The 576,716-nt window shown below is 46.9% G+C and overlaps 1 protein-coding gene across 1 annotated transcript; it reads left to right on the top strand.

Moving 5' to 3' along the window:
- The first annotated feature begins 94,191 nt into the window (after positions 1–94,191).
- On the top strand, positions 94,192–525,230 carry NCAPG2 (non-SMC condensin II complex subunit G2). Its single transcript, XM_086941500.1, has 28 exons — positions 94,192–94,501; positions 130,095–130,194; positions 131,065–131,253; positions 135,300–135,414; positions 137,989–138,146; positions 142,993–143,127; positions 147,343–147,437; positions 152,419–152,488; positions 153,432–153,518; positions 169,249–169,341; positions 222,704–222,829; positions 228,039–228,218; positions 230,744–230,896; positions 247,184–247,406; positions 257,879–257,991; positions 258,200–258,373; positions 290,967–291,037; positions 312,788–312,941; positions 325,506–325,679; positions 347,117–347,233; positions 362,718–362,861; positions 384,629–384,728; positions 389,224–389,414; positions 404,653–404,796; positions 425,548–425,651; positions 466,678–466,778; positions 466,883–466,985; positions 524,947–525,230. The coding sequence occupies exons 2-28, from the start codon at positions 130,117–130,119 to the stop codon at positions 524,996–524,998; spliced, it is 3,444 nt and encodes a 1,147-aa protein (XP_086797626.1). The 5' UTR covers positions 94,192–94,501; positions 130,095–130,116; the 3' UTR covers positions 524,999–525,230.
- Positions 525,231–576,716: the final 51,486 nt, after the last annotated feature.

Raw genomic sequence — 576,716 nt, 5'->3', positions numbered from 1 at the left:
ATTAAAACACTTCACGCTCAATTACCACATTTATAGAGGTTTTGAAAATACACAAGCAAACACAACCAATCCAAAAAAAAATAAACATGCAAACATGAATAATAACCTTTCATTGAAATTAGAACAATAAAGCTAAATACTCAAGAGGTGTGTGTGTGAGTATGTGTTTGTGTACCTAGATAATTCATATTGTTTACTGAGAAATAGATCCATTTATTTGTTATCACTTCTAATTGGATTGCCTGGATAGTCATGTGTGTTCCATTGAAAGAAATTTAGTGCAATGTTACTGTGAATAGTAAAATTGCCTATTTTTCATACACATTAATATAATTTCTGGAAATGCTCATTATCATACCTCATATGTAAAACATTTTCCTCTATATCATTAAAGAAATGTAATAGCAGGGTTTCTTTAATCCTAAACCCACAGTTTTAACCCTCTTCACCATAACCTTAAAAAGATTCCTGAAATACTTAAGTCATACCCTTAGGCCCTATACCTTATACTCCAATGTGTTAATCTGTTCCCTTAATCCGTTAACCCTGCACCCAAAAGTATCAATCCTAATGTATATCCCACAATATTAAACCCTAGCACCTATAACAGTCATAACCCTAACTCATAACCTTTTCACTCTTTAACATTATACCCATCTCCTTAACACTTAAATCGGTACCTCAAAATCTTAACTCTTATACCCTAAACCTCTAACCTACAACCACATTTTTTAACCCCCATACCCTCACGTCTATTTCCCTAATACATAAACACTAGTCCCTGAACTTTAGTGTGAAGTCTCATCATTTGTCCCCAGTATGTGTGTGTGTGTTTATGTAAATGTGCATGGATTCTGAAAATACCCAGGCCTTTAGAGGTAGAACAATGTCTATATTCCATTTAAGATTAATATTAACCGCATGCGCGCTAGCGGGTTTTCCCGCTACGCGCTGAAAATTTAAAAAACCCGCGTTACGTGACAAAGCCAGCTCGTCATGCGCGCAACGCAGGTAACGCCCATGACGAGCTGGCTTTGTCACCAGCATCGAAGGGGTTGACATAATGATTTAGATTCAAAACATAACAGATATCCCATCCATCATATTCCAAGTATATTATAATCTAATACATTTGTAACATAGTAGAAGAAGTATCTGTTACATTTTGAATGAGTATCTCATCCACAAACCTCTAAATAAGACCCACAGTCAAGCATTCTAACACATAAATGACCTCACCCGTTGTAGTAGTATTCAAGCTCATTAATAGATGTCAGTGTTTAAAGAAACTGTAGTTCTCACAAGCTAACACAGCTCCAACCTCCTCCTTCCAAGTCTCCAAGAAAAGTGACCACTGCGCCTGAGATCTAGAACTCCCAGGCTCAGTTTCCTAGGCAGCACTAATGGAGCCATTATGACACTATCAGCAACCATCTGCTTGTTATGTTTCTATTTATGCTCCTTGGCAATGTCTGATGATGTCACAGACACAGAATCTGCAGAGGGTGGAAGATGAGTTGAGAATCCTGGCGTGTGGGAAATTCCAACAAACAACAGAAGCAGGATTACCCTCAAGTAACATGCAGAAAAGGTCATAGTTCCTCAATATAAGAATGCCCAAAAGCTTTCCAATCAAGGTAGAGCTTTGTTCCAGTGGCACAGTGTCACTAAAACCATGTCTGGACATACGCTGTGTCACAGGAACCAAGCTATACCTATTTGATGAGCCCTAACCAGGGCAAAACCAGTCCTGGGTTGCTTGTGTTCCGGTTCAGAGAGAACCTGGCCTGTTTCAATTGGAGCAGAGTCAAGACTGATTTGCATATGACTGGGTCCAAAATGAGGTTGCATGGTATAGAAACTAAGGATGGATTGGGATGCAGCCAGAGTAATTACCCTTGAATGAGATTTAATTCAAGCATTCCATTCATCATTTTTCTGTACACTATAGTGAAAAAGCAATCATTGTTTCTTGCCATGTACATCATGGGAAGGGTTTAAAGTTAGATTTGTTGTCAATTCTTGTGGAGTATTGCTATTTTTGTCAGTGTTTTAAATCATTTAAAAAACAGTGGCAATCAATTTGCACACTTTTTGCATGTTGTAATCATTTTTTTCCACTATTTCCTAGTGCTTACAGGAAATGGTGCTTTTCTTATGAAGTATTTTTGATACCAACATTGTTTGATATATCTTTGCTTTGTTTTTTGCCAAATGCCTCTGCAATAACCCTGGGCGGAGTTCGCGGAGTTCCACTACGCGGTACTATGCGAAGTGCAACAAAATCTCCACCGCACTACACAGAGCTAAGCGAGTGGCGGAGTACAATAGAAAAATGCTGTTCGCGGTGATTTCACAGTGCCGGAAGCTTGTCCGCACTGTGCAATCATTGCGAACAGCATCATGCACAGTGCAAGCGGTCCCTGCTTTCCTTTTCTGCCTCTCGAGTAGATATTTACTCGAGCAGCAGCTTTTTTTTTAATGCAAACGGGCAGTTTGTCAAGGCAAGCTGTTGCGAGCATGTGCGACCACTCACAATGAGAAACCTGACCCCCTGTGTTGAGAAATCTCGCTGAGATGTTGATTTTCCAAGCTCGCGCTCGCCAACTTGATAGTGACGATCACGTATGAGGAAAGAAATACGCTACGCAACGCAAAGCAGAGTTTCTCGGAACTCCGTGATCTCCACGTAACGTGGAGTGCAGGAAACTCCGCAAACTCCACGAACGGAGCGGAGTTCACCGCCTAGGGTTACTCTTCACTGACTAGCTGGTGCACCATCACATGGGGCAGGCTCACATATATCTCAAGGCTCAAATTTCAAACAAACCAGTACTCATGGGAGAGTCCACAGATCGAACGTGCAGCGGGCGTGGGCAGTGGGTGAGCCTATGGGGCGCCAAAGGCGCGCCTAAGGCAAGCCCATCTGCGCCTGTCCGCGACCGACCAGGACCAAGGGCCACAACCCCTGCACAATTTCTGAAAAGTCTGGTTAGTTATTCTCAGAAACAATTACTGGAACTATGCAGTTGTCATCACATAGGCTGTGTACAATTGTACCCTGCTACCACTAACAACTTGATGCATAGCTGCGAAGGCTGTGGTCTTATATTGGACTCTCAGTCTAATAAGTCTTATGATGTCTCTGACAATCCTTTATATCACAACAGGGCATGGGGAAAAAAAAACTTCTAGGAATTCTAATACTAATAATCTAGCCTTTACGTTTTTTAACATGAACTATCGCTCGTTGCCAAAACATAGGGCGACATGAAATGAAATGAAATGAAAAGACAATTTGTAAAGCTGTGGTAAATATTTGATTTACCGTCTTAATTTCTATGCAGGTAAGTACTTAATCAATAATAACTCAATCGGAAAGAAAAAGGCAGAGTCCGTGGTGTTAGAGTTCTTAGGGGTTTTATTCCTTAAAAAGGAATCGTTCCGGAACTGGATATCATGTTCCTGCAACCACAGGGGGTTCAGGAAGGGATAGAGCCATATTTTATTGACAATACATAGCTTATATACTTAAATCGTTCAATAGAAACCAATAGAGTAGGCGTAACAGCTGAGAGAAACAAGATAACAGTATACACGTGGTAGTGATACGTAATTAGAAGGCGTGAACAAGGCGTGAACATAGAGGTGTGTGCTAGAAACGTCACAGGTAGGTGTCATAAGTAGGTGGCACAAAACAGAAATGTTACAATGTCAGCAGAAATCTGAAGCTTGGATGCGCGCGCAGCTGCATGACGTGTGACTGACGTGAGACTGGAGGGTACGGGGGACTTGACATTTACACTGGCGGAAAGAGACAGAAGTCTGGCATGTCAGATCAACTTGTGCTTCTATCATATCTGATATCTGATGTTTGGGAACCATATTATCTGGACGGAAAAGGTCTCTGGGGCAGAAGCTATTCTATACTGACTGTGAGTGCGTGTATAAGCGCCTGAGTGTCTGCATGAGAAACGTGGGGGCATGGGCCTTTCATGGGAGCATGGCAACGGAGGCTATGAATTACTTGCATGGAGACAGTGAGACCGAGCCCCTGCTCTGCAGCTGGGAGGATGTTTACTTAAACTAGTAGGCAGGAATGCATTTTCGGAGAGCGGAACAGATAATTCGAAGGTTGAAGTCAGTCTTGGCAGGCAGCAGGCTGAGCTAAGCACTGTGAGCCGCGCAGGGAGTAGGACAGAGTTCACGGGTGGGGGCATCCCACCTCGCAGTTTCAGGAGGCAGAGGTGCTTTTCGGAAAGGAACTGGATGACAGAAAACAGGGCCTACTTCGCCTGGACTGGAAAACGTGTAAAGTACACCACAAAAAGACGTTGGCATGGCATACTTAGGAACGGACTATTCAACCCATTCAGGATGGGTCTGAAAGAGGACAGGTTAACGTTGGACGCAAATGTATTTGCGTCTTCATAGCTGGCACAGGAGGGAAGTTACATGCACTTTAAGCTGGTACATGGAGACGGTGGGGTCTCGTTAGGGAACATGACTTGACCATAAAATTTATATTTCCTCATTCCCTCCTTGTTCCCTACGGACCCTTCATGATATATCGATCCTTATGAATCGATCAGTCTGTTCTTGTAACATCATTTGCTCATCTTTCTTCTTTTGGCGCTTTGAGAGAAAACTGGAATGTTCAATGCACGATGTGGCACACAGTCCACAAATCGCTGGCCCACACTGTAGGCACAGGCAGCAACTGAATACTATGACTAGGCCAATACCTAGGAAGGATAGGATCTTCCATCCCCAAGCAGTTAACGTTGTCCAGAACCAACCGGACCAAGTCCAGGTGCCTGGATTCTGATGTATCAGATTTGCAATTTTATGAAGACGTGTAATAGCTTGATAGACAGTTGGCGCGTTTTCTGGGATGAAAATACAGCAACTTGACCCGATGACCTTACAGGCTCCACCTCTATCTGCCAAGATGACGTCAATAACAAGACGATTCTGAAGAACAACAATCCGCATAGCAGACTGCTCCTCTGTTAAGTTACCTAGAGCGGAGGCAGTTTCATTCACTACTGCTTCAAGTGTTCTAGTTAATCTGCGTATTAATTTACTATTTTGGACGGGGCCTGTAAAGAAAAAGAATCCCTTATTGAAATCTGTGTATTGCTCCCATGCCGTTTCAGTGTAGTCGACAATCGGGAGATCTCTTCGGAGCCTATTCTTTACTAGATTTGTATTTCTGTGATAATCAGGAGGGGCTAGAAAAACAGGGGGCAGAAGGAATGCAATGTAACAGGTACCATCCCAATCTGGAGGCAAGCATATGTATGCGGTATGGCCACAAACAAAGTAGGAATGACGGGTAGCTTTAAAAGACGATTTGCCCTGATCACTGAATTCGACTACAGTAGTACATTTACTATGACCTAAGTGTACTGAACCTTTCTTACTAACACATAATTCACCAGTGACTGGTAATACTGACATAGCGGGGAGAACTGGTGCGGCTTCGGATTCAACAGTAAGAATCTGTCAGGTTCGGTTCAGGATGCTCCTCAGGATGGGGTTGATGCTATATGGGGGCCCACCTCTAGATCAACCCAAGTCTGACTGTAATTGTGCCCAGACTGTTAAGGTGATCAAGCGGGGGAAAAGTTGGGGTCCGGAGGAGAACAGCTGGGCTCTGGTCACCGTAACCTGTAACCACAGAAACAAGGGATGAGTACTGCAGTACCCTCAACCGTGTCAAATATAATGTAACCAAACCCCTGTTACCTCACCTGTATATCTCACAGGTGTGCCTATCTGCAGGAAGGATCTAAGGGCGGCCTCTATATCCCCTGGTGAATTACTGGAAAATACAAGGCAAAGATCATTAGTAAACCCCCTGGTTCCCTCCCTTCCTAGTTTCCAAATGAGCAGGCCAGCATGAACACCTACCCTTAGGAAGGATACAGATAACCTAAAGTTGCCCCGTAACACCATTCAATGAAAGCAAAAGAACGATCCCATTCCTGGTAATGGTAGTGAATAACAACAAAGTCTTTCTCCTCCGAGGAAATGCTGACCTCAGGGTGTGCAAGACGCGACTACCCCAGACTGTCACTCAACATTCCCTATAACACAAAAGTTAACAAATCATAAACCCAGCTCAGAGTATGTGAATAGCGTCTTTACAGATCCAGCTCTGTAAGCGCTTTGAAGTGGCAATTGAGTACTGTGATTTAAAGCGGCACCAAAAACACGGTGTCCTGCATTAACAGGAGCAAGACGCTCCCTGTATATACACAACAAATGTATTCTGAGCAAACAAGAGGACCGAAAACGCCCCTCTCGCTTCCTGGCAAAAACCTGGAGTTTGACTGATGGAACGTCACTCGGGCGCTTCCTGAGCCCCTCCAGGTAATCCTAAATCGAGCGGAAATGTTCAGGGAACCCCACGTTGTAGGCGCTTCCGAAGCCCCACCAGGATAATCCACAGACGGGTCTCCGAACACGAACAGCACTGAACCCACTCGCTAAGGCGGCGTGTCTCTTCAACGCTTGACAACACTTGCCTCTGCCGATCACCACGATACTCCACCAAGTACAACGCACTCGACCAAAGGCACAAACAGGAATAATCGGCGGCGCATCACCCGCCTGACTTCCTGTTAATCCTTCACCGCGTCGCGTCATAGACGTGCGCGGTGCAAAGGTTCATGGGATCTGTAGTTTTTCCCATCCCGTTTCTCATCACAGGGCAGGCAGTGATCTACCAGAGGTCGGGGAGGGCGAATCGTGACAGTACACCCCCTCTCACAATGCTCACTGACTGCCACCAGGCTTACCAGGGTGCAACAAATGGAACCTCCGCACCAGTCTAGGTGCATGGACCGCCCCCACCGGCTCCCACGAATCCTCCTCAGGACCATATCCCTTCCAAGACACCAGATATTGAAGCCTCCCCCTGACTCTGCGGGAGTCCAAGATGCGCCGCACCTCGTACTCCACCTCCTGTTCCACTCTCACAGGAGCAGGGGCGGCACGACTCGGACCCCGGGCAGGCTTGAGCAGTGAAACATGGAACACAGGGTGTATCCTGAAATGGGAGGGGAGTTTGAGTTTCACCGCAACAGGGTTGACCTGCCGAACCACCTGATAAGGACCGATGAATCGGGGATTGAAAACACTGAACCGTTTGAAACGAATGTTCCTAGTGGACAGCCACACCCAATCCCCCTTTTTGTACCCAGGACAAGGTCTACGATGTCTATTGGCCTGCGCCTTATACCTAAGCTTAGCTTTCACCAGGTTGCGTCTGGCCTGCAAAACTGTCTTCCGTAACTGCACCAATCGTGTCTGCAGTTGGGGAATAGGGGCTTCTACACTTGGCACACTCAAAGGGACAAATCTGGGATGGAACCCATACGTACAGAAAAACGGGGTACACAATGTAGAGGAATGTATGGCATCATTATATGCCACCTCAGCCGACCATAACCACTCTACCCATGCTTCCGTAGAGGTATCCACAAAACACCTCAAGTACTGCTTGAGGGTCTGGTTTAACCTTTCAGTCTGTCCATCCGTTTGCGGATGAAAGCTGGTGGACAAGGATGAAGCAATGCCCAAACGATCACACCAGACCCTCCAAAACCTCGCGGTGAATTGTGCCCCTCTATCCGAAACAATGACTTTAGGCAAGCCATGCAACCGAACGATATGGATAAGTAGCAACTGGGCCAATTGACTAGCCGTTGGTACCCCTTTACAGGCGATGAAGTGGCCCATCTTGGTCAAGTAGTCCACAACTACTATTATAGCCGTCATCCCATGATCTTGAGGGAGTCCCACCACAAAATCGACTGAAAAGCTTTCCCAAGGGCTCACAGGTGTGGGCATTGTTTGCAACAGCCCTTGCGCTGGTCTATGATCGCTTTTGGCCTGTGAACAGACCTCACAACGTTGAACCCAAGCAAACACATCCGGCCGGATGGTGGGCCACCAATATACGCGTAGCAGTTTTTCCAAGGTCTTCTTCCCTCCAGTGTGTCCTGCACAAGGTAGATCGTGGCACCACTTGAATACTTGTTGCCTCAAAGCAAGAGTGGGGAGAAGCAATTGAGACCCTTTCCTTGGCAGTCCTTGACGTATCTTCCATTCCGGGTGCAACTGAATCCACTTCTTCCACGCAAAGGTCTGGATGCCTTTTTTGACCTTGTGTAAAAACTCCGACGTATGGATCACCCCTATCACCTGCTGAGGTTTGATGATGCTGGTTTCCGGAGACTCCGTCACTGTGGAATGCTTTCTTGACGGGTAAGAGCATCGGCTTTCCGGTTGTCACATCCCGGACGGAAGGTGACCACAAAATGGAACTCAGAAAAGAAAAGCATCCATCTCAGTTGCCTAGGAGTGAGGTGACGTGCGGCTCTTAAAAACTGGAGGTTTCGATGGTCCGTAAAGACTGTGATTTGGTGTGTGGCACCCATCAACCAATGCCGCCACTCAGTGAAGGCGTCTTTAATAGCAAGCAATTCCTTCTCTGCAATCGTATAATTGTGTTCTGCCGGATTTAGCTTACGGGACATGAATGCAATGGGATGCAGATGCCCGGTGTCTTCATTCCTCTGGGAGAGAACAGCCCCCACTGCCAGTTCAGATGCATCCGCCTCTACCACGAAAGGGAGGTTTGGGTCCGCATGAACCAGTACCGGAGCAGAGGTGAACGCTGTTTTCAACAGATCAAATGCTGTTTGTTCTTCCGCACCCCATATAAAAGGGGTGTTCTTCCTGGTTAATTTTGTGAGAGGGGTCACTAGATCCGAAAAGTGAGAGATGAACCTTCGGTAGAAGTTGGCAAAACCCAGGAGCTTCTGGATGTCCTTGACCGTGGCGGGTTGAGGCCATTCTGCAATAGCACGCACCTTCCTTTCAGCCATTATCTGCCCTGATGGCGTGAGCATAACCCCTAGGAATTCCACTGTGGTGACATGAAACTCACATTTTGTCAGTTTGCAGTAGAGATGGTTTATCTGTAAAGCCTCCAGTACTTGTTTCACGTGTTGAATGTGTTCTGGTTCGTCATTGGAGTAGATTAAAATGTCGTCGATGTAGACCACTACAAAGATGTCTAGGTAGTCTCGCAACACCTCATTAAGGAAGAACTGGAATGAGGCTGGGGCATTGCATAGCCCAAAGGGCATCACCAGATACTCAAAAAGCCCATACCTGGTTTTGAAGGCGGTTTTCCATTCATCGCCTGATCGTATGCTCACTAAATGGTAGGCTCCCCTGAGATCCAACTTTGTGTATATCCTGGCTGATCTCACTTGTTCCAGTAATACCGGAATTAACGGTAGGGGGTATTGGTTTTTTATTGTGATGGCATTTAACGCCCTATAGTCTATACAGCACCGTAATTCCCCATTAGCCTTCGGAATGAAGAAAAGGGGGGAAGCTGCTGGGGACCGGGACGGTCTGATAAATCCCAAAGCGAGTAGGTTGTCCAAATATTCCCGAAGATGTTTTGTTTCGGGTTGGGATAGGGCATAAATACGACCGCATGGAACCACTGACCCAGGGGTTAGATCGATGCGGCAGTCGTATTCCCGATGTGGGGGAAGCACTTCTGCTTTGGTTTTACTGAAGACTTCTTCATACTCACTGTAATACTGAGGTAAATCCACCTCTTTTTCCGCAGCCGTGGAAACGGTGTGAGTGACTGCCAACACCATAGATGGTCGAGATTCCTCCTGGAGGCAATGGTCGTGGCAGTAGGAAGAGGAGAACTCCAAAGATTGTTCTTTCCATCTTATCTGTGGTTCGTGTTTTTTCAACCAAGGGAGTCCCAAGATGATACCATAATTAGGAGCCTGGATGAGGTTAAACGAAATCAATTCCTTATGATCATCCCCATACCACATCTCATACTCCGGGGTATGCTGTGTGATAGGTCCCGATTCCAACACATGACCGTCTACTGCAAATACTTCCTCCATGATGGGTTTATCTATTGGAGTCACTCCCAATTTCCGGGCTTCTGCTAAATCCATGAAGCAGCCTGTTGCTCCAGAATCTACCATGGCACGTACATATTTTGGAGATTGATCAATCCATAGTTCAATGTCTATGAAGAACAACTGGTTTCCTACTCGATTTTCATCTGTAATTGAAGGGATGAAATGTACACTTGAGTCCCTCCCTTCTTTAGGATTCAAGCCTCGGAGTTTTCCGAACTCTTATCGACAGAGGATACTGCCCCTGGACCCGTACGATAGCGTCCTCCTTTTGGTTTCACCGGACATTCACGTAAAAAGTGGCCTTTCTTCCCACAGTACAAACACAGCCCAAACTTGCGACGATGCTCTCGTTCACTGGTAGTGAGGGATGCTCTCACCACCCCCACGTCCATAGGTTCGGGTTTACCCTCGGCCTTCTCCCCACTAGTCGGTTTCTCCCCAAACACCGGGGTTCTGTCTCTTCTTCCCGACTCTCCCTTTCTCTCTCTCAATCGGTGATCCAAGCGTAGGGCCAAATCGATAAATGCTGCACATGTGGTAGGCTGGGGTTCAACTTGTGCTATTACATCCTTGAGATTGTCTGTGAGCCCTTGGTAAAAACAGAACCATCTGTTTGGCTTCAGGCCAATCAGTTTCTGCAATTAATCTACGGAAATGATTCAGGTAAGTCACGATATCTGAATTGCCCTGTTTGAGAACCAACAGCTCCTTATCAGCTGAGAAGGTCTCCGCTCTTCTGTCAAATGTTTTCTCGAATTCTGCTCGAAACAGATCCCAATCGTATAGAATTCCATCATTGTTCCTGACTATGGGTACAGCCCACTGGGCTGCCTCCCCTCCCAAATATGAGATCAGAAAGGAAACACGTGATTGGTTTGTCAAAAAGCATTTGGGTTTACAGGTGAAATGCATCATCACCTGGGTCATAAACACCTGCACTTTCTTTCTATCACCCATAAACCTTTCTGGGGGGGCCAAAGGTACTGGAGAAGGCATTTCAACTACCAACGAGGTTGGTGGCGGGGTAGGGTTACCTGCATCAAACGGGTTCCGCTGCATAGCATCCATGCGTGCCTGCAACGCAGCCGTTTCCTGGCGAGAGGCGGCCAATTCAACCTGAACTAAGCCTAAGGCGGCCACTACTTCATCTAAGGTAGCCATCCCTTGCTATCAACCCAACCAGGAGGAGCAGAACTTTTAGGCCGATTATTCTGTCAGGTTCGGTTCAGGATGCTCCTCAGGATGGGGTTGATGCTATATGGGGGCCCACCTCTAGATCAACCCAAGTCTGACTGTAATTGTGCCCAGACTGTTAAGGTGATCAAGCGGGGGAAAAGTTGGGGTCCGGAGGAGAACAGCTGGGCTCTGGTCACCGTAACCTGTAACCACAGAAACAAGGGATGAGTACTGCAGTACCCTCAACCGTGTCAAATATAATGTAACCAAACCCCTGTTACCTCACCTGTATATCTCACAGGTGTGCCTATCTGCAGGAAGGATCTAAGGGCGGCCTCTATATCCCCTGGTGAATTACTGGAAAATACAAGGCAAAGATCATTAGTAAACCCCCTGGTTCCCTCCCTTCCTAGTTTCCAAATGAGCAGGCCAGCATGAACACCTACCCTTAGGAAGGATACAGATAACCTAAAGTTGCCCCGTAACACCATTCAATGAAAGCAAAAGAACGATCCCATTCCTGGTAATGGTAGTGAATAACAACAAAGTCTTTCTCCTCCGAGGAAATGCTGACCTCAGGGTGTGCAAGACGCGACTACCCCAGACTGTCACTCAACATTCCCTATAACACAAAAGTTAACAAATCATAAACCCAGCTCAGAGTATGTGAATAGCGTCTTTACAGATCCAGCTCTGTAAGCGCTTTGAAGTGGCAATTGAGTACTGTGATTTAAAGCGGCACCAAAAACACGGTGTCCTGCATTAACAGGAGCAAGACGCTCCCTGTATATACACAACAAATGTATTCTGAGCAAACAAGAGGACCGAAAACGCCCCTCTCGCTTCCTGGCAAAAACCTGGAGTTTGACTGATGGAACGTCACTCGGGCGCTTCCTGAGCCCCTCCAGGTAATCCTAAATCGAGCGGAAATGTTCAGGGAACCCCACGTTGTAGGCGCTTCCGAAGCCCCACCAGGATAATCCACAGACGGGTCTCCGAACACGAACAGCACTGAACCCACTCGCTAAGGCGGCGTGTCTCTTCAACGCTTGACAACACTTGCCTCTGCCGATCACCACGATACTCCACCAAGTACAACGCACTCGACCAAAGGCACAAACAGGAATAATCGGCGGCGCATCACCCGCCTGACTTCCTGTTAATCCTTCACCGCGTCGCGTCATAGACGTGCGCGGTGCAAAGGTTCATGGGATCTGTAGTTTTTCCCATCCCGTTTCTCATCACAGGGCAGGCAGTGATCTACCAGAGGTCGGGGAGGGCGAATCGTGACAGAATCATAAGGTTAATCGTATAATTACCTAATCCATATACTTCATTTTCTAGATCAGTTCCTATTCTAGTGGGTAGTCCCTTCTTGTCAGGGTAACAGGCGTTAAGTAGAACTAAGTTCAAGTTTCCCCAAACCCAGCTCCCTTTGAAAACAGCGACATCAGGATCTAAAGAATTAATTATTCTAAACCATGCTCCACAGGAGCCGTTGTGAGTGAACGGGTACGGGAAGAGGGGCAGAACTCCCTTGTATTTCTGATAGGGAGGGAGTCGGCCACATATCCAGCAGTTTGTAGCGTTGTTAGTCTGATGGGAGTGATGTAACATACTAATGAAGGTGTTGTTGCGCAGCGCAAGCCTGTAAGAACGTTCAGGGGGAGGTAATTCACTAAAAGAATGTTCAGCAGAAACATTGTAAGCAGATTGTTCACGCTTGAAAATAGGGTAATAGATAGGGAGCAGTATACTGGCAACAATAATCAGAAGACTTAGAAAAAACATAATTAATAAGGTCACTATACAGTGACTACGGAGTGATTTACAATATGTACGTTTCTTAAAAATGTCTATCTCTCTCTCTATCTCGATCTAGGGGATACATGTCAGAAACTATTTAACCGATTCACCTAGGGGAGGACTTAAACAATTAAAACTGTCTGACTTGCTAGATCGGAGTTTCATGCGGTACTCTTCTCGGGGAGTTTTCTCTTGTTTCGGAATTTCAAAGTCACTAGGTTCGATACAGTCTTTGGAGGGGGTGGACGAGTCGGGATCTGGTTTCAGTTCGTTGCACCTTTTAACATGACTCGTATGGATCCACCCCTTTCTGCCCTCCACTTTAATGGCGGTCCGGGTTGTAAGGAGGACGATCTTCGGCTCTTTCCAGCGGGGCTCCAGCGGACTTTTCCTGTCAAAGTTCCTAATTAAAACCAGGTCGCCGAGTCGGACATCATGCGGCTTTACATCAGTGTTGTCAGGGAAGGCTGCGGCAACCTGTGAACGACATGATTGGAGTGCAGACATCAAGGAGGCAAGGTAATCTGTCAACATGTTACAATCAACATCGGTAATTTTCTTAGGCATGGGCGTCCCCCACATATTCGGTGGTCTGCCAAAGACCACTTCATACGGGGATAGTCCTGATCTCGAATGGGCGACCATCCTCATAAAGAACAGTGCAACTGGTAGGGCGACTATCCAGTCGACCCCTTTTTCTTTACAAACTTTGGCAAGGCGTGTCTTCAATGTCTGGTTATGCCTTTCTACAAGGCCTGCGGCTTCGGGGTGTCGGACACAATGGAATCTCCACTGGTATCCTAGCAGCAGGGAAACCTGTTTCATTAATTCGGATGAGAATGGCTGTCCGTTATCTGAGTACACGACACGAGGCAAGCCGTATCGTGGGAAAAATTCTCGAACCAGCTGTCGGGCAGTGGTTGGAGCAGTGTAATCTGGGACTGGATATGCTTCGGTCCAACGGGAAAGTGCACAAACAATTACGAGGACATATTTGAATCCTCGACAACGGTCCATCTGGATATAATCCATCTGGAGTACTTCAAAAGGGTGATCGGGAGGATGAAATCCACCTTGCTCTACGGGGACACTTTTTCCTGGATTGAACTGACAACAGATCATGCAAGTATGCACTTTCTGTTTTGCTGCTGCTCGTAAGTGTTTGTTATACCAGAGATTCTGTAAACTGTCTAACATTGCTTTCTCTCCTAGATGTGCCGGACTATGTGCTGTATTTACCATGATTTGAACCATTGAGTCAGGGAGAAACCATGTAGATTTTCCCTTCGTCACCCATCCTTGATCTGTCTGAGTCCCTCCTAGTTCAGTCCATTTCTTTATTTCGTCTGGAGTGGCATGTGTCTGGATATCGATTACATCTAGGGAGGGATCTCTAACTGCCATACACTGTGTCGGTACTATTGTCTTTGTCACATCAGTAGTCTGGGTGTGAGTTAATGCTGTATGTTTTGCTGTCTGGTCTGCCAGGTCGTTACCCTGGGAAACAGAATCTGTAACTTTAGTATGTGCCTTACACTTCATGACGGATATGCCTGAAGGCAGATGTATTGCTTCTAACAGTGCTTGAATGAGGGGACCGTGTTGGATCTTGGTACCGTGAGAGGTCAAGAAACCTCGTTCTTGCCATAGCATTCCAAAGTCGTGTACGACTCCGAACGCATAACGGGAATCAGTGTATATATTAACATTTCTGTTCTTGGCTAGTATACAGGCTCGGGTCAGAGCGATGAGCTCTGCCGCTTGAGCAGACAGTGTGTCAATACGATGTGTTTCTTTAACTTTAGTTTCAGTGGTCACTGCATACGTGGCCACTAATTCTCCTGTACTTTTTCTCATACATGAACCATCCACGTAAAGTGTCAGGTCTGGATTTGTCAGTGGGACATCTGTTAAGTCTCGTCTAGGCTTTGTTACTGCATTAATGATCTCTATACAATCATGCGGGGCTGGATCTGTCATAATTGAAGGTAACAATGTTGCGGGGTTTAGGATGCTACAACGTCTGATTTCTATGTGTGGCTGGAATAACGTCAATTCATAACCTGTCAGTCGTGCTATGGTCAAGTGTTGAGTCTGAGTTCTATTTAAAAGAACCTCTACAGAATGTGGAACTTGTACTGTTAATTGATGTCCTAAAACAATTGAATCGCTCTGTCTGATTGCTAACGCTGTTGCTACTACTGACTTTAAGCACGCAGGGAGTGCCTGGGCTACTGAATCCAATGTACTTGAAAAATAAGCGCAAGGCTTATGTGAATCTGCTTGATCTTGAGTGAGGACAGACAATGCTGTACCGTCACGTTCTGTAACAAAAAGTGTAAACGGTTTGCTGTAACATGGTGTCGCTAAAACTGGTGCTTGGCATAAGGCTTTCTTTAATTCTTCAAAAGCCTGTGTATGTTCCTGAGTCCAAGGAAGGGCAGTCGAATTCGCTGCCTCTTGTGTCGTTAACTGAATGAGTGGTTTAGCTAGGAATGCATACTGAGGGATCCATTGTCTGCAGTACGAGGTGAGGCCTATAAAGGCCCGCACTTCCTTTTGTGTCTGGGGTTGCGGCATATTTACAATTAACTGAATGCGATCGGGAGTGAGCTGTCTCCCCACTTTGGACAGCAAGTGACCCAAGTACACAACTTGCTGAACACAGAATTGTAGCTTCGAAGGAGACACCTTGTGTCCCTTGTCGGCCAGGAAATGTAACACTGTTAGTGATGCTTGTTCACATTCGGGCTCACTTCGTGCGGTGATCAGCAGATCATCGACGTATTGCAGTAAAGCGGTATTAACTGGCATTTGAATACAATCTAGTTGTCTTTTCAGTGCTTGACTATAGATGCTGGGGCTTTCTGTGAATCCTTGAGGTGCGCGGGAAAATTTGAAACTTCGTCCATTTAAACTGAATCCGAAGAGGTATTGGCTCTCTGGGTCAATCGGTACACTAAAGAAGGCGTTCTTGAGGTCAATTACAGTAAAGAACGTTGCTTCTGAATCAATAGCAGTCAATAGGGAAGAGATATCGGGGACCACAGGGTACTGTGGTACAATGCATTTATTCAGTTCTCTTAAATCAATCACCAGCCGATATACTGGCGGTGCATTGGGATCAGTACGTTTAAGAATCGGAATGATAGGGGAATTACAGATATTGGAGTTGGTCTCTACGACTACTCCTTGGGCAATGAGCTCGTCAATGATTTCCAGTAAAGCCACTACAGCATCGGGGGGTAACTTGTATTGTCTGATTCTTGGTAAAACAACACCTGGCTTGAGTGTAACACGGTATGGTGTGATATGCATACAACCTACATCAGTTGGGCCTTTTGCCCACAAGTGATCTGGTACATTTTTCAATCTGACATCAAACTCTCGTAATACATAGTGACCTTTGAAATCCCGCAGAAAGAGTCTAACTCCCTCTGGGGAACAACATATAACAGCTCCTAGAGCCTTCAATGTCTTTATTCCTAACAGATTTTCTGGACATGATTTCGTAAGTAACAAGTCTGTAATACGTGATAATGGACCTACTGCCAAAGGGACTGGTTCTGATACCTCATTTACAATAGGCTGTCCTGAAAAACCAAGGGAAACATTCTGTGAGCCTGAGAGGGGTGCCCCTGGAACTTCTTCATGGCTGATTGTTGTGCGACTTGCCCCTGTGTCAATTAAAAACTTTCTGTCTTTTCCCAATACTTGACTGTGTACATAAGGACCCTCTTGATCTACAGGAATCTCAATAAGAGGCAAGCCAACTTCCCTCTCTAGGCTATTTCATGTGTATCGTGGATAATCGGGGTAAGCAGACTGGGCATACTGGTATATCTGTTGTGACACTTGCTGAGTCGCGGCAATGGGCTGTGGCTGTGGTACCGCTACTGTCTGTGCTGTCTGTGATGAAACATGCGGGTGCTGTGTATTCGGTGAAGTCTGTTGCTGGACTTGGTCTTGTCTAGGTGGACGCGGTCTTTCCTTAGTTTTACCTGTTTCTATGTTATGTTTCAGAACTGGACATTCATGTACGTAGTGACCTGGCTGCTTGCAATAGTTGCATGTCCCTTTAACGGGAGCTGCGGCGTGACCTGTCTGGGTCGTACCCTTTCTGTGGCTGTCGGCTGGAACCGACTGGGCTACTAGCATTTTCATTTTCGTGTCCTTCATACGTTTCTGTTCCTGATCCTGTTCTTCTCTAATTCTGTTCTGGTGGTATTGTAACATTTGTAACATCTGTGACGGCGTATTTGCTTGCCATGTACTCTCAACCTTGTATACACGATTTTTAACTGCTAACAGGGAATTTTCTACTAACTTTGATACAAAAAGATGCGGGTACGACTCGCTACTTGGTTTAAGACCACTATTAATAATGAAGCATTTCTCGAATCTTGAATAGAAGTCACTAGTATCCTCATCTGGTTTCTGTTTACATGCTGAGATTGCGTCCCAGTCTTCCTTTCTAGTTGTCAGTAATCTTGGCAGAACCTGTACTATCAAACCTGGTAATGCTTTAGTTTTTTCCCCAAGGCCTAGCCCTGGGACACGAAGTTTCTCCTCGTCTTCTATTTCTGCCCATACTATCTTTTTCTCTCCCACCTCCCATTCTTTTTCCTTGAGTTTCTCGTAGATGCCCGTGGGCAACAATACCTTTAGCATTTTCATGATATCTTCATATGTGTAATCTCCCATCAGTAACATGTCTTTAAGTTCTCTGTGAAAACCTGCAGGGTCTTTATCATGACACGGTACTAGTTTCTTCATTTCTAACAGTTCTAACTTGGTCAGAGGCGTGTGTACATACACACGTTTCAGGGTATTATCGGTACCCATGACTGGGTGTACTTCTCGTAATGGGTTCTGACTTTCAATGCCATGCAGTCGCTCCATATGATACATTTTTCTTTCCGGGGGCGGAGCGGGAACATATTCGGAGCTTACGAAAGTGTTATATCTATGTCGTTGTTCTAGAATTATTTGTATTAACTTAGTACTTAGACCTCTCCATCTATCCATGAGTAGTGCTTCTAGTGTATCGTGTAAGGTACCTGGATCAGAATGTTGGTTTCTGTATAACGTGAGGAGGTGCTGAATCATGTATACACCTGCTAATTTCTGCTCGTCTGGGGAAAGGTTCAGGAATGTCTGCGCTACTGTGTCATCATTATATATATCCGGATTGGCAGCCCATAATACTGCTGACCGGGCTAGTTCTTGTTCATCCATAGAATTGAGTACATGGTACCCTATTCGGTCTCGAAGCCTTTTATCGGTCTCTTGGAACTGATGTTCAGGAGAATTCGGATTGGTTAAGCCAGAGAGAAAAACTCTCTTGCTTTCTGGACGAATGCCTTTCCTAAGGTAAGTTCCCTTACCTACATATGCTATCGTATCTGTAGTCTTTTCGGGTTCTTCAGGATCTTCTTCCTCCTCGGAGGAAGCTTTTTCTTTCTCTTTTGCGTGTATGTCTATCACTGCTTTTCTTATTTTCTTGTACATACTGGCTATGCAACCTCCTTTATCGTGTTTTCCGTCAGATATGTTTTGACCCCACTTGTTGAGTGCAGCTAATTCGTCCTGTTCTGTCCCAGGCCTGTCTCGTTCTCTGATTAGGCAATTTATAAAAAAACATAGTATATATGCTTGAATGTCAACTTTCTGATGCGCCATGGCATCCTTAATACTGTCAGGGTCTTGCCCTGTCTGGATAAAGTGATATATTCTGTCTAAGTGCTCTTTCATTCCGGGTAATAACAGTAGGTAATCTGCGGCATGTCGTAAGCGTAGTGATGCTAAAAACATCCTATCGTCTTTACCGGGTACTGGATCGTATCTGCAAACTTGGAGCGGTTCTTTGAGTATGTCGAGACGGGGTGATTGAACTATAAAAGGATTCTGCATATCCCTAAGGTGTAATCTGTGTGTTGGGGCCGGGGTCTGGTGACCCCCAGTCGCAAATCCTGAGCCGGAAACTTGGACATTATTTCTCTGTGGAGTCTGTATCTGTACTTGAACTTGTCTTCTAATAGGATCAGGAAGAAGCGGTTTCGGTAGATCAATTTTAAGTGCGGGAAGTGGTGGAGGTGGGGGAACAGACTGTCGAACGGGAAAACCTGCTTGCGGTAATGGCGGGGTAGAGTCTGGAGGCGGGTTACCACCCCCGTCACCGGCAGTAGGCGGGACGCGGACAGGCAGATTGGTGTAAGCGGGTGCTACGTCCTCTAGATAGGAATTCAGAAATATGTCTTTAGTAGTTCTGTGATTTACTTTAGTTGGAACCAATGGTGGCGGCAGATTTTTCGGTATTCCTGAAGTGGCCTTAGGCGAACCCTCGGCCACAAGATACATACCGTTTACGAGATTGTTTCGTGCACGGTCTACTTGTTCTGACTTTACTCGAATCCCTTCAGTAACTAATTTGTTTTCTTGGGCTTTATCTGATTCTTTAAGTCTGTCTTCTCTACGGAGTGCTTTTTCAGCACGCTTATGTGATTCCTTATGCCAAAACTCTATGGCGTCTTTCTGAGATTGTCTGGCTTTCTTTTTCCACAGTGCTTCTTCTACCTTCATGATGCACTCGGCATCCCATGTTCCTGTAACGGGCCATCTGTGTCTCTCGTCTAGATGCTTAGTATAATCGGCCCATAAATCTAGATACAGTATGGCGTCTAAGCCATGCTTGTGGTACATGAAATTCCCAGGCGTGTCCCTAGGGGGGATAGGAATTTCTTCCTCTAGTATCCCTTTCCTAGTTCCTATCTGCTTTAACTTATTGAAAAACGGCATTTTACTTACTTAGTACTGAATGCTCAATCCTTACTGCTTAATACTGAATACAGCTAGTTACACAAGAATACAATAATGCACATTAAAACAGTCACACTCATACCACGACATTAATCACATGAAAAGACATTTGAGACATATATGACTACCCTTGATAACTGATATACTGCTAAACAGTACAGATACACTGCTGAGAACAGTGCAAGAACTTGAAAACGGATATACTGCTAAACAGTACAGATACACTGTCTAAAACAGTGCAGACCGAATTTGTGTACCCAAACTCGTCTTGATACGTCCCAGCAATGGTACTCACCGGGAAGCACGGAAATCGGAAGGCCTCGGAAAACTCGACTGGACTGGACCGGACTGGACTCGACTCGACTCGACACGACACGTGGATACTTCGGAAAACTGGTGGGCCTCTTGACACCTCGGACCTTGCTTCTTTCGGCTAGGCTCTGGTCGGGATCCTCCGCACTCCTCACCGCCTCGTCTGGGCGCTGATTGCAGTCTTCGTCACCTCCGTGGGCCAGAGGGAGATACAGGAAATCCTGCCAGTACGCGTAGTTTCCGTCTAACTGATGGCAGGGGACAGAGCTTGCAACGCACCAACCGGCGCGTGGGTTGGGGGAGGGGTCCCTATTCGGGCGCCAAAATAATGTGGTAAATATTTGATTTACCGTCTTAATTTCTATGCAGGTAAGTACTTAATCAATAATAACTCAATCGGAAAGAAAAAGGCAGAGTCCGTGGTGTTAGAGTTCTTAGGGGTTTTATTCCTTAAAAAGGAATCGTTCCGGAACTGGATATCATGTTCCTGCAACCACAGGGGGTTCAGGAAGGGATAGGGCCATATTTTATTGACAATACATAGCTTATATACTTAAATCGTTTAATAGAAACCAATAGAGTAGGCGTAACAGCTGAGAGAAACAAGATAACAGTATACACGTGGTAGTGATACGTAATTAGAAGGCGTGAACAAGGCGTGAACATAGAGGTGTGTGCTAGAAACGTCACAGGTAGGTGTCATAAGTGGGTGGCACAAAACAGAAATGTTACAATGTCAGCAGAAATCTGAAGCTTGGATGCGCGCGCAGCTGCATGACGTGTGACTGACGTGAGACTGGAGGGTACGGGGGACTTGACATTTACACTGGCGGAAAGAGACAGAAGTCTGGCATGTCAGATCAACTTGTGCTTCTATCATATCTGATATCTGATGTTTGGGAACCATATTATCTGGACGGAAAAGGTCTCTGGGGCAGAAGCTATTCTATACTGACTGTGAGTGCGTGTATAAGCGCCTGAGTGTCTGCATGAGAAACGTGGGGGCATGGGCCTTTCATGGGAGCATGGCAACGGAGGCTATGAATTACTTGCATGGAGACAGTGAGACCGAGCCCCTGCTCTGCAGCTGGGAGGATGTTCACTTAAACTAGTAGGCAGGAATGCATTTTCGGAGAGCGGAACAGATAATTCGAAGGTTGAAGTCAGTCTTGGCAGGCAGCAGGCTGAGCTAAGCACCGTGAGCCGCGCAGGGAGTAGGACAGAGTTCACGGGTGGGGGCATCCCACCTCGCAGTTTCAGGAGGCAGAGGTGCTTTTCGGAAAGGAACTGGATGACAGAAAACAGGGCCTACTTCGCCTGGACTGGAAAACGTGTAAAGTACACCACAAAAAGACGTTGGCATGGCATACTTAGGAATGGACTATTCAACCCATTCAGGATGGGTCTGAAAGAGGACAGGTTAACGTTGGACGCAAATGTATTTGCGTCTTCATAGCTGGCACAGGAGGGAAGTTACATGCACTTTAAGCTGGTACATGGAGACGGTGGGGTCTCGTTAGGGAACATGACTTGACCATAAAATTTATATTTCCTCAAAGCGCGATGGCTACCCTAAGGCGTCCCAGCGCTGCGGAGGTCGGAGCAAAGGAAGACATGCGGGGGATTACACCGGTTTGTATAAAAGCCAAGTTTTCAGGAGCTTCCGGAAAGTCAGTAGGTTAGGCTCTGCTCTGAGTGTGAGGGGAAGGGAGTTCCAGAGTCTGGCTAGGTTGTGGGAGAGTGAGCGGCCTCCGCACCTAGCTCTCTTGACACGGGGCACTGTCATGAGGTGCGAGGCCGAAGATCTCAGCTGTCTGTTAGGGTGGTAAGCGTTTATAAGGGGGAGGTTGATGGAGGGACCTGTGCCCCAATAGGACCGGTGGGCAATACACATGGCCTTGAATTTGACCCTGGACTTTACTGGGAGCCAGTGAAGGTCATTTAGTCGGGTTTTAACTGAGGTTCTCCGGGGGATTTGGAGAAGGGTTCTAGCTGCGCAGTTCTGAATTATTTGGAGTTTGTTAAGAGAGGACTGTGGGGCCCCAAGGTAAAGGGCCTTCCCACAGTCTAAACGAGACAGGATGAGGCCTTGCACCATGATCCGTCTTGCGTGGAAAGGGAGGAGGGGGAGGATCTTGCGCAGTAGTCTCAGGAGTCCGAAGCAGATTGCCCATAATTTGGTGGCCTGGTGGTTAAAGTTGAGGGACCTGTCCAGCCATATACCGAGGCTTTTGATTACTTCTTTCGGAGGGGGAGGGTGGCCTAAGCGGGGGAAGAGCCAGATTGGGTCGATGGTTTTGGTCATGGTGTTTCCGAGGAGCATGAGCTCTGTTTTTTCCCCGTTCAGCTTTAGGCAGGAGGATGTCATCCATGAGGAGACTGCCTCCAGGCACTTGTAAAGACCGTGGTGTGCGTTAAGGGGGGGATCTAGGGTGACCACCAGCTGTGTGTCATCCGCATATGTGACAATTTTTACTCCAAATGGGCGGACGACCTCAGCCAGTGGACTCATATAAATATTAAAAAGAGTGGGGCTCAGGGAGGAGCCCTGTGGTACTCCACAATTCAGGGGTTTGCTGGGTGAGACGTGTTCTTTCTCAAATACCTGGAAGGAGCGATCTGCGAGAAAGGCGTTGAGCCAAGTGATTGCCTTCCCGAGACCCCCACTTTGCTGAGGCGGTGGAGTAGGTGTCGAAGGCGGCACTAAGGTCGAGGAGAATGATGGCCGTCGAACCACCATTGTCCAAAATCCTTCTTGACTCCTCAGTCACTGCGATAAGTGCCGTTTCGGTCCCATGGAGGGGCCTAAAGCCCATCTGAGATGGGTCGAGTTTGGAGTTTGACTCCAGGAAGCTCGTCATTACTGAGTTGATGTGTTTTTCCAGGAGTTTGCTTAGCCAAGGTAGTAGGGAGATTGGCCTGTAGTTGGAAGGGTTATCCGGGTCCAGGCTAGGTTTTTTTAGAAGGGCCTTAACCATCGCTTGTTTCCAAGGGGATGGTACGGTGCCGGTGTGTAGGGAGGTGTTGAGTAGGTCAAGAATCGTGGCCTGGAGTAGGATTTGTGGGGGAGCCGGGTCTTTAGGTGAGCCTGATTTGACCTGTAGCATGATTCCCTCTAGATTGCTGAGGTCTAACGGGGGGAAGTGCTCAAGTGTGACTGAGGAGGGGGGCAAGGAGTCTGGGGAGCAGCTACTCAGAGGGACGGGGAGAGCGAAAGAGTAGTTTATTGTTTCAATTTTGTGTAAAAAGAATTCTGCTAGGTCATCGCAGTGACCTTGAATGTTGGCATGCTCCTTTGGTGCGTCACAAAAGGGGGTGGTGATGGACGGAGCATCTGAATCAATCAAACACTCACACCCAGTCAAGCTTGTTTCCGGTCCAGGGAAGACATGGCTTGGCAGTTTGGGCTGGACTGTTCCCATGAGGCACAGGGTCAGACTGATTTGCATATAGCCATGTCTGAACTGGGGTGGCAGAGTGGGCTAAAGAACGGTGATGGATTAAACCCAGATCTTTTGACTGGGTGTGAGTGTTTGATTGATTCAGATGCTCCGTCCATCACCACCCCCTTTTGTACTGCTTTTGGCCGCCATAAGTGTGGCAGGGTATGCTCAGACGTGAGTCCCTTGCTCACTTTGCCACTGGATTCAAGCAAGCCAGGCTGAAGACGGCTGGAATACCAGAAACCGGTACTCGGAAGCTTGTTTCCGGTCCAGAGAAGACATGGCTTGGCAGTTCGGGCTGGACTGTTCCCATGAGGCACAGGGTCAGACTGATTTGCATATAGCCATGTCTGAACTGGGGTGGCAGAGTGGGCTAAAGAACGGTGATGGATTAAACCCAGATCTTTTGACTGGGTGTGAGTGTTTGATTGATTCAGATGCTCCGTCCATCACCACCCCCTTTTGTAGTGCTTTTGGGCGCCATAAGTGTGGCAGGGTATGCTCAGACGTGAGTCCCTTGCTCACTTTGCCACTGGATTCAAGCAAGCCGGGCTGAAGACGGCTGGAATGCCAGAAACCGGTCCTCGGAAGCTTGTTTCCGGTCCAGGGAAGACATGGCTTGGCAGTTCGGGCTGGACTGTTCCCATGAGGCACAGGGTCAGACTGATTTGCATATAGCCATGTCTGAACTGGGGTGGTAGAGTGGGCTAAAGAACGGTGATGGATTAAACCCAGATCTTTTGACTGGGTGTGAGTGTTTGATTGATTCAGATGCTCCGTCCATCACCACCCCCTTTTGTACTGCCTTTGGTGCGTCTGGCAGTTGGAGGAGGGATTTAGCTATCCGATAGATTTCTTTGGGTTTAGAGGCGGCTTTATTGATTTTGTCCTTAAAGTAGGTTGTCTGCGCTAGTTTAATACTGATTTTGTAGTTTTTGATTGCCATTTTGTAGGCGATTTTTACAGAGGGCGAGTAGTCCAGGCGCCATTTCCTCTCAATTTTTTTGCAGCTGCGTTTTGCTTCCCGTAGATTGATGGTGTACCATGGGGCAGTTGTGGTCCCGCGCTTGGGGTTATTTTTTTTTGTGGGAGCACTAGATCAAGAGATTTAGTGATCCAGGTGTTGTAATTCATATTCCCCTCTATGGGTTTGGAGCTTACAGATGGTTTGGTTGACTCAAGTTTCTCCAACCATTCTGGCTGGGGGAGTTTGGACCAGTTTCTGGATGTTTGGCTGTTATGGGTCTAGGACGGTGGGACTTGGGAGTAGTCCATGTGAAAGGGATGAGAAGGTGGTCTGTCCAGGGGAGGGGAGAGGGGTTTCCGATTCGCAGGTTCGGGCAGTTACTGAAAAATGGGTCAGGGAGGTGACCCTTTTGATGAGTGGGGCCGTGGACCTTTTGCCGGAGTTGGATGGCGTCTAAGCTGGAAATTATTTCTCTGGCGTTAGGATCGGTCGGATCATCAAAATGTGAGTTCAGATCACCAAGGAGAGTGAAGTTTGCAGTGCTATAAGCAAGGTTTGCTATGGTTGGTGCGAGGGCAGGGAGAAACTGTCTTTGGGCCTCCGGGCGGCGGTATATAAGTATTCCTGGGAATTAGTTTGTGGGACTGAATTTTATTGTGAACGGAAGACTTTCACTATCTGGGATGAGGGCAGGGAGGGTGCCTATTTCGTAACATGTTTTATGAATTATTGCCAGACCACCCCCCCTTCCTGTTTTGCGATCGTTGCGCAGTATCTGGTATCCATGGGGGAGGGTTTGAACAATGTCTGGCCCTGAATATTCTTGCAGCCAAGTCTCTGTGAGGAACAGAATGTCAGGTTTTATGTCCTCAATTAGTAGAGAGATTTCCAGAGTGTATTTGCGGAGAGATCTGCAGTTGAGCAGATACATAGAATACTGACATGTTTGGCTTGCCTGTGCTGGCAGATATTGGAACCTACATTGTTTGCAGATGGTATGGTGTACTGAAGGGTTCCAGGATGAATGACATGATGGAAGAACATCTCTCCTTAGCTGGCGAAGAGCTTGTGGGCTGTATTTCCTAGCATGGATGGGCGGCCGGACAAGGGGGGTGGCCCCTGGCCCCGAACGGACCCGGACGGGCGCAGACAAGCTTGCCTTTGGTGCGCCGGCGGCGCGCCAGCGGTGCACCCGCTGTGCGCGTCTGCTGCGAGTGGTGAAAAACATCCCGTTAAATGGGGTGTTGCCGGTGAGGTCCGCCCCCTCCTCCCCTCTGGCCCGGAAGTGCTGTGAGCTCCGCTCCTCCCTCCACAACAATCGGGAAACAAATCCCGTGGTGGACCGGGGGGGCGGGTGTTCAAGGGTGCAAGAGGCGTGCGGGTGTGTGACAAGTGCTACTTAAAAAGAATGCTGTTATATTGAGCCGATTCGCCCAAGTGCGGTATTTTTAAAAGCAGTTTTGTCCGTACATTTCAATTTTAAAATACAAGGTGGTAGGGTACCGGTGAAAGCGTTCGCAGCTCTCTCTATGCCTGCCTCCGCTGTGCGACTGCGGACTGGCAGGCTAAGTAGGGTGCTGCCGGTGAGGTCCGCACCCTCCTCCCCTCTGGCCCGGAAGTGCTGTGAGCTCCGCTCCTCCCTCCACAACAATTGGGAAACAAATCCCGTGGTGGACCGGTGAGGCGCGGGGAGCCGGGGGTTCAAGGGTGCAAGAGGCGTGCGGGTGAGTGACAAGTGCTACTTAAAAAGAATGCTGTTATTTTGAGCCAAATCGCCCAAGTGCGATATTTTTAAAAGCAGTTTTGTCCGTACATTTCAATTTTAAAATACAAGGTGGTAGGGTACCGGTGAAAGCGTTCGCAGCTCTCTGTATGCCTGCCTCCGCTGCGCGACTGCGGAGTGGCGGCTAAGTAGGGTGATGCTGGTGAGGTCCACCCCCTCCTCCCCTCTTGCCCGGAAATGCTGTGAGCTCCGCTCCTCCCTCCACAACAATCGGGAAACAAATCCCGTGGTGGACCTGGGAGGCGCAGGGAGCCGAGTGTTCAAGGGTGCAAGAGGCGTGCGGGTGAGTGACAAATGCTACTTAAAAAGAATGCTGTTATTTTGAGCCAAATCGTCCAAGTGCGGTATTTTTAAAAGCAGTTTTGTCCGTACATTTCAATTTTAAAATACAAGGTGGTAGGGTACCGGTGAAAGCGTTTGCATCTCTCTCTATGCCTGCATATTTGACCTTCTAACCAGTGGGCACCCTGATGCTATCTTTTTAACGGAGACCTGGCTCCACGCGAGCTCTGGCCCGGATGTAGCCGCTGCACTGCCGGCTGGATACTCCATTGTAAGAATAGATCGTAAAGACAAAATAGGTGGTGGTCTTGCAATCATTTTTAAAGATAAATATACTTGTCATTTTGAAAAATTAACATGTAAGAATTGAGAGCTCATGATATTTCAATTGGCCTTGACTCTTCAATATACTCTTTCGGTAATTCTTCTTTATCATCCTCCTGGGCCGGCTGGCCCGTGGGCCTCCTTATTTCCTAACCAAGGAGGTCATTAGGATCGCGGACGGACTTGAGTCCGTCCGCGACCCCAGAGTGTGAGGGAACGTCCGCATGTGCTGTGGCGTTCCCTCTGTGCAGATTAGGATGTGACCGCCAGGGTGGCGGTCACATCCTCAATCTTTAACATTGCGGCGGGTGCAGCTTCAAGCTGCACCCGCCGCAATGTTAAAAATGCATGCACAGCATTTGCGTGCACAAAGCGGCAGGCACCGCGCGGTGCCTGCTGCATTGTGCACGCAAATGCAGGGGGTACCATAGGTACCCCCCATGTGCACCCCCCACCACCCCTTCACCCAGGGGGCCCGCAACGGGCCCCGAAGTGAAGGTCTGTATGCTTTTCCACGGCAGAAAAGCCGCTGTGGAAAAGCATAGAATTGCAGACATCCTAATATGCCTGGCAGTGTCTGATAGACACCGCCAGACATGTTAGTGCTTTTCCGCCGCGGTCAGAAGGCGACTGCGGCGGAAAAGCTGCGGACAGAATATCAGACCCACCAGCCATCCTAATTTGGCGGTGGGTCTGTGGAGGCTCCGCTGCGTTTTTCCCGCATCCTCCGGGCCGGCGGTGGCTTCCGCCGGCCCGGAGGATGCGGGAAATCCGCAATCATAATTAGCCCCTTAGTCGCTCCATACCTACTCGGTGCAGCTAATTTCACGATTTTGGGTGATAGGAATCTTCACTTTGATGATCCAACTTGAGCGGTCAGTTCTACTTTAATTACTGACTTGGCGGCCATGAACATATTGTTTCATAACAAAGGCCCCACTCATGTGGCAGGCCATTTACTGAATCCCATTTTTTCAAACAGTCCCTTTTTATGATGCTCTCCTGCTCTCCCTGTCCTTTGGTCAGACTATTTTTTGGTTGGCTTCGGAGTTAGGATAGAATTGAATAACTCATGTGCCCCAGCTCTAGGCAATAAGCTTAATTCAACAGGGGGAAACTAGATATGAAACTATTTAACAATGTTTTAATTAATAATGCCCCGCCCATTAAGTCAATTTCTACAACACATTTGAAAACTATTAAAAACTGGATTTCCAATTCTGTAGATACTTGCCTTCCCCCTACACTCAGAAACTGTACAATCATCGCCCTTCTGCTACCTGGTTTTCAGTAAGTAATCGAAGAATGGAAAAAAGCAAATGTAAAGTACTAGAAAGACGTTGCAGAAAAAATTTCGCATCTGAGTCCAAAATTGCATACAAACAGGCAATCAGAGAATATCATTCTCTCTGTAATACTGCTCGGGCTGAATATGTTAGCTCCACCATTACTAATGCCCAAAATTGCCCCAACGTCCTTTTTAAATTGGTTAAAGAACTTTCAGGTACAGCAAACAAAGTTGCCCCGCCGATTCTCAACGAATCTCAATGTGAGGACCTTGCAAAGTTCTTCCTGAACAAAGTTGAAAAAATGTATACAGGATTAAATACTGCAAATGCTACGATTGTACTGCAAACGATACCTATGTCTACTCTATTCAACATTAACCCTCAGTTAGAGGATCAACTGGAGACCTGCTCAAGCAAACTTGAACATTGGCTTCCACTACTTACCTCCTCTTTTAAACAAATTTTAGAGAGCCTTAAATCTGGCTCTCCCTTAGACCTACTTCCTGTGGCTGTGCTACAAAACATTGAGTTACCGGCTGTGAAGTTGATCATGGAGCTACATAACGTCTCCCTAGAGGGAGCTAAGATTTCTCCTGAGTGGAAGCATGCCATGATTCTCCCACTTCTAAAGAAAGAAAATGCCGATCCGGCTCAGTTGGCTAATTTTCGCCTCTTCTCCTTGCTCCCTGTTTTCTCCAAAATGTTAGAGAAACATGTGAACATGCAACTGACTCTCTATGTTGAATCCCACAAGCTCCTACATCCTTCTCAATCGGGCTTCTTGGAAGGTTTCTCTACTGAAACCTCGCTATTAGGAGTTACTGAAATGCTGCACAGCCGTCTGGACACTGGCGATACTGTAGCACTCATAACACTTGATTTGAGTGCCGCTTTCGACACGGTATCCCATACCGTGCTATTGCAATCCCTAGGCACTATTGGCATAGATCGGCCTGCCTTGAAATGGTTTACAAATTTTTTGACGGACCGGACATACCAGGTTTTCTCCTCAGCCGCAACTTCTAACACCTATGCCTACCCCTACGGGGTACCACAGGGCTCTATTTGGAGCCCTTTATTATTCAACATTTATGTTAAACCTCTGGCGACCATCGCCACTGAGGCGGGATTGTTGATATTTTCCTACGCCGACAACACCCAAATTGTCTTCTCCCTTTCTGCTGAAAGAGTATCCAAACCATCGTCTCTCCAATTGGGTGTACGTAAAATTGCACCGTGGATGCAAGCCAACTCACTAAAACTTAACGGGGAGAAAACTGGAGTGCTGATTCTAGGTAATAACAAAGAGCACAACCATAGAAATTCCCCTGTTATAGTTAGTTCAGCTAACTATAACTCGCGCCCCCGCAATGTACTGCTGATGACGTCACATATTACATCATTCATGACATGGTCAGTGACATCACTGATGACATCTCAAATGACATCACTGATGACATCACTGATGACATCAACCAGTGAACGTGTTTTTATATAAACTTTAAATATGTTTTATATATATACCAAGTTGTATTGTAGAATGACTGGGTGTATAAGTGTCTGGATGAAGGATTTAGTAGGTGCGTGACTGACTGTATAAGTCAGTGATTAATTGTGTCTTCGTTAATGCATGTGTTAGTGACAAAACTGTGTGAATGTCTGTATCAGTCTGTCTGTTGTTGTGTAAGCTGCTGATGGGTTGGTCAGTAGCTACATGAGTGTCTATATGGGTTATTGATTGATTGCCTAGGTATTTGTATGGAAGACTCAGTGTGTTTGGATGGGTGGGAGGTGTGTGACTCTGTGCATAGATATTTGAGTGGTTGATTCACTGGGTGTATGAGTTTAAGAGTGCATGTGGAAACAGCTGTATGGGCGGGTGAGTGCATGCATGTGTAGGTGAAAGTTTGGATGTCTCAGTAGTACATGTCCAAGTAACTACATATGTAAAAGGCAGTGTATGTGAGAGTTGGAGTATATAAATGACTATATGTGAGAGTCAGTGATTGTGAGAGTGGTTGTATGGATGAGTGTATACTTGTATTAGTGACTATATAAGAGAGTAAGTATGCATTAGTACCTGTATGAATAAATGAGGTGTGGTGTATATAACTGGGGAGGTGAGTAAATGGAACTTTGATTCATTCTTTTTATTTCTAACTACGATGAGTGCAGTCAGTGCACTGCAGTCAGTAGGATGAATGGTGGTGTGTCAGTGTCTGTATAGCTGGAAGAGTGCACATGATAGTGTTGTATTGATCAGTGACTACATGTATGAATGGTTGTATAGGTGAATGAGTGCATGTGTCTGTAGATCTAGGAATTAATGAGTGCATTTGTAGTAACTGGTTTTGGTGTTTCAATGGTTTTGAAAAGGGAACTCCGTATTTTACAGGGGGTGTATCAAAGGTTATATTACAGTGTGAGGTGGTGCATCAGATTGTCACATGGATGATGTCATCAGTGATGTTATCAGTGATGTCATTTGAGATGTCATCAGTGATGTATTCAGTGATGTCACTGACCATGTCATGAATGATGTAATATGTGACGTCATCAGCAGTGCATTGCAGGGGGGCGTGTTATAGTTAGCTGAACTAACTATAACAGGGGAATTTCTATGATTTTGTACGAATGAAATGTTCAACTAACTATAACATGTATGAAACCTATGGTTTTTTCAGTGAATTTCTAAATGCTCATTTCTAACTATAACGTGCCTGAAACCTATGTTTTCTTTCAGTGATTATATATATATATATATATATATATAAATATATATATATATATATATATATATATATATATATATATATATATATATATATATATATATATATATATATATATATATATATATAGCCAAACAGTTCAAAAGTAGCCACGCTCTCAGAGACCAAAACACATCACGCCAAATGCAGAGTCCAAGGGTGTTTATTAACACCTACTACATGTTTCGGCTTACGAAAAGCCTTGATCACGTAAGTGAAAAAATGCATGCAAACACTCTTAATAAAGTTACAAGTCAGGTCATGGACATAAACAACGGACTTCGGAGCCAAGCCGATAGTTGGCAGACATCTTGGAATGGTAAACGGTTCATGTGATCAAGTGAAAATTGTGTGCTCATAGTTTCTATGTCTAATGCTTACAAAGACCCGACTCAATGCAAAATGCGACATTTGTAAGATAATGCAAGGAAATAAATAGCAAAATGACAGTAAAATACACATAACAGGGAGGCGGACATGGATGGTATAGGACTACAAATATCTCCCAAATGGGCACATGTGTTAGGGTCCGTAGGATGCGTGCTTGATATAGTCAATATCCTGATCCTAAACCAGCCCGTGATAAAATGTGTGGTCAAAATGTCTTGGTACGATAAACTGTACCGCTGAGCCACTCTAATGTAAGCAAGACTTCAAAAGGGGGTAGTTGACAGGTAAAATACCACGGCCCCCTCTTGTAAAGGTAATCAGGAAAATCCTAAAACCACAGGTTATCAGGTAAAATACCTGAAGTAATGGTACAAAAATCATGAGTCCTTCCTTGCGGCTTGGACCGGCTGCCCGCTGCAGTGTCACTATTGCCCATTGAAGGCCTGCTCGGTGAAATGAAGTGAAAAAAACAGTAATAATCAAAGGGCCGTGTACGTGAGTGCAGTGACGAGGCCCGGTCTCCAGCTGTGTTCCTGTTGGGGAATATATGAACATATTATTTAATTTTTAAAAAACATGATAAACAGTGTACGGATACCATTAATAAACAAGCATAATTGAGCATGGAGAAGAACACTACAAAGAGAAAGAACATACATGAAAGTCTTAGCTCAAGGAGTGACCTGCACTATGAGTCCAAATAAGTGACAGATAATCAGGTTTATAGCGGACAAGTATAAGGTGTAACAATATGAAAGAGTACATTAGTTTTCTTTGAAATGAATCGCTAACTCCTCATCCTGATTGAGGCCACCAGGGGCCTTTGTCTGGAAATTTATGATGTATTTGGACTCTTTTTGCCTCAATCTCAACACCCTGTTACCAACCCTGGGGCTCCTGTTTATCTGTTCCAAAATGAAAAAACTCATTAGGGCAGGGTTTGAAAAATGTTTCTCACAAAAGTGCCTTGCCACTGGGTATTTTTCGTCATTGTGTGCAATGGCTCGGTAATTTTCCAATATGCGTTTTTTGGCATGGGCAGTCGTGCTGCCTGTATACCAGAGTCCACAGGGACAGACAATCACGTAAACAACAAACATGGTGCTGCAAGTGAGGAATTGAGTGATTTCTTTATCAACTCCATTGTCATTTACTTTTTTGATATGTGTGCTGTTCCTGCAGGCTTTGCAATGACTGCAAGGGAAAAATCCCTTGAGGCCAAAGTCATGCACAGTGGGATAAGGCGTGATGTCACTGTGTACGCAGAGGTCCCTGATATTTCTGCCTTTTCTGTACGTAACGCTAGGTTTATCTGGAACAAGATCTCCTATGACATTGTCACTCTTGAGGATATCCCAGTTTTTGGCCAGTATCTTATGTATCTGTTGTGACTCGTTGTTATAAGTCAGGATGACTTGTGTACTATTCTCATTAAGCTATTTCTCATCTGATGAATTGTCCTCTAGAGTGGCACTTCTCAGGATATTGTCTGCTCTTGCTTTGGCTTTTCTCAATACCCATGCTGGATATCCCCTGTTTTTGAAACGTTCCAACATTTCTGCACATACTTCCTGATAGCAGTCATCGGTATTACAGTTTCTTCTTGCTCTCAGCATCCCACCATAGGGGATGCTCCACTTGAGTGGCTCCGGATGGCTGCTGAGGGCATGGAGAATACTGTTACCGGCCGTGGTTTTCCTGAAAAGTGAGGTGTGTATGTTGTTGTCTTTAATGTCAATCCTAATGTCCAAGTACTCAGCCATCACTTTGCTAATGCTGCTTGTGAGAACAATGTTGTTGTCGTTTGTGTTGAGAAGATCGATAAAGTTGGCTCCCTCCACCGACCCTCTCCACACCACGAAGAGATCATCTATATACCGCCACCAGATGACCACATGTCTCACATGTTCCGACAACGATGGGTACATGAAAATCTTCTGCTCCCAGTGCCCCATAAAGAGGTTCGCAAAACTGGGAGCAAAACATGAACCCATCGCAGTCCCGGTCTCTTGCTTGTATAAGATGGCATTGAACAGGAAAAAATTGTTCAAAAGACAGGGAACCTCTTTTTGGGGCACTGGGAGCAGAATATTTCCATGAACCCATCGTTGTCGGAACATGTGAGACTCCTTTGATTGATTCAGATGCTCCGTCCATCACCACCCCCTTTTGTACCACTTTTTGGCCGCCATAAGTGTGGCAGGGTATGCTCAGACGTGAGTCCCTTGCTCACTTTGCCACTGGATTCAAGCAAGGACGGAGCATCTGACCCAATCAAACACTCACACCCAGTCAACATATCTGGGTTTAATCCATCACCGTTCTTTAGCCCACTCTGCCACCCCAGTTCAGACATGGCCATATGCAAATCAGTCTGACCCTGTGCCTCATGGGAACAGTCCAGCCCGAACTGCCAAGCCATGCTCTCCCTGGACCGGAAACAAGCTTCCGAGGACCTGTTTCCTGCATTCCAGCCGTCTTCAGCCCGGCTTGCTTGAATCCAGTGGCAAAGTGGGCAAGGGACTCACGTCTGAGCATACCCTGCCAACTTATGGCGAACAAAGCGGTACAAAAGGGGGTGACGGAGCATCTGAACCAATCAAACACTCACACCCAGTCAACAGATCTGGGTTTAATCCATCACCGTTCTTTAGCCCACTCTGCCACCCCAGTTAAGACATGGCCATATGCAAATCTGTATGCTCAGACGGGAGTCCCGTGAGTCCCATGCTCTCCACACCACTGGAGTCAAGCTATCCTGGCTGAAGACGGCTGATAGCCAGAAACCAGTCCTAGGATGCTTGATTCCGGTCCAGGGAAGACATGGTTTGGCAGTTCGGGCTGGACTGTTCCCATGAGGCACAGGGTCAAGGCTGATTTGCATATGGCCATGTTTGAACTGGGGTGGTGTGGAGTGCAAAAAAAACGATGGATTTAGGCCCAGATCTCTGTACTGGGGTGAATGTATGACATTGTTCTGCATTCTGTCCATCAATTGTTGTTTTTGCATTTGTCACCCCGAGTGTGACGGGTATGTTCAGACGTGAGTCCCGTGCTCTCCAAACCACTGGAGTCAAGCTATCCTGGTTGAAGACGGCAGATAGCCAGAAACCGGTCATAGGATGCTTGATTCCGGTCCAAGGAAGACATGGTTTGGCAGTTTGGGCTGGACTGTTCCCATGAGGCACAGGGTCAAGGCTGATTTGCATATGGCCATGTCTGAACTGGGGTGGTGTGGAGTGCAAAAAAACTATGAATTTAGGCCCAGATCTCTGTACTGGGGTGAATGTATGACATTGTTCTGCATTCTGTCGATCAATAGTTGTTTTTGCATAATGAATTCTCCAACGTCTCTAATTTTATATTGTTTGTTTAACAAAAACCAGTGACAAACTTTATTTCTTAGTTCAATGAATGACTCTCCACGTCCTTTTTCTAACACTGGTACGCCTGCCAGGATTAGTACAAGAGGGACTGAGGCTGGTGGGAGATCTAAACAAGGTAATGGGGGGATCGAATCAGAAGATTCCATAGGTAGCGCATTCTTTTCCCTACTGTCTACTGGGTTGTGGACCTCTGCATGTGGCATCACTTTCGCACTTCTAGCCGGCAGTCTTTGGGAGTCAGTATTATTCAGGGAGACCTTACCTGGCGCTACTTTAGGGCCCCTAGTTGTTTCCTCTTCTGGGGTAATATTAATCCTACTTGAGGATTCATGATTGGTCCCTATGGGTAAGATCGGGACTCTGTCCCTCCTGTCTAGGTTATCCCTGTCTACCCATTATTCCACCAATTTGGCTAGCTTGTCCACTCGGTCCCAAATGTTTTTTATTTAATCCCTGACAACAGTCCTTACTTGGATCCACATGTCCGATATGACCTCCATAACCCAGGACGGTTGTTCCAGAGCTATAGTGTTAGATAAGGGTTGTCCCAGAACAATAGGATCTAGTACAGGCTTTAGTGGTTTGGCGTTCTTTGGCTTGATTTTTGGTCGAGTGGCCAGTTTTCAGGTTTTGGAGCGAACGCCCCTGCAGGCCAACTCCACTGGACTTTCAGGGACGCATTCAGGTGATGATATTGGGGACACCAGATTCGGCAAAGAAACAGACCCAGTAGCAATGCGAGGGGAGATTGGAGGAATCAGATTTGGAGTGAGAGAGAGTCGCCTTTCAGTCAGCTCGATTTTATTGGCGACGACCCCAATGGCTCTTTGTAACATTTTGGCAATGGCAGTTGGCTGTACAGAAGATAGTATAGGGCCTGGAGACAATAGAGGCTTGCGCCTACCCATTTTGAACAGTTACTGCCAGCTCACTAGGATTTCAAATGGAAAAGTAAGGTCACACACCTACAGACAGAATGGAGAAGAAGATTAAGGGGAGTTGGCCCAGCCCAGCCTCTTCCGGCCACTGACGGACAAGCGTGAAGCGCTAATGAGGGCTGCAGGTGCCTGTTGATGACGCTATCAGCGCGCGCCTCTGAGGGGCTGTTGGGATCTGTAGTCCACGGCGTGATTTCAGCGATGGCCGTTTCCCTCACAGCGGTCCCGATCTAGAGGGGTCTCGCACACAGCCCCTGCCCCAAGCAGCCAGGAGTATGACAAGTAAGTGGAGGAGTGTGAATAGAAGAGCCGTTCCCCTCACGGCAGTAGACGACAACCAAGTGTGCGTCCCTAATTGCTGTTAGGGTGTCCAGGGTGTTGGGTCAAAGTGCAGGGCTAATCGGCGAAACCCTCGTGTAAAATCCTGATCTTAGCCCCTCTTTGCACAACTCTCTTCCAGGCTCGCCGGTTATTCTCTTCCCAGCCCCACTGTGTTGCTCACTTGCTTACGTTTGCTTTTGCATGGAGCTTGGAACTTTTACTAGGAGCTCGGTGCTCAGCGCTCGGGGAACATCCAGGTGCTTTAATCGTCCCTCGCTCCAGCCTCGCTTCCGCTCAGTCACTCACAAACCTCCGCAAAAAAGCCACTCAAAAAACGTTAAAAAGCCGGTAAAGATCCCAGCCATCCACGCGTTTGTGAACTGCAGCGGCCATTCATCTCCAGTGCGGCTTCTTGGCTTCGTGGGCGGGGCCTCATCCATTAAAGTCTTTTTGCCACGAGTTTGATGCTCAATTACATAATATAATTTCTGTTTTGGTCTTATTGATTTTATAACCTCTTATTTTTTCGAAGTCTGCAAAAACTTTCATAACTTCCATCCGAGTGTCTATCCTTAAATCCAGGAATAGAACAATATCGTCAGAGTATAATTTTATGTTTGTCATTCCTTGGGCCGGGACAGTATGGGCTCTTTTTTCCCTGAATGCAATTGCTAGTGGCTCTATAAATAGAGCAAATAAAATCGGGGAAGGGCACAGCCTTGTCTAGTGCCTCTATTTATTTAGCATGTCCCTACATTGACAGAGTTGATTAAAATTTGCGCTTGAGAATTCATATAAAGTTGTTTTAATTAAAATACAAACTCATTTGGGAAGCAAAACTTTTCTAAAATCGTGAAAAGGCAGTTCCAAGAAACAAGATCGAATGCTTTTTCGGCATCTAGAAACCAAATCTGGGCATCAACCTTATTGATATTAAAAAATCCAATGCCTCTAGTAGGAAATTTGTATTAATATAAAGCTGTCTCCCCGCTACAAAACCACACTGATTTGTCCCACTAAGAGTTCCCACCATCTTATTTAGCCGATTAGCAAGAAGTTTAGTGAAAATGTTATAGTCAGTATTTAAAAGACTTATTAACCTATAAGAATTCACATTTTCACTATCTTTATCTTTAAATTCCCTCATTCTTGTTTTTGCATTCACTTCTTGCCTAGTGTCTGGAGTCCTATTTCTAAAATACTCTTGATTCGCGTAGGCTAGCCTATTTTCTATCGCTGTTCCTGCCTCCTTTTTAGCCTTCTCTTTTGGTATCTCTTTTGAAGTGATTATGCCTCTCAATGTAACCTTAAAAGCATCCCATATTATATTAATTGGGGCAAAGCCCTTATTTGTATTGAAAAAGAAACTGAGCTCCTTCTCTATTTCTGCACACGACTGTTTGTCTGCTAAATTAAGTTTATTAAAATACCACCTTCTTGATGTTTCTTCACCTGTCTTCCCTAAAATGGTTTCTATCTTAATGAGGGCATGATCTGAGAAGGCATTAACTATATGCTCATATTTACTAACTTCCAGATTATGAGAGGTTAGAAAAATGTCTAGCCTTGATGATGAATCGTATTTTGCAGAATAACAGGAGTATTCACATTTAATCGGATTATTGAGTCGCCAGTTATCCAGGATATCTAAATTTGTTTTACATTTCAGTAAAGCGATCGCTACTTATGGTTTATTTTGTCTTCGGTCTTTTTTAGTTGAATCAACCGCGGGATTTTGCAGAAAATTAAAATCACCACTGCAAATGGCCTGGTATACCTGATAGTGCTTGCTTTAACTGTAAAATTGGGAGTGGGTCATCCATGACTGGCGCATAAATTGTAGCAAGTATCAGATTTATCTGGTTTATTTTCCCATGTAAGAATGTTCATCTACCACTCGTGTCTGAATGTGATGCTTCAACATGAAATTGGACATGTTTGCCTATAAAGATGCCCACACCCCTCTGAGCTGTCCCTGACACAGATGAGCAATAAAAACCAGCCCAATTTTTAAACATTTTACTAGCATCTGTTAAGACTCGGAAATGTGTCTCTTGTATGAAAAATCACATCTGGCTACTTAAAGTGCAAATCGCGCAGCTAGTAGACCAATTAGACCAAAATACTACAGTACATTTTATATCCATTGTGCAAAACATCCAATAAAGTGCATTAAAGTGCTATGTTCAATGTGCAATATATTGTAAACTGTACAGACAATTATATCAGACAGTATCAATACGTATCCTCTTCCTAGACCTATTCGAGAAAAGAAAATGTTCATCTATGAACTCTCTTTTTCTAACTGCTTCATCCCTACCACCACCACCTCCCGCACCACCCTCCCCGGAAGAAGGTAAACCCAATTGTCCCACTGTCCTTGACTCCTTCTCCTTCTTTTTACTGGATGCCATCTTGTTGCATCCTGTTACGTCCCCTGATTCACCTTTCGTCCGCCTCTCAGAGAAGACTGTTAGAATTTTAGACTTTTAAGTGATTCTCATGTCACTGCTCATTATTATTCAAGGCAGACTTATTGTCACGGAGTTTCCACAGAATTCCCTTTTCCTTATGTTGCATTGAGACCTTCCAAAAGGTTTTGAGCTTCTAGTATGTCCGTGAAAATAAAAAAAAATCCTTTGGCTATCATTTTTAATTTAGATTGTTGCACAATCATCGCCTGCGCCCCTTTGACCTTAAAAGAGTCAATCATTTTGATAAAATCCTTCCGATTGATGAGCAGAGGCAGCTGACATATCAGAGAAGATTTTAAAGTTCTTGATTTCGCCGGCAGTAAATGATCTTCTTGATATTGCCGCATTTAAGATTTGTTCTTTGATTCTATAATCTGAAAAGTTTATTAAGATGGTTCGTGGGTACTTAAGATTCGCATGTTTATGTGCAGGTACCCTCTGGGCTCTGGTGATTGTGAGATCTCCTTGTAATTCAGGTATTGCCTTTTTCAAGAGAGACTCAGTCCATTTTACCATGTCCGTACTCTCCAGACCCTCCGATATTCCCAGGAGGCGTAGATTGGATGTCCTATTATAGTTCTCTAGGTCTTGTAGCTTTGATTCCATCTAACACTTATTTTTATTCAACACCTGGAGATCCTTTTGCATGGTAAAGATGCTATCTTCCAAGGCCGAGACACGAGCCCCCGCCTCTGTAACCCTTCTGGGTAGATTGCCTAGATTCTCCTCCATCTTTGTTAATCTACTTTGCAGCTGTGAAATTTCAAATTCTTGCAATGCCTTCAAATCTCTTAATTCTTGCAAAATAGTTATAAGCATTTCTTGTACTGAAGTATCTTGTTCAGCTTTTTTCTTTCCAAGGTTTTCGTCGAGTCTCGAGGTCCGGAATATATCTTTGTCTTTTTCTGGCTCTGATTCTGGTTCTAACCCAGATGCAGAATCCAACTTATCTGCCAGTGTCTCTTTCCCATCTACCTTTTGCCGCATCTGTAAGAGTATCTGAGCCTCTTGGGTCAGCAGCTGGCTAGTCAGAAGTGTTTTCCCATAAATAACTGTATTTATTTCTACAGGATCTGGCCCTGCGTGCGATTTTGATTGGGGCTGTGGATATGTGACTTGGGCTGACAGGGCGTGAGCACAGGTGAATAGCAATTTCTGGCCTTGCGTATCCTGTAGGCCTTTCTCGCTCATTTGATCCTTCACCTTCTGCTCCTCCCTGTTTGGTTGTGGAGTGCTGGTAAGTTTACCCTGTACCGCCAGGGGCTTACTGATGTGTGCAAAAGTGAAGATGAAGACTTATAGCAAATTAAAAAAATGGGAGAGTAAAGTAACCAAGGCTTTGTTAAGGAGATCAGGTGATTGTGTGACCCCAAGGTTCTCATAAAAACTACCCTTACTTTGATCTGGAACCCCAGCCAGTCACAATCATTAAAGAGTCCAGGTTCACCGCATGGAGAGACGGACATGTCAGAAGAGGCAACTTGTCATGTTTCCACACACTTCATGAAAGTCTTTGTGCCGTGTCATCAGCTGATAAATTCTGGGAAGCAGAAGGCAATCTTGAAAAATAAATTTCAGTCACGGATAATGCAGGCAATGACAACATCAGTTCTTCAGACTCTTCCTCATATACTGTGGGCCTTGAAATAGAACCTCTCTATTATCCCTTCTACCTTTAGCCCTACCATGTTGTTATGTGAAACCTCTACAATGTCTCATTGAACCTATCAGGTAATAATTTTCATATAAGTGAAGGAGAAGAGATGCAGTGTCTTCATGACTGATGGTCATTTCATTTCCATTGTGCCAATCGTGAAGTACTTCTTCTGTGCTCTGGGATGATAAACAGTGGGAAACAAGGGACAGTACAAAACAGAAAGCATTAGAATGCGAGTGGAGAAAAGACAGAGGTTGCTTCACCACTCAACTCCTACAAATAACTAAGAAAACTGATTATTATTTGGGGAGGACAATAGTCGACCTCAAGTAATAATGACAGTAAATTGTCAGGTTGAGCTCCAAAGTCACTAAATTAACCTGAGCTCAACCTCCTGGTGGCTATGGCACAGAGCAGGCAAGATGAACTTTGGGCAATGTGTAAAGTACTTGTACAGTACCAAAACATTAATAAATTCAGGCCTCGAAAAAACTGCTCGCTCACTCACTATGGCCAGTCAGGTGTTATGAGGGCGAACTATTTTTAGGACTACTGGCCCAGTCTGGCGAGAGACTCCAGCTGAGAAAGAAGAGGTTTTCTTATAATTAAGAAAGTGAAAGAGCAATAAAGATGCCTTTAAATCTTTACATTTGCTGTGCTTTCAAAGACAGAGGTCAAGTATCAGCTTATGTCTTCTTACAGATTGTTCCTTATTTTATCCTGGAGATCATGTTTCAAACTCCTCTAACTTAACGTCGGGTGAACTGTCTAACCATTCTGTGTGGAATGAAAGGCTATAGGATGTCAGTTGTGTTTCTAAAAACATTAAGATACCTTGTAGATGAACTGTATAAATATTTTTAAATATATCTCAATAGCTGGGAAAGCACTTAAAAAAAATTCTAGTGTGTGATGGAAAGAAATATTTTAATAGGATTAAAACAAATCAGAACACTTTGCTTGGTGATGTGCAAATGATAAATATTTGCTGAAAACCAAATCCCCCACTGTCCAGTGTACGATTTACAGTTTTAATCAGTAAAACTGCATGTCAGTGGAAAAGTCTATGGCCATTTCAATGGGCGGTCTGTAAATGGCTACACTACCATATCATGCTTTAGTAATATACAGAGCTTAAAATCCTCAAGTGAAGCAAACCAGAAGCTGTATCCAAGGAAGGCATACTGAAATCGGACACCTTTGCCATAAAGCCAAAGAGACAGTTCCAGAGGTTATCCAAGTCCAAAAATGTTCAAAGTCCCCACTTTTCAGGGTTTTTGGAGCAGATCCTCCTGGCCACTTCTAAGGCTCTCAAGAACCTTAGGGTTTATTTTGGTCCAGGACTCACTCCAGCAGAGGCCCCCAGCAAGGTCCAGTTCAGGTCAATCTGGTACTGGTCAACTGAACACTTCACAAAAACGGTCTTTTGCAGCTTGTTGAGTCCCTGTGGCCCCACAGAAGGTTGGCCAATTGTCACTTGAAGTCTACTGTTTTGCCCTGGGTACAAGTGGGAGCAGGTCCAACCCTTAAGGCCTATTCCTAGGTCACAAACGGTGCAGAGCAGGAATATCTACGGAGAAATATCGTGGGACATTAATATTGACGCAAAAATATTGTGGGGAAGAAATATCGACAACAAAAATATAGTTGACATGAATATCGACTGAAAGGTAAGTAATATCGATTACAAAAATGTTGTTGTAATAAATATTGTTTACAAAAATATAGTTGACAAAAATATCGATTTATTCATAATGTTATGTATTTTAGTGTTTTTAAGGAGAATTGTTTGTTATATTATTATATGTTTTAGAATGTTACTAGGTATTAATTTATTTTAGTTCCATAGCGGGTTGTGGGTTTACAGGGAAATAGGGTGGGAAGTAATTTAATTATATAGATTTCAATAATAATTTATTGTAGTTAATTTTGTTTTAATTTGAATTTTGCATTTTTAGTTTCGTAGCGGGTTGTGGGTTTATAGGGGAATAGGGTGGGAAGTAATTTAATTATATAAAATATATTGAATAATTAATGTGTTCATTGATTAAATATTAATAGTTTAATAATTAGTTATTAATTAATTTCAATTAGTGAATTAATAATACATTTTGTTACTTGTTTAATTAATTTTAGGTGTGTCTTGTAATGATTGTATGTGTAAATGGTGTGAAGGGTGGTAAGTAATTAATTTGTTATTGAATAATTATTAAATATTTTCAAATGAATTACCATCAATGAATTAGTAATTAGTAATTGTAATTGTGTAATTAATTTTAGGTGTGTGTTATAGTGTTTATATGTGTAAATGGTGTGAAAGGTGGTAAGTAATTTTTTATTGATTATTTAATAAATATTTATAAATTAAATGTCATTAATTAGTAATTAATAAATGCATTGTGTAATACATTGTTTTATTATCTTAGTTAATATTATAATATTTAAATATATGTATTAATTATGTTAATAAATTAAAGTTAATAAAAATGTTGATGGTTTTGTTTTTTATTGTTGTGGGATCCAGCACTTTCCCTACTGTTGCACTCACTGGAGTGGGAATAGTAATAGTTACCCCTTTGCTATCCAGCGCTTTCCCTACTGTTGCACTCACTGGAGTCAGAATAGTATTTTTTACGCCTACGCTATTCAACTCTTTCCCTACTGTTGCACTTATTGGAGTGGGAATAGTAATTTTTACCCCTCGGCTATCCAGCACTTTCCCTACTGTTGCACTCAGTGGAGTGGGAATAGTAATCTTTACCCCTACGCTATACAACGCATTCCCTACTGTTGCACTCAATGGAGTGGGAATTGTAATTTTTACCCTTCCACTATCCAGCGCTTTCCCTACTGTTGCACTCACTGGAGTGGGAATAGTAATCTTTACCCCTATGCTATCCAATGCTTTCCCTACTGTTGCACTCTTTAGAGTGGGAATAGTAATTTTTACCCCTACGCTATCCAATGCTTTCCCTACTGTTGCACACTTTAGAGTGGGAATAGTAATTCTTACCCCTACGCTATCCAACGCTTTCCCTATTGTTGAGCTCATTGGAGTGGGAATAGTAATTTTTACCCTCTGCTATCCAGCGCTTTCCCTACTGTTGCACTCACTGGAGTGTGAATAGTAATTTTTACCCCTCCACCATCCAGCGCTTTCCCGGCTGTTGCACTCACTGGAGTGGGAATAGTAATTTTTACCCCTCTGCTAACCAGCGCTTTCCCTACTGTTGCACTCACTGGAGTGTGATTAGTAATTATTACCCCTCTGCTATCCAACACTTTCCCTACTGTTGCACTCACTGGAGAGGGAATAGTAACTTTTACCCCTACGCTATCCAACGCTTTAACTATTGTTGCGCTCATTGGAGTGGGAATAGTAAATTTTACCCCTCCGCTATCCAGCACTTTCCCTACTGTTGCACTCACTGCATTGGGAATAGTGAATTTAACCCCTCGCTATCTATCAATTTACCTACTAATGTTTTCATTTTGTTATTAAATGTACGTATTTTTTTAATAGTTTAATGTGTTAATTAAATATTGAATATTTTATTTTATTTACAATTATTTATATATGTGTTTACTTTATTTTTATATAATTAAAAAAGCTTATAAATTAAATAAAGATAATACTTATTAAAAAGTATTTAAGTAAATATATGTATATGTACTCATTTTTTGTGTTTATAATTATTAAATTAAGTTTATTTGTTAACATTAGTTAAACCGTATATTACATTTAATTAATTTTGGTAATAATATTAATATTATTTAATTAATTTATTTAAGTTATGTTATTTTTTAAAGTCAATATTTTTTACATTTATATTTTTTACATCAATATTATTGTACTTACCTGTTTAAGTATGGGGGGTTGATATTTTTGTTATCGATATTTTTACATCGATATTTTTTCCATCAATATTTGTTGCAACAATATTTAAACATGGTACCGTCACAGACAGCAGATCCAGCCCTCTTGTGATCTTCCATAGGTCCAGAAAGTGTTCTCAGGAGGGTTCCATAGGGTGGCATATTTATGATTGGCACTAGCTAGTAGGTGAGGGAAAATACTGACTCCTCCCTCACCAATGGGGTTAAGGTCCCTGTGAGCAGTTCCTGTTTACCCTACTTTCATCTTTGAGTGAAGGGGAACCCTTTTTATTGTTGTTGTTTGTTCGTTTTTTTTTTTTTGTGACTGAACTCTTCTGTTTCCAAGCAACATGGAAGGAAGTTCCGGAAGTGCTCCTTCACCTAGTGTCATTAACAATTTGATGGTAGGAATCAATTTAAATACACCCAAAGATTTCCTCACTAATCCTGGTGAGCCCATTGTTAAATTGCCAGAATGGAAAAGGTATTTTCTCAATTACATTGCACTTTAGAGGATAATAGTGGCATTCTTTCTCCGGACAGAAAGAAAAGAATCTTAATGCATTATCTTGGTCTCGAAGGTCTTAAGCGGTATAACCAAATGCAAAAAGCAGAAAGGTAAGGAGATGTTAATGTTTTTAAATGCACAATTTTGGATTTAGACAGTCATTTTAACCCCACAGTTTGTGTTGCCATTTCTAGACGCACCTTTTATAAAAGAAAACAACAGCAAAATGAAACCATTGAGGAATATGTTGCTGTTCTTAAAAACGTGCTTTCTTGTGCAAATTTGGCATCCTGCACGATGAAATGACAAGGGATCCAATTATTATTTGCACTGAGAATAAAAGTATTCAAGACAGATTGTGGATTGAAGGTGACTCTTGTTTCAAGTATATTGTTGACTTGGTCAAGAAGGCTGAGCTTTCTGAAAGAAGCGCAAAAGCTATTTCTGTGCATAATGAGAACCCTTCTGCTAATGTGGTCTCGTCTAAGAAAAAAAGAAAATCTGGTTTTGCAAGAGTTTCAGAGAATTGTACTCACAGTATTAAACTGCCCAACAAAGATATACCAAGCACACAGGGAAAAGGCCTCCGGTTTTGCTTGTTATAGATGTGGTAGTACTTTGCACAATGCTAGGTCTGACAAATGTCTTGCTAAATCTGAAAAGTGTCTCGAATGTGGTATAATTGGACATTTTGCTAGAGTTTGTAGGAGGAAAGGTAGGAAAAACACCAAAGTATCTTGTCTTCCCGAGAACAATTTGGAATCTTCCGAAAATGAGTCCGAGGATACTGATGAGTCCCACTCAGGCTAAAATTTCACTTATCAAAAAGAAAAATGTTGTCCTTAATATTACTGATCTTGACAAGAGCAAACCTATGTGCATCATTACTTTTGGAGGAATTTCTTTACAGGTTGCTGCTGATTCCGGATCCCCTTTCACTATCATTGCTCGTTCCATTTGGGACTCTAAGTTTGGTTGTTGGGGCTCACATTTGGAGTCTACTGAGATTAATCCTGAAAGCTTCACCGGAGAAAAGATAAACATGTTAGATTATCGCTTACTCAATATTGAATTTAAAGGCAGAAAAGCGTTATGCAAATTATATGTAGCATTTGATGGTCCTTCAGTTTTATGTTGGAAGGACCAAAAAGCTTCAAGCATTATCTTAGACCCTAACAGTCCAGAACTAGTTTTGATGGCCTATGAGAGTGAAAGACCTACAAGGTGGGCATTGAATGAATTTCAGGGACCTTTTCAGTGGCAAAATTGGTAAACTTAGAGGTTTCACCCCCCTCATTGGAGTTAAGACTTCCGCTGTGCCCAAAATTCACAAAGTTCATAATATTCCTATGAGTGCTAGAGACGAAGTTAAGCTAGAGCTTGAAAAGTTAAAGGATGCAGTTATCATTTAACCTATTGAGGTGTCCAAATGGATTTCTCCCTTGGTCGTAACCAGACGTTCCAATGGCAAAATTCGCCTCTGTGTTGATCTCAGAAGTTTACATGACAGCATTATTGTAGATCAATTTCCCTTACAGAGGATTGATGAAATGCTGTCCCTTACCAGAGGTGCCAAGTGGTTTTCCACCATCTATCTGGCCTCTGCATATCACCAAATTGTCTTACACCCTTCTTCTAGGAGTGTTACTTATTTTGCACACCTGTTGGATGCTATCAATTCCGTAGAATGCCTTTTGGATTAATGTCTGCTGCTGCGGTCACCCAAAGGTTAATGTCACAATTGTTTGGAGATATGCCGGAGTTTACCTTCTTTCAGAATGACATTCTCATCATGGGCCGTGACGAGCAAGAGCATGATGATAGGCTAAAAAGTGTTATCCTTGAAAGGTTTAATTGCTGAGATCTCTAAGTGCAAATTTGCCAAACATAGTGTGGTTTACCTAGGTCATGAAATTAGTCACAAAGGCATTAAACCCCCCCAAAAAATTGGTTAATGCAATTGCTGATGCACCTTCCCCTAAATTCAAGGATAATTTGTGGTCATTCTTGACTTTGGTGGAGTTTTATTCTAAGTTTGTAGAAAACTTCTCAGAAAAAACATACCCTATGAGATCTTTGCTCAAAAACGAAATGAATTTTGTAAGGTCTGTGGAATGTCAACAAGCCTTCCAAATCATTAAGGAAGCCATCAGTAAAGCTCCCAATCTCCAGGGTGTTATCTTTCAGCTGGTACTTTCATTACCACTGATGCAAGCTGCAAGGGTTTAGTGGCCGTTTTTACTCAAACTGACAAAAACATGAAGGAAGTTGTCATCACATTTGCATCAAGATCCTTGTCTCCCACAAAGGAGAAGTATTCGGTTATTGAAAGAGAGACTATTGCATGTGTTAGGTCTCTGGAACATTTCAGAAATGTTTTATGGGGTGGGCATTTATTTTGAGGTCTGACCATAAACCTTTGACTAAGTTGCTTACCATTGAAGGTTTGTCCAGAGCCACCACCGGAATTGCCAGATTTTTAATGCGTTTGCTAGATTTCAGGTACTCTGTTCAGTACATCCCTGTCGTTAAAAACAGAACAGCTGATTTTTTTAAGTAGAATGGCATTACCATTAACTGTAATTGACAGTAATCCTTGGAATGAGTTTTCTGTTGCCAGTGTTTCTCACATTAATGTCTTGCAGGGAAGTATTGGCCATAAGGAATGGACTAATGATGAGATGGAGGATTCTATTCTTTTATATGTTAAATCCAAAGTTGTTAATGGTTGGTATGGTGTGGAACAACAAATGTGTGAAGTAAGGGACAAATTGTGGGTGAATGATCAGTTTTTAATGAAAGGTGACAAAGATGTTCCACCCACTTATTTAAGAAAAAGAGTTATCAGTTTGTGTCATGATGGACATTCTGGTATTACTCGCACCAAGCAGAGACTGAAAGCGTTGTTTGGTGGCCTGGAGCAGATGTAAGTGTGGCAAGATTTGTAAGAGAATATGTTAATTGCGAAGTTGCTGACACGTCCCAGAAAACGTTACACCCTCCTTCATTTTCTTTGCATTGTCCCAGCACTTCATGGGATCCATCATTTGGCAAGATGGTTCCACCAAGTATATTATTGTCCTTGTTGACATGTTTTCTAGATGGTTCAAATTAAACTCAGTTGAGAATGTGAATTCCTCTGTGGTTATTACGTTTTTGGACAGTGTATTTTTAAGAGAAGGTTTTCCTGCATCCATTCTCACGGACAAATGTGTTCAGTTTGAATCCAATTAAATGGTGCCTCTGGCATCAAACAAAAATTCACTGCACTTTACAACCCTAGTGGTAATAGTGTTGTGGAAAGAATCAACAGAACTATTAAGGGAATTCTTCAACTTTCCAATTAAACCAATATTTCTTGGGAAAATTAATTAATTAAAAGGGTTTGGCTTACAGAGTGACTTGTCATTCTTCTGTTGATTGTAGTCCTTTCTCTATTATGAGAGGTAGATTTCCATTTTCTAAAGAAAATCTTGGTTGGATGGAAAGAAGTAAGTGTGTTCATAATGAGTGGGACGGTGTGAAACCCAATATTAAAAAGTCTCAGTCAAAGGACAAGCTTTACTTTGATAAGAAACATGGCAGTGATCAAGCACGACACCAATAATTAATCAGGGATCAATACCCAATAAAGCCATTCACATTCGCCCATAATCCCTAATGCGCTGGGGTCAATTTATATGTATGTTCAATTATTTTCCATATAGGTTCTTTTGTGACGTCTTTGAAAACATTTCTAGCTTATTCATCAACTTTCCTTCCATTTGGTTGATGAACCAATTAGTTGAATAGTTGATGGCAATGATAATACTATCTAACTAACTATTCAGTCAGCTAAATAATCACAGACTCGCTGTAAATGTAATAATGAAGGTTATCTCAAATATAAGGTTCATGCTCAACTGCATAAGGTCACACAATACAAACAATGAATCTCACCAAGAGAGAGGTAACATATGCAAATCCAATGAATACAAACTCATCCAGTAATCAATGACTTTATGTAATGAAGGAGTGGGTAGATTAAGAGAAAGGTTTCAGCAAAATAATATGCAAAACATAATACACCTAATGGAGAGGATAGATGAAGAGACAATAGTTTCATCGAAATAATACATATCAATACATCATTGACGGAGTGGATAAGTGAAGAGACAAAAGATTTCAGGCAAAATACATTAATAAGTATGTTTTCGAGAACGAGTCAGACTAAATACAAACCTAGCAGTCTGTAGAAAACCACTCCCTCGGCCTAGGAGATGGTGGGGGTTTCCTGAAATAGAATCAGGGAACAAAGATAAGAACAGGAAACAGGACAGATCAGGAACAACAAGGCCTCTCTGCAAACCGACGGACAGCGACGCATCTCCCCTCCTTCTCTCCTGCCAGCCTAAGCTTAAACCACACAGATAAAGGCACCCCAATTATACCCTAAAACTAACATGTCCATTCCACATTTGTTGCAAACTTTCATAAAACTCGCAAGGGGATTGGTGGGCTTGGGAGGTGGCGTTGTCACACCAATGTGACTTCACTTCTAATTCAACTAATTTATTGTTCTACAATTGTTCTCAGGGGTTGGGTCTTAGTTCGTTCTCACGTTCACCACATATGATACCAATGTTAACATTTTCTATTCACAATGTAACATCATCCGCAGTATGAATCTCTGTTTCCACGACTGGGCACATCTTTTGGGAGTCGATTGACACTCTGGCCTTCAACTTTCTCATGTCATCTGCAGTGCACAGCGGGTCTGTCTTGCCGCTGACAGATCGGACTTACTCCTCGAATCACCCCCCCTCCACACTTTAACCAACTTTAGGAAGATGACGGTTTCATCCAGCTCACTAAAGTAAATGAAAAATGAAGATTTATTAATTATATGATAATGCAATCCTCACTGTTTACCACCCACCTTTGTACTGTTCCCTGTTGGCTTATTTCCTAGCATAGGTTGTGGCAAAAGCAGCATTAATTAATATTTCAAAGCAGAATGCAACATGCAATCACTGAAGCACGTGCGGCCTAGTCATGCAATTCTTCTCATTTCTTTCAAAGCACAAACGTTATTACTATTTTAACTCTTTCGTATATTATTTCATGTTAGTTCATGCATTCGCAAAGCAATTTTCCCTGTGTTGATGTCGGGTGTACGTTAGTGTTCTATTTCTGCTTACTGTTAGTATTATTGGGGTATTAACCTGAGCCGTTTCTTTTTGCGAAACCCTGCACCATCAGCAGTAAACAAATCAAATTGGATATTGGTCAATGGGTACCCGTGAAATGTGCAAAACAAAAAGTGCCCAAAGGTGTGAGGAGGTTCAGAGAACCTCCTAAAGTTGTCAAAGTGAACAAAACCATTGTTCTTGATAATGGAGAAGTTTGCCACCTGAGTGGCCTTGCCCTTACTAGAAAGTGTGGTCAATATTCTGTTTCTGACCTCATTTCTCACAAGAATTATTGGTGATTGTATGATAATGAGAACTGTTTTGCTCCTCCCTGTATTGATGATTGCTCTGGTGATGATAATTGTGAAGTAAACGATGGAGAGGATGCAGTAAACTTGGAGAGCGATGCGCAACCTCTGCAGAATCAAGGGAGTTTTCTAGGAGTAGAGTTGTTAATGATCCATCGGGTTACCAGCAACAGGTAATCTAACACCACATACTCACCTGGGCCCATAAATTCATTCACAACACACTGGTAATATCAGCTGGGGTCATGTTTTTGTAATTCTCAAGATTAGTTATCTATACTCCCTAACCAATCTTTCACTGATCAAAAGGTCTTTCCTCTGGTCAATGGACCATTTAGTTAGAACTAGTTGATGGTGAAATGACATAAGCTTTTCATATACTTACACATTAGAAATTATTACTGAGTCTTTTAAAATTGTATCTTAAAGTAAAATTCATGTGAACCACTTACACAGCACAGAACAAACTCCGTCTTTCACAGGAAAGAAGATTCAAATAATCGATCATATAATAACGCTGCATGAAAAGGAGAGGACAGAGAGGAAAGCACATAAGCACAAACACAAATGTAGAAATATTTACCTAGAATGGCATGAAAACCAACTCCCAGGCCTAGGAATTGGGAAAGGTCCCCCAGGATAGGTCTGGCGAACAAAAGTTCTAGGTCAGGAATCACGACAGGACAGATGACCTCGCTATCACAAACGCTTGTATAGCACCCCTCTCTGATACACCTTTCCTCCTTGAGATTCTTCTGGGATCTTCTTCTAAATTAATTTGCTTAAGATAATTGGTTCAGTAATTAAATTCTTACTCCGCATCTAAGTCTGGGACTTCTCTATGCTCTCTGACAGCATCCCAGCCTCTGGCATCTCTAGTCTACAGTCTCCCTAACTAACTAAAAACTACCTCAATTATACTTTCCTGTATGCTAGGACCACCCATTACGAAACTCCCAATTCTGATTGGACAGGCAAGGGGAGGTGATTATCACACCATGCTTATTTTCTCATTATTTCTTTCAGTTCTTTGTTTAAAATCCCACCCCTTAAGTTTTATACATCAGTCTTTATTCCCAGCCATATTCACAATGTAATTGTCACATTTTTAGAAGAAATAAACAGTAGTTCTCAGGTACTGTTATTCCAGTTCGCACGAATGTAGCAGTCTTCGACCTTGAACGATGTTCAAGTTGACCATGGCGTCTTCGAGGGGGGTTGCATCGCGCATGCATAGCAAAACGAGAGGGAATAGACTGGGGCTCACATCTGAAGGCCCATAATAAACACTAATGAAAGAGTCAAAAAGAGAAATGTTAAAATCAAAAATAAATCATTTCACTGTATACCATCTATTTCTACTCTAATCCCATTTACTTAATAATTATTCTTCCCGCATTAGCATTAGTAGAATAGCTGGAATTCGTTTTCAGCAAGCAGGTGGCAAGCATGTGAGTTTCAAGCGGCCATTTTGTTAGCTACTGTGCAAGTACAGAAAGTTTCCATCCAAGCATAGATATGTAACACTTCGTAGGTGTAGTACACGCATTCGCACTAAAGAATTTCAGTTAGCGGCCATCTGAGCTTCACTCTTGAGTTACTGGTTAGTAAAAAAAATAGGTAAGCTTCCTTCTAATACTATAATGTTGTGTGAATGCATGTTATTTCCACAAACCAGTTTTAATATGAGGTTAGTAGTTACATGAGAAGATTGAATCCAAGCAAGTCTCCTTTTACACATGACCTTGCTCCATTAATCCCCTCTGATAGCTTTTTAAAGCCATCACAAAATTACCCATCCGTCATCAGATGCCAACATAAGCAATTCTCAATTTCACTTACCTTTCCGTTCTTACACTTATCTTTGTTCTTTAATCCTTTCATTAGCTCATATAATTTTCCTATCATCTCTTCTAACTGTATTTCTTCATAATTTCTTTTGTTTGCCTTTCCACTTATTTCATATCTCCTCCTTCTTAGTTTATTAGTACAACACTTACACCATATTATTATTGATAACACTATTATTGCTATACCTACTACAAGGAATACTATTTGTCCTAAGAGACTTTCCCCTATTTTGGAAAACTAATTCCCTACTGAAGAAATACTTTTTGTTAGTTTTTCCCATACATTGTCAACTTCCAGTGGCTTAAATTCTTCCTGCATTTTTGTAATATTCTTTATATATCCTTTGATTTCCGTGTTTTTATCTGGAATCTAAGTGCAACAATGTTGCGCCTTCAACATTTTATAGACTGCGCCCTCTTTAGCTAACAGTATATCAAGCGCAAGTCGATTTTGCAAAACCATAGACCTAATCGCAATCATTTCTGTATTAATCATCAAGAAGCCTCGAGCAGTATCAGTCGATAGGCGATCAACTACTGCTGACAACGGACAGATTCTATGAGAATTTAGTAGGATTGCCATTGAAGTTATCAATGCACTGAATATGTCACCTATTATTTCTGAAAAACTAGCTCTCTTTCTACGGGTTAGTCCATTTGAGTTTTCATTGCATCCAGTGATTCTTTTCTTTTTTTTCTTTTTTTTAAAAAGTTTTTTTATTAAGGTATTTCCCCCTTTTTTTGTACAGGGCACAGCATATAATAAATGTGATACAAAAAAGAATAAAAAACATTATTTAGACCAGAGTACATATATATATACATATACATAGACATACATGAACTGAGGCCTAATGGGAAAAAAACTATTATTTTAAAGTGTTAACCACCCGTATTCATTCCATATTGCTTTCAAATGATAAATAAGCAAAGCTAACTAGGATTGTCTTTCCTTCCATCTTTTTATGGGTTCCCATATTTGTAATCCTACTTTCCTTCCCCATTTTCACCTCCTTGCATAGATTGCTTTCTCAAGATTATAGGCCGACAAAACTTTGGCCAGCCATTGGTGAAAAGTTGGTAGAAGTCGATCAAGCCATGCCGATGCAATGCACAGCCAGAGAACTGCCATAGCTACAAATATGAAATTGCCGAATTGTGCCTGCCTATCGTCATCATTTACCCCAAGCAAGATTATTGATGATGTTAATGTAATTTCTTTTCTCAGTGACCTTTTGAGGAATATTTCTATAGCATCCCGTGTTGGTTGTAGATGTGGGCATGTGGCGAAGATATGTACTACATCAGCCTCAAGGCTGTCACATCGAAGGCATTTAATTCCAGTTGTCCCTCCCCATTGCGCAATCCTTGCAGGTGTGTAATATAATGAATAGAGTGTTTTATACTGCTGTGCCTGGAGAGTCGCTGAACATAAAATTTTCTGCCCCAGGTCTAGTGACACACGAAAGCATTTCTGCCCTATACCTAACTTATGTGTCCATTTGTATTCATAATTCTCCAAGTCATCTTGCTTATATTCAATCAATTCGGCATAGAATCTTTTTATTGTACAATCTACTCCACCTTGAATGACTTCCAAGATTGGATTTTTTTCCAAAACCAGCCGGTCCTCCTTTTTTCACCACCATGAAACTTCTAATTTGTAAACATTTAAAAAAATTCCTTGAGTCTAAACCATATGCTGTCCGGATATCAGAGAATTGCATCATTCCCTGTGCCCCCATCAAATCTCCCAACTTCGTTATTCTGTGCCTCCCCCATTCTGCGAACACAGCATCTGGGAATATCTCCCGAGGGAGTGTAGGATTACCAATCAATCTAGTGTACGCAGTTTATCTCCCCAGGCCAAACTTTTTCATAAAGGCCTTCCAGATATTGTGTGCTGCAATCACAGTTTTGAATTTAGTCATTTTAAAGTAACTAGGATCAGTATATTTCAAAAAGGCGTTCTCTGCCTCAGCACCCAGTACCAGAGCATAAATGGCTATAGCTCCTAGCGCATCCTGTCCTTCCACCTCCGCTCCCCCCAATAAACCCGTCATATATTGTAGGGCTGCTGCCCAATAGTACAGCTTTAAGTCGGGTAAAGCCCACCCTCCTCTCTCCCTAGGGAGTGACATGTACCTCAATGCTCTTCTAGTCTTGCCATGTGCCCAAACAAATCTATTTATCATGTATTCTAAAGTAGTAGACCACTTTGCTTCGAACATGAGCGGGATTGCCCTAAATAAATAAAGAAACTTCGGGAGGAGTATCATCTTAACGATATTGGTGGGCCCTACTATAGAGAGGTGAAGATTGTGCAATCTATCCAAATCTTTCTTAGCTTTGGTGATTATTGGTGTTATATTTAATTCCACTAACCTATCCAAATCCGCGGTAATGGTTACCCCTAGATAAACTCCTGATTGAGCCACACGAGGGTCAACGCATTCTACATTCCCATTCTTAATAATTTGTGTCTTAGAGGTGTTCAGGGAGTATCCTGAGACCTGACCAAAATGCAAAACTTCTGCCTCCACCTGTCTTATAGTCTCTGTGGGATCTGGGGTAATGATCGCCACGTCATCAGCATATGCCAAGATTTTGCAATGTCCCCTATGGGTATCTTATGGAGGAATGCTGTCATTCAACTCCATTCTTCGAATTAATGGGTCCATATACATGGCAAATAGGAGTGGAGAGCACGGACAACCCTGCCTTGTGCCTCTCTTGATCTGGAGTGGCATTGTATATCCTGCATTTACTCGTATTCGAGTTTTGGGGGCTGTATACAGTACTTGTATTGCTTTAATAAAACCCTCCCCAAAACCGGCTCTTCTTAAAATAGACCACAGGAAGTCCCAGGAGACCCAATCAAAAGCCTTCTCAGCATCTAGTAGCATCACTGCCATCGGATCTCCTGAGACTTCCAAGGCATCGAATAGGGTAATGACCTTACGTGTGTGGTGCGTGGTGCCTCTCCCTGGGATAAAGCCATGTTGATTAATGCTCACCAGTGTGCCTATTATCTTTGCAAATCTAAGTGCCAATGCTTTGGTGAAAATCTTTGTATCCGCATTCACGAGCATAATTGGCCTCTATGATCCTGGTTCTGTAGGTGGCTTTCCTTTCTTTAAAATGATCACTATATCTGCCCCTGCCCAGGTACCTGGTATAGATGCCCCTGATTGTGCTGCTGTATAGTAGTAATTAAATCCTGACTAATTATATCCCAGAAGGTTTTAAAAAAATTCAATTGGGATCTGGTCTGGCCCTGCAGCCTTACCAGAGGGGAGACTTAGAAGGGCGGCCATGATCTCTTCTGGTCCAAGGGGTGCGTCTAATCTCTTCCCTTACGCCTCACGAAGAGTAGACACCGGGATATCTTGCAAGTATGCCTGTATTTCAAAGGGGTCTTTTGCTTGCGCCTCATCATATAGTGTGATGTAGAACTGTCTAAAACCTTCACGTATCCCTACAGGATCTGTGAAGAGTCGCCCAGCAGTGTCCATGATTTCCTTCACTTCACCTGTAGCTGCTTTCTGTCTAGCACGAACCGCTAGTGTACAGCCCACGGATTCACTAAACTCATAGCACCGCTCTCTATTTGCTAGGAAGGTTTTAGCAGCTTTAGTAGCTATGTTTTCATCTGCCTCCGCCTTTGTCTTAGTTACTTTAATAAGTACCTGGTCTAGCGGTATCCCTGGTATAACACAGTGAGTCAACTCCTCTTCAGCATTTAATACCGCCTTAGTTAATTCTGCCATTTTTAACCGCTCTTGCTTCTGTTTAAAGGTGCTAAAGCTTACTGTCTCCCCCGAACACCCGCGTTGAAGGGATCCCAAACAATTCCTGGTGCAGTGCTACCCCTGTTAATCTCCCAAAAACTTTTAATCCATTGTGTCATATGCCGGATGTAATTATCATCTTTCAACAGCCCCCTCTCAAAAGTCCACACCCGCTCCAGCCTACATCTTGTTGCTATGTCTAAGTTTAAAATCAGAGGGTTATGGTCAGAGATGACCCGGGTGAGCCTTTCAATTTCTAATTTGGATAAAAGAGAGTTTGATACAAAAAAATAATCCAGCCAGACACATACCTTGTCCGGGGCCGAGTAGTAAGTAAACCCTTGATCCTTAGGTTTTAAACTTCCCCATACATCTGTCAGTGCATTGTTCCTTGCGAGACTAAGGATTGCTTGACAAACTCTCTTTTTCCCGCCCTAATATTTGCCACTGGAATTCAAACCCAATCCCCCCCACCTCATTAATGTTAAAATCCCGAGCCAGAATAATACATGGGGACCATGTAGCCAGTTCCAAATCCAGAAAATCAAAGATCTTCGGATCGTCTCCCGTTGAGCCATAGATTGACCCCAGAGTAACCCAATCACCGTCCATTAGGCAATCTACCAGTGCCCATCTGCCCCACTGATCTTCAAGTTTCTTCCTTATTGTAATTCCTTACGTTTTGATAATATAGCCACTCCTCTGGTCCTAGCCCCCTGTTTTGAATATGTAAGCAAGTGAATTCCTAACTGTTCTAACAGATACCCTTTTGCCCTCTTGATGTACGTTTCCTGGAGACACACAAAGTCTACACACATAGTTCTCAATAAAGTAGCCACCGGCTGTCTTTTGAGGCAGTCATTCAGTCCACACACATTCAGTGTAACTATTCGAGTACCCATTTAAAAGACATCCAGTGACTGCCCTAACCAGTTATCCAAACAACATTTATTGAGGTTTTTTTCCGCCTCAAGTGCTTCAGCCAAGTGTGATTCAGCATTATATTTGCTCTGTGTACTCAAATTTGTGCCTTTTCCATGTGTAAAAAAATATTGCTAAGTTGTGCCGTGCCCTGTACCCCCCCTCCCCTAACCCCCCCCCCACAGAAACCCCTCCCTCAGGACCCCCCTTTACAGGCAAATAGGTCAATCATGACCTATATGTTGCAGCTAGAGCCCCAGGAAGCCCCGCCCCCCCCCCAAATATATCCTAGTGCTATGCTGGTGCTAGTGCCGGTGCTTGATCTAGTAAACATAACAGAAATAAAATCATATTAGCTCATTGTAACCTTTTGGTACAAGGATGGACAGAGCCAAGACTATGATATGGGCAAGGTTGTTTATTAACAGCACAACAGTCCAGTCATAAAAGAAAAGGGGCACACGGTGGCTATCCTGGGGGTTGTCGCGGGGGCTTCGGTCTCCGCCGTGGCTCTCTCCCTGGATTCCGTCTTCCAGCTCTCCCACCGTAAAGCACAAAAGAAAACAAACGTGGCTGTTAATACACAGCACTTAGAAGCAATCGATATGGGAGGGGGAGTGAGGGAGTACATTTCGTGACTTGCACAGACACCACCACCAATGCTCAAGACACCCGAGAGTGCAGTGCAAACAGAGGCTTCACACTGTCTGTCGCCTCCCTCCTACCCGGTCCCTCCCCGCTTGAAGCTGAGCAAGGTAGGCAAACGGTCACGCACCTGAGTTAGCCACGCGTCCTCCTGCGTGTGGCTGGGCGATGGGCGGTATCGTTGGCCTCCTGGCTTTCCCGGGTCGTCCTCTCCTCGCTGCTGTCCTTGCTCGGAAGTGACCTCCTGCTCCGCCGTGTCGTCGTGGCTCCTCCGGCCCTCCGGAGCTTCTTTCGGCGGACCCGCTGAAATTCCCGGATCCTCGCGGTGGATACCGTTCGCGGAAGCCTCGTTCTCCGGATTCTCCTCCGCTCCTCTCCTTCCTCCGTTCGTGGCCGCAATCTCCCCGAACACCACCGAGACGGCGTCTTCCGTGTCCGCCTTTCTGTCTCCTGAAGCCGCTCCTGATTGGAGCACATGATTCCTCGTCATAGGGGCGGGGCAGGCCGCCTCGTAGGCGAAGCAGGAATTAAAGGGGCCAGTCCAGTCCTGTAGGGAAGAGGAAAAGTCTGTTACAGGACTGCAGTCCTCGACCCGCTGACACTCATTTTGGTTCATATCTCCTTGTCATTACTAATGATCCTTTTGTATTGCTTGCCTCAAAGCAACCGCCCTATTATTTTGGCCCCTTTTTTCTTTTAACTCAGTTAGGTATGCTTGGGCCTTAATTTCAGAAAAAAAACTTAACTTGTCCATTTACCACCACTTTAAGACGACATGGAAACATCAGAAAAGCCTTGCACGACAAATTCTGAAAAGGGGATATTATTTGTCTCATTCGCCACCTTCTCTCAACTGTGGTATGGCAGAAATCTGGGCGGGCAAAGAATTTGTGCCATTATATGAACGTCTGGCCTCAGGTTTAGCCTTATCCATGATCTCTTGTCTCAGTAAATAATTCCCCACATAGACCAAAATAGCCCTAGGCTTGTACGCTGTATATCCTTTCTTCTGGACAAGAGGGAACCGGTGGGCGCGCTGTATTTCATTCTCCCAGTTCCACACTGTTATCTCAGGAAAAGCCCCCCTGAGCAAGGCGATGACATATGCCCGCACATCCTGCCCTTCCTTCCCCTCTGCGACCCCAAGTAGTCTAATGTTGTTCTGTCTCTGACGGTTCTCGAAGTCTTCGAGTTTCCACTGAACGTAAGCCGATATTTTCTCCTGATCCTGCTTAAATTCCTGCCACTTCGAAACTTCATCCTCCAGTTTCCCTGTCCTTTCTTCCACCTCTGTGACTCTGCTTTCCATATCTGCATAAAGTTTATTCACTTTCCTTAGTGTATTTTCTTATTTGCTTGCTTGGCCCTCCGGCTTTCAGATCTAGCCTCCCCATGCATTTGTTTTAAGGTAGTATATAGCAAGTCCATGGTGGTGGTATGTGTTGGGCTGGTGGAGAGAGAGTGATGTAGATTACTTCCTCCCCCCTCCTGATATAGCTGGGAGGTAGCAGAGTAGTCCCAATCCAGTTTTTTAGCCACCTCTGGTTGCAACGGGCTCCCTGCCATTTGTGACATAGTACGAGATCTACTTTTGGTATTTTTAGATTTTCGGTGAGCAGAGGCCCTATGAACTGAAGCACTTTCTACAGCAGATGAATCAGATTCCAACTCTGAGTCTCCTGTGTAACTCTCTTCTGCTGTTGGCAATGAGCCTGAGTCGTCCTCGCCGTCGTCATCGTTCACCGAGAAGAAGCAGTCATCACTAGGAAATCCCGGTATTGAGGTAGCAGGATCCGCTCTTTCCGCGGGAGCTGCATATTTATTGGGTACCCTCGTGATTTTACCTGTGGCTGTATTTTCCTTTGGTCGCGTTATTTGCTCCTCCGTAAAATTTCCTATATCCTTGGCCCCACCATTATTAACCATCTCTTTAGCCTGCGCGCCTGCCCCTGTATCAGGAATATTGTTCAGTACATCGCTTGTCATATGGAAATCCTGCGCTATGAGGCCCCCACCGCTTGCATCATTATGCGCCATGCTGCCCACATCAGAGATATTGTTAGGGTCAGCGCTGTTCGTGCAGGTATCCTGCACTATGATTCCCCCACCGCTTCCGCCAGTATTCTCCTTGCCGCCCGTTTTAGCCTCAGCAGGGAAGTGCGTTTGCCAGTCCAGGCCCAACCCTGAGTTACCATCACCCAGTACCTGAGAAGCCTGTTGAGTCTGTCGATTTGGCAGGGGGTCTGCAAACTCGCCGATCTGTGTTGTAGGTTGCTACGTGGAGAAAGCCGCCAGCCGCGAGGTCTCCTCAGCTGTCATCCGTGCATCAGCATCCGTAGTCTGGATCTCTCTCTGCTCATCCGAGCTGTAGTTGCTCGGCTCTCCTTGCCTACCAGAGATCCTGAGCATAGAGCAGGCTTTCCCAGAGAGAAACACCTCTGGATTTGGTGAGGGTGTAGCAGGAAACGACTCATACAGGGTAGGCTGCCGCAGATTATTTTCTTTTGCTAAAACGTCCCCATTCTGGCGTGTCTTAGTGCCTTTTCTCCCGATAGTCCCTTTATCTTTTTTTCCTTTGGTTTCCCACTGATCATGCCTTCTAGGGTCTCATCTGGGCTTTTTCCGATGTACCTCCGGGTTTGTACCGTTGCTCCAGGTTAGGGGTCGGCACACCAGAATCGCTGAGAGTCGCTTTGTCCTTGTCTTTATCTTTCTGGTCTTTCTGCGGCTTTGGTCCTCTCGGCACCATGGCTTGCATCAAGTTGCACCGATCAGGTCGGAAATGATATTTCTTTGCTCCACTGATCAAATATGTGAATTGCTGGCGTGGCAACTTAATTTCACGAATAGACAACCAGTTCAGAAAGCGCTGAACCAATTTAAGTAGACACAGCATACTCCACGATCAAGCAGCAGCATTTCACAGCAGCCTTCAAAAAGTCCGTGGGAGAGGGAGAGGGTGCGACTGCTCCCTATGGCCTGTCAGCGGCCATCTTGCCTAGTAACTCGGAAGAAAATGTTTTTAAACTGCATCCAGTGATTCTTTTCAAATGATATATTTTTGGAAAAACAATTCCAAAGTAACAACTCCCATACCCCCTGGTAGGCAGATAATAATAAGCTTTATTCCCACACACATAGTAAATTCCAGGAAATACTGGATCAGTTCCCCCTTTTGGTCCCCAACCTCCCAAAATTGGGAAGTTATGTTTACATTCACTGGAACCAATAAATACGTTATTATAGTCTGTCTTTAATCTATGGAGGCATATTTTCCCTGTCTTCACAAAATCTAGACCCATCGCATCCCTCCCCTGTAGCTGAAACCCACCGCCTGGAGCCCGAAGATAGCGGTGCCTCCCTCGACAGGGCTGGAGGACCGGTTAAGGAGCCCAGGTGCCATAGCTTCCCCAGAGCACCATACCCGACATGGCGCCGACGGAGACCAGACTCCGTGCTTCCCTGAGGTGGAGGCCCCACCCTTGAGGGCACAGGGACCGATAACGAGGGAATAGCGGGCCCTGCAGCGGGCGGCGTCGGCGACCCGGCGGCCCAGCACCCAGCAGTGAGCGGTGGACAGTGGCTCCGGCCGCGACAGAGACGAACGCCGGGGACGCCAAAATCGAGGCCCCGCCTTTCGGGCCTACCTCCGGAGCAGTACAGCCGGGGACACAGCAGCGAGGTGAGGGACCCCTGAGAAGACGGTGAGGGGCCTTACGGACACGCTGTGGCGAGCGACCGCTTCGGCCCCCAGGCACTGGAAGGACTACGGAGCGCAGAGAGGAGGTGAGAGGGGGGCCCTCGTGGCGGTCTCGGCCTAGCAGCGGATCCCGCCGAAGAGCGCGCCAAATAAAGTGTGGGGGGACCACAGGCCTCAGAAACAGGGCGACTGAGCCGGCCCTGACCCCCGGACACTGCTTGTGCCCTCTGTGGTTGTGCGGGGAGACGGAGGCCGGCTGCAAAGAACCACGGAGCTTCGCCAGTTGCGGATAGGAGACCGGGAGGGCGGAGGAGGCCCGATATAGAGAACTTTAGCCCGCAACCACATGGCCTAGCCGGACCCCACCGGGGAAAGTCGGAGCGGGCCCCTTAGGAATCAGAGGCAGAGGAACGAAGGCCACCAGTGGACGGCAGCAGAGCAGCGTGGTCCCGGAGGGGTCAGTGGAGCGGGAACTCATTGTGACCCAGTCCCACACGGGGTGAGGAGCCCCACGGTGCCCCGGAAACGCAGACATACAGACACTCCACTAGACGTGCCCGTGCAAAGCCTCGACCGAGCGGGTGGACGAGGGCGCCCCAATCACCAAAGCCTTTATGGAATCCCTCTTTCAATCGCTGCGAGACGACACCCAGACCCTTCGGCAAGACATGGCAAGCGAACATCGAGAACTGCGGCGCGACGTGGACGGCCTGGGAGAAAGAGTAGCGGCGGTCGAAGACGGGGAGCAGTCGCGATGTGAGGAAGTGGCGCACCTACAAAAGGAGGTGCTGCGACTGCAGGAGCAACAACTAGACTTGCAGGCCCACGTGGAGGACCTTGAGAACCGCTCTCGAAGGAATAATATAAGGGTCCGGGGTGTGCCATCAAAAGCGGAGGAGAACGATGTCACAGCCTACCTGCAGGGCCTCTTTAGAGACGTACTGGGGGAGAACGCGGAATTTGTCATTCGCATTGACAGGGCACATAGGGTAGGCCCCGCGCGCCGACAGGCCGCTCCACCTCCAGATATACTGGAGTTCCTCCCTGACTTCCCGCTGCAGGAAGCACGCTGGAAACAACCGCTCCGCTACCAAGGGCACCCGGTAGCGCTATTTCAAGACCTTTCGGCGATCACCTTGCAGAAATGAAGGTCATTCAAAGTGGTTACGACCTTCCTAAAGGACCAAGGAATCCAATACTCTTGGGGCCACCCCTTCCGCCTTGTCTCCAGGTGGAATGGAGTGCTACAGCAACTGAGATCTTTGGAAGACACTTGTGCACTTTTGGGAATTGACCTAGCAGACGATTCTGCAAACAACTCGGGTAGAGACGACGCATCACAGAGGAAGCACTCGTGATCAGCAGGAGAGGGCTGGCAGCGCGTACGGCGAAGGAGATCGCCTTAAGCTGCCCACAAGCCGGACCCAGCCTTGGTGGCACGGGAGTAGGAAGCCGCCATCCAGGAAGTCTCCAAGGGTACTGCAGCCTCGGAACACGAATTTTTCTTGAACTAGATGTAAGGGGGAGGGGGTTTTCCTTTCCTTAGCCTTCTTCTCTAGCGGGTCTATGGGGGGGCTGATGGGGAGCTGCGAAGGTCGCCGGTGCCACGTTTCCCAATTCTGACCTGACCTATTGGCCTACACGGACTTGTGACTGGTCCAGGACAATATTGTTCTTCGGAGAATTGCCAGTTGGGGTTAGGGAGGGAGTCGGGAGGGAGTTGGGGGGGGTCGGGGAGGGAGTGCAGAGCTCAATTCTTGCACACACACAATGGTCCCACCTCCACACGACCTGGAATTTACTAATAGAAGGGGACCCTTCCCCCTCATTGCCATGGATCATTTGCCAGATGTCATAGCCTCATCCCACCACCTCACACACCAAGATGACCAACACCTTTAATGTATTGATACTAAACGTGAGGGGGCTCAAGAACCCGGTTAAACGTCGAGCGATCCTTTCCTCTTTGGAAAACACACATGCTGATATTTGCCTCCTCCAGGAGACGCACCTGCTAGCCCAGGACTGTCACAGGCTTCGCTCGCGAGCGTTCCCGGGACAATACTTCTCCTGCGGGACCACAAAAACTGCTGGGGTAGCACTTCTAGTGGCGAGGCATTTCAAGGGGGAAGTCCTCCACAAAATAGCAGAGCTAAGGGGCAGGCTCCTGGCGTACCGCGCTGTCGTGGGGGTAGTGGCCTTCACAATAGGCTCTTTGTACAGTCCCAATGAGGGTCAGGAGAAATTCCTACACACTGCCCTCACAGAAATTGCGACAACCTCGGACAGACACATTATAATGGGCGGAGATCTGAATGTTGTGTTTGACACAACCGTGGATCGGTCTTCTCCTCGCTCCCATCATACTGGAAGCCTCTCTACCGCATGTACTGACAGATTGCGGGACCTTGACTTACATGATCTATGGCAGCAGTGACACCCCGGAGAACGGGAATACTCTTACTACTCCACAGACCACAAATCGTATGCACGCATAGATCACTTCCTAGTGATGAGTCCGGTGAGTTCTCTCACCTCATCGGTAGATATGGGAGTCATATCATTGTCGGTTCACGCCCCGGTCTCCATGACTGTCACCACCCCGCCGTCTCTCCCATCTCCCAGAGTGTGGCGACTCCGTGACATGCTTTTACACAGACAGGATGTGGTGAAACACGTTCAGGACTCCATCCAAGACTTCCTACAGCACAATGCGAACTCAGACACCACACTAGCAACCCAATGGGCCGCGTTGAAGGCAGTCCTTCGGGGGGAATTCATTGCAATCTCCTCGGCCGACAACCGAATGCGACAAGAAAAACGAGTGGAACTCACTCTGAAAGTGCAGGAACTCGAACGCATGCACCAGCGACGGGGGCCCCGAGAGCCTGGAAACAACTCAAGGTGGCAAGGGGTCACCTTGCGGCTCTAGATACCGACCAGGCGGAATATGCAGCACTGACGCTGAAACACGCCTATTACACTGGCGGAGATCGGTGTGGGCGGTTACTGGCCAATCGGCTCAGAATAGCATGACAACATCAGAAAGTGAAGGAAATCACGCGCACTGATGGGTCTACAGTGTTAGAGGATGAGCAGATAGCGGAGACGTTCCGAGACCTTTATGCTGAACTCTACGAGGGCATGCCTCTGAATGTCACAGCCGCAACACAGTACTTGGACTCAGTAATACTCCCATCTCTGGCACCGGAACAATCGGAATGGCTAGAGAGGGACATCCGCATTGAGGAAGTAGTCGCTGCAATCGCACGCCTAAAAGCGGGGAAAGCACCTGGGCCGGACGGTTACTCCTCCTCCTTTTACAAGACCTTCTGCACCACACTGGCGCCGTTGCTTACCCGCCTATTTAATTCATTCACTGATCCAGGAGCTATCCCACCGGATCTCCTGCGTGCCTCCATCTCGGTCATCCCAAAACCAGGGAAGGACAGAACTAAATGCGGGGCATATCGGCCAATCTCCCTCCTTAATCTTGATCTCAAACTATACACCAGCATACTCGCAACGCATCTAGGTTCCCATCTGCCAGGCTTAGTAGACCCTGATCAACCGGGATTTGTCCCTGACCGACAGACAGTTGACAACACAAAGAGAGTAGTTCACCTGATTGAAAAAGCCTCCCGAATACCTGGGGAGTACATGATATTAGCAGTCGACGCTGAGAAGGCATTCAACCGTGTTCATTGGCCCTACCTGGAAATGGTACTAGCCAAGTTCGGAATAGGGGAGAAATTCCGGACCCTAGTTTTCAACTGCTACAGAGCGCCCTCTGCAGTAGTGAGAGTTAATGGCTACACATCGACCGCGTTTCCCATCGAGAGAGGGACGAGGCAAGGGTGCCCTTTGTCACCGCTCCTCTTCGCCCTATACATGGAACACCTCCTCGCCTATCGGATTCGGCAACGTCAGGATGCTCTTGGCATCAAATTTGGTGGCGATCTCCACACCATTAGTCTTTATACGGACGATGTCCTACTTACCCTGGACAATCCGCGCTCGGCGTTGCCGGTGTGCGTTGCGGAACTTGAGGCGTTTGCTACAGTGTCCGGATTCAAGATGAACACGGACAAATCTATAGCATTAGACCTGTCCCTTAAAGCCCTGACACAAGCATATCTGCAGACCTTTCTCCCCGTTCAATGGGCTACGGATACAGTTCCATACCTGGGAATTCAGCTCGCTCCGACCCTGGCCAGAATGGCCACTGCTAACTACACTACTCTACGCACTCGCATTCGAGGATAGGTAGACCGGTGGAGACATCTACCCCTATCTTGGCTAGGTCGCATTGCAGCAGTGAAGATGACTGTCCTGCCGCAAATCTTATACCTCTTTCGCGCCCTACCACTTCGGCCTCCAGCAGGCTGGATACGACAAACCCAATCGGACTTAGCCCAATTTATCTGGCAAGGTCGGAAGCCCAGGTTGAATAGAACGCTCGCTACCTTGGCCCCAGAGGAAGGAGGTTTGGGCGTTCCTGATCTGTATAAATACTACCAAGCGACACAACTGCGCTATTTGGTGGAGTGGAACAAGTGGGAGTCTGACAAACACTGGCTCTTTCAGGATCAGGCGGTGGCGGGGCGCCCGTTGCAGGAGATACCGTTCCTACCACGAGCTTATAGGCCGGCTAACCTTTATGCATCCTCTATAACTCGGGTTCCCCTAGAGGTCTGGGATGCAACCAATACACTTTACGGCTTGACTACATTCCCCTCTCCGCTCACGCCCCTGGTGGATAACCCAGACTTCACCCCCGGCATGGCTAAAGGGGTCTTTACACACTGGAGACCGGCAGGTTGCCGCTTCCTGTATCATATATACAACCCGGATGGTGTACTTCCTTTCCAGCTCTTCAAGCAGGAATACAACCTCCCCGAAACAGAGCGTATGAGATATATGCAGGTACGTCACTGGGCGTTGCAGCCACAAGTTCGAGAATCGGCTGATAGGAAATTTACCCTGTATGAAGGTTGGCTTTTCTCACGCATGTCCAACTCCAAGCTCATCTCAGACCTTTATAAACTGATTCAGACACCAACCACATACATCTATAATCCGGGCAGGGCACGATGGGAGAAAGAACTAGGTAGATCCCTAAGCCACAAGGAATGGGGAAACATTGCATATAGGGCTCGGCATTCAGCATACCACATGGGACTCACCGAGACGTTCACAAAAATATCTACATTCTGGTACTACACCCCCGTGAGGCTTTCCGAAATGAATCCTTCAAAGGATAAGCTCTGCTGGAGGGGTTGTGGGCCTTGGTACATATCTTGTGGGAATGCCCGCTCATCCAATCATACTGGACACACATACTAGATGACGTAGACGCACACTTCCAGACAGAATTACCCTGCTTTCCTGCTTATGTTCTGCTGGGCCTTCCTAATGCATTAACCTACCCACTGCGCTCTCGTAGGGGCCGTCATATAGCCATAGCCCTTGGGTCTGCTCTGCAGAACATCCTCACACACTGGCACACCACCAAGGTCCCTACCACTACAGGCTGGCTCCACAGGATGTGGTATGTGTTGGGTATGGAACAACTGTCTCTCACTGCAGCAGGGAAGTTAGACCAATTTGAAGAACTCTGGCAGCCCTTTAGATCCCTATTGCTGACCGAATTCACAGAGATATCCTATCCTCGATATCTTAGATTGTTGCGCCTTACGGTACCCATAGCTGAAAACCCTTAAGGTACTTGAGGCGAGAGACACTCAGGACTGGAACGAGTGTGCCGCGGAGAGACTGTTGGGAGCTCTGGACTGGGTGGGGAACGGGGAGGGCTTGGAGGGGGGGTTGGGGGGAGTTTTTCTTGGATTTTTTCTTGTTCTGATATCTTTTTGGTTCAGTGCATTTTCACTCCCGACAGGTTGGACATTGCTGTTATTGCTAGTATTGCTTTGAACATCATGCCTCCACTGAGAATTAATATATGTACCTGGTATGACTACAATACTTATTGTACTGCGTTGCACTAAAAAGAGTTAAACCTAAGTACTTCAAGAAGGTCTCCCTTCCCCTTCGTCAAGCTGTTCTACGATTGCTTTTTCTTCAGATTTTTCATTTATGTCTAGATTCTCAAACTCTTCAAGAATCACATAGGTCCATTCAGGTCCTTTGAACTTATTGTTTAATATTTTCAATCTTGAACTTCTACGAATATTTTTAGCAAGTGACTGTTCACCCTGAGTTGGACTTGTGATTTTGTTTACTCGTTCGAGATCTTCTTTTATTGTTTCTAAACAATATCTTAATCTTTTGACCCCATTTGGCCAAGTGTCACCTTTTATGACCCTTTTGACTGGCACTGCTTTATATCTTTCAAGAGCTCTTTTGTTTTCTTTGCGTTGTGGCACAACTTTACCTGAACTCGTTCTTCTTTTTCTTCCTGTTCCTGTTCAGGTATTCTGTAAAGTTGTTCTCTTTCTTCTTCCCAAACTTGTTCTACTAATTCTATCTGGTCCTGTCCAGGTCTTACTACACCTTTGTATTTTGCTGCCTGAACGTGTTCTTCTACACCTATCTGTCCCTGCTGTTAAGCGCCAGGCTTCCTGTACCTTATCTCTGCTTGATAATGGCCCAAGACTACCATTCCCATAATGCACTGGGATAATAATAATAGGGAAGCTTGTAAAGCGCTTGGTTACGCTAAAGAGCGTGTCCCCGCGCTACGACTGAAAAATAACTCCGAGCAGAAGTAAGGAGAGAGCTCTGTTATCTTGCAAACAGGTACGTTTTTAAGTTCTTCCGGAAGCTAGATTCAGATGAGTCTAGGCGGAGATTAGGAGGCAGGGCGTTCCAGCTCTTCGCTATCAGATGTCGAAACGAGCGCCCTCCCATGCGGGCCCTTTTTACCCTAGGGACCTCAAGTAGGCCTCCGTTTGAGGAGCGCAGAGTACATGATGGTACATACTTGGTAACTAGGTTCTGAAGTGGTTTTGGCGCTTTCTTAGCAAGAATACAGTGACAGGTACAGAGGGCTTTAAATTCCACTCTGCTTCTCACTGGTAACCAGTGGAGGGTCTGAAGGGCAGCTTTGGAATCCGATCTTTTTGGAATTTTTAAGACAAGGTGGGCGGCCGCGTTCTGTAATACCTGGAGGCGGTTCATTGCCTTGCAAGTGACTCCTAGGACAACAGGTTGCCGTAGTCAAGGCGTGAGGTAACGAGGGCATGTACTAACGTTTTCCGGGCGGACCTAGGAAGGAAGACAAGGACCTTCCATAGGGTTTTTAAAACGCCAAAACAGACACCTGCCACTCGGTCTATTTGGGGTCCAAAAGACAGGTCAGTGTCGAGCCAGACGCCAAGGTTTTTGACTTCCTGACGAGGCATAGGAGCCTCACCTAGGCATGGGGGCCATCACGCCGATGACCTAACAGATGGATTCCCCCCCACCACGAGCACCTCGGTCTTGTTGCCATTTAATTTAAGGCAGTTGGTGGACATCCAGGTTGCAAGATCTTGCATGCAAGCCCTGAAACTGTCCATAGCAAGTCCGGGTGCACGTGAGAGGGAGATAACCAGCTGCGTGTCATCGGCGTATGACACAATGTTCAATCCATGACTCACGGCAATCGGAGCCACTGGAGAGACATAAAGATTAAACAAGGTTGGGCTCAGGAACGATCCTTGGGGAACGCCCTGGCCCAATCCTATGTCTCTAGAGTAGTAATCACCCTGGCGGACTTAAAAGCTTCTCCCAGTCAGGAAGGATTGGATACATTGGAGTGCAACTCCAGATATTCCTCCGTTTTTCAGACACTGTAGCAAGGTGGTGTGAGCTACAGTGTCGAATGCTGCACTCAGGTCCAATAGGATGAGGGCCATGGTGTGACCCTCATCCGCCCCCTGACGTAGGGCCTCCACTGCTGTTAGGAGCGCAGACTCCGTTGAATGGCGCCAGACTGCGGGCTTTCCCATGCTGCACTAGTTTACGGTCAGGTGACCTCTACAGCATATAGGCAGTCAGCTCCCATTCTCAGGTGCTTGGCTTTCTTCCCAGCTTGGACCACGCCCTTCCTGCCTGTCTGAAGTCTCTTAGGAATCTTCCAGTCCCTGTGCTGCTGTACCTTTAGCAGTTCTTCTTGCCAAAGCATTTTTTGTGTAAACTTTTTCCTGGATCAGTTCTTTATTCAGCCTGGACGCCCTGACTTTCACTGTTTCCCTGCCTACTCAAAGGCGAGGCCGCGCTGGAGCCTGTTCTCCTTATTGTTTACTTTAGACGTGCAAGGACGCGCTCAATTGTGCTGTATTTCCAAATGCCGTGAGCGCAAAGATGCGCTGAAGCCTTTGTTCCTTTTTTTTGTTTCTTTACAGCGCAACATTGCGCTGGGGAATCTTTTGTTTTCCCTTTTTTGATTTGCCTCCTTCGGACTGCCACATTTAAATTACCTTTGCACATAAAGCGCGAGGAGCGCTACTACTCCTTTTTTTGTTGTTTGTTTGTTTCTACTTTGTACGTGTGCGGGCAGAGAGAGGTTGATACATTGTATCTCTCTGAACCCACTCGAGTCTCCTGGCCAATTAAGAGCTATTCTCTTGTTAAGCAGTCTAGTGGGATACACAGACTGCTGGAGAGCTTGTTTTTCTACGCCTCTTGGCCTGTCCTATCCATTCCTCCTCTGAAGTGAAGTCAGTTTATGTCTAATTCTTGTGAGTTTCCTACATTCACAGAGATTGCTTGTAACTACAAGCACTACCTTCATTTTTTGTGTGCATTTTTTGAGAGACCTGATTTAAACCTGAGGCTGGCATTACAGAAGTGAGTATGGGGAAGCATACAGTCTGAGTATTTACATCTAATGTGCCCTATATCTATGCCTATTCAGCTGCTCCTTGTTAAACCTTAGTTTCTTCTGTTTTATCTGTCTCCTGCTGGAGTACCTGGTCTACTAATCCCTCCTCCTTACTGGAAGTTGTTTCTGGTGGTCCTTCCTGGTCTCTTCACTCCCTGGGGGTCTTAGTCTATGTTCATTGTGCTTAGTTGGCTAGAGTTGGCTTTACCCTACGTGAGTGGAGGGGCTCAATCTTCGCTCCCGTGGGTACTGTTATTTTATGACCTGGGTCAAGACCCCGACACCCACTCAGGTCTTATAACCTCTTCGTTTGCCTGAGTATGTTCTTCTGTCCTTATCTGGTCCTGCTCAGAATCTTCAGTTTCTTTGTTCAATTCTTCCTGAGCATGTTCTTCTATACCTGCCTTATCCTCACTATTCTCCTGTTCTTCTAACTTTGCCCTACTCTATGGTTTGATGGAGACTACAGGTATGTCAACTATGAGTGCCCAGTCCTCTTGACTTGTGCTCGGTTGTTCGTTGTCAAACTCTCTAGAGTCCCTTGCTCCAGGCTCTTCGACTTTACAACCTTCAGCAGCTTCAACTGTTTGCGGTAGTTGTGGTCTTTCCTCATCTGGTGCTGGCACCCTCTTTGTATGACTAGCATGTACCCAGTTTGTCATGCCTGCACATTTCACTGCTGTAGTGGTGACCAGTATGACTTGTCGTGGCTTATCCCACCTTGGTGCTAGGCACAACTCTCTGGTGTGATTCTTTATCACCACCCAAATTCCAGGACTCAAATCATGAGCTTGATCCGGCTACCTGGTCACTGCGTTATCTCCAACGTGGTGAGAGATACAAACGCACTAGGTCAGCCAATTCTTTGCAATAGTCCAATACCAGATCATCAGTTATATTCAGCAATCAATGTCCTGGTATAAATTTCTGTCTCATTGCTCATGCCATGATGATTTCATGGGAACTCAATCCTGTGTTCCTTTCAGGAATACTTCTGCGTCCCATCAGAAGAAGAGGCAATGCATCTGGCCAATTCATTGAAGTTGATGCACACATCTTTGCCAACCTAGTCTTTATTGTGCCATTTAATAGTTCTACCACTCCAAAAGCCTCTGGGTGTTATGCACAGTGCAGTTTCTGTCCAATTTTCAATGCTTCACAGATTATTCGAATTATTTCATTGTTAAAGTGAGTTCCTCCACCTGATTCCAAAGTTACTGGAAAACAAGGGAGGCAATATATACTAAGCACAGCAAGTTGCTGATACCCAGGCGGTTTTATTGCATTCAAACGGAGATAATAAGCTCCAGATAGTACGGATTTGGCCCGTCTATATCATGGCTATATCCAAGGCAACGGTCGAAAAATAGAATATCCTGCAGGAGAGAGCTATACTCTACACCTATTTTCAAACTTGAGTTAGTTCTAAGACCGACTATGAGTACTATGCATCAGTTCACTATCCTTTATGAACAGACATAGCCATCTACAGGATAGAGATATTTCTCTTGAATTTTTAGACAATTCCATAGCACCAAGTGGATCTACACTTTTTTTGAGGGTGCCTATTGTCTATGTCCGACTCATAAAGCTGTCAGCAGGAGCGAGATTTTCCCTTACTATTAATTCTTTGGCATCGAGCTGGAGACTTGATATCTACAGATTATAGCTGCTCAAGTCTTCAAATACAAGATTTTTGGGCAATTGACGGTTCCCTGATGAAGGCAGCAATGCTGAAACGCACATAGTTTTCATCCACCGCATGCCTCCATCAAGTTCTTCTCCACTGCTTGCCTTTATTACATGTCAAGTAATTGGAAATAAGTATTGACTGTATTAATTTAATAACACATTTTCCTCATCTTATGTTTGCTTATTTATTCACTTGTGTTATCTATTTTTGTAAATATACACCCTTCAAAACAAAATTAAATCAAATGAATTTAAATAAATAAATATAATTCGTTAATATTGGGTATCCATTAATTGTATGGTATGTTATGTGGTTACTACCAATCTGTACCTAAAATATACCCATGTGATTATAGATAAGCTTGCTAGTGGTCTCTTTACTTACCTAGCCTCTGGGTGTTATGCACAGTGCAGTTTCTGTTCGATTTTGAATGTTTCACAGATTATTCAAATTATTTCATTGTTAAAGTGAGTTCCTCTATCTGATTCCAAAGTTACTGGAAAACCATATCTAGGATGAGTTCCCTCAACAATAGTCTGGCAACAGTTATGCTGTTGTTTCTGCTTGTGGGGGTATGCCTCCATCCACTGTGAAAACAAACATACGAATCACTAGGACGTACCTCAATTCTTGCATGGTGGTAGTGCTATGAAATCTAATTGTAACCTCACAAATGGTCCGTCTGTTTTCCCAATTCTTCCCCAACTGACCCCTGTTTTTCTTCCTGGATTTATTTGCTGGCTTGTTAAACATCTCTGGCAAAGACTCTCTGCGACCGCCCTAAATCTTGAATTATACCAATCTTGTCTGAATAGTCGTATCATTGCGTCCCTGCCTAAATGTGTGTCTCCATGATACATTCTTGCCATTTATGAAAGCAAACAATCTGGCATAGCTGGTCTGCCATCATGGTACACCCACACACCATCTGCTTCCCTTTGTTCCCAACCTTGTCTTATCCAATTTTCCCTTTCGCTTTCTTCCACTTCTTCCTGCAACTGTCTAACCTCATCCCATGTTTCAAGAACTGAAAATGACATAAGTTGGCAGCTGATTAAACTTGTTTCCATTTTTCTGTTTATTGACATTTTACTTTTAGCACAATACTGAGAAACTTGGTCAGCTTAAGGATTACCAGCTGTCACTTTGTCATTTCCTGACTGGTGAGCAACAAACGTGACCACTGCTTGTTCTTTTGGCATTTGTATTGCTTCCAATTATTCCTTAACATATTTTCCATTTCTAATAGGGGATCCTGAAGAAGTCATGTATCCCATTTGTGACCACAATTGGCCATATTCATGCACAACCCCGTAACCATATTGGCTATCAGTATATATGGTTACTTTCCAATGTTTTCCAATTTTGCATGCTTTAATTAAAGTGATCCCTTCAGCTACTTGTGCAGATTTGACTCCAGGTAAATAGGAAGCTTCAACAACCTCAGTCAATTTGGATACAGCATAAGCTGCACTCAGTCCACCTTCTTCAACTCTTAGACAGGAGCCATCAACGAATAATTCGTGTTCTGACTCTCAGTGGTTCTTCCTGTATATCAGGGCATGGCTTAGTGTGCATTTCCGTAACATCTAAGCAGTCATGTTCAGTATCATCCGTCACTTCTTCACATATCGGGTCTGGCAATAGGGCAGCATGGTTCATTATCATACATCTGATCACTGTCACATTCCCTGCTCCTAATATGATTCTTTCATTCTTAGTCATCCGACTAGGGGTAAGGTGCTGTGTTCCAGTTCTTGGTAACAAAATTTCGACTGATTGCGGAACATATACCTTTATGGGATGTCCCATCACAATTGACTTACTCTGTTCTATGCTCATACAGGCAACAGCAACTGCTTTTAAACAGCCTGGTAAAGCTGAAGCCACATGATCCAAAGTAGCTGAAAAATAGGCTACTGGATGTCGGCTTAATCCATGTCTTTGTGTTAAAACTGAGAGTGCACAGCCTTCTCTCTCACAACAGAACAGTGTGAATTATTTTGAATAATCTGGCATTCCTAGGGCTGGGGCCTCACATAATCAACTTTGCAATTTCACAAATTCTTCTACACTTTCATCATCCCAAACTATTGGATCTTTTGCTCTTTTCTGTGTCATTTGGATTAAAGGCTTCGCCAGTAAGGAGAACCCAATAATCCATTGTCTACAGTATCCCACCACCCCCAGAAACATCCTGATCTTGTTCTGTGTTTGGGGTAGTTGCATATGTCTAATTATTCTGATTCTCTCTGTGGTTACTTTCCTCACACCTCTTTCAATTTGATGTCCCAAATATTTTACTCCTTGTATACATAACTGTATGTTTTCTGGAGATACCTTGTGTCCTCTATCAGCCAAATGATTTAATAGTTCAATTGAATCAGTGACACAATTGTCTCTGCACTTTGATGCCACAAACAGGTCATCCATGTACTGCACTAATACTGAATGTCAGGGCATAACTAACTTTTATAGACACCTTTTCAAAATCTGAATAAAAATAGATGGACTATCAGTATACCCTTGAGGGACAAGATTCCATGCTAAAATACGATCCTCAGATGTAAACGCAAAAAGATACTGGCTTTCAGGGTGTAAAGGAATCGAGAAAAAGGCTTGACACAAATCAATAAGAGTGAACCAGCCAGCATTCCAAAGAATCTGATATAAAATCCCTGCTCGATTTGGCACCACTGGACAACAAGGTACTACAATTTTATTGATTTTCCTTAAATCTTGCACTATCCTATACTTCCCACTAGGCTTTTTGAGAACTATTATAGGTGAGTTACAAGGACTACTCATTATTTCTTGTAGAAAGCCTTGCTCAATCATTCGATCAATTTCAGAAGCTACTCCTGCTTTAACTTCTGGACTTATTTTGTATTGTTGGGTGTTTGGATAAACTGCACCTTCTTTCATAGTCACTTTCACTGGGTCTACATTTGCCATTAGACCTATTTCTTTCCCAGTGAAATCCCATACTTCTGTATTTACTGTATTCTTCAACTCTTCCGGTAAGTCATTTTCTGTCATTAATGAGTACATTTTGTCAACTTCAGATCCTTGGTTAACTAGCATAATTTTGTAAATCATGTCTTCGTCAGGGGTTTGAAAAGCAACACCATCCGGTGTGCAATAAATTGTGCAGTTCATTTTGCACAAAAGGTATCTACCTAACAAATTCACTTGACTTGAATCTCAGACTACAAACTTATGCATATCTTTGAAGGTTCCAATTTGTACCTCCATAGGCTTTGGAATGGAGGTTCTGATCTGCTGATTAGCCACTCCAAAAACTTGGATACAATCTCCCCAGAGGGGTAGGTTTGGGATGTCTGCTGTTCTTACAGTAGAACGGGTAGCACCAGTGTCCAATAGAAAAGTGATGTCATTACCTTCCACCTTCCCATCTACAAATGGACCTGTCTGATCTACCCGTAAGGATGTGTCAAGTACGCATTCCTCCTCCTCCCACCTCAGGCACCGTCATTGCACATACGCATCCCTTTCAGATTCATTCTGTAAAAAATATTGAGATACTACTGAGTTTTTATTACTGCTTCCTGGAAATCTGGTGTCCACACTGTACTGTGCCTGATTCACACAATTTTGCATAGGGGCAGGTGGTAACTGATACTTCTGAATAACTACCTTCTGCAGTTGATTCACAAATCCCTCATTCTGCGTCTTTTAAGTTTTGATTAGGGCCATTATTTTTCTGGATATTTTTACACTCGTTTTTCCAATGTCCAAGCTTTCCGCATCCATGACAAGGAAACTTTTTCTTTGCATCCTCTCTGCTCATACGTCCCTTTTGTTTACCACTACTTGCCATATTATGACTCTGACTCTGTTACTTTGCCTGTCCGCTTGTTTGACCATCTAAATGTATTCCTTGCTGTTCTGCCGATTTCACTTGTGCCCACATCATCTTTTCTTTCAGCTTCTTATGCCTATCCTCAATGTGATCCCCACAATACTTAGCATACTTTAATATCTCATCTATGGTTTTACTCTGCCAACATATCTTATGCTGTTGCATCATCTGACTAATCTCAGGTTTCAATCCAGTCGATATACGAAATGTCCCATATCCTTATTTCTAATACTCTTGAATCCACTATATTGCTTGAATACCTGCAATAACCTTTCGTAATAGGCATGAACAGATTAATTTGGCTCTTGACTAGTTCTATCTATTTGTATCCAATCTGCTTTTTTTGGAGGTATCTTTCCTTTCAAAAATGTCATTACTTGATGATATTTCTTCATTACGTCATCTGAAGGTGCTCATGTTTTTGAATCTCTTGCTATTCTTCACTAGGCCAATCAACTGTGATCTTACATTCTGTCCATAAGTCTACAGGCACCAGTATGCCAAATAAACCATCTAAATCTTTCAACAAAACGTATGAAACCTTTCAACTTGTTTATACCATTCAACTGGTTTCTCTCTCAACTTTGGGAACTTATTGGTGAATGACAAAATATCCTGTTGAGTCCATGGAACATGCACATATCCTCCACCAGGTTAATAATAATAATAATAATAAAGGGGTTTCTAAAGCGCCTGGTGACGCCATCACGGCGCATCCCCGCGCTGTGGAGCGAGAGTCAAGAGGGCAGAGGCATCCATCCCTAAAGGGCAAACAGATGTGTTTTTAAAAGTTTCCGGAACATAGTTTCAGTTTTGGCTAGTCTGATCACAGCTGGAAGGCTGTTCCACTGGGTGGCTGCCAGCACCCGAAAGGAGCAGCCTCCCATCCTGGCCCTTCTTACACGAGGAACTGTAAGGAGACCCATACCCACAGAGCGAAGTGCTCTTTGGGGTAGATAGGGGATAGCCAAGTCCTTCAAATACCCTGGCGCTTTTGCAGAAGTTATCCTATAACAAAAGAGGAGGGCTTTAAAGAGGATTCTTTTCTTTATAGGAAGCCAGTGAAGGGCAGCCAAAGTAGGCTTGGATGCTGTTCTTTTGGGGAGTCTGAGGACTAAACGGGCCGCCGTATTTTGCAGCACTTGCAGTCTTCTCAGGTTCTTCTCCGTAGTTCCTAATAACAGCACATTCGCGTAGTCAATACGAGAAGTGACCAGAGCTTGGATCATAATGCGTCTGGCCTCAAGTGGCAGTAGGTCCAGAGTGTTGTTTAGGGTCTTCATAACCCCAAAGCATTTCCCCACCAATTTGTCAACATGACTCTCAAAAGAGAGTTTAGGATCAACCCAGACCCCCAAGTTCTTGGCCTCACTGCACGGGATGGGCAGAGAGCCAAGGCAAGGCGGCCACCATTCCTGAGTCCAGCTCGCCCCATCTCCCCCTATCACTAGCACCTCCGTTTTAGCCCCATTGAGCTTCAGGCAGTGTTGATTCATCCAGCCAGCAAGCTCCTGCATGCAGGTTTTAAAATTGGCTGCTGCTAACTTGGGTGACTGTGACAGGGAGATGAGCAGCTGCGTGTCATCGGCATAAGATACTAGATCTATGCCGTATGACTGAACTACAGCTGCCAATGGAGCCATATACAGGTTGAACAGGGTGGGACTCAGGGCAGAGCCCTGAGGCACCCCCTGTTCTAAGGCAACGCTGTTGGAGAGGAACATACCTCTCTGAACCTGGAAACTACGGTCAGAGAGAAAGTCCTTGAGCCATCCCCATGCTGCCTTGGTAACCCCAGCGCTGCTCAGACACTGTAGCAGGGTGGAATGTGCCACAGTGTCAAATGCGGCGCTGAGGTCTAGCATGATAAGTGCCATAGTGTTACCCTCATCAGCTCCGATCCGTAAAGTTTCGGTTGCTCTCAGCAGGGCAGTCTCAGTGGAATAGTTCTTTCGAAAGCCGGACTGAGAGCTATGAAACATATTGTTTGACTCTAAGTACTCCATAAGCTGAGTGTTTACCAGTTTTTCCGTCACTTTCGCCAAGTAAGGTAAAAGGGAGATTGGACGGAGATTTTCCAGTATATCCTGGCTTACATTAGATTTCTTTTTTATCGGCAAAACTATGGCTTTTTTCCAGTCTCCTGGAAGGGTGGCCGAGGAGAAAGACAGTTGGATAACATGTCTGAACAGAGGCTCTAGCACATCCAGACTGGCATTGAGTATTTTGGGGGGGGCCGGATCACGGGGGGAGCCTGATTTAACCTTCTTGCATACAGTGACTAGTGTTTCCGCAGCAGGGACCTGAAAGCTGGGTAATTCTGAATCTAATAAACCCACCTCCCTACTACTGCCGAAATCAGGGCCATTAGTCAGATTACCCGTAAAATTGGCATAGATGTCCGTAATTTTACCTGCAAAGTATTGAGCAATGTTGTTGCAGGTTTCCACTGAATCAGCGGAAGGCACACTATTGTTCGAGATTACAGATATCTCTTTGAAAATTTTAAAAAGTTCCTTCGAGGAATTTTCAGCCTCCGCAATGCGATTTTTATAGTGTGTGGCTTTGGAGACCCTTATAGCCTTATAGTACTCTTTTTGCATTTTCTTATAGTCTGTTTTAATCCCCGGGCAGAAGCTGACTCGCCACTCTCGTTCCAGCTTCTTGCAGGCAGATTTCGCAAGTTGAAGTTCCGGAGTGTACCAAGGGGTAGTTTTCCTCACATTCTTCGTGCTTCTATCATTTCGCATGGGGGCCGTTTTATCAAGTGCACCTAAAATGCGATTATGTAGCTCATGATGGGCCACTTCACAGTCAACTCCTCCTAATGGACCACCTACTGTAATTAGTTCACTGAAGGTAGACTGCGAAAAGCCTTTCCATTTCCGTCGCTGATACCTCTGCTCAGAATCTCTCCTAGACTCCGCCTCTGCAATCTGAATCAGGAACGGAATCACAAAGTGATCAGACCAGGGGACCGGGATCGGAGTGAGAGGTTGTACCCCAGAACGGTAACCAAAAATGGGGTCTAAAAGGTTCCCTAATCTATGCGTAGGGTCCTGATTGATAAGATCAAGCTGTAGGGAGCGGAGATTGGAGCAAATATCCTTCGCTTCCATATCCAGTGGATCGTTGAAATGAGCGTTCATGAGGTTCTTCTCTCATAGGGCACAATATTTCTACTTTCCCTGTTTCTTTCATTAGATATGCATTAGATGCTTCCTTTGCCTGTGCCTATTCCTTTTTCCTTTGCCATCTCACTCTCCACTTATCAATGTCTCCATATTGCTGCAAAATATTCAACAACTCTTTCATTTGCAATTTTCTTCCTGACACATTCATATTTTCCAAATTCTTGTCAGTAAATTCTACTCAGTAAGGCTTCTGTAATACCTTGCATTTCCCTATATCTATTCCCATCTCAGAGGATAGTTCAGTCAATTTCTCGTGAAACAACCTTACATTCCTTGTAATACTCCTGCATACAAACAATAATCCTTCATCATAGCTGTTCAATCTATCTATTCCCACATTTCCAGCAAGCAATTCTTCCAATTCCACTTTTAATTTATAAATATCTAATATTTTAGGAGGTGAACTCTGTTTTTCAATTCCTTGTGCCTATCTCTCTAAATCTTCTGAGGTTACTGATGTGGCACTCCTTATTCCTGAGGATGTTACTGTCCTTCCTTCCTTTGAACTGCTAGGTAAAACTCTCTTTGGGGTTTCACATACATTATCTCTTATCAGCAAATCCATTAATGGAATTACTAAATCGCACTCACTGGCTTGGTCATCAGTGAATATGATTTCCTTTCTGGAATTATTTAAAGGCATTACTGTAGCTGGTGCTTTTGGACAATTTACTTTACCTCCATACAAAGGAAAAACAGGACCTATTGTTACAGGTATTGTCAATGCTTCAGGATTCACATTTAATTGGGTTATTTTCTGTATTAATTCTTCTCTATTTTTATTCAAAGCTTCTTTTTCCTTGTCACACAGTACTCTATTAACAGTTGGGTCATATACAATCTGTGGAATCAATGGAGTTCCTAAAACTGGGGCACTTGGGATAACTTTACTTGGTCCTTCTTGATACGGTGGTGGGTTTTTATTTAAAATGTCCTCTAATAACTCATCCTCTGATTCTCTATATCCAGTTGTACACAAATGTTTTGATTTCTCTTTACACTTACTCCCTGTTTGTTCCTCAGCCATTAATACAGCATACAACCCTTCTGATATCGTATTTCTCCACTGTTTCATTTGTTCTTCACACTTCCCATGCATACCTCTAGGATAATTTCCTGGAAATATTCCTCTTCTACCCTTTTCTTTCTCAAATGACTAGGTCTCCCATTATTGTAGTGCCTCATACTGTGTTAATCTAGGTCTTGGTTCTAATTTATATATCCGCATCCTCAAATTCTGCAAAATTCTTCCATTAAAAGTACCATGCTCTGGAAAAGCTAAGACACCATCATCTTTTGTGTATTCTGCCCAATTCTCCATCCCTACACAGGTGTGATAACCTCTGTAGGAAGGTGGATACCTGACTATAGTTACCCCCGATTTTTTGCTTAGTGTTTAGCTGGTTTTCGACTTAGTTGGCATGGGATCCTGCTAATCAGGGCCCCAGGCTATCTGCTCTCTCTTTAAAATGGACTCCATGTACCCTAGGTACATCTCCAATTGGATACTGGGTCACCTTATGAGCCCCTGTACAGTGTACTATAGGTACCTAGGGCATAAGTGCATCCAAGCCCTACCAGGGGCTGCAGCATGTATTATGCCATCCCTGGCTGGCCACCCAAATTGACACAACTGGCTGATCCCTCAGCTGGGGCAAGGTGGTGTAATCACCCTTTGCTTTAGATATAGTATACCTATATCTAACCTTATATCTAGACACATATACACCTATAAGTCACTCCTATGGCAGGCCTTAACAATCCTGGAGGATGAGTGCTTGGTTTTATGTGAGATGGTGGTCTAGTTGAGCTGAGCCTGTCTGCAGCTTTCGGAACCATGTCCTTATAGCTGTTCTAGGATATTGCCATACCATATACTCTTAAGTGCATTATGAACGTCCCGGTTAAATGCTAACTATGGTTTGGCTTTATCAAAACATGTTGTGTAAGGTGACATACGCTTTGCAATACTACCCCCTCGCCAGTCCTGGCGACGGGGGTAGCATTCCACCCTTCTAGAGGAAGAAGACATGTTACTTTCCTTAAACGCGGTTAAATCTAACCAGAGCCTCAGCATCACAAAATGGATGCTGCTGCCACAGACACAAGTCTGGCCTCCTGCTGCTGACCGAAACTCCGGCAGGGGAGGCCTGGACAAAAGGTTTCCTGTAACAGGGAGGTGCTAGCACCACCCAGACAGGAGATAGTGGATTGGGGCAGGGAGGGCTGAATGAAACTAGACACTGCCTGGGGCACACAAGGTGTCCCATGCAAAGCCCATTTCAAACCGAAACTGGACAAAGGGAAAGGGGTGTAACCACCCCCTTCCTGGGCGCCACCCATAGGAGGGACCTAGCAGGAGATCCAACCCCTTGATTTGGAATAAAGGTAGGAGCTGTGCCCATAGATCATCCTGACTGAAACTTTGATACGAAACTCTGGACCCTTCGACATCCTACTCGACGTAGAAGACTGAAGAATCTCCCTTGTGGTCAAGGAGTGACCACCCTGCACAAGCAGGCACCATCAGCGCCGGAGCTCGAACGACAGAGACCGACAAGAACCGAACTTCCAGACATCCAACAGCCCAATCCACAGTCCCAGCAAAGCTGAGACCCGTGTAGACGACGTGAGACGTGGGACCGGCCATCTTGGAAAGCCAGCGAAGGGCTTCCTGTGCAGCTCCCGAGGCACCCTCGAAACTGTGCATTCGGGATTGACAAGCCCCAGCCCCGAGCAGCCTTTGCACCGAAGATCACCTCTCCACACTCACCGAGTGCTGCGTGGGGCTCTTTTGCATTTTCCTGCTCAACGCGGTGTCCGGTCAATTGCCCGTTGGCTAGTGGCGTCGGTGACGATGAACCTTCGAACTTTCACTACTGGCCCTTGCTCCCCTGAAAAGGAGCAGCCGATCAGACCTTGTTGGTCCGATCCAGAAGCCATCTTCGATTCCTGCGTGGTTTGCATTTGGCAAGGCCTGTTGACTCCGAATCGAGAGCCGACACCGCCGACAGCGAGAGCCTTTGTGGGACAATCAGTGTCCACCTCCTGGTCGTCGTCGATACCTCCTGGTCCACATAGCAGCGGAGAGAAGCTTCATGACATCACCTGATCGCAACCCGACATCGCCTGGTTCCTTCCTGGTTCCAACCTGGTCACTGGCTAGTGACCCAGACTCTGTCCCCTCTGCTTTCAGGTACTCTACATCTTCGATCCACCCTTGGATCCAACCCGACTCTTCTCTCCTGGTCGCCTGCTGCATCTTTTCCTCCAGGCTCCATAGAACTCCACGACGAAACCCAACGCACTTTAACACCTATGCACCCGCTTCCTGTGGGTGAGGTAACGAGAGTACTCCAGTGCTCCTGTAGTGGTTTAAACCCCTAGTGTCCTAGTTTTAAGTGGTTAAGTTCTAGTCCAGTCGGAAGACTTCCAAACCTGTAACTTTCTAACTTTTACGCACCTTTGACTTCGATTGGTGCACGCGGTTGCCTATAGACACTGCACCCGCATCCTGTGGGCCTCCTATGTCCTAACTGCAGTTAGTCAAGTGTAGCCCCAGCGATTCTCAAGGCCCTAGGCCTTACCATTGTTCATGATGTTGTTCTTATACCACTATTTTAATATATGGTTTTAGGGGCCACCCGGGCCTATCCATATTTGTGCAACTTTTGTATGTTATATGAAGTTCTTTGTTTAACGCTTGTGCCTTGTCCTCATAAAGAGTACAGGGGATTATTCTAGTAATAAATACATATATTTTATAATATATAACTTGTGTGGTGTCCTTTCATTTGATGTTAAAAGGATTGCCTATGGTAAAACACCTGGCTTCACATGCCCTCTTGAGTTTAGCCTAAGACTGCTTTTGTCCATGCTACCATTAGGATAGCTGGTCTATAAGGTTGACTTACAACCAATCACCATAAGGGTCGTTTGGACTGGTGCAAGGTGCTCACTAGAATAGTGATCATCATATACCAGGCCAACTTCTCACAACCTCTCTCCATCATCATAAATGAAACAGGCGTTTTAGGGGGCAGAATAAGAATTCCCTCCCTAGTCAAAACGGGTATATCTTTATTGAAGAAATTGTTTATCTTGTGAATAAATGGCTTTTTCCTCTTTTCTCCATACATTTTTCTAGACACTCAGTGAATAAAACAATAATCCGCACAATTTCGTTTTTCCCTGACAAGACTTTTCACACCAAGAGTAAAATGGGAATTGAGCATACAAAAATTCACTAGCCAATCAAATTTTAGCTCTTATCCAGGCTTCAGGTCGCGCTTGTAATCTGACCAATGCTAGCGCGACCTTTCGAATGACGTCAGTTCTGCTCCTTACTACTGACACCTCCTTTACAATCTGCGTTTGTCACAAACCCGCTGTTTTCACCAATCTCAGCGCAGCTCACTGTGACATCAGTGCTACTCCGGCAACTGACCCTCCCTTCACAAGGTAATGCGTCAACTTCTTTGCTCCTCTATTTTCATAAAAATTAATTAATTAACAACAACATAAAAGCATTTGCTACTCTGTCTGTTTTACTAAATCAAAGGATAGTGAACTTCTCTTTACTGCAAGTAAAACCTTCCGCTCACTCTTCCTTCGAGTAAGACCTTCAGTTTACTTTTCATATACTACAAGTAAAATTTTCCGTTTTACTTCTCAATCAAGCTCGGAAGAACCTGTTACTCCTTCGGTGTTACCATTACTAGGTGATATAACACAAAGTTTCACCAGCGAACTCTCTGCACTCAATCACTTTCACTTTCATACGAAATAGCCCCTAGTTCAACACTGCCAGCCCTACCTAGCTTCTCAGTGTTAGTCCAACAGACGAGTAACTTCACTGCAGTGTGGTTTCTATCGCCACCCGCTATTCAATTTCCCGAGAATTCTGGACAACATAAAACAAAATGTAACATAAATACTCAAAATTCGATACTTATCACCAAACTAGCTAATAAAAACCATAGCTCTGCTACCAGAAAACTGATCCAGCGGGTTACCAGCAACAGGTAGTCTAACACCACATACTCACCTGGGCCCATAAATTAATTCACAACACACTGGTAATATCCGCTGGGGTCATGTTTTTGTAATTCTCAAGATTAGTTGTCTATACTCACTAACCAATCTTTCACTGATCAAACGTTCTTTCCTCTGGTCAATGGACAATTTAGTTAGAACTAGTTGATGGTGAAATGGCATAAGCTTTTAATATACACATTAGAAATTATCACAGAGTCGGATGTCTTTTCAAATTTTATCTTAAAGTAAAATTCATGTGAACCACATACACAGCACAGAACAAACTCCGTCTCTCACAGGAAGGAAGATTCAAATAATCATTTATATATTTTCATTTATACTTTGCAATAACGCTACTTGAAAAAGAGAGGACAGAGAGAAAAGCACATAAGTGCATACACAAATGTAGAAATATTTACCTAGAATGGTGTAAAAACCAACTCCCAAGCCTAGGAATTTGGAAGGGTCCCCCAGGAAAGGTCTGGCGAACAAATGTTCTAGGACAGGACAGACAACCTATCACCGACACATGCGTAGCACCCCTCTATGACACTCTCTTCTTCCTCAATATTCTTCCGGGATCTTCTTCTAAATTAATTTGCTTAAAATAATTGGTTCAGTAATTCAATTCTTGTTCAGCATTTAAGTCTGGACTTTTCTATACTCTCCGACAGCATCCCAGCCTCTGGCATATCTAGTCTACAGTCTCCCTAACTAACTAAAAACTAACTCAATTATACTTTCCTGTATGCTAGTACCACCCATTAATGTTTCAAGTTTATGAAACTCCCAATTCTGATTAGACAGGCAAGGGCAGGTGATTATCACACCATGCTTATTTTCTCATTATTTCTTTCAGTTTTTTGTTTAAAATCCCACCCCTTAACTTTAATACATCAGTCTTTATTCCCACCCGTATTCACAATGTAATGGTCACATTTTTAGAAGAAAAAAACAGTAGTTCTCAGGGACTGTCATTCCGGTTCCCACGAATGTAGCAGTCTTCAGCCTTGAATGATGTTCAAGATGACATGGCGTCTTCCAGATAGGTTGCATTGCGCATGCGTAGCAAAACGAGAGGGTATCGACTGTGGCTCACATCTGCAGGCCCATAATAAGCACTATTGAAAGAGTCAAAAAGACAAATGTTAAAATCAAAAATAAATGATTTCACTGTGTACCATCTATTTCTGCTCTAATCCCATTTACTTAATAATTATTCTTCCCGCATTAGTATTAGTAGAATAGCTGGAATTCGTTTTCAGCAAGCAGGTGGCAAGCATGTGAGTTTCAAGCAGCCATTTTTTTTGCTACTGCGCAATCGCAGAAAGTTTCCCTCCAAGCATAAATACGTCACACTACGTAGGTGTAGTAGACGCATGCGCACTAAAGAATTTCAGTTAGTGGCCACCTTAGCTTTTCTCTCGAGTTACTGGTTAGTAAAACACATAGGCAAGCTTCCTTCTAATACTATAATTTTGTGTGACTCCATGTTATTTCCACAAACCCTTTTAATACGAGGTTAGTAGTTACATGAGAAGATTGAATCCAAGCAAGCCTCCTTTTTCACGAGACCTTGCTTCATCATTAAGAAACCCAGTAATTTGAATGATGATTTTTTTTAATAGAGCCCTAGAAAATATACTCCAGGCTATACGTGTTAAGAGACCTTCCTTATCCTTTATTTTTTATTTGTTTGTTTTTTATATAAAAGGAGAGGATGTGTAGTATCCGGTAAGTATTGCCTTTATAGAATATAGATTGGAGAACCCTTATGTGTTTGTTCCATTTTCTCTGTATATATATGGGTGAATAAAATGTCTTGCATCAGAAGTTGTGCTCACACTTAGACTGATGATGTTGTCCTGCGGGTTGACAATAAAGAAGAAGCTTGCAACTTAAAGCTACTGTTCGTGTGATTATTATTACCGCGATGCTACATCCATGTATACTCAAGGAAATCTTGAACTTTGCCGTACTTGGAGCACATAGGGATATTCAATATATTTGGTGGTGAGTTAGCATGCATTAAGGTGACCAGATTGTCAAAACAACAAGCATTGGCATAGCCAATAGGTCTCGCCTTTGGGACCGCATAAGTGTTTAGCTGTGCAGCACATTATAGCGACAATAAACCTTAATTCATAGAGTATGGCTAGAAAGAAGACCTGCAGTAGCGGGATATGAGGTCTGCGATGGTGCACGTGGGAAGGCTTGATAGAGAGCCCTGCTGATATACACATAATAAAAAACCACATACCTGTCATTCATACACCTCTTCCCCATTCTTGCTTAACTATGCTGCCACTTCCCCCAGCAGGCGGGTAGTGAAGTATAAAAACCATTGGCCATATTTGCTCTATATAATAAAATAGAAGAGTGCTAGAGACTAAATAGTTTTTAAAAAACACAGAGCATAACTCTGAAAAGTCTGAGGCCAGCAATCAAAACTATCTCCCATGTGGATGGCTGGATGCTAAGGCAAGCTGCCTGACAGAAATTGCTGTGGCATCCTTATATACTTCAACATTGTTTGGAAAAAGTACAGCCTATATTTCTGGAGTTAGACAATGTTTTAGGCTGATGAAATCAAATAAAGTCTAGCATGAAAATAATAAACAACTTCACAATCTCACACAAGTAGATAGAAGGCATGCAAAGGAAAGAAATGGGGGCATAAGAGTGACTGGTACAGCTTTACACCTCTGACTGCGGTACTGAGACACAGATGATCTTGCACTGGATGTGAATGACTTCGTTTTGAAGAAGAGCGTCTCAAAAGCATGTAGGTTACTAGGAAAACCAAAGTGGTTGCTACAGAGATCCCAGGCGACTCTACATCACATCCAGAAATGGAAAATCAAATCTGATTAACGAGGAATTTTCCACTAGGTTGATGCGGTAACTTAAGGTGGTACTGTTTATAAATTCGTAAATATGTTGAGCTTAACTTCTAATAGGTTGCTATTTGTTGTTCAATAGTGAAAAATATTTGGTGACTTTAAAAGCCATTGGGTGGTTTAAGGGCTAGGGAGGGTAATGGCGGTGCTTACTAGGGTGTTAATGATGAGTTTTGGTGCCACTGGTAGGGTGTGCAGAAAAAATGGATTCTGTCGCGACCTGAGCAGAATGTTTTAACCTTCTTCGTTTCATTTAGCATTCACAACTGTTCACTGTTTGACATAAGCAGGCTTACACATGAGTTGAGTGCATTATTTTAATGAAGCACTATGTATTTTAAAGTTTGGGAAAGTGTCTCTGCTTCCTTTCGGCTGCTTCAGACACACGACGCAGAGCTGAATACTAACTTCGGAGCCGTCGGTTCTATTGAAATATTTAAGGAATTCTATTGTGATATATATTTATTCTGATGCATAACAGGGAATCCTACAGAATGACACTAAGAAATTGAACTTAGCCTTGAGAAAGCCCTGGCGCAATACGCCATAGAGGGCGAAACACGTGTCGGCTGTCAATGTTCAAACTTGCATCAATAAAATTCTATCTTTCTTAAAAATTGGATCGAGCTTTTCTTGAGTGAAGACTTGCACTAATGAACACTGGATTCAACCTCAAATAGTACCTGATTTTGGCTAAACATACTCTCAAGGGGCCTATGTACCTCCGCCTTAATGGGAATACCCAGAATGCATGGTGCAGACAGTGACATAAAAACACGGAAACACTCGCCATCTGGCCACAGTAACCTTTCACTGTATCCAAGGTCAGTTAGTCACCTTCACCTGGAAAGTTGAGGCCCCGCAGACCTGGTGCTGCTGCACCATTGAAACCTGCGCTCCTGAACAGAAGGTCAGACATGGAGCCCAATCCTCAAATATGACGCTATGCCATGGTACGGGGAGACGGTTCATTCGAGTCACTGCAGGTATGCCATGAAGGCAACAACTCGGAAACCCTAACAGCGCAGGAAGACAGGCATACACAAGCAGAGACACGGGTTGTGAAAAGACTTCTGGCCTCCAGAAGAGAGGTAAAATAAGGGAGTGACGTCTTTCAAAAACCTGATTATTACACCAAGCAATTTCGAAAATTAGAGAGAGGGGACTGCAGGGTGGGTGCTCCGAGGAAGGCGGTGGCAAAGAACATGCATTTTACTTCCAATAGTAACAAGCACGAGCGCTCGCGCCAGCAAGGGGGAGGTGAGAGAGGAGGGGGCCTACACGATTCCCTTGCGGGAGCTAGCAGCATGGCAGGACAATGGATAACATATGGCGCCAACTGCTCGCTCCCGCAAGGGAATCGCCAAACATGCACGCGTTGCCTTTAAAGACAAAGGAACACGTGCACGTTTTTGCCTGAAAAAGTAACCCGATGGTTTAAGGTCTCTTTCCTATGCGTGCTGCGTAAGCGAGACCTAAAAAACGGGGACAGGTCATAGACATAGAAGTAAAACTATGGTTTGCAGTAACCATCAACATAAAAGTAGGACTGTTTGACAGCTGTCATAGAAATAGAAAAGGGGACTACAATGACAGCTCCCTCCACGGACCGAGATGAAGCATTACAGACAACAAATCTGAGGTCTTTTATTGCCACCCCTCTCCTTTACGCAGCAGTATTAATACTTTGTATTACATTTACACTTTTAAGGAATATAACATATATTTGCCAAAAATCAATAAAACATCACAGGCTAGCAAAAGCCAGAATTTACTAGCTTTATCAATGCTCGTTTCTATAGCTGCGCGTCAGCACCACGTAAAGTACAACTCACTAATGTTGCTTAGTTGCTCATAACAGAAAAGCATGGAAGGTAAACTGCGGAATGCTACATTGCCTAAGGGCAGCCATGGACCAATGTAAGAAAAACACTTCTCTCCAGGTATTACTGCCGTAGGGTCTTAAGGGTTGCAAAGGCTGGCCGACCACACAGTCCTCCCACATTTGCGTGGTCACTGCTGGGATGTCATGTTACTTTACTGGGGAATGTATAGTGCACTCTAGCCATTGGTATCATCTCATAGCGCAATAGTGGGAAGACCTGAGCAAAAAGCTTGAGCAGCATTGCTCGCCTCTCCCACAAGCGTTAATACTGCTCCTTTAAGTCCTTTCCAGCTAAAGTTTGCCGTGATCTGAAAGGTCAGTCAGAAGGTCAAGTCATAGGTTTGATATGGAGAACACAGGATTTCTGTTCTGATCTTGGAACAGGTAGAAATGAATGGTTGGAGCTTGAGAAGGACGTTGGGGACGTCATCACCACGTGTTATCGGACACTCATCCTAACATTGAGAAATACTTTTAAGTTTCTGTTTCGTGCACTTCTTGGTGGGACATCTGGGGGAGCAGCAAACACACAGCCTCAACAGATCATAAAAGTTCAGAAAGTTCATAAACTGGGGTTGCGCCTTAATATCACTATTTCCTCCTCTAGCGAAGATTTTGATGATATGCAATTGTTCAAATATGGCTGGCACGATGATGTAGGTGGCGAGGCGTATAAAAAGAGAAGGTAAATCCCGAGAGAAAATGTCTCTCTTCAAAGGATTTCCCTTCCTGCTACAGCGCTCACCTCAGTGACGACACATGCCGTAAACAGTGCAAAGAGAGCATGTTCGTGCATGCTCAACCGGAACAATGAAAAACAGGGACATTTCTCTGTTTAACCCGGACACTGTTTGAAAACAGGGACATTTGAGTCACTTTGAAAAAAGTGTCAGGACACTGGGACATTTCTCCAAAAACGGGGACCGTCCTGGGGAAACGGGGATGTCTGGTCACCCCAGACATGCCAACCCTCCCGATTCAGGCGTGAGACTACTGATTTGAAGGCTAGTCTCCCGCCTCCCGATTCCTACAAGCAAAAACCCGATTCCTCAGGGGTTTCAGCTGACAGGGCTTGGTATTGTGTAAAGTGCTAATTCTTCCAACAAAGAGTGGCGATGCAGGGGCTCTCGAAGGGGTGAAAAACAGTACTGGGGGGGGGAGCTGTTTCAGCCCGGGCTGCCACAGGGGTGTGGGGGGTGCATGCACTGCCAACAACCTGCTAGGCCAGTGCCCAACACTTGCATCACCCTCTCTGCCTGCCTATGCTCAATGTTTCTGAAAGGTAAGAAAAAAACGTGCATTTGCGTTTCAAATGTCCGATCCTGCAGCAGCACACTTCCAAAACCCATACATGCCAATACCCCGATTCAAAGTCCCATTCTCCCGAATTTTTTTTTGAATCTCCCACTTTGCTCTCCTGAAATGTTGGCATGTATGGGTCACACTAGCGCAGAGGTCTTCAATCTGTGGGGCGCGACCCACAGGGGGGTCGTGGAGTCCTTGAAAGGGGGTCGCAGATTCTGCAGAGTGCAGTTCAGGCGTTGGGCTGATCGAGGGTGCTCACGGCGGAAGCCTAATTCACACCGAGGTGTGAAAAACATCCAAGCCTCATTAACAAGTAAAAGGTCTTTTAAAGACCTGTCAAGTACTCGGGTGTGGCTGTGTGTGTGCCCCGGGAAGCTGTCTCAGCCGGGCTCACCTACACGAGCTGGGCAGGAGGGGGTGGGCGGTGGGTGGGGGGCTGGGGGAGCAGGCTGTAGTGTGGATCATGCAAAGCATTATCCTGATATTAAAGGTAAGCTTTAACAGTTTGGGATAATCTTTATTCTTCTGTGCTGAATTACTGAATTGTTCAATTAGTCACTCTTCCTCCACATAACCAGGGTTGGTGCCTCAATATAGCGGGGGTAAGGCAGCAGACTACAGGCGCTATCTAGTGGTGGTGCCAAATAACAGCAAAAGTCCCCAAAAAAATACGAACACATTTTCCTTGAATTAAAAGGTTTTCAGTGGCAAAACAGAATTTTTCCTCGATTGCTGAAAATTCTTGTATTGTAGCATATTTAAAGTTATAGTAATGTCAAAGGGTAACTAAAAAAAATCAATGAATGTTGGATCTGAAAAGGAACACGGATATTCTAAGTAAGTCTATTTTGCTGCACGCCTGGTAGATATTAGCAATAGTACGTAATTTCATAGAAAAAATGAATGGACTACAAATTGAGAGGGGGGGCCTGGGGGAGCAGGCTGTAGTGTAGCCCTTTGAGTTCAATGGATGTTGAGCGCCTGGAGCTGCGGGTCCCGTGACACGTGACACCCGCCCAGCAGGGAGGCAGAGATACCCTCCCATGAGCGGGAAAGAAGAAGGAAGAAGATGCAGAGAGATACTGACCCCCCCTCCCCCCCCCCTCCCCCCCCCCATGAGAGAGGCACAGAAAAGTTAGGTGGATGAATGATGGGTGGATGGATGGATGTAAGGATGAAGTATGGATGGATGTGTGAAAAGGTGGGTGGATGGATGGATGAAAGAGTGGATGGATGGATGAAAGGGTGGATGGATGGATGAAAGGGTGGATGGATGGAAGGATGAAAGGGTAGATGGATGAAGGGCGTATGGATGGATAAAAGGTTGTATGGATGAATAAGGGATGGATGTGTGAAAAGATGGGTGGATGAATGATGGGTGAATGGATGGATGAAGGATGGATGTATGGATGAAAGGGTGGATGGGAGATGGATGAAGGATAGATGTAAGGATGGAAGGATGAAAGGGTGGACGGATGAAGGATGGATGGATGGATAAAAGGGTGGATGGATGGATGTATGGATGGATAAAATGTTGCATGGATGAATTATGGCTGGATGGATGTGTAAAAAGATGGGTCGATGAATGATGGATGAATGGATGGATGAAAGGGTGGATGGATGAATGCTGGATGTATGGATGGAAGGATGAAAAGGTGGATGGATGAAGGATAGATGGATGAAAGATAGGTGCATGGATGGAAGGATGAAAGGGTGGACGGATGAAGGATGGATGGATGAAAGGGTGGATGGATGAATGTATGGATGGATAAAAGGTTGCATGGATGAATGATGCATGGATGGATGTGTGAAAAGGTGGGGGGATGAATGATGGGTGGATGGATGAAAGGGTGGGTGGATGGATGTATGGATGAAAGGGTGGATGGATGAAGGATGGATGTATGGATGGGAGGATGAAGGGGTGGATGGATGTATGGATGGATAAAAGGTTGCATGGATGAATGATCGATGGATGTGTGAAAAGGTGGCTGGATGAATGATGGGTGGATGGATGGAAGGGTGGATGGGTAAAGGATGGATGTATAGATGGAAGGATGAAAGGGTGGATGGATGAAGGATGGATGTATGGATGGAAGGATGAAAAGGTGGATGGATGGATGCGTGAAAGTGTGGGTGGATGAATGATGGACGGATGTGATGAGGTCTAACAGGCGCATTTATGGTTGTCAAAAGTTGATGATGAGGAGTACCAGTTTCTAGAAACTTTTGTTGGAAGGGGGTCCTTACGCCTAAAAAGGTTTTACAAGGGGGTCTCGGCATCACAAAGTTTGAAGACCTCTGCCCTAGTGCATGAAACACATTGAGAACAAAAACTGGGCTGAGGCTAAGCAGAATGAGATATAAAAGCTCATAATGCGCTATTGCGGGCACTTTTTCCTTACATAATTACTCCAAAATATAAATAAAAACATAATTTATAATACCTATAGCTTTTACTTTTATAAGTGCGCGACATATTGTATTGTAAATGCTTGTTCTTGCTACTTACTGAAATTCAACACCTCCTTCCCGATAGTAAGCGCTATGTAAATATATTTGCAATTAGAAGCACGCACTTCACAGCTCGTCACTAAGCTTCCAGGGAGGGATTCAATCAATGAAAGTCAGTACCAAGCATTCTTTACATCTACAAATTGCCCTTTACTCTTTCAAATTAACCCGTAGTGCGCACATTTCCAGTCCTTTCAGGCAAGCAGGCAAACCTTGCCTAGCTGTCTGATAAGCTCCGGTTTCACAGCACAGGAGAACACTTACTGAATTGCAATGAAGCTCGAAGTATTTTAATTTCAAAACGAACTGCCCAGGGACGGTTTACTTTTCCAAGAGGCCAGGCGGAAGTGAGCCCAGGGAATGCGCGACCCCCTTCCCAGGACTCCACGACCCCCCTGGGGGTCGCGCCCCACAGATTTTATTTATTTATTTATTTATGCATTTTTATATAGCGCGGACTTTACCCGAAGGCGTCAGAGCGCTTCACAATAGGAACACAAATGAAACATGATGAGAACATAACACAGGAACCGATTACAAAAGTAGACGTTACATTGCATAAGGTAAAAGTGACAATTGTGAGCTAATAAAACACATGAGGTAGTAAAAATTGTGAGCAACCAAAAATACATGAGGTAGTAGAGAGTGCACAAGAGGAAAACGTGACAAGCGTGCAGGATATAAGAGAAAACAAGGTGTAGTTAGAGGTATAATACTGCAATATGAGCTAGATACTCAGGCACAAGAACAAGCGTTACATAGGCAAAGGTGGCCCTTGTGCAAGTATCAAAGGCAGAAACATGTGAGAGGTAGCAAACCGTGTGTTACAAGGGCCAAGTGGTGTGTGCATGTCACAAAGGGTACCAAACACAGGTATATGGAAAATACTGCATACAAAAAAGGCAGGCATTCCAACCACAAGAACACACTGGGAAAGCACTTCCATGGTCATGGAGAGTAGAGTTTTCAGTAGTGGGAGGTCTTCCTTCAAATAACAAAGAGGACGTGAATTACTTTTGGAGGTGTCTCTGGAGAAGGAGAACTTTGAGGTCCCTTTTGAGGGCCTGGGAGGAGGCCGTGGTCCGGAGCTGAGGCGGTAAGGAGTTCCAGATTCTCACTGCGTTGTCTGAGAAGGATTGGGCCATCGTTCTTTCCTTCTTGAAAGTGGGAGGTTCAAGCAGTAGGTTCTCCGCATTGTGTGAAGGTCTAGAGCCTCCAGAGAGTTTCAGTTTATTCGCCAGGTAGCGAGGAGAGGAGGAGTGCAAGGCTTTGTGGGTGATACAAGCGGTCTTGTAGATAGCTCTAGCCTCGAAGGGAAGTCAGCGGAGGGTGGATAACATCGGTGTGAAGACCTCGGCGCTAAGGGCACTGACAGACAGGGAGTTTATTTAACTAACGCTCACCACCTTGCACTACAGCGTAGGTACCGTTGGTGCGATAGAACCGTGGCCTATTTTACCCTGATTATTGCTGTACTTAACTGACCAAATACAGTCAAAGTGCTACTTCCATTGCCTCCACAAAGGCCGATGGCAGCCGTGCGCTATAAATGTGAAACACTCCCACTTTCGCATATGAATTGCTGCGTACAAACAATTCCAAAGCAGACCGCAGATCATCCCTGCCTTATCAAACGAAACAAGCGTTCTAACCGATAAGACGCAACTGACACCACGAACCACAATACAGAATTTAATCGAAAAATCACGCTTGGGTTCAACACCTGCACCATTCTGTCTAGATGATTGGTGGCCATCTTGAAAGGACTAGACGTAAATGAAATGGAAATAGAAAATCGCCAAGATAGCAGTTTCTGATTACTAAATTGTGATAACTTTTTCTTTACTACAGACCAACTACAAATAATTACTCCGTTTCGATTGTTGATATACTCTTTATAAAGCTTTTCTTTCGATCATTTTAGTGATATATCAAATATATAAAAGGTAACGCATACGTAAATCCAGTTAAACCCGTTTTCCTTTGTGTTTTTCTATTAATGATTAAAAGCGAACACTGTTAAAAACGTCATCCTTTTTTAATTGCCTGGCCTTAGGAAATCGAGTTTAATTTGTCCTTCACTTTTGTCGTTTTCAAACACTGCTGACCGGACGCACGTCGACGTAGCAGCCATGGTGGATTGGGTTGCTTTTCGGTTCGCGGCATAAGGAATGCCTATTGGTACGTGTATTCTTCATTTGAAAGAGCAATGACGGCACTTCCGGGTAGGTGAAATCGGCGGGTGCCGCAGTGGCGCTTGTTTCAAAATATCTAAAGGGAGGGATCATTGTTGAATGTTTACCACGGAGACGGACAGGAAAAAAAGAGAAAACCAAAGCAGGGACGTCACCGACACGACCAACAGCTCTAGACTACAAGTAGGTACAGGTGTGCTGGGGACTGGCGGAGGCATGTAAGGGTACAAATGTAAAAAATAGCGCCTTGGGGAAGCATCTCATAATGTGGGCTAGACAGCTCAGTTGGTTGATTCTGAGTGATTCCGCAGTACAGTGTTTAGGAAGATAAGACTACCGTCACTATAGACGGGTCCGATGCCAAAGGGACAACCCAGCAAATTCACGGCTTTCTTTGCCGGGTGTTGTGTTTATTATTTATTATTATTGGCATACGTCGCGATCTTATGCAGCAACGTGGCTGGTGTTATTTCACGATGTGATGTAGTGCATGGCAGCATTCATTTAAGTGAGATACTCACAATTTAGTTTGCTCAAAAAATACAGGTATTGGAATGTTTTTGTTCGTGCTAATTTATGCACTCTATATATCAATTTTAATAGTCGTGTTTATTTAAAGTAGCATTTCTTTGACTTTAAAAAGTACCCTGGTTCTTCTATTTTGTCTCGTTAAACTGTCAGAAGGCAGTCTAGCCAGAGTTCCCAGATCACTGTACAAGTAGGTAAGTATGAGAGATGCAGATTGTGGCGAAGAGTGTTATATCCTCTATATTTCATTTACATGTAAACCTGCCTGGGTCCTCCAAGCTGCTCAGCCAGAGTGTGAGTTTGTTACGGAATGTTGGTGTGACTGTGATGCGTGCAATGCCTGAGTGGTGACAGTTCGAGATGGGCTGAGCAGATAGGGAGGTTGCTCCTGGTGGGGCTGCTACTAGACCAGAGCTGGCTGGAGTTAAGATTGTTGTTACTTGGACAACTAATTAAGAAGACTTGGAAATACTACAAGGCTACCTGTGTCTCTATGTCCAGGGTACAACAAAGAGGACAGCAGAAGTGGTATGTTTGTGTCTTAATGTGAGGGGTGCTAAAGTAGTGTAATAGAACAGTGTTCAATGCATTAAAGTAACACCAAACGCATACTAGCCAACATTTTAACTCTAAAATAAGTTACTTTCTAGGTCTCGCCTAGCGTTGCAGTGCAAATGCACTGACATTGCTTTGCGAGGCATGCAGTATATACTGTAGTGTGGAAGCTCCGCCCACTCTGCCCATTGGCGTTTGTGTTAGATGCTGCCTTCTGATTGGATTGAGCCTTGTTAGTCCCTCCGCCCTCGTCATTTGTATCCTTCCACGGCTACCAGCACCTTTACTTCCAACAGTATTTTTCTTCCCCTGCCTCCCCTCCCGCATTCCGTGACTTCTCAGACCACACCAGCCCCCCTCCCTACTCCCGTTCGTGTCTTCTTCCCACTCCACTTCCGATTCTAATGCAGTAGGTCTCGCTTAATTGCGAGTCCTATTGCATTTTCAATGCTTGTTTTTAAAGTAGTTTGTGCGTCTTAAGTCGTTCGGCCACACAGAGGAGGAGTAGAGAGCTGGCACAGGATGGTAGAGTGTCTGTGCAGAAAGCATGCGTAGTCAGACGTCTGCTCACAGGTTGAGTCACCTTGCTCCCGTAAGCTGTGACTGCTCGTTAGTTTCCTGTGCATGACACAATTAATGTGCAGTGTATACATTTTGAGTCGCAGAGCTTTGTCTTTTTCTTCCCTATCCAAAATGCAACATCTTGCAAAGATCTTCTAAAGAGATGCATATTTTTTTAAATAGTGAGAAGAAAATTTATTTTCTTTTCTCCGCGTTACAGCATGTTGCTACTGTGCAGTTTTTATCCCGATCATTTAGTTTTTATGCTTTTACATTCATTTGGGTTGTTTGAGAAGACCTTGTAGTGTGTTGCAAAGGCAGAACTGTAAACTAAACTAAATCAGCGGTCTCCTGATTTGGGAGTAAACATACAATTTATTATTAATTTGTTATAAAAAAAATCAGACATAGGCAGCAGTGCAGTCAATGTTGTTAAAAAAAGGGTTAGGACTTAAACCAGTTTTAGAAACATTTCTTCAGTTTTTAGCTGGACTTTTCAGCTTTATGTGTTCCTTTTGCATTTTATTCAGTTGTTCCTTTAGGTGTGTAGGGAATGTAAGCACAACACTTCATATGTGGTGCTTATTTTGTTGTTGTTGTGCTAACACGACCGTAGCGCTTTACATGAGCACCAGTTACATTACACATTAATTTTTTGGTAAGCACTGGGAGATTAAGTAATTTGTCTAGGATGTTGAGCCAATGCTAAAACTCGAACCTCGTTCCGTCGCTACAAAGTCGTCAGCTCTCACCGTTAGGCCGCATCCTCTCCCTGTTAACCGTGATATTATTGTTATTGGAGTCTGCTAATAATGTGGGTTTTATTTTTATTCAAGTTCAATCCAGTGTTGAATGAGTATGGGCATGCCAGTGGTGATGAACAACATAAGACAGTTTGGAGGAAAAGCACATGATCCGTAACAACCAATGGTGCGGCTGGTGTAGTTTCGCTGGAGCACAGAGGTCTAGGGTCCCAGTCAATCCTGTTAAGTGTTGTATTTACTATCTTTTCAGCCTTTATCAGGATCGCGAACATGTGGATAGCCCCACTTACATAGAATTCATAGTGCTCAATTTTTATAGATCTATCGTCGACTCAGGTTTCTTCTTTGCATTATTGGACCTGTAGTTCTGATCTCACTACGGATTAATCAGATCTACAATTTCCGAATGCAAAGTAAAAACAAACTTATGCGGGAACAGAGTAGCCCTTCAATTTCAGAATTGCGTTGCATTTCTGGTTCAGAATACACTGACGTAGTGGTGTGCTCTGGAGATATCCCGCTGGCAGACTGAGGATGTACCACTTCCCCTTCAAAATCGGAGGACTTTCTTTCACCTTACACTCTGAACTGGGCCCCTTTTCTCTACTCCGTGTCCCTAACCATGAGGGCCCATCCGTTATTTCTCAATAGCACCTTGAGGCTATGGCACTCTACAAATATACCTGTCATGTTAACAAAGCTCAGGCAGCAGGCTTTTAACATGACAATTTGCAGCCTCGTTGTCTCCGCACAAACACTTGTGGGTCTATAAATAAGGCCATCCTTTGTGCCCAGGGGTAGATGGTCAACCCTCGCACCTGTTGTGTCGCCGGCAGTGACGGGCGACTGCGAAGGTGGTGGGGAGGGCAGCAGTGTCTAGGAAGCCAGCAGCGACCCCTCTGCAGATGACCCACCTCTGGGGGAGATGCGGGGGGGCGGGGGGGCTAGAGACTCGTGCAAGGCTGAAGGAAAAGCACTCTCACAACAGTTCACACCTTGGGCAGTGCCGGAGCTTCAGCGGGGGCGTCTGCAGGGCTCGTCTCAAGGTCAGACTTTTACTCTGATACTATTTGCAGATATCAGTGTTTTGTACCGTTTCTGTTGCGTATCAATGCACAGGCAGTGGTATGGCTTCCACAGGTGCTGTGTTAGAGAGTGATTTGCAGTTTGGTTGAAAGCAGGCAGGTGTTCGGCTAGTAATTACTGTAACAAGTACTTTACAATTCATAACATACCCTTTATAAAGCTTTCTCACGCAAGGCACTGGTGCTACTAGCACTGCCCAAATCAAGGAAACTGCTTTCGGCGACATTGGAATGATGAAACACATGTTCAGTCCCTGTGATAAACACGTGTGACCTGTAGGTTCTGTGCAGCAGGTGCTAACCCTTGAGCTGGAACGAGAGAAAGTCTGAGTGCAGTCTGGCAGCTGTCTCCTTTTGAATGTGACTTTATTGCGTGCTTTTGCTAATGCTTACTGTCACCTCCGAACCTTCACCTCCTGTCAAATCTAATGGTTTCTCCTATTGCCAGAAATTGTGCATGGCTAAATGCTTATAAGGTCCCAAAGGCGATAAAAGCATTTGCAATGCAATTGGTAGGTTTAGCCTGAACAGCGCTTGTGAAATCTATTGTTAATATTAATCTTAAAAGGGGCTTACATCCTGCCCTTACTTTTCATTGGTTCCTGTGCTTGCCACTTGCTTTTCCTCCATTTCTATTGACTGTAGCATACTATTTACTGTTGTTCCTCTCTTATCAGTCTCCCTTTGCCCTATTACCGTTTTCATCTGCTATTGAAGCAGCACTTTTTTTGATGTTTTGTTTGCGCGCTTAGCCGAGAGCTCTCGACGCAGCCTCCCCTCTCATGCGGAACTGTGGTCTACATCTGCTGCAGTTTAGTAATCTCGCTCCTCCCCTCCACCAATGTTAGGCTGCACACATACATGTGCCTCTTCACTATGCACTGTAGCTTGTATGACGTGCGTGCATTCCAACACCACACTTGTTCTCTTCGTCGCGCTCACACAGCCTGACTTTAATTTGTCCGGCTCTCCAGATGTTGCCTTGCATGAAAGTATCCCAGTTGACTCTTAGATAATTTCATATGAAGTTCCCGCATACTGGCCAATGACGGTGCATGTCAATGTGAGGAGGAGCAATTCAAACCGGAGGCAGGTTTAACGGCTAAGACAGGGCTGGAATTGAATCCTGGTATTAGAACTTTTTTTATAGAAAACAACATAGAACCCTGCGGATCCCAGTTGCGGGAATCGGAGACCTTTGGCTGTGGGTAGCGCGGGGCATGAGCACAGGCCATAGCCACTTGCAGCTTCCTTGTTGTAGCGTTTTCTTTAGTTGTGCCCTGGTGTGTGCAGGAAGACACAAATTGACCACACACGCATGGCTCTCTAAGGAGCACTGCACCTTGAATCTGTCAATACCAGTTACATTTGATTACAAATGTGTAACATGGAGTTTTCCATCCATATTTGTGCTTCTTTTCATGGGCTTGCAGAGAAAACGGCAAGCTTACATGTAACATTATTTAATAGACAATGAAACAATTAGGTGAACGACGTGCATCTGGCATGATGTACCTGACAAGTTAAGTTGAAAGGGCTGGATTTGTACTGTATTCGATCCCACTTTTTAGATTTCGCTTGCACAGCACTTCTGGGAACACTGACCCAAAAACCTACGTGGCACTGGCAATAAAGTTGGGGGTACCAACTGCACCGCCACCGCTTCAGCCTTTGAATTTGTCTGCCCTGCCTCCCAACCACAGAGTCCTCAACTGTAAGATGAATCTGATTCTAGTAGTCTGTCCCCACCACTCACAGCACTATTCAAAACAGTTGCACACTGCTCTCCCATCATGCATATTTGACTGCATCCTCATTCCAAACGGGTCTCCCAACTTCTACAGTAGTACCAGACACGCATGCAGTAAATTGAATATTGCGTTTGTTGACACTTTTTATCACTTTGCTTACATTTGAATTTAACCGTTTAAATGTTAGTTGCGTCTCACTTTGTTTATCGTGCTGCTTTGGGCGATCAGCTCTGCTCTTTTTATTTACCTTTTCACATTGCCACTAACTGGTTGGTGTGCTTTTTTAATACCCTCGCTCATTGATATATATTTTTTATTATTTAATTTCCACATCTTTACTGTAGTGATGGTTTTATGATCTAGCTCTTCATCTGCACTGAGCTTCTAGCAGCACTGTGCTCTTTTCGCATTAACAGCTTCAAACTTTTGGATTATCTTCAGTGACAACACAAGCACTTTGGCTCTTTTTTCGTGCTTATCATTTCTAAGCGTAATGCTCTGTTTGCACCAATAGCTTCACACCTTTGGGCTTCTCTAGTGACTGCACTCAATTTGGTTGTTCATGTGGCATTCCTTTATTAATTATCTTTTCTGTTTCTCTTTTTAGGTCAAGCAGACAGTCTGCGTGTGACCTATTGTTGCCCGTATTTGGGAATGTAGACACGAGAGGGGCACGAGCGCAGATTTCACCTCGTGGGCGCGCACAGCGCTGTGCCCCTCTTGTGCCTCATATTCCCGTGCGCAAACACTCACACAGCCACACTCACGCATACGCACATACACAGCCACACGCATACACACACACACACACTACATACACATACGCACCCCCCCTTAAACAGACCCACGCGCACACAGACAGACACATGCACCGACAGACACGCGCGTACACTCCCCACCCCACCCCCCCCAGCACTCACCGGGCTCTTTCGGCGTGTTCCGTGTCTCCTCCGCAGCGCTGGTCTTCACCCGGGCCCCCTCCTGGGACCTGGGACTTCAGATGCCGCACTCCGCTTTGGCGCCGGGGCTCGGAGCCGGCATGCGCGGGCAGCCCCGCCCTCTCACTCAGCCCGGGCTGCTTTCTGTTTCTGTTCTGTGTTGCTGGTTTTACAAGCACCCCGTTCGGTGCTTTAACATAATGGCAGCCGCGCCACTGTCTATAGAGGCAGGTCGTCAAAGAAATAAGTGGACGTTATTTAAAATGAAAAGGCGAAATGAGGCGATTGTTTTTTTTATCGCGGATTCCCGTCCCGCCCGCCCTGGCTCTTTCCTGCTCCTTTTTCACGCCGCGTTTTGTTTCACAGCAGTTCCAGAGCCTACTCCAGCTGAATGTCTTTCCCCGTTCCGACCTGCCAGTCACAGCCCCGCTCATCTGTCAGAGGGGTGATATGGGAGAGCAGCCGGGTCCTAGCCGGGGCACATCCCCAGCAGAGACCGAGAGGCCTTCAGAAATCCAGGTGGCGAAGCGAGAAAGTCAGCCAGTCAGAAACATTCGTGAGGTACGGAACGCCGAGCCCCCGAGGCACCGAGGTCTGCAATCAACTGAGCGAAGTTTGGGCGAACTCTCAGCAGAAGCCCAACTCTTAAACCTTCCCAGCAGCCAGCCATTCAAAGTGCGCAGCGTCGAGGTGCACAGCTTTAAAAGTGCTTTTGATGTGGAAACACTCGAGACATTAATCCCGACAACCTGATGTCTTCGGATAAAGCATTGGGACATTAATTCCAAGAAGGAATAACCTTCCGCCGTCACTGATGTGTCAGCTTACTCCTGCTAATAAAATGCTACAGTCACATGTTTCGAAACTGAAATAATTAGAAAAAATAGACCTTTTGGTCAGAAAAGCCACTGATGTTTTGAAATAACTCTGTACTGCACTTACTTCTGGCAATATGTTTTTTTTTTTTTTTGAAAACCTTTATTCAAAAAGTAAGGAGATACATGCGCAGGCCCACGACCACCATGGCCGGCCGCAAAGACAGTAAGTAGGAACAGGAGAAACGTAGGCCAATCAACAATCAGGATATTACAAATTATTCCAGACGTGGCTGTGAGATTCGCAACACAGGATAGGAGGTTTTCATTTTTAAATTTTAAGAGAAGAGTGGGGGCTGCAACAACAAGGACATCACACCTTACATGAGAAATACACAAAAGAGACGAGGGGGGACGTACCCCATTTTCAGTCGGAGATAGGCTATGACTACAGCAACTATTAAATCTAGGCAGCCGCGGCGGTCAAACTGGGCAATAAGCAACACTACAGAAAGCAACATTACCAAGTATCATCCCATAAAGCCCACCCCCCCAAGAGCAGAGAAACAGAGGTTTATTGAGATGTCAGAAAAAGAAAAAAGGTGCAAGACCAAGAGACAGCCAACCCTACTAAAGAGGAAAGAGCCCTCCCAAAGCCGGAAAAGAGTGATAGGGACCATATAACAAAACAAACTAAAATAACAAACCCACCCTGCACCCGCCACCCTGCACCCCTGTAATGGCTACGGCCTAACCCACTAACAGCGTGCCTGTCGCCCCGGAACTGCCCCACAGAAGGGAAAGATAAAAGAAGTGGAGGAGGAGAAAAACAGACACACTCCCGGACACCCGGTACCCCCAGCCGGCAGTGACCTCCCCAAGGCACAATCATCGTCAATCAAAGCAAACGTTTGGCAATATAACGGGGAGGACAGTCACCAATAAGAAACCTCCCCATCCCACCCCAGGCCCGGTAAGATACCCGGTGCAATCCCGGCAAGAAGGGGAACTGAGCAATCCCACAAAAGTAAAAGTCAACCCTGCAAGCATCACGGTGAGATCCATCGCCGAAGTTACAGCAAATGTGATCAGGAAGAGCGTCTCAGGTAGTCCAAAGCAGTGACGAGGAGCAAGAACAACTCAAATCCGGGATCAGCCCTGACCAGGTCGAATCCTTCCCGAAGCACGCGCCAACCAAGCCACAGCCGACCAGAGGCAGACAAAGCGTCCACGGCAGTCCGAGGCACTGAAGATGGAACAAAGTCCGAACACAAAATGGCGGTCTCCGTTATACAGACGGGTCAGGACGAGGAAGAATGACAGTCCCCTTCGACAGGACCCTGAAACACGGCATTGACGATCAGAACCTCCAGCGACGATACTCCATCGGATAGGAAACGTGAAGGGAAGACCAGGTACTGTAACGAGTGAAGGAGGAGTGGGGCAGACTCCCAAAGGAGCGAAGTCGGGCTTCCGCTCGGGCACCTTAAGATGGCGGGCCAAATCGCTCGGTGGGTCCACAAAAGGCTGTTTAGGTGTCGCAGCACCAGTGGCCGGTCTCGAGCAAACATCGTCCAGCTTTGCCGCCAGGGAGACATACGTGATGGTGAATTGTGAGCGGAGCGCCCCAATCGCTGCCATTACGGAACGCAATGAATGTGCGCTATCCGTCCCCTCCATCCCGGGGCCCAGAGGACGGAGGGGGGCACAATCTCCAGCCCACATCGCCGGGCTCCGGGCACACATGCAGGCGATATCAACAACAGGGGCGCCCCGAACTAGCACGCTCAATACAGTCACCGGCCGTGGGTGCAGCCCGTCAGCCCCCGGACCGGGAAACGAGGGTCAGGCACACTGCCCCCAGCCACGGTTCAGGAGGATCACAGCACGTCACGATGTCTCTTCTCCGGCACTCTCCATCGACGAGGTCACAAGTCGAATGTGCAAAGAATTATTCAAATCTGGAAGACCGGCCACGATCTTGGTCCCACAGCCGATATTGACCAGCTCCCACTCGGACAGTTCAGAAATGGAGGTCCCTGCGCCAGCCCTGGAGTAGGCCGAAGATGGGACACGACATAACTCCGTCGCCGAATAAGGTAGGAAGTCCGGGACTGCACCGTTGGCATCAGGCAACCTTCATACATCCAGGCATAGGGCGTAGGTAGAGGATAGACAACAGGATAGACGAGCCGCCGGCGGAGGTCGACGGAGCCGGGAGCTTATGCGGCCATCTTGGTTCGCAGCGTAGCTCCTCCTCCTTCTGGCACTATGTTTAACCTTAACCAGAAGAGCTACCTTTGCATCTGGAGTTTCCGATTGCTGTTTGGTTCACATTTCTTATCTTTTTTTCATTCCTCAGCACGACACAATATCAATTTTAACTGCAACATGTTAGAAATCAGCAATATGTTCCTTAACGTAGTGAACACACACTACATCAGTTATCCCTACAAACAAAACCCCCTCTCTTCCAGCAGGGTAGCTTTCCTAAAAAGCAAGACCCCAGGTGTTCCTCGATTTTCCTCAGTGTTAGGAGCCAGACTCACTGCCCGAGGCCTTTTAAGTTCGTTTTAGCCACAGATTCCATATCGATCCCAGTGGCTTAATTTCCTCTCTGAATATTGTTTTTCCTTCCAGAGTGTGACCACATACAGGTTCCCCAACACACTCTTTCACCCTCACACACCCTCTCACCATCACACACCCTCACCCCCACAACCCTCACTCATCATCACACCCCCTAACACCCCCTCACCCTCACACACCTCCTCCCTTCATACCTCCTCACTTTCACACCCCCTCGCCCTCAAACATCCACACCCCACATACCCTCACCCTCACACACCCTCTCACACTACTTCGGACTCTCACCCTCACACCTCTTCACCCTCACACACCTTCTCTCACCCCTCACACCTCCACACACCCTCACACCCACCCACCCTCACACACACCCTCACCCTCACACCCCCTCACCCTCACAGCCCCTCACCCTCACAGCCCCTCACCCTCACCCACCCTCACACACCCTCATCCTCACTCACCCTCACACCCCCTTACCCTCACACACCCTTACCCTCACATCCCCTCACACACCCTCACACACCCACACACTCCCTCACCCTTACACCCTCCCCTCATTCTCACACCCCCTCACCCCCCCTCACCCTCACACACACACACCCTCACACCCACCCTCACACCCCCTCACACCCTCACCCTTACACACCCTCACCCTTACACACCCTCACCCTTACACACCCTCACTCACCCTCACTCACCCTCGCACCCCCTCACCCTCACACACTCCCTCACCCTCACACACCCCCTCACCCTCACACACCCTCATACACCCTCATACCCCCCTCATCCCCCTCCCACCCTCTCAACCTCACACCCCTCACACATCACACCCCTCACAACCCTCACCCCCCCTCACACACCCTCAACCTCACACACCCTCACCCCCCTCACCCCCCACACCCCCTCACCCTCATACCCCCTCACCCTCATACCCCCTCACACACCCTCACATCCCCTCAACCTCACACACCCTCACACCCCACACCCCCTCACCCCTCGCACACCCTCACACCCTCACCCTCACACACCCTCACTCCCCTCACCCTCACACCCCCTCACTCCTCACACACCCTCACTCACCCTCACACCCCTCACCCTCACACACCCTCATACACCCTCATACCCCCCTCATCCCCCTCCCACCCTCTCAACCTCACACCCCCTCACACATCACACCCCTCACAACCCTCACCCCCCCCTCACACACCCTCACCCCCCACACCCTCACACCCCCTCACCCTCATACCCCCTCACCCTCATTCCCCCTCACACACCCTCACATCCCCTCAACCTCACACACCCTCACACCCCACACCCCCTCACCCTCACAGCCCCTCACCCTCACAGCCCCTCACCCTCACCCACCCTCACACACCCTCATCCTCACTCACCCTCACACCCCCTTACCCTCACACACCCTTACCCTCACATCCCCTCACACACCCTCACACACCCACACACTCCCTCACCCTTACACCCTCCCCTCATTCTCACACCCCCTCACCCCCCCTCACCCTCACACACACACACCCTCACACCCACCCTCACACCCCCTCACACCCTCACCCTTACCCTTACACACCCTCACCCTTACACACCCTCACCCTTACACACCCTTACACACCCTCACTCACCCTCACTCACCCTCGCACCCCCTCACCCTCACACACCCCCTCACCCTCACACACCCCCTCACCCTCACACACCCTCATACACCCTCATACCCCCCTCATCCCCCTCCCACCCTCTCAACCTCCCACCCCCTCACACATCACACCCCTCACAACCCTCACCCCCCCTCACACACCCTCAACCTCACACACCCTCACCCCCCACACCCTCACACCCCCTCACCCTCATACCCCCTCACCCTCATACCCCCTCACACACCCTCACATCCCCTCAACCTCACACACCCTCACACCCCACACCCCCTCACCCCTCGCACACCCTCACACCCTCACCCTCACACACCCTCACTCCCCTCACCCTCACACCCCCTCACTCCTCACACACCCTCACTCACCCTCACACCCCCTCACCCTCACACACCCTCATACACCCTCATACCCCCCTCATCCCCCTCCCACCCTCTCAACCTCACACCCCCTCACACATCACACCCCTCACAACCCTCACCCCCCCCTCACACACCCTCACCCCCCACACCCTCACACCCCCTCACCCTCATACCCCCTCACCCTCATTCCCCCTCACACACCCTCACATCCCCTCAACCTCACACACCCTCACACCCCACACCCCCTCACCCCTCGCACACCCTCACCCTCACACGCCCTCACCCTCACACACCCTTACCGGCATACCTCCTCACCCTCACACCCCCTCACCCTCACACCCCCTCACCCTCACACCCCCTCACCCTCACGCCCCCTCACCCTCACGCCCCCTCACCCTCACGCCCCCTCACCCTCAGACCCCCTCTCACCCTCACACACACACTCCCACACCCTCACCAGCATACCATAACAAACATAGCATAACAAAACACAGCATAGCATAGAATAACAAAAAAAGCATGGGATAGCAAAACATAGCATATCATAGCAAAGCATAGGATAGCAAAAACAAAACATAGCATAGCAAAACACAACAAAGCATAGCATAACAAAACACAACAAAACATAGCATAGCACAACAAAACAGCATAACAAAACAAAGCATAGCATTACATATCAAAGCATAGCAAAAGAAAACACAGCATAGTATTACAAAGTATAGCATAGCATAACAAAACACAACAAAACATAGCAGAACAAAACATAGCAGAACATCAAAAAACATAGCATAACAAAACATAGCAAAACACAACAAAACAGCATAGCATAACAAAATACAACAAAACATAGCATACATAACAAAATATAGCATTGCAAAGCATAGCAAAACATAGCGTAGCATAACAAACCACAACATAGCATAGCATACCAAAACCAAGCTTAGCATAGCATATCAAAACCTAGCATAAAAAAACATAGCATAGCATAACAAAACATAGCATAACAAAACAAAGCATAGGATAGCAAAACTAAACATAGCATAGCATAACAAAACATAGCATAACATAACAAAACAGCATAACAAAACATAGCATAACAAAACGTAGCATAGCATAGCATAACAAAACAAAGCATAGGATAGCAAAACTAAACATAGCATAGCATAACAAAACAAAGAATAGGATGGCTAATATAACAAAACATAGCATAACATAATAAAACATAGCATAACAAAACATTGCAAAACATAACAAAACATAGCATAGCTTAACAAAACATATCAAAACATAGCATACCAAACACAACAAAACATAGCATAACAAAGCATAGCATAGCATAGCATAATAAAGCATAGCATAGCAAAACATAGCATAGCATAACATAGCATAGCATAACAAAACACAGCATAGCATAGAAAAACAAAACCTAGGATAGCAAAAATAAACATAGCATAGCATACAGCATCACTCCTCACCACCACAGCATCACTCAGGAGCACCACAGCATCACTATGCGTTCCCACAGCATAACTGAACGCCACAACATCACTTGTTCGCCATCACAACATCACTCCGCGCCACCACAGCATCAATCTGTGCAACCATTCAACAACACCTGGTTCAATTATATTCTCTCAATGTTTCAAGCTTTATTACAAATGTAACAAAAACATGTTAATATTTCACTTCTGTTCTTGGATTTTCGGCACAATAAAATACACTGAACACAATCTTCACTAAAGTTATTTACAAAACTTTAAGCTATTGCCATTATAAATGACAATAACTTTTATTTAAGTATTAATTATTGAAAAAAAATTAAAAGCCATTGTTATTTGTAATATCAATACATGTAAGTCACGTAAATACAACACATGTTGCATTACAAATGCTATACATGTCACATTTGCGAAAGTTATAACTATTGGCATTGTAAATGACTAAGCTATTAATTTCGCTATTTTCAAAAACAAAACATAAATAAAAAATGTGTCATTTACAATACCAATAGCTCAAACTTTCCTAATGCGAAACCTATTGCATTGCAAATGCTTGTTGTATTTTGCTTCTGTTCAGACTGAGCTACCCCTGTGAGCCCTCTTATCGCATGGGTTAACCATGTCTTTCCATGGTTAGCTGTCTTTCCCATTTTCTTTTCAAAGATTCCCTTTGACTTTCCTTTACATTATCTACTATAACAAGTGTTTTTTAAAAAAAATTGTTTTGGTTAACACATTTATTTATGCGCTTTCTCACGCAGAAACCACCTTAAATCTTGGTTTATTCTTTTACAGTGAGCTCTTAATTGACATAGAACTTTCAGGCTTGATTTACTTTATGTAGAATTTAATCCCTTATTTTGTTCAGAAAATTAAGTCACTATGTAAGTATTGTGATTATTAGTCACTGGAATCCTTGATGAACAGTATTTGCTTTTATTGGTATGAGAATTTTTTCCCCCTTAATCACATATCTGTCCACCATAGTTAGTCTTTTTGTGGAACTATGCACCGTTGCATGTTAGCTTGTCACTGATTTTTAGGCACAACGCTTTCGATGTGCTTGTGAAATCTATTGTAATTAATATAAATCTTAAAAGGGGCTAACATCCTGCCCTTGCTTTTCATAGGTTTGTGTGCGTGCCACACAAAAAAGCATATCCATCCCATTAGCAAAACAAATTGCATTTTTTTTAAAAATAAAAGGTTTCTAACCATTTAATAGCACCTTCATGGTATCACCAACATTAACTTTCACAGTCTTTCAGCCTGCTGTCAAAAACAGATGACATGACATCCAGATGAGAGGAAATCACTATATGGTCTCTAATCAGGGTTACATCTTGGCTTCTAAATGCAGGGTCTCTGTGTTCCAGACCTTTCAATGATTTCGACTGATTGTATGTGGTTTATGGGATAGGGGTTGGGACTTTGGACTCAGCTACTGCAAAAAGTCCCATAAAATGTCTTCCAGGTCCTATTTTATTACCTAATCGGTACCCTTGGCACATTTTGGAGGAGCAAGAGGTAAGAGCAGGTAGGATCAGAGAGCGGAGAAGTCGCGGCACAATGTATAGTTTTTGTTTTAAAGAAATTATTTATTGTAGTACATTAATACAGTACAACGGTGATTTAGGAACAATCCCATAGGGACAAGTTGAAATCTCAGGTATAACATACAGTAGTATTCCAATGACCTAAAGGGATCAGCTTAAGAGATAAGTTAAAACAGCCATCATTACCTGTTACCCCTCCCCCCTGTGTATTAACACCACTAAGAATGGCTTCCAATAGATCTTAACCCTCAGAGTCCTGTGCATTTTCTCCTTCAGTCCTGTCTAGTTCTCTGAAGCTATCAAGTGTCACCTGCCATGTAAGTATGGCCTCCCCAGCACGTTCATCTCTCCTACAATGCCAATGTCGCACTCCTTCAGCAACCGCCCACGCTGTAACCTTTAATCCATCTCTGTTCCCTGGACCTTGCAGGCTCATCCACAAGATGCCCATCCGTTGTTTTGCTAGCAGGAGGGTCAATTGCATACATTTCCATTCCATTTTCCTACTCTTACACTTCTTGAAACTCACCAAGAGACAAGTGGCCGGCTCCAATTCCACAATACCCCTTCAATGGTCTTCAGCCCCCATACCACAAATTCCCAATAAGCATTCACCAGCGGACAGTGTCAAGCCATATGAAGGAACCCAGCAGGACCAACCATACACCTATGGCACCCATGGGGTTTGGCTGGGTCTGCCTGGTGGAGAAACACTGGGGTGATATATGTGCAATGTAAATAAATAAAATGGACTAACTTAAACCATGCATTATGCAACCCCTATTTTACTAGGACGTAAATGGCTTTCCATTGTCCCCCCCCCCCCCCCCCTGCCCCGTGCCCCCTCTTCTCCCATAACAACTTCATTACCATTGTATGGTCTCAGGAGTCCATCCACTGCCGAGCCAAGATGTGCTCAGCTTCCAAATCAGTCCAACTGGGACCCAATAATTACAATAAATCCTTGGGCATGCAAAAAGTCATCTCCAATGCCAACCAGAATCAATCTCTAGCCCCACCCCCCGCAAGTAATAGCAGTGTCTTGGATCATCTCAGAGGCAGGGCTAGGGCTTCTCAATGGGCTGTTCTCCGGTGATACTCTCTCCAGTTACTTTTCGTTAGATGTCACTGACCATGTCAGGAATGATGTAATATGTGAGGTCATAATCATTGCGTTGCGGGCCGTAAATTCTAGTTGGCTCGGGTAACTATAGCTGCTGAATTTCAATGGTTTAGTACGAGTGAAATCTGAGCCTAACTATAACATCCCTGTAACCTTTGTTTTTAAAAGAAAATTAATATAACTTCTCTAACCAGCTCTTGGCAATCCCGCAGTGTTTGGCGTACTGGATGTTACAGGAAGGATTTCTGGACCCTCAGTATCCAAGGGGACTTCATTCCCCAACCAGTTGTATGCCAGGATGCACGTTTGTAGAGTGGTGGCAAAGGGGACAGACCTACAATAACCTCTCACCAATCCCACTGTGTGGGATTTACTGACGGTAACAGGAGGGGTCGTTGGCCCCCAACGACCCTCAGCAGCCAAGGGGACTTAATTCAGCAAACAGCTGTGCACCAGGATGCCACTTTGTAGAGTGGTTGGTAAAGGGGGCAGAGTGCTGACTTGAAGTTGGGGTTGATGTAAATGAGGTGGGCAGCAGGGATAGGTGATTTAGGAGAGAGGTGGTGGTATTGGGTGCTCTGAATTGTTCGTATTATATATCTTTTCTGGTGCTCTGAGTGGCTGATGAAGCTGCTAATATGTTGTATATGGAATTAGCAAGTTAATTAAAACATCACATGTGCCCGAGGTGAGCGTATTAAGCGGGAATGTTCAAAAGGTTAGGCATGAGTTACATGTGATCAGTCAGTCATTGGTTTGCCTTAAGGAAACTCCCCATATACAGGCTGAATCAAGGAGGCTGGAGGGCTTAGGTTACCAGATAATGGGGACTTCTGGGCATGACAAGCCTACAAGAGGGTTAGCAATATTAGCAAGAAGTGTTTCATGTACATGTTTAAAGCTGAAAAGAGACAAGATGGGTCACTGGATTGTTGCTAACCAAAGATCAGGCCAGTTGCATCTAACCATATGCTGTATGTACGGTGCTAACAAGGATGACCTTACACCTGCTCAGCAGCATCTGGTAGAGCTACCCATGTGGAAAAATCCTATAATTATGTGTTTTTTTTTAAATTTGACTATGTTGGACAGGCCACATGACGGGCCGCTCTCCCCCGGCTCGACCAGGCCCGAGCCCAGTCACGCAAGCACCACACACCACCATTGCACGCCCTGCGTCCCCTCAGGGACCCCTGCCCTCGAACATGATAACCTCGTGGGTCCGATCCACTGCCGGCCATGCACCCAGCCCGGGCCGCCATCTTGGACACCTCGCCACGAGGCCGCCTGGCCCCCGATCGACCTCAACCCTGGGCCTAGCCCAGCCTCAGACAATCCGGCACCACCCTCCACCCAGGAGGTGAGCGGGCTACTTGGCAAGTCAATGGGAGAAAGAGGTGCCGATGGCTCTCCCCCCGCCCAGTGCCGCTCGCCCATCGCCTCCCCGGGCGCTGGCTCCACCCCCCTGCTGGGTGTCTGGACTCCCTCATCCCGGACCTCCCGACCTCCAAGTGCGAGGGTCCGGACATCAAAGCACGCCAGCCCTATAACTGGGGCAGCTCCAGAGCAGGAGGGCAGTTGTATCTTGGAGTCGAGAGACGTAAGAGGAACTCACCCTGGACGGACTACTGGCGCTGCCGTAGCTCTGTCCTGTGCACCATCGTCCTGCCTGTTGGCGCTGCCACAGCCGTCGTAACCTTCATTCTTCACCGTCGTCCGGATCTGCTGGCGAGGCCGCGGACCGTTGTAACCATCATCTTCATCGGGACCTGCTTGGCTTCTCCACGGCCCGTCGACCATCCTTCATCCATCTCGGGACCTGCTTGGCTCCTCCACGGCCCGATCAGCCACCACGCCGAGCTCGAGGATTGAGAGCTATTTAACTCATTGGTAACTAAGACTGTCCCGCTACCCTTTCTCCTCAACCAGAGATCAGAACCGAGGGGACCCCTGAGTCCAGACCTCCTTGTATCATAACGACGTAACCTAAGAATTGCATATAAAGTCTCGTTAACCTTCAATCTTGTGTGGTGTCCGTCTGTGGGGGGGAAGTTACTTACCTGTACAGTCGTTGGAGACGGCTCTCCCTGGAGACCTCTCCCCGTAATCTCGGCCGACCCTCCCGGTCCGTCTAACATTGGTGGCCAGCGGCGCGATCCGAATCACCGCATAACGTACAGAGAGTAGCTCACCCCACAACGAACAACAAATGTCGACTAAAGAGAGCGGATCAACTGAGAAGTTCCAAATGGAAAAACTAGAGGAATACAGCCATCGTGAACTAAAGCAGTTCTGCATCGAACTAGGTATCGCTACCACCGGACTAAGTACCAAGGACGATTTTAAGCATGCCCTAGAATCTTGGGCAGAGACCGGGGATGTCGAAGCCCCTGAGCAAAGCACCGCGAAAAATACCAACACGGCCCCTGAGGGGCAAAGAACCAGTCTCTCGCAAGACGAGATCCAAGAAAGAGAAAAAGCCCGACTACACGAACTCGAAATGGCCCGACTCAAGATGGACATAGAACTCAAATTGGCCGAGCAAAAAATAAACTTAGAGCACCTTCGCCTCCGAGAAGAAAGAGAGGAGAAACAGAGGCAAAGGGAGCTCGAGGAAAAAAGACTAACGTACGAGCACGAACGGAACCTAGCCGAGATCAACCTGCGCAAACAAAATAAAGAGTTAGGGGTGCCCGACAGACCGTCCACCCCAGGGACCGCGGAGAAAAAAGTGCACATCCCCAAGGATGTGGTCCGAGAATATTTTCGAGAAGACGACATCCAGCAATGGTTTAAGGCCTATGAAATCGCGATGACTGCGCACCGGATCGATAGAGCCGACTGGGGAGCCGGCCTATGGGGCAAATTCCTCAATGAGGGCCGCGATACTCTGTTACAGCTCCCAGACCACCAGATGACCTCCTACGACCATATGAAAGCGGCCCTCCTCACCCGCTATGGCCTCACGCCCGAGATGTACCGTCAGAGGTTCCGAGACTGCACACGCATTCCAGGTACAACTTGGGTGGACTATGTAACGTACTTTAGCCGAGCCTTCGAAGGCTGGATCAGAGGGAACAACGTCACGACCTACGAGCAGCTGTTCAATCTGATGGTATGGGAGCATCTGTCCAACAATTGCTTCATTGAACTACGCCAACACCTCCTCGACAGCAAGTTAACCGATCCCCGGCAGCTCGCAGCCGAAGCTGACCGGTGGGAGATCACCAGAGTGGGCCGGAATGGGTCCTACGAGCAGAACAGGAACAACAATGGTCACTACAGACCCAGAGGAGGAGGAGGGGGCCAAGGACGAGGAAGAGACAATACTCCGGCCGCCCCCGCTACCAGCACCACCCCCCCGGCCAACCGGGGCAGCACCCCGGCGCGACCGGGATACAGAGCCAATGTTACATGTCACCGATGCCAACGAGTCGGCCACTATGCAAACGACCCAAGCTGCCCGCAGTATCAGAGTCCAAGACCCCGCCAGGTGGCCGCCGCGGCACTAGGGGAAGAACAGATCGCAGAGGAACAAGAAACAGGCGAGCAAGAGTATCAAGAGTGGGAGCCAGCCGCCATGACTCTCGCGTGCTTAGGGGGAAGAGACATGGTCCCGCGGGTCCCCCTACCCGCTAACACCCAGAAGTACAGCCAATGGGTGAGCATCAATGGACAACGGGCCGAAGCCCTCCGAGACACCGGGGCCAGTGTGACAGCCGTCCGCTGTCATCTGGTGACCCCAGAACAATATCTACCGAACGTTCTCTGCCCTGTGCGATCAGCCGACAACTCGGAAAGTCTGTGTCGGATGGCCTGCGTCCCCTTTGAGTGGGGAGGGGTCTCCGGCATGTTGAAGGTAACGGTCCGAGACGACGCCCCCGTGGAATGCCTCCTCGGAAATGACCTGGAAAGCTCCCCGTGGGCAGCCGTGGAGCGAAAAGAACACTTGGGGATGTTGGGCGTCCCAGACTGGGCGTGCGTCACCACCCGGTCCATGGCCGCCCGTGCCAACCATCACCCGGAAGAACCCGAATGGCCGGCGCCACCGCCTCCGGTCGCCCCCGCCGAGACCCCCGACCATGGCATCCCCCTCGAACTTGCTCAACCTTCCGACCTCGCTAATCTTGATCAGTGGGCTCAAGAAGGGGGACCCACACAAGAACAATTTCGTCAGGAACAGAAGACCTGTCCCTCCCTTGAGGGACTCCGACAACAAGCGCTCGCCCAAAGCGCCGGGGATACCTCCGGAACTCATTGGGTCTACTGGGACAATGATCTATTGTACAGCGAGCAACGAATCGCCGAGCTGGGGGCCAACCGAGTACTAGTGGTGCCCCTCCGCTTTAGAGACTTCCTGCTAAACCTGGCCCACGATGCCCCCCTGGCAGGGCACCTGGGACAGGATAAAACCTACAGCCGCCTAGTGACCCACTTCTTCTGGCCCAAAATGAGAAACGATGTGCACCAGCATTGCCGATCTTGCCCCACGTGCCAAGCCAGTGGGAAGAGCGGCCGCAAATTAAAGGCTCCCCTGCAACCCTTTCCAGTAGTCACAACCCCATTTGAGAGGGTCGGGATAGACATTGTGGGACCCCTGGACCCGCGTACAAGACAAGGCCATCGCTTCATCCTGGTACTAGTGGACCACGCCACCCGCTACCCTGAGGCTATTCCTCTCCGGACCGTGACAGCCCCAGTGGTCGGCCGGGCCCTGATGGGGATCTTCTCCCGTGTGGGGTTCCCCCGGGAAGTCGTCAGTGACAGAGGCACGAACTTTATTTCTAAATATATGAAGTCCCTCTGGCAACAGTGTGGGGTCACCTACCGCTTCACGACCCCCTATCACCCCCAAGGAAACGGACTTGTTGAGCGGTTCAATCGCACGCTAAAAGGGATGATCGGGGGATTGGAAGAGCCCCTCCGTCGCCAGTGGGACGTGCTGCTGCCGTGCCTCCTCTTCGCCTACCGGGAGGTCCCACAGAAGTCCCTAGGCTTCAGCCCCTTCGAGCTGCTCTATGGGCACCCAGTACGGGGGCCACTCAGCCTGATCAAAGAAGGCTGGGAGATGCCTCCGGCCAAGAGTCCTCCAGATGTCTTCCGGTACCTCCTCACCCTCCGCAACCAGTCCCGGCGGTTCAGAGACCTAGCAAAAGCCAACCTAGAGGCCAGTCAAGAGGACATGAAGAAATGGTATGACCAGAACGCCTCATCCATTGAATTCGAGCCGGGGCAACAGGTCTGGGTAATGTCCCCCACAGAACCGTGCGCTCTCCAAGACAAATGGACGGGACCCTTCAAGGTAATCGAGCGCAAGGGTCCTGCCACCTATCTGATCGATATGGAGTCCGCCCGGAATCCGCTCCGAGTCCTCCACACCAACAGACTGAAACCCCACTTTGCACGAACAGAACTCAGCCTCTTGATGGCCACAGACAATGGGGTTGAAGACGACTCCGAGCCTCTCCCTGACCTCTTGCGGACCCAGGAGCAAGACGGCTCCGTGGATGGGGTCCGACTCTCGGAGACCCTCACCAGAGAACAACGGCAAGAGTGCCAAGCCCTCCTATCACGGTTCGCCAGTCTGTTCTCCCTCACCCCGGGTGTCACTTCCTGGTGTGTGCACGATGTGGACACCGGAGACAGCCCTCCTATCCGCCACCGGGCCTACCGCGTACCTGATCGGGTACGGGCCTGCATCCAGGCGGAAGTAGCTAAGATGCTCACGCTCGGGGTCATCGAGCCCTCAGACAGTCCATGGGCCAGCCCGGTCGTACTGGTCCCCAAAGCAGCCGCCCCCGGGACCACACCAGAACTCCGGTTCTGTGTCGACTACCGGGGCCTGAATGAAGTCACCAGAACGGACGCACACCCCATCCCCCGGGCAGATGAACTGGTCGACCGAATGGGCGCTGCCCGCTACCTCAGCATCTTCGACCTGACGGCAGGTTATTGGCAGATCGGCCTCACACCCCGAGCACAAGAACGCTCTGCCTTCTCCACCCCCGATGGCCACTATCACTTTACGGTCATGCCCTTCGGCATGAAGAATGCCCCAGCGACGTTCCAACGGCTCGTCAATCAGGTCCTGGCGGGGCTCGAAGAGTTCAGCGCCGCCTACCTGGACGACATCGCTGTGTACAGCCACCATTGGACCGAGCACCTCCACCACCTCCAAGCAGTGCTGCAAGCCCTTCAGCGAGCTGGCCTCACGATCAAGGCCAGCAAATGCCAAATTGGACAAGGGTCGGTGACCTACCTCGGACACCAGGTGGGAAGCGGCCTAGTGGCCCCCCTACAGCTGAAAATTGCCGCCATCCAGAACTGGCAACCCCCTATCACTCAAACTGAGGTGCGAGCCTTCCTGGGCCTCACGGGCTACTACCGAAGGTTCGTGAAAGACTATGGTACCATCGTGGGGCCTCTCACCGAACTCACGTCAAAAAATCAGCCCAAGAAGGTGAACCGGACCCCAGAGTGTCAAGCGGCGTTCGAACAGTTAAAGGCCGCCATGTGTTCCGCTCCTGTGCTCCAGGCCCCAGACTACAGCCGGGAGTTCGTCGTCCAGACGGACGCCTCCGACCAGGGCATTGGGGCGGTCCTGTCCCAAGTGAGCACCGAAGGCCTCGATCAACCGGTGGCCTTCATCAGCCGGAGACTCCTACCCCGGGAACAACGCTGGAGCACCATAGAGAGGGAAGCCTTCGCTGTGGTATGGGCCCTCAAGAAGCTCCGGCCCTACCTTTTTGGCACCCACTTTCGGGTGCAGACTGACCACCGACCCCTGCAGTGGTTGATGCATATGCGGGGGGAAAACCCAAAATTGCTACGCTGGTCCATCTCCTTACAAGGTATGGACTTCACAGTCGAACACCGGCCTGGGTCCGACCACGCCAACGCCGATGGCCTGTCCCGGTTTTTCCGCCTCGACGAAGAGAGTCCCCAAGAGGATGGGTAACTCTCCCCGCCTTCAGCTGGGGGGGACGCATGTTGGACAGGCCACATGACGGGCCGCTCTCCCCCGGCTCGACCAGGCCCGAGCCCAGTCACGCAAGCACCACACACCACCATTGCACGCCCTGCGTCCCCTCAGGGACCCCTGCCCTCGAACATGATAACCTCGTGGGTCCGATCCACTGCCGGCCATGCACCCAGCCCGGGCCGCCATCTTGGACACCTCGCCACGAGGCCGCCTGGCCCCCGATCGACCTCAACCCTGGGCCTAGCCCAGCCTCAGACAATCCGGCACCACCCTCCACCCAGGAGGTGAGCGGGCTACTTGGCAAGTCAATGGGAGAAAGAGGTGCCGATGGCTCTCCCCCCGCCCAGTGCCGCTCGCCCATCGCCTCCCCGGGCGCTGGCTCCACCCCCCTGCTGGGTGTCTGGACTCCCTCATCCCGGACCTCCCGACCTCCAAGTGCGAGGGTCCGGACATCAAAGCACGCCAGCCCTATAACTGGGGCAGCTCCAGAGCAGGAGGGCAGTTGTATCTTGGAGTCGAGAGACGTAAGAGGAACTCACCCTGGACGGACTACTGGCGCTGCCGTAGCTCTGTCCTGTGCACCATCGTCCTGCCTGTTGGCGCTGCCACAGCCGTCGTAACCTTCATTCTTCACCGTCGTCCGGATCTGCTGGCGAGGCCGCGGACCGTTGTAACCATCATCTTCATCGGGACCTGCTTGGCTTCTCCACGGCCCGTCGACCATCCTTCATCCATCTCGGGACCTGCTTGGCTCCTCCACGGCCCGATCAGCCACCACGCCGAGCTCGAGGATTGAGAGCTATTTAACTCATTGGTAACTAAGACTGTCCCGCTACCCTTTCTCCTCAACCAGAGATCAGAACCGAGGGGACCCCTGAGTCCAGACCTCCTTGTATCATAACGACGTAACCTAAGAATTGCATATAAAGTCTCGTTAACCTTCAATCTTGTGTGGTGTCCGTCTGTGGGGGGGAAGTTACTTACCTGTACAGTCGTTGGAGACGGCTCTCCCTGGAGACCTCTCCCCGTAATCTCGGCCGACCCTCCCGGTCCGTCTAACAGACTATGTTCCCCGACTTGGACAGTTCACATGTCAACTGTGCATCCAGGAAGATAGGTACACGTGCCGCCTTGCATCACCTGGTGAATTCATATGGGCTAGTCGATAGCTGGTGCTACACACGCGACACTGCCAGGGTACACATACTACCAGTCTCCTCAGCAGCATTTTTCTAGATTGAAAGTGACATTTGCCACATAGGAAGTGGTCAGGGATAGCTCGACCCATCTTTTCCCACAAATACTTTCAGATCATAATCCGCTGCAAGCTGCGCTTGTTATCTCAGGGGTCGGGTATGTTTGCAGGAGGGGTGCTAAAAGGTGGATGTTTGATCACTCACTCCTACTGGACAGTGGCTACTGTGAGCATATGAGGGAACCCTTGTCGGATTTCTTTAAAGAAAAGCAAGGATCCACTACCCCAAAGGTTATTCGTGTTCAGAAAGGAACCCTACGGCACGAAATCCTTCAACTAGAATATGCACACGCAGTGGCTCTGAGATTAAGGAGGCCGCATGTAGAAGTGAGGGGATGGAGTCTATTAGAGACTTTTGAGTACCAAAACTAAGATTCAGAGGATAGTTTTTTTTTTTTTTAAATCTGTTTATTAGCATAGTTTCAAGAGCAATAGCAGCATACAGTTTTATACATACAAGCGCAATGTTAATCACGGTGTCACATGCATGCGTTAGCTCAGAGCATATATAGGAACATATTACATTCGATTTTCTTCTTTATGCTGTCGATGAACCAGATGAATCTAACAAACCCCGTCTAACCCCAAACCCTCCCTCCACCCCAACAACATCCCTCCCTTCACTCTCTGGGCAGGTACTTATGTGAGATATCGATATATGGGTCACCAGTAACGTTCTGACGCGCAGTGTATGTTCTGATGTAACACACAGGTAGGGTGTGAGAATGTAATCGTAGGTTCGGAGGGCGTCCGAACCCCATTGCTGTGCACCGTGGGTAGTGAACGTGTATGGGGAGGTGGCTCGTGGTATAGTACTATTCTAAGCGGCTAATCGCTAGCGTCTTCTTCCCCCTCGCCATTGCCAGCCTCAAAGACCCCCAAAGTGTCAAACCACTCCAGTGATATCGGGATTTTCCGAAGGCCTCTACTCTCCTCCCTCTGTAATGCCTCGCCCTCAGCCTTACCCCAGCGCACTACTTCCGTCCGCCATAAGTCTGGGTTAGGTGGTTTTAGATGATTTCCATCTCATCGTGATGGCACGCTTCGCTAGCAACAGGGCCAGGTCCGAGAAGCGCGCCGTAACTGTTCTGGTGCGTGTCGTCGGTCCTAGTCCTAGGAGTGTACTCTCCAGTGTAGGTGGTTGGGGGAGGGTACCAGTCGTCTCAAGCGAGGCATGGACAGTGGTCCAGAAATACCCCAATTTAGGGCACTGCCATAGCATATGTACCAATGATGCGTCGTCTGCGTCGCATCGGGGGCAGTTACTCCTGGTTGCAGGGAACATCACATGCAGGCGGTGTGGAGTCAGGTAAGCTCTATGTAGTATCATCAGTTGGATAAACTTGTATTTGGGGTTCCTAGCTACTTTCCTAGGGAATTGAAGTATGCGCTCCCATTCCTTGTCTCGCAGTGGCCTCCCTATGTCTATTTCCCACTTCGCCCGCAGTGATGCCAGTGGAAGTGCCCTACCTGATTTGATGCTAGCTGTGAGCCATCTGGTTAGGTGGCCGCCCGTTCCCATGAGGTAGAGCATTGAGACGAGGGGGTTCGTAATAGGCTCCCGCCCGTTAGGCGACCATGTGCGTTCGATGTAGTATCGGAGTCCGGCGTACAAGAGGAAGGAGCCGTTGGGGACGCCCTGAGTGGTTCTGAAGTCCTCGAAGGATAGCAGATGGCCCTCTGCAAACAGGTCACCTATGTGTGTTGCACCAGCGTCATGCCAGGGCTCCAGTAGGGTCGCCGTGAGTGTGCCCGAGCCTAGTGGGATGCCCAGTAGTGGGATCGTGGGGGCATAGGGTGTCCCGGGGGACGTGTATTTCAGTGCCTTCCGCCAATACGTGATCGCCAGTTTAAGAAGGGGCAGGGCGTTTCTAGGTAGAACCGAGCCAGGTAGGAGCAAGATGTGCACTCTCCCTTTAGCATGGTCGTCCACCGACATATTAATCTCATGAAGATTGCGGCCTGCCACCCAGTAGGCTAGCCATTGTAGCTGGCACGCGTAATTATAAGCTCTGAAGTCCGGTAAACCCATGCCTCCGGAGCTGGAGGGGAGTTGCAGTTTGGCTAGACCTATGCGTCTGCGGCCACCTCCCCACACAAGTTCGATGAGCAGGGAGTCAAGGGTCTTAAACGTTACCGCCGGGATCTGGCAAGGCAGGTTGGTGAAGTAGTAGATAAGACTGGGGAGCATCACCATCTTGGAAACTGCCACTCTACCGGGTATCGAGAGCGGCAACGTCAGCCAAAATTGAACCTGTGACTTCAGCGATCTAATGGCCTTCCCGAAATTGCCATCTATCATCATGCCCGCCTCCCGGTAGATCTGTATTCCAAGGTATCGGAACGTGGTTTCCGCCATCTGGAACACATGGGGGGCGAAAGGTAAGGGGGCCGACCCATCTATGGCTGCAAAGGTAAACCCGTGGGACTTAGATTCGCTGATGGCGAGGCCAGAGATCTCCCTGAAATCCTCGAAAACCCGGGAAACTGGGCTCAGGTCACCCCTCAGGTCGCGGAGATATAAAATGATATCATCCGCATATGCAGATACAATGTGGTCCACATCATGCCGTCGTATGCCATAACGGGGGGCCATTAACCTGAGCCTGCAGAGCAAAGGTTCGAGGGCAAGGACGAATAGGAGAGGGGAGAGCGGGCAGCCCTGTCTGGTGCCCCTGGCAATGGCCATGGGGCCTGAGATTTGACTGGAGGTGCGCACCCGGGCCGTGGGGATGGTGTACAACAGTCTGACCCATGCTAGGAATTCGGGCGGTATCCCGAATCTCGATAGGGTGGCAAACATATAGTCCCACCTTAAGGAGTCAAAGGCTTGTTTTAGGTCTAGAGAAATGCATCCTTCGGAGTCTGCGTCGATGTTGTCTCCGAGCATGAGTTGGGCCAAGCGCCTAAGGTTCATGGCCGTATTACGGCCCGTTACAAACCCACATTGATCCGGGTGGACTAGATGGGGCACGTATCGCACGAGTCTCGTCGCTAGCACCTTGCTCAATATTTTAGAGTCAGTATTGAGAAGGGACAGGGGTCTGTAATCGGCCATGTGTAGACCATCTTTGGATGGTTTCAAGAGGGAAGTGATCAGCGCCTGCATGGATGATTGCGGCAGTGAGGACGTGCGTAAGGCTTCTAGATAAACCGTGTGTAATCGTGGGGCCAGGAGGTCAATATAAGTGGCGTAGAATTCCGCCGGCAGGCCGTCCGTACCAGGGGCCTTACCCTTTGGAAGGGCTCTGATTGCTTGTCTGATTTCTGCCACCGATATAATACGTTTCAAGTCTTTGTTCTGGTCGATAGTGAGTTGTGGGAGAGCTAGACCCTCCATGAAGGCTGTAAGTGCGGGTTCCGATAAGGGCTGCGGGGGGCTATATAGCGCAGTGTAGTAATCCTTAAACGCCGTGTTAATCCCTATTTGAGTGGTAGCCGGGCGGCCAGACTGGTCCAAAACTTTCAGGATGGGGTGGCTGATCGGGGAGTCCCGCAGGAGGCGTGCTAGTAGGGTACCGGCTCGGTCGGCCTGCGTATGCTGCCTGTTTGTGTACTCCCTATAGTCTATTAGTCGCAGTTCCTCTAGTAGTTCCGCGTGTCTGATATGCGCCTCTTGCAGTGGTGTAAAGGGAACATTGGTGCCCGCTGCCTCGTTTTCTAGGGACGCTAGTGAACCTTCTACCTCCCTTAGCTGGTCTATCACCTGCTGTTTTCTCCCCACCTTAACAGTCATAGCAGTCCCCCTGAGACAGACTTTGAAAGCGTCCCACTCTATCCGCCGTGAGCTGGCTGTGTGTGCATTCGTGGAGAAGTAGGTATCTATAGTGTCGGACAGAGCAGATCGGAAGACCGAGTCCTCTAGGAGGTCAGGAGACAGTCGCCAGGTTGGGATGGGAGCCAGTCGCCTGCCCCACTGCCAGGTGATTTCCACGGAGTTGTGATCTGAGAGTGTCTTCCCCATGTGTTGGGCCTGGACAATCAGTGCTGTAAGGGGACGGGAGCAGAAGACATGATCAATTCTGGTATGGAGCTGGTGGGGAGGGGAGAAGAAGGTGTATTCCCTTTCTATAGGGTGCATGCTGCGCCACACATCCGCCATGTCCCAACCCTCAACCCAACTCGCAAGCGCATCAGCCTGTTTCCTGCTCTCTGTAGCCTGCAAGGGAGGGTGCGACCTATCTAACATGACATCAAGCACAGCGTTAAAATCGCCCCCAATAATCCAGCTATGATCAGCCCAGTCCGCAAGCACCCCGTTGACAGTAAACAGGAAGTCCGACTGATTAGTGTTAGGTGAATATACACAACCAATGACAACCGCCTCCTCGTCCAACAGTCCCCGCACAAAAACATATCGACCCTCATGATCAACCCGTTGTTCCAGCAGCTGGAAGGGAAGAGAGCCACGTAACCAAATCGCCGCCCCCTTCGAAAATGCAGAATATGAGGTGGCGAAGAGTTGTCCTCTCCATTTCTTGCGCAACTTCACCGCCTCAGCAGCGTTCAAATGTGTCTCTTGCAAGCATGCTATCTGAGTCCCCCTTCGGTTGAGTTGTGCCAGAATTCTGTGCCGTTTATGCACTGATCCCATGCCACGCACATTCCAGGTGCACAATTGGTAAGTGTTAAGAGGTCCCATTCCCATCTGTGTGGTGCTGTAATATGTACCAACTGGGCGACCCCATATGTCCTGCAGTGTTAATAGGTGAGAGTGTCTCGCAGCCAAGTGTTCCCTGAACAAAAAGGTCCCCGAGCCAACGTACCCAGGGGCCAAACCAAGGTGCCCAACGTGGGCACAATTCAGTCAAGTTCGTGTGCATTCCGGGGGTGGTAGGCCTCCGTCGATGGGCACTGAACTGTCTGCGTGGGCACGACAGCCCACTTTACAATGGGCCCCTGCACATGCAACCCACATTGTGTAAAGGAGGGGAATAGTCATACGTTACCACCTTGAGAGGATCAATCGCGTCGTAGTTCAGAACTCTTCTGCCATCTGGGCCGTGATCTTCGGGAAGAGCTGCAAGCTGTCGATTGAGCCAGACACCTCAGTGTGGGTGTCGGTGGTGACGGTGAGTCTGTCTCCGGTTGCCCCCGCGTCGTGGGCGGCCAGTGCCTCCTCTGTTAGACGTTGATGTAGGGAGGTAGACGGATGTCCTGCTGTCCGGCGTTCGGGAGGCTGCGTCGTTGCCGATGCGCCGTGGGGCGAGTGATGTCCGGGGCTGTGAGCGTCGTCCTGCCGGCCCGGCGAGCCCCCTCGGGTGTCGCTGTGGTGGTCGGTGAACGGGTCCTGTGATGCCGGCGGTGTCAAGGTGACCTCCATCCACTCCGCCGCTTCCTCAGGCGAGTCGAAAAAATGCGACTTGTTATTATGCAGGATTTTGAGCCGAGCAGGGAACAAAAGCGCATATTTCATGTTTCTGTCCCGCAACTTGCGTTTCACCCCCAGAAAGTCGGACCTGGCTCGTTGAACCGTGGGCGTGAAATCGGGGTAGATCGAAATGTTCCTGTCCTCGAAGCATATCGGTGCGTCCTCTCTAGCCGCCCGTAGGACGGTGTCGCGGTCTCTGAAGTGGAGGAGACGAGCGATCAGGGGGCGAGGGGGTGCCCCTGGTTGTGGGGGCCGCGACGGCATCCTGTGGGCCCTCTCCACACTGTAGAGGGCGGTGAGATCTCTCTGGCCCACCAGTTTCTTTAGCCAATCTTTCACGAATTGCGTGGGGTCTCTCCCCTCGCTCCTTTCCGGAATGCCTAGGATGCGGACGTTGTTGCGGCGGGCACGTCCTTCTGCATCGTCCACTCTACCCCACAGTTGCTTCAATTGCTTCTCAACATTCTCTAATTTCGTGGAGTGTTCCGTCTGCTGCGGGATTAGGTCGTCCAGCGCTATTTTTTGCTCCGCCACTCGGTCTGCCAGCTTGTTGTGGTCGGCCTTTAATAGGGATAGGCCGGTCGCCATACTATCTATGCGCGATTCTAGCGCCTCGCGCGTCACGCGTATCTCGTTCAAGATCAGATCCAGTTTGGCATCTTGCGACCGGTCGGAGGGATGATGTCCACGTTGGAGGAGGCCAGCGGGTCCTCAGAGCCCGTGGATTGCATGTCCGTTCGGGCGCCCTGGTCCTGGGGTTTGCCCCTGTTCCTGCCCATAGTTCTCGTTAGCAGGGTGGCGCTGCAGTGGATACAGCAGGCCGCCGCGAACCCACGAAGAGACCGGCAGAGGATATGCGAGGACCAGCCACTTACTAGGTAGAGGCAGGCGTGGCGCGGGACCCAGGGCTGGCGGGGGCGATGTAGTTTATCTTGGCAAGGTGTCTGCGTGGGGTGAGTCGGCGCGACGCCGAAGGCTTTGCATGTAGGCGCGACCCTAGCGCCGTAGAGGTGTCGTGGGAGAGGAGGCGATGGGGTCCAGGCCACAGGAAAGTGCGTCTGTTTCGCCTTGCGGAGGCGCGGCAAGGGTCAGGGCTGCAGCGCCGGAATACAAGGTCTAGGCTCGTGGCGCTCTACCCCCCCAGGCCCCAGCACCTGCGGTCAGTGGATTCGCAATATGTGACACCTTGCGTCACGTGTCCGCTCCCGGTCTTCGTTCCGACGTCGCTGGGGCATACAAATGGGGTCCGTCAGGGTTCAAGGGCCTTCACCAGGCCCCTTCGTGCAGGTAAAATGGCGCCTGAATGTTTCCGATGTCTGGCCGATCCTCAAGTATAATGCGGCGTAGGCAGCCGGGTCACGGCGTTGGTGGTAGGGTGATTGCGCCGCTCGCACCGATGTCCCAGTCGCAGCGGCGGGACGCTGGAGGCCCGCTGACCCCCTGGGCGGGCGGGTGGGAGGATGGTCCGGTGGTGCCCCCGCGTTCCAGAGGGGGCCGTTCAGTAAGGCAGCCCGTCCGTGCAGGAGTGGCTGGGCGTGGAAGGGCAGCGGAGTCGCAGTGCGGGTGAGCACCGTATCGCACTCCGGAGTCGGCTGGGAGAGCAGCAGAGTTCAGAGTCTGGGTCCTGAGTGGACCGCGAGTGAGGCTGTGGGTGGGCCGGCCAGGCCGATCACTTCAGGACGGGGCTTCGCTTTGGCCTGAAGGCCGCACCAGGTCCCGCCGCCGGAGCTCAGCAACGGAGACGTCTCAGAGGGGCTAAGTCGCACCGCTTCCCTCAGTCAGCCTCCGGAGACAGTCTTTGTCGAAATTAGGTGGGTTGCAGGCAGGGAAGTGCAGGATATTTAGCTCGTGTTTAGGGCATAGGACGGAGCTAACAAACTACACGTCCACCATTGACGGCTCCAGGCCACGCCCCCCGATTCAGAGGATAGTGTGAGGTAAAGTACTGAAAGCATATTATGCTTCAAGGTTAAATACCTTCGAAAGTAGTGAGGAAATGGGGAGCATGTTAGCCCAACAAGTATGGGAGTCGGTGAATAAGAACGCTAGTTAATAATATAATCCAGAGGAGCCCAATAATATTTTGCGGATCTTCAAAGTCTACTATGTAAATGTAAATGTACATGTATTTATATAGCGCAAACCACCGACATCGCAGGCATCTAAGCGCTTGCTTAGGGAACCCGTCCTGGTATTCCCCTGTGAGATAACCCCGGCAGGGTATCCACAAGGTGAAAGCCAGGCATCCCGCCGCGAGGGGCCGTTGTGGAGATTAAGCAAGCTATTGCCCAGAGTTGCAGAGTGTGAACCCATGAGTCGAGTAGGCACCGGAGCGAGAATTATCGAGTCCGTGGAATTATTGAGCCCAAGCCCCGTCGAGGCCGGGAATTGAACCCTGGTCCAGGGCCGATGAAACGCTGTATGGGGAAACATCTGCTGCAACACTGAACAATATCAATCAATATATTTCTTTCATAGTGTCAGGGCTAGTTTCTGATAATGATCGGGCAATGCCGGACTCCGCTATTATAGGGGGAGAGATTTTTTGCGCTGTTAAACAATTCCTGGCTGGGTAAGTAGCTGGGCTAGACGCCATACCCTCAGAGTTTTATATAACTTGTTTGCACATCCTTCATAATTATTTTGTTGCCAATGGTCAAGTACGGGGCAGTCCCTAGGCCTTGGAGTGTGACCTTTACAACTTTTTTGAAGAAAGGAAAAAAATCCACTGAACTGCTCCTCCCACCGGACAATATTGATAAACTGTGATGCTATAATCCTCACAAAAATTCTGGTGAACTGTATTGCCCCGCAGAATTGCAGGAGGGGTGGACAGTATGATGCATGTGTTTGTCCCATACAGAGACAATACAGCTCACACTAATCTTGCGGGTGCTATTTTCGATGTGGCTGGTGTGCTAGGTGTACCGGCCGGTATGATTTTGCATGACAGGGAAAAAGCGTTTGATTGGATATCATGGCATTTTTTTATGATCAACATTGTCAGCAGTGGCCTTTTGTTCCAAGATGCTGAGTAGAATTCAGGCTCTGTATCACAACTTGTCAACGCGAGTGGTCAGTGGTGGCCTTACCTCTGGGATTTTAGAAATAAAGATGGGAACACACCAGGGATGTCTTTTTCCCCATTACTATTTGCTGGGTATTTTGAACCATATCTGCCCTACCTAAAGAAGTCAGGGCAATTTGCTCCCCTGAGGATTAATGCTTCAATGTAGTGTAACTGTTTATACAGATGACACAACAGTGTTAACATTTGAATCATCTGTATCCATGGCAGCAAGGTGACAATAGATATGTGGAAACAGCATAATATCTGGAAGTTTGGCTCTCTCTGCAGTTCAAGGACATTGTCATTAAATTGTGAGCAAGTTTTGGCTAAATCTAGGTGCCCATTTGAGCAATGAAACAGGTTATAAGTAGGTGTTATGGGACGTTCTAACCTGGTCAACATGGTGGTCCTTCCAAAATTCATAAATTTATTTCGAGCCATTCCTTTATATTTAACATTTGCTTTCTTCTCTCAGGTTGAAAGGTCTTGGACCCAGTTCATTTAGCAATATAAGCGCTCTCGCTTAGCAATGCAGATCTTACAACTACTGAAAGATAAAGCTGGGTGGTTGCTTCTGAGTTTAATGTATTTTTTGTCTGCTATCTCGGAGCACATATCTCAAGTGATGTATCATAGTTCCTGTCACTTGTGGTGTCTGTATTTTGAAGTTGGTCCAATTGTATGGTTTCACGTCCCTTTTTATTTCAAGCGTACTCTGTTTAGGACCCTCCTATCTTGACTCATTTTAGGCTTAACCAGTTGCACTGGTTTTTAGCAGATCCTATTGGGTGGAATAAAGTCAATAACCTAAATCCATGTACATGTGATAATTTTTTTAGATCAGGAGATTCTCCACTTTGTGCTGTTTTGCGACTTTTATTGTGTCCATTGAAGTCAATTTCTTTTACCTTTATTGAAAGGGAGGCAGTTTGCTAGACCCACTTTCTTTTCTTTTTTTTTTTAACAGACGCTATCCGATGAATGTGTCTGTTTTAATGTTGTTAGATTTTGAATGATTGCTGTAAGACTCAGAAAAAGAAGGGATTGATTTGTATTCGGAGCATATTGTTTGCTTGGCTCGCTTCAGCGTCAAAGGCCTGAGCTGAAGGCAAGGGCCTTTAGCAAGGGAGTGGGCCTGTATAGGCTGGTAGAACCGGCTATGGGGGCTTACGAGAAGCAATGTTGGCAGTAAAAGAGGCACAGTTACTTCCAGCCCTGCTTCTCCTAAGCAACGACTATAAGTATAAAGTGTTTTTTATTATCATTATTAACTAGCATTTGTTGAGCGCATGGCTACCATGAGGCATCCCAGCACTAGCAGCAAAACAGGTTGGAGAAGATGGCTAGCAATTGAGGCTAGCTTGCAGGTTTTCAAAATACATAAACAAAAGGCATTGTCATTTACAATGCCAATTGCTCAAACTCTCACAAATGCGAGACCTATTGAATTACAAATGCTTGTTAAGCTCCGAGACAGAGGTGGCATCAGCCATAGAAAGGCAGGGACCGTGATGCCAGATTGTGCGTTTCAAAAGGATGGAGGAGGAGGAGGAGGAGGAGGAGGAGGCGGCGGCAGCAGCTGCAGCCAAACTAACCTTGGTCTTTGAAATGCACAGCAAATGTGGCAAGATAAGAGCAAGATTTACTTCCCTGTTTACAAAAGAGGTCTGTAACCATGAGCACTAGTCTCAACTGCTCCGGGTTAAAGAAATAAATAGTGCTCACAAGCTCTGAGTAACAACACATGTAACCAGGGCAGTCCTTTAAAACTGGCAGAGCTTTTAAAGCCCATATCCTGAATACAATGCCAATACTGATACTTGTTTACCTGTTTCAACTTGCGCATAGAATTGAATCAATGTCAGCCTGGGCACTTAATTCCAATGGACTTTAATAAAAATGAATTCAAATTACCACATAATTTAATCAAGTGAGAAGAATTTGAACAATTTAAAATTTTTAAGCAAAAACCCAAAAAGTGCAAAACCTGCTTTTCACGACAATACACTTTATATTTACATCTTCTTTACACTCCAACTTTCACCCTCTCTCTCAATCCCATTCACATGTGTCACAACTACAATTCATTAAGACCACTCGCACTCCAATATGCCAACACACAAACACTTCAGTGTTAACACTTATTTACACCATGTAATTACCATATAATTACAAAAAAATTACAACTAAAGCCAAACAGGAAAATATTTATGATTTACTCCCAGGTGCAACCTTGACAAACTATACAATTCATTTCTATACTCCACAGGTTGTAGGTGCACCATCAAGGGGCTCATTTTTACACTTGTTTGGTTACAAAGAAAGGTCGACGCGTTTCGAACCCCAAGTTTGCTGCTTTGGGGTTCTCCTTAGGACCAAAAAGGGCTTGTTCTATAATGCGATATCAGCTGATCCCTGCTTGTCTTTAACTGAATTTCATTGATACCGACGCTGGTCTACAATCAAAGTTCTTATCTCATGAATCGTGGCACGACTCCTACTCTTTGATCTTTGTATGAGTGAGATCCAACTTTGTGATCCTTTCAGTTGGAGAAACTTCTCTTTAAATGGAGTCACTCTTCTCACGCCGTCTTGGACTTGACGGTCAAGGCTGACATTGATTCAATTCTATGCGCCAGTTGAAACAGGTAAACAAGTATCAGTATTAGCATTGTGATTTGTTTGTTCGAATTTTGGCTCAGCCTTACTGTTTGGAGCCAAAACCCTTCATTGTTCTTTGGCATAGCCTGAATACAGCATGTCTGCATAGGCAAGACCTAAAAAGTATTGGCTCAGAAGCAAACTAGCTTGTGTGGGGATGTGCTCCTTGCGAAAGAGCAAAATGCAGTTGCTTAAAGTGAAGTTATCCAGTGGCTGAAGTCGGCTGACCTACTGCCCTGTGCTGTAAGCTGTAGTGGGCTGAAGCAAAACGTGAATGATGCACAAACAGACCAATGGTTGCAGAAAGCTGGCTTAAAGCCCCTTTAAACAAGTATATTGTACATCAATTTTTCGTTTTAAAACGAAAGGTCTTTGGTAACACAAGACCTAAAAATGTACACGCCAATAAATTATCTTCCTTTTATTTTGAGTTGGGACGGAAACTGAATAAAGTAGTCCAATCTTGACAAAAGTGAGGTGTCTATGATTCACGTTGCAAACGTCCCTTCATATCTCGATAACTTTATATTGACACATTTTGCTTCTGCCATGCTAAGTGTATGCTACAAATAAAGTACCGCTTTAAGTAATCCCGTTTTCACCTAATGTTTTTTTTCTGTGAAAATTAAGTAATGTCAAGTAATTTTTTCATTTAGAAATTGAGACCGTGAGAAGAAAATGTCAAAACGTGATGCTTTTCTGCAGGCCACTGCAAAGGAATCGGTGACTGACTTCTTGCATTTTATTCAACTTCATGTAAGTATAGCGTGTAAAATAAAGAGTGCTCTCTATATTGTGCTACTGGGGCGGACTGATTTTAAATTGACTTTTATAATTGCCTGTGAGTACCTCGTACAAATAAATAATTCTATATGGATGCTGTCAAGATGAAACTTGGTAAACAATGGCTGTTTTCGTCTCGATTTCTTATAATGCAAGGTGAATGTGCAAACTATCTAAGGTTATGTCATGTTATAATAAAATAGGAGTTTCGCCATGTTCATGTGTGGAAAAACAAATGCATGATTGCTTTAATGTTGCAAGAGGTCTGTGGAGGGACATCTGTTTTCAACCAGTTTTAGATGGTGATTCCAGCCCTTAATTTGAAATTTGCTATTTTTGTTCAGTTCAATCATGTTCCAATGGCCTGCTGCACGTTGACACGCCTATCCGTTTTCTTCATTTACTTACTTTTTTTGTTGCTGTTTGTGTTGCACAGAGTGCTGAGTTTGAGTCGGTGGTTGCAGGTGGGACTACCACTAGTATTTTTCTTTCTACTGCTTATGTAACTCATGAAAATTGGTTGCTTTTAAGCACATTAATTCCAATTATCTTGTGCAGTGAGGGTTGTCATTAGATGTTACTGATGAATAGGGCTTTCTGTTTGGGCTTTGTTTTGTACATAAGTTGAACAGAATTTCTCTTTCACTCTATTACACATCACATCGGGACATCGGGTCTGGTGTGTGAGCTATTTATATTAACATGTTAATAGATGCTTTTCAGATGAATGATTTCGAATGTGCAATGACATTTGCCCTATGATTGCACCCTCGGTACACTGCATTTATTTCAAAGGAGCAGTGCTCATCCTTTTTGTTGTTTTGCATTTCTGGTGTCTTACAGAAAGATTGCTCTGACCCCTTCGATCTGAATGAGCTGCTGCAGGAGTTGCCAAGGAAACAGAAGGAAGAGTTATGGGAGAGACTGAGGAATTTAGTAAGGGCTGTTTTGATGGAGAATCCGGTGGAAGGATGGCAGCCCATTGACGATGACAGTGATGATGATATGGAGCTGGAGAGGAGTTCTGATCTGGTAATGATGGCCCTCCTTTTCCACTGCAAACACTTCCCAAGCTGTCATTTGAATTGTGAACACTCTTTTACTTTCTTTGAGCATGAAAAGCCTAAACTTTTGAGTATTTCCACAATTTTCTTTTCCGATAAAGCTCTAGAAACTCTTCGACTCCATCATGGTGAAATATTTTTCCCACAGGTAACTTTGTTCTGAAGTTCTAATCCTGTCTCTCACATTGTTCTGCACCTACTCAGGGTGCTAGTACAGTGTGCTGGATAATTCCAGGTTACTGTTGCACATTGTTAACTGCCATTTAGCGAGAATAGGTGGGCCTTTGGGTGCTCCGCTCCCTGCCTTCTTCCTTCCTGCACCTTGCCTACCCCCGTCTCCAGCTCCTCCTGCTGTTTCTCAGTTTTATTTGATCAACAATGCTCTTCCCTGCAACGTGTCTCCTCCCTTACTTTGTAACTAACGTTCTGTCTCAGCCACGCCTTGCATTGTAGCACTATGGCTCTGGAAGTGATTGCTATCATTAAGCATCCAAAGAAAACAACTTTGTATATGCATAATTATCAAAAAGCTTCTTATTGGCATTTGGTTTGGCAAAGGTTTTTGATTGGCATTTGTTCTGGAAATCTATGTGGGCATTGCAATAAGTGACAGACCCTTTTTTATATATGCAAGCTGGCTGAGATGTTTGGGTTTATGGGATTTATAAAGCGCATGGCTGCCCAGGAGCTTCTCAGCGCTGCCGAAAGGAAGCAGAGTGTGGAGAAGAGCATGAAGGGAGCAGCCAGGTCTTACGTTTTTTACCATCCATAGGTACAGACATGAAATAAAACTACTCTTCCTTTGCCATGTTATTGTTCTAGTATTCAAATAGTCTTCCTTTAAGAGCAGGCTTGTTTTGGTGGATGGCCCGCAACACCCGTAGATGAAATTTGCACTTTCTAGTTGGTATTTCAAATTGGAGTTAAAACATGTAAATCCAAATAATCATTCTACACAGTTACTAAAAACACTCATAACAAACGAGCATTTACAATGCAATGGTCTCGGCAGCATTAAAGGTAGAGCTATTGGCATTGCTCTTTTTTTTAATCATAAATAAATGGCATTGTCATTTACATTGCCAATAGCTTCATCGCGTGCATATGCGAGACCTATTGCATTAGCACCCACACACACAGTAAGTAGTAGAGTGAGAAGTTGATAGTGAGTAGGAGAGTAGTAAAGAGTATTAGAGAGCGCAACAGAGCTGTGTGAATAATAACAGCTGTGAGCCCGTGCCTGAGGTGCATCATCAGAGCTGTGTGAATAATAACAGCTGTGAGCCCGTGCCTGAGGTGCGTCATCAGAGCTGTGTGAATAACAGCTGTGAACACCTGCCTGAGGTGCATCATCAGAGCTGTATGAATAATAACTGTCAGCCCCGTGCCTGAGGTGCATCATCAGAGCTGTGTGAATAATAACAGCTGTGAGCACCTGCCTGAGGTGCATCATCAGAGCTGTGTGAATAACTGCGTCAGCCCAGTGCCTGAGGTGCATCATCAGAGCTGTGTGAATAATAACAGCTGTGAGCCCCAGCCTGAGGTGCATCATCAGAGGTGTGTGAATAATAACTGCGTCAGCCCCGTGCCTGAGGTGCATCATCAGAGCTGTGTGAATAACCGCGTGAGCCCCATGCCTGAGGTACATCATCAGAGCTGTGTGAATAACTGCGTCAGCCCCGTGCCTGAGGTGCATCATCAGAGCTGTGTGAATAACTGCGTCAGCCCCGTGCCGAGCTTGACTGCAGCCGATACTTCCATCCAGAAACTTAACTCTCTGTGCACCTACCCACACCAAAATATTAACCAACAGTGAAGCCCTGCACTCACACCTCACAAAACAGCTTTGCTCATTTAGAAGACGGACACACATTGAATTTCGAGCTTCTTCTGCGGTAATGGCAATTTCTATAAATTACTTTTGAATTCTGTTTTTCTACTCCCACTTTGATAGACCACCATCAATCACGTTGACCCAGCTCGCTGTCCCTGGATAACCCCCATGTCGTTGCTTTCCCTGTGCCACCCGGCCTGCGCCTCCTCTGCAATTACCTGGGGTGAGGCGTCGCTTCCCAACGAAAGGCAGAGGTGGTGGTGTTCCATGAGGCTGTTCCTCGCCGTGGGACATCAGACCGCACCGCTGCGGGGAATGTCCCCCAGGGGACCCAGGCAGCGGGCGCACCTCCTGCGCTTAGGGGACTGGGACTGGGGGCTAAGCAGGGCCTCGAACTCCATGGGCCGCTTCAGAGTGGCACCGCACGCCATGTCCGCAGCCGCTTACACCGAGCCCCTGGGCAACGAGAGAACGGATAGACGGCCGGACACAGTCAAGGGAGCTATCGGAGATAAATCCCCACGCAGCCCACTGCCGCCCTGAGCAGCACTTTCACGAAGAAACAGCAATGGCGTCTCTCTCCCGGCAGCCTGCCAACCATCTTCGATTGCTCTGCCATTACATTTGGGGCTTGTGCTGGGACTGAGAGCCGCTCGCACCAGCCAGTGACAGGGAGAGGAATGCCCTGTGCGCCGGGTGCCACGCGCAGCGCATCTGTCAACGGGGCACGGGGGCGCCTACGGGCTCCAAGAATGCTGCCTTCCGTGAAGGAAGAGAGCAGTTATCGGCGCGCGGCGGAGACGCTGGCGCCATGAGCGATACGAAACTAAAATGGAGACTGACTCACGCGCGCAACCAAATCCTAGGCGCGCGGCCAGCTCTTGTCTCTCCCTCTCCCATTCACAATGCTGCGCGCGCAGCTCTTGTCTCCGTTTGTCGGATTTTGTCGGCTGAAATGATCACTATAGTTCTCTGGCGAGAACGCGCTTCTCGCGTTTCTAGCCGAGACCTAAAAACGTCATAAAATACACAAAAGAATGGTGGTAAACCTCCACTCTTCTCACATGAATACGTTCCACTGTTTTACTCAATTGTTTAAAAAAGTAATCTAATTTCTTCAAACGATGGCCCAGGTAAATAAAGTGCAAGTGATTGCACGCCACCTTAGCCCGCTGAGAAGCAATCTATTACTCTGACAGCAATTGGACATTCCGACTATGTGTTACTGTAACGTGTGAAATTCAAATCAGCAGGTTCTTGATGCCCTGCATGTTCCATCCTACTCTGACTTGACCAAAAGTCTTTGTTGTCCACAAACCTAAAGCTCATAAAAGCCTTGATGGTACGTATGACAGATAGTGAGGTGTGCTCTGGCTAGTTTACATTAAATGTGCGCGACAGATCTTTGTATCAAAGGTAATATGGTTGTATGCTCAAGACCAATCCGTTGGAAACACAGTTGCATTATAGGAATCTGAACCATGAAAAATTGATAGTCACTTCAGAAATGTAAAACATATGCTCACATCACACATATATGGTGGACTTGTTCCTTTAATTTTACTTCAAGATGTTTGGCGAGCAACAGAACTTTCTCATTCCTAACAAGGACAATTCCTTTCAAGGTAAGGATGAATATGGGAACACTTGGTTGGGCAAGTGCAATTTGTGTTGTGATGTGTAATGTCCTTATGCAAAAGTCTGCTCAATGTGTGCTCCCCTGTCTCAAATGCATCTTCAGTTTTTTTTTAAATATGATTTTGCTTAACCTTTTGCCAAACTAATAGCCAGAAAGTAGCTACTAAAACGAGTTTGGAATCTCCTAGTAAAATTCAGTTATGTTGCTTGTTCTGGAACAGGGAGTCTTTGGTTGTTGGTAGATAGCTGATTTGAAAGGGGCTGCTTCACCTGTACTGCAGTGGATTATTTCACTATGTACTTGTGACAAACCCTTTTATTTTTTGTCGGTTAACATTCGATTAAGATTGCAAATAAATGTGCTAATGGCTGTAATGTTTGCGCAACAATAGATGCTGAACAAGCCAGTTTGGAAGGTTATTCAAAAAGTGTCTACGTAGTGAGGGTACACTATTTAATTGAAATTAGGAATACAGTGTTGAATTAAACACTTCAATAGCATTTTGTGTTTTTCAACCTCTGTATTTCTTTGTAACTTCTAGAAACAAACCATGGCTGTTTTTCATGGAGTGACGACTGTGGTTACTTATTCGGTTGCGGTGGTTGATGAAGATGCGAGCTATGAAGCACTAATGGAATGTGCTCTCATAATACATGGTAAGATGTACTTGGTTGTCCTCCATGATGTAATCCTAGTCTCGAGTTGTCTTATATCCCCAACCTTTTCAATATAATAAATTGCTCGAAGAGGGTGGAAGTGAAGAAGGAGCAAAGGGATAAGTAAAGAAGAAATTAACGAACTACAGGAGATGGAGTAGGAGGAATAAGTAGAGAAGAGACTGCACAGTGACTTAATTTGCCTCATTTTTGATCTGTGTTCAAATTGTGGCTTCCCACTGTAGAATGTTGTGTTCTGGACATATGCATGGAATTTGTGTTAAAAATATCCCAAAGATTATCAGGGGTAATTTCCCTCACACTGATTCATTAGTGTATATTTCTACTCACAGATTGGAATACCAATGCCATTAAGCATAGGTGCTGGAAAATAAGCATTCCTCAGGTAGCTGAGAAAATATGCTGAATAACCACAAAGTTGAAGGATTTAAGCGTTCAAAATATAGGTTTGTGTAGATTCACCACCTTGTTTACTCATGACAACCTACCCAAAAAAGCAGTAGCAAGACCATTTCAGAGAAGGAAAGGATAGGGGAGGGTGCATCTCCATATTAAATGGGAGGTGTAGAGTAAGGACTACCAAGATAAGAAATATTTCCCTTAGAGTAAAGAAAATGGAGGAGAAACAAATGTTTTTGCGCATATCTACCACATGAATGCCAGTAGTTTGTCTATGCAGACTGTCCATTGACGCGATGCCCATTTTTCATAAACGTCCATGGATAATCCCCTCAGATTTTGGCGCCTGCAAAATGGTCTGTGATATGCACTTTTACGCAATCCTCGTTAATGAGGCTCTTTCTCTCCCCTCTAAAAGCTACGTTCTTTAAAATTCAGGAGAAATCCTAAGGGCTGGGCATCAGAATTAAGCAGTTACTGAAAGAGAAAGAAAATACTGAGACCATTTTGTCACTATTGGATTTACCGATGTAGCTATTGCCTAATCTGCTCAACTGCTTGCCGGTGCCAAGCACCGGCATTTATTTCTAAACACTTGCACTAATTGATGATGGTCCACCACATGGTGGTGCTAAATATCTATTTTTTTTCTTCTTTTTTTGGGTGTTTACATTTTATAAGTACAATAACAAGTGACAGTCAACAAGTGCCATCAAGAAAAATGTTGCTGAGAAAAAACATGAATTGCACAAGCATATCTTTAATAGAGACATTTAAATAAGATGGTAAAACTGTATTAAAAAGTGGGTACCAACACATTGGATTCAAACACGGCATGGTTATTTCCTATAAATCGTTTAAGCAGTGATTGAGTCGGAAGAGTCCTCATTCCCGGCTGGTGAGGGTTGGTGGAAAGCTATCTAGTCTAAAGAATCAGCAAGAAGCTCTCCCCAGACCTCAAGGTCGTCTCTCAGTTTATCATCATGTCTACACATTTTCAGCCTGGCTTCCTAATATTAGGCCCACCTCACTTTTCTGTGTGCTTTACAAAAATAATAAAACTAGTAGGTCCAGGTCATCTTTACTGCTTGAGGTGACCTGAAATAGCCCAGACTGTCACAGTTGTATTGTGTGATGGTTAGTATTTGATAGTACCAGCTGCATTGACCTCCTGTGCTATACCCTGGGCCCTGACACTTGCATTTTTACAAATTGAGCACTATCACTAAGGGTAGAATCCACAACTGGGACACCCTTGTGGACACCACAGCAGAGCCCATGCCCATCTTTAGTTCCATACAGATCTTTTCCTATTATTTGCTGATGCCTTCTCTCACCGTCCTCTATTTTGAAAGGATGCTGCAGTTTTTCATATCCAACAACAAGGGGTGGTGATGGACAGAGTCTCCGAATCAAGCAGAATACTCTCACCCAGTCAAGAGATCAGGGCTAGATCCAACACCGTTTTTTAGCTCACTGCACCATCCCAGCTCAGAACCTGGCTATATGCAAATTAGTCTGTTCCTGTCCCAGTGCATGATGGGAACAGGGCAAACCAAACTACCAAGCCAATTCTTACACTGGGAAGGAAACAAGCTTCCGGGGACCGGTTTCTGGCATTTCAGCCGTCGTCGGCCCGGCTTGCTTGAATCCTGATGGTGCAATGAGCAAGGGATGGTGCAGTGAGCTAAATAACGGTGATGGATCACGCCCTGATCTTTGGACTGGGTAAGAGTGGTCTGCTTAATTCAGACACTCTGTTCATCACCACCCCCTTTTCTGAATCGTTTTTCACATCCAACATAGAAGTCCAGAACTCGTATCATCCCAGTTCTGGGTGCTGTCACCACCCTGTTGTCACCATGCATCCCCCTTAATAAGTAGAGTGACACCCTGGGATGATGGAGAGTTTCATTTTCCACCCATCTAAGCCCAGGTAGACTCAACAATATGAAGTATATACTCTTGGCAAGGAGATTTCTATGTGTTATGCATTACCTACCTTTTCCATAAGTTTGCAGTCTGACTTTTACCACTGTGAACCTCACCACCATAGACTGCCCGTGCGCTCTTTGTAAATGACTTTCAATAAAGCATGTTGGATTATAAAACAAATTGTATTGCATCAATAACTATGTTAGGTTTTTTTTAAAGGTATTTTACAGGTTTTACCAAAAGCTGAAGGAGCCCTTGAGCAGGCGATCCAGCATCTGTGTGTGGTCTGGTGGGAGAAAGGATTGGCTGGGAAGGAAGAAATGGGGAAAACCGCTTTTGTCATGCTTTTAAAGAAAAGCCTTACAGAAAATAGCACGGTATGTTGTGGCTAAGTAGATCTCTTGTGTTCATTATATGTTTATATTGGTTATGTTATATGAATTGAGCTGCAGGTGGCATTTGTATAGAGCTAGTTGAAGAATTTGGTGGTGTCCAAATGCATCAATCGTGTTTAGTTAAAGGAGAAAGAAGAATCGTAAAGCTTCAGGCCTGCTCTACAACTTCGAGTTGTACTGAAGCCTAAAAGTCTAAGTCTCGTTAAAGAAAGGAGATTGATATCAATGTTCAGAGGAATTTGAGTAATTTTTATTATGTGCTAGTCTAGATTTGTCAACTTGCATAATGTGGAATTATGCATGTAGTCAGCGGTTCAAGCAAACCCGTTTTGTAGGTCGCGTTTTGTACAAAGGCAACATTTGGAGACCTATGCAGGGAACTTGCATGTTCCCGGTTGCAAAGTGAAAAATATATATATATTCGTTTTATACCTGCACTCTCCAAAGTGCTTTCTTACAGTGGCAGAAAACATGCTGTTATATGAATAACTGGTTAAAAATGTGATCACTGCTTTCCCAGGTTTATCGAGTTAAAGGTGTGAAATGTTTACAAGCCATCGGCTTCTGTTTTGTGAATTAGCAAACTTGTTTTTGAGTTTTCTTGTGTATAGGATTAATGACACATCTTGAAGTAGTTGCCCTTTGAGACCACTTGAACACTCCAGTTTGCTGTATTAGATTATGCTAGGAATCCACATTTATCCCATGTAATTAACACATTTTTAGGTCTCGCCTGAGACCGTGTATACTGTCTCTTCGAGACATTTAGTTAGTGGTTTTTAAAAGTGCCACCAGAGGCTTTTGCTGGCTTCCAGCTTGCGTTCACGAGCGCGTGCACAGCTGCCATCTGTGTTTTTATTGCTGTAATCAGGCTCCTCTTCTCGCACTCCCCCTCCCTCTTCGTCGGTTTCATTTGGTCTCTTCTATGCTGTGAATGCTCCTGCTTCCACCAGGCACACGCACCATAAGTTGTCAGTGCATGCTTTCACCAGCCACACACACCACCAGCCGTCAGTGCACGCTTCCACCAGGCACACACACACCACCAGCCGTCAGTGCACGCTTCCACCAGGCACACACACCACCAGCAGTCAGTGCACTCTTCCACCAGGCACACACACCACCAGCCGTCCGTGCACACTTCCACCATTCACACACACCACCAGCCGTCAGAGTGAGCTTCCACTACCAGCCATCAGTGCACGCTTCCACCAGGCACACACACCATCAGTCAGTGCACTCTTCCACCAGGCACACACACCACCAGCCGTCAGTGCACGCTTCCACCAGGCACACACACCACCAGCCGTCAGTGCACGCTTCCATGAGGCACACACCCCACCAGCAGTCAGTGCACTCTTCCACCCGGCAAACACACCACCAGCCGTCAGTGCACGCATCCACCAGGCACACACACCACCAGCCGTCAGAGTGAGCTTCCACTACCAGCCATCAGTGCACGCTTCCACCAGGCACACACACCATCAGTCAGTGCACGCTTCCACCAGGCACACACCACCAGGCGTCCGTGCACGCTTCCACCAGGCACACACACCTCCAGCCGTCAGTGCACGCTTCCACCAGGCACACACACCTCCAGCCGTCAGTGCACGCTTTCACCAGGCACACACACCACCAGCCGTCAGTGCACGCTTCCACCAGGCACACACACCACCAGCCGTCAGTGCACATTTCCACCAGGCACACACACCACCAGCCGTCAGTGCTCACTTCCACAAGGCACACACCACCAGCAGTCGGTGCACGCTTCACCACCAGGCACACACACCACCAGCCGTCGGTGCACGCTTCACCACCAGGCACACACACCACCAGCCGTCGGTGCATGCTTCACCACCAGGCACACACACCACCAGCCGTTGGTGCACGCTTCCACCTGGCAAACACACCACTATGCATCAGTGCACTCTTCCACCAGGCACACACACCACCAGCCATCAGTGCACGCTTCCACTAGGCACACTTCCACCAGGCACACACACCACCAGCCCTCAGTGAACATTTTCACCAGGCACACACAGCACCAGCCGCCAGTGCACGCTTCCACCAGGCGCGCACACCACCAGCCGTCGGTGCACGCTTCCACTAGGCACACTTCCACCAGGCATACACACCACCAGCGGTCAGTGCACTCTTCAACCAGGCACACACACCACCAGCCTTCACTGCACGCTTCCACCTGGCACACACACACCACCATCCGTCCGTGCACGTTTCCACCTGGCATACACACCACCAGCCGTCAGTGCACGCTTCCACCAGGCACACACACCACCTGCCGTCAGTGCACGCTTCCACCAGGCACACACACCACCAGCCATCACTGCACGCTTCCACCTGGCACACACACCATCAGTCAGTGCACGCTTTCACCAGGCACACACCACCAGGAGTCAGTGCACGCTAGCACCAGGCACACACACCACTAGCCGTCAGTGCACGCTTCCACCAGGCACACACACCACTAGCCGTCAGTGCACGCTTCCACCAGGCACACACACCACCAGCCGTCCGTGCACGCTTCCACCATGCGCACACACACTACCAACCGTCGGTGTACGCTTCCACCAGGCACACACCATCAGCCGTCGGTGTACGCTTCCACCAGGCACACACACCACCAGCCGTCAGTGCAGCAGGCAGGCTCTTCTTAGAGCTTCTTGGTAAATATGTGTTTGATGCCTGGGAGGGAGTGGGTCGAGTTTCCTTAAACCATGCTGAGTATGCAGGTGCAGTGCATGAACTCCTGTGTGAGTGAGTCATGCTGCAAGTTCGGCGCATAGGCAGCCCCCACACCCCTGGGAATGACTGCTTCCTACAAACAGAATGGAAAGAACATTCAGAGCAATGAAAACAAGTTCATTTGTTGCAAAGAACTGTTAACAAAAACCATGTCCAGCTATTGTAGATCTGGCAACTTAAACAAAACAGCAACAACAAACAAGCATTGGCATAGCCAACAGGTCTCTCTTTTTGGACCCTATAACTATTTAGTTATGCAGCAGAATATCCTTGGTGCAACAACACGAACTGTTGCATGGCTAAACACTTATAAGGTCCCAAAGGCGTGACCTATTGGCTATGCCAATGCTTGTTCTCTTTTTCTTAAGTGGCATGTTTAGTCATTTGTGTACTATTCAGCAGCAGAAGGGAAACTTGATGTCTTAATCCACTTTAATTTAAAAAACCACATAGAAAACCGTAGGTCCGGGTACATTTTTCCTCATGCTCATTAGCCCCCTCTCACCGTTCTAACTACAAACCCTCCACCCACACAAGCTTTTATAGTGTAAACCCTTTAATATGACTGCAATCCAGACACTGATTGCTTGTAGGTGGTTTACATTTGCATTTGTGTCTCGAATTAGGCAGGGTCTGTTGGCTTAGTGGACTGATACGTCCACTGTGTGGGCTTGTGTTCGCTCTCATGGTCACAAGTTCAAATCCTGGCGGGACCACTCAGCCTTTCATCCTTCTGAGGTCGCTAAAATGAGTACAATTGAGTTGGGTAACATCAACCATCTGTTATTCAGCGCCAAGATACCCTTGGGTGAGCGTCTGCTTTACAAATACACATTATAATATCTGTGATCAGATCACACTAGTGCAAAAAAAAAAACAACGTTTAATTGGCTTCGCTTTAATCAAAGCTATTCACTTGCTTGTAAACAACTAGCTAAGTACTGAGGTTTTTTCAAGCACTTGGATACTTTCATGTTTATAGTGCTGTACAAATGTCTGTGGTGTAGGTATGGCTTAAAGGTCAGACGTTCTTTACAATTCTGCTTGTCTGACTCATAATGTGGTGCACAAACGTTCTCCCATATACCTGTCCCAGAAACAAATGATCTGCCCCCTTGGTAGCTAAGATATCCATATATTTAGGAAGCAGAAATTCCTCAGTACTTCTTTTGAGGATGTGCTCCACACCTCTTGAACCATCTCCTGCCATACCGTGTCCTCACCCTTTGTTTACTCCTTCACAAAGGAACTCCAGCTATTCTTATTCTAACAGTTCCTTGACTGATTTCCTTTCCCTTGCCAAATTTTACTTAGTTGCCCTCCAAACAACTGTTGTTGATGAGACAAACTGAATAACTGGCTGCAGTAGCTGCTTACAATATAAAAAACAATTCGTAAGAGAATTGGAAGCCCGAACCAAGGTGAGAGACTGACATTTCGTGCATTATGTGGTGGCGTACTTTGCATGTAACTAGAACCCCTGAAAATCTGTATTGGGAGAGTGCCAACTGGCATGTGAAAACTTAGCCACGCTGAGGCGTATGCCTGTAAAGCTTTATGTCAGCAAGGATAGGTGAATAACGGAATACAAATTGTATAATTCTGGACAAGAACAACAAAACTAAGAACCACAAAACTGCATTACTTCTATTGGCCTGCATAAGCTGGCAGAGGGAAATCACTATAAGAGCACGATGGGGCATAGAGAAGGATGGTTTAACCAGAAAGCACGTCCAAAATGTGATGAAAGGACAATTCATGGAAGTTAATATAACCCATTGTGTATCACCATGAATGTCTATTCACAAAATCTTCAATGTTGGACTTCAGGCCCCTTCTGCGAGGCTTTTGGTTATTTGTCACTATGCACTGCTTGGCGCAGTATGAATTGGGAGAATGAGCCTGTGATCAATGAATGGCAATTAGATTTGCTTGAAACACTACGTTATTAAATATTACATCTGAATGACCTGGTGGAACCATGTATGAATTAGCAAAAATGTGGACACACTTCCTGTAAATTTTGACAATGTTTACTGTTTGCTTCATTTGCTCTGTTATATAGGGGGCTGATCTGGGACGTCTTTGGCACCTCCACCAGGCGCTTTTTGTGTTTGATTATAACAGCTTGGAGAGTAATGAAGTAAAAGACTTGCTTCAGCAGTGCTTCATGAATATAAACCACGTCAAAAAAGAAGAGGTTTGTTGTCCTTTAATTTCTTTTTTACAATATGTCCATCGGAATGCATATAACCAAATAATGTTTTTCATCATATGTAAATATTTGTAGATGACACCACGTTGTGCACAATCATAATGCCTGCAAAAAGGCACACAGCAGATGTTCACAAAGCTTCAATCATCAAAGTTTGAATGCTTAAACGTTTTCATTCAGATTTTCTTCAGTGATTTGCATATGTTTTGCATTCAGCTAATGTCCCCTCAATATATTCTAGCCAAATGTTTTGATTTCCTTTAAAAAAAAAAAAAAATTTAAATCTCAACAGCACATGTTGTCAATAGAAAAATAAGAAGATTGTTTTTAACATTTTAAATGGTAAACATTTGTATTACTTAAGCAGTTGTAAATAAACAATAGCAGTTTACATTTTATCCCTGGTAAACCTTTCACCCTGATCCTGCCTTTCACCCTGATCCTGCACAGACAATCATGCCACATACATAATACATACACATACCATATAAAAACAGAATCTCTATATATGTGCAGAATACCTCTTTATAGGTGCTTTCAGGCAGTCCTCTTCATCCATTGGTCTGTTGCTTTATCCTTACCATTTTCTTCCACCCTCTACAGCTTTGACCAGTGAGTTGGCCCCCTTTAGCCATTGACTAACTTCACTGTGAGTGATGGTATTCTATTCTTTCACAAAGAGTGCATCCACACAAAATAGTTCCCTCCTGTACCAGCGATTACTATGTCAAAGTGTGCTTTGTGAGCCCAAAATATATTTTTGATTTTTAGCCAATGCTTATTTTGTATATTGGCAAATGCCCTGCAGTTGCTCAAAACGTACGTTTTACAGACACTAGGACACATCAAAATAAGCTTTCACATTGGCAAAAGGCTGGCTGTCCGCATTAGACCTGTTGACTATGCCAGTGCTTGTTCAGATTGTTTCAATTTCTAAATCAAACAGGAAGGAAAACGTTTCAGTAAAAGACTTTGTTTCTGTGCTACACGTGTCCAAATTAATGTCTGCATTCCCAGCTCATGTGTAAAAGACCAGTTTTGCAAGAGATTCCAGTTATTTTAAGTGTGAGGTAATGCTTTTGTGGGTGGTAGTTTGAGGGGGGAAAAGAATAGTACAGAAATGTGTTGGCCCAGACTCTGTGCATTAAAACGCACACCAGAGTAACATTTTTATGTGAATAGTGGTAATTCTGTTCTACCTTTCTTTAACCTGGTTCTAATAAACCACATTTGTTAAAAATGTGTTAAAGCAGGAGAGATTTTATAATCTATTAACTATTTGCTAGATATCACTTTTTGAAAGCTCATTTACAGAATACAACAGTCTGTTAATATTGAGTTTTTGAATGTATATTTCCTGAACAAAATAAGGTATGATTATGCTGATTTCTCCCCACCCTCTTCTCATCTATACATTGCCACTTCAGCAGCTGGTTAATTGCAGCAATCTCATGGTGCAATGAAGGGTGAATTGTATGCGCCTGTAACGGGACCTAGTTTGTGCAGCTTATTTCTGCCAATGGCAGCTTTAGTTTCACACCCCATTACAGAAGCAGCCGCCCTTTCAGTACTGTCTTACCATAGGTTAATTCAATGTCACTTACTGTACTTACAACGGTCATTCAGTATACAGTATTATAGGTACCTGCAGTTATTGAGTGATTTCCCCTTTTTCGAGATAGTTACAGCAGCTTGTTCAGTGCCTTGCCCTGTCAGTAGCTGCAACAGTTTATATTTTGTCAGAAGCAGCTACCACAGCATATTAATCGCCTTTATATTGGAGCAGCTTGCTCACCCTTCCACATCTTACTGGTCCACTCTCCGCAGTTTTTGAGCATGTTGACAACTGAGGACCTGATTTAGAACTTAGCGGATGAGTGTCTGCATCACAAATGTGATGGATGTGCTATCTGTCTTATTGCAGTTGGCTTGCGATATAATGCGGATGGGATGTCCGTCATGTTTGTGCTAGAGTAACCCATCCACTAAACTCTGAAGCAGGCTACAAATTTACACTGGCCAAAAACAAGGGGGGGCGCATGTATTTAACTGTGTGAGTGCAATTGATACATCACACATGGTTAGTCCTTTAAAGGACCACATACCTGCTGGCCTCTCTAGAGCCATGATTTCATGCAGCTAATGGTTGTATGGGCTTTTGAAAACTCGGTATAAAGGGCCAGCATTCTACACCTCTAAGGCACTTGAGACCTCCTGTAGAGGTTCAGACATTGCAATGCATATCTGCAGAGTGTTTGACTGTGCATGTCCACACAACCTTTTATGAGGCAATAGCCTCCGGCATCATATTAATTCAGTACTACAGTTGTTAAATGAGGCCAGTCCAGTAATATTTGGAAGTGCATTGCTTGTATGTAGAGAGATGTAGGATGAGGTGTTGAACTTCACATATCTGATAGAGACTATTAGCCGCAGATTCCCTCACGTAGAATAATCCCCAGGCGTGAGCCTGGATCCGTAAAACTTTTTGCCACAGCATCCCTGCGCGCCGGGGGGCGGGGCGGCATCACACGACCACTATTTTAAATTGTTAATAATAAATGTTACCAGTTTCAGTTTTTAACGTCTTTATTTCGAAGTTTTTCTTCATAAAAGACAAGAATATAAAATACATACACAAAACACATGACTAATATGTACAGATTTATACAAACAATTAAAATTTTTTCAAGAATCTTGTTTAAAAAACAATTAAATAGCATAGAAAGACGTTTGTCAATGTTAATACAGATATAAAGAGTCAATTCAGGAATGCTTCCCAAGAAAAATAGTTTAACAAGTTTGACACTCAGCTATTGGCTCTTCATAAATACATATGATATAATACAAGTTAAGAGACATATGCCCAACCTATAGGAGCCTTTTCCTTGCTTAAGAACATACTACATAAAAACCACATTACTGACTGGGTTAAAATGTAAACTTGACCCTTAATAAAAGCTATTCAAACAATTCAGTATTTGTAGAATAAGTCATATCTATTGAGGGCTGGTGAGCTAATACCGCCCCTTTCTAGCAAATAATTGGATGCTGCTGTAGATCTTGGTAGGGGGATGTGTGGGGTACACGGATAAAAATCATACAAATCCCAAATGGAGATGGGGCCGTCACCTTCGTGGGGCTGGGAGGATCGTAAGTAGGGGACGATGTTCCTATTCCTAAATTTAACAAGGATTAGGTCCCCAGGAATGTCCTTAGGTAGTGACCCTAACCAGCCCACCCTTCTAACACTCAGGATACCACCATCCTTATTGGGTGGCAGGGGTCTATTTTTAGCTAACCAGAAAATGACCTTGTGTAATAGGTCCTGATAACTCTCGGGTTTCCTGTGAGCGGGAACTGGTACTCCTGAAAGAACAAGCACAAAGGGGGCGGCTTCCGGAGGTAGGTCTATACGTGCTGTTCTGTTTGGCTCTGCTCTAGCAGCAGAGTAATTTGTTAACAAAGATTTAGGGGCAATTTTAGTGACCAGTGGGGGTTGACTCTTAGGAGGCTGTCTTTCAATCGGGACTTTTTTTGTATTAAACAATGATTTGTGCGCGGTTTTAGTAGCAGTTGGAGGTAACATGCTGGGAGCTGAAACAGTTTTTGTTGTGTCAGTTAACATAGGCACTTCAAATAAATAAATGTTACAAGTTTCTTACTCAAGTGGCACACTTGTTGGTCTTTATTTCATGTGAGTAAAGCCGTACACTCGTAGCTAAACAGAAAAGTATTTTGATGTAGTTACCAGAGTCCTCGACTAAATATAGTTTATATAATTCTCTCTCTCTCAGGATCCTCTGCATTGCATATACATCTTGAAATCTGTTTGTAATGTACGCCTGTTGTTGAAATGATTTCAAAATTGTTTTTATAAGGAAGGCATGCATATTGTATATAAAAAGAATAAAAGAAGACCTAAATGCGCAAAATGTGTTTCAGTAGGTACAGATGTGGAAATTTGAGAATGTAGGTACTCATTGTTGGGCATGTTAAATAGCTTTTGGCGGAGGTGGGGATCATTTATTTGTGGCATACTTGCATATTGGTTGTGAAGCAAAAATCTGCTTTATGAATACAAACTATAGGTAGTTTACTGAATTCCTAGCAATAGTATGAAGCAAATTGTACATCTTTCACAAGTGTGATTTATAATAACATTTTTTAATGTAATATGTTCTGTGATTTCATTACCAGGGAAGAAGATTTTTGAGTTTTCTGTTCAGCTGGAATGTTGGATTCATAAATTTAATCCACGGGACTGTGAAAAACCAGTTGCAGTGTTTTCCAAAGTATGTATGCTAAGTGTTTGAGTACTTAAACCAGAGTCTTCTGTTGGATGTGAAGACAATCTATTTGTAAGAATGGTTGTAAAGAGTTGTTTTCTGCATAGATTCAATGGCAAATTCTCACTTCATTGCTTTGAAAGAGAGATGTGGAATTCCTATCGCCCAAAGGCCAAGGCATATTGTTTGTGGTGAAGTCCAAGAAGACCATTTTGACCATTGGACACACAGCATCTTCCTTCCGGCAGCACAAACCCAGGAGCTGACAGTTCACAGTACACCAGGGTAGTTAACCTCTTGGCTGCTAGGCGTTTTCCCCCCCTGTGCTGGAAATTTAAATTATTCTTTATTCATGACGAGCTCAGCTCGTCATCAGCACAGCTCAACTGTGCATCATGACGAGCTGAGCTCGTCATCAGCATCGAAAGGGTTAAGACATACAGGAATCCTCAGTTGCTAATGCAAGATGTGTATATGAGCATACTGTATGTTACACATTGGATATATCATTAAATACTATAAAGCTTTTACTATTAGGGCAAGTGCTATCATGAACTAAAGTAAGCTGCAAGTGTGATGCATTTTTTTATTGTAATTCCAAAATAAAAGCATGCAGTTTTTTGTAAAATCTAACAATTTATGGCTATGTCTAAAAGTTAATTTTTTATTACATTTTATTAGTAAATTGAAACCCTGTACAACAATTAGTTATTCCACTATAAAAAGCAGTCAAGGACCTGGAATGTTGGATATCTAGTAATCGGTGCAGAGCCTCACACATCCCAAGAATCTTGAAAAAAAATTAGCTTTTTAGTAGAGCAACAGGCACTATACATTTGCACAAACAACTTCTGATCCAGCATGTAATATCCTTTGTGCATCCTACGAGTCTTCAGTACCTTTCTGTGCCTGATAGTCACAAAGGGGCTCCCAGAAGTCCGTGGGATGTCTTTCCGGTACAGTGTATATCTCAGTGTGATCCCTAAAGTACATGTCCTGCATCAAGGTCATAGCTGCTTGCCTTTTGGCCAGAAGCAGTGCCATGGTGGGAAAGCGCTGCATTGTTTTAGATAAATATATTGTTTCCAGAGGTTTCTTGATAATACGCAGGTACATAGTGCTTGTGAACATGGAATAATGGCCAGTTGTTTTACGTACGAGGAATAGGATTTCTCCACAGGGAAAATGATTTTCCATGCGCATTAAATAATTGGGCATTACTCCATGGTCTCGAGCACTTTATGTACCTGCTTATTATAAAGAAATCTCTGGAAACAATATATTAGGAAAATAATTTTACCTGTGGAGAAATCTTATTTCCTGCAAACCGCAGTGTGGCGGTGTTCCTGTTTGAAGCGGACTCTTTATGCAATATAGCAAATATCTGGAATACAGTGTAATGAGCCCAAGTGTTTCCTTATGAGTGAACAGGGGCTTGCACTTCAATCCCAAAGTGATCTGTTAGGGGGTAGTGGGGTCGCTCAGCCTTAGGCCTAACATTTGCAAATAACAATGATAAAAAAATGACGCACACGATTCAAGAAGGAGATCCACACTAATTTACGACCGGGTACAGGGTGCAAAACAGGGTTAGGAGCCCAATAGTTTTCTATGGAGATTGGTCACAATGAAAAGATACTGCAGGCTCTGACTCGAAGGCCAGTGGGGTTGAACCAATTGGGGGGTGGGGGCTGTGGGCACCTGGACAGGTGTTAAAGTATTGCAATGCTTGGTAACGTTGGGACACCCATCGGAGTCCTCCTCTCCATGGCCCGGGGACAACTTATGCAGGTCTGACTTTAGGCATTGAGTTTTCTTACCGTGAGCAGTCAGTCGAGGGGGCCTGCGTGCAGAGGCTCCATGCAGCGATGGGGAGTCCATGAGAGGTGAAACCAAGATGGACTCGAGCTATGGGCGGGTGCAGTTGTTGCTTCAGGTGTCTGGTTTTTGAGGTTCTGGGGCCTCAAAGTCTTTGCTTTGGAGTTTCTGCCGGATGCAGGAGAATAGGTCCGCTGTTCACTGGAGGCCTTGGGCTTTATCGAAGGCATGCATTCCTCCCAAGGTTCTGGAGTCAATCGCTGCTTATACAAGTTGACTTTGATGCAGTATTCGACAAGGGATACAGACAGGCCAGTAGGGTTGGTACTAGGTCAGCTGCTTCTTCTATCCTCTCTGCTTTTGCTGCTCTTCTGTGTCCTCTCTCTTCTTGGGTCCTCACGATCTGCTCCTCAGGTGGCAGGGGCTCCCCTACATACTTAATTTAGGGGCATTAGGGAGTGTAGGGTAGTAGCCTATAAACTACTTACCCTTGGGGGGGGGGTCACAACAATCCCTATATGACCACTTCCTGTGGGAAGGGGTCATAAACCTGTCCCAGAAGCCAGGCCTGCTGTAGAGGTGACTTAAAAATATCACCCTATCCTACTCTACCACACAATATAGCGCTGGGACGCCCCATTGCTGGGGCAGCCATGAGCTTTATAAATATTTTAACATAAGAACATAACTTGCAGTGGTGGGGAACATGACGCACAGTATTGTGCTACATGTCCTGTTTTCACTTTTGTTTGCACCAAGGCACTCGGCCTGCAATGGCAGCCTTGCACTCGTGCTGCTTCCCTTAGGGACCCTCTTTAGTACCCCAGGCCCTTGGTACCATCTTGGAACGTCTCAATAAAAAAAACAAAGTTGCGGCTGGTGCTGTATGCACAAGTTTTATTTTGGCTACCATTGCACCATGAAATGCAATCACACAGACATGTAGCCTCACTTTCATTTTTCTTTTTGCTTTGTTTTTACTGATCCTATGCCTTCGAGGCAAGCACATTTTTTTTGCCAATGCTATGGTGCATTGGGTGAAAATGCGAGACTTGGTAAATCTTTCAATATTATTAGTACCAATTTTGTGTTGTGGCATAGCTTAACTGTCTACAAAAGCTCTTAAAATGTGTGCCTGATGAATCAAGAGCAATCCAGATAGTTTGTTGCATTTACATATTTACAATTGAACTGGATTTTCTGGCCTTTTCCTGAGTAACTGGCTCACTCTTGTGCACTGTGGTCATGACAGGAGCTGATAGTTAAAACATGTGACCGGAGTAACAAATAGAGACGGTATCTGGCTTGACACTGTCTGAAGTATGATGGGTAAGGCTTGACTATTGGTTGATGTTTGGGCGCATGTACCCAATGTCATTGAACGGCAGATGCTTCCTACTGGTTCCTGGAAGGTTTGTTGCGTTTTAGGGTTTGAAAAGATTTTCCACAAGGCTAAATGTGTGACTGCGACATTGAACTGGGCTAGGGTTCCTTACCTCCAACATCCACCTGTTGGGATAGATTTTCAAACTGACTCAAAAGGTAAGCTTTTGGAAACAATATTGACTTCTAAGAAAATTATTGGTTCAACCTCTGAAGGTGGCTCAAGTAGCAAGGCTTCCCTCAGAGAAATCTGTGCAATGCATACACAACAACTGACCTAAAACAACAATAAATCTTAAAATCAAATTAAAGAGTCCAAACCAAATTAGTTAAAGAAATACAAAATTAAGCAAAGTACTGCAAATAATTATTGGAATGCTTATTAAAGCACAAGTATGTTTTGGAAACAAAATCCAACAAAGTAATGTACTGGATGCTATTCTTAAAAAATAAAACAAACGGGGGCTTTAAGAATGCTACTGTTTATTTATTTCAGGGAAGGGGCGTTTTTTTTTTAATGGTGGGGGTGCTTTGTAGTGAAAGAACGCAACCCCCCCCCCCCGAATCAGGGAATTTAAGAGAATAGTTCTAGAACTGTTAACTTCATTTAATTACAGTTTTTCTCCTTGTGCACCAGTTCTTTTGTGAGGAGTAGCTGCCAAGTTGCCACTGGTCTTCAGGTTCTCATTTTGACAGATACAGTCTCCTCTGTCTTGTGCACCTTCTGCACTTTCGCACTTCTGGAGAGAGGTTCCAACAGGCAAGGGAGCTCACTTGGGCTTTATCTGTACCCCTTTTATGGGTCAGCAAGAGATTCTCTTTCTTACCCTTTGAGACAATCTCCACGCCTTCCAGGCCCAGAGAAGTGGTATACTGCTGGATACCATTCTCTCCATATAGAAAGTCTTTGAAGATGCACTATATTCTATACTGCTCTAAGCAACAGGGTGTATAATAGGACAGGCAGCTGACGGCAACACTGTTTTCTGCCATGAAAAAGGATGTGCGTTTTTAGTGAATGCTAGATAGGCAAGCAGCACAACTAATCATACATAAGGAGTGTAGGTGATTCAAATCTATTGCTTCCATTAATTCTGTCACCTTTATGTATCTTCTTGATGTTATTGTGAAGTTAGCAAATCATTCCTAGCAAAGGTAAAAAGAATGAAGTTAAGTCAAAAGTTTCACTTAAGAGGTCACTTCCTGCAACTTCAGCTTTAAAACCTATGGTAGTGGGGACATTGTCAGCTCATGTTTCATATTTGTGCCAATGTGCAAACTATTTTGCACATTTGAAGTTAACCTACCAAAGTGTCAAAAGTGAAATTGTAATACTAAAATGATAATCGAAAACAATTTCTCCTTGAAGTCAAATTTATAGCACATTATATCCGTCTCCTCAGATTGCCAAAAATCATAATTTTCAAAACAAAATCGACTCTTTGACATAATGGATATTTAGTGATCGTTTTCTATCATTTTGCTACGATCATGAGACAGTGTTTGGATATTTAAGCATTTAAACCATTGTTCAACAATTGCAGAGACGGTTGTAAGATATTTAGTACCGCTAGGCCAAACTAGTGTCCGAATTTGTTCCATATAAGATTGTATAATGGCATTTTATTTTTTCAAAATATTTGTTTGTTTTGACCTTTTTGCAGCATTCACATAAGCCTGGTGCACTAGGGTAACTGTAGTGTTCAACAGTTGACCTCTCTCCGAGACTCCTGAAGGTCTCCTGGATGCTGCAGAAGGTACTCATCTTATACTTTTATTTTCACAGATCTTTGATGGAAAAAGTTGCAGAAATGTATTTCAGAGCGTGGAAAAAGGCTTCAGGTGATATCTTGAAGGTATTGTCTTTACTTCATACCATTCCATATTCCTGCCTTTACCTAAAATATTTGCTATTTGAAACACAGCTGAGTGTGAGACAGCCGTAGACTTTGTGAAATTCTATTTTTTTTAGATTTCATGTCTGTAGTAGAATTGGAAAGTAGTTTGCAAGATAAACACTGACTTTTTGTATTACACAACAGTATTTTTGTACATGTTTTTAAATATTTTCATGTTAAATGAAACACACATCAAAAGTAGAGAAATACAAGCAGTTTTACTTTTAGACACCCTGCAACTTTTTGGAGCCTGTTAGTCCCCTGTTGCTCGGATTCGGGCTGGAAGCCAAGACCTCCACGATACCTATGTCAGAATCATTACCTGAAGTCTATTGGCTGACTGTAAACAATGGGCACATGCTGCAGTGTCACCCTCCATGCTCGCAAGACCGGCTGCTGCTGAAACATGGCTGAAAGGAACAACTACTCAAGCCAGGTCTTAAGTTAAATTCATCAGGGGGAGAAAAAGGCATACTTTTTTTTTTATGAATTCCATATTTGTAACTGTTGTTTACCCATGTTTGTGGGATACACGCTTGCTTATGCCTACTTTAAGCATTTATGCCAGTATCAAGCTATGAATATCAAGTGTGTAGTTCATGCACCAACTTTAGACTTGGTCCTTCTTTATGAATAAACAAAGAAAATGCTTTAAAAATATTTTTTCTTACTCTTAATACAAACCCAAAGCATGTCTCCAGCTTAAACAACTTGTTTTAGCAACGGATAGCATCCATGAGAGCTATATGCTCGTCTGTCATATAGGAGCTCAGTATGTGAACTTCTTAAATTCTAAGGTTGAACCTAACACGCTTAAGGTGCAACTAAATATAATGTACTTAAATAAGCAAATTGTTCAATGTTCAAATTATTATACCCTCACACAAGTTTATTGTTTCAGACTATTGAAATTAACTGCATACAGGACTTCATGTATCACGGAGTTAACCTTCCGCGAAGTTCTCCAGTACATCCCAAAGTGCGAGAGGTAATTACTGTTTCATTTTAAGATTTCAGTTTCACATTTTGCATATTACTGATTATATGAATACATTGGAGCATGTGGGCAGGCTAAATGTCTCACTGCAGTTCTTATATTAAAAAAGAAGTCCTTCCCATTCTAGATAATAAACTACACATGAGAGCAACCATTTCTGCTTTTAAGAACTGTAAGTACAAATTGTTGCAAGAAATCGTACACAGATTTCCTTAACCACTGTCTAGCCTCTCCAGCTTGCTATCGAATGCAGCACTTACCAATTAGATATGTAAGAGCAGCACAGCAGGGTGCATATTGCCTCCATCTCTTAAAGTTCATATAAAATAGACACATTGTCCATTTCAAACTGCTTCTCACAGTCCACAAAACCATGCAAAACACAGGACCCCGTTACTTTGTAAACCGTTTTAAGCGCTATAACCCCTCGCGTTGCTTGAGATCCTCTGGGACAAACCTGGTTCAAATTCCCAGATTCAAATATAAGACCAAGGGCGGAAAATCCTTCAATGTTCTGGCAGCTAAAGCCTGGAACACCCTACCCGCCAACCTTAGAGCCATAGACAATGAGAACAACTTCAGAAAACTCCTCAAGACATGGGTCTACAAATTACCAGACTCCTCTGTCCTGGCTGCTATTTAGTTCTCTCTTCCATTTACTCCACTCTTTCAGTTATTCCTCTGCAGCTCGCCCAGCGCCATGATGCTCCCCTGGGAGCGAACGCTTGCTCTTTACAAATGCTCATAAATAAAAATATAAATATACAACCTTCAGTCATGAAATACTTGCCTAAAAGACCACTTCATTCTGTAAAATAAAACAGGATTACTTTATAGTCCAGTTTCTTTTTCATCCTCAACAACATAGTTATAAGGAACAAAAGAGAAGGTAGAAGCTACTGGTCATTCCTTTCTGAAGTTTATGTTGTCTTTTAGTCTACAAACTGAAAATGTTTTCTCTGTGGATAGCCAATCCGAGCCTTCTGGTCTACATATCTTATTTTGAGTTTGCGGACTCTAAATGGACCCTGGAAAGGGAAGACCTCCCTTGTCCACTCTGATTAAATTACTTTTTATTTTTGCATCTACGAACTGTCCTCCAAACCGGGTTCAATGACCGCTTGTGGATTTACGGTCCGGATACCGTAACTGTTTAACCCTTTCTAGCCTACTCAATAATTTTTTCAAAGACTAATTTCTCAAACAACTCAATGGATTTACACCAAACCAAACAAAGGCACTATCTAAAGTAAATTTCAAATTTGTTGCAACTCCAATCCGCAGACAGTAAAGATTCTGTTACAAGTTAAAATAAGAAAAATCTCTTTTTTTGACAGTCACCCTCTCTTTAACTCCCCTTTGATGGATCTGCAATAAACTTACCAGTCCGAACCCATTTGCTATATATATATATATATATATATATATATATATAATCTGGTAAAAACTTCTAATGGGTCGTGACGCTCTAAAGACTCTTGTCGCTGAGCAATTAATATTGTGCAATAAAGAGATCTGGACTGATGGCAGGAAAGCAATCTGTCAAACGACTGGATATAGTTCATTTGCAGAAAGTACACATTTAAGCTCTGAACTAATAACGCAAGTAGTTGAGACACAGAATCCATTTTGCGCAGTCAGGACATTAATATAGAATTGCTTCATGAGAGCGTGGTTGGCATGTTAATAAAAGATGTATTAAACATTTTAAAACCAGTAACTGCTACATATATTTTAATTATGAATGAAACCAAGACTAATAAGATTTAAAAAGGTTATTTTTTTGAAAACTTTTTTCTCAAAGGATGTTTCTGATAGATACATCTGCCAGTGGATTCCTCACCTTGTGAATATCCCCTTGCGTCAGCAACATTCGGAAATTCTTTTTGTAGCTTTGCACCGAAGTGGACGACGTCATAGAGGCACGCCATTGCGCGCGACTCCGCTGATGTCACCGACACCATAATAGGCCCACGCCGGCGTGATGACATCAGTTCCCTTTTTTCCGCGTCGTCAACGCTAACTGTTTTCAAGGGATCGTCTGTAGCCGTTACAGTAACTTTGTTACTCTGTGATTTTTCTCTGTGGTTTATTGTCTTCTGTCGAGATGTCGTCGAAGAAGACCGGATTTAAGGCTTGCGGTAAATGTGGCAAGACCATGTCAATCACTGACCTGCATGAGTGCTGCCTCTGGTGTCTGAGCTCCGACCATGACGTTGAGGAGTGCCAATCTTGCAATAAGATGACACCAAAGGCCCTTCAAGAGAGGGAGACGAAGCTCCTTGTTGCAAAATTAAAAAGTGAGAAGGAGAAGAAAACTTCGAAGTCGCGAACTCGGCGTTCGAGGTCGAGATCTCGTTCGAGGTCGCGATCAGAGTCGTCCTCTGCTCATGCTTCGAGGTGCTCGAGGAAGAAACACAAGAAGAGGAGCCATGAGTCAAGACATCATTCTGGAAAGGACTCGAGTTCAAGACCGAAGTCGCAGGTTAAGCTGCTTCGGAAGGAGGTGGTGTCTTCGGCTTCGGAAGCACAGGTCTCTGAGGGTGAGGCTTCGCATGCGGATTCGCCTGGCTCACCTAAGCAGGTAGTGAATCCATCTCCGGTTCCGTCCCATCCTTCAGGCCAGGAGGATGAAGGTGAAGTGGAGGAAGTTGGTGAAGTCGAGGCTCAGTTGCCTGCGGACAGTCGACTCTGGTGCACCAGCTTGAAGTGGAGGTCGACGTTGTGACGACTCCGCTCCCTCGGGAATAGCCTGGGGGCTCGTATCCTGCCTTTCCGGCTCCAGGTCAAGATCTGATGCAATTCCTCAATGCCATGTTAGAGGTCTACTCAAGGGCAATGTACCCGTCTGGTGCACCTGTTGGTCCCACAGGTCCTATGGGGTTTAGTCTGGGTGTTCCCCAGGCTTATGCCCCTGCGCCCTTCATGCCGGCTCCAGCACCGCATCGGCATTTTCCGACGCCGGCGAAGCCTTCGACGCCGAAGCCGTCGCCGCTGAATCCATCGGCGCCGATTCCTTCGACGACGGTCCTCTCGACTCCGATGCCGAATCCGGTTCGACCTAGAGTTAAACTGCCTCGCCCTACTTCAGGTTCGACGCCGACTCCGGTGGAGTCGATCATGGATCCGTCGGCTTCGTTTGTGAAGGAGAGGTCGAGGCGTGAGGCACAGAGGCTTCTGGGGGAACAGAGGTATCGGGATGAAGACGTAGAGGAAGGTAAGATTCAGGAGTCTGAGGATCCTTTTTATGACCGGAGGGAGGCTAGTGGCCTGGAACTGTCTCCTGAGTGGGATTTGGCCTCTACATCTGATACACCTTCTAGGGATGTGACTCCTTACCATGTGGTAATAAAGAAGGCGGCAGACTTTTTAAACATCACACTGCCTACTGCTGAGTACAAGTCAAATATTCTGACGGAGGTCCTCCATTCACCTTACTCTGTAATTGAACCAATGCTGCCATTCAATGATGCTTAGGCTGAGCCAATCTATGAGGTGTGGAAGAAACTTCTGTCAGCCCCTGCCGTTTCAAGGGCAGTTGCGAGGAGATATAGGGTGGCTCCTAATGACCGTGACTTTTTATCTACACACCTCCTGCCTGAACGTTTAGTTGTGCAGGCTGCCTGCTCTAAGAAGTCTGCGGGGGCTTTTCCGCAGGTTCCTGGAGAGAAAGAATTGAGAAAGCAGGATCAGCCAGCTAAGAAAGTGTTCTCCTCAGCCAGCATGGCATTAAAATCTACTAATGCGACTTGCCTGATGGCACGTTACATCCATGCCCTGATGGATTCTGTAAAACAGTTAGTGACCAACATTCCTGAAGGGGATAGAAAGGACTTTCAGGAGGTTGTATTGGACACTCAGGCTGCAGCAAGGCAGGTAATCCAGAGTGGGCTGGACACGGCAGATTCGGTGGCGAGAGTCATGGGCTCTTCGGTGGCCACTAGGAGAGCTGCGTGGTTAAAGTTGTCAGAGTTCTCAGTAGATGTACAGTCTGCCTTGATGGATTTGCCCTTTGAAGGGTCTGAACCTGTTGGGAAGAAGGCTGACGCTGCTTTAGAGCGTTTTAAAAACAGCAGAGCGACGGTCAAGTCGTTGGGGTTTCAGACAAGAGGCACATTTGGGAAGCAGTTCAGAGGATTTGGCAGGTCTTCTCAACAACAGCCACAGCAGCAGCAAAATACGCTGTACAAGTCTTATAGGGGTACAAAAGGGGGTGGTGATGGACGGAGCATCTGAATCAATCAAACACTCACAACCAGTCAAAAGATCTGGGTTTAATCCATCACCGTTCTTTAGCCCACTCTGCCACCCCAGTTCAGACATGGCTATATGCAAATCAGTCTGACCCTGTGCCTCATGGGAACAGTCCAGCCCTAACTGCCAAGCCATGTCTTCCCTGGACCGGAAACAAGCATCCGAGGACCGGTTTCTGGCATTCCAGCCGTCTTCAGCCCGGCTTGCTTGAATCCAGTGGCAAAGTGAGCAAGGGACTCACGTCTGAGCATACCCTGCCACACTTATGGCAGCCAAAAGCAGTACAAAAGGGGGTGGTGATGGACGTCTTATAGGGGCAGACAAAGAGCTCGTCCCAGAAGTCGTCAAGCCTCCTCCTCTTCCTCTTCCCCTTCCCAGCCCCCTGCCAACACAGCAAAGCAGCCCTAGATCCGCCATTCTGGATCATGTGGGCCCAGGGGGGGGTCGGCTTACCCATTTCCTACGAGATTGGGAATTGATTACATCGGATCTTTGGGTTCTCAATCCCGTGGAAAATGGGTATGCTCTTCCTTTTCGTGAGTTTCCCCCAAATTACCCTCCTTGCCATGGTTTTTGTTCGGAGGACCACCTGCTTCTCCTGCAGGAAGAAGTCCTGGCACTGTTCAGAAAGGGTGCGATAGAGGTGGTTCCCGAGCAGGAGAGGGGTCAGGGATGCTACTCCCGGTATTTCCTGATCCCCAAGAAGGATGGCAGACTTCGTCCAATCCTGGACCTCAGGATTTTGAACCTCTATCTCAAACAGGAGAGGTTCAAGATGCTCACTCTTGTGCAGGTTCTTCAGGCGCTGCTGGAAGAAGACTGGATGGTGTTGATCGATTTACAGGATGCGTATTTTCATATTCCTATCCTAAAGTCGCACAGGAAGTATCTCCGTTTCACGGTTGGGTCGCAACACTACCAGTTTGCGGTCCTTCCGTTTGGTCTTACTACTGCGCCTCGAGTCTTCACCAAGGTGATGGCAGTAGTGGCTGCACATCTCGGAAGGTCTGGGATACCTGTATTTCCGTATCAGGACGATTGGCTGATCAAGGCAGAATCTCCAGAGATAGTGCTCCATCATCTGCAGGAGACAACTCAGTTGTTGCACAGGTTGGGTTTTTCGATAAATGTACCCAAGTCTCACCTGGTGCCCTCCCAGCGCAACCTGTTCATAGGTGCGGTACTGGTCACTACTGTGTGTCGTGCAATCCCTCCTCCTCAAAGGATTCACGACATACAGGAAATGTTTCCTTTATTTCACAGTGGAGCGGTTGTTCCGGTCCTGAAGGTCCTTCGTCTGCTCTGTCTGATGGCTTCTTGCATTCTGTTGGTCATCCATGCATACTGGCACATTGGGGCGCTCCAGTGGTGCCTCCGCAGGCAGTGGTATCATCACGATGGAGATCTCAGGGAGTCAGTCAGGATCTCCAGGGAAACTGCGGCGGATCTTCCTTGGTGGAGCGTGGAGGGCAATCTGTCACAAGGATAGCCTTTTCAACTACCTCCATCGGTGGCCATAGTGATAACGGATGCATCCACTCTAGGGTGGGGTGCTCATCTGGGGGATCTGGAGGTCAAGGGTCTTGGGTCTCCAGAGGAAAAGTTGTTTCACATCAACCTTCTAGAGTTGCGGGCCATACGTTTAGCGCTCAAGGCCTTCCTCCCTTCCCTTCGCGGTCGGTCAGTTCAAGTCCTGACGGACAACACCACCGCGATGTGGTATGTCAACAAGCAGGGAGGAGTAGGGTCGCAGTGTCTCTGCAGAGAGGCTCTGAGTCTCTGGTCCTGGGTTCAGGACCATCGGATTAGTCTGATGGCAAATCTGTCCGGGGTTCTGAAGTCACGCGCAGACAGTGTCAGTCGGCAGTTCTCGGCCGACCACGAGTGGAGGCTTCACCCGGAGGTGGTTCGTCACGTCTTCCGGAAGTGGGGAACTCCTCAGGTGGACCTGTTTTCCACTCACGAGAATGCTCACTGCCCGTCGTTCTGCAGTCTCCAGTTAACGATGCAAGGAGCACTGGGGGACGCGTTTCAGTTGAGTTGGCACGCGCAACTCCTTTACGCGTTTCCTCCCATACCCTTGATTCCTCAGGTTCTGAGGAAGATTCGCCAAGACCGGGCCCAAGTTATATTGATCGCCCCGGATTGGCCAAGAAGGGTGTGGTACACAGATCTTCTCCACCTCTCCTCGTGCTTGCCGCTCCGTCTCCCTCACAGGGCAGATCTCCTCTTCCAGATAGAGGGGCAGGTTCTACACCTCCACCTCCAGACCGTACACCTTCGTGCCTGGAGATTGAACGGGGCAATCTGAGTTCCTTTTCTCTTCCACACGATGTGGTGGATGCCATTTTGTCGGCCAGGCATGACTCCACTAAGTCTATCTATTCTTATAGGTGGTCTAAATTTGTTGCTTGGTGTGGGGAGAAGTCCATTGACCCTTTAAGGGCTCGTTTGTCCAATATACTTCAATTTGCACTTTCTTTGGCCCAGCAGGGTTTTGTGGTGGCAACTATCAAAGGTTATTTATCAGCCTTATCGGCTTTCCTTTGTTTGCCGGACCAGCCCACTTTATTTAAATCTCCTATTGTATTACGATTCATCAAGGGCCTTACAAATACATTTCCTCCAACACCTTTTATTGTTCCTCAATGGGATTTGAACCATGTGCTTACGTTTTTAGGTTTCACCTATTACCATTTGCTTGCGAATGGAATAGGCGAAAATTTAAGGGCTTGATCGACTAGTGAAACCACTGCAGTTTCTTTACAGTGCATGTGAAGTCACGTGACCACAAAAGCGGGTCACGTGACCACACAAGCACGAGCATCTCCCTAATCCGCCTGCCTCCCCTCGCTCGCATTTACGCCCTCCCACCAGGCTCTCCCGCCCCCATCAGGCTTCCTCCTAATCCTCCTGCCTCCCCTTGCGCATTCACGCCCCCCCACCATTCAAAAACACAGAAACCCCCGACCCCATCCGGCTTCCCTCCGCGCATCTGCTACTGTGCGCACTACATATGGGTAACGTGTATTTCCTACCACACACTAATTACAATTGTTACCTGCTCACACTATTGTGCAACTCACCCCTTACCCTCTCCCAAAAAAACACGATGACTCTCGGTCTCCCCAATGACATTTAAAAATTACACAGAGATCGCGCGCAAAAAAAAGTAAACTCGACAATTCGAGACGCTCTGCTTGTTCAGAGCCTCGAGAAAGCAGGTCAGCAGCTGCCGAGGGAGCGCCCGCTGCTGCATCCGCCCCACACTCTGCTGTTTACTTTTGCGCTTTCATTAAAGGCACCCCTCACTGTGCCCAGGCCGAAGGGGATGTCCGAGGCTCACTTGCAGCTTACTCTAGAACCAGTGTTGTCACAACAAGGAAGAGAGCCTAGGAGGGTGGCAGTGCAAGCGTCAGCGATGCCTCTGTGTGCATGGTTTTATCATCGGAGAACAAACACTGCTCTTGCAACATCTGCTTGGGGAAAATCTATCAAATGCCAGGATGATGCCTTTAGACATCTTTTAAAGTAACCCTCGTGCCAGAGACCATGCACACCCTGACAGATAGCACATAACTGGCGGCAGCGCCTCGTGGCTTCCTTCTAGTGTAGTGGGACTTATTTTATCTGCACCCAGAGAATGAACGGACTAGTAATGTTCAGGGCATGCGTAAATTTGTAGAGCAATCCATCAACCCACTGAGTTATCTCTTTACACTTACACAAGCGTCGAATTCCACAGAACAGCACGGTAGTGGCAGGATACAGAAGCGTGAAAGGAATCAACATAACGGCAGAAAAGACCAGAAAGAAAGCCTAACTGGAATGATAAATGCTTAAAATGGAAGTTTAAAAAAAGATTTTGAAAAAGGAAGAAGATGAATCAAGAAGTGGGAATAAAAAAATAATAGCGATGGACAAAAGGTTCAAATTGTTTAAGTAAAACAAAGTTACAAGAGGACAAACAATTATTATTATTTTTTTTTTAAACTTTATTTTTGGTGCAGACAATGATAGCATATAACAGTTGCGTCAACAGTCACAGGAGATCAACAACATTATGTCATAGTACATTTTTCTGTATACACGGCCCATCAGCCCACAACCCGAGGGCCGGGCGGCGGTAGCTGGTAGCATAGAAGCCAGGTCCTGAACCTAGCCCTGTGACTGCACGGCAGGATATTCTGATCTGCTTTTCTTTCGAGTTTCTTTAATACAGATCACCCCCCAACTCCCCAAAGGCACCCCTCCCCCCAAAACTTCGGCATTCATGGCTAAAACATGTGTACACAGGTCGTTCACCTCATTATGGCACTCCTATTGGCAGGCATAGCAGTGGTCGGTGCGTACATTAGGAATGACTCCTTGAGATACAAGACATAAGATTTCCCAGCTGTAACTTACATGTGCGTGTGCGGCCAGACACTCCCCCAACTCACCGGTCTCCCCCACCCTCTCCACCGCCCTCCCCGTCCTCATCCTCAGACTCTGTATCCCCAGGGGTGAACAACTCCGCACTCGTACCATCCGAATCTTCGGCCGCCTCACCCAGCACTCGCATCATTCTTCACGCAAGCAGGTCGTCCTGCAGTTTGACATCTCTACGCACAGTCTGCATAAAGGTTTCCTCCGCCAGGGACCATTCCCCCACATCCCTAAGCCAGTGTGACATCTCCGGGGCCCTCTGTCCCATCCACGTGATGGCCACCCTCCTCCTCGCCAGTACTAGAAGTAGCTGTAACATCTTGTAGGGCAGAGTACATTTCCTGGGCTTGGGGACTAAGGCTAACAAGCAGTGAAGGGGGGTCAGTTCCATCCGGAGTGCAGTAACTCTGCAAATGTGCGCCACCACCGACTGCCAGAAGGCGTAAACCAGTGGGCAGTCCCATGCTAGATGAAGAAAGGAGGCCCCCGGCGCGCCACATCTTGGGCAGTTATCGCGCTTGTCCGGGGCAATACGCTTCAAAGCAACCGGGGTCACATACGTTCGGTGTAAGAAGTTAAAGTGTGTCAATTTGAACCGTGCGTTGCACGACACCTTCCGGGTGAGTGTACCAATGCGTTTGCGCTGTGTTGGGTCTAAGGCAACCCCCAGGTCAGCCTCCCAGGCCGCCCATGTCGGAGGGACCGGTGGCGTGGAGTCCTGCCGCATGGCTGAGTACAATAGTGTTACCAGCCTCCTGCCCCTACCACAGGATAGGATAATATTGAGGGTATGGGACACAGGGGGCGCATCAGGGAATTGCGGCCAAGTGTCTCGTGCCATTGCATGTAGGCCCCTGTAGTGTAGGAACTGTCCCTCCCCGAGTCCGAACGTCTCTGTTGCCCGTTTGAAAGATAGGAACGTATCGTCTGGGTAGAGATCTGCCAACAGCTCGCACCCACCCGCTCTCCAGTCATGGAAAGGCATGTGTACCTCCATGTCCGCCACCGGGGCCATGATCCATATCGGCAGCTCTCTGTGAAAGGGGGCCCTCCGTAGGATTTTTTCCACAACACGCTGCCAAATGGCTGCGGTGTGGCGCACTACATATGGCAGCGTCGCATCCGCGCCCCTGCCGCGCATCAGGGCCATCTGTACCGCTCTCTCATCTGCACTACCCTCAAGGAGCCGAAGTTCCCAGGTGTCCGCATCCGCGAACCACCTGGCAGCTGGCAACAGCTGAGCTGCATAGTAGTAGAGGTCGAATCTCGGCGCCTCCAACCCCCCCTCCTCCCAGCTGCGGACCACCGTGTGCAAGGCAACTCTACTACGCCTGCCCGCCCAGAGTAAAGACGTAAGGAGAGTATTAAGAGTGCGGAACATCCGCGGGGGAAGTGGGCACAGCGAATTCTGTAACACGTACAGTACCCGCGGCAGGACAAACAATTATAAAACGCTAAGAAACACAATTAAAATTATCAGAAAAGTAAAAGTAACAAAGGGAAGAAGTGAAAAGACAAAAAAAAAAATAGGAAAAACAGGAACATCTTTATTTATATATTTCTATGTTTTTTTTTGTTTTCGGCTATAGAAGAGATACTCTCTAAAAATAGAAAAGTGGCGCCTAAAATTACAGTTGGCACCAGCTGCTTTATTTCTGGAAAACTGCCTTTGCAAATCACTGCAGGCTATGGAGTGGACACGCTAGATTTATCTGTAACAGCTTCCCAAACCGTGAGCAGTTCAAACCAGAACAAGCACTGGCGTTGCCAATAGGTTTCGCATTTGGAAAGTTGGAGCTATTGGTTTTGTAAATGACATTTTATATTTATATATTGTTATTGACAATGCCAATAACGATATATAAATATAAAATGTAATTTACAAAACCAATAGCTCCAACTTTCCAAATGCGAAACCTATTGGCAACGCCATTGCTTGTTTATGGGTTCGCCTTTCGAACCATTGCACAAGTGCCCCATGAGACTTTTGTCTTTCAAGACTTTTTTTCAGGTGGCAATTACCTCGGCAAGGAGGGTAAGTGAGCTTCAAGCTCTTAGTTCAAAGCCCCTGTTTTTGTCCATTCATGCTGATCGAATGGTTCTCAGGACCAGGGCTGCTTTTCTGCCGAAGGTGGTAACTCCATTTCATCTGGGGCAGTCCGTTACCCTCCCTACCTTCTATCCTCCCCCTCACCCTTCCAAGGAGGAGGAAAGGCTTCACTGCTTGGACCCTAAGAGGGCGGTGAGTTTCTACCTGGACAGGACAGGACAGAGAGTTCAGGTCGGACGACCAGCTGTTGGTTGGTTTTCCTGGCTGCAAGAAGGGGAAGGCGGTGCAGAAGCGCACGCTCTCGAGATGGATTGTTTTATGGATCAAGATCTGCTACTCCCCGGCGGGTAAGGAACCTCCAGAGGGTATAAGGCCTCATTCTACTAGAGCAAAGTCTTCAACATCTGCTCTTTCCAGAGGTGTACCTGTTGAGGAGATTTGTAGAGCCGCGACTTGGGCCTCCCTCCACACTTTCGCGAAGCATTACTGCTTGGATACCGAGGAGAGGAGGGACGGCCACTTTGCTCGCTCTGTTCTCCAAGATATCCTGGTATAGGAGAGTGGACACCCTCCTCTGGGACTGGGGACTGCTGTGGACTCTATTCATAAGGTGAGCAATCCACTGGCAGATGTATCTATCAGAAGAACACGTTGCTTACCTTCGGTAACGCTTTTTCTGGTAGATACTCACTGACTCACCTGCCTCCCCGTTGTCCATTCTTCTATACCTGAGTTGATTGTCAAGGACATGTTTTATTTTAATTGCATTTCTGCATTTGCTTCACACTGTGTGTGTTATCTTGACATTTGTGTACTGTGTATACTGTGTATATATCTACTGTCATCGGTCCGTCCGTGTGCCATGAAGGCACGGAAAAAAGGGCGGAACTGATGTCATCACGCCGGCGTGGGCCTATTGTGGTGTCAGTGACGTCAGCGGAGAGGCACGCGAAACCGTGCCTCTATGACGTCGTCCACGTCGGCACAAAGCTACAAAAAGAATTTCCGAATGTTGCTGATGCAAGGGGATATTCACAAGGTGAGGAATCCACAGGCAGATACTGTATCTACCAGAAAAAGCGTTACCGAAGGTAAGTAACTTGTTCTTTAAGTTCACTGTGACATATGCTGTAGTCACACTGCCAATACAAGCACCTCCACTATCAGAATCATGGCTTTCACACACTTACTTGTCCACTCTTCCCTAACACCACTTCCAAAGTTACTTTCTCATTGCTTCCTGAGATCCAGCCTCAGTGCTGCTATTCCCCACCAAGTTTAGAGTGTTGGTATCATAAGTCTTCTACATGTTTCCTCGCTTTTTTACAGCTGGCTTTGAGTTTCTCTAACCTGCAGCATTCAAAAAGCACAGATAGCTTTTTTCTTTTTACCTAACTGTGATTCTTGGTTATAACCGAAGTCCTCCACATTTTCACGGTTTCAGAATATGTTGGTTTCTTTTGGTAATAATCGACTTGTTCCAAAACAGGTTCCCTTAATCTGTATTTCCTCAGTCACATTGGACTTCACTGAGAAATAGGTGGGCGATTTCCTGATCATTTTATAGGGTGAAAAACCTCCTCTAGTATGTGGGGTACAGTGGTAAGCCACCCCACATCTTTTCATTTGTAGAATCACTAGCATCACCTCGAAAAGCCAAAATAAGTTTGATCACCCTTCTACCATTATATTTACTCTGTCAACAACCCAATCTGTTGGTTTGTTGAAAGGACAATGCGTTTCTATTGTATTTCATTCCACTTGTTGGAAGAAAATGTCACATCTTTGTTAAAATAAACTGAAAACCATTGACTGACTGCTCCTGACATTGGTTAACCCTCCTTAAAAAAGATATATTGAGTACCAAGATGTCATCCGAAATAAGCAAACTGAAATAATTAAACCCCACCCACTTAAAATTAATCTCAAAGATCAACATTGTGTAACATTTCAGTGACCTCCAACTCGCCTAGTAAATATATATCAAGATGATGCAAGGGTCAATCGGGAAGAACTACAGAATGCTTCTATGTTTATATGTTGTTTGGAATGATTGGAACCAGAACACATGTTGGTAGGCTCATCCTTATTGTTCTACATATATGCAATCAATAAGTTGTTGTCACTAAAGGGATATCGGAAGTAGCTGCCAATGTTGATTTTCTTAGATCGTGAAGAACATGCCAAAACAAACCTATCGCTTCTAAGCAATAACTTTCCTTCACTATCAGGCTCCCTACTAATCATGTGAAAAAGCAGCCTCATTTTATTTCTATTCTCTAATCTTTCGGCCAGTTCCCTACAACATAATCTGCAATCCTTTTCAGATTATAGTCCTGTTTCATTGATTCAAACCATTCTATCTTGCGAATATCCAATGCTAGCATTTCCAGGACAATATATACTGCAGCTCCCATTCACCCTCCAAAATGACCTTTTATTTCCATGACCATGTAACGTTGATGCTGGATCTACTCCTAGGATTGGTCACATTATTAAAGGGTGTTTGGGAATTGTCATGCGAGAAATAGCAATAATTAGCGTCCTGCTCCTTGACAGCTGCTTTCTCTGACTTGGCTGCAGAGTTTTTTTTGTAAAACTCATGTCTCTAGCCAGGCAGTACTGAGTAAATGTTATTTGTAATTTCCACAAAGGAGTGGTAAAGCCAAGTCACTAAGTGGGCAACTCTCCTCTTGCCAATCATCTCCCATTGCAATCCGGAAGGGAAAAGCCCAGAATTGGCCAAAAAGATGAGTGTTGGGCTTTACATAGTTCAAATTATTTCTTTATTACCAGACTGGATTCTGATCTGGATGTAGAATGTACTGAAAAATCAAACCCGTATACAACTTTAATAGTGTCTCCTGAGCATAGCCCAAGAGCCCAAGGGGCTGTACCAAGAAAAGGGAAGCTAACATGCCTTTTACCTGTACAGGTAAGTGCAATTTTGTGTAGATTTATATTGCTTGTCTTCTCGAGCTCTGCTGAAACACACTACCAAGCTATGAAGGAAGCAAAGTGTTGCGTTTATGAGGGTACGGCACGGGTACTCCGAATCTTTTTTTCCGCTGACTTTCAGTCCGCATACCATTACTCCGTGAGGTCTTTGACCTCGCATACCATCACTCCGCATTTTTTCACAATGCATGTGCATTTACCACGCATGCCTTTACAACGAATTACGTTGTAAAGGCATGTATGGTAAATGCACATGCGTTGTAAAAAAAATAGACTTCAAGAAGATGGAACCAGGAGGAGTGTGGAACCACGACGACAAGAGAGGTAAGGAGGTTTGGGTTAATTTTTTAGGGGTGGGGGGTCGTGCTGGGGTAGTGATTGTGTAGTGTTAGTGTAGTGTAGAGTTGTGGTGGTTGTGTAGTGTAGGGTCGTGCTGGGGGTAGTGTTATAGTGTTTAGGGTAGTGTTGTAGTGTAGGGTCATGCTGGTGGTAGTGTTTTAGGGTTTAGGGTAGTGTTGTAGTGTTTGTGTAGTGTAGGGTCATGCTGGGGGTAGTGTTGTAGTGTTTATGTAGTGTAGGGTCATGCTGGGGTAGTGTTTTAGAGTTTAGAGAAGTGTTGTAGTGTTTGTGTAGTGTAGGGTCATGCTGGGGGTAGTGTTTTAGGGTTTAGGGGAGTGTTGTAGTGTTTGTGTAGTGTCATGCTGGGGGTAGTGTTTTAGGGTTTAGGGTAGTATTGTAGTGTTTGTGTAGTGTAGGGTCATATAGGGGGTAGTGTTTTAGGGTTTAGAGTAGTGTTGTAGTGTTTGTGTAGTGTCATGCAGGGGGTAGTGTTTTAGGGTCGTGTTTGTGTAGTGTAGGGTAGTGTATGTGTAGTGTAGGGTAGTGTTTTAGGGTTTAGGGTTGTGTTTGTGTAGGGTGGTGTTTGTGTAGTGTAGGTTAGTTTTTTTGCAGGGTACTCCCTTACCTTTAAAACTTTTACAATGAGTATACCTTTATCATGTATGCCTTTGCGTTGTAAAGGCATGCGTGGTAAAGGCATATTCGTTGTAAAAGTTTGCGTTGTGTTAATTTGCGTTGTGTTAATTTGCGGAGTGATAGTATTTGCGGAATCATTTTTGCGGAGTGATGGTATGCGGGGTAGTTGTATGCGGGAAAACGTCATATATTAGTTTATGAGGTGTCTGTGCAAGTTTCATCAATAAGGTTAGCAGAGCTTTCCCTCAGGGCTAGTTAACCCCTTCGCTGCTCTGAGGCACAGTGGAGCTGTGCTTATGAAGAGCTGAGCTCGTCATGAACAATGGGATTCTAGTAGGAGCAGCACAGGAGGGTAAAACCATTAGCAGCCAAGGTGTTAAAAAGTCCTGTGCCTCTACACTGTGAATTAGCTATCACTTGTGGTATGCTTCCACATAACCTGTTAAGGGAATAGTAGGCTCTTTTCCATTATATCTCGCTAGACAATCTTTGCTGGGAAAGGGGTGCACCCACATTGTACATCTGCTAGGGGGAATAACAAAACATATGGAGCAACTCCCATGGGATTGAAATGTATATCCATTTGGTAGAACATATTCTGCACTGTCCAGAATGGTCAAAATTAATTTGAGTCTGAATCAGAACACTTTTACAGCAGACCAATCGTGAATGTCAGGGTGGTGGTGGGGGAAGTTGGGGATGGGGGGGTTGGGGAGAGGGGTAGGGCACACGAACGCAACTCATTTCACCATGAAGCAGGAGTAATTTCCCACCCATTCAGAAGTATGTCTTTCCACCACGTCTGCCCACATTACACGTCTGCCCACATTACATTTGATTGCGTCAGCTATAATTTCTTTGTATTGACTGACTGAAATAGTATTAATAGTGTCTTTTGATGTTTAAATAAGAGAGGCTCACAGTAAAACAAATGTATTGCTGTTCCATTTTCGTAACAAATTGTGATAAATTGTTCATGTAGTCAAAAACAAATCCCGGCGACACATTAAGTTCCATAATCTTTTTTTGGTTCACCAACCCGGTGTATTTTCATAGTTGCTGAGTTACTTTCATCAACAGAAGCTTCGTCAGGGTGTGGAGGAAATGTTATTTCGACTGTACCAACCTATCCTCTGGAGAGGATTAAAGGTATTTTTTTGTTGTGAGAATGTGTGGACTTTTTCTTCTTTTTGCTGTTTTGCATAGTTATGTTTTGCTGTTATGTATTAATATTATTTGCTTTTATGTGCTAATATTACAAAAATATTTGATGTTTGGCACAACATTTACTAGCTTGGATGACAATTATGTGTTAGTTCACTCATATCCTTGTCACATTTCAAAGAAGAGGACTCTTACGGTCGGAGGATGAACATTATAACGACTTCTGCAAAATTAAATGGTATGTTTCTCATGCTTTATACACACAGCTGGATTCAAGTCACTCTTGATGTTCTACTTTCAGTTTCCTAGCAATCATTTTTATCCTTGTTCTTTTTTTTATACCCCAGAAAGTCATGCAGTTTGAACTTTTTTCGCTCCATTTATAGTTGTAGTCATTTTTAGGTCTCGCCTCTCAATGTGCATGCGCATTGAGCAGAGCGAGACTATAGCGACTTAAACAGACTTTACCCAACTGGGCGAATTGGTGCTGTGCTCGTGCGCTTTTAGGTCAATGCGCAAGCGCATTGACCTAAAATACGCGTGCACATCATCAAATCGCCAGTTGGGTAAAGTCTGTTCCCCAGCAGCTCTTCCCGCTCCGCCCCACAAGCTTCCCCCTGCGTGCGCTCTGCCTCAGCCGCACTCCTCCCACACCTTTGAAGTGAAGCTTAGCTTCACTTCAAAGGCCCCTGCTGCTTCACACCCTCATCGCAGCTCTCCCCGCTCCGCCCCCTCCCCTGCCCGCCGTGTCGCATTACTCCTCCCCCCTCCCACAGCAATGCCCTCCACAGGCTTCTTTGTTTTTCAAGCGGAAGGGAATGCTTTCCCTGCTGCTTGTTACATTTGCGTTAATTGCAATCTATGAAAAGTGAAGGACAAACTTGCCCATTTCGTGTGACTCAATACACCGACTGCTAACTCTATTTGCATAGAGCGTTTGTCCATGGCCAGGTTTTCTCTCTAGCTTGTCTTTTGATTTGTGTAATGCTGAACTTTAAAAACACGTTTTTATTAAGTGGTTTGAGCTTCCCTTGATGAGCTGTGCTCCAAAGATAATTTACACCCAAGAGCCCCCAGTGTCAGAGATGTCAGAAAGACAGCTCACATATTAATATACTTATGGACAACCTATGGCGAGGACGACCTCTTAGTAAGACCGAGGCTGGCAATCTTCCATTTGCTCTATAGACATGGCACCTATGGAATTTCCACTTTATTAAGGTGTGCTATACACTTATATAAACAAACCACAGACTTTTATGTGCTCCCATTAACTGCGCCGTCTTTTATTCAGCCACATCGCCAAAGGCTTGCCATTTTTGTCTTATTCATTCAAAGCTTTGAAATCGTGAATGAATCTTGCCACCCATCCGTTGAAAGTAGACAACTGCTGGGGCTTGGCCACTTATATTTCTCATCGAAATGGAACCGATCTTGGCCCGGGCTTTTACATCTAAAGAGAAGTATGAAAAAGACAAACTGTTGCGCGCTTTGCTGGATTCAAGGCATTTTAATCAAGTGCGTCGGACGTGGCAGGTGATAAATGGGGCAGGATAAAGTTTACAGCTTCCGCTTACGGGGTTCGTGCTATATCAAGAGGCACGTGATTGGCCACGCAAGAATGTATAGGTTGGTTCAACACTGTTGGCAAATGTATGTGGTATAACCTCAGAGAAAAGTGAATTCCGTATTGTTTTCCGAGTTGAAGAATCAGTCCCAGAAAGGTATTCCCCAATCCTTGGGGTTTTACTGATAATTGCAGAGTACTGAAATGGAATTACCACACATAAACAATAGATTCAGATTCAGAAATGCTTTATTCGATTTTAGCAAAGTATAAAATCATAAACAATAACATTAAAACTGAGTTTACGGTTACTCCAGATCTGTGCAACGTCAATTTAAGGTTTTCATTTTTATTTTCCCACGGTGAACAGAAAGATACTTCAATCAAAAAAAAGTTCTTGTCTTTCAGTTTTGAGCGGCAGGCTGATGCTGTTAGTGCTATGAAGACTGCCTAAACGTAATAGTTTAAATAATTCTTTGTTTATAATGTTTTACTGTGTCTCTTAGCGGGCCTGTTTTGGGGATTTGTTTAGGTTATTGATAATTATAGTATGATGCTTCCCAATTGTACAGTTATACTCCTCCTTTGGTTTATTCAAGGACTATCTTATATTTATCAAAGACTTGATTTCCGGACTGGTACGTTTTGAAGCTTGTTTGTTGCAATAGTGTGTTTTGAACAAGTATAAACAAACAAAAAAAAACACAATTTGTTTGGTTATTTATCTAATACTAAAAGGACTGCTGTTGTCATAATGCAAATCATCTGTACGTTTGTTTAACGATGATTTGTGTCACTCATTTCACTGGGACGCTAGCAAGACATTTAATCATTACATGGTGAGGTGGCAAGAGATTCTTGTATGTCACTGTTCAGAGGTAGAAAGTCAAAGATTTATTAGTTTATTAGACGTTCCAATGAGCTTGACATGGAGACCTATGATAATACCCCAAGAATGATGGAAACTGAAGGATACACATTGTTTTTTAGGGCTCAAGATGCGTTCAAATCAGTTTGACAATTATTGAGTCATCGAGTCACGTAGGGAAGCTCATGTGTGAGGAAAAGTACATCAACAATATATTCCTGATACAGTTTGTTTTCAAAAAGTCTCTGCTTGACCAAAAAGAAAAACGAAACAGAGGCACTATTGTGTCTTGTATCGAGCTAATGGCTCAGGAGTGTTGTAACAAATGTGCAACGGATTTGTCATGGTGGCAAGAAAGAGAATGCAGGGTAACTACTTTGGGAAGAGGACCAAGAGAAGCTAGAAGTTCTATAAAAGACACCCTCACTCATCCTCACCCCCTCATCCTCCCACACCCTCACTCACCCTCACACCCCTCACAACCCTCTCACCCTCACTCAGCCTCACACCTTCACCCTCCCTCACCCACCCTCACCCCTTCACCCTCACGCACCCTCAGTCACCCTCACACCCTCACCTTCACACCCCCTAACCCCTCACACACCCTCACTCACGTAAATACAAAACATGGTGCATTCCAAATGCTATAGGTGTCACATTCGCGAAAATTAGAACTATTGGCGTTGTAAATGACAAAGCTATCAATTTAGCTATTTTAAAAACCAACAAATAAATAAAATATTTGTCATTTACAAGACCAATAGCTCCAACCTTTCTAATGCGAGACCTATTGCATTTCCAATGCTTGTTTAGAGTTGTCTTGTGGGTTTGAAAGTCCTTGGCTCAGTCACTGTCTTCCTTTCTCTTGATATCACCATTTCAGACTAACCTGTCTTCTATCACAAGTCTGCTGCTAAGTTATCCACTCTACTGTGTCACCTTTGATCTAAAGGAGAGTATTTAATTAAAATTTACCCACCTTATAACATTGGTATCTACTGTTCCCGGTCTAGACCGTTTGGCGACTAAAAGTTGTTGACAGCTTATCGTTAGTAATGAGATACCCACCTTTTAAACTGCCCTACAGGATAGGTGCTTACCTGTATTTCCGGTTAAATCCATCTAGTCATTATGACTAGGATACTCTGTTCTCCCAGACCCTCGCGTTCTCTTCCTACCTCTAGTGCTAGACTAGCATGCAAACTGTCAGTGTGGTAAATATGGTTGGGATGGCATACTACTGTCTAGTGGGTTGGAGCGAGGAGTTCCCTGTGCGTAACCTCAAGAAGTTGGGTTGCCATATTAGATTATAGTAGTTCTCTCTGGCTCCCGTATATGGTGCCTCAGTGCATGTCTCTGTGCTGCTCCCTCCTATTAAGTCTTTTCCCAATGCAGACCATTATAGCCACGTTGTGTCTTGTCTGGATCAATACACACTTCAGTAGAGCATAGAACAGTCATTTTGTTATCAAGCCATTGAATTGAACTTCAAAAAAATACCACCTACTCAGAAAAGCCCAATTGTATTGCCACTGCATCATTAATTCCCTGTATTCTCCAGATGAGGAAGAATAACTACAGCAACAGCCTGTGGATGGATCAGGCCTGTTTGGAGTGAATACACATAGCTTTTGATTATTGTGGGATAATATCCACCACTTTACCTTCTAAGTTGACAAGTATGAAGTCTGAAAATGAATACAGTATTTGGATTTTTTGTGAAACAAAGGTCAATACTAATGATGAAATTAGTTGTTAATAGTACTCTTTTTCTGTGAATCGCTTTTCCAGACCATGATTTGCTGCTGCCAATGGAGGGTTGCCTCTGATATACTGAAATCCCGCTGCATATGAGCTCCCCATGAAATGTCCTGCTCTACTTTTTGATTTTACAGAAATAATATATAATCTTCTTATAGGGTCTTTCAGCCAGCCCTCCTCATCCATTTGTGTTTGTGTTCACATTTGTCTACCCACTTCAACAAAAGGCATGGGGCCATTTCCACCACCAACTAACTTCTGTGGGTCAGCACAAATTACACATCCACTCATAATTTAGTTCCTCAATTCCCGGGACTACAATGTGTTCTTTCTGAGACCCAAAACATTTCTTGGGTTTGTACATCTAGTTTGAATTTTTTTATTTTTATAGATGGGTGTGGGCCCATTAGCTCCCTCAACAATACATTGTCCTAAAACCAGTGTAAAAAAAAAGCTTTGACAAAGACAAAAATATGACACAATGTCAATTGTCTATGCAGGGTGCTTGTTTATTTAATTTGCTAATGTTTCAGCCATTTTTTTTTCAAGCTTTGTTTTTAGACTATATATTTTTTTAACATAATGTCCCTGAGTCCATTTTATTTCAAATGTTTGAGCAAAAACATTGTGTGATACTGGATATTATTGGATGTACACAAAGCATTTGACCTACTGTAAAACAAGAGAGATGCACTTAAATTTGCTTTGTTCCCTTGAAATGTTTACGTGCAGCTTGAGGTATGAGTAGTTGATTGGATTGGAATCATGGGCTTCAAAATCTTCATTTATGCTGGGTCAGTTAGCAAAATTACGAGTTCACCCTTTGATTTTGGTGAAGCTTTGTGCACTGGCACAGATGAGGGGATTGTAGTAGGAGAAGAACTCTGTTGCTGGCCTCATCGAAGATTCAGGGATAGACTCTAGTTTTGAAGAAAATGCCTATTATTGCTTGGATCTGCAGACAAATCTGCGTACTGCCTTGCATGCAACTCTACCCTATTCATCCCAAGAACTGCCAAAGTTTGACTTCTTCAATTCTTGCTAAGAAGACATGCTGCATGGAGGCTATAAAGGACTGTGAGCGCCGGGCACAAGTCTTTGTGACCGCGGAGGCTTACTAGGAAGTTCCAGTGCAGAAACGAAGCATGTAATACTGAATTTTGTACTCTAAGAATATTCTGCGGTGCGCTCCTCAGCCAGACCAACATCACTCAGAAATCCTTGATAAAAACTAACATAGATCTATACCTACACATTTTTGTTTGAGCTAAATGCCCTATTTTGGTTGACATTACAGAAGTCAAAAAAGTGCTTAATCGTGAAATTTTATTGAACTAGTACTCAATGCAAGTCCTGTTTATTTTTGTAGGCACTGCACTCACTGGATAATCTATTATCCATTTTTTTTGTATGTTCAGTGTACTTCAGTTTCCACTGCCCAATATTAGACTCAAACTGTGGTGACCGATGTTAAAGCATCTCATTTTTTAGAGAGAAGGATTACATTTTGGCTTATAATGCAGCGGTAAGCTGGCCAAAAGATAAGCTTACTCGCATTGTAAGGCAGCGCATAGCTTTGGTCCAACTATAACCTTATAAGAGCATATGACTAGAATAATTTTCAAAACATTGAGGTGCAATGGAAAATTGAGAGACTATAACCCACCATGCCCTGACTACAGGAAATGGCTATGGCTAGTCATAGCAACTCTTCTTTCTGGGAAAGCCTCACATCAGAGGTGTGAGAACATAGCTATCTGTTGAAATGTGTACAGCAACATGGGAATTGCTTTTCTCAATATAAAGCAGCAAGCTGCGAGTCAAAGTTTTAAAGATACAAAGCATGTACTTTTACAGTGAGCTAATATGCCTGCTAGATGCATTTTACTATTTATTTTATGGCAATACATTTTTCCCTTTACATTCTTTATAAGACTTTGCTGCTTCGCAAGAGACTTTCAGGGTGCCAGAATTATTAGCTGCATTTTGATCAACATTTGCTTATCCTTCTCTTCTGCTACATATGCTATCTTAGGTCCCACGATATATTTAAGTGTTTTATTCTTTTTTTCCTGTATTGACCTGCATTTATACACATGGGAATAAAAGTATGGTTATTTGCCATTCTCCACTTCCCATCATCCACCCGCAAGAGACTTGTGTAATCATTATGTTTTTTCCTTTAATATTTAGTCATCTGTTAACTGCTCATTCTTTTTTCTACTGCGGCCTATTGTCTGTTCACCTGCAAAGGTGAAAGATGGCCAGGGAAGTGTTCCCAAATCTACATCAATGTTCGCTTCCCAGTTATCCCACATTTATTTCATAGGACATCCTCTTCCTTCTTAGAACACCTATTCCGCTGCCATGCACCAGTCATTGTTTCTTTTCTGCTGCAGAATGCCCGGTGGTTGGGTGCTTTCCCATTTTATTTTGTGACGTTTCTTTTGGCAATTGCAAGTCCTTGATTAATTGATTAACATTTTATACCTAGCCATTTCGGTTTCTTCTCATACTCTCAACGCTGGTCAGGTCTCAGTCTGCAATAAGATCCCTTTTATTTCTTCTAACCTAGTTTCAATTTTTGACCTGTTTTGACTTTGAAGCTAATTTTGATAGTCTCCAACCCCCCCCCCCCCAATCCCCCGTTTCTGATGGGCACTCCCCATACATAAAGTCCTGCATCTCACCAATACCTTGTTGCTGTTTGTCTCTTCCAAGACTTTGATTTATTATGTGTGGTTGGCAATTTTAATTAATAACACTTTTTATGGTTGCTTTTTTCCTATGAGGAAAACAGTACAACAAAAAACAAACGTGCCATTAGTCCGTATGGTTCATCTCCGAGTACCAGCACAAGGCACCCACCTTAAATACGCCGATCAGCTGATTACTTGCTGGAATCGGAAAAACGCTCGTTTCTCTGCCGCCATTTCCACGAGCGAGGAGCCGAGAGACACGCCCATCTCTGTTGGCCACGCCCCTCCTACGCCTAAGCCCCTACTATAAATCCATGAATCCTTGCCGGAAGCGCAGCGGACGTGCGCAGCGGGCGCGACAATGGCGCGCCGAAGCCGCGCCAAAGGGGTGCCAGTCTGCGCCAGTCCGCGCCGGACCCGCGCCTAGGGCCCAAACTCCTAGCTTGCCTCCACACCTTCCTAGTAAGTCACTGAAATACTCTTCCACCGACCTGACAGAGATTCGAAACACCATGTTCTGCCAGGACTGCCCACTTCTTAACTTAGACGAGCATTCCTACGTGATTCGCAAAGCCTGCCCTAAATGCTATTTTGAACTCATTCACCCCCTCACTCAGATACCCCTAATTCCAGGGGCACCATATAATGAGACCACAAGCATTAAGTGCGCACTGGTGAATGCTAGATCTATGTGTAAACATAGAGAAGAGGTGGCCGAATTAATATCGGCACACAAACTGGATATTCTGTTCATAACAGAAACATGGGCAGACCTGGCTTCTGACCCCGATCTTGTGACAGCCGTCCCTGAGGGCTATTATATTGTCAGACAAGATAGACCGGCCGGAAAAAAAGGAGGCGGCCTCGCCATAATTCTACGGCAAAACCTAGCAGTAAAAACCGGAACTTCAAACACCATCCCTGCTGAAACATTATCTTTCTCTATCACGCTCTCCCCCACCCAAGTGTTCAATGGAGTTTTGCTCTATCGTCCCCCAGCGGCCCGAACACCTTTTCTCCAATCCATTAGCACTTTATTAGAAACAGTGCCAGAAGTCTCTGACTTCACAATACTCGGAGATTTCAACTTTCATTTAGAAAACACATTAGACAAAGATACTTTGAGCCTGATTGAGGACCTTAAGGCCGTTGGCTTAGACCAGTTGGTTACCTCACCCACACATAAAGCAGGTCACATTCTTGACGGACTGTTCACGAATAACCCGGCCATCGCCACCCCTACTGTAACTCCCATTGTATGGTCAGATCATGCAGTGGTGGTTTTCTACGTTTGTGTCAAGAAACACAAAAATCAACCCTCGGCAAAAAAGCTACAGAGGCCCAGTAGGGATTGGAAAAATATAGATATGAACACACTAGCTGAGATTCTTGAAAATACTAAACCACCTATAGTACCAGACCCTCACCTAGCAGCAAATAATTATAACCAATGGCTTACAGATACCTTTAATCAAGTAGCGCCTCTAAAGAGAGTGCGGTTAAATCGTGCAATACCATGAGCCCCATGGTTCTCTGAACTGCTAAGAATAGAAAGACAGAAATGCCGCAATCTAGAAAGGCGCTGGCAAGTTAAGTATGATAACGACGACAAAGAAAAATACAAACAAGCGCTATCAGACTACAGGAAGACGCTAAGACTGGAAAAAAGCAAATATTTCTGTGAACAGATAGAAAGAGCACAGAACTCCAGTAAGCAATTATACCAGGCAGTGGCTACACTAACAACGATACCAACAGCCAATACCACGGAGACTTCCCAAGACTTCTGTAATAAAATGGCTGATTTTTTCAGGACCAAGGTAACAGAAATCTTTGATAAATTTAATAATATCACGAATGGGGAACTGTCAGATAGTACCAAGAACGTAGAATTCACATCCTCATCTCTGAATGAATTTATCCCTCCATCACTGCCAGAAATAAAAGATCTCATTAAAACTACTATGTCAGGTTCCCCTCTTGATCCTTGTCCACCAACCATCATCAAACTAACTTCTGATGTGGTAGCACCTATCCTGGAGAACATCTGCGGTACCATCTGTGAAACAGGAAAATATCCCCAAAATTGGAAAACTGCTATAATAAAGCCACTTTTAAAGAAACCAACCCTTAACACCTTGGAATTAAAAAGTTATCGCCCTATAGCAGCCCTCCCTTATCCATCAAAAATACTTGAAAAAGTCATAAACAAACAGCTGGCTACCTACATTGATCAAAACAACCTGTTAGATAACACCCAGTTCGGGTTCAGGAGAGGACATGGAACGGAGACGGCGCTCATCAAGGCTTCTGAAGAGATCAGACAGATCATGGACCAGGGCGGTTCGGCTGTTTTGATCCTGTTAGATCTATCAGCGGCCTTTGACACGGTCGATCACAACATCTTAATCGACCGTGTCAAAGCCATGGGCATAAAGGGCAAGGCTGCGGAACTTCTGGCCTCTTTCCTGGCCAACAGAGAACAGTCAGTGAAGATGGAGAACTTCTATTCACCAACGTTTGTGCTGCCTTGCGGAGTCCCCCAGGGATCCTCGCTGAGTCCGACACTTTTTAACATCTATGTGTCGGACTTGGCGAGGGTCATTAAAACCTATGGAATGGGAGTGACTTCGTACGCCGACGATACTCAGCTGGTGTTGGCAGTACATAAGAACGGGATCGAAGTGGCAGCCAACTTTCAGACTGGCATGAGAGCCATTAGTCGTTGGATGGACAGTAACTGTCTAAAACTAAACACCGATAAGACCGAGGTAATGGTGTTTGGAGACCTAAAACCATCTTGGTCTCCGATCTGGTGGCCACCGGAAATGGGCAATCCACCGATCCCAGTCTCAAAGGTTAGAAATCTAGGAGTGTTGTTCGACAACAAACTAAGCTTCATTAATCACGCCAACGCAGTAGTCTCCTCTTCCTTCTTCACGCTACGGAAAGTGAAAAAGCTACTACCCTACCTTCCACTGTCTGCAGGGAAAACCCTGATGTCCTCCTTGGTGTTATCCAAGGTGGACTATTGTAATGGGCTTCTGCTGAATGCTCAGGAGCAGGTCTTCAAAAAGCTACAAATGGTGCAGAACGCCGCGGCGCGAATCCTGACCAAAACTCCCAAGTTTGCGCCGATCTCATCAGTCGTTTACCAACTGCACTGGCTCCCAATAAAAAAGAGAACAAAATTCAAGGCTTTGTGTATTATATACAGGGCACTGAACAGCCAAGGACCCGACTTTTTTAGAGAATCACTGCAGCTGTATGCTCCCAAAAGAGCGCTAAGATCTGCCTCATCCGCATCCCTATGCATTCAACGAGTGAGAACAGTCACCTGGGGAGACAGACGCTTCTTGGTGGCTGCCTCAAGGCTTTGGAACTCCTTGCCCCATCACATAAAAACCAGCGCTTCACTGTTGCTCTTCAGAAGGCAAGTGAAGACATGGTTATTCACTCAATAATGCACAGGAAGTGCTTCTCTGTCTGCCCAGCGCCGAGACACCATTCGTGGTATTTGTTCGCGCTTTAGAAATTTAGAAAAAAAAAAATAAATAAACAGATATAGCAGAAATGATGGTACAGTGCTGAAACTCGCAGACAATAGTCTGGTTAGATGGCCTAGTTGGTTGACGACTGAATCCAGGTTGTCCCAAATCTTTACATACTTCCTTTGAGCCCCTCGAGCTCTGTACACTTGTTTTCTATTGCTGCACAGTGGCTCATCCCATTAGTACATTTGGTAAGTGATGGGACACGGGTGTCTCAGCAGTGTTGAGCTATATCTCTCTTCACCACCAGGTAGTCCATGGCGCTAGAGCTTGGGTACTCCAGAATTCCTTCAAATAGCTAATGAGGCCAAGCAGAGAGATTTTAGGTTCTATTTCAATTTGAAAGAGAACCCAGAGAGTTTAGCCGTTTTGGGCAGCCATGTACCCTGCCACAGCAGTCGCAGCTGTGATTGTGGCGTGCCATTTGAGGTTCTGTAGTGCAGCATGCCAGCAGAGAACATCGGTCACCACAGTTTGAGTCTAACAATGGGCAGTGGAAACTGAAGTACACTGAACATACAAAAAAATGGATAATAGATTATCCAGTGAGTGCAGTGCCTACAAAAATAAACAGGACTTGCATTGAGTACTAGTTCAATAAAATTTCACAATTAAACACTTTTTTGACTTCTGTAATGTCAACCAAAATAGGGCATGAGCCTCAAACAAAAATGTGTAGGTATAGATCTATGTTAGTTTTTATCAAGGATTTCTGAGGGATGTTGGTCTGGCTGAGGAGCGCACTGCAGAATATTCTTAGAGTACAAAATTCAGTATTACATGCTTAGTTTCTGCACTGGAACTTCCTAGTAAGCCTCCGCGGTCACAAAGATGTGTGCCGGGCGCTCACAGTCCTTTATAGCCTCCATGCAGCATGTCTTCGTAGCAAGGCAGTATAGCAAGGGGCATGGAATGAGGTGGGGGTGGCGGCCTTACTGAACAGTAGGTTAAAAATTCCATGGGGGAAGAATGAGGTCCCACTCCAGCCTCACAGCAAGAACATCTCTGTTCGCGTAGAGCCAGTCTTTTATGGGGGATCATATTAGACTCCTATTAGTATAGTTTTAGATCGGCCCAGAACAATCCCAACTCCTATGGCGTTAAGCAACTGCTTTCTAAGGAGACCTGGGGAGTTTTCCCTGCCCATATGAATGCACTATTTTGGCTCTGTAAAGAACGTGGACTGCCATACATAGAGATAGTGCTGGAGGACATATAGAGAACAAGGGAGAGTGCTTAATATTTTTTTTGTCTCCGACACAGATGGCTGTATGATTAACTCCTAGTATCGCTGTTGGGAGAGAGCGATTGCCACGCCTAGGCAATGACAGCTAATAAGCAGAAACAATGTTCACAAGGAACTCCTCTATCTATCTATATATATATATATATATATATATATATATATATATATATATATATATATATATATATATACGGATGTATGTCTGTCTGTCCTTAATGCATTACTACACCATTCATCCGATCGCCATGAAACTTTGGGAAGTTGTTGAGTACACTCCAGCGAAGGTTTCTGGCATTTTTTTTTAAATACCGCCCCCCCAGGGCCCTCAATCTTTCGAATACTGAAATTTTCAGCGAATTTGGGAGCATCGTCGACAGTTATGCCCCCAAACGGAAATCGATTGGTCGATCTACATCTGAAGCACAAAAGAAAAAGGCGTTACAAGCTTCAGAAACAGACTAGCAACGGGAAGCAAGATTAGAAGCTGTTCGAACACAAACTGCTCAAGCCCGTTCTTCTCAAACGAACGAGCAACGAGAATCAAGATTGGAAACAGATCGATTACGCACTGCTCAAGCCTGCTCGAATGAAACAGAAGAGCAACGAGAATCAAGATTGGAACCGATCAATTACGCACTGCTCAAGCCCACTCGAATGAAACAGGAGAGCAACGAGAATTAAAATTGGAAGCCGGTCGAGTACGCACTTCTCAAGCCACACTTTCAAATGTTTTCCATATTAAAATGAATAAGTTTCAATAAAAATGACACAATGTAAATTGAATGTTATCATAACGAGTTTCCTTAAATTTCCTTTCTTCTGAGATCGCAGCAACGCCCGGCGGGTAAGCTACTTTTTAATAAAAATTAATATTTGCAGCCATTGGTGTATTCTGCGTGACTCGAACAGACAGATACAGAATGAAACCTTAACTCAATAAGGCATACCAATATTTTAACAAGGTCTTACAAAATGTTTTGAAGTCCTCACTTCAGCCAAAGTGAGTGTTATTTATTTTCGCAAAACAGTATTTCACATACAAACCGGCACAAAATATTTACTGTCTGTGTATTTGCATTATATACATTTTTCACATTTGAAAAAGATTTGTGAACCCCAGTGAAATGACCATAACCAAACCAGTGAAATATATGTGGTGCTATTGGAAAACTTGTGGCGGTGGTTATTAGTAAATAAAAGAGGTGCCAATTGGAGATGTAATACAATCAATTCTTCAAGGACAACTATATGATTTGTTGGGGCTCTCCTTTTTTGTTTTTTGAAATATTCTACGACGTTTCAACCCTCTTGTGGTACGGGGTCTCTTCAAGACAGAGATTCTGGGGATGAGCAACACAATGAGAGTGCCGGAATAGTAGAAGCAAACAAATGCCAGTAACAGCAGCCTGCTGTCTTGAGGATCCGTTTCCCTGACTGTCACCGGTTATACCATTACCACGCTCCATGCCTCCTATTATTGAAGCATTACCCTCAATACGTTGATGCTACTCACAACTCAGAAACTGGCATTGTCTACTTAAAAGTAACCTTCACTGCTAATTAAAGCCTTCCTGACAGTAACTATCTAATACATGATACCATGCCTCAAGTGGTTAATGAAGTACTGCCCTCATCCTTGGACACTACTCACAACTAAGACTTGGACCTACAGTAATTCCTGTTACAGTGAACAACAACTGAAGCCAAGCTATGGCTTTCGTATAAAGGGAATTACGTATCCTTACCATCATTGAGAAGTACCAAGAAATAGATTAAGGAGGACTTCTACTATTCGGGCACCCTCAAGGCGTGTGCTGTGTCTGCCAGGAGGAGGGCACTATCATCCTCAAGTTCATGTGCACAGGTTAGTGCAAGTGTAAACGCGAAGGCAATGTGTAATGCTTCTGTTAGGCATTAAGTTATTCTGATCTGTGTGGACCAAGGAGTGTATAGCCTCTTCTGTAGTAGGGGATCTCTGTGTATAGTCATGATCTAGTGAATAGTCCCGCCCATGTGCGTGGGCCCCGGCAATCAAAAATAATCCCTTAAGTTGTCAAAAAATGCAGAACTGCAAAGACACTTAAGAGAGAATTTAAAGACAAATAATGCAGCCTATATCCACAGGCTACACTGTCCAGTACTTCAACTAGAAATTCCACCAAAAACAACACACAAACAGCACAGCCTGCCCAGTTTCCTCCATAGAGAAACTTGCCTCTACCATTAAAAGCCTCTGGAATGATAGAGAGGAAGACATGGACAGACAAGCCCCATAGGCTGCCATTATGTGGCTTAAATAGGATACTGTACCTTTAGGAGAACTTTCCAGAACTTCTCCCAGAATGCACAGCAGGTCCCTTTTACTTTCATTTCTTTTTTCCGGCTCCTTCTAACAGGACCCTGGTGCATTGAGCTCTCCCTTTTTCAAGGGTTTATTGGAATTTTGTGCACTTTTGGTTTTAAGTGTTTTCAGTTTGTGTACTTGGTGTTTCCCTTCACTCCTGTGTATTTGTTCAGGCTTTTTAGGGCTCTAAAATGCCTGCTCTCTTCGACAAGTGCCCAGCATGTGGAAGGAAGAAGTCCAAGACTGATCCACACGACGTCTGCATACTCTGTCTCCCTGATGCACATGTCCCTGAAGAATGTGACATCTGCCAGAACTTTTCAGCAAGGACCTTGAGGGAAAGGCTGAAGATTAGGCTTCAAGGCCTAGAGGAGAGACGACTGCAGGCTGCAGGTGGGTCTGGGCAGGCTGGGAAGGCTCCCTCTGCTGAGGCCTCTGGAGGGCTCCCCAGAGGCAGGAAGCCCAGCAAACGGTCCCGGTCTCCATCTGCGTCGATTGCATCGACGACATCGAGAGGAATGACGACGGTGTGTTCCCCATCTCCCCGGGGCTCCGGGTCGAGACGGCATGAAGGATCGACGTCGAAGGGCCTGGGTAGGCCGCCGTCGAGATCACCGTCGACTGATTCTTCGTCGTCGTCTTCGACGTCTGCGTCGAGCCATCGACGTCGAAGAAGCGACAGGCGTCGGCGCTCGCAGTCGAGGTGGCAACGCCGGTCGCAGTCGAGAAGACGGTCGCGTCGAGGGGATCTTCGACGTCGAGGACCTCGAGAAAGCGGTCGGCGTCCAGAAGGAGTCGACGCTCATCGTCTAGGACTGAACGTTCGACGTCGCGGAGGCAGCGTTCGGCGTCGAGGAAGAAGCATTCGACGTCGCGGAGGCGGCGTTCGACACCGGAGTCGCGGAGGCGGCGATATACGCAGGAAAAGTGACGCTCTGCGCCGAGAAGAAAGTGATCGGCGTCTCTGAGACTTTCCAGCTCTCCTAAGCGGCGCAGAAGGAGTTCTGGCGCCAGAAGTCACGGTGGGTCTGGTGGAGGACGCCGGAGACAGCGATCGCCTACTGGAGGGGCTGGTTCGCAGTTCCCTCCCCCGAAGAAGTTACCGGGCTTGGTGTACTTGGTGGTTTATACACCACCTCGGCCGAAGACACCCCCACCTACTGTACCTAAGGAGGATCCTCCCATCAACCCTCCGCTTCCACCACTTCCTCCACTTCCTCCCTCGGAACAACCACCACCACCACCGCTTCCGCCTCATGGGCCCGCTCCTCGGTCGGAGATACCTCCTGTTCCTCCGCCAAGGTCGGTGTCACTGCCTCCACTCCCTACACCGCCTAAGGGGACGCCTAAACCAAAACCCCAGGATAGGCCACGGAAGATGCCTCCACGGAGACCTGCGGAGCGTCCACGAACTGGGAGATCGCGATCTCGTTCCAGGAGGAGCAACAGGTCATCCACGCGGTCGAGACGACGCCACAGGAGGCGCAGGTCTCGTACCCATACGGGATCTTCAGGGACCAGGGACTATTCTCCGACTTTGTCGGAGTCACCGGAGACAAGGGTGTCGCCGGTTTACGATCTGGTGTCCTTTCATGATGTCCTGTTAAGAGGTGCAGCAAAATTGGGCATCTCGTTGACGGTGCCCACGCCCAAGACATCAGTGATCTTCGAGACGCTACACCAGAAACATCTGTCTCGGCCATTACTACCACTGGTACCGGGCCTGGAGGATCCGGCCATGGACCTTTTTCTCACCCCGGTGGTGACTAAGGCGGCCCCCTCGAGACTACAGAAAAAATACCGGGCTCCCGACTCTGATCCGGCTTTTCTAAGGGTGGAACCTCCTCCAGACTCTGTGATAGGGACGGTGGCTCGAAAACAACATGCCACCACTCCGTCATCCACAGTCCCCCCCCCCCCCCAGATAAGGAATCTAGATGGCTGGATTCGGCTGGGAGGAAGGTTTGTGGGACGTCGGCGACTTCCATGAAGGCTGCGGGTGCCACTGCATTGTTAGGGCGGTATGACCGAGCCCTCTAGGAATCCCTCCAGCAGTTTGTAGAACACCTGCCTCATGACAAGAGAGATTTCCAGGAGGTGTTGAATGAAGGGATGTTGGTGGCGAATCAGGTCATCAGTGCTGCAGCCGATTCTTCCCTCCTGGCGGCGCATGGTTTCTGCCATGGGATTAATCAGCGAAGACACGCCTGGCTCCGCCTCAAGTCGCTGAAACCTGACGCACAACAAAGGGTTGCCAATTTACCATTCTCTGGCGAAACCCTGTTTGGAAAAAATGCGGATGACGAAATGGCCCGCATGAAGGCGGAGGCTGAAACACTCACGGCTGTGGGTCTGGAAAAGCCCAAGGATAACAAGAAATCGTACCGCCCGTTCCAGAGACTGTTCGGTAGACCGGGCAGAGGGCGTGGCCATGCTTGGGGACAGCAGCAGCAACAACAGCAGCAGCAGTTCCGAAGACCTTTCCAGAAGCGCCAGAAAGGCAGAGGCCGCCAACAGTCTGCACCAGCGACCAAAGGCCCGGCCGGGTCTAGGCCCTGAGCGCTTACTTCCCCTGCATCCGTTACCCACTCCGGTGGGGGGAAGCGTTCAATTTTTTCTGGCAGAGTGGAGAAAAATTACTCCGGACAAGCGGGTGCTAAATATTGTTTGCAATGGATACAGTCTTCGGTTTACCAGCCCGCCTCCAGCAATTCCACCGGTCAGCTCGCAGTTTCAGCTGCACGAGCTCCAGGCGGAGGCCGATATCCTGTTAAAGAAAAGGGCGATAGAAGACGTACCTCTGTCTCAAAGAGGAAGAGGTCTGTACTCCTGGTTTTTCCTGGTTCGCAAGAAGGACAAGAACGAGTTCAGGCCCGTTCTGGACTTGCGACAGGCAAAGAAGTGGATTCGCAGAGAGAAGTTTTGCATGCTGTCGTTGCATCAGATTTATCCTCAGTTGCAACAGGGAGACTGGCTATGTGCTATTGTAAGGACTGCAGGTAGGTTCCACAGGAGCGTCAGGAATCCGAAGAATAGTCCACAGCCTTCCGACTCTATCAAACACTAGAGTACGAGAGACACGCCAGGGGAAAACAGGGAGACAAAACAAGGAAAGTTGGGGGAGAAAAATGATGTTCGATGGTGGTCTTCTGGATTAAAAGCGTGGTACATCAATGGGGGAACTGGTCAACAGGTAGGCTGCAATGAAAGGTAAATAAGTAAACTAACTATTGGCACACTAACAAGAAAACACTAGTACACCTACAATTAGAAACAACACATACCCCAGGTTCCTAACGTGTCGTAGAATTACACATGTGGAGCTATATAAGGAACTTCATCTGGAGCTGTGACAAAGATGACATAATGTGTTAGTGAGTAAATGTTTACTAAATACAGTAGTAATACTATAGTCTAATTAATACACTTCTCACTTTAGCTGTCTTGTAGAAGGCTTGAAGCAACAATCACTAGCGAGTGGTATGTAAGGAACCTGTAGCCCACTTCTTCTGATGATGAATTGACCCTCTATGAAAATCAAAACAACATATTTTAACCATATGTATGACTAGTCTGAATAAAAGTATAAAGCAGCGCAAAGGCGCTGTTACCGTGATTCCCTGTAGTGAAGCTGCAGACTGTACCAAATTGGATCCACGCAAGAATCACTCCAAATGCAGAATACCAGAAATCGAATCCAGTAAGGGATAAAATAATTACCAAAGGGGAATGTAGGGCTGAGTAGGAGGGGACGGAAAGAAAGGACACTAACTAACTAAGGGGAAAAAATGAGGGCTTTATGGAAACTGACACCAAGCAGCGGAGACCAAGCCCGGCTGCTGGGTAGAGTATAACAGGGAGGCGGAGTGAAAATGACGCCCCACCGGACAACGGAGAACAGGCCCGGCTGTCAGGTGAAGCACACTCCAAGTAAAGCACAAAGCTGAGCCCAGCCGGATGGCGGGGCAAAACCCGGCCGCCGGGCGGGACTCAAGGGTAAGGGGGGGGAAGAAGGTTCACGGAGCGTATCGTGAACTAGCAGCCCTAAGGAATACAGGCGCCCAAACAAGAACGCCTGAATACAGCGAACCGCTGCTGAATAGAAGCGCAATCCAGGGCCCGCTTAGGGACGCGGGGGCCGGTAACGCTCTTCTTCGATGCAGCGCACAACAACAGGAAGTTCCAGAGCAATACGGAAATCAGGCGGTGGTATCAAGACGGATGCGGAAACGAAGGGAGCTTGACGCAAGAACGTGAAGCGTCGCTCCTAGGTTCTTGGTGCTCTAAATAGCGAATTCTTAAAGGGACAGTGTCTTTTAGGAGTCTCGAGGCATGACCGCTATAGACCTACAAGATGCGTACTTCCATGTGCACATTGCACACAAACACAGGATTCCAAGTCGGCGCCAATCATTATCAATACACAGTACTGCCATTTGGACTGAAGTCTGTGCCGAGAAAATTCTCGAAGTGCATGGCGGTGGTAGCACCACACCTGAGGAAGAACAAGGTGATTGTCTACCCGTACCTAGACGATTGGTTGATCAAGGCCTCCTCCTTCTCGGAAGCTCAAGCACACTTCCAGAAGACGTGCGTTCTCTTGAACAAGCTGGGGTTGCACATCAACATGTCCAAGTCTGTCCCGACTCCGGTCCAATGCATACAGTACTTGGGAGCCTGCATCAATACTCTATCAGCAAGCGTGTCTCCTTCGGAAGAGTGACGATTATCACTCCTTCGGAAGGCTCAGGCTCTTATGACCACTCCATCTACAACAGTGAGAACGGTGTCTTCTCTATTGGGATCGATGGCATCTTGTATCTTCCTAACGCCACACGCACGACTGCACATGAGACCGTTGCAGGAGTGTCTGGAGGATCAGTGGGACCAGAGGAGAGGAAACTGGGACAACAAGATACAACTGTCTCTGCATGCTCTTCAGTCTCTGAAGTGGTGGTGTTCAGCGGAGAATCTCCTCAGAGGGGTTCCCTTCCACAAGGACATTCCCACAGATGGAGACCGGGACTGTCGTGACGGATGCTTCTCTCCAGGGGCGCATTCCGGAGACTTACAGATTCAAGGAACATGGTCCCCGATGGAGGCCACGTATCACATCAATTTCCTGGAACTCAGAGCTGTTCACTTGGCACTGAAGGCCTTTCATCCGTCCTTTCAGACCAACTCTCTGCTTGTACAGACTGACAATACGACCACGATGTATTACCTCAACAAGCAGGGAGGTTCGAGATCACGCACTCTGTCGCAGGAGGCGCAGGCGATCTGGCACTGGCTTCTGGCCAGAGGACTGACGATAACGGCTACCCATCTGCCAGTTGTGCAGAATGTTCAGGCGGACGCACTGAGCAGACTGATGCAGGAAAACCACGAATGGGTCATAAACAACGAAGTACTAGGAGAAGTCTTCGCAAGGTGGGGGACTCCAGACGTAGATCTGTTCGCCACCGCCGAAAACAGCAAATGCCGAGACTTCGCCTCCAGGTACTACCAGCAGGGGACGCTGGGGAATGCGCTATGGATCAACTGGTCGAACAGCTTTCTGTACGCTTTTCCACCAATTCCCCTGATTCCGGCGGTGCTCATCAAGCTGGCCCGGTCCAGGGCTCGGATGATACTTATTGCCCCGGAATGGCCCAGGCAGTGGTGGTTCACGGACCTGCTTCATCGGTCTCTCCTTCCTCACATACGGCTGCCGTGCAGGCCGGACCTTCTCACGAAGTTCGGGGGGCAGATGTTGCACCTCAACCTCTCGTCTTTGAGTTTGGCGGCATGGCTCCTGAGATCGTGCAATATGGCCATTTGAATCTGCCCGAAGATTGCAAGGACATACTGAAGGAGGCTAAGAGACCTTCCACTCGGACTTCCTATGCTTACAAGTGGAAGAGGTTCTGTATCTGGTGCAAGTCCAAGAACTATGACCCGACGACGTGCAAGGAAGATGTCATCCTCCTTACCTTCTACATTTGGTGCAGTCTGGCCTTAATGTTCATTCCATTAAGGTTCATCTCGCTGCATTGACTGCCTACAAGAAATGCCCTTCACAGACTTCCTTCTTCCACATCTCTGTGATCAAAGATTTTCTGGAAGGCTTGAAGAAAGTATTCCCTCCTGTCAGGCTTCCTTCGCATTCATGGGAATTGAATGTGGTGCTGTCCAGGTTGATGAAGGAGCCTTTTGAACCTATTCATAAGGCTTCGTTGCAGCACCTGTCCTGGAAGGCGGCGTTCCTCGTGGCCATTACATCGGCCCGCAGGGTGAGTGAACTTCAGGCGTTGTGTTGCCAAGAACCTTATACTGTATTTCATGCTGCTAAGGTTGTTATGCGTACTCGCCCTAAATTTCTTCCGAAGGTTATTTCTGATTTTCCTGTCAACCAGACGATAACTTTGCCTATGTTTTTTCAGAATCCTTTATCTCCAGAGGAAAGGTCTTTACATTCCCTGGATGTTAGGAGGGTGTTGAAATTTTATCTGGATAAAACCAAAGATATTCGTAGGTCAGAGCAATTTTTTATCAATTATGGATCGGTCAGGACGGGTCTTGCTACCTCTAAGCAGTCCATCTCTAGGTGGATTGTGTCCTGCATACAGCTGTGTTACCAAAAACCTAATAAGACCTTAGGGGGTAAACCTAATGCTCATTCCACCAGGGGTAAAGCTGCCACGACAGCTGTGCTCTGTAATGTTCCAATTGCAGAAATCTGCAAGGCGGCCACTTGGAAGTTGATCCATACCTTTGCTAAGCATTACTGCCTGGACACTGATGCCAGGGCAGATGCTCAGGTTGCGCAGGCTTCGCTGCGAAATTTGTTCGCACAATTGTGGTGTTAATTCTCGTTCTCCACCGCCGCTTGGTGTGGGGTTGGGCTTGCCATTCTATTCACTAGATTATGACTATACACAGATATCCCCTACTACAGAAGGAGTAGTTTCTGTCCTGTAACTCCAGTTCTGTAGTAGTGGTATCTCTATTATAGTCATAAGCGCCCGCCCTCCTCCCCGGTGGAGAAAGATATTCATGTAAGGAATGCTACAGTTTTGGCGTGTTACGCCTTCAAAAAGAACTGAAAGTAAAAGGGACCTGCTGTGCATTCTGGGATACTGGGAGACGTTCTGGAAAGTTCTCTTAAAGGCACAGTACCCTATTTAAGCCACATAATGGCAGCCTATGGGGCTTGTCTGTCCATGCCTTCCTCTCTATCATTCCAGAGGCTTTTACTGGTAGAGGCAAGTTTCTCTATGGAGGAAACTGGGCAGGCTGTGCTGTTAGTGTGTTTTTTTGGTGGAATTTCTAGTTGAAGTACTGGACAGAGTAGCCTGTGGATATAGGCTGCATTATTTGTCTTTAAATTCTCTCTTATGTGTCTTTGCAGTTCTGCATTTTTTGACAACTTAAGAGATTATTTTTGATTGCCAGGGTCCACGCACATCGGCGGGAATATTCACTAGATTATGACTATAACAGAGATACCCCTACTACAGAACTGGAGTTACAGGACAGAAACTACTCCATGTAGGATGGTGGTAAAAAACTTTGGATTCTATGTTGATTAGAGAAATGGAGGGGTATAAGGTGCACTCCGAGTGAGGTTTATAGATTTTGAGGGTTTATGGTTGCCCCCCTTATGTCAAAGGTGTCTAAGTATACAGCCTACAAGTGAGGAACTAGATGAGAAGAGAATTGCTTAAAAAGCTCCAGAGTGAAGCCATTTACCCGAGGGCAGTGCTGTGATGACCTGGTGAATCTGTTTCAGAGAACTCTACGGCTAAAGACTCTACATTGAGCCACCAAGCATTCAGGCGACAGAGACCCCTCGACCCACCTGCCTAAAATTGACAGTTTTAATTATTTATTCAGGCGGTTATATTTTTCTGTTGTACTTTAATAATAATAATATGGTTTGCTCAAAAGGCCTCTCGGCCTAAGGTGTTTTATTATGAAAACGTCTATGGGAGTCTTCAAATCTGCACCACTCTTGGGTTTTTAGTCTCTTGGGATGGAAAGGCAAAGAGGATGTCCTTGAAAATTGAACTTGCCTTGTTCTTGGTCTTCCAGAGGCAATAACAGTTTTCTAACTGACTGATGCATATGACATTGACATTTTCTGAGTCACAAAGGACCATTATCTTGTCATCTGCCTCAGAGCTCTCTTCAAAGTGGACTGTTATGCCAACTCTTTGAGGCATGCGGTCCACTGCAGGGGTTGTAAGATGCGCAATGGGAAATTTGTGACAAGCCCTGGAACGTCTTTTCCTGATACTAAATCGGTTCGCAGGCTCAACATGTGCAGAGCACCTCAAGGGGACAAAGGAACCATGATGTTGTGCTCTGTATTTGGGTGTTTTGGTGATTTATGGCTTCAGTTGGCTTGTACGAGTAAGAAAGTCTGATCTCAGCAAAGTATCGCTGGAGTGGTTGTTGGAGTGCTGTTGGTCAGGTTGCTTTATTTCACTTCACCTACCTCCGTAGGGTCATTGCATAAGCATCAGGAACTTGACACTACTCTTATCTTTTTGGTAAGTCATGTATCATCCTATTTGGCCCTTACAACCTAAGAGGATGAGAAGTGTCTGCTTTTAAAGTGTTTTCCAGCATGTGAGCTTCTGGGTGCTCAAATATAACTACTTTGAACACCACCTTCTGCCAACTGATAGTTCTCCACAAAAATCTGCCACAGGTGTAGTAGCCATAGTGCTCTAGTTGCATCCAAGGAATCCACACTCACTGCAGCTGGCTTTGGGCTTCCCCCAGATAACAGGCTGATTACTTTTGTTACTAGGGTGCTAACTCCCCAAAAGGTTACCATTCCTGACTGCATGCCCTAGGCTCTACATTAGTGACTTACCCCAGCTGGCACTGAGATTTTTGGACCGCCTTCAGGTTCTCTGTCAGCACTGGCTCATACTTCTACTTAGATCATGCTTTGGTGCTTACTCTGATTACAGCGGAACCCGCTCTGATGCCCATCTCTGATCTAGAGCCAACATAAGTTCATGCTTGTTAGACCTGGCATTCTTGGTGCAGTTTTCCCCCTATGCCTTTGTCTTTGGACCTCCTGATTTTTTTCGCCTTAGGGCTGTTTTACAAACTCTTCTTTTTGCTAATTCTTTTTGCTGGCTTTAGGACGCTGAGCACTTTATCACTGCTAACCCGTGCTAAAGTGCTTTCTGCTTAAAACTTGACAACTTTAGCTTATACCCAGTTGGCATATTTTGTTGGGCTTAGGGTCTTTCTTACCAGTCTTGAGGTATTGGGACGTTCCCGGCTTAGAGTCTTGTAAGTCCTGCTTTGTTCGAGATAGGGGTAACCCCTTCCGGTAGCCAGGGTGCTGCCGACAATGAAATTCTAAGCAGCCAGTGCCCTCAAGAAGGAGTCCCAAGAGGAAAACCCGGAGGGAAAAAACCTCTGATGATGATGAGACTCGAGGAATGAAGGACAAGACAAGGAGCCAGAAAACACTTTAAGACCAGGAGCCCAAAAGGAACCAGGAGAAAACTGGAAGTCAAGCTGGGGCAGATGTCACAAGGGTACCAGGAGCGCCAACGGAAGGAAGGGATCACTAAAATAAGAGTCAAGGAAGCAACAGGATCGAGGATACACCAGAGTGTTGCAATGCAAGGGAGGAAATGTTCTGATCCCTTATGTACAGAAGAAAACAGGAAGTGACATACAGGAACAGGAAGTGACAAAACAGGAAGGAGAGGTGTTGCCATCTTGGAGAGGGAAAGTAGTGAAGTGCAGTCTATGAAGATCGCCATGTAAGGAAGGAAGGTAACCTTCCCCTACTGCCTTCTTGGAGCAAGACTGAGAAGAGGAGAGCAACAATATGGCCCCCAAGGAAAAGGGAATAACCAGATGTCAACACCAGGTAAGTGTAATACCCCAAGGTGCATCAGGACATGAATGGGCTGCCCTGCTAGTACTCAGCGTGCCCAACAGAGCAAACCATGCGACGTCGCCAAAACTGCAACTGTGGGCCTCGTGCCGCACTATGGCACTCCCGAGATGGAGCGGCGCTGCGGGCTGCACGGCAGCCTGCGAGGATAATACGGGCAGAGCGGCGGGTTGCGATTAAATTGCGTAATTAAATTGAATGCAACTGGTGGGTCTGCAGCACTGATTGTGCCATCCACTTAAGTAGCCCTTTAAACCTGTCTCGGGCCTACCATGGTAGCCTATGTGTGTACAGTTTTAAACTTCCATTTCGACCTGGCAAAGTAAACCTTGTTGAATGTTTGCCAAGTATAGCCTAGCTGACAGTCGCACTTAGCTTCAAAACAACAATGTTTTTCATCCAAATTTCTCCAGATATTCTTCAAAATATTTCCAATTAACTCATCTTCCTTTTTAATACATATAAGATACCCCTAGTGTAGGCCCTGGACAGCCCATGAGGCAGGGTCGAGTGTATTTATAAGGTGGGGTATGCACTTTTAACTTTTAATGTACTGGTAGTGAAAAACTCTTAAATTAGTTGTTCACTAATGCAAGACCTATCAATATAGGATAACATTGGTGTTACCGTATTACATATTATAAGTGCAATTTCCAAAGAGGAACAGGTGACCAATTCATGTTTGGTGTCTCTAGAACTGGAATGTATAATCTTAACTTACGGTGAAGTCCGATTTGAAATGACGATTTTGAAAATGCCACTTTTAGACAGTTGCTGCAGCAACAAATGATGGACAGAATGCAGAATAAATCAAACATTCAGAAATATGGGTTAAATCCATTGTACGTTTGCTCACTATTCCACCCAAGTTTGGACCCAGCCTTATGCAAACCAGTGTTGACCCTACTCCTCATGGGAACAGCTCAGTCTGAACTGCCAAGACGGTCCTGTTCTCATCATGCTGCTGGATTCAAGCTAGCTTGGTTGATGAGGGGTGAAACCCTGAAACTGGTCCCAAGATGCTTGTTTCTGGTCCGGGGAGAACCTGGCCTGGCAGTTCAGGCTGGACTGTTCCCATGGGGAGCTGGGTCTGGACTGATTTGTATGTGGCTGGGTTTAAACTGGATTATGGTATTCTCTCTATGCGGCCTCCCAAAAACAACTACAGCCCCCCTTAGAGCATCAATAAACTCTGCAGCAAGACTCATCACAGGTTCGAAAAGAAGTTCCCACATCTCCCCTGACCTAAAATCCCTGAATTGGCTCCAGTTCGAAGCAAGAATTCAGCAAAAAATTGCTTGCATGACACATAAGGCCGTACACCACAAGGCACCCATTTATCTCGCACAGAAATTGACAATCTTTGGTGGCCCTAGATCCACCAGGAGTGCAGATAACCTGCTTCTGAAACCTCAAAGATTCAATAAAAAAAAACATAAACTAACCTTCTCGGGGATGGCGCCTAGGATTTGGAATGCTCTTCCCCCTGAAACACGAAAGAAGAATTCAATCGGATCTTTCAAAAAGGAAGTAAAAGCGATTCTCATGGCAAAATTTACTTGACCACGCTTCCCGGCCCTGAACCTTTTTCATCTGAGACTCGTTGTCTATGTTCTTGGAACAACTCTGATCCCATGCTTTGATATTTTTACGATTCTTTGTGTGTTTTTATTTTATTTATCCTATGCTTGTTCTCTATACTGTGTCTTGCTATTCATTTGTTATAATCATCTTTGTTCATTGTAAAGCGCTGTGATATCCGCAAGGATTTTGTTTGCGCTCTATAAAACCTTCTAAATAAATAAAATAAATAAATAAATGGCATGCTGGACAAAAAAACTATGGATATCGGCTCCGATCTCTGTACTGGGGTGTGAATGTTTGACATTGTTCAACATTCTGTCCATCAATTGTTCTTTTTCTCCTTTTTGAAAGTTGGTATTTTCTTACCTTAGCTATTTGGTGCTTGCAGCCTTTCTGTGCCACATGACTGGGTGTAGCTGACAGTTGGGCTTTGTGTATTCCTCCTAGACCGCCTTACACAATAGGGAGCTTAGGTGTGACTGAATGAGTCATCACTGACAGGATGTGGCTGAAGAGCTGGGCCCACCCCACTTTCACCTGAATAGGTTTTGTGCTCTCTCCACACAGAGCTTCATACCCCCTGTAGTTAGTCTGAAGCCAGGGCTAGTAAGGCAGGGCACTTGTGCAGTTCAAAGACCTGCCTCTAGAAGCTTCTCCCCACTTCAAATGCACCACGGGGTGAAATACTGGACCACAGACACCATCTCTTAAGTACACTTCTGGACCTGTGGATACTGTGCCAGGAAAAGGACCGCTGTGCTGCTGAAAGAACTGTCACTCAGATGGGCTACTGCTCTGAAGGAACTGACCTCTTGTGTGGGTGACAAGAGAACTGGACCTCTGTAGTAAAGTGGAGTATTACGTGGTGATGCTGGTTAGGCCTCATCATGCAACTTGATATCCCAAAGATGGTCCTTGGGTTCACAATAATAAATCCTTAGCTTAGTCCTGGTAGTGTGGCAAAGAGCAGCCGGGCTTTATTAGAGGAACATGTCTTAAGCACTTCAGAGTACCAACATAGACTATACGTAATTGATGGGACTCGAAGGAAATCCAACACCAACTTTTAAGAATTTGGACACAACGAATCAGATTGGATAGATATAACCTGTGTTAGGGATTTTAGAACAAATCATAAAACCATGCTATTGAATGCTGAACGTTACCATTGCAGTCAATTGGGAAAAACGGTATTGGTGACAATCGGTCACTTGATGGTCGAGTTACGTGGAACCTACGAAGGGGTAAGGTGCTACGGGTCCAAGATCCAAGCAACAACAGTCAATTAAATTTCACCTGGTCTGGATGCAGAGTTGTCCTGGCTGCCCTTGATGCTGAAGCGGGAGTGATGAATTTTCCGCTTAGACGTTGCTGGGGAGAAAACTGATACAAAAAGTTGACAACGTGGCCACTGCATGGTCGCTTTGAAGGTGTTGTGTGGTTACCTTTTGATGCAGTGTCTAGTAAAGGGAGTGGTAACTGAACTAGTCACCAACAAGCCTTGGGAGCTGTGTGTTCACAGAATCTGTACTTCGATATTCAGGGGGAAAAGGTTAGCTGCCTAAAATGTGCATGCGGTCAGGACTATGTTTCCCACAATGCAGTGGAACATCTATTTTTGGGTGATCCCTTGGGCCAGTTGTCCAGCGATTCATTGGTGTTGGGATGTTTTTTTTTTCCATTGGTGTACCGGGGACTAGTGCAAGAGAGTCTGGAGTTGCCTTTGGCTGTCAAAGGGGCCCCTCTCACTGGGGGAGCCGGTCTTTGTTCCATATGCATCTCAGTCGTGCAGTTCCAGGAGCATTGCCACCGGTGCAGAATATTCTGCCTTTGGTATGCGCAGCTCCTGTTGTCGTAGACTCTGGTCTCTTTGTCCTGTTTTGCAGTCTTCACAAATCTGAGGGTCTGGTGTCAGGGGTGTCCCTTAAATTGTAGATTATAGGGTGGTAGGGGTGTGGGTGCAAGTGGACAAATCTACTACTTGCCCCAGCAACTAATCCGCCCCTGAGGTGACCACATCCAGGGGTGTGTGTCACCTTTTCTACTCAGAAGCCTCTATTCTGCCACTTCTAAAAATGGCAGACACCTTCCTTGGCTGTACAGACCAGGTAGCCACACCCTAGGGGTGTGGCTAGCCTTCTGGGATGTATGCCCTCTGACTATCTAATTTTCCCACCTGCCCTGGTGCAAATGTGCCTTTGGGCACGAAGAAGGCAGGCTCCTCCTTTTGAAGACAGCCTGCATGCATATCAGAGGCGGTGAATGCTTTGAAGCTCACCACCTTGATGCGCCACTTCACTAGCCTTCCTTGCCAGGTCTTTATTTCTGCCTCTTGGGATTGTTCACACTACCTGGCAGGCGGTCTGATCCCTGTCTGGGCAGTGGCAGCTGCAGGCTGCTAGCCAGAGTACAGAAAATGGTGGTAGCCACCTGGGTGCATGCCACATCAACCTCGACATTGGAATCATGTCCGCGGGGAAGGAGGCACGCTGGTTGATACCAAACATGACCATATTCGCCGATACCGTAATGGAGCAGGCGACCTAGAGTGTGCTCGGGTGCCAGCCCATGTTATCCTATGGTCCGCTGAACACTTTTAGTAGTTCTTAATGGAAAGGGCTACTATAGGGACATATGAGCTTGCATTTATATGTCCACAACCTTAATATACTGCACCTTTCCTACTGGGCTTAGGAGACCTACCTTTGGTGTGACTGACAATATTAAAGATAGTTCTTGGACCTTGGCACACATGATGAGGGCAAAGTTGAGTTGGAGCAGTTTGCACTGTTACTGCAGTCTGCAATGGCAGGCCTGCTGCCATCTGTTTACTTGGGTCTCTCGGGGTGGCACAAATTGGCTTCAGGCCCTAGTGACCCCTTTAAATCCAAGGCCCTTGGTACCACTTTACTTGGGACTTTAGGTGGGTAAAGTCCTTGCCAATTGGGAGTATCAATTTACTACATTGTGTTTTAGGAAGAGAGCACTGTCGCTGAGGCCAGGGCAGCAGACTCCAGTGCACTTTCAGTCATAACCATCAGCATTGAGGTAAAACGTATGCTTGTGACCAAACAAAGATGGCACTTTTCTACAACCTGCAACTTCTCCTTTGAACCAAGGACCCCAGAGTGATTTCAAAGGATAGTCTGCTGGCCTCCTAATCTGAGCCTCAGGGGCAGAAAAGGTTCTCCAACATCCTGCACCAGCCCCTGGACCCAGCTACAGTGAGTACCTGGCCCCCAAGTGGTTCCCTTCAGGTCCTGGACCCTTGGTGTGGCTCAAGGCAGCTGAATGCAAGCTTTTGGTCTCTTTGCAACTGCAAATTGCCCATTTGTACCGAGACCTCACCGCTCGCACCGCGATTCAACACAAAGCTTTTGCAGCAGTCTCTACGTGCTACAGCATTGACACCAGTGCAAAGCTCCAGCAACACTGGCCGGGTGTTTGGGCCACCCCAACAGCCTCCTGTGATGCTTTCCCTGCTCCTCGCAGCCCTCACTAACACGAACGGGATTCGTGACACAAATTTGTGTAGGCTAACTTCAGAGGGCCTAACCTGGTGACTGTAGCCTACATGAGCTCCATCGCTGTCAGTCTGAAAGTGTGATTTTGTTTTTTTTTGTTTTTTTACCCAGTCCAGCGAGACCAGATATCCTTACTTGGCGCTTTGTGCTTTCTGGTGCTATTTTCACTAAAATCTTTTGAAAAAAATCATAACTCCGGTTCTACGGATTGGATTGTAATTTTGGTCTTGTTTCATTTATTACAATTTGCTGTAGTTTTCTAAATTGGTGTTGGATCCTTTTTATGTGGTGCATTGCCTCTAAGTTAAGCTGGACTGTTCTGTGACAAGCTACCAGGGGGTTGAGCGCAGGTTAATTTAGGGTTTGCTTGTGTCTTACCCTGACCAGGATTGTGGTTGCTGCTTGACCAGGGCTCACACCCCAGTCAACCAGTAACTCAATTTCTCACTATTCTAGGCCCATGATGATTATGAGATCATACAATAGTATACTTCAACCTTGGATGAACATCAGCCTATTCTTCTCCAGTACTACAGGAGGTCCATTCAGCTTTGAGTGGCCTAGACAAGAGTCTTTTCAAGCCCACCCCCAACCCATAATCTTGGGTTGTGAGTGAGCTTGCGGGGGTCCCAATTGCAGGCAAACTGTCTAACGTCTAGGCCACTAGATGTTTTGCAACACACTGGAAAGGTATAACTTCAGGTCAGACGGTGGCACAAATTGTTCAGCACGGTTACGCCCTGCCCTTTACATCTCCCCACCTCACATTTGATCTTTTCTCACTCCCCTTAATGGATCATACCACCATATTTTTTCTGAAGGTTTAATTGCTTTAGGCCACACTCTATAGTGAGTGTGTTAGAGGCGGAGAAAGGTGAGGAGTGTTGCTCCTCCTATTTCTTATTGTCCAAGAAAGATTGAGTACTCTGGCTGATTTTCGATCTTCGCCTCTGAACGTACTCCTATGGAATGACAAACTGAGGATGCTCACTCTGGTCGAGATTCTTTCAACTTCTGCCCTGGATCTGAGGAATTGGGCCCTGTCTTTGGACCTACAAGGCCATACCTTTGTATGCCAATCTTGAAGTCGCACAAAATGCTACCTGAAAATCAGAGTGGGGTTTGAACATTTCCAACTTAATCTTGCCTCTGCTCCTTGGCTGTTTTGTAAGGTAATGGCAGTGGTCTAGGACCAGCTTCATGGGTCGGGGATTCACTTATTTGCATACCTCGAAGACTAGCTGCTGAAGATAGGGTCACTTCATCCAGTCGCACAGCACATCCAAACTACGATCACCCTTCTGCCGTCCCTGAAGTTTTCCAACAGTAACTGGTCACGTCTGACCGCTACTTAGAGGATTCCCTTTATAGTGTGTCCATCATTGACCCATTTGTATTCAGGCCCTTCTCATCACTGCATAGAGTCTGGGACATTAAGCATGTGAATCTGGTGTTTTGGGCTCAATCCTAGGTTTTGGCGTTGATCCTTCTGAGGCTTCATGAAATGCTGGCTACATGCATCCTCCGGGTCCCTCTTGCTCGTTGGCACATGTAGGCCTTGCAAAAGAACTTCAGCTTTCGGTGGACAGAATACCGGGGCTCCCTGTCCGACATGATCTGTATCTTGAAGGAGGCTCCCAGATCTTTCAGTGGTGGCATGTCAACACCACACTCATATATATATATATATATATATATATATATATATATATATATATATATATATATATATATATATATATATATATATATATATATATATATATATATATATATATATATATATATATATATTTTTTTTTGTTGAAAATCTGTATATTATTTTACAACACAACCAGCATACAAGGGACTCACATCAATACAGAATAATTCACAAGACGGAACCATGAACCTTCGCCTGATTACCAATGAGTCACCCTTCATGGCCCCTTGACTGATCCACAACTCTCCCCCCCCCCCCCCCCTCACAGCTGGCACCATTCCCACAGAAAAACAATGTCATGTGCGTACCATTCTAGTACCATAGTAGTTCGGGTCGGCAATTTGTCCACACTAAATGTCCAACAACCTTTCATGTTACGGGGATCCCCCCCCTCACGCTAACTCCTCCCAACCACGAAAGTGCCTTCTACGCCTGCTCCTCCCCCGCCGATGTGCCCAAGTCTGACTCCGCCTCCTCATCTGCCATCCAGAGATCCGCCACCAGGGCCTCCCACTTCCTTGCCGCTTCTAACGCTCTATCATTGTGGGACCTATGAGCCTGTTGCATCCTGAGTGAACTCTCACTTCCCGCCCACAGTATCAGTGCAGCCTTCCACCTCACATAACTAGGGCCTGCCACTGCCTTCCAGTGGGATGTTATCTCTCTTTTGACCAAAATGAGACCTAAGTCCCGGAATTTGCTAGTTATCTTAAATCTGCTAGCATGAGGGAACCAGCGTAATAAGCACACCCCCCACGTCCCTATCGATCTGCCGCTCCGTTATCCTACCGAGTGTCCCCGTCACCTCCTCCCAATATGCGCCTAACTGCGGGCAATTCCATAGCATGTGGACCAGGTCCGTTCCCTCAGTCGAACATCTGGGGCAGCTTGCCGCAGTACCATGGAAATATTGATTAATTTTCGCCGGGGTAAGATACGCCCTATGCAACACAAAGAATTGGATCAGCTGGAACTTGGCATTCCGAGTGCCCTTCCACGCCCTTCGGAGTATCTGTGACCAGGCTACATCGGGGATATCCTTTCCCAAATCCGCCGTCCACTGCTCCCGCAGTCTCAAAAGCAGAGCAAGTCCGTCACCAGTTATTCTTTTATATAAACATGTAATCGCCTTATGCATGCCCGCCGCCATCACCACGTATTGGCACAATCCACTGGCTGGGGGTTCAGATAAGCCCAACCCCCAATACTTCTGCAGAGCAGCACTCTAAGCTGCATGCAATAGGAAGTGTCCCTGCGGGAGCCCAAATGATTGCTGTAGCGCGCTATACGCCAACTCCTCCCAATCCGCCAGGCCAGACCAGTCGCCACTGTGCGGCAACGCCGTGCACATGCCCAGCGGTATCTCGGGCGCATACGGTCGCAGCACCCCAATCCTGCTGTGATACCGCTTCCAGCAATACCGGAGAGTATTTTCCGCCATGGACAATTCAGCCAGTCTTAGTTTTTGCTGGAAGATTACAAACGACAGCATGTGCCGTGGCACTTCAGGCATGGTCTCCCTCACCGGTCCCCGAAACTCCAGTGCCACCGCCTGGGTGAGGACCTGGAATTGCGCTGCCAGATAGTATAATTCAAAGTCGGGCGAGGCGAGACCCCCCCCCTCCTCTCGCGGTCTCATCAATGTGTCCAAGGCCACTCTACGCCACCCTGTCCCCATATAAAGCTACTCACCGCCGATCGGAGTCGTCGGAAAAACGCCACCGGTATCCGTATCGGTAAAGTCCTAAAAAAGTATAATAGGCGAGGAAGCGCCACCATCTTGAGGAGTGCGACTCGACCCATCACCGACAACGGCATGGAGCCCCAAAACTGCATGCTACCCCTCAATCCTCTCATAGCCCTTTCGATATTACCCTCAAAGAGATCCGCCTGTGCATGATACACCCGCGTTCCCAAATAAGGAAGGCACCTTGGCTCCCACGTCAACCCGTGTGGTAACGTCGGCGGGCCGCACCCACTAGACACTGGGAAAACGCAGGTCTTGGCCCAGTTAACCCGCAGGCCCGAGATGTCCCCGAAACGATCAAGCAGGTTCCTTGCCCCGCTTAAAGCGTCCCCGGCGTCCTCCAAAAACATAAGGAGGTCATCCGCATATAGTGAAATATGATGGATCCGGCCCCGGAGTCGAAGGCCCCGGTATGCAGCTCCTAATCTCACGCGCGCAGCCAACGGCTCTATCGCAAGAGCGAACAATGGAGAAAGCGGCCAGCCCTGTCTAGTGCCCTGTCCCACTGGATAGGAGGAAGAATTTGCCTGCCCCACTCTGACTCTGGCAGTGGCCGATGAATACAATATTTTAGTCCAACCAATATACCCAGCCCCAAGCCCAAACGCCTCCATCGCTGAGAAAAGGTAGGGCCATTCCAGGCTATCGAACGCCTTAGCGATGTCGACCGACAGCACCAATGCCTTACCGCCCCCTCCTCCCTCATCAAGGATCCCGAGCAACCTACGAACACTGCTGGTAGTATTGCGTGTCGGGATGAAGCCCGCTTGGTCCTCATGCACCAACCGCGTCATCAACGAGAGGAGTCTAGTGGCAAGCACCCGGCTCCATATTTTATAATCTGTAGTGAGCATGGAAAGAGGCCTATACGCAGCAGGATCAGTCGGCGTTTTCCCAGGCTTAAGAAGCGGTATAATAACGGCCTCCCTAGTCGACCCGGGCAACCTCCCCGTTTCCTGAGCCTCCCGGTACACCATCAATAATCGTGGCGCCAGGAGGTCCACATACGTCGAGTAAAATTCAATAGGCAAGCAGTCGCTCCCAGGCGTTTTGTTGCGCGCCAACTGTTTAATTGCGCAGCGGATCAAACTGGTCATGCCAGGAATAGAAGAAGAGGTCCTGGCTCTCCTGAACTCATCTTTAGCATTAGGCAAGGTTCCGACAGCCTTCAAGGAAGCACGACTGATCCCTCTGTTAAAAAAAACTGGGGCAGACGTGAAGTGCCTGAAAAACTTCAGGCCTATCTCCCAGATTCCTTTCCTTGCCAAAGTGCTAGAACAGCATGTTTTGTTCGATCTCTCCGACCATCTAGAAGGGAATGGTCTGTTGGAACCAAATCAATCAGGGTTCCGTGCGAATCACAGCACGGAACTGGTCATGCTGTCTATCCTGGATGAGCTCAGGAATAGGGCAGATAGGAAGATACCCGGTGCCCTGGTGTTGTTAGACCTCTCCGCGGCGTTTGACACCGTGTGTCATAAACCACTCCTGTCGCGGTTGAGGGATTTCGACATTCAGGGCACAGCTCTTGCCTGGTTTGCATCTTTCCTACAAGGGAGGATGCAAAGTGTGGTAAATAAATATTTACTGTATACTTAATTTCTATGCGGTATAAGTTCAATAAAATAGCTCAATCAAAATGAGAGGCAGAGTCCGTGGAGTCTGAGTTATAAGGGTTTTATTCCATGTAATGGAATGGTTCGAACCATGGTATCATGTTCCATCACCACGAAGGTTCAGGAAGGGATAGACAATGCTTTATTAACAGTGCACAATATATATAGTAAATGCATACAATGGTGATGGATACAGAAGGCGTAACAGCTGAAAGAAACGAGATAAGAACACATGTGCGTAACAGAAGGCGTGCACGAGGGCGTACACGGAGGTGTGTGCTAGAAACGTCACATGAAAGTGTCACAGGTGGGTGGATTCATAGAGGAATCCTGCAGTGTCAGCAGAAATATATGGCTGGATGCGCGCGCAGGCAACATGACGTGTGATTGACGTGGAACTGGAGAGTGAAGGGGACTTGACATTTAGCCCTGTAAGGGGAGACAGAAGTCTGGCGTGTCAGGACAACCTAAACCCAATCATATCTGATATCTTGTATTTGGAGAACTGTATTATCTAGAAGGAAAGGTCTCTCGGGCAGAGGCTATTCTATACTGACTGCTAGTGCGTGCATATGTGACTACGTGTCTACGTGTAATGCGAGGGGCCATGGGCCTACCATGGTAACGGGAGCAATGTATTACTCGAAAGGAGACAGAAAGGCCGGGCCCTTTGCTCTGCAGCTGAGGATACGTTTACCTATGTCACTAGACAGGAATGTATTTTCGAGGAGCGGAGCAGATAACTTGAAGGCTAAATACTGTTTTTGGCAGGCAAGCAGGCCGAGCCGGGCACCGCTCGCCACGCAGGGAGTAAGGTAAAGGTCAGGGATGCAGATCCAGGCTGCAGCTTTCAGGAGGCAGAGAGCAGAAAGGATTCGATGGCAGAAATCAGGGCCTAGCTCGGCAGAGCCAGGAAAACGTGAAAGTGCACCATGTAAAGACGTTGGCAAGGCATACTTAGGAACTGAATTATTGATCCATTTATGGCGGATCTGAAAGAGGACAAGTTAACGTTGGACGCAAATGTATTTGCGTCGTCTTAACTGGTCATGGAGGGAAATTACATGTACTTGAAGCACGTACATGGAGACGGTGGGGTACACGGTAGGGGACATTTCTTGACCATAAAATTCAAATTACCTCATTCCCTCCTTGTCCCCTACAGACCCTTCATGATATATCGATCTTCATTAGTCCATCTATCTGTTCATATAACATCATTTGCTCATCCTTTTTCAGGCGGGATTTAGAACGTGAATCTGGACGGGGTATACATGATGTGGCGCACAAGCCGCAAATCGCTGGCCCACATTGTAAGCAGAGACAGCAACTGAACACTATCAATAGTATGACTCCTAGGAATGACAGGATTTTCCATCCCCAGGCTGATATTGTACTCCAGAGCCAGCCGGACCAAGTCCAGGTGCCTGGATCTTGATGTATCTGATTAGCTATCTTATGGAGACGGGTAATGGCTTTATATACTGACGGTGCGTTTTCTGGAATGAAAACACAACAACTCGATCCGATGACTCTACAAGCTCCGCCCCTATCGGCCAGGATGACGTCAAGGACAAGACGATTCTGAAGAACAACAAGTCTCATAGCAGACTGTTCCTCTGTTAAGTTGCCTAGGGCGGAAGTAGTTTCATTCACTACTGCTTCAAGGGTTCTTGTTAATCTGCGTATCAGTTTACTATTCGAGACAGTACCTAAGTAGGGAAAGAAACCTTTATTGAAATCTGTGTATTGCTCCCATGCGGTTTCAGTATAGTCGACAATCGGGAGGTCTCTTTTGTGTCGAGTATGTATTAGATGGGAATTCCTATGATAATCAGGAGGAGCTAGAAAAACTGGCGGCAAAAGAAATGCAATGTAACATGTCCCATCCCAATCTAGAGGTAAGCGTATGTAGGCTGTCTGACCACAAATAAAATATGAATGGTGGGAAGCTTTGAATGTAGACTTGCCTTTATCACTGAATTCGATCACAGTAGTACATTCACTATGACCTAGGTGTACTGAACCCTTCTTTCTGACACATAATTCACCTTTGACTGGTAACACTAACATAGAGGGCAAGTCTGGTTTGGTTTCGGACTGGACATTCAGAATCATGAGGTTAAGTGTAAAATTACCTAATCCATACACTTCGTTTTCTAGATCGGTCCCTGTCCTTTGTGGAAGACCCTTCTTGTCAGGGAAACATGCGTTATTCATAACTGTGTTCAGATTTCCCCACACCCAACTGCCTTGGTAGACTATGGAATCGGAATCTACAGAATTTATTAAACTGAACCATGCACCACAGGAACCATTGTGTGTGAACGGATACGGAAAGAGGGGCAGAACTCCCTTGTAGTTCTGATAGGGAGGGATTCGGCCACATATCCAACAATTAGTAGCATTGTTGGTCTGATGGGAATGGTGTAACATACTGATGAAAGTATTGTTGCGCAGCGCAAGTCGGTAAGATAACTCGTGAGGGGGTAGTGCACTAAACGTGTGCTCTGCAGTATCATTAAAAGAAGAGTGTGCAATAGGAAAGAAAATGTGTAACAATAAGCTTGTAACAATAATCGTAAGACTCAGAAAAAACATGATCAATAATGTAACAGTGCAATGGCTTCGGAGAGATTTACAATATTTTCGTTTCTTGATCTGTTTCTGTCTATCTCTCTCTCTATTGGGATCTAACTTGTACATGTCAGGAACCTGTCTAACCGCTTCACCTAGGGGAGGACTCAAACAATTAAACTGTCTGACTTGCTAGATCTCAATTTCAGTTTGAACTCCTGCTGAGGAGTTTTCTCTAACGGGGGGAGTTTAGTATCAGTCTCTGGAATGGGGCAGGGCTGGGAAACAGAAATTGGAGGAAGTCCATGGCATTTCTTGACGTGGCTCGAGTGGAGCCAGCCCTTACGGCCCACCACCTTGACTGCAGTCCTTGTGGTTAACAAAACAATCTTCGGCTCCTTCCAGCGGGGCCCCAGCGGACTCCTCCGATCAAATTCCGGATAAACACTAGATTTCCAGGGACGATCTTGTGTGGCTTCACCTCGGTGTTGTCGGGAAAGGCTGCAGCAACCTGTGAACGACATGATTGTAGTGCAGACATCAAGGAGGCAAGGTAATCTGTCAACATATTACTATCAACATCGGTAATCTTTCGCGGTATAGGCGTCCCCCACATATTTGGTGGCCTGCCAAAGACCACCTCGTACGGGGATAGCCCTGTCCTGGAATGAGCTACCATTCTCATGTAAAAGAGTGCAACTGGCAATGCAACTATCCAGTCTACACCTTTCTCGGCACAAATCTTAGCAAGGCGCGTTTTCAGGGTCTGATTATGTCTCTCTACGAGACCTGCTGCCTCGGGATGTCGGACACAGTGAAACTTCCACTGATATCCTAGCAGGAGTGATACCTGCTTCATAAGCTCGGACGAGAATGGCTGACCATTATCTGAGTATACGACACGAGGCAAACCATACCTCGGGAAGAATTCATGAACCAACTGCTTGGCAGTGGTCGGAGCAGTGTAATCTGGGACTGGATATGCTTCTGTCCATCGGGAAAGTGCACATACAACTACGAGGACATACTTGAATCCTCGACAACGTTCCATCTGGATATAATCCATCTGGAGGACTTCAAAAGGGTGATCGGGAGGATGAAATCCACCTTGCTCTACGGGGATGCTTTTACCTGGATTGAACTGACAACAGATCATGCAAGTACGCACTTTCTGTTTTGCTGCTGCTCAAAAATGTTTGTTGTCCCAGAGATTCTGTAAACTGTCTAACATGGCTTTTTCTCCTAAATGTGCTGGACTATGTGCTGTGTTAATCATAACTTGAACCATAGAGTCGGGGAGAAACCATGTGGCTTTTCCCTTCGTCATCCATCCCTGGTCTGTCTGGATCCCTCCTAGTTCAATCCATTTCTTGATTTCGTCTGCAGTAGCATGTGTCTGTATGTCGAGTACTTCTAGAATGGGATCCTTAACTGTCATGTCGGTGTCGGTACTATTGTCTTTGTCATATCCGTTGCATGTCGATGAGTCAGAGCTGTATGTTTCGCTGTTCGATCTGCCAGGTCGTTACCCTGGGAAATAGAGTCTGTGACTTTAGTATGTGCTTTACACTTCATGATGGCTATGGCTGAAGGCAAATGTATTGCTTCTAACAGAGCTTGAATGAGGGGACCATGCTGGATCTTGGCTCCGTGAGAGGTCAAAAAACCTCTTTCTTGCCAGAGGACTCCGAAGTCGTGTACAACTCCGAATGCATAACGTGAATCTGTGTATATGTTAACGTTCCTGTTTTTAGCTACTATACAGGCTCGAGTCAGAGCAATGAGCTCTGCAGCTTGGGCAGACAGTGTATCAATACGGTGTGTTTCTTTGATTTCAGTTTCAGTGGTCACTGCATACGCGGCCACTAATTCTCCTGTGCTTGTTCTCATACATGAACCATCCACGTAAAGTGTTAGGTCTGGATTGGTCAATGCGACATCTGTCAAGTCTCGTCGGGGCTTTGTTACTGCATTAATGATCTCTACACAGTCATGTGGAGTAGGGTCTGTTGTACTCGAGGGTAACAATGTGGCAGGATTGAGTATGTTGCAGCGTCTGATTTCTATGTGTGGTTGGAATAATGTCAATTCATAACCTGTCAGTCGTGCTATAGTCAAGTGTTGAGTCTGTGTTCTGTTTAAGAGAACTTCCACAGAGTGTGGAACTTGTACTGTCAATTGGTGTCCTAACACTATGGAGTCACTTTGTCTGATTGCTAGAGCTGTTGCTGCCACTGATTTGAGGCACGCAGGCAGAGCCTGGGCCACTGGATCTAATGTACTGGAAAAGTAAGCACACGGTTTGTGTGAACCTGCTTGATCTTGCGTGAGGACAGACAATGCTGTACCATCACGTTTAGTAACAAAGAGTGTAAAAGGTTTGCTGTAACATGGTGTTGCTAAAACTGGTGCTTGACATAAAGCCTTCTTTAATTCATCAAAGGCTTGTGTATGTTCCTGAGTCCAAGGGAGGACAGCCGATGACGCTGCCTCCTGTGTTGTTAACTGTATAAGTGGCTTGGCTAGGTATGCGTACTGAGGAATCCATTGTCTACAGTAAGAGGTGAGGCCTATAAAAGCCCGCACTTCCTTTTGTGTCTGTGGTTGCGGTAAGTGTGCAATTAATTGAATACGATCAGGTGTTAGCTGCCTACCCCACTTGGACAGCAAGTGCCCAAGGTACACCACTTGCTGGGCACAGAATTGCAGCTTCGAAGGGGACACCTTGTGTCCCTTGTCAGCCAGGAAATACAAGACTGTCAGTGATGCATGTTCACATTCTGGTTCACTTCTGGCGGTGATCAGTAGATCATCGACGTACTGGAGTAGGGCAGTGTTAACAGGCATGTGGATACTGTCAAGTTCTCTTTTCAATGCTTGGCTATAGATGCTGGGGCTTTCTGTGAATCCTTGAGGTGCGCGTGCAAATTTGAAGCTACGGCCATTTAAACAGAATCCGAAAAGGTATTGGCTTTCCGGATCAATGGGGACACTAAAGAAGGCGTTCTTGAGGTCAATTACGGTAAAGAACGTCGCTTCAGAATCAATAGCAGTCAATAAAGACGAAATGTCTGGGACCACAGGGTACTGTGGTACAATGCATTTATTCAATTCTCGTAAATCGACCACTAATCGATAGACTGGAGGTGCATTTGGATCAGTGCGTTTAAGAATCGGAATGATATGGGAATTACAAACATTTGAGTCGGTTTCTACAACCACTCCTTGTGCAATGAGCTCGTCAATGATTTTCAGTAAAGCCACTACAGCATCAGGTGGTAACTTGTATTGTCGGATTCGGGGTAATATAACTCCTGGCTTGAGTGTAACTCGATATGGTGTGATATGCATACAACCTACATCAGTTGGGCCTTGTGCCCACAAATGTTTCGGTACATTTCTCAATCTAGCATCAAAATCTCGTAATACATAGTGACCCTTAAAGTCACGTAAAAACAGCCTAACTCCTTCCGGAGAACAACATATAACTGCTCCTAGAGCCTTCAGCGTCTTGATACCTAGTAGATTTTCAGGACATGATTTCGTAAGCAACAAATCTGTAGTCCGTGATAAAGGACCAACTGCAAGGGGAACTGGTTTCGATACTTCATTAACAATAGGCTTTCCTGAAAATCCAAGGGAAACATTCTGCGAGCCTGAGAGGGGTGCCCCTGGAACCTCGTTATGACTAATAGTTGTCCTGCTTGCCCCTGTGTCAATCAAAAACTTTCTGTCCTTTCCTAATACTTGACTATGTACATATGGACCCTCTTGATCTACAGGAATCTCAATAAGAGGCAAGCCAACCTCCCTCTCTAGGCTGTTTCATGTGTACCGCTGATAATCGGGGTAGTCGGATTGTGCATACTGGTACATCTGCTGTGTGACTTGTTGTGTCACGGCAATCGGTTGTGGCTGTGGTGCCGCTACGGTCTGTATTGTCTGTTGTGGAACACGCATAGGCTGTACATTCTGTGGATTGTGTTGCTGGATCTGATTTTGAACCTGATCCTGTCTAGGAGGACGTGGTCTCTCTTTAGTTTTACCTGTTGCTATATTATGTTTCAGAACTGTACAATCGTTTACATAGTGACCTGGCTGTTTACAATAGTTGCATGTCCCTTTAACGGGAATCGCTGAATTATTGGACTGGGTCATACCCCTTTTCTGACCGTCAGCTGGAACTGACTGAGCAACTAGCATTTTCATTTTCGTGTCTTTCATACGTCTCTGTTCGTGATCATGTTCCTCCCTGATTCTGTTCTGGTGGTACTGTAACATTTGTAACATCTGGGAAGGCGTATTTGCTTGCCATGTGCTCTCGACTTTCAATACACGGTTCTTAACCTGGGGTAAGGAATTCTCAACTAATTTGGTTACAAAAAGATGCGGGTAAGACTCGCTACTTGTTTTCATGCCACTATTAATAATAAAACATTTCTCAAATCTAGAATAAAAATCACTAGTGTCTTCGTCTTGTTTCTGTTTGCAGGCTGAGATAGCGTCCCAGTCTTCCTTTTTAGTTGTCAATAATCTTGGCAAAACCTGTACTAATAATCCTGGTAATGCTTTAGTTTTCTCCCCAAGACCTAAACCTGGTGTTCGACCTTTATCCTCGTCTTCTAATTCTGTCCAATTAATCTTCTTATCTTCCACCTCCCATTCTTTCTCTTTGAGTTTCTCGTAAATTCCAGCAGGCAATAGTACCTTCAGTATTTTCATAATATCGGAATACGTGTAATCAATCTCCCATGAGAAGCATGTCTTTTATTTCACGGTGAAAACCTGCAGGATCTTTATCATGACAAGGCACTATTTTCTTCATTTCCAGTAATTCCATTTTAGTTATGGGCGTGTATACAAACACGCGTTCTAGTGTGTCATCCTGATTCCGGATTGGATGAACTTCTCGCAATGGATTCTGTCTGTCTATGTAAAACATTTTCCTTTCTGGGGGTGGAGCTGAAACAAACTGTGGATTCAGGAAGGCACTATATCTGTGTCTATGTTCTAAAATTACTTTAATTAAATCGGTACCTAGGCCTCTCCATTTATTCGTGAGTAACTCTACTAATACATCAGGTAGGGGACCTGGATCAGAATGTTGACTTTTGTACAACGAAATGAGATGTTGAATCATGTACATACCAGCTAATCGCTGTTCGTCTGGGGAGAGGTTTAAAAATGTTTGCGCTACTGCATCATCACTATATATTTTGGAATTATCAGCCCATTGTACTGCTGACCGGGCTAGTTCTTGTTCATCCATAGAACTGAGTACATGGTACCCCATTCGTTCTTGAAGTACTTTATCTACCGGTAGCCTGGAATAGATGTTCAGGAGTTCTCGGATTTGACATAGCAGAGAGAAAAAGTCTCTTACTTTCTGGGCGTATTGTTTTGTTAAAGGGTCTTCCCTTACCTACATATGCTATTAATCCTGTATTCTCCGATTCATCCTCCTCTGAGGATTCATTCTTGTCTGTATCTGCTTCCCTTGTAGCTTTCTCTCTTTCATGAAATATTACTATGTCTTTACGGATCTTTCTGTACATGGCCTCTATGCACTTCTGTTTATCATGTTTTCCGTCTGCTATATTCTGACCCCATGTAGTTAGTATATCCATCTCTTCTTTGTTTACACCAGGCCGATCCCGTTCTCTTATGTAACAGTTTATGAGGAATCGTAATATTAAACCTTGAGTGTCTACTTTCTGATATGTCATGACCTCGGAAATACATTCAGGACCCTCTCTTGTTTGTATAAAATGATATATTTTATCTAGATGGTTCGTCATTTCTGGCAATAACACTAAATAGTCTGAAGCTCGTCGTATACGTAGCGATGCTAGTATCATGCGACCGTCTTTACCTGGTACTGGATCATATCTACAGTCTGTTAGATACTCTTTAAGTTTTTCAGTTGTTGCTGGTTTCGGAGTGCGTTGCATTGCTAAATCTTTTATTGTTAATCGCTGTACTGGTGGCGGGGTCCGAAAGTGACCTCCTGCTGCACCACCTGAAGCGTGACCGTCAGCTTGACCGTCAGCCATCGCAGCTGGCAAAGCATGTACAGTAGATAGACCCCGGGGAAAAGGATTCCCAGGCCCAACGCCAGGAACAGTTGCAGGGGGAACAGTAGGGGGAAGAGTGACATGAGCATGGGGGGGTGTCGTAACATGACCAGCAGGTTGATCTGCCGGAGCGGGCAGATGTGCATTATTAGCGGGTGGTACGGGTACGTTAGTATATGCTGGAGCTACATCATCTAAATAGGAGGAAAGAAAAATATCTGCTGCAGTTTTCTTATGGCCTACTTTAATCGGAACTAATGGTGGCGGTAAATTACTTGGCACTTCCGGGGTGGCCTTAGGTAGGCCCTCGGCCAGAAGAGGATACATGCCATTCATAAGGGTATTTCGTTGTCGGTCTACTTGTTCTGTTCTGACTCGTATACCTTCTTCGACTAATTCGTTTTCTCGAATTTTTCAGAATCTTTTCTATGTTTTTCTGCTTTCCTGAATTCTTTCTCTGTGCGTCTATGCGATTCTTTACGCCGCAATTCTATAGCATCTTTCTGTGACTGTCTGGCTTTCTTTTTCCAGAGCGCTTCTTCTATTCTCATGATGCACTCGGCATCCCATGTTCCTGAAACAGGCCATTTATATTTCTCGTCTAAGTTCTTAGTATAATCAACCCATAAGTCTAGATACAGTATGGCATCTAAGCCATGTTTATGATACATAAAATGTCCTGGAGTGTCCCTAGGTGGGACAGGAATCGCTTCTTCTAGTATCCCTTTTCTGGTTCCTATCTGACGTAGTTTAGTGAACAGTGGCATTCTGAAACTCGATACTTGATACTTACTCGAACTCGAACACAAATTATATACTAAACACAGTAATGAAGATCAAACAATCACTCATACCACGACATTAAAACACATTTAAACATTTTGAACAAATACTGTATATGGACGAAATTCTATAACGACTTGATGTACTGCTAAACAGCACAGATACACTGCTAAAACAGTGCAGACCGGGTCTGTGTACCCAAACCCGTCTTGACCGGACACAAATTAATGCACCCGTCTAGATGCGTCCCCAGCAACGGTACTCACCGGGAAGCACGGAACAGAAGGCCTCGGAACTCGACACTGGACTGGACCGGACTGGACTCGACTCGACTCGTGACGTAGGTACTTCGGAACTGGTGGGCCTCTAGACACCTCGGACCTTGCTCTCTCGGCTGGGCTCTGGTCGGGATCCTCCGCACTCCTCACCGCCTCGTCTGGATGTCGATCGCAGTCTCCGTCACCTCCGTAGGCCTGAGGGAGATACAGGAAAACCTGCGGGTACGCGTAGTTGTCCGTCACGGCTGTGGCAGGGGGCAAAACCTGCAACGCATCGCCGGCGCGTGGGGTGGGGGATGGGTCCCTGTTCGGGCGCCAAATTATGTGGTAAATAAATATTTACCGTATACTTAATTTCTATGCGGTATAAGTTCAATAAAATAGCTCAATCAAAATGAGAGGCAGAGTCCGTGGAGTCTGAGTTATAAGGGTTTTATTCCATGTAATGGAATGGTTCGAACCATGGTATCATGTTCCATCACCACGAAGGTTCAGGAAGGGATAGACAATGCTTTATTAACAGTGCACAATATATATAGTAAATGCATACAATGGTGATGGATACAGAAGGCGTAACAGCTGAAAGAAACGAGATAAGAACACATGTGCGTAACAGAAGGCGTGCACGAGGGCGTACACGGAGGTTTGTGCTAGAAACGTCACATGAAAGTGTCACAGGTGGGTGGATTCATAGAGGAATCCTGCAGTGTCAGCAGAAATATATGGCTGGATGCGCGCGCAGGCAACATGACGTGTGATTGACGTGGAACTGGAGAGTGAAGGGGACTTGACATTTAGCCCTGTAAGGGGAGACAGAAGTCTGGCGTGTCAGGACAACCTAAACCCAATCATATCTGATATCTTGTATTTGGAGAACTGTATTATCTAGAAGGAAAGGTCTCTCGGGCAGAGGCTATTCTATACTGACTGCTAGTGCGTGCATATGTGACTACGTGTCTACGTGTAATGCGAGGGGCAATGGGCCTACCATGGTAACGGGAGCAATGAATTACTCGAAAGGAGACAGAAAGGCCGGGCCCTTTGCTCTGCAGCTGAGGATACGTTTACCTATGTCACTAGACAGGAATGTATTTTCGAGGAGCGGAGCAGATAACTTGAAGGCTAAATACTGTTTTTGGCAGGCAAGCAGGCCGAGCCGGGCACCGCTCGCCACGCAGGGAGTAAGGTAAAGGTCAGGGATGCAGATCCAGGCTGCAGCTTTCAGGAGGCAGAGAGCAGAAAGGATTCGATGGCAGAAATCAGGGCCTAGCTCGGCAGAGCCAGGAAAACGTGAAAGTGCACCATGTAAAGACGTTGGCAAGGCATACTTAGGAACTGAATAATTGATCCATTTATGGCGGATCTGAAAGAGGACAAGTTAACGTTGGACGCAAATGTATTTGCGTCGTCATAACTGGTCATGGAGGGAAATTACATGTACTTGAAGCACGTACATGGAGACGGTGGGGTACACGGTAGGGGACATTTCTTGACCATAAAATTCAAATTACCTCAAAAGAGTACAGCTGGGAGAATTGCTCTCCACTGCAACACCAATTTCTTGTGGAGTGCCGCAGGGATCTGCCCTGTCGCCTCTCCTATTTAATATATATCTCCAACCATTGATTTCACTCCTCAATCAAATGGATTGCCAGGTATATAACTATGCTGACGACACCCAAATCATTATCCAAATGGATAATGCTCCTGGGGCATCAGCAAGGCTGCAAAACATTCTTAAACATACAGCCAATTGGATGTCGCTGAACTCTCTAAAAATCAATCCGGACAAGACAGAGGTTTTACCTGTCACCATTGATGGTAATCCATGGCACGACGGGCTTTGGCCAAGGGAACTTGGGCCACCCCCAGAACCTGCAGTGGAGGTAAAAAGCCTAGGCATCTTTGTGGATGATAAACTATCCATGCGGAAGCAAGTCACCACGGTGGTTGGAACCTGTGTCGGCCTTCTCCGACAACTCAGAAAAATTGCGCCTTTATTGTCCTTCTCCACCTTGAGACGGGCGGTGTCCGCAATGATATTATCAAGGTTGGACTATGGCAATTCGCTTTATCTTGGTTTGCCCCAAAAACTCTTGGACAAACTTCAAGTGGTGATGAATGATGCCGCCAGGCTCATGTTTAAGAAACCAAGGAGCTCGCATGCCTCCCCACTTATACGCGAGTTACACTGGTTGCCAATAAGGCAGAGGGTGCTCTTCAAAGGGCTCTGCATCGCACATAAATCGCTCTACGGAAAGGCACCAAGATATATTAAGACCCGCCTGACTCCATACAAACCGGGTAGGTTGCTAAGATCTGCTGAAGCAACTTTTCTTACCCAACCACGCTTCAGATTGGCTACAGTGGGTGGCCGCGCCATCTCCAATACTCTCCCAGCAGTCTGGAATAATCTATCGGCGGATCTGCGGAAGGAATCTAATTTGTTGTCCTTCCGGAAGAAGCTGAAAACGGCTCTTTTCCAGAAGGCCTGGGTTGGGCTATAATTCCTGGTTGGGCTTTCTCTAGGAATTTCTGCCGTGCTTACCTGACAAGCGCTTAGAGACCCCTGGGTTATAACGCGCTATATAAATCGAATAAAATAAATAAATAAATAAATCTCGGCTAGTGTAACATCCCGCCCTAAGGCATCCGCCTCTTCCTCCTCTATCACTGGCAACTCCAGGCACTCCAAAAACGCCTGGGGTCCCTTCAGCCCGTGGGCGACTAGTGTAGAGGTCCGCATAGAACGAACGGAACACCTCATTAATCCGCTGCTGATCATGCTCCAACCGGTCAGCGGGGGATGTCAGCGCCAGGATAGGCGCGCTCCGAGGGGTGGGGTCCGCAAGCCAAGCCAACAGGGTCCCCACCTTGTCCCGCTCCGCGTGCGCACGAGCAACAAACTCCTTGTAATCAAAGCAACGGAGCCGCTCCACACCACCGGCCACCGCCTCCTTTCGAGCTAATACGTTGTCGCGTGTCCCAGTGCCATCAGAGTGAGCCTTTTCGACCGCACGCAAAGCCAACTCAGCCCGTTCAATCTCCTGTAGGAGCAGCTTCCGAACCCCCACCCATTTGGCAATACAAACGCCACGGACCACCACCTTGAAAGCATCCCACTTCATAGCCGTCGTGGAGGCAGTGCCCGCGTTCTCGGCAAAGTAGCGTTCCACCCCCTCGCCAAGTTCCGCACAAAATACCGGGTCCTCCAACATCTCGGGCGCAATCTTCAGTGAGGAATGCTGGGGCGCACCCCCACCCAAAAGAAATTCACCAATAGAGGGTTATGGTCCGATAAGCACTACAAAAGACAACATCAAGCGGGACATGGAGGTCGTGTAGGGCCGAATACAAGGAATAATCCCTATCCGTCGGGTGCTGCGCATGCCAAACATCAACAGGCCCCCAAATATCCTGCCAATGGGTGCGAATCGCGGCCAGTTTATGAATCGGGGCCGAAGGCAGTGGAGGGTGCGATCTATCCATGGTCACATCAGCGATAGAGTTGAAATACCCCCCCGCCCCCATCAGGACCGACACCGTGAAATAATCGGCAAGGTGGAGGACAAAGATTCCAAATAGGATGCTTGCTGCACATTAAGAGCATAGCCACTACAGTCACCACGTGGCCATACAAGCGGCCGCGTACCGCTACATACCGGCCTCCTGGGTCCACTGTGTGATCTATCAGTTGGAACGAAACCCCGGCCCTAACTCAAATCAGCGCCCCCCGCGCAAAGGCCGAATACGTAGTATAATACAGCTGCCCGCGCCACCTACGTGCAGAGCCCGCCCCTCAGTGGCAGTAAGATGTGTCTCCTGCAGGAAAGCAACCTGTATCCCCCTGCACACCAAATAGGAGTGGATCTTATACCTACGCTACATAGAGTGCAATCCCCGAACATTCCAGGTGATACATTTCATGTCAGGAGCCAGACCCATAACTACTTCGCAACATCCCGCTCAAAGCAGCCCACCTCCCCTAGCTGCCAAACAGGGTCGTCCACAATCAAAAAGGCAACATTTGATAGCACAGATAGAATACAAAGGCGCATCAGCAAGCAACATCCCCAAAACAAACTAGCCCCAACCCCCAGTCGCCCCCCTCCACCCCTTACACTACCCCCCCCCCCCCCCCCCACCCCCCCAAGAACAGGCACTAACAGAGGGAAACCCATCCAAACGACCCCAATTGCACACACCATGCAAAGTCAAGGCAAACGAAACAATACCATCCGGTGGGGAATGGCTAGGGCCTAAGGCACAACCTGCAACAATAATCCAAAGACTCTGCGCATGCCACCCCCGAATCCGCCAAATCATCCTTCCTTCCAGGTCCCCCCAAATCCCCGTACAACTCCCCACTACCACTGCAGCCCCAGGCACTCATCAACCAGGCCTCCGACCTCCCCCCCCACTCATCCACAAAGCACTCAGCAGCCCGCCACCCAGCACTCCAGACATATCAAGGCCACCCATTAAAGTCAATCCCCCGTCCCTTTAAACAGTCCCGCAATTACTCATCCAGCAGTCCATCATCCGTCGCAGGGGTGATCGGCGGCAGTCTCTGATCGTCCGAGATCGAAGATTCCCTCTCCGACTGGCCCTTTCCACTGCCTTGCTCAGACGCCTCCGATGTGGCATGTAACAGTTCACCAGAGATCGCCACCACTGCATCCAGGGCTCCCTTGCGTTCTATGGCCGTCTGCGAGGTCGATTGCTTCCGCAGACTGCGCTTGCGGATGCCGCAGCCTCTGCAATCTGCGAGGCTGCGAATCCCCAGCCAGCTCATGCCCCTCCGTCTCCTGGCCATCCTTCCCCGCTCTGTAGGATTTCAGCCACTCCCAGGCCTCCTCCGGCGTGTCGTGAAAATGAGACTTGCCATCCATCACAATGCGAAGCTTAGCCGGGAAGAATAGGGAATACTGGATCCCCTCCGCTCGCAGTTCCTTCTTCACAGCTTGAAAAGACATTCAGCGCCGTTGCGTTTCAAACGAATAATCCGGGAACAAAGTGACGTTGCTATTGTCCACTTGGTAGGGGCCATCGCTGTGAGCCTTTCGTAAAAGCAAGTCCCGATCTCGAAAGTGCAGCAATCGTGTCAATACCGGGCACGGAGGGCGGCCCTGCAACGGTGGTCTAGCCGGGACCCGGTGCGCCGTCTCCAAGGTGTAAAATGTCGATAGGCCCTCAGGGGCCACCGCAGTGCGAATCCAATCCTCCAAATACTCCACCATATCCGAGCCCTCAATTTTCTCTGGCAGCCCCATCACGTGGATGTTATTGCGTCTATTCCTGCCTTCTGCCTCTTCAGCACGCCGCTCCAACACTGTGACACGTTCCAGGACCCCAGCCAGGGAGGCATTCAGCGCGGTCTGTGCAGGGCCTACCTCCTGAAGCGTCGTTTCCGTCTGCTTCACGCCGTCCACCAGTTTCGAGTGGTCCGCCCGCAATAGGCCCAGTCCCGTGGTGACCTGCGCAATGTCCTGCTGAGGGACCGCGTGAGTGTCTGTGATGGCCACCAATATTTTATCCAGCTGCAGGTGCAGTTCGGAGCTCAGCTGCAGTTACTGCTCCGCCTTGGTCTCCTGAAGAGGGGATTCAGCATCTGACGGGGCCTGATCGCCCTCCCGCCGACCCCACGGCTTGCCCATGGTCTCGGCTAGTGCCGCACTCTAAGTCTGTGTCGCCGTCTCCTTGCTCCTTCTATTCAGCCTCAGTAGGCCTCACCTCCCATGCGTCGTGGATAGGCGATCCGGCCCAGGGCCACAGGGTGTCCTCTCTGCCGTCCGTCTGCTCAAGCTCCCGGCCGCAGCACTCCTCCACCGTCCCCTCTCCGCAGGCCACACGCCCTGCAGCCAGCCCGGGCGTGCACACCGTGTCTTCAATGGGTGGCCAACGCTAGTCCGCCGTCGCCAGGGAACTCCTCTTCCGCAGGGCCGCCCCAAGCCTCTCCTCGGGTCGTCGCCTTCTTCTTCGCCCCTATGCCCCGCCACAGTAGCCGCCTAGCCTGCCCGATCCGGCAGAGGTCAGTTCAGGGGCACCCCCAGTGAATCCCACTCCTCACCACCAGCGCAGCACTGCTGGGCGCAAGTGCCACTCAGGCCGGTGGTATGACAAGATCTCATCCAGGGATCACTGCTCGCCGTCCCATGCCGCGCCTCCACCAGATCGTTGGAGCCAGTGAGGTACCCCGGAGGCTTCAGTCCCTCTGAATTTAGTCCTGCCTTTCCAGTAGGAGCCGCCAGTCGCAATCCCCCGCCACCTCGCCCAAGCGTTGTGGGGTAAGGCAGGGGCCCTCGGCAGGTTCAGCGCTTCCAGTCCAGTAAAGCGCCCCACCGGGCAAGCTCAGGGAGCTCCTCCCAGGCTCCGCTGGTATGGCCAGGGGGCTCACGCCAGCCCACTGCTCAGCAAGCCAGGCTCACACCGGCCCGCTCCCAGCCGCCACTCCATGGTCCAGCTCGGTAATAGCAGGGCCCCCGCAGTGGCCCCCAGCCGAACATATGCAGAGTGCGGGCAAACCAGGGGTGGGCCCCCCCTCGTCCAGCACCCCCGTCCGCACCCGGCTCACACTTCAGCCCGGCTCCGCCCTGCTCGTGCGGCAGCGCCACTGGGGGGCCAGTCTCTGACCTGCAGTCCGCGCTAGGTCCCTGCCTCACAAGGCCACTGAGCCGCAGTCCACAGCAGTTTGGGCAGGGCTCCCCGGGTCCAAACACAGGAGAAGTTTGGGGGATCGGGCGCGGAGCCCGAGCGCACGCTGCCTTCCCAAACTGCTCCGTAGCCACGCCTCGTCAACACCACACTCCTCAAGCAAGCTGTTCTCCCTACCTTAGCCACAGCAGTGACAGAAGAAGCATCATCTCTAGGAGATGCGGAGAGCTGGGACTCTAGTCCCGAATGGAGCAAAAGCTCTAAGCGGTTTTCTGGAGCTTCGTTCTGTTTTTTTGGCACTGAAAGTCTTTCTATCGTCTATCATGGGGAGGCCTGTGCAGGCCATAATGACCAACATAGCTACCGTGTGGTACCACAACAAGCAGGACAGTAGGAGTTCTTCATCTTTGTGTCAAGAGAGACTGTGCCTTTGGACATGGCTGAACAAATAGGGGAGGCTTCCTGGTAGCCGGTGATCTGGCAGGATCACTCAGCGCCAGAGCACATGAACTCAGTAGACCTCAGTTGGAAAACCAATGTACTCCTCAAGGGGAAGTGGCTAAGGGCATTTTTGCCTAGTGGGGCGTGCCGGATGCATGTTTTCACCACTGCATCAAATTTGGAGTGTCCCGATTTTTGCACCATGAAGTTTAAACCAGGAGAGTCTTTTGATGAGAGGGACACCATCTCTGCAGTGAGGTGCAAGACTCCTGCATACCTTTCCACCACTTATTCTCCTGCCCCTAGTTCGGACAATCAGGACGAACGGCTCAGATCATCTTGATCGCTCCGGATTAGGCCAAGAGAGAGTGGTACCCCAGTCTGTTGAACCTGAGAATTTGCCATCCAATCTTTTTACCTCTTTGGAAAGACCTTCTGTCTTGGCAATAAGGTAAAGCCTGCACCTGCATCTTCACAACTTGCACCTCCATGCGTGGAAATTGAGAGCTGACACCTGAACAGTTTTGATTCACTTGCTGAAGTAATAGATGTGATTATTGCAGCTACATGCAATTCTATTGCTTTGGGGCATTGGAGAATATGTAGCCTGGTGTGGGGACTGTCAATTGATCCACTGGAGGCCAAGTTGTACCAAGAGAACTTTGAAATGGGCACAAGTAAAGGGTATATGTTGGTTAATTTTAGTCTTTTCTGTTTGCTTTATCAGCCTTTGCTATTCAAGTTCCCATTTGTGATGGAATTTATCAAAAAATTTATGTAAATAGTCCTACGACACCTTCTACTATACTTTAAGGCAACCTTAACTTGGTCCTTAAATTTTTTTAATGTGCATGTCGTTCGAACCTGTACACAGCTGTTCTCCGTGACTGCTTACCCACAAGATGGTGCTTCTCATTGTAATTCTGCACACTGCATTAGTAATTTGCAGGCCAGTACAACCCTGTCCGCCTCTAGTTTCTCTGACAAATTGATGCTGAGGTCTCGTTCTTCATTTCTGCCCAAATTCTTATTTCCCTTCCATGTGGGATAATACTTCACCCTCCCTGCCATTTTCTCTCCATCTAAAGAGGTGGAGAGGTTTAACCAGTTCTACCCAAAGTGAGCTTCCCGCTTATAGATGGTGTTGAAGAGTGTACCAAGTTGTTGACCACATTTTTGTAAGAGTATACAATTAACCATGTCCAGGTGGACCATCCTGTGCATAAAGTCATGCATGCTCTAGCCAAGAAGGGACCCCCGGTGGGCCTATATGCTTGTTCCACCAGAGCAAAGACGGCTTCAACAGCATTAGTGAGGGGTGTTCCTTCCCTGGACATCTGCTGGGCTGCTAAATAGGCATCCATGTATATGTTCACCAATTAGTTCCGTCTCAATAGTCATATGTGATGAACGGGCAATTTTGCCTGCTTGGTACTGCAGGATGTCTTGGATTAAGCCCACTATTCAGACCCACCAACTTTTTTGAGGCACTGCTTGGTTATCTGTTCAAAAGGTGAGCAAGCCAGGTAGAAGTATCCATAGGAAGAACAGGTTACTTACCTTTCATAACTTTTCTTTCTGTAAAATAGTCTAACTGCAGATTGCTCATTGTCCACCCTCCTATCCGTTTGGTGGAATGGACTTCTGTAACGGTTTAAAAGGTCCCAAGTTAGTTTTGGCACACTGTCATTTCCAATTTGTTGTGGTTGAACTGTATCCGAGTGTGCAGAAGAGTCCAAATTAAAGCCGACGCTTGTGTGTTGGGGTTTGCCTAGGTGCCCCTACACACTGTCACTTCCAGGGGTGGTGTGAGATGACCAGGAGTGCTATGACACCATATACTGGTGCAGGAGTAATTGCTTTGAGAAAAATATCAAAATCCAGTCTGGCTTCTGTGGATATCCAAAAGGTAAGGAATTTGTGATTTGCTATCCACAAGAAATAGTGTTACTGAAGGTATGTAACTTTTCCATCTTTTACTTGGTATCCCATCCTTTACAAGTTCATTCAAAATGGTCTCTGACATACTCATTGTCTCCTTGTGATCGATTACTAAATGGGTGGGTACAGTGTATTTTCATTTACACTTCTCTCCCAAATGTGTTATTTATTCAAAGCCAAACTTTGAAAAGCCTTTTTGAAATCAAGCTACGTTTGTGGACCTGTTTAGCATTCTACTTTGTGTACACTATTGAAACATTACAGTGTTCACCACTTTTTAATGTTTAATTATTAATGTTGGCTTTTCTTTTTCTTGGGTTATAACTGCAATTATTTTGATAGCTACTGGCAATTACTTCAAAAACCCATAACGTGATGTAGCAGAGGCAGTGGGTTGCAAATTCTTGTATCATATCCTTATTTTGTGACAGTGAACATTTCCTACAATGACATAACTTGTATTTTTGTATCTGACAGGCAGCAAATTCTGAGGTTCGATCTAATGCCGCACTGCTCTTTATTGAAGCATTTCCCTTGAGAGATCCCCATATAAATAATGAGGACATGGACAATGAAATTCAGAAGCAGTTTGAGCACCTTTTTGTAAGCATGCAATTCACTGCGCCTTTTGCTCATTATTCTTTTTGATCACATTTTCGTGAACACTCGGCTTGTGCAAATGAATGTTTTTCAGACATTTGTGTTGTAAAAATAATTATTTATTTAAGTTCTCTGCTTGGGCAATTCCATTATTCAGGTCTGTAGTTTCCAAGAGTCTGTCTCCAGAGACACTCCAGGACAGGTTAACCTGTAGTCAGGCATGATTATTGATTAAAAAAGGGCCACTATTTCACCATCTGCAAACTATTTAAAGTAGCCTGATGTTGGTTTGGCTTCATAAGCAACACCGGGGGCCATACTCATTGTTGCACCTATGCACCTCTCAGATGTAGGCCATGTCTTGCGACCGGGATGTAGGATGCTCCTGCGCCCTTTCTGTCTCTCTTCCGCTTACATATTCTATCTTTTACTGCTGTTCTTCATAGGATTGAACCCACAGTTGCCTAGCCTATTATTACTGAAGACCTGTTTCTAGACCACCAGACTTCTCTACCTGTCACACTCTACTTTGAAGACCTATTGTTCTCTTGTTTAATTTGAACCATTCTCAGAACATCTGAATTTGATACAGCTTTTGCAGACTGCCGCTCTCTTTCCCCTTTATCTTGATGCAGCAGAAGTTTCAGTGTCTGTTTATTACCCTAAAAAAAATTTGAACTGGAAACGCTGCAACAGTCTGAGCACCATGTGTCTGTTTAGGCAAAACAGACTCTATTCACAAAGACAATGTTGACTCTAAACTTGAGTGTACAACTAAATTTACTTAAATTTTTTTTTTATTCCTGCCAGAAATTCACAAAGGAATTCCAGGTAGTTGTAAGCCGTTCGATTGGGGTGGTGGTCTATGCTATGAGGTTGGACCTCTCCACAGCCATAGACCTTACTCAAGGAATTCAAACTGGGCTTTTCAAGGCATGGTTTGCCTTGACAGTTTGGAAACACTCTAAAAAAATGTAAGTTTGTTGGCATTCCTAAACTCTGACTTAATACCTTCCCACTCTGGAAGTGGTTGGAGATCAAGGCTAACGTAACTTCCCTTACAGAATGGGAAGGAGTGCAATAGGTGACCTCAGATTTGGGAGGGGGTCGTGGGGCATGGTGCTTCTCAGTGGAAAAAAATATTTTCCTTGCTGATCTCCTCCTTCCTCAAAACTAACCTGTAGACTTTGCTGTCCTAACATATATATTTGGCGTGTTGGCCATTTGACTTAAAATTTTTAGGTCCCATTTTTAGATCTAGTTAGCACAATCAATGTCCTTTACTTGGTATGAAGAATATGCAGTTTCATTTAATAGACACTCCTAACTCTCTCTCCTCATCTCTCCCCCTGCTCTATCCTGCTATCCTGGAAGAAAAGGTGTGTTTGGGAATATTGTCTCGTTGTGGGGTCACTTTTCATTTATGAAGCAAAAAGAAATTCTGTGGTGCATGCCTAAACATAGGAGTCTTGTATACAAAAAAGGGGTTTGCCCATATAATCCTCTCACACCTGGGCAATAGAAACCATGAAGGCACACACAAGTGATGCAGCGGAATAGATAAAAAAAAGCTGAATTATCACCCAGACGGAAACCTCAATTATTCTATCGATAAAGATAACTTCTTGGAGTAGCCAATTCGTTTTATTTACAGTGGCACTCACACTGGTTTTCTAGATCAGATGCATATCACTCACTTGTGCAATAAGAGGTCACCTGTAGCTAAGCAAATATTAGGGCAGTAAGGATTCAAGTTGCAAAGTCAATATGTATTTATTTGGGTTTTTTTCATTATCATTTTTGTTTGTATTTGTGTTTTTGATGTAAATGTTTGTAATCGAGATGATTCTAACGATAGATATACGTGTTTGTAAAAAGTAAAAATAGATGTAGTGATATGCATCTGATCTAGAAAACCAGTGTGAGTGCCACTGTAAATAAAACGAATTGGCTGCTTCAAGAAGTTATCTCTACCGATGGAATAATTGAGGTTTCCGTCAGTGTGATAATTCAGTTTTTTTTTTAATCTATTCCGCCGCATCACTTTTGTGTGCCTTTGTGGTAAACATAGGAGTCTGCACTTGACATGCATTGAAAAAACAAGGGTAACCCTATAAATTTAGATAACCTGCGGTAATGTAGTATGTTTGTATAAACAATTGTTCACAGGGAAATAAATCTTTTAGAATTTCACCAGCCAGGAACCAAAATGTATACGTAAATCTTAATTTATATGAGGACAATTAATGTACACAGGGTCAGAAACAAATGTTTTCTTAGAAAAAGAAAATTTTATTTGCTAAAAATTCTTGAAGTATGTACTGTAATTGACCATAATTAGTGTTCATGCTATTTAGTAACAGGAAGGTGCAGTAAGGTCTGGTACAACAAAAGGTGCCTCACTTAAAACGATGGTGTTCAACGGGGTTTCGAGGTCAAAACGCCATTGACAACCAGTCTTAAATGGATTACTCTCATGCTAACTAAAACAGAAGTCTTATATCTTTTTAAGTGATGCGCTTTTTGGCCATACGATTGGTCTCTTGATGGTCAGCGGCAATCCGTGAGGATGCTTCCGAAGTAACTACTGACTTGCTGGTTTTGCTCTTTCAGCTCTTTTATACCTGGTTCCAGGGGGTCAGCCAACTGACCCTTGGAGTCACTACTTTGGTCTGGGACACGCCTTTTCCCCAAACCAGAAGCCACTGGCACAGTCTTAACTTCACTAGCCCAAGGTGCAGCAGGTGCAGCCTCTTTGTGCGGTCCAGGGGGCAGCAGTGCAGTCCTTCTTCTATCCTTGTTCCAGTTCCGACGTGAACTTAGGTTCAGGGTGCCAGAGGTTCCATATCTGTCCCACGAAAGTACCCTCTGGGGCCAACGCAGCCTCTAGCCAATGGACTACCAGGCCACCTCCCTTTTGGTGACGACTTTCCAGCAATGTGAGGCATCTAACAATCCAAGAGTGCACTATTCTTCCCACTCCCAAGATGTTGGCACCCTTCCTCGGCTGTTAGGAGCCCACCCTAGAGGTGTGGCTACCTGTGGGGTACATTCTCACAGGAAAACTAGTTTGGGCATTAGTTTCCCCTCTGTCCCTACGCCAGCCCATTTACTTGAACAAAGGGCAGTCTCTAAGAAGTGTGATGGTAATTCCATGCCTAAGCCCTGCCCCCCCCCCCCCACCCCACCCAGTGACTTTCTGTCAATGGGAAGTGCCACCTAGCCCTTCAGCAGGCTGCAATTGTTCCTAAGCCTGGGAGTTGTTCACCCGACTCCCCAGGCGGGCAAAAAACGGTCTGTTGCAGGGAGCCTGTGGGAGGCCACTGGACCAGCTGGGTCACAGAGTGGCAATGTTCTGAAAGTTGCATTGCTTTAATTATGACACTAAACTCTTCTGGGCATCAGGACAGGTTTAATGCCACGGTTAATTTGAAGTAAGCATTGGCAGCATAAGAAACCAGTAACACGTTATATTTGCATTATTCCCATATACTGTATAAATAACGTTGATGAATTACACTTCCTTGTGTTAATGTTGTCGAATGGCACTTCGAAGGTACAAGAGCAGTACATACAAAGTCATTCACAAACTCACGTGATCAATCATTAATGCCCATCGGGCATGCCCACCACACCAACTGAACACAGCGGGTATGTATGTCTCGAATCCACACATTTTGCACAGCATCACATTAATGTTTGAGTTCGTTTTAGGAGGCTGTTTTTCATTACAATAGACATGCAAATTCACGTACTCCTCCCTTATGACTTTTTTGTTTTGTAGTAGCGGTACTATAACTTTATTAAAGTTCTTGTATGACAGCAAAGAAAATAGTTTTGTAGATATTCAACTGTTCACTGCAATTGTTGTGTTTATTCACCCTCTGGGGTGCTATAATCTTATCCGTGTAGACATTGTACTGTTTCCATATTATTGTTTCTTGATTGTTATTACTCTGTATACTCGTGTATGATTGATACCCTACCTTTTGCAACTCACGGTCTACGGAATCTCTTATTGATTTAGGAGGCTTGATTATCCTACCTACTGTTTCTGTAAAGCGCTCTGATATCTGCAAAGATCTTGTTCGCGCTATATAAAACTTTAAATAAATAAATAAATAAATAAATAAATAAATAAATACCTTACAGTACCCAGTTAGGTAGTGCCATTCAGACGTTAGCCAGGCTGAGGTGCGAGTTGTAACCCTGCATAATCCCATTGGGCTGGTAACTTATCCTCAACAAACAATAATTTAGAGGTGTTGCTGCTAAGGCATGTATAAAACCATATGGCCTACTTATTAATATATAGCTCCCAGCCATAGGCCTCAATAAGCCTTCCTCAATAGAGACTTGTATATATTGGTATAGGACGTGGTATTGTTGCCATTGGTTTGAATAGCAATGTTGAACTGCAGTGTAATCCCTGTTCTTCCAGTCTGCAGTGTCTAGCTGTGAGCCATTTTGTACCTTGTCACACACAGGGTGGCACAAACAGTGCAGCAGCACTGGGTTGGCACTCTGCCTTATGTGCCCTTGGTACACTGGGCACCATTCTCTAGGGACTCCTCAGTAAGTCATTACTTACTAATTGGGCAGCCAATACGACATACACTTTGTAAGGGGTATGGGTAGCAGAACTCAGTGCGTTCTCAAAATCGAAAAACGAGCAGCAGTCTGAAAATGTGGGAAGAACATGCACAAAGAGTCATTTCCTTACAATATCGTAACTTTCAAACTGACCTTCAACTATAGGGCATGCTCTCTATACCTTTTACTTTTTCCTGTATTACACACCTAAAGGGCAAAGAAAAGGAACTGGAGAGGGGTAGCCTAAGTGGGTCTCCTCAACAGATACTTTTTACGATCCATATTCATAATCAAAGGGGCCGAAGGACCCTTTGATTCTCATATTTATTATGTTTAATAACATGGTCTGCTTCAGCCCTCTTAGTAGTAGATTGTGATTGCTCAGCATTTCAGCATCACTCTCCTTTGGGTTTTTTCTTTTGACATAAAATGGCGTGAGCACACTTAAGTTTTACTCAGTAAAAATCAATTAACAGTATATGTATTCGCTTTTTGAACATTTGAAGATTGTCACATTAAATGCTAATTTGAAACTAAATCTCTCTCTGTTGTCATAAGAGAGAATCAGTCTTCTTTTTCCCTCAGATTGGCATGATGGATATTACTGTGTTTCTTTTAGAATCTTTTGGAAGATACTCAACCAATGGTTCGATCTACAGGTGTGCTTGGAGTTTGTAAAATAACTGCTAAATATTGGGAGATGATACCACCACAAATACTCACTGATCTATTGAAAAAGGTACTTGGAGACCTCTCTTCTGATGTTAGCTCCGCTGATGTTCGCTGCTCCGTTTTCAAGGTAAGACCATGATCTTGTATGTAGTACAACATATGTTGCATTGTGGCCTTCTTATGTGACTTGTGAATACAGAAGCAAATAGAAATTGGGTCTATAGGTGACCAAAGCTGTATAAACACTGTGGGTGAGATAGATACAAGAGAATGAAAAAAACAATGTTTGGGCTTTGATCTGTGAAATGTGAGATGGGCGAATAGATAGGTTGGGCCACCATAATACAGCTCCACAGTAGCAAAGTGATGATGGGGCCCCTGCAGTATATACTTAACTCTCACTTACATTTCTTTTGTTCACTAATGTAGACTGAAAGTGGAATACTCTAAGTTACGACTTTGAGTTTTAATTAAACCTGGTTTTTATCTTGTTGCTTCAATTGCTCAGGGTTGTGTTGCTTCAGTGTCTTACCTCACTGCCATAGAGGTACCTGTCAAAGTAATTTTCTTGGTTCAGATGTAGGAAATTTGTGACAAATCTGGTCAAATTACTAAGAGGCAGGCATTACCAAATCAAGCTTATAAAAGACTGCAGTGGGGGTGTGTTGGCACAGGCCACTTCGTTTGGAGGATCTTTGAACTTGCCGCCCGTCAGATTTCAAAAGGGAGGGTGCAGATAGAAGACGCTTGGTGTTACAAGTCACAGAAATCAGTAATTCATGTAACATCTATGAATGACCTGCTTCATGTCTGTCTGTCTGTCTGTCCGTCCTCCAGGCAAAACCTTTGCTGAATCATAAACATTTTGGAAGTGGTGATTGTGATCTCTTTGCAATCTGAAAAGTGGCCCTTATATTTTGATATGTGTACTAAGAATTGCAACATGGGAAAATACCCTACTGATCAGAGCAGGGCTTCTGCCCTCACGCTTTTTACTTTTTCTACCTCTCTGTATTTCTAACCTCTGCAGCATCTGCTGTTTGTGGAAGTAGGTAAAACTACTTGTAGGCAAGAAACCTCAGCAATATTGCCAGAAAGTGAGAGGAAGTAAATGTTTTATATCAGATATTTAGTGATGGAAAAGGGTTCCAGTCCTTCGTAGTCTTCAGACACATGAATTGTTTCATTGACCAACAAAATTCAATAAGCTTATATTCTTGCCACTTTCAAAATATTCTGCAGTCGCATTATATACCTTCTATTCAAATTGGCAGGCTAATATTGTCAGTTATACATCCAGAGTTCCGGGCATCATTCCTGTTCCATGGGTCTTGGCTGAATAATTGATTTAAGATGACAGTTGCTTTTCTAACCATAACGGGATGGTTATTTCAAGTAAGCACTATAACAAGTGGTGTTGGACACCAAGAAGAAACTTTGATTTCTAAGTCTTCTGGAGGGTAACGTGTAGTGTCAGGCTCACTGTAACAAAACAGAAATCTGTTTGGGCACCATTTACCATTTTGAACCATTGTTTCGATTATAGTAACATCATGCAAAGCTCTGCTAACACATCTTTGTCTACACATGTGATGTCACAGTAAAGGCTGAACTTGTACCCATTTGAACAAAAATTGCACAAATGGTGGATCCAGATTTTTGGCAGTGAAAGTTATTATGAGTCATTATGTTGTTGCTTTGGATGACAACACCTAGAGCCTGGATGGCATTTCCACGAATTTTAATTCGAACCAACACCCGCTACCATCCCACTATGTTACAGCAAAACAATAGATGCGTATCACCTTCCTTGAATTAAAAGCTATCAGTGAGTTCTAGGGATGACAGGAGATTGCAGGTAATGACTTGTAGCACCGTCACAATTCACTACATACAAAAAATTTGGCCATGGGATCACTTCCTCAGTCCAAAGGAGCCATTCATTGGTGGGCATGGTGTGTGAAGCTTTGCACATTTCTGAAAGCAGATCACATCCAAGGTGTAATCCACACCACTGTTTAGCCCTGGTTGACGTTGTAGCACTGGAGGATCCCATGACTGAAATTAGTTGCGATGGAGACAAAAATAGAAAGTTCAAACTTTGCACCAGAGTTATTATATACAGGAGCACACGGCCATCTGTTTTACCTACTTTATTGAATGATAAACATTGTTTATGTAGGCTTTCTCATCTTTTCTCATAAGGAAAGTAGTGTAAAAACTCATGTGATAGAGCAGCAAAACCAATGCTAATGGCATTCTCCTAAGAAAAGCAATGGCCATTCTTAAATCTTCTTCAGGTATTTATACAGCTGTACATTGGATTGCTAATAATGCATAACATTCCTACAATGTACAATATAGGTTTTCTCTTTGTAGTCTGTCGAAGTTGGGTTCCACAACCTTGCTTGTGAACTTTTAGAGTTTGTCCACTTAGACTTGGACAACTAAATACAGATCCTTTCGGAATCCAGAGCAGTCACAGGTGGGGGAGGACAAATGTTAGCACTTATTGAGTTTTATGGGTTCCAAAATACTGGGTTGCATGCATTGCTTCTGCATGAGTTTGCAGAATGTTTTCTCTGCTTTTTGGAATGTGGGTTTGTTGGATTGTGAAAGGAGTGCTTTCATTGTTTTTTCCCTTTCTTGCAGTGTCTTCCAATACTTTTAGACAACAAGCTTAGCCATCCATTACTCGAACAGCTCCTGCCATCCTTGAAATATAACCTCCATGATACTTCTGAGAAAGTGCGTGTTGCTTTTGTCGATTTGCTGCTAAAAATCAAGGCTATACGGGCAGCTAAGGTACGTTCAATCGGGCTTGATGGGTAGGAGACTTGGAGCCTGCCAACCTGTTGTTTGTCATTGATTTGAGTGCTGAAAAACACTGCCTGGAGTTACTGGATACCAGGACATACCCCCATGTTCTTGTCATCAATTTGAGACCCAACACTAGGATTAGGTTATGAAGGTTTTTTTGGCATCTGGGATACAGTTGTCATGAGCTGTTTTCTATCATTTTATTCTATTCTTGAGTGACATTTTGATAAGCTGCCGTAATGAATATCTTCACCACCTTAAATATGAGTCTTTATTAGTTAATATAACACATACAGTAAATTATATTAGCGCTTCAGTTGTATAGGAAATTGCATCTTGTCACAGAGACACAAGTGAGATGCAGAAGCGTTTGGTTTGGTAAGCAACAATGGGAAACAGCAAATGAACTTAATAGATGACAAACACCACAGGACAAAGCAGAGACTAAACAGGGGTAGTACTGTTGTAGCGTTAACATGATGGGCCTCATAAGCTATTTTATTTAATTTAGTTTCTCATATCCCAGATTAACTTCAACTACCATAGCAAGTCTTTTAGGTCCTCTAATGGATCTTGTTCTGTACTAAAAGGAACTGGAATACTTAGAGGATGATCAATTATCATATAAGGACTTGGAATAAGATAATTGCTAATATTCAATATTGTGGGCAATCTTCGAAGTAAAACCACTTCTTAGTTAATCGCCAAATAAAGTTGAACCTAGCCACTAACAAATTAAAGGAGCAGAATCAGAGTATTTTATCATAACATATATTTCTGTTTGTTTCAAAGGATTAGCATACAGCTTTAATTTCAAATTAGATCAGGTTTAATAGATCATCAGTACGCAAACGATAAACTGGATGGAATTTGCCTAGGTGGCGATTTTAATGCAAAGCTTTTTAGCGATACTGATACAATTACCATTACTTCGGTTAAGAGCCCACATGCAAAAGAGGGGTGGAACTTAAGGATTATTTATCCTCGTGTAATTTAGTTAATTTAATGGAAAGGGTTGGAGTACATCCAAATAACAATCGCCCATTGCCTACTTATAGGGGACGCGGATGTTCATCTATAATAGACTATGTTTTTATATCGTCCTCATTGGCAAACCTCTTAGTAAAGGCAGAGGTTTTACGCACCACCCAAGGCGATCATAACCCAATTTCCACAATTATCAGCTTTTACTCCAAACCCAGTATCATAAAAGAAGAAGGGGCTAAACATTTAGTGGCATCTACTGATAAACTCAGAGTGTTTTGGAAGGGCATAGATAACAAAGTATTATTTGCAAACATGATAAAACTGTACCCTCTACTTATAGAAACATGTTTTTCATGTAGCACTTTTAATGTAGGGATTATTAAGGCATTTGGGAGCTTATGTGCTGGCATTAAGCATAATATTTCAAGAACAGCCATGAACATTAGCAAGAAACCCAAATGGTTCGATGGTACATGCTTGCGGTCTAATAGAGAACTGCGTGTAGCATTAGCGGCTACACCCAGGGATATAATCTTAGTCAGATCGTTAAGAGCTTGTTATAAGAAAGCGATCAGGACACGTACAGATGAGATATTAAAAGAACGCTGGGCTTATCTTACCAGTACCGCCTCACTTAATGACGGAACTGGATTCTGGAAAGCAGTGAAAACCATGAGATCTATGGGCTTGGATATTACTCCCATAAGCTGTAACACAATGAGCGAATCATGGGAGGCGCATTTTGCTAGAATCTATACAGTACCTTCAACGACTCCCAACATCAATATCAGCTCGTCAGTCACTAAGGTTTTTATATCAGTGACTGAAGTTGAGGATGCATACACCAAAGCATAGGGAATAAAGCCCCAGGACCGGATGGGCTCCCCATCGTTCTTTCCGGATATTTGGGCACCTCTCCTATGTAATGTTTTTAATAATCTGACTAATACAGCCATCCGAATACCTGGTCAACTAGCATTATCGTGCCCATCTTCAAGAAAGGAGATCGATCCAACCCCAGCTGTTATCGCCCAATTTCCTTGATAGACAATACTCTGTAGATTTTGGGCAGGGTTGTTTTCAATATGATAAGGACTTGGGCCGAAGACAACCACATTTTAAATCACTGTCAGCTGGGTTTTAGAGGTAATTTTGGAACTATCGAACAATGTTTGAATCTCATCTTGGGTAAATACACGATCGCACAAAAGTCACCAGTTTACTTGGGCTTTATGGACCTCACATCAGCATTTGATTTTGTAGATCTCGCTGGTGGGCGGTCCTTTTAAATTATGGGTAGGACGAGGCTTTGGTTTATTTTTTGTCAAATTTGCAGAAGGATTTAAAGGCGCGGGTGAGGATTAGTAATGATGGGGAGGTCTCAGGGGATATTGTTATTGGTAGAGGGGTTAGACAGGGATGTGTTCTTGCCCCTCTACTTTTTATTCTTTATATAAACAAATTACACCACACCCTGTCAAAATAGACCAATGACGTCCACAAAATTAACGGCAAATTACTCCCCGCGCTTTTATACGCAGACGATGCGGTCCTCATGGGCCGAACGCCCATTGCACTGCGCACTTTAGTTAGGGATTTTGTGGCCTTTATGGCCGACTTGGAGCTTTGCACCAATTTTAAGAAATCATATATTAGGACTTGCGGCCCGAAAAAACATTGTATTAATTTGATAACTTCTGGTAGCGAATCCCTAACACGCACAACCACTTTTCCCTACTTGGGGCTAGTTTTCTCAGAGACAGGATCCTGGCAAGCTCATGTGGCCCATAGCAGATGTAAATTCTCAAAACCGATCAATTCTATTCTGAGCCTTCGGCAGCCAAAACAAGCAGAGGTGGTCTTACCCATAACAAAGATTTATAAACTGCAATGTATTCCAACGGCCACATATGGGGCGGAAGTTTGGGGATTTACAAACTGCAGCGGGATCCAAATGGAAGAAAATAGATTTTGTAGAAACATTTTGGGGGCCCAAATTTCTTCCCCACCTTACGTATGTCATACGGAACTGAATTTGTGCTATGTAGAGGATTTCATTAGGTCCCGTCCTGCTATATTCTGGCTAAAAATATGGCAGAACCCTGCTACAATCTTAACAAGAGAGATAATCATAGATTGCCTTAAGTGCGACAAGGCGCAGCTCCATACTTTGGGTCAGGAAAAGCCTAGTTAGTGTGAAGCTGGAGCACATTTTCTCACATCCCTTAGCCCTAGAGGGTATAAGCAAAAAATTACTCAGAGGGGCACTGTATGATTTGTATAACAAAGAAAGACACACTAACGAGCACTTAAAACCATCGGTTGTTAGATATATGCCCCTTTTGGAGGCACCAGGCATCCAACATCGTATGCCACGCAAATACCTCTTGAAGAGTATTGGGCGATGGAAAAGGAGTTTACTCTTCCGCCTTAGGGATGGCAGTATAAAATATTTACTTTGTTTCCCTTTGGGATTTAATAATAACCGTGAGCAGATGTGTTGCCCGTGCGGCATTGGTAGCAAACAAACGGTGACACACTTTATATCTTTTTGTAAGTTTTATGTAAAATACACTAAACAGTACTTGATTCCGTATTTTAAAGCATCGGCCATTCTTGATTTTAAATCCGCACACTTTGAAATTTTACAGCTTGGTAGTGATGACTTGATTTGGCGTGTAAGCATGTTCTTACAAGAAGCAGTACGCTCACGTGCCTCCATGAGCGACTTTTAACATGACAAAAGCATTTAATAATGTTCAGTGAAATAGATCTATTATCGCCTTTTTGATGAACATGATTCAAGACATAACTTTTTCAGGTGTATGAGCTAGATATAATAAATTGAATCTGTGATATGCTCTGGTTACTGTTTACAACTTTTGACATCAAATTTTTACATGATGTCATTGTCAAAAGTCTGATTATTTTTTTGTTTATTATCCGTAGGGAAGACAGTCTACATAAAAATTAATCCTATGTTAATGCTGCTAACACTGCCCATAAACAAAGCACTTTATTTAATTATGTTTCTGTTACTATTGAAATGACCAGGAAAGGGCGGCTACAATCAATTATATTTGCACTATGCTGTTAATGTTGCTACACTTATTGCACTTTATTTACAATACGTTGTTGATTCTGTATGCCCATCTAACTGTTTTTTTAAATGTCATTTTTACTTCTTTTGTGATAATGCCCATAAACAAAGCACTTTATTTCATTATGCTGCTGTTACTAATGGCATGGTCAGGAATGGGCAGCTACAATCAATTATATTTGCACTATGTTGTTAAAGCTGCTACATTCATTGCACTTTATTAATAATACGTTGCTGATTTTGCACTTCCGTCCAACTGTTTTAACGTTATTTTTATTATTTTATTTGTAAACTTATTGTTGTAGCACTGTATTTACATTGGAGTCTATTGTGGATCTATATGTTCCTTAATTCGTACTGTATTTTTCCTGCTGGTGGTGATGAATTGTGCTTTTATGAATACTCTTATCCGAATAAAGATTATTTGAATTGAATTGAATAAGCATTTAGAAATTCTGAGAGATTGTTATGAACTATGTTCATTAGCCAAACGAGATTTTATTATCTCAAGAATAGTGAATTGGCTGGAAATCAGTTGAGTGTCATACCAACCCTTTAGGAAAGTTCAGAAAATATCAAATGACCAGTTCCAGGTCATAGACCAAATAGTCTGCCTCTGTCCGCACTGCAGCGTCAATGCCACTGCTTCTCTTACTCGACCACTTTCAGCCGAAAAGTTTCCACTATGATACCAGTTGGCAGCAAGCACATTATTTCGTCACAGCTCGCGTTGCTTCTGGTAGTCCCAATCGCCAGTCTCTGTACCGCAAGATGATTAGATAGGTGACGCCCCTTATTCAAAATTTAAGCAATTATACTTTATCTATTCCAGGTTTGCACCCCTTGACATCACCAGATTTGTCGGACTACTCTGTCCTATTGGTTCCCCATGATATGATGAGATGATGTAGCAAGTAAAAGTATACAAATCCGAAAGAATTCAGTAAATTAATTACTTGCAATTTCCTTAGGACCACTCTAGTTTAGTCATATGATTCTTTGTTGCATTCGGAAAGTAGTAGAGTTCATGCTCATCCTTTTCTCTAGCATTGCTCTAGGAAGCAACACTTTTGTTGCAAGTCTAGTCAAGTAAACTACAAACGAGAAAGAAGGCGAATGAGTGTTAGAACAGAAGTGGAAACGTTACATAAGGTTTCCATTGGCTTCAGACTATTCAGTTTATAAGTTCATATTAGGAAAGGAAGCAAAGTTTGGGCCATGAATCCGAGGTCATGCAGAAGCGGTCCCGAAAGCATTTGGAGGCCCGGCAGTTGGCTCCACATCGCTCCCTGTCTCGCTTGAGGGGAAGATCTCAACACCGGTTGCGGACCCACCATGCCTCATCCAAGTATTCGCACTCTATTGGTAAATCAAAGCGCAAGTAGAAGGAGAAAAAGCACCCTCGCTCTCTCCCCCCCCCCCCCCCCCCCCCCCCCCAATCGGTCGGCTGACGTGACACGGTACCCGAAGCTTCGTCGCTCTAAGGCTCCGTCTCCGGCGCATGACTCTGGGACGACACAGTGCCCTGCGTTTCCTGGAGCCGGGGTGTCCAGCTTTGTATGTTCTATGAAGCCCTCCACTGTGTGTTTGGGCAGCCTGACTCCGCTGGTGCGCCTTCGGGCCCCGCGGAGTCGGTTAGGGGTCCTGGGCCTTTAATGCCAGCGGTTCCGGCCTCGTTGCCAGAGGGTCCCCGTGGTTACAGGCCTGGATCCGGATCAATACCAGTCGACCTTACTCGGCGCCGGCTACGGCCGACGCTGTTCCCATCCCTGAGATGGAGCACGACTGACGTTGAATCTGACGCCAGAAGGTACTTTTGTTTCTTTGTTCATCCCAGGTGTTCCCTATCGTCCTGAGGATGGGGATGAGGACTGGGAGGGGTTGCTGGACCCTTTGACAGACCAGCTGGAAGAACCAGACTGGAGAGAGGAAATGGGTGATGCCAGTGGTCTGGATACCTCCCTAGACCATGGCATGCTTTCTCCCCCTACCATGTCTAGGGAGGAGGGAGCTTCCTATGCAGGGGTGGTGCTTAGGGCAGCTGAGGCCTTGGGCCTGGAGTTCCTTACAGGGGCAGTCAGGACTAACCTCCTGACCGAGGTGCATTAGCCAGTGGCAACTTCCTCTAAACCCCTCTTTCCCTTTAATGAAGCCCTCACGGACATCCTTCTGGGCACTTGGTCCCAGCACAAGGGCTCCTGTGGAACGGACGATTGCCCGCCACCACCGTCTGGCTCCGGGCAATCCCATTTTCCTCATCCAACACCCTTCCCCCGAGAGCTTGGTGGTCCAAGCTTCTTCTTGCAAGTGCGAATTCCCTTCTGCACCTCCAGAAATGGAATCAAAGAAGCTGGATCATCTTGGGAAGCGCATGTTCTCTTTCTTCAGCTTGGCAGTGCGGTCTGTGAATACTGCGTGCCATTTGGGCCGATACACTCAAGCAACCTGGGATATAGATGTGCAGGTGCTGCCTAAGTGTCCGGCGGAGGCCCGGGCTGTTGTCTCCCAAGCCGTCGCCGTTGGGAGGGACGCAGCAAAATTCACAATCCGCTGTGGACTGGATACCACGACTCACTGTGCAGAACAATTGCCACGTCGGTAGCCCTTTGGCGCTACGCCTGGTTGAGGACGTCTGTTTTTTTGGGTGATGATCCGTCAACTATCCTGGACATGCCCTTCGATGGCCATCACCTTTTTGGTGACAAGGCAGACTCGGCGCTGGAGTGTTTTTAAGGATTCTCGGGCTAGAGCCAGATCCTTGGGCCTCGCAGCACCCTCTGGCTACCACACTTTGCCTTTCGTCCCTTTCATGGCCACGGAAGAGGCACTCCTCCATGTCTGACTCAGTCCAGCCACCGTGCCACGCAAGCTGCCCAGCCTCTGTGTGACTGCGGACGTGGAAACAGCGGGTAGGCCTGGGAGCCAGCGAGCGGGGCAACCCCCCCCCCCCCCCCCCCCCCCCCTTTCCATCTACAGCAGCCTCCAAATCCTCCCAGTCTGACCTTTCAGTGGCATCTGTGGCCAGTGGGTGGCAACATTCACCATCACCTCCCCCACTGGCAATCCATCGCGTCAGACAGGTGGGTTTTGCAGGTAGTCCAAAGGGGCTACTCTCTCCCCTTCGAGACTACCCCCGCCCTCCATGCCACCGTCTTTAGATCTCATGTCGGAGAACCATTTGGCTCTCATCTGCCAGGAAGTCTTAGCTCACTTGGCCAAGGGAGCTATCGAGAGGGTTCCTGCGCCAGTGCATCTTATCCTAGACCTCAGGGCCCTCAACCGCTTCCTCCGGAAGGAGAAGTTCAAAAGGCTAACCGTGGCTCAGATCCTATCTGCCGTCGACCCTGGAGACTGGATGGTGGCGTTGGACTTGCAGGACGCTTATTTCCACATCCCCGTCCTGCCAGCCCACAGACATTACCTACAGTTCACGGTAGGCCACAAGCATTTTCAGTTTATCGTGCTCCCCTTGGGCCTTAGCAGTGCCCCTCAGGTGTTCACGAAAGTGATGGCGGGGTTGCAGCTAATCTGCGCTGATCATTGGTCCCAGTCTTTCCCTATCTCGTCGACTGGCTGTTGAAGGCAGGCTCTCCCCAGGCTGTAGCCTCCCACCTCCACATTACGGTGGACCTCTTGCATTCACTGAGGTTTACTATCACCATGCCGAAGTCACACCTGACTTCCTCTCCGTCTATCCCTTTCATTGGAGCTGTTCTGGACAAAGTGCAGTTTCGGGCCTATCCTCCCGAGCAGCGAGTACGGGTAATCAGGGTTGAAAACGATGTTTCAGCCTTTATCCCGGATTTCGGTCAAAATGATCCTCAGGCTTCTGGACCTCATGGCCTCCTGCATCCTGCTGATGGATCATGCCAGATGGCATATGAAGGCTCTGCAGTGGGCCTGAAGTTCCAGTGGGCGCAGCATTGTCGTATAGTTCCTAGTAGTCCCCCAGGACCTGCGCGTTTTGGATCTTCTTAACTTAAGGCTTGGGGTCCCAACTGCTTCCTGATACCCCACAGGATATATCAGCCGACCAGTTAGCTCTACAGTGCCACTACCACCCTCCCGTATTCTACAGCGGTGTAGGTAGTCTCTGGAAACCACTGAACATGACAAACCTGATACCTCAGGCATCATGGAAAACAGTACAGTATGTTTCTCTCAGACACTCGTGCTTGCTTTCTCTCAGAAATTACACAGGATGGCGATTAGAACGTTTCAAGAAGAATTTATTGGTCCAGCGACAGCCTTGTGTAAAACATATGTGCTGCGACAATTAGGAGACAGAAGCATATAAAAGAGATTGCTAATACCAATATAGTGAACAGTAGATATATTTGTACCATAGTGCTAAGAAGATGAACAGAAACAGTTCAGATAAAATAGCAGCACTTGCATTTTCCTAAAATGCACGCCCTAAGTAATTTGCGAAAATGTACCTAGCCTAACCTGGGCTTGTAGGTGTATATGCATTTAGATGTATGTATCTGTAGCCAAGAAATCCCTAGAAAAGAACCAGCCCCCTCACCCGATGGTTGGGAATGAAGGACCCCGTCTCTGCGTTGAGCAGGACTACCCGCAAGGGATGTCTGATCGCTGCTTGTTGGAAATTCGGCATGCCGGACCTCAGTCTCAGCTTGATAGGAATTCTACTCTATTTGTAGGGGGAAGTGAGGGTCTTTTATACTAAAGTGGTCACTCCAGGGTTTTTTCTAGAATCTATATGTTTTTAAAACAACCATGGATGTTTTGAAAACAATTACCAATGCTTTTATAGACCAGTGTGATCATGCACAGCTGGTTGTTGGTGAAGGTTGAAAAAGTGGTGACCCTTGTACAAAATAAATCTGCAGTGCCAGGGGACATGTTTATGTGCGTCAGGTACAGGGATTATGATAGAATACTTAGAGCCTGGTATTGAGGAGACCAGATCAAGCCACTAGGTAAAAGGTCACCAGTTTTGAATCGTTATTGTCGTGTGGATGGGAAAAATAAATGTAAGTGAAAATGGGGTATACATAACTGGACTATACTAAAGGATATGACACCCACTCCTCATCAAAAGGTCAACAAGGTCAGCTAGGTAATGATAAGGCCAGTGCTAGATTATTGCTAGGCATACAAATCATTTATAATTAAACATACTAAAAAGCTCTTAAAAGCCTTAAAAATGTCCATAATCTAGTTTTTCCCTTAAGAAAGGTGTTCACAAGGTCCTCTAAACTTGTATATTTTGTGATTATTGCACTGAACACCTTGAAAGCCATGAAGCTCATTTAGAACTGAGAAGATAAATAAAACATTAGTGTCAACCTTCAATTTTAGTAAATGTTTAAAAAGTAGCCAAACGGTTCCCAGCGCAGGAGAAGCCAGATTGTTTTAAGAATCCTCTGTTGAAGACTCAACATCGCTGAACATCGTATCCGTAGATGACAGTCCCTCAAGAACAAGTATTATACCAAATGAGCAAAGATGGTCAGCTCTGGTTCCCACGGCAGCTGCCGGGAAAGAGTTAGATGCCTGCACTTCTGATATAGATGACTGAACCTCTGAAGCAGAGCAGATATCCCTTACAAGAGGAGAAGAAGCATCCCTTGGAGGCTTTAGAAATACCATCATCAACATGGGAATACGCTCTGGACAACTACATATCTGAAAGAAACAGGTTAGTATTAGATTCCTTACCTTAGAATAGCCCCAGGCGTCAGACTGGCTCTGGAAACTTTTGCTTAGCAGTACCCCTGCGCGTCGGTAGGCGTCGTCTGCGGCTCCGCGTCCGTCGTCTGCGTCGTCTGCGCCGTGATGATGTCGCCGGAGTACTTAGACGCCGCCCTTGCGCGCTGACGTCAGTTCTTTTTTCCGCGCCAGCTAAGCGCAGATCTGGAGAAGTAGGACCCTTTAGTCATTTTTTACTACATTTATGATCTTTTTGATCTGTTTTTCGAGTCGATTGACTCCGACGGTGCCGGTAGGGATGCCCGGGTTTAAACCCTGCTCCAAGTGCAGCCGACTGATGTCGGTTACCGACCCCCATCGCCGGTGTCTTTAGTGTCTAGGCCTCGAACACGGCGACCAAACCTGCTCCGACTGCCGGGCCCTGACTTTCAAGGCTAGGCGGGAGCGGTCCTGCAAGCAGCTTGAGCTTTGGCAGTCAGCCCCGCGCCGTTCGAGGTCCCGGTCCCACAGGAGGTTGAGGGACCGGTTGCGAGGTCGGAGCCATCATAGCTCTGGAAGTCAGCATCGGTCTTCGGGATCAAGATCCTCAGGTAAGAGGCATGAGCGGTGGGAAAGGCGTCATCGGTCTTCCGACCCACCCCTCGCGCGATGTTCGGTTTCGGGTGACAACACCCACGCGGCTCCGACGGAGTCACGGGCGTCGCGGCCTGCCCCATACCTTCCGGTCCCTGGGCATGACGCGACGCCGGAGGAGATCGAGCGCTACCTCATGGCCATGAGGTCTCTCCCTCCTCCGCCGGGTTCCGCGGTGCTTTCGGGCCCAGCGACCCCGGCTGGGGGGGGCCTAGCGGGCCGGGTGCTCCGGCTCCGACGCCGTCAGGTGCTTCGGCCCTGGTGCCGCCGGCGACTTCGGTCCCGGCGCCGCAGGCCTTCACTGGATCCGGTTCCGGATCCGGGTCGTCGCCGGTCGACCTTATGACCTCGCCGGGGCCGGCCCCCAGGGTGTCGACTCCGGCGCCGTCCCAGGACGACGCCGTCCCCGATCCTACCCTCGATTCGGTTCTGGCGCCGCTATGCGCCGCTCTCGACGTCGCTTGGAGATTTTTACTTCCGGCCCCATCCTTTGAAACTGACTACCAGGAGATAAGTGACGAGGGGATTGGGAGGGGTCTGAGGATCCTCTGGCCCGGGAGTGTCAGTTTCAGCAGGACTGGACAGGTGAGCTTGGGAATGCCAGTGGGCCGGACACCTCGCCAGACACTGGTTTTGTCTCCTCTCCCACTGTGGCTTCGGAGGAGGGGGCTGCCTACAGTGTCGTGCTGATGCAGGCAGCCAAGGCCTTGGGCCTGGAGCTCCCCATCGCGGCCGTGAGGACCTACCTCGCTGAGGTCCTTAAGCCGCAGTCAAGCTCGGCTGAGAATCTGCTGCCGTTTAATGAGGCCTTGCCAGATGTTCTTTTGGGCACTTACTCCAAGCCCGCTACAGGTCAGCCTGTAGATAGGAACGTGGCCAGACGCCACCGCCCGGCTCCGGGCGACCCTTGCTTCATGTCCACCCATCCCACCCCCGAGAGTCTGGTCATCCAGGCCTCCAACTCGCAGACCGCATTCCCGACGGCCCAGCCCGATCGGGAATCCAAGAGGTACGAGCAATACGGTAAGAAAGTATTCTCCTCCCTGAGTTTGGGACTGCGGTCAGTCAACACCGCGTGCCTCTTGGGCCGCTACACCCACTCTCTGTGGGACACGGTTGCGACCGTGCTGCCAGAATGTCCGGCGGAGGTCAGGACTAAACTCACCCAAGCCCTTGCAGGGGGTCGAGATGCAGCACGGTTTTCTATCCGCTGTGGGCTGGATACCACTGACTCACTGGGCAGAGCGATGGCAACGACGGTGGCGATTCGTCGCCACGCCTGGTTGAGGTCCGCCAATTTTTCGCCCGATGTCAAGAACACTCTTATGGACATGCTGTTCGATGGTCGTCGCCTTTTTGGCGACAAGGCAGACCATGCGCTTGAGCGCTTTAAGGACTCCAGGGCTACAGCGAAGTCCTTTGGCCTCTCGGCCCCGCGCCAGCAAACTGGTGCCTTTCGCTCCTTTCGTGGCCAAGGAAGGGGCGCTCCCACACGTGCTGCCAGCCACGCACCGCAGACTAACATCTAACGTGGTGGAGGCTGTGGAAACGGCCATGGCGGCGGCCTGGGACAACGGCGAGGCCAGTCCACACCTTCCCCCTCAGCATCCGCCTCTAAAGCCTCCTAGTACGTGCTTTCAGGCCCATGTGACGCCAGTGGGGGGCAGGTTCGCCATCACCACTTCCACTGGCGCGCTGTCACTTCGGACAGGTGGGTGTTGCAAATCGTCCGAAGGGGCTACTCCCTCCCCTTCGAGGCGACCCCTCCAGCCATGCCACTGCAATACCACTACGTGTCGGGGGACCACTTGAAACTTCTGCAAGGAAGTTACGGTCCTCTTGGCCAAGGGGGCCATCGAACGCGTTCCTGGGCCGGAAGTAGGATGTGGTTGTTACTCCCACTACTTACTGGTACCCAAGAAGGGCAAAGGGGGCCTACGCCCTATCTTGGACCTACGGAACGTCAACGGCTTCCTCCGGAAGGAGAAGTTCAAGATGCTGACACTGGCTCAGGTCTTAGCTGCCCTGAACCCAGGAGACTGGATGGTAGCGTTGGACTTGCAGGGCGCTTATTTCCACATTCCCGTCCTGCCGGCCCACCGGCGCTACCTGCGGTTCACGGTAGGCCACGGGCACTTTCAGTTTACCGTGCTCCCCTTTGGCCTTACCAGCGCCCCAAGGGTGTTCACAAAGGTGATGGCGGTGGTCGCAGCTCATCTCCGCAGGTTAGGGGTTTCAGTCTTCCCCTACCTCGACGACTGGTTGTTGAAGGCGGGCTCGCCCCAGACAGTCATCAGCCACCTCCAGACAATGGCAGACCTCCTGCACCAGCTTGGGTATTCCATCAATGTGCCAAAGTCACACCTGTGCCCCTCTCAGAAGCTCCTCTTCATCGGAGCGGTTCTCGACTCTGCGCAGTTTCGGGTTTATCCTCCCGAACAGCGGGTTCAGGATATTCAGGCTCTGATTCCAATCTTTCAGCCTTTATCCCGGGTCTCGGTCAGGTTGACGCTGGGGCTGATGGCCTCCTGCTTCCTTCTGGTGCATCACGCCCGGTGGCGGATGCGGGCTCTACAGTGGGACCTGAAGTTTCAGTGGGCCCAGCATCAGGGCAACTTGTCCGACCATGTCCTGATCTCGGAGGGCACTGCGAGACAGCTGCAGTGGTGGCTCACGGACCGTGATTGGGTCAGCGGCAGGTCCCTCTCCTTACCCCAACCGGAGCACGTAGTTGTGACGGACGCGTCCCTCCTAGGTTGAGGAGGCCACATGGGAGAGGCGGAGATTAGAGGCCTCTGGTCTCCGGCGGAGTCCCATCTCCATATCAACCTTTTGGAGCTGAGGGCGATAAGTCTAGCACTGAAGGCATTACTCCCCTCTGTCCGGGTGAGTGTAGTGCAGGTGTTCACGGACAACACCACCGCCATGTGGTACTCCAACAAACAGGGCGGGGTGGGGTCGTGGACCCTCTGCCAGGAGGCTCTGCGCCTCTGGCAGTGGCTGGAACATCAGGGCGTGACCCTGGTGGTTCAACACCTGCAGGTTCTCTGAACGTCAGGGCGGACGAGCTCAGCCGACTGTGCATGATGGATCACGAATGGCGTCTAAACTCGGACGTGGCGCAAGGCCTCTTTCTGCAGTGGGGAGAGCCTTGGTTAGATCTATTCGCCACAGAAGAGAACGCGCAATGTCATCAGTTCTGGGCGTTGGAATTTCCAAGGCGGCATTTGCTCGGAGACGCTTTTCGTCGCGAGTGGAGTTGCGGTCTGTTGTACTCCTTTCAGCCTATACCACTTCTGCCCAGAGTGCTGAAGAAGATCAAGCGCGACCGGGCCCAAATTATCCTTGTGGCTCCGGACTGGGCACCAAGGTACTGGTATCCCGAGCTACTCGGTATGTCTGTCAGTTCCCCGGTTTGTCTGCCTCTTCAGGAGGACCTTCTGTCGCAGCAGCAGGGGACGGTCCTCCACCTGAACCTGTCCAGTCTCCACCTACATGCTTGGAGATTGAGCGGCGGCAGTTGAGGCCATGTGACTTGCCTCCTGAAGTCTGTACTGTGATTCTGGCAGCCAGGCGTCCCTCCACAAAGTCGGTATACGCCTGCAGGTGGAACAGATTTGTGGCATGGTGCACAGCAAAGGCTGTGGATCCTCTCTTCCCCCCCCCTCTTTCTGAGGTTCTCCTCTTCCTTCTTTCTCTTGCCCAGCAGGGCTCTGCTCTGGGCACTCTTAAAGGTAACTTTTCTGCCCTTTCAGCCTTTTTAAGGCTACCTGATCAGCCATCTTTGTTCAAGTCCCCTATTGTAAATAGGTTTTTGAAGGGCATCACACACGTTTCCCCCTGTTCCATTCGTGATGCCTCAGTGAGACTTGAACTTTGTTCTTACCTACCTGATGTGCGTTCCTTTTGAGCCACTTCATAACTGTCCTCTTCGCCTTCTTACTCTGAAGACTCCTTTCCTGGTTGCCATCACCTCTGCCAGGAGAGGGAGTGAGCTCCAGGCTCTTTCTTCCAAACCTCCTTTCCTTTCTGTCCATCCGGACAAGGTTGTGTTGCGGACAAGACCCTCTTTCCTGCCCAAGGTTGTCACAGCCTTCCACATCGGGCAGTCCATCACCTTGCCCACCTTCTTTCCGCCTCGCATCCCTCAAAAGAGGAAGAGCGGCTCCACTGTCTGGACCCAAAACGTGCGCTCTTGTTTTATCTGGATCGCACACCAGTTCCGGGTGGATGACCAACTCTTTGTTGGTTACATGGACGCTAAGAAGGGACAGACGGTACACAAGCAGACCATCTCTCGGTGGGTCGTGTTGTGTATCAATGCATGCTACTCCTTGGCTAAGAAGGAACCTCCTGTGGGGCTGAGGGCCCATTCCACTCTGGCCACGGCGGCTACTACTGCCCTGGGTCGGGGAGTCACCTTGCAGGACATTTGTCAGGCAGCTACGTGGGCCTCGCTGCACACGTTTGCAAGACACTACTGCCTGGACAGTCAAGTCCGGAGGGATGGCTTCTTTGGCCGTTCCGTCCTCCAGGACTTTCTGGTGGGATTATTGGTTCGCAGACCCACCACCGGGGTTGGTATTGCTGGGGTATCTATTCTAACGTAAGGAATCTAATACTAACCTGTTTCTTTCAGATTAACAAGTTACTTACCTTCGGTAACGATATATCTGTAAGAAACAGTAGTTAGCATTAGATTCCTTACCGCCCCACCCATCCTCCCCGTTCTGCGAAGCGATATCTAGGGTTAAGGTCACCCCCTTTCAGGTCCCAAGTTTCATGGCACCAGTGTTGGTTTTTATCATGGCTCTGCGTTTCTGGCACGGAAAAGCTGTGTATAAAAACTGACGTCCGCATGCGAGGACGGCATCTGAGTACTCCGGCGAAGTCATCGCGGCGCAGACGATGCCGACGACGGACGCGGAGCCGCAGACGACGCCTACCAACGCGCAGGGGTACTGCTACGCAAAAGTTTTCGGATCCAGTCTGACACCTGGGGATATTCTAAGGTAAGAAATCTAATTCTAACTACTGTTTCTTCCAGATATATTGTTACTGAAGGTAGTTACTTGTTCGTGTGCGCCTGCAAAGGCGCCAGTCGCGCTTCTATGCCGAAGCCGCAACCAATAGAAATCTCAAACACAGGCCCAACACCCAACGGAATCCGTAGAAGAGGAAACGGAACACCGGCAGGACACATCTAGCCAGACCGGTCTGAAAGACAGGAACCAATGCTCACCCTCCGTGTTACCCCACCACCCACTCCCCAAACAAATTTAAAAAAGAGTCCTGCCTCTCTCCCACACAACCTTCTCTTCGAGCGACCGCAACTGCAAACAAACATCTTTAAATAATACATGGTGCCTGCCATCCACCCACACCACTCTGGCTTCCCTCTGGCCTAAAGATGTGCTTTTTTTACTCCTCTGGAGCAGAGAGCCAGCATCACACGGGCAAGATCTCTCATAGCCCTGTTAAAGCAGTTTAGAAATTCCTTCAATGTAGAAACATTGGGAAACAATTTTTGTGTGCCATAGTTGCTCTGTCATGGCAGTGAATTACCAGATTTAGAATTGGTATTTAAGCCAGTGGCTCTGTGTTAGAGCCACCATGACAATCATACCATAGCTGAATGCAAAAGAGAAGAGACCCACATAAACTACTGTTCCCATGCAGCTTGAAACACAAGTTTGGTTGGTGACGTGATATAACATTGTCAGAACAGTAGGCAATGAAGTCGGAACTACCTCTTCTTCGTCTCATATACAGTGCCCTTTTTATACCTAAAACCCTGTAGAGACTTCTGTTTTATATTTAAAAAATGTGTATTTTGTGGATTTGTAGTAATCGCTGCTTTTCTGTCCTTTGTGCAGTTCTGGAAAATCTGTCCCATGGAGCACATTCTAGCTCGCCTTGAAGTTGATTCCCGCCCTGTGTCCCGGCGTATAGTAAACCTCCTGTTCAACTCTTTCTATCCTGTCAATCAACCAGAGGAAGTGTGGTGTGAGCGGTGTGTGACGCTAATCCAGATGAACCCTGCTGCAGCCAGAAAGTTTTATCAATATGCCTACGAGCATACTGCACCAACCAACATAGGTATTTATTTATTTATTTATTTTTGCAATTTGTTTAGCGCGCAAATACCCGGAGGTGTTTTGGCGCTATAAAGATCAGAAACTGCACAAACTAAAGCATCTATTGTGTAAACAACCAGGTCTTAAGTTGTTTCCTAAAAGTAAATAGCGTGGAGCAGATCTTAATACACAGAGGGAGTGAGTTCCACAGTCTGGCAGTAGCCACTATGAAGCGTCTGTCACCCCAGTTGACCTTTCTTGTGGGTGGGACGTTCAAAAGATGGGCTGAAGATGAACGGAGATTTCTTGGTGCCTCCGGAGGTTTAAATGCTGATTTGAGGAACCCTGGTCCCGTATTGTTAATAGCTTTATAAGCTATACATAGAGCCTTGAACTTTGTGCGACTTCTCACTGGGAGCCAGTGCAGATTGTGAATAAAAGGGGAAATGGAGTGATGTTTTGGAATGTTGAGCAGTACCCTGGCCGCAGCGTTCTGCACCAACTGAAGTTTATTAAGCACTTTATGTTGTTTATCTCGGTGACGGTTGACACAAAACGTGGTGGGGTGGGTGGAGGGACTGTGGTGTGAGCGCGGGGGAGCGCAGAGGGGGTTAATCATAAATTAATCTTACCAGACTGCCTCGTGCGTCGGTGTTCCTCTGCTTCTTTCTCCAAGCAGTCCCTGCGACAGCATCAGATACTCCCTATCCAATCCCTGTTCTGCTTTCATGCTGCATGAGAGCAGGGGCTACTGCCCTGGGTCGTGGAGTCCCCTTGCAGAACATCTGTCAGGCAGCTACGTGGGCTTCGCTGCACACGTTCGCAAGACACTACTGCCTGGACAGCCAAGTCCAGAGAGATGGCTTTTTCGGCCGTTCCGTTCTCCAGGACTTTCTGGTATGATCATTGGTTCGCAGACCCACCACCGGGGTTGGTACTGCTGGGGTATCTATTCTAATTCAAGGAATTTAATACTAACCTGTTTCTTTCAGATGCACAAGTTACTTACCGTCGGTAACGATATATCTGTAAGAAACAGTAGTTAGTATTAGATTCCTTATCGCCCCACCCATCCTACCCGTTTTGCGAACCGATATCTAGGGTTAAGGTCATCCCTTTTCAGGGCCCTAGTTTCATGGCACCAGTGTTAGTTTTTATCATGGCTCTGCGTTTCTGGCGCAGAAAAGCTGTGTATAAGAACTGACGTCTGCGTGCGAGGGCGGCGTCCAAGTACTCCGACGTCATCCCGGCGCCAACGATGCCGACGATGGACGCGGAGCCGCAGACGACGCCTACCGACGCGCAGGGGTACTGCTACGCAAAATTTTCCGGATGCAGTCTGACGCCTGGGGATATTCTAAGGTAAGGAATCTAATACTAACTACTGTTTCTTACAGATATATCGTTACCGAAGGTAAGTAACTTGTGCGTTAGGCCTCCAAATGTTTTTTGCTACGTCACTTGTGAGGCGGGCCTACTGTACCTATACTGTACTGTACTGTACAGGCAGTCATAAAACCTGTGTCAATGTGAGTCTCACTGTGCGCCTCTAATTGGCGCTGGTTTGAGTTGTTCCTGTTCGGAGACAATAGGCCAATTCGCAGTAGGTGGGGTAACATTAAGTGGGGTAGCATTTTTCGCAGTGAGCATTAAGTAGGGTAGCATTTTTCGCAGTAAGTGGGGTAGCAGTTTTATTGAGACAAGTGGGCGAACGCTGGGTTGTAGGAAAATGTTGGATTCCAGATATTTCCAGAAGTTCACGACACAGAAATGCAAGGAAAATGTACATATCTAGGCAGAGTCTGAGGTTTTCATGGCATTGTGGATAAGAAAATATTGTGGAATCCACCTGACGCACACCGTCTTGGACTGCCACAGGTGTTTACTTTTCAGAAGTGCCTAGATTTAGTAAGTTTCTCCAAGTGGCAGCTGACCTGAGCCTGATAAGTGCAGCCATTCAGCATAGAAGTTGGACGATATTAGGACGTAGCCCAACTCTGCCCTACCCATATGTAAAAAATAAATTACAAAAAAGCATCAAAAATCTAAATTCACCTTCTTGTCAAAAAGATGGGGATGCTTAAGGCCCCCGAGGGGCAGAACGACTGTTGGTGTTGAGGCTAGGCCTTATTTGTAGGTGGCTGGGCAGGCTACCCCCACACCTTGTAGCAATACAAAAAACTCCCTGGTGGGGCTTCCCACTTGGTGGTCCTGAATGAATCACTGCAAGGGTGGCAGGCTGCCGTATTACCCAGTATATACTGTGTGAAGCTTTAGCTCATGGGAAATGATTAGGTATCGCTTATATGGGTCACTGATTCCTTTTGCTGTACCAGATCTCATGGGGTGTTTTTTTTTGGATCTGGGGGAAAGCTAATAAATGGACTAGTTGGGTGGCGTCGGATAATGCTACAGAATCCTCTTTGGCTGGGCACTTTTCTCAATCATGTGATGGGCTAGGAGGGGTTTGGACGAAGGGATCCGATTGGCATCTTTCTGCTTGGGGATGTATAGCAGGGCTCTACTATACTTTAATTTTTGGAGCTGTAGGCTGACTTTCATTTACACCGCACTCAGTTCTTGTGCTTTCTACAGTTCTGTCATGCCTTATCTTATCAGCCCTGTAGGAAGCTAGGTTTGTGTTGCAGTACCCCGCCCCCAACACACATTTTGCTTGCTTTATGATGCAACTTTGACTGAAGTGTACTGCGTCCCTGCTCACCAGGTGCCCAGTACCATTCTTCTTTCTTTAAAAGCTGTGTCATGTCCCTAACACTGCATGTAATGGTTGTAAGTGACCCCTACAGCAGGCCTAACAGTTGTAAGGCATGGTGCGAAGTATTACATGTAAGGGCATACCTGCATGAGCAGATATGTCCCTGTGCTGGTCAGTGCAAGTGACTAGTGAAGCCATTTTAAACAATGTGGGGGACACTGGTGAAAACCACTTCCCGAGCTACATGATGGCTTCACTGAAAATAGGGATGTTTTGCTATCAATCATCTCATATTGTTACACCCACACTGATGCCAGTGTCGGATTTACCAATACTTGCACTGAGAGGGCACCTTAGAGGTGCCCTCTTAAAACCTACGAGCCTCTGGTGGGCTTGCTGACTGGTTTCTGCCAGCCTGCAACCTGAAATAGTGTTCTGACCTCCTAGGTGAGAGCCTTTGCTCTCAGGAGACACAGAACAAAAGCCTGTCTGGGAAGAGGGTGGTTTTCAAAGAAGCTTCTGCCTTTGGAATGCAAATCTGGCTCCCCTCAAAGGAGAGGAAGGCTCTCCCTCTGTCCTGAGCCATCTTCGCAACTGGACAGGTGGAAAAAATAGCCACTGGTAGGCGTGCCACCACCAGGCTAGTACCACCCCTAAGTTGGGCTACTGTGAGCATGATTTATCCGAAGTAGCCACCTTTGTGATTGCATACTTAGGAATTTTGGGACGGGTTATAGTGCTGTAGTGACTCCAAGGGGGTGGTAGCCCACTGGTTACTACCCTACACTCCCCTAAGACCCCTATATTTAATATTATGGGGAGTTCCTGGTGCCAGAGAAGCAGAAACTGATGACCTACAAAAAAGACACAAAGAGCCGCGGAAGACTGAACAGAGAACCTGATATTGTCTCATCCCTGCTGTCCTGTTGACAGTTTTCTGTCGACCCTGCACCAAAGATGATTCTTTCTGAAGCCGAGTGCCTCCAAAACCTGGGAGGACTGCCTGCCTTCAATAAAGGACAAGACGACATGTGAACAGCGGGCCTCTTCCAAAGAACTCCAAAGGAGAAGACTCTGAGGTCTCCGGAACTGCCAAAACCCGACACCCGAAGCCACCACTGCACCCGTTGCCTCCAGCTGGAGTTGAAGTGGGCCACCGCTGGCGACAAGGTCCCCAGCCCTCCAAATCTCGAGTCCATAATGGTGACACCCCTCATGGATGCCCCGATGTCTCCTGCAGCCTTTGCCCGCAGGTCCTGCGACTGCTTCCGGTAAGTGAAACCCGACGCCTAAAGACACCTCTGCATCCTTTGCCCCCAGGCCGTGGAGAAGAGGACCCCAGGTGTCTCCAGGTCCTGAGCATTGCTAGCCGTGAACCCCCCTCGTTGGGTCACCCGGACTGGCTTCATAGCCAGAAGAACCTGCAGCGCCTTTTTTTAAAAACAATTAAAACATTTTTTTACAGAGACCGATCTCCATTGAGACCTATTGCTCCTGACGCTGTTTTGCACTCAGCCGCCCTTGTTCTGCTGGTTGTGTACGGCTGGTGCTGCCTTGGACCTTGCACATCACACACCTTAAGTTCTGGAGATTGTGCCTGTAAGTCGATGTACTCAATCGGTTTGCAGAACTTGTTCTGTCTTACATAGGATAACATTGCAGAACTCAGAAATTGCACTGTGTCCACTTTTTAAAGTGAAAATAATTTATTTAAAAAATGCACTTACCTGAACTATTTTTCTCTGATGCCAAATCATAAATTAAGGGGCTTGGTATTTTTATAAATTGATGTGGATCTCCCTCTTGAGTTGTGCTGTCATTTACTATTCACGGTGTATATTTTGCAAATGTCTTGCACTCCTCTCTATTAAGCCTTCGGCTGCTCGACCACACTACCATCTAATAGAGCACTTTGGGATTTCTTAGCAAGCCCTTGTCCAAGCATAAGGCAACCACTATGCTGTTTACCTGTTATACCAACTTAATGACATATCACATAAAGAGCCAGCTTCCTTCACACCCTCTTTAGGGGAGGCCCCTTAGTACACCCCATGGAGATAAAAACCTGTATGTCCCCAGTAGGCCTCGACCTCGGATTTACAGGTCCCTAAAGTCACCAGACCTATTCTTGCCTCTCCGTACTCGCAGAAGGATGAAGATTGGAGGGAATCACTTATGGCAACTTGGGAGTTTGCTATCGCCACCTGGCTCTGCATGATCCAACTTAATGTTCTCCACATGACTTGTTTGATGCTAGAACAGCTGTGGAATGAGGGTAAACTCCCATCACCCACATGCCATCGCTGTGGTGCTTATAACGTAGAGTTCTATCATCTCCTTTGGTTGTCCCTGTCATACAATGATATTGGTTCCATATATTGTGGGGTTTTGGCAGATGTGTTGTGGAGGCCGATAGACTGTTTCCCTCAGATTGCGTTTTTTGGCCTAATGGAGAAGCTGGGGGCAGAAGAGCTGAAGACACCTGGTAGGGTTGGGGACCCTGTTGGGGAAGCACGAGATTGCCCGGAAGTGGATCTCGAGGACTGCTCCGGACTTTCATGCGTGGCAGAGTGCCATGGACTGGGATCTCAATGGTGGAGGAAACCTATGCGGCACGTGGCTGTCCTAAAAAATACTACAAAGTTGGGGGCAGATGGTGGAACCATTATGGGCTTCTGGGATGGTGATGTGGATTCTTTTATTGCTTTTTGATCGGGGACTATTGCTGCCTGCATGTGTTTTGTTTTGTCATGTTTATTTTGCATACAGTAATGCTATAATTGTATACAAATACAAATACAAAACTGAACACATTTTCCTGGTGTCTAGTAGACTTTGTGCCCCTCCATCGGGGCAGATTGGAGGAAACCCCTTCTATCTGGGTGTCAGAAAAACTGCTGGAGGCTATTTTTTTATTTTTTTTATTTTTTACAGTTTTTATTATGTCACTTGTCAAATACAATGCAGAGCTCTGTAACCTAGAGACAGACTACCACATGTTACACATAACATATTGCGTTGACTTTTGATATATACATTATGCAAAAACTGAAATAATAAATAAACAAATCCCCCCACGCCCGCACCGTCTTTGCATCACACTGATAATAATACAGATTTGCCTGCACATGAAAAAGCATTATCCGCAGGACCTTAGAGGTACAGGACCACAACTCCTGCTCCACTTAACAGTCAACTGCCACGTCCCTCACAGCAGGACACTCTAGGTCCAAACCCCGATACGTCGCCCACCTCCTCCAGATCTTAAAATGCTTCAGCGGGCATCCTCGTGCCTTCAAGATCAGAACCTCAAGACCCATATTGAAATCTAAACCATTCTTCCAAGCCGAGAGCTGAGGTGGAGCCCCAGCCTTCCAATTACGGGCAATGTCCAGTTTAGCCAGCGTAAAGCCCAGTAGCATCAGATGGCACTTATTAATATTCCCCCCCTCCATTATATGTAACAGCACCAGTTTAGGGGAGTGCGGGAGCTCCCACCCCAAGACCTCAGCAAGGCAGCCAAAAACCCCCGCCAGAACCTTTCAAGCACTGCGCTCTGCAAAAATTGTGTGAAACAGGGTACCATCTGCAGAGCCACTCCTGGGCCTCTATCAAGCCCACCCTTCACAACCTGATGCGGGTATAGTAAACACAGTGAAGATAATTAAATTGGATCGAAGGTGCATAGCTATCGCCGCTCCTCGAGGGGACGCAAGCGCTTCCTTCCAGTTTTCTACATCCAGGGGACCAAGGTCATCCTCCCACCTCACCCTAAGTTTATCTAAAGTGGTGGGGCAATTTGTCACCAGAGTTTGATATATCTTGGAAATTTTATGGGTCACCCATAAATACTTTAGCTTCAACAGGACTAAACTCTGAAAGAGACTCCAGATCCGCAATGCTGGGAAGGATGGCGTATCTAAACTGCAAGTATTGAAAAAGAAAATGTGTTTTCAGCACCTGATATTCAGGCTGAAGATCCTGGAAAGATTTTAAGACCGTGCCACGCATAACGTCCCCTAGGGTAGAGATCCCAATATTATCCCAGTCTCGGAAAAAAAAAACAAGCCTGCACGTTGTGGTAATCTGCCATTGGACCAAAGAGGAGTCTCCCGTGTCAGCCTGCCCCACCGCCCCATCCTGCGCAGGGCCTGCCTCCACACCTGGAAGACTACCCTCTTGGTGGACGGCAGTGTCTTGCAGATAGAGGCAGAATATAAGACTGTATGTAAGGAATAGGAACCCATCTGGCACAGCTCCACTGCATGGGCAGGATCAGAGCGATCCACATGCCACCATTCGTTCAATATATGGAGTTATGAGGCCACATATTAGGACTGGACATCCGAGGTGGCCAGCCCCCACAATACGTGGACTAATAACACGTCGGTAACGCTACCGTGGGTGCCCCATCTGCCCAAAGAAACTGTCCCAGGACCGAATGAACCTGGCGGAAACAAGAGGGCCTAACAGGGAATGGATGATTCTGTAACTGGTATAGCAAGCGCAGCAGCGAGACCATCTTAAAGATGGCCGACCGACCTGGAAGAGAAAGGCGAGATGAGACCAAATTCTCAATTCGCCACGCACCCGCACCCAGCTGCTGGGGGTTATTTGAATGCGTGGAGGCAAGGCCTGATGCCTGGGAGTGCCACTCACACCCATTCAGCTTTTATAAAAAATATCCCTGGTGTCAAGTTTGCTCGGGCCTGAGGGAGGGAGGGGAGCACTAACCCATAGTGAGGGGACAGTCCAACCCCATCCCTCCCCCCATCAATCAAACAGTCACTGATTTCTAGTGGGTGGATCCGTGCTTGGGGTTCGCCCTTGTGCGACGATCCCCAAGCAGGTGTCCACTAGTGAAAGGTGCAATTGGAAAGAGGAGATTCTTTCCTTTCTAATGACACCTCCCCTATCCAAATCGGTGCTTTGTACGGCTGAGATATGCCCCAAGCACTGGGATACTGTGAAAGTCAAATTAGAAGATTATCTCATTTCCGGGAAGAAAAAACATAGCCTTGGGTGCTGGGGAAGCTCTTCCCCAGCTCCTGAGGCTGAATTCAATAAAATGAAATCCCTCTGGTGCTTGCATCAGAGGGATTTCCTGCCTCTGTTGCCAGGACGTTCTGGAGCAGTCCTGAACACTGGTGCTGAGGATGGCTCAACCAAATCCATAGCAAGCAAGATGTTAAACTTTAAGGCACAGTTTACACATTCACCAGCTGACATGCATAAAAAGTGCTGTTTGTATTGAATAGGGCGACTTTGTATGCTGACATCCTTATATTCCTAATTTGAACAGCAGTCTTTGAATGAATACTTAAAACACTGATTTTTAAAGTGCAAGCTATCCTATCAGAGCTGTCATGTTTGGTAAGGAGCAACAAACATGTTAAAAATCAATATTTCCCTATAGTCATTAATCATGTCTAAATGCAATCCTTAGTATCAATATAACATTTAAACGTTGAGGAAAAATCACTGGGAAGTTTAAGGGTTAATAAAGCATTAAAAACAAACATAACATCTCTGTGTTTTATTGTATACACTTCCAGGCCACATAAAATGCAACAATAGAACCAGCCTCTGGAGTGTACTACACTCCAAGCTGTCAAACAAATGCTCCAGCTTTGGGTATGGTTTGGAAAAGTTGAAAATCCTTGGGGTTATAAATTCTGGGGAGCTGCTGCCTTCCTGCAACCCCAATCGCATTTTTAGAATATGTTGGTGTTGCCACTGATTATTGTGGGACACCACAAAACCGAGAAAAATATGTAGAGTACATCCCCGTAGTGCATAAAGGGACCTGCCTTCACCCCGAACATGAATTTTAGGTTAGCGCCTCAGTCCGCTTTTTTTTACAGGTGCAAGGCCTCGCGCAGCACGTCCTTTCCCTTTTCAGATCTTTTTTTAAATCGGAAGTGCCCGGTCCCACCTTGGCACCCCCCCTTGTTCAGTGCAGCTTGCAAAGTCCACCCTAGTTGCCCCAGTCGGCACGAGAGTTCGCAGCGTGCCTCTTTCCTGCCCGCTCCATGCAGGCATATTTTATCGTGTGTGATGGCCACCTGCTTCTCCCAGGCTTGGAGAGCGAAGCCCCTTGTTTCTTTCGGCATGCAAGAGTTGGTAGCGCAGTGGTGCTCCTCTCAATCTTGCGCTGTCCCCTGGGAAAGTGGGGTCTCTCGGTGGCAACTGAAGATATGGGGAGGGGGGTCTCACACTCGTCCCCTTCCTGGGATAAACTAATAAACCAATCTGGCACTGACCCCAGGCCCTGATCCAGCCCGGGTTAATTTTTCAAAGATGTGGCGGAGCCCACATGCTTCAATCCTCGTTGTGGGTCAAAGGACACCAGCCTTAAAAAGGCCATAACTCTGGCCCCATTGGGCCAATTTGGACAATCCTGGGCTTTTCTACCCCTGGTGGCGAGACCTATCCACCAACAGGCCTCTAGATTGGTCTACTTAGCAGGGAGTTGGTTCCATATCTTACTGCGCCAGCTTTCCTTCTGGTCATTGTCTGTGGTGCTCCTCTCCTCCTTTTGGGGTGCAAGAGTCCCAATCTTTCCCCCAATTGGTTCTCAGGGGGTGTAAGGAGTCTCACTGGCCCTTAGAGATACCCACTGGTCCTGAGTTCAATGGGGACAGGGTCCTTAGTCCCTTAGGGTATCTGGGGATTTGCCCTTCCAGATGTCTATGGCTGCCGTCGAACTTCCTGTAAAAAGCACCCTTACTCCTTTGTGCAATAGATTTTAAATGGGGGTGTAAGGTTCTAGCAGCTAGCCACACCTGGCCAATCGTAGAGTGCTGTATCACCTATCCGCGCCTGCCTTTCCCCCAAAACTTCAGAGAGGAGCTCACTCCTGTTTTGGCGCCAGTAATCTGGGCTTCCTCCTTTATTCAGTGGGTGTTGGTTGTCCTCAGCCCAATAGAGTGTGACAGTTAATTAGCAAATGCAAATTTTCTTCCCCAACCCATCCTCCTCTGGAGCTGAGAGAAGTACTGTTATCCCCTTCCCTGCAGGGCTAATTTCCCCGCTGTGCTGGGGGGGTGGGAGAGGTGCGCGCGCAGCGCCCCAGTGCTCGTGACGAGCTCGGCTCGTCATGACCACGCCCGTTCCAATGGAACGCCCAGCAGGCGAATTATCCCTGCTTTGGCGCGGCACAACGGTCATGACGAGCTAGCATGGGAGAGGTGAATTACTCTCTGTGTGGGAAGGCCTATGTTCCATATGCTGAGGGGTAATGTAATTAACTTGGCCCAGCAGGCTTGATGCTGTCCTCTTTGGTAATAGGTAGAAATGTCTTTGTGTGATGATTGATACCGTCTTCCTGCAGATTGAAACCTCTTTGAAACATGAATATTGCCAAAAGCAAAACAAAATGAAACAGTAGTCCAACTAGCACAAAAAAGCACAATCTACTAAAGAATAGAACGAAAGCTGTGGTTCAAGATCCACCATGGTAGAAATAAAGATTTAGACAAAACAATTTACTAGGGACTTTTTGCTAAATCAACCTTTTTGCCGGACTTCCAGAATATTAGAACAAATCTCCCTCTTGCCTGCCATGGAAATGTTTGGAAAGTCTTACTGCGGACGACCTAAATGCGCTGCAGTGCACATTAATTGTTAACTGTACCTTAAACAGGTTCTAAACGACAATAACCATAATAGCTTGTTTTGTGGTTCTTTTACCTTTATTTTATTTTGTCGATCTGTAAACGTGTTCTTGTGAGTGAGCATTTTTTTATGCTGTATTTTTATTTATTTTCTGTTTTCAGCTAAATTAATGCTGACGATCCGTCGTTGTTTAAATGCCTGCATTCAGCGAGCAATGAAGGAGGCTAGAGGAGATGCTAATGAAGAGGAAGAAAGTGAAAAAGAAAATGCCAGTGTAAGTATGTTTGCTGTAGATGCACTATATGGAAATCATGCCCCGTACTTCAGAAGTAGAACATGTTCACTCCAGTGTTTACATGCAGGATGTTTATAGATTGACATAAAAAACTAGGCTGTTGCAGTGTTTGTTTTTGTAATGTTCAAAATACTAGTGCAGTCCTATTTTTTTAACTTTACACTTCACAAGTACTTTTGCCTTTCAGGTCCTAGACGAGGTGTTATCAACTCATGACAGTGCATCCATGGCAAGTTTGTTGGAGATTGTGGTCATTCTTTGGAGAAGTATTCATAAGGCCTTGGACCAGAATGAAGAAGCCAAAACTTATACAATTGAGAAGTTTTCTACCGTGTTACCAGAGTATTTTAGAATATTTAAGGTAACATTTGTGCATTAAACGTTTAATTGTTGATCTAAATATCTGTGATCAATTTTTACTAGCTCTTGTTAATCTTCTGTTGCTCACTGAGGCACACTGAGGCACAAACTTTAACCCATATTGGATGGCAGAGTGCACCATGGATGTTTAGGCAATTACATTCAGTCTTTCATGCCTAGTGCGTGCTTGATGCTATCTCAACACTATGATCTCTGTTTCTTTTGTTTATTTATAATGTTTCTTGAGATAGTGCTTAACCCGTTCCGTGCTCCCTCCCTGGTGCTGCGAACAACCGTTGGGCGACGCAGCCCCGCCCACCCTTTAGAACGCCCGCACCGCGGCGGAATTGCCGCCGCGGTTAAGGCATTAAAGACCCTGGAAACAGGGTGGCAGAGCAGATTTCAGAATGTTATAGAATAATAGTGAACAAATAAATACAGGTCATAAGGCAGGAAGTAACTATAAACTAACCGATACTTAGGCAAATTGCAGTTTGTCTTCTGTGACTTTTGATCACTCTGGGTTTAGAAGCAGAAAGTTTTGCTTCAGCCTTTCCTGCGCACGTTGCACAGTTGCTTCCTGGGACCATTGGTTCATTGTCAGTATGATGCTTGATGTGCTATGATCTCTAAACGATTAAAGACTCCTTAGTTGAGTCTTCTTCTCAATATCACAGTCTGAGCTCCATTTGTTTCATGCTGTGGGTCAGTAGGATAATACAGCCATATTGTACATTCTTGCACTAGAGTAGTGAATGATTATTGCAATATATTAAAGAAATATCAGTGTGGTAGTCTCTGTCCTATTCTTTGCAAGACTAGCAAAGGAGAAAATGAATAATATTGCATGTCTTGTAGCTGGTATGATTGTTAATCTAGAAGGAGCACATGCATCCGGTCTGAGATCGTATGGCTTAAGTCTTGTGAGGAGAAGTGTGGCTTACCGGTTAGAGGCGGCAGACCCAGAAGCAGAGGTTGGCCTGGGACCAGGGTTCAATTCCCGACGCGGCAGGGTACGGACCAATGTCAGCGGGCTCGATAAATCTCGCCTCGGTGCCTCTCTAACCATGGGTCCCACGCTGCAACTCTGGACAATAGCTTGCTTAATCTCCACAACGCCCCCTCACTGCCGGGGATGCTTGGCTTCACCTTGAGGATGCCCAATAGGGACCATCTCACAGGGAAAGCCAGGACGGGTTCCCCAGCGGTACACAGCGCCAAGAAACCCCAGGGCGAACGTGCGCTCTACAAATTCATACTAACATAACATAACATATTACAAAAATATTATCCTCTTTTTGTTTGTGTCCTACCCTTGTCATAATTTGTAGAACAATTCTCTTCTGCTGGCCTCAAAAGTCATTTGAGATGACCGCTGTGGATGTTTAACTATCTGTGGATTAAAACCAAGCCATTCTACCCCACCATTTCTTCATCTGATCATGTGAGACATTGCTCGAAGTCTACATGCACTGTTGTTTATAATATCAGTCATTTTGTGCGTAAGCTTTTTTAGCATCAGAACACCAACCCTGCCAAATTGGTCCTTTTTACATCTTGCCTACACACAGCTTTAGCTACCTGTTTACAAAAGACCTATTGTTTTTCTTTTTTGATTTAGATTCAACTTTGTTCCGCCCCTTGCTCGTGATTCAATTGCTTTGCTGTTTACCTCTCTTCCCTTATCCTGATCTGATGGCTTTACACCCTAATGTGGTTGTCCCGCCAAAAAGTATTTCGGTCTTGCTGTGTTTTGACTGGATCATTTGTATCGTTCACTGCCGATGTCATGACCTTGCAGGCATGAGGGACTATCTTTGTTTCTCCCTTTTGCCCATGCTCTGCTATAGGAAGCTGGGTACTTGTTGCAGTACTCCCCATCCCACTTTTTGCCAGATATTTGATGCTCCTTTGACTGAAGTGTACTGTGTTCTTGCTAACCAGGTCCCCAGTACCAGTGGTCTTTCCTAAAACTGTACAATTGTTCCCCCAATTGACAAAACCTTTATCACCCACTGTAAGTCTCTAGAAAATGGTACCCTGGTACCTAGGGCCTGCAATACTAAAGAGGGAACCTAAGGGCTGCAACACGAATTGTGTCACCCTAAGGGGCCCCTCGCCAAGCACATGCAAGACTTCCATTGCAGGATGCGTGTCTTGGTGTATACAAAAGTGAAAACATGACATGACACACATCCCTGTGTGCCATGTTCCCTACCACTGCATGTGGTACCTGTAAGTTACCCCTACATCAGGCCTGACAGTCCTAAAGCATGGTAGTGGAATTCCTAAAGCCCGACGCTCAGGACATATTGTTTGGGGTCAAGGGCAACCCCCTGCTTCACTAACCCTTTGGCTGCTCAAACTTGTATTTATAGTTAATTAATGCAGAGCAAACACAAGGAGATGATGGACGAAGCGCTGAAACCTTTCAAACAAAGCGCTGAAACCTTTAAAATGCTCACCCCCAGTCACAGATCTGGGTTGAATCCATAATCGTTCTTTAGTTCTCTTTGCCACCCCAGTTCAGACCTGGCCATATGGAAATCCGCCTTGAACCTGTTCGTGATAGGGCCAGTTCAGCCCTAAATGACAATCCAGGTCTTCCCTGAAACGAAAACAAGAATCCTTTATTATTAGGGTGAGTGCTCTAAGGAAATGTAAGCTCTGACTGCAGCTGGTAAAAACCCCTAAACATGCGAGTTAGTAGGCTTGCACAGGATCAAAAGGGCATTTCAACCCTGGAACTATTGCTTACTGCTACCTCAAGCCCCAGTATCTGCAGAAAGGTGGCAAAATAAGAGACTCTTGTATTCAAACCCTTTAATAGTAGGAGTCCTTTCATAATCAGAGAGACTATTATCAAAGCTCCGATGTAATTAGAATGATGCCATAATTGTTGCTGCACAGTGTGGCACCAAAGAGACATGGATTTTTTTTACAGGACAAGTAGATTTATGAAGCAACCTGTCTCCTGGACATGTAGATATTTGATTAATTCCACACCCCTACAGGGTGCTTAGTACTACATGTGAGGGCATACCTGCATGAGCAGGTGTGCCCCTGTGCTGGTCAGTTCCATTACTGCCAGTACATGTGACCATGGAAGCCATGGAAAAACATGTGCTGGACATTAGTGAAAACGAGTTCCCCAGCTACATGATGGCTTTACTGAAAATAGGGATGTTTAGTATCAAACATCTCTTATTGGTAAACCCACACTGATGCTAGTTTTGGGTTTACCAACACATGCACCCAGAGGGCACCTTAGAGGTGCCCTTTGAAAACTTACCAGCCTATGGTGTGGTTGCTGACTGGTTTTTGTCAGCCTGCCACCTGAAACACTGTTCTGACCTAGGGTGAAAACCTTTGCTCTCAGGTGACCCAGAACAAAAAAAAAGTCTGTCTGTAAAGAGTGTGCAATACCCTCTCCTACAGGATGAAATGATGATTAGTCTCCTTGGGCCATGGAGCTTCAAAGAAGCTGCCCCCTGTGGAAAGCGAATCTGGCTCCTCCAAAGGAAAGGAAGCAACGCCCCCCCCCCCCTCCCCCCCCCCAACCACCTGTCCTGAGCCACTTTGGCACCTGGACAGGCGGGAGAATTTACTAGTCAGATAGGCGTGCCACCTCCAAGCTAGTATCACCCCTAAGGTGGGCTTCTGTGAGTTGCACATGATTTAATACCCTAAACTCCCTTAACGCCCCTAAACTCAGTATTTAGGGGAACCCCTGCCTCTAGGAAAGCAGATCCTGACGACCTACGAAGAAGGATATGAAGAGCCGTAAAAGCAGAAGACTGAAGAGGGCACCTGGCTCTGCTCCAGCCCTGCTGTCTTATCTGTCGAATCTGTGTCAAAGACAACTCGTCCTGCAATAAAGACCAAGACTTCCCGAGGTATAGTGTGACTATTCCCTGCATCCTGCAAAAACTCCAAAAGAAAAGACTTTGAGGCCTCCAGAACCACCAAAACCTGACACCTGAAGTCACAACTGCACCTGTCCTCTCTGGCCTGAGTTGAAGTGAGCCACCAAAACCAATGAAGCTCCCCAGCGCTTCAGAGATCCAGGCCATAGTGGTTTCACCCCTTGTAACTCCCCAATGTCTCCTGCAGCCTCAGCACGCAGGCCCCCTTGACTGTACTCGGAAAGAGAAGCCTGGCAACTAAAGACATCTTTGCATCCGTTGTCCCTGGGCCGCAGAGAAGAGGACCTCAGGTGTCCTTCTGTCCCTCAGCTTCACAAGCCTTGAACCCCCTTGTTAGTTCACCCCAACTGGATTTCAGCCAGAGCCTGCAGCTGCTTTTTACAGAGACCGATCCCCATTGAAACGCGTTGGGCTCCTGATGCTGATTTGTAACTGCACCCTGCCGCCTCATGCCTCTGGTGGTGTACTGTTGGTGCTGCCTTGGATCTTGCCCACCACTCACCTTAACTCCTGCAGATTGATCTTGTAAGTTGATGTACTGTACCTGTTTGCAGAACTTGTTCTTCCTTCCATAGGATGACATTGCATCACTCAGAAATTGCAGTGTCCACTCTTTAAAGTGAAAAGAATTTATTTTCAATAACTCACTTACCTGAACAATATTTCTCTGATGCCAAATCGTATATAAAGGTACTTGCCATTTTTATAAATTGGTGTGGATCTCCTCCTTGAGTCGTGCTGTCCTTTATTAATCATTGTGTGTATTTTGCAAATGTCTTGCACTCCTTTGTCTTAAGCCTAAGGCTGCTTGTAGGAAGCTGGCTCTGTATGTTTTATTACCACAAGGTGGTTATACGTGCACAGAGTCCAGGGTTTCCCAAAAAGTGTACAGGGCTCAATGTAAAACCCAAAGTGCTCTATATGTATTAGTGTAGGCGAGCAACCGTAGGCCTAACACAGAGGAGTACAAGACATTCATTGCCTAATTTATCAATAATGGACACACAACACAAGAAGGAGAACTTTTCAGCACACTTCAATGTTATCCTATAGGAAAAAAGTATCACAGTTAAACAGGTAAGTAATGCACTTACAATCAGTTTTCGGAACCAAAAGTCAGCCTGCGCCAAGGATCAGGTGAGTACCAAAACTGCACCACCAGCGGCAAATGAGTGGCCAGATGCAGAAGTCGAAATTGTAGTTTGGTCCAATGCTTTTCAACAGACTGGGGTTGCCTATGTGTACAGGTAAGTAGGTCAGTGGCAGCGGACAATCTTTGGGAGTTAGATTAAGCACAGGGTTGGGGGGGTGGACAAAGCAGCACCAAACATAAACCACCGGTGGCACAGGGGTGGTTCTGTAAATTTCCAATGTCTGGTGCCCAATACTTTTCAATGGGGACTCTTCTTTTGGCACAGAGGCTGCAGGTGTGGCAACAGAGGTTACAGGGGGAAGATCAACGAAGATCAACGACAGCAGGGGTAAGTAGAGATGTAGGAGGGTCGTAGGGGCTCTTTTCGTTCAGGTCAATGGTGCCTTTTGACGATGCAGTCTTCTTGCTGGAGCCAGGCATGGTCAGGGAGAGCCTCGGGATTCACACTGCAGGCGCGGGCATGCAGATCAGGAGAGGTCAGCCAGCACTGGACACGAGGTCAGGATCGCTGAGGAGACTTCACTGCACAAGTGAGCTACTTGGGAGGTGGGCGTTGGGTGCAGAGTGGGCAGGAGACTCTGGTCCCCCTGGATCCATGGTCCTTGGAGTTTGTTTCACCTTGGACAGACCTGCTGTCTATAGGAGATTGGAGTCTTTTTCGATGGCAGCAGTCCTCCCAGGGGTTTCAGAGGTCACTGGCTGCAAGACTGGTTGCAGGTTCACAGAAGCTAGAGGCAAGTGATATGTCAGGGGCCAAGGCAGTCGTTGTCTTTAGTTTTCTCTGCAGGGTTGTCTTCTTGATCCTTAGGCCATCACAGATATGGATTCTAGGTCTGGGGGAGCCACCTAAATGCTAGCTTTATGGGTGGTTTAGGAGAGTAGCAGGTGGGGCCAATGTGCACCTTACCTTGGGTGACTACACCATCTATTATGCCACCCTCCTGTGGGATGGGGCATAGACCTAGCCCCGATTTGAGCCCCCCCCCCCCAATCTTCAAGATGGTGGGGTCTGAAAGATGTGCTTCACCTCGCCTCCCCCACCTTAGAGTTTGGGTTGGCAAAGGTAGGCACACCACATATTCTTCTATTGTTTCCCGCCAGTTCAAATGCCTGCTGCCTTTGTAATGAAACCCCCAGAGTCTGGGGGTTGCATTACAAGGGCCTCAGGCCTTTGAAGATTCCCTCTTCGAGCACAGACCCATCCTGGGTAGGAGGTGTGGCACCTCTGCCCAGGATGTGCATTGCTTCTGGTCCCAGAGAGCGGGGGTTTTCTACCTGGGGGTTCAGAAACATGTCTGGTGGTGGCTGGCTGCCTACAGCCGGTCAGAGACCTCACCAGGGTTGATATGTTTTCAGGGGGCACCTCTGAGGTGCGCTCTGGGTACATGGTACAATAAATCCCTCACCTGCATCAGTGTGAAGTTATTGAAAGGAGTAGTTTAGCACCAAATACTACTGCGTTTAGTGAAGCCATCCTGGTGCTGTGGAACTCGAGTAGTATTAAGGCATGTATCCCAATATTGTAGGGGCATATCTGCTCATGCAGCTATGCCCTCACCTGTGGTATAGTATGCCATGCATTAGGGCTGTGAGGCCGGCTAGAGGGGTGACTTACCTATGCCTTCAGACATTGCTGGCTGGCTGGCATGGCACCCAGGCAGAGTGTCATATTGACTTTGTTGTTTTCTCCCTCACAAGCTCATGCAAGTGGCAGTATCATGGTCTCCACCTTCCAGGCCTTACGTACCCAGGGTACCATGTACTAGGCACCTACAGGGGGTAGAAGTACCAACTAGGGGTTTGTTTTTAAGGAAGAAGCACTGGCACAGGGGGACTGGTTGGCATGGACTTTGTGCTCTACAATCGAAAACACATCCAAACCAGGCAAAATTGGGAGCCAACAATGCAAAAAGAGGGACTTTCTCACACTGCTTGACAACACTACTCCCTAAGAGAGCACTTTGGGATTGCATAGCAAGCCCCTGTCCGCATACAAGGGAACCTCTGGACTCTTTACACGGAATATCAGCTTATTGATATATCACATAATGAGCCAGCTTCCTACGCCCGTTTTCACTCCGGCGCTACTATCTTTATTTAAAAACTATGCATGCCCCTGAGCCCGCTTGACCTCTCAGACCTTTTGCTTTGTCCACCAACCACTGCTCTACATGTGAACTTTTATCTTTGCATGCTTTTTTTTTTTTTTTTTTCAAAACCATTTTTATTAGAGGTTCAATCAAGTACAGGCACAGTCCTCCAAAAACAGGAGGAGACTGTCAACAGTAAGCATGAAAAGGCACATTTATGGCATAGCATCGAATCCCCTCGGATATAGCAATATTCAAAACAAAAGATACATAACCACCCACCAACCCCCCAAAAACCCCCCCCAATCCCGACTACTGCCCACCCCTTATCCCTCCCTAACCCCGTGCACGTGATCATTAGTCAACCAGAGTAGAAGATGTACATAGGTGGGAAATGTTTGCGGGGACACCCCCGAGCCTCATAAACAGGCTGTTCCAGTCCCATGATAAAGTCCAGGCCCGCCTTCCAGGCACTAAGGGGAGGGGCTCGCTCGCTTTTCCAGGCCTGTGCCAGGTCCCTCTTTGCCACCACCAGTCCCAGCAGCAGTAGGTGGCGCTTGTACATGTTGCCCCCAACATTTTCTAACACATGCAGAAGGCCCAACCGGGGCGTACGGGGCAGATCCCAACCCAGCACCTCAGATAGGCAATCCCAAACCCCGGCCCAAAACCGAGTCAACCGCTTACAAGACCACACAGTATGAAGGAGGGTGCCCCTCTCTGAACCACACCGCAGACATTCCGGGTTTGCAATTAGGCCCGCCCGCCACAGCCGCTCCCTCGTAAAATAGGCTCGATGCAGATATTTGAATTGGATAAAGCGGAGGCGGACTGCAATGGCAGCCCCCCGGGGGGATTCAAGGGCTTCGCGCCAATCGTCTTCGTCTAAGGGGCCGACATCGGCTTCCCATAGGGCCTTCAGTGTCGAGAGTGAGGGGGAGCAGTGCGTGACCAGGGATCGGTAGATCTGGGAGACTTTTTTGTCTCCCAAGTCACCCATAAACAGCTTTGCTTCTATGGGACTGAAATCTGGGAGCTGCTCCAGCCCTACTAGGCTAGGAGTAAGGGCGTGGCGAAGTTGGAGGTAGCGAAAGAACTGGGACCTGGGCATGTTAAATTCGGTGCTGAGCTCCTGAAAGGATTTAAGAGCGGTGCCGGAGAGGACATGCCCCAAGGACGAAACCCCAATTGCGTCCCAGCCGTCAAAGCCCTGCAGCGACGCCAGCGCCGGCAGCAGGCCATTACGCCACAGCGGAGTCTCCGCCGTCAGTTTGCCCCACCACCCCATGCGGTGTAGGGCCCTCCGCCAAACGGCAAACACTACCTGGGTAACACGTGGGAGCGACCGTCTCCTCCTGGCCGAGTACAGCAGAGTGTGCAGGGAGGCGTCGCCCATCAGAGCGTGCTCCAGGGCGTAGGCCGGGTCACTGCGGTCCCCATACCACCACTCATTGAGCACCAGGAGATGGGAGGCCTGATAGTAGGACAGCATATCCGCGGTGGCCAAGCCACCGCAGTAGGTAGAAAGGAAGCACGTACGGAGCGCCACTCTAGAGGCACCTCCAGCCCATAAGAATCTGCCTAACACGGAGTCAACACTGCGAAACCACTGCGGGTCAATCGGGTAGGGATGATTCTGCAGCTGGTAAAGAAGACTGGGCAAGGCCACCATTTTGAAAATGGCCGACCGGCCGTAGATGTTAAGGGGCATACGTGTCCACGTTTTGATGTCCAGCTGGACCCGGTCCCAGACCGGCTGAACGTTCCGGCCCCACGCCTCTGTAGGCGAGGCAGAGAGGAAGACTCCCAAGTATTTCACCCCCTCTACTGCCATCCGAAGGGAGGCTGCCCACTGAAGGTCCACCGCGCCATCACCCAGCACCCAGAGAGTCGATTTGCGTGGGTTAAGATAGAGTCCCGACGCCCGGCCGAAATTCTGCATCAACTCCAACACCCGGGGGCCCGTATTCCGAAGGTCGGACATAAAGAATAACACGTCGTCCGCATACAATGCGATGCGGTCCGTGAGGTCCGTATTCCAGACGAAACCCCGATACAGCGCGTCAGCGCGGATCCTAGCAGCCAGCGGCTCCATGGCCAGCGCGAATAGGTAGGGGGAGAGTGGACACCCCTGACGTGTGCCCCGGGTGACCGGGAATCGTGCCGAGGCCGCCCCCGAGATCCGCACCGAGGCAGTAACCTCCGTGTAGGGCAAGCGGACGTAGGAGATGAAGACCGGGCCAAGGTTCAATAGCGGTAGAAGAGTGAACAGGAAGGTCCAGCTGACTGAGTCGAAGGCGCTGTCGATGCCGGCCAGCAACAAAGCCGCCTGGTCCTCTGAAGCACCGATAGCATCAATCGCCGCCTGCGCCCGCCGTATGTTGTGTCGAGTCGCCCGATGCGGCATAAAGCCAGCCTGATCAGGGTGAACAAGGGCAGTGATGTGGGGGAGCAGGCGGTTCGCGAGCGCTTTGGCCAAGAGCTTGGCCTCGAAATTAATAAGGGAGATAGGTCGGTAGGAATCGTGACGGTCCGGGGGTCGCCCCGGCTTCTGGAACACAACGATCTCGGCATGCCGCCAGTCCGGTGGGAGGCGGCCCTGCCCGCGCGCCGTCTCCAATGCACGGAGATAATGTGGCCCGAGCTGCAGATGGAATTTTCTATAGAACTCACTGGGGAAGCCGCTCGGTCCAGGTGCTTTGCCCACATTCAACTGACCCAGCGCGTCTCCGAGTTCCTCTGCCGTCAGGGGGAGGTCAAGAGCATCCCGCACCTCATCAGACACCGCAGCGGGGGGGACCGAGGCAAGATAGTCAGCGACGGCAGCGGGAGCGAGAGCCTCCCGGGAGGCATATTGACACCTATAGTAATTCGCAAAGCTTGCGGCCAGAGTGGCCGGGTCCGTAATAGCCACACCCGCAGCGTCCACAAGGCCTGGGAGCGTGAGGGGCTGCAGGGTTTGTTGACACAACCGATGAAGCATCGTGCATGATTTGTCGCCCCACTGATATACCCGGCTACGGGTGGCCAGCCACGCTTGTCGGGCCTCATTCAATAAGACCGAAGAGTGTGTTTGCTGCGCTTGCAGGAGTCGTCGCAGGGTGACATCATCCGCCGCAGCTCTGTAGCGAGCTTCTAGTTCTTCCACTCGCTCCGCCGCCGCAGCAATGCCCTCCAACCGTGCCCGGCGAGCCGACGCGCACCAAGCCAGATCGATACCCCGCAATGTGGGTTTCATGGCTTCCCAGACCGTCACCGCGTCTACCCCTACATTCAGATTATCCTGCCAGTACTGGGCAATAGCGCCACGAATATGCTGGGAGTAGTCGGGTCGCTGCAGATGCCATGTGGACATCCGCCAACGGAAGGGCTGGCGTGGTCTGTGCAGGTCTATCTGGACCGCCACCGGGGAATGGTCGGAGAGCCCGCGAGGCCGTATCGCCGCCCCCTTCACTCTGGCAAGGTAGGCCCGTGGGACGAAGACATAATCTAAGCGCGAAAGGGAGCCATGAACCGCTGAGACGTATGTGTACTCGCGGCGCTCTGCATGCAAATGCCTCCATACATCAACCCAACCCAGCACATCCAACATAGCACCCAACCGCGTAGGAGGGGGGACAGGCGCCACCCCGAGCCTCCGCTGACGGTCCACAGCCACATTCACAACATCATTCCAATCGCCGCCAATTACCGCCAGGGAATCAGGGAGTTCGGCCCATAATGCGAATAGCCGTTCAGCCAAAGCCCACTGCAGAGGGGGGGGAGCATACACACACCCAAACACCACCGGCTCCACACCCACTCTCCCTTGGATGAACACAAAGCGCCCCTGAGGGTCAAGCCACTGGCGCTCGTGTGTGTACGCCAGGCGCCTATGTACAAGAATAGCCACCCCCCTGGAGCCCCTGGCAAACCCTGCATGGAACACCTGGTGGAAGCCAAAGCGCTGGAGACTGAGGGCCTTCGTACCCAGCATGTGTGTTTCTTGGAGCATGAGCACGTCAGCAAGATCCCTTTTGGCCCAGCGTAGTACCGCCCCCCGTTTTATCTTATCTAAGAGACCCCGGACATTCCAGCTAAGAATATGCATGGCGGCGCCAGTAGGCGCCAAGCGAGGGACGTCAGCCATCATCTCGATACATCAAACCCCGGCCCCCGGCCCTGGCCCCAATCCCCACAGTAGCATAGGTCAGAAAGATCACGTGCACCCCAACAAACAGTACCCCAATACCCTCACCCCTCATACTGCCAACCCCCCCTACACAGCACCAACCCATCCCAGACCCCCCACCCCCACCCCAATACCTCAAGAAACAATGAAGTACCTGTCGCGGCATGCTATAGTTTAGGCACTAAACAGAGCACCAAAAGGTAGGCACGCCAATGGATCCCACTTAACCCTCAAATACTAACCAAGCACACACCCCAAAACAAGAACCTCCCCAACCCCAACAGCAGGAGGCAGCCCACCAAACATGCCCCCCCCCCCCCCCAATCAATAAGCAGCAGTGATAACATCACGAATACAGTGCATTGGTCCACAAGAGTCCCGCTGAGGCCCGTACAGGCCAAGTAATACTGCACCAGATCTGGCCCGGACCGTTGAACAGCAATCCGCCGTCTCAGCAGGTGGCCCCAAGAGAGATGTAGAGATCAAGGGTCAGCCGTCAGGAGTCATGACCCCCCGCCAGAGTGGTCCGTCTCCGGCTGTGTGTCGCCCAAAAGAGGGTCCCGAGACAGGGATCTCCGCCTCGACCGGGACTTGCGGTGCCGCTTCCCTTTGGCCCGCTGATCGCCCCGCTCCTGAGAAGAACTGCGGGAAGAGCCGGAGTGGAGCCCCGGCTGAACATGCGGGCGAAGCCGGACCGCCTCGTCAGTCCAAGCAAAGACGGCCTCCGGGGTATCAAAGAAGTGTGTCCTCGAGTTATAGATGACCCGAAGGCGGGCCGGATACAGTAGGGAGTATTGGAGTTTTAGGCCCCGGAGCTTGGCCTTGGCCGCCAGAAAGGAGTGCCGCTGCTGTTGAACTAGCTTTGTATAGTCAGGGAAAATCATGATTTTGCAATTATCGAACAGTAGGGTGTCCTTGAGCCTCGCCTCTCGAAGGATGACATCTCTGTCGTGGTAGTTCAGGATCCGGGCTATGATCGGGCGAGGCCGCTCCCCAGCCGGAGGCTTCTGTGTCAGGGCCCGGTGGGCTCGTTCCACCACAAAACAGTTTGATAGGACGTCCGGGGGCAGCCAACTCTCCAGCCATCGGGAAAGGAAGACGTCCATAGGCCCCTTCTCGCAGCCCTCCGGAAAGCCCACAAAACGGAGGTTAATTCGCCGTGCCCGCCCTTCGGCGTCCTCCACCCGGAGCGCTAGGCCCCGCTGCGTCTGTTCCAGATCGGCGACCCTCTTCTTCAGGGCATCGACATCACCCTCCACCGTCGTGACCCGGGTTTCTGTCTCCGTGATGCGGGTCACCGCGTTGCGGAGGTCTTGGCGCAGTAACATCATGTCGGCGCCCACCGCGCCGATCTTCGCGTCCAACATGTCCCGGGATTGCGTGATGGCCGTGAGCAACGCTGCATTGTCCGGGCGGGCCGTCTGACTCCCCCCGGCCGCCCCAGCACCATTCCCGGGGCCGGTGAATTTGTCGATGGGTCCCGTTGTGGCCGGGTTGGAGCCGCCTTTGCCCCTCGTCATGGCCGCCAATGGGGAAGGTATCCGCTTCGGGTCACCTCGCAGAGAGAAGCAGCAGGAGGAACGAACACAGGTGCAGGCCGTCCCACGTCGTCGGGAGAGAATGCCGACCCTGGAGCGATGGGGGGGCTCCCCCTCTCACCGAGGCGCCGGGGCCACCAAGCCAGAGCCCTACGCTGGATCCTCCGTCTCCGGGCACGCCGCAGTCCCGCTAGGGGCAGGACGGGGCGATCAGGATATGTGGTAGGTTCCCCCAACGACGTGTCGGGTCCTCTCTCCGCAGGGCACGGTCACGAGCCCCTGACTCCGGCTCCAGCGACTCCGCCCCGACAGCGCGGGCTAAGATGACTGAGGCCCAGCCGGCCTCGCGGCGCCACCAGCGGGCGGATGAAAATCGAGGCCCCGGCTCGCCACGCGGCAAGTAGGCCCAGGATGGACGGCCCTCGATGGTCGTGCAGGCGGGCGTCTGGGGCGCAAAGAAGCACACCACCGGGATCCTCCGGACTCCAGCAAACTCCTGCACTAGCAGAGATGGGGGAAGAGGAGGTAGGGCCAGGATAAGTTAGCGGATAAAGAACGGGCTGGCAGGAGCTCTACAGAGCCGCGTCCGCCATCTTCGCCCTCGAAGCCACGCCCCCTTTGCATGCTTTTTTAAACCGCGGCACATGTCTGCCATTTTGCAGTACTTTTTCATTTGCCTTAAACAAAATCCAAGATGGCTCCTATTCAAATGCATGTCATGCATCTTAAAATGTGTTTTGTAAAAGCAATTCAAAATGCATTCTAAGATGGCCACCATATGCATTCATGAATGAACAGGCATTCACTGCAGCCATTATAGGATTATTTTTCTTACAAGATGGTCGTCTGTGCTGGTGCATGCATGAAGACCTGGTTGGGCAGAATATAAAAGCATTGTAAAAACCAATTTGTGTGCAACACAGGATCATGAGAAAGATATTTTTGCTCTGCCAGTGGTTTATTTGACTATGTAGCAAACGTTTAATGGTTCTACCTCTCAGTTAGCAATTGAAGAGAACCTTTTTTTTTTACTCTAGGTAGTAACGATCCGGTGGAGAAAGGTTCCTTATTGAATGCTGTAGGAAGCTGGCTCTGTATATATACCATAACAAAGTAATATTTAGTGTGCACAGAGTACAGTGGTCCCCAAAGGCTTACAGACGTAAAAGTAGATACCTTACACTCTATTTGTGGTAGTGTGGGCGAGCAGTAATGCTTTACCAGAGGATAGTATTAAGCATTTATTGTATACTCAGGAATGAAATGATTTCACACACTCAAAGACTGAACTCTGACCAATTGTTTTGTATAAAAATATTTCTTAGTTGCAATTTATTTTTAGAACCAAGCAGGAAGTGGTGCAGGCAAGTAAAATAGTGGTTTTCAAGGATGATACAGTTGAATGCAATAGAATGCAGTTGGCTTTGTTATAGGTAGGTCAAATATTCAGAAACAGTTGAAATTACTTTTCAGTTACTTTGTAATTACTTTTCAGATTACTTTTTCTACTCTGTGTGATATGCCTAGATATCACACTGGGACATTTCCTGCATAAAAGTTAGGTAAGTCGTTTTTTCCTATAACAGTTTCTTCTGTTCCCATAGAATTTCCAACTCCACACTTGAAACTTTTTCACTGAAAAGCAGTCAATGCAGTTCTATGGGTGAAAATCGGGTTATTGGTTTTAAGATAAGTACTCGGTATTGGGAGTTGGATTTCTGGGGTTAGAACCAGGGCTCCCCGAGGGTCAAGGATGTGCTCAAAGAACAGCCTCAGCAGCACTATGCCGGCTGGGTTCAGAGTTCTGAGGCCCAGTTTTATCCAAGGGGTGAAAGTTGGCCTCCAGGGGCTGTCTGCTGACGGGCACGCCACTTGGATGTGGAAGCAAAGCTACTAGGGTTTAGCTCAGGACAAAAGGTGATCCAAGATGGCACCCAGGGCGGGACTGAGGCGGCTGGGTGCAGGGTGCTGGATCGACGCCGGGAGCCCTGTTGGTTTCAATAACGAATCTCTGGTAAGAACAAACACTGAAGGTTTGAGTTTGAAGATCTTCTGAAGGCGACCACAAATTGAACAGGTAGGTTGGGATGCCGAGACACAGTCTGTTGGGCCACCCAAGGCTGTGTATTGTCGGTTACAGTGTGTCTTTTGGCGTCAGGTTTTCCTTACCGGCTCCGGTCGCGGTCGGGGGGATTCTCTACATAGGGGCTGCAGGCGTTGTTGGGAGACTTGAAGTAGGTCTGGATCACCAGATCCCAGGTCAGTATCACCGGGTAGACCTCCTTGCGGTGTTGGGCCACTCTAACTCCCACCATGGGTTTCAGGTGCAGAGGGGTGCAGACTCTTGGATTTGACCAGAGCCATAGTCTGTTAATGAGCAAATCCGGTGCTCACAGGAGAAAACGTCTTGTTAGGGAAGGCAACTCGGGTACTCCGGGATCCGGAGGGCTGCTGGCTGTTGGACACACCAGGATTCTGCTGAAGAAGTTTGAGGTCAGGACAGGCTGGGTGGGCAGTCAGTCAGTTTGTGTCCTCCTCCTCTTCTTCCTTAAGCCTGGCTCTTCAGCCCTTCTTCTTTATTCTTGTCTGAGGAGGCAAGGTTCAGGGTTGCCCCCTAAATACTAAGTGGGAGGAGGGCATAAGCCTCAGTCTTTTGCCCCCCTCCCCCTTCTTAAAGATAGCAGGGACTGTGATTTGTGATCCCCTCTCCTCCCCACCTGAGGGGTGGGGTTCAAAGGTGGGCACACCTCTCCTCCTATTTTAGTTTTCCTGCCTATTCTCCCGCCCAAAGTGGAGGTGAGAACTGGTGAGGGTCAGTTACTGGCTTGGGCAGCTCACAAAGGCAGCAAGACTTTGAAGCGTTCCCTTCGTAGATCCTGCCCATCCTGGGGGCGAGGCTTGGCACCTCTTTGCTTTGTTTCAGGACCTTAATAGCAGGAGGCTCTCGACTCAGTGGTCCAGAAACATGTCTGGGGTGGCAGCCAGTTAGCCAGGACACTATAGTTAGGTTGTTTTTCAGGGGGCATCTCTTAGATGCCCTCTGAGTGCATTTTGCATTAACTCCCACACTGGCATTAGTGTGGGTCTAATGTGCTGAGAAGTTTGATATCCAACTTCCCAGATTTTAGTAAAGCAATAATGGTGCTGTGGAGTTCGTAATGACAACCTCCCGCACCATATACTCTTTATGGCTTTCCTCCACTTAGAATGTCTAAGAATGGACTTAGACACTTGAGGGGTACAGGGCTCATGCACCTGTACCCTCACCAATTGTATAGTGCACCCAGCTAGTGGGGTGGCTTGCCTATGCCATAAGCAGTGGATTGTATGCATGGCACACAGGGATGTGTGCCATGACGACTCTTCACTTTGTTCTGCACCAAAACACGCAGCCTGCAATGGGTGGGTGGGGGGTTGTGTGTGTGTTAATGTTTGTGTTAGTGTACAGGGCCTCTAAGGGTGGCACAATATGTTCTGCAGCTTTCAGAGACCTTCCTTGGTCACAGTTTCTTTGGTACCTGTGGCACACTTATTCAAAGAGCATCAACAGTAGACAAAAGGTGGGGGGCAACCATGCAAAAAGGGCAACTTTCCTACAAATACCTCTGCTTCGGTGGCTGAATTACCAAACAGTCAAGTTCACCTTCCAACAGTGTAATTTCTGCCCTACCCTCTTTTATAGAGCTGGGTGAAAATTGTTCCAGAGATGGACATACTCCCACCTGAATAATCTCGTACCTAAACTCAGGCCACACTAGTTTAGTGTGGCCTGAGTTGCCTTTTCCGTGCTCAAGATCACACCCTCGCCGGCTGTTACGGTGAGACCAGTTCAGGCACATGAGGTCACAGTGCACAAACAGATGGCTTTTTCACTCTAAGGTTTCCTGAGCAAGAAAAAGCACAAGTTAATTTATTGGTGTAATATGTTGTAGTGCATTGGGGTATGTCTATGGTGCGTCTCTTTAAAGTCATTTAGTCTGTCCCCTGGGGAGAACTGTAGAGGCTGTGATATCCTAGTGGAATGAGCCCACACACCTTCCAGATGAACCTTTCATGCAAGTTGACAGCAAAACTTTATGCAAAGAGGAATCCTACTAAAAATAGTTTGCTTTGAAATTGCTTTATCCTTATTAGCATAGAGAAACCGACAAACAACTCCTCATTCCTTGATGAAGTCAACAAGCAAACTCGAGCTATTCTGTGGTCTAAAAGCTGCAGACAGTACTATTGTTGAGGGTTGAGGAGGATGATAAAAAGATGGAGGCATAACCTTTCTGTAACTAATACAAATCAAAAATCTCCTTCAAAAGAATGACAGTCACCTTGGGAGCAACACAAGCGTGTGACATAGTTCTGTGGCGACAGTGCAAGCAATTTGATGAATGTGGAAGCTAAAACAATAGCCACCAGAAATACAGTTTTTATATTAAGAGGATAAAAAGACAAGAATACATTGGCTCCACAAGACAATCCATAAAAAATCTCTGGATCACATTAAGCTTCAAGGGAAAGTGGACCTTAGTGAGGAAGTTTTCTGGAGACCCTTCAATATGTATTAGAGCAAACCTTGTTCAGGGGGAATTTTGAATTTAAAGTGGAAACAAAATAACCTCGTATTGTCCATACATTGAGGTTCTTCTTTACCAAGAAAGGAACAAAGTCCGAAATTAGAAGTACCCTGAAAGAAAATCTGTCTTCCCTATGGTCAGAGCTCCAGGAGGAAAACCTTCGCTGATAGGTGAAATTGATTGATTTGCATCACCCCCTCTCCTGTTGAGACTGAAGGTGTTTCTGTTTATTTAGGTGTTCTGTATAGACATTAAATGTCTATTCACCTGTACATGCAGAACATTGAGGGTGCTAAAAGACGCTGTAACTGTGAAGAAGAGCCCCCAACAAAAAGGACGGTGGGGCTGTGTCTGGTGAGCCCTTAATCTCTGCAGTGACCCCCTAAAGGCTTAAAACCAGGCAAGAATGGTCCTCTTCTGTATGTGAGTGGCGGTAATTCAGAGATGCAATCAGCTAACAGAGGTTCAGTTAGAGTCTTTGCGTCAATGCAAAAAGAACCGGAGCCCACCATTGTAAGTCCCTTTTTTCTTCCAGCAATAGGCGCACATCGGATACTGCTTTGCTTCCAATCCTGTGCCTGATGTAGCTGCTTGAAACAGAAGTGATTTCGCTGGCACTTTTGTAAAATGCGATTTTTACAAAAGTGCCGATTTCGCGGCAAATCGCGAAATCCTGAAGGGTCTGAAAGATGGCGACCAAAGGAGGGGACTTCTGCCGTAAGCGCGTCAACGTCACGAAGGACACCAAATGGTGGAATGACGACGCCCACCTGGGCCACAAAAAAAAGGAAAGAAAATAGAAAAAATAATAAAATTCCAGAACCAACCACTAGATGGCGGGATAATGCACAGCATAGTGAATCCAGAAAGTCTTCAAGCTGCAAAACTACACTGGCAGGTAAGAAACTATAAGATAAGGGTGTTACAGAGAATGACCAGTGGTAGCCAATGGATTACTTACCTGTAGGGTGCCTACACCCTCTGTATTGACTACTTCCTGTGGGAAGAGGGCATAACCCTGACTTAGAAGTCCCAATTCCACCAAACCCAAGATGGTCACATATCAAAGGCGGCAGAGGCTTTTGAAGGCTCTTGCCTTGATATGCTGGTTACTTAGCCATCCTGCTTTGAAGAGGTACAAGCATTGTTTCTGCCCTCCGAGAGTGTGGGCTCTCATCTGCCAAGGATCAGAAACCGGTCTGTGGTGGCAGGCCGGTCTACACCAGTCAGCCAGCACACTAGTAGTCGGTAGGTTTTCAGGGGACACATCTAAGGTGTACTTTTGCTGCATATATTAAAAAAGCCATCACTGGAATCGGTGCAGGCTTATTAATACGAGCTGTTTAATACCAAACATCTGTAGTTTCAGTGAAGCCATCATGTAGCTAGGGAACTCATAAACACTGGTGTCCAGCACATGTACTTAAAATGATTTCCCCATTTACTTGTAATATCTGCTCAGACATCACAGAGGCAGATCTGCTCATGTAGATATATAATATAGTGCACCCTGCCTTAGGGTTGTTTCCTGCTGTAGGGGTGTCTTACCTATACTGCGTGCAGTGTCTTCAGGCATGGCAGACAGGAGGTGTGCCATGTCGGGGTTTGCACTTTTCTCTGCACTATAACAGTTAGCTTGCAATGTCTGACTGTTGCAGTCTGCATGTTGATGCGGAGTTATTTTTTTTTAGGGTGGCACAATACATATGTGCAGCCCTGAGAGTCCCTCCTTAGTGCTCCATCCGCTAGGTACCAAAATTACCATTTACTAGGGACTTACAGAGTGTGCTAATGGCATTGCCAGTTGGGGAACAATTGCACCGTTTTAGGAAAATGTGTCTGCCACTGGAGACCTTGGCAGTAGGGACTCTGTGTACTTTCTGTCAAAATTGCATCAGATACCAGTCAAAAAGTGGGTGTGACCACTTCAACAAGCATTGGCATAGCCAATAGGTCTCTCCTTTGGGACCTTATAAGTATTTAATTATGCAGCACAATATCCTTGATGCAACATAAACTGTTGCATGGCGAAACACTTAAAATGTCCCAAAGCGAGACCTATTGGCTATGCCAATGCTTGTTTAAATACTGAATGTGGAACAGTAGTTCGTAAGGTGCTGACTCTGCTTTTCGTGAATAAGTACCCCGCCCCCCATATGAGCACCTAAATCCAACTTCTTTTATCACTCCATCCCTCTTTGGTAATTACATTCAAAACCTCCTGAGTCAAAAAAATTGAGAATTCAAAACGTGAGTCTTACCTTCTGCCTGGGCTAAAGACCTCAAATATTGACTACCTGTCCCTTGCTTCCAATCATAAGCAACACAAAAGAGATAAAAACCCAGTGGGGTAACAAATTCCAGGTTTGGGACTGATTGACAAGCTAGCATGTAGTCTTTAGGAGGTCATTTGTTGGTTGAAGTTTCAAGAAACCCTACTATTGGTTACTATAACTGACCAGGCCCTGAAAAAAGAGGGCACGCTCGTCGCCCATGAAAAACTGAAACCAACGCTGCTGTTGATGCAGAACCGGAAATGGCTGCTCGCAGCTCTCGGGGTAGAGCGTGGCCTATTCAGTCAGCCTTTGGAGACTGACTTGGACAGACACGTACTCTGGTACAGAACACTTCACAAGAGCAGCACAATGCGAGCAACCAGCTGTCACTGTGAGGAGTGCCTCTTGTTTGTGAGAGGTGAGCCACTTGAGGGGTTGCCAGCAACATGTGAGTTGCCGGTGTTGTGTAATATTTGGTATCCACTTGGGATTGGGAGGCAAATGAACTGTCACAAAATTAGATTTGTTTTTTCTCCAAAATGTTCTCTACAAAGAGTTTTTCAAGTCCTAAAAAGCTGTATTCCTGGCTATATTATTTGCGTGGGGCTAACAAAACCACACATGATTTTAGTCCCGCGGACGGAGTGCCCTGCAGATAAAGACGAGGGCTATCCTGCTGAATCGTGTAGCCTACATTTAGCCCCAGAAACACCTGAATATTGTTGAAGAGATCAATTTACCTCACCGTGCAAATATGAGGGAAGATGTCCAGGGGGGAAAGCCAGTGCTCGACCGCCATCTGTTTACAATTAACGCAACTGCAAGACGCGGGCGTGATAATTGGAAACAGATGGTGCTGATGCTCGGTCTTGCAAGCCGTAGGCCATGGGCGGATACAAAGGCGAGACATGCACCCGCCTTTGCCCAATTGCGAGCTGTCTTTTTAGGAAGATACACGCAAAGCCCAATAGCTTGTGAGCACCGCACGCACAAGCTTCAAGAAAAGCTGTAGCGATTCCAAGAAGCCCTCTCCTAGAGCAGAGCATGCGCACTTCGCTTGCCTCGACCTAAAAAGGGGCACTTTCCTACTCCATGATACACCTAAACACACTAGTAAATTGTTGGTCTCCATTTGAACGTATTTCTCCTGGCTTTGTCATCTCTGATAATGCAGTTGGCCAGGCATGCGAGGTGAGTCAATGGCTATGATATATTCGCATGTGACATTCCCTATGCAGATGAAGAGTTCAAGAATGAAGACTGGCTCCCACCCTCATCTCCCTCCTCTTACTCGCCCTTTGGTATGAAACATCCTCTGTCACAATTGAAAATTGTGTAGTGGGCAGTACAGTAATGTGGAATGTGAATCAGGCTCCCTCCTGATAACACTGTAAATTTTTAGGTTTCGCCTAAGTGAAAGCTGCGCAAGCAGATTTTCACGCCGGTGAAAACCTAATGAGAACAGTAGAGTGGCTTGGGAATCCGCCCCTCTGTTCCATTGGCTAGCTCCATAAATGGAGGCTAGCCATTGGAACAGAGGTCTGTCCGTCATGGCCGGACCAGATTCGTGGGCGTTCCCGCGATTTCTTCCCTCTCCACCCTTTTCTGGTCGTCATCGCGGCGGTGGGTGTGTGCTATTTTTTTTTTCAAGCTTTGTTTTTGCCATTTTTGAAGTGTCGTCTTCAGGGTTAGGTTGCGCGATGTCCCGCTCTCCGTTCCCGCCCCCCCTCCCGCTGTCCGTGAGCCCGTTCCTGCCCCCCCTTCCCGCTGGGTGCACCAGTACATGGTGTTTAGTGCTGGACACAGGCTGCTGCGGTATTGTTGTATCCTGTTAATTTCTTTTCATCTGAGTAAAGGCCCCTGTGTGACCCCAAAAACCAGAAGCGCGTGCCCCCCTGTGCTGATCCACTCATGGTGCCTCTTGAACGAAGGGCACTTGGGGAAAGTGCAGCTCCCCACAAAAAATTCCGGAAGCTCCTTTACTATTCTCATCCCAGTGTGAAAAGTTAAACCACCCCCCCCCCCCCCCCCCTTTTTTAAATTGTTGCACTGCGATAGTTTCGCATTGTAAGCTGTCCTACGGGCACCGCTGAGGTAAAAGGAATCGCAGTACCTACCGCCTAGAAGAGCATAGAGAGGCCGAGGAGCTATTCGCTCTCCTGAGGTGCTGAACACATGAGTGACCCTGGCATGGGTGAAATGCTCTCTTCTAAGCGGGCAGTCGCCTCCATTCGACAGGGAAGACACTGTGCCCCCGCTCGCCTTCCTTGACAGCGATGGGTGGGCACCAAGTATTTTTATTTATTTTAATTTTAATGTCCACCCTTCCAATCCCTTGGATCTCAGCAAATTGTTCATTTTCCACCCTTTTAATTCATTTTTTTCTGGGTTCTCAAATGATTTTATTTTAAGTTTAAATAATGAACTCTTTAAAGATTACTCTACATAGAGTGCGCACTCTTATACAAAGTGTTTGTGTTCCCCTGTTATTCCTCATTGTGCAGTCATTGGAAGGCTCAGCCAGCTCATGTCTGGGGACCTTGACTTGAACCCTTGACACGGAAGTTTTCAGTAACACGCGTCACATATTTTGGCGCAGATGTTTACAGTAGCTGCTGGACTGACATTGCTAAGGTAGCTCGGCCAGTAAAGTGGGCGCTGCGGAGATTTAGATGTGAATAGACTCTTAGAAGGACTGACTCAGCACTTCATCTTTCTTAGGTCTGCTTAGGTCTGCAGTTACTGCATTATTGACGTAGGTACGCCACCACCTGAGGCCAGATCGCTCCACACCTGTTTGACAGTAGTCTCCCACCCCTGGAGCTTTATTGCACACAGATTGCGTTTTTTGGGTATGTGTTATTCTCGTAACCACCAGTACATCAAGGTCAGCTTGATATGGACAAGGCAGTGACCTGTCCTTGACCTGCTGTGACCTCTCCCGATCTTACAGGTCCCCATGGAGCCCTCAGTAAACACATCTTGTCCAGCTTTCTGCTTTCAGTTATGGGACTTGTTGTTCGGTTTCCCTTTCCAAAATCACGACTACATGTCCCAGAATTCGAAGCAAAAGCCTGGCCTGGGTGAGCTACGAATGCGTGACCCGGAGACACCTGGGAGCTCTGCCTGCCCTGATCCGGATATGCAGCGATCAACTTCTGGCTTGACCTCTACCTGCCGCCATGACCCCTATCTGCCACCATGACCTCAGCCGTGACCCCTAGCTGCCACCATGACCTCAGCCTTGACCCCCTACCTGCCACTATGACCTCAGCCTTGACCTCTAGCTGCCAGCGTGAGCCCTACCCGCCACCATGACATCAGCATTCACCCCTAGCTGCCACCGTGACCTCAGCCTTGACCTGTTGTGAATCCGCCCTTGACCTGCTGTTAACCTGATCTTTCATTGGCTTCGACCTGGCAGACTTCCCTAGCTTCCCCAGCCCTACCAGCTTTGGCGTCAGACTCCTGTCTAAGTCACGGAAGGTCGAGGTTTTTAGGGTCGATTAAAGTTTTGCAGACGTTCTTGACTTTTTGAGGTTGTGCCAGTCATTGATATGAGGGGGTGCTTGTGCACCTTTCAGGTTAAGAGTACAATGAGGGTCAATTAGACCGGTTCGGACTACAACTCCCAGCATGCACTGATTTATTATTAAATGGAAGTAATCAGGTCGTTTATGTAGTGATCTGGCAGCCCTGCTTGTGATTCAGAGCGCTACGAAATGGGAAACCAACAAAACTGCGCTCTTAGGCGCTAGGTTAGATGCAGACCATGCCGTGACCTCCCCAGCACGCCCAGACTTCTCGAGGTATGCTGCCCCACAAATACAACGCGTCATCCCCCCTGAAAATGATATCACTCAATGTATGAGTTCCATGTGTGTTAGTTAAATCTCATTTCCCGGCTGCAGCTGCTTCCCGCTTCTGTGGTGTTAACATTGGGGTTTCTTTCAGGCGGGGCGCTTGTTCTTTTTCCAGCTCGTTGCTGGTGTCGGGTTCCCGCTCTCTCAGGGCCCCCTCTCTGCAGCCTTGTTTGTTATTCTTTCTTATTCTCTGGAGTCGGTTTCGGATTTATTCTCTCTTTGTTTCTGTGCCTCAACAGGTTTGCAATCAGGCTTTCTGAGTGAACAAGAGTTTAAATTCCTGAATCAGAAATCTCCTAGGCTAGCAACCATCTACACCTTGCCAAAGGTTCACAAAAATCTTGACAACCCTCCTGGGCGCCCCATAGTATCTGGGTGCGGCTCTATATTGGAGCCACTATGTAAATACATAGACTTCTTTCTAAAGCCAATTGCCCTCAAGACCAGAGCCTATTTACGTGACACCACCCAAGTCATTCAAATGATTGATGAAAGACCTTTCGATCCATCCACCACTTTATTGGTTACTTGTGATATTATATCACTCTACACTAGCATTCCTCAACAGGAGGCCCTAGATGTCATGGAGGTGGCATTGAATCAAAGACCTGCACCGTTCCAAGTTCCAACGGAGTTCATAATTGATTTATTGAACGTAGCCATGAAGAAAAACTTCTTCATTTTTCAAGATAAGTTCTATGTACAATCCAAGGGCGTAGCCATGGGTGCAACATTTGCCCCAAATCTGGCCATTATCTATATGGACCATTTTGAGCAGGAACATGTTTTTTCACCTAATAATCCATTTTCATCCATGCTGACCCTATGGGACAGATACATCGATGATGTCTTGTGCATTTGGCATGGTAACAGTGACCATTTAAAGGATTACCACACTTGGCTGAACCAACGTAACACCAACATCCAATTTACGTTGGAATCAAGCAACACGTCCATACCTTTCCTGGATATTTCCATCTTCGTGGAAAATGGGCATCTTTCAACCACGCTCTACAGAAAACCGACAGAGAGGAACTCCCTGCTACAATATGGTAGCCATCATCCGAGGGGCCTCAGAGACAATCTTCCTGTAGGACAGTTTCTGAGAATCCGAAGAAATTGTTCCTCTCGCACCAACTATATCAAAGAGTCAGAGATCCTTAATGAGCGTTTGGTTTCACGAGGCTACCCGGCTCGCATGGTGAGACGTGCCAGAAAGCGAGCATGGTACAACCCAAGAGAGAATCTGCTCAATCCTGAGGCTCGCATTGATCCTGAAATGAATCGAATGATTTGTGTCACTACTTTTACCACAAGGAGTAACGAGGTGAAACAAGTGATTAATAAGAACTGGCCTCTAATAGCTAATGAGATTGACCAACCACAGCTTCCGCTCCATTCCTTTAAGAGGTCAAAAAACATCCGTGGCATGGTGGTTCATTCATACTTGGAACCTGAGAGCCCCCCTACACTCACTAGCCTATGGCATTTACCACCGGTGATAGGTCATTTTAGATGTGGGAGTTGTATAGCTTGTGAGTCAACCATTCAGACTAAAACTTTCACTCATGGACAGCAGACCTACATACTAAAACACCATACTAATTGCAACACTGATAGTGTGATTTACATAATCACATGCCCGTGTGACAAAATATATGTAGGACAAACCCAGCAAAAAATAAAATCCCGTATTTCTGCACACAACAGTAGATTACGCTGCAAGGTTCTAGGTGCCCCGCTGGTGGACCATTGGCAAACCGCTGGACACTCACTTGCAGATCTAAAGTGGCTGGTAATAGAGAAAGTCGCCCTGGGCAGAAGAGGTGGTAATTTATCGGCTGTACTTAACCTACAAGAGTGCAAATGGATGTCTCTTCTAGACTCCATTAAAAATGGTCTGAATGAACAAGATGGCAGTTTTGCCCAATTGGCCGCATTACGATGATAGTATTCTGCAATATGCAAATTAGTTGATCCTGCCAACTTACAGGCAAGACACCTTCCTGATGAGATACATCAAACTCATTTTTGGTTACTCGTCTACACCATCATGCGTGATAGGTGCATGAGTATTATTCACCCTCTGGATTCACTGGAATGTAATACAATTCTTATTCTCTCCAGCTTATGTCTAACTGTGTGTCATGTAACTCTAATGGCAAACGAATATGTCCAAACTCGCCTTCACTCCCGTGCCTGGGTAGTGCGCGAGAAGTATCACATATAATACTAATGGTAAACGAATATGTCCTAACTCGCCTTCACTCCCGTGCCTGGGTAGTGCGCGAGAAGTATCACATATAATACTGGTTTCTTTTTGTCTCCCAACTTTTCCTTGATTGTTTTTATTTCTATTGGCAAATCTCCATGTGCTAGCTCACCTTCACTCCCTTGCAAGGGTAGTGCGTGAGCTTTATTATTGTTGATAATATGATTATGGGCTAAATGATCTGGACACTTATGCAGAAGCAATATTTAATTTTTTCATTGAGTCAACACTGCGTTTTCTGTGCAAATGTGGTTATGTATCCCCTATGTGTATTAATATACGCAGTGGAGAGGTGTACTGCGTTAATCCAATTCCCCCTCCACTCGGTGCACACACGCCAACCTGTTTTCTATTTCTATCGGCGAAGTAACGCCATAGGCTCCGCCCCTAAACTCCGCGTAGCGACCGGCGGAGTTTGCAGTCTCACGAAGCAGCAAGAAGCCCTGTTGCCTCGATCTCGGCGTATCGTGTAAGTGTTGAATCCAGACACGCTCTTGTGTACTTTGTAACCTAATGCGTGTGTACACGTTTTCAATAGCGTCAGCAAGTTAAAACGCCTTCCGTATTTTAACCTCTTAGATAACGGTGAAGGCACCCTGCCGACCTTGTTTTTTGGCGATTCTCGAGTGCACTCTTTCCCGTCCATCTCAGACTGTGCTTGGACTTCAAAAAAGGTACGGATTATCGCCATAGCGGCTAATTACCAACATGTCACTACGATGTGTAGTTTAGATACACTTTCCGAATCTAATATCCTGCACATTTGGCTTGATTTAGATGTAACAGCCAATTGATGACCGCCGCACACATCCAGATTTGATCTGGTTTACTGAAAGGTAGGGACCCCTGCATATGTGGCCCTTTGGAAATACCGCCATGTTCTGTATTGGTGAGAATTTGCCTTTAATCAATACTTTGACACTCTTGGCTTGATCTAGATTCTTCAGCCATTTCGCCAATTCACAAGTGCGATGTCCACTTTCCCTCATTGATGCAAGGTGGTTAACTGCAACTTAGGTAATTTTCAAATCCTCTAAGACTTGGCAGGCTGTAACATAAGTGTCCCAATTATTGATAACCCACAGTATCTGTTTTGATTTAGAATTGCCCAGCTGTTTTGACTACACCAGCACGCTGTTAATTTGTCCTGCTGACGTTTATCTTGACGACGTGTGGTTACTTTGACTCAAGGTAATCAATCACAATTTATTGCAATTGCTCACTATGGTAGTGTACCGGTTTCCCCAACTGAGTACTGTTGTGATTCACCCTTTTAAGCGAGCATTGTTGGCTAATGTCTCCCTCTTTTTAACAAGTGGTGCATTCAAATGCACTTGGATGGGTTTGAGTTTGATTTATTACTTACTCAACTCGTGGTCCCTCCAGTCTGGAGGTTCTTTTGACCCAGACTACATGGTAACAGTTTATCTTTAATTAAGCCACCCTTAGGGTGTACAGGACAGTGACTGTGTTAGCTCCTAACCTTAACAACCGATTCCTAATATTGGCTTTTAATTTTTAGACACGACGGCCCCCTTTCGTCCCTCCCCCTCTTGTAACGGTCCTGATGAAGACCCCGGCAAAGGACTGAATTTAGCCAACACAAAGGGGTCGAAACGTCGACGCCTCTTCACTTTTGGACGTCCGGCACATCCCTGTTCCACATTAAACTACTTGTGTGACCGTTGAACGTTCTTACTTGAAGTGCTTTTGCAAGATTGGCCTTAATTGATATGGGCCTGTTTGGTTTTTGGAATAATTCCTAATTCCTTTTGGACTTATGTATTGACATACGTTATCTACAAATCTGTGTATTACTCCTAACCTTTTCACAACTTTTGAGCACTCTTCCCTTTCCCCTTCCCATATTGGGGCCTTTTCATTTTTCTGATTTCTTCATTTTTCTTGTAATGTTTGCAATGATGTTTCACGAAATTTTCATGTTATGTTGTTGAATAAATGACAACATTCTCTTGCTCTTGAACCATCACCTCAGTTTCTTTTGTAATTTTTAATTGGTATTGTTCGTATTCTTCTTCCACGGGGACCCCCCTTACATTTACCTCAACAGTGAACATGTCACGGGGGGAGGGGAGGGGACAGCAGCATTACACCATACAACTTTAAATTAACAGAATGAACTGCTCTGCAGACCACAGACGTACCTGCTTTGAAGGTACCAATCTTACGTCATAGCTGCCAAGTTTCCCAGGACCATATGGCAATTTTTAGGCCAGTCCGGGCTCTTTTCTTTGAATCAGGGACTCGTAGTTACCTCAGCATAAAACCAAGACTACAAGTTCCTGAATCCTGTGAGAGAAAACAAATCAGGTGTGGTCTAACCAGTCACGCTTGGACGTGGGAGACTTGTCAGCTCACCCGGCTGAACAGTGTCATCTATTGTGGTCCCTTCATAGGGTGAGGAGGCAGGGTCACAGGTCTCCAGACTGAGAATGTAATCACCCCCGAGTTCTTCTAAGAAGTGTAGCATGCGGTTTTAATTCACCCAGTATAAAGGCATGACCACAAGTACCAGAATACAAAGGGGGAAATAGCAGGAGTGGGGGAGCTGCCAGGACCCTGTGACCCGCAGCCTGCTTTCAGATTGCTACAGCAGGTGCTCAACCCACCGGGATGTCTAACCGTCAGTATGTAACACTCGGGCTTCCAACAAAAAGTTTCTCCATGAGGCGATGAATAAGATTTTTCACTATTAATGTAAAATTGTTGCATATAACACACAAGAAGAGCATGGAAGATTGGCAGGCAGAGTTGCTGCTGCGTGATTGGTTCACACAGTATCTGCTGCTTTCATTGGTCGTGATTGGCACTCAGAAAAACAAAGTGTTGCCTGATCAGAGAGTCGTACAAGTCGGGTGTATGTCGGGATAGCTAGGTCAGGTGCATGTCGCGAGAGCTAAGTCAGGTGTATGTCGCAAGAGCTAAGTCAGGTGTATGTCGCAAGAGCTAAGTCAGGTGTATGTCGCAAGAGCTAAGTCAGGTGTATCTCGCGATAGCTAAGTCAGGTGTATGTCGCGATAGCTAAGTCATGTGTATGTCGCGAAGGCTAAGTCATGTGGTGGTCACAATAGCTAAGTCAAGTGTATGTCGCAATAGCTAAGTCAGGTGTATGTCGCAATAGCTAAGTCAGGTGTATGTCGCAATAGCTAAGTCAGGTGTATGTCGCGATAGCTATCGCGACATACACCTGACTTAGCTATCGCGACATACACCTGACTTAGCTATCGCGACATACACCTGACTTAGCTATCGCGACATACACCTGACTTAGCTATCGCCACATACACCTGACTTAGCTATCACGACATACACCTGACTTCGCTATCGCCACATACACCTGACTTCGCTATCACGACATACACCTGACTTAGCTATCGTGACATACACCTGACTTAGCTAAGTCAGGTGTATGTGGCGATAGCGAAGTCAGGTGTATGTGGCGACAGCTAAGTCAGGTGTATGTGGCGACAGCTAAGTCAGGTGTATGTGGCGACAGCGAAGTCAGGTGTATGTGGCGACAGCTAAGTCAGGTGTATGTGGCGACAGCAAAGTCAGGTGTATGTGGCGACAGCTAAGTCAGGTGTATGTGGCGACAGCAAAGTCAGGTGTATGTGGCGACAGCAAAGTCAGGTGTATGTGGCGACAGCAAAGTCAGGTGTATGTGGCGACAGCTAAGTCAGGTGTATGTGGCGACAGCTAAGTCAGGTGTATGTGGCGACAGCTAAGTCAGGTGTATGTGGCGACAGCTAAGTCAGGTGTATGTGGCGACAGCTAAGTCAGGTGTATGTGGCGAGAGCTAAGTCAGGTGTATGTCGCAAGAGCTAAGTCAGGTGTATCTCGCGATAGCACGAATACAATAAATATTTGTTTGCCAGTATTGTATTTTCCCAAGTACTTTTTTTATAACATTTATTTCACTGGTTAGATATGTGGGCACAGCGAATCGAGGCAGCAGCTGTTTGCCTTCATGACTAGCCGATTGAATTGTGTTGCAGTTACATGTGACTTATGTCCGGGTCTTATGTCCTGTTGGGATTGCATTTCTGGCACAGTAAATGTATGCATACCGTTAAACGATTTTGCCAAACTTTACGTTTTACGAGCCAAGTATAGTCTGCCCTTGCTGTAAATGTTTTCCCATTTTACTTCCACCGCGCCAGTTCTGAAAAGGGTCGTAGTTGAAGGCCGCAGTGATTAGCATAAATTCAATGTTTCTAGTTCCTATGTTACCGATTGAATACCACTTTAAGCGGAATGCCTTCCTGGCTGGTCTAATAATCTTGAAGGGACATGTCTTAAATCGAAGATTCACTACTTCAAGGAGCCTGGATTATAGAACCATCTTTTCGAGATGGCTGTGCAATTTTTGTCGGTGCTGTCAAAATATTAGAGACATTAACAGTTAATGTCTCTCATTAGGATTTCACTTTATACCTCTTTAATTCTCTTCTCTCATTCGGTAATGTCAAACGTGCCGACATTTAAACGACCATGAATTCAGCTTCTGTGCAGGTGTGAAACACTTAACTGCCATATTAATTAACTCATGAGTGGACCAAAGTTTTCCGACCCCATTGACCGTGAAAAATGTGGTGTGTGCTATTTATCTGATCCAGTAAATTCAGATTTTATTTGGCGTGACACCTCGCAACCTATCTGGACCACTCATAATTATGTCCCAAGAATTGCTCCACAATGAAAGTATTGTAGAGATTTCAGTGTGAACTCATTTACGTGGCGTTTTTTGGGGGGGTTTACATGTTGCTTTGGGTCTGCTCCATTGTGCAAGTGCTCGTTAATGTCAAGATTGTAACTTGTCTGAACCTTTCAAAACATTTGATTGTGTGCCAAGAACAGTAAATGGGTGCAAATACCTGTTTTTCAGAATCCTTTTAATTTTGCCTAGACAAGTGGTTTTTACGGGGGGGTTTGCGGGGCAGAGAGGGCTCATTGTCCTGGACCTCGTGCTCCTGCCACCAAATTCACCTTTGTAATGTGGCTGTGTGTGTGTGTGTGTGTGTGGCTGTGTGTGTGTGTGGCTGTGTGTGTGTGTGTGGCTGTGTGTGTGTGTGTGGCTGTGTGTGTGTGTGTGGCTGTGTGTGTGTGTGTGTGGCTGTGTGTGTGTGGCTCTCTGGATGTGTGTCTCTCTGTATGTGTGTGTGTGGCTCTCTGTATTTGTATTGCTGTGTGTGTGTCGCTCTCGGCATGTGTGTGTGAGAGCGACAGCAGTGTGAGAGCGACAGCAGTGTGAGAGGGACAGCAGTGTGAGAGGGACAGCAGTGTGAGAGCGACAGCAGTGTGAGAGGGACAGCAGTGTGAGAGGGACAGCAGTGTGAGAGGGACAGCAGTGTGAGAGCGACAGCAGTGTGAGAGCGACAGCAGTGTGAGAGCGACAGCAGTGTGAGAGCGACAGCAGTGTGAGAGCGACAGCAGTGTGAGAGCGACAGCAGTGTGAGAGCGACAGCAGTGTAAGAGAGACAACAGTGTGAGTCTTCTAGGGAGAGCATGGTGTGTGGGAGAGCTTGGTGTGTGAGAGGCAGCAGTGTGTGAGAGACAGCAGTGTGAGAGACCTTTAATTTATGTTTTGGTTTTTGAAACTTAAATAAAACGCATTGTTATCAGCAATATCATTAGCTCAAACTCGCGTAAATACGCGACCTATTGCTTTGCAAATGCTCTAGGTCTCGCATTTCCGAGAGATTACGCTATTGGCATTGTAAATGACAATGCCATTTATTTATTTATTTTCAAAACTAACACATAAATAAAAATTTTGGCATTTACAATGCCAATAGCTCTAACTTTTCAAAAGGCGAAACCATTGCATTGTAAATGCTTGTTATGTAATGGAAGCTGTTTGTGCTTTAGATTGGTTTTGTGAGAGGTTTAAAGAGTGTTTTCAAATATTGTCAATCTTAAATGCACTAAAAAGTGATAAATGCTGTTGCTGGTAGCCAGCTTCTCTGATGGGGATTTTGCAAGATAGGATTTTAAAATACCTCGACATGGCAGCATTTTTTCTCCTCTCGTCACAAGCCTGCTTTCCTTCCAAATCTTGTTCTTCGTTTTCCTTAGACTTTTAGATGGAAACTAGCCTCTCACTTTTCCCTAGGGTCTTCTTTTGATGCATCTTTATCAGAATTCATTTAGGATTTTCCGCATTGTGTGATCTTCAACAAATAATATTGTAGCATTTTAAAGTAATTGGACCAAACCTTGTCACTTTATAGAAGAAACCATAAATAAAATCACATGCACAGAGAACTGTTCACATAGTTGTCCGCTGCTTTGACTAAAACTTTCACCTTCCTTCCCACATTAAACTGAATGCAAAAATATAAATTATGATATCCTATATGAAGACCGTAATCAGACAACATATGCTACTGTAATGCCTTCTGTAGCATTATTTTTCAAACTTCACTGTTGCCTCAGCCTTTATCAAGCGGTTTGATTCAGAATCCAAGGAATGTCTTTTAATTGTGCAAGAGAGTTAGTCATGCGGCCCAAGCTGGTTGGACAGGGTCATGATTGTAAACAAGGGTGTGTATGCTCCGCAGCGTTTGCAGACTTAGTATAAACGCTTCACACTACCAGGCAGCATTGAGCGTAGAAGAAAGATTCGAATTTGCAACTATGATAGGCATTACCAGATCCAAGATTGGCTTTGATTTTTTGTGTCTTAGTAGTCCTTGTCTTTCTTTTTTTTACTTTAGGATGATCGCTGTATGATCCCACTTATCATCCTGGCTTCTTTCATGCCGCCATCTTCCATTCCCACCTTCAGGTATGTGACTCTTTAAAACGTTTGGTGTCTTCTGCAATCCCTCGTGCATCCCTTTGATGTGTTGTTTTGTGTCCTCCAGAGTGATACCTATCTTCAGTTCTCAGCATCAATGTGTTAATATGTTGTGTCCCTAATTGTGCTATGAAACTCTGGCCTAAATGAGTAATTGTGCTTCATCTAGGCAATGAAGCCTATTACAAAGCACGTAATCTGATGGAGATACCTTGCCACGGACTCCTTACCATTGATCTTCCCAGGCATCAGACTGGATCTTTAAATATTTTCTTTGAGTAATACCCCTGCGCGCCAGTTGGTGACGTTGAGCGATTATGCGCGACATCCTCTGCGTCGCCTATATATGCACCACTTTGGCACGCTGAATCCGTTCTTTTCTTTCCGTGCCAGTCAAGCGTGGATCCGTGAAAAGAACTAGCCTCTGTCACTTTTTGATGGGAGTTTTCGAAATGTTGTCAACCCCTTTTTATGTGAAAGTTACCATGTCAAGGAAGACTTCAGGTTTTAAACAGTGCAGCGCCTGTCACCATGCCATGTCAGTGATGAAGTGACATTTGCTTTGTCTCTGGTGTCTCAAGCGCAACCGTGACTCGAAGTAGTGCTTCGACTGCCGGGCCATAGCTGCGACGGCTTTGCTGGAACGGTCCCCAAAGCTGCTTGCGGCCTGGCAGGCGACACCACATTGCTCGACTCCTTGGAAGTCATTGTCCCGATTTAAGAGGAAGTTCCCGGCTCTAATCCAGAAGTCCTAAGCCCTCTTCACCCTATCCAAAATCATTGGGACATTCAGGTAGGAGGCATAAGAAGCACAGGAAGTCGAAGTGTGATTCGACTACTCCCCGTCCATTGGCCGACATGATTGAGAACCTCTGCTTTCAAGGCCTTTTTTTTTTTGGAACCTGTGCCTGGGTCCACTCTGCACCTCCCTGATTTTCCATGAGCCGGATGGCCTCTGCCCAACTCAGAGAATTTTATGAGGCCATGCGTCTAATTTTTAGGCAGCTTGGCCACTCCGCCGTGCCTTCGTGCCCGTGGAGTCGGGGGCTCCATTGAGTTCCACGCCAGCGGCTCCGGTGCTGCTGTTACCCCTTGGATCTGGACTAGGATCCGAACCGGCTTCGGTTGTGCCACTGAGACTTTCCCCCATGCCGATGTGCTCTCCACGTTGCCAGCCCCTGCTGATGTCTTCAGCCCCATTCTCATCCCAATCGACCCGGTACGGCATCGCCAGCCACGGTCCGTGCAAGTAACAGCAGTGGGGCCGTGTAAGGGGCTATTTTGAGGGACGATGCAGACGGACATTAATTATTTAATTTTCCCTCCAAATCCTCCCTTATCTGGCCCCACCGCCCCATCAATGTTACCTGCACCTACCGCGGCTGGGCATCGCTCGATGTTGATTCTGGCACCAACTGGGCCTCCAGGTCCTAAGTTATTTCCTGAGCCTTATTCTGAAGGGCTAGGAGTGGGAGAAGATTGCGAGGGGTAGATGGAAACCTGCCACAAGAGAAAATGGACTGGTATGAAGAATTGGGTGATGCCAGTGGGCTGGATACTATTCCAGATAGTGATATGCTTTCTCCACCTACCGTGGCTACAGAGGAGGGGGCATCTTATGCTATGGTGATGCGAGCAATGGTGGAGGTCCTTGGCCTTCAGCTTCCTTTGGTGGCAGTCAAGCCTAACATCTTGATTTAGGTGCTGCAGCCAGGAGTATCCTCCTCTGAACCCCTTACTCCTGTTTAACAAGGCCCTTACAGACGTCCTACTGGGAATCTGGTCCAAGCCAGCACAGGGGCTCCTGTGAATAGGACAATTGGCTGCCGCCACCGCCCTGCTCCAGGCGACACAAATTTCCTTACTACCTACCAGACCCTAAAGAGCGTGATAGTCCAGGCATCCGCATCCTAAGGTTGGATAGTTGGGGTAAGACATTTTTTTCTTCTGCTAGCCTTGCATTGCGGTCAATGAACAATGCGTGTTTATTGGGTTGGTATTCAGACACTTTGTGGGAAACTTTTGCACAAGTGCTGCCACAGGTCCCTGAGGCACTTGGTCCGTCCTCTCCCAAGCAGTGTCAGATGAGACCGATGCAGTAAAGTTCTCCATCCATCCATTCATCATCATCTTTATTTCGGCAACATGTGCCATAAAAGGTACAAATGACATTAAATGTAAAACAGTGCATGTTAAAATATATACAACCATTAAAACATATGAATCAATGTACAAATATAAGGACCAGCCATTCCACATAATAAAAATATCTACATCACATTTTATCATTTTGCAATTTATCATACTTCCCCATCTAGAAGATATCTCCTCTTACGCCAGACTATCCCCAAATATTTAGCTATAGCAAAGACTATGTGCCCAGAAAAATCAGTCTTAAGAACCCTATATGCTTGCAGGCAATGGGAGAATCCGAGATTTTTGCATAAAGGTACAATCCACTTCCTCCGCGCCTGCACATAAGCGCTACAAAAAAACAATATATGTAAATCAGTTTCTTGTTCAGATTTACACCCTGGGCAATAATGACGGGGAAGATTCGGCCCATTTACTAGTATAGGCCCGTACTGGTAAACTACCATACCTCCATTGGAGATACAATTTCCTGATTAATGTTGGGGATATGATATAACCTATAGCTGCCCTTTACTATTAAAAATGATGACGTTAGGGTGCCAGAGCCGCTTCCTTGCAGGTGTCTAGCAATTTTACATTCCTGATACTTAGTGATAAGCTCCCTCCGTGTAACCCCCAGGCATGAAGAGAGCGGGTCAGACCATAGTGTGGGTGCCCTAATTTCCCTAATTCTTTCTTAATATAGTTTAGCCAGGGAATTTTCCCTATGTTTGCGAGGGTGAGAATTTCCTGTAATTCTAGCCTGTAGTTCACTAGCTCAGGTACAGACCAAATCCTGCGCCAGAATAATAGGGTCGTAGGGCCAAATCTTCATCAAGAGGTCTCAGAGCCAGGTCAAGTCTAATAGGCAACAAGGGGGTACTTGGAGGAAGAGATAGGAGCTGTCTGATAAAGTTGTTCTCAGTTACTACCAGATCACGATTACACTTATGGCCCCAAAGCTCACTTCCATACATAACCGTTCCCCTGGCTTGTGCTCTGTAGATCTCTAGGGGGGGGCCCACTGGCTTAAAGGAAGATTTGTTCTTAGAGACCAATTTGAAAATTCCGCCTGCCACTTGGGCCAACCTTAATTGTGATTTCTCCCGTTGGTGTGTCCATGACATTTTTTCATTTAGGGTAATTCCTAAATACTCAAAGGTTCGAACCCTCTCTAACATATTAGATCCAATATACGGGTTAGGGCGGGTTCTAGATGGGGAATTGAAGACCATATATTTGGTCTTCAAGGCATTGATCTCAAGGCTATGATTTTTACAGAATGCATCGAAACCATTAAGAACTCGCTGGATCCCCATTGGAGACTTGGATAGCAGCAGGGTGTCGTCCGTGAACATAATCGTGGGCACCCTGCAATCTGCCAGAATTTCCTGCCGTCTCGGAACCTAAGAGCATCAGTCATATCTACCCAATTATCATATTCCCAATCAGTCTTGGCCTTAGAAATGAGACTTTTATACTCCTTCCTTCTAGTTCTAACCAAGGAAATACCATACTGTTGCTTCATAGCCGCTAGAAGATCAGCTTTAGCCTTTCTACAGGCGGCATTGTACCATGGGGCACATGTCCCCCTGCCTTTACTTTTCCTTTGCCTCTGTTCAGGGTTCAGGACATCAGCTAAGGTGCTACATAAATCTAAGTGGAGTACACCAAGTTCTCTGTGGGTCTCCTCAGACGAGACAGGAAGGTGTATAAGATTGTCTACTTTTTGCAAAACTGGAACTGCTTTTTCATACAGTCTCTGAATATCCTTAGGGTTTCCTGCAATTTTGGGCCAGCGGACTCTACGCCGATTAGTAGATGGAATGGTTCTTGAGTCCATATGATCATTACCACCCTGTGTTTGGATAGTGACACCCGGAACCAACATTTTTAAAACCAGCGAATTATGGTCGCTATCAGTTCGAGGGATTACAGTAAAGTCCACAATTCTGGCCCATTCAGACATTTCCACAAATATGTAATCCAAACGAGAATTATGCCCCGGTTTATTGAAAGTTGGTTTAGGTGGGATGTCCCCACTTACCCGGCCATTGCAGGCCCTTAGAGAGTTTGCTAGGGTCATACAGGTAATCTGCATTGTTAATGGCGTCCAGGATTTCACTGGTGGACCAGCCGGTTTCGGGATTCCCCATAGTTCATCCTCCTCATTAGTTGTACCTTCTAGGAATGATGGGAGGTGCTCAAATTGACAATTGAAGTCTCCCCGACTACATACGGGGTGCCCTGTGGGAGAGAGCTCAGAAACAGCACTAGTTCCTCGATGGTACTAGAAACTTTTGTTATGCCCACTGGTCTTGAGTAGACATTTACCAGTGCCAATTTGGTTACATCAGACCATTCCAAGAGGACGCATTGAATGTCTAGGGAATTAGTCGGTAAAGCCCTCGCTTTGCAGCCCAGATGCGAAGCCACCCAAATGAGTAGCCCTCCAGACGGGCGTCCCTTCCCCTTCCAGTTCGCCCAGATTGAGAATATATCAAATCCAGCACGGTGGTAGTCATCCCTTGCCCATGTCTCTTGAAAGAGGCAAACATCCTGTGAGTCTACAAATTCCCCCCATTCAGGGGAGTCAAGCTTTAACCACACCTGCCAAGTTCCAGGAAATAATGGAAATAAAACCCCTATCTGCATTAGGGCAGTCAGTCGGGCAATTTATTGTTACATCACCCGCATCTAACATAAACTGCAAATTATTCTGTATGCGCCGGATAAGACTCCTCTTGTTAGTATGGGGAGGATGATTCTTACTCAGCCCAGATGAAATAGGCTCACAGAACCCATTTGTGCCTCCTCTTGTGGGTTCACCGTCCATCTCCCCCCTCCCCCCCCCCCCCCCAAGAGATTACTAAGATTTCGCTGTCAGTCCACCATCTCGAGGCAACTGTATCTGTTAGCGATCGGGAGGCCACCCCAGTTGCCCCTGAATGCTTGTTCTCTAAAACCCTGTACACCCCATGTGCCCCAATTTCCATTCCTGACAGGACGCCCTACAATGTGCCAGTTGCTGTCATTATTCCAATCACGTGTTAGTCCACTCCTAGGGGGGTAGAAAAAAGAAAGGCGTCTTGTTGCAATCCCCCCTTGTCTGTCCTGAGTATCCCACGTGCAGATATAATCGGCAGTATGAGGGTCCGCAAAGTTAACCAATATACAGTCACCCTGGATCGTTTTCCTTTCATGGCCCACCCATGCTACCCTACAAACTGTCAAGATCTTACTAGTTAGGTTCGGAGGTAGGGGCCGGTTGGAAGCAACTGCTCCTCGCGCTAGACGCCGTCCCTGCTAGACGCTGCCTGTGATCACTGGGGCCAGGAATTACACGTACGCAGGTGATTTAATTATTAACACCAACAAACAGAGGCGATATCTTCCCCTAACCACCGGATTGCCCGTGGGGGCATCGGTAGGACTGTCCTATTATAAACCATCCTTTGGTACTGGAAACAAGAACAGATTGACCCACTTGGTGTATTATTTCCCAAGACAGTAGGTGATTCATACCCTGCGAGCTTGAATTGAACTCTCAGTTGACCGGCATTATCGGTACCTGATCCAGACCATTTATTGGACCACGGCCAAACCAGCTTTCCACCCCCCGCACCCCCTCTTCCCACCCTTGTCCTGAGGAAGACCCGCCGCCGAGGTCCGAACAACCCATGAGCATCAGGGTCGAAACGTCGACGCTTTTATAATCACTGTGCCTGTACCCAATACGTCCCCAACCGCCCCAACCGAGTGTGTGGACAGGCACACATCAACAGCGGAAGGTTGCCCGCTTTGTTCTATTGTAAATATCAAAGCTGTGCACTTATTTTCCTCTGTTCCTTCTCTAAACACTTGAGCACCCTTTACTCTTTCACTGACTATACTCAATAGTCCTTGCGCCGTTTTTTGATTACTATTGTTTTATAAAAATTGTAAATAAATATGTAAATTCTTCAGAAATACATTCTCAGAGTGTGGTAACAAGTTATTGTAATTGTTAATATGCCAGGTTGTTCGCTCTTTTTCATTTAATGTAGAGCCAATTCAGATAAGATGTAGATCTCCCCCATCTAGCTTGAGTCTAAGTATGCTGATTTAATTCGCATTTTCAAAATTCAAAATTTTTTTTCATGTAAAGCTTGTTCTATGATCAATAGTCAAGGACCGCTGTTTCGCAAACCGGTTTATATTTAGCTAGTGCTGAACTTTTTTTTTTAAGGACCAAGTGGCTTCCTCATCAGCCTCACCCAGCTCTGGGACCCCCGTCATGACCACCACATAGGGGCTTGCCTCGGGGGGCAAGTTCACCGGTCGTCTCCTATGTGGCCCAGTATCCTTATAATTCATATTTTGGTGCATCAGGTGGTCCCTGGGAGGAATAGGCCCATCACCCGTAGGGGTAGCAGAGGTTCTACTTTTTGGTACAGTTGACTTCACGGTAGAGGAATCGGACTTAGGTTTAGGATTGGTCACAGTAACTGATGGTTTTTTTGTAGCAGGAGCAGTGGGTTTATCTGAATTTATACTTGGATTTGTCCCCCCCGCTTTGATAATCCCCCTTGGATTTACTTTTTTGGGGGGATCACACAGGTCAGCTATCTGTTTTTCAATACGAGCTAGTCTTGTCTCAATAGGGGTGAGGTAAAGTTTAAAGAGTTCAGCAATCCTTGATAGCAGTGAAATATTTACCTCCTCATCCCTAACGCTAATCCTATCTAAAGTGTCTGATGCTTCTATAATCACACTCGAAATTGCCTCATTGGTGGGGACATTACTAGAGGAATCAATAGCTGTAATTAAGTTTTGGGCAGGAGCCACAGAAGGCTTACTTGTTTGCTGTTTGCTCCTCTCCATTTCTTTTTTCGACTTTGATTTTTTAGGAATAGCTCCCTCCCTCCTAGCCTTTTGCTGGGTGTTACTTAGATCAGTGGGCGGGGTAATGGAAACTATGTCCGGGTTTTTTTTCCAGATCCACACTTAGTTGTGCATCTGTAGAAAGGTGGGATACTGATAGGTCAACCATAGCAGGCAGGCTCTGTCTATGGGTATGTATATCTGCATTAATTGTTGGGGTTTCTAGATGGGGCCAAGCCTTAGAGTGTTCGGGGTTTTTAGCTGTGGCAAACTGACCCATAGAGGATCTCTTAGCAAGAGCTAAATCTTGAGATACTCTACGTTCCAGCAAAGTTATTTCTTGATCAATAAAAGAATTAGCCCTTAGCAAGAAGTTATCTAATGTGCCAGTTTGTGGTAAACCCCCCGCTGCCGTTTTACTTCTAGACCCTCTCGTGCACATGATCTCAGAAATGAATTGCCAACCGCAAAAGTCTCTGCAGACAAATATCCTGATAGCACACAGTCACGGCGATAACAATAAAATTAAGTGTGCACCTACATGTGGGACCAGGCTCGAATCGGAGGTTAGAGGGGTGGCCCAGCCAGGCCTTACAGGGACTCTAACGGGCTACAACGGGCCCGGACTCAGTCCCGCACGCGTCCCGCGCACGCGCTGAAAATAATCCTGTTCTAGGAAGTAACGCTGGAAGGGGCGGGAAGAGGACCTGCTGCGGCCGATCAGCGCCGCTGGGCAGGCTGGTCCTCGCAGTCCTGCCTCTGTCCGTGCGTGGTGCAGGGGGTGTCAGCAAAGTCCTCTGGATCCCGGCAGGACGTAGGCAGCAAGGTTCCTAGGTCAACGAGCGGCCCCCGCGCGAGGAGTGGCGAAGTGGCTGGCAAAACGGAACAGGGAAGCAAAGTCAGTAGCAACTGCAGTCCTCCAACTAGCACCAAAGGCACCCACCGAATACACACACAGCTAGATCTTTTAAGCTGGAGGGGGCGGGAAGATGACCAGCTGCGGCCGATCAGCGCCGCTGGGCAGGCTGGTCCTCGCAGTCCCGCCTCTGTCTGTGCGTGGTGCAGGGGGTGTCAGCAAAGTCCTCTGGATCCTGGCAGGACGTAGGCAGCAAGGTTCCTAGGTCAACGAGCGGCCCCCGCGAAGCAGGGGCCGCCAGGAGTGGCGAAGTGGCCGGCAAAACGGAACAGGGAAGCAAAGTCCATAGCAACTGCAGTCCTCCAACTAGCACCAAAGGCACCCCTTGGATCTGGACTAAGACCTGAATCCACTTCCTCCGCGCCTGCACATAAGCGCTACAAAAAAACAATATATGTAAATCAGTTTCTTGTTCAGATTTACACCCTGGGCAATAATGACGGGGAAGATTCGGCCCATTTACTAGTATAGGCCCGTACTGGTAAACTACCATACCTCCATTGGAGATACAATTTCCTGATTAATGTTGGGGATATGATATAACCTATAGCTGCCCTTTACTATTAAAAATGATGACGTTAGGGTGCCAGAGCCGCTTCCTTGCAGGTGTCTAGCAATTTTACATTCCTGATACGTAGTGATAAGCTCCCTCCGTGTAACCCCCAGGCATGAAGAGAGCGGGTCAGACCATAGTGTGGGTGCCCTAATTTCCCTAATTCTTTCTTAATATAGTTTAGCCAGGGAATTTTCCCTATGTTTGCGAGGGTAAGAATTTCCTGTAATTCTAGCCTGTAGTTCACTAGCTCAGGTACAGACCAAATCCTGCGCCAGAATAATAGGGTCGTAGGCCAAATCTTCATCAAGAGGTCTCAGAGCCAGGTCAAGTCTAATAGGCAACAAGGGGGTACTTGGAGGAAGAGATAGGAGCTGTCTGATAAAGTTGTTCTCAGTTACTACCAGATCACGATTACACTTATGGCCCCAAAGCTCACTTCCATACATAACCGTTCCCCTGGCTTGTGCTCTGTAGATCTCTAGGGGGGGGCCCACTGGCTTAAAGGAAGATTTGTTCTTAGAGACCAATTTGAAAATTCCGCCTGCCACTTGGGCCAACCTTAATTGTGATTTCTCCCGTTGGTGTGTCCATGACATTTTTTCATTTAGGGTAATTCCTAAATACTCAAAGGTTCGAACCCTCTCTAACATATTAGATCCAATATACGGGTTAGGGCGGGTTCTAGATGGGGAATTGAAGACCATATATTTGGTCTTCAAGGCATTGATCTCAAGGCTATGATTTTTACAGAATGCATCGAAACCATTAAGAACTCGCTGGATCCCCATTGGAGACTTGGATAGCAGCAGGGTGTCGTCCGTGAACATAATCGTGGGCACCCTGCTGCCTCCAAGTTTGGGTGCGTCAGTATTCTCAACCCCATTCAAGTGCGCAATTACCCCGTTGACAAAAAGGAAGAACAGGGTCGGCGCAAGCACACAACCCTGCCTAACCCCCCTGTCAACGGGGAATTTGTTGGACAATGTCCCTTCCCTGCCATATCTAACCTGGGCATAATTATCAGTATGTAATTTGATAATCATAGTTAAAAGGGGTTGTGGCACCCCCAAACCAGAAAGCACGGACCAAAGTTTCCTACGAGGTACCACGTCGAAGGCTGCTCGTAAGTCAACAAATACAGTGTAGAGACTGCCACCTTCCAACTGTACTGTTTTCCAGAATATATTAGCAAAACGACAGACTTGGTCTATAGTGGACACCTTATTCCTGAAACCCGCTTGGTAAGAGCTAAGGATTGAATGTTCTTGCATCCATTCCAATAGACGGTCCACCATCAGCCTGGCAAAAAACTTTTGGGGGACGTCTATTAAACTAATAGGCCTGTAGTTGGCTGGGAGCAGTGGAGAGCCCTTCTCAAAGATCGGGACAATCTCTGCCCCCAGCCAAGTAACAGGCACCGGCATCCCCTCCAAAATTGCATTGAATAAAACCTGTAGGTATGGGGCCCAAATTATAGGTTCATTTTTGAATAAGTCACCAGGGAGTTTGTCCAACCCGGGAGCTTGTTCTGAAGCAAGTCTTAAAATGGCTCCTCCTACTTATGCCAGAGAAAATGTATCTGTATCCAAAGATAGCGTAGGGGTCAAACCTGACAGCGAATCATCCTGGACCCGAGTTAAATCTATGTTAGCCTGAGTGTACAGGGATCTAAAATGGTCCTCCCACACACTGGGTGCAATATTAGCTTCTACTGCCGGAGTTGGATCAGCCGAGCCATTTTTAACAATCTGCCAGAATTTCCTGCCGTCTCGGAACCTAAGAGCATCAGTCATATCTACCCAATTATCATATTCCCAATCAGTCTTGGCCTTAGAAATGAGACTTTTATACTCCTTCCTTCTAGTTCTAACCAAGGAAATACCATACTGTTGCTTCATAGCCGCTAGAAGATCAGCTTTAGCCTTTCTACAGGCGGCATTGTACCATGGGGCACATGTCCCCCTGCCTTTACTTTTCCTTTGCCTCTGTTCAGGGTTCAGGACATCAGCTAAGGTGCTACATAAATCTAAGTGGAGTACACCAAGTTCTCTGTGGGTCTCCTCAGACGAGACCGGAAGGTGTATAAGATTGTCTACTTTTTGCAAAACTGGAACTGCTTTTTCATACAGTCTCTGAATATCCTTAGGGTTTCCTGCAATTTTGGGCCAGCGGACTCTACGCCGTTTAGTAGATGGAATGGTTCTTGAGTCCATATGATCATTACCACCCTGTGTTTGGATAGTGACACCCGGAACCAACATTTTTAAAACCAGCGAATTATGGTCGCTATCAGTTCGAGGGATTACAGTAAAGTCCACAATTCTGGCCCATTCAGACATTTCCACAAATATGTAATCCAAACGAGAATTATGCCCCGGTTTATTGAAAGTTGGTTTAGGTGGGATGTCACCACTTACCCGGCCATTGCAGGCCCTTAGAGAGTTTGCTAGGGTCATACAGGTAATCTGCATTGTTAATGGCGTCCAGGATTTCACTGGTGGACCAGCCGGTTTCGGGATTCCCCATAGTTCATCCTCCTCATTAGTTGTACCTTCTAGGAATGATGGGAGGTGCTCAAATTGACAATTGAAGTCTCCCCGACTACATACGGGGTGCCCTGTGGGAGAGAGCTCAGAAACAGCACTAGTTCCTCGATGGTACTAGAAACTTTTGTTATGCCCACTGGTCTTGAGTAGACATTTACCAGTGCCAATTTGGTTACATCAGACCATTCCAAGAGGACGCATTGAATGTCTAGGGAATTAGTCGGTAAAGCCCTCGCTTTGCAGCCCAGATGCGAAGCCACCCAAATGAGTAGCCCTCCAGACGGGCGTCCCTTCCCCTTCCAGTTCGCCCAGATTGAGAATATATCAAATCCAGCACGGTGGTAGTCATCCCTTGCCCATGTCTCTTGAAAGAGGCAAACATCCTGTGAGTCTACAAATTCCCCCCATTCAGGGGAGTCAAGCTTTAACCACACCTGCCAAGTTCCAGGAAATAATGGAAATAAAACCCCTATCTGCATTAGGGCAGTCAGTCGGGCAATTTATTGTTACATCACCCGCATCTAACATAAACTGCAAATTATTCTGTATGCGCCGGATAAGACTCCTCTTGTTAGTATGGGGAGGATGATTCTTACTCAGCCCAGATGAAATAGGCTCACAGAACCCATCTGTGCCTCCTCTTGTGGGTTCACCGTCCATCTCCCCCCTCCCCCCCCCCCCAAGAGATTACTAAGATTTCGCTGTCAGTCCACCATCTCGAGGCAACTGTATCTGTTAGCGATCGGGAGGCCACCCCAGTTGCCCCTGAATGCTTGTTCTCTAAAACCCTGTACACCCCATGTGCCCCAATTTCCATTCCTGACAGGACGCCCTACAATGTGCCAGTTGCTGTCATTATTCCAATCACGTGTTAGTCCACTCCTAGGGGGGTAGAAAAAAGAAAGGCGTCTTGTTGCAATCCCCCCTTGTCTGTCCTGAGTATCCCACGTGCAGATATAATCGGCAGTATGAGGGTCCGCAAAGTTAACCAATATACAGTCACCCTGGATCGTTTTCCTTTCATGGCCCACCCATGCTACCCTACAAACTGTCAAGATCTTACTAGTTAGGTTCGGAGGTAGGGGCCGGTTGGAAGCAACTGCTCCTCGCGCTAGACGCCGTCCCTGCTAGACGCTGCCTGTGATCACTGGGGCCAGGAATTACACGTACGCAGGTGATTTAATTATTAACACCAACAAACAGAGGCGATATCTTCCCCTAACCACCGGATTGCCCGTGGGGGTATCGGTAGGACTGTCCTATTATAAACCATCCTTTGGTACTGGAAACAAGAACAGATTGACCCACTTGGTGTATTATTTCCCAAGACAGTAGGTGATTCATACCCTGCGAGCTTGAATTGAACTCTCAGTTGACCGGCATTATCGGTACCTGATCCAGACCATTTATTGGACCACGGCCAAACCAGCTTTCCACCCCCCGCACCCCCTCTTCCCACCCTTGTCCTGAGGAAGACCCGCCGCCGAGGTCCGAACAACCCATGAGCATCAGGGTCGAAACGTCGACGCTTTTATAATCACTGTGCCTGTACCCAATACGTCCCCAACCGCCCCAACCGAGTGTGTGGACAGGCACACATCAACAGCGGAAGGTTGCCCGCTTTGTTCTATTGTAAATATCAAAGCTGTGCACTTATTTTCATCTGTTCCTTCTCTAAACACTTGAGCACCCTTTACTCTTTCACTGACTATACTCAATAGTCCTTGCGCCGTTTTTTGATTACTATTGTTTTATAAAAATTGTAAATAAATATGTAAATTCTTCAGAAATACATTCTCAGAGTGTGGTAACAAGTTATTGTAATTGTTAATATGCCAGGTTGTTCGCTCTTTTTCATTTAATGTAGAGCCAATTCAGATAAGATGTAGATCTCCCCCATCTAGCTTGAGTCTCAGTATGCTGATTTAATTCGCATTTTCAAAATTCAAATTTTTTTTTCATGTAAAGCTTGTTCTATGATCAATAGTCAAGGACCGCTGTTTCGCAAACCGGTTTATATTTAGCTAGTGCTGAACTTTTTTTTTTAAGGACCAAGTGGCTTCCTCATCAGCCTCACCCAGCTCTGGGACCCCCGTCATGACCACCACATAGGGGCTTGCCTCGGGGGGCAAGTTCACCGGTCGTCTCCTATGTGGCCCAGTATCCTTATAATTCATATTTTGGTGCATCAGGTGGTCCCTGGGAGGAATAGGCCCATCACCCGTAGGGGTAGCAGAGGTTCTACTTTTTGGTACAGTTGACTTCACGGTAGAGGAATCGGACTTAGGTTTAGGATTGGTCACAGTAACTGATGGTTTTTTTGTAGCAGGAGCAGTGGGTTTATCTGAATTTATACTTGGATTTGTCCCCCCCGCTTTGATAATCCCCCTTGGATTTACTTTTTTGGGGGGATCACACAGGTCAGCTATCTGTTTTTCAATACGAGCTAGTCTTGTCTCAATAGGGGTGAGGTAAAGTTTAAAGAGTTCAGCAATCCTTGATAGCAGTGAAATATTTACCTCCTCATCCCTAACGCTAATCCTATCTAAAGTGTCTGATGCTTCTATAATCACACTCGAAATTGCCTCATTGGTGGGGACATTACTAGAGGAATCAATAGCTGTAATTAAGTTTTGGGCAGGAGCCACAGAAGGCTTACTTGTTTGCTGTTTGCTCCTCTCCATTTCTTTTTTCGACTTTGATTTTTTAGGAATAGCTCCCTCCCTCCTAGCCTTTTGCTGGGTGTTACTTAGATCAGTGGGCGGGGTAATGGAAACTATGTCCGGGTTTTTTTTCCAGATCCACACTTAGTTGTGCATCTGTAGAAAGGTGGGATACTGATAGGTCAACCATAGCAGGCAGGCTCTGTCTATGGGTATGTATATCTGCATTAATTGTTGGGGTTTCTAGATGGGGCCAAGCCTTAGAGTGTTCGGGGTTTTTAGCTGTGGCAAACTGACCCATAGAGGATCTCTTAGCAAGAGCTAAATCTTGAGATACTCTACGTTCCAGCAAAGTTATTTCTTGATCAATAAAAGAATTAGCCCTTAGCAAGAAGTTATCTAATGTGCCAGTTTGTGGTAAACCCCCCGCTGCCGTTTTACTTCTAGACCCTCTCGTGCACATGATCTCAGAAATGAATTGCCAACCGCAAAAGTCTCTGCAGACAAATATCCTGATAGCACACAGTCACGGCGATAACAATAAAATTAAGTGTGCACCTACATGTGGGACCAGGCTCGAATCGGAGGTTAGAGGGGTGGCCCAGCCAGGCCTTACAGGGACTCTAACTGGCTACAACGGGCCCGGACTCAGTCCCGCACGCGTCCCGCGCACGCGCTGAAAATAATCCTGTTCTAGGAAGTAACGCTGGAAGGGGCGGGAAGAGGACCAGCTGCGGCCGATCAGCGCCGCTGGGCAGGCTGGTCCTCGCAGTCCTGCCTCTGTCCGTGCGTGGTGCAGGGGGTGTCAGCAAAGTCCTCTGGATCCCGGCAGGACGTAGGCAGCAAGGTTCCTAGGTCAACGAGCGGCCCCCGCGCGAGGAGTGGCGAAGTGGCTGGCAAAACGGAACAGGGAAGCAAAGTCAGTAGCAACTGCAGTCCTCCAACTAGCACCAAAGGCACCCACCGAATACACACACAGCTAGATCTTTTAAGCTGGAGGGGGCGGGAAGATGACCAGCTGCGGCCGATCAGCGCCGCTGGGCAGGCTGGTCCTCGCAGTCCCGCCTCTGTCTGTGCGTGGTGCAGGGGGTGTCAGCAAAGTCCTCTGGATCCTGGCAGGACGTAGGCAGCAAGGTTCCTAGGTCAACGAGCGGCCCCCGCGAAGCGGGGGCCGCGAGGAGTGGCGAAGTGGCCGGCAAAACGGAACAGGGAAGCAAAGTCCATAGCAACTGCAGTCCTCCAACTAGCACCAAAGGCACCCCTTGGATCTGGACTAAGACCTGAACCGGCTTCGGTCGTGCCACTGAGATTTTCCCCCATGCCGATGTGCTCTCCACGTTGCCAGCCCCTGCTGATGTCTTCAGCCCCATTCTCATCCCAATCAACCCGGACCCGGTACGGCATCGCCAGTCAACGTCCGTGCAGGTAACAGCGGTGGGGCCGTGTAAGGGGCTATTTTGAGGGACGATGCAGACGGACATTAATTATTTAATTTTCCCTCCAAATCCTCCCTTATCTGGCCCCACCGCCCCATCAATGTTACCTGCACCGACCGCTGCTGGGCATCGCTCGATGTTGATTCTGGCACCAACTGGGCCTCCAGGTCCTAAGTTATTTCCTGAGCCTTATTCTGAAGGGCTAGGAGTGGGAGAAGATTGCGAGGGGTAGATGGAAACCTGCCACAAGAGAAAATGGACTGGTATGAAGAATTGGGTGATGCCAGTGGGCTGGATACTATTCCAGATAGTGATATGCTTTCTCCACCTACCGTGGCTACAGAGGAGGGGGCATCTTATGCTATGGTGATGCGAGCAATGGTGGAGGTCCTTGGCCTTCAGCTTCCTTTGGTGGCAGTCAAGCCTAACATCTTGATTTAGGTGCTGCAGGCAGGAGTATCCTCCTCTGAACCCCTTACTCCTGTTTAACAAGGCCCTTACAGATGTCCTACTGAGAATCTGGTCCAAGCCAGCACAGGGGCTCCTGTGAATAGGACAATTGGCTGCCGCCACCGCCCTGCTCCAGGCGACCCAAATTTCCTTACTACCTACCATACCCTAAAGAGCGTGATAGTCCAGGCATCCGCATCCTAAGGTTGGATAGTTGGGGTAAGACATTTTTTTCTTCTGCTAGCCTTGCATTGCGGTCAATGAACAATGCGTGTTTATTGGGTTGGTATTCAGACACTTTGTGGGAAACATTTGCACAAGTGCTGCCACAGGTCCCTGAGGGACTTGGTCCGTCCTCTCCCAAGCAGTGTCAGATGAGACCGATGCAGTAAAGTTCTCCATCCAGTGTGGTCTCGACACAACCAACTTGCTGTCAGACGCCACTCCTGGCTGAGAACATCTGGCTTTTTGGGGAATGTCCAGTCCTCTCTCATGGACATGCCCTTTGCTGGCACCCATTTCTTCAGAGACCAGGCAGACGCAGCACTGGGGCGCTATAAGGACTTACGGGCTACGGCACAGTCCTTGGGCCTCTCAGTGGCCACACGTGCCCATTCTGCCTTTTGTTGCTACAGAAGGTGCATTCAATCTCCCCAGCCATATCCCAGCCATGCACGTCCAGTATCCCCTGCTCAGCCGCAGTTCTTTACGACCACGGGTCAGGTCAGTTCACGAGCACCCACCTGGCAGCTTCAGCCTCAAAACCCTCCTAGTCTTGCCCTTCTAGACCATGGGCGTCCAGTTGGTGGCAGGATGACCATGATATTGGACATGTGGGTCCTCTTAATAGTCTGAAAGGGCTACTCCTTCCCCTTTTAGACCACCCCTACCTCCATTCCACAACTGGCTGATGGAGGATAATTTGATTTTACTCCGGGAGAAAGTCATGGCTCTCTTTGCCAAGGGAGCCATAGAGAGAGTTCCCGAACCAGAAGTAGGCTGTGGCTACTATTCCCTCTACTTTCTGGTCCAGAAAAGACAGTCGGATGCAAACCTCTCGCCCTTCCTTAGCCAGATCTCACAGTAGTGACAGATGTCACGCCTGGGATAGGGTGGCCATCTGGGAGAGGTGGAGATCAAAGTGCTCTGGTCTGTTGTTGAATCTGGACTCCATATCAACATACTGGAGCTCTGTTTAATCTCACTGGCATTGAAAGCCTTTATCCCCTCCATCAAAAGAAGGCTAGTGAAAGTGTTCACGGACAACACAACTGTCAAGTGGTGTTGTGGACTCTTTGCCAATAGGCTCTGCTTGTCTGTACATGGCTGAAACAGCAGAGCATATCCCTGGTGGTTCAACACCTGGTCGGTTCCCTAAATGCCAGAGCAGGCAAACTCAGCCGTTGATGCCTAGTGGATCATGAATGGTGTCTTTATTTAGAGATGGTGCAAGGTCTCTTTCAACAGTGAGGAGAGCCTTGGTTAGATCTGTTCGCCTCAGCAGTGAATGCGCAATGTCAGCAATTTTGGGCTCTGGAGTTTCGAAGGCTGCTCTCGCGCTTTTTGTCTCAAGTGGATCTCAGTCCTCCTGTATGCCTCTCCGCCCATACCACTCCTTCCCAAAGTTCTCAAGATGATCAGGAATGACCGGGTCCAAGTCATCCTTGTAGCTCCGGACTGGGCATGAAGAGTCTGGTATCCAGAGATTCAAAGCATGAGCATCGATACTCCGATCAGGCTGCCCCTTCAGGAGGATCTTCTGTCGCAGCAGCAGGGGAGGGTTCTCTACTCGAACCTCTCAACTCTGCACCTTCTTGCGTGGAGATTTAGCTGCAGGCAGTTGATAGCTTCGATCTTCCTCCTGTAATCTGCAATGTTATTCTGGCAACCAGCCGTCCTTCCACTAACTGTATACGTCTGACGGTAGAACAAATGTGTAAAATGTTGTACAGAAAAGTCCATTGACCCTCTTTCTGCTTCCCATTCTGATATTTTGCCTATTATTTTGTCCCTTGCCCAGCAGGGCTTTGCTCTGTGCACCCTCCCTATTTAAATCACTTATTGTACATAGATTCCTGAAAGGCCTTGTACATACGTTGGTTCCTGCCCCTTTCACTATGCCTCAGTGGGACCTTAATTTGGTTCTCACTTTCCTAATGTGCGCTCCTTTCGAGTCTCTACGTAACTACCCTCTCAGGCAGGAAGCAACATGGACATCCCTGCACATGTTCACCAAACATTACTGCCTGGATAGTGTGGTCTGCAGGGATGGCCATTTTGGCCGCTCAGTACTGCAGGACTTCCTAGTGTAAATTTGTCTGCAATCCCTCCTCCTGAGATGGCAGTGCTTTGTTATCTATTCAAAGGTAAGGAATCTGCAGCTAGATGTCTCTACCAGATGGACCTTCGTTAATGGCTTATCTGGTAGAGACCTGATCCTGCTACAGATTTCTTACAGACATACTCATACTGCTTGTGCTGCGAACACGTTTCTAGGGTCAGGGCTGTTCCCCTTGTGGGCCTCTAGTTTCTTAAAAACACACCAATGTCAGTACTCTTCATGGCACCGCATTCCTGGTGTAGAAAGTCATTAAAAGTAAATGACGTCCATGGGGTGAGGTGGCGGTTATTTAGGTGAGGCAGACGTCGCTTCCGTTATGGGAGTACGACGACGCTGTCGTCGTCACGAGGAGCCGACTGATGACACCTACTGGCACACAGGGGTATTGCTTGAAGAGAGCTGAGGCAAACACGACGGGCTGGGGCGTGGGCTCTTTTTCGCGCCCTGAAGCCGGTGCTGCCCCTGGTGTGTGGGGCTTGGTGCTTGCTCCGGTGGACCCCCCGCCCTCGCCGGATTTGATTGCCGGCCCACTGGGCTCTGCTGGGCAGCTGGTTTCAGGTTTCACATGCTTGTGTTTACAAAGCTAGCGGCCAAACAGCTGCAGTTTCACAACAATAGCTCTCACTGTGCAGGAGCCCAACGACCACCAGAGGTGGCACCCAGCTAACAGAGAGGAGGGCACCTCAGCGACGGTCCATAGCAGAGCGGGGAGAGAGACGAGGAGGGGCACAGACACTGCAGCCACCGTCCTCTCTGCTGACAGTCACCGGAAGGAGGGCAGTGGCCGACCAGCGCCTTCCAAGAGATGGGCTCCATGATCGGCAGCGTGACTAGAGGGAAAGAGGAGGCCGAGCCCCGGGTCCTCTCCTACCCGCAGCTGGGGGACTCCGGCGAGCCAGAGATCTCCGCCTTCTATTGCTCCATGTGCCTGGAGGTGCTGTGCCGACCCGTGAGGACCCCCTGCGGACACGTGTGAGTAACCCCTGCCCTGGCGCCCCTCGTGGCCTCTCTGTGCCACCTCACATGTTCGAGCCCACACCTGTCTCTGCACCCACAGCCCTCAATACTTACTGATTACAACATCTGTCGTTCTCCCTAATCGTATTTCCCACAGTGCTTTTCTGCATTCGACCCCTTACTTTGTCTTGTTTTGAGCACCTCTCTGGTTGTAGTGATTGTTTTTTTTCCCCCTTCTCCACTCTTCGTTTTTGCTCTTGTGATATTACGAGTTGTGCATTCTCCCATTTCTCCACAGCTGTCAGCAGACGTAGCTCCTTAGGATCTGCTGTTGCCTTTGTGTTGAGGCAAGTACAGTAGCAGACTGGATCCGACACACAAGGTTTTTTTTACACACCGTCCCATAGGCTTTTACACCAAAAATGAAGAGACAAAACTTACTTTCTGTCATGATCTGTTTTAAAATAGTCACTTCCCAACTAAGTTAAGGCATGTGGTGCACTTTAATCCCTATGTTAAGACTGTGTCTTCGATTTGAAGGGGGAAAAGTAAAACAAAGAAGGTTGGGGGTTGAGTAATCCAACGGCAGGCACACTCGTACCAGCGCAGTCCTAAAGCACAACGCAGTGAAGCAAGCTAGATTGGTGCACAAAGGACAACAAACAGTTTAATTGACGGTACAGCATCACAATGTTACTTTATATTTATACAGTTTGAACATGGCTTCAAGGTGTTTGATGGCATGATAGGATATAACAACACCCATGATCTTTTGGGGGGGGGGTGAGGGGGGGGAGAATCGTATTTCCACTATTTTCTTCAAACAAAAAGAATTTTTAGAGCTGGACAGAAAGTTGCAGCAGCTCATGCCAGCAGCCATTTGGTCCTAGAGAACGTTTTGTGGTTATTGAAGTGAAAGAGGAAGTTGTGGTTCACGCTCTGTGCCATTTTGAAAATCCACCTGTTGTTTGAGGCCTTTGTCTGAGGAGCAGGAGGCGGCTGTCCACCTATGCATCCCACAGCTACCACATGGCGCACATAACAGAGGCAATACTTAATGCGCCCAAAAGCATATTGAAAACGTTGGACCTGCCAAATCTGAAATGACTTCATCTGCGCGAAACAAGAGGTCAAAAATAGAGATGGCATTTTGATAAAAATAAAAATCAGGGACTGCCTCCGAAAAACAGGACACGTCGCAGCTCTCGTGAGAGCCCTGAAACACACAGGTGGACACTTCTGGCTGTGATTCGAAATTAGAAAATATTTTGGGCCTAGTCACATACTGCTTTTGTAGTACATTTTGTACTACTAACATACCACAAAACGCTATTAAGTAACCTACACGCAGATGCCTCCCCTTCTCTGATCTTTCATGTGGTGGCCCGGCTTTAAAAGTTAGACATTGGACCTAGCACTACTTTGGTGGAGCAAAAGACAAAACATGTTTTCATTAGAAACGTTCGAATCTTAAACAATGCGTGACATTGAAGAGTGTCATGGTTTCTAATGCAAATAAGGTACCACCCCTGTTAACCTGTTTGGTACTAAAATACATCCATAGTTAGGGTGCAGTGGGCCCCTCTCACCACTGTGCTCCAGTGCCACTGCACCCACTGCACTGATGACCACTGCCCACCTACACAATAAACCTGCAAATATGCACTAGTGGTTTAATTATATCTGATATCCTGGTGAACAAAATCATATACCTGTGCAACGAAGCCTCAAATGCTGTCTCTCGTCCCCGATGTAGTTGCATTTCAGCTAATTTGCACGTGCATGCAGTCTTATTTGTAAATGTGTAACTCTTAAGCAAATGCCATATTTAAAAGTTGACATGATGCATCATGTGTTTCTTTCTGACAGAAATGCATTTTGAGCATGGGCCTTGCCTCCTGAGCAGTGACAATGCACTGGGAGACACGCGGAGTGACACATTAACTTATGAAGTGCTTGCCTCTTTCATTTTAACTGTGTTTTTGATATATAATTCAATAGAGAGAGCACTATTCACCCCTTTCCCAAACACTAGAATCAAATTGCTGTTCGGGGTCGCAGATCCATGTAATTAGAATAAAGCCATCTTCCATCCCAAGTTTCTGTCTGTTGTGTAGCTGTGACCAGCATACATTGTAACTTCATAAATTCCCACTCCAGGCTGGCTGTGAGGCACTGCCAAGCACACACTGATCATGTGAAGCCATTTCTTTTGTTCAAGTCCATCCATCGAATTATGGGGAAAAGCCATTTTGTAGCAGAAAGGATATTTGTGTTTTATTTTTGAATCAAAAAGCAATGCACAATGAATGGCCCTTTGTGATGTCATTTTAACATTTCACCTTAACAAAAAAAGATTTCATTAGGCTCTGTGTGTGGCTCTGTGTGTGGCTCTGTGTGTGGCTCTGTGTGTGTGGGTGGGGCTCTGTGTGTGTGTGGGTGGGGCTCTGTGTGTGTGTGGGTGGGGCTCTGTGTGTGTGTGGGTGGGGCTCTGTGTGTGGGTGGGGCTCTGTGTGTGTGCGGGTGGGGCTCTGTGTGGGTGTGTGTGTGAGTGGGGCTCTGTGTGTGTGTGGGTGGGGCTCTGTGTGTGTGTGGCTCTGTGTGTGTCTGTGTGTGTGTGGGTGCAAATGCAATAGCTCTCGCATTTGTGAGAGATTACGCTATTGGCATTGTAAATGACAATGTCATTTATTTATCTGTTTTCAAAACCAACACATAAATAAAAATTTTGTCGTTTACAATGCCAATAGCTATAACTTTTGCAAAGGCAAGACCGTTGCATTGTAAATGCTTGTTAGTGTTTCCCTTTGGTTATACACAAATGTAATGTTCATCACATTTAATAGTAAAATGTAGAATTTTTGCAATTCTTTTCAGCTGCGGTGTTTTGTCCAAGTTGCGGAATATGGAGAATGGTGTCGATGAATCAAAATACTCTACTCTTATAGACTGTCTGTGCCGCTGGCAACAGGTGGGACATGTAATGGAGGTGGTTATAGATTGGCTCACCGATGCAGTGCCTCAAAATAAGGTAAGACACTAAATTCTCACATTTTTGTAAATCAATGTCTGCCTAATGTGCTTTATTACAAGGCCGTACAGCTCTCATTGCTGATGTGGAGCACACAATATGGTTCCCAACCAAAACCCATCACTTTATGATGGTGTTTGAGTATATGAAACAATATGCATATGATAGTTGTAGTACTTTAGATTCCATTCCTATTGTGTTCTACGAGTCAGATAATACAGGCTACAGCACAATTGAAGGAACTATTTTTTTAGCATGTACGTTCTTCTTGCTTTGTGGTAACTTCAATTTTGCCCCAGATTCCCAAATTGTGTGAAATTGTTATCGTCAGTAAGAAATATGCCTTAAATGTTTTTGAACCAGGGTTCCCAAAGGACAAGGTTAAAATTTGGACATCTATCCCCATTCAGTTTCCAATGTTTGGATAAGATTTCAGACCTTTTAGGGATTTGCAAAATATACCATAAGGGCATTAGCTGTAGATTACTTTGGGTTCGCCTATTCTTAAATGTACTCATGTTTAATATACACTTATTAAACAGTTATGCATGCCCAAGAGGCGGGCATGTGTTTTAGCACTTTTTTTTGAGTGGTGGTTGCACTAAATGTCTAAAAGTAACACGCTAGTCAGCTGTTGTACCAAAAAAGCCCTATCATAGTTCTGCAGTTGTTGAAATAAAGCTGAGCTCAAAGATTTCTTCCTTTGGGGAGAAGGATAATTTCTGGATTTTTGAAGAAACTAGTGTTCGCTCTCAGTGTAGTTTTCTCTTTCTGGCACCATGCCTGAGAGGACTAAACCATCAGTTTGAGGGTGATTGTCACCACTCCCCCTTTGAGGCCACAGTTTGAAAAATGTACCTTGTTTTCAGTCCGAACACAGTTGCAAAACTGAACTCACCCGGTTCCAAATTAGATATGGCAACTGCTTCTTTGGGCAAAGACAATATTGTACTCCTGGGTGAGCATATACCATTGGTATTGAATGGCTCTCTCTGCAAAGTGGGATCTCTGCGGGTTCCCCGAAGCAGGCTCTTCTTTTGAAAAAGCTCTGTATTAATCCTAGTTTACTTGCAGATTTCAAGCCTGTTTCTATGATGACTGTTATCAAAATTAGTTGACTCTGTATTTACTTTTGAGCTACAAGAACAAATGGAGATGCTTTCCAGTCAGGTGTCAGACCCACGAGAAACACTGAAACGGCAAAGCTTGATCTTCAATAGAAGATTTTGAAAACATGTTCAATATGACCCCATGGTTTGATCCTCTAGGGTTTCTCAGTGGCCTTTAATACCATACCTCAGGAGTTTCCCCTTGCCCAGTCAGACCATGATTTCAGAAAGCAGGTCCGTCCCGAATCGAATCATGTTGAAATTGCAAATCTTGAAGTTTGGGATCTCCTTCTGCTCAGCTTCATTCATCGCCACTCCTTTTCAAAATTTATTTGGTGCCCTTGGTTTGGATTATTTAATTGCGTGGTCCATGATTTTGATTGTTTGAGGACACCCTAGTTCTCTTGTATCATCATGAAAGTTCTGCTGATACTTGTCATAGTTCAACTTTCATACTATCTATACAAACCTAGATGTCAAAAAATGATTGCTCATGTCCCAAGCAGTTGAACATGTTGCAAAATGTAGGTTGTTATTGACTCTTCGCTAATTGCTGCACATTGCTAGTTGCAACTGAAGTAGCTGATTTCCATCTATTTTGTTCATCCACATTTTGCACCCTATTTGGAGACCCTAGCTGCCTGGCACCTCCTACGGAGTAAGGAGTCTTTCTCTGCTCTGGAAGTTATTTGACCATTTCTTAATGGTATTGCTAATTTACTAGCTATTTTTTTTTAAAATCAAGCCAAATAATAATTGGAGCTAAATAAATACTTCTCAACTGGGACTATACAGGATGGAACCATGGGATATAAGCAAGTGTTAATGATTATCCCATCCGTGTGTTTTGTTTTTCAGAATATATTTAAGTTCTGCAATCTGATTGTCTAATGAACTACATCATAACTTGTAGATGTTTAAATATAAGTTTGTTTCATATACTTATGACTGTATAACTTTACAATAATTGAACCCTAATGCATTAGTGCGTACCAATAATGTGTACTGTGTCTAGATAGAAACATTGTTGCCCCAGTATTGGAACTTACATAGATTCCCATGCTTTGTATCATTCCCAGTCGTCGGAATGGGAGCCTCGGTAAATAAAAAATAACTTAGTAGTAAGCACAAAGTGAAAAAATAGGCCTAGGCCTCATCTCATTTTGTAGCTTATCCACCTCTTTTTGTAAAAGAGACCAAATTCTTGCAGTAGCCAATCAGAGCAGCCTCACCCCATAGAACCTTCCTGAGAGAGCCTCAGATTTTCTACCACACGTTGTGCAAGGGAGTCTCCATTGAGCTCTGCTCAATTTTCTTCACTTCTGAGTATTTTCTACAACTTTTGCCTATTTTTTTCGTCATGTCTGACAAAGAGAAGAAAGCACTTTTTAGAGCCTGTGCTACTTGCTCAAAAAAGAGGTTGTTGGTTGATGACAAACATGAAGACTGCATATACTGCTTATATCCGGATCATAAGGCCACAGACTGCAAGATTTGCAGAACCTTCTCCACCAAGACCTTGAGGGACAGAGAGGGACGCCTCCTGACTTGGCTGCAGAAAATGAAGGACCGCAAGGAAGTTATGTCTTCTGACAGTGAGGGCTCCTCTTCGATGGTGTCATCAAGAAAATCGAAGAAGAGGGGTAGGTCTCCCCCTACTACATCTGATGAGCCCCATGTCAAGGCCTTGCCTGGGACCTCTCATAGATCTGATAGGCCTGCTTCCCTAAAATCTCCTCACCACGGTGAAAAGGAGAGGCAGGGACAGCCTGAGGAGTCGCAACCTTCAAAAAAGGCTAAAAAGATCGTCCCTGTGACTTCACTACTCTCTGACAAGGATAGAGGGGTGGAAAAGCCTTCTACTGCGACTCAGGAGATTGTTTCAGACAAGAAACAGCGTTCGTCGACAGTGAAAACCATAGGTACGTCGACGATTTCGGTCAAGAAAGACTTGTCTTTAAAATTGGCCTCGTCGACGGGCTTGTCGACGATGGCTACGACGACGGCACCTGTGCCGTCGACGATGTTTAAGACGCCTGATGCCTGTTCATCGCCGGCGAAAATGACTTTTTCCACGTCGACGACGATGACGACGAGAGTCGCGACGACGAGGACAACGACACCTGTGACCTCGATGCTGACGATGCAGCCATCGTCGACGATGACCATCTCCCCGTCGACGAGTCAACACCTCGACGACGAGAGCAGTTTCTTCGTCGGCGCCTCCGTCGACGAAACAGTCTTTGAAGATTCAACCGTCGACGACGATTCCATCGACGACGTCGTCGACAACTGAGAAACTTGCTTTTTCTCACAGGAAAAGACAAATAACACCGGAAATGACATCTCCACGGCAAGTTACACGGTTTCCTCCTACCCTATTGCTGGATGAGGACTCTGAAGAAGAGGCTTATAGCGATTACGGGCCGGCTTATAGCCCATCTGACTTACAAGTCAAATTACAGTGACTGGATTGTCATAACAGACCAGTGGGTCCTAAACATCATCAAGGAAGGACACACGTTGGAGTTCCAAGATCTTCCTCCAACGAGAGCTCCGGACACCTTCACACCCAAACATCTGAATCTCCTTCATCTCGAGGCCCACCAACTCTTCACCAAGGGAGCAATAGAACCTGTACCTCTCTCCCAAACGGGGAAAGGGTTCTATTCCAGGTTCTTCCTGGTTCGGAAGACTAAGGACAAGTGGCGTCCGATCTTAGATCTACGACAGCTCAACGCTTATCTCATCAAGTTGTCCTTCAGGATGGTCACTCTTCAGGACATCCTCCGCCTTCTCAATCCAGGGGACTACATGGCAACCCTAGATTTGGAAGATGCTTACTTCCATGTACCCATTCATCCAGCTCACAGGCAATATCTTCGATTTACAGTATGCAAGAGCCATTTTCAATTCAAAGTACTACCTTTTGGTCTCCGGTCCGCTCTGCGAATCTTTACAAAGGTTCTGGCTCCTGTGGCAGCCTTTCTCAGAAAGCAGTCTTTCGAAGTCTTCCCATATCTGGACGATTGGCTGCTAAAGGCTCCTTCGTTTCAAGAGGCGTCCAGAGCAGTTACGAGCTGCAGACAACTGTTCGAGCTGCTAGGCCTTCGGCTCAACAGGGAAAAATCGATTTTGCGCCCCTCCAAAACAGCGAAGTTTTTGGGTGCGATCCTAGACACGGATTGCTGCCTGGCTTTCCCTTCAGAAGAGCGCCAAACCAAGCTGATTCAAAGAAGCAACGATGGGCCCCGACGACCCTCAGCCGATCAACACAGGAATAACTATTCTGTCTTGCAGGAGACAAACGTGCGGTCAAGTCTCGGCTCAGTTAAAAACATGAAATGCGATATAAAGGGAACTGTTCCAGCCCAAGGAACAATCAAGCCTTCCCAATGTTAAACCCACGATAGATACTACAGTAAGGTTCACGTGAGTTAAGGGCAAGCAGCCGAAGCTGATACACTAGGCATGGACACGTCTGAAAAATTAAGTAACAAATATAAGATGAAGTTCTCTATTTGCTGAAAAGACAGAGCATGCTGACAAAAGCCTTCCCCAAATAATGACAAAGATAAGGGTGAGCAGCATACAACAGGAAAACCCCGAGGCAGCACGAGCTTGCCCGAGCCTTCCCCCTGCCAGCAGCATTTCTCCTGCACTCTGCCCACCCCCTCCCTCTCCATATGGTGCGCTCTGCCTCAGGCCAGCATCTCTCCTCCCATAATTATTCAGTCTCGTCACCCTTCCTCCCCCTGCCAGCAGACTTGTTGACATATGGCCACTCATGCAAGCAGATGCCACCACTAGCCTGACTTGTGCATGTACGTTTCTGGAAAATGCATCACGCCCGCCCACAAGCCCTTAATTCATAGCCGAGCACGCAAACAGACACAGCGCCTATTTATTTACTTATTTTTACGTGCACCGAAGACTCACTTGCTTTCTGAGTCCCCTTTGTGACTCAGAAACAGGTTTCTAACAGGCCGTGACTCGCATTTCTAATCCCCCCTGCATCAGCCTCCCACAGGCTTCCCTCCCCATGACTTCAAAGGCTCCCCCAGCGGGCGCTCGGCCGGCCTCACACCCCATCACCATATGCTTGTTTTTCAAAGGTAGATCTTTCCAAAGGAGATAACACAAAAGTCTCCCGGAACTTCGCAGGCTCCTGCCTATCGAAGTAGAGCCCCCCTCTCTTGTTCCTTACAGGCAGCGGGTTGGAACACAGAAATAAAGTTTAAAAGAAAAGTAAGTGCTACCTTTACTTCTATCTCCATATGAGAATTTGACGGTTGTTGGTACAACCGTAAACTTGTTTTCAATATCTTTGCGCATCACCATGTGCACCAACACCTCCAAAGACCCGAGTGTCTGTTCTTTGAAAACATACTGCTAGCACTGACCAGAATACTCGCTCACAATACTACGTTGGAAAATGGCAGTTGTGAACTTTGCTCGGTATTAATCTCTGCCCCGTTCACAGCTGTGACAGCCGCACCAGTGTGGGCCTACTGCCTGCTGTGGTTTAATGAAGTGGACTAGGAAGGAGGTTGTTCAAATGCCCCCCATCTCCCCCGCCCTTTTTAAACAAAATAACGCTGTGATACCGCGTGAGAGAGAAAGGTGTCAGTGGGATCAAATTGTCTCTCTAATTGGTCAAATTAGCCCCAAGCAGCTTGCCAATGACACACGTCTCTCCCAGTACCACCCCCGCCCCGGACCCCAGCAATCTTTTGGGAACTTGTAGACCTGTGAACGAGGTCAACTGCATTCTAACACAGAGCATTTTGGAAGAGCTGGGGGTGGGGGTGGGGGGGGGGGGGCGGGAGCAAGGCTTTCACCTACTCAGTTACTTAAATTAGTCATTGCTAATACCCTGCAGCTCCTGGAGCGCACGCGGGCCCTGCCAGCAGGCTAATTACAGCTGCTCCTGTCCATTGAGGAAACCCAGAGTAAATAAAGAAGCAGGCTTTTATCAGATTGGATATCCGTCCGGGGCTCTGGGCGCGTATTTGGCATTTCTGTGAGGTCCAGGGTTGCTTCAGTGGGAGTGATCTGGCCGCATTGTTTCTTCTCTTAACACACTAACTGCGCTTCACGAGTTTAGTGCTGCAGTGTTTCACTGGGCTTTTCAGTGTGGGCTCCTATTCAGGCGCTGTGCCGTGTCAGCGATTTAAAGTGTTAAACGCCAGTATATTTTAGACTTATGCTGTTTGTGAAGAATTAGCTCGGAAGTTTAGCGGGAAAAGTAGTTAAGTTAAAACAGCATAGCACGAACACCCTCTAGGTTTCTTTCAATTTAATGATGCCTAGTGTATATGTTGTGTGTGGTGATATCAATAAAATTAGAACGTACTTTGAAAGGTTCACAGCATTTCAAAGCGCCTTGTCTCCTCTTTTTTGGGTTACAGTTTCTCCAAGTTGTTGTTCTCATTCAAGGCGCCAGTGACGTACTGACGCGGGGAAATGACAGTGACTGACGAGAAATACAGGCAAATATTTACAGTACATAATTGGGCTCATTTGTAGATACTTTTTTGATAAATTGTTTTTTAATGCTCATATCATAACAAACAGCTGAAAACTAGAATCACTACATTTTCGCTAGGCGAGCTAGTTGAAATAACGGGTCCCAGAGGTCACAACTCTTGATCTGGCTATGTTTGCCACCTGGCCTTTTTTTAATTGGCATTGCCGGTTTTTTAATATGCAGTCTGGTACGAAAATGAAGAAAATCACACAAAGCTGGTATTTTCGCCTCAGATTCATAAATACTTAAAACTGTAAAAGTAAGGTGAAAGCAGTATAAAATGTGGTCAAAATCTGCTTTAATGATCCGTGACTGATTAGTTAAAACTAAACAAAGCACCCTCACACCCTCTCACCCCCACACCCTCTCACCCCCACACCCTCTCACCCCCACACCCTCTCACCCCCACACACCCTCTCACCCCCACACCCTCTCACACCCCCTCACATCCCCTCTCACCCTCACCACCCCCTCTCACCCTCACCACCCCCTTTCACCCTCGCCACCCTCACCCTCGCACATCCACACCCCCTCATACCCCCACACACCCTTACACCCTCACACCCCCTCACCCTCTCCCCCCTCACCCACCCTCACACACCCTTACACACCCTCACACCTGTCACGCTCACCCCCTCACCCCGTCACCCTCACCCCGTCACCCCGTCACCCCGTCACCCTCTCACCCTCACCCTCTCACCCTCACCCCCTTCACACCCTCACCCCCCTCACCCTCATCACCCTCACCCTCATCACCCTCACCCTCATCACCCCCCTTCACCCTCACCCCCCTTCACCCTCACCCTCACCCCCTTCACCCCCGTTACCCTCACCCTCACCCCTGTTACCCTCACCCCGTCGCCCTCACCCCGTCGCCCTCACCCCCGTCGCCCTCACCCCCGTCGCCCTCACCCCCGTCGCCCTCACCCCCGTCGCCCTCACCCCCGTCGCCCTCACCCCCGTCGCCCTCACCCCCGTCGCCCTCACCCCCGTCGCCCTCACCCCCTCACCTTCTCACCCTCACACCCCCTCACCCTCACACCCCCTCACACCCCCTCACACCCCCTCGCCCTCACACCCCTCACCCTCACACCCCCTCACCCCTCACCCTCACTCACCCTCACACCCCCTCACTCTCACACCCCCTCACTCTCACACCCCCTCACCCTCACACCCCCTCACCCTCACACCCCCTCACCCTCACACCCCCTCACCCTCACAATTCAAAGCATAGGATAGCAAAACATAGCATAGGATAGCAAAACAAAACCTAGCATACAGCATCACTCCGCACCACCAAAGCATCACTCAGGGGCACCACAACATTACTATGCGCTACCACAGCACCACTGAATGCCACAGCATCACTTGTTTGCCATCACATCACTCAGCTCCACCACAGCATCAATCTATGCAACCAATCAACATCTGGTTCAAATATGTTCTCTCAATGATTCTATCTTTATTACAAATGTAACAAAAATATGTTAATATTTCACTTCTGTTCTTGGATTTTCGTCACAATAAAATACACTGAACATAATCTTCACAAAAATTATTTACAAAACTTTGAGCTATTGCCATTATAAATTACAATAACTTTTATTTAAGTATTCATTATTAAAAAAATGAACCCATTGTCCTTTGTAATATCGATACATGTAAGTCACGTAAATACAACACATATTGCATTACAAATGCTATAGGTGTCACATTTGCGAAAGTTATAATTATTGGCATTTCAAATGACAAAGCTATTAATTTCGCTATTTTCAAAAATCAAAACTGTAGGAAGGTGGATACCTGACTATGGTTGCCCCCAACTTTTTGCCTGGTGTTTTGCTGGTTTTCCGACTTAGTTGACCTGGGACCCTGCTATTCAGGGCCCCAGGCCCACTGCTCTCTCTCTAAAATGGATTCCATGTACCTTAGGTACATATCTAATTGGTACTGGGTCACCTTATCAGACCCTGTAACTCAGGGCATAGGTGTACCCAGGGCCTACCAGGGGCTGCAGCATGTATTAGGCCACCCCTGGCTGGCCATCTAAATCTGACACAACTGGCTGCATGACAGCTGGGGCAAGGTGGTGTAATCACCCTTTGCTTTAGATATAGTATACCTATATCTAACCCTAAAATGGACACACAGATTCCTATCAGTCACTCCTATGGCAGGCCTTGACAATCCTGAAGGCAGAGTGCTTGGAATTGTGTGAGATGGTGCTCTGGCATGAGCTGAGCCCGTTTGCAGCTTGCGGAACCAAGTCCTAATAGCTGTTCCAAGATAACGCGTACCATATACTCTTAAGTGCATTATAATCCTCGCGGTTAAATGCTATCTTTGGTATCGCTTTATCAAAACATGTCGAGTAAGGTGTCATACGAATTGGAATACTAACCCCTCGACAATTCTGGCGACTGGGTTAGCATTCCACCCTTCTAGAGGGACACAACATGTATGTAACTGTGAACCCCGGTTAAAGTTAACTCGAGCCTCAGCATCACAAAATGGATGCTGCCACCACAGACACAAGTCTGACCCCCTGCAGCTGGGAGTCCTTCCAGCGGGGGGAGCTTGGACAAAGGGTTTCCTGTCAGGGGCGGTGCTAGCACCATCCCAGACAGGGTTTTGTGTATCCTGGGTAGGCAGGGCTTTAGAGGAAGGTGACTGCAAGTGGCACCCCGGTGCTCACTATGCATAGGCCGGCTAGAACCAGTTCCAGGGGCACACCAGCCCCTGGCCTGGGGAAAGTCCGGCATGGGAGAGGGGTGTAACCACCCCCCTTCCTGGTCCCACCCATGGGCAGGACCTAGTCGCGTGCCAGCCCCTTTTACTAGTATAAAGATAGGAGCGGGCCCCCTTCCAAATTAGATCATCTTTGAATCCTGAAACTACTTTCTACGAAAGGAACTCTCGACTTCTTCTCAAGATTTCTCCCTTGTGACTAAGGAGTAGTCACCCTGCACCCGCAGGCACCATCTAAGAACACTGCGGTTTGCTGCTCAGGAATCCGACTGACCAGCCCGACGAGACCCGGCTTCCCTGGCACCTCTGACCTCTACCTACCTCTACAGCTAAGCTGAGAACCGTAGGTGCGACGAGACCTCGAGGGACCGGCCATCATCAGAACTGCACGACTTCTATCCAGCTTGACCGCCGAGGGATCCTCGAGTGAGTGCTTTGGGGTCCGAGAAGCCCCGGACCTGAGCAGCTCCAGCACCGAAGTCCAGCCCCCCAGCATCCACGAGATCTGCGTGGGGCCCTTCTGCTCTTTGCTGCTCACCGCGTTCTCCAGGTCACTTGCCCGTTGGCTACTGGCCCGTTTGACGACGAACTTCGACACTTCCGCCGCTGGTCTGGTGGCTCCAGGCTGGCCCTTGCTCCCCTCCAACAGAGGAGCACCCCGGACCCTCCTGGTCCACTCCAGACGCCATTTTGAGTCCACCGCGTGGGCTTGAATTTGCCAAGACTTGTTGCCCCAATCCTGGGTCCAGCGACGTCGACAGCAGCAACCATCGTTGGACAGCTCGCACCTCCATCCTGGTCGCCGACAACGCCTCCTGGTCCGTGAGACTGCAGAGCCCAGCGTCGCCCACTCACCTGTTCGAGGTGACTCCATCCGGTGCCATCCTGGTGCCCATCTAATCACTGGCTAGTGATTCAGAACTTGGTCCCCTCTGCTTACAGGTGTCTTCTATCTTCGATCCAGGCTTGGATCACTTCGAACTTCTTCACTGGTCGCCTGCCAGCAACTTCTTCTTTCAGGCTCCTGGTTCGTCAACGAGGATTCCCGACGACACTTGAACCCTATGCAGCCGCAGCCCCATGGCTAAGTAAACCGAGTACCACGGTGCTCCAGCGTAGATCCACTCTCTAAGTGTCTAGATCCACTTTCGTTTTTGACCTACCTAGTCGGGTTCGCCCGAGAACACTAACTTTTGCTTTTACTAGCCTCCATAGACTTTGTCCCGCATCCCGCGTGAGAGTGCACACTCTGCACCCGAGTCCCCTAGGCCTCCTGCTAGTAATCTGAAGGTTCAGTAGGCCAGTCCTAGCGATTCCAAACCCTATGAGATTAGTACTTACCTGCTAGTAATTTCGCATTCCACTTTTGTAGTATATGGTTTTCCGTGCCCCTCGGGCACTTGTGTAAATTGTGCAACTTAAAGTATTTTCGTAAGAGTTTTGTTGTGTGCTTAGTACCCTGTCCTCATAAAGAGTACAGGGCTGTTGTGATCTAAATAAATACACTGTTTATTTTCATAACACTTGTGTGGTGTCCTTTCACTTGGTGTTCAAGGGGTATATGTGATGGTATAACAGCTGGCTTAACACGCCCTCTAGAGTTTAGCCCGAAGACTGCTCGTATCCATGCTACTAGGATAGCTGGTCTATAAGGTTGATTTACAACCAATCATCAATAAGGGTTGTTTGGACTGATACAAAGTGCTCACTAGAATAGTGAACATTATATATCAGGCCAACTTCTCACAAAACATGAATAAAAAATTTGTCATATACAATACCACTAGCTCAAACTTTCCTAATGCGAGACCTATTGCATTGCAAATGCTTGTTTTTACCGGACTGCAGTGACAGCAGTTTGCTGTCACTGCAGTCAGGACAATAGAGCCAGATAGAGACCCGTTTCGAGCCAGCTAGCACATTGATGTGCGCTGCTCACTTCTCACTAGTGGAGAAGTTACAGCATGACGGAATGCCAAGTGAGCGTTGTGGGGGAAGGGAAATCCTTTAATGAGAGTCATTTTCTTTCTGGATTTCCCTTCTCTTTCTGACAACGCAAGAGCAGCAACATTGTGGTAGGGTCACCAGGGCTTTAATTGAAAGCTTTTTCAATATTATATGTAACGAGCCATAGTTGCAGCTTATTTATCTTATGCAACTAATAACCATTGACAAAGCCAATAGTCCTTACTTTTTGTAGGTATGATGTTACTTGTCTCACATATCTGGATGCAATGACAGAAACACCAGAATACAAGTCGGGCGGCACACTATGCTAAACACAGATTTTTAGCAAGTGTTTTAAAGCTACGCCCCTAATTGCCCTGGCCACACCCCTTTGAGAGACCCCCGTTTTTTTCATCCCATTTAAAGCCCTGGTTATCCAGACATTACTTTGACTACCAATACTTAAAATGCCCATTACATTGGCTTGCCATGAGTTCCTCTGTGAGCATCACAATGACCTAGCCAAAGCTGTATTGTTGAAAATACTAGGGCTGAAGTAAGCACAGTAAATATGCACAACCTCAGAAGTGGCAGGTGGAGGTGATGGCCAAAATGTGTGTAATGACCATGGTTGAAATAATTATCTTGAGATGTAATGGTGGCATATAGCTATGTAAGGGGTTTAATGGGATTTAATTTTCTCTAATTTTAGTTCAGAACTTGTGAAGGGGAAGAGCAGGGAGGAAATAGGCCTGGAAAGGGGACTTTTCAGTGGAGTGAGGTTAAGCTCTAACCATTTGAAATCCTGCACCCAACACTCCTGGTTCCTGTCGCCATTCAAGTTATCATTCCAGAGCAGTGGCTAGAGAAAGGTTAAATTACCTTTGAATATCAAGCCCCTGTAGCAACTATAGTCCTTTGTGTGACAGAGCTAAGCTATACTCCCAATCCCTAAATTACTGTAATTGTTTGTTACATTCTTCCTCAACAAAATGCTTGCTTCCCATGGCCCAGATCAGTGTGTTGGTGGCACCTAACTTGTGCAAATACATTGTTCTCCTGTTTAGGGTGAAAAGTATGAGTAGTTCCTCCTATTCACGAGCCATGTTAAAATCAAAGTAATTTAAAAAGACTTTTGTGTCACTGAACAGTGAATAGTTTGATTATACAAGGACACTTGTGTTTTTTTTTTTACGCTCTCCTAACTGAAATTACATTTGTTGTTAACAGAATAAAAGCGATACCACGCGGCGTGTTCGCATTGAGGACACAAAGGAGGCAAAGCCTGAATTGGCTCTCGATTATGTTGAATACATGATGACCCACACCATGAATCGGGAGTGCCTGTTGTCGAGCTCACAGAAGAAGTTGAACCACCTTTTGAAGGCTCTTGGATCAATGAAGGTAATTTTGGTAATTACATGAATGACCGTACCAAAAGTGAATTCATCAAGGTCCTTATGTTGTGAAAATTACAAATTCCAGTGTTATAAATTAGTTTTGATATTATGAGCATCAGATGACTTTGGGTAGTCCAGAAATATGCTTGCTTAATAAATAATTTTGAACAGCACTTCGGAATAAACACGAACATTACCAATTTTAGTTTATAATGTAACTTCAAATTCCAAGATAAATATTCCCCCTTATCTGGACACTGAGCTGAACATTCTTGTATTGGTGCCTCGAATTGTGTTTGCAGTATAATTTGATTTTGCTAGCCATTGTGGCTGAAACCAGTTCATAATGTGTAGCCACATTAAATAGATTTAATTACGCTAACCTACAACTTTTTATTTTTGTAGAAGGTAAACGCAAACCAGAGTAGTTTGACATGCTCTAGAGAGATGTAAATTTTGCTGTTTAAATGAGCGTGTTGTTTCTGGTGTATTCATATATGCCTCTCAATGTGTAAAACCAAACTACATGTTTACCTTCCAAGAGATAGTGCAGATCTATTTATAGCCTATTATGCAGAAGTGGCCCTTTTGATATCTAATAAACGCAATCTGAAAAACAGAAGATAAAAAATCCTAAAGAGGCATGGTGAAAAAACGATTTTTTGATATTCATCATCAAAGAGGCTGTGGGCTTGGGATTGGACTTATCAAGTATTCTGTGCATATGTCCTTTGTAGCATGGTACGAGTATCATTTCTATGTGTACTCCTTGTTTGAACACATTTATTATCCCAGTCTTACTTTGTATTACTGTGAAAGGCTTGAGTATGTCCATCTCACAGTAGGAGACCACACTTTGTTTGAGATTATAGATGTAGTTCTTTTTACACTGGAGCATAAACGTTTGAACCCCTGACCACTATTCACCTTATGCCGGTGCTATGGAGGGGAAGCTTTTCTAGGTGATGTTGTTTCTATGAGGATGAGCACATGACAGGCTTTCTCTTTGTAAACTGTTTGATAAAAACATTGAGAGTTCAGTAGAGTGTCCATGCATTGCAGGAATTACTCCTAAACCTTTCAACTCCTGGTACTGTCCACAAAGAGGCTTACATCTGATTTGGCCTCTGGTGGTCACTATTAAATTAACAGAAATATAAATACCTACATGTAGAGAGCCCACTCTATTTGCCTTTCATGGTTTAATGTGCTTTAGGGTTTTGCATGATTAGGAGAACCCATCCCACCTCAATGTGAGGAATGGCACGCTTATAGAGTGTAGGTGTCTTGAGGCCCCAGTAAATCTTAGGGACTCAAATAGGGTTTAGAGCACAGTGGTCGAGGAACTAAGAAGACTGTTGGATCACCGGCCATTATCCATTTTGATCTTAGTGCTGCCTTCGATATGGTATATCTCGCCACACTTAGTTGGCGAATATCAAATGTGGGTATAGTTGGTTAAGCATTGAAATGGCTCTCCCGCTTATTGGAGAATAGAACGTTTCAGGTGTTAGATCAATCCTGTTACTTTGACAGTCTACCTTTAAGCTGTGGGGTGCCTCGTGAGTCTTCCCAGACTCCTTCCCTATTTAATCCTTATAATGTTCCCCCTGGCTGAAATTGTGCGCTCCTATGGGTTTTTACTAGTCTCTTATGCTGATGACACTCAGGTAGGTAGTGATATCATTCTTCCCCGACCCCAGCACAAACCGCCTTAGTTTGGTCCCATCCGTTCAGGAAGTAGCTAGATGGGCTAACTGCAGACTGAAGGTTAATGGAGACAAGAGACAAAGGTTATGCTACTGGGTGACAATGTTCTCAATAAGGTTTCAACTCTCAGGCCGGAATGCCTGGATAACCTTTATGATATAATGGGGTGACCCACAAATGTCCAAGGACCTGGGTAATGTTTGGTATAGAAAAAAATGGTCCTAGACTACTTAAGGTTACACTTTAGTTGTGAGAAGCATTTATTAAGTGAAAATATATCCAGTACATATAAAATTCACATTGTATCATTAATGTACCACCAATTCCTTCACAATTCAAGCATATATATCCTCAAATGACACAAAGGCACAAAGTATCGCTCAAATAGTGTCTGTTTTATTTCTCAAATCTTTTTATCACAGATCACCATATTCAATGTTCCATTAAAGAAAGGTTGCTCCAAAGGGAGTGTGAAAAAGGGAAAGTGCTCGTGAAGTAGGACAGATATGAAGGAGGGGAATCCAAAAGATAAACTAAACAATCAGTTTCGCATTCTAATATTCTTAGTAAACTGGCCGTGGTTCACAGTGGCAACAGTTTTACATGTAGGCCTGTCACCCGTGCATTTACAAGTATTTATTATTTTCTGATGGCGCACAGAGATTATTCATCTGTGAAAATGGCTGGGCTGGGATGATGTCAGGTACAAGCTTACCGGGAGAGTGTGTTGACGTTTCGACCCTGGCTCATAGAGGGTAATTTATTCCTCTGAAGGCGGGTCTTCCTCAGGGCAGGGGAAGGGGGGGTAACCTAGGATGAGGTGAAGTCAGGATTACAGCCCCTCAGGCGGTGGTCCGCAATGAATCTGCGGCATGGCTACATTTAATTTAGAAGAATGGAGGCTGCAGTGTTTGAAGAAATCAATCACGGGTGAGCAAATCGCCCCCATCATCTTATTCTATAGTCTAAGCGCAGCCCAGGTGATCCGTGCTGAACTCCTCGAGTCAGAGGAATGTCTGGATAGGTTTCCTAGCACCAAAAGTGTGATAGTGTCTTAGAATGTGGCTGGATTCCAGTCTCACAATGGATCACCAATTTAAAAAACTTGCTGCCAATTGTTTCAGTATCTTGAGTCTGAGAAAGGTTCTCAATCTTCTCCCTTTTTTTTTAGCTAGAAGGCTGAGTGTCCATAATTTCACACCTGGATTATGGTAATACCTTATATTTTGGCTTGCCTGAATATGTGATCAAGTCGTCCAGAACACCACATCGAGTCTTATGAACCTCCTAAGGTACCAATCTGCCAAAAAGCTCTGAAAGATCTACACTGGCTTCAAGTGGAGCAGTGAGTGCAATTCAAGGCCTTATGTCTTCAGCACAGATCACTTCATAAGTGAGGCCCCCTATTGCTAAGACGGTTACCACCCCATATATTCCTGGTACAAACAACAATACAAAGGACCCCTCCGAGCACACATGTCTTTATCAATGTCCACTCTAGTCTGTCTCCATAGTACGTAGAGGTTCAGTCAGAACATTCCAATATGTAATCTTCCAAATTGTTTATTGTAAGTTCAAGTTCATAATCTACAAGTTCAAAATCCACAGACAGCTCCAAGAATTGTATTCCTGGTACGTCTGAGATCCTCATGAGCATATTTGCTAAAGGTTCCCAAGATTTATAGGTCTTCTTGGGAAGGCTGTTAGGTGACCTACTTGGCCTCCAGACTATGGAATACCCTTCCTTCTTAACTATGTCAGGTGACCCTTGATCTTTTCTTTCGCATGGCTCTGATAACCTGTCTGCATTTAAAACTCTTGCCGTAATGCCTGGTAGATAGCTACTTTCATTGCAACTTCGTCCTGCGTCTGACACTTGTCTGACGCCTCTTGGTGTATGCGATCCTTCAATAGAATCTATGACTGAAGTGTACCCTACACTGGTAATGCATTTTTGATAGAACCCATGTCTGCAAGGTGGCTCAGGAACTTAGGTGCGAATGACTGGCGCTAATAGGGCCAGTGGCAATCTCTTTAACTTGTCCCTTCCAGAGCGTATAGTAGTTACGATGTGTCATCTCAGGATTTGAAAGGTCATCTGGATGAGTTGATGACCAAAGGTCTCTGGTTTTGAAGCACCACTGTATAAATCTTATATGGGGCTTCTGCTTTCACCAAAGGCAGGTTAATCCAGGTGCTGACCTTTGATTGACGTTTCATTGACCGTTAGTTACATGATGAGATTCTTCATTCCTTCAACATCAGACAAAGTCAGCAGGTGTCCTCTTGCCAAAAATGAGAGGCGTCTGCACCCTGAGTTGACAGGGCTATCTTTGCACAGGTGGGCATACGTCCGGTAGACCAGTTTACGGTCTCAAAAATGTTACATTGTCTACTCTTTTTTTTTTTTTTTCCTTTTGAGTTTTCACCTCTAGGGTCTCTTCTTCGTTTGTCCCGACTTTATTTGGAGTTTAACCTCCTGCACATGTTTCTGGCTCTGCTGCTGATCCTGCAGGTCAGTGTGGAGCTGTTTCTGATGGCCCTCACATTGGGCCATGAGAGTGTGGTACACCAATCTGCTGACCTAGCAGAAAGGTAGGTTGCTGCATGCGATCCTCCACAATCCACACCTTCATGAGTGGAGATTTAGTGAAGCCAACTGAAGAGGTTTTGATCTACTGTCTGAAGTGGTGGATGTTATTTTGTCTTCAAGCTACTTATCTCTCAAATCCTTTTATTGATGAAACTGGCCAATGTTTGTTGCCTGGTGTGAAGAAAAGCTGGTTAATCTTGTACAGGCTCAATTGCCTGATCTACTTTTGTGTGTGTTATCTTTGGCCCAGTACAGCTGTACTGTGGACACTATGGAGAGTTATTTAACAGCCCTTTCACCTTTCTTTCCTCCATATAAAACCCTCTGTCCTGACAAACTTAAGGCACCGGCCATCCTTTGTCTGGTAAGTAGTGTCACCTTTTCATATAGGACAGTCGATTATTTGTTTTACCTTCGCATCCACACAAAATGGAGGAGAGGCCACACAGATTGGATCAACTGCTTGCCTTTCACTTATGCTTTGATAGGACTAAGAAGTACTGAGTATATAAATGCTGGTTTTGCAGCGTGAATCCTTTTCTGGATTTGCATGCTGTGCATCATACCGCCATCTAGTGGTTGGGTCCGGAATGGTCTTTTTTTTTTTTTTCCTCTTTCTTTTTTTTCCCCTTCTTGTTTTGGTCGCTGTTGACCATCATTTGGTGCCAGGTACATCCCCTGTGTGACGTCAGACAGTATCCTGGAGGTTGACGTGCGTGGTGACCATCTTCAGATTCTTTTTTCTGCTGTTGGGTCTAGAAGCAAGACTGGACGCTCCGAAGAAAGATTCAAATTTTCCCCAAAAACTTTGAAAAAGAAGAAAATTTACGAATAAAATCATAGACATTGTAAGGAAGAACCAGAAGACCTCTTCGGTCCTCAAATGGCGTGGTAGAGGCCATGGAGAATGCCCCTTTCAAGTTCTGCCCCAAGTGGGTCAGCGCGACACACACAGGGTCTGCAACCTCTGCCTGCCCCAAGACCAGAAGGACTGTGAGGGCTGCGTAGAGTTCCTAGCGAAAACACTAAGTACATGCCAAAGTCAATGACATGCCCACTATGCTACAGTGCCGCAGACAACGAAGAAAACCTCTCTGAGAGACCTGGGTTTCTCGGCCGACGAGGAGGAACATGGAGCACCAGTGGAGTCGACGCGCGAGAGATCAGACGGCGAGGTCCTAGAGGGGGACTCCGAAAACATCCACGCTGAGAAAAAGGCTAAGGATATGAAAAGGAAGATGGAGAAGGTAAGACACCATAAAGATCCGTTGGAAAGTAAGGGTCACGAACATAAGGCACACAAGGCAGCCCCGACGCTGAGCACAAAGGCGATCGAAGGTCAGCCGTGATTGAAAGATCCCCACGGAACCCAACCAAAGTTGACCGAGGAGGGAAAGTCGCAGAAGAAGCCGAAACAAAGGGTCAACATCGAACCCATAAAAAAGGGCACTACACTGCCGAAGACTAACGTCTACCTCAGGAAGAAAAAAATATCTCCGGCCACCGACGACAAGAGGGCCCTCGAGGTTGAAAAGGAGAAAACTCTAGGAAGAAATTACAACGCTCCTACAAAAGAGGACTAAGATGCCTCACTGAAGGATTTTCGACTCAAACACCGGCAGGCGAACCAGAAAACGTCGACGCTGAAGGAGAGAAAGAAGGGAGCTTCGACTCTCCACCGACACCAGAACCTCGAGGCGAAGAATCAGAGGAATACGGAGACCTACCTGAAGAGGAGGAAAACTCAGAAAATATCGATGAAGGGTGGAATGACCTCTACACCTAGAGCCCGAAGGAAGAGATTTGCAGCTACCCTTCGAAAGCTTCACCTCCAGATGACATAGCTTTTTACAATGACATTGTCAAAAGGGCACCAAATTAATTTGGAGTACTCCAAGAGGAGGAAAAAATGGGACACATGTTTCTTGCTAGAAACACTGGTACTAGCTTCAAAAGGAACACAATACCTGCCTATGCTGCCAAGTATCCTGGACCAAGGCAAATAAGCATTCAAAGAACCAGCTTCAAACAAGGGGGAACACTCCAGAGTAGAGAGAGTACAAACCCTCCTCAAGAGTCCCAAAATATATTAAGTGAAGTACATTACCTGACTCTATTATTGTCACCACAGCCAGAAGAAGAGCCAATGCAGTCTCCAACAAAGGGCCAACACCTAAAAAAGAAAGTAAGAGGATGGATCTGGTGGTGAGGAGAATGGAGAAAGAGGCAGCAACACAGTGGCTCATTGCCAACTCTAATGCCCTGTTAAACAGATATGTCCACCAACAGTGGGATGAAATAAAAGAGTTGCTGAGCTGACGAAAAGAAGGCAAGATCTATTAGCCACATTTTCCTTTCTTGGACAACACCTGCCCGAGTCAGCCCTAGATGCAACAGATACTTCAAGCAGGCAAATGTGCAAAGGAACCATCCTCAGAAGGCATGCCTGGCTCAGAATTTCGGGCTTTAAACAAGAAGTTCAGGTATCCATTATCACAGACCATTCAACGGAGAAGCTCTGTTTGCCAATGAAGTGGATGAATCCCTTCAGCAAATTAAAAAAGACAACGAAACAGCAAGGGCAATGGAGGCCCAAGAGCAAAGAGGTTCTTCTAAAAGAGGAGGCTTCTCTAACAGAAAACCCACAGGTAGAGGCAGCTTTGGTCAAGGACAGCAGATGAACAACAGTTTCAGGGAAAAAACCCAAACCAACAGTTGGGTCAACAGTCTAGCTACCAAGGTTGGCAACAACAGCAGAAGCAGCCCTTTTGAGGAAGAGGGTTTGGCAGAGGAAAAGGCCAATCCTCTAGAGAAAGAGGAAACGGGTCTAACGGACTTTATCGCGGAAAAGAACCCACACGAAACAACACCAGTGGGGGAGAATATCCCTTTTCCACACACAATGGAAAAGGATCACAACAGACAATTGGATATTAAATTTGGTACAATACGGATATTGCATAGAGCTTACAAAGACACCACCTGCAAATCCACCCAAAACAAGAAAATTAACCAGATCAGAACAAACACTGCTCCATGCAGAAATCAAAGAACTATACCAGAAACAGGCAATAGAAAATGTACCAATACAAGAGTGGTACAAGGAAACTACCCTCCATACTTCCTAGTACCCAAACAGGACCAGTCTCTAAGGCCAATCATGGACTTAAGATTCATAAACAAGTTCATACTAACACAACACTTCAAGATGTGTACCCTTCAAGAAATAATCCCACAGATTCAAAAGGGGGATTACTTGGCAACAATAGATCTCATGGACACCTACTTACATATCCCTATAAACAAAAGGCACAGAAAGTACCTAAGATTCCTACACATCGGAACACACTACCAATTCAAGGTTCTCTCGTTCTGCATAAAATCTGCTCCACGATTGTTCACAAAGTGTCTAGTCGCAGTGGCGGCACAATTGAGAAGAGAGAAAATCCACGTCTACCCCTACTTAGACGACTGGCTAATAAGGGTACGCATGAAACAAACATGACACAATTATGTTAAAAAACAATTCAAGTGCTACAAATGCTGGGTTTCTCAATAAACCACAAGAAGTAGTCTACAACACCAGAAAGAGAAAAAAAAACCTTCCTGGGAGGCTAGACTGAACACAGAAAATGCCAAGGCTTAGCCCACACAAGCCAGAATACAAGCTATCCATCACAAAACAGCCCCCTACCAGAGGGGTCAGTCTCTGACAGTGAGGAAAGTAATGGAATTAATTGGCATGATGGCATCATGTATCCCATTCATCGCTCATGCTCGCCTACACATGTTCCTATTTAAAGAATGGCTCACCAACAGCTGGTCACAAGCCACAGGAAGTTGGGAGGATCTAGTGTTTGTTCCAAAGAGTGCAAGCAGAGATACAATAGTGAGCATCCAACAGCATCACACAGGAGAGACCTTTCAGGGACCCATCTCCATCTCTGACAGTCGCCACGGATGCATCCCTCAATCGGTGGGGTGCACATTTCAACCAGCTGAAAGTTTATGGTCAGTGGAGCAAACAGGACTCCACTAAACATACACATTTTTTGGAGATAAACTGTTTTTCTGGCACTCAAAGCATTCCAGAAACCTATTCAGGGGAATACCATCTTCATTAAAACAGACAATACAACTACAATGTTCTACCTGAACAAACAAAGTGGAACAAGGTCCTTTCCCTTGAGAAAACTTGCACAGGAAATCTGGCATTGGGTGATACCCCAAAAAATCAATCTACAGACAGTACATCTATCAGGGGTAGACAACATTACAGCAGACCCACTGAGCAGACAAAACAATTGCTCCCACGAATGGGAGTTGAATCAGACAATAGTACAGTATCTAGTCAACATCTGGGAAACACCAGAGTTGGACCTATTTGCAACAATGCAGAACAAGAAATTCCAAAGCTTTTCCTCAAGGTTTCCACACCACCTGTCAAAGGGAAATGCACTTTCACTCAATTGGACACAGATATTTGTTTACACCTTTCCACCAATACCCCTGATGCCAAAAGTGCTACAAAAAGCAAAGGAACCACTAACAAATATGATTCTCATTGCTTCTCATTGGCCAAGGCAAACATGGTACTCAACTCCTTTCTAAAGAACTATCAAAAGGAGAAATAGTCGGGATCGAAGCCGAAAAAGACCTGCTGACAATGCCATATTTTTCACCAGGAACCAGCAATGCTACAACTAGCAGCCTGGCGCCTGAATACACCGAATTTGGGCATCTCAATCTGCCGCTCAGCACTATGGAAATTCTAAAAGGAGGAGGAAAACAGTCAACATGAAAATGCTATATAGCAAAATGGAAGCGATATACCACATGGTGCACCGCTAACAACACTAATTCTATCAAGACATAAGAAACAGTAATTACATATGTTACTTACCTTTTGGACAGCAACATCAACTTTTCCAGCCTTAAAGTGCACCTTGCTGCCATAGTGGCATACACAAGAGGAAAATCATGCAAAATGCTTTTTTACAAGACCAGTAATCAAAAGGTTCTTAGAAGGAGCAAAAATAATAGCTCCCCCAAGAGCTGCTCCTTTACCAATATGGAGCGTAAATGCAGTACTTTCTCAACTGATGGCAAAACCCTTTGAGCCCATGCATGCAGCGGACCTCAAACATATTACTCTCAAAAAAGCCTTTCTCATTGCTATAACATCACTACGAAGAGTAAGTGAACTACAAGAATTAACTATACAAGAACCCTACTTACAAATCCACATGGATAAAGTAATCTTAAAGACTAATTCACAATTTTTGCCAAAAGTGGTATCTAAGTATCACTTAAATCAAAACATTCTCCTGCCAGTTTTCTTCAAGAACCCAAAAATTAAAGCAGAGAGAAGCCTCCATACCCTGGATGTAAGGAGGGCTTTACTGTATTATTTGCAGAAAACAGAACAGATAAGGAAAACAAAGCAATTGTTTTTTTCCTTTCCGCATACCATCACACGATCAGCTGTCACAAAAGCAACTATTGCAAGATGGATAGTACAAGCTATCCAGTTATGCCAATGCCAAAAAGGAACTAACAGTGCAACCAGCAGCTCGCTCCACTAGAAAGAAAGGAGCAACACTGGCATTTATAGCCAATGTACCCATTGATTCCATTTGCGCAGCAGCAACATGGGCATCACCACACACCTTTACAAAACATTTTTGTGTAGATATGCAAATGAATAAGGAAGCTCAAATTGGACAGACGGTACTTCAACACCTGTTTACAAGGTCTTCCTTTCACCACAGCCTCCAAAACACAGGAGAAACCGCTACATAATCCTATGCAGAGCATGTGAATCCAGAAAAGGATTCACCCTGCAAAACGAAATGGTTACTTAACAGTAGGAGTAGTTTTGCAGCTTGAAGAATTTTCTGGATTCACATGTAACCCACCCGGCCTCACAGGTGGGGAAGCAAAGGACTACGTCATTTTTTTTTCAAAACCATCTCAAGGATTACAAAACATAAGAAAAACAGAAAAAAAAATCTGAAGATGACCACCATGCACGTTGACCTCCAGGATACCGTCTGACATCACCACAGGGGATGTACCTGGCACCAAATGGTGTTCGCCAGCAACCAAAACAAGAAGAAGAAAAAATGCAAATCCGGACCCAACCACTAGATGGCGGAATGATGCACAGCATGTGAATCCAGAAAATTCTTCAAGCTTCAAAACTACTCCTACTGGTAACTAACCATTTCGTTTGTTGGGTTCGCTGGTGCAAAGAAAGGATAAGTGTTCCAGAAATGGACAATGCTCTGGCGGATTGTCCTCTGCATTAAACTGTTATGTCCTGGTCCAAAAAGATCCTTCAGAGGGCTTTTGGGCTCATTTCATCAGAGCAAAGGCTGCTACTACTTCTCTAACTTGGATTGTTCCTTTTGTCCGGTAGCCATTTGAGCATTTACCCATGTTATCACCAGACTCTAATACATCACATACAGTCACATGGTACGGAATCCGCTGTGGTGGTATTTACAGAGGCGATTTGTGATATAATAGATGGTGGTGGAAAGACTGCAATGGTCTATATGATGGAGACTATTGGTTGTAGATTCCTTACCTTAGAATTTCCCCCAGGCATCAGTCTGAATTTGGAGATTTTTCGTGAGCAATACCCCTGTGCGTCGGTAGGTGGCGTCAGTCAGCTCCCCATTTGTCCGTCGTCGGGGGCTGTGGTATGATGTTGCACTGACATCAATTCATTCTTTTTCTGTGCCAGCCTATCTGGAGATAGCAACCCGTTGCAACTTTTTGGCTAGTCTTTTCTACTTTTTGTTGTCTTTTTTCCTGAGTCTTTTGCTCCTGGTGTGTCAAGGATGTCCCAACGACAGACCGGCTTCAAGCCCTGTGGCTCGTCACCGGGCAAAATCCGTGACTGATCCGCACCTAGTTTGGTGTCTGGAGCGCGACCATGACCCAAATTTGTGCTCCGAGTGCCGGGCAATGAACCTGAAGGCTTTCCGGGAGCGGTCCCTAAAGCTATTGGAGGCCTGGTTCTCAGCTGCGCGTTCCTCCTGTTTTTCGTTCGAGGGGACACTCCTTGTCGCACTCAAAGTAGTTGGGGAGATCTTCGGGTAAGTCAGGGAAACACAAGAAGAAGTCAAAGGAGCACATGCGTTCTTCGACTACACCCCGTCCTTCGGCCGACGCAACACGAGACTCCGAGTGTCGCCACTCCAAAGCTCCATCTCTGTTGCAGACTTCTGAGATGACTCAGCGCCTTTCTGGGAGCCGGAGAGTCTCGCCAAAATCCAGAAATTTTGAGCACCTGTTCCTCATTTTTGGGCAGCCCAGCTCCTCTGGTGCACCTTGGGCCCCACGGAGTCGGTTGGGGGCCCTAGGCATTTGACTCAAAAGCTTCAACCCTGACTCCTGAGGGATCCCATGGATCTGACATCAGATCTGGATTGACACTAGTCGATCTGACTTGACCTTCCCCGACGATGACGCTCCCGACGTCAACTATGCCCCAAGTGGACACGAAGCCGGACCAACGTTTATTCCGACAACTGAAGGGACTTTTGTTCCTGTGTTAGTCCCTGGCGTTCATTTTGGGCCAGAAGGTGGTGAAGAGGAATGGGATGGGCTGCTGGACCTTTTAACTGACCAGCTTGAAGAAGCGGACCGGCGGCTGGACCTGGGTGATGCCAGTCCTCTAGATACTTCCCTTGACACTGGCTTGTTTTCTTTCCCTACTGTAGCTACGGAGGAGGGCGCTTCCTACACTGTGGTGGTGTTAAGGGCAGCAGAGGTCCTTGGCCTTGAGCTCCCTTTGGTGGCAGTCAGGACTAACCTCCTGACAGAGGTGCTTCAGCCATGCAGCTTCCACTTCTGAAACCCTCTTTCCGTTGAATGAAGCCCTTACCGAAGCCCTTCTGGGCACTTGGTCCAAGCCCAGCACAGGGGCTGCTGTGGACAGGACAATTGCCCACCGCCAATGCCCCGCTCCAGGCGACTCAGTGTTCCTGGCACAACATCCCTCCCCTGAAAGCTTGGTGGTCCAAGCATCATCTTCAAAGGGCTCATTCTCTTTAGCTCCTCCGTATAGGGAATCCAAGAAGCTGGATCACCTTGGGAAGAGGATGTTTTCTTCCTCCAGCTTGTCATTGCAGTCTGTGAATACCACTTGCCTCTTGGGCCGAAACTCCCATACCGTCTGGGGTATAGTTGTTCAGGTGGTGCCTCAGTGCCTGCAGGAGGCCTGGGCCGTTCTCTCCCAGGCAGTTGCTGATTGGAGAAATGCAGCCAAATTCACAATATGTTGTGGACTGGATACCACGACTCACTGGGCAGAATGGTGCCACATCAGTAGCACTCAAGGTGCTGCACCTGGTCGAGGACATCTGGCTTCTCGTGGGATGTCCAATCAACCTTGATGGACATGCCCATTGTTGGCACAAAGCAGACTTGGCGCTTGAGCGCTTTAAAGATTCTCAGGCTAAGGCCAGATCCTTGGGTCTCATGACTGCCACCCATCCACCTCAATCTAATTTTCGTCCTTCTCGTAACTACGCAATGGGTGCCCAGCCACGTCCTGCCCAGCCCAGCCACCGGTACCCGCAAGATGTCCAGCCGCTGCATGGCCACGAACATGGGACCCAGCGTCCTCGCAGGTCAGGGATCCAGCGGGCGGGCCAGTCCACTCTCCCTCCCCAAGCCACTGCCTCCAAACCTTCTTAGTCTGAGGTGTCGGGCCCATTATCAGCCAGTCTGAGGCAGGATTCGTCATCACTTCCTCCACTGGCATTCCATCATGTCGGACCGGTGCGTTCTGCAAATAGCCCAAAGGGCTACTCCCTCCCCTTAGAGACAAACCTTCTGTAGGAAGCTGGCTCTGCATATACTGTGCCAAAGTAAGGTATTGTGTGCACAGTGTGCAAGTAGTCCCCAGAGGTATAGCAGAGGCTAAATTGGGTAAGTACTGACAGCTCTCTTTGTGGTAGTGTGGGCGAGCAGTTCGGCTTATCCAGAGGGTGTGTTAAGCATTTATTGTATTCACTCAATCAAGACGGATGCACACACTCAGAGACTGAATCCAGACAAATTGAGTTAGTATAAAAAAGGTATACTTGTATTTTATTTAGAGAACCAAGCAGGATTTGCTACAGGTAGGTAAAATATACTTTCAATTGTAGGCTTTTACGCAGAAATGCAATTGAGGTTGGATTTGCAGTCGGTACAGGTTTGTATCACTTTAAAAAGCAGTTTGAATTACATTACACAGTAATTCCTTTCAGATTACTTTTTAGTTACTTTTGGGTTATTTTAAGTACTGGGGTGGTATGCCTAGATACCACACCTTAGGATCTTACTATACACCGTAAGTAAGACTTTTTATACTTTGCAGTTTAGTTCTTTGTTCTCCATACAAACATACATTCGACAATCTTGTAACGTGGGTTATGAGAGAAAAAGTGTTAGCTGTTTCTCAGGTAAGTACACAACTTACGAGTGGGAGTTTTAAAGCTTAGGACCAAGGATCCCCAAGGTCTAGATAGGCACTCTAATTGCAGCACTGGGACTGCCGACTGCAGAGTGCAAGGGCCCAGTGGGGCTAAGAGGCCCTTGAGTAGGGACTGCTGGCAAGCAGGCAACTCAGGTGTGGCAGCAAAGCTCCTAGGGTTAAGGTAATCACTGCAGGGGGCAACAACCAGCACAGGAGCTGCACCACCAGCGACACTGGGGTGGCCAGATGCAGGGTGAAAAAAGTATGTCTGGGACCCTGTGCTTTTCTATTGAGACCTTCAGTTCTGTGAAGTTGCTGCAGGCTCGGGCAGGAAGACTTCCTGAAGGTGACTACGGGCTGGCGAAGTAAGTTGGGTTCTTGGGGAATGCCTGGACACAGGCGGTTGGGCAACAAAAGTCCCTGGTGCGTCTGGTGCAGGGTTGTCTTCCAGTGTTTGTTTTTTCACCAGCACCAGTCGCGGTAAGGGGGAGGGGGGCCTTCAGGTTGAGGCTGCAGGTGTTTTCTCGAATCTTGAGGGAGGTCGGAGATCACCAGATCCCAGGTCAGGATTGCTGGGAAGACCTCCTTGTGGTGTTGGCCCACTCAAACTCTGGCTGTGGTTGTTGGGTACAGAGTGGTGCAGAATCGCGGAGTCGCCCGAATCTGGATTCTGCAGAGAGCCTTTGCTTGAGCAAATCCGGTGCTCACAGGAGACACTGTCTGTAAGATGGTTGCAGGGCAGATCCTCCGGGTTCTGGTTACTGGCTGCTGGACTCACTGGGGGTTTTGCTGTAGGCAGGTCGTAGACTGGACGGGCTGATAGGGCTGGGGCCAAAGCAGCTGGTGTCCTCTTCATCTTCCTGGGTCAGCATGGCTCTTCTGTCCTCCTTCTATCTTCCTCGCATCTAAGGAGGTAAGATTCAGGGTTGCTTTTAAATACAAAATTTAGGGGCATTAAAGGGGTGTGTAGGTAGGGACCAATGGGTCCCTTACTTGGGTTGGGTACTAGCTCCTATTATGCAGTGGGAGTGGGCATGACCCTCTCCCGAATTGTCTGAGTCCCCTCATCTTCAAGATGGAGGGGACAAGATGTGTGCTTCACCTCACCTCCCCCACCTAAGGGGTGGGGTTGGCATAAGTGGGCACACCTCTCTTCCTAGCCTTGTTTTCCTGCCGATTCTCCAGCCAAAAGTGTGGGCCGGAACCGGTGGGAGCTGGTTGGCAAGGGCAGCAAAAGACCGGGACCGCTTACAAAGGCGGCAGGCCTTTGAAGCTTCCATTTTTGTGGCCTTAGCCCATCCAGGGGAGCATTCATGACACCTCTGCCAAGAATGGACTTTGTTTCTGGACTCCTGTCAGGTGGTGGCAAATGGTGGGCAGCCAATTAGGAACCACACCAATGCTGGTTGATTTTAAGGGGGCATCTCTAAGATGACGTCTGAGTTAATTTTACATTAAATAGAACACTGGTATCCGTGTGGGTATAATGGTTTGAGTAGGTATCTACCAAACTTCCCAGTTTTTTAGTAAAACCATAATTGAGCTGTGGGAGTTCGTAATTACCAAGTCCCAGACCATGTACTCTTTATGGTTTTACTACACTTACAATGTCTAAGAATGGGCTTAGACACTGTAGGGTTACAGGCTGATGCCACTGTACCCTCACCTTATGGCTGGAGGGATGACTTACCTAGGCCTCATGCAATGGGTTGCAGGCATGGCACACAAGGATCTGTGCCATGTTGACTCTTCACTACTCTCTGCATCAAAACACGCAGCCTGCAATGGCAGTGTGTGGGTGTTAAGATACAGGGCCCCTGAGAGTGGCACATCAAATCGGGTCGCATCAGATGTCAGGCAAAAAGTGTGCGGGTACCCATGCAAAAAAGGGCACTTTCCTACACCATCCCTCCATGCCACCTTCTTACGACCACATGTTGGAGGATCATTTGGCACTTCTCCTCAAGGAAGTTTCAGCTCTCTTTGTCAAGGGAACCATAGATAGGGTCCCTGTGCCAGAAGTAGGTCTTGGTGCACAAAATGGGCAAAGGCCTGCGTCCTATTGTAGGCCTCCGGGCCCTCAACTTCTTCATCCGGAAGGAGAAGTTATAGATGCTCACTTTGGTCCAGGTTCTTTCTGCCCTCGACCCAGAAGACTGGATGGTAGCGTTGGTTTTCAGGATGCTTGTTTCCATGTCCCTGTCCTGCCTGCCCACAGACGTGACGATAAGGTTCACAGTGGGCCATGAGCATTTTAACTTCACCGATGATTCTGCCTCTAACCCGGATTTTGGTGAGAATTACTCGGAAGCTGCCGTGCCTCCTGACCTCCTGCATCGTGCTGGTGGATCATGCCAGGTGGAATTGCGTGACCCTTAATTGAGTGACGTCCCCTGGTCACAGCGGTATCCCAATAATTGGGTTGTAAAGTTCCACGAATATTTTGAAATATAAGTTCAAAATTTCAAATTTCAAAATTCTTTATTTTCATAATTTTGTTATTCTCAAATCTCCAAGATTGATTCAACAAAACAATGAATTTGTACATCGCCATCACAAAATTCCCCTCAAGACACACACCAACTGCAATTCCTCAAACATCATATATGCCATCCTATGTCCGTGTCTAATGATATACATTGGTCAGACACAGCAAAAAGCCAAAGTGAGGATTCTTCAACACATGAGTAGAATCAGATGTCAAGTACAGGGCGCTCCAATGGTTGAGCATTTCTCTATGGCTGGGCACCCACCTGAAAGTCTTAAATGGGTAATTATCGAAAAAGCCACACTAGGACCCCGGGGTGGTAACATTGCCAGTATCTTGAATACTCGTATCCGTGTAATACGAGTTTCGGACCAAGTCCGCGATCGAATTGCTATGTTTACTGTAACCTGGCAACCCAACTAGTCTTTCTACTATGTTCATACGGGTGCAACGCACCACGTGATCACAGTTCCATGGTGATATTACCAAACCCGGAACCTCACTTCGCCATTGCGATTTTGAGCGGTGTTCAGGACGTGATTCATTCCGTGCCTGGTAAGTACTATCCCAACTCTCATGGCGCCAATCAATTAGCCATTGCTGATTAACCTTCCTTGGTGGCTCAGTTTATAACTCCACCTCGCCCTTGCTTTCAGATGCTTCGAGAAAGTTTCCCAACTGGTTTACACATTTACACGATTCCCGTTTGAACGTGTTTTCTACACAGCCTATTGGTGAGTGCCCTCCCCTCTATTGCATCACAATGTTTGATGCCGCGAGTTTTCTATAAGTTCCCTAAATGTCTGCTTTAATTATATCTGATAGATTTCAAAGTATCGTTGGTATATTGGACCACGACTGGCTTCTGAGCCATCATAATCAACGAATGATCTACATTACGAAGTGGTGAGTCTATAATCGCTTGCCTTTAATTTAGTTTTATGACGCCCTTTCTCTGTAAACTTACCTTCTCATTGACCGTTATTATTCTTACCTGATAGATTCTACCTCAATTTCAGTCCGGTTGACCGCGAATGCATACAACCCTGTCAACTTCGGGTCCTGTAAATACCACCTTTGTGGTAAGTTTTTAAGCCTATGACTGTATGACCTGAATCAACAGCCCACACGTATACCAGACATGTTCTGGTACGATTATCACGAGACTCGGTGATTGCACTTCGGTCCTGACCCATCGGGCTCCAGGTGTATTACCATGTCCCATTGAGTAGTTATCTCTATGATCTAGGGATTTTTGGCCTTGTCCACCTACGTCCGGCTGGCTCATCCCCAACGGCTCTTGACTTCACGTATCGATTCCTCAATAAATAACAAGTCGTTGTGACTACTTAGCGCCACTTTAGTTACTGCACAATGTTTAATTGATATTGATCCTGAATTTATTTCGGGACCCCTGTAACCTGTAACCCTTACCAATCCTGTCATGGGATCGATGTGCCACCTTATTTTGATATATCTAGGGATACTCCTTCCCGTGCCTAAATCATATATTTATATATTAAATAGGTTATGTGTCCCATTTTCCAGTCCTGATGAAGACCCCGCAGCAAGAATAGCACTCGTACCTGCATATATGAGGGTCGAAACGTCGACAACTACCTGCCTTTGAATATCAACTCCACGCCCTATTGTTTTCATTCATTGAACTTTGTGGAGTATGCTTTTCTTTTGAAATGATTGTTTGAACCTGATGGTCCTGGTCTCTGTACACATTGTGTAACATTGACAAATGATTTATATTTGTTGATTATACTGTCACTTAAGAATTTTCCTTCTTTCTTTCACTACATCCTCACACGATCACTCACCACCCTCCCTCCTTTTCCCAACTTGGGGCACTGTGAAACCACTAATTTATTGTTCGGATAATACTGTATATTTAATATACACTCCCATTGTGAATTAAACAATGTGGACTAATTTGTTGTTTGGTTGACTTATTTTAATTTTTTTGCTTATTGTTCCTATGCAACTGGGACCCCTTCCTATAACCACTCCACTATAACAGCGGCAACCACTGCGTTAGCATATGGAATCCCACTCCTTGATATTTGTCAGGCGGCAATGTGAGCATCTCTGCACACGTTTACCAGACACTACTGCCAGGACAGTGCTCTCCGGAGGGACGGGAACTTTGCCCGTTCAGTTCTCCAGGACTTTCTCGTAAGAACTTGGTTTGCAGACCCTCCGGGGACGGTATTGCTGAGGTATCTATTCTAAGGTAAAGAATCTACAACTAATATTCTCTATCAGATGAAGAAGTTACTTACATTCGGTAACTTTGTGTTTGGTAGAGACATACATTAGCTGTAGATTCAATACCCCCACATCCCCCACCCATCTTACCAGCTCTGCGAGCTGATTTCTAGGGATAGGTACTTCCATACAGGGCCCTAGTTTGGATACACCACTGAGCATTGTCTTTCATGGCTCTGCGCTTTTGGCGTGGAAAGTCGTGTTAAGATTTGACGTCTGCACACATGGGTGGCGTCTAAATGGGTCTCGCAACGTTATCCTGGTGCCGACGACGGACGTTTAACCGACCGCCGCCACCTACCCCGTGCAGGGCTATTACTGATGAAAAATCTCCGGATCCAGACTGATGCCTGGGGGAAATTCTGAGGTAAGTAATCTACAACTAATATATGTCTCTACAGATACATTGTTACCAAAAGTAAGTAACTTGTTCTTTTGGACCTATCCCCTGCTTTTGCACCGTAAGTCCGAGTTTTGTAGCACTAACAAATGGAGATTAGAATTGAGAAGAATGCCCTTAATCTCTTAGTTTACTTCCTTAGTAACATAACTCAGTCTGTCTCATTTGGAGACTTTACTTTTCTCTTCCATGTGGGGGTATTTCAGAGCTCAACATCGATCAGCATCTATGTGGCTCCACTGGCCACCTTGATTAGATCTTATGGATTCAACACCATATCTTATGCGAATAAAAAACACAATTGTTGTCTTCATTCACTCAAACATAGATATAGTAAATTGGATGAAAAGCCAATGCCTAAAATTCAACTTTGATAAGACTGAGGTGTTTGACCCTTTACCCACTCCAATCACTAAAGTACAAAATCTTGGAGTGATTTTTGACTCCAAATTAACATTTGAAGACCAGACAAATCAGCTGATCTCTTCAGTTTTTATCTTCTAAAAATACAAAAAAAGTTGTACCATTAATTTTTACAGACAGCTGTGGTCTCTCTTGTGCTTTCCCGGTTAGACTGTTGCAACACTATCTATCTGGGCGTGAAACAGGGTCTGCTGAAAAAGATTCAGAGGCTGCAGTGTACAGCTATCCGTCTTTTGAAAAACACATAGAAAAATTAATCTGCTGCTAATGGGCTTTAGGATCTTCACTGGTTGCTAATTAAGAGCGGAGTTACATTTAAAATATTCTGAATTGCACACAAAGCCCTGTAAGGAATAGGCCCATTCTACCTGTAGAATTTATTTTTATGGTATGCTCCTAGGTGTTTGCGATCTGCTCCTGCTAAGACCATGTAAGTCCCTAATATTTGCAAAGCCACCTGGGGTGGCAGAAGTTTTGTGCATGCCACAGATCTCTTGTGGACCCAAATGCCAATGCATTTAAGGTGCCAATCAAACCTCATGAATTTTAGAAAACATTTAAAAATCTGGCTTTTTTCCTCTTTCGGCTTCATTTTTACCTAACTATGCATTTTTTTGGTGATTCCGGTAGTGCAGACATCAGCGCAAAGACTCCTTTATAAATATAAATCAAATCAATTCAGTCCGTAGAGCAGGTAATTTTGTCACTGTATCATCTAGCAGTTCCAGATTTAGATTTCACTTCCAAGACTCCCCTTCTTGGAGGGCGAATTATTGGTACTGATTGAAAAGATGAGGAATCTCCTGATAGAAATATTGATCAGAACAATCAGCTACTTACCTTCAATATCACTCCAGTGGTTACTTTAAACAAACTTAGATTTCTCATGCACCCTCCCCTGCTCAATTCAATTCAAAATAGTCTTTTTCGATTTCTTCAGTGGAATTCATAAAAGCAAGTAAAGACATAAAACAAATACTGTTTACCGGGCTAAAAGTCATATACAAAATGATTAAGTATACAGTAAGCTTTAAAAGTTAAAAATCATCAACAACAACTGATAAGGAATTCATCATAAAATGTAATCTTATTTACATCTCCAATGGATCACACTAGGATGGTTTCTCTACATCTAATTACTTTCTTGAGGAAGTTTGCAACAGACCGCATGGTGTACTGTTATCTAAAAGCTGAAGGGATAAAAATACTGGGCGACATTGTCTAAGACCAAGCAGCTTTTAAATCTGTAAGGTCCAAAACGTTCTCTGAACTTCATAAAATTTACAGAGGAGCACTACATGGATTGTTGTTTGCTGTGACATTCCATCACATGGGCATTTATAGAGCGAGCTTGACCAGTCATTAATTACAGGAAAAGCTATTGGGCGATGGAAAGTGCCAAACCTAAAGTGAGTTAAAACAAATTTGTCACAGGTGCCCTCCATGATTTGTAAATAGGGCTGTATAATAAAGTGATCAATACCATTTGGTTACTGTGTACAGCCGATCTCATTATTTCTGTGGAGAGTCTATTTGACTTGTCTGCTCACTGACATTTGGAGTTGACTTTCAGCTATTAATAAGATGCCAAGTTGGTTTTTAGTCACTGCCGTGAAAGATCAATACTGTTATATATGCTCCTCATTCTTTGGCGCAAAATGATATTATTAAATTGACAACAGGATACGTAGGTGGCTTCTTTCTATGACTTATTGTCACTTTGTTCAGAGACTGCTTGGAGTCACAATAGAAGTGGAGAGCAGCACCTGTCGACATGCAGGAGCTATTGCAAGAGTGTGAGTCCATTTTGGGACCTGAGAAGAATCACAAGGTGAGGAATCTGATTAAAGTATCCACCAGAAGGAGGGACACTGAATCCCAGTACCTTTTTCGTTCAAAATATTTTGGCAGTGTTTCTGTCATCTGAGGCTACACTGTTTTTACTGTTCCATTCATTTTCATAACTTGTGGTATTAAAAATGCAGTATTGAAGGATACCGTAATTATAAATGAACTGCTGTTACATGAAATACATTTGGAGCTTAACATTCCTGCGCCATTTTCCATTCTAGGAGGAGTTGGGCGCATTCTTGAGATCATCAGACGTGGCATTGCATCGCGTCAATCAAGCAACTGCTCTGAGAGGGTTCAGCCTGTACTGCAGACTAAGCATTCATCTTCAACATAAGGTAACACACTCAATTTAAAAGTCTCATCAATCATAAATCCTACTGTTTACACCAGTGTTGCGTTAAAATTACATTGTAGCAACTGTTTTTAGTGAGAGCGAGCTAGCTAGGTACAGGCCAGCATTGGTTCGGGGAGGAACGCCAACAGTTAAAGGTGGAGAAGTGATTGTGAAGGAGGCGGTGGTGGCGGCAGCAGCAATGGGAGGTGCTGAAGGTCCCTACGAATCACTATTAACAGAAGGCTTGTTTGATGGAGATTTGTACTCAATTTATAAATGAGTTTGTCCTTTTATTCTCCATTGACATTCCATTTGTATTTAAGAATAGTGCAATTTCTCCACCTGTTTTTTAAATAATTTGTGTAAATAGACCATTGCTGTCGAGGCTGCATTTTCAGTGTCTCATTATTAATATTTAATTGTAACCTGTAAATCGGCACCATAAATTCAGCATGAGTCAACCATTCATTCAGACCTGTCTCACATGGAAAAACATACCACCATTACAGTTTATATTCAAGAAGTCTGGCATTTACATTGTCACATTTCTGTTCTGCATGCCAGGTAGTCCTTCAATCTACTGTTCTGCATGCCAGATAGTCCTTCAATCCAAGGGGAAATAAATAGCAAACACAGTAAATTAGGAAACCGCTCCTGGCCAGAACTCACATAGTGCAAATAAGCAATCCCTATGGCAGCAGTTCTTATCCTTTTGACTACTATGGACCCCTACTGTATCATTCTTGGAATCCAGGGACCCCCACTGAGTCTTTATTGGAAGCAGTGGAGACTCAGCCCAAGCAATTTCTATGATTTGAAGCTCAAAATAATACACAAAAATGAAAAACATGTTCACATCAAACAAATGCCCAAATATTGGAGTATTTAAATTAACTCGCAATCAAATTTGTGAAGGTTTTCCAATGTCTGTTTTGCTTAACTTTTTATATATGCGTTAATTCATTTTAATGTATTTATTTTAACATTTAATTTTGTAAAACTGTTGCGGTCCTTATAGGAGGCTGCCTTAGTATATAGTGTGATCTCATTTAAGTTAAGCACCTTGCACTAATCCAGACAACCCTTACGGTGATTTTAGTGGTTTTGGACAACCTCAGAAAGCTCTCTAAGCAGCAGCTGTGGAGAGCAGCCTTCAAGCTTATTGAAAAGGAGTGTTAAGCAGCTTTTTTTTACCAGTACTAATCATGCAGTGTAGGTTAAACAAAAAAGAACCATGCAGTGTATATATAAAAAAATTCTTATTTATTACACAATACTTACCAACACAATGGTATATCTCCTACCCGGAGATATAAACACAAATACACAACAATACTTCAGTTGTAAGAGGTAAGTAAGCACAATACACAGTGGTCTCCAGAGAGAGACCAGACCCTATACTAAGAAATTGGAATGCGAACTGCGACCACAGTCAATACTTGGACCAGGAGACTCCGAAGTGCTGGGGACACAAGGAACCAAGAACCCCGCAGAGGCTGTGTACAGACTAGAAACACAGGCACACACTCAAAAGAAGTCAATGGGAAAGGTGTGTTGCAGTTTTGAAGAAGGACCCTTCCCAGTGGCCCCCTAAGAAACCTAGTGGAAGACAGAAGGTTGGAGAGTCATCTCACCCGTAGATACCCCAGAAACCAGGATACCTACATCAGGGAAGCTGGGTGCCTAGGTGTGCAGTGACGACGGAAATCGCTGTAGACCACAATGGAGGACTTCAGTAAAGCTGCCGCTGGCGAAGAGTCCAGTGGAATCCAAGGGTGGATTCTTGAAGAGAAGTACCTGCGAGCATAGGGGACAGAGTCTATGCCACTCACAGTTGACTAGGAGGCACGGAATGCCCATGCCTACTGATGTCTGAGGATGCAGTAGTGATGACGGTGATCTTGTTGATGCAGCTGTAAGGACCAGGTGACGCTGGGGAAGACCATGAGCCGTGCACGAGCTGTCCCACGTCGGACGTTAAGAACCAGGGGCTGGTGGTGTCTGGTGGGAGCACTAACTAGCCTTGGCAGCAGCAACAGGTGTGGAAAATTATAAAGGAGCAACGCTGGGCCCAGCAAGGTCCAAGGGACTTGCCCAAGAGCGGAAGAGTCAGAGCAGGCCCTAAGCAAGCAAGGAAGACCACTAAAGCAGGAGAAGACCCTCGAGAGAACCCACAGGCTAAAGGCACAGGAGTAGCAAGAGGAACTGGAGCAGCTCACTGAAGATGAAGGCCCGCGGTTCACATGATGCGGTGAGGACGAAGATCTTGGCAGGAAGAAATGCTGTAGGCTGGAGCTTCTTGTAGCCCAAAGATCTCTGCCAACAAACCTTGGGAACAGCAAGTCGATGCGGTGCACAGGGGTACGGTTCCGGAGAGGATACTGGCCTCAAAATTGCTGAGAGGTCAGGTCTCGAGGGAGTTGCAGAATCACTACCTGTTTTGCAGAGCCTTTTGAAGTCTGTGGGATGTCAGGAGCAGTACACCTGTCAGCTTTGATACTGTGCCTGCAGATGCAGGGGAGGGACTCCTTCACCCCAAGGGAGATTACTTCGAGAGTCCTTGATTCGAGACCAGGAGCAACTGGAGTCTTTTGTGATGCAGTCTTGGTTCCAGGCGAAGGTCAAGTGTCTAGATGGTCAAAGAGTGATGTGGTTTCAGGCTCAAGTCTTTTCCCACAATGAATCTGAGGACCCGCCCACAGGTAAGCCCTTGTATACCCTAAGAAAGAGGTTAGGACGACTCTGGGATCCCTCCCAGAGGAGCTGGACAGAGGGGAGGATACTCCCATTTCCTTTATCCAGTTTAACGCCAGGGCTGGAGCCAAGGGCTCACTGAACTGGCTCCAACCGGAGTATGCAAGGAGAGCACCAAAGTTGCCCTTCAAAGCAGTCTGGTGGCTTTGGCAAGCACCCCACCCCAATACACTAAGTCCTGCCAGGGAGGTGGTCACACCACAGTGATAGGAAACCTTTTGTCCCTTCCCTTGCTCGAGCTTAGCTCAGCAGCAGGAGGGAAGAATCGTGCCTGGGGTCAGCAGCAGCACTAGCTTGCTGGCAGACCCTGGAAGGGTGTTAACAGTACTGGCGGCTTCCCAGAGGAGTAACGGTAACAGTGTTGGGGTATGATTCCAACATGTTTGATACAAAACATGCCCAGGTTTAGCACAGCTAATATATAGTTAGCCATTGCCTAATGACAGATGGATGTAATAAAATGGAGGCCCGCACTTACAATGCCTGGAGAATCAACTCCGGTATTTGTAGGGGTGTTCTGCTCATGCATGGGCACCCACACACGTATAACCCAGCACCCTGCCTTCAGGATTGAAAGGCCTTACCTTAGGGGGTGACTTATAGGTTTTAAGTGTAGTGACTTCAGAAATAAGAAAACTTATATCTGTCATAAGTTGTGCTAGCAGCAGCTTACACAGGCTGCAATGGCAGGCCTGTATTTGCAGTTTGAGTGGTATCTCATGGGTGGCATAATACATGCTGCAGCCTATGGGAGGCCCCTGGTATACCCGTGCCCTGGGTACTTCAGTACCATATACTAGGGATTTACAGGGGTACACCAGTAGCCAATTGTGGAGGTACAAAAGTACTTACCAAGTAAAATTTAGGGAGGAAGCACAGTGACTGGGGTCCTGATTGGCAGTATCCCAGTCAGACTAGTCAAAAAAACATACTGACATCAGCAAAAAGTGGGGATAACCATGAAAGCCGATCCTACTTTCTTACAGTACCCCTGAAGAGACCTCATGAACCCAAAGAGGTCCCTTGCCACAGATTAAGAACCACTGCCCTAGAGCATTCCCAACCCGAATCTGACAAGAGGAGAACTGCAGCCTACTGATGACAGACTGCGACTTTAACACGCAACCGTTTACTACATGCATAGAAAAAATTCAGTAAATCAGGTTTTTTAGTACAGTGATTTAAAACCTGCAACACAACAACGGTGTTTACATCACCCATTGGAAGTTATGAATGTGTTGCAGTCCCATGTAGATATTGGGAGCATGACACAGGCAGAGTAACAGAAAACAAAAAAATTGAAATGAATTGCAACCCAATGTAAAAGTTTAAAAAAAATATTGCTGCCAGAAAGCAGATGTAAATGAGAAGCTCATAAATCTGACTATTATGATAGAGGTCTCAGTGTAGGGTTGCTTTACCAAGATGGTTAGGTTGGTGTAAGCCTTAAGACATAGGTCATTGTTAAGGTTAGGCTTAGTGATAGGTTTAGATTAAGGTTTAGGGACAGGGCCATGTTTATTACTAGGATAATAAATAAGGTAGCCCCCTTGGTAGACACACTTCTGGGCCAGGAAGCACCACACTCCAGAAGCTATGTCCTGCCATATCTGAAGTAGGCAGAAGTGGTTATGAGGCAGGAGGGAACCTGGTAGTCTGTTGACTGTCAACTAAATCCTGCCCTGAGGGCATTTTTTGAGCATAAGTAGGGCGCCGCTGGCACCCTGAACTCAGAACGCTAGAGGACTGAAAGGAGGACCAAAGAAGGACTGACTTGCTACACCGTGGAGCCAGCAAAGAATGGCTGCACCGACATTGACTGCACCTGCTGTACCTGGTGGCTAGCAAAGGAGAGGGACTGTGCCTGCTTTGTCCTGTTTGAAGAGTCTTCTCCAAAGTCTCCAAGGGTCAGAGAGCTGGTCAGTTGGCTGGCCTTCTTTTCACAACAGAGACACACAACAGCTGAGAAGCCTGCTGGGGCAAGTTGGTGGCACTGAATCTTAAACCCGCTGCCAGCCGCCTGTGTGCAGCTCCAGGGTCAACGCACAAAATGCTGAGCCCGGGAGTGTCGTCAGAGTGCAGCTAGGGCCCCCAGAGGATGAGTCATGGACCCAGGAAGGATTGGTCTGGGACCGCGACAGGACTTCTGCCAGCACCAAGAGGACTTTGAGGGACAGCAACCCTGTGAGCAGGAGCCTCTTCATGAAATGGAGAGTAGTACCAGCAAGAACTCCGTCGACCGCATCGCATTCACAGCATCCTTTGAAACTCTAAGTGACCCTAATACAGCTAGTCTAAACTTTGTGCTGAAAAAGTTAATAAGTGTCAAATTTGTTGAATTTGTTATTATTTGTTTGTGGTTGAATAAAAATACCTTGATTTACTATGCCTTGTAAATTCTATATCTTGGGAACCCTCTGGTGGATCTTACAGACTGCAGTTTGAAGATTTTTCTGTAATGCTGTTATCTAGGTTTCACTGTTACAAGGTAAAAGTAAAACTAAAACTAGGCAGCCTTGATATTTGACTGCCCTGACTTTTGGCTGCAGCAGTAGCAGGCTCCTAAGAAATACTTTGGGCCCCTGTGCTTCTTTTACATCCTAACTTTTTTTGTCCAGGGTATGTTGTACTTTTTGCTGCGCCCTCACCACCCTTACCTTTGCTCCACTCGTTTTAGTTGCATTTTCTAAATGGGGCAAACTCTGCCAGAAGGTATTGAAGCTTTTTACGTGAGCACCAGTTACATTTTGCTAGGCCACAATCATTTGATTGTTAGGCTTTGGGACATGAAGTGATTTGCCCACAATCGCAGGATGTTGAGCCTGCGCCAAGACTCGAACCACAGTAGGCAGCTCTGCTTGTTGCAGAACACGTGTGCTGGTCGGTGTGCTGTGCAGTCTACGGGAAGGGATGTGGTGCATTTCAGTCCACCAGCGACGTGTATTGCACTGCAATGGCCTTACTTGTTTTTGTACTTAAGTTCATTGATACTGGGATGGTTTAACTAGTACATGTTGTTGCCAGATTTATAGTCCTTTAATTACCTACCGCGGAAGGGTGTAAGGATTCAGTGTGCCTTACCAGGGTTAGACCCCCATAACCACCTTTTGTCAGGGGATCAATCAACTCACTGAGCCATCCCCTGGAGCATACTTTTTACCTATGCTTTCGCTCATTAATGGAACTTTAAACCAAAATCAAACTGTCTATATAACAGGAACCGAATAAAATCCTAAACTATCTCAAACGGTTTCAAATAACTATAATTTTTCCCTATGTACTTGTCATTGATCATATAGCTCTCTTGAGTGACATAGGGGGGCATGTTAGCACTAGAAAATGTACATAGACAAATGAAATAATAACGTCTTTTGTTAACTTGATAATACCCAACACAATATACCGGTGGCCTTCTGCCTTGTGTGCACTTTAACAAATGACTGCCATAGATGTAATTGTGATTGCATTTAATGCACAATGGATGCTTTTTGGCTTCTGAGGCTGGAATGCTCAGCGAGCGGACACAGCTCTCTTCCCATTTCAGCTAAAAGATCGTGGGGTGAAATCCCATAGATGGGATGGCTGAATGAAAGCTGCGCAGACTTTCTTGACACGTGTATTACCGTAGAGACGTAATTTAAGGCGTACCCACTTTACAGAGATGTTTCCTATGTTTTGGGCACCTATGAACTCTGCGCATGTCTTAAATCTACCGAACCAAGCGGTATCCTCTTATCCAATACATGTTAAGGTTATGGCTCATGAGAATAAGGCAGTTGTAGAATAGAGTGTAAAAGAATAACGTGGCTTTTTCTCATTTTCTGTTGACGATGACCCAAACAAAGACACGTCTTTCAGAGCCGTCCCGACATCCATACTTAGATGCTCGGTGTCCTGGGACTGACAGGCAGCTCCCCCAATAATGAGCATTGGCAAAGCCATTAGGTTTTGCATATGCAAAATGTATTGGCTTTATCACCGTTTTTTTTGGACATTTTGCACAGCAGTTGACCTTCTGTGCAGCGTGGCCTAAAGTATAAAAAAAAACAACAAAACCCCCCCAGATATGGCGCAATATTAAGCCATGCTCCACAAAATCCCAACTGCCTTGCAACATGTAAAAGAAACATTTGACAAAGCCAATAGATTTTGCATAGGCGAATCCTAGAGATCCCAAATGGTAGAGAGGGGCCACCCTAGTGTCCCTGGGTTTAGAGAACATTTACCCTTTAGCTCACTGGCCTCCAAGTATGGAGAAATACCAACAGTGGCCAAACATCAGTGGGGGTGAATGTGAAGGCTCTGAGGGATACAGGTGCCAGTGACACTGTGGTCATGGCCAAGCTGGTGTTTCCCAGACCATCCTACCAAAGTAGGTGCACAAAGGTCATCCCTGACAATGTCACAAAGTCACACCATGTGGCTGTGGTTGACTTTCAGTGGAGAGGAGTAATTGGCCCAAAAAGGTAGATGTGTCCCCAGCTATCCCTGTAGATTGGAGAAGCCGCCTTTGAAGGGCAAGTGGGTAACACTTGGGAGAGGGCTGCTCCATTGTTCGTGCAAATAGGCTGGCATGTGCGACAGGAGAGTGGAAACCAGTTGCCTACCAAGTTTTCCAGGAGCATGTAGCCTCTGGGATGGGCTAGGGAGCTCAACACGCTGGGACAGAGGTCCTGCCATACTGGAAGTGGGCAGAATGGTGCATCCTGGGATGCCCTGATGCCACACTTTGCAGGAAGTGGTCATCATATGGGAGGGAACCTGGTACCATATGGAGTACTAACCGCATCCTGCCCTGAGGTCATTTTCTGAGCATAAGTATGGCACCTCAAAGTCTGATCTCAGCTGGACTGGAATGAGGACCGAAGGACTGCTCTGCTTAACTGCGGAACCAGCAAAGAGGCTGGCATGGACTGCACCTGCTGAACCTGGTGGCTAGCAAAGGAGAGGGACTGTGCCTGGTAGCCCAGTATCTTTAACCCGCTGCCAGGCAGCACCAGGGACCAAGGCCCAAAACTCAAAGTTGTATCTGAGTTCGCTGAGCCTAGGAGTGCTGTCGGAGTGCAGCTTGGACCCCCAAAGGACGAGTTATCGACCCAGGAAGGATAGGTCTGTGACCACGATTCTAGGCGACCTGTAGTCAAGCGGCAACTGGACTTCTGCTAGCACTGAGAGGACTTGGGAGGGAAGCCGACCCTGTGACCAGGACAGACTCATCCTGTTCGTGGACCACGAGTAGTCGCAGCGAAACCCCCGTCGACCCCATTGCATCCACAGCATTATTTAAGCATCTTCAGCATCATTTAAGCATCTTCAGCATCCTACATCCCTCGCGTCAGAACCATTTCCATAGGAAAACCCTGCAATGGATAAAAGTGTCTGGAAAGGTTCATCTATTGAGGTAATTGTTTTAGGACCTTGCTGGTCCTTCTAACTGGCTTACTACTTGAGTTGGTCACCTAAAGTGACTGCATTGGAGCTTGCTGAAACCTTTTGCTGAAAACGTTTCCAAGTGTCAAATGTATTGAATTTGCCTATGCTTGTTCACGGTTAAATGGAAATACCTCTAGTTACTGTGCCTTGTAAATCCTATATACCTGGAACCCTCTGTTGGATCTTTTTCGTTGTGGTGTCTTAAAATACAGTGTTTATAAATTGGTGTCAGAATTCTTTGGTATCTTGTCGATTTCTTCCACAGTTGTTTGGGTGCTGTTTAAATGCTTTACACTTTTTCATTTGTTTAAGCCTTGTTGCTCAGAGCCATAGCTACCCAGAGTTGAGCTGAGGGTTTTACAACCGAAACCTCAGGGTACTAAAGGGGTTGATAAGTGTAATACACGGTGAGGTCACACAACCACTCCATATAATACACCCCATTTCCTCATAAAGGCTAAGCCTTATTACTGGACCTGTTCATGTAAACATTTGTATGAATGTCCTCTGTGCTCATGGTTTCAATGCTCTTGCCTTTTTTTTTATAAACAATTTTATTAATTTTTAGACATGGTGAAAGAACAAATGCTTGCAAGAAAGCACAGTACAACAGGAGCAAGAAGTCCCATTCAGTTAGACGGTTAGTCCTGGTCATAAAGTCCTGTGTAATACAGACAGTTAAGCAGGCAAAACCAGTTTAAGCCACGAGACCCAACCATTTGCCCCACACCCTGCAATATTTCTTCAGACATCCCTGTGCTTCATACATGGGTTTCTCCTGTGTGGCACACCAATCCACCCCCTCCCGCCACTTTTTGAGGCTAGGCGGAGTAGGACATTTCCAGTGAGCGGATATGTACCGCTTTGCTACAATCATTGCTGCGGTAAAAAACAATTTCTCATTTCTGGACCCATTTAGCCCATCTGTGATCCCGCGGAGTGTGTGCAGTGGGTCATGGGGAACTTCCCAAACCAGTACTTCTGTGAGTTTCTCTTCTATACCCCCTCCAGAATCGTGCCAGTTGGGGACACACCCAGACCATGTGGAAGAAATCCCCCTGGTCTATGCCGCAGCGCGTACAGGAGGCGGTTGGATATAGGCCTGCCCTAGGAAAGTGTGTAGGGGTTAAATAAGCAGCGTGTAAGTAATACTCAATGCTCTTGTCTAAAGGATCATCTTGCTCTATTTTCTACTCTTGAACATCAAAGAAAATAGCATAATGGGAAGCTGTTATCCTAGTTGTCCTTCTTAGTATTTTTTTATTTATTAATAAATATCTCAACCTTCTTCTTGTAAAACCTTGATAATAAAAAATAACTTGTGTCTTTGTATTCCAGTAAATCACGAAAAAGTGATCTTGCTTGCTGACCAAATAAGACTTAAGGGACACACGTATCCTTAAAAAGTATGGATTGAATTTTCCTATATGGCACATTGTACCTACTTTTTCTTTCTTTCAAAAGTGTTATAACACTTAAAATGTTAGTTTTAAGAGGGTCTCCATACATGAGTTTAGATATTCTACTGTTTGCAAATTCAAAGAAAGTACCAACAAGAGAGAACTAGAATCGAACTTTGCCTAGCTTAGTAACAGTAAGTTTCAATTCTATTAAGGACACGGAGGCGAGGATTATGCTTTTCCTTCTTCACTGTTTATTACCATACAAAACAACAGCAGCACAGAAAAGCACCAAAACTCAATGCTATCATCCCGCAACACAGGGAGAGCATTAACTAGTAAAAATGTGTATACAACACTGTTTGAACAAACTACATATCCCATCAGTCCATGAGAATAACACCACATTAGTCCTTTCATAGTGTCCATGACGTGAATAAAGTGCGTCCATCTTGTGCCATCTTCCTCTTTCTTTGAGTGAGTCCCGCCGACATCTTACTGGTCCTCTTTCGAACCGTCATTGCCTAACGGAAGAGACACAACAGCGTAAGCGTCGTAAGAGCGACCTACACCTAGGACACAATTCACAGCAAAAATGCAATATAATTCGAACAAGAACATAATCCCATTTGCAGAAACTAAACCTGATTACTTACTGCCATACAGGTGGGATCTCCATCGAGATTGGGAGGGATAATCCTCGCCTCCGTGTCCTTAATAGAATTGAAACTTACCGTTACTAAGCTAGGCAAATTTCAATTCTATGTCCGGACCGGAGGCTTCAGATTATGCTAGTTCAAAGCTTACTTACCACCAAATGGGCAATATCCACCACCGGTTTGAATTAAAACCTCTTATAAGTGGAATCCGAGGACCAATCCGCCGCACGCATCAGGTCCTCCGAACAGGCTTCCAGCGAGAAAGCTTTTGAGGCCATGGCCCCTCTAGCCGAGTGAGCACCAAAAAGCTTAGTGTCAATGCCTGTTTCCTGCAGGACCCTGCGCATCCACTTGGCAATAGTGGGGAGGATACTGTCTTGTGTAGCCTCCGTAAGGCAATGAGCAATTGTCTGTCGCCCGGAGGACGAATCTCTGTAGTTATTTCTTTGTATGTCTTAAAGCATTGCACCACACAGAGCTTGGGAATGTCCGTAAACGCTGGATAAGAGATAGTTCTCGACGCCGACTTAGTGCGCCGTCCCACCGTAAAGGTAACCCCTCCCGGGGAAAAAATTCTCGCAGAAATGTCTAAAGCTTGCACATCCGAGACCCTACGGCAAGACACCAAACATAGGAGCATGGCTAGTTTGGCAGACTGCTCTTTCAGAGACAGGTATTTGTTAGGCTGCCATGACAGAAAAAGATTCAGAACCACATTGACGTCCCACAGGACTGAATAGCGCAGTTCTGGGGCCAATGAAAGCCTAATGCCCCGCAGTAGCTTGCATACCATAGGATGTTCACCAACCGGGACTCCCTCAATTGGCTGGTGCGCGGCCGAAATCGCCGAGCGCATAGCGTTAATTGTGCGAGACACCAAGCCATCTGACGCCAGCTCCGCCAAGAAGTTCAAGATGTGAACGACTCCTGCGACCAGGGGATCCAGGTCTTGTCGAAGACACCAATGCACCCACCTGGTCCAAGCGGACCGATACGTCTTCGTGGTACTGTCCTCCCAAGCCTTTGATAGCAGGTCTTCAGCTGACTTCGAAAGGCCTGGGAGCGACCACCGTCGCCGGAAAGCCGCCATACCATGAGGCGGAGAGAATTCTGTACTATGAGTTGGTGCGGGTTCCCGTCCGGATTGAGAACAAGATGAGGAAGCCGGGGGAGTAGGATTGGAAAATCCCAAGAAAGTTCTAGAAGAACTGGAAACCAAATTTGGGACCTCCACACAGGCGTCGCCACTACAAATTCCGCACTCTGGCGGGGAAGCTGGGCCGTCACCTGCAACACCATCGAAAAAGGAGGGAACGCGTACGCCTTCTCCTGACTCCAATCTTGGAGAAAAGCATCCGTGGCTTCCGCCAGAGGGTCCGGCCTCCAGCTGAAGAAGCGCGGGAGCTGGTAATCCAATCGGGACGCAAACAGGTCCACCGAGAACGGGCCCCACTAGCCGTTTAGCCAATGAAACACCTGAACGTCCAGTTTCCACAGGCTCGAGTCCCGCAGATGTCTTGAGTGCCAATCCGCTACCTGATTGGCTCATCCCGGTAAGTACTCCTCTGTGACTGAGACATGATGGGCCAGACAATAGTCCCAAAATTCCTTCGCCAGGTCCGGGCGCCCCAGCCTGACCTGCTGGTGTCGGACTCTATGACCAAGTCCCGGGTCGACCCGAAGATTGCCCGGCCATTCCAGGCCTCCATGTGGGTAAGCCACCAAGACATCTCCCCTTTCACCTCCTCCGAGAGGGGAACCAAGTGGTCAAACCCCTCCGCGGGTTATGCGCTTTTAGGCGCTGCAGAGCTCGATAATGGAGGGGCCCCGGAAATATTGCCTGAATGGAGGAAGAGAGCAGTCCCACAACTCTGGCAATCTGACGCAGGGAGGTATGAGATTTGGAAATAGTCTGCCTCAGGACATGCCGAATTGTGGCCACCTTTATAGATGGAAGGCTCAGGGAGGCTCGTAGGGAGTCCACGACAAACCCCAGGAAGACTATGCTCTGAGATGGGGAAAAAACTGTTTTGTCTTTGTTGATGATGAAGCCCAGGCCTTGCAACAATGAGACCGTCTGCTGAAGCTGTACACACAGCTTCGTGGGGCACTGGCTCATCAAAAGGATGTCGTCCAGATAGACGATCATCCGGACACCCTGGCTCCGCAGGACTTCCACCGCCGGGTGCACCAGCTTGGTGAAGCACCAAGGGGCCGAAGAAAGTCCGAATGGAAGGGATGTAAATTCGAAAACCTGATCCCTCCAGAGAAACTGAAGAAAACGACGGTGCGGAGGGTGAATGGGTACCACCAGATACGCGTCCTTGAGGTCCTGGCGTGCCATCCAATCGTTTGGGTGCAAAACAGCCCGAAGATGATGGATTCTTTCCATCTTGAAATGATGGTAGACCAACCACCGATGAATTCCTTTAGATTGATCACGGGGCGTTTGCCCCCATCCGCTTTTTCTATTAGGAAAAGATTGCTGAGGAACCCGGAGGGTTGTCGAGTTGATCGACAAATGGCTCCTTTGCGGAGAAGCTATGAGACCTCTTCATCGATCAACTGAGCGTTGGGCTGGGAAAACACTATCGGGCGCGGGGGCCTCACTTGGTTGGGCTGGTCATAAAACTCTATGTGGAACCCGGGCACGGTTTGAAGTACCCATGCGTCTGCCGTAATTGCCGCCCAAGCCCCCGGAAAAGCCGCTAGCTGTCCGCCAATTCGAACTTGGTCTGCAGAAATCACACTCACCATTGGAGTTACTGCCGCCGGGGTTGTTCTTGAAGCCGCCTCGCCCTCTGAAGCGTTGGCCTCTGATAGGATAAAAGTTTGCGTAATTGGCCGAGGTATTGTGTTGTCCCCTGCCGGAGCCTTGCCCTTTGTTGGCAACATTTTGTCCGCCACGGCCGGTCGCCTGGCCCCTACCGCGACCGGCCCCTCGGGAAAAACGTTGTTAGAACACCCTTTTTATACTGGATTGGGCCTTATCCAGGCAAGTAAATGTAGAGACGAATTTGCCTAATTCTTTAATGAAAGGATCTCCGAAGAGACCCCCTTGAGCCACTGCACCTGCATCAGAAGAGGCCAAATCACCTAGCTTAGGGTCCAACATCATCAGCAATGAGCGTTGACGTTCCATCGAGAGGGTGCAATTGGCGTTTCCTAGGAAGATGACCACCCTCTGCGCCCAATTCGAAAGGACGTTTGGGGAGATGGCGGCACCTGTTATTTTCGCCTCCTCCGCCATGTCCAGAATCTTCATGATGGGGCCTATCGCATCCAGCAACTTGTCCAGGACCGGTCAATACCCTTGCGGGGATCTTTTACAAACTTAGCCATGAGCGTGGGCATCTTCCTATCCAACTCCGGCGTTAAGGCGACCTTCCCCTCCAGAGTGGGGCGTGGACACACCCCCCGCAGACAGCTTCTCGCTTTCTTCTCCAAGTGCTTGCGGAGGCGACCCGCCACGAACTTCGCCACCTTGTCCCCAGGCGCCCCAAGCAGCCGAACGTGGATGAATTATTTCATCCGGGTCCAGCGTACCTGAGCTAACCTGTGGTAACTCTGCGGCGGAGCCGGACTGACGCAAAGAACGCACTGACTCCTCATCAGTGTCTGCTCGGGATATCCCCCCACCCCCAGGGAGGAAGGGGCTGTCCCCATGGACGCCGAAGGTTCCGAAGCCGGTAGTGGCGCCGGGGTGGTACTGGTTGCCTTAGCCAAAAAAGCGTAGCGTAGACGCTCAAAGGCATCTCTGTCCACACCCTGCGCCCCTAGAGGACCTGTCTCCCTACAAGGCTTCTTAGGAGGGGGGGGGGGGCCTCCGAATCGGAGGCGGTGCTCACCGGGGCACCTAACTGGGCCTGCGTGCACTTAGCGTATTCCTCAACTATGCGGGCGGACAGGCGGTCCTCCATGGGGCCCACTATCTATGTCACACAGCGATAGATAGAGCTGTTCACCGCATTGAAAAACTCATCATCATCTAAATACTGATGAGATTCTTCTTCCTCCTCATAATAGCCCTCCGCCATGTCTAGGTACTCCTGCAGGCAAATGAACCAATACAACTAAGGGCAACAACTAATGCAGCTAAGGGCCCTTCTGAAAGGAACACCCCCTGTATAACGATGTGGGCAGGCCTGAGGCCAACAACAGCTTTTGGGGCCTGGTGGAACCAGGGAAACAATGGGGCAGCACCAGCCTCCCAGCGCGCCGACCCGCCCTAGAAGAACGGGTCGTGTCTGCCTCCCTGCGCACTGAAACTGACAAGCAGGCAAACGCTCCTGTTTCGGTATGTAAAAGTGCTAAATTTCGCCCGCAGGTGGCAACGCGGTGTCCCCGCGATACAGACCCTTCACGGGCGTCAAGTAATAGGGGTTAAATACAGACCCCAGCTCGGGGCGTAAAGGTTGAGGCGGCGGGAGGCTCCGACACGGACTTTCTCCTCAGCGCGGTTCCCGTATGTGAGAGGAACCGCACCGAGGAGCTAGAGACGGAAGGGCTCCCTCTAGCGGTAACAATGGGCAATCGCGTAAGAGACGACAAGCGTCTCCGCGATCAATGGGGCTCTGTAAAGCAAAATACCAACAAGGAAAACTATATCAGTGCAGAGAGCCCCCAAAATACCATTAAGGCATCAAACGACCCCAAATATATGCGCAACAAACACAAACTCTGTCAAAGACTACATCAGTGAGAGAGAATAGAAAAAAGGCACTTAACTGGCTGCGAAGCAACGAAGAAACAGGAAGATGGCACAAGATGGACGCCCTTTCTTCACGTCATGGACACTATGAAAGGACTAATGTGGTGTTATTCTCATGGACTGATGGGATATGTAGTTTGTTCAAACAGTGTTGTATACAAATTTTTTCTAGTTAATGCTCTCCCTGTGTTGCGGGATGATAGCATTGAGTTTTGGTGCTTTTCTGTGCTGCTGTGGTTTTGTATGGTAATAAACAGTGAAGAAGAAAAAGCATAATCTGAAGCCTCCGTTCCGGACATAGAATTACAAAGTTTTCCATCCTTGCTTAAAGTGTGGAAAACATGGCCCTCCAAGAATAGTTATAAAAATATTTCACATATTTCTATTTGTCTCATTGATTTCTTCTCTGGGGAGGTGTAAGCAAGGGGCTTCCTACTTGTTGATCTTTACAGAACACAATAGTTTACCAGTATCACAATAGTTCTTTCCATTTAATGTGTGACTAACCTCTGATATCTTTATGTGCAGTTCTGCTCAGAAGGAAGGACCTACTTATCTACTCTGGAGGAGACTGGAATGTGGATAGAAAGAGACATCTTATCGTTTCTCCAGACTCCTGAAGGAGAAGCAGAAGTCTCAGAAACGTGCTCAGTTCCACAGCAGATCCTTAAGGTTTGTCTATCTTGAGCTTGTTTGTGGAAAGAAATTGTAAAATGTCACATTCCCCACGTTAACTGAAGGAAGACTAGAAATCCTTTTTTTTTTGTTGGCGAAATCTTGCTGCTCTGCGCCATACTTTCCAGTAAAAATATAATGTCCTATGTTAAACTAGAGTGTTGTATGTATTGGAACGTTATAAAGTACAAATCTAGCTTAGAAGGGAGAGCAGGAGAAAGACTATTTTTATATTTTTCTTTAACCACTTGGCTGCTAGGCGTTTTCCCCCCCCTGTGCTGGAAATTGCCATTTTAGTGGCACCATGACGAGCTGAGCTCGTCATCAGCACACGACACCCGTGGGTGATGACGAGCTGAGCTCGTCATCAGCATCGAAGGGGTTAAATTATTTTGATATATGAAAGCTTGCGTCTATTTTCCCTCCCTTCTCACCTAAACCCAAGAACATCCTCTGCGGCCTCCCTCAATGTTCATCCTCCGGCCCAACCCTCTTCAATGCCTACATGACCTGCTTGGCCAACATAGTCGGGAACCACTGACTCAACATCATCTCATACACCGATGACGCCCAGCTCATCCTCTAGCTATCCAAAGACCAGTCCACCGCGAAGACCAACTGCTGATTATGCTTTACCAGCATTGCCAACTGGATGCAAGATAACTGCCTCAGACTAAACGTTACAAAAGGGGGTGCTGATGGACTAAACTTTGGCAAAACTGAAGCCATGATCTTCGAAAGCACCACCTCACCATGTTACGACTCCTGGTGGCCTGTCACCCAGGAGCCCACCCCCACGGTCCAAGCCTAAAACCTCAGTATTATCCTGGGCAACAAACTCACCATGTAGAGCCAGATCAACGCAATCTCCTCTACCTGCTTCCTAACACTCCACATGCTATGCAAGATCACTAAGTAGCTCCCGGTTACCACGAGACGCACTGTCACCTAAGCCCTCGTTACCAGCCTCCAGGACTATGGCAATGCTCTGTGCACCAGAATCGCATCAAACTTCACGAAAAGACTACAAATCCTACAGAACTCTGCGGCTAGACTCATCCTGAGTCTCCCCAGAAGGACCCACATCACCTCCACCTGAGGAGCCTCCACTGGCTCCCCACACACAAAAGATGCCAATTCAAGATGCTGACCCATGCCTACAAAGCCCTTCACAACCGAGGACCAGTATACCTCAACCACCGCCTCAGCTTCCACCTTCCCTCCAGACCCCAGTGCTCGGCCTTCCTCTCACTCGCCCACACCGCTGCAAAAGTGAAGGCTGCTCCTTCTCGTACAGTGCTGCCAAATCGTGGAGCAGCCTCCCCATCCACCTCAGAACAGCACCCTCACTCCAGCAATTCAGAAGGAGGCTTAAGACCTGGCTCTTTGACTGAAACACCGAACAGCCGGACCAAGCGAATGGGATACCCTTACTTGTGATTAGTCCGCTATGCAAATCCGGATTGATTAATTTGAGACTTGGAACCCCTAATCAAAATGTATTAAAATTTGTAATAATCTGAACCTATTTAACTTAATGTAAGGATGTCTTTAATTGATAACAAATGGGATGGAGGCCAAAATAATGGAGGAATGAGCAAAGGAAGAAAGAGGGTGAAGAAATTAGGGAAGAAATCAGGAAAAAAGGAAAGAATGATGAGAAAAATAGCAAAGGGACAAATCATGCAATTATAGCATTGCACAAGCCGTAGTTCTAATCATCACCACTTGCAAATGCCCCAATCACTCTACCCCACCAGTATAGTTTTTTAACACCTGCTGCTCATTTGTAAACATGCTTTTGCTAATGTCTTGGCAAACTGTGTTTTAACCCCTATACCACAACCTACTAAATCCCTTAAATAAAATAGTTATTTATCCCCTGACCATTACAACAAATCCCCTCATGTCCACATGTAAAGCGTCTTTAAGTCGGATGGATGACATTCATTTCAACTCAATAAAGAAATTTGCTCCTTTCTCCCAACACCATAAATATTCAATTTTGCAAGAAGATGTTTGATCTAACCTGTTGACCAGTAGGAATCAAAATTTCTGGTGATCTATGATTCACAGATTTTGGGTAGTAGGTATAACTCATTGGAACAGCAGAGATTATAGCGTTGCACAGTAGGATCTATGTTTCCAAATGTACTTTACTGTTTCAAATGGTTTTGGTTAGTCTCATAAAAGTTACATGTCCAGGTGCCAGACTGGATCCGGAAGATTTTCCAACATAGCCCCTCCACACCAGTGGGGTTGTCCTGCTGTTCTGCGTCGACTCTGCTCTTCCACAGAAGTGACGACTGGTATATAGGTTCCACCCAAGTATGCTGATGTCAGTTCCTTTCTTTCCGCACCATCGTACGTGGAGCCTACTTTTTCCTCTACAGATGAGCCCTTTTTTCCCAACACAATTCTTTCCAGTGGGTAAGGGAACATGTTCCCTCTTAAAACTTCAAGGTTTAATTCTTGTAGGGACAGTCGCAAGCAAATACCAGTGATATATTTGCATGAGGTGTGCCTATAGTGTTTGTGGTTGGGCCACAACCCCAAATCCTGAGAGGAGTGTGCCCTGATGCACCCTAAGGCGATGATGAAAATGTAAACACAAGCTGTACAATGCTGAGCACCATAGGACATTTCTTTTGAAGTCAGGGACACTCACTGCGCCCAGTGTTGTTGCAGTCCAAGTCTTCGTGTAGGTTAAAACCCAAGAAGACGCACTCTCCAAATGAGAAGTCATAAGGACATGTCAAGGTGCCCTCCGGTCTTGTTCCCGACCAAAAAGCAGATTGCACAGCTGCTCGTAATGCACTAAGAATATCTGGGTCTGTTGGCAACACCACACCAGACTTAGGTGTTTATGTAGGTATGCATGTCAGGATTTCTAAAGCGTACAGCTACTCCAAGGAGTGTCCCAGCGCTATTGTAGAAGGTTAGAGAATGCAAAGGGACAGAATTAGAAAGTGAAAAGGCAAGGTAATAGTTGCTTTCTGAAAGCTTGTTTATTATTCATTTGGCGTAACTGAGCAAGCATGCTGTTCCAAGCTTGCAGGCCCTGGAGGGAGAAAGATCTTCCTCCGGTTTTTGCTTGTTTAACCATTGGATCTTTGGCAAAATGGCTGAGGAAAGAACGCAAGGTTCTTAGGGAAGAGTAGAATTGAATCCTGGAGGACAGATATGCCGGTCCAGAATGGTTTAGAGCCCTGTCCATAAGAGTCCGTATCTTACACTTGATCCTTTTTTTTAATAGGAAGCCAGTGTAGGTTCCTCAGATGAGATAAGATCAAGGCTTGCCTTGGTAATTGAAGAGCCAGATTGGCTGCGTCGTTCTGAACCATTTGTCGTTTCTGTAGCAGATATTGTGGCAATCCCGCATAAAGGACATTGGCATAGTCCTGTCTGAACACCACCAGGGCCAGAAGAACAGTGATCCTTGCAGGAAGGGAGAGAATTTTCAGGAATTTTTTGACTGTTTGCAACAGACCACAGCATGTGCCAACCCCCATATTAACTTGCGAATGAGGTGACCTCTGTTTATCAATCTTTCCACCCAGGTTTTTCACTACTTCTGCCTGGGCGTTAGGTGTAGGAACCTTGTCCATCCAATGGGCTTGTAGGTCAAACATAAAATGATGTCCAAAGCTAAGAATCTCTGTTTTATTGGGGTTATGTTTGAGTTCATTAGATTTCAACTGCCGATAAGCAGGTGGCATCATTGTTGATTGGCTCATCCTTCTTAAAAGACAAGAGTAGCCTGGAGTCATCAGCATAAGAGACTGTCTTGACATTGAAAGACTCAACTAGTGTAGCCAAATGAGTCCTGTAGATGTTAAAGATAGTTGTGGCACTCCCACTAAAACTCTGCTCCTTCTGGACAAAAAAGGTGGCAGCCAGACCTCTTGGGAATCTATCCTCAAGGAAGGATCCCAGCCATTTAGCCATGTGCCCCTGATGCAAATATCATGAAGATGATCAAGCAGTCTGGAGTGTGGGACCGTATCAAAAAGCTGCAGAGAGGTTTTACAAGACCAAGAAAGCTTTACTGCCAGCATCTGAAGTGTAATTTGATCTCTTCCAGGAGCGCGGTTTCACAGCTAAATTTGGGTCTAAACACTGATTGACTGGTGTGGACGAGCTTATTCGTTTTTAGGTAGCTGGAAAGCTGCAGAGTCGCAATCTTCTCTACAGTTTTGGAAGCTTTTGGCATCAGGGAGATGGGTTTGTATAGGTTCGAGGCATGTGGGCTGCTGAATTCATATCTGTGCATAGTCCGCCACCTAGTGTTGGGTCCGGATGATTGCACATTGTTGTCCTGGAAGAGTCTTCGAAGTATCACGAGATAGGTGGCTCCTCCCCTGGACTACAGTGCGCATGGGCATCGCCTCCATCCCCAGATTGTTTTTTTCCGCCATCGGGTTCGGATGTGTTTTCGGTTCCCTCTATCGGAACCGATATTGTTGCCGGGATTGTGGGGCTCCGCGGAGGGGGAGGAGTCAAGATGGCGGGCTGAACGCCGCCGTGTGTAGACGCTGCTTGTGTGGTTTGCTCATGGCGCTACGAACAAACAAAGGAATGAGATATTCTCAAACAAAGGCTTAACGGAGGACGTAGAACGGAGAGCGGAGTAAGGGAGGAATGAGAAGGAGGTTTGAATTACTTGCTGGCGATTTATGACTTGGCAAGCTGGTAAACTGTTACTCGCGTGAAAAGATAAGAAAAGATCGGCTGGAGACTGGTATCGGCGCTTACCGGTTGGCGGACTCGATGTTGTGGGAGTTGCTGCAATACGGCAGGAGCCTGCTTCGCTCCCAGAGCCGTGCAGCGAGCTACGCCCGCCTTACACTGCCCTCTACATTGACGATCAGCTGGGCGTTCCGAGCGGTAACTCGGAGTACACACCTGAGAGCTCTTTCAGGAACACGGCAGCAAGGACGCGCTGGGGAAAGAGAACCAGCAGAATCAGCAGAGCAGACAGAAACAGCAGAAACAGCAGTGGGGCAAGAATCGATGTCCTCACGTAAGACAAGATCCAAGAAGACCGCCTTGGCACCTAAGAAACTACTTACAGGTACTATAACTGCGGTGGCTGTAGGAATAACGGAGGTAAGCACCCTGGGGGATAAGAAAGAGACTAGCCAAATGGCTGTAAAGGTAACTGATAACCCAGGTTCGAATATCTTTGGAACTAGCAATGCTGATAAGGGTTTGTGTTCAGAAAAGATGAATGATTCCTCCATAGCTGCTAAAGGGGACGCCAAGGGTGTGCTAAAAATGGACTTCAATGTATCAGAGGTGCAGTCTTTCGGAAAGGATAAGAACAATGAAACTATGAAGGATGATAAAAATAAAAGTAAAAATAATAATAAGAACGATGAAGCATATGCCAGAAATAAAGAACAAGGTAAAATATCTGGAGTGGAACAGGCAATGATAAAAACGCAGGACAGTATCCAAGATATTGGGCTAACCACTGAGAGGTCTCAAGGTAAGAAAGGATCTGATAAAGTACCTATAGACAAGGAGACTATAAACTCTGCAACTAAAGAAATTAAGGGAACTAATGAAACAAAGCTGGTTCAGAAAAATATCGAGACTGATCTAACCAACAAATCGCCACAAATGTTACAAGATATAGGGGGAGGTGCCGAGATTCCTGATATTAATAGTACCATATGCGAGAAAGTTGATAAAAATAAGCCAAAAGATAGGGAGCAGGAAGGAGCAATTGATTTGAGTCAGGAATCTGGAACTAAGACAGGCGAAGATTCAAATGTCGAATATGAGGAACTATCAGAAGAAGAAGATGGGAACAATGAGACTTCTGAATTGTTTACTAATAAAACTAACAAAAAATTGGTACCGAAAAAAACTAAAAGAAAGGTCAAAACGAAGCAAAAACTTCTCCTCTTAAAGGTAACAGGTAAAGATATGGTGGAAAATAAAAAAAGTCGTCTAATGGATGATAGTCCGTTGAGAAGGTGGATAGAAGCTAAAGGCGGAGTAAAAAATATGGCCCTAAGACTCTCAGGGGCTAGCCCGGATGAGTCCAATGGGCAACTGAATATACATCAAGAGGACAAGTCAAGCAACAATACAAGCTTAAATGTGGACAGACCTACTGACCCCCTAACCAATGTTAATGGAAGTGCATTTCCTGTGAATCAAGAGGTCTCAGATAATACGATCTTAGTTTCTGAAGAGGAGAACAATGATTCAAATGTTGGGACATATCTAGAGACACATGCAGAGACCCCTGGAGCCTCCTTTATTTCTACTGATGCTCTAGATATCTCTACACTGCAAATTATATCAAACGGGCTTAAGAAACCAAGTATGGAACTTAATCATGAGCTGCTGGATTCAAATAGTGAAGAGATAAACGTCCCCGAGGAAACTATTGTAACTAGCTTGACAAAAACTCAGATACAATTAGATCTAAATGGTAAGAACTCTGAAAATAATACAGGAGAAGTAATGGAACTGGACTCTTCTGTTGCAGGACCAACAAGCTCACAATCAAACTCGCATGAACCAATACCTGGAGGATCTATTTTGCAAGACGGGAACTCCTCTCAACCAAGCTCTTTTCATACTTTCAATTCTATACCACCACAGGGCATATCAATGGAGGCAATTATGCAGACTTTGCTAGAGCAGAGGGCTGAGAGTCAACAACAATACCTCCAATTGAGAGAGGATAACACTAAAATTCAAGGAACTATGAGAGACATCTGCCAAAACCTAGGAGGAATCAGCAAAGAAATAGAAGACATTAAAACACGAATAGTGGAGGTGGAAGAAGACTTTAATCATGCCTCCTCAGCTATTAAACAAAACACCTCTAGATTGACCTTATTGGAAACCAAAGTGGAAGATTTGGAAAATAGGGCCCGAAGACAAAATCTAAGATTATTTGGAATACCGGAAGGTATTGAGGGGTCAGACCCGAGAGCTTTTGTGGTCAAACTTTTCCAAAGGGCCTTTGTGGATCTCGCAGATTGGGATTGGGACTCCCAACTCCAAAGGGTACACAGACTACCGTTAGTTCAAAAGAACACTAATAGCAAGTTCCCAAGACCTTTTTTGATTTATTTTGGCAATTTTCTTTTGAGACAAGCAGTTGCACTAAAAGCTAAACCAAATAATCCGGTAACTGTTGATAACTTTACTTTTTTTGTGAAGTCTGATCTAACAAAAGTAACTATGGATAAACGGTGGGAGCTCCGGAAACTAATCGATGCCTTCAAAAATATAGGATGCCTGGCCTATTTACAAGAACCTGCCCGCCTTAAAGTTATCCGGGATGGACAAGTGGCTTTTTTCACTGATCCTCTAACCGCGGAACAATGCTTGGAAAAATTCTCATGTGATAATGAAGAAAGAAAGCAGAAAGAAAAAGAGAACTAGTGCTATACCTGTTTTGCTCTTTTCCTTTTGTGTCCTTTTTGCTATTTTCTAATTTCTAATTCAGGCAGGTTAGATTCAGGCATATGTATGTACAATTTCTTCTTTGGTTTTTTTTTTTTTTTTTTCTTCTTCTCTTTTTACCTTCTTTTTCCCCTCTAATATAGACTGGTATTTTGTGATACTCCGAAATGTGAACTGAATATAGTCACTAAAGGTACTTAAAGTACGATTCAATTTAGGTTTGAGCAACCACTCATGCATGCTTCTTCACAGAGCTGCCACTCCAGCGGCAGCTATGCTAGAGGGGAGCTCCCCCCCTAGAAACAGAGAGCAGCAAGGGAGGGGGTGGGGTTGCCACAAGGGCAAGGGTGGCAACGGAAGTCAGGGGTGGGGGGTGGTGATCAAAAGGAAAAATGTGTTTGCAAGTTTTGACGTTTTATTTTGGCTTAGAGAAGGTGACAATGGAATATTAAGGACGCTTAATACAAAGAGGAATAGGATTTTACTATATTTGAATTTAATAATTAATAAATGCTTAAGCTAAGAATTTTTTGTTGGAATGTAGATGGCCTAAACAATAAGAGTAAAAGGAACCTAGTAAAAGAAGAGATAAAAATGTATAATCCGAACATAGTGCTGTTGTCAGAAACTCATATAAAATACCAGGATAAAAAATGGCTTACACAATTAGGTTATGAATTGGTTATCTGTACCTCGTTGAATGAGACCATTAGGGGGGTTGCTATTTTGAAACAAAGAACACTGCAACTAGATACAATAAAGACTGCGACTGATAATAGAGGCAGATGGGCAATAGCACAGATTCAAGGGGCTGAAGCTAAATTAGTATTCTGTGTGGTTTATGGCCCAAATATTGATAAACCTAAGATTTATGAAGATCTAAGCATAGAATTACTAGAATGGGAAGGGGAAACTATTATTGCCGGTGATTTTAACTGTGTGATGAATTATAAAATGGATTCTACGGGGCCAAGGAATTTTAAAAGAATGCACAAAGTTAGAATGGCGATTCTAGAATTGGCTAGATTAAACAACATTAGAGACATATGGCGGTCTAAACACCCAAAGACGCCAGGTTATACCTATTACTCTGCCCCGCACAGATCATGCTCTAGGATCGACATGATCTGGGCTTCAGAAAATATTTTGGAAAAGTGCACGATTGAAATTTGCCCCAAAGTAACATCGGATCACAATCCTCTCCTTATGGAAATCAACATTGACAATCAGAAAGCAAAAGCAAGAAAATTTACTTTTCCTAGACACTTATTGAGTGACCAATCATTCATCGCATCGATCAAAAATCATATACAAGAGTTTATTAAGCTAAATATTAATACAGCGAGTATTAATACTGTATGGGACACTTGCAAGTGTAGTATCAGAGGCTGTGTCCAACAGTATATATACAGGCTCAATACAGAAAATCGCAATCAGAATAAGGATATGACTTCTAAACTATTAAATTTGGAATCACAATTGGCGGATGCAACACTCCAATCAAAAAACAATATTGATCAAATTAGAACACAACTAGCAGGGATACAAGCTGGACTCAGGAAAAAGCTAAGGGAAAGATATGCGGTTGGACTACATAAATATAAATTAGATCAATATGAAGGGGGCGATCGTATCGGAAAAATATTAGCTTATAAAACAGCGGACAGGAAAGCGAAAACTAGAATAAAGGAAATAATGGGGTCAGATCTTGTACTATATGGGCAGGAGGATCAAATTTTAACTCAATTTGTTAAATTCTACCAGCACTTATATACCCCAGAGGAGCTATCGAGCCAAATAAATATTGAAAAATATCTAGATCAACATTTAAACTCAACACAAGAACTTAAACAAGAAACGATTCAACATCTAAACTCAAATATTTCTATGGAAGAGATTAAAATAGCTATTGATCACTTACCTTTAGGTAAGGCAGTTGGGGAAGACTGCATACCAGGGGAGATGTACAAACTTTGTTATCAAGAGTTGGCTCCTTTATTACAAACAGTCATTAACTCTATTATTGTTTCTAAACAAGCCCCTTCCTCATGGAAACTGGCAAAAATCATATTCTTTTTGAAAAAGGGGAAGCCGGAAAAAGAGTGTGGATCGTATCGGCCCATTTCTCTATTAAATTCGGATGTGAAAATCTTTGCTAAAATCTTAGCTAATCGACTAGCGCCCCATATGCCAGATATGGTTAATTCCCAACAGCATGGCTTTGTGATAGGTAGAGACACCACCATGCATGTTAATACTTCTATAACAGTTCTGGATGTAGCTGAAACCACTAACACCCCACTCGGTATGATAATGTTAGACGCGGAAAAGGCATTTGACCGAGTGGGGTGGGATTATTTATGGACAGTATTAAGAAAAATGGGTATAAAAGGTTCATACTTAGACTGGGTTATGTCAATATATGATGAACCACGGGCGGTGGTTAGTTATGGAGGCATGGATTCCAATAACTTTAAGATTTCTAGAGGTACTAGGCAGGGATGCCCCCTTTCACCAATATTATTTGCTTTATCTTTAGAACCTTTTTTAAATGCTCTAAATACCCAAACAAATATAGTACCTGCTCAACATGGGGATACAACCCTTAAATTAACAGCTTTTGCGGATGACATCGCAATTTATACACCGGATGTGAGCAAAGCTATGCCAGCAATTATAGAGGAAGCGCACAAGTTCGGGGAAATCTCAGGATATAAGTTAAATATCAACAAAACCCAAATCATACTTAATTATACACCGGCCGCATGTATCTATAAGACCAGCAAAGAAGCAGTATATTTAGGTATAAAACTTATGGCTAAAGTGGAGAAGATTGTTGAAATAAATTATGGGGCATTTCTCAAAGAGACAGCTGCAAGTTTCAAAAAATGGCACAAGATACCTCTGAGTCTACTAGGGAGAATTAACCTGATCAAAATGAAAATCTTACCTAAGCTACTCTACTTGTGTAGAGCTATACCGCTACTGCCAAATAAACTGTTTTTTAAGAAATTAGATGGGATTTGTAGCAGTTTTATTTGGGGATACAAAAAGGCACGGAGGGCCATTAAATATCTGACATTACCTATCTTTAAAGGGGGACTTACTTTACCGGATTTTAATTTGTATTTTTTGGCTTCTTTCTTTTTGCGCATTAGGAGTCTATTAAAGAATTCTCCTCCCTTATTTTTTTACCAATATATGCTGGGAACAGATGCCAACCAATTTCTACTACGGGTTCACGACCCTAATTACTTCAAAAGAGTAAAATTTAAGACGGCTAAGCATGCTATCAGAATTTGGGATAAAATCTTGCACATTAGCAACTCCATATTTTACAATGCTGAGCTTAGACTATGGAATAACCCGGGCCTGCCTGGTATCTTTTCGGATGGTGTGGGAAATCGCTGGATGAGATTAGGTATAAGCACGCTAGGAGACTTGTACGATATTAATGGCTTGATGGATTTTGGTAACTTAAAAACTACATATGGGCTTACGGACGACATGTTTTTTAAATATAGACAGATTAGAGATTTTTTTTGGAACAAATTAAAGATAACGGAAGTTGGCCAATCTGAAATTCTTGAAGGTATTTATTCAGGAAAAACTAAATCATTGATTAAATGGGGATATCAATGGCTCATTAAGGTGAAGGAGGAAAACACATCCCAAATTGCAGCTAAATGGTCTCGTAGACTAAACCAAAACATTAATTCAGCTCACATTAGTAATGCCCTATCTCATTTAAATGATATAGTTCATTCTTCCAACTTGAAAATGCAACTATATAGGACTGTTACGGAGTTATACTATACGCCACAAAGGATATCTAGTTGGTCACAAGGTAACTCCTTGACAGATAAATCCAAGTGTGTTAAATGCGATACTGCGGCTGCTGGAATTGAACATATGCTCTTTTTCTGTCCGGCACTCTCAAATTTTTGGAATCACATATCTAATTATCTTCAATCTTATCAAATTAGCTCAATGGATTTCACGGCACAATGGGTTCTGTTAGATATTCAAGACATGAATTGCCCCAACAAAGATCTTTTAACGATTTTGATAGCATGCGCTAGATTAATCATAGCCAGGGTTTGGATTTCTAAAGAACCCCCCTTGGTTGCTGACTGGTTAGCATTGGTATATGAAATTAGAACAATGGAGCTCTCCCTAGCAAAACTTAGAGGCCCTAAAGCTCTTTTGAAAAAAGAAAAGCTATGGAAGGGATTTTTCGTGGGTTAAAAGCTACGATTAGTCTAATACCGATAATTTTTTTTCTCCCTTACTGCTTTTCCTCTTTCCTTCTTTAGAAGTAATGTGAAGTTTTGTTTTAAGAAATACTGTTTTATGTTTGTATTCCTCCATGATCTGTTTTGAATGAATTTATAATTGTATGTTAATTATGATACTGATCTACTATGAACTTTGTCACTACTTGCAAACAATAAAAACGCTTAAAACAAAAAAAAAAGGAACCGATAGTTGTTCTACTTTTACTCGAGACCAAAAGGTCTTTAGGCTGGGCGTCGGTATAGTTGCGTTCGGGTTTCTTACTGACTCAGCTCCGATCTACTACTGCCCCTCCATGTGCTTTCGACGCGGACGGGCCTACACTACACACTTTGTTATGGAGCGGACGCCATTCAAGAAGTGTCCGCTGTGTCACTCTAAATATTCGCACCTTGACGTGCACCCCGTGTGCAATACATGCTTGTCACCGGATCACCGTGAGGACACTTGCATGGCGTGTTCGAAATTTAGGAGTAAGAAAACTTTAAAGATTCGCCGGGCTAATCGGCTCCAGGCTCAATTGTCGGCTTCGGCACCCCCACCTGATGACATCTTCCAAGAATCGGTTGAGGAAGAAGAAGACGTACAAGAATCGGACTCTGGCCCCGCGTCCGAAGAAGAGACCGGCGACGCGGGTGATGAGGCCTATGACGAAGTCTCCGACGAGGTAGGGGACGACGACCGGGCTTGTCCCGCAATGGGTGATAGCTCGGACGAAGAGCATCCCCAACAAGACTCTGGGGTTACTCCCCGTTATACGGCCCAGGTCGAGGGATCGCCTTCGGGCCTTACCCAAGATCTACCAACCAGTCCTACGTCCCCGCCTCCGGGCCCGGTCACGGACATTTCTAACAAGAAAACGAAAGTGAAGCCAACTGGTCTCGCACCCTCGGATGCGAAACCGAAACCGAAAGTGGCGCTGGTGAAAAAGGTTCTGGAGGCGTCAACTTCCACGAAACCCAAAATGGCCGACTTGAAGAGCCACGCCAAAATGGCTGACCAGAAGAGCCGCGCCAAAATGGCCGACCCGAAGCCCTCTGTGTCGGCGCCGAAGGTGAAGGCATCCGACGCGGCGGCGTCGGCACCGAAAGGGGTCGCGGACCCGAAGACGGCTTCGAAGAAGCGTCACGCCGACAGTGCGCCAGGCCATGGGGCGTCGGCGCCGAAGAAGAGGCTTACCGTCGAACAGGCTCTCGAAGACGAGGAGTCGCTCGAGTCGGTACAGCCCTCGGCGTCCCTTACAAAGAAGGTGGGAGAATCCTTACGGCGGATCCAACAGTCTGTGGTTCCCAGCCAGGACCCTGTAGTGCCTAGGCCTACGCCGAAGCCTGCCAAGGAACAAACGCCCATTCGTTTTACCCTTCCTCCCAAGTCGGCGCCGAAGGCCTTCGCGCCTAAGCAGAGCGGACACTCTCGGGAAATGTTGACGCCGAAGGCTGCCTTGGTGGTGTCGAAGCTTCGGCTCCAGCCGCTCGCGGTGGAGGAACGTCGTGAGGTGCACATCGACGCCAACACCGGAAAATTATCGCTCCTGAAACGGAAGATTACATCGGAGCCGGCCTTGGAACCTTTTAGGATTCCACTCAAAAGCAAGAAGTACTCTGCAGACTCTTCGGCTCTGATGGAAACACTGTCTCCACAAGCCCTGGAACACTCGCCGGCCCATTCCCCCGTGCCTGATGTCGACGAGGAAGAGGCCGAGTACACCTATCCTGCGTACTCGGATCCGGACGAGGAGCAGGTGCCCTGGACAGCAGGAGGCGACACACACGACCCGCAGTCGGGGCAGGACACTCAACTTTTCGCCGCGAAGACGTCCCCGACAGAGGACTCGGCGGCATTCAATGCATTAATAGAGAGAGCTGCGGCGAACCATGACGTCGAGCTGCACTCAGACCCAGTGGATGCAGACTTTTTGGTCGACACCTTCTCGGTAGCCGAAAAACAGGTCAAGACACTACCAATGCTTAAAGGGATACTGAAGCATGCACAGGAGGTATTCAAGGAGCCCACCCGGGCGCGGGTGGTCAATCCTCGCATCGACAGGAAGTATAAAGCGGCGCCCACGGATCCCACTTATATTAAGGGACACTTACCATTGGACTCCCTGGTGGTTTCCAACGCTCGAAAGAGGGCTAATTCGCAAACAACTGGTGACGCTCCTCCCCCTGACAAAGAGTCAAAAATCTTTGAGGCATCAGGCAAGCGCATTGCTGCACAGGCAGCAAACATCTGGAGGATCTCTAACACTCAAGCCCTGCTCGCACGTTATGATAGGGCCCATTATGACACATTAGATGCCATCCTACAACACTTGCCTGACCAATATAAGGAGGCGGGGGAGATGCTCATTCAGGAGGGTAAACTTATTACAAATGCATCCATCAAATGTGCCCTGGATGTGGCGGACACTGCCTCCAGGGCTATCAACACAAGTGTTTTACTTAGACGTCATGCCTGGCTCCGAATTTCAGGGTTCAAACCTGACATACAGACCACAATATTGGGGCAAACAGTAAATCCTGACCATCTGTTCGGCCCTGAGGTGGATGCCTCCCTAGAAAAAATGAAAAAGGATACTGAAACTGCCAAATCTATGGGAGCTTTGCAAAGCCAGCAGTTTCGGGGTGGTTCTTTTCGCCGCTCCAATTCAAGAGGCACCTCAAGGGGACAGGCATCCCAATCCACACAATACTACAAGGGTAACACCCAGTCCTCGTATAACAACAACAAGGGCAGGGGTGGCTACAGAGGCAACAATATCAAAGGCAGGGGACGTGGAAACAATGCATCCAGGTCCACCACCGCCAACAAGCAGTGACGTCTTGTCACTTCCCCCCGATCACACGTCACCTGTCGGGGGGAGACTCCAGCAGTTCCTGCCGGCGTGGAGATCCATCACCACGGACAGGTGGGTCAGGTCTCTTATCCAGTACGGTTACTGTCTAGAACTCACGTCCATTCCACCGGACATACAACCAAGAAGCCGTGCTATGTCCAACGAGCACTTGACCTTGTTGCAGCAAGAAGTTCTGGTCATGCTGCAAAAAGGGGCAATAGAGCTCGTTCCATTGGGAGAACGGGGAACGGGGGTTTACTCCCTGTATTTTCTGATCCCCAAAAAGGACGGATCACTCAGGCCGATCCTGGACCTCAGGCCCCTGAACCTGTACATCAACTCGGAGCACTTCCATATGCTCACGTTGCAGCAGGTGCTTCCCCTGCTTCAGCAGGGAGACTTCCTAGCAACGCTGGATCTGAAGGATGCCTATTTTCATATTCCCCTGCATCCTTCCCACAGAAGGTATCTCAGATTCAAGATCTTAGACCAGCATTACCAGTTCAGGGTCCTGCCGTTCGGGGTCACCACGGCACCAAGAGTGTTTACAAAATGCCTAGCGACTGTGGCGGCGCATCTCCGCCGCCAGCACATCCATGTTTTTCCATACCTAGACGATTGGCTTATTCAGGCAAAAACGGAGCAGCAGTGCGTAGACCACGTGTCACGTACCATTCACCTCCTGCACGATCTGGGATTCTCTCTGAACTACCCAAAGTCCCATCTCCAGCCCGCCCACGTGCGACAGTATCTGGGCGCTACAATCAACACTCTGGCAGCCACTGCGCAGCCGAATTCAGCGAGAATCGCCAGTATCCAGGCGCTGATCCAACGATTCAGACCCCAGCACTCGCTTCCAGCGAGAGTGTTCATGCAGTTGATAGGCATGATGGCCTCCTGCATCTCCATTGTCCCGCACGCGAGACTACATATGCGTCCGCTTCAGGAGTGCCTTGCACGTCAGTGGACTCAGGCTCATGGGCAACTGACAGACCTAGTGTTGGTGAGCGGTCGGGCATACAACTCTCTGCATTGGTGGAGTCCACAAAACCTTTGCAAGGGCCGACCATTCCAAGAGCCTGTCCCACATATCATCCTAACGACGGACGCCTCTCTCCAGGGATGGGGAGCGCATGTACTCCACTACACTGTGCAGGGACTATGGACACTTCAGCAAAGGAAGATGCGCATCAATGTGTTGGAACTGATGGCAATCTTCATGGCCTTAAAGGCGTTCAAAGTACATCTGTGCAACAAGGTCGTGTTGATCCGGACGGACAACATGACGGCCATGTACTATATCCAGAAGCAGGGAGGTACACACTCTCCACAGCTGTCTCATCTGGCTCAGAGCATGTGGAAGTGGGCCATTCAGAGGAACATCTTCCTCATGGCAGAGCATCTCCCGGGCAAGGACAATCAGATGGCGGATCTGCTCAGCAGGCACAGCCATCAGATGCACGAGTGGGAGATACATCCATCAGTACTCCAACCGTACTTCCAAAGGTGGGGTCATCCAGAGATAGACCTGTTCGCCACAGAGGAGAACGCAAAATGCCAAAGCTTCGCCGCCAGATTCCCACACCCCCAATCACAGGGCAATGCGATGTGGATGAACTGGTCAGGCAGATTTGCGTACGCTTTTCCCCCAGCACCTCTAATACCGCTGGTGGCACGCAAGCTCAGGCAACACTCGATGACGCTCATCCTGGTTGCTCCAACGTGGGCTCGCCAACCATGGTACACCACGTTTCTGGAACTCTCCGTGGTACCGCATCAGAGGCTTCATCTCACTCCCAGCCTTCTGACGCAGAGCCATGGCGACATTCAGCATCCAGATTCGCAACAGCTCAACCTGGCGATCTGGCTCCTGAAGTCCTAGAGTTTGGCTACCTCAATCTTCCTCCCGATTGCATGGACATCATTCGGGAGGCAAGAAAGCCCACTACTAGAGCTTGTTATGCAGCTAAATGGAAGAGGTTTGTCATCTACTGTGTGAACCACAGCATTGACCCGCTAGATGCTTCCATTCAGAACATCATATGTTATCTCTTTCACCTGTATCGATGTAATCTAGCGTACTCTTCCATCCGCATTCACCTGTCTGCCATGGCAGCATACCTCCAGAATAGGCAGCACCTGTCACTCTTTAAGGTCCCTGCTATCAAGGCCTTTCTGGAAGGACTCAAAAGGGTCATTCCACCAAGGACCCCACCAGCTCCAGAATGGAACCTCAATGTGGTTCTTACAAGGCTGATGGGTCCTCCCTTTGAGCCACTGCACTCTTGTGAGCTCCAGTTTTTGACTTGGAAGGTTGCGTTCTTGGTGGCAATTACATCGCTGCGGAGGGTGAGCGAGCTGCAGGCGCTCACCATCCAAGAACCTTTCTTCCAAATACATGCTAACAGGGTGGTGCTCCGCACTAACCCAAAATTCTTACCCAAAGTAGTCTCACAGTTCCACATGAACCAAACAATTGAATTGCCAGTGTTTTTCCAAAACCCAGAGACGCTGGCAGAGCGTATGCTCCACACTCTTGATGTGAAAAGGGCCTTGATGTACTATGTGGACAGGACAAAAGATTTCCGCAAAACCAAACAACTCTTTGTCGCTTTTGCCACACAACACAAGGGAAATGCAATCTCCAAAGCGGGGATTGCTAGATGGATAGTAAAGTGCATTCAGATCTGTTATGCTAAAGCTAAGCGCACTCTCACTATCCCACCAAGGGCCCACTCCACTAGGAAGTTGGGGGCCTCTATGGCCTTCCTAGGTAACATTCCCTTAGAAGACATCTGTAGAGCAGCCACATGGTCTACCACACATACCTTCACTAAGCACTACTGTGTAGACGTGCATTCCAGACAGCAGGCAGCTGTTGGTCAGGCTGTTCTAAAAACGCTTTTTCAAACTGCTGCAGCTGGCACGGGCGGCCGCCGTTAATGGAGGGACTGCTATGTATTCTATGCACAGATATGAATTCAGCAGCCCACATGCCTCGAACTGCAAATGCTACTTACCAGTATGCATCTGTTCTTGGCATGTAGGGCTGCTGACATTCATATCGCCCACCCTCCTCCCCGGCGCCTGTAGCAGCTGCAGTATTTATTCATATACACATATGCTCATAGCATGGTCATCACTCACTTTCTTCACTCCATCTCTGCCAATGGCTAAAAACAATCTGGGGATGGAGGCGATGCCCATGCGCACTGTAGTCCAGGGGAGGAGCCACCTATCTCGTGATACTTCGAAGACTCTTCCAGGACAACAATGTGCAATCATCCGGACCCAACACTAGGTGGCGGACTATGCACAGATATGAATGTCAGCAGCCCTACATGCCAAGAACAGATGCATACTGGTAAGTAGCATTTGCATTACTTAGACTCTTCGTGTCTGCGTTATTTTTGAAGGGGCAGAATTTTTGACTGTTTTCAGGTAGAGGGCACAATCCCAGATTCCAAAGATCTAATAATTAGGGGGTTCAATACCACATTGATTGCATCGACTCCCTTCACAAAGACAGCTGGGGGACAGGGATCAAAGGGGGAGCCTGATAGATTTCGGATGGCAAGTCTTGAATCCTCTATCGGAATTGGAACTAAGGAGGATATTTTGCAGATGATGGCATCAGTAGAGGGCCAGCGGTTGTCTATTAGATTCATTGTGGTTAATCTGCTTTGAAAGTCTGAGATTTTCTTAAAGAAGAGTGCTAGACAGCGTCATAGACCACCCCAAAGCAAGCATCACTGTCTTTTCTTGATTTTTCAAGTCAGCAGGGGTAACTAATATCCTGCTACCCAATCTCTCTCGCAGCAGCCTCCAAATTGCTTTATTTTGCCCTTAGCAGGACACAACCTTTCCATGGGGAACTGGATCAATCAATTTCTCCAAGGATGTCAATCCATAACTTCCAACGGGTGAGACCTGCTGATAGTCCAAAGGGTCTATGCCATGCTATTCCTTTCGCCCTGTTGGATCTTCCACCTACACCAGAGCTTCTTTGAAGGACCATTTGTCCATTTTGCTGCAGGAAGTTTATGCTTTTTTGGAGAAAGGAGCCAAGGAGTTGATCTTGGCCTTGGAGATCCGGCAATGTCTTCCTACAGAAGGACAGATTTTGGATGCTCACGCTGACCCTAGGTTGTGTCGGCTGTAGATCCAGGAGACTGGATGGTGGCGTTGGACCTGCTGTATGCCTATTTCTATATCCCCGTCCTGCAGACCCACAGATGCTTCCTGCAGTTCAAGGTGAAGCATGCAAATTTAAAATTTGCTGTGCTCCTGTTTGGTGCACCAGTGCCCCTCCGGTTTTAAGAGAGTAATGGCGTTGGTCGCACCATACCTTTGAAGGTTAGGGCTACCAATCTTGCACTACCTTGACGACTGACTGTTTAGGGCAAGCTCGCCAGTCAGTTATGGGTCACTCCCAGACAAGGGCGATACTCCTTATATCGTTGGGGTACACATCAGTGTTCCAAAGTTACACCTGACTCCTTTACAGAGGCTCTCTTTCATTGGAGACATCCTGGATATTGTGCTTTTTTTTGGGTGCTTTTTCGATCCCTTCCTCCGCAACAACCAGTGCAGGACGTTCGGGCTATGACCCTGATAGTACAGACTCAGTCTTGTCTCTCATGGGTGGGTCTGAGGGATCGAGTCCTGTTGGCATCCTGCATTCTTATCTTTGACCATGCCGGGTGGCATATGCATGCTCTACAGTGAGATCTGAATTCTCAGTAGACCCAGCACAAAGAAAACCTGACAGACTCCATCCACGTTTCGGAAGAGACTGCAAAAGATCTGCAGTGGTAGCTGCTTGACTGCTGTTGGTCCAACAGCAGAACCCTCTCCCTCCATCAACGCAGAACTGACAGTGGTGACAGATGTGTCACTGCTGGGTCATGGAGGTCATTTGGCAGAGGTGGAGTTTAGAGATCTCTGGTCTGCAGTGGAGACCTGCCTCTATAGTAGTCTAATGCATTTGTTTCCATTAACTTGATGTTAAAAGCCTTCAGATCTTCACGGTCAGCACCACTGTGGCGTTGCAACAAGCAGAGTGGGGTGGGGACCTGGGCTTTGTGCCAGGATCCTGCACCTTTAAATCTGTCGGAACAAACCCAGCTTCTCCCTTACCTTGCACCACTTGGCGGGATCTTTAAACATTAGGCAGACAAACTCAGCTGACGATGCCTAACAGATCATGAATAGCTGCTATACCGGGAACTGGTGCTGTTACTTTAGCAATGGAGAAAGCCTTGGCTCAATCTCTTTGCCTCCACCGAGAATGTAGATTGTGAACACTTTTGCATGTTGGATTTACCAAGAAAGCTGCCTCTTGCTGATGCATTCCACCTAGAGTGGATCACAGGACTCCTATATACTGTCTCTTTGCTCACTTTCCTGCTGAGTTCTGAAGAAAATCAGGAACAACTGGGCCCAAGTCCTCCTAGCGACTCTGGATTGGGACTGAAGAGTGGTACCCAGAATATCTGGGCATTGGCATATGTTCTGTGACCAGCATGCTGCTTAGGGGGAGGATCTTCTGTTGCAGCTGCAAGGTTGGGTCTTTCACCCCGGTATGCACAATCTGCACCTCAATGGGTAGAGATTGAGCTTTGGCATTCACTCTATCTACTGAAGTAGTGTCATCGTGGAGGCCAGGTGTCCTTCACCAAAATCAGTTTATGCCGGAAGCTGGCACAAGTTTGTGACTTGTTATGGCACCTATAACCTGAACCTATTGCAAGCTAATCTATAGGATGTGTTACTGTTTGTTCTGTCTTTGGTCCAGCACAGAGTGACAGTGTTCAGGGTTAACGGTTATTTGGCGTCCCTTTCGGCCTTTTGCATGCACTGCACCAACCATTCTTGTTCAAATTGCCTGTTGTGATGGTTTTCTCAACGGTGGTCATATATTTTCTCCTAAACCTTTTGCGATGCCACAATGGGATCCTAATTTGGTCCCTTGCTTACTTATGTGTACTCCTTTTGAACCAATGCGCAGCTGTTCCCTACTTCTCCTGATCCTGAAGACGGTCTTTCTCATTGTGATCACCTCAGCTTATCATATTAGTGAACTTTAAACTCTTGTCAGTCCAGCCGCTATACATTACCTTAATTCCTGACAAAGTGGTGCTGAGGGCTAGAGCAGGCTTTCTACTGAAAGTTAGAACTTCTTTTTATCATGAGCAGTCCATCACTCTTTAACGTCTTTTGCCCCACCTCACCTCCCTCAAGAGTAAAATTGACTATATCATTTGGACCCCAAAAGAATGCTCAGCTTTTACATCAATCACACCACAGACCATTGGGTGGACAATAAGCTCTTTGTCGGGGGTCATGTGCTGCAAAGAAATGCAATGCAGTGCAAAAACGTGTTTAGTCAAGATTGATAGTCCTTTGCATTAAGATCTGTTAGGCAGTAACCAAGAAGCAGCTTTCAGAAGGGTTGAGGGTCCATTACATTATAGCCAAGGCTGATACAACTGCTTTGTCACACAGAGTGCTTGTTTGACTGCAGTGGGGCATCAATACACACATTCACAAAGCATTACTGCCTTGGCAGCCACGTCTGAAGGGAAGGGCATTTTGACCTTACATTCATGCAGGACTTTATGGTCTGACTCCTTCCATTGTCCCGCTAGTGGGGGAAGTACTGATTTGGCATATTCTAAAGATGAGGAGTATGTGATTGGAAGTATTCAACAGAAGAGCAAGTTACCTACCTTCAGTAATGCTCTTTCTGGTGAATACTCCATCTCCCTGCCATCCTGCATCCCAGTTTTGTGGAATGGACTCTTTTCCATCTAAAAAGATCTCAAAATGATGATCTGCACACTGACACGGACAATTCGTTTTTGGACTCGGCGTATGATGGCTCTGAAGGGATCCAGAGAGAAACTGTTGTAAGAGCATTTGGGTGGCCCTATCTCCAGGCTCCACTTCACTTCTGTGGCCAAGCTGAGTCGATGCGGAGACGAACTATGTGACTTACTGGCGCTTGGGGCTTTGCTGACAATTGTTCCGAATCCAGTCTGGCACCTGGGGGATATTCTAAAGGTAAAGAATCTGCACTTAGATATAGAGTATCTACCAGAGAGTGTTACCTTATGTAAGTAACTTTTTTACTTGTATTTAGTGTCTTTGTGCCTTGACAAATGCAGATCTAAACTGTCATTTCTATTTACAGGCATATCTTATGGTATCTAAGGATGTTTTAATGGTTGGCCTTGGCGATACTGAATTTCAAGCACAAATTTTAGACATCATACTTGGGATAACGAGTACAGGTATGAGCACATTTTATGCTCTGATGGCAGTTCAGTATTACAAATATATTTGATTCTTCAATTTGTATTGATAGTTGCAGTCTTGTAGGAATATTAAACCGATGGTGCAGCTAAATTGTATTTAACTCGTACATCTTTCTTTTCATCGAATATGGTTTGAATTGGCCTAAGTTTCAGGTTGAACTCTGTAATCATTAAAATACCCTGTAGTGATGCCAAAGGTAGCTCGGAGGAATCCATAGTGTTTATGGTATGACAAATAGCAACAGCATCAAAGCTGCAGCAGGTGCCAAATGCCTGAGATGTAAAAACTTTGTTTTTGCTGCCACATGTTTTTTTCCCCATTTATATTTGCTATATGAATTTGTTTTTCCTGTCCATCCCACAGTGATTCAGACTTTTACCTCATACGTATGTTCAAAGTTACTGAACTCTCAACCAAATTATCATTACATGGATCATTTTTGGCAGTATGTAGGTTTACCCGTATATAGGCTTAGTTTGCATGCCTGTACCTGAGGGGGTTCTTGATTCGAAACTTCACCAACCTGTTAATAGGTTGTTCTCAAAGCCAGCGTTCAGTGGCCACTTTCGTGTGCAGTCACTGCAGACGCTCTTGGTAAATGCAATCTCGGAAAATAAACCAAAGTAGGTTCCAACCAAAAAGTCGTACTCACACTTTCAGTTTGCACTTTGACACTGGTAGTGAGTGGCAAGAGAAGTTGAGTCAGCTGCAGCCCCGCTCTGGATCCTGCCATGTGATGGAATAGGATGAAGCACAAAAATCTTCAAGTGCATTTCCTGTAGTTGAGAACATTTCCCTCCTATTTACACTATTTATTATTATTAATATATTGCTGATCATTTTCCTATAACATTCCAATCTTTAAATGTTATAGTGGTGTAAATGAGCACCAGAGGATCATTGTTTTTCTTTGGATTCCAGATCATTCCAGGTTAGATAGAATATACTGGTGGTTCCCTTGGTTATTTCCACTAAACTATTGTATCAGTTTTGACATTCTGGTGTAGCACAGCAATTTTATTTACATCCAGAAAACAAAGCAACTTTTCGTAGTGAAGTGGGTGAATTTCCAGTGCTTTTGATTCTGTGTCTACATTTGCAAAATTACTTTATTTGTTACTTTAAAGTACATTTCTACCCCCACTGGCCTCTTGGCATTGCAAATGAAATTACCAAGCAAGTCCGAATGAGCCGTCCAGACCACACTGTGATCTCCTGTGTATAGAAACCCCATCCCAGCTTGGACAAGCAGTGGGGTCTACCTATACTACCTTTCTTGTGTCGACTACAAAAGGGGTGCAGCATGGATCTCTCGGAACCTACCTCCAGAAAGCAGTTTGTGGCATCCTCGACTCTTGAAGTACTCAGGGTGTCATGGTGTATATATGGTGCTCTATGGCTATAAAATCTTAGCATTGTCATTTTTATTGTGCCAAGATGTGCATGAGAAAATGGAACATCTTTAAAACAACTGGAGTAGATGCAGGTGACAACCACTTCATGTGGGACATGGACAGCAGCCAGAGACAATTTTGGTTGATGTTTGATGGCAGTGATTTCTCCTCTGAACCTTGTTTTCAGATTTTAGACTGGATTCAGCAAATTCTTAAGTAGTTATGATCCAGTGGTACCAGGTGTTTCTGTGCACCAATAACTGCTGTCATATGAGCTATAACAGTCTGGTTAGAGGCATGGCAAAGGGCACTGATGATATAAAAAAAATTATTCTGTCTCAAATGCGGACTCGAGACGTTGACAGTTGTCTTTATAGCTTTTTAGTTACTCATTGTTTCGCATTTTTAATGCCATATCAGTGGTCTTCCCTCTTGCACCAGCAAGTTGTCAGGATTTTAGTCACAGGTCTTCAACTGGATAATGAGAGGGGTTTAGGTAACACACTGGAGGTAGCGCGCCCTTAAGTTTCTCATATGCATTCCTAGGGTGTCAATCTTTAAGGTCACACCCAAGCTCCAACCTAAATTCTAAGTTAAGGTTATCCTCCAAGCCATTTCAAAGTACCACAGATTTTTCACAATTGCTGTAAGGAGCAAAAACATTCCTTCCCACCGTCAGCAAGGCAGTAAGTGTGGAAAGAGAAACAGCAGGCAGCCCTCTGGCTCTTCTTCAATCTTCTTCCTTACGGCATAAAATACATAACCAGGTAGTACTTCTCTTGGATCATCTGTTGAACTAATTCTGGCATTCTAACAGGCCAAATCAATACAATTGCCAGCATTTCTAGATCCAGATATGTTAAAAACACCCACCTCTTCTTGCTTTGTAAATGCAAGAGACTTAGAACAGTTCCAGCTCATCGGATCTTAAGGAATCTGGTGTGTGTATAGGGTTTCAATCTTGTACTGGAGGTACAGAGGACCTCTATGAGTAAAGGCTCTAAGGGCCATTTTCATGTTCTTTAATTAACAGAGGCCTAGACCCCCTAGTGCACTATCTGGAGCTACTGTGACTTCCAGACTGACCGTGGGCTTCTACTGACATTAGCTCCTTCTCTGACCTGTCTAAATGTCTCTCCCTCTTGTTATGGTGCAGACTGTGCCTAAGTACCACTGAGGCTTTTCTGCAAAGTCAACCTGTGCAGCAGGGATTCCAAACTAATCAGTTCACTGTACTCGAAGACTGATTGTATTTTATTTTTGTTTAGAGTGCCAGGAATAGATATGCAAACTGCCTTAACCACATCGCTGCTGTGCATTTTCTCCCACTGTGCTGGCTTTTCATTTACTCCATGTTTCATGACGAGCTCAGCTCGTCATCAGCACAGCTCCACTGTGCCTCATGACGAGCTGAGCTCGTCATGAGCATGGATGGGGTTAATAAGAAAGCGATGCCAGGGATAAAGGACATACTATGCCACAAAATATTGTTTAGGTTTTGGGGTAATTTTTGCACAGACACTTAGTTGCAGAGAGATCTGCCCATTTAAAGATAAAATAAATAAAAACCTAGCTGAAAATGATTGCTGACCGAACATTCTTAAATAGTGTTCACTTGGATTTACAGAATGCCTATGTGGTGAGTTTAACCCCTAAAGCAAAATTTTCTACCCCATCTCAAATGTGCACACTTTTCTCACCTCTGTGATAAAAAAAGAAAGCTACATAGGTAGACTCAACATTGCGTTTCACACAGAGCAGGCAATGGCTTAATATCTTCAATGAGATCTCTGTAACAAACGAGAGACAGAGCCAGCCCTACCCTTCAATGAGGCATTAGAAGCAGTAATTAGGGCAGCATTGGAGAAATCCCACTCTTTTGTTGGACACTTCTAACGCCAACTACTCACCTTATGAATATTCTCAGAAGCCAGACTGGACCCTGAGAATCTTCTCACCAATGCTCCGTCATGCCTATTGGTGGCCTGAGGTACCTCCTCTGACTCCACACCCCCCGCAATTGATTGAGCAGAGCTTCATATAAGTGCCACCTCTGAGCACAGTTGTCGGTTCCTTTGTTCCGGTGCCCTCGCGCAAGGGTCCTGAGCTCTGCTCCCAACTTTGTCAATTTCCTGGTGACTTCTAAATTATGTCAGGCAGTGTACTTAAGAGTGATGTCTCCTCTGAAAATGACCGGAATGAAGCTGGGCTGTGACTCTAGCAAGACATTTTTGGAGAGATTGTTGTTGAAATGCCTTTTTTCCTTTTTAAGACTGGTCTTTGAGGCTACATAATAGGCAGAGATATAGAGGCTTCTGGTCAGCAGCGTTTATCTGTGGGTCTGTTAAATTGTGAACCACACTTTACTTCCACCCATTACAGCATGCAGCATAGGGCAATGGGCCAGTATGATGCAGTGGGTCAGCCCACTTCAGCTATTGGCTCCCCCTTTGTGTGAGTGAGGGCAATTCACTTCTGCAAAATGTAGTGGTCTTCACAGAAAAAAGTGCACTTTTTCAGAGCCTTGGCAGCTGCATTGTCCATTTGCCTTGATATGAATGGCTTTCTATGCATACTTTATTTTTTATTTATTTTACCTTTCAAAAATCTTTGATTGATAAACCAATGGTAAGGTATATAAACTATTGGTATATAAACTGTCATAAACTATTGCAACATAGCTGCCCATGCTTGAACATGTGCACAAGCAGTCAGCTTTGGTATACTGGACAAAAAGAACCAAGATGGCCATACATTATAACAAAAAACATGGTTGCCTGTTCGCACATGGGCCAACAACTTGTTATAGTTTTTTGCCATAGAGTATGCCTACTTAAGCATTGAAAAAGTCAGACTCTGTAGCTGGGTGTTAAAGCCCAGGATTATTGTGCTTGTTCAGAAACCTGTTAACCATGCCAATGCTAGCTTCTTTTGCTGCCAAAGCTATGAAATGCTAGCTGTTAACAATTTTATATGTAGACCTATGTTGCACACTTTTTAATAACTGCATAATGTTCAAATAGGTACTAAATACTATTAATGTAGCATGTTATTTTCTGTTGTTTTCTCTCTTCAGAGCATGGGTCATTTTGTATGCCAATGCTTCTCTCTGTTTTGAAAGAGGTAACTGAGACTTGTTTGTCTCAGACTGTGGATGCAACAAATGAAGATGCCACAGCACTCCTTGAAGCTGTTCAGAAGTTGTTCCAGAAAGTTTTGGAAACTGTTGCACGTAAACTGAGAAAGCAGCGAGACGAAGCTCTTCAGGTATTGTTTGCATGTGTGTAGCTCTTTTTTAATTGGGTACAAGTGAAACATCTTGCAACTTATTAACATGTTTGAAAATATGCCTCTAGGGTAAGTTACGTTTGATTTGATTCTTGGTTCATATAACACTCTAATTAAAGGAAGGAATGTGTGGTAGCAGCATCAATACAGCTCTTGCCACCATCGGTCACTTGCTGAAACTTTTTGCGAACAGGTAACGTGCCACTCCGAGAGAACCTAGTTTTAGTAAAACATACTGGTTGGCGTTAATCATGTTCCCATTTTGCAAAGTGTTGTATTTCATTTGGGACAATTATTTGACAGTTCTTTGTGAGTATATTATTTTTGGGTGGATACTGCTAACTGCAGATTCCTCACTCGCAAGACAGGATCTGGAAACTTTTCTTAGCCGTGTTCCCACACTCCGCTAAGCTCCACATTGGCTCTATACCTCCATTTAAGTGAGAGTGGAGCTGCATATAAGCGCCTTCTGTGTGCGCTGATGTCAGTTCCTTTCTTTCAGTGCCATTCAAATCAAATCCATAGCTCCGCTCAAGTTTGTTGGCCTTCTGATGACTTCTAAAAATGTGTGCTAGGGAACGATATCACATCCTAAAGCTGCAGGTTTTAAAGCATAATACGACTATAGAAAACAGATTTCTGTCATTGACCTGCTCCAGGTGTGTGTTTAGTGTCAGGGCTCAGGTCATGGCTCGAAATTGTGCTATCGTTTTGCCCTCATGCAGCTGGAGGTGATCTGGGACAGAGAGGCAAAGCTGTACATCGCCGAACATAAGTAGTTGGCCCTTTGCCGAAGTCTCTCTGCAAGACATGGCTGCAGACTCTGTCCCTCTCTAGAGGCACTCTTAAAGTCCTCAGGTAAGTCAAAACAGAAGTCCAAGTGCAGACATAAAAAACCAAGGTAGACCCAATCTCATCTGCCACTCTGAACCCAAAGAGAAGGTGTCATCATAGAGTTGTTCACCTTTGAAGTCTCCGTTTATGAAGTAGGATCTTCAGCTGACCCCGGGGCGACCCAAGATTCCCATTGTTGACTCTGCAGCAGATTGAAGTCTTCCACAAAACCATGCTGCAGGTTTTTGGTGTGTTTCCTGTTCTTTCTGGTACACCTTTGTACCTCAAGGAACCACAGGAGCCCCCAATCTGAATAACATCAGTGGCTCTGACCGTTTTTTGCTGTCTGGCACCTTAGGACCCACTTCGGTCCCAATACAGACTCTGGTACGTGCCTCCACCTCTGCTCAAGAACCTGCACTGGTCCTACATGATTGTTTTTACCGGTGCAGGAAGAGGGTCAAGTCCGAATGTCAAGACACTGAACAGAATTCGTCTCAATCTTGTCCAGTGTTGTGCTAGGAAATTACAAAAGCACGACTGGTCATCATGCACACTGACGACGCCCCTCTACAAGGGCATATATCCTTGCAGAGGCTGTATTACCTTTTTGGCTGATTTGGAGCTAGGGGTGCCCTAGGATAGTGTTGATGGTGATGAGTTTCTAGCCTCTCTCTACACAGATTATACCTTGTACATGGATTTGTAAGAGGCGAGTGGGCTTGACACCTTTTTCAGAGGCATAATTTGACTTGACACTTGGTCACTAATGGGAGAAAGTCCCTCCTTTGCAGTGGTGTTCTGGAAGGCCGGAGAGGTTCTGAATTTACTGTTGCCTTCAGTCGAGACCAAAACATACTTCCTGCCTGAAATTTTACAGCCTTGGTCTGCTACCGCTAAGCTTTTGCTCCCTTTTAATGAGCCCCTTACTGAACCTTAATGGCCACTTGGTCGAAGCCCTGTTTCTACCCTCTGTTAAATAGGCAGGTGGACACGTGTCAAAGACCGGCTCCTGAAGATACTGATTTTGTTACCAAATACCCTCTCCAGATAGCCTTGTGGTTCAGGTTTCAACCAGTAACGTAAATTTCAATTCATTCCCTATGGATAGGGAATCCAAGAGGATTGAGGATTTTGGAAAGCTAATTGTAGGAAAGTGGCCCGTTTTTACATGGTCACCCCTACTTTTTGCCTGGCATATGGTGTGATATCAGCTGATGGTGCCCCCTGAAAACCTACCAGCTTCTGGGGTCCTTGCTGACTAGTTTCTTCCAGCCTGTCACCTAAGACGCTGTTCTGACCTCCTAGGGTGAGAGCCTTGGCTCTCAGGAGACCAAGAGCAAAAGCCTGTCTGGGAAGAGAGTGTAATAGCCCCTCCCACAGGATGACCTGTTGATTTGCCTCTTTGGGCAGGCAAGCTTCAAAAAAGCTGCTCCATTTGGGATGCAAATCTGGCTCCCCTCACAGGAGAGGAAGCCACCCCCCTGTTCAGAGCCTCCTTGGCACCTGGACAGGCGAAAAATTAGCTGGTCAAGTAGGTGTGCCGCCTCCAGGTTAGTACCACCCCTAAGGTGGGCTACTGTCAGATGAAAATGATTTTTCAGAAGTAGCCATCTTTGTGATGGCATACTTAGAAATTCTGAAACAGGGTTATGCCCACTTCCCACCGGAAGTGGTTCTATAGGGGGCGTAGTGCCCCCAATGGTCAGTATTTAGGAGAGTCCTTGCTCCAGAGAAGCAGAGCCCGACGACCTAAGAAGAGAGAGGACACCGAAGAGCTGCAAAAGGCAAGGAGAGAGAAGCATCTGGTACCAACCCTGCTGGCCTGTCTGCATCCCTCTTCGAAAACAGTGCCAAAGCCGACTCATCCTTCAGCTGTGACTACAGAAACGTGAGACGACTGTCTGCCTTTGAAAAAGACTCAAGACCTCCATGAACAGTGGACTTTTTCTAAAGAATCTCCCAAAGAGAAGACTCTTGTTGCCTCCGGAACAGCCAAAACCCGACACCTGAAGCCACCACTGCACCCATTGCCTCTGGCCTGAGTTAAAGTGGGCCACCGGTGCCAACAAAGTTCTCCAGCCGCCCAGAGCTTGTGTCCATCGTGGTTTCATCCCTCCTGGACTCCCAGATGCCGCCTGCAGCCTCTGCACGCAAGCCCTCTCTTTCTCTGCTGCCTAAACATATATAAAGATACTTGCTATTTTTATAAATTAGTATGGGTCTCCTTCTTGAGTTGTGGTGTAATTTATTAATCATTGAAGGTATTTGTAAGTGTCTTGCTCTCCTCCTTGTTAAGCCTAAGGCTGCTCAACCACACTACCTCCTAATAGAAAACTTTGGGATTGCATAGCAAGCCCCTGTCCATTCATAAGGGAACCCCTGGACTCTACACAGTATATCAGCTTATTGCTATATCACAAAGAGTTGGCTTCCTACATTCATGTTTTCCTCTGCTAGTGTGACATTGCAGTCAGTTAATGCTATTTGCTAACTCCATAGTTGTACACATGCCCTTGGGGACATGGCCAGTAATAACTGGCTGGCTGTCCCGTAGGACCTTGGGGCGCTCTTTGGCTCAAACAATTCATGATGGACACACAGCAGTCCAATATGTTCTCCATGTTGGTCTAGATACTACGGAATTGTCCTAAGTAACACAGAAATATTAACTGTAACTCAATTTGAGCATGTTTTTGTATAACAGTGAAACACTGCTCACTGAAGAAAAACTGGGGCCTGTAGTACAGGTATCTTACAGCAAATCAGGTAATGGGAAGGAATTGTGGGAGGTCCTCAGACGGTGACGGAGAAGCAGTAATGCATTAAAATGTTCAACAAAACAGAGGTTTGCAACACCTCAACAGTGGAAAAATGCTACCATAGTTTCACTCTACTTTCCAAAACTGGGGAGGAGTGGGAGCGTCCTCCCGTATTCCGACATTAAGGGTCCAACACCTCTAATATCTGCCACTCACAGCTCATCAATTCGATTGCGAGGCTGAATAATCCTCACTTCATTGCTCTTAATAGCACTGAAGTTTTTCTTCACAATAGCTAGATTTATATTATGTCTGGACTAAAGAAGAGGATTATGCTTGTTCAAACCTTATTTACCACCAGAGCAGAATCCACCAGAATGCGTTTGAACTAGAACTTCTTGGTGGATTCTAAAGACCAATATGCTGCCCTCATTATCATCTATCCATTCTCCTAAGAGAAAGTCCTTGAAAGACATGGTACACATGAGCCCCATTGTCTATATCATCCACTCTTGCATAATCCAGTGAGCTTCTCAATATGGATGAGATCACTTTAAACAACTTATTAATGACAATCAAGTGATTCACCCCAGAGGGAAAAAAATCTATGGTCATTTCCTAAAACGCTGGTATGAATCTGACCACTCTTCATTTTAGGAAATATTACCCCATGCGTTGTGAATTTCTTGTATGAAAGATCCAGTGTTTTGACATCTGAGATCAGGCAATACCACAGATGGTCAGCTTAGCTGAAAGTTCCTTTTGTCAAAGGTATTCATTCTGGGGCCACATTTGAAAGAAATTTAAAACTCTATTGACATTCCAAAGATTAGAATATTTAGGCTCTGGAGAAAAGAACGCCTAGTACCTTGAACAAGCTTGATCACCATTTGGTATTAAACCACCAGCAACGTATTCATCAGCAAATGCCTTGCCAAGATGGCCATTCTATTCGCCATCCCATCTTGGTGTTTTCTGAAAGAAAATTTAGGATATGGACCAAATCTGCCCAAAGAGATCTAAACCCTTTGCCACACACCAATATGAACCACTTTAGGCTGAATGGTAAGAGCTTGACCGTACCCTTATTAGGTTTTCTGAATGAAAGCAGTAGGTTGGTTCGAAATTCCTGTAGTCAGCCAGCATTCCCTGTAATCCTTCAGGTCATGAGGTTCAGGTGATCTTCCCAGGACTTGCTGATGGGCTGGACTTTGAATGTCTATCAGAATCATCTGAAATTTGGGGGGGGGGGGGGGGGGGGGGGGGGGGGGGGAATTGCAGAAAGTTCCAGAAGAACTAGGAATCAAACTTGAAATATTCAAATCAGCATTGTCAAAACTAGCTCCACTGTCTGTCTGCCAAGCATGAGAAATGGCAAAAAGACGTAATTCATCCATTTTGACCCATCCTGCAGAATGACAGCACCCCTTCCAAATCCGGTCACCAACTGAAATAGCGGGGAAGTTGGTGGGTCGGCCAAAAGGCAAAGAGGTTTACATCTCATGATCTCCATCTGTATATCTTTGGCTTTCCTGGAAAATCTCCCCAGTCTAGTTTTCAGTTACTGGCATTGGGGATTTCCCTTAAATTTCAGTCTGGAACCATATTCTAATAGTCTAGGCAGTATTGAGCTGTCACCAGCATCCTGGACTTTGGATAAGCTGTCCCTTTTTTGAAGAAATCAAAAGGTCACAGTGTCGTTGGTAAGGCTTTTTAATAGTAAAGGAATCGCCCAGTAGTTCCAAACAATTGATGTGTAGTCTCACTTCTTCGTCTCGCATCTCCTTCAGGGGGTAATTCTCCTCATCGCGCTCTCCAGCCCCATTGGTTAACATCTGACTACATCACTAGGTTTCTGGAAGTGATGAAAATGGCTCTCCTATTACTGTCCTGTGTGGTCCAGCCATAACTGTAGGTCTGCTCAGGCTTCACTTGACAGTCATCCGCTCCAAATATGTTACTCTTCACAAACATGAGACACTTTACTTCTTTAAAGGGGCCTGTAATGAGCTGTCCCTGTAAAATAGCTTGACTTTACAAAGCCATCCGTCTATCTAGCCTGGCCAGCTTTCTACACTAAAATGGCTCCTTCATCAGGGCTATCCTCATGTCTTTCTGGATGTTTGTTACCTTCCTCGCAGGCAGCCACAAATTGCGGACCTGGAATCCCGTAAACACCATAATCCAGTTAGGGCACAACCCTGACTTTTCCCCATTTATTTCAAAGCCTAGGTCCTGTAAAAGGGATAGTGTAATTTCCAAGTGTGACCGCTACCTTTGTCTGCATTGAATCACCAGTAAAATGTTTTCCAGGAATGCTATTTCATAACCGAAGTCAACCATCTATGAAGCACCACTGTGCCAAGGACAGCCAGAAGGATAGGGCAGTAAACTTGTACACTTAATCCTTCCAAGTGAACTGAAGAAAAACTGCAGTGCAGGACAAAAATGAGGATCATAGGGTGTGCGTTCTTTAGATCCAAATGAATCATCCATTCCTTTTCAATCAGACATTTCTGTCAGATATGTCTCTGAGGTTGTGAATGCTTTCCATCTTGAAATGATGATAGATCAACCACTCGTTGAATTCCCAAAATATGATCACGTTCATTGCCTTTGTTCTATATCCCACTAAATATATATGGCCTCCTTCTCCCTTAAAATCCTTTTGGTCAAGAATCGTCTGGCAAAAAGGTGCTTTCTGCAACATCTTGTGTACCTCCTGATTTCTCAAGGACTCCTTCCTTGAGAAGCGCAGAGGTGATGGACTGCTTTTCTGCCTTGTTGAACTACAGAGCTCTGTATGGAACCCTTCCACTGTTTGAAGCAGCCCAGGGTACCATTCAGCTACCACCACTTGGGGACGAACAAGGATAGCTGCTATTCTAATAGAAGGTGAAAAATTAGGAAGTTATACTTGTAAAGCATCTTGATGCTTTGTCGGCAGAACAGAAGCTCTGCCTACACATCTTTGGCTAGAGCCTCCTAGCAAGAAGTATCCTCTGAATCTCTTTGGATCTAGTCAGACTTTGGTTCTCCTGCAGTATTTTCCTCTATGTGAGCCTTGGTTGGCAAAGAGTATTGTTGCGGGTCCTCGTACTTTGACCAGCCACTGTGTAAATCTCTGTGGCAAACCTTTGTGAAAGCCTGGTTATAGTTAAGTGCAGTAAAGATTGTTAGAGGGGTGTGGCCTCACTGTCGACCAAGAGGGCTGTGCTAGTCTGAAGCTCTGGCAAAGTCGTCTAGGGAATCACTGAAATGTGCTCGGAACCTGTCCTAATACGGTCCACCTTTGGCGGCGGTGCTGAGGTGGTTCCCTACTGCGGCTAGCCGAGCATGCTGGAGGCTGTATGGTGACAGGGGCTGCGGGTGAGCCTGAGGTTGGGGCTGCCGCTCCCCACCCCCCACCCCCCACCAATTTCTGCAATCTGAACACCAGATTGGTGTTGCCTCCTGGCCCTGGATCGCCTTGAGGCCCGGCTGGCTGCGGGGCCAGGCTTCCTGGGGGGGCGACGTCTCTCCAGTGGGCCCTGCCTTCTGCTGTCAGCTTCAGCTGTGTGGATCTGTGATGCTGCTGAGCCGGGCCCACTCCGCGATCCTACTCCTGCGAGCAGCCAAGTTGTCGAATTGCTGCTATCTGATCTCCTAGGCCAACAGCACTTCACCCTAGGACTGCACCCCACACCGGGCCTCCTCCCTAGATTCATAATGACCAGATTTCTCCATTTTCACGATCGTTACATTGCCCTCAAGCTTGGGCATGAAACTGGCCCACTTCGTTGGTAGGGTGCCGACATCTCTATATCCTGGTTTCACCTAGATGGTGCAGGACGCCAGCCACAAGTTTGTTGACCCCAAATCCTCCCACAAGAAACTGGGACAGTACTCTAGTGCGTGTGCGCAGCAGGGACGCTCTACTCCAGAGCTTTCCACTCCAGACTCTGAGATGTGCTCTGTCTGACCTGCACAGTCATGAGTTTGCTATTCATTGATCACTCATAGATGTGACCCACATGCACGCTTAATTCACCATTTATGGAATGTACACTGATGTCCTGGAACATTAGAGGCCTCAAAAACCCTTGCAAGGTTAAGCAGTTTATTACGCTATCTTGAATGTCATGGTGCGGACATCGCGTTCTTGCACGAGACCCACCTTTCACCGGGCAAATCCCATACCTTTGCATCCTATTGGGGTCCAATATTTCTCCTTCTACAACACCTATTCCAGAGGGGTCTGCATTTTATTTTATGAAAAATTTCCCTTTTCACAAGGCTACTGCGATTTTTCACGAACATTGCAAATACGCTTTGGTAACTTGGACACTGGCGGGCAAATCTGCCCTTTTGGCAAATATGCACCAAACATAGACTCCCCTTGCATTTTTCCAGACGTTACTCACACAAATTGGACTTTGACCATCTCATATTGGGGGCGACCTTAATCTTTTAATGAACCCGTCTTGTGAGTCATCCGCTAATGCTCCAATTGGTAAACCACATTCCCTCTGAAGACCTGCTAGAAATCTGCACTACGTATACTTTCATTGACGCCTGGTGTCTAAAAGGCACCTACTTGCGGGTGCACACTCACTACTCTGCCCCACATGCCACCTGGACCTATATTTATGCACACTCAGATCATGCCACTATGCTAGCCACTTTCCACATTCCATTTGGAGGTGCTTGCGAGTCTGAAGCTCTGGCAAAGTCTAGAAGAACGGTCACCCAGGCCCTCGTCAGCAGCAGGCTGGACTACGGAAATGCCCTCTATGTAGGAGCCCCGGCCAAACTGCTGTAACGACTGCAATGCATACAGAACGCCTCAGCACGACTGGTCCTCGACATCCCTTGCCACAGCCACATCACACCCCACCTGAGAGATCTGCACTGGCTTCCCGTCAACTAGAGGATCACCTTCAAGGTCTTCACCCACGCACACAAAGCACTTCACAACACCGGACTAGCATACCTCAACAAACGTATCACCTTCTACGCCCGAACCGCCAGCTCCACTCCGCCGACCTCGCCCTCGCCACCGTCCCCCGCATCTGGAGTGCGACCACCGGTGACAGATCATTCTCCTACCTCGCCGCCAAGTCCTGGAACACCCTCCCCATCCTCCTACGGCAGACCGAAGACCTACTAACCTTCAGGAGGCTACTCAAAACCTGGCTGTTAGAGCAGAAGCACCCCCCTCCCCCATCCAGCGCCTTGAGACCCTCACTGGTGAGTAGCACACTTTACAAATGTCCTGATTGATTGATTCCCTGGGGGGCAGTAAGGCTCCATGCTTGGATGGCTTCACTGGAAATTTTTGAAAAAGTTTCGAACACTTCCTGGTGCTGTGGTTGCTTGCGATGTACACAGAGTCCATGGCTACCGGGGTACTCGCCCTGACATTACAAGAGGTGATTATCACCTTACGCCTTAACCCAGTTAGACCCTCATTATGGTGGCTCTTACCGCCCCTTTTTGCTATTAAACTTCGACAATAAGATTCTTGCCTAAGTACTATCTGACCGCCTTGTGTTATTAATGGACCAAATAACCTTCCCTACACAATCTGGGTTTGTCCTGCACGTCTCTACCTAATTACATTTACGTATAATGTTCTCAGAACGTAACATGATTTCTCCCGACACTCCAGCAGCAGTTGCCCTCCTGGAAGCGGAGAGGGCCTTCGACTCACTGGAGTGGCCGCTCCTCCATGCTACATTATGTAAGCTGTGGATTTCAATAGGATTCTCTTTCCTAATTAATCTCTTATATTCCGCCCCAACAGCAAGTCTTAGAACTAACTCATCGGTCACTCGTTCGCTTCCTATTACCCGGAGAGCCCTTAAGGGGTGCCCGCTATCCCCTCTACTATTCATCATAGCAATGGATCCTCTCGGCCGATACCTGCAGCAGGATCATATGCACCGCAGCCTACAATTCCAACCTGCACGGTGCTTGCATCTCTATGCAGATGACGTACTACTCTTTATCCATCACCCAGGGGAGACTCTGGCCCCTATTCTGCGTGAGGTGATGCGCTTTGAGAGCCATTCCAGACTCCTGGTTAATTGGTCCATATCCGAGCTTTTCCCACTGACTGATGCCACCACTCAGTTCCAGTGTGACTTTCCCTTGAAGTGGTGTAATGGCGTGTTCGGCGTACACATACATTGTCATAAGGAACACATGGTCAGCTTGAACTACGTTCCTGCTGTGGCCCCCCTGACTGCTCAGGTGGAACTCTGACTACGCCTCCCACTCTCCATTGTCATGCACATCACCATCATCCAAATGGTGGTTCTTTCTCTGTTTTTAAACCTCTTTCAAAATATTCCAATAACTCTGAACAATGCCTTTTTTATCACATTACAGGGGATTCTGTTGAAGCTCATCTGGTCCGGTAAACGTCCCCTCATTGACTGGGACACACTAGTCCTACTATATGAATGGGGTGGGTTCGTTGTATCACATTTCCAGCTGTATTATCCTGCAGCCCATACACTTGCCACTGGTTCCATAGAAATGCCAGGCTCCCGTTCACCAGGCGGTAGATTGATCTGGCCGCGCCTGTGCCATTAGAATCTGTACTGGCCAGGGGCTTCACAGTGGGCACCAGTGACATACAACCACTATCCACCACGTCCTGGGTGCGAACTGCAGCACATGCTTAAAGCCACGTTGCTGCATTCCCATTCTCTGCTAGTGGCCAACAACCTGTTGTTCCCTATTACCAACGAGACAATGGTTAGGCATACCCTGACACACTACAATATTCATACATTCTGTGACCTTTTTCCATATGGTCATGTCCTTTCGCACTCCACAGACTCCCGGATGACTCCTGCAAGGGTGAAGTATGCTTTGTATTTCAACGCATTCACACCGTGCTTCATCATAGATCCCTTCTTACCCATTAAGGCCTGTATAAATTATCTGGGCGTCCTGCTGACAGGCAAATATGGTTTGCCTGCTGTCAAGAAACGTGATCAGTTTCCCCCAATCACCGCCATAAACATATTCATTTTAAATTCCTACGTCATGCTTACGTTACCCTGGCTGACCTTCATAAATGCGACTGTACAAGACCCCCGAGTGCACTACATGCCACAGTGTAGATGATACCTTTCTACATATGACTTGGATCTAAAGACATATCACACGTTACTGGGTGGAGGTTTTTTCTAGTTTGACACAGATCGTGGAAACTTATATTAGCCCAGCACCACTAATAGCTTTGGTGGGTTATGTGCAGGATCTCCCGAAAGGCATCCGTCACTATACGGCGATGGCCCTCCTACTTGCTAGATGGGAAATTGCACTTCATTGGGGGACTCTCCACCTCCCGACCATTCCTAACTGGCTTGCGAGCCTGGCCCACTGTGACACTACCTGCAAGCTGTATGCCTCGCTTCAACCCCCTACTACAGGCCTAAGGATATTTGGCAACCCCTCTGTACTTATTTGTTGTCAAGAGCACATTCCACACCATACACCCAAAGTGCCTCTACCAACCTCACCCCACTCCCTTCCTCCCCCACAGGCCTCCCCTGGCCACAGTGCTCTGACCTCTGCACCCTCAACCCCTATCCCTCCCCTGGTTCCATGACACACCAGTGGGTTGAAGAACATGTGATTTATGCTCACATGTAATCTTTTATAGTGCTAGCTATAGGAAGACTATGTTAACAACACAGCAAGTAAATGTTCTGGTTGGGAGTTAAAAAAAAAAAATGAGAAAAAAAAGTTACGGCCGTCACATATTTGCCCATTTCTTTTAGGAAATGTTCTCCAAAGAAGCAGCCCTGAGACGATAATCTTGCCTCAGACAGCACCATATTTCCCAACATGTGGTCAGCTTTTTATGAGTAATGAGTGTGTGCATTGCGGACAACGCTCCGTTTGTGTTGCTAAGCAGGGATATGGACCTTTGGACACACCCTTGACAGGATACTCTGAGCTACCAGACTCCTTAAAGACTTTATCATTGGCCCTCTTTAAGATCATAGTCTGGAGCCTCAGGTTGTCCAGGAGTTTGTCTGGCTTTTTGATTACCTTCTTGGTATCTTTGATAGTCCTGGCTGGTTTAAGGAAATGCCTCTTTTTGTATGCTCATCCCCGAAGTTTCTCGACTGATGCTGCGGTTTTTTCTACTCTGAGAGTACACTGAGGCCTCCTACTAGCAGCGCAGTGCCCAGACCCTAAACTGTACCCAATTGGAATGGCTAACATACCTATAACTCCTTATTATATAATGTCCTGGTACCCAGGGCATGTAAATTAGAGGGGTACCCCAGGGCTTGCATCACTGTTTGTGCCACCCTGCCGGTCCCCCAAGTAAAACAAGTTCTCCAGTCCGCCACTGGCAGAGCAGTTGTGTACCACAAGTCCAGCTTCGTCATTGAAAGCAATGGCAAAGCCAATACTTCCCCATTACATCAGTGTAAGACTCCCCTCTGGCAGGCCTATGAAGTCCTATAGCAGGGTGTAACATATGACATGTGCAGAACATGCATTTTACATGTCCTGACCGTAAACACGCAAAACCAGCAATCTATTTCATAGCCCCCTCCCCGCACACCACACTGCATCTATAGCATCCTTGTAGCATCTTCAGCATCCTTCATCCCTTGCATCAGGACATCTGACATTGTAAAGATTTGATAAAAGTGCCTAGAACTGACTGAGGATTTCTTCACCTGTTAAGGTAGCTGTTCTTGAGGACCTGGTTGGTCCCACCAAATCGGCTTCCAAATGGAATTGGTCACCTAAAGTGACCTCCAAGCCTAACTTTTTACTGAAAAGATTAGTGTCAAATTTGTTGAATTTGCCAGTGCCTGATCGCGGTTAAGTGAATTGTCTTGATTCATACATTTTTGTAAAATCTTTATCTCCAGAACCCTCTGGTAGATCTTTTTCATATCAGTGTCTACATTTCTATAAAAATGCAGTCTGTTTTTATAAATTGGTGTCATATTTCTTTTGTGCCGTGTCAATTTCTTCTTCAATTGTTTTGGTGCTGTATAAATGCTTTACTCTAGTTCCTCTTTGTAAGCCTTGCTGCTCAGTGCCACAGCTACCCCGGATTGAGCTGATAGTTTGCCAGATTAAACCTACTGGCCCTAAAGGGGTTGGTAAGTCGCACCCCCACACCATTTAATACACCCCATTTTCTCAAAAGTGGGCATCATTGTATAAATTTCAGGAGGAGGAGCAATTTTGCCTTCATAGGAATTTTAAAGGCACTCTACCCTTTACCGCAGCGCAAATTCTGCCGAGGGGGATTGGGGGGGGGGGGGTGAGGGCGGGGTTGGACGTGGTACTGCGGTACTCATGACAGCTCCCGGCCGTCATAAATCACGGTGGACGTGTGCTCATGACGGCCGGGAGCCATCAGAACTCCGCCCACTGATTAATTCTCCCTCGCAGGCGGGGAATTAACACCACGTGGGAGGAGCGGCAACGTTCTGACTGCTCCTGGCCGTCATGAGCACGCGCCTACCGGCATGAGCACCGACGGAGTTAAGGTGAATGCAGGCTTTCTTCACCTAGAGTCTTTATTTTGCTACCCACATAGGAGGCTACCTTGGCTGCTGGGACCTACTCTGAGTATCTCGGATCAAACAGATTGTCTGGTTCTGCTGGGCTACCTCCAAGTGGATCCTCTCTCTGAAAGCAGTAGGCATCTGGATTGGGGCATCTAGGGCTACTGAGCACAGCGGCCTTATTGGACGCATCCGGTGAGTCCCTGTTATTCGCACCCTCATCAGTCGTATAGACTCCCTAGAAGAGAGAACTTGTTCAGAAACAACACAATGTCACAACCTTCCAGATGGAAGGGGATGCATCAAAAGAACCTTGAGCTCCAGAGGAAGACCTCACGCAAGATGTCACAGGTGTCTAGGTGACGTGCATGGTCCCTCTTTGCCTTCCCATCCGGTCTAGGGTTTTCATCACCTGGCAATTCCTCCTACTATAGGAGAATGTTCATGCCAGCCCAGGCCTTCAGATCCTTGCTCACCACCCTTTGAACGAATGTACCTATAACCTACATAAGTCCGGGCCTCATAAAGAATGACTCCTCCTCCTTCATTACCTTGCACTCCTCTTTCCCCAAAAGGACACTGGCCATCGTATGCAGGCCAACTAACACACTAAGCAGATCCCAAACTGCACTGGGCAGATTTCACAAGGTAGACCTTGGTGTTAACAGTATTGGCCTTCCAAATAATTGTCCATACCTGCCGATCCCTGGGGCAGTTGCGTGCTGTACCCAAGGAAACTCTACAGGTCATTTGCATATGTGAGTTGTGGTCAGCAGTACAAGCAACAGGCTGTGCCGAAAATAGAAGACACAAGCCTCCCAAAAGCTGAACATGCTGCACAGAGGACAGCCCTGCATGTGTTAAGGCTCAGCAGCGTCACTTCCATATTCCCAGGCCGTTGGGTGACTGCAAACAATTGACTACTGTGACCTTCAAGCACAGTAACCATGCCTGACACTGTTGCCCTGATTTGCAGCTTTTATGCTCATTGTTAACTCTCAAGCATGTCTGCCTATTGAAGCCCTTCCACCTCCTGCTGCCACCCATACCTAGAAAGAGAATCCACATTCTCCACCCAAGAGTAGGGCACTTCCCACTTTCACGATTAGCTGCGCAATAAAAGCGCAAACACTGTGTGAAGCATAGTATAAGGGTGGATGAGGAGGGGAGCGGTGGAGAAATTCTCTCACTCACATTTTTCCTCCACCCCAACAACATATGAAAATGGGTGAAACCACTTCAGTCATTGGCTGACTTAACTATAAGTGGCGTCATTCTGCCCTTTCACAAGGAGCAAATGCACACTTACATGTAAATCCCATCAGTGCCAGGGACTACTGTGGCGTTGTGATATATCCTTTGAACACTAAAGGTTATTCATGCTAATGTTTATTTTGACTTTATTGCAAAAGCTTCCCTAGCAATAAAGTTTGGTGAAATCTATGACAAAACAGAACATCTATTGACAAATTGCAAAGGCTACCAGCCAACGCTGCCATTGCTTGTATTCTACTCGACTCATGGGAGTCGATGTTCTGAAAAAGTTTGCAGTTTTATTGTTGGTTTAAATGGCTGCTGCGAGATTAAAATTAAGAATGAAATGCATAAAATCTCGCCTTTGGTCCCCAAATATTACAACTGCTATTTAAACAGTAATCACGAGAACTGGCTTTTCAACTCTTAAAAACTGGTTATCCAAAATGAAGTCATCAGCATAAAGGAAACACTTATTGCAGCAGGTTCATATTTTTGCGCAATACGTTGTTCCACAAAAGAGGTAATCTTTCTAGATGTTACCGCTCATTATGAACCATAGGTGAATTTAAAAGTGAGTAGTATTAAACTGTAAATACATATATTTTCTTTTTTTATTGTGCATCAAACTGTTGCTTGTGGTAGCTGAGTTTAATTTCTCACTACAATTCTACATATTTATGCTCGTGCAAAGGAGCAAAAGGCAATGGACTTAACGCTTTTTGGGGAGGGGATGTTGTTACCATGAATTAGAAGGAATAAGTAGCAGGTCCACCATACATGCTTCAGAATAAACAAATGTATTCCTTTTTTATGTTTTTTCAGTTGCTGCGTTCCATTCAAGAGCCACTTGGGGATTTCATTCACACTGTTCAGTACTGGCATTCTGTGTGTACAGATGTACACCATGGAGTTCTTTCTACATTACTTGCCGCAGTTGTTGTAGAAATCAGCTACACATTACGAAAGGTAAATATTGTGACTGGATGCTTGATCTCAACATTTAACAGGTTGAAGTTGTACTTGTACCATTTTGATTTACTGTACATGTAACCGTGGGCTAATGTCTTCACAGATTGAGTTGTCAAGGTATTTATTGATTAGATTTCTTTTTTTTGCTTCACAGGGTACTGGCCAGTAATGTTTTATGGTTAATAGGTGGTCCATGATCAGCAACTTTGTAGACCAAATATCATGTTGAAAGAATTTAGCAACACTCTTTTAGTAGATTCTCAAATTGTATCCCTTATCACTTTAGCTCCTTGATGTGCAAAGCTGAATAGAGGGATATTTGACATCAGAGGAATGGATCTTTTCACTTCCCCTGCTGGAATGCATTGAAGGGAAGGTATTTTGAAAAGGGCAAATTGTGAAAAAATGATAAATTATTTGTTTCAATGCCCTGATTGTGGGGGCTATGGAGGTGGGCTTCGGTGTGGTAGTAATGTATGCTTATGCCTCTGAACACTAAGCACTTATTTTCTTATAACAAGGAAGATATGATGCCAGATTTGGTTGTAATCAGAAAAGTGTGTCACGTCATCTGTAATTATTTTGACAGATGACTGGTGATGCCGCAGTAGCCTGTAGATCGAGTCAAACCAGAAAGTCCTGCAAGACCCAGTTGGCAAAATGTTCCTCTCAGCGAACTTGACCATCCAGACAAAAGTGCTTCATGAATGTAAAGAGAGATGCCCACATAGCCGCCCGGCAAATGTTTAGGACAGGGACCCCACATGACGCAGTGGTGACAGCTTTGGCCCTGGTAGAATGGGCTCACAGTTCTTCCGAAGATTGCTTTTTAGCCAATGAGTCGCAGATCTTAATGCAGAGCATGATAGAACAGATAGTCACCTTTATGTAATTTTTCCAAGGCTAATCTATTGCTATTCTCCCCATCAGCAACAATTAGTATTTGATGTGATTCACATTCATATCTCCATAGTGTCAGATACTTGTTGCTAATACTCCTTCAGCAATTTCCCTAGTGTTTGTCAATTATAGATTAAGGTTGTTACTTATTTTCAGTTGTCGCTGACCGCGTCTTAAGGTCTTTTTGCAGCCATAAATCGTAGTACCACAAAAAGGTACCATATCAGGGACTCTTGGCATCAAAGGGAACCCCTTCGAGTTTAGAACTTAATGAATGAGTAAATGAATAGCTGGATTCATAAACTGTGTGTACTCTCCCGGGCGTGTCCTGGTGCTAGTGGAAAAGTAATAGGAGAGTTCATTTAAAGAGTAAAAAGCCAGGTCTTCAACTGTTTTTTAAAAGAGCATTCATAGACTATTTGACGTAACTCGGCCAGCAAGCTGTTTCAAGCTAGTGGGCCCAGGAGGGAAAAGGATCTGTCTCCCATTGTAGCTCGATTTACCCTAGGAACTTTGGCAAAGTGACCAGAAGATAACCGCAGAGTTTTAAGGGTAGAGTTAAATTGAATCCTAGAGGACAGGTATTCGGGACCAGAGAGGTGAAGAGCCCTGTGCATGAGTGTCAAATCATGGTCCTTTTTTTCGAAAGTTAATCAGTGTTGGTTATTCAAATGGGTCATCATCGCTACTCATCTAGGTATATGGAGTACCAGATGAGCTGCTGCGTTCTGGACAGTCTGCAATTTCTGCAGCAGGTATTGTGGAAGTCCTGCATGTGGAGCATTGCCATAATCTAATTTGGACACTACCAGGGCGAGGTGACAGCTCAGACTTGACTTGCAGCTGAGATAATAGCTATGGCATTGCCAACTCCATTTCCTTCCAGGACTGGATAAATGGATCCTTCAGCAAGAGGACCCTAGGTACCCTGCTGGACCTTCAAGGCAAGATTGTAGAATCAAAGAATTTTGCAGACTCCCCACCACAGTGACCGGCCCCTCATCTGTTCCGACGCTGACAGCGGGGTCCAAATTCCCCACAGTGGTTGCATCAACTTTAGCCCGGATGATAATACACTGATTTCACCAGTTCTTTATATCATGGATCCCATCTCAAAAACTATTGACTCAATCTCTGTCGATGGCTCAGACCCGAAAATCTGATAATCAATTGATTGAATTGAGAAACACTGTAGAGGCGTTGGACAAAGACCATTTGGTCCTTGAGTCGGGGCTCAAAGTCATACACAGTTTGGTTAAGAGCCTCTCTGAACATCTAAGAGCACAGGACAGCATGGAAGAAATTTGGCTTTCACCAGCAAAGATGACAAATTGGTGTTACAAAACATTACAAGGAAATAATGACTCCAGGATGTCAATGGCTTTATCTGTGTTTACTTCATCAGTCTCACATTATATTTTAGAAAAATTACTTGTTAATAAAATCTTAAAATAATAAAGAGACAGTGAGACTGATCACTGTTCCTGTAGAACCTAATGTTTTCGTGTTGAATACAATAGTAAACTCGTAGGTTAATCTTAGGGATCCCGCCAATGCAAGAGGGAGCCAATGATTTGCAGCCAGAAGATAATTTTGCATTAATTTGCAATAAAAAGAGGAAGAAACTTCACAAACTAAAGAGACTTGGCCGGACGCAACTTACTTCAAGGAAAGTAATTTCACCCCACCCAGAAAGCGTTGCACACCGATGCAATACAAAAAACTATCCAAGAAAGTACAAAAACTTTCTGTCTTCAGGTCTGATCAACCCCATCTTTAATCCATTGCAGTTCCTTCTTCAGCACCTTTAATTACACACTGAGAAACAGCGGTCAACATTTGTCAACTGCACCACTGACAATCGCCCTAAATTCTCCCCCAGCAGGATTTTCTCTAAGGCCCTCTGGGTCAATACTCAACTGATTAACTTGCTACGCCAAACTCTGTAGATCTGAAAGAAACAGGTTAGTGTTAGATTCCTTACCTTAGACTATCCCCAGGCGTCATACTGGATCCGGAAAGTTTTGCGTAGCAGTACCCCTACGCGTCGGTAGGTGTCGTCTGCGGCTCGGCGTCCATCGTCGGCGTCGTTGTCGCCGGGATGACGCTGTCGGAGTACTTAGATGCCGCCCTCGCGCGCTGACGTCAGTTTTTCTTTTTTCCGCGCCAGCAAGTGCAGATCTGGAACAAGGAGTACTTCTTAGTCCCTTTTTGACTAACTTTTTCGATCCTTTTTGGGTCCTTTTTCGAGTTGGTAGACTCTCTGTGCCGATAGGGATGCCCGGGTTCAAACCTTGTGCCGATTGTAACCGCCTGATGTTGGTTACCTGTATTGCCTTGGGGCCAACCACGACGACAAGTCGTGCCCCGACTGCCGAGCCTTGACGTCGAAGGCTAGGCAGGAGCGGTCCCGTAAGCGCCTCGAGCTCCGGCAGTCGGCCTGCCGTCGTTCACGGTCCCGGTCGAGGAGGAGGTTGAAGGACCGGTCGCGGGGGCCACAGTCATCGCAGCTCGGCGAGTCAACACCATTCATCGGGCTCCAAGTCCTCAAGTAAGAGGCACAAGATGTCGAAGAGACGACATCGCTCTTCAGACTCCCCCTGACACTCACGCGATGCGGCGGGGGGTTCGGGCGACACCACCCATGCGGCTCCGCCAGAGCCGCAGGCGCCACGGCTAGCTCCGTTCCCTGGGCTGAATGCGACGCCAGAGGAGATCGATGCCTTCCTCATGGCCATGAGGTCGCTCTCTCCTCCGTCGGGTCCCGCTATGGCACCTTTGGGCCCCGCGGCCTCGACTGGGAGCCCATGCGGGCCGGGGACTTAGGCCCCGGCGCCATCGGGTGCTTCGTCCTCGGCGCCGTCGACGACTCGTGTTCTGACGCCGCAGGGCCCCACTGGGTCCGGATCTGGGTCGCTGCTGGTCGACCTTACGACCCCTCCGCCGGCGCCGACCCCCAGGGTGTCGCCCTCGACGTCGTCCCAGGTCTCTCCCTCGATCAGGATCTGGCGTCGCTCTACGCCGCATTAGTCGCCGAGAGAAGAGCAATTCTTCTATGATCCTGCCCCATCCTTTGCACCTGACTATCAGGAAATTGGAGGCGAGGAGGGTTGGGAGGGGTCTGAGGACCTTCTGGCACGGGAGTGCCAGTCATATCAGGACTGGGCAGTTGAGCTAGGGGAAGCCAGTGGTTTGGACACTTCGCCCGACACTGGATTTATCTCCCCTCCTACAGTGGCTATGGAGGAGGGGGCTGCTTACAGCGTGGTGTTGACGAAGGTGGCCAAGGCCTTGGCTCTTGAGCGCCCCGTCGCGGCCGTGAGGACTAACCTCCTCACCGAGGTCCTTAAACTGCAGGCAATCTCTTCGGAGCCTGTACTGCCGTTTAATGAGGCCCTTACTGATGTTCTGTTGGGCACCTGGTTCAGGCCCGCTACAGGCCCCTCTGTAGATCAGACCGTGGCCAGACCCCACCGCCCGGCACGGGCGACCCTAGATTCCTGTCCACCCACCCCACACCCGAGAGCCTGGTTATCCAGGCCTCTAACTCCCAGACTGCATTCCCGACTGCTCCACCTGATCGGGAATCCAAAAGGTATGAGCAGTTCGGTAAGAAGCTGTTCTCCTCACTTAGTTTGTGGTTGCGGTCCGTCAACACCGCTTGTCTTTTGGGCCGTTATACCCACTCTCTGTGGGGCACGGTCGCGGATGTGCTGCCAAATTGCCAGGTGGAGCCCTGGGGAAAATTCACTCAAGCCCTTGCGGAAGGGCGAGATGCAGCACGGTACTCTAGTCGATGTGGGCTGGATACCACGGACTCGCTGGGCAGGGCGATTTCCACAACTGTAGTGGTTCGCCGCCACGCTTGGCTGAGGTCTGCCAACTTTTCAGCTGATGTCCAGAACTCACTCATGGACATGCCGTTTGATGGCCGTCGCCTCTTTGTCGACAAGGCAGACAGTGCGCTTGAGCGTTTCAAAGACTCCAGGGCTACGGCCAAGTCCATGGGCCTGTCTGGCCAACGCCAGCAAACTTCTGCCTTTCGTGGCCAAGGAAGGGGCGCCCCTTCACGTCCTGCCAGCCACGGGCCGCAGACTAACATCCAACGCGGTGGCGGTGCCAGGGGACAGCGGCAAGGCCAGTCCGCATCCACCCCCGCAGCATCCGCCTCAAAGCCTTCCTAGTCCGAGCTTTCAGGCCCATTTGACGCCAGTGGGGGACAGGGTTGGCCATCACCTCCACTGGCGCACTATCACATTGGACAGGTGGGTGCTGCGAATCGTCTGAAGCGGCTACTCCCTCCCCTTCGACGCGAACCCTCCAGCCATGCCACCGCAGTACCACCGCGTGTCGGGGGATCACTTGCAACTTCTGCAAGAGGAAGTTACGGCCCTCTTGGCCAAGGGGGCCATCGAGCACGTTCCTGGGCCAGAAGTAGGGTGTGGTTGTTACTCCCACTACTTTCTGGTTCCCAAGAAGGGCAAAGGGGGCCTACACCCTGTCTTAGACCTGCGGAACGTCAACAGCTTCCTCCGGAAGGAGAAGTTCAAGATGCTGACTTTGGCTCAGGTCTTAGCTGCCCTAGACCCCGGAGACTGGATGGTAGTATTGGACTTGCAGGACGCATATTTTCACATCCCTGTCCTGCCGGCCCACCGGCGTTACCTGCAGTTCACGTAGGCCACAAGCACTTTCAGTTTACAGTGCTTACCTTCGGCCTTACCAGTGCCCCTCGGGTGTTCACGAAAGTGATGGTGGTGGTCGCAGCTCATCCGCAGATTAGGGGTGTCAGTCTTCCCCTATCTCGACGACTGGTTGTTGAAGGCGGGCTCGCCCCAGACAGTCGTCAGCCACCTACAGACTACGGCCGACCTCCTGCACCTGCTGGGGTTCTCCATCAATGTGCCGAAGTCACACCTGTGTCCCTCTCAGAAGCTCCTCTTCATCGGAACGGTTCTGGATTCGGCGCAGTTTCGGATTTATCCTCCTGAACAGCGGGTTAGGGATATTCAGGCTCTGATTCCGATCTTTCAGCCTTTATCCCGAGTCTCTGTCAGGTTGACGCTGCGGCTTCTGCGGCTGATGGCCTCCTGCATCCTTCTGGTGCATCACGCCAGGTGGCGGATGCGGGCTCTGCAGTGGGACCTGAAGTTGCAGTGGGCCCACCATCAGGGCAACCTGTCCGACCACGTGCTGATCTCGGAAGGCACTGCGAGACAGTTGCAGCGGTGGCTCACTGACCGCGATTGGGTAAGCAGCATATCTCTCTCCCTACCCCAACCGGAGCACGTAATGGTGACGGATGGGTCCCTCCTGGGATGGGGGGACACATGGGAGAGGCAGAGATCAGAGGCCTCTGGTCTCCGGCGGAGTCCCAGCTCCACATCAACCTTCTGGAGCTGTGGGCGGTTCCGGCTTAAACTGAAAGCCTTCCTTCCCTCTGTCCGGGGATGTGTAGTGCAGGTGTTCACAGACAACACCACCGCCATGTGGTACTGCAACAAACAGGACTGGGTGGGGTCGTGGACCCTTTGTCGGAGGCTCTGCGTCTCTGGCAATTGCTGGAACACCAGGGCGTGTCCCTGGTGGTTCAACATCTGGCAGGTTCCCTGAACCCCAGGCTGGACGAACTCTGCCGTCATTGCATGATGGATCACGAATGGCGTTTGAACTCGGACGTGGCGCAAGGTCTCTTTCAGCAGTGGGGAGAGTCTTGGTTAGATCTATTCGCCACAGAAGAGAACGTACAATGTCATCAGTTCTGCGCGTTGGAATTTCCAAGGCGGCACTCGCTCGGAGACGCTTTTTGTCACGAGTGGAACTGCGGTCTGTTGTACGCCTTTCCGCCTATACCACTTCTGCCCAGAGTGCTGAAGAACAACAGGCGCGACGGGGCCCAAGTCATCCTTGTGGCTCCGGACTGGGCACGAAGATACTGGTATCCCGAGCTACTCAGCATGTCAGTCAATCCCCCGATTCGTCTGCCTCATCATGAGGACCTTCTGTCGCAGCAGCAGGGGACGGTCCTCCACCTGAACCTGTCCAGTCTCCACCTCCATGAGTGGAGATTGAGCGGCGGCAGTTGAGGCCATTTGACTTGCCTCCTGAAGTCTGTGATGTGATTCTGGCAGCCAGCCGTCCCTCCACAAAATCGGTATAAGCCTGCAGGTGGAACAAATTTGTTACATGGTGCACAGCAAAGGCTGTGGATCCACTTTCTGCCCCGTTTCAGAGGTTCTCCTCCTTCTTCTTTCTCTTGCCCAGCAGGGCTCTGCTCTGGGCACTATCAAAGGCTACCTCTCTGCCATTTCAGCCCTTCTTAAGGCTTCCTGATCAGCCTTCTCTTTTCAAGTCCCCTGTTGTAAGTAGATTCTTAAAGGGCATCACTCACATGTTTCCTCCTGTTCTTTTCGTGATGCCTCAGTGGGACTTTAACCTTGTTCTGACTTATTTGATGTGCGCTCCCTTCGAGCCACTCCACAATTGCCCTCTTCGTCTTCTTACTCTTAAGACTGCATTCCTGGTTGCCACCACCTCTGCCAGGAGAGTGAGTGAGCTCCAGGCTCTATCTTCTCAACCTCCTTTCCTCTCTGTCCATCCGGACAAAGTTGTTTTGAGAACGCGTCCCTCCTTCCTGCCCAAAGTAGTCACAGCCTTCCACATCGGGCAGTCCATCACCTTACCCACCTTCTTTCCGCTTCCGCATCCCTCGAAAGAGGAAGAGAGGCTCCATCATCTGGACCCAAAACGTGCGCTCTCATTCTATCTGGACCGCAAACGCCAGTTCCGGATGGACGACCAGCTCTTTGGTGGTTACGTGGGCGCTAAGAAGGGACGGGGGTGCACAATTGAACCATTTCTCGATGGGTCGTTTTGTGCATAAAGGCTTGTTATTCACTGGCTAAAAAGGAGCCTCCTGTGGGGCTGCGTGCCCATTCCATCCGATCCTCGGGGGCTACTACTGCCCTGGGTCGGGGAGTCCCCTTGCAGGACATCTGTCAGGCAGCTACGTGGGTCTCGCTGCACAGGTTCGCTAGACACTAATGCCTGGACAGCCAAGTCCGGAGAGATGGCTTTTTCGGCTGTTCTGTTCTCCAGGACTTTCTGGTGTGATCATTGGTTCGCAGACCCACCACCGGGGTTGGTATTGCTGGGTTATCTATTCTAAGGTAAGGAATCTGACACTAACCTGGTTCTTTCAGATGCACAAGTTACTTACCTTCGGTAACGATATATCTGTAAGAAACAGTAGTTGGTGTTCTATTCCTTACCGCCCCACCCATCCTCCCCGTTCTGCGAACCGATATCTAGGGTTTAGGTTCTTCCCTTTGAGGGCCCTAGTTTCATGGCACCAGTGTAGGTTTTTATCATGGCTCTGCGTTTCTGGCGTGGAAAAGCTGTGTATAAGAACTGACTTCAGTGTGCGAGGGCGGCGTCTAAGTACTCCGACGTCATCCCGGCGCCAACGATGACGGACGCGTAGCCGCAGAAGAAGACTACTGACGTGCAAGGGGTACTGCTACGCAAAACTTTCTGCATCCAGTCTGACGCCTGGGGATATTCTAAGGTAAGGAATCTAACACTAACTACTGTTTCTTACAGATATATCGTTACCGAAGGTAAGTAACTTGTGCATTCACTCCAGATGTTAAACTTTCATGCAAAGTTTTTTCCATATCTCAAGTGTTGGAACTCCATCATATAGTAACGCCAGTGAACCTTGGGAAGCCTATGCACAACTCCAGTTAGACCTGGTTTGAATATATTTCTTCAGGCGCTACAGCATTAGGTATGACACATCCTTTGTTAAATTTGTTACTTGTGCTGAGGTAGGCAGCTGCAAGAAAATAGGTTGTCGTGTGTATCCGGGGAACACAATGCTTTGTTAGCCCTCAAATGGAAGCTGTTCAATCTAGGATTAATGTCATTCATGTACCTCTCAGGAAGTACACCTTCTTGCTGAGGAAGCCACATAATTTCTCAGCCTCTGCCTCCATTACCAACCTGGCATGAGAAGAGGAAGTCTTGTGAGCAGCTTAGTAATTAATTCAAGGTCTAGAGCATAGTGTTGTGGGTAATTGAACATGACATCCATAGAGATGGAAACTGGGTGACTTATTCCCTGATTCAAATATCGCTAGGCAGCTGCTAGCGCTCATATTGACATCCTTCATTCTCTTCTGATAATGTTTTCACAGTTCTGTGCATAGCAAAAGGCACGTCATATTTCAGATGCGTCCCTTGATAGAACACTCAACACAGCTACCTTCTAGTGATTTTTTTCAAATTGTGCACATTTCTTCAGAGTCGGGTGAGCGGTTAGAAAAACTTTTACCATCTCCAGAACATTTTAAGTTGGGACATTGCTGGTGATGAACCTCAAGCATTCTCTATGGTGGCCTGGTGCCGTGAAGGACCTGCAGTAATATCTATACAAATATTTTCACATAAGAAGAAGACTTAAATCGGATCAAGTGTCGCTCTAAACTACCATAAATCCTTTAAATGATCTGGTAGCCGTAGTTTTGGCCTCCTTAAATCTGCCACTACTTGACCCACATCAAAGCCTGAAACTCCATTGGTCAGTTTTCAGGCACATTGCTCCATGTTTTTCAGTTTGAATCATTTTTATTGATTTTATAAGATAACAACAATACAACCTTAACTGCCTACATCCATTGGCCAGCGAATATTCATTTGGATGCGTAATCAATAGGCATGTTTAAAGGAGAAAAAACAAGAATGTTATAACTCCCTTACATGTAAATTAAATAATTAAAGGGAGGGGGCAAAGGGGGGAAGTGGGAAGATGGACTCCTCTCTCTTGGAGTTTTGGTAGCACTATGGGGTAGATGCAGCATGGTTGTGTGTGGAAGTTTCAGTGACAGTTAGGCGTAAATCCCGCAGGTACTGGGGGCATGTCAACTCTCAGAACTCATCTGCCAAATACGCTATGCACGGCTGCCACATCTTGTCAAACCTTGATAATTGCTGCGTTGCCGCTGCTGTCAATTTCTCCATTCCCAGGATATCCCAAACTTTATGCAACCAATTCTGATGTGAGAGGGTATCCTGTCCGTCCCCCACCTTGCTAACAGAAGCTGTTCGGCTGCCCCCAGGGTAAGAGTGATAGTTTTGCCTTTGGGCGATTTCAATGGGTATGTGAGCGGGTTAGGAAGACCCAGCAGTATGAAAGTGGGGAGTTTGGGTATATCTGTATTGAACTTGTGTGTCTAATACTTCTGACCAATATGAACTTATCTTGGGACACTGCCATACCCCGTTGTCCGCACTTTCGCCAGCACATCCCATCTTCCCTGGGGTCCTAGTTAGCTACTCTTGCTGGAGAGAGGTAACAATAATGAGCTATTTTGAGAAGCATTTCCTTACTGATAGTGTTGAGGAGGATGTGCGTGCTTGGTGGAGGATGTTACTCCATTCTTGGTCAGAAAATGTGTACTCTCATTCTTTTTCCCATCTAGCCCTGGCGGGAGAAGTTAAAGGGTGTACAGGCTAAGTCAGGAACCCATAGCTGTTGGGCAGAAGTTTCTTATCGGAGCTCCGCATGATGAACCAGTTCTCAAAATGCAGCAGTGGTCTGCCTGCGTGTGGTTAGACCCACTGTCTGGTGACCCAATGGGCTACAGCCAAATAATTCCATTGCGCCAAGTTCGAAAGTGGGTAGTATGTCTGTAGTTTGGTGAAATCGATGAGGCCCTCCACGTCAAATAAATCCCCCACCCGCTTGCAATTGGCTTTCTGGCATGCTTTAAACTTCGTGCCTTCCATCGCTGGGGGAAGGAGATGGGGGGGGGGGGGGGGGGGGGGCAGTTGCCTTAGCCAGGAAAGTTTCTGTGGCTTCCATTTAAGTGAGGTCCGACCTAATCATGGTGAATAAGGTTCCGTAGTTATAGTCCGCAGTGGCCTTGATTGTGGGGAATATCTGGAGGCCTAGGTATGGAACCCCATTGTCTGCCTATTGAAATGGAAACTGTTCGCGAAGGCTGGCTCGCTCATGTTCCTGTAGCGTCCGGCCCAGGACTAGGAATTTCTGTGGATTGATTTTGAAGCCCGACGCTCACCCAAAGTTTGAGATTGCTGCCATGACTGCTGTCGGAGAATCCGACGGGTTCGTGAGAGTCAGAAGGATGTAGTCTGCATATAACAAGATCTTATGTGCTCTCCCACTCATCTGGATCCCGGTCACCCCTACGTTGCCCATTATGAGTTTGGCCAGAGGCTTCATATAGAGAACCGAGGAGAGGCGACAGGGGGCAGCCCTGCCTGGTTCCTCACTCTGTTGGGGAAAGTGGAGGACTGTATGCCATTTACACGAATGTTAGTCTGGGGAGCCTCATTGCAAGCTTGCACCCAACCACGAAATTGGGGGCCAAGGTCCACCTGCTCAAGCACCCGGTACAAATACGGCCAGTGTACGCAGTCGAACGCTTTCTCATAGTCTATCGTGAGCACCAGTGCCGGGATCTGGGAGCGTTGAGTTTTGTCTAGAAGAGGGCATAGCCTTTTTGTGTTATCCCTACACCTGCGTCCCTGTGTAAACCCAGCTTGGTCCGGGTCGACTATTCCCTGCACGTATGGTGGCAGTCTATGCGCCAACACGGCAATGAACATTTTTGCATCCACATTCAGCAAGGAGATTGGAAGATAAGATGCACAGATTTTACGATCCTTGCCAGGTTTGGGGATTACCGTGATAGTGGCGTTGCGCATTGATTCTGGAAGCGTTCCCTGTGTATCAATAGAGTTAAATAGGCATGTGAGTATCGGGCAAGATGGGATGCAAATGCTTCATAGAGTTCCCCGCCGTAGCCGTCCGGGCCGGGCGACTTATGCCGTTGCAGCCTGTGGATAGCAGTGAGGACGCCCTGCACCGTAATGTTCTTCTGCAAGGTACTATACAAAGGTACCTCCACTTCAGGTGGGTAGACCCGAGACAGGTATGCCTCAGCATTTGTTTCTTGTAACAGCTCGGCAGAGTAGAGCTCCCTATAAAATACCCCAAAGGCGTTTGCAATACCTATGTCTGTGTTGAAAACAGAACCATCCGCTCCACAAACTTCAGGTATCTGCCAGTCTAATACCTACGCCCTACCGCGGTGTGCTCTGTGTGCTAGCAAACGTCCTGCCTTGTTATCCCCAGCATAGTATTTCTGGCGAAGTCGTAGTAAGGCGTATTCTTCCCTTCCCATATATATGGCCAGTAACGGTTTACGTGCTGCCCTCAATTGCCGTTGCCTCATCACGGTACCCGATCGGGCGTGTGCTGTCCAACCTCTTAGTCTGACCTTCTAGCTGGCCTCACTTGTCTCGCCGCTCCCTATTGTAGTCTGTGGCTACGCCAATTAAGTGTCCCCATAGGATCACCTTTAGCATCTCCCATAGTGTAGCTATGGCTGTCTCAGCAGTATCATTGTGCCCTAGGAAGTTGGTCAATGCTGTTAGGGGTGACAGACGCACCTTTTCATATGTGAGGATTTTTGTGTCGGGTGGCCAGCACTGGTAAGTTGGTGGTAGCACTGTGGGGCAAATGCTGTTAGGGGTGACAGACGCACCGTTTCATATGTGAGGATTTTGTGTCGAGGAGCCAGCGCTGGTAAGTAGTGGTAGCACTGTGGAGCAAAATCTCAGGCTAATGGGGGATTGATCAGGAAGGGCAGCGGCCCCGATATCTGGTTATTGTGGCCTTCGTTATCCCTGGTGTAGTAAGGAAGTAGTTGATTCGTGTATATGTTTGGTTCGATGCTGAAAAGAATGTGTAGTCCACCTCTGTTGAGTGCATATGTCGCCGGTTAGGCCGGCTTCAGACAGTCAACCTTTGGTGCCTGGGGTGAGTCCTCTGTCCTGACCCGTCCAGGATAGTGATCTGTCCTGCTGCCCGTCCATTGTGGCGTTAAAGTCACCACCATCTCCCTGTCCGAAGTAGAGATCAGGCGACCCAGGGTGTCCTTGATAAAAAAAATCCTGTTTGTCGTTGGGGGCATAGATAGTGGCTAGCGTATACCTGATGCCCTGAATCTGTACATGCAATGCTAACAAGCGGCCCGCGATATCTGCGAAAACACCCTACCCGCAAAGTGTGTGGTAAGCAAGATGGCCAACCCTGCCCTTTTGCCTCTCCCAGAAGAGAAGTACTGACGATCGAACCAGCGGGAATGCATCCACCTTTTGGACCAGGTGAGTCTCCTGCAACATGCAGATGTCTCATTTAGTGTCCTTAAGGTATGACAGTACCTCTAACCGCTTTGTTGGGGAATAAAGGCCTCGAACATTAAGACCAAGTATGGACACCATTACTCAGGCCATCACCTCCCGCTTCCCGCTCACCCAGATGCCCGCCGCCATGTTCCAACACTCCTAAAGAAAGCGGAAGATGCCTTATTTATTTTGTTAGACTCGTTAGTAGATTCGTTTTTTTCCAAATGCATTTTACACCAAGTTACACGGAAAGTGCAGTTGTCCTGTCTATTAAACACGCTAAGTATTGACATTTGTAGTTTAATCATAGGTACTTCCAGTACACATCGGGCCGCCTCGCCTCGCCTGCTGTAATCGGACACCAACGTCTGCCGTGGAGTCGACGCTGGGCCTGTGAACTGGCAGAGCTCTAAGATGTGCGTTCTACACCTCGGCCATCTTGGACACGCCCCCCTGCTCCATGTTTTTCCAAAACTTTTCTCTACCGCTTGACTGCCAAACCTGTACAAAAGGGGGTGGTAATGGACGGAGCATCTGAACCAATCAAACACTCACACCCAGTCAAAAGATCTGGGTTTAATCCATCACCGTACTTTAGCCCACCCTGCCACCCCAGTTCCAAACCTAGCAGCCATCCTTAGTTAGTTAAAGATTGCAGACAAGCATGTTTATCTTTTTGTGGCCATCAAAAGTAAAACCAGAACATAAGTTATTGACTGCAGACCTCACTATAAGGCCCTGCTAAAAAATTTAAAATAGCAGAATTTCTGGTGGACACGCTCTCCTTCTGGCATTTTTATAGCCAACAGCTGTAAATATAATTCATCAAAATATGTACATTGATGGTTTGATTTATTTTCAGCTTATATTTTGACTCCCCAGCCTGGGCAGAAAGCACTATGTACTGAAGAGTAATAACTGAAGGACCTGCAAATACAGAGCCTTTCACTCCAAACTAAATTCTTATGGCAGCCAACAAGCATAATAAAGATTAGCCGTGGCTTTGATAAAATGCCGGCTGAATTACACAAATCAGACTCTGTCTTCTCGGGGGGGGGGTGTGTAAGATCACTTTAGTAACTGGGTGGGCCCTCATACCTTCTTCCTGGCTTGGTGTTGACATAGTGCTAGTTTACAAGATTGGTGACCATATGACCCAGGCAACTATCGCCAGATTAGTCTCCTTTATAAAGTCTAGAAATATTTACTTCAGTACTGCTGTCCAAATTTGAAGCATGGACTGAGTCTAATAAGAATTTGTTCCAGAATCAACTCTGGTTTAGAAAGAAATAGCCGACCTTATTCAGATTTTTCCTGGTCCTGGAACGTTTTTTAAAGTAAAAAGAGTACCTCTGTGTAGTTTCTGTGGATCTGCGATCCACATTCAACATTGTGCCAAGACAGTCATTGGGAAATCCGTTCATAGTAGGACTATTCCTGTAGCTCTTCTGAACATCTTAATTCGACTTTGACAGGAACTTTGCAGTGGTCAGATTGGAGTGGTTCCAGCAAAACATGACCATGTTTGGTCAATGAAGGCATCTAGCAGGGCTTCTCCCTATTACCCCTCTCATTGACACTGTGATTTACTTAAGTCAAGTAATGTAATGTAAAATAGCATTTGTACCGCGCTGCAGTCACTCCAGGGAGCATCAAGGCGCCAGATACTGATTCAGTGATGAAGGAAACAGGTAGGGGGTGGATGGAACTCACCCAGCTGTTACACTAGTGCTCTAACGCGGGAGTCCTGTAGCTTGAAAATCCAGGTTTTCAGTCCCTTTCTAAAATCCTTTTCTTTGTCTAGGGCACGAAGGTCGGGGGGAAGAACGTTCCACGCTTTTGCTCCGAGTACTGGAAGGGATTTGCCACCTCTCGTGCTGAGCCTAAATCTAGGTACTGACAGGAGATTAGAGCTAGATGAACGGAGATTGCGAGAGGGATGGTATCTGGCGAATCTCTGCTGTAGGTATTTTGGTCCCAGAGCATGGGTGGCTCTAAAAGTGATAATCAGTATTTTGAATAGGACTCTCTTGTTAATTGGGAGCCAATGTAGAGTATTTAGTGCAGATGATGCAGAAGATTTCTTCGGCCATTTAAGGACTAACCTAGCTGCGGCATTCTGCACCATTTGAAGTTTATGTGTGGTGGTTTTTGTAGTACCTGCATAAAGACTATTACAATAGTCTATCCGCGACGTCACCAAAGCGACTGTTACCGTCTTCCTAGCCTCAAGAGGAAGGAGGTCGAAAAACTTCCTGAGTCCTTTAATAATGGCAAAGCAGTTACCTGCCACTTTCAGGGCTTGCTGCTTGAAAGAGAGATTGCTGTCAAATGTAATCCCTAGGTTTCGTGCCGATTGGGTAGTGTTCGGTGGGATTTCTGCCTTTTCTGGCCACCAGGTTTTGGGCGTGAAGTTGTTATTTGGGCCCATTGGCACGATTTCTGTCTTGCCTGTGTTGCATTTTAGATGATTGACTTTCATCCAATCAAAGGTTGCCGTGAGGCAGCTTTTGAGTTTTTCTTCCCATTCCTGTGTGTCTTTGTCCAAAACCAATATCAATTGAGTATCGTCCGCATAGGCGACTACATCAATTCCATATGACGATATTAGTTTAATTAAAGGGGCGGTGTAGACATTAAACAGCGTTGGGCTGAGGCTTGAGCCCTGTGGAACGCCCATCTTTATCAATTTTTCCTTGGAGCGAAATTCTCCGAGAGTAACTACTTGTCTCCTGTCACTCAGGAAGTTTTTGATCCATTCCAACACTGTGCCAGAAATGCCAGAGGTTTCAAGTCTGTTAATCAGAATGGCGTGTGACACAGTGTCGAAGGCCGCCGACAGGTCCAATAAAATCAGGACGGCCTTCTTACCCTGATCCAGGGCCATGCGGATGGTATCTGAGGTGAGCAGGAGGGCAGTTTCCGTGGAGTGTTGAGCCCTGAAACCCAATTGATTGGGATGCCAGGCTTCATTTCCTTCCAGGAATTTGGTGATCTGTTTATTTACACAGGCTTCAGTGATTTTGCACAGCATAGGGAGAAGGGATATTGGTCTTAAGTTGGATAAGGTGGTAGGATCAGGGAGTGGCTTTTTTTGCAATGGTTTGACTGCCGCTAGCTTCCATTCAACTGGGACTGTTGCTGTGGTCAAAGAGGAGTTCACAATGCTGTTAATCACAGGGTTAACTACCTCCACCATCATATGTAGCAGTGCGGGAGGACATGGGTCAAACGGGGAACCTGACTTGGCCGCTAAGATAGCCTTATGGGTCTCGTCCAAGCTAATGGGAAGGAAAGTTTCCAGTCTGTCCCTTTCCACGTTTTCCTCATTTACCCTAACTTCAGAGGTGATGAAATCCTTGGTGAGTGCTAATACCTTGTTTTCAAAGTAGTCTGCGATGGTATTGCATAGTTGTTCTGAAGGCGGGATTTCTTGTTCTAATATTTTAGGTTTATTAAAACTATTGACAATTTTAAAAATAGTTTTTTGTTTGTTTCTGGCATTTTCTACTTCCGAGGTGTAAAAGTTGGTTTTGGCTTGTTTAATCAGAGCATGATATGCGCTTCTGGTGGATTTGTAGTTATTCCTGTCTTCAATGCAGTAGTTAGTTCTCCATCTGCGTTCGGCTCTACGAACCTCTCCTTGTTTTATTTTTAACATGGGGTTAAACCATGGTGCTGATTGTTTTTTAGTCGTTGGTCTAGGTTTACGGTTGGTCGGGGCTGCTGTTGCTTTCAAGTCTGACATCCATTTCCTGAAGTGGTCATTGTCATCTTCAGGCTGTCCTGACCATGAAGGTTCGTGTTCTTTTGCTATGTTAAGCAGTTCTGGATGTTTCATGGCGTCTTTCCATTCTAATTGACTGCTGTGTACAGTTTTCCCTGCGAGTTTATTATTTCTAAGTATTTTAAATGGTAGTACAAATGGTATTAATGTATGATCTGTCCAGGTTAGGATTTTATGGGCTTTGATTTGAATGTCTTGCAGGTTAGTTGATATGCAGTCAATCGTGTGCCCCGCCTCATGTGTGGGCTGTATGACGCATATAGTCAGGCCCAATACATCCATGGTATCCCTAAAGGCGATTGCTGAGGTATCCATAGGTGAGTCAAGATGGATATTGATATCTCCTAATACAGTGAAATTAGAGAAGCGCGTAGCCAAGGGGCTCAGTGCCTCTCCTATGCTTCTAGAAAGCTTTTGCAGGGACCTGGGGGGCGATAGATTAGAGCACCAGCAAAGGTAAAAGAGTCTGTGAGTTTAAGTAAAAAACACATCCCTTCCGCGTCCTTAAGCTCTTGAAGTTTTGTTGTGGTGCAGTTGAAGGAATCTCTATATATTATTGCTATTCCACCCCCCCCCGAGTCTCCTCCCTGTCCATTCTTTGGATCTGATATCCCAGGGGGAGTGCTTGCACTATGTCTGGCGTAGACCATGATTTTAGCCACGTCTCTGTGACAAACAGGCAATCAAGATTATCTTCTACAATGGTATCATATATGTCAAGTGCGTGTTTAGATAGGGATCTAGCATTGATCAGTGCCCCTTTTAGAACAGCATTATTATTTGCAGAAGCAGTGATCTGCTTCGGGTAGAACACTATATGGCATTGACCGCAATTTATAGTGCCATTTAGTGTCGCCATGTCAAGTTTACAGCAGCAGGTCGTGGCAGATCTACCGATAGCCAATAGCTCCTGACTGCTGTAGGTAATGAAGGGTCTAGTGCTGACAGCGTTTCCAGCCCTATGCCCGGTCTGGCCAGGGACAGACTGATTTGCATATAGCCAGGTTCTGAGCTGGGATGGGGCAGTGAGATAAATAACGGTGATGGATCAAGCCCTGATCTTTGGACTGGGTAAGAGTGGTCTGCTCAATTCAGACACTCTGTTCATCACCACCCCCTTTTGTAAATCGATTTTGGCCACTATAGGTGTGGCAGGGTATACTCAGACATGAGTCCCTTTCTCACTGCTCCATCAGGATTCAAGCAAGCCGGGCCGAAGAGGCTGAAATGCCAGAAACCGGTCCCCGGTAGCTTGTCTCCTTTCTGGTAAAGAATTGGCTTGGTAGTTTAGTCTGCCCTGTTCCCATGATGCACTGGGCCAGGGACAGACTGATTTGCATATAGCCAGGTTCTGAGCTGGGATGGGGCAGTGAGATAAATAACGGTGATGGATCAAGCCCTGATCTTTGGACTGGGTAAGAGTGGTCTGCTCAATTCAGACACTCTGTTCATCACCACCCCCTTTTGTAAATCTATGCCCGGTCTGTGCACGGACGGGCACAGACGGGCCTACCTTTGGCTTACCTTCGGCGCGCCTTAGGCGCGCCCGCTGCGCCCATCCACTGCGCTCCTTGGAGGGTGGTCCCATTATGTAGCTGCAAGGGCGGGATGTTCCGAGCACTAGTCTGCTCGTTTGCTGTTTCCCTCACCCAAGATGGCGGATCCTAAAACGCGGTCCCCAGGTAGTGATTGACTCTGCTACTGGGTCGGCGTTTACAGCGGGAGGGTAACGAGGATCCCTTACGAGTTAGGAATCAAATGTCAGTTACACCACAAGTGAAAACTAATTAAAATTCGGCGCAATTCCAATTTTTTAAAAACGATGTAGTGTGGGTGAATGAGCAAGCAAACAGTTCCACAAATACATGCAAATTCCTACAGTCCCGGCTTTCCGCCTCAGGACACCACAAAGCACTCAATCAATCTGAGCTTGTGAATTCCTACTTCCTTATGTAGCTGCAAGGGCGGGATGTTCCGAGCACTAGTCTGCTCGTTTGCTGTTTCCCTCACCCAAGATGGCGGATCCTAAAACGCGGTCCCCAGGTAGTGATTGACTCTGCTACTGGGTCGGCGTTTACAGCGGGAGGGTAACGAGGATCCCTTACGAGTTAGGAATCAAATGTCAGTTACACCACAAGTGAAAACTAATTAAAATTCGGCGCAATTCCAATTTTTTAAAAACGATGTAGTGTGGGTGAATGAGCAAGCAAACAGTTCCACAAATACATGCAAATTCCTACAGTCCCGGCTTTCCGCCTCAGGACACCACAAAGCACTCAATCCGTGGTGTCTGAGGTTACTACCACAGTGATGCCCCAAGGCTATAGGGGACCAACATCTCCATTATTCGCTGAGGAAACTCCCTTTACAGATCTACTTGAAAGGTTTGCTGCCTACTGTAGAGCCAAGGGCCCAGCAAACAAGGCTAGAAAAACACAGTGATGTTCAGGCTACATAATGGTGAGACCATTATTTTACTTTGAACAAATATAGCCTTTAACAAGTGGATGGATTTACGTTTTTAGGGGTCAGTTTATCATCATGTGGAAGACCCATACTCTCAGAATGAGTAACTTTCTTGCATAAAGAGGAGGAACATAAACCTCCCATTTTACAGTGGAAAAAGGAGAAAACGTCCCCTGCTTTTGAAGTATACAAGGCATTGTGCCGGAATGCTTCTTTACCTGGAGCAGAACTCTGGAGCCATCTAAATACTGGATTCCTCAGATGATTGCGGAGACTTCCATCTGGTACACCCCCAATGGGCATGTTACCATTAAAGTCATTTAATTTCACATGTGGCAATTTTTCCTGCATTGAAGATGAGAGATACATTTTATTATTTTGTCCAGCATGTATGATGACATGGTGGAAATAATTGTTCCCAACACTAAGAGACTATATTACTCAGGAGGAGAGTGGCCAGTTTAGGAGGTGGTCCCTTGGACTGCTTGTGATTCAGCCCTGAGAACGGAAACTTGTCCGAGACCCTTATTTTGAGTGGAAGTGGCCTTTCCATGATTTCCAAAGATGTTTTACAACATACAGCTTGACTTTTTGTTCCGAACCGCCTTTGGATTCATCATGGCACACTCCCTGTATGACTTGGGAGTCGTGGCCCAACCCTAGGCACAAGGTCTTTACCTCGTGGGCATCTGTGTGAGATTTGTTTGTGACAATCCATACAAATTTTAACGCCTGTGGTTTTAGAAGGTAACACTTCACTTGCATACTCGAAACATTTTGAAGAAAGGCAATTCGTCAAGTGATAAAGAAAAGAAGGCGCTAACTCTGGATCTGCGTGCTCAGGCACAGAAAGAAAGTTTTGTCAGTGCACTGGTTTGGTGCATTAATTGCTCCATCATCACTTCTGTGGGCGAATCGAGTCAATGTGCAGCTGCACAATGCGACCTGAGCAATGCAGAGGAAAATTTCCGGTTCCAATTTGGTACCTAGGAGTATTCACAAGTTGAAGAATTTGCACTACGTAGAGTTTCCACCAGAAAGAGTGTTACAGACGGTAAGTAATTTGTTAATTAAGAATGCAAATTGTTCCTACTTGTATGTAACTAGGATTTTGCTAATTAGCTCCTAGCCTAAACAATGGAACTCGTTGTTGAGTTACAATAACTCAATGGTGGTGGTGGGGGCATGTTATCATTTACTAACTACTGCTTTTCTAGTGACCAGTTCTATCCGTGCTGATTTGAAAAGTATTTCTGAGTTAAGAAATGGCAAATGAAATGATCGCGATAGTTGGAGCCGTTCTGGTTTCAATCTCATCTTTTTCTTTCATTTTGGTCGGTCTCTTTTTTGGTATTGAATAAAATATTTGTTTCCTTTAGATTTCGAATATTGAAGAATTTACTGTGCCAGAAACGTGTTCACATTTGCCACCGCTTTCTTGTTGCTTAATGACAATAATCGCCAAGTCATCAAACGTCATGAGGTAAATATATATTTTTCAGTGTTGTTTATGTTTGTAAGATGCCAGTATAAGGTGCCTCCAGTAGTCAAGAGATGCATTTATCAGCTGCACTCTTTCTTAAATTGGCTTTTTTTTTTTAAAGCTTTAGGTTGGTAATTGTGGCACTAGTACTGAAGAATAATACAGGCAATAGTCAATGGAATAAGTAGAACTGCTGCTTTTGATTGGTTGAATTGTCAGAAACGTGCATCTAGAATTGTTTGGCTTCTGTCCAATAGATTTCCTATAGCTTCCAAATGTTTTCTTTTAGTTCAACTCTGTACTTTGGCATATCCCATCACCATCATTTTTGTATGGCGCATGTTGTTCTTTATTTTAAATAGAAACTCTGGATCAGAAAATGTTGGAGCGGACAAGATACATGAAGATAACAAATTATTGCTTTGTCATTTATGATTTTTATGGGAAAATGGGCACTGAAAGAAGGATAGAACACTTTAAAAAAGTGTAGCTAGTAAAACTCTGAGTCAGCCAAAAAGCAAGGATTGTTAGGCTCTTTCTGAAGATGTGCAGGGTGGGAGAGCGTCTGATGTTGACCGGGTGTTCATTCCAGGCCTTTGCCGCGACGTAGGAGAAGGCTCTTCCACCCGCTCTGGTTCTGCAGATGCGCGGGGTTCTGCTAGGACGAGGTCGGCAGAGCAGAGGTTTCTCTTGGGTATGTGGAAGGAGACTCTTTTGTTGAGGTATTTGGGTCCTGTGTTGTGGAGGGATTTGTTGGCATGGGTGAGTAGCTTGAACGTTACTCTTTTCTCGACGGGGAGCCAGTGGAGGTCTTGCAGGTGTTGGGTGATGTGATCTTGTCGTGGGAGGCCGAGGACAAGTCTGGCTGTGGTGTCCTGGATGGTCTGGAGTTTGCGTAGCAGGGATTTGTTGATTCTAGCGTAGCGGGCGTTCCGTAGTCCATTAGTGCCAAGGAGCATTCACTCAGGCATACAGAGATTGAATGTACCCTGGTTTCCCCTCCCCTTTACAGATCAATGTTGCAGTCTTGTCCTTGGTGTTTTTTTCGCAACTACTTCAAAGTTGACTCTCAAGGGAGAGTTTTGTTCTCCAGGTGATACATCATTTGACAGTGAGCAAGCAGTGACACATTTTATGAGCAGAACAGTACTGATGAGTAGCAAGACTGACATGGGAGACACTGAAATCCTCACTCCACACATCTCTTCTTATATGGTGCCAGTGGCCCAATGTGGATGCAGGAGATGGTTCTGCACACTTATTCAGTGCTCTGTGGAGATCAGATGTGGCCTGGTCTGGTCAGTGAGACATAATGATCTAGAGTGGCAGAGGGCTCTACTATCAATCAATCAAAGCTGATTTATAGAGCTCAATTTATCACCCATGAGGGTATACTGGTGCAGGGGCACTGCTCCGGGCTGTCTGTTGAATATCCAGGTTTTCAACCTCTTCCTGAACTCCTCAAGGGTTGAGGCTGTTCGGAGTTGGAGAGAGAGAGAGAGGTTGTTTTAGTGTTTTGCGGCCAAGTAGGAGGAAGTATTTATGGTCCTAGCCTCGCAGAGGTGCCGCTTGCAGGAGGATTTTTACAAGAGCTGGTGCTGCAGGTGGACCTTTAGCTGTGACACTGGCCCATCTTGGGGTTGCATGAGATGAGTGTTGATACAGTTGGTTGAGAATAGGCAAGATGAGTCACACTGAGGTCCACTTTACAGCAGTGATACTGATGAGTACAGGCCTCAGCAAGGCCTGCGAGTGCGAAAGGGTTCGCCCTTCTGTACGTAAAGTCCTCAGACTACATAAGAAATTGGCACGTAAACTGGAAATACAAAAACATAGTTTAATAAACCTTTAAAGGTGGTACTACAGCCCACACAACACTCTACAGTATTGTACAAGGTAGCACAAAGAACTCGGACATGCGGTCCCTTTTATACACAAAGAAGGGGCTCATAAGTGGGCTGTCACAGCTCAAAAGCATGATTTACAACCATGTATGGATATTTCTCGAACATGATCGATACATGGGTGGAGTTAACGGTTCATGAAGCCCACCGAATGCACATTCCAATCCCCTCTAAACAGAAACAGATGTTACACATACTGAGCATGCGCTAGGCAAGCTGGAACTATTTATAGCCTGTTGCTGGGCAAACTCCAGGGGTGATGGTCAGTGAAGTAGGACTTGCCTCGTGGCGAGTACATGGCGAAGTGTAGCATACAAGATGGACGCCAGAAAACAAAAATGGAGTCCGGCCATATTTTCAAGTATGAGCGGGAAAACTGTAAATGAAGACACGATAACATGTCTTCAGCGAATGCTTAACATTATCGCCGTTTCATTTACAACAGACGACCATTTCAGCATTTGCTGAAGACATTCGGTTTTCTCGGATAATCTAAATACTCATTGTTTATATCGATGCTCATTATATCCGCTATCTTTCTAGTTATACTTTTCTTATGGGCAGCATCCGCAACAGCTTGTTTATTAGGCACACAAAGTGAGACACATAGCGAGCATATCATTGGACTACATTGAATACATACACAGCAGGTGAATAATATGGCAACAATTATACATATTCCAGTGAGGACCTTCCAACCCCATGTAGAAATCAAGGTCCAGAACCACCCAGAGAAAGTCCAAGATCCATTTTCTTGATGTATATCAGCTGCAATCTTGTGCAATTTGTTAATGGCTTTATACACAGAAGGAGTATGATCAGGTATAAAAACGCAGCAGCTGGTTCCAATAATTCTACAAGCTCCACCTCTATCTGCTAACATAACGTCGAGAACCATCCGGTTCTGCAACTCAACAATCCTAGTAATTTGCAGCTCTTCGGTAAGGTTCTAAAGAGCCGCCGTAGTTTGATTGGTAACCGCTTCCACTACTCTTGTTAATCGTCGTATCTTTCTGCTATTCAGAGCAGCTCCCACAAAGAAAAACAATCCTAAATTGAAATCTATATATTGTTGCAGACTAGTGTCCGTTTGATCAACATCGTCTATGGATAAAGTCCGTTTGAATCTGTTCACAGTTACATTATTCAATAACTTCAAGTCTTTATGATACGATGCAGGTGCCAAGAATACAGGTGGCAATAAAAACGATACATAACATACTCCAGACCATCCGGCTGGTAATCGATAATAGCCCTTAATCCCGCATACAAAATAGGTGTTATGTGAAGCAAGGAAAGTACTGTTATTCAGGCCATCAATGTTCAATACAACAATACAATCACTAACACCTACAGGAATGTGGCCTACACTCTGTACACATAAATCAGCTTGTGCTTGGGCCACTGAAATCACAAACTTCTCTTGCCCAACAGTGTCTCTAGTGTTCGTGAAGACATAAGGGGTCGATTCATTGTCCGGTCGATACTCTTCCCACTCCCATATAGTTCCATTGGCTTGTGGATAGCCGTCTTTATCTTGATGACACTCCTTATTCAGTTTGAAAATCAGTCGTCCTACTGTAGGCTTTCTTGAAGCAAAAAGCAACGTATACCACGCTCTACAAGAGCCATTGTGAGAAAAGGGAAGTGCAATGAACCGTGTCCCCCCTTTCTTTTGATGCGCTGGCATCATCCCACATATCCAGCAATCTGTGGCGTTTGTAGCAACGTGGGTATGATGCAACATCTGAATAAAGGTGTTATTCAAATATGACTGTCGATGTTTCAACTCTTGATATGGGAGTGTATAGAAAAAGTGCTCATCAGGGACTGGAGTAGAAACAACATATAGTTCACGGGCAGGAGCCTTCTCCTCAACAAACCACATGACTGTAGCGATAACTGCTATAACGATAATGAGCCCTCCAGAACGAAAAATCTTTCTCTTATCCATCTTGAGCAAATGTACACAGTATCTTCCTGAAACTAAACTGTTGTCAGAACTCTTACCCCGTAGGTAGCCGTTGTTTTCTTCACCATCGGGCCAAGACGGGTGTCACTACTCTAATGCATGGCTGATTCCCCACCCCTTGCCTCATTGGCTCACCGTTTCACTAACCTACGGACCGTTCTGACAACTCCTCATACAATTGCAGATTCTTTCCTTGGTCGTAAATTGTATCTTCTCGATGCAGGCGTTGTCTGGTCCGGGAAGAACTCCTCAGAATCGTCAGGTACCACAGCACGGCCTCTCTCCGTAGTCAGGATATCTCGATGGTCAGTCAGTACAGCAGGTTCCACCAGATCAGGTTGCACTTTTCGGCAGTGGATAGAATGGATCCAATTCCTGCGATTTGTCACTCGTACTGCTGTTCATGTGGCTAGGAGGACTTGTTCAGGGCTACACCATCTCGGCTCTAGGCTACTCGACCTCTCGAAGGATTTCACGAGGACAAAGTCACCAGGCCGGAGATTATGACCTTCTCCTGTGGACCGATCAGGGAGCGCTTCTCGAACCTGTTGATGAATGGAAACCAAGCTATCAGTTAATTGTGCCAAATAGTCATTCATTAAAACACAAGGTACATCATACACTGAACTTGGTCTGGGCACCCCCCATATATTCATGGGGCGCCCAAAAACTATTTCATAGGGCGTTAAGCCCCTCCGAGAGTGTGGTACCGATCTGATAGACAACAACGCCAAAGGCAGAGCATCTGGACAGGTCAGAGAAGTGGAAGCCTGTATCTTCGCTATTTTCAATTTAAGCGTGCCATTGTACTTTTCCACCAATCCAGCCGATTGCGGGTGGAATACTGCGTGGAACTTCTGTACAATGTCTAATCCCTTCAGGACATACTTAATAACGTCTGCCACAAAATGGGGCCCGTTATCACTCCACAACAATCTGCAAACACCGAAACGAGGAAAGAATTCCTTCAAAAGTACCTTAGCAGTAGTCATTGCGGTATTGTCCTTAGTAGGGTATGCTTCAATCCACTTGCTGAATGCACAAACCACAACCAGGACATACTTCAGATTATTGCAGCTGAATATAATCCATTTGCAATACTTCAAAAGGTGCAGTGGGTGTTACAAATCCTCCTGCTGGAGTTTGTGTCCCTTTTCCAGGATTATATTTAAGGCAAATCATGCAGGTCTGTACCACTCTCTTAGCCGTGCTAGCAATTTCTGGATGCTCCCAAACTTGCGTAAGCAATTTCACAATTGCCGAAGCTCCAAAATGTGCTAGCCCATGTGCCATCTGAACCATAGGTTGTACGAAGGCTGTAGGTAACTTCCACCTATCCATCTGCTTATTCCTCCAACAACCCTCATCGTCCAACTCTCCATCTTTGAACCATTGGTCTCGTTCTTTCTCAGTAGCAGTCCTTTGCATTTCTCGTACCTTTTCCTTAGCATCGTGCCACCGTTCAGCTTGTGACTTCACGACATACATTGAAGTGGATCCGGGCTGCATCGCAGTTTCACGTGCTATTCGATCTACAAAAGCGTTTCCTTGTCCCACTTTGTCTGTCGCTTTCTTGTGTGCACTACATTTCACTATAGCTATCCTTTTAGGGAGCGTCAGCGCAGTCAAGAGATTTTGTACTAATTCTCCATACATTATCTGAGTTCCATGTGATGTCAAAAAGCCCCTTTCCTTCCAGAGTAGGCCGAAATCATGGGCTACTCCGAAACCATAGCGGCTGTCTGTATAAACATTCACACATAATCCTGCACTAAGCTCACAAGCTTGTGTCAACGCTATCAGTTCTGCTGCCTGAGCTGATTTCTGTGGTATGCGTGCTGTCTCCACTATCGTGTGCAGTGTAGTGATTGCATATGCTGCGGAAGTGGTTCCGTCTGGTAGCTTTAAACAGGACCCATTCACCCACAGCTCACCATCCACAGCTGTAAAGGGCGTATCCTGCAAATCAATACGACCCTTTGTCTGTTCCTCAGTCACAAAGACACAGTCATGTGTCTCTTGCGCCTCAGGCTGAGTCGCTGGGAAGGGCAACAACGTAGCTGGATTCAATGTTGCACATCTCTTCAAAGTTATATGAGGAGCCAACAACGTCATCTCGTATCCGGTCAGACGAGCACTGGTTAAATGCTGCGTCTTTGTCTGATTCAAAAGAGCATCAACAGCATGGGGGACCAACACCAACAGCTTATGAGATAAGACTATCCCTTCACTCTGACGTATTGACACAGCTGTCGCTGCAACTGAGCGAAAACATCCAGGTAGTGCTCGAGCTACAGGATCAAGCACTGACGAGAAGTATGCACAAGGGCGCTGTTTATCGCCGTGCATCTGCACTAACACTGATAACGCGTACCCATCTCTCTCATGTACATACAATGTAACGGGCTTTGTGTAATCAGGGGTGCCTAACACTGGTGCTGAACAAAGGGCCTGACGTAATTGTTGGAAAGCATTCTCACATTTATCTGTCCATGGAAGGGGAACTGGGGTATCCCTTATCAGAAGGGCTAATAGTGGTTTAACTATATATGAAAACCCTTATATACACTGTCTACAAAAGGAGATAAGACCCAAAAAGGCTCGAACTTCTTTCTGCGTGGAGGGTATTGGTGTGTCTAAAATGGCTTGGATACGATCCGGTGTGAGTGCACGCCCCTCCTTAGACAAAAGGTGACCTAAGTAGGTTACCTTTGGTCTACAATATTGCAGCTTCTTTTTCGATACTTTATGATTGTGGGATGCCAAGAAGTTAAGTAATGACAAGGTGCACTCCTCACATTGTTCAGGGGTGTCGGCGGCCAACAAGATGTTATCGACATATTGTATAAGCGCCACACCGTCCGGTAAAACAAAAGAATCCAATTGTCGTTTTAATGCCTGACTGTAAATGCTAGGGCTCTCAGTATAGCCTTGAGGAACCCTACAGAATCTGTACGATCTATTATTCAACGTGAAACCGAAAAGATATCCGCTGTCAGGATGAATAGGGATCGAAAAGAAGGCGTTCTTCAAGTCTATAACAGAGAACGTTGTTGCAGTAGGCGGGACCAAAGTAAGAAGTGTCGTAATATCAGAAACCACTGGGTATTGAGGTATCACTATCTTGTTAACCTCCCTCAAATCGATAATGAATTGATAAATCCTGGTATCAGTATCTTTCTTCAAAATCGGTAAAATAGGACTGTTGCACACATTATATGGAACTTCTTCAACCCCCCCTACTTTAATCAAGTCCTGCACTATCTGTATGAGCGCCTCCTCCCCCTCATGTGAAATCCGATAATGAGGCAGGCGTGGCAGCACAGCTCCCTCCTTTACACTGATGTGCACCGGAGGGATAATCATCTGTCCCACGTCGGTATCGGACGTGGCCCACAAAATGTTTCAGGCAAAGAGGCCAGTGCAGCCTCTATGGTAATCATGTACACCCTCTCCATTGAAGGATAATTATCATTCAGAATAACACGTACTCCCTCAGGGGAGCACCGTATTGTGGCCCAGAAATATTTGAGCATATCTAGGCCCACGATATTATCAGGAGTTTTCGGGGAGAGTAGGAATGGGCATGATGCAGCAAACTGATCTACATAAAGTGCAAGAGGTTGTGATAGTGGGTTAACAGAAGGCGTTCCATCGAACCCTATTGACGTAATTGTTGAGTCAGACAGGGGAGCCCTCGGAACCAATTTTTTGGACAAAGCGCTAAGAGTAGCTCCTGTATCAACCAGGAACCGATCAGTAGAGCCCAAAACATGTGCTGTAACATAAGGACCCCTCTGATCTACTGGCACTTCAACTGGTTCCTTACCCCATCCTACGCAATCCTATGCATACTGGGAATCATGCTGCTCGGGAGGTGCATAATCAGACATTTGGTACTGGTTTCGTCGATCAAAAACATTGGACCCATCTCTGGGTCGCACATTAGATTCAAACCTAGCTCGATCATTCGTATTGCCTCTAGAACCTGAAAAATTACCTCTATCCCTCATAGATCCCTGCCCACGCTCCTGTCGCTGTGCACGCAACAACGGACACTCATTCGCCCAATGGCCTTTCTGTCTACAATAGGCACATTTATCCCAGGCCAAATCAGTACGGCCTGATGGAGAACTAAAAAAATTCCTGCTTCCCCGATCATTACCTCTACGAGGCGGCCCATATACTTGTGCTAACCTAACCTTCATTTTCAGATCTTTAGATTTCTTTTCCTCACTACCCTTCGCTTCTAGTTCCTGACGCTCGTCATACTGAGCCATCGTCAGGAGGGATGCTGGTGTCGAAATCGTCCAAGAACTTTCGCTCGCTTTTAATCGAGCTGCTATACTTGGTAATAAATTCGAAACATATTTATCAACAAAAAGGCGTCGGCCCGTTTCGTCCGTGACCGACTGACCGCTAAAATCATAAAAAGTTTCCTCAAATCGTGTAAAGAAATCTGAAACAGATTCATCTACTTTCTGTTTACATGATGCTAACATAGTCCAATCAATCCTTTTAGGGGGGGAATAAGTGTTTTTAATTTAACTAAAATAGCAGCGGGAAGATCTAAAATGGGCTGGGGCGGCTTCTGTGCTGGTTTCCTCTCCCTGTCCTCATCCTCAAGGTCCGCCCATCGAACTTTAAATGCCTGAAGGTCATCAACCTTTCGGATTGATCTCCACATATCTGAGGGTAATATAAGCCCGAAAAATAAATCAATATCGGCCAGAGTCATAGTACAGGAATTCAAAGCCCTTTCAACTTCCTCATAAAAGGCTGCAGGATTCTTTCGTGGATCAGGTAATGATGCCTTCAATGCCATTACGTCAGCCCTATTCCAAGGAGTATAAACCCAATTATAGATAAAATACCCTTGAGCATCCACCGACCCTCTATCTGAACTAGTACCCGCTCCCTTAGGGGGAACATACAAAGGCGCCGCCTCCCGCATTGGTTTAGCATGCACTGCATTGATCTTATCTGAATAAAAGATGGATGACTGCTTCCCGCCGCCAGTCGTATTCGATTGCTCCTCGCCAGCTTTCCGTTTCCGTACTTCGTCCCGGAGCCGAAACATTTCATCCCGTAACGCGAATAGCCGTCGGATTGCATCGGGTACCTGGGGAGAAAGAAAAAGGCCTTTACGTAGTTCCTTTGCATCAGCTATCACATCAGCTGGCTCAAGGACATCAGAATACTTCCGAAAAGCTGACACTACTTCTTTTTTTTTTTTGTAAAATTTTTTTATTGCAGATTCCAATGCAAGCATTACAGTAAATATGCAAGTATGTTTGCGCGGGACCCCAGCTTCTCACATTTCTCCCGGTTAGTATTTGCACAGCCTTATAACCCGCATCCCGGAGGCCGGGTGGCGTTTGTCGCAATCAGTGCATCCTCTCCACCACCAAGTGTTGGCGTGTCCAGTGGTCAACCGCTATCTGCTTTTAACTTTTATCAACCAACCCCCCCCTCCAGCATCCGACCAGTGTTTGCTGCGATTCTTGGTATCATTCATCAGCGCAGTCAAGAGATTTTGTACTAATTCTCCATACATTATCTGAGTTCCATGTGATGTCAAAAAGCCCCTTTCCTTCCAGAGTAGGCCGAAATCATGGGCTACTCCGAAACCATAGCGGCTGTCTGTATAAACATTCACACATAATCCTGCACTAAGCTCACAAGCTCGTGTCAACGCTATCAGTTCTGCTGCCTGAGCTGATTTCTGTGGTATGCGTGCTGTCTCCACTATCGTGTGCAGTGTAGTGATTGCATATGCTGCGGAAGTGGTTCCGTCTGGTAGCTTTAAACAGGACCCATTCACCCACAGCTCACCATCCACAGCTGTAAAGGGCGTATCCTGCAAATCAATACGACCCTTTGTCTGTTCCTCAGTCACAAAGACACAGTCATGTGTCTCTTGCGCCTCAGGCTGAGTCGCTGGGAAGGGCAACAACGTAGCTGGATTCAATGTTGCACATCTCTTCAAAGTTATATGAGGAGCCAACAACGTCATCTCGTATCCGGTCAGACGAGCACTGGTTAAATGCTGCGTCTTTGTCTGATTCAAAAGAGCATCAACAGCATGGGGGACCAACACCAACAGCTTATGAGATAAGACTATCCCTTCACTCTGACGTATTGACACAGCTGTCGCTGCAACTGAGCGAAAACATCCAGGTAGTGCTCGAGCTACAGGATCAAGCACTGACGAGAAGTATGCACAAGGGCGCTGTTTATCGCCGTGCATCTGCACTAACACTGATAACGCGTACCCATCTCTCTCATGTACATACAATGTAACGGGCTTTGTGTAATCAGGGGTGCCTAACACTGGTGCTGAACAAAGGGCCTGACGTAATTGTTGGAAAGCATTCTCACATTTATCTGTCCATGGAAGGGGAACTGCGTTATCCCTTATCAGAAGGGCTAATAGTGGTTTAACTATATATGAAAACCCTAATATCCACTGTCTACAAAAGGAGATAAGACCCAAAAAGGCTCGAACTTCTTTCTGCGTGGAGGGTATTGGTGTGTCTAAAATGGCTTGGATACGATCCGGTGTGAGTGCACGCCCCTCCTTAGACAAAAGGTGACCTAAGTAGGTTACCTTTGGTCTACAATATTGCAGCTTCTTTTTCGATACTTTATGATTGTGGGATGCCAAGAAGTTAAGAAATGACAAGGTGCACTCCTCACATTGTTCAGGGGTGTCGGCGGCCAACAAGATGTTATCGACATATTGTATAAGCGCCACACCGTCCGGTAAAACAAAAGAATCCAATTGTCGTTTTAATGCCTGACTGTAAATGCTAGGGCTCTCAGTATAGCCTTGAGGAACCCTACAGAATCTGTACGATCTATTATTCAACGTGAAACCGAAAAGATATCCGCTGTCAGGATGAATAGGGATTGAAAAGAAGGCGTTCTTCAAGTCTATAACAGAGAACGTTGTTGCAGTAGGCGGGACCAAAGTAAGAAGTGTCGTAATATCAGAAACCACTGGGTATTGAGGTATCACTATCTTGTTAACCTCCCTCAAATCGATAATGAATTGATAAATCCTGGTATCAGTATCTTTCTTCAAAATCGGTAAAATAGGACTGTTGCACACATTATATGGAACTTCTTCAACCCCCCCTACTTTAATCAAGTCCTGCACTATCTGTATGAGCGCCTCCTCCCCCTCATGTGAAATCCGATAATGAGGCAGTCGTGGCAGCACAGCTCCCTCCTTTACACTGATGTGCACCGGAGGGATAATCATCTGTCCCACGTCGGTATCGGACGTGGCCCACAAAATGTTTCAGGCAAAGAGGCCAGTGCAGCCTCTATGGTAATCATGTACACCCTCTCCATTGAAGGATAATTATCATTCAGAATAACACGTACTCCCTCAGGGGAGCACCGTATTGTGGCCCAGAAATATTTGAGCATATCTAGGCCCACGATATTATCAGGAGTTTTCGGGGAGAGTAGGAATGGGCATGATGCAGCAAACTGATCTACATAAAGTGCAAGAGGTTGTGATAGTGGGTTAACAGAAGGCGTTCCATCGAACCCTATTGACGTAATTGTTGAGTCAGACAGGGGAGCCCTCGGAACCAATTTTTTGGACAAAGCGCTAAGAGTAGCTCCTGTATCAACCAGGAACCGATCAGTAGAGCCCAAAACATGTGCTGTAACATAAGGACCCCTCTGATCTACTGGCACTTCAACTGGTTCCTTACCCCATCCTACGCAATCCTATGCATACTGGGAATCATGCTGCTCGGGAGGTGCATAATCAGACATTTGGTACTGGTTTCGTCGATCAAAAACATTGGACCCATCTCTGGGTCGCACATTAGATTCAAACCTAGCTCGATCATTCGTATTGCCTCTAGAACCTGAAAAATTACCTCTATCCCTCATAGATCCCTGCCCACGCTCCTGTCGCTGTGCACGCAACAACGGACACTCATTCGCCCAATGGCCTTTCTGTCTACAATAGGCACATTTATCCCAGGCCAAATCAGTACGGCCTGATGGAGAACTAAAATAATTCCTGCTGCCCCGATCATTACCTCTACGAGGCGGCCCATATACTTGTGCTAACCTAACCTTCATTTTCAGATCTTTAGATTTCTTTTCCTCACTACCCTTCGCTTCTAGTTCCTGACGCTCGTCATACTGAGCCATCGTCAGGAGGGATGCTGGTGTCGAAATCGTCCAAGAACTTTCGTTCGCTTTTAATCGAGCTGCTATACTTGGTAATAAATTCGAAACATATTTATCAACAAAAAGGCGTCGGCCCGTTTCGTCCGTGACCGACTGACCGCTAAAATCATAAAAAGTTTCCTCAAATCGTGTAAAGAAATCTGAAACAGATTCATCTGCTTTCTGTTTACATGATGCTAACATAGTCCAATCAATCCTTTTAGGGGGGGATAAGTGTTTTTAATTTAACTAAAATAGCAGCGGGAAGATCTAAAATGGGCTGGGGCGGCTTCTGTGCTGGTTTCCTCTCCCTGTCCTCATCCTCAAGGTCCGCCCATCGAACTTTAAATGCCTGAAGGTCATCAACCTTTCGGATTGATCTCCACATATCTGAGGGTAATATAAGCCCGAAAAATAAATCAATATCGGCCAGAGTCATAGTACAGGAATTCAAAGCCCTTTCAACTTCCTCATAAAAGGCTGCAGGATTCTTTCGTGGATCAGGTAATGATGCCTTCAATGCCATTACGTCAGCCCTATTCCAAGGAGTATAAACCCAATTATAGATAAAATACCCTTGAGCATCCACCGACCCTCTATCTGAACTAGTACCCGCTCCCTTAGGGGGAACATACAAAGGCGCCGCCTCCCGCATTGGTTTAGCATGCACTGCATTGATATTATCTGAATAAAAGATGGATGACTGCTTCCCGCCGCCAGTCGTATTCGATTGCTCCTCGCCAGCTTTCCGTTTCCGTACTTCGTCCCGGAGCCGAAACATTTCATCCCGTAACGCGAATAGCCGTCGGATTGCATCGGGTACCTGGGGAGAAAGAAAAAGGCCTTTACGTAGTTCCTTTGCATCAGCTATCACATCAGCTGGCTCAAGGACATCAGAATACTTCCGAAAAGCTGACACTACTTCTTTTTTTTTTTGTAAAAATTTTTTATTGCAGATTCCAATGCAAGCATTACAGTAAATATGCAAGTATGTTTGCGCGGGACCCCAGCTTCTCACATTTCTCCCGGTTAGTATTTGCACAGCCTTATAACCCGCATCCCGGAGGCCGGGTGGCGTTTGTCGCAATCAGTGCATCCTCTCCACCACCAAGTGTTGGCGTGTCCAGTGGTCAACCGCTATCTGCTTTTAACTTTTATCAACCAACCCCCCCCTCCAGCATCCGACCAGTGTTTGCTGCGATTCTTGGTATCATTGGGATGCTTCACCCCCCCCCCCCCCCTTCCTCCCCCCCCTCTTACCCCCCCCCCCCCCCCCCCCCCCCCACTGGCGTTCTATGGTGTCCTGTGCCTGTGTCCTATAGCAGTATACTGAAGTGTGTTGGTAATCTACGGAGTGTGGAGTTGATTATTGAGTGTGTGTGTCCGTGGTAGGCGCTAGGATCGGCACCGCCTCCCCTGGGACCCCTGGGTCCCCTGGGTCTTCTGCTTCCCCTTCCTCTTCACTCTCCACTGCACTATCCCTGAGTGTCTGGACTAGGATTTCCCACGCTAGTGCCGTTTCCTGAGCTTTCTCGTCTGACCCCCGTCGTGCTAGTTGGTATCTGATAGTGCTCTCTGCAGCCGCCCATTTCTGAAACTCGGTCAGCCATTTCCGATGTGTCGGCGCTGTCTTTGATTTCCACCCCCTGGTGAGCTCCCTCTTCGCGATAAGTAGGCCCATGTCTATGAATTTGCTCGTCAGTTTATTCTTGCGTGTGTGCGGAAACCAGTGTAAGAGTGTAGTTGCTCTATCATATTGCAGATCCCTGTCCGTGACCTCGTTCAAGGTGTCGCCCACTTCTCTCCAGAAGTCCTGCAGGTGTGGACAGTTCCTCAGCATGTGCAGTAAGTCCGCATCTAATGGCGCACATCTGGGGCACGCTGCGTCCACTGCGCCAAAGTATCGTGCTATTTTATGCGGGGTAAGGTAGGCTCTATGAAGAATGTAGAGATGTATCAATTGGAAGCGGGCGTTTCTGGTGCTCTTCCTGGTTCTCTGAACTAATTGAGCCCACGTCGTGTCCGGAATCTCTCTCTGCAGGTCTGCCTCCCATTGGGTTTTTAGTCGCGCAAGAGGCTGCAAATTGTCCGTGAGTAATCTGGAGTGCAGACATGTGACTGCCTTGAACGTCCCTGCAGCCATCATCGTGTATTGGCACGGCGGCGACGTCGTGGGCTCAAGCAGTCCCTCCCCCCAGTGCGCTTGGATCACCCGTACCACGGCCGCGTGCAGTAAGTAGTCCCCTCTCGGGAGGTCGTATTGCTCCTGTAAGGTCTGGTACGGCGTGAGCACCCCGCCAGTATAGAGGTCTCCCACCATCTGCAGGCCAGCCTCCTCCCAACCTTGGAGGTTCGACCAGTCGCTGCCATGTGGTAACGCTGTGAGCATACCCAGCGGGATTTCGGGCGCGTACGGGTGTCCAGGACCAGCTCGCCTTTGCATGCGGTTCCAGCATAGTCTCAGCGACCGTTCTTCCTGGGATAGCCCTCTGAGTGCTAGCTTCTGTTGCAGGGTAATATACGCCAGCACATGGCGGGGGGTGCCAATGTCCCTCTCTTGCTCCGGACCCCGGTATACCCTTGCCACTTCCTGCGTGAAAAATTGCAGCTGGGCAGCCAAATAATAGAGCTCGAAATCAGGGACCGCGAGTCCACCCTCATTCTTCGGGCGGGTCAGGGTCGCCAAAGCTATTCTCCGCCTGCCAGTTCCCCACAGAAAGGACACCACTTGGGACTTTAGGCGTCTAAAGACGCTTCCTTGTATCCACACCAGAAGGGTCCTAAAGAAGTACAACAATCGTGGCAGGGCAATCATTTTAAGCAGAGATGCCCGGCCTGTCATGGACAAAGGGAGGGTGGCCCAAAAGGTCATGTTACCCTGCAACGTTCGGATACAGCGGCCTATATTGCCATCCAGTAGGTCTGCGGACTCATGGTAGATATGCACCCCCAGATAGGGTAGACAGTTCGACTCCCAGCGGAGCTCGGGACGGGCCAAGGGGCACCGCTCCGCCTTCCGGAGAGGGAAGAGGCAAGTCTTCGCCCAATTCACTTTTAGGCCCGAGACATCCCCGAATCGCGCTAGTAGGTCCTCCGCCCCCTCTACTGCCTCTTCGGCATTGTCCAAGAACAGTAGGAGGTCGTCCGCGTACAACGATATATGGTGGTGAGTCCCGCCAACCTCCAGCCCCTGGTAAGAGTCACCTTTCCTAGCCAGTGCCGCTAATGGTTCCATCGCGAGGGCAAATAACAGGGGAGAGAGCGCACACCCTTGTCTAGTACCCCTATGCACTTCATATCGATCCGATATCAACGCTCCCACCCTTACCCTAGCGCCCGCCGATGCATATAGCACCTTCGTCCACCGCACATAGCCGTCACCGATGCCAAAACTTTGCATCACCCTGTACAAGTAACTCCATTCCAGGCTGTTGAAGGCCTTCTCTATGTCAATCGCCATTACCATAGGGGCTCTGGCGAACGGCGGGGGGTCCGCCACTAGCCTCAGCAACCTGCGAATGTTGTGTGACGTGTTTCTGGTGGGTATGAAGCCCGACTGGTCCTTGTGGATCAGATCCTGCATGTGGGCCACTAGCCTAGTGGCCAGTATAGTACTCAAAATTTAATAATCCGTCGTCCGCATCGACAACGGTCGGTATGACGCCGGATCAGAGCTGTCTCTACTTGGTTTTAATAAGGGAATCATGATCGCCTCGCGCATCGAGTGGGGCAACTCCCCTATCTCCTTTGCTTCGTTATATATTATTTGGAGTCGTGGGGCTAGGATATCTATATATTTACCATAAAACTCAACGGGCAGTCCGTCTATTCCCGGTGTTTTATTGCGCGCCATTCTCTTTATGGCCCCTCTAATTTCCGCCAAGTCAATCGGGCCCCCGAGGGCTTCAGCTTGTTCCTGCTCTAGGCGTGGTAACTGGACCTCAGACAACAAGGCTTCCATCATCCCGGCCCGATCCACCGGGCCCCCCTATACAGCCGTTCGTAATACGCTCTAAAGCAATGCAATATGTCCGGCTGGGTGTTGTATGTAGCGCCATCCGCACCTGTCAGGGACAGTATCGGGGTAGCGCCCCTACTGGGATTAGCCAACCAGGCCAGGAGTGTCCCTGTCTTATCTCCCTCAGCGAGTGCCTTAGTTAAGTATGTCTTATAATCAAAACTACGAAGGCGCTCCACCTCCACCGCCACTGCCTCTCGCGTTGCGCATACCCTGTCCTGCAATTCGGGGTGGTTGGGCCGTTGTTTCTCTGCTTCTCTCAGGGCCCGCTCGGCCTTGTCCAAATCATCCACCAGCGTCCGCCGTGCACCCGCAAATTTCCCTATACAGTGCCCCCTCACCACGACCTTGAGCGCGTCCCATTCCACAGCCCTGGAGGAGGCAGTCCCCTCGTTCTCCGCAAAGTATTGGGAGATCCTACCTTCCAACGCTCCGCTGAACGGCGGGTCGTCCAACGTGTCTGGGCGAAGCCGCCATGTCGGGATCGGCGAAACTTCGTTCATCCAAGCCAGCGTGAGGAGTAAGGGGTTGTGGTCCGAGATCGTGCGTGCCAGGTACTCAGTCCGGGCAACCAACGGTAATACCGACTGGGAACACAGGAAAGCGTCTATGCAGACGTGGAGGTCGTGTATACCCGAGTAGAAGGAATAATCCCTCCCAGTTGGGTGTTGGACGCGCCATGCGTCCGTCAGGTCCCACTTCCCCTGCCAGGTTGATCTGTGTCTTGCTAGTCTGTGAACTGGGGATGCATGCAGTGGCGGGTGTGACCTATCCAAGGTAGTGTCCTCTATAGAGTTGAAGTCCCCCCCCATCAGCACTGGTCCAGTTAAATAAGAGGCTAACAGCTTGGACAGCCTAGTGAAGTATGATGCCTGCTCTACGTTCGGTGCATAGGCGCTGCAAAGTACTATCTGGCGACCCCTGAGCAGACCCTCGACTGCTACATATCTCCCGTCTGGGTCCACAGTGTGCCTAGTGACCTGGAAAGGAACCCCCGCCCGGATCCAAATTAGTGTTCCCCTGGCAAACGCTGAGTATGTGGTGTGGAACAGGTGATCCCTCCATCTCCTCTGTAGTGCGGCACCCTCTTTTTTTAGTTAGATGGGTCTCTTGCAGAAAGGCAATGTGAACCCCTCTGCGGACAAGCTGGGAATGTATCTTGTGCCTCCTCGTCATTGAGTTCAGTCCCCGCACATTCCAGGACACACATTTCAGCGAACCCATATTAGCCATCGCCCCAACTTGTTCAATTTAAGTCAATAACAGTGCGCATCCGGACACCAGACACCATCCCGCCCCCTCCCGCCCCCAACTCCCCCCCCCCCCCATCTCCCCCCTCCCCAAACCACACCTCGAGTCACCCCAACATCTCCAGGTCCCCCCTCCCCCAGAACAGAACCCAACTGCAAAGTAGTTGCTCCCATCCAAACTGGAGAGCTAACGTGCTCACTAAATCTTGTAGTCCGTAGTAAACACCACGGAGGCCTTATGGGCCCTGTGGTACGTGAGCTGGCTACTGAACCTTTCAAGCCCTGTCCCCATACCCCCCCGCCCCACAGTACTCAATGCGACTCATAAAACAAAAGTCTCACAGTGGTCTGTCCCAGTGTTCGTTGAGGCGTCGCCTTCAGGTTCTCGCTCCTCAGAGATCGCGGACAGCTGTCAGGCCTCGATGATTTCCCCTGAAGTCTGAGGCATGACCTTCGGGCCCCTGGCACCATCCAGCCCCGAGAAGTCAGTGTCTGAGCCCGTGGCCAGGGCTTCCGAGGCTGATTCCCTCGCCAATTGGACTGGCGCCGTTCCCGACACCTCTTTCACTGCCTGCAGCGCTGCTCTCCGTTCGTCTTCCGTTTGCGAGGTCGTCTGCTTTCTGGACCCCCGGTTGCGCCCACGGAGCCTTCGCGATCGTCTGACTGTGTGGTTCTGGCGTTCCTCCTCAGCCCTAAATCGAGCCCCATCCGTTCCTGCTTTGTAGGTGTCCCACCAGGCCCATGCCTCCGCCGATGTTTCAAAAAACAGTGCCTTTTCGTCCACTATCACTCGAAGTTTGGCCGGGAACAGCAGCGAGTACTGCAACCCCTCTGTGCGCAGTTCCTTTTTGATAGAGAGGAAGGAGGCACGCTGTTTTTGGGTCTCAAACGTGTAGTCCGGGAATAGCGTAACTTTGCTATTGTCCACTTGAATTGGGCCTGCATCTCTGGCCCGCTGTAGGAGCCAGTCCCTGTCCTTGTAGTGGAGCAGTTTGATGACCACTGGGCGTGGCGGTAGACCCAGACGCGGGGGCCGGGAAGGCACGCGGTGCGCCCGTTCCAGGGTGAAGAAGGGAGACAGGCCCTCCGGGGCAACCACAGTCTTTAGCCATTCGGCCAGGTAGCCCACTATGTCCGTACCCTCTTTTTTTCTGGAAGACCCACCAGACGCACGTTGTTCCGCCGACTGCGGTTTTCAGCATCCTCTGCTCTCCTCTCCAGGGCTTGTATCCGCTCCATCGCTTCCGTGAGCCGTCCCTCCATTGATTTATGTGCCGACACGACATCCTTTAGGGTGTCTTCCACATCCTTGACCCTGTCCGTCAGCTTCGCGTGGTCCGCTCGCAGAAGCCCTAGCCCCGTCGCCACCTGTCCAATATCGAGATGCAGTGCCTCCTTCGTGGCAGCAATGGCGTCCAGTATCTGGTCCTGCATCAGTTGTAGCTCCCTGGGAGGTTGTGAGGAGTCTTTCGGCGTTTCCGTGGCTGGGCTCCCATCCCCTTTGGGTCCCCTAGGTTTCCCCATCTTGCACCTTCGGTGCGGGTCCGGGCTCCCAAGGCCGGTCGGGTGGCGACGACGTCCCCTGCAACAGTGGCTTTGCCGCGAGCCGGTCGTCCAGCGGTGCACCGGCCCGTCGGAACAGTTTTGTGGGGATCGAATCGGGCACTAGTAGTGGGGACACTGCCCTGGGGTCACTCGGGGCCCTTCTGTCTCTTCGAGAGCCAGGTGCTGGGGGTCCGCACTGGGGTCCGTGAGGCAGGCTCCGTCTCTACTCTCCCCACTCAGCTCCCCCTCAGGCCCTCCTCACTGTGCAGCAGCGTTGGTGGGCCGGAGCTGCCCCCACCTTGAAGAGAGAACAACCAGGCCCCGAAGCAGTGGTATAAATTTTAGAGCACGTGAATCCGTAGCGGGCGCACCGCCCTCTCCCGGCCTCGGCTCTCTGCTCCGGTGCCACACGGGTCTAATGCGACGGTGCCGCGGCCGGGCCCAATACTCCTCCGGGCCCCTCACAGATACAGCACCACTGCTCAATCGGGTCCAGGGACAGTCATCCGCCCATCAGGATCGCTGGCCTTGAAGCCGGGTCCCAAAGTAATCCTCCCGGGCGGGGCTGCACCAGGGCAGTTTCTACGCCCGGACCCCTTGAAGAGCCTCCCAAGGACAAGGCCTGCCGTGTATCGGCCGTTTATGGGCCCTCCGCCAGGGCCTGGGATCGGGCAGCACCCACTGGGGTCGCGGGCCTCAAAGCCGGGGCCCAGATTGAGCGCCTCGCGGATGGGGCAGAGCCTCGCCAGGGCACCTCCCGCGACCGGTCCTCGCACTGACCTCAGGGTCCGCCGGTACACTGGACAGCCTCAGCCTCTCCCCGGCAGTCCGGCGCTTCGCTTCTCCCCTCTCTCGAGCAGCGAGACCTCAGGGGCGGGCTCGCTGCTGTTCTCCGGCGGCCGCAAGTCAGGATGCCGCCATCTTGCGCTCGGGCGTCTCGGGTGCTCCTCGCCCTACTGCGTCCTCTGTGGTAGTCTCTTCGGCTCGCCACCCTACCCGGGACAGACCTGGGCATTGTCTCCGGGATCGACCCGATTTCCACGGGATCCCGGGTCTAGAACAGGATTAACGGCGGATTATGGGCAGAGGGTCGGGAGCCTCGTTAGGCTGCGACCGTCTTCATCGGCTGCTAGCCCTTTCTTCCTGACACTACTTCATTAGAAAGAAAATCAACAAAATATAGTTTCTCCCTATCTTCCCATGCCTCAAGCTCTTGCAATAGATCGGCAAGGGGCATAGTATCTTTGGTGACCCGATAAGCAGTTTTACGAAGATCAGCCAGACGGTCGGCCGATAACATAGACCGCGTATCCACCTTCTGCCCTGGCGGCCTAGAATCTTGATCTCCTCCTCTCGGGGCAGACGGACCAGCGTACGGGGGCGGTGAGCGATCTAGTAATGAAAAATCGTCATCCGATTTATTAAGGACAGGATAAAGAGGCTGTCGAACAGGGTACTGGCCAGATATTTGCAACCAACGTTCTTTCTCCTGTTTCTCTTCTAAGTCCTTTGCTTCACGTTTTTTCACTTCATGCGCTTTCTCACGTTCACTCTTCCGCAGCTCCTTCTCAATCAGCGCTTGCTCCCGCTTCTCACGCTCTCGCACTTCTTTCACCCACATTCGTATACATTCAAACCTATCTTGTCTCACTCGCCGCTTACACAGACACTGCTCCACATACTCAATTTTCTTCAAATCAAACGATCCATACATAGGCCATTGCAACTCAGGATCCTTCGTTGTATATTTCCGCCACAACGTGCTGAACATTATGGGGGAAAGACCAAATTTCACATACATGTCCCTATTCGGCGTCCCCTCTGGGGGAGCCAGCTGTGATTCTTCAAGTACCAACCGATCATTTCCAAAACAGCAGCACCACTTACGGAGTGCGCTAAAAACAGGCATGTCTAGAAATAATGCAGAATATGCAATATTCTAATTCAATGGCACTTAAAACGTTGTGCCGCTCAAATTCCCAGATCAGGAGAAATCTCTCCACATTGCCCGCCTATATGGGTTGCAACTCATATATAAATTCACTGTACCAATAATATGACTAGTCATTCCAAACAAACAAAGTAGTCGGGGCAAGCGTAAAACTGCCTTGCCAAACAAGACTATCAAAGGCTCGGAGCAAGTATCGTACACCGATTCTTACTAATCAAGAGCATCCAGATTCCAACTGCCAAGTTCCGAATTCGCCCAAACAGCCACTATGCGGCAAACTGACAGAAGAGGTCTCAGTCGATGACCGGCGCCACCCAGATGGTCAGATCGGAAGGGAAGGAAGAATACCTCGGGATGCCAGGACTAAAGGCGTCGCTGGCAGTGATCACGTCCCCGGCAAGGTTCCAATCCTTCGTCACGACCAATCCTTCGAGCATACGAGTCGTCGATGAGCCCCACGTGACGGGTGCCAATTGATGAGTATAGGCCTCAGCAAGGTCTGCGAGTGCGAAAGGGTTCGCCCTTCTGTACGTAAAGTCCTCAGACTACATAAGAAATTGGCACGTAAACTGGAAATACAAAAACATAAATTAATAAACCTTTAAAGGTGGTACTACAGCCCACACAACACTCTACAGTATTGTACAAGGTAGCACAAAGAACTCAGACATGCGGTCCCTTTTTATACACAAAGAAGGGGCTCATAAGTGGGCGGTCACAGCTCAAAAGCATGATTTACAACCATATATGGATATTTCTCGAACATGATCGATACATGGGTGGAGTTAACGGTTCATGAAGCCCACCGAATGCACATTCCAATCCCCTCTAAACAGAAACAGATGTTACACATACTGAGCATGCGCTAGGCAAGCTGGAACTATTTATAGCCTGTTGCTGGGCAAACTCCAGGGGTGATGGTCAGGGAAGTAGGACTTGCCTCGTGGCGAGCACATGGCGAAGTGTAGCATACAAGATGGACGCCAGAAAACAAAAATGGAGTCCAGCCATATTTTCAAGTATGAGCGGGAAAACTGTAAATGAAGACACGATAACATGTCTTCAGCGAATGCTTAACATTATCGTCGTTTCATTTACAACAATACCATTTAGACTGATCACAGTCACCCAGGACTTGGTACAATTCAGACCCTGTTGTATACCATGAGCCTCTCTGTGCTGACAGAGCCTCACTGAAGGCAGGATATGTGGAAGTCAGTTTATTACTAATGAGACCAACATGTGTGTTTTCAGTGGTTGTAGCGCCGTAACGCTATCACCAGTGACAGTTGATTTTTCTTGCCCTGAGGATGGATCCACCATACATGTTGTAATGCACTCTTTTGGCACTGCACAGATACCTAATGGACCCAGTTAATTCATACAGAGAAGCCAAATTAATAGTTGTGCCTAGTAGTGTTGAAGCATAAAATGGCCCCTTTTATATTTTGTATTTCTTGTCTTTCCAACTCTCATACCACAGAAGTGTCCTTATCGTCAAGAGGTACTCTGGGATTGTTAAGGCTCTTGAGTACACCAGACTTTGAGGCAAGATGGATGAGCCCTAGGTATATAGGGAACCTAAAACTGCATCAGTGAGGCTAATGATGTCTAGCATCTTGCAGCATTGCTCCAGTCTCCACTTAGATGCCATATTGCACTATGGAGTCGTTTCTTACCTGTAACTCCAGTTCTGTAGTAGGGGTATCTCTGTTATAGTCATAATCTAGTGAATAGTCCCGCTCATGTGCGGGGACCCCGGGGCAATCAAAAATAATCCCTTAAGCTGTCTTCTGTGCAGTCCTGCATAGACACTTAAGAGAGAATTAAAGACAAATAATGCAGCCTATACCTGCAAGGCTGCACTGCCCAGTACTTCAACTAGAAATGCAAAGTATATTCCACCAATATCATATTCAACACAGTCTGCCAAATTTCACCCATAGACTTCCCCATCACAAAATCCTTGGAATGATAGAGAGGAAGGGATGGACAGACAAGCCCCCCATAGGCTGCCATTATGTGGCTTAAAAAGGGATACCGTGCCTTTAAGGAAACTTTCCAGAACTCTCGGTATCCCAGAATGCACAGCAACTCCCTCCACTTTCAGTTCTTTTTGGAGGTGTATTAAGTCTAGACCTGTAGCATTCCGTACTTCATCATTTTCTCCACCGGGGAGGAGGGCGGGAACTTATGACTATAGCAGAGATACCCCTACTACAGAACTGGAGTTACAGGTCAGAAACTACTCCTTCTGTAGTAGGGGATCTCTGTGTATAGTCATAATCTAGTGAATAGAATGGCAAGCCCAACCCCACACCAAACCGGCGGTGGAGGAAAAAGACAACACCACTACTGTGCAAACAGATTTCGTAATGAAGCCTGCCCAACCTGAGCATCTGCTCTGGCATCAGAGTCCAGACAGTAATGCTTCGCAAAGGTGTGGACCGACTTCCACGTGGCAGCCCTGCAGATGTCTGTAATGGGAACATTATGGAGCAAAGCTGTTGTAGCCGCTTTGCCCCTGGTGGAATGAGCCTTAGGCTTACCCCCTAAGGTCTTATTAGCCTTTTGATAACATAACTGGATACAGGACACCATCCACCTAGAAATGGACTGTTTAGAGGCAGCAAGACCAGTCCTGACCGACCCATAGTTGATAAACAATTGGTCTGACCTATGAATATCCTTGGTTTTATCCAGATAGCATTTTAACACCCTTCTGACATCCAGGGAATGAAGAGACCTTTCCGCTGGAGTGGAAGGATTCTGAAAAAACGTAGGTAAAGTTATAGTCTGGTTAACATGAAAATCAGAAATCACCTTAGGAAGGAACTTGGGGTGAGTACGCATCACAACCTTAGCAGCATGAAATACAGTATAAGGTTCCTGGCAACACAATGCCTGAATTTCACTCACTCTGCGGGCCGATGTAATGGCCACGAGGAACGCCGCCTTCCAGGACAGGTGCTGCAGCAAGGCTTAATGAATGGGTTCAAAAGGGTCCTTCATCAGCCTGGACAGCACCACGTTCAGCTCCCGCGAAGGGAGCCGAACATGAGGAAACACTTTCTTCAAGCCTGTCCTGGAAGGCGCCTAGAGCCAGACGGGCTGGGTCCCGTTACTCTCCTCAAGCGCATAGTGAGTTGTATACTTTTTCTACCTTGCTCTCCTTGAAGCCACCCCTTAAACTATGCCATCATACTTTATCTCCCGATGACATTTCTAACATACACTGCTGCAGTCGCGATCTAAGACACATCAAGACTCGGCCATCAAAGAAAGGTCGGGTTTGTGCTGGTACAGTTAAGCCTATTGAAAATCCTATAAATAAGGTGGAATTCCTCATTAATGCCAGATCGATGGTTAAAAATAACGTTGCATTTAGTGATTTTGTTTCGCTAAGGGAACCCCCCTGGGTTTTTATTACTGAAACCTGGGGATCTGACACCTCAGGCCCCGATCTGGTTGACGCTATCCCCAAGGGCTATGCCCTGATTAGGTTGGACAGAACTGGCCGCAGGGGCGGTGGATTAGGAATTCTGTTTAGGGATTCCTTTAACTGCCGCACTGAACCCCTCTCCTCTTCCTCTGACACTTTTGAGGCAATGTACTTTTCGATAAATTTTACCCCCACATCCTCTTTCTCTAGTATTCTGTGTTATAGACCTCCTGGTCCTAGAGCTACATTTTCCCAAGATCGGTCGAAACTTTTAGAGCCTTTCATCAATAGACCAAATTTCACCCTTCCTGGTGATTTTAATTTTCACCTAGAAGACGCATGCCCTAGAGATACGTCGTCTCTAGTAGAAGGCCTGGTCTCATGTGGCCTGATGCAACTGGTAGAAGGTCCTACCCATCTAGCTGGTCACACGCTGGATGGCGTCTTCTCTAATGACACAAGACTGACGATTGGCATGTCTTTTCCCTTAGCCTGGTCAGACCATTCGGCGGTGTCCTTTGAGCTCAAAACCAATTCTACCACCCCCGATTATTCCAATTGTAAGCAATGGGAATTGAGAAGGAACTATAGGGAGATCAACAGTGATACCCTTACTCCGTTTATGGATGAATTTAGCTCTCTCCCAATGTCTGACCCCAACGCGTCAGCATTAGGCCTGTCTAATGCCCTTTCAGTGCGATGGACATCTTCGCTCCCGCCAAACAGCACTATTCCGCCCGAAAGAGTCCTTCTATGCCTTGGTACTCTGACTGTCTCAGGCTGTTATGGCAGAAATGTAGACAAAAGGAGAGACACTGGCATGCCCATCCCGATCCCTCCGGAAAAACCCAACATAAACTTTTGTAAAGGGAATATAAGAGGGAAATAGTTGAGGGAAAAAAGACTTATTACACCAACCTGACTGCCTCATTAAAATCTTCCAGAGATCTTTTTAAAATCATTGACTCTCTTACCGTGCCCAAAACGGTTGATTCCATTGTTGAGACCCAGAAGCTCTGCGATAATATCGCAAGCTTTTTCCATTAAAAAATTACTGATATTTAGAAGTCACTTGAAATTCTTAACTCTGAACTTGATGTTAACCCCGCACTGTCTCTCCTCCCTTCCTTTCCTCCCCAGGATGGGATCTCGAAGTTGGGTCTTTCTGTCTTCCCTCAGCTGACTTTGGGAGAATTAAATCGCCTCCTTGATAACACCAAATTCTGAAGGCCTGCAGGGAGGTGGTTCTTCCTCCATTATTAGCAGTCGTTAAACCTCTTATTAAGAAGACTTCTTTGGATCCGGGAGTTTAAAAAAAAATTTGTCCCATCTCCCTTTTACCAGCGCCGGCCAAGATCCTTGAGGCTTATCTTAACTGCCATCTCTCCTCCTTTCTAGAGAGCTCAAATCTGTTGGATGTCTCTCAAAATGGCTTTCGGAATGCTCACAGCACGGAGTCTGCCCTTACTGTTGTGATTAACAACATCCGCTCCAAGGTCGACAGGGGCCACATTATTTTTCTGTCTCTGCTCTATCTTACCGCAGCCTTCGACACCCTGTCCCCTTCAGTCCTGATTTCTAGGCTCAAGGGGATTGGTGTTGGAGGTTCCGCTCTTAGTCTATTGGCTTCCTTTCTCCATCAAAGAGAACAGAGAGTCAAGATGGGCAACTTTCTTTCTCCTTCCCAGTCAGTGCAATGTGCAGGGTTCTTCGTTAAGTCCCCTACTATTTAACATCTACGTGACCCCACTTGCCAAAGTGGTGAGATCCTTTGGATTTTAGGTGCTGTCGTACGCCGACGACACTCAGATTATGGTCTCTATCACTCAATCGGTCAACGATTCAGCCCTCCAGTTCAGATCATGCATGGAGGCAGTATCCCAATGGATGATTCGGAACCTTTTAAAACTGAATGGGGAAAAGACGGAGGTCCTGATTTTTGGTGGAAATCAGAAGATCTGGTCTGACGACTGGTGGCCGGCCTCCCTTGGTGAATGCCCCCGCCCGGTCTCCTCTGCTAGGAACCTTGGAGTCCTGATAGAATCTGCACTCTCCTTTGACCTTCAGGTCAATAGGACTGTATCCACCTGCTGTGGCATCATCAGGACGCTAAGAAAGATTGCTTCCTATTTGTCCCCGGCTGCCCGGAAACAAGCTACAGTTGCCTTGGTTTATTCAAGGCTGGATTACTGCAATGCCCTGTACAGTGGCATTAATAAGAGCTCTGTCCATCGTCTCCAGATGGTACAAAATGCTACAGTCCGGATGGTTGTGAACCTCCCGAGGCTTGCCTCAGTAACTCAGGCTAGGAAGAATCTCCACTGTCTTCCTGTCCACTCTAGGATCGCCTTCAAACTCCTCCGTTTTGCCCATAGGGCCGTCTATGGCTCTGGCTCGGAAGGCATCAGGTCCCTTGTCTGTGCCTATACTCCCAGTAGAACACTCCGCTCTGCCTCTAAGAACATGCTCTCTGTCCCCAAATCAAATTTTCTAGAGCTAAGTGGGGTGGTAGAGCCTTTTCTACCTTGGTTCCCAAGCTATGGAATTCCCTCCCCTCAGAACTGACCAGCCAATCTTCACTGGTGATCTTTCACAGACATCTCAAAACTTTTTACTAAGGCCTATCAGTAATCTCTGGATTGGGTACTATGAGACTATGTGTTTGTCTGTCGTCTGCGCCTTGATGCCCTTGGGCTAAGTTGCGCATTACAAATCCCTGTTCATTCATTCATTCATTCCAAAAAATCCTTTTTCTGATAGATACATCTGCCGTGTGGATTCCTCACCTTGTGAATATCCCCCTTGCGTCAGCAACATTCGGAAATTCTTTTCCTAGCCTTGCGCCAACGTGGATAGGACGTCACAGAGACACGGCTCCGCTCGCGACTCCGCTGACGTCACCGACGCCTACAATAGGCCCACGCCGGCGTGATGACATCAGTTCCCTTTTTTCCACGTTGTCGATGCTAACGGTTTTTGGGATACTCTGTAGCTTCGGGTTACTCTGTAGCTGTATTTCTTCGTTATTTCCAGTTCTCTTGTCACTTTGTTCGTTATTATGTCGACAAAGAAGACGGGTTTTAAGCCCTGCAGGGAATGTGGAAAAATGATGTCAGTTACGGACCCGCACCAGGACTGTATTTGGTGCTTGAGCTCCGACCACGACGTGGATGGGTGTTCGACGTGTCAAAAAATTAATCCAAAGGCCCTGCGAGAAAGGGAGTCTAAACTTCTTGTGGCTAAGCTGAAGGCCGATAAAGAAAGAAAAACTTCGAAGTCCCATTCGAAGAAGTCGAGGTCGAGCTTCATTCATTCATTCCAAAAAATCCTTTATCACAGGAATCTGGAAGAAGGATGTCTGTGAAGGGCATTTCCTGTAGGCAGTCAGCGCAGCGAGATGAACCTTAATAGAATGGAAATTAAGGCCAGACTGCGCCATATACAAAAGGTATGGAAGGATGACTTCTTCCATGGATGTCGTCAGATCATAGTTCTTGGATGTTCACCAGATGCAGAACCTCTTCCACTTGTAAGCATAGGAAGTCCTAGTGGAAGGACACTTAGCCTCCCTCAGTATGTCAATACAATCTTCAGGAAGATTCAAATGGCCATATTGCACTATCTCAGGAGCCATGCCGCCAAACTCAAAGACGAGAGGTTGGGGTGCACCATCTGCCCCCCGAACTTCGTGAGAAGGTCCGGCCGGCACGGCAGCCCTATGTGAGGAAGGAGAGACCGGTGAAGCAGGTCTGTGAACCACCACTGTCTTGGCCATTCCGGGGCAATGAGGATCATCCGCGCCCTGGACTGGGACCGCTTGATGAGCACCGCCGGAATCAGGGGAATGGGCGGAAAAGCGTACAGGAAGCTGTTCGACCAGTTGATCCATAACGCATTCCCCAGAGTCCCCTGCTGGTAATACCTGGATGCCAAGTCTCTGCATTTTCTGTTGTCGGCGGTGGCGAACAGATCCACGGCTGGAGGGCCCCACCTGGCGAAGACTTCTTCAAGCACTTTGTCATTTATGGCCCACTTGTGGTTTTCCTGGATCAGTCTGCTGAGTGCGTCCGCCTGAGCATTCTGCACACCTGGCAGATGGGTAGCTTTTATTGTCAGTCCTCTGGCTAGTAGCCAATGCCAGATCGCCTGCGCTTCCTGTGGCAGTGTGCGCGATCTCGAGCCCCCCTGCTTGTTGAGGTAAAACATTGTGGTCGTATTGTCCGTCTGTAGAAGCAGAGAGTTGTTCTGGAAGAACGGATGAAAGGCCTTCATCGCCAAGTGAACGGCTCTGAGTTCCAGGAAATTGATGTGGTACGTGGACTCCGTCGGGGACCACGTCCCTTGGATCTGTAACTGTCCGGAATGTGCTCTCCAGCCGTGGAGAGAAGCATCGGTCACGATAGTCTGAGTGGGAATGTCCTTGTGGAACGGAACCCCCTTAAGGAGGTTCTCTGCTGAACACCAACTTCTCAGGGACTGCTGAGTGTGCAGAGACAGTTGTATCCTGTCGTCCCAGCTCCCTCGCCTCTGGTCCCACTGATCCTCCAGACATTCCTGCAGCGGCCTTATGTGAAGGCGTGCATGTGGAGTGAGGAGGATACAAGAGGCAATCGACCCCAGTAGAGAAGACACTGTCCTCACTGTTGTAGATGGAACAGCCATGAGAGCCTGAGCCTTGCGAAGGAGCGATAAGCGTCTCTCCTCCGAAGGAGACACGCTTGCTGACAGCATATTGATGGAGGCTCCCAAGTACTGGGCACTGGACAGGAATCGGGACAGACTTTGACATGTTTATGTGCAACCTCAGCTGGTTCAACAAGTGCAATTGCGCTTCCTGGAAGGTGGAGGCTTTGATCAACCAATCGTCCAGGTAAGGGTAAACAAACACCTTGTTCTTTCTCAGGTGTGCCGCCACCACTGCCATGCACTTTGAAAAAGTCATGGGCGCAGACTTAAGTTCAAACGGGAGTAGGGTGTATTGATAGTGATTGGTGCCTACTTGGAAGGGCAGGAACTTCCGGTGTTTCCCTGCAATGGGCACATGGAAGTATGCATCCTGCAGATCTATCGCGCAAAGCCAGTCTCCCCTTTGCAGCTGAGGGTAAATCTGGTGCAAAGACAGCATGCAAAACTTCTCCCTGCGAATCCATTTGTTTGCTTGTTGCAAATCCAGAATGGGCCTGAACTCGTTCTTGTCTTTCTTGCGTGCCAGAAAGAAGCGTGAGTAAAGACTCTTTCCCCTTTGAAACAGAGGGACGTCTTCTATCGCCCTTTTTCTTAACAGGGTATTGGCCTCCGCCTGGAGCTCGCATAGTTGGAACTGCGAGCACACGGGTGGAATCGCTGGAGGCGGGCTGAGAAAATGAAGACTGTATCCATTGCAAACAATATTCAGCACCCACTTGTCCTGAGTAATTTTTCTCCACTCTGTCAAGTAATTTTGTATGCTTCCCCCCCACCGGAGCGGGTAACGGACAGGGGGGAAGTAGCACCTCAGGGCCTAGACCCGGCTGGGCCCTAGTTCGCGGCGGAGGGCTGTTGACCACCTCTGCCGCTTTTGGAACGGCCGCCATTGGTACTGCTGCTGCTGCTGCGGTTGCTGTCCAGCCTGCTGACCTTGCCCTCTGCCCTGCGCACCGTAACGCCTCTGGAACGGCGGGAGGTCTTCCTCTGTTCCTTCGGCTCCTCCGCATGCTTGCCGAACAGGGTCGCCCCTGAAAACGGTAGGTTGGCGACCCTCTGCTGCGCCTCTTGCTTCAGTGACGTCAGACGCAGCCATGCATGGCGCCGCAGGTTGATCCCATGGCAGTACCCGTGGGCTGCCAAGAGCGAGGAATCCGCAGCGGAGCTTATCACCTGGTTGGAGACCATCATCCTCTTATTAATGATCTCTTGTAAATCATCCCTTCTATCCCTGGGCAGGTGTTCCAGGAACTGCTGCAGGGCCGTACTGCAGACCTTCCTGCCGGCTGAGTCCATCAAGCGGCTCTCCTTGTCAGGAGGCACTGTCGACGACGGGGCGGTGGCGTGCTGTTTTCTTGCCACAGTCACAATCACCGATTCCGGTACAGGGTCGGAGCGAAGGAACGCCGGGTCTGAGCCCGGGGCCCTGTATTTCTTTTGCAGCCTGGAAGGTGCTGATTTTGTAGAGGCAGGGGTGAGGAAGAGCTCAAGGAGACAATGTTTTCTACTGGAGACACCCTCGTCCGAGTGGAGTCCGACAATGTGGGTGAATCGTCCGTGTGGCGGGACCTAGACCTGTCCCTCCTGTGGCGCTGTCTGGACCGTGTGGAAGAGCGACGGTCACTTCTGGATCTGACCCTCCGTCTGGAGCGAGATCTCAACCTCCTCGCCTCAGTTTATCCACTGGCCGTAAAGGAGGGAGCTGTGGAGGATGCGGGAGCCTAGGACGTGGAGGCCCCGTAGGCGGTGTCGGGAGATGAGGCAAAAAAAAGAGACCTCGGTGGAGGAGGAGGAGGGTTATGAGGAGGAGGAGGCAGTGGAGGCGTAGGATTACGCAGAGGAGGGGTAGGCGTCCTAGGCCGTGAAGGCGAAAAGGTCTGAGTGTACTCCGAGCCCAGAGATTCTACCACTCTCCTTCTTTTCTTTTCTGCGCCGGTCCTGACAGGGGTGACTTTGAGGCCGACCTCGTGGACGAGCGACGGCGTCGCCGTGACCGTGGGCTCGTGGAAGACGAGGAAAGGCTGACTACAAACTTTGTTACTGATATTTGTTTCGTGTTAAATCTTGTTTCCTGTCGATAGGTCATCGAGGAAATCTGGGTTCAAGCCCTGTGGAGCATGCGGAAAGTTAATGCCGATAACGGATCCGCATGAGGATTGCGATTGGTGCTTGTCATCTGACCACGACGTCCAAGGATGCTCCAGCTGTAATACGATGAACCCGAAGGCGCTGCAAGAGAGAGAGGCGAAGCTGCTCATTGAGAAATTGAAGGAAAAGAGAGGTAGGAGGCGTTCGAGGTCCCACTCGAAGTCGAGGTCCGCTTCCAGGTCGTCTAAGGGTCATGCTTCTCGATCTAGGAAGAAGCACAAGAAGAAGAAGCATGGGTCGCAGAGTCACTCTGGAAGAGTGTCTGATCCGAAGTCGAAGTCTCCAAAACATCTACATCGGAAGGACTAGGTCTCTCCTTCGTCTGTTGCATCGAATCCGGAGTCGCAAGGTGAGCCTTCTCCTGTGGCTTCTCCGGAGCATTCCCCGGCTCCAGCTTCAAATCCTTCCCCGGCGCCGACACACTCCATCTCTGGAGGAGGAGGAGGCTCCACTGCCTGAAGGGTCTTCGACTCCGATGGATCCTCCCTCGGGTCCGGGTGGCCCGACTCAGATTGTGCCACAACAGGGTCAGTGTCTGGGACCATACCCACCCTTTCCGTGCCCGGGTCAAGACCCGACGCATTATTTAAATGCGATGTACGGGATCTTTTCGAGAGCCATGAACCCCTCTGGAGCATCATCTGGTCCCATGGGTCTAATGGCCTATACTCTGGGTGTTCCGCAGACTTAAGCACAGGCACCGTTCATGCCTTTTATGCCGGCAACGCAGTCCTGGCATTTCCCGGCTCCGAGGTCTTCGGCGCAGATACCATCTTCACCGGCTCCAATTCTGACAACTTTGTACTTTCCAGGCGGTACCTCCGGATCGGAGCACGATGCCGGCACCGGCTCGGTCGGAGTCGGTTGTGGCTCCATCTACGCCGATTGCGAGGATGAGGTCTAGGCGGGAAGCTCAAAGGCTACTGGAGGAACAAAGGTATCGAGCAGAGGAGATGGAGGAGGGGGGACTGCCGGAGTCTGAGGACTTGTTAGAAGAGCCTAAAGAGGCAAGTGTCCTGGAGTTATCTCCGGAGTGGGCGCTTTCTTCGACTCCTGATGTCCCATTGAAAGATGTTGCACCGTATCACACGGTCATTAAAAAGGCGGCTGAGCTCTTGGATTTGAAGTTTGCCTACTGCAGAGTTTAAATCTAATATATTAACAGAGGTGCTTCATTCTCCCTCTTCAGTTGTAGAACCAATGTTGCCATTTAATGATGCTATTACAGAGCCGGTAATGAAAGTGTGGCGTAAGACCTTTTCGTCTCTTGCGGTATCGAAGGCTGTAGCGAGAAGGTATAGGGTTGCTCCTGGAGATCTGGACTTTTTGTCATCTCCTCCATCTCCTGAGAGTCTGGTAGTTTAGGCAGCCTGCTCCAAGAAGCCTACCAGAGCCTTCCCTCAGGTACCAAGTGATAGGGAGTCCAAGAGATTGGACCAATCGGCAAAAAAGGTGTTCTCATCAGCCAGCATGGCCTTAAAATCTACGAATGCGACATGCCTTCTGGGGCGTTATATTCACGCACTTATGGACTCCGCAAAGCAGTTGGTACCAAAGATACCTGAAGAGGACAGGCAGAACTTCAGTGAGGTTCTAGCGGATACACAGGCTGCCACTCGCCAGGTCATTCAGAGCGGTTTGGACACGGCTGACTCCGTGGCAAGGATCATGGAATCATCCGTTGCCACCAGGAGAGCTGCTTGGCTGAAGACATCTGAGTTTTCTCCTGATGTGCAGGCGACTTTGATAGATCTTCCTTTTGATGGTTCGGGTCTGTTTGGCAAGAAGGCAGACGGGCCTTGGAAAGATTCAAGGACCGTAAGCCCCCCCCCCCCCAGTGCTTTGCCAGGGCCGGTTTTCTGCCGATTTTGTTACAGGGCCGATTTTGCAGCTATGCTGTGATACAGGCCACAGTGATAACGAATGCATCCACCCTAGGGTGGGGTGCTCTGGGGGATATGGAGATCAAGGGTCTTTGGTCTCCAGAGGAAAGGTTGCTTCACATCAACCTTCTAGAATTACGGGCGATATGTTTTGCGCTCAAGGCCTTTCTCCCTTCCCTTCGTGGTCAGTCGGTTCCAGTCCTAACGGACAACACTACCACGATGTGGTATGTCAACAAGCAGGGAGGAGTGGGGTTGCATTGTCTCTGCAGAGAGGCTCTGCGTCTCTGGTCCTGGGTTCAGGACCATTAGATTTGTCTGATGGCAAATCACCTGGCCGAAGTTCTGACCGTGCGTGCAGACGGTCTCAGTCGGCAGTTCTCAGCCGACCACGAGTGGAGGCTTCATCCGGAGGTAGTTCGTCACGTCTTTCGGACGTGGAGAACTCCTCAGGTGGACCTGTTCGCCACTCACAAGAATGCTCACTGCCCGTCATTCTGCCGGTCTCCAGTATCAGATGCAGGAAGCTTTGGGGGTCGCGTTTTAGTTGAGTTGGGGCTCACAACTCCTTTATGCGTTTCCTCCCATACCCTTGATTCCTCGGTTTCTGAGGAAGATTCGCCAAGACCGGGCCCAAGTCATATTGATCGCCCCGGATTGTCCAAGAAGGGTGTGGTACACAGATCTTCTCCACCTCTCCTCGTGCCCTCCGCTCCGTCTCCCTCAGGGCAGACCTTCTCTCGCAGTCGCAGGGGCAGGTTCTACACCCCCATCTTCAGAGCTTACACCTTCGTGCCTGGAGATTAAATGGGGCAACCTGAAATCTTTTTCTCTCCCACCTGACGTGGTGGATGTTATTTTATCAGCCAGGCGGCACTCCACCAAGTCTATCTATTCTTATAGGTGGTCAAAGTTTGTCTCATGGTCCGGAGAGAAGTCCATTGACCCCTTGAAGGCTCGCTTGTCCTACATTCTTCAGTTTGCACTCTCTTTGGCTTGTCGGGGATTTGCTGTAGCGACAGTGAAAGGTTATCTTTCGGCTTTGTCGGCATTCCTTTGCCTGCCGAACCAGCCGTCCTTATTTAAGTCACCTGTTGTTTTAAGGTTTTTAAAGGGTCTTACAAATACATTTCCTCCCACTCCTTTTATTGTGCCTCAATGGGACTTGAATCTTGTCCTTACTTTCTTAATGGGTTCACCTTTCGAGCCCTTGCATAGGTGTCCCTTGAGGTTGTTCTCTTTTAAAATGGTCTTTCTGATTGCGATTACCTTGGCAAGGAAGGTAAGTGAGCTTCAAGCTCTAAGTTCGAAACACCAGTTCTTGACTATTCATGCTGAAAGAATGATACTCAGGACCAGGGTTGCTTTTTTGCCTAAGGTGGTAACTCACTTCCATCTGGGTCAGTCCATTACCTTCCCTTCCTTCTATCCTCCCCCTCACCCCTCCAAGGAGGAGGAGAGACTTCACCGTCTGGACCCTAAGAGGGCGGTGAGCGTCTACCTTGACAGAACCAGGGAGTTCCGAATTGATGATCAAATCTTCGTGGATTTCGTTGGCTGCAGGAAAGGCGGAGCGGTGCACAATCGCACGCTGTCTAGATGGATTGTCTTGTGTATCAAGATATGCTACTCCCTGGCCGGTAAGGAATCTCCAGAAGGTTTGAAAGCTCACTCTACCAGGGCAAAGTCCTCTACATCTGCCTTGTCTAGCGGTGTTCCTGTGGAGGACATTTGCAGGGCGGCAACTTGGGCCTCCCTCCACACTTTCGCAAAGCATTATTGTTTAGATGCAGAGGTGAGGGGGGAAGAACGCTTTGCTCGTTCTGTCCTTCAGGACTTCTTGATATAAAAGGGTGTACACCCTCCTCCGAGAGTGGGACTGCTGTGAGAATCTATTCACAAGGTGAGGAATCCACTGGCAGATGTATCCATCAGAAGAACAAGTTACTTACCTTCGGTAACGCTTTTTCTGGTGAATACAGTATCTGCCTGTGGATTCCTCACTGACCCACCCGCCTCCCAGTTGTCCACCCTTGTATACTATAATAGTTGCTATTGCTTTTGTGCATGTTGTTTTTAAGGCAATGTCTTGTTTCTTTTTGCTCTACTGCATTGTCTTCACACTGTGTGTGTTACCTTGATTATTTTGTACTGTGTACACTGTGTATATATACTGTTGTCGGTCCGTCCGTGTGCCTCGAGGGCACGGAAACAAGGGCGGAACTGATGTAATTGTGCCGACGGGGTCCTATTATGGATTCAGTGATGTCAGCGGAGCCGTGCGCGATGCCATGCTTCTGTGACGTCGTCGGCGTGAGGAGCTACAAAAGAATTTCAGTATGTTGCTGACGCAGGGGATATTCACAAGGTGATAAATCCACAGGAAGATACTGTATCCACCAGAAAAAGCGTTACCGAAAGTAAATAACTTGTTCTTTGTGTATAAAAACGTGAATGAGAAGGGTTCAGTACTGTACTTAATCTAAAATTATCTGACCATTTCCCCTCTTTTAAAAGCTATAGCATCTGAATTAGGCTTACAGGCTATAGTATGTTATTGGAGCCCGAGCTTTTCGCAGGAGACTGGTTTATTCAGGCATATAGCGCAAAGGTAGATATCATGACTTACATTTAGCCATGCACAGACCCACGGCCGTACATTACTTGGGCTCATCTTGCTGGAAGCTTTGCATTGTTTTTCATTTCAAGATCTTTTTTTTATAGTGTTATTTTTTTAGGTCTCGCCCTGGCTATTACAGCGCGAAGCGCTGTCTCGCCGCGAGACCTATAGTCAGCGGCTATTCTTTTAAGGAGACAGGAGATGGGCATGCGCAGCATGCCGGAATCGGATCAGGTCGCGCGCGTGAACACGCTCTCCGATTTCGGCATGCTGTTCACAGTCTCAATGGATCAGGACGCGCGCACACGCACGCACACACAGGCGCACACGCACACACATCTCACCCTCCCCCTTTTCTTCACTTTATACTTCCTGGAACAGATCTCACTGCACTGTGAGTCAACAGATAACTAGAGCGCCCCTCTCAGCGGTTCATGCATCTTCCCATCCGTATCCATGTCTGCTAACCTACACTTGGGGAAACATTGTGATTTCTAGTAAATATGATTTTGTTTCGTTCAGAATGCAAGTGTTGTTGTTTCTAGCCACACCATTTAGAAATGTCTGAAAAACTAAATTTAAAGCAGAATCGAATACAGCTGGCTGTCAAGAGAATAATTGGTTCAAGGGTCAGTACTTTAAAAATTGAAAAGTACCTTACTTTTATGTACAGGAGTAAAGGTCAGTACCTAATAAGACTACCCCGACTAGAATGTCAACATAAACAGAGGACCCTCTAAGCAGAAACTGTCTTCAGCCTGTCTGACCTCACCTCGCCGCTCTGGCAGCTTGGAACATTCCCGTGTAATTACTGGGAGGGTCTGCCCGGGGAACCGTCCAAGGGACACCAATTGGGGGTGATGGAGGAGTGAGTGTATCGTGGTTATTTAACCCCTTCTTTCAAGAGCGGTGGGTCCAGAGAAACTATACAGAGACCTCCAGTGAAAAATGTGCCTCAGGATAGAGTTGACAGACCCGCCCCCCCCCCCCTTTCTCTCCTTGTAAATGCCACTCCATGTTTCCTCTATTGTTGAATGCTGGTACAGACCCTGCATCTCGGAACACACCAACGCATCGTACAACAAAGGGGGTTTCCGAAATCCTTACTGGTGCTCACTCAGGCTAGGACTGAGAGACCTGGGTTGTTTTTTTTTTCAGTGGATGGACACTTCAGTAAAGGAGGCCTCAAAACCAACCAGACACATTAAAAGCAGGGGACGTGCTGGACTAAGACCCCTCTTTGGATATTTTCCCCGGGGGAATCCTTTAAAATATTAGTGTCACAGAAGGCCTCGGACCAGAACCAGATACAATCAAGCAAAATAACATTCTAGAATGCTTCTATTTGACTGTGACCCAGTATTGGATGAAGAGCGCTAGATCTGCACTCTTTCTCTCATGCATAATTACATACCAGAATCTCATTCTCCCCTAGCACCCAGAGACTCTGCACACACACTGAGGCCACCTAGGACAAGTTCCTACACTGTAGCAGTCTAGCCCCGGTCCAAATTAAGCTTTGATGAGTGGCAATGGAGTGCTTTCTGCATGCTTGATGGAGCTCATCCTCAAACCCATACACCTCAGCCCTCTCTGACGTCATCAGAATGAGTCCTTGGAAAACCAAGGACTGCGTGGCGCACAGCTAATGGCTAATAAAGCCTAATTTTTTTTAAACAAATTTAGCCCAAGAAATTCTTACTAAACTGTCATGCAATAAAACCACAAATCATACAGTCACAGTTGTATCTTTTATATTTTTCAAATAACATAAATTTCTGTTAAAGTGCTTCATACTCTATCTGTATAAGGTCAATCCCGAAGCTAATGTTTCTAAAGATGAAACAACAATTCCAAAATAAACAGCGAATTTCAACAATTCCAAAAATAAATTCCACAAAGAAACACCCAATGCATTTCGGGTTCATCATGAACCCTTCATCAGGGGATAATTATGCAAATGTAATCATTGTTAACATTTTAAATTTCTGAATCCTCAGGATAGATTGCGTCCGAATCTACAACGTAAAACAACAACAGTTCAGTATATGTACAATAAGTATGCTTCCTAATGCTATATCAATCGTGAACATGCTCAGGACTTGCAGGTGAAAGAAGAGACCATGAGTAATGAAGTAAGTCAGGGTAAGTAAAAATAGGAAAATGATCACAACAAGAGTGAAAAAAATAGAAATGCAGTCTCATAGGAGACTCGTTAAAACCACGCTCCAGTGCAGACTTTCAACAGTGTGAACAGAGACCCAAATGTGCCCCCGTTGATAAATTCTCCACGGTGTCCATTCAAAATCACACAAAAACATGTGATGCCCTAAGCCAACATGCGTGAGGTCTTACACCAAAAGATGTACCTGTTCTGACGTCTCAAGAAAGTTTTGCCTACAATATAACAATGCTCCAAATGAAGAGCCCTGTCGTACAATAGAAATCGGGCACATAATGAACCAAATTCCAAGATTTAATTTACATACCAAGTATGCGAGTCACGTTTTTCAAGAGTATTCCCCCTTTTTTTTCCATCCACTCAGTCACGAGCTGAAATGTGTAAAAGTTCACACTAACCTCCCAAATCTCTCTGTGTAGGCTGTATCGCAAGATACCACACTAAGTATTAGCGTCTTACCTTGGGGCATGAACGTAGTCTGCTTACCCAAGTATGTGGCAGAGTCCCGCCTAATCGCTGTAAATCAACCAAGGACAAGCGTGTTAAAAACCAAGCCTTAACTGCAATCTTGTGCTCTAAAGCAACTATCTCAGTGCGAGCCTCACCTCGTAATCCAACTGATGTGCTCGACCCGGAAGACAAACTATAGTCACGGGAGATCCCCCACATGACGTGATTTCAAAAGTGAAACGACAAAATGGAAAATGGTTTCCCAGAGAGTTACAACACCTGAATGTGGAAACAAAAAACTGACTTGTCTCTTCCCCTGGAGGGAGAGCTGCAAGGAAACTTTACTGACAACTATGGCTGAACACAAAACACAACCAAGCTCGATATCAAAGGAGATGTAACCAAACAATTAAACTACAGCAAATAAAAGGTATCCAATAATATATAATAAAAAAATTAATGAAATGACAGTAAAAATGACAGTAAAAATGAAAATAAAAATAAGTATAAGAGAGCGAGAAAAAGGTGTGAAATATAAAAAGTATCAAAGATGCAAGTCCCTTACAATCTAATTATAGATTCGCTGTTAAGTGATTGCAGGAAGCAAAGGAGTTCATAATGATCATTGAGGCCCCCAGGGATTATGGTCCCTAACACTTTGATCTGACGTCATAGCACCTAGGGGAATGAATCGGAGAGTGCTAGTAAATCCAGCTCTGACTCCCACTGACCCCCTCGCATCACAGGGTGGGGCAGTGTGATGTCAGAAGTGGAGGAGGCATCACTACTTACTCCCCAGGGACTATACAGGGCCTGTGCCTTTAATTTACAGTCTTTAATTTAAAGTCCATGCTTATGAGAAGCAAGGCTGGCAGTCTCTTTTACTGCCAGCCTTGCTCATCGTAAGCAAGGACTATATGTTCAAAGTGCGTGTTTATGCACCGATTGCAGGTTTTAAAAACAAATGAATTAAAGGCATTGCCATTTACAATGCCAATAGCTCAAACTTTAATAATGCAAGATCTATTGCATTGTAAATGCTTGTTTATTTTTTATGTTTTATGTTTTTCCTTTCTAATTTCCGAAGGGCACTTATTCCATTGTGCTCCAGCCTTGCCTACAAGGTCCCTCCTTCCACATGTACTCATATCTTCTTAACAGTGAGGGGCTATTGCATGTCTTGCATGCGAATAGGCCAAAACGTGTTCCAAATGTCTCTAATGGTCCTGGTTTGGTTGCTCAATGGACTAATGCGTCCACTGTTGGGGCCTGTCCCAGGTGCAAATCCCGGCGGGTCCACTCAGCCTTTCATCCATCAGAAGTCAATAAAATGAGTACCATTGAGTTGAGTACCAATAAACATCTGTTATTCAGCACCTTGATACCCTTTGGTGATACGTGTGCTTTGCAGAAACATTTGCTACTTTGTTTGTTTGCACCTTCAAGAACCACTGCTATCTGGCCAGTTCAGTAAAGACCTTTTTGTCAGGACTTGTAAGCAACCCCTACTGCTTAATTTTGCGACTTCTATGGTGTCTCAAGTGCATGCACTTCTAAGCTTCAATGAGAAGTACACTTCTAACCCAGGATCATGAACACGTGAGCACCCACGCCATGCATCCACAACGGGGCAAGGTTTTCTTGTTGGGTCACAGTTGATAATTATGAGCTAATTTTATTCAGGCTAATGCACTTGAATGTATGGCCATAACTAAAGTAAATATCCTAGTTGTGACCTATTGGTGTACCCGACCGAGCATTATCAAGCTCCCACCGCCTCATGACAAGTGGTGAATGGAGTCGCCCACCTCCATTACCTCCTTTTCAATTAACTGGTGCATCCCACTTTGCTGTAACCCACTTCCCCTGGAGGCATCTTCTCCTCACAATCCAGCTCCAGTTCCTATGCAGGTGTCTAGATACTACTTCTCCATATTCATTCTCCAGCTTAACTACTAGATCTGTCTCATTAGCATACACCTGAAACTCGAAATGATGGTGCATGATGACCCCAGCCACTGGACACGTGTGCATTAAAAAAAAAACAGGACACAGGGTGGCTTCTGGAAATCCCTTCCCCCAGGTTGACCTGCTATGGCCTTTTCTCCAGTAACAACTGTACCCCGTCCTGGATCTTACAGCCCTATATTCCTTCCCCAAATGGTTGTGGTTCAGTTGACGGAACCCTTATTGGATGGTGCCCACCAGGTTGAACAATACCCGCATCAATGGTCTTACTTTGCACTTTTCCCTAAACAGTGTTTCTCAGTCCCACCAAAGTGCTGTGACTGACTCTGAATCTAAGCAATGTGCCTCACTTAAACCTGTGAGATATGTATGAGCCTGTACCAAATATAAACACCAGACTTCTGGCCATTTTGGATTGGAAGTAACTTGGCTGAATTAAAAAAGAATGCAAAATTAAATTTTTGTACTTATTTTATAGGTCAAAGTAAAAGTTTGTCATGTACATTCAAGACATGCAGCCAGTGATTCTCTTTTTAACCTCATAGGCACAGGTTCATCCTTTAGACGCTGTTAAAATGAGTACTAATAAGTTGGCTAAAACCAAACATTTGTCATTTGCAGTCTAGTTGCTTGAAGGCGGTGAATATGCCCTTTACAGATACTTAAGTCATGTTACTTTTCCATTTGGTATTGTAAAGCTAGACATCTTGTGAAGAGTGGAAGCAGTAATGTTCCATGTGAGTCATGCATACAGCTGAATATGTTTTGAATATGATGAAAATATCTTATTTAATCAAAAATGTTCTTACAGGTCCTTCTTAACTGAGTTGGCGGACTGTATAGTTTCTGAGGAAGTTGAAGGAATTATAAGCCTTACAGCAGCCTTGTACATTGTGCTTGCAGTAAACAAAGGTCGGTTTTAATATCTTGTTATCTGCTTGTAGAAGTGTTTTTTATGGGTGCATTCCTCATTAAGACAAAACAGTAATTGTGCATTTGGTTTGTTTTGCATCTAGGTAAAGTCAAGGATGTCTCCAGCAAAAACATTGCCACAACCATTTTTAGGAAGATGAAAAAATATGAGGAAATTACATTGGAAGACACGGGTAACCTTGAAAGGTATAAACATATATGTAAATAATTGCAGTAACTTGTTTTGTTCAAAACCTTTATTTCGGTCATTATTTATTTATTTATTTATTTAAAGTTTTATATAGCGCGAACAAGATCTTTGCAGATATCAGAGCGCTTTACAGAAACAGTAGGTAGGATAAACAAGACTCCTAAATCAATATGAGATTCCGTAGACCGTGAGTTGCAAAAAGTAGGGTATCAATCATACACGAGTATACAGAGTAATAACAATCAAGAAACAATAATATGGAAACAGTACAATGTCTAAACGGATAAGATTATAGCACCCCAGAGGGTGAATAAACACAATGTTGAAGGCAGAGCAGTAGTCAGTAGTGGGTGCATTGCAGGTTATTGAGGCACTCAAGTCCTAGTGTACAAAGGTAAGTATTCAGACAGCCGATAATGAGGGAGCCAAATTCTGTCATTGATCCAGTATCAATAGTGTTCAGGTGTATTTAGCCATAAGGATGGCCTTCACCTCTTTCTTGAAGAGTATGGTGGACGGGATAAGCCTGGTTTCTGGCGGGAGTGCATTCCAGATCCTAGGTGCCATTCCAGAGAAGGAGCGTTTGTATGTTTTTTCCTTCCGGAATCTCCGTGGTTTCAGGAGGAGAGTGTTTGTGCTTCTGTTGGATCTTGAGCCTCCTGATATGGTCAGCTTATGAGAGAGGTAGTTGGGTGCCTTGTGATGTACGGCAGAGTGTGTCATACAGGCAATTTTCAACTGAATTCTGGCTTCAATAGGCAGCCAGTTCAGGGCTTTTAAGTCGGGGGATACATGCAAGTGTTTTCTTGAGCCGGTGATGAGTCTCGCGGCCGCGTTCAGGGAGGCTCTTAGGGGAGCCGTTGTTGTCAGGGGGAGCCCGCTGAGAGCCACAATTCCGTAGTCTATGCGAGGAATGACTAAGGCTTGTACCACAGTTTGGAAGTCCTTGGGTGGAAGGAAGGGTTTGAGTTTTCTCAGCGTGTTGATTTGGAAGTTGGCTCCTTTAGTTGCTATGCTAATATGCTGCTGCATGTCGAGATTGCAGTCCAGTGTGATGCCAAGGGATTTCGCTGAGTCCACGATGGTGGGTTGGACATTGAGTGCGGTTAAATGATTGAGCCAGGTTTGGGTGATGGCCTTTTTCGCAGGAGGAGAGATTAGAAGGAACTCAGTTTTCAGAGCATTTAGTTTGAGGTGATTGTCTGCCAGCCAAGCTTGGGTGTTTCTTAGTGTGGCATTCAACAGTTTGATGTCTTCAGGGGATTGAAGCTTAAGGTAGAGCTGAGTGTCATCGGCGTACATATGGAACTGTACCTTAGAGGATTGAAGCAATGTGGTGAGTGGTTCCATGATGAGGTTGAACAATGTGGGGGATAGGGAGGAACCTTGCGGAACGCCCAGTGTTACTGGCACAGGCGAGGACAGTGCGTTGTTGATCTTGAACCTCTGAGAACGGTTGAGCCGAAAGGACGTGAACCATTTGAGAACCGTCCCGGATACCATACCATAAAAGTATGTATACAAATGCAATCAAAATCTTGACAATATAAAATGAATAAAAACGAATCCATCCATCATATAAAAGTTAATGTGCATCATCTTTGCATGACAAGGTAATTAGCTGCACTATTCTATAGGCAGAGCCAGTAAGCTAAGGAAAGTGCATGTGCATGAATAACGAGAGAAGAAAAACACAACCTGTGTCCTATAAAATTCAAATTGATTGCAGGGACTTGTTTCATTTCATGGTGACAATCACGACATATGGACACTAAGTATGACATGAGGTAACAAGTGCAAAATTATCTAGTGCTAAACGAAACGTTTTGATTATTGAGCATCTATAATTTGGCCTAAAGTATGCTGAACTAACTGTTAAGTTTAGATCGTTCAATCAGGAGCACAGGAAACGCAGGTATAAAAACGAGCGTCTTTATTTATCAGGTAACAACACAGTGACCTCAGCCACAGCTGTTCGTCACCAACTCCGCTTAATGACTCCACGCAGGGAGCTTGCATTGGAACGTTCGCCACTGTGACATTCCAAGGCATGTCACAACGGCGTCAACCATTGTAAACACAGGGAAGGGGGTGAGTGGCGAGGCCAGGGTGGGCCCCTGCAGTAGACGATAGCACACATCCCCCTCCTTTACACAACCAGGAACAAACAAACAAACAAAAGAGAAGGGACTGCACATGGGTAGTTATTAAGTGACGTAATGCTGCAAATACCTCGGGCGGCAGACCTTCCTGTGACTAGCCCTGGGGAAAGGTTGGGCTTGTCCTGAACAACCCTTCTCAGGCCTTTCTCCCCTCCTCTGTGTCTCCCTCCCACTCTCTGGTGTGTTGTCGGTGTCCACCGTGGGAGCAGTGTACCTTTCCACCCTCCCCAGATTCCAAATCTTCCCTTCTTTGGTCTTGACAGCATTCTTAAATAACTTTACAATTTTGGTAGGCTTAGTGAATTTGGACCAATCTGCTCTACCAGTGGGTGCTTTGATTTTGATTAGATAACCCACCTGGAATCTCACATCTTTGACAGCATGTAGCCTGTCGAACTTGGCTTTTCTATCACTCATGGCCTTAAGTTCCCGGTCTCGCCACTGCGACTCATTATTTTAGTCCGTCCACCCTTTTTGCCACTTCATCCACCAAGGTACTAACTTAGTGTTGGGCTTTCTGGCTATGAGCAATTCGAAAGCTGTCTTGCCAGACGTTGTACGACCTCTTCCTTCAAACATAGCCCACTAGCCCTGGCTAACTGGATCCACTCCTTGATAGTTTGTTGACCATCCCATTCTTCTCTGACTGATGCATTACTTGTGAGAAGGTGGCCTGATATGCAGTGTTCACTATTCTAGTGAACACTATGTATCAGTCCAGCAACCCTTATTGATGATTGGTTGTAAGTCAACCTTATAGACCAGCTATCCTAGTAGCGTGGATACGAGCAGTCTAAGGCTAAAGACTCGAGAGGGCGTGTTAAGCCAGCTGTTATACCACACATATACCCCTTGAACACCAAGTGAAAGGACACCACACAAGTGTTATGAAAATAAACAGTGTATTTATTAAAATCACAACAGCCCTGTACTCTTTATGAGGACAGGGTACTAAGCACAAAACAAAACTCTTACGAAAATACTTAAGTTAGCACAGTATATACAAATGCCCGAGGGGCACGGAAAACCATATACTCTGAAAGTGGAATGCGAAATTACTAGCAGGTAAGTACAGTACTAATAGGCTTTGGAATCGCTAGGACTTGACTATAGAATCGTTAGATTACTTCTAGGAGACCCAGGGGACTCGGGTGCAGAGTGTGCACTCTCACGCGTGATGCGGGACAAAGTCTATGGTAGCTAGTAAATGCAAAGTTATTGTTCTCGGGCGAACCCGACCTGGTAGGAGGAAAACAAAAGTGGATTCTGACCCTTGGATAGTGAGGCTATGCTGGGGCACCGAAATGCCGAAGTTACCTAGCCCAGGGGCTGCAGCTGCATATGTCTCAAAAGACGTCGGGAATCCTCGTAGACGGACCAGGAGCCTGGAAGAAAGATGCTGGCAGGCGACCAGGGAAGAAAGTTCGAAGTGATCCAAGCCTGGATCTTGAAGACAGATGACACCTGAAAGCAGAGGGGACCAAGTTCGTGACTACTAGCCAGTAGTCAGGTGGCACCAGGAGGGCACCGGATGGTAGTCACCTCGACTAGGTGAGTGGGTGACGCTGTGCTCTGCAGATCTCACGGACCAGGAGGCGTTGTCGGCGACCAGGATGGAGGAGCGAGCTGTCCCACGATGGATGAAGCTGTCGGCGTCGCTGGACCCAGGATTGGGCAACAAAGCCTTGGCTAATTCAAGCCCACGCGGTGGACCTAAAATGGCGTCTTGAGTGGACCAGGAGGGTCCGGGGTGCTCCTCTCTTGGAAGGGAGCAAGGGCCAGTCTGGAGCAACCAGACCAGCAGCAGTGATGTCGTCGGGCGTCGTGAAGAAGGCCACAAGCCAGCGGGCTAGTAGCCAAACAACGCGGTGAGCAGCAAAAAGCAGAAGGGCCCCACGCAGATCGTGGAGATGCTGGGAGGCTGGACTTCGGTGCTGGAGCTGCTCAGGGTCGGGGCTTCTCTGACCCCAAAGCACTCACCAGAGGGTTACTCGGTGGGCTTGCTGTAAAGAAGTCGTGCAGTCTTGGCGATCGTCGGTCCCTCGAGGTCTCGTCGCACTCACGGTTCTCAGCTTGGCTGTAGAGGTGAGTAGAGGTCAGAGGTGCCAGGGAAGCCAGGTCTCGTCGAGCTGTGTCGTCGGATTCCTGAGGAAGGACTTGCAGCAGACCGCAGTGTTCTTAAGATGGTGCCTGCGGATGCAGGGTGACTACTCCTTAGTCACAAGGGAGAATCTTGAAGAAGAAATCTTGAAGTACTTTTGCAGAAAGTCGTGTCTTGATTCCAAAGATAATCTAATTTGAACAGGGGGTCGCTCCTATCTTTATACTAAAAAAAAGGGGCTGACCCGGTGACTAGGTCCTGCCTATGGGTGGGACTAGGAGGGGGGTGGTTACACCCCTCTCCCATGCCGGACTTCCCCCAGGCCAGGGGCTGGTGTGCCCCTGGAACTGGTTCTGACCGGCCTATGCGTAGTGAGCACCGGGGTGCCACTCAGCAGTCACCTTCCTGTAAAGCCCTGCCTACCCCGGATACACAAAACCCTGTCTGGGATGGTGCTAGCACCGCCCCGGACAGGAAACCCTTTGTCCAAGCTCTCCTCGCTGGAAGGACTCCCAGCAGCAGGAGGTCAGACTCGTGTCTGTGGTGGCAGCATCCATTTTGTGGAGCTGAGGCTTCGTTTAACTTTAACCGGGGTTCACAGTTACATACATGTCGTGTCCCTCTAGAAGGGTGGAATGCTAACCCCGTCGCCAGAATTGGCGAGGGGTTAGTATTCCAATTCGTATGACACCTTACTCGACATGTTTTGATAAAGCAATACCAAAGATAGCATTTAACCGCGAGGATTATAATGCACTTAAGAGTATATGGTATGCGATATCATGGAACAGCTATTAGGACTTGGTTCCGCAAGCTGCAGACAGGCTCAGCTCATGCCAGAGCACCATCTCACACGATTCCAAGCACTCTGCCTTCAGGATTGTCAAGGCCTGCCATAGGAGTGACTGATAGGAATCTGTGTGTCCATTTTTAGGGTTAGATATAGGTATACTATATCTACAGCAAATGGTGATTACACGACTTTGCCCCAGCTGTCATGCAGCCAGTTGTGTCAAATTTAGGAGGCCAGCCAGGGGTGGCATAATGCATGCTTCAGCCCCTGGTAGGCCCTGGGTACACCTATGCCCTGAGTTACAGGGTCTGATAAGGTGGCCCAGTACCAATTGGTAAATGCACCTAGGGTACATGTTGTAATTTAGAGAGAGAACAGCCAGGCTGTGGGTCTGATTGGCAGGCCCACAGCCAGAGAAAGTCGTAAACCAGTGAAACAAAAGCAAAAAATCTGGGTGATCATAGGATTGCAGACCCTACTCTCCTACATGACTCCCCCCCCCCCCCCCCCCCCAAACTTTGGGATAATAAGCTAACCTTGACCAGGTGAGTCTTCTTGTTCTAAGTGGAAATATCTGGAGAGCCCATCGGCATTGCCATGATCAGTACCAGGTCTATGTTCCACTGTAAAGTCCATCACCTGTAGGGAAATGGACCACCTAAGCAGTTTGGGGTTTTCACCCTTCATCTGATTTAGCCACAAGAGGGGCTTATGGTCGGTCTGAATCTTGAAGTGAGTGCCAAACAAGTATGGCCTCAGCTTCTTCAGGGCCCAAATCACAGCAAAGGCCTCCCTCTCAATAGCTGACCAATTCTTCTCTCTGGGGGTCAGCCTTCTGCTTATAAAAGCAATGGGCTGATCTTGACCATCAAAATTCAGTTGAGATAGAACAGCTCCCACACCCAACTCAGAAGCATCTGTTTGGACAATGAATGGTTTGGAGTAGTCTGGACTCTTGAGGATAGGTGCTGTGCACATGGCCTGCTTTAGGTCATCGAATGCTTTTTGACAGCCTGCTGTCCACTGAACCTTTTTTGGCATTTTCTTACTTGTTAGTTCATTTAATGGAGTCACAATTGATCCATAGTTCCTGACAAACTTTCTGTAGTAACCAGTCAGGCCCAAGAAAGCTCGAACCTGAGTCTGGGAGGTTGGAGGAGCCCAGTCCCTGATTGACTGTATCTTGCTCTCCAGTGGCTGAACCTGGCCTCCACCTACAAGGTGGCCCAGGTATACAACCTGTGTCTGCCCTATCTGGCACTTGGTGGCCTTGATAGTGAGCCTGCTGCTTGCAGAGCCTCTAACACTTTCCTCAGGTGGACCAGGTGATCTTCCCAGATGGAGCTAAAGACAGCAATATCATCAAGATATGCTGCACAGAAGTCATCCAGCCCAGTGAGGACAGGATTCACCAACCTTTGGAAGGTGGCAGGTGCATTCTTCAGACCAAAGGGCATTACCACAAATTGATAATGCCCACCAGGGGTTGAAAATGCTGTCTTGGGCTTGGCATCCTCAGCTAACCTGATTTGCCAATACCCAGCTGTCAGGTCAAATGTGCTTAAGTAGTTGGCAGAAGCCTCATCTCTTTCTTACCACCGTGGGTGTGAGGTTTTGGCACTAGAACTACTGGACTAGCCCAAGGGCTATCTGAGGGTTCAATGACTCCCAACTCCAACATTTTCTGCACTTCAGTTTTGATGCAGTCTCTAACATGATCAGGCTGCCTGTAGATTTTACTCTTGACTGGCAGGCTGTCACCAGTGTCAACCTCATGGGTACACCAATTGGTCTGGCTGGGTGTCAGAGAGAACATATGTCTGAAAGACTGAAGAACCTGTTTACAGTCTTTCTGTTGATGTTCAGAGAGGCTGCCACAAAAGACAACACCATCTACTGACCCATCATCAGGATTCTGAGTGAGCAGGTCTGGGAGAGGGTCACTCTCTTCCTCCTGTCCCTCATCTATGGCCATGAGCAAGCTCATGTCCTTCCTGTCGATATATGCTTTGAGCCTGTTGACATGGAGCACTCTGTGGGGGCTCCTGGGAGTTCCAAGGTCCACCAAGTAGGTGACCTCTCCCTTTTGCTCAAGAATTGTGTGGGGCCCAGACCATTTGTCTTTGAGTGCTGCTGGGGCCACTGGCTCCAACACCTACACCTTCTGTCCAGGCTGATAAACAGTCAGGACAGCCTTTTGGTCATGCCAAGCTTTTTGGAGTTCTTGACTGGCCTTAAGGTTTTCAGATGCCTTCTCCATATACTCAGCCATCCTGGAGCGGAGACCAAGTACATAGTCCACTATGCTGGTTGCAGGCTTTTTGAGAGGTCTCTCCCATCCTTCCTTCACCAAGCACAGGGGTCCTCTTACAGGATGCCCATACAAAAGTTCAAAAGGGCTGTAGCCAACCCCCTTCTGTGGGACCTCTCTGTAAGCAAACAGAAGGCAGGGAATCAGGACATCCCATCTACGCCTGAGCTTTTCAGGTAGTCCATGAATCATCCCTTTTAGGGTCCTGTTGAACCTTTCAACAAGCCCATTGCATTGTGGATGATAGGGTGTTGTGAACTTGTAGTTGACACCACATTCCTTCCACATAGCAGTTAAGTAGCTTGACATGAAGTTTGCACCTCTGTCAGAGACAACCTCCTTAGGGAAGCCCACTCTGGAGAACACTCCAACTAGGGCCCTTGCCACTACAGGTGCTGTAGTGGTCCTAAGTGGAATAGCTTCAGGATACCTGGTGGCATGATCCACTACCACCAGTATAAACTTGTGCCCTGATGCTGTCTGGGGTTCCATTGGACCAACAATGTCAATCCCCACTCTTTCAAAGGGCACCCCCACCACAGGCATTGGTATAAGGGGGGCCTTTGTTGTGCCACCTGACTTACCACTGGCTTGGCAAGTGACACAGGAGCGACAAAATTCCTTGGTATCTTCATTCATGTGAGGCCAGTGAAAGTGTGAGACAAGCCTGTCCCAAGTCTTTGTCTGGCCTAAGTGACCTGCTAAGGGAATCTCATGGGCCAAGGTAAGGAGGAAACCTCTCTGAGACAAGGGGATAACCAGCCTCCTGGCCATGCCAGGCTTGGGGTCTCTTGCCTCAGTGTACAGGAGTCCATCTTCCCAGTATACCTTGTGGGTACCTGTGGCGTTCCCAGCAGCCTCAGCAGCAGCCTGCTGTCTGAGGGGTTCAAGGGAAGGGCAGTCTAACTGGTCCTTCCCCAGGTCTTCCCTTGAGGGGCCACCTGAACCCAGAAATTCAACTTGATCAAGTTCGAACTCTTTAGGCTCAGTTTCCCTCAATTCCTGTAGGTCAGCCTCCTCTGAGACTTGATCCACAACCTGGGGCAAGGGGGAAGGCAATGCCTTAACCCTACTGCTCTTCTTCTTGGAAGGTGTCTGGTCCATTGTTCCAGGATCCAGCACCTGTTCAGTGGGGCATCTTCTGGCCTGTGACCTAGTCACAGCAAACACATGTGCTGGCAAGCCTAACATTTCCATATGAGTCCTCTGCTCCACTTCTGACCATTGTGATGACTCCAAATCATTGCCGAACAAACAATCCACTGGGAGGTCTGAACTAACTACAACCTTCTTTTGGCCAGTTACCCCTCCCCAGGAGAAAGCTACAATTGCCATACTGTGACTGGTAGTGACATTGCTTGCATTGGTCACCAGGAAATCTGTACCTGGCATGATCTGTCCAGGGTCCACAAAGTTAGGTGTCACCATGGTGACACTGGCACAAGTGTCCCTATAGGCCTGAGCCATTTTTCCATTAATGAAAGGTGTCTGTCTGTATTTGCCCAAAGTATTGGGACTGACATCAGGGGACATATCCACATCAAGGACAGCCTGAGCGAGTGTGCCAACTAAGTTGTCACCCCCCTCAGAACCCAAGGTTAACCCAACTAAACCCTTGGGAGGTGCACTACCACTGCTGACTGTACTAGGGGGCACAGGTGCCTTAGGGGCTGCAGTGGCAGGAGTCTGCCCTCCTCCTTTCTTGGTGCACTCACTAAACCAGTGAGTTTTACTTTTGCAGTATTGGCACCACCTTTTAGATTGGCCTTCTTGATTCTTCTTTTTCTGGGGAGCCTGACCCCCACCCTTTTTGGGTTGTTGGGGACCTGTTGAAGACTTCTGGTCAGTTTCACCCTTAGAATCTTTACCCTTCTGGTCTGCTTTCTTCTGACCACCTTGATTCTGGCCCTGGTTCTGTTTAACTCTTGTTCTGACCCATCTGTCTGCCTTCTTTCCCAATTCTTGGGGAGAGGTCAGATCCGAGTCAACAAGATGCTGATGCAACAACTGGTTCTGACAATTGTTTAAAATTTGTTCTCTCATGATCAAATAGTACAATCCTGTATAATCAGTAACCTTACTGCCCAGCAACCAGCCCTCCAAAGCCTTAGTGGCACAATCTACAAAATCAGACCAATCCTGAGACAGAGTTTTCTGGGTCTCCCTGAACAGCAACCTGTACTGCTCAGTGGTTAGGCCAAACCCATCAATCAGTGTATTCTTCAGGACTTGGTAATTGTTAGCATCCTCTACTCTAGTAGTGAGGAGCTTATCTCTACCTTTACCTTCAAAGGAGAGCCACAAGATAGCTGCCCACTAACTCTGGTGAACACCCTGCACAGTGCAGGCCCTCTCCAAAGCAGTAATCCATTTGTGGATGTCATCCCCTTGTTTAAAGGGGGGCACTATCTTATTCAGGTGCTTTGTATCAAAACTCCTTTCCCTATTGCTAGGTATATTGCTGCCACCAGTGGGTTTTGACCCACTCAATTCTTGCTCTCTAGCAAAGGCAAGTCTTTCTTTGGCCAGGGCAAGTTCTTCCCTTTCAATCCTCAGATTGACTTCCCTTTCCTTAGCTTCATAGATTCTCCTCTGAGGGGAGGTTATCCTCCTCAGAGCAGAGTTCTGAGAGCCATTGGTTTGTATGGATCTGTTAGAGCCTCTTGATAGAGACCTAACTCGTCCACTTCCAATGTTAAGCTGGCCTGAGAGGGGTCCCAGGGGTCCCCTGGTACCATTCTCATGCCTGCTTAAGTTGGACCTGGTTAGTCTGCTGACTTCTACCTGTCCCTTGTCTGCCTCATCCCTGAGAGATCCTCATCCTCATCCCCTTCATCAGTCTCTACTGTGAGGTGGATTAGGTCAGGATCACCTCGGGTTCCCTCTAGGGGAGGCATGTTCCCATCTGGATTAGAAGGGTCTGTGTTACCAGCCCTCCTGGCATCATAGGTCTCTAAGAGACCAATCAGAAAGGGAATTGTGGGGTTAGACCCCTGTTTTAACTTCCTGGATGTGCAGATTTGCCTCATCTCCTGGAAGCTAAGAGCAGCATATCTGGAAGTGGCCTGTGGAAGGTCCACAACCACAAGAGGGGTCTCTGAAGACTCTCCGTGGTTAGACACGCTTCTAGTGTGGTGTAAGTGATGCACCTACCTACACTATTTGTTTGCCTACTGATCCCTTGCTAAGAGTTGTAGCCAAGGTGTGCTAAGCCTTGAGGAGCTACAACAGCTGGTTCAGTAGAACTCAGAGTATTCTAAGCTAAGTTATATGTACCTGAAGTACTTATGTGATCTTTCAACAAGATATTCTTAGGATACGTGTGGTAAAACAACAGCAAGCTCAAATCCCACCGCTGCCACCAATGTGCGAAGGTGGCCTGATATGCAGTGTTCACTATTCTAGTGAACACTATGTATCAGTCCAGCAACCCTTATTGATGATTGGTTGTAAGTCAACCTTATAGACCAGCTATCCTAGTAGCGTGGATACGAGCAGTCTAAGGCTAAAGACTCGAGAGGGCGTGTTAAGCCAGCTGTTATACCACACATATACCCCTTGAACACCAAGTGAAAGGACACCACACAAGTGTTATGAAAATAAACAGTGTATTTATTAAAATCACAACAGCCCTGTACTCTTTATGAGGACAGGGTACTAAGCACAAAACAAAACTCTTACGAAAATACTTAAGTTAGCACAGTATATACAAATGCCCGAGGGGCACGGAAAACCATATACTCTGAAAGTGGAATGCGAAATTACTAGCAGGTAAGTACAGTACTAATAGACTTTGGAATCGCTAGGACTTGACTATAGAATCGTTAGATTACTTCTAGGAGACCCAGGGGACTCGGGTGCAGAGTGTGCGCTCTCACGCGTGATGCGGGACAAAGTCTATGGTAGCTAGTAAATGCAAATTTAGTGTTCTCTGGCGAACCCGACCTGGTAGGAGGAAAACGAAAGTGGATTCTGACCCTTGGATAGTGAGGCTATGCTGGGGCACCGAAATGCCGAAGTTACCTAGCCCAGGGGCTGCAGCTGCATATGTCTCAAAAGACGTCGGGAATCCTCGTAGACGGACCAGGAGCCTGGAAGAAAGATGCTGGCAGGCGACCAGGGAAGAAAGTTCGAAGTGATCCAAGCCTGGATCTTGAAGACAGATGACACCTGAAAGCAGAGGGGACCAAGTTCGTGACTACTAGCCAGTAGTCAGGTGGCACCAGGAGGGCACCGGATGGTAGTCACCTCGACTAGGTGAGTGGGTGACGCTGTGCTCTGCAGATCTCACGGACCAGGAGGCGTTGTCGGCGACCAGTATGGAGGAGCGAGCTGTCCCACGATGGATGAAGCTGTCGGCGTCGCTGGACCCAGGATTGGGCAACAAAGCCTTGGCTAATTCAAGCCCACGCGGTGGACCTAAAATGGCGTCTTGAGTGGACCAGGAGGGTCCGGGGTGCTCCTCTCTTGGAAGGGAGCAAGGGCCAGTCTGGAGCAACCAGACCAGCAGCAGTGATGTCGTCGGGTGTCGTGAAGAAGGCCACAAGCAGGCGGGCTAGTAGCCAAACAACGCGGTGAGCAGCAAAAAGCAGAAGGGCCCCACGCAGATCGTGGAGATGCTGGGAGGCTGGACTTCGGTGCTGGAGCTGCTCAGGGTCGGGGCTTCTCTGACCCCAAAGCACTCACCAGAGGGTTACTCGGCGGGCTTGCTGTAAAGAAGTCGTGCAGTCTTGGAGATCGCCGGTCCCTCGAGGTCTCGTCGCACTCACGGTTCTCAGCTTGGCTGTAGAGGTGAGTAGAGGTCAGAGGTGCCAGGGAAGCCGGGTCTCGTCGAGCTGTGTCGTCGGATTCCTGAGGAAGGACTTGCAGCAGACCGCAGTGTTCTTAAGATGGTGCCTGCGGATGCAGGGTGACTACTCCTTAGTCACAAGGGAGAATCTTGAAGAAGAAATCTTGAAGTACTTTTGCAGAAAGTCGTGTCTTGATTCCAAAGATGATCTAATTTGAACAGGGGCCCCGCTCCTATCTTTATACTAAAAAAAGGGGCTGACCCGGTGACTAGGTCCTGCCTATGGGTGGGATTAGGAGGGGGGTGGTTACACCCCTCTCCCATGCCGGACTTCCCCCAGGCCAGGGGCTGGTGTGCCCCTGGAACTGGTTCTGACCGGCCTATGCGTAGTGAGCACCGGGGTGCCACTCAGCAGTCACCTTCCTGTAAAGCCCTGCCTACCCAGGATACACAAAACCCTGTCTGGGATGGTGCTAGCACCGCCCCGGACAGGAAACCCTTTGTCCAAGCTCTCCTCGCTGGAAGGACTCCCAGCAGCAGGAGGTCAGACTCGTGTCTGTGGTGGCAGCATCCATTTTGTGGAGCTGAGGCTTCGTTTAACTTTAACCGGGGTTCACAGTTACATACATGTCGTGTCCCTCTAGAAGGGTGGAATGCTAACCCCGTCGCCAGAATTGGCGAGGGGTTAGTATTCCAATTCGTATGACACCTTACTCGACATGTTTTGATAAAGCAATACCAAAGATAGCATTTAACCGCGCGGATTATAATGCACTTAAGAGTATATGGTATGCGATATCATGGAACAGCTATTAGGACTTGGTTCCGCAAGCTGCAGACAGGCTCAGCTCATGCCAGAGCACCATCTCACACGATTCCAAGCACTCTGCCTTCAGGATTGTCAAGGCCTGCCATAGGAGTGACTGATAGGAATCTGTATATCCATTTTTAGGGTTAGATATAGGTATACTATATCTACAGCAAAGGGTGATTACACGACTTTGCCCCAGCTGTCATGCAGCCAGTTGTGTCAAATTTAGGAGGCCAGCCAGGGGTGGCATAATACATGCTTCAGCCCCTGGTAGGCCCTGGGTACACCTATGCCCTGAGTTACAGGGTCTGATAAGGTGGCCCAGTACCAATTGGTAAATGCACCTAGGGTACATGTTGTAATTTAGAGAGAGAACAGCCAGGCTGTGGTTCTGATTGGCAGCCCCACAGCCAGAGAAAGTCGTAAACCAGTGAAACAAAAGCAAAAAATCTGGGTGATCATAGGATTGCAGACCCTACTCTCCTACATTACTCTCTAGGAATTCTCGCATTTATTTAGAGCAGAGTTGCACCCCATAGTCCATCAATAAGCTACTTGGCAAACCTTCTCTGGTGAATACCTCCTGCAGAAAATCTATGACCACCCTCGTGGTGATCTGAAACAAATTTCACTTCTGGCCACCTGGAGTAAGATCCATGAGCACCTAAATGTAAGGTGTGCGATGTTCCCCAGTCAATGGGCCCACTGTGTCCGAAGCTGCGTCTACCGTTGGACCCATGGGAAGAGGCCTACACTGCATGGGTGGTGTGTGCTGTTTTAGGATCTTGTTGCTGGCAGAGCATGGCACCCAGTTTCTTATCTTCCTCTCCATTTCGATATCCGTGCTCGGCCACCATTAGTCTAGCCGCAACCTTTGTTTGGTTTTTGTGACTCCCAGGTGCCCCTCATGGGCCAGGGTGACTAAACTCTCTAGGTCTTGGGAGGACCAACCTGGTACCTCTGAACAGACAATCATCGTGAGGGAGAGTTCATTTCTGAGCATCCAGAATGGTCGAAACGGCTCTTCCCATTTGTCTTTGTCCATCCAACCTCCCTTCGTCTTCTCACAGACTTTCTGTAGGAGCTCGTTAGCTCTGAGTGCTTCCTTCCAGCTACCCTCTTCAATGGCTCCTTGAGTGACAATACGCACATTCTCCGCTAGCATTTCTTTATCAGCCTCCCTCTCATCCTTCACATCGACTGCTTCACCACGGTCCTCACGCACCAAGCGAGAAAGACAGTCAGCTGCCCGGTTCCTCACTCCCGGTACGCATTCCACTTCAAACATGAACTCCTGGAGGTTCACAACCCATCGTCTGATCCTACTCGAGATAGTCCAGCCCTTTTTTGCTGAAGACTTCGACTAGGGGCTTGTGATCGGTCCTCATGTGGAACTTCATTCCCCACACAAAGTCTCTGAATTTGTTCATGGCCCAATGCGCCGCTAGCGCTTCTTTCTCGATTACTGAGTAGTTAATCTCTGCCTTGCGTAGCGAGCGTGACACAAACGCTATTGTTTCCTTCCCTCTTTCTCCGACCTGCAGGAGAACTGCTCCCAATCCTTTTGAACTTGCGTCAGTGGTCAGTACGGTCTTCACGCCCGGTATAAACGATTTGAGATTGGGTGCTTCTGCTAGCACCTTTTTTTGTATCTTCAAACTCCTCCTGGGACTCCATTCGAATGTCACCCCTTTCCTGAGCAGATGGCATATGTGCGTCTGGCAAAGTTCTGCACAAATTTACTATAAAATTCCACCATTCCCATGAAGGATTTTATTTCCTCCTTGATACTTGGTGGTTCACGGTTGACAATAGTGTTTTGTAGATCTGCTTTGGGGCGAATGCCCTCCCTAGTCACCTTGTGGCCCAGAAATTCCAGTTCCGCACAACCAATCTTGTACTTCTCTTTCTTCACCGTGAGTCCTTGTTCTTGGAATCTTTTCAAGACCTGCAGCAGCCTAACCTCATGTTGCTTGTCATCCCTTCCGAAGGTCAGCACATCGTCCTGGTAGCACATGACGCCAGGAATGCCCTTGAGGCGGTTGCTCATTATTCTTTGAAAAACTGCAGCAGCAGATACTAGTCCAAACGACATCTGTTTGAATTTGTATGTCCCCATGGGCGTTGCAAATGCAGTGAGTTCTTGTGAGTCGGAGTGGAGTTTGACTTGATAATAAGCTGAGGTTAGGTCCAGCGTGTTGAATACCTTAACCCCTTCTAAGGTGCTCATCATCTGTGAAATGTTAGGAAGGGAGTACTTGTCGACTATGACTTCCTTGTTTAATGCTCTAAGATCAATGCACAAGCGCACTGAACCATCCCCTTTGTTGGCTGCAACGTTGGGTGCCAACCACTCCGTGGCCTCTACTGGTTCAATCACTTCCAACCAGCAAAATTTCTCCAATTCTTCTTTCACAGCCTCCTGTATGGAAATTGGGAGATTCCTAACCTTAGCTGTAACTGGCTTGGAACTTTTTCTGAGTTTTATTCTGTGGGCATAGTTTCTGGGGCATCCTAATTTCTCTGTGAAGACCTCTTAAACCCTTCCTCTAATCCCACCCTGGTCTTCCCCACCTCCTGTACCAGTATCTGTGGATTCTTGTTAGGATTAAGGTAGATGCCTAACTCTTTCTGGGCCTGCCACCCCAGGATGTTGTCCCCCCCTTTATGGATACATACATTTTTGCGACAGTCAACCTGTCCTTGTAGCCTACCGTCCCCTATAAATAACCCTTCATCTGTGTGGGCTGACCACCATAACCTCCCAGTCGTGCATCCATTTTCTGCAGCATTAGTTTACCTTTTAATACTTTCTCAAACTCTTCTGCAGAGATTGTCAGTTTTGAACATGAATCAAACATCGCCTCAATTCTTGTTTCTTCCACAGCTATAAAGTCTTTGGGGTTTTTCACTGACTCAGTCTGCACCTGTAACACTATCTCATCACTGACACAGGCGTTACAATCTCTACTCTGTTTCCTGTAGCTAGCATTGCTTCTGCAGCACTGTCTAAAGTGTCCCTTCCTTCCACACTTGTTGCACATTGTTTTTAGAGCGGGACACTCCCTGACACTCGCTAAATGACCTGGTCTGCCACACCGGTAACAGTTCCCTTTGAATCCCCAACTTCCTTTAACCTCTTTCTGTTCTTTTTTTTGCTCTTTAACTGCAAGTACACTTTTGTTCTCGACAGAGACCTCACTCACCTTGGCTTTCTTTTCACTGTCCTGCTTAATTTCACTCATACACTGCATCATGTGCTCTACTTGTTTTGCTACAATGAGCGCTTCCCCAAGGGGCGGGTCATCCTTTAGCCATAACTCTTCACATACACGCCCAGTCTTACATGTTAGGACAAACTGGTCACTTATCCATTTCTCACAAGCTCCCCCAAACTTGCACTTAGGGGCCAACTTGCGCAGCTCACAGACCAACTCCACCGTTTCTCCCTCCTTCTGTCCTCTCCTTCCAAATTGGTAATGTTCCATAATTGTACTTATTTTAAGTAAGAAATGGATGTCTAGTTTCTTTAGACTTATCTCCCATTCATTCAACCCCTTCGCATAATTAGCATTCAGCTCCGGAAGATGTTCTAGTATCTGTTGTCCTTCAGCACCCAGGTAGTGCATCAGCAAAGCTACTTTTCTTTCCAGCCCCAAATTTGATCCACATACTACTGCGTAGTTCTGGAAAACCTTTTTCAATTTATTACACTTGAGGGTTGGCTCCCCTGGAGTGGACAGAAAAAAAGGTGGGGGAGTGACATTCTGCATAGGGGCTTGTGGGCGCTGAGATGACTGAACAGGAAAAAGAAAAGAAATGAGTGCCCTGTGATGTTTCCCGAAGAACCAGTGAAGCACCACAAGGTACCCTGCTAGATCGGACCTTCACACTTTACTAAACATTGCCATGAATATGCAGTAGACAGCAATACCACCATTAAATAGTAACTTCTTTCAGTAGCAAGGGAACATTGCTGAGAAGGTGGGTGGAAAACAGTCATTGTAAGTGAAGGAGCTCTCTCTCTCGTCTGTTAGCCGTGAGTGGCAGAACGATTACATCCTGAGATTGAGGAAACACATCCCCTTCTCTGTCGTGACCTCTACAAAAGCAACAGGCTAGTCCTCCCTGTGGTTCGTTCACATGCTAGCCCATGACTGTAACACAGGCTCCTGCAAGTGTCTCCCCTTGGTGTCAACGGTGCGCACTATTTTCCTACCTGACGAGTAAGGGAGCGTTGTGTTAGTCAGAGGGAGAAATAGCTGACAGCAACTACCCTGGGCAGCCCCGACCTGGGCTTTCCTGACAGGATCCCTCTACAAGCTGTGCCAGTCTGCGTGACCGGCAGTAAAACGTGCGTGAGGACGGATTCTTCCTCACAACCCGCAGATTTCCCCTCAGAGAGGGCGCTACGCTCCTGGCAGGATGAACCTTCCCTAGTTGCTCCGTTGGGTATCGGTGCACAAGATCGCAAATGGCTTCAGTCAGCGTGACAGGACTGCTATAATATCCACAGCCCCCTTTCACGAATTGAAATGACACAGTTCAAGCCAGCACCTCAGGCACGCACTATCCAGCCCCAGGCTGTCCTCCCAGGCAAGGCAGGTTTCCCTGAGCAGTCCCACTAGCAGCGGTCACGCTGTGATTTGCAAGGTGGGCAAAACGGGACTCCGACTGCTGCCTCAAGACGCCCCGCTCCAACGATATTCTCCTCACTACACCACCACACTGGTGTGACCACAGACTGATGAGGTGCCCCCACTTCTGTTCTTCCTCCTCTGTGCCCAAGCGTTACTCGCCCCGTCGACCGTAAATGTAACAGCAGTCGAGGGTACCACCGGCAGAAGTTGAGTGGTATTCCTTCCTCGCACTTTTAATCATTCTTTATCAACTTGTCTTGAACATGCGCTCCACTCCTTAGCATGCGTCCATCAGACAGGCAGCAAGGAACTCTCCTCATGTACAGATGCTGTAAACTGGGAATATTCCGCGTGTTGAGGGCACCTTCATTTGCGCTCCTCTCCTCTCAGATCCCATCCTCCGTCGCCAGTGTTAACTTTAGATCGTTCAATCAGGAGCACAGGAAACGCAAGTATAAAAAGGAGCGACTTTATTCATCAGGTTTCAACACAGTGACCTCAGCCACAGCTGTTCATCACCAACTCCGCTTAATCACTCCATGCAGGGAGCTTGCATTCGAACGTTCGCCACTGACATTCCAAGGCATGTCACAGTGGTGTCAACCTTTGCAAACACAGGGGAGGGGGTGAGTGGCGAGGCTAGGGTAGGAGATACCAAGCTAACGTTTTTGGCCCGTAAGCTGGGGCATAGATTGTTTTCTGAAATGAGTGAAAATGAATGCTTCTTGTGAAATTTAAAATGCCTTCCACATTTTCTGCTAAATGGACATTGATGGGGGCGTGGTCTGGCCACGCAGGAAGATGGCCGCCTGCTAGGGAAGCTCCGCCGACGGACTGACCCCTGACTAGCTTCTCTGCCCTACCTGTTTGCGTCGGTCGTCTCTTCAGTGCTTGGAGGACTCCGGAGATCAGGAGGGTTGCTCCGGTGGTTTCTTCCAGTGGCTAGCGGCGCCTGCCCTTGTCAAACAGCATGACGGTGAGGTGGCCGGCTCCTACAGCGCACGCCACGGCATTCGCGGGCTCCTGAAGCTGCGCCTCTCCTCAGAAAAGGCGGTTCTAGGCCGTGCCTCCTCAGACGGAGGGGGCGCGCTTCACTGCGGCTACAGACTGTTTTTTGCATATTATTGCCTGTATTAATAGTATGCAGCGCCCTCTCCAGGCTTCTTTAGGAGGAGTTTTCTTCAAAGTTGCTGGAGATATATTTTGATGGGAAAGGGCACTATAAAAGACAAGAAAGGGAAACTAAAGGACTGGCACACCCCTCATTCCACTGAAGCACACTTATTTTCAGTCAAATGTGCACATGTACACAGGTGAAATACCAATACTGGCAGGGCTAAAGTTGCTTGAACCATTACTTCATACTATTTGCCATCACATGCAGAGGCAGAATGTGAATGACACTTGAAAAGACGGAAAATAACAGTGCTGGCAGATTCATTTGCAGGAGTGCTGGTCCATTTTTCTCCTTGACTTTACTGGCTTTGGTACTTTTATTTAGCCGCTTTATGTGACATATGTGACATTTGGGTCAGAATTACTTGACCCTCTCAGATTCGTCACTTCTCTTCAATATTTCATCCTGTTCTCCTAATATGACACCTTGCCAGTTATGCTTTTAAAGGGGGAAACAAGAGACAAACAACAAGGGCTGAAATTTCATTCACAATCACTGCTTTTTGTTATAAGCTCATGTGATTTGTTTTTGTTTGACGCAGCCCTGGGTGGATGGTATATTTTACTCTCCCATGTGCCGCCCTCATATTTGAGAAGCATTTTATTACTGTATGCAGACCTTCATATTTCTTTTCCCATTCGTTTTCATAATGCTACAGGTCTGTTGCTGCTTTGCCTCACCTCATTCACATGCTTTCTTTAGCAGGTGGTTTTTGGCATGCAAGGCCTGCTGCTCTTGCATTGAACCTGTCTTATATCGCAATGCTTGCTGTTTTGTGGTGATGTCATAGTGATTCATTCACATGCTTTCTTTATCAGGTGGTTTTTGGCATGCAAGGCCTGCTGCTCTTGCATTGAACCTGCCTTATATCGCAATGCTTGCTGTTTTGTGGAGATGTCATAGTGATTCTTCAATTTGATGCACTTCACTACTTTATTGCATATACTTTTTTGCTTTTGGTTATTTGATGTGCCCTTAGTTTCACCATTGCTTCACACGCCAATACTGTATCAATTCGCTTTTGTAGAACACCTATACATCTGAAAGAAACACGTTAGTGTTAGATTCCTTACCTTAGAATATCCCCAGGCGTCAGTCTGGATCCGGAAACTTTTGCGTAGCAGTACCCCTGCGCGTCGGTAGGCGTCGTCTGCAGGCGTCCCCTGCGGCTCCGCGTCCGTCGTTGGCGTCGTGCGCCGTGATGACGTCGCTGGAGTATATAGACGCCGCCTCCGCGCGCTGACGTCAGTTCTTCTTTTTTCCGCGCCAGTGGACGCAGATCTGAAGAGCAGTACTCCGGTCTTTGACCAAGTTTTTTCGAATTGTTATCACTTTGTGCCTGCTAGGATGCCTGGGTTCAAGCACTGTGATGACTGTGAGCGCACGATGTCGGTCACGGACCATCACCGCCTCTGTCTCCGGTGTCTGGGCCCCGACCACGACGTGGACTCCTGCGTCGACTGCCGGGCCCTCACCAGCAAAGCTAGACGGGAGCGGTCCCGCAAGCTACTGGAGCTCCGGGTGTCGGCCCCACGTCGGGACCGGGAGCGGTCCCGGTCCGGCCGGAGGTCGAGAGAGCGTTCGAGGGAGCGGTCGCGGGGCCGCGCGAGCGTTCCGGAAGTCGACACCACTCGTCATCCTCGTCAGGTAAGAAACACAAGAAGTCGGGGCGTCGTCATCGTACCCCCGACTCCCCCCGACGCTCGTGCGATGCGGCCGGGGGTTCGGGTCGAGAGTCGCCGGCGCGGCCTGCCCCATACCCTCAGGTCCCTGGGCACGGTGCGACGCCTGAGGAGATAGAGGCGTTCCTCATGGCCATGAGGGCCCTGTCTCCTCCGGCGGGTTCCACGGCGCCTGCGGGCCCAGTGAACCCGTCCGGGGGCCCTAGCGGTTCTGCTGACCCTACCTCGACGCCGTCGGATGCTCCGATTCCGGCGCCGATCCCGGCGCCGCTAGGGCCTTCAGGGTCGACGCCGGATGGACGCCCATCCAACCCGGCGCCGATTCCATCGGGGTTGCCCACGGCTCCGCCTCCGCGCGGCGCCGGTTCCTCGGTGCCGGCTTCGGGCGGCAATTGGGGCTCCAGCGCCGGCTCCGGGCGGCGCCGTCCCCTTACCTTCACCGACGCCGGACGCGGGGCCGGACGGGCGTCGCTCGACGCCGGTCCCGGCGCCGATGGGGCCCATGAACCCCGAGGAGCCGATCTACATCGTTGACTCCGAATACGGAGAAGATGAAGAGTTCGGTGAAGGTTGGGAGGGGTCTGAGGACCCTCTGTCACGCGAGTGCCAGTATGACCCGGACTGGACAGGTGACTTGGGGGATGCCAGTGGTCTGGACGACTCTCCTAACCCTGGTCTGATCTCTCCTCCTTCCGTGGCATCGGTGGAGGGAGCTGCATATTCTGTGGTGCTGATGAGGGCTGCCAAGGCCTTACACCTTGAGCTCCCCGTCGCGGCCGTGAGGCCTAACATCCTCACCGAGGTCTTCAAACCGCAGTCATGCCCACAGGAGCCACTGCTGCCGTTTAATGAAGCCTTGTCGGACGTTCTGTTGGGCACGTGGTCCAGGCCCGCTTCAGGTGCGCCTGTCGATCGGAACGTGGCCAGGCGCCACCGTCCTTGTCCGGACGACCCCAAGTTCCTGTCTACCCACCCCACTCCTGAGAGTCTGGTGATCCAGGCCTCGACCTCCCAGTCCGCATTCCCGTCGGCCCCACCCGACCGGGAATCCAAGAGGTATGACCAATTTGGCAAGAAGGTCTTCTCGTCCATTAGTTTGGGCCTGCGGTCTTGCAACACCGCCTGCCTCTTGGGCCGCTACACCCACTCTGTGTGGGATACGGTCGCGGAACTGCTGCCAGAATGCCCCATGGAGGTGCGGGCAAAACTCGGTCAGGCTGTGGCTGAGGGCCGAGATGCAGCGAAATATTCGATACGGTGTGGTCTTGATACGACCGACTCGCTAGGCAGAGCTATGTCAACAACGGTGGCGATTCGTCGCCACGCCTGGCTGAGATCCGCCAATTTTTCGGCAGATGTCCAGAGTACATTGATGGACATGCCGTTTGATGGCTGTCACCTGTTCGGTGACAAGGCGGACCACGCGCTGGAACGCTTCAAGGACTCCAGGGTTACGGCCAAGTCCTTGGGTCTCTCGACCCAGCGTCAGCAACCGGGTTCGTTTCGCCCCTTTCGTGGCCAAGGAAGGGGCGCCCCCACACGTGCTGCCAGCCACGCGCCGCAACAATCCTTTCAACGCGGTGGCGGCCGTGGAAACCGCCGTGGCGGCGGTCGGGGACAACGGCGGGGTCAGACCACACCCTCCCCCGCAGCATCTACCCCAAAATCCTCCTAGTCCGTGCTTTCGGCCCCATGTGACGCCAGTGGGTGGCAGGGTTCGCCATCACCACGCTCACTGGCGCACGATCACTTCGGACAGGTGGGTGCTGCAAATTGTCCGAAGGGGCTACTCCCTCCCCTTCGAGACCTCTCCTCCAGCCATGCCACCGCAGAACCACCGTGTGTCGGGGGACCACTTGACACTTCTGCAGGAGGAAGTTACGGCCCTCTTGGCCAAGGGGGCCATCGAGCGCGTTCCTGGGCCAGAAGTAGGGCGTGGTTGTTATTCCCACTACTTTCTGGTGCCCAAGAAGGACAAGGGGGGCCTACGTCCTATCTTGGATCTAAGGAACGTCAACGGCTTCCTCCGGAAGGAGAAGTTCAAGATGTTGACGTTAGCTCAGGTCTTGGCTGCTCTAGACCCACAAGACTGGATGGTAGCGTTGGACTTGCAGGACGCCTATTTTCACATCCCCGTCCTGCCGGCCCACCGGCGTTACCTGCGGTTCACGGTAGGCCTGGAGCACTTTCAGTTTATCGTGCTTCCCTTCGGCCTTACCAGCGCCCCACGGGTGTTCACAAAGGTGATGGCGGTGGTCGCAGCCCATCTGCGCAGGTTAGGGGTTTCAGTCTTCCCCTACCTAGACGACTGGTTGTTGAAGGCGGGCTCGCCCCAGACAGTCGTCCACCACCTTCAGATGACGGCAGACCTCTTGCACGACCTGGGGTTCTCCATCAATGTGCCGAAATGACACCTGTGTCCCTCTCAAAAGCTCCTTTTCATCGGAGCGGTTCTGGACTCGGCGCAGTTTCGGGTTTATCCTCCGGAACGGCGGGTTCGGGATATTCAGGCTTTGATTCCCATCTTTCAGCCGCTATCCCGAGTTTCGGTCAGGTTGACGCTGCGGCTGCTGGGACTGATGGCTTCCTGCATCCTTCTGGTGCATCACGCCCGGTGGCGGATGCGGGCTCTGCAGTGGGACCTGAAGTTTCAGTGGGCCCAGCATCAGGGCAACTTGTCCGACCACGTCTTGATCTCGGAGGGCACTGCGAGACAACTGCAGTGGTGGCTTACGGACCGCGATTGGGTCAGGGGCAAGTCCCTCTCCCTTCCCCAACCGGAGCACGTTGTCGTGACGGGCTGGGGTGGCCACTTGGGAGAGGCAGAGATCAGAGGCATCTGGTCTCCGGCGGAGTCCCGGCTCCATATCAACCTGTTGGAGCTGCGGGCGATTCGTCTGGCACTGAAGGCATTCCTCCCCTTTGTCAACGGGAGTGTAGTGCAGGTGTTCACCGACAACACCACCGCCATGTGGTACTGCAACAAACAGGGCGGAGTGGGGTCGTGGACCCTTTGCCAGGAGGCTCTGCGCCTCTGGCAATGGCTGGAACGTCAGGGCGTGACTCTGACGGTTCAACACCTGGCAGGTTCTCTGAACGCCAGGGCGGACGAACTCAGCCGTCGGTGCTCAATGGATCACGAATGGCGTCTGAACTCGGACGTGGCGCAAGGCATCTTTCTGCGATGGGGAGAGCCTTGGTTAGATCTATTCGCCACAGAAGAGAACGCGCAATGTCAACAGTTCTGCGCGTTGGAGTTTCCAAGACGGCACTCGCACGGCGACGCCTTTCGGCGCGAGTGGAGTTGCGGTCTGTTATACGCCTTTCCGCCTATACCACTTCTGCCCAGAGTGCTGAAGAAGATCAGGCGCGACCGGGCCCAAGTTATCCTTGTGGCTCCGGACTGGGCTCGAAGGTATTGGTATCCCGAGCTACTCAGCATGTCAGTCGGTCCCCCGATCCGCCTGCCCCTTCAGGAGGACCTTCTGTCGCAGCAGCAGGGGACGGTCCTCCACCCGAACCTGTCCAGTCTCCACCTCCATGCTTGGAGATTGAGCAGCGGCAGTTGAGGCCATTTGACTTGCCTCCTGAAGTCTGTGATGTTATTCTAGCAGCCAGGCGTCCCTCCACTAAGTCGGTATACGCCTGTCGGTGGAACAGATTTGTGGCATGGTGCACAGCAAAGGCTGTGGATCCTCTTTCTGCCCCTCTTTCGGAGGTTCTTCTGTTTCTTCTTTCTCTTGCCCAGCAGGGCTCTGCTCTGGGCACTATCAAGGGCTACCTTTCTGCCCTTTCAGCCTTTTTGAGGCTTCCTGATCAGCCTTCTTTGTTCAAATCCCCGATTGTAACTCGATTCTTGAAAGGCATCACTCACATGTTTCCACCTGTTCCGTTTGTGATGCCTCAGTGGGATTTGAACCTGGTTCTGACCTTTCTCATGTGTGCTCCCTTTGAGCCCCTTCATTCTTGTCCTCTCCGTCTCCTGACTTTAAAGACGGCTTTCCTGGTTGCCATCACCTCTGCCAGGAGAGTGAGTGAGCTCCAGGCTCTTTCTGTCCAACCTCCTTTCCTGTCCATTCATCCTGATAAGGTGGTTCTGAGGACTAGACCTTCTTTCCTGCCCAAGGTTGTTTCGGCCTTTCACATCGGGCAGTCCATCACCCACCCTTCCTTCTTCCCGTCTCCGCATCCTTCAAAGGATGAAGAGCGGCTCCATCGTCTGGACCCAAAACGTGCGCTTTCATTTTACATGGATCGCACACGCCAGTTCCGGGTGGATGACCAACTGTTTGTTGGCTACGTGGGTGCGAAGAAGGGACGGGCGGTCTGTAAACGTACCATCTCTCGATGGGTCGTCCTCTGCATCAAAGCGTGCTACTCTTTGGCTCGGAAGGAGCCTCCTGTTGGGCTGAGGGCCCATTCCACTCGGGCCACGGCGGCTACTACTGCCCTGGGCCGGGGAGTCCCTTTGCAGGACATTTGCCAAGCGGCTACGTGGGCCTCGCTGCACACCTTTGCGAGGCACTACTGCCTGGACAGTCAAGTCCGGAGGGATGGCTTCTTTGGCCGTTCTGTCCTCCAGGACTTTCTGGTGTAGTATGGTATTGGTTCGCAGACCCGCCACCGGGGTTGGTATTGCTGGGGTATGTATTCTAAGGTAAGGAATCTAACACTAACGTGTTTCTTTCAGATGAACAAGTTACTTACCTTCGGTAACGATATATCTGTAAGAAACATTAGTTAGTGTTAGATTCCTTACCGAACCCACCCATCCTCCCCGTTCTGCGAACTGATACCTAGGGTTAAGGTCATCCCTTTCAGGGCCCTAGTTTCAAAAGGCACCAGTGTTGGTTCTCTCATGGCTCTGCGTCTTCTGGCGCGGAAAAGCTGTGTACAAAGAACTGACGTCAGCGCGCGGAGGCGGCGTCTATATACTCCAGCGACGTCATCACGGCGCACGACGCCAACGACGGACGCGGAGCCGCAGGGGACGCCTGCAGACGACGCCTACCGACGCGCAGGGGTACTGCTACGCAAAAGTTTCCGGATCCAGACTGACGCCTGGGGATATTCTAAGGTAAGGAATCTAACACTAACTAATGTTTCTTACAGATATATCGTTACCGAAGGTAAGTAACTTGTTCAACGGTGCACTACAATGTCCAATAACAGAAATTGGGGTCGTGGACCCAAGCCGCCACTTTTTACTGAAATGGTGAAACAAAATTTTAATCCACTGATGAAAGGAAATGGCTCTGCATCGGCCCCCTCATCGCAAGCTACATCAACTCAGAGTGAAAAGTCATTGTCAGATACTATGGAACGTATTATACTAGAACTTTCTGGTGTTAATTGCAGATTGGAGAGGCTGGACATCACCATGACATCTTTGACTACAGAAACTAAGTCTATTTGTGCTGAACTTACTACTTACCCCAGTATTGGAACTTTCATAGATTCCCATGCTTTGTATCATTCCCCGTCGTCGGAATGGGAGCCTCGGTAGTATAATAACCATAGAAACAAAAGAGAAACACAGGCCTAAGCCTCATCTCATTTTGTATCCTATCACTCTCTTTGTGTAAAAGAGACCAAACTTTTGCTAGGACCAATCAGAGCAGCCTCACCCTCTAGAACCTTCCTGAGAGAGCTCAGAGCCGCAGATTGTTCTACCGCACGTTGTGCTAGGGAGTCTCCACTGAGCTCTGCTCAGTTTTCTTCTACAACTTATTGGATTTTTGGATTATTACTACTTCAAAAGATGTCTGACAAGGAGAAGAAGGCCCTTTTCAGGTCCTGTGCCTCTTGTCTGAAAAAACGACTTTTTGTTGAGGATAAGCATGACAACTGTATTTACTGCTTATACCCAGACCACAAGGCCACGGACTGCAAGATCTGCAGAACATTCACTGCCAAGACTCTCCGTGACAGAGAGGGTCGCCTTTTGACCTGGCTTCAACAGATGAAGACTCGGAAGGGGCTGGTGTCTTCTGATGAGGATGATTCAACATCTATGGCATCCTCTCATAAGTCCAGGAAGAGGGGTAGGTCTCCCCCTGGTTCTTCTTCTTCAATGGAACCCCCTCTTAAGGCCCCTCACAAGATCTCTGATAGGTCTAAGAGGGCTGGTCCCCTTCAATCTCCTCACGAAAGTGAAAAGGAGAGGCAGGGACAGGCTTCCGGATTACCTACTACTTCAAAGGACAAAAAGGAGGTTTCCATTTCTTCTCCGTCCACAAAAGAGAAGCCCTGTGACAAACACTTCTGTCACTTCTTGGACCGGTTCGGAAAAGAAACAGCGCTCGTCGACGACGAAAACGTCAGGTACGTCGACGACGGTTGTTGCAGCTAAAGTTCCAGCTGTTTCTATAGCTCCGTCGACGGGCTCGTCGACGCTAGCAATCTCCACGTCAACGAGGTCTTCGTCTTTCAAGATGCCAGGTTCGTCGATGATTTCTGTTTCCACGTCGACGACGATGAGCACCAGCAGGGTGATTTCGACGGGCTCGTCGTCGACGACCACGACTACTTCAACGTCTACAGTAATGGTTATGACGACGAGTTCGTCTACGAAGCAGTCGACGATCATTCCGTCGACGACCAAGACTGCGTCGACGACGACCAAGACTCCGTCGACGAAGGTGAATATACCGTCGACGACTGCTGCTCCGTCGACGAATACTATTACGCCGTCGACGACGACTGGTCCATCGACGACGACGAGATCGTCGACGGGTCAAAAACAGCAATTTTCTCTGAAAAAGATGAAAATCACGCCGGAAATGATATCTCCAAGACGAGTGTCTTCGCATCTACCAAATATGCTTCTTGAGGAAGAGTCGGAAGAAGAGGAGGAATTTGGTCATAATGGAGATGCCTACAGTCCCTCAGACTTGAATGTAAAGATGCAGGACACGGAGGACTATTTCGAACAGGCACATGAACAACAGATGCACTATGCGTCTGAGGAGCGGCGTCCTACGGGGTTCGGACAGGACATGGTGGCCATACCTGTCTCTCTACTCTCTGATCTTCAACTGATGTTGCAGGATTATAGAAATAGGTTCCCGTCTGAACTTTCTTCGCAGTCTACAAAACCTCCTCCTCAGGGATTGCCACAAGCAGTTGCTACTCCACATTCTTCGCAGGGGGTGCCTCATCCCCCAGTTCAGGCTCTACCTCTGGTCCGACCTCGCACTCCGGATCCTATGGTCCGACCTCGAACACCGGACCCGGAACCAACCGATCCTGTCAATCTGGATTCCTCTTCGGACGAAGAGGGGGTTCATGTGGATCCCTTATCTGATCCATTGCAAGACATAGATCTGGATCAGGGTGACAGTGGCCTACAAGACCCAGACGCCACTGGTCGTGATACATCTGTCTCCCCTCCTGTGGACATAGGAGGGTTCCATCACCTGATGGAGAGAGCGGCAAAAAGATTTGGACTGCCGATTACAAGAGAGGAGTCTGAATGCTTCCTCTCCGATTTTAAAGAGCAATACAGAAGATCCGTCAAGTCTATTCCGATCATCGAACATGTGTGGGAGGAAGGCATAAAGATCATGCAGAATCCAGCCACGGTGATTCCAGTGCTCCCGAGACTGGAGAAAAAGTACAAGGCTCCGGAAGGCAGTCCAGCTTGTCTTGGTCGACCGAAACCTGATTCAGTCATCTCTCAGGCCGCCCAAAGCAAGTCGAAGAATCCGACGACGCCTTTGACTATGCCTCTAGACAAGGATGGTCGACGTCTGGATAATGTGGAGAAGAGGTTTTCCACCATGTCCAGCTTGCTGGTTAGAGCAGCCATTTCCCTCGCCATTCTGGGCAGATCCGATCGCCAGATGTGGTGCGACATGGCACCGTTTGTGGAACAATTGCCAGACGTAGAACGGGAGGAAGCCAAGAGAGTGCTGATGGAAGGGGAAAAATCATCTTCCGAGGTCATAGACTGTGCGATGGATATCGCCTCCACGGCTTTTAGAGCCTTAGCGAGTTCAGCGGTGCTTCGTCGCTAGGGCTGGTTAAAAGCCACCTGGTTGCGTCAGGAGGTCCAAAATAGGATCCTGGACCTCCCTTTTGATGGCGAAATGCTTTTCGGAAAGCATGTGGATGATGCCCTGCAGAACATAAAGAAAGATACCGACACAGCAAAGTCGCTGGAATCTCTTAACTATCGCAAGGTCCCATTTAAGGGCGTTCGAGGCAGGGGTTTCTCTTCATATAGAGGCAACGCCCAGCAGAGATATTCATCGCAACCGTCCCAATCTTACAAAACCCAGTACTCTAATCTGCGGCAGGAACAGTCGGCGTCTTTCTCTCGCCAGACACCGCGAGGACGTCAGAACCGTCAAGGACGTAACGGTGGCAAGCGACAATAGCAGCCTCCTGGCTCTACCTGCTGTTCCTTCCCTCCCAGTCACATCAGTGGGGGGCAGGATTTCCTTTTGTCTGAAAAGCTGGAGGTGCATAACATCGGACCAGTGGGTCCTGAATATTGTACAGAGTGGCCATACGTTGGAATTCCAAGATCTTCCTCCAACGCGAGCTCCGGGGGCCATCCGCACGAACCATCTGGGTCTACTCCATCTAGAAGCCCATCAATTGTTCCTCAAGGGAGCAATAGAACCGGTACCTCTTTCTCAGAGGGGCAGAGGTTTTTATTCCAGGTTCTTCCTGGTGCGGAAGACAACAGAGACTTGGCGCCCCATTCTAGACCTACGAGAGCTCAACACTTATCTCATAAAACTCTCTTTCAGAATGGTCACTCTGCAGGAAATCCTTCCTCTTTTAAACCCAGGCGACTACTTGGCTTCCCTGGATTTGGAAGATGCGTATTTCCACATTCCGATACACCCAGCTCACAGGCAATATCTGCAGTTCACAGTGGGCAAGAGCCATTTCCAATTCAAGGTGCTCCCGTTTGGCCTGCGGTCGGCACCTCGGGTGTTCACCAAGGTGCTAGCACTTGTGGCAGCTTTTCTGAGGACACATCCCCTGGAGGTGTTCCCGTACTTGGACGACTGGCTAGTCAAGGCTCCATCTTTCGAGGAAACCTCTCAGGCTGTTTCGACTTGCATTCAGTTATTCAGACACCTGGGCCTTCAATTAAACAGCAGCAAGTCAGTTCTCCTTCCCTCAAAGACTGCACGGTTTCTAGGGGCGATTTTGGACACCACAAAGTGCACGGCTCGTCCTTCGGAGGACCGTCAACGGAAGTTGATGATCTCAGCTCGACAACTGTTCCAGAAGAAATGCTTGTCAGTCCGTCAATACAAGTCCCTTCTAGGGTCGATGTCATCCTGCATACCATTAATACCTCATTGCAGGCTGCGGATGCGCCCTTTGCAGGAAGAATGAGACAGGCAATGGCGCCAAGCAGACGGATCATTCAACGACAAGGTGATGGTAACTTCGGCAATGAGAGAGGCTTGCGAATGGTGGCTGGTACAAGCCAATATCGTGCGAGTTCTGTCTTTCAGAGTTTCACCATCCCCCCTCATCATAACCACGGATGCCTCTTTGGAAGGCTGGGGAGTGGTGCTCCGCGAACTTCAAGTCAGCGGACACTGGAGCATGGTTCAGCGCCAGTGCCTTATCAATTTCTTGGAGCCGAGGGCCATTCGGTTAGCTTTTCTGGCTTTCCTCCCCAAGGTTCGCAACCGTTCAGTGCTGGTCCGGACAGACAATACGACGGCCATGCACTATGTAAACAAGCAAGGGGGAACGAGATCACAGACTCTATCCACAGAAGCTCAGAAACTCTGGGATTATGCCATCCTTCACAACATCAGCCTGAGAGCCGAACACCTGGCAGGTTCTCTCACTGTCAAGGCAGACGCCCTGAGTCGACAAACAGAGGTGACACACGAATGGGAATTGAATCAGTCCATTCTGGAGAGAGTGTTCTCGGTTTGGGGGACACCTACCATCGACCTGTTTGCCTCCCCAGTGAACGCCAAATGCGGTTTTACGCAAGCAGGGTTCACCATCAGGGGTCCCTGGGGAATGCCCTTTCGATGGCCTGGTACAGCGCATTCTTTTACGCTTTTCCTCCAATTCCCCTCATTCCTCGAGTACTCAAGAAGATGAAGGCGGAACCGTGCAAGATGATTCTCATTGCACCAGCGCGGCCCCGGCAATTTTGGTACACGGAGCTCCTGCGTCTCTCCCAAGCTGCTCAGATCCGCTTGCAGTCCATTCCATCCCTGTTGTCCAGGAATCAGGGGCAGGTTTACCATCCGGATCCGAATTCGCTCCACTTGGCAGCGTGGCTCCTGAACACAGAGAGTTCTGTCATTTAAATCTTTCCCAAGAATGTCCAGACGTTTTGTCACAAGCTCGAGCAGCGAGCACAAATAAGACTTACAAGGCAAAATGGAGAAGGTTCTGCCTATGGTGTCAAAGACAAGGTCTCCATCCTTATAAATCTCTGCCTCACCAACTCTTGCCATACATTCTATCATTGGCTAAATCTGGGTTGACACATTCGTCTGTGAAAGTCCATCAAGGTTTCGGCATACTTCTTCAGGCCCTTCCTTATGGTCCTCTCGGATTGTGAAGCAGTTCTTGAAGGGTCTATTCCGGATGTTCCCTCCAGTTCGACCTCCTCCTCCAGTTTGGCAGCTCAAACTTGTCTTGGCTCAACTCATGAAACCTCCATTTGAGCCGATACACAAGGCGGATTTGAAGTTCCTCTCTTTTGAAACTTGCTCTCCTTCTAGCTCTGACTTCACAGAGAAGAGTTAGTGAACTTCAAGCCCTCTCCATAGTCCATCCTTTCCTTCAATTCAAAAAGGATGTTCTTATTCTTCACACCAATCCAAAGTTCATTCCGAAAGTACCATCCGAGTTTCACTTGAATGAGCCCTTGATTTTGACGTTTTTTTTCCACGTCCTTCTACACCTGCGGAACGCACTCTACATTCTTTGGACGTTCAGAGATGCTTAAAATTCTACCTGGAACGTACAAGGCCCTTTCGGAAATCATCCTAGTTGTTCGTCTCCTACAGCGCACCACGGAAGGGTTTTCCTTTAGCAAAGAGTGACATTTCCCGCTGGATCTCCAGTACCATTCAATTTTGCCACCAAGAGGCTGGTAAGCCTTTGAACAAAAAGGTTTGTGCCCATTCTACAAGGTCGGGGGCATCATCGGTGGCTCTTTTCTCCGGAGTCGCCATTAAGGACATTTGCAGGGCAGCAACGTGGAGCAGTACTCATACCTTTACGAAACATTATTGCCTAGAATCTGCGGGACGAGACGACGCGGCTGTTGGTCAAGCAGTTCTGCGGAATCTCTTCCATTGAGAGGTGAGCTTTCTCTGCGAACCCTCCATCCTGGTGAGCACATTTTGTTTCTTGGTTACTATGCTATAAGTGTTTATGCTTTATGGTTATGTGAGGCCATGTATCTGCAAAATGTGTCTTGGGTATTACTGCTAGCTACTCTGATACAAAGCATGGGAATCTATGAAAGTTCCAATACTGGGGTAAGAAAACAAGTTACTTACCTGTAACTTTGGTTCCCCAGTATTGGTAACTTTCATAGATTCCCATGCGCCCACCCTCCTCCCCTGGGAAAGCTCAGCTTTTTCCCATGAGATAGTGGCGGTTTGCACAACGGCTACGAAAATCTGAGGCTCTGAGCTCTCTCAGGAAGGTTCTAGAGGGTGAGGCTGCTCTGATTGGTCCTAGCAAAAGTTTGGTCTCTTTTACACAAAGAGAGTGATAGGATACAAAATGAGATGAGGCTTAGGCCTGTGTTTCTCTTTTGTTTCTATGGTTATTATGCTACCGAGGCTCCCATTCCGACGACGGGGAATGATACAAAGCATGGGAATCTATGAAAGTTACCAATACTGGGGAGCCAAAGTTACAGGTAAGTAACTTGTTTTCTTTCCATACACGGATTGATGCTATTGACTCTAAGATATCGGATATGGAAACCCGACTGGATGCTGTCCAAGGCTCAGATCAAGATCTATTATTTTTGCATAGTAAAATCATTGATTTTGAGGATCGTAGTCGTAGAGACAATATTTGATTTTTTGGATTTCCGAAAAACATTGAAAAGCAAGACATGAAGCTTTTTCTATATGAGACTCTTCCCATTCTGACTGGTATTTCTTTTACTCCTCCTCTTGAAATACAACGCGCTCATAGACTGGCTCCTCTACGCTCTGATGCTTCTGCTCGACCTAGACCAATTATTGCTTGCTTTCTTCAACATGAGCACACTCGACAGATCTTGTCAATAGCTCGTTGACGTGGCTCCCTCCTATTTCAAGGCCATACTATTCATATGGCGGCGGACTTCTCCAAAGAGACAAATGAGACGGAAGGCGTTTCTCTCTCTATGGCCTCAGTTGCGTCGAATGGACATCAAGTATGGATTATTTGAACCCGCACGTTTTCGTATTACCAGGAATGGAGATTCCAAAGACTTCTACGATCCTGCTCTTCTTCAACAATTTTTGGATACTATCACGTCTGATGACATGGATACTCAATCTTTCTCCTGTGCTCAGACTTCTCAGTCCAAGGCATCGTTTACAAGTCCTACAGCGTCTCCTTTGAGACTCACTAATGACCCTCTGCAACGTGGTAGGGATATTACCCGTCTGCCTCGCTCTCAGGATGATAAGGCCTCAGCACTGCATTCAGTCTACTCCCTCACCCACACACCACAAAGGGATAAGTCTAGATCACTTCTTAAACAGTCTTCAGATGCTGACTGATTTCTTTTTCTGTTCTATTGTTTCTTTTACTATTTTATAGATTATGATAATTCCTGTTATCAGTGATGCTTTAACTGTTTACTTAGTCACCTGAGGAATTCTAGTATTATATAATATGGTCACTTTGGCTTTCTGTTTTACTTTGTGCTCTACGTCTTACTGTTATCTTGTATGTTTTCAAATTTTACATTTTTATAGGCTTTATAGGAGTATTTACCCATTTTAGGCCTTGCTCATTATATGCTACATATGTATTACCTATTACATGGGGACTCTCTTCCTGCTCACTCCCTTCTCCATGTTGTGGTTAATGTTGTTCAGCTTCATACTGTTCATTCACTTAATCAGATACTCTCTTTTTGCATAATGTATTGTTATTATATTGTTTTACCTATTTAAATCTAATCTGTCTTTATTTATACTCATGTTTTCTTATATGTGTTAATACCCACCCCCTTTTTCTTCTCTTGCTTACTACTTCTTTTCCTTTCTCTATTTGGCATTGTCGGCTCTGTTCCTCCCTTTCATGTTTCATTAACTCTCTTTTCCCCTTCTTTTATTATATACTATGGGGGTTCCTTCTTTTACTTCACCTCCTTTCGTTTTCTTTTCTTTTATTATCAAGTTAATATTTACCGTATGGTAATTGCACCACGCCTTTAATCATTTTCTTTATTCACTGGCTGTGTTTTATGATGGTATTTCATGTTTTCTTACGATTTTTGATAATGTCATCCTACTCTATGATGTCTCATATATTCCATATTATCCTTTGCTCTCTAGATCCCCATTCTTCTTTCCTCGTAGGGGGTCCGGTTACCCCTTGGAGCTGCTTTCAGTGCGCCCAGACCCGTAGATAACAGTCTAGGTTCTTTTCTCCTTTCTTATTCTATTTTCTCTCCATCTTTAATACTTGTTTTTCTTCTATTTCTATCTGCTCTGTCTCTCTCCGATACTCACTTTGCTTTTCTAACCTACTTTTGTATTTTCTTCTCTCCTCTTTTTCTTCTTTTCTTTCTTTTCTCCTATTTTATTAGTTTTTTCCACCTTCGACACACTTTCTTTTGCTTCCCAGAGTAACATCTTTCTTCTCTTCCTTCGGTCTACTTTTTTCCCTTCTTTTTTATATACCTCTTGAATTTTCTGATCATGTTCTCTCCTCATTCGCGGTCAGTGATTTCCTGGAATGTTCATGGACTCACTCATTATATCAAGCGTAAAAAAGTCCTTACATACTTGCGCTCTAAACATGTGGACGTTGCTTTATTGCAGGAAACGCATTTAGATGATATTGAATCTAGTAAACTCAGCAGAGATTGGGTTGGTAAAGTGATTCATAGTAGTGTTTCCAAGCATGATCCCACCAACCCTAACCCTGTTCGCAAGTGTGGGGTAGCCATTCTTTTTCGAAAGTCCCTTCCCTTCACAATTCTCAAAACATGGTCTGATCCAGAAGGTCGATATGTGTTTAAGTTGAAAATTGGGAACTCTTTTATTTGTCTTGGTTCTAGTTTTGCTCCATTAGGCTCCAAAAAACAGTTTTTTCTTTGATTGAACCGTCTTTTCACAGAAATCAATGCCTCCCAGTTTCTCATTGGAGGAGACTGGAATCTGGCTCCAGACCCTGCCCTTGACAGGACAGGTTGCTTTGATACCGTTAATGCTCCAGATAGAGCCATTTTACGGGACATTCTTGCTGACATGGTCTTGTTGATCACTGGAGGCTGAGTCACCCTCAGGACAAAGAATATACGTTTTTTTCCTCTACACACGGTACATTCTCGCGTCTGGATTATATTCTTCTTTTGCAACAGGCAGTGCAATTGGTTACGCAGTCCTAGCTCTTGGAAGCAGCCATATCTGACCATTCCCCTATTCTTTTATCTCTCGATTTGGGTCTCGAGACCAGGTCGTAAACCATGGCGCTTGAATATAGCCAAATATAAGGCTCCAGCAGATAAACTCCTTTTGCAATCGCATCTCCACGATTACCTTGTTCTTAATAATACCTCAGTCTCTTCTAAGAGAATGGTTTGGGCAGCGGCTAAGGCAACAAATAGGGGTCAACTCATGCGGGACGCTAAATTTCGCAATGAAGAAAACGCTGCTAAGCAGACTGCGTTGGAGGACGACATTCGCCGACTTTCTCAATCATATATTTCAAATCCATCCCTCCAGGTTCATAAATTATTGGAGCAAGCGCGGATGTCTCTTAATAGGCTCTTTACCTCTAAAGCACAATATGCCTTGCAAAAGATGAAAGGACGTCATTATGAACAGGGGGGAAAGGCTGGTCGGTTATTGGCTGCGCAATTGAGACAGAGGGAGGCAGCTATGGCAATACCAGCTGCCAAGTCAAGTGGTGGCGATGTACTTACTCGGCCACAAGAAATAGCTGAGGAATTTGCTTCATTCTATAGATCTCTTTATTCTCGAAGCACCCATATAGACACACTTGAGATGTCCAAATTTTTAGATGCAGTTCATCTTCCAAAACTCTCTGATGAATGTTGAGCCCTACTGGATGGTGTTATTACGAAGGATGAAATTTCTTGAGCTATAGCTGCCTTGCCATATCATAAAGCTCCGGGTGATGATGGTTTTCCTCCTGAATTTTTTAAATGGACCGGTCAGAGTATGATTGACACTTTACATGCTGCATTTGGGGAAGCAGTGGAGGAGTCTTCTCTCGGACCTCTTTCCAACATGGCCGTTATAGCTGTTTTGCCACAACCTGGTAAGGATCTTTTGTTATGCAGTAGTTATAGACCCATATCTCTTTTAAATTCTGATGTTAAGATACTTGCTAGCATTCTTCATCACGTCTTCGTAAAGTTTTACCTTCTTTAATTCATAATTCGCAGGTTGGTTTTGTTCCAGGTAGGTCATCTCGGAACTATTTACGCACTTTATCTCATGCTTTATGGTCAGCTAAACCTCTCACTGATGATGCATTACTTCTTTCTCTGGATGCTGAAAAAGCGTTTGATCGCATTGAGTGGGAGTATCTTTTTATTATCATGCAAAGGTTTGGTTTAGGCGATCAGTTTATAGATAAAGTGAGACTGCTTTATGATATTTCCAATTAGACGAGGTACTCGTCAAGGCTGTCCACTTTCCCCTCTTCTTTTTCTTCTTGCAATGGAACCTTTAGCTGCTGCGATATGTCAATCTGCTGCAGTGGTAGGCGTCCCTCTTCCAATTGGTCATTCTAAAATTTATTTATAAGCGGATGATATTCTCCTCACACTTACTGATCTTCCTCGTTCTCTTCCTGCTCTTCTTCGCATCATCAATGATTTCTCTTCCTTTTCTGGGTACAAGATAAATTGGGATAAAAGTGAAGCATTACCCATGTTCATTGGTACTACAAAAGCTGTAATTTCTGGTTTCCCTTTTTGTTGGCAACCATCCCGGCTTAAGTATTTAGGAATCTTGATTAATAGAGGGTTGGATAATATAATCACAGACAATCTGACTACTTTAATCGAGCAAATGCAAAGAGACTTTGATAAATGGAAGGCTTTGGGTTTATCCTTATGGGGGCGGATCCAGGCGGTCAAGATGGTTACCCTTCCTCGATTTCTTTGTTTTAGGTATGCTTCCTTTTCACATCCCCCTAACCACTCTGAGATCCATTGACTCCAAAATAAAACTTTTTGTCTGGGGAACGGCTAAACCTCGTCTTACCTTCGGAAAATAAAAATCTCATCAGTTACAAGGGGGTTTGGGTCCCCCCTCTATTGAACACTACTCACTTGCTCTTCATATCTTACAACTTACTTTTTTTCTGCCTAAGTCTAAGGACATGCCTCAATGGGTCCCACTTGAACGTCATCTATTAGCTTCTGGTCTTGGTTTGTCCCTTCTATATGGCAAAGGAGTCAGTCCTGATTCTAAAAACCCTATCTGCAATGTATAAATCTTGGCAAAGAAGTCATCGTATACTTAAATCTGATCCGCGTATTCATATCAAAGCTCCTTTATGGCTCAATTCTGCTGTTCGTGTTGGGGGTCGCACTTTGTCCTGGCCTGTATGGCAAATAAGTCAATTGCGCCCTGTATCTGCTATAAGCGAACAAATTTTATACCAGAGACACACAATAAATAAGTCTGTGTGTGTATCAAATAAACATTTTCCAAAAGGTGAGCCCCATGTACACTTAGCACCATCACATAGTTTCAGTATAGCACAGTAACAAGAGCCCTCGATTACTCAGTCCCCCAAATGTACTGATAATTCCTCCCCTACGTTCATTCCCTTAGGGATCTTAGTTCCAAGGTCTATAATATATCTGGATTCAAGCATGCGGAGCTTTCTTATCCGTACATTTGGGGGACTGAGAAATCGAGGAAATAGTAATGTTTGAACTTATTACTATGTTTTAATACAGTTCGCGAGCAATGATGTGATTTACACTTGATAAAGTTACATTGAGACACTTTAAAATGGCGCCGAAAATCGGCCAAAGCAAGTCCGTCTTCTATTGTGATGAATGTTTGACCATGTGTTCTACCCCACCCTGGTTTTAAAATGGCCGCTTTTCGGATGATACATTGTAAAACATACGATTAAGGCATCGCCGAAACGCGTCATGTTATACTTATCCCTGGGAATCATCGATTAAAGTAATTTATGGCAACTGAAGTTCCTGTGCAGTGCTTTCCTAGTATCTAAAAGGAGAAGGGAGTGAGCGCGGATATATATATATATATATATCTATATCCATCCATGAGAACTCTCTCAGGCACCAGATTGCTGCAGCTGGAATGTCGTCATGTGGCTCCACAGTGACGCCCGAGCCATATATATCATACGCGGAGCGCACCCTGGTAAATTCGAAAGCTGTCCTGGGTAGCAGAGCTTAGGTGTATGTTGGTTAAACACTGTCTGGAATTATCTGAGGCCACTCCCACACATTCACCTATTCTGACCAAGTCCTGTTCTCTGGGCCAGTCTCGTTACAGATCTTTGTTGCTTTTCAAGTCTTCAGATAAGTCCAAATCGAAGAAAAAACTCAGGATGCCCATGCAGGCCTTCTCCCAAACTCGCAACGTTTTGAGAAGTCACAAGCACATCAAGGGGCCTGCTCTCTTACTCCCAGTCCCCTGCCAAGGTTTCGATTCCACACCTGGTTCCAATGCACTCTGAGTTTCTGGTCCGTTGGCGATGCTGCAACAAATTGAAGCATTAAAGGGTGCCATGTTTACAGCTTTGGCCTGCCTTCATTGCCCCATGGATATGTGGAGGCCCACATCTGGGTTACCACCACTTGGTCCGCTTTCGGAGCTGGCTGTGCTTCATGAACCCGCTTCAGGTTCAGCTCTGACTTTAGAGCTGATCCCACACCAGGCGGCACTATCCGTGTTGGCTCCTGCTGCATCAGCACAGACCACAACAGAGGAAGACGTCAAGCCCATAGTTCTGTGCATCTCTGTCCCAAATCTCTCTGGAACTCGAACAAAGCTGCACGCGAGTTCAGTTCCTATGCACCGACCCACATTCCATCCCAATCAGACAAAATAATGCTTTTCATAGAGGCCACCTTCTAGTACTCACAGCTCTTTGGCACGGACTCTGCTCAGAGCTAACCTGATTATGGTGATGATTTATTCTCACAATATGAGGAGGACACTTTCTCCCTGGGAGGTGTGCTGTCTGTCCCACCGCCCCCTCCCCTCATCCAGTCCTTCTACAGAAGGATCAGCGTTGCTTGCCATGGTGATTAAAAGGACAGCCAAAGTACTGGATCTCTAACTACAATTGAAATAAAGACTAACATGCTCAAAGAGGCCCTACAACCATGACAATCTTCATCGGAACCTGTTCGTATTTAATGAGGCACTTACTGATATTCTCATGAGCACTTGGCCAATACCTTGTTTGTGCCCACCAGTGAATAGAGAAGAGGCACATTGCCATAAACCAGTTCCTCGTGACCCTGCCTTCTTAATTCAGGGCAGATAGGACTTGGAATAATGTGAGCATATTGAATTTGCCCCCTCAGTTTCTTCCTGAAAAAATACAAAGATCTAAAGTAGAATAAAGGCCTTCTTCTTTCTTTAGCCCCAGGAAGTAACTGGAGTAACATCCAGTCCTTAATTCCGATGCTGGGAACCCTCTATTTGAATCCTTGGTCCAAAAGAGCCTAGACCTTCTGCAGCACAATGAACAAATGGTCCTCCCACAGTCACTCTGATGTCCGTGAAATACGCGGCGGATCGGAGAGGATTGGTAAGGCATATTCTTCTTGAATTATCTGAAGCCCCCATCTGCTGCATGTAATGATCTGCCTCTGGTGGAGGTAAATTGCAAAAAACACAGTTGGTGGACAGAATGCAGAACAATGTCTTACATTCACCCCAGTACAAAGATCTGGGCCTAAATCCATCGTTTTTGTGCACTCCACACCACCCTAGATCAGACAATGGCTATATGCAAATCAGCCTTGACCCTGTGCCCCATGGGAACAGTCCAGCCCGAACTACCAAGCCATGTCTTTCCTAGACCGGAATCAAGCATCCAAGGACCGGTTTCTGGCTATCAGCCTTCTTCAGCCTGGATAGCTTGACTTCAGTGATGTGGAGAGCCTGGGTCTCCCGTCTGAGCATACCCAGCCCACTCGGGGTGAAAATTGCAAAAAAACACAGTAGATGGACAGAATGCAGAACAATATCTTACATTCACCCCTGTACAAAGATCTGGGCCTAAATCCATCGTTTTTTTGCACTGCACACCACCCTAGGTCAGATAATGGCTATAAGCAAATCAGCCTTGACCCTGTGCCTCATGGGAACAGTCCAGCCCGAACTACCAAGCCATGTCTTTCCTAGACCGGAATCAAGCATACAAGGACAGGTTTCAGGCTATCTACCTTCTTCAGCCTGGATAGCTAGACTCCAGTGATGTGGAGAGCCTGGTGGAGGTAAAACCTTAGCTTGCCTCCCAACACGATGGCCATGTGTGCTGAGGGCAAACTAAAGCGGTTTGGTGGTGGGAGGGGCTTGAGTCTGAGCAGTGCGCTGCCCCTGAAGGCACTGTTGGCAGGATCCCTGACTCTGGTCTGGAAAGGCTTTTGGGGGGGGTCTCTTGCTGTGGAGGAGGGCCTTGGCGTTGTCTTTGAGCCAAACCCCTTATAAAGCCTCAAAAGGGGCGAAATTGTTGAGGATAATGCCACTCGTGCAAAAAGGCCAAGGGAGCGCTTTGTAACTCTGAATCTCCATAGTCTTGGTGGGACATTTATTCCAGGGTTGCACTCATCTTTGACTTTGCTGTTCAGTAGCAAGTACATTGTGAAACAAAGTATAGTATACTTTTGTGCATGTTGTAAACCATACTGTCTAATATGTGAGGTGTTACAACTCTAGAAACTGGCACAGCCTCTCCTCGGTTCTGCCCATCATTGAACTGGCAATAGGAATATTTTTCACGTTGTCCAAGAATGACGTAACACTGTGCCTGATGACAAAAATGTAAACATCTAGAACAAGCCATGGTCTTTTTTGAGAACAAATCCTCAACTGAGCTTTGTCACTTTACAGCAGTTAGACAAGTATGTCCTCCTGCCTCATCACCATTGGCGCCCCCCTAAGGTGTGGTCCCCAAGCACTCTATGCTGCCTACAATGCCATGCCGACTTCACTTTTGGTTCCACTGTCAAAACTTCCAAGTGGAGAGAGAGAGAGAATGGTAAAGTCAACTTGATGACCAGTCCTTAGGTGCAGCTCCTTCCCAGGACCCAGAGATTTGTCCAGTTAGAAACCTGGCTCTTGCCGTGCATTGTGAAGAGTATGTCCTAACTGAAGACTAGGCTGACCATCTGCCCTATAACCACACTAGCAAGGGCCTATATTTCCAGATGGGAATATCTTTTACACCTGTTCATTCCTTCAGAGGAAGTCTCTTTCCATCATATTGGAAAACAGTAGCATCATTGGAGTCGACTCTACCCTCTGCGGTCTCCTAGTCCTCCTCGAAAGTTTCAGAGCCCCTGCTACCTTTTAACACAAAGCATTATTAAAACCTCTCTGGCTGCTTTGGAAACTCATCCCTGGGCTTAACAGCACACAAACAAATAGCTAAATGGCATAGACCAGCCCCTTGTGATCCAGATTTCTTGTTGTCGCAGCGATCACCGAAAAGTCCAAGTCTCCTGCAAAATGAAACTTTGATGCCTATTCCATGGCCCCTCCAGTTCCAGAATCTAAAAGATTAGACTCTGTGGAATACAACTCCTTTGCTCATAGCAACCCCTTCCACTGCAATTGAATATCATGCAACTTCATAAACTACTATTCCCCCCGCTCTGTGGAAACTTGAAAAAGCACCTGTATGAGCTGGTTATCAATGGTTTCGATCTTTTAAAAAAAAATCCTATAGTAGGAGTTGGATTCTGAATACAGTGTCCCTCAATCAATTGGTACAGCTTTCACAGTACACCCTCTCGCTAGTGTGCATTCCACTGAATCCTCTAAAGATTTTGAAGCCTTGCTAACCCTTCAGCAATGAGTGACTATTCATCAAGAAGACTAAGAGCTCCCTGAAAAGCATGAAGAGCGGTAGAACTACAGCTCACTCGCTGGGCCTACACTCCAGAAAAAAGGAGTTCCACCCTATCCTTTCTTTTGTCCCCTCTAAACTGCCCTCCTTCTAACAGGACATGCTCTCTGGCACATGCCTTGATTTTGGAGGAGGGAGTTCTTGTCTTTTTAAACAGAGCCATTGACTTTGAGTCACTAGAGGGGCATAGGATTCTGCTTCCTTTACTTTTCGGTGAACGTAGGTCTAATACCTCTGCTTCTCTAATCTATTCATTTGGCAGGACATGTTAATTTTGTCCGGGAGTCAAGTCCTGCTGGCCCTCGGTGCTCAGGCTCTTGTAGGACACCTATTTTAGTCTACCAAATCGCCTGCCCAGAGACCTTACCTAATGTTCTCCTTGGGATCTCAGTTCACAGACCTGCCATTTTGGTAGAGTTAGTAAGTTTTGAGAAAAGTCATTTTTCTTTGTTTAATTCGTTTTTATTAACGTTTTGCACATTATTAATAAAGCATAAAGTCAGAGCAGCGCTCATGTAGCAGGTGGAAGAAGAAAGAAAAAGTGATTGCCAGTAGTGCGGTGCACAGTAACTAGTGGCAACAGGAAAAACAGAGATGTAAGGTATGGTGAGTACATCAAACCGTGAGGCAATATACCAGGAAGGACAGAGCAGTGCTGACAAATCACAGCACCAGGTAGCATATGAATGATTCAGGTACAGTGCAGTTCAAACCCAACCGGGGACATGGGGCACAACAAAATAAGAACAACATAAGTGAAGGAAGGGTAGAGGGGATCCGTATCCAGTGTAGCCGGGTGAGGGGTGTGGGGGGGGGGGGGGGGGCAAAGACCACCAGGACCTGGGGAACGTATTGAGAAAAGTTGTGTCTGCTATGGCGGCTTCACTCTGGAAATCAGGAGTCCTTGTAGTTCTGTAATTAGATGACTGGCTGGGGAAGGTAGGGGTTGGTAGTGCAGGCGAAGGAACCTTTTTAGCATACTATAACCATTCTCCTCGACTCCAACTCCAGAAATCTCATCATATCCCCATGCAGAGGGTGACCTTCATACGGGCAGTACTGGCGATGACTTGCATGAAGGCTTTTACTCATCAGATAATTGTGGATATTCAGGATATGCTTTTGATGTTTTTGATTCCGGAACGGATCCTGCTGCTTTAGGCCTACTCCTGCTGAATCTGATGGTCTCATGCATCCTGTTGGTGCCTCAAATCTAGTTACAGATGAGAGCTTTTTATTGGTGCTTGTGAAATCAGTGGTTCTAACATCAGTAAGGCATCTCGGCTCTGGGGCACATCTTATTCAGTCCATCCGGATCTGCAGTGGTCCTTTCAGCTTATTGAAGACACTGAAACATGGCAGGCAACCTAGGTGACAGATGCCTCTGCGCTTGTCTTGAGGACTCATTTTGCTGGAAAAATTATGCAAGACCTTTGGTCCATATTGGAACCGCGTTTCCACGTAAACCTGCTGGAACTGAAGGTGGTCTACCTTGTAAGGTAAGGTTTCCATCCTATCATCTCAGACCTCCATTCATGTTCTGTCTGAACATCATCCATTATGTGAACTGCAAGGATGGTGTGAAGTTGTGAATCCTCTGTTGGGAGGCTATTCATCGGCTGCAGGGGATTTTCATGGTGATGGCACACCTTGCAGGCACCTGCAACGCAACAGTGAATGCCTTGAGTCTGCTTTAGTTACAGGACCACAAATGGGAACTTAATCCTGAAGTGATGAACATGACCTTCTTCAGGTTCTGGTATCCATGTGTTGATCTCTTCACCAGGAACATGAAGTATTCTCTGTTTTGTACAAGGCACTGAATTATTCAAAGTGGTGGTGTCTTTAGGTCCAGTTCTGACTTCTGCCTGAGGTTGGATACATTATTTTGGCTGCCATGAAAACAGCTACAAAACCCATTTATGTAGATTGCTGGAACAGGTGCGTTCAGTGGTGTGAATCAGACGAGTTGAACCGATTTAGTCTTGAGTTTTACAATGCTGCTTGCTCAGTAAGGTCAAACAGTTGCTACTGTTAATGGTTGTTCGGGTGCCCTGTCTACCTTCATGTGTCTGTAGTGACATGATTTCTAAAACAAAAAATTATACTTTATTTTTTTCCTCCCACTGGTTTCTGTGGGATTTGAATCTTGTGTTGCCATTCCTGATGGCCTAGTCTTTCGAGTTGATGCACAGTTACTCATTTTTGAATTCTCTCTTTGAAGACTGTCTTCTTGATTGCAATTACTTCAGCTACTTAGGATACGAGTACTTCAGATCCTGTCAGTTTATCCACCATTCACAGAATTCTATCTTGCCATATTTGTTCTTAGTACCTGCCATCTTTTCTACCAAACGTGGTCTTTGCCTTTTAAATGGGTCGATCTGCGATTTTTCCATCTTTTTCTCCTCTTCCTCATCTCCACCAGAGAGGAGGGGCAGCCAGCTATACTGGACCCAAGGCTTCCTCCTTCCTACAATTGAAAGGACAAAGTAGAGGAATCACATGTGTTCAGGCTTCACTAGAGCCAAGAATGCAAGGTGCTAACAAGGCACACCATTTTATGTTGGGTTATTCTCTGTATCAAGATCTGCTCTGCCTTGGCCAACGAATGTCTTCCAAAGGATATCCGCTCACTCTGAAGGACCTCTGCTTCTTCCACTGCTCAGACTACAGGCGCTTCCGTACTTGACATCTGGTGGGCAGCCATGTAATCATACTTTGATACATTTGCTAAACCATGATGAATATTATTACTTACACACAATGATGTATACTTACTTAGCCAGGACTGTGGTGCATGATTTCCATGTTTAATCTGTAATACTCAGTCCTGCTTCCAAAAAGGGAGCTGCTTTGCAGCTCATTCATAACATCTGGAATAGCCGGGGAGCTGTATCCATCTGAGGAAAAAGTTGGTTTTATTTTGGGAACAATATTGTTAGTGCATATATAATCTTCCTACAGCCACTTCACCACCCTCTCCCCTCAAATGAGAGTTAATTATGTGTTTAATAGGGTCCCAAAGTATGCAGTGTATGGTGGTAACTTGGCTATTGAACAACCTCTCTTTTTAGAAGATGTGCTTAGTGTATAGGGAATGTGCCAAATCAGTGTGTGTACACATGCAGCTGACAGCAATTTGTTTTCTTCCAAAGTGGTGCACCACCTTAATTTGGATTTGGCCAATGCACAATACCTTAATCCTGCATCAGATGTACAAAGTACAAAAGCAGAGATTTTCCATGTACTTCATATAATGTCAAATGAGAAACCAATGCCCAAAATTTACAGAGATTGGATGAAGTTCTCAATTTAACTTACGTTTAAATGAATGAATGAAATAAAAATAATTTTTTTATAGAGCGATAGCTGCCGTGAGGCGTCCTAGCGCTGCGGACTGGCGTATGTAGGTTAACGTTGAACAGTGGGGCCTAATCTGATTTATTAAATAACAGGGTTTTTCGCTTTTTACGTAAGGACAGCAGGTTGGGCTCTGATCGTAAATGGAGGGGGAGGGCGTTCCAGAGCCCTGCTGAGTTGTAGGCAAACGATCGGCCCCCACTTCTGACTCCCTGAATCTTGGATACTGTGACGTGAAAGAAGGAAGCAGATCTAAGCTGTCTGTTGGGGTTGTAGTGGGTGATCAGGGAATGATTAATGGTGGCCCCTTTTTTCCAGAAGGCACGATGGAGAATGCACAGGCGCTTAAATTCAATTCTTTACTTGACTGGTAGCCAGTGGAGATCTCTTAGTTCTGATTTTACGGGGAGGCGATGAGGAATCTGGAGAAGGGTTCGCGCAGCACAGTTCTGGGTGAACTGAAGCTTGTTTAGAGTAGCCTGGGGGGCCCCAAGGTAGAGAGCATTCCCAAAATCCAAACAGGATAAAATGAGGCCCTGGATCATAACCTGCCTTGCCTTAAAGGGTAGAAGGGGAAGGATTTTACGGATGAGCCTGAGTATACCATAGCAGGTGGCTGAGAGTTTGGCTGCTTGGTGATTGAAGTTCAGAGACTTATCCAGCCAGGTACCCAAGCTCTTGATTGTGTCCTTGGATGTAGGGGCAGGTCCAAGACAAAGTGGCCATATGGATCCAATAGAAGAATGCGGGGAGTTACCAAGGACCATCAGCTCAGTCTTGTCTCCATTCAGTTTGAGACAGGACGATGTCATCCATGAAGTAACTGTTTCTAAGCAGTTCCTCAGGTTACTGGGCTCGGGTTGGGGTTGGTTCAGAGCCACCACTAGCTGAGTATCGTCTGCGTAAGATGATTTTTAGCCCAAAGGGGCGGATGATCTCAGCTAGGGGGCTCATATAAACATTAAAGAGTGTAGGGCTCCTGGAGGAGCCCTGCGGGACACCGCAGCTAAGAGGTTTGCTGGGGGAAGTGATTTCACCCTCGAAGACTTGGAATGGCCGGTCAGACAGGAAGGACTCAAACCATGTGATTGCTTTTGCTGAGATTCCTAGATTGATAAGTCTGCGCCGAAGGATGTTGTGGTTTACAGTGTCGAAGGCAGCACTTAGGTCAAGAAGGATAATGGCAGCCGTACCTCCTTGATCCATGGTCTTCCTGGCCTCTTCTGTCAAGGCGAGGAGAGCGGACTCCGTCCCGTGCATGGGTCGAAACCCTGCCCGGGAGGGGTCGAGCAGGTGGTTGTTTTCGAGGAACTCTGTCAAAGTTTTATTAACATGTTTCTCGGCGATTTTGCTTAGCCAGGGCAATAGGGAAATAGGTCGGTAGTTCCCTGGGTTCTTTGGGTCTAAGTTGTTTTTTTTAAGGAGAGCTTTGACCATGGCCGGTTTCCAAAGGGACGGGACGATACCTGTGGTTAGGGAGGCATTGACCAAGTCGAAGATGGTGGGAAGAATGTGCGTAGAAACCATCCACAGGGAATGACGGGGTGCTGGATCGTTAGGGGAGCCAGATTTTACTTGAAGCATGATGGATTGTAGTGTGGCTGAATCCAGAGGGCGGAGGTTTCCAAGAGAGGCTGAGGGTTGGATCCCTGGCTCAGTTGGCTCAGTGTGTGATAAGAGGAGTTGAGTATGGGGGAAAGAGGAGTAGATGGTATGAATTTTAATGTAGAAAAACTCTGCCAGATCGTTACAGTGTGATTGGGCATTGAGGGGGGTTTTGAGGTTTTTCTGGGAGTTTGAGAAGGGTTTTTGCAATTTGGTATATTTCCTTGGGCCTGGAGGCGGCTGCACTAATTTTATTTTCAAAAAAAGTAGCTTGCGCGCTTCTGATGTCATTTTTATAGTTTTTTTATGGCAGTTCTGTATGCGATTTTTCCGGTGGGTGAATAGTCTAAACGCCATTTCCGTTCAAGTTTTTTAAATTGGCGTTTCTTTTCCCCTAAATCCTTGGAGTACCAGGGGGCTGTCTTGGTGCTTCGTTTGGATTCGGTATGTTTTATTGGGAGTACTGAATCTAATGATTGTGTTATCCATCTATTATAGTTTCCATTGCCTAGTATGGGATCGAGGATGCAGAGTGGTCACGAGATTTCGAGGGTCGCTGCCCATTTGGTCTGGGGGAGTTTTGACCAATTGTGTTCCCTCCAAGAAGTTGAAGAGGGAGAGGGGTGGGTGATTGGGGATGACCCAGGAGATGGGGACCAAGAAGTGGACCGTCCACGGTAAGGGGGAGGGGGGTTCCTATTAGGAGGTTTGCACAATTGCTAAAAATAACGTCTAGAAGATGACCCTTGGAGTGAGTAGGTTAAAACACTAATTGTTGAAGTTGTATTGCCGCAAGACTGGTGGTCAATTCCAGGGCAGTGTGGTCATCCATCGAAATGGACATTAAGATCCCCAAGAAGGGTATAGTTAGGTAAGGGGCGTGGCTTGGACGCCGATCGGGATGGCGGCGTGAGCTTGCAGCTCCGCGCAGGGTCCCGCTAATTCTCCTAAATTCAGCACCCGGAGCGACCCCTGGTCGAAGTGACTGGCCTACGAAGAATTGGGGAGCGGTGGAAAGAGCTTTGGGGCTCGCTGGCCCCGTGGAGACCTCGTACGACGACGGCCGAGGTGTTGCTGGAAGTGTGAAGAAAATGGCGGCGGCGCGGGCCGATGGCTCCGGACACCGACACTGAGCGGCATTGGCATCGACTGGCGGGGTGGCCCGCTGCTGTGAGATTGGTGCTGTGAAAGCTATAGATGTGGTCCTGACGGCGGGGAGTTTGGAACCCAGCATTGATCGGGTGCTGGGGACGATTGCTCGTCCCTACACCTCTCCCCCTCCCTCTCCCCCCGGACCGGGCGGCGGCGAGGCGGACAGCGCTGGCCCTCAAGATCCTTGGAGTTGCGAGCATTGTAGTGGCACTTTGTTGCTTTCATTGCTGAGACGCACGTCCCACTAAATAGTGGTTGCTGGGACTAGGCGAAACCCTTTGCCCGTGACGAAGCAACCCAAGATGGCGGCTACAGGGGGAGCGACCTCCATGGAGCGGGGACAGGAGGATGGGGCTGCACTGTCCCAGGTTGGCGAGGCCCCCCCGCCGATGATGGACCAGGAGCAGCGGCTGCATCGGCGCTTGGATGCGATACTGGATGCTATCACCTCGACCAAGGAGGCATTGCAGCAGGACATTGCGCAGGTCGCCACGGGGCTGGGGCTCCTGCGAGCAGATCATGCAAAGTTGGCGGATAAGGTTAAGGACCATGACCAGCTCTTATTGGACCTGAAACCGGCGGTGGTGACCGCGGAACATAAGATAACGGACATCCTGACCCGGCTGGACATGCTGGAACGACGGGCGGAGAATGCCGAAAGTCGCAACAGAAGGAATAACGTGCGGGTCGTAGGCCTGCCGGAACGAATTGAGGGGGAGGATGCGGTGGCCTACATGGAGGAATGGTTCTGGACTGTGGTGGCACCGGAGGGGCTTACTCCTTTCTTTACACTGGAACGGGCTCACAGGGTGCCGGCTCGCCCGCCAGCGCTTGGCCGCCCCCCCCTGACCGATGGTGGTGAGGCTCCTTCATTATAAGGACCGGGACCTCCTAATCCAGAGAGCTCGAGCTTCGGGCCCATATGAGGTGGAAAACAGCAGGGTCACGATCTTTCCGGACTACACTCAGGCGGTCCAGAAGAACAGGGCATCGTTTCTGGCAGTGAAAAAAGAACTGAGGGAGGAGGGCATCCAGTACTCCTTGCTCTTCCCGGCCAAGCTGCGGATAATCCTGGATGGGACCACGCACTTTTTTCAGACCCCGGATGAAGCGTGGCAGTGGCTGGAATCGTACCGAGCTGGCACGGACAGGACTCACAATAGTCGGCGGGATCGGACTAAACAACCTCAGGTCCGGCAGTCACAAAGGATCCGCTCCCGCAATTGGCGTCAGTGGGAGAAACGGGAGGCCCAAATGGCTGCAGACAAGAGAGAGGCGCTTGCAGCGACGGCGGCCATTACGGGATCGCAGCCGGGGAGTGAACTGGCAGAGACAGACTCTGGCGACGACGGCGGCAGGACCGGAGAAGAACTTTCGGAGGCGGAGAGCATGAAGGGGCCGGTGGTCACCCCCCAGACGTCCGACGGGATTTTTCATGGCTGATTATTCATTGGGACTTGGACTCGGTTCTTGGTAGGGTCACATCCTGCTGGAGCTGGGTGGGTCGCCGGGTAGGGTGCCGCGCTGGCATGATGGGATGGAGGGCGCGGGGCGCGGGCTCCGCTTGCCGGGATCGGCGATAAATCACCCCCCCAGGGCCCTTAAGGCCTTCTGTGGTGGCGACCACAGGTTAGTCGGATGTGTGTTTGGTTTCAGGTTTGGATCGGGGCTGACACAGGGTTTGTGGGCTCTGTCCTGGGGAGTGGGGTTCGGGGTGTTTTCTTTCCTAAAGTTTGTTTTGGGGGGGGCAACTGCTATGGTGTGGATATTGACTGGCTACATTTGAATTGGATCGCTCTCTGCTGGTATGGGGACGTTACCTAACTTGAAATGCCTGACGTGGAATGTCCGAGGGTTGCGAACTATGGTCAAGCGCCACAAAGTACATGCGTATTTGGTGAGGAGGGGGGTTCAGGTTGCCATGTTGCAGGAGACTCATTTAACGAAACAAGAATGTACCGCACTACAGAAGAGATGGCGGGGGCAGGTATTTGGCACCACTTACTCAGCGTTTGCTAGAGGGGTGCTGATATGGGTGAGAGCGGGGATACCATTTCAGGTACTGAATCAGTTAGTGGATCCTGAGGGCAGATATGTGGCGGTGGAGGGGAGGTTATATGGTCGGGATGTGGTTCTCTGTTGTGTGTATGCTCCAAATGTTGATCAGGCCCGCTTTTTCGATGGTTTATCCGGGTCCTTGGCCTCCTTCCTAGCGGGCCCGGTGATACTGGGGGGGGACTTCAATTCGATCATGGATGTGGCCTTAGACAGATCTCACCCCCCCTGGTTGACTCCCCGGTACGTAAGCTAGCCATGCATAGGAAGGATTGGCAGGATAGGTGGGGCCTACTGGATGTATGGCGGGAACAACACAGGGATGATAGGGACTACTCCTTTTTTTCAGCACTCCATGCTCTCCACGTAAGAATTGACTCGGTGCTGTGTAGCGGGTCCCTGGCCCCACTGATCTCCCATACGGAATATCTGGCCAGAACCATCTCGGACCACAATCCTCTGCTGGTGCATGTCCAATGGCAGTGGGAGCGTTCCGCGATTCCAACATGGCGGCTCAGGCCCGACACGCTGGAGGACTCAGTGTTCTGTGAGGCGGTCCAGCAGGGCATCGATCAGTATTTTAGTGAGAATGAGGGTACAGCTACATGTAGGTCCACTGAATGGGATGCGATGAAAGTGGTGGTGAGAGGTGTGTGCTTGGGTAGGTTTTCGAATGCCCGATTATCAGTGCTGAATGCGCTTGCCAGTGCGGAGGAGAAACTGAGGGAACTGGAGCGGCGCAGACCGACCAGACCGGACTTGCAGGCCCGGTTGCTGGAGGCGAAGGAGGTGGTGGCCACCGAAACGGAACGGTTACGGAGCTATGACTACAGACAATACGCCATTCGAGCGCATGCCGAAAGGGATAAGGTGGGTACGCTCCTGGCCAGGCTTGCTAATCCTGAACTTAGAGGCTGCCCGGTCCTTAGCATCAACAATGCACTGGGGGAAACGGTGTATTCCCAATCGGCGGTGCTGGAGTGCTTTCGGGCTTATTACGCGGAGCTGTACGAGAGTCAGTTGGGAGTAGAGGCCCACGAAATCGCGGCGTACCTGGAATCGAGGCAGCTCCCGGTCCTTGACGATTACGATGCGAAAACCTTAGGAGGGGCGATCACGCTGGCCGAGATCAGGACGGCCATTAAGCACATGGCGCGGAATAAGACGCCCGGGGTAGATGGCTTACCGATAGAGTTCTACCAGAAGTACGTGGATAGTTTGGCGCCCAGACTGCTGGTGGTGTATACGGAGGCTTACAGGGTGGGGGTTCTGCCCGGATCAATGAGAGAGGCTCTGATAGTGCTTTTGCTAAAACCCGGCAGGGCAGCGACGGATGTGAGCTCCTATAGACCATTGTCCATGTTGACGGTGGACTACAAGATATTGAGCCGGATCTTGGCCACCAGATTGGCCCCACACATGACTGGCCTGGTGCACAGGGATCAGGCGGGGTTTATCCCCACGAGGAGCACGGCGTTAAATATTTGTCGCCTGGTTGGGATACTGGACGGTGCACTGGATGCGGACGGTGCCCAGGCGGTGTTGTCTGTAGACATTGAGAAGGCTTTTGATAGTTTGGAATGGGTCTATCTGGATGAAGTGCTAGTGAGGTTTGGTATTGGTGAAGGGTTCCGCAGGTGGACGAAGGTGCTGTATTCCTCGGCAACGGCACGAGTACGTCTGGGCAGTTTGGTGTCCGCAGCTTATCCGGTCGGTAGGGGAACGCGACAGGGGTGCTCCCTTTCCCCTCTTTTGTTCGCACTGGCGATGGAACCCTTGGCGGTGCATGCCAGATCGGGAGACGGATATGCAGGGATTGCAAGCGGTGGGCAGTTGCACCACATCTCGCTGTACGCGGACGATCTGCTGCTGTATATGGAGGACACGGGACGGGCTTTGGAAGGGGCGATGGAAATGCTGTCAGAGTTTGGCCGGTTGTTGGGCCTCCGGGTTAACTGGGCGAAGACCTGTGTCTTCCCGCTTCGAGCGGATGCACCCTGCCCTGCACATGATTTGGGAGTGGTCTGGGAGCCATCTTGTTTTACTTATCTGGGAGTCCGTATCTACCACGAGGCCGCGGACCTATTAGAGCGCAATATTGGACGGTGCGTACGGGCGCTGAGAGGTTGTATGTCCTTCTGGGCATCCCTTCCCCTGACGGTATTGGGTAGGATTGCTCTTTTGAAAATGGTAGCGCTTCCACGACTCCTGTATTATTTCCGGACGCTGCCCATCTGGATTCCTTAGAGGATCTTTAGGGACTTGCGGACGATGGTTATTGATTTCCTTTGGGGGCACGGCCGCCGTAGAGTGGCACTGAGCACGTTGCTACGCCCTAAGCTTGAGGGGGGGGGGATGGCCGTCCCTGACTTTGAATTGTATTACTTGGCGGCGCAGCTTCTGGTTCTTACACAGCATGTGGCTAGGGTGTTCAGGGGGCCGGAATGCGACCGAGAGTTGGGGATCCAACGCCATGTACTGGCCTACATCGTTATGCAGCAAAAACTGGAGTCGCGAGGCCTCACTATGGAGGAGCGGACGCTCAGGCTATGCTGGCAGAGGAGTCTGAGGAGGGCGAAGGCGACGCGACCATATGCACCGGAGATACCGATCGGCATGTTGACAGCTCTGCCGCATGGGGGCGATTGGTCCCCACTGTCGGAATGGGAGGAGTCGGGACTGCAAGTAGTAGGGGACCTATATGTTGACGGGACCTTGGTGCCCTTCGGGGTGCTACAGGAACAGTTTGGGCTGCCGGAGGGGGGCTTCCTCTTGCATGCGGCGGTGGTGGCGGCCATACAGAAACATTGGAGGGGGGTGCTCATCGAACCGGACACGACCATGGCATGCCAGTACGTAGTGATGGCCGCTGGCACCTTTAAGGCGGTGACCTGTCTCCATAATAGGATGCTGAACGAGGGGCTGGAGCCGCTCCTGGGGCTGAAAGCGACATGGGAGGCGAGCATAGGTAGGCCCATCCCGGACACGGTATGGGGCCATATACTTCAGCGTACGTGGAAGGGCACGAGGAACGCGCGCTTCCAGCAGGTGCACTTCTTCGTATTACATAGGGCCTACTTGACTCCGGAGAAGATCAGACGGTACTTCCAGGTACAGGACGCACGATGCCAGAGGTGCTTGGCGTCGGGGGCGGATATGGACCACCTGTTCTGGGGCTGTCCGAACTTGGAGGCTTACTGGGCGGAGGTGGGGGAACTTCTCAATGCAGTGACCGACAGGGAGGTAGAGTTTGATATGGCGGCGTCTGTTGCTCTGGTTCCCACACACCAAACACACCAAGGTAACAAGTAAGTTTATTGACCATGGGCTGATACTGGCGCAGAGGGAGATTACCTGGCACTGGAAGTCCAGGGAAGGACCGTCTGTGAGGAGGTGGACGAATGACTTGCTGAGGTGGTCCGAGTGCGAGAGTGTGCTACGAATGAGGCAGGCTGTCAAGCTTGATAATGAGAAGACCTTAGAATCAGCGCGTGCATGGGAATTGATAGTGCAGGCCTTGCGCGACTCATTAGTGGAGGATGAGGACTGAATGGATAGGACTCGAGGACACCGCGAGGCTTATGAGTATAGGGATGTCATTGGATCTGTAGCGGGACCCATGCAAGAGTCAGGAACATGGCACACACCATTAGCGGTTGCTGGGGGGGTGGGAATAGGGGTTGTCTTGGGGCTGTTCGGGGTGGGCTAGGAGCCGAGAAGCGGATTAGCTACGGCAGCGATGCTGGACTGGGGCCTGATGAATGTGTCTATGGAGCGTGGGTGGATGGTGGGAAGCGGCAGGGGCGCGCAGGATGGACATGATGAGGGCCTCGTAGGGTACGGGGAACGGAACGGCAGCGGCTCTGTAGCACTGGAATGTTAGCATAAGATGGCTGATGTTGGGGACAGGTTATGGTTGGGGGGGTAAAATGCGGATACGTAAAAAGATTTCGACCATTGTCCCTCAGGGACGCGCACCATGATGTCTTGCTACTACATTGGGACGCTGTGCCGCCCGGCCTCCGGGATGCGGGCTGAATGGCTGTGTATGATATACGCTCTTACGATTGATGCGGGGGGACACCATGAGTGGATTGGTTGAGCAATTGTATGCTATGGTTTCTAATTCTGCAATAAAAACAAATTTAAGAAAAAAAAGGGTATAGTTAGGTAAGCTGCATATAGAAGAGGGCAGACAGTTGAGAAATTGTCCAATGGTCCCGGGTGGGCGATATACGAGTGTGCCCGAGAGAGTGCTAGTGGGGGAGAAGTCTAGGGAGGAGAGGCTTTCACAGTTAGGTATTGGGTTGGGGGACCTGCGGCAGTCCTATTGTTCTTTATAAATGATAGCTATGCCACCTCCTCTTCCTGTTGGGCGGTCTTCGCGTAAGATTTGATATCATCTCGATAAAGTTTGAATGATATCGGGATCTGACTCAGTATGGAGCCAGGTTTCTGTCAAAAACAGAACGTCGGGGTTCAGTTCATCTAAAAGTAGAGAAATCTCTAAAGAGTGTTTAGGAAGTGATCTGCAGTTCAAAAGAAACATGTGTCGCTGTGTGGTTTTGATTGGAGGGTCTGGGTGGGGATGAAAACCACAATGTGGGCAGATTGAGCATTGTTCAGCTGGGTTCCATGAGGAGAGGCAAGGGGCTGAAATCGCTCCCCTAAGTTTGAGTAGGGAATTAAGGCTGTAGCTTCTGATTTGGGTGGGAGAATGACCAGAGGTCATGGCCTCTGACCCCGGCCGGGCGCAGACAGGCTTGCCTTTGTCGCGCCTTGAGCTTTTTAGGTGACTGAGATCTATGTCTGACGATCCCATAAACCTTGCATTTTGTTTTGCAAAGATGAGGTGGGTCTAAGGGCATATCGATCTTTTTTTCAAAGGTAGTTATGAATTTCTTTTGAAATGAAAACCACATCTCTTCCCACTACCTTTAAAATCCATCCTCACCTGCAGAGATCCCTCTATACCCTTGGCGTAAAATGTATGTGTCACTAAGAACCTAAAACGTCAAAAAAGCTAAACAATTGTTTTCTTCTACATAAAGGCACATGAATTCTAAAAACATATTTTATGGGGAGAATTCTCTCTTTCTCAAAGTGATGACTCAACACATGATGTAAGACAGCTAATATTTTGAATTTTAAAGACAATGCTGATGGTAGAGAACTAGAGTTACAAGAAAGTAATATTTCCACTGTGATTAAAGTCGGGAGCTGCTTCTTTTTGAGATTCGTGGGAATCCTACGTGCAGTGAAAATTGTACTATTTAGTCTCTTGACTGCTGCTGTTGATAGCCTGGTATTTTTCGATGATGCTAGGATGCATATTACTCTTGGTCATGAATCTGGGTATTGGACATGAGGCTTCTGGATGTGTTTGAGCATCATATATATATATATATATATATATATATTTATATATATATATATATATATATATATATATATATATATATATATATATATATATATATATATATATATATTCCTCCAGTCCCGCCCTGGTTAAGAACGGGTCCGACACATGCTGGGGTTGCTCACAATGGTTTATTTCTCCAATTTTGCAGCATAAAATAACGCGTTGTGCACACAGTTCTCTGTCCCTGGCAGACGCGTTTCGGCGGTTGCCTTCCTCAGTGCCGGGATGTCATTAAGTGTGCTTCAAAGTTGATGTTTGTTCGCGGGGCTTTTTCATAAGTCCTGTCGAGGGCTACTATTGGCTGGATTTGGTAGCCAATGGAAAGCGAGCTGGGAAAGTTCCGTTTCACAGGTGTTTTTCGCCGCTTTCCTTTTCCGAAGTCCCCGAATGCCGTAGCCAGATCTCGCCACCTGGAACATGCCTCTAGAGTCCAAGGTAAGGTACAGTGACCCACCCTGGCATACAATAATGTCCTCATTTGCGGCACTGCTTTCGTTGGCGGCTTCTGATTGGAGGTTTTCTTCCATTGCCAGGCAACCCCGTTAGCAGACCATCTGCTCCCTCTCCCCGTTTCCTATACAAAGTCCAGGTCGGGGGGGCGCCACGTTGTGCAGTCTATGCACTGAATCCAGAGAGTTGCCGGCATACGTGGAGCTCCAGACCGAGGGGCGTGTCGGATACAGCCTGGCCGGCCTTTGCTTACATACTCCTCCAGTCCCGCCCTGGTTAAGAACGGGTCCGACACATGCTGGGGTTGCTCACAATGGTTTATTTCTCCAATTTTGCAGCATAAAATAACGCGTTGTGCACACAGTTCTCTGTCCCTGGCAGACGCGTTTCGGCGGTTGCCTTCCTCAGTGCCGGGATGTCATTAAGTGCGCTTCAAAGTTGATGTTTGTTCGCGGGGCTTTTTCATAAGTCCTGTCGAGGGCTCCTATTGGCTAGATTTGGTAGCCAATGGAAAGCGAGCTGGGAAAGTTCTGTTTCACAGGTGTTTTTCGCCGCTTTCCTTTTCCGAAGTCCCCGAATGCCGTAGCCAGATCTCGCCACCTGGAACATGCCTCTAGAGTCCAAGGTAAGGTACAGTGACCCACCCTGGCATACAATAATGTCCTCATTTGCGGCACTGCTTTCGTTGGCGGCTTCTGATTGGAGGTTTTCTTCCATTGCCAGGCAACCCCGTTAGCAGACCATCTGCTCCCTCTCCCCGTTTCCTATACAAAGTCCAGGTCGGGGGGGCGCCACGTTGTGCAGTCTATGCACTGAATCCAGAGAGTTGCCGGCATACGTGGAGCTCCAGACCGAGGGGCGTGTCGGATACAGCCTGGCCGGCCTTTGCTTACATACTCCTCCAGTCCCGCCCTGGTTATATATATATATATATATATATATATATATATATAGAGAGAGAGAGAGATATATATATATAGAGAGAGAGAGATGGATATATATATAGAGATAGAGATATATAGATATAGATATATAGATTATATATATTGTGTTGTGTGTGTGTATACTCCGTGCACAGTTTCTAATAAAGTCTGGCTTTAGTGCACTGCCTTTTTCTTTTGTAATTCGTATTGTATTTCCACGGCGTCAATGTTATGTTGAGTGTATTTTACAATGCATACTTAAATAAAGGAAAGACATTTCCTTTGAACCATGTAGGTGTGCCAGATGAATGCTTCCTCCTCCAGATAAATATTTAACATTCTAAGGGGTTGAAGTCATTGCCTGCAAGAAGACAGTCTTCAAAGTGAGTCAAACTCCATCAGCTCTAAAGGAGATGCCATGAGATAATCAACACAAGATTTGAATCCCACCGATCGCGATGGGTGGAAAGAAATAAAGTAAACTTTTTTAGAAAATGTGCTAACTTAAACAGAGATGCAGAAGTTACTGAGTCCCTAAGTGTTGGGCTGGATCTAGTACTTTATTTAAGCTTTGCTCACTAGGTGCCTGAGTAACTCCTGGAGTGGAGCCGTCTGGGCGCCAATATTGTGAGCAATGCCATTCTGTTACTCAACATAGGTTCAACCAGCACTCGGGATGTCTATTTTGATTTTTCCAAGTACCAGAGCTGTTTAGTTTTCCAAACATAGTTTAATCTTATTTTTTTCCCACATTTTATGTCTGTAGGTGTTATAATACCCAGTACTTGGATAGAGCCCTGCATACCCAAGTACCAAATGTCTTTGTATGATCCTCAATAGTGTGCGTTCCTTGGGTCCTGACCACAGGTTTATTTCCCTGCACGTCAATTTTAAGTATACAGCCAATGGCATAGGGGGATGGAAGTTCAAAGCCATTATAGCCCGACAAGAGCGAGTGAGATGGTATCCTGGTTCCTCATTCTGTAAAGCAACCAACCAGACTGTCGTAATGTACTGTGAACCTTTAGCTCGTGGCCACATGCAGGAAAATACTTTTAGCTTCAATCTCATATCTGAAGATATTTCTGTAAGTGATCAATCTGTGGGGAGGTAGATTGTCCAAAACAACTAGCAAAGGTAAGTAATTTGTACTTGTTCTTGTGACTTTTTGAAGTGTAAGGCTCTGTAGATCTTACATTTTTCGAATGGTTTGTTTTTCAGAGCACTTTTCCAGTCCTCGATGAAGATTTTGGATGACGTTATGCAGCCATGAAGAGACCATTCTTCAAGATTCAAGCTAAAATTTGGCTTCGCCGCTATGTATATTATGTTTATGTACTGTAAAAAAAAAAATACATTTTGTACTGATTGTGTGAGGATAAGTATGTAATTCAATTCGTATTTTTAAGCCCTGGCTTTTGATGCTGCTAAACTGAGGTGCTTTGTATTTTATTTTATCTGCTTGGTGTACATAAATATATATATATGAAAAACATTTACAGCTACATGGAAGATCATTCTCTAGAACGTTACTGGGTTATTGTCTGCACAAATCTACATAGGAACATTTGCGAGCGGTTACGTTCCTGGCAAGCGATGCAGAAAGTAAGCTACAGTGGTCCTAGCTTTCCAGTTTGACCATTGATGCCTTTTTTTCTTCAAGTTTATTGTGCGATAGCCTGCCTCAATTTCAACTAGGATCTGCCAACTACTGCATTTTGTTATGGTCCACAGATAATTATATATTTTCGAAACAAATCAGTTTATTCAACGTAGTAAAATTTCTTTTTTGCTTCGTTTCCCCAAGTACACCTCTCTCAATATACCTCTTTGCCTTCCAGGAGTACTATAATACACTGCCCTCAGTTGATAACACTTCAAAAATGTTTTCTCATTGGCCTATTTGAATATCGCCTCCAGTCGCCCTTTTAACTGCAGCATACTTTGTCTCTGCATTGAGTGCCTTCTGTCACTTGGCATCTGCCATCTTTCACCCTCTGACACATTATTGATGACCCTTATTTTCTTTTGAGGCACGTTCAGGGCCTTGCCTATGTCAACAGAGAATCATCTTCCACCAAAGTTATTTTTTGTGTTTTTTCTTTTTTTATCAGCAGTGGAGTCGTTTTGGATTTAGTTAACCTCTTTAATTTTACAGTTTGAGTTTAGAAAGATTGCATTAAGATTGTTTTCCACAAGATCTTTTGAGGTGATGCCTCCAGAATGTGGGAAAGGTGGGCATAACAGTCAAATTTCTAGATATGCGTAGCACACATCTGATCTCCATCTGCCCCCACTAAAATCCCACCAGCTTTTTTGTTCACATTTGCAACATTGCATTTTTGAAATGTAACACATAATTTTTATTCTTTAAGGAAAGAGTTGCATGCTTCTGATTCATTTATAATTGATACATGCATTACTTCACAACATACCCTCATTTTGAATGATTGCCTAGTTGCACAGATTCCTATTGGGCTATATACTATAGAAGACTTCCTGATATTTAAAACTGCTGAAATATTACTTCATAAGAAACCGTTGTCTCTCGTACTTGCGCAAAGCTTAACAAAACGTTGCAAGCCTCTCAAAGTGGAATAGAAGAAGCTACTTATTGATAAATCTTACTAGTCCTTTCCTAATCATATGCTCTGCTGCTTTCTCTGGTTGTCAAACTGTAGCAGTTAAATGAAAATACTCGGAAGTCAAAATTTACAATGCAATTTTCCCCCTTTTCAGTAGACCGAACAAAACTTGTGGCTGTCTTCATAGAAGCATAGTTTAGAGGGCATTTGCCAAAGTCTCCTGGAGTACAAAATACATCCTTCTGAAAGTTTTTTTGATTTTTCCCAGAGAACTTTGAATTGTTTACTCTTCCATCTTCCGCCAATGATGTCTTTGACACGTTTGCCCAGATACTGTGTAGTGAAAGACGTATCTTTTTTTGTCCAGACTACTTGGGTCTCCGCAAACTGGTCTAATATTTCTTCTAGAACAATTGAGGTTACATTCATGTGCTCAAGGCAGATTGCAAAATCACATTTTCTCTGTCTATTCAGTGTACTGGCCTATTTGGACAAAGCAAATAGGGCTGTACAAAAGCAAATAGGGCTGTACACTGTACCAGATATATATATATATATATATATATATATATATATATATATATATATATTCAATGTAAGTATGTTTAAGCCTATTTACAATTGTTATATGCTGATCTTATCCCTGTGATGTTACCCCAAATCTTGTGGTGTACCTTTTTTGACAAATGGCCGTTCTAACTTATGTGCTGATTTCTCTTTAATTGTTTTTCTTTGTGTATACATTCTTTGGGATATTCTTAAAAAAGAAAATATGATGTTTAAACTGAAGTCAGACGAGCTTGCCCTTTGAAAAGGAGTGTGAATAGTTTAATAATCTGGCTACTGAGTCTAGGTAGCAAGATGTCCTGCCTAGAAAGGGCAGGTCTTACGGAAATCGCCAAGTTGGGTCTTTAAGAGAGCTCATTTTATGCACTGACATTCGAGCTGTCTTTAAAACTGATCAGTAGCTAGTAAAAGTGTCTCACCATCCATTCCAAACCACCAGAAGTCTAGGACCTTGGGGCATGACTTTTTGTGGCAGTAAATCGAACTTTGAATGCATGACCAGCTATATGTTCAAGGTCCTCAGCAGGAGTATCTTCTGACTTCCATTTTGCTCATTTTAATTTTTTCCTTCCAAGTTTGCCCGTGTCACTTTGCAAAGTTTTTTGCTTAAATTCTGTAAAGTTTCATGGCAGTAGTCTTCACAACCTCAGGTACCACTGCCTTTGTTTTGTACAATACTGACTTGATGATGGGCACAACTATGTACAGCAATTTTTCTTCTGGAAAATGTGACTGAAGGGATCTCTCTATTCCGGCGAAGTCAAAATGGGTCAGCAAAGAGGTTGTTGAACAGTAGAAGGGAGCCAGGCTCCGATAGGGAAAGGATCTTATTATTATTATTATTATTATTAACCGGGTTTTGTAGAGCGCAAACAACCCGAAGGCCTCGTAGCGCTAAGTACCGTCATACTAAAAGAAAAGAAAGGATCAGATGAACAGGTGGGTTTTTAAATCCTTCCGGAATTTTAGGAGGCTAGGTTCACTGCGAAGGGAGGTGGGCAGAGAATTCCATTCTTTTGCAGCGTTCCAAGAGAAGGAGCGCCCGCCCCATCTGGTCCGTCTGATTTTATTGACAGTAGCCAGGAAGGCAGTGCTAGATCTTAAGGACCTGTGAGGAAGGTAGGGTTTTGCCAGGGAACAGATCATAGTAGGGGCATTTTTCCACATAGCTTTGTGCATAAAGCAGAGAGACTTAAACAGCACTCTGGCCCTGACCGGAAGCCAATGCAGTTTCCTAAGGGCAATGCTAGCTGAGTCTCGTTTATTGAGGTCTAACAGAAGACGGGCTGCAGCGTTTTGGGTTACCTGTAGCTTTTTGATTGTAAAAGCAGGAGCACCTAAGTATAGGGAATTCCCGTAGTCTAGGCGGGACAGAATGATGGCTTGAACCATTATTCTGCGGGCTTCAAAAGGGAGAAGGGGCAGCACCTTTCTCAGCATACGCATCAGCCCAAAGCATGTAGCAGAGAGAGTAGTAGCTTGCTGCATGAAGCTGAGGTTGGAGTCGAGATCAAAAGGGCAGCAAAGAAGGCAGAAGAAAATGATTTCAATATACTCAATGTATGTGAAGCGATCTCTTATTTGTTATTTAATTGATTATCAATAATGTCATATTGTCATGTCATATAACAATGTCATATATTGCAATGTAAGTGACATGCAAAGAGTGCTTGTAGTGATACTTGACTAGTGTACAGAAGCACAAGTGTACCACAATTAAATTACTTTACCTATTTATAAAAGGACTGAAATTGAAATTACTCAAAAAGTAGTCTATTAAATTAGTAAAAAGTATAGTTAATGAATTTTAATGATGGACACATCTATGTAGAGCAATTTTTCTTCTGGAAAATGTGACTGAAGGATTCTCTATCCCGGCGAAGTCAAAATGGGTGAGCAAAGAGGTTGTTAACAGTAGAAGGAAGCCAGGCTCCGATAGGGAAAGGATATTAATACCATGGTAAGTCAGTGTCTAGAAGATTCAGCAGGAGTCTGAGTCCAAATAGGCTCATTCTCTTCACCTTCAAATGCTGGAGAGAGTTCATATCTATCAGCCATTGATCTTCTGCTGAGCAAAAGCAGAGACTGTGTTGTGACTTCTTAGATCATTTTGGAAATTGCTGCATCAGGTGTGGTAGCAGGTTACTGGAACTGCAGGCACTCTGCATCACAATTCAGTCATTAAGGCTGACTTTTTAAATATATTATTACAGTTAAAAAAGCTAATTGCTTCAACTTTCTTGGTATGCCAGTGCCGTTTTGTGGAGCTGAAGCTGAGGCAGCTTCCCTGTAAGAGTTCTGAAGCTCATTTAACATTATTAGAACATTTGTTGTACTATTTTCCAAAGTCTAGAGTGTCAGATTTGGTGTGTCAACATCTTTGCAAATGGCAACTTCTGTTCAATCAAAGAGAAGGTGGTGTATTGTGGAGGATATGTGGACTCACCACTCCACTGCAGCCCATGGATCGACACAGATGACTCCGGATAAAGGAAATATATCCCATATAAGGCAAGAGCAAAGAACAAACAGAGCGGAAAACTAGTCTCCGACAGGTGATAAGATTGATATTGGGTGCTGGCAAGTTTATTACCCTGAAAGTAGGCCAAGATTTATTGATCTTGAAGAGTCTAATATGATCCAGGGTTCATGCAAGTGGGTTGGATACATGTCTCAAACATTTTTTAACTGAGGTGGGACTTGTTGGACCGGGCCCTTCTGCAGGATCACACCAAATGTTGGCCTTTCTTTGCTCAACCCGTTTATTAAACTTAAACTTAGACTTCTATTAAAGCCAACCATCGCTTGGAGTTTACAAATGAGATGATGGGGGTGATTTTCTCCACATTATGATAATGAAAACCTATACATGGACCTACACGAGGAAAATAGTCAACTCGTTTTTTGGCTCAACATCCTGCTACAGTGAGTCTAGTGGTACAAGCTTTCACTAGCAAGGCAAATCATGCCAATTCAATCCCAACAAAACCCCGACAGGGAATTAAAGAGAATGGAGGCATTAAGGAAACTAATTTTCTCCTCGGTCAGGCTAGCCTTAAGATCACTCAGTACCAGGTGCCTACTCAGACGCTAAACACATGCCTTCTGGGACATGCTCAGCCATATCTGGGCGGTGGTCCCTAAAGAGTTTTAGGTGTCCCTGGCTCAAACCATTCAGCATGTGGCCAAATATGTAATTTGTGCTTGCCTTGACCTCACCGATTGAGACAAGCATTCAGTACTAGTGCGGTGCTCCTTTGCCAAGCGTGAATGAAGTCTGTGGGCTTCTCGAGAGATCTTCATGCAACCTTAATGAATTTGCCTTTCGATTAATCTCGTGTCATTGGTGAAAAGTCTAATTCTGCCCTTGAACCCTTAACGGAGAGCCTGTCCACTGTGCATTCTCTGGGCCTTTCTACTTCTGCCTTGTGGAGAAAATTGTTCCTCAACAATTTTAACCCTTTCAGGGCTACTCACGATGTTTTGTGTATTGAAAGCTCAAGGTCCTCTGCCCGCAATAGCTGAACCAGTCCTATCTGGGATCAGTCCAGCAATGTGAAGGTCCCAAAGCCACAGAAAATCTGATTCCCATTCCCACTCCCCTACATTATAGTCAAAGTCAATAGATTTATATAGCGCGCTACATACCCAGAGGGTCTCAAGGCGCTTGTAGAAGGGTGGGGAGTTACTTGTCGAATATCCACGTTTTGAGTTGCTTTCTGAATGCTAGGTGGTTCTGAGTAAGGCGAAGGTGAGTGGGAAGTGAGTTCCAAGTTTTAGCTGCTAGGTAGGAGAAGGATCTACCTCCCCTGGTGGTTTTGTTGATGCGAGGTACAGTGGCAAGGGCTTGGTTGGAGGATCGTAGCTGGCGGGAGGGGGTGTAGAAGGATAGTCGTGTGTTGAGGCATTCGGGTCCGATTTCGTAGAGTGCTTTGTGTGCGTGGGTTAGGAGCCGGAAAGTGATCCTCTTATTGACGGGGAGCCAGTGGAGGTTTTTCAGGTGATCAGAGATGTGTTCTTTACGCGGGATGTCTAATATGAGCCTGGCTGAGGCGTTCTGGATGCGTTGTAGTTTTTTCTGGAGTTTTGCGGTGGTGCCGTTGTAGAGGGTGTTTCCGTAGTCCAGTCGGCTCGTGACCAGAGCGTGGGTGACTGTTTTTCTAGTTTTGGTAGGGATCCAGCGAAATGTTTTTTTGAGCATGCGAAGAATGTTGAAGCAAGATGAAGAAAAGGCGTTGACTTGTCTGTTCATCGAGAGTGAGGAATCCAGGATGACGCCCAGGTTCCGTGCGTGGTCCGTCGGGATGGGTGCTTTTCCAAGGGCCTCTGGCCACCAAGAGTCATCCCAGGCGGAGGGGGAGGTACCTAAGATGAGGACTTCTGTTTTGTCTGAGTTCAGTTTCAGACGGCTGTGCTTCATCCATTCGGCTACTTCTTTCATTCCTTCGTGTAGGTTGGTTTTGGCCGTGTTAGGGTCTCTGGTGAGTGATAGGATCAGTTGAGTGTCGTCGGCGTAGGAGATGATGTTGAGGTTATGTTGGCGTGCGATGGCCGCGAGGGGGCTCATGTAGACGTTAAAGAGGGTGGGACTGAGTGAGGACCCTTGAGGTACGCCGCAGATGACTTCAGTGGCCTCTGACTTGAATGGTGGAAGGCGGACTCTCTGGGTTCTTCCGGAGAGGAACGAGGTGATCCATTCCAGTGCTTTTCCTTGGATTCCGATGTTTTTGAGGCGCTGTAGAAGGGTGCTATGGCAGACTGTGTCGAAGGCTGCGGAGAGGTCGAGGAGGATGAGGGCGACTGTGTCTCCATTGTCCAGTAGAGTTCGAATGTCGTCTGTTGCTGCGATGAGGGCGGTTTCGGTGCTGTGCTTGGCTCGGAAGCCGGACTGTGAGGAGTCGAGGGATTTGTTGGTTTCGAGGAATGCGGCGAGCTGGTTGTTGACAGCTTTCTCGATGACTTTGGCCGGGAATGGAAGGAGTGAGATAGGGCGATAGTTTTTGAGTTCGGTGGGGTCAGCTGTGGGTTTCTTCAGGAGGGCGCTGAGTTCGGCATGTTTCCAGCTTTCCAGGAAGGTTGCGGAGTTGAGGGAGCAGTTGATGACGTCTCGGAGGTGCGGTGCAATAATGGAGTCTGCTTTGTTAAAGATGTGGTGAGGGCAACGGTCTGTGGGGGATCCTAAGTGGATAGAGTTCATCAGACGGATGGTGTCCTCAGTGGAGATTGGCATCCAGTCATTGAGGATGTTCAGGGGGCGTGGGGGTCCTGCAGGGGATTGGGTGGGTTGGTCTTCGGATTGGTTGTCGAAGCTGTTGTGGATGTCTGCAATTTTGTTGTGGAAGAATGAGGCTAGGGAGTCGCAGAGGGCTTGAGAGGGGGTGATGTCGTTGGAGTTGGCTGAGGGGTTGGTAAATTCCTTGACGATGTTGAATAATTCCTTGCTGTTGTGGGCGTTGTTATCTAGACGGTCCTTGAAGGCTGCTTTCTTGGCATTTCGGATTAGTTGGTGGTGTATGCGGGTGGCGTTTTTGAAGGCGTCCTTGGTGCTGGTGGTTGGGTCTTTTTTCCAGGCCTTCTCGAGGGAGCGACAGAGTTTCTTGGATTTCTTAAGATCATCGTTGAACCAGGAGGCCTTCTTGCTGCCTAGTTTGATTTGTCGTTTTTTCAGTGGTGCTAGGATGTCGGCGCTGTTGGATAGCCATTGGGTGAGGTTGGTGGCTGCTTGGTCTGGGTTTGAGGAGTGGGCGGGGGGCTTTTGAAGAAGCGATGAGGAGATCTGGTCGATGGTGATTTTGTTCCAGTTTCTTTGCAGAGTGGGTTGGGGGTGGTTGTTGGATATGGGCTTGTTGTAGGTGAAGTGAACGCAGCTGTGGTCAGTCCAAAGGAGAGCTGTGGTGTGGCTGAAGGAAATATGCTTGCTGGAGGTGAAGATAGGGTCGAGTGTGTGACCTGCGATGTGGGTGGGGGTGGTGACAAGTTGTTTAAGTCCGAGGTTTGCGAGGTTGTCCAAAAGGGTGGTGGTGTTGCGGTCGTTGTTCTTTTCAAGGTGAAAGTTGAGGTCTCCCAAAAGGATGTAGTCCTCGGAGGGGAGCGCGTGTGGAGTGATGAAGTCCGTGATGTCTTCACTGAATTGTGCGCGGGGTCCTGGTGGCTTGTAAAGGAGGGTGCCTCTGAGTGTGGTCTTGGGGTCGATGTGGATCTGGAAGTGAAGGTGTTCAGAGTTGGCGAGATTGACGTCTGAGCTGGTTGAGATGCGGATGGATTTCTTATGGACGATAGCGATGCCTCCTCCTGTGTGGCCGGTACGGTCCTTGCGAATGATCTTATAGCCTTCCGGGATGGCAATGGTGATGTCTGGGGCTGAAGAGGCATTCATCCATGTTTCTGTTAGGAAGGGGACGTCAGGAGAGATGGTGTCTAGTAGATTCCAGAGGTCAATGGCGTGCCTGTGGACCGAGCGGGTGTTGAGCAGGATGCATTGTAGGTGGTTGGGGTCGGGTATCTGTTGTGTGTTCTTAGATGAGGAGTTGTTCTTGGTGCCGTCGAACTTGCAGGAGATGCAGGAAAAGGGTCCATGGGTGTGTCCAGGGGCGGCTTGGGCGCAGTTGGGGGATCGGCCGGGGTTAAGGGCTAGGAGGGTGGTGGCATTGTAAGTAATGCGGGAGGGATGGACATTACGAGGACCAGGGGCTCTGGCGCTGGGCGCGGTCCAGGCGCGGACGGGAGTAGACGGGCTTACCTTTGGCACAAATGGGGCGTGGTCGCTGCGCGTGAACGCTGCACGCAAAAGCCACTGTCATAAGTGGATAGTCGAAGGGGAGGGGCGAGGCAGGCTCAGCTGGGAGGCGGGAGCGTGATTGGAGGGACGGGCTAGGACGTCACAGGAAGCAAATGGCTGCAACAACAACAACAAACACTTAACGCAGGGAGAGGTTGGGGCGAGCAGTGGGGTGCAATGATCAAAATATATATTTTAGAAGAGAAATGGCTAACATAGAGTAGCGCTATGAGCACAGCACAATAAGAATGACAGGCGGCGCTATGAAATTAGGCACAGAGCAAACACAGAGCAGCAATCCCAAAGCAGCAAAGCAGCGCTGAGGACAGAGCGAGTCAAATGCACAATGCGGCGCTATGGTAGATTCAGCTGAAGAATGCAGATATTACAAGCAGCGTGGGAGAAGCGCTACGATACCCAGCAGGAGAACAGAGGGGAGCAACCGGATCTGCACGAGTCAGGACGGTCAATCTTCAAACTGCTTTAGTTTGCTCTTAGCACCACACAACCACCGTGTGGGAGGCATGATCATACATTTCCTTCAATGGTGGCAAGCTCTTGTATCCAACAGATGGATCCTTCAGATTAGTTAACGGAACTATGCCTTTCCAACCCACTCCATCTTACACCAACATCGCAGGGGCCTTCAGAGAAGCACTTGTCCATTTTGTTGTAAGAGGTGCAGGCCTGTCCAAAGAGGCCAAAGAGAGGGTACCAGATGTGAAAATTAGTACTGGTTGTTACTCCCTCTATTTTCTAATGCTGAGAAAGGATGGAAGCCTGCATCCTATTTTAGATCTTTACCCTTTGAACCCCCACCTGCAGAAGAACAAATTAAAAATTCTCACATTGGCCCAGGTTCACTCTGCTTTGGATTGTTCATCTGGATGGTAGCTTTGGACCTGCAGGACGTTTACATTCATGTATTCGCCCTGCAGTTCCACAGACATTAGCTGTGGTTCAAGGTAGGCTAGAAGCATTTTCAGTTTGTGCTGCTCCCCTTCACCTTACCAGTGCCCCGTAGACGTTCATGAACGTGATGGCAGTGTTCGCCATGGATTTTTGGAGGTTGGGGATACCAGTTGTCCTCTATCTCAATGACTAGCTGTTGAAAGCGGGCTCACAATAATTGTAGACCACCTTCAGATGATTGCAAACTTCCTGACAGTGCTGTGCTTCACAATCCACGATACAAAGTTACACCAGGCTCCTTCGCAGAAGTTTAATTTCATAGGAGCTGTGTTTTGGTTCTGTTCAGTTGAGGGCCTTCCATACCTTCTGCTATGAGTCCATGACATTCAGGCTATGCTCCAGATGTTTCAGCATTGTCCCTGGGTCTCAATGAGAGTGGACCTTTCTGCAGGACTCACTGCTGGTTAGGCCGAGGAAGGGGCTGGAATTATATGTATTTGTTTGATTTGTGTAACATACAGTGCATACCTTAATTGCTTCTAGGCTCCTGCAAGGATGTGTTTAGGTGAGGGAAGGAAAAAAACGCTGATTTAGAGTGATTCTGGTAGCAGAAGGCAGCTTATTCATCCTGTGATTAGTTTCAAAACACTTAATCTCCCCAGTCCTGGCTTTGTGAGAGACCCGCGAGAGGCCTGCTGTGGGAGCAGCAGCAGTAACCAGCAGCAGCGACAACTGAGTAGGAGCGGAGCCGCGCCATCAGCCGCGAATCGGGGATTGGTCCCGCAAATCGGGAATCGGTCACTTGAACTTGAGCTGCAGGAAGCTGCAGAAAGTTCCCGCAAGCTGCGTGCCAGAGTGGGAACTAAATGAGCGGTAACAGAGTGGTAGCAGAGCCGCGGGGCCCAAAAACCGCGCTCCACAAAAAAACGGGAAAGAACCAGGAGGCATCAGCGAACTCCGGAGAGCCTCAGTGAACCCCGGTGAGTTGCGCGGTGCCAGGATATTGTGAGCAGTGAGCCGCGAATAACTGCAGTGAGAGTTTGGGAGAAGGTGCCCAGTAAGGAGCCCAGTAAGGAGTCGCAGAGGAGAAGCAGCGGCACGCACGCCAGCCAGCCCACACGCCTGCTGACGGCGACCGGTAGCAGAGGCAGCGACTAACTAAGAAGCTGTGAGAAGCGGCCGGTGCGGCTGCTGCTAGGGGCGGGAGTGAGAGATCCTACTTCGCAAATCAACTGCATCCCAACTGCCTCCCCTGGACTTCATAGTACGGACAGACTAAACTAAAATCTTATTCATCCACTTCACAAACTGATTCAATCGGACTTACTTAATTTAACAAACAACTCAAACCAAAACTTTTCAAGCAAACTCTTCCCCAAGAGACATTGACCAAGCCCACAATTCCGGTTCACTAGGTGAAAGGCCAACAAACACACTATAAGGTCTGGAAGGGCAAGAAGAGGGGAGAAAAAAAGACAAAAATCTGTTTGCTAACTCCAAAAAAGAAGCGGAAAAGTAATGCCCCCCGGCATTGACCATGGAGGAAACCAGCAGCCCACTTGGCTCCTCGCAGGGAGGAGCGATCCAAATAGAGCCAAGGCAAATAAACTGGGACAAGCAGTATACGTTTGGAGTTTCATCAACAAACACCGCAGTGACCCCTGAAAGACAAGCACCCAGCCTATCACCAGCAAAAAACTCATCAAGTTGGCTCCACATGTCGCTCTTAAAGGTGGCTAGAAAGGTACTACGCTGGCACCATCCGGACATCATTCATGCCCAAATAGCAGTAAACGGGCGCTGATCACCTATTTCTTAAAAGTGGCGACAAAAACCATCAAGACTAAACCGGATCAGACTGAACTCGAACGCCCTGAATATTATAAAATCAGCAAAGATACCATGACATTCAAAGTAAAGTCGCCACAAAGTCCCTCCGGGAGAGAAGCAGCAGTAAGAGCGAAAAGTACGAAATAGAAGAATTTCAGGAAACGTACCTGTCCACCAAAATGCGACAAACAGTGAAGCCCAAGTCTCACAATTCCACACAACCAAAACTCTTCTAGAAAGGGGGCAAAGCCACAAAAATAAAGCCACAGAGGTATTAATACACTACCATTACCAACAAACCATTCCTAAATCTCATTTGCAGCAGGAAAAACAATCTGCACTTAGCCATCACTGCAGCAATGAGGCAGTTCCAACACATGAGACGATTTTAAACATCCTCAGTCCATTCGGAAACAAACATATACACACGCCTGTAGACGACTTGGACCTTGTCGAAATAAACAACAAGAAGCAAGACCAACACACTACGCCACACCACTTATTGGCAACGGTGCATCAAAGTGGCCAGGATCTCTCGTTTTCTAACCAATATGATGACATGCCCTTTAAATTTAAAAATGTTGAAAATTCCCCCACTGTGCCGCATTCACAAAAAAGGGAAAAAAAACCAAGAGAGATTCGGGATTCACTGAATTTACTGTCTCTGGATCGCAAATTACTACAGCAGGAGAAAGCCAGATCACCACCGACAACAGTCTGGTCGCACTTGTTAAACACTCTGGACACCATCAGTAGAGCTATGATTTACCACGCAGACAAGTTAGACACACAAGTGGATCTCTTAAACATCTTAGCTATCCACGTACAGGGAGTTGAACAAAAGTTGTAAAACCTTAGCGACATGATCACGAGGGTGCAGCAAATCTCCTCCAACAATCTGTTTAAGAAAGAAGTAAAAGCGATCCTCATGGCTAAATACACATGATCTATTAACCTGTATCTCTCATGAATCCGCTCCGTAATACCGGCCTGACCCCTTGGTGTACTAGTACTATTTGTACTATGACTTATTTGAGTGTATATGTTCCCTCTTTGTACTACTTGTACCACTGGTATTATGACTTATTTGATTGTATATGTTCCCTCTTTGTATTTTGATGTACTATTGACGCACCTGTCTGACTTGCACACTGTACCTACACCACCTCAACCATCCCTACTTTTGTACTACTGATGCACCTGTGTGACTTTACATCCTGCACGCACCTACCTCAACTATGCCCACCTTTATGTTATCTCCAAAAACACTTGCAGCACGTTTAAATAAGTATATGCATACTTTTGTACTTTTATATTATTGGCGCAACGGTTTGACTATGTACCGTGTACTGACACTACCTCACCTATTATCTACCTCCGGTTGTTCTTTGACCTACCTATGTAATTATGCTTATTGTACCTAACTACCTCAACTGCTACATGCTACATGCTATTACTGTAAAGCGCTCTGATATCTGCAAAGATCTTGTTCGCGCTATATAAAACTTTCAAAATAAATAAAATAAAATAAATAAATAAATAGATCAATTAGCTGTAGTCCCAGGTTTAATGTCTGAATTATTGGGGGTCACCAGGGACACCTCACTCAAGACCAACCCACCAGTCAACAAAATGAAAGAAACACTGAGGGAAGAAGATCCGGTTTGTCCAAGCCCTCTCAAGCAGCAAAATGCAAAAGCACTCTGGAGACCAACCTAGCCCATACACCGGGAAATACTAATAAACCACCACCAACAGAAGTCTTAGGCAACACAGGGCCCCTGGCCACTCCATCAACTGATCATAGCATAAAGTCACCAAAAATAATAGCCCCACTATCCAAGCAGGAAAGAAAACGCTTGAGAAAGGCTAGAAATGGGAAAAAACAAAGACAGGCACAGAATGTAATTAGCACCACGAAGGAGCAAGACGCGAATCAAAGTGGAGATGATATAACATCCACAAACATTGAGGATGTCAGCCCAGAGGTTGAAACTACCCCATCCACTAACAAGATCTCCACCTCAATAAGTCAAATCCAACCCATAACAGGAAACTCGCAGCCATCAAACGTATACAGCATGTTCAAGCCCACTAAAGAAGAAAAGAAACGGCACCCATCAACCCAGGCCACACAAACCACTGAAACCTCCACCACAATTGGTCTTAACACGTCAGAAGTTGCCACAACCAGCGCAAAGGATGCTATCCTCCCAAAGGAGGGCGACGACGAGGTCAGGACTAACCATAAAATAACAAACATTCACCACAGGGGAAGTGGCGCAGCAACAACTGTAAAGTATAATGACACATACAACCAAAACAGTACATCTAACGATCGAAATGTTCATAATCACGGCCCGATCATTCCGGGACAAATCACATGGGAGAAACAAATCGGAAAGAGCGAGGTAATCAAACTGGCCGGTTTCGCGTGACTTCACCATTGACGATAAAAAGTTGGACTTATCCCCCATTAGGTCTCAAGGGGAACCCACAATATTCTCAACATAAGGGTATTATTAAAACTATTTAAAGCATTCCCTTCCTTGAGTCATATCAACACCAGTAACCTAGAAAGTATAGAGTTTAAGCTTAATCCTGACCCAACCGGTCACTAAATTACTACAGCAACTTTCTTTGATAATTCCACCATCGAGCAGATCTAACGGCAGCAGGAGTCATTTGCAAAATAGGGCATGGAAATAAAAAAGCAGTCTCCCTCCGTTACCCAAGTCCGCTACTACAATCAAACCCGCCAGAAAGTATGCTTAGAGGCGTGAAAGGCCCGGATGAACACCGCACAACAAAGAGCACAGTCCAAACGGGGAGGAAAATCACTATCACGTTTGCTCACCCTGAAGCAATTAAGCATACAGATCATAGGCAGACAAACCTAACCGAAACCATTGACGAAATGGCATGATTAAATTCAACCAGAACAACAAAACCAGACAACGGCTGTAACATCTGCTCCTGGAACGTCAATGGCCTAAGCACAAAACTAGAAGATCCTGACTTCATGGAATTCATTGAACAGTATGACCTTCTTTTTCAAGAGACGTGGCAGACAAACCCTTCACCAATGGTGGGATATAAAGAATATCTAATTCCGGGCAAAAAGAGAATCAAAACACGGAATAGCAAAAGGGGGCTTTTCCATCTTTGTCTCAACATACATCTGATGGCAAGTTTCAGAAGTAGACCTCGACTCAGCTTGGATGTTATGTATTAAACTAGAGACCGCACCCTTTTTTAGCCTGCTAATACTGATTGTCTACATTCACCCATCACCGTAACAAAGTAGATCATGTATTGAGACCTGAACAGCAACACTGGCTACCCTCAAACTCGCTCACCCTCATGCCAACATCATACTGTCAGGAGATTTCAATATGAATCTATTACAAGGCCGCAAAGAAGGATCAATAGGCCATACTCGACCTAGCAAACCAGGTGATACACACGGTAACAGATGCGCATCTCTGCTGGAGGAACAGTCCATGTGCGTATTAAATGGACCAGTCTCGCCGGGGTGTCTCCCAGCATACACCAGGGTCACGCAAAAAACAGGATCTACCATTGATTACACACTAACAGATCATGACATTCTCCCACACATCTCAAATTTTCAAATTAAAGAAAGGACAGAAAGCGACCACTATCCTCAAACCTTCTTGCACATAAGCATGGCAAATTTAATACCAGATAAAGCAATGTCCCAACAAACACAATGTTACAATCTGAAACAACGTACTTGGAAAAGGGAAAATTCAGGTGATATCATGGCCACATGCACTGCTCGTCTGGAAAGCTTTCTTAAAGTCGAACCATCACATATAAAGGCCTGGGTATCCTTCACTCATGATCTAAATGAGGAATTCACAAGAAAAGGCAATGGCCGCAAAGTAGGAAGGTCCGTGGGGGCAGCGTGGTTTAATAATAACTTAAGGAAACAAGTAAAACAACTGAATGAACATTTAAGACCGCTACGAACCCTAGGTTCAGAACCATCACAGGGCATTCTTTCCCTAATATCAAAATTAAGGAAAAATCTAAAAAGGGACATCAAGGTGGCTAAGAAAAACTACAGTGAACTTCTCTGGGCAAAACTCCATCATGCCAGCAAACAAAGACTCTAAGCGTTTCTGGGACGTCATTAACTAGATATCAAATGGCAAGAACCGCCATTTTAACTCAGAAATAATGGAGGGTGCCTGGAGAGCACACATTGAACATACATACAACGCCACTCCACCTACTGACATTGCAAATCACAGAGTCTCTAATGCAGGAATAGCCCATGACAAAGTAAAGAGTGGCTCTGAGACTTCTTTGCCTCCTGCATCCTGCTGGTGGATCTGCCAGATGGTTAATGTAGGCTCTGCAGTGTAATCTGAAGTCTCTGTGGGTCCAGCATCAAGGAAACCTGCTGGACTTCATCCAGGTATCGAAGGAGAATGGAACAGATCTGCATTGGTGGCTACTCAAACGCATTTGGACTAAGGGAAGACCCCTCTCCCTAGCCCACACAGAGGTAATGGATGCATCGTCGCAGGGTTGATGGGGTAATCTGGGAGAGATCAGAGGTTTCTGGTCGCCAATGGAAGCCTGACTCCACATCAATATGTTGGCGTTTTGGCAGTTTGCCTGGTGTAGAAGGCCTGCCTTCTGTCCATCAATGGGATCCTTGTGCACCTGCAGTCTACAACTCCATTAAGGGAGATTGATTTCAGGCAGTTAACTATGTTTGATCTATCCCCTAGAGTTTATGGATGTTAGACTTGCTGCGCTGCATCCTTCCACAAAGTTCATTTAAATTTGCCCAGAGGGTCACATTTGTGGCCAGGTGTGGAGCCCGCAACATAGACCCATTGCAGGTCAAATTGTCAGATGTTTTATTGTTTATTTGGTCTTTTGCCCAGCAAGGCATTTGCCAGACCAACCATCTTTGTTTAATTCACCTGTTGCAATCTGGTTTATAAAAGGTTTAGCCCATGTTTCTGCCAAAAGAGTTTTTGATAGTACAGTGGGATCTCAGTTTGTAGGTTCCTCATGTGTACTCCCTTTGAGTCGATGTACATCTGCTCACTAAGTCTTATGACTCTCAAGGCGTTCTTCCTCATCGCAATCACTTCAGTTCGTCATGCGAGTGGGCTTCAAGATCCCCGGGTTTACACCACTTTTTACCCAGATACTGAGGACCAGGGTGGAGCAATCCACATTTTTTGCTCGCCTTCATCAGTCGAAAGAGAAAGAAAGACTCCCTATGCTGGACCTCACGCAAGCCTTGAGTTTTTACATCTGTAACAAATGACCATTGGGTGGACAACCTGCTTTTTGTGGGGTTCTTTGGGGGCAAAATAAGGTAAGGTGGTACAGAAAAGTACTTTGTCAAGCTAAATAGTATTCTGTATTAAGACGTGCTATGCATTGGCAAAGAAGCAATTTCCAGAAGGTCTGAGGGCTTATTTCACCAGGGCCGAAGCTACTATCACTGCATTGGCATACAGGGTGCCTCTCCTTGATATCAGTCAGGCTGCGACTTGTGCATTACTGCACATGTTCCTAAAGCACTACTGTCTTGACAGCCAGGTCCACAGACCCGCCACCTTGACAGTACTACTTTAGTAGCTATTCTAAAGGTGAGTGATCTGCGGCTAGAAGTATCCATCAGAAAAAGAAATCTGATAGAGACCACTAGTCGCAGATTCCTTAACGTGGAATTATCCCCAGGCGTGAGACTGGATCTGGAAAACTTTTTGCCACAGCATCCCTGCCCGCCGGGGGGTCGGCATCATGCTACTTCGCCCAGGCGTTGTCCGTGTACGTGACAGCAGTGAGGTCACATAAGTCCCACCCTGGCGCACCTACATCACTTTTTTCCTTTTCTGCGTGCAATGCAGATCCAGATCGTGCTCCAGGCCTGTTTAGGCCTTTCCCTTTCACTTATTGCTTGTGTGTGGGAACAGTGTGCGAATGCCTTCGGGCTTTAGACATGCTCGTTTTGTGCGCGCCAGATGTCGACGACCGATCCTCACCCCATCTGCATGTGGTGTTTGGGGGAACACCACAACTCCACTGATTGTGAGGCGTGCCAGCAGATGAAACCGAAGTCCCGGCGGGAGCGACGGATGAAACTTCTCTCAACTCGCATGTCCAGGTCGGTGGCGTCACCACACCCGGCACCTGCACAAGGTTTTCGGAACCGTCGTCTTCGACATCGTCCTTTTCCCAGGCCGCATGAGCGTCGCTCGCCTGTCGGTAAGTGTTGCAGTTTGTCCACGAGGGCTGGTTCCTGGCCTGTTGAGGGCGGGGGCTCTCCGCGGGTGGTGCAGCCCAGCGGGTGTTCCCGCTATCTGCCGTTTCCCGGTGTGGGGGCGATTAGAGCCCAGATGGAGACATATGCGGCGGCTTTGCAGGCCTCGCTGACTTCTCCTTCCCCTCCTGGGATGTCAGCGGATCCCTTGCAGTGTGCGGGCCCCTCTGCGGCGTTGCCGGTGGCTCCGATCCAGGTTCGGAGGATGTGGTGCTGCTGGGGTGCGGCCCTCCGGGCGTCCCTCTTTCGGACCACAGCGCCTCTGCTTTGCCGCAAACTCCCGCAGCAGTACCTGTGGTGTCGTGGGAGGTCGCCGGGACTTGGGTTGCACCCCCGAGTCCCACTCTGTCCTCGGGACAGGCGGCCCCGTCCGAGGTGACGACGCTTAGGCGCCAGCAGCTGCTGGCCCTGGCGGCACCACAGGGGCTGGCAGAGGGCCCTTTACGTCCAGTCACGGGCCGAGGTTGGGGGAGATCCCGCATCCCACCCCGGGCCCCTCTCGCCCCTCCACGCAGGCGGCTGCCGCGTCGAAGGTTGAATCAACGCCTTTTGGGTGCCGTTCCCTTGCTGCCCCGCTCCGACCCAGCCCCGGTCTCCTGCGCCAAGCACTGTGGTGGAGGTCGTTCCTGTGTCTCCCCTGGCGTCGGACGACGATGTCCTGCCTCAGATTGCGGACTCTACAGCACCATGCCAATGTCGGGTCGTTGACTAGTCCTTGGACGCCTCTTCTCCAGAGGTTCGACGCTGGCTGGTGTCATCCTCGCCGGAGACGGGCCGACGCATTGTGGCTTTTTCCGCGACGTCTTCTAATGACGGCTCCTCGCTGTCACCGCGGCCTCTGCCGGAGGCGCCCCACTCCTCGGTCCCTCTTCCTCCTTTCAAGACCTTGCCCTTCCTTCCTCCGGTTGGCTTGGGGGACGGCCGCCTTTGCTTGCAGCCGTCGCCTACCGAGGAGCTGCTTTTGCCACCGCAGGGCCCAAGGAAGGCAGATGCGGCCTTTGCGTGCGCTGTTTCCACGGTCGTGGGAATTTTGCACATGGGTGATCAGCTGCCCATTTCCTTGCGGATTATCTTCTGGAGGTTCTCAATCAGGGCTCTGGCGGAAGGGAGCTGCTGCTTCCTTTTGAGGGTTTGCTCTATTCTTCTCTTATGGGTACTTGGGGCAGTCCCACCATGGGGGATCCGGTGCCCCAACACCTTCTGCGCCGCCACCATCGGCGCTGTGTGATCTGGTGTGTCTTTCCCTCCACCAGAGGCCCTCTTTTGCAGAATGCCTTTCCCTCTCTGCTGTCGCTGTTGTCTCCTCCGCCGCGGGAGATCCGCTGGCTGGACTCCTGGGAGCGCAATATTTTCGCCTCAACCGGTGTGGCTCTGCGGGCCCTTATCACGCTGTGTTTTTGCTAGGGCCACTTCTTGCTTGTGGGACTCGGCGGAGTCCCTAATGTCTGCCGCTTCTCAGGAGGGTGCCTGTGTTGATTTGAGGCACCATGTGTTGGATGGCCGGGAGCTGGCGGCGTTTATTCTTTGCTCCGCTCTGGGCATCTTGGAGGTGTTTGGTCGTGCCATGGCTTCTTCGGTGGCACTTCGTCTCCAATCCTTGCTTCAGGACAGTCTGTTCCCGGAGAGCGTTCGGGAACGGCTGGTGTACCTTCCTTTCGATGGCGCTCTTTTGTTCCACGCCCCTGTGGACTAGGCCATTCAGAAGTTTTTGGCAGAGCTTCCTGCTCCTTCTCCTCCTGCTCCTTCTCCTCCTCCTGCTCCTTCTCCTCCTCCTCCTGCTCCTTCTACTCCTCCTCCTCCTCCTCCTCCTCCTTCTCCTTCTCCTTCTCCTCCTCCTCCTCCTCCTCCTCCTGCTCCTGCTCCTGCTCCTGTGAGTTGATCTGTTTTTTTGGAGGTGTTCTTCCATTGGGGCGGATCGCCCCAGTTATCTGATCTGTGTGCATTTTAGTCATCCTTGTTTGGACTATGGTTCTGTTGGCTGCTGGCTGGCCCTTCTTGACTGTGTGTTTGTGCTTTGGGTTTCTACGCCATGCTGGCCCTGAGACTAGACCTTCTGTTTTTTTCCCTTTGGCTGCTTGACAAGCCTTCTGCAGGTTTTTCCACAGGTCTTTACTGTTGTCCTCTGCTGCGGAAATGTTTTCCTAAGAGGTTTCCATGTCTTGGGACGTAACATGCCCTACGTGGGGTAGTGGTAGCGGTTATATAGCTCTGTCATGCGCTGGGGAGCTGTGGTAGCCTTCGGGCCTCTGCTCTCCGTGGTGTTACGGTGTGTTGCAGATGCTATCCTCTTGCTGATGACTTGAATTGCGCCCGGGGTATCCTTCCTTGGGGTCGCTGCGCTGTTCGCCTGGTCTGGCCTGCTGTCTGCGACCTGGCGTCATGGCTTTGTCTGGTTCTGCTTCCTTTTGGGCCGTGTGTGCAGACTCCTCCCTGGAGCGTGTACAGTCCCTTCTTCGCCTTCCTGCTCTCTGTCTTCGGCTGGTGTCTGGCTAGCCCTGAGTGCATCGTTCTGTGGTGTTTTCCGCGTCTGGCAGTGCTTGCGGGTGTCGACCTGTCTTTCTGCACCATTGTGCCGCCTTGGCGCTTTGATGGAAAGTCATCATTGCCTTGGCCGCTTCTTCCAGTTGGCCCTGCATTCAGTTCTGCCTATCCTCCCTGGGGGATGAGATGATTGTTGTGTTCTTTGCCCCTCCTTCAGGCGCAGTCTGTCCCGGCGGAGCGGTGGATGGTTCTTCCTGGGTGGCCTCGGACTCCCCTGTCTGCTTCCGTCTGCTTATTGCTGGTGGCACCGTTCTTTCTGGTCTATCGCCTTCTGGCTGTGATAGCCTCTGCTGCCCACTTCACTGAGTGTGTTCCCGGTGGGGGGCTTGCCTTTGCTCTTCTCCTTGGAGTCTCTATGCTGCTCTTCTCCCTCGGTGCTCACCTTTATTGTCCTGGCCTTGGTGGAGGTTCTGTTGCCTTGTATGGGCATGGGGTGCTTTGGCCTCCTTTTGCCTTGCACTTGTTTCCCCTGCTGAGTGAGGACGGGCTACCTCTTTTCTTGTCTTCCCGCACCCCCTCTGGGGTCGGTGGTCTTCTAAGTGTAGGGGTACCCCTTGACTGGGGAGACAGGGCTCTTCACCCTGTCTGTTTGAACCTTGCCCTGTGGGAATCTGTTATGTCCAGGCGGGTGGGGTCCTCTTGCAGACCCTCCTCTCCTCTGGGTATGGCAAGGGTATCTATTCTACATTAAAATACCTGCGGCTAGTGCTATCGATCAGATGTATGAGTTACTTACCTTCGGTAACGATGTATCTGGTAGAGACGATTCTAGCCGCACATTTCTTCATGTCCCGCCCTTCCTCCCCATTCTGCGAGGACCTTTGGCTTGGTCTGTTGCACTCGCCTCCCTGCGGGTGGCTGTGTCTTCTATGATTACATTCTTTTCCTCTTTCTGACAGGTTGTTCGTCCTGTTTATTTGTTCCTTCTCCTCCCCTTTTGGCAGATTGGAGGATAGGTTTATAGGTGCTTCTGTGCCCTTATGCTCTGCTTGCTCCAGGTAGGGGCCTACTTTCTACCCTGCCCCAACCCCCACCCCTCCACTTCCGACCCTCCCCTTTATAACTAGGGTTCTGGACCCTCTGCTATCCTCTAGGTTGGGGTCTTTTGGCTGTGCCGCTTCCTTTTGTTCTTTATGGGGGTTGTCACAGCTTGTGATGGTGCTGTCTTGGAGTTTTGTCATTCCTTGTTTGTCCCGGACTGGGTCCCTTTCATTGTTTTTGGTTGGGGTTTTAGTCCTACTACATTTTACCATGAAATTTTTATGTATATTATTTGCCTCCGGGGGAGCGCGCTATCTCCGTACTGGCAGGGTTGCTGCTCAGGGCGGGCTCTGTTCTTTATTTTTTTCCATGCCTTTGGGTATTGCAGTGCCTGGCACTGCTCATGGTGTTGTTCCTCACCATTCCTTTTTCCAATCTTTCTACTCTTTCGCACACTGTTCCTATACTAAAAAAACTGACGTAGGCGCACCAGGGTGGGACTTATGTGACCTCGCTGATGTCATGTACAAAGACAACGCCTGGGTGGAGTCGCGTGATACCGGCGCGCAGGAATGCTGTGACAAAAAGTTTTCCGGATCCAGTCTCACGCCTGGAGATAATTCTACGTTAAGGAATCTGCGGCTAGAATTGTCTCTACCAGATACATCGTTACAGAAGGTAAATAACTCGTACGTTAATTACCTTTGGTTCCACTATTCCTGGTAGATCTAACCACAGATTACTCACTGCCCTCCCTGCTCTTTCCTTCCAAAAAGGTCCTAACTTGGAGATGTGCACACTGGTATCTCTGATTGGTATTGTGCTCCACATTCAAGGTTGTGGACAGAGCCAAGAAATCGATGTCAATGAGAAGGAATGGTGTCTATATGCATCTCTACACCTTCACTTCGGGGGTGGAATGGAATCACTGTCGAGCCACATGGCGCCAGCTGCTGTGAAAACCTTCCGAGTCCAGTCTGGCACCTCGAGACAACTAAGTGTAAGACTCGCTATCCGAGTATCCACCAGAAAGAGTGTAATAAAAGGTCAGTGACTTGTTCAACCGTAATGTAGCGCAATGCTGAGTTGATGTAGTGAGAAGGAGTGCACCATAGAATGGGGCACAGCAAAAGTTAGCGGAGAGCTTACCTAATATGTGCAGATGCTTCAAGAAGATTTGCACTAACTGCCGGACTGTAAACCAGATGAGAGTTCAGCTGCACCTGGATCCAAAGTTGAGTAAGAGGCTGTGGCCATTTTCTGATCCCCGTGGCTTTGCACCAGCATTCCAAATGCAAATCTGTTTTGTTCATGACAAAAGTATGTAAAATTTAGCATAATGCGGGAGCACTAAGGCAGGTGAGGAAGACCATGTTTGCTTTGTTTACAAATGCATTTTTAGTTTCACTAGACCACTGCAAATGTACATGGGTGTCTTTTAGAATAAATTCTTGGAAAGGCTTGACTGTTTCAACGTAAGCCAAAGTCCATTGTCTGCAATAATGCCCCCTTATAAAAAAATGTATATTCCTGACAGATAGTTATGAGCAGAGCAACTAAACCCTAATAGGCTCTGCGCTATGGAATAACCTACACTATAGATTTGACATAGGACTTAGGTCAGTATGTCTCTGTCGAGCATATTAAACGTAATTGTGTGTGTGCGCCAGCTAACTCAGAGGTCACTAGAAACTTTCTTAAAGAAACAAAGGGTTTAGTCTCTGACAACCGCATAAACATGACAACTTTGTTTCCCCTAGAATTGAAACAATATCTTCAGAGTCGTGGAAACAATAGATAACTATTTCAATCAGTCAATCATGCGTGCTTCTTTTCTACAGAGTTGCACAGAAATAGTGAGATGGACGTTTCAATAAAAGGGTTTATTGAACAGTCTTTTTTTCTCATGAAAGAGATATGAACTGCTATAATTGTTAGACAAAATGCAAAGTACAATGCATACAGCGTAAACAGTAATATAAAAATAATACTATTGTTTGTTACTAGGACATATATAAAAATACATACATAAATAACACAGGCTAAAATACTCAACTGGTGCTTCTAAAATACGCCTACCCCGGTGTACCTAACCTAGGTTTAGTACGAGGGTAGAAGTAGGTGCTGTTTTAGCTAAGTTTAGTTTTGCCAAAGGTTTCTCTAGGTTCTAATCAGCTCCATACCTTAAAACATAGGTCTTCAAACTGTGGGGAATGCCCCCCTGGGGGGAGGGGGGGGGGTGCAGCATCCCTTCAGGGGGGGCGCGCACTTCAGCTCACACTGTTGCTTCCAGTCGGCCTCTCAGCCCGGGCTGCTGTAGCTCCAGCTGCTGGGGGCTTGGCTGAGTGTGTCATGAGTCACAGGTCTTTAAAGGCCAGAGACACGACGATTTCGGAGGGGGGAGGGGAAGTAGTGGGGCTAATTCTCATGGTCATGGAGATGCAGGGGCTCTAAGAAAGGGTGGAAAACAACAACGCCTCATTAACGTGCAAATGGTCTTTTAAAGACCTGTGAAGTATTCGGGTGCGGCTGGCAGCTCCAAAACTGTCTGTGTGTGTGTCCCTGGAAAGCTGTCTCAGCCCGGGCTGACACACACGACGGTTGGGGGAGGGGGAGGCAGGCCTGTTAAAAACCATGGGGCTTATTTACAAGCCCCTTGCGCCACTTTTGCGTCACTTTTAACATGGAAAAAGTGATGCAAAAGTGGTGCAAGGGGCTTGTAAATCTGCCCTCATGTGCATATTTACATACCTTTGTAAACTGATTAAAGAGGCTGTTTGTTTTCTGGTTCCAGTTCCCCTGTGCCGACCCCTATTCCTTACATGTTATTTTTTACTGCCTTAATGTGAAAATTCATTTCATGAAAAGGAATATAAAGTAGGGTTATAGTACAACAACTAAAGAGTAACTAGCACTCGTATGTGATATACACAGTGAGAAAAAAGCAAGGAGAACGAGAAGGAACAACTATTGATTAAAAGAACCCTCACTCACCCTAGTGGTGACATGCTTCATCATGGGGTTCCCACAGGGGAGACCGAGTGTCCCCTCCGTGTGCTACGACGCCTGCAGTTGCAGCGGAGCTGGTTTTTAGTGATCAGGTTGTGTGTGCTCAAGTGGTGTGGGTGCAAAATCTAAAAGATCCCAGTTGTACCTAAAAACACTTTATTAATGGGCCAGCTGGTCACATTAAAAACAAGTGTGGACTATGTGGTGATTTTGTTGGAAATCACTATGTCCTAATAACAAGAGGTCGACATGTTTCTGCTGTAGCGTGCCATATTTGGTTCAGCTTTCAACAGGACCATAAGGTGAAATCCCCCGGTGGGTCCACGCATGCTAAGGCGCGTCCTCTTAGACGATGATCTGCCCTTTGCTATTCCAGCAGCTCCAATATTTTTGATGACAGAACGTACGTATCTACGCGCCTTTGTGCCGTTCGGCACTTGGGTGGGATGTGGGAGCATTTGCACCTGTGTTTGATGTATGGCAAAATAAATGACACATGCCAACTCTGCTTACTCTATAAGCGCTCCCGTTGAGTCCAGCAACATGAGTGAACTAAATGGAAATAGTTTGGAGTTCGTAATTAGCAATTTGTCCTTTTTTAAAAATGAATCACAATGAGTATTGACATTGTAAATTAATTTGCCCAAATGAGCAGCGACATTTTAATTTCATTTGCCTAATAGAGCGGGCTTGTGACTTTGTCTAAGGTCTGGTGAACAATAAAGTTATTTTGATATCAGTAATGTGCCGAGGAGAATCACCAGGCATCACTTAGAGGGTCAGCACTCCAGTGTTTGCTTGTGAACGGGAACGCGGAGCACGTTACGTCAGTCCTCTGACACAGACGTAGTACGGCAGTCACGTGATTGAGTGTTTGTGCTCTTCTTAACCCAGTGGTATTCCCATGGTAGACCATCTCTGGGCTGCAGCGAAGAACGGAATAGGTTCACGGCGGCGAGTCGTTGTGCATGAAGTAAGTCCACTGACTTTTGATTTCTGCCCCTCGCTTGATTCTGGATGCCGGGGCTTGTAATGGCTCTATTATCCATGCCGGTTTTCTGTTCAAAATTACAGATAATGCGCGACGTGAAGATGGCGCCCTGCTGCTGGTCCATGCGGCACACCAAATCTGCGTGTGTTGTAAGTGTTCGGCAATCCTATGACATTTCTATTACATCATGAAGCTTCCTATAGTCTGAATATTTAAATCCATCGTCCTACTATGGAGGGAAGTTCGTTTTAATGAGGGGTGTTGCATTAATTTTAATACCATATTTGTATACATGGCGCCCTGGGTAAGATGTAGGTAAAAATCTACCTCCGTTTTGAAATAGCGCACAGTGGGACTGAATTTGGTCCATAGGAAACCCTCCCTGATAATCTGCACGGGTGAATAAGGGTTCTGCCCAAACAGCATAGTACTCTGTAGGGGTATTCAGAACGGGATTATAAGTAAACCATAGTATTAGAGAACAACTCTGTACATAATGGTATAAGGAATAGACAGACGATAATAATCGCATGGCATGTTACGCATACTTTTTTTAAATTTTTTTTTTTAAACCTTTATTTATGAAATGCACGTTACACAGCGTCTGCCTACAACCCCTCAGGGCCGGCCGCTATGACACACATTGAAAGAATAAAGCAAGACAGTACACTTTTGAGATGATCATTAAGCACACATGATAGTGTGGAGCATAAAACAGTACGTAAAGGATATCAAAGGTTTAATTTTTATGATTCTGTCGAAGAAAAACAACAAACACAAAAACATGGCATCATACTGGCAAGGGTCATAAGAGGGGGGGGGAAGGGAAGGAGTACATATAGGAAGGAGCGAATCTGTCGAGGGGGGGTGATCATGAAGGAAGAAAGGATAAAGGTGACATGGGAAAAAAACGGAACGCCAATCAAGGGGAGGAGGGGACAGGAACCTCATAATCGAGTGGAGGGGAACAAATATCACCACGGTATGAATTCCACTGTGCCCAAACCCTGGACAACTTTCTGGGGCGACCCCGTGCCTCGTACACCGTCTTTTCTCGAAACATGCACCAGTCCATGTTATCTTTCCAGGCACTGAGCCGTGGTGGCCTGGCGGAGCCCCAGAGCTGAGCTATGTCCCTCTTGGCAACCATGTTGCCCAGAGTGACCCAGAACGTCTGAGCAGCAGTACAGTCCGTAGGCTCCCATACATTAAGCAAGCAGCGCCGTGCCTCAGGGAGGAGGTGGACTCCAGTGACACTTCCCATCACATCATGCACCCTGGACCAGAAGGCCGAGACAACCGGACATTCCCATAGAACATGAAAAAAAGTACCATCCATTCCACACCCACGCCTACATCGTCCATCCGCCGCAAGCCCCATTCGCACCAGTCGCATACCAGTTACATACACACGGTGAAGGATCTTTAGCTGGACAAAACGAAGTCGGGCCGGAATAGCCACTTCCTTAGGGGAAGAAACAGCCGACTGCCAATCCTCATCATCTAATTCAAGCCTGTTCGCCGTCCAGGAAGCACGAAGTTTCCCGAGCTGGTCAGCCCTGTTGTTATTGAGCTTCTTATATATTAAGGAAATCGTACTATCGGGGACGTGGCCGTCTAGGATACGATCCTCCAGTGGGGAGGATTGCGGAATATCAGTCCCGGGGGGAAAGACCGAGGACAAGGCATGCCGAACCTGCATATACTGAAAATGCTCCCTATCATCAAGCTGGTATTCCAGTTTTAAGGCTTCAAAGGACTTCACAGTGCCCCTGGCCCAAAGATCCTCTACCTTACTGATCCCAATCATGTCCCACCTGTCAAACCCTTTCGTCTGCCAAAGGTTGCCCAATCGATCAGAGTCGTACAGTGGGGTCATACGCGTCAGCTTGCCACTCCAGCCCGTAGCCACAGTTGCATCCCTCCAGGCCCGCACCGCACACTTCGTAGGGCCCGTAAGGAGACGGATTGGTGACTTCGAGTACAAAGCCCTATTGAAGTTGCCACCGGGCAGTAAAAATGTGTCCAGGGCAAAGGCAGGAGCGGGTTCCGATTAATACGTTACGTGATTAATGGCGCTCAGGTGCGAGGCCCAGTAGTAACGTTTGATATCTGGCAAAGCAATACCACCGTCATACCAGGGAAGGGTGAGCTTAGACAGCGCAATACGGGCACGACCGTCCCAGATCAATTGCCTCTGTAGGCTTTCGACCTCGCGGAAGTAGCGAGCAGGGACAGGGTCGAAGAAATTCTGCAACGCATAGAGAAATCGAGGGAGCGACATCATTTTGAAGAGCGCCGCTCGGCCCAGCGGAGACAAGGGCAATTCACGCCATCGCCTCACATCCTGTTTAAGATGACGGAGCGGAGCATAAAGGTTCCGTTCATACCGCACCGCAGAAACCGTAGAGACATAGATCCCCAAATATTTAAAACCGTCATCCGCCACCAGAATTGGAAACCTACGAGGCAACGGCGGCAGAACCCCGGCTATGACATAAACACAGGATTTGGTCCAATTGATGACCAATCCGGAATTCTTACCGAAGGATGTGAGAACGTCGAAGAGCACGTTCAGGGACTTTTGAGGGGAAGTAAAATAAAGGAGGATGTCGTCGGCATACAGTGAGACGCGATCTTCCAGATCTGGCGCCCACCGGATCCCTTTAATCGAGGGTTCCCACCGGAGCCATGCCACAAGGGGTTCAAGCGCCAGCGCAAACAGAAGCGGGGAAAGCGGACATCCCTGACGGGTGCCGCATCCCAATGGGAAGGGGTCAGAGCTTCTGCCATTTACCACAACCTGAGCCAGCGGTTGTTCATAAAGAAGCCTGACCCACGCAATAAAGTTAGGGCCGCCCAAAGATAAGGCCATTCAATGGTGTCAAAAGCCATCGTAGCGTCCAGGGAGGCCACCACCGCAGGCTCCGTGAGAGTTGCAGCTCTCGCGAGAACACCATGAAGCCTACGCAGATTAAGGGCCGTGTTCCTATGTGGTATGAAGCCGGATTGATCCGGATGGACCAGGTCACAAATCACCGTCAACAACCGATTGGCCAGAACCTTGGCAAGGATTTTAGGTTCTGCGTTTAGCAGGGAAATGGGGCGGTAGGAGGTACAGCGATCACGAGGCTTGCCATCCTTATAAATGACCACTGTAGTGGCTAGGCGCTGTTCAAGCGGAAGGACTCCTGCCTCGAACGCGTCTAGAAACATGTTGCGTAGATGAGCGGCCATCTTGTCTGGACGAAGTTTGTAAAGCTCGATGGGCAAACCATTGGGCCCCATCGCCTTGCCCGAGCGCAGGGATCTGATAGCAAGGGCAATCTCATCCACCGTAAAGGGAGCCTCCAGAGCCAGACCCTCCTCCTCCGAGACACAAGGAAGAGCTATATCACGCAACAGTAAACGGGAATCAGCCTCATCACGATCACTCACCGGGGTATAAACCTTCCGGAAATGATCAACAAAACAGTCAACAATCTCACCAGGGTCAGACACACATTCACCAGACTCACGAACAATGACGGGTACAACACGATTCGCTCTTTCAGCCTTATCCAGCCACGCTAGGAGTTTGCTAGCCTTGTCACCCAAATCATACAGCCGGCCCAACTGATTCGCTCGCATCAACTTAGCAGCATCGGTCACACAAGCCTTGTAATCCGCCTGTTTCAACTCCAGAGTATGTAAAAGCGCAGGCGTGTCATCCCCACCCAGCTCACTTTCAAGTGCTGTAATTTTAGTCTCAAGGGCCAGCACGGCCTCCCTCTTAGCCCTCCGCTCAGCAGCAATAAGAGACAGTGCGGATCCCCGAATGACCGTCTTAAAGGCCTCCCAGAGAACCGTAGGGGAGGTCACCAAACCTACATTTTCATCGAAATAACAGTCAATAGCCTTCACCAAGTCTGAGCGGAGCCGGGGGTTCCGAAAGTGCCAGGGGGGAACAGGGGGAACTCTGTTACCAAAAAGACCACCCACAGAAATCTTAATCAGCAAGGGGGAATGGTCCGAAATACCCCGGGGGAGATGACGAACTTCCCGTATCAAGGATAGGGTAGAAGCCAGCATAAAGAAGTAGTCTATCCGAGAGAGGCTGCCATGTGCACCAGAGTGGAAGGTATACTGTGTCTGGGTGGGGTGCAGCGAGCGCCAAACATCCACCAGACCAAAAGTTTCAGTCATGTCATTGAGCCGCATCTGGGACTGCGGCAGAACTCTAGGGGGCAGTCGATCACATTCACCAGACATCACAGAATTAAAGTCTCCACCCATGATCAGCAAGCCATCGGGGAGACCAAGAAGAATCTTGCCAAGATCGGCGTACGTGGTGGCCTGCAGCCCCGGGGGGATATAAACAACCACTAACACAATTGGCTTCCCTTCCCATCTCCCCGAGACAGCAGCATATCGTCCCCGTCATCTAGGACAACATCATCAATCTCAAGGGCCAGGGAGGATTTAACCATTATACCCACTCCCCGGGAGCCGGAGGTGAAACCAGCATGAGCGGCCAATCGGTAGCCCCGGCGGTCAAGAGCTTTACAGGCATTACCAATCAAGTGGGTTTCTTGGAGGAACACAACATCAGGGGCATGACGCCTTATAAATTGTAACACAATGCCGCGTTTAATCCTGTCACACAAACCATTGACGTTCCAAGAAAGAACCTGCATCTCACCCCCCCCCATCCCAAGAAGAACGACCCAACCCAACCCCCTCCCGTAACCACAGATCCAGGATGCTTGCAATCAGTAATGTACCATGAAAAGAGAAAGATAACAGAAAACACGCAACACAACCAAGTCCCAACCAACCACCCCCCAACCAAGAACCCGTTACAACGCCCCCCACCGTGCACCCCTGCTGACTAGAAAGCCACCCCAAACTGCAGTGTGCCTGTTGCCCCATCTGATCTACACAAAGAAACCCCCGAGGAGGAAGGGAGAAACCACCCGTACCCGCACCACCACGGGCACAATCATAAAGCATACAATATAAGTTACTCTGTAAAGTTCACAGTCTCAAGTCGGACCTCTGGGGCCCCAAGTTAAACCTGTGCCGTCGCACCACCTTCCGCGCCGCCGGGGCCTCCGCTCTCGGTGTCATCTCTTGGCAACGTGTCCAACCAGTCACTAGCACGATCAGGCTGGTCGAAAAAATAGGCGCGTTCTCTGTACTCAATCCGCAAGCGAGCAGGAAACAGCATTGCATATTTCAGTCCCAAATCTCGCTGGCTACGCTTCACTCCAAGGAACCCAGACGTTGCCGTTGCACTTGGGGGGTGAAATCAGGATAAATCGAGACAGAGTTGTTATCGTACTTCAACGGGCCGTGTTTACGAGCGGCCTGAAGGATAGCGTCTCTGTCCCGAAAGTGAAACAGTCTAGCGATGATAGGTCTCGGAGGGCCCCCTGGCTTCACCTGACCACCTGGGAAGCGATAGGCCCGCTCGACCGCAAAAAACTTGCTGAGACCTGCGGGAGCGAGTTTAACGACAATGAGTTCCTCGACCAGTAGATCGATCGAGGCGGCACCACTGTCTTCCGGCACTCCGACCAAGCGTATGTTGTTCCGCCGGGCCCTATTATCGTAGTCTTCCATGCGTTTGAGCAAAAGGTCATGCGAGGAATGCAAATTCCCTATCTCAGACTGTGCCTCCACCATGTCCGTCACCAAACTCGATGCCTTTAAGTCCAATGCCTTGACCCTCCCGTTCGTTTTGGCCAAATCGGCACGAATAAGAGTAACATCCACCGCCACCGTGTCTATCTTGGACACGATGGCCTCGTATTGTTGACTCATATCGGCCTTGAGGCCTGCAATGGCAGCCAACAGGTCTTGAAGGGACACTTCTGAGGAAGACGACATGTCTGTCCTCGAGTCTTCCAAGCCACGACTGGCAGCGCCGGGGGAACCTCTCGGCTGGGTATAGCGCTCGATCATGTTGGACTGGATCGATCCCCCGCGGGTATTGGTCTTCCTGCGTTTCTCTGCCTCGGGTTTCGTCGCCATGTTGTATGCAGCACCGGCCAGGGACACCCGGGTGCCGCCGAGTGGTGACTAGTCATGAACTCCAAAAGTCTAGTTTCACGAGAAAATGTCATGGGCCGCCTAGCCGGCACCGAGAGAGAAAGCGTTCACAGTGAGAGCAGTAGACCGGGGTGAAGTAGCAGGTCCCAAGGAGTCAGAAACGAGAGGGCTGGAAACCGAAAGTGAAACTGGCACACCACCGGTGGAGCAGATGCCAGGCAGCCGTTGTTGTTGCATTACGGCTCGGCGATACTAGGCAGCAGAGACCCCGGTCTCGTCGGGGGTTAGGCCAGAAAGTTGGAGACGATGCAAAAAGGGTCCCCGAGGTCCGATCTCGGCCAAAAAAGGATCGATAGTATCAGTGAGAGTAGCACTTCAAAAGCCTGTCGAAGTGACCAGTATAACTGCAGGATAAATCAAGAAGGGCGGCGCGGGTCTCAGGAGCTCTCTGCTCACGCGACCATCTTAGATGCCCACGTAGCTCCTCCCCCCGCATACTTAATGTCTGTCTTGTCTCATCTGTTTATTTACAGAGTCGGCTCCTGGTGACTTCTAGGAGTACTCTATACGAGTAAAACCATGAGTTTTTGAAAAATAACCTTTTTAAAAAACTATTCTTTTTCACATATATATCCTCACGGAGAGAACTCGCCTTCGCGTGCGTGGACCCCCTGGGGGATTTCACCTTATGGTCCTGATGAAAGCTGAACCAAATATGGCACGCTACAGCAGAAACATGTCGACCTCTTGTTATTAGGACATAGTGATTTCCAACAAAATCACCACATAGTCCACACTTGTTTTTAAGGTGACCAGCTGGCCCATTAATAAAGTTTTTTTAGGTACAACTGGGATCTTTTAGATTTTTCACCCACACCACTTGAGCACACATAACCTGATCACTAAAAACCAGCTCCGCTGCAACTGCAAGCGTCGTAGCAAACGGGGGGGGGGGACACTCTGTCTCCTCTGTGGGAACCCCCATGATGAAGCATGTCACCACTACGGTGAGTGAGGGTTCTTTTAATCAATAGAGTTGTTCCTTCTCCTTGCTTTTTTCTCACTGTGTATATCACATATAAGTGCTAGTCTCTCTTTAGTTGTTGTACTATAATTGATACGGGTAGAAGAGTGACTTCTCAACCCTAACTCTCCTGTTGGTTAGATATAAAGTAGGGTTACCAAAATAAAAATGCCAGCCATGTGCTTTTTAAAGAGCCTGTTAAAGCCTTGTCTTGGCACGAAATAGGGTTATAAATAAAATAGTATGTATTCCTTTGTAATGTGACCTTTCAATCTTTGTTCCCTTTAATTAGAAGTCATAGATCATTCAGGCAGCCTTAGAACACAATTAAAAATGCTTTCTATGTATTTTTGCTGTTCCAAGTGTGCACCGATCAGTGATGAAAATAGGCTTTAGGGGACTGCTTACTTTTGTACCTTCTGGGACATCAATATAATGAGCTGGCAACCCTAATCGCAAGACAGGAAGTTTATTGCGAGGATGAGCACAATATTTATTTCCCCCACCCTCGATCCCAGGACCTTGCCATAAAGGCAATAGTTTAACTTATATCTGAAACCCTATGCCAAGCCTCAATAACATGCTGAGTAACATAAGTGTGTCTGGGAATGCACCCTGCATTCAGACAACTCACTCCTCATTCTCGGCCTTCACTTTCACACTCACCCTGCACTTACAGGGATCACAATGTACTCACACTGATCACTATGCACTGAACCCACCCTCTCACCCTGTACTCACAGTGACCACACTGCACTTATGCCACTCACCATGAACTTACACCGTTCTTCCTCCATTTACCCTGCGGTCACATGAGCACACTGCACACTCAGCACTCACAGTGATCACTCTGCACTCACAATAATCTTGTGCTGTTTACCCTGTACCTCGCCCTGCAGTCACACGAGCACACTACTCATCCTGCTCATGCAACACTTCACTCACCTGTCCCTCTCACATATGCAATCAGTGTTAGGGCCAGCCCTGACTGGGAATCTTAGTATCTCCCCCCCCCACCGAAGTTCTGTCTAGTTGTCCACCCCCCCCCCCCCCTCCCTCCCTCCCATGTTGCTTCCCATGTCGGAAGTACGTTTCACTGCAAGGAGTTTACAATGGTTACATCCTTCCTGAAGATTCAATGCTCTGGCAGGTAAGAGTGAAGAGCTTTTTGTAATTTTTTCTTTAAAGCCTCGCTCCTTTCATCTTCGTCCCAATACTAGTGGGAAGATTGGATATTTCAAGGAGTGGATTTGGCATTAATGCCATAGGTGCTGCCTTTGGTTCTGGAGACCCAGGTTCGAGTCCTGGGTTCGGCTCAACATCGTGTGATCCTGGGTAAAATCACTTAATTTACCAGTGACTTATGAAAAATGAATTTGACCTTGATTAAAGTCGCTGGTTCCAATCCCTAGAGCTGAGTCCATAAGTCAAATATAACAAATATTGTGAAGTGTGCCTACCATCTGTCCTCTCTTCTTTCGTAGATCAAATTTAAATGTTTTCTTGTGCAGCTATTTCTGAAGCTTTGGAAGGCGATCTTCTTTATAAGCCAACTATGCTAACAAATTGACTCTTGATGCTGCTATAGAATAAAGATGTATATATCCCCTTGAATCACTTATATCACATGTGTATGATGTAAATGTGCCCTAGGCCTTATTGGAAAACTGCGGCTAGCCACCTACTGACATGGCAACACCTGCCCATACTCCACATAATCATGGATTTTTCAAATGTGTCAGAAAGCATGTTTTGTGGAACTTCTTTTTCTGATATCTTGTTTAGGGGCAAGGATGTGGCACAACAGCCGGAGCTGATGACTGTAGAGTTGGGAAACCAGGTTCAATTCTTGATGTCTGCTCAACATCCTGTGATTCTGGGCAAATCACTTAATCTCCCTGTGCTTACAAAAAGTTAATGTGTGCTTGTGTAATGTAAAAGATGCTCCTGTAAAGTGCTCCAATACCTTTAGGTCAGGTTTGCCCTATATGAAACTACCAAAAATATATTGCAAAATGTTGTGAGCAGTCCCGTTTCCAGGCACTGCTCAAGACTGGAAGTGGAGCACAACCTAAGGATGGCAGAAGCAAGAATCCATCCATCCATACATTGTCTCTGTGGAGAAAAACAAGCACTCCCACACCTGTGTTTTGGGATTGTTTTTGCTAATCTATCCTAAATGTTGTTTTATGTGAAAAATAAGGAACCAATGTAATTTTTTGTGCAAATGTTTTTCTTGGAGACTTTTAATTTTAACTTTAGAATAAGTACATGCACTACAAAAACTTCAGTTTACTAAACACTCTTATTTAATATTATTTGCCCTATACAACCTGGGCTCTGCAGGAGGGAATGGCCATCAATGATGCAGAGTACCAGCTTCCAGAACTTTTTTGTCAGGTGGTAGTGGCGATGGAGGAGCTCGACGTGTAAAAAGGTTTAGATGGGGGGCACCTGTGCTACCACGTCTAGAGGAGTGGAGGGGAGGCCTAGATATGTATATGGCGGCTGAGAGGGTTACATATAAGGCAAGTGGGTGTCCCAGGAAGTTTAGAAAAGTGTGGGGGAAATGGCGAAACTACCACGGACTGGATGCCGGACTGTAAGGGTTCACTGCGAGAGGCACATATTGGAGGATAAAGAGACTCCCTAAGAACTGCACCACTGGTGCTGTTATCGAGAACTCGTCTGGTGCTCACCTTTATATGTGAATTGTATGCCTTATTGTGGGTAAAGGTTTAAAGGTTGGGAGAGGGCGGCGGGAGTGGGGGGAAATGCATAATGTACTTTACGGTGGAAATGACTGCATGGTTCAGTTTGGAGAAAATGACAATAAAAACGGTTTTACAGTTAAAAAAAAAAAAAGTTTAGATGGGGGGGTGGGGGGGTGGGGGGGGGGGTGGGGGGTGGGTGCTCGGCCGACTAAAGTTTGAAGAACTCTGCCTTAGAATGAGAGAGGTTGATATCTCTTTCCCGGGACTCGATTTCTCAACACCCCGAAAGGGGAGTTGGAAACACTGGAGCTGGATTCTCGGCTGGAGGATGACAGCATCTAGTCAGTGCGTCAGCTGTCTTCCTTCGGGGCTTGCTGTGTCGAGCTGCGTCGTGCAAGTAGGTAGTCGAACTGCAGCAAACCACACAGTGCTTTGCCATAGCAAGTGAAGGTATATTTGTACCTTGAAGGTGTTTTGGAATGCCAGTATTAACGTAAAGTTGGGCATATGAACGTCATGAATAAACCCCTAAGTAATAGATGTTCATGCATAATAAATGAGTTCCTGGAGAAATCAATATCCAAGCAAGGGGAAGTCCCTAACGGCTTAAGAGTCTGGTTTGCCAAGAACTCGTAGATGAAGGGATGGAAGTAGCCGTGCCTGTATTTGGGTAGCATAGGCTATGCCTAAAGAAGGACCGGATATCTATGACTATATAAGGGCAATGTGAAATGTACCTATATAAGGGCATGAATCGGGAAATGCATACGGAATCTAAATCGATACACAACACCCACTCCACTTTTTTATGTTCGACGTTACTAAGTTCTAAACCTGTTAAACATATCTAAATCATAGCTACACATGAAGTGCTAAAAGCATGTTTCAAACTACATTGTAAATAATGTATTCAAACTATTGCATTGGTGCTGTACACATTAAAGCAATGTTTCATTCTAAGCATATATTGACATTTTGAAATGCTAAATGAATGAATCATGAAAATATACATTTATGAAATGGCTCATAAATACAGAAGAAAAAAGGCCGAAACCATTTTATGTCAGATTACATAAAACTGTTTGTATGTGGACAAGTCATATATTGTCGCTGGAAGTTTTCGAAGAATACTTGTTCTCTATGAATAGTTCTACTATAAGCAGATTACTTGGACCTGTGGAAGATTCAGAAGGACTGCTGTGATGTTCTGCTTGAAGGACTGCTACTCTGCTGCGTGAGGGAGAAGGACTGGGCCTGCATCTTGAAACCAGGACCACCAGATTGACTCCAAGGGCTAGTAAGCTGGCCTCCTGATCGGAACCTTTAAGACGAAAATAGGCTCCAACCCCGATGAACCCAGCACCAGGACTCTGCTTGCTCCCCAAATGGTGCCAAACCAGTCCTGAATATTTTGGAAGTAGCAATGAAGGTGCTCTGCCAGCCCAGCAGTGGTCCTGTGAGTGAAACTGGCGCAGCTTGCCACATCTCCTCGCAGCTGCATCAGAACTGCTGCTCTGCCACTCATTCCTAATGCAGGACCTCACAGTGCAGCTTGCAGCTTCCTCGAACTCCCCTTGCAATGCATCCTTGACACAGGCCTTCACATCACAAGCCCCTTCTCGACAGCATCAATGACAACAAAGGACTTTGCACCGCATTCCTGCAGCTCCCTCTGAACCGCTGCTGCATGACACATGCTTGACTCTGGATCTCACAACAATATGCAGCCAGGATTTAAGGTATTGTATTGTAATTGCATTTATATTGCGCTTACTACCCCTGATGAGGAGTCAAAGTGCTTTTTCGGTGAGTAGTAGCTGCTCCGGGACCCATAGAGGATTAGTGTTGAATTAGTATAGTGAAACATGAAATTACATTTTAAGCGGAGGATAGGTTAGTCAGTTATTTGGATTCGGAATGATAGCAGAAGGATAGAGGAGGAAAAAAGGTTTGTATTTATATAGCGCTTGTTACCCCTGATGGGGTGTTGAAGCACGCTACTCCGGAAGCCCATAAAGGTTTAGTGGTGAATTAGTATGGTGACATACGAAAGTAATTTAATTGGTAGATATTAGTCAGTTATTTGGAGTGAGAAGGATGCTCTATTGTGGTAAGCCTGAACCTGTGTGTTTGTCCTGATCCAATGAGAACAGATAACAACAGTTAGCATTGTGTGCTACTAGGCATTGTTTTCACAAAAATCTGTAAAATTCCATACCTCTGGGTCTACTGTTTGGATTTTTGTTGCTTTGGTCTCAAATAATTTCCAAACAGTTATTCTATTTTTCTGGTTGGAGAGTTTTCTTGTGTTTTCACTTTATTACTGTTTGGAATACTGCATACATACTTTACACAATCCCTCTAAATTAAGCCTGAATGTTTTTGTACCAAGCTACCAGGGGTTGAGCACAGGCTTGAGGTGGGCAGTGACTCTCCTCGACAGCACGGCAGAGGTCACTATAGTGCGCTACGATCTCCAGGAGTTTCTGGCATCAAAAACAACTGATCAGTACGTTACATTTGAAACCCCAGACCAGCGTGTAGCCCCTCCGGACAGAATATATGATTTGGAAATACAAATCGAGGTTGACATACAGTGCACCATTCGGGTAAAATTCTGGGAAAATTTAACGTTATCATACAACATTCTCTCAGTGGAGGTCGATTGACCACCGGGGTTTGTGCGAACATCACTACAAGGTGAAAATGTAATACTGCCATTACTTTCTGTGCTTGTCCCTGATGAGTTCAAACAAGCCTATGCCGCAGAATGGACTGTTTCACTAGCCCCAGGTTTATATTGCAATCATGTCGGCTGGGATAAGGACTCAATGTAATATCCATAAGGTCCAGCTCAAAAGTGAAACCACAATACGCAATAAAACGGGATGCTAAAGCACCTGTTAGAGATATTCTCTCAATTGAACCCTGTATCTCTCTAATGAATAATCCCCTTTTTCCTGTGTTAAAGTCAGATCATTCATATTGCATTGTCTTAGACGATAGACATTTGACGAGTTATACACACACATTTGCAATACAGAATGCTCACAGTACAGCACTTATAAATATTATAGTCCGTAAAAAATACAAAACAACCATGGCTATTTCCAATGGTTTTATTCTGCTAAAATATAGAATTTAAAAGCAGAGATTGGGCTGTCTTCATGGCGCTAGGCTTTCAATGCCGCTTTTCTTGACTCCCCATGAGGTATAATAACAGTCCAGGACTATTTGCTGCCTGCATTGTGTTATTCTACATGATATTAACCCATGTAAATGATATCCACCTGAAGGATGATGTATGAAACACACACTTAGCTAGGGTAGATCTCATTATATTGGAATTTACTAAATGTGGCTAGAAGTTCAACTTTAAGAAATCTAAGAGAGCTTTTCTAAGTGTCCTATTTCTGGAATACAAACTTACCCATGAGGGAAAAGGCCTTTCACAACACTTTCTGGAGAAGTGTGTTCTACTGCAATCACCAAACACTCTTAGAAAACTACTCTCCTTGTTAGGATTCGTCAACTTTGGCAGAACTTACATACCTGATTATGCACAACACATTAAACCATTGTGATTTAATTAACCCTGATTTTTCCTGTACACATTAAACATCAGAACATACACACATACTCAGATCACTATAGTAGGACTTGCTTGCAACACATCACTTACAAGCACGTTCAAATACCACAAACCTGATCATCCGTATAATCGCGGGTGCTATTAGCTTTACATATGTCACTTTGAATGAGGGTGAAATAGTGCTGATTGCATATAAAGCACATTTATATTACAATGCTGAGATGTGTTTTGCATCCACTGACAAAATACAGACTGCTGTGCACGTTTTAAACTAAATAAAGTTTATTAAACAAACAAACATTAAACAAGTTCATTACTTACCAGCAGTGGTGAGATGGTATAAACCAAGTTATCGTCCTGGTACAGGGCATTTGCATTTGCCCTGCCTTCTTAAATCAAAATGAGATTAGCTAATAATCCATGCTAGTGATTTGTTTCTATTGCATGTTCCACAGAATGTGTCTCAGACTAATTGCAATGACATGGAAAACCTCTTTATAGAACTGCATTTCTTTATTTTGACGTTGAAGCCTGTCCTGTGGGACCACAGCGAATATTACTCTTATTTCATCTTGTCACAGGCCATAGGGTCTCCTATAATGTGAACATACTTCCACTCTTGAGGAAGGACAATTATACAAGCATGGCATTGTCTCAAGATCCAGAGTTATATGCTATTGTTCCTGAAGTACCAACATTTAGGACCTGCATGAGAGCAGCTTCATAGAAGAGATCCAAGCTTGGATGTAAGGAAAAGCCTCTTTTTGCATGATCACCCCCAAAGTTTTGGAGTGATGCTTCTGGTTCTTCAACCCTGAGAGTGCACTGAGTCCATATAACCAGATCTCCGTGGCAGTGTTCTAATTGATTTCAAAATGTATGATGAATTGGCTATCCCCAATTGGCATAAGCTGATTTACCTATAAGTCACCAGTATATGGTACCAAGAGGAACCAGGGATTGTATGACAGAGTGCCCCCCTCCCCTGGGCTGCAGTACTGATTGTGCCACCATATGTGTGACAAAGTACAAAATTGCTCCCAGACTACTACTGCAGCCTGGGAGAGCAGTTGTAAAACTGCTAGTCAGTTTGAATTTGCCATTTAAGTCTCCCTTAATCAAGGCCTATGGAGCCCTGAGGCAAGAAGCTGTACATTAATGCATATGGTATAGACTTTTAATACAACAAACCTAACAGCAAAACATCCAAATTGCAGTTTTTACTGTGGAAACGTTAGTAGGCACATTGGCTAACACAGTTAGCGTCTGACTTCTCAGTCCGGCTAACTTCTGAATGGGACTTCTAAAATTGGAAATGCAAGTTATTAAATGAATCATGCAATTACACCTGACATGATGCCCAAGTAAAATTGTATGTCGCTTTTAAAGAAAGGCAGCATTTATAAAGTTACCCCACTGTTGCCTAGTTTTTCCAGTGGGCTTGTACGGTTGCTGGCCACCAGACAACCTCCTGCCCCTCTAGGAAGTTGTGTGGCTGACGCCCAGGCTCAGGAACAATAGTAGCCTGCTTCAGATGGAGGTGTTACCCCTTGTAGGAAGCCCCTCTGAGTGTTGGCTCAAAAGGTGAGCTTCAAAACTGAAGCCATTTTTAGTGGGCAAATGGTGATCACACTCCTGAGTGGCTGTCTCTTTAGTTCTGGTAGAGAGGCCGGTTTTGGAAACAGAAAGGGGAGTCCAATGCCCAAACCAGTTTTCCCATGGGTATGTAGCCTACAAATAGACACACCTCTAGGGTGGGCTACGAAGCTCCTAACATCCATGGATGGGTTCAACCATCTTGAGAGTGGGCAGAAGGTGCACTCTGGGGTTTCTAGATGGCACACATACCCGGAAGCCGTCACAGGGTGGGAGGAAACCTGGTAGACCATTGGTTAGTGACTGCATCATCCCCTCTTGTGCATTTTCTGGGCATAAATATGACACCCCAGGCACCTTGAACCTAGGCCCAATAAGGAAATGGAGAAAGAACCGAAGAAGGACTGCCCTGCCGACCACTGGACCTGGCAAGAGAGGCTGCAGAGACTGCTGAACTGCACCTGCCTCACCTTGGCCAAGCACAGAGAAGGCTGTGTCTGTGGGTCCTGGTTCATGGAAAAGTCACTCCCAAGCCCCAGATCAAAGAAGTGACTCCAAGGGTCATGCAAATGACCCCCTGGAACCAGCACTAGGGCCATCAAAGCTGAAGTAGCTCATTCCGGCAAGGCAGTAGCCACATTCTTTAAATTACCACTGACTGCCACTGGGCAACCCAAGAGACTGATCCTCAATGGCCAGATACTGCAGCTGAATCTGCTGGATCCGAGAGTGTAGTCTGAGTCCAGATTGGTTGTCAAAGATGGACACCAGCCTTCACCAAAGTATACCGCTGAACCTGCCAAGTACAGAGATCGGTAGCCCAGCCACAGCAGCCGACTGAGGGCACTGACCCCCGTGGCCAAAGTAGCCCCACCTCACCCATGGACTGAGGAATAACAGCAACGACACCCTCATCAACCACACAGCACCCAGAGCATCTTTCAGAATCTTGCATCCCTGCATCAGGACCACTCCATTGAAGTCAATGGCAGTCTTGGTGTAAAATGAGGACTTGAGACTGTTTTTAGTTTTGTAACTGGAGCAACGTTTTCATAGGAAACATTAGTGTAAATGAAGGCGGGAGGCTCCAGTGAGCAGCCATCATGTAAACCCGCCAACTCCTGTGACGCTCCTGCTGAGAGCCACTCTCTCTACTTAGTTTCTCGAGACACAGAGGCACTTCTAAGGCTTGCGTGCAGAGTGAAAAGTTTTGCGACAACCCTGATGACCTTATTGAACGGCAATTTTAAACAAATTACTACTGAAAGGATACATTTCCCTGTCCAACTTGCGGTTATGGTGATATCTGCTAGGGCAGCATTGACACCTATGTGGCACGGTAAAGCGTTTATAACCCTTGAGAAACGTCGGAAGCGCTTTCCAGGCATGCAGCACGCATGGGTAGTATTTATTTATGCGTTTTTATATAGCGCGTACTCAGGGCTTTAAGTGGGATGAAAAAACTGGAGGGTCTCTCAAAGAGGCGTGGCCTATGTAGTTAAGGGTGTAGCTTAAAACCACGTAAACTAAAAAACCTGTGCTTAGTGTGCCCCCCGACTTGTATTTTGTTGTTTCTGTCATTGCATCTAGATATATCATACAACAAGTAAGATCATACCTACAAGTCAGGACTATTGGCTTTGTCAATGGTTTTAGTTGCATTAGATAAATTATCAGCAACTATGGCTTGTTGTATATAATATTGAAAAAGCTTCCACTTAGAGCCCTGGTGACACCAGGACAGTGTTTTTGCTCCTGAGTTTCAAAAAGAGAAGGGAAATCCAGAGACATCTTTAAAGGATTTCCCTTCTCCTACAACGCTCACCTGGCATGATGTCATGCCGTAACTTATCCACTAGTGAGAAGTGAGCAGTGAGTGCATGCCGCATAGCCAATAGGTCACACCCTTGGGACCTTATAAGTGTTTAACCATACAACAGTTAATGTTGTTGCACCAAGGATATTGTGATGCTAAACTAAATACTTATAAGGTCCCAAAAGCGAGACCTATTGGCTATGCCAATGCTTGTTGTGACTAGGTATCTGTCCGAGTACTCCTTATTGGCCCCCCTAACTTTCTTATTCCTGTTGGATTTGGTCACCCAGCTTGGGCTGGAGTAGCCAAACACAACTCTTCCAAACGTTTCAAAGGTTTTTAAACTTTACAAGCTGAGATTTATGTTTTTCTTGGAAATCTATTTCTCTGGAAATCTCTGGTGGATTTTATTCATTTTGGTGTTTAAAAATTCATACAAATATCATCTAATTTTATGAATTGGTACCAGATTTTGTTTGTGTTACCTGACTTTCTTATTTCGATGTTTGGTGCTTCTAAAAGCTTTACACTAGTTCCTTTGTTTAAACCTTACTGCTGAAAGCCAAAGCTATCCAGGGTTGAGCTAAAGATTATACAAATGAGCCTGGCTGGACTCAGGACAGTTTTGAAAGAGTATTACATGGTAAGTCCGCACAACCGTACAGTATAATACACCATCATCCTCACATTGAGGCCTAACTGTGGAATCCAGAACTGTTTAGCTGTACCAGACATATTATAGATAAGTAACCACCATGTTGACGCTGAGAAAAAAGTTTCAAGAGTTTTTACGAAATTCTCTATATTGAAGGCACGGTTTTCTAGGAGTTTACTGACTTGCAGTAAAAGGACACAATGTTGTCAATAAAAGTTACAAAAAGTTTGGTAAAGCTTACTGAGGGCCTGTTTTAGATCTTGCCGGTCCGACCGCCAGCCCGCTGAAGGGGTGGGCTCCAGTACTCTATTGGGTTGATCAAGTCCCACTTGCTGTATTTAGGTGACGACACGCCTTCCATCACTGTCCTGACGGCAGGGTCTAGTTTAGCCAATATGGATTTTCCATTTTGGCTGGCGGGGTTCTGTTAGCGGAGTGAAAATGGGGGGGGGGGGTGGCGACCTTGTTAGTGAGGAGATAGGTAAGTGACATTTAATTTTTCTATGTATAACACACATACTTTGTTTATGTGTCTATATGTGTATGTAAAAAATCAAGTTGGGGGGAAAATGGACCACTTGTCCTGTGTTACCAGGGTCTTAACCCTGGAAACACAGGACAAGTGGTCCATTCTCCCCCAACTTGATTTTTTACTCTAGCCTAAGGAAACGGAATGGACCACAGCTTCTTTTTCCCCCTTCATTGATGTTTTAAGTATATGTGTATGTAGTTTATGTGTAGTGAACCCATGTTCTAAATTCTGCGCTGCACCCTGCAAACATTCACATACCATGCACTGTATGCCCAAACACACTATGTACACTTACCTCAGAGTCCATCCAAATGGGGTGCTGATGCGCTAGTATAGGGGACCTGGACGAAGGTGAAGAGAAGGAAACTGCAGACTGTGTCCCAAAAATGGTGAGTTTTCACCCCTTTCCGTCCATTTCCGCCGACTCAAAGTAGGGGATTCCCGTCGGAATTCCCTTCAAAACAAGCTAGAACTAAATGCTGATGGTGGGAATCCTGGCTGAAGTCCCACCACTGCCTGCTGCGGCCCAACCCCTGAAGAGGGGGAAGCGAAGTCATGGTGGACTCAGCGGGACCGCAGCGGTCTTCTCGCCCATTGAACTGTAGGTACTGGAAATGAGTATGGAGATCAATGACAAGGAAGTGGAACTGGAGAAGGCCCTCAGAGCCTAGTAGGAAGCCAGACGAGCGCAAGCTCAACTTGCAGAAGAGATCACCCCCGACAGTGGGGATGAGGGTGATGGCAGGGAGCTCTTTGAGGAAGAGGTCGAGGGTGACAAGGAGAGTGTGGCCCCCACAGTTCACACAAAGCTATGCCTCCTCATCTGGGAGTGAGAAGAGTTCGACTTTAGTGAGGGGTCAAAGGACCTAGATGCCCAGCTTGTCTTCTTAGAGGTCTAAGAGAGGAAGCTGGCCCTAGAAGAAAGAAAACTGGCCCTAGATGAGAGGATGGTCAAGCAGGGGCTGAGGTCCCAGGACACGGTGGCAGCAACAAAGACAAAGATAAATGCAGGGGGTGCCTATGACCCTAGGTTGCCCAAGGGTATTGTGCCAAGGAATGTTAAGGCAGATGATATAGACAAATGGCAAGATGGCTCTCAGGATGGGGGGCCTACCATTGGGGAACCCTGTTGTGAGAACTGATTCCAACAGCGGGGAGGGGTAGGTTGCCAACACTATTAGATGATGTGGTAAGGTTATATTCACACATAAAGGATGCCCTCATTGAGCTGTTTGGTCTAACACCTGATGAATATAGGCAAAAGTTAAAAAACACTCACAAGGGGTCAACTCAGATATTGTTAGACTTTGTAAATGCGTCTGTGAAGTCACCAGAAGGTTTGATAAAAGGTAACTAAGAAGATACCTATGAGGGACTCTACTATTTATTGGTAAAAGTACAAACTGTATCTCAGAGAATTCACACCAGCACATGTTGGATTCTAAGCAATCTAGCCCTAAAGAGCTGGGGGAAATAGCTGATTAACAGGTACTAACTAGAGTGCCTAAGGAATCGCAAGCTGTTGATCACAAGAAAGGAGGGCAGGCCCTCCCTTCAGGGAAAAGATGAGGCAAGCATAAAAAGTCAGATACTCCCAAAGAGTCCCTAAAAAGATGCCTATACACCCCAATCCTCACATGTGAAACCTAATTTACAGAAGGACTAAATGACAACTTTCGACTATTCCTGTAAGATTACTAAGAAACAACCAAATCTGGAAAACTACCCAATGCCGGTGTGATGCAATTGTGTCATTTTGGGCCAAACAGCAGTCAATCTGCATAGTATTGCAACATCTGACCCTTTGAGAGTGATATGCTGGGCTGGTGGCGGTTAGGTCAGCAGTTTAACGTTGTAGCAATAATATGGTTTGACCTGACCATCATGAGAATTAGATCATTTTGGAGGGCTATGATGCAGCGGCAGGACACTGTTCAGCTGACATAGAGCATTGTACTTTGTGCACCGATAACCAAAGGGAGGACATCTTCCACATATTGTTTTTTTGCCCTAGTTATGACAAAGCTAGGAAAAAATGGATAGTCCCCCTGTGCCGCAATCTTGGTACATCTTCCCATAGGGAAGCGGGTAGAATCCTAACTATGGACACCAGCCAAGTAATTGTGTTCGGCATTAGTAAATTCCTATTGTCCACCTACTTTGTTAGAAGGAAACTATCTCTTCCATTTTAAACTAGTCTCCCCGGAATCATGAATAATGCCAATGTATAGCATTTTAAATTTTGGTGCAAACTCAATTTAATGTTTTTTTAACTTTTCTACTCTTTTTAAATTATTTTAATATTTATTGATACTGTGCCAAACTGAGTTATATATTATGTGCTCTATTGATGAAATATTTGCTAATGTGCTAGATTGTTGAATTGTAGAATGAATGTAATACTAGGGTGCCCTTATGATGAAGATTTTACAGTTGTATGTCTTATAATGTATTGTATATTTTATTGTATCTTTTATGTTGCAATGCAACGAAATAAAGATTGAATTGAATTGAATTGAATTGACATAGATTATGGTGTTAGCCGGGTCTGGTGGCTCAGTGGACTAATGCGTCTACTCCAGGGGCCTGTGTTCGACCTCATGGTCACAGGTTCAAATCCCGGCGGGTCCACTCAGCCTTTCATCCAACTGAGGTCGATAAAATGAGTACCATTGAGTTGGGTAACAACAAACATCTGTTATTCAGCGCCAAGATACCCGTAGTGGTGAACGTGCGCTTTACAAATACACATGTTATGTTATGTTATGTTATGCATTTTTGGAGACATCTTTTATTTTAAATTGAAGCTCTCCATCAAAGATCACTAAAAATGTGTACTTTTTCTACTTGGATTGGTGGAGTACCAAGTTCCTCTGGCACAGGTAAAGGAAAAGGGGGTGAAATAACACTGCGCAGGATCAGGTTTGCCATTTTGTCAGAGCCCATTAATCTGCCTTCACTAATGAATCTGAAAAAAAGGCGAAAAAATAAGCTAAAAAGGGGTGCTTTAAGCATCTCCAGACTTGAAGGATGATCCACAAAAGTTTCTAAAATAACATGTGCTTAACCCTCTGGTACCTGGCACAAAAGCAGTATGGTTTAATTTATATGCAATGTGTAAAGTATTTATGCAGCACACAAACAGTAATAAAGTAAAAACACAAGACAATATAAATCCCACACCAATTTGAAAAAAGAGAGTACATTTTAATAAATTACTTGACACCAAATTTAGATGGGCAGACATATAAATATGGCTCTGCCGCATATCTGTACTCTGCAGGAAATGATTCCAAAATACTTTTTTCACCATCTGTTTGTTTGCTCTTTTTTCACTGGTGTAAAAATGTGTCAAAAAGAGACAGAAGAGAATTTAAATATGTTCTGACATTGTCTCAAGATTAGATTTGTTTAAAGTCAATTTTGTGTTTCTCAAGTGCACAAGGCGAGGATATGAACTGCACGTTAGAGACTAGGGACTTTACTTAGACTTTGAATGATGTGGAACATTAGCTGAAAAGCTCCACTCTAAGCAGGAAGACCAGGGTAACTGACACTTTTTGACAGATGTCCCGCCCACCCAATTTAGGGTACATAGGCATCAATACATTCTGAATTGAGAGGAATGGACTTTGGACTTTATTGATGTATGTTCCACGTCATCAAACTCTAAATCCACCTCTAGGAATTATCTGTATTTAGAACGCGTCACAGTTGATGCTTGACAGGTGTCCAGGCATTAAGCATTACATTGCATCTCAGTGAAGAAGCCATAGTTCTAGATGGTGCTTCCCCTTCTAATTATCAAGATTAACAGTGTCACACATTCACCTACCACGAGGGCAGGCACACCAAAATACTGGACCTAGGAAGTGCCCACACTGAAGCAGAGTTGAGGAACAGATACTCCCATTCCAGAACTGACACTGATATTGATTGGGAATTCCAAAAGAAGAAGAGAATGCAAGGCAACAGACAAGGAACCATGAAAGAATCCATATTTGAACTCAAAGCTTGATTATGGTCACTTCTTTACCCATGTGAAAGTAAATAAAAGAATTAGAGGTGTAGCATTGATAGCCTATCATTTCCTCTTTTTGCAAGAAACAGAACATACGTTGAAGTTAATGTATACATCACTTTGTTAATGTATACTTGTAGCTGCACCATCATTTTTCAGTGATGCGTTTCCCATTGCACAGTGTAGAAGTAGATATTTACTTTTATTTGATTTAGTTTAAATCATAAAAGCGTGGCACATCCACCATTATACACAATGTGCAAGGAGCATTATATCAATGCATTAATTGACATGAATCTCATAAATTTACTAAACTGATTATAACAATGCATTATTTAACATGAGTCTCATTAAGATTTACAATAAAACAAGTTAAAAGGATAGAAGTGAGTTGGTGATCTAAAAGAAAACTAGTACCGTAGATCGAATCGAGTGATTCCAAGATAAAGTGCTTGGTGCTGTAAACTAATAGTCTGTAGTAGTAAACAAAATGTTCATTTATACTTTATCTAGGCTGGAGACTACTACCATTGTTAAATTCCTATGATTTCGCAATTTATCACCTTGTATCCCCAGGTAATTCATTGGACAATGAAAAACGTGTCAATACAGCGCTCTTGTGTGTCATGCTGGAATTCAAGGGTATAGGTGCCTAATGTCAAAAGTCTACCCAACTACTACCTAACTGATTGTTGTTTTTGGCCCCACTTCAACAGATTTTTGGAGGACCTTTTGGCCTAAGGGTGCCCCCCTCCTTGGCCCTCAATAGAGCACGGTAAAACATTTAGGAATCAAAATTGACAGTGCCCTCACCTTCCAACCACAAATTCATTCACTGCCTGGCACCTGTTTTGGCCCCTTTCACTCTTTGAAAACGTCTATACCTCTTCTGTTTGTTAAAGCTAAGAAAACGGCGATTGAAGCACTGATAACTTCCAGACTTGATTATGGAAATGCACCATACTTTGGGTCTTCCAGAATACCGATCTTTATAGGCTTCATGTTGTGCAGAATGCAGCATATCAAAGTCTTCTTAACCTTTGCCCAAGAACCCATATGGCCCCACATCTGAAAGCGCTTCACTGGCTTCCTACCAAAATAGGATTCTTTTTAAAGTCCTGATCCTGGTTCATAAAGCACTGCATGATAAAGGAGCAGGATCCTTGGGGAGGAGGATATGTGCCTATGCCCCCCACCCCCACCAGGAATTGAGGGTCAGCATACGGTCATTTAGCCTGAATCCCAAAAATCCGCCAGGACCGGAGGCAGATCCTTCTCTTATCCTGGGCCGTTTGCCCAGAATAATCTTCCCCTTGAACTCCATACCATAACTGAGCTATCCATCTTCCCAAAAAATTTTTAAACCTGCCCCTTCCAACAAACTTAATATAATGATAATCGATTCTGCGAGCAGCCTTGCAATCAGTGACCGGACACTCTTTGGAGAATGCGCACGCCCTATAAACCTCTTATCATCATCATCAACTGCAAAAGCTTGATGAGCATGGCCAATGTGTAATGCTGAGGTTGTCAAAGATCTGTGTGATTGGAGACGGGTAGTAAATCAGTCCAAGTGCTCGGGTCATGTAATCCGACAAGAATGTCACCGTAGTGCTAGGCTAAGGAGCAAGACTTAGCCTGACCTATCAGCTTTGGAAAGTGGAGAAGGATGTCCTGGGGAATATAACATTGTGTCTGTCTTATCTATGCCGATTGTTGTTCATGGCATTTGCATACCCAGTATGTTGGTGGTTGGGGTCACATTTGCAGATTAGAAGTAGTTACCAAGATCCACAACTTCAAGTACACCAAGTGATGAGGGTCTGCAAATTTTTTTTATGAGAATCCCTTGGTCACATATTAGCCAAGATGAATTTCAGTATTCATGTTTGTGCCCTCTTTATTGTGTCACAGTGGATCATGAATCCTAGGAATTGTTTTGCATATAAGAACCTGGGTAGGTAGTTAATTTTCATAGGTTCTCTTCTAACTTATTCTGTTACCAGAAGTCCTTAAATAGCAATTCCTGCAGCTCCTATATATTTTATGTTATCCCTCGCCCAGACAAAGACATTAAAATTCTACAGGGGTGGATTGAATCTGCCAATTCAGTGACATTTAGTGCAAAGGATTGTTCACATTGGTTATACTCCTAGTAATCATGTGTCTTCAGACAGCATGGATCGGAGTGTCATAGCTGTATACTTAATTAAGCATTTGACTTTGTCCCAAAATAGAGGAAATGTAATTTTCTGACATGCTACATTGAGACCTTTGATTCAGGAGTTGTGACTGAAGTATTTTGCCAGCAGATCCAGTGTAAAGCAAGGGCGATATTAGACATTATTGCCAATTGTTCCATGCAAGTGTCAGTTAAGGAGAGAGAAATTTATTGGCCCTGATTAACAAAGGTAAACTTAAACTTTTTAAAGTTTTCGATTTTTACGGTATTCACAAACTATGAATGAATAGTACGATTATGACTGCAAATTCTCCATACAGTGACGCATCCGGATCTTGATCAGATAGCCCTGAATGAATGGTGTCTGAATAGGAAATATATATGGTGACTAGTTGTGTGACTCCATTTTGAATGCAAATGTGTGATGGTGAGAGACCAGAGGAGTCCATTTTGGTTTGCCACTGGTAATGTATGACACAAGACGGAGGCTGAGGGAGACAGCCCTTTCAGAAGTGTACTCTGGCAACGTGTACTGTTGGCTTCCTGAGCTTTGGGTTTAGTGTCAGACATTATGGTGATGGAGGGTAGAGACAGTTATTCAGTAATGAACAAAGGCCTACTGGTATTGTCTTATTGGGCATTAACATTTGGATTGAAGGCTGGTGGGGTAAGGCAAACACTGATGTTGAGAGTTAGTCAGTGTTTGCATCGCAGTAAAATGTCCGCAAATCGTGAGGGAGGTGAAGATAGAGGTTTTCTTGGTTATGCAGAGTGAGCCTGCCTCTTTGTCATTTCTAGAGGTGCTATTCACAAAGACTGTTGGCTACCAAGTGCAAGTTTTCATGTGTGACTGTAGTCAAGTGTTGGGTGCTCATTTTTGAGACACCACCCAAAACAAAGATTGTGTCTTAACTGCAGAGGAGACATGCACTGAAACCAAGAACATCCTTTGAAGAGTTGAAAGACCCTGAAAGAGGAATCAGGAAAGGCATGTTGCTTTTACATACCAATAAAAGTGGAACTTAGAGTTTCCTTTCTTTGTTTTGTATTTCTCATATACCAAAGAGGGGGTACTCCACAGACTACCAGAGATGTTCCTGATATCCAGGGCTGGTATCACTGACAGCCAGTATCTCAGAGATGAGGAGGCATCACCTGCAAAGTCTGCACTGAGCTACTGGAGAAGCTGTGTACCTGCCACCATGCTGGAGCCGGCCTGGCCTGCTGAAAGAGGGGAGCACATGATTACCATGCAAGAACAGACGCATAGAAGACCCAAGCCACTGTGCCCAAGTAGTAGGGATAGACCACACGGTTGGACTAGCATGGGAACAATAAAGGAACTCACCAAAGTGTTGGGGTGTGTCTCCATAGGAATTTGTAGTGATCCTTCCATTAATGGTTCCCAATGTGCACAGGGGATCTTGACTTCTAGCTGACACACCAAGGTGAGCCAACAAGGCTCATCCAGTCGCTCTCGGTTTGTTTAATCACCTCATAGCTTGTGATTCGTCCACTTAGGCCTTGGCTCAAATTGTAGAAAGAAGGTGGGTGAAGTTTGCTCTTTTTGGCTATGGTGTGTTCTGATTTCAGATTGTAGGTCTGTAGTAAGATGTTGAATCCCTGTGTTGTTTCACTGAGCACCCTTGTGCTTGTACTATCCTCTCCCTGGTGATGCAAGTGATGCAATGCCTTCTGACCTAAGAATGGTGCACACAAAATGAAACATTTCTATTAATCTATTCACTGTTTCACAGCAGTTCTAATCTTTTTTACGTTTGAAAAGAGAAATTTATTAAGATAATTATGCAATTGGAATACAAAGAAACAATAAATAAACTGATTAAGCATGGCATCACAAATATGCAATACAGTACACCATCAGGAAGAAATGTATCAATTCTATGTCAACATAATAACAATCTATAATACAATCTAAAAGGTATAAAATAGATATTTCAAAAGTTATTGCTAGAGAAACAAAATTCATGGAGGTTTAGGTGCTTCTTCAATTCTAGGATTATGTCATTGTGAAATACGGGCAGAGGTTTTAAAAAAGTAGTTCTGGGTATTCATAAAAGATCCCTTTTAATAGCGAGTGCAACTGGATAAACATATGCTCTATGAAGCCTGTGATTGTAACAAACTCCATACAACCATGCTTGGAAAGATATCAGAGGTATTCTTTCAAGATTTCATATTTTTTTGAAAAGCAACAGCAAGAAGTAAATCAATTATATAAATTGATACTTGTATAGCTCACTACTCACCCGCAAGGGTCTCAAGGCGCTTGTACGAATACCACTGTGGAAC

The sequence above is a fragment of the Lissotriton vulgaris genome, chromosome 10, assembly GCF_964263255.1.
Source record: "Lissotriton vulgaris chromosome 10, aLisVul1.2, whole genome shotgun sequence".
Taxonomy (NCBI): Eukaryota; Metazoa; Chordata; class Amphibia; order Caudata; family Salamandridae; genus Lissotriton; species Lissotriton vulgaris.
This window is presented reverse-complemented; position numbering and strand designations above follow the sequence as displayed.

Bases quoted from the DNA above. Each gene is read 5' to 3' on its own strand.
- NCAPG2 (XM_086941500.1), top strand. From the start codon at position 130,117: ATGTCAAAACGTGATGCTTTTCTGCAGGCCACTGCAAAGGAATCGGTG. The intron at 404,797-425,547 runs GTAAATATTGTG...TGTTTCCTTTAG, and splicing joins TCAGCTACACATTACGAAAG to ATTTCGAATATTGAAGAATT. The intron at 466,986-524,946 runs GTATAAACATAT...TTTGTTTTTCAG, and splicing joins GACACGGGTAACCTTGAAAG to AGCACTTTTCCAGTCCTCGA.